Source organism: Lissotriton helveticus, chromosome 10 (genome assembly GCF_964261635.1).
Source record: "Lissotriton helveticus chromosome 10, aLisHel1.1, whole genome shotgun sequence".
In the NCBI taxonomy this organism is placed as follows: Eukaryota; Metazoa; Chordata; class Amphibia; order Caudata; family Salamandridae; genus Lissotriton; species Lissotriton helveticus.
In genome coordinates, this window is record NC_136071.1 from 106894385 (window position 1) to 107471100 (window position 576716).

The 576716-nt window shown below is 45.0% G+C and overlaps 1 protein-coding gene across 3 annotated transcripts; it reads right to left on the reverse strand.

Moving 5' to 3' along the window:
* Positions 1-10673: 10673 nt before the first annotated feature.
* LOC144785991 (uncharacterized) lies at positions 10674-335338 on the reverse strand. Of its 3 annotated transcripts, XM_078664896.1 has the most exons (21): positions 335207-335338; positions 319265-319598; positions 318989-319225; positions 290753-290879; positions 243675-243768; positions 217764-217914; positions 212052-212232; positions 210074-210199; positions 197988-198050; positions 187635-187757; positions 170148-170303; positions 129187-129240; positions 127367-127584; positions 116742-116818; positions 100248-100358; positions 90339-90419; positions 72051-72158; positions 55296-55417; positions 39940-40062; positions 35204-35246; positions 10674-13630 (listed from the first exon to the last, which is right to left on the reverse strand). In XM_078664896.1, the coding sequence occupies exons 2-21, from the start codon at positions 319581-319583 to the stop codon at positions 13547-13549; spliced, it is 2598 nt and encodes an 865-aa protein (XP_078521022.1). In that variant the 5' UTR covers positions 319584-319598; positions 335207-335338; the 3' UTR covers positions 10674-13546. The 3 variants fall into 3 exon arrangements, with proteins under 3 accessions (XP_078521022.1, XP_078521021.1, XP_078521023.1); XM_078664895.1 differs by having other exon boundaries at positions 318989-319598; XM_078664897.1 differs by lacking the exon at positions 39940-40062 and having other exon boundaries at positions 13404-13630; positions 318989-319598.
* Positions 335339-576716: the final 241378 nt, after the last annotated feature.

Genomic DNA, 576716 nt, shown 5'->3' on the forward strand with positions numbered 1-576716 from the left:
AGATCTAGGGTGTGCACTATCATTGTGTAGAACCGCATTACAGGACGTAGATTTTCTGAAAAGCTTACTACACAGTTTGTTATCTTTTACATATAGGGTTAGGTCCAAAAAGTTGATTCGCTCCTTGGAGTATTCAATGGTAAAGGTCATGTTGTACACATTGTCGTTCATGTAGGCAAAAAAGTCCAAGAGTTCAACCTCACTACCAGTCCATACAAGTATGAGGTCGTCTATATACCTTCCATAATAGTTAATATGGGAGTGCCATTTTGCACCGCCTGGGCCCCAAACATGCACCGCCTCTACCCATCCCATAAACAGACAGGCAAACGACGGCGCAAATTTTGAACCCATAGCGGTCCCACAGGTTTGCTTATACCATTGGTCTTCAAAAAGAAATACATTTTCTTCCAAAATCAGTCTTGACATCATTAAAATCATGTTAGTGTGCTCCAATAGTTCTACCGGTCTCCTATATAGGAAAAACTCAAGGGCCTTAAGACCCAGTTCATGATTTATGTTCGTGTATAGGGAGGATACATCCATCGTGACCAACATCATCTCTGGTTCCCACTCAAAATCATTCAGTATATTTAGAATATGTTTAGTGTCCCTGATGTTCGAGGGTAAATTTAAAACATACGGTTGGAGAAAAAGATCTACAAATTCAGCCAATTTTTCAGTCGGCCCACCTATTCCCGAAATAATGGGCCTCCCTGGTGGAGACAGGAGACACTTATGAACCTTTGGCAGTGTATAAATACAGGGAAAGCGGGGTCGGTGTACAGTAAGATATTTAAATTCTGTGTCGTTCAAAAGGGTAGCCTGATGCCAGGTTTTTAGATAGGTATTAATCTTGGCTACAATCGTAAACATCAGGTTATGTGGTAATTTAGCATACCAGACTTCATTGTTCAATTGCCCCATAATCTCCTCATTATACTTTGTCCTATTCATTAAAACGACATTCCCCCCTTTGTCCGCTTCTTTCACTACAAGGGAAGTGTTTTTAGATAACGATTTGAGGGCACTTCTTTCTCTAAAAGACAGATTGTCCTGAGGGTATGGAGGCTTGAAATCACGTATGTTATTCTCAAGAATGTCTAGTTCTTTATTTACACTCCTGTAGAATGCGTCAATGTTACTGCCACTCCCCAACTGTGGGGTCCATTTGGACTTCTTTTTGAGTCCACTATCCTCACTCAAATTGGTGCAACACTCCAAATCTTGCAAGACTTGGTGCAAGGTTACAGGGTCATTCTCTTGTTCTGTTATTGATAACAGTATTCTAGTAGCATGCACATCTTGGATGGTGATATCACCAACAACTGGGAGACGAGATATCGTCACAGGTGAGACTACTCACACATATGGATCCCTTTCGTGGCGGTGTTAACTTACCGAGCACGAGTTGTGTTTTATTAATGGATATGGGTCGTGCAATGCGCAATCATAGTGATAAGATATTGTCGCTAGCCTAGTGGGTTAACTCTTATACTTAATATGACTTAAGTGTGGGCCATATAAAGATTGCACCCAGTTTATCGATATGTATGTCTCTAATGATAACGGAAATGAGTATTTCGTAACCAGTAGGATTCCGTCTGTTTCAATTTAACTACAGGAGGAAAATACCCGAATTACATATTATGGAGAGAGACTGATTTTTAGACGCTATCTACGGGCCAAAATAACGTGAGAAATAGAGTGAGTACTCCATATAATCAGATTAAGGCTGGCTTTTGAATGTATACACAGACAGATGTTCTAAGTTTTAAATTGCGTTTTTTTATTGATAGCCAAGAGGATAATTGAACCCCAATGACGGTGTGGCAGGGGTGTTGAACAAGAAACTAGAGGTCGAACTTAATCAATTAAGGTACCCATGATTTGCTCACAACTCTGGTTGAGCACGATGTTTTATGTGGGGCTATCTCTCTCTAGCCTGAGTAAATAGTCTATATCTGCATATCCTTTGCTGGACTTTAAATACTGGATTCTCAATAGTGTGTTGGTGTGAATTGCACACAGAATCAAGTTTATGGTGGTGGTGTTTTTCTTTATTATCACTAACTCGCACTCTTTCTTGTTGGCGGTTACTATTCACTATTACTCCTTTAGAGCACCTTGTGTTGTCCTTTGGTGATATTGCACCAGCTTTTTTGATGCTGACAAACTACAACTCTCTATGAATGGGACTCTTCAGAATCTGAGTTCTTGGAAAATAGGGGGTTTTGGAAATAAATATCTATATGTAAAAGTTTTTAAAACTATAAAATTACATTGTTCTAGCCTTGAAGAAGTCTGTGGATTAACTCCACATCAGACGAAACACGTGTCGGCTAGGAGGTTTTTATGAACAATCAACACATGAAATAAAAAGAAAGAAAAGAAGAAAACAAACAGCGACTTGTGATCTGTCTATTGGTTGCAAAGTGGATTCTTGTGTTAGCTCAGGATAAATGTTGTGCCGACTGCAGGTACCCTGCACTCTCAACATGTGACTACCTATAACCATATAAGTTACCACCCTGCACATAGACGCCAGTACCCAACCTCCTTTCAATGCTCTTCAGAGGCAAAGATGAGACAAACAAGCTGTGGGCACAACAGAGAACCCTAGAAACGGTGCACAAATTTGGGTCCTCATCAACAGGAAATGACTCATCTTGGGGAAGCTGTGGAGGCACTAGTCAATCTAAATAAAATGCTTAAAGCAAAAAATTTTGTTCTTAAAGGCAAAATCACCACAGTTGCTACTGGCACTGATGGGAACTACTTGGTGTCTGGATATGCTCGATGCAAAAGGCCAGAATTCTGTCACTCACAGTAAAGTTGGTGTGAGAAAGTGCCTCTTTTGCATGGTTAGCCTCCCACTTTTTGCCTGGTTTTGACATGGCTTCAAATGTAGTGCACTTGGTCCTCCTGTAAGTCCCTTGTAAATGGTACTCTGGGTACCTAGGGCCTGGAAGCTGTAGAGGGTCATCTAGAACCCCCCCCCCTCATCGGGACCATGCCATTGCCCTTGCAGCCTGAATGCCCCTGAGGGAGAAAACAACAAAGTCAACATGGCACCCTGCCTGGGTGACATGACAGCTAACACTGCCTGACAGTATAGGCAAGTCACCCCTCTAGCAGGCCTCACAGCCCTAAGGCAGAATACACTATACTCCAGGTGAGGGCATATCTGCATGAGTAGATGTACCCCAACAATATTAGGCACCATTTTCCAATATTGTAAGTGCCAGTGAAGCCATAGAGTACATGGGCTGGAAACTCGACAACTTGAGTTCCAAACCACCATGACTTCTTTACTGAATAGAAGAGTGTTTAATACTGTTAGAAATGGGGGTCTCTAATTGGTAGAGGTAGGTACCTTTGACCAAGTAAGGACCCTTGCTTCTAGTCAAGGTAAGGGGGAAACACTGTAGATAACCCCAGCTCACCCCCTTGGTAGCTTGCCACAAACAGACAGGCTTATTCCCAAGGCAATGTGTAAGTATTTGCACCAACACCCACACTAACACAGTGAAACACCACAAATGGACACCACATAGGTTTTTATAAAAATATAGATATCTTTATCTGAATTTAGGCAAGACCAAAACGACAGGAATTCCAACATACACAGTGATTCTTCTTTAAAAAGGTCTTTGATAGGGTTCTTGGTAAGGAAACAAAAATAAGCTTGTAAGTTCTGACTTCTGTAGGTTAATTATCAAAGATCGAAAATACTGTCCAGCACAGGTTCATGGTGTTTGTTGCAGGCCCCTTGCGCCATGTGCAGCTGACTCGCAGTCAGTGATAACCAAAATAGGCCCCCACTGCTTTAGATTGAAGGCAAAAGACTGTTCCGATACAGGCACCGGTACTGCCGCTCCTCTGGGGGTAAGTACGGGCCACTACGAGCACATGGCTGGGTCGGGTTGCTGAGCGACGCCTCGCGCTTCCTGCCTTCAGCGCTGCTCCTCTTTGTGACGAGCACCTAGTCGATCATGAGGAATGTTCCTCTTCACACGGCCTCCTCGCAAGACACACGCTGGGTGCAAGCACATGCATATACCAGAGACAGGACGTTTGTTGGAAACTTTTGTATCCCTGAGTTTCAATAACAGGAGGTAAGCTCTTTTCAGGTCTTTGGAGACTTGTTCCTTCAGGACACAGCACACACCAAAGTCCTTAGCAAGCAGGGGGGATACAGCACACAGCTAAGTCCCTTGTCCTCTCCTCAGTTAAAGCAGCAAACTGCAGGCCTGCTCCAGACAACATAGCGAGGGCAGTACTTCTCCTCAGTCTCTTCAGCTTTTCTTCTTTGGCAGAGGTTCCTCTTGATCACAAAGTAGTCTAATTTTACAGGGGTTTCTTTGTTCTCTTTGTGTTGGGGGTCCTGGACCCAGTTCAAACCAGTTCTTGGTGCACTCTTCCAGTGCACAACTTCATTCTATGTGAATGTGGGCCAGGGTCGTCAGACGCACCGCAGGAGGTGGGGCCAGCATTCTGGAAGGCAGGCACAGCCCTATTCAGGCCCAGGTGCTAATCCTAACACCACTCCAAATGCAGATAGGTTTATTCAGCCTAGTTCTGACTCACCCAGACTCCTGGAGCCACCCCAGCTCCGGTCACTCTCAAGCCAGACAGTCAATCCACAAACAGGCAGAGGCACACAGAAAGGTTGAACAAGAAAATAGTCACTTTCTAAAAGTGCTATTTTCAAACACAGAATTTAACAACGATCCTCCCGAAAAGATGTGTTCTCAAATTCTGATTTCAGGGATACCAGACTCCATGTCTCCATCTTGTTCCTATGGGAAGATATGCTGGTAAAATGTTACACAGCATTCCCCATTCTGTCCTACGGGCAAGATGGCCTCTCAATACTGAAAAACAGTATTTCACCATCAGGACATGTTACATACATCAGTACAAGTCCTACCTTTCACATACACAGTACCCTGCCCAGGGGGTACCTTGGGCCTGCTATAGGGGTGTCCTATGTGCACAGAAAGGGAAGGGCAGGGCAGGGCCTGGCAAGTGGGGGCACGTGCCAGGGCGACATGGCAGTTAAACTGCCCAGGCACTGCCGTGGCAGGCCGGAGACCTCATTTTAGGGCTACTCATGTGGGTGGCACAATCAGTGCTGCAGGCCCACTAGTAGCATTTGATTTACCAGCTCTGGCACACTTAGTGCACTTTACTAAGGACCTACTAGTAAATCAAATATGCCAATCAGGGAGAACCATTCACAATAACAATTTATACAGGGAGCACTTGCACTTTGAAAATGATGAGCAGTGGCAAAGTGCCCAAAGCATCTAAACCAGCGAAAACGAAATCCAGTATAGCATCAAAAACACAGGAGGTAGAGGCAAAACGTCACTGAAACCACGCCAATGATGCCAGGTCTAACAGGTACCAAACTATTCCTCTCCATAAATCCACACTGATGCCAGTGTAGGATTTATTCTCCCATGAACCCAGAGGGCACCTCAGAGGTGCCCCCTGCCAACCCTGGTGTGGTCTCTGACCAGCTGTAGGCAGACAGCCGCCACCAGACATGTTTCTGGACACCTGGGTAGAGAGCCCCAGGTTCTCGGAGACCAGAAATAATGCACATCCTGGGCAGAGGTGTCATGCCTCCTCTCCCAGGATGGGGCAGTGCTCAAAGAGGAAAGCTTCAAAGGCCTGCCGCCTTTGAAATGCCCAGCCTCTGCTGCTAGCAGATGGCAGCCCCTGGTTTACACCTCCCATCTTGGTTGGGAAAACTGGCAGGAAGATTTAAAAATGACGGAGGTGTGCCCACCTCTGCCAACCCCACCCCTAAGGTGTGTGTGTGTGTGTGTGTGTGTGGGGGGAAGCGAGGTGAAGCACAATTTTCAGTCCTTGCCACCTTTGAAGACGGTGGCAGGGGGCTTCTATTCGGGGATAGCCCTATGACCCCTCCCAAAGGAGGGTGGCATAATAGAGGGTGTACCCCAGGTAAGGTGCCCATTGGCCCAACCTCCTACTCCCCAAAACGCATCCTAAATATAGTATTTTGGTGGCTCCCCCAGACATGGCCCTCAGAGCTGCGATGACCTAAGAAGCACGAAGACGATCCTACAAAGAAGACTGAAGCAGACACCTGCCTTGGCCCCTGCCCTACCAGCTTGTCTCCAGCCTCTGCGAACTTGCAACCAGTCTTGCAGCCAGCGACCTCTGAAATCCTGGGATTCCTAAAATCCTGCTGCCTTCGACAAAGACTCCAACCTCCAGCGGGCATGTCCAGGAAAAAACACACTCCAAGAACAACCACAGGGAGGACCGGCCATGGTCGTCACAACTCACTGCTGCAAAAGAACTCCAAGAACAGTTGCAGTTGAGGACCGCCACTAGTTTCGACGCAACTCATTGCTACCCAAGATCTCCCAAAGACCGCAGTGGTAGAGGACCAGTAGGACGATTCGACTCTACCCTGCCTGAAGAAAGCACTGCAACTGGACGACCTCCACGACCTCAAGAGATCCTCCTGGCCCCACGACCTGAGTTACCCACAGCTCTGTATCCGAGAGCCTTTGCCCTCCTGCCAGTGGCCCTGCTCGTCACCGCCTGCACTGCCTGCTTGACCGCAATCTCTGCAAAATGATCTGAAGATGGCGGACCCCCAACCGACGTACAGCCACCGACCGCAACGGTAATTGTGTTGGCTGCCGGCTGAAACCTATCCAGGTCATTGCCCCGCCGACTGCTAGGGTAAATATCATTGCCGGTATCTACCGCCTCAGTGAAGATACTGAATTCCGCACCATACGGGTGCTCCGGTCTTCCACAACCGACCCTGCACTCCGTGTGGGTCTGAACACCTGTAGACGGGAACGGCAAGTTGTATACTCGCTGGACACATCCCACAATTGATTAACTCCCCAGGATAATCTTGAACTGTTTGAGTATTGCACTGTTGCTCATGAAAAGTATCTTTAATTGAAACATATTTATCTTAGCAAGAAGGTCTTGGTCTGACAATAAAATACAAAGTATAATTTTTCTAAAATTGGTCGGATCTCCTTCTTGGGTCATGTGTGCATTACTGATAGTGTGTGCAATAAAGGTCTCATTCTTCTGTCTTAGACCCAAGACTGCTCGTCAACACCACCACTAACAGAGCACTTTGGGTTTTGCATTGAGCACTGTACACTTTTGGGGAACCCTTGGACTCTGTGCATGGTATTACCACCTAGTGGCAATATTATATACAGAGTCAGCTTCCTACAGTTGGCTGATGACTGAAGTGGGCCGACCCACTGCACCTTGATGTATATTGTAGTGAGCAGAAGAAACAAGAACCACACAACAGCAGATTCATAGATGGAACAGGGCAGGCTGTTTGTATTTTCATGGTTTTTGCAAACCTTTATTGTTGTATAAGATGCAAGGTCATGGTCAAACTAGAAAAAAATGGTGGCTTAGAGGAAAAAATATTTCTTGGTCTCAAAATGCACACACTGCCACAGTAGTGTCAGGTATTGAAGGTGACCAATTTGCATGTGGATGTGCTCCTTGTGAGAGGGGAGACAGCCATCACTCACAGCGAAGTTAGTAAATGGCTGAAGTGGGTTTACCCACTGCCCCATGCTATAGTTTATGGAAGAAAAAAATGCAAATGACAATAAAAGGCCACTAGATGAAGAATTCAACAAAAGAGCAACCCATGTCTCTGCGAACTTGGTATAGCTAGTCCACTTAAGCACAATTGTTCACAAGGAACTAATTTAAGTTAAAAATTATTGTTTTCAGCAAGCTCCTACTATTGTGCAGTGATTTACGCACAGTAAGCTATTGATACAGTCAATATGTTCAACACTAAATTGCCTCTTCAAAATTACATTTAATTTAGGACTTCAGAGAATCACATATGACTAGAGAGAAACAGCCCAACAAAAGGTTCTTATTCAACACTCACTTCAGCCAAAGCGAGTGCTATTTCCAACCAAAGTTGGTGAAGGTTGAAAAATATACCAAATAAACGTTTGCTGTGTATTGACACTATTTACATATACATTAGGAAAAGATTGTGACTCATGTGCCCCCCAGAGGAGTGACCATGAACAACAGGTGAGTGAGGCTAAAGTGACAGTTTTAAAACAAGGAAGTGGTTATTGGAGTTAAAAGGATGCCCATTAAGATTTCAGAATAAATCATGTGTTCTAGATAATACTCTAGTGTTCTGGACTATCCTTTGTAAATTGTCGACATTCAAACCCTTTATCGTTTGTGGGGTCTCTTCAGGACAGAAATTCTGGGGATTGGAAGAGTGGTAAGGAATTAGTGTTGTTGCAATAAAGGTGGGCTGTAAATTAATGAGGATGACAGGAGCTTAGCCAAGGCACTTGATGTATACCGTAGGTGCAATAATATTAAAGGCATCCAACGTCAAGGAATCAATTATGGGTGCAGTCTATGGTAACTTTCCAAGACTGTCCTTTATAGGAATTAATAGGACCTCCTGAAAATATGTTCAAATTTCCAGTATCTAAAACAAGAATGATAGTCAATAATTAAGTTATTGACTATTATTGTTGTTTTAGATACTGGCAATTAGCATTATTGCATTGTATGCACTTGCGTCTGTAGTTTCATTAGAAGTATGGCATAGGTATAAAGGCATTCGATTCACCCTCTATACATGGGTGTAGTAATATGTTCAAATTGCCAGTATCTAAAACAACAATAGTAATCAATTATTATGTTACTAAAGTATCCACAACACACCTAGAACATGGAGGCCCATATGCTTTGTGGACTATAGAAATTCAATTCAGTTTCAACCCAAATTCGTCAATCACTAGTACATAAAAATGCTTCAAGGCTTTTTACAGTTACAGCATATTGTCTATTGCTTTAGAGCTATTCTGCTTGATCAAGTCTGCCAACTCTACCACTATACGTGTAGCCTTCCCTCCAGCTCAAAATATCTGCTTATAGCACCAAAACGTTAATTAGCCTGATGTGGCTGAAGGTTATTTTTAGTATTTAGAGAGTTCATCTTTTGAATTATCATCCCATCAATTCGAAAGCTTAGTCTAAACATCCACCTTTTCAGGTAAATAGGCGTGAAAAGAGTTATCTAAACTAAATGTTGAGAAATTCTAAATCGCCAAGAGACACTTCCAGTGTGTATCACACATTTCGCTCAAATACAGATTGAAAGATTAAACAAGAGGTGAAGCACTTAATAGTTAAATTAACCCAAAGATATCAGGAGCCTGTGATGAAAATACGGCGTTCAGTTTTTTGCTTTTAAACTGGGGGAGTGTGTGACATTGATCCACATTCAGTCCATCACTTGTTGTTTTTGCAATTGCCGCCCTAAGTGCGCTGGGGATGCCCACCGTTACCGACCGGTATTTGACGACCTACATCTGGCCCTAAGTGTGGTACTTGGAGGTAGTTCGAGAAGTGTCGAAAATCAATAAATAGCAGAACACCACAACATGAATTAGAAAAAAGGCTGTAATCTAACAAAATGCATGTAAGCTTACACCTTGGTTTCTGAATAAGCCATACAAAATAGAGCTACGTTACGTACTGCTTTGAATGTCATGAAAAGTAAATGACATTACCAGTTTGCATTTCAAAAACCTATTTGAATCAACGCCTTAAAATGGCAACTGGTCAAATATTCTATATTTCTCCCTAAATTTCCTTCAAAACATAATGGAATCTAGTCTGCAACAAGGTGGAGGCGGTGTGCTTTGCCTACTCAACAGTTCTCGGATAGATGCGGACATCTGAGGCTTTTATGACCAATGAGCAAGATGGCTCGAGGCACAAAGCAGACCAAGAAATGGTGTACGAGACATGGGGGTGCCTGGGAGTGTTGAGGCTGCATGGGAGGTAGAAAGATAGACGAGTTTATATGTTTCTAACCCAAAGGAGCAGCAGCATGCAACCCATGTGCAACGTCAAAATCCTTTGATGTGCTTCATACAGGGAGGGCACCAAGGTGCTACTAAAATGTACTAAATGTACTAATTCTGCTATTCTGTGGCTACTCATTGCCTATAAGGAGGGTCACCCATACTCAGATTAGCAACACTAAAATAATGATCAATTGTGAATCGCCAAAGGATATCAGACTATACCGACATTGTATCATTAATTCCAAGAGCTGTTTTAGGAGGGGGGGGGGGGAGGTGTGTCAAACATCTGAGATGATAAAAAAAGGCCACAACTTCAGTTCAAACACAAATGTTGAACTCAAGGCTAAAAATAAGCTACAAATGTAGAAGGTAAAAAATTATTTAGATCTTCCTTAATGAAGGTGTTAGATGAACATTGGGACACAGAAAAATAATGCAACTGCAAGGCCTGTACCATGAACCTGGTCCTTTGTTGCAGAAGTAGTGTGCAGATAAGTAAGCAGCAGAACAGAATATGAAACACATTCTGCACAAAAACCTCTGGGGCACTCTAGTAAAGGATCCTGTTGTAGAAACCGGATTATGCACAATTTTTGTCCTTACTAACGCTCAGGACATTAATTCAACTTGCATTGGAGGTGTGCACATGGATCTCTGGTCTTCTAAGATGTAGGTTCCCAACATCAACAATGTAGCACAATTTCCTGGTGATGGAAAGCGAAAGAGCTACACAAACTCTTAGCAACCTGCTTATTTGAAAGAAAACAACATAGGAAAAACAATAAAAGGAATTTTATTAACCTTTTTTTAATTTATACAGAAGCTCACATAATTTCTTTACATACATTGTATAAACAGTTAAAAAGAAATCTCTTAATAGAAAACATATCTACAAAGTTGGAAAGAAAACAACCAGTAGGGTTTGGGCGTGGACAGCTCAAAAATGAGAATGAACTGGGATTGAGAGGCACTTCCTTTCTATAGAACATGTTTGAATTGACATTTGATAATCATTTCGTTACACTAAGGTAATTTAAAGTGAATTATAGATGTACGAGTTACCTTTGTCAGAGTACTGCCGCATGCTTTGAAATAATGCTCACTCACTAATGGACGGTATAATTGGGTTTAATTGAATAAAAATGTTAGTAGTACACTATAACTGATTTTAAAACAAAGCTGTAAATCGTGGCCCTCGTTTCTTTTTAATATTCTATCTGACTGGGCATTTCAGAATTAATGTAAGATGGGAAGGTTAGGCCAAGAGATGCTGCGGAAGTTGACAAACCACAAGAAACCCTTGGTTTACCATGGTGACCTTATGCTGCATGAGTATTTAAGCATTCTGCAATCTGTATCAAATGGGGAAGCTCTTCATAGTCACTCAATTGTATCAATGGGTGATGTGACCTGCGCAGGGCTTGAATGAGCTCCATGGTGTTTACCCAGGACGCGGATATAGCATTAAGTGTATACCGAGTCTGTGGCCTTCATTCTAAGGTATTGAAAGGTAAAAAAAACAAACGAAGGTTTGAGTGATTTAACATAGAGCTGCACGTATTCACGTGTTGCCATCTTTAAAGACTGAAAGCCAACCCGCCATCGACTGACAACCCACAGCTCTGTTACACACCAAGTTTAAAAAAAGAAAAAAAACACTTGATCCCTCAAAACTGCTGAACACACACTTTAACACTACACTTCCTTAATCAAATGGTAGAATCCTCCAATGTGGTTCCCATGCCACACAGTGCTACGTCAGAGTGTGAAACACAGCATTGTTACAACAGTTCCTGGAGCCAGACATGCAAACCTTATTGCGTTATATCCAGTATTCTTACTACCGGCTGACAGTCTAGAAGTGGTGTCATGAACACGGCAAAGCACCAGGTCAGCTGGCGCACGGATCTGCATTTAAGAATTGATCAGGCTCTTTAATGCCTACAATTAACGTTAGTTGTAAATATGCTCATGCGTCAAGGTTTCTTTTTATTTTTTAATTACATATTCTGTGAATGAGATTCAGATTTTGATCACAGGGAGAAAACAGATGGAAAGTTTGATATGTTATTCGACATAGTCGAAAAATGCTCAGGAAATAAATCTCAGCTGGATGAATACACAACTAACTGTGCATGTCTTCCTTCGGGTAACATCTAGTTTATAAAACAGTCAAAACCATACTACAATGGGTGGCACATCATTGCTTCAAACTCAAACAAGTGCCTTTGCTTTATGGAACGGCTTTCCACAAAGACAAGCACCATCCATCTCACCGCAAAACTATTTGCCCACTTCACAAACTATATTTTCTTTAGACATATAATAACGAAAATAGTTAAACTTATATACAGGAAATGAAAAAACACTCCTCACACAGGTACTGAATGTCCAGCTCTATTCAACTCTGACCTTTGACACAGAGATCCAGCTCTGCCCAAAAACCAAGTGTTCATACAAAATATGAGCCGACACTCTACAGGATTGCGCCACAGAAGTGGAATACTGCAACTTCACTCTAATGGGTTGGAACACAAGGCTTAAAGATCAAGTGAATAACATTTTCTTAAAAAACTCAACAAAATTATATATATTTATATTTTTGGGATGGAGGTGTCCAAAGATATGATATGCACAGAATCACTACGGCAGTTAAAACAGCTAAAATGGGGCTCATGATTAGGACAGACCAATTGATTCCACACTGTTTTAAAAAGTAAAATAAAGAGGAGGTTTAAGAAATTGCTGGAAAAAGAGAAGCAGTGGTCAAAGAACTGAAAATAGCACCAGGTCATCCATTGACTGCCGCATTAATCCAAAGTGATTCATCCGGCAGAGGCAGCAGTCCTATCACCGAGTCCTGCATGTCCCCTTGCTATGACAAAGCGCGGCAGACAACTACTCCACTGCACTCCGCATGGGGCGTGGAGATCCTACAAGTACAGCACTTGGTTGTCCTTTTCATAATACATGTGTTCCTTCTATTAATTTACAGGGGTGAAGCTAAGGACATTTAACACCAGCTTTTTTCAGCTAATAAAATCACCCCAAGGAATCAGGACTTGCTCCCTCCCCCACATACGCGCATATTGCCAATATCAAAAAATACTGCTGTAGTACTGAGCTGAAAACTGCAAGCTTTGGTCGGACAAAACAGGATGCTGGCCTCAAAATCCCTTAGATTTATGCAATGGCGCAGTCCGAACATGTGCAGTCTTCAGCAAAGAAACCCTTTAAAATGCCCTTCAAATTAAGCGCTAGATATACGCATGTTCATATTCCAAAAAACAAAACTGCATGGATTGTTTTTGTGAGTAGTGTCCTATAAAAACTGTACTGCAAATATTGCACATGCCAAAGAATAACTTTTTAACTGCAATATAGCTGTGTAGGCTTGATATAAACCGCTTTAATACAGAAACATCTCAGCCAGGCTACAAAAAAAGTGCAGCCATAAATTACATAAGTCCCAACAAAAACAAAAGTACTTAACGATCGGATTGGCAGGCTGTGTCCATAAATATAGTATATTGTGATTGGGGAATTGTGATCATGTGACCACACAGCCTATCACAAAATGAAACGGCATCAAGGCGACGTCTTTTAAAGAGGTCTGGCTTTGAACCTTTTGTGTTTGTCTCCATCTGTTATTATCTTCTTGCCTGACACACTTCAATCTTTTTCTTCAACTCATTCCGCTCCGCTGGGGTAAAGAAGATACATGATGAAGAAACCTGCAGAGAAAGGTAGATGTTATCTGAGGAGAAAATTCGCAACTTTGGAGCAGGACTATAAATACTAAGGAAGTCAAATACCTAAAACACCAACTGTGGGGAGGGAAGGGTCAACAATCCACACATCTCCAAGTGCAAGCACGTTTTCTGCCTGCATCGCCTAAGCAAGATCTATTGGCTTTGTCAATGTGTTTTAAGCCATGTTGTACAGTAGCACAGCTGCTGTGCAGCATGGTTGCAAGTCACCTGCGTTGCCTCCTAGATGGGCTGCCGTCGAGTGGAAAAGGAAGGACGCAAAAGCAGGAGACACCACAGGCAATGACTGCACACAGTTATAAACTATCAAGATTGTCGATAGGATATCATGACTGTCAAGAGGCCTACTGTCATGATACTCAAAAGGTCTATGGTGTCCCTCTAGCGTAAACCTATTGGACTGCTGAGCTAATCCAAGAGATTCTATGCATCCAACATAGGACTTATGAAACCATCTATTCTTTAGGTCAACCGCACAACCCAAAAAGTATGAACTTACTCATATCTAGGGGGACTGACAATAGAGTCTAATAAATCAATGATATTGGAAATGTGTAAGCACAATTTAGACCGAACAAAAGGTGTGCAAATAACAAAAACGTTTTTGGCAAGAGTGTGGTTGCAAAATTAAAACATATATATGTTTATTCTGTTTCATACAGTACTATTTATACACAAATACAATTGCATATAGACAAATAAAAATCAGTACATCATAATGTTCATAAAAACAATTTAAAAAAAAACAAGGTAACATCCATATATTAAAATTGTTCAAGAGAACAAGTGTCTTGTTCTCTTTAACAATTTTAATATATGATGTACTGAATTTTATTTGTCTATATGCAATTGTATTTGTGTATAAATAGTACTGTATGAAACAGAATAAACATATATATGTTTTAATTTTGCAACCACACTCTTGCCAAAAACGTTTTTGTTATTTGCACACCTTTTGTTCGGTCTAAATTGTGCTTACACATTTCCAATATCATTGATTTATTACTCTATTGTCAGTCCCCCTAGATATGAGTAAGTTCATACTTTTTGTGGTTGTGAGGTTGACCTAAAGAATAGGTGGTTTCATAAGTCCTATGTTGGATGCATAGAATCTCTTGGATTAGCTAGTACACTTTCACGAATATCACTGAATGTCACAACTCTTTCACATATGATGTGCCACCATGTATTGTTGATAGCTTTGTATATATTTGAATAAGGGTATTTATAAATGAAGTAATTTATATAAAAATCTTTTTTCATACCCTACCCGGATTGGTTTTGCATTTCTTGTAATTTATTCTTTGAATAATGAGAATTTGAAGAGATAGTTCGCACCCGACAGAACCGTTTGTATACCTTGTTATTCCTAGGGCAGCTTTCAGCATGCTTACCAATAGGTCTTTGCAATCAAACAGCTGCGCTATCTGCTAGGCTTTGACCTAAACATTGGCGGCTTTGTTAATGATATATTTAAAGAAAAAATAACAATGCCTGGACAGCTCACAAACGTCATTCCAACAGTTATCTGATGTGAACTACAAGGAAAGTGCACCTAAAAACACAGGGTCTCATTAGGAGGTCCCAGTTATCTCACCAGGTAACAAAATGGTTACTTAGACATAGAAGTTGAATTGCAACTTGAATGATTTTCTGAATTCACAAAGTGCATTATTCCCCCATCTAGTGGTTGGGTACTAAAACTACTGCTACAGTACAGTTCTCATCTAGTGCTACTCCCGCTACCTTGTAACATATGATGTTTTGCACAATCCACCTTGCAATAGTTCCTTATGTGACCAGGAAATTCCTGTTTGTTGAAGCAATGAAAATGAAAAATGTCCTTCACTTCACCTTCTAGTGTGTGTAGAGTCCTTTCTGTTTCACCTGGCTGCTGAAAAAAGGCTGGTTAGTTGCATAGTTTGGTTGACACGTAAGTGCGAAATACTTTTTGGTAGAAATTACAGGTTTGCTCTCATGCCACCCTGCCTCCATGTATTTGGAGGTGAGGTTCTAGTAACAGGAGGGACTGTAACTCATTGACCTTACGCAGTAAAGTTATAGCAAATCAGCAATGCTTTCTCTAGTGTGAAGTACTTGCTTCCCACTTTTCTGAATGGCTCAATCTGTGGTTTTATTAGCTGTGTTAGCACCAGGTTCAGATTCCAAATTGGAGTGGGAGCTGATGTCTATGGTGCCACTGTTTTAACACCTTCCAAGAATCTGTTGATAACTGGTGTATTAAAGAAACTTCTCCCTATAGTGCCATTGTGTAAGTCACTATAGCTTACAGGTGCACCTTAAATGATGCATGTGAAATCTTATTTAAAAGGTGTGTTAGGCACCCACACATTTTTGTGTCCTTGGCTGTTGTACATCTGGTGCAGTAAGGAAGGCTTAGTGCACCAGATGGCAAATGTGTCCCATTGGGGGCATATCACTGTCATGTTGGTTGACTCAAAGCCTCTCGCAGGACTTCTATGCATTTTGAGCAAGGTTGCCAAATTCTAAATCTTCAGGAGCCATGCCGCTAAGGGATGGCTGGCTGGCTCGGAGTGGTATACCTGTGCCTCTGGTATCCTTAATAAGTCTGTAAGGTAGGTGGTTTTATTATCCTACTTCCTGTCATCCCAACTAGGTCTGAAAACCATGTTTATCTGGCCCATTGTGGTGTTATCATTATCAGGGCTATGGTTGTCTGTTTGAAAATGCTTAACACAAGCAGTATCAGCGGGATTGGGGAGGAAAACATATGCAAATTTCCCAGACCATTCCATCGATAGAGCATCCTCTGGCACAGATGGTGTGGTTAGCTGGATGCAAAGTTCTGGCAACCCAGGCGTAAACACCTGGATGCAAATGCTTGGTATTTTTTGTTGGATATATTTTTATTGGCTTTTAAAAAATTATCTTAACACATAGACGGTAAATCAAAGAGTGTCAAGAAAAGGGGAAAAGAAAAGAAAATGTGTGTGTCAATCACAATAATCTTGCAACAGACTGAAAGCCTACACAGGAAAATCTGTTATAAAGTGTGGAAGTACTCACAGTACATCATCTTCTGTGTTCAGGAACCACAGACATAGCCCTACCCTCCGCTCAATTAACACACCCTCTTTCCCAGTTCAAAGGCCATATCTCGGAGCCAAGGGCGCAACTGGCAGTCGTGGAGATCAATGTCACAGGTGGAAAGGAGATTTAGACTAATGTCAGTCTACTGCAGGCAACCTGTAATTCACAAAGCCAAGAGATGAAGAAAGGGGTCCTAGTTGTGCTCATAGTCTTGCAGCTGGTAATTCAACTTGTATATCGTTTTATCCAAATGTGCCAAGTGACCATAGAATCAGACTAGTCAATGAGCAGAGGCGATGTGCGCATTTTCCACTTCAGGAGGATGAAAAGTTTGGCCATTGCAAAAGAAGAAGACAACCATTGCCCATCATATGCCGCAATATCATCCAGTGTGGCCATACTCCTTACCAAATCAAGTCCAACAGTGGTTGCAAGCTGTAGGCCTGAACTGGTCTCAGCATGTACCAGACAATTTTTCAATAATCCTCAAGCAGGGGAGAGGACAAATAAATATTAAGGATATCACCTCATGGCTGTTCACAGAGTCCGCAGTTGCGCGTGGGCGCTAGTTTAATTTGGTGGAGTTTGCAAAGAGACCAGTGCCAATCGGGGAGTAGTTTAAAACTACTGCAATTGTAGGAGGCTCAGCAGAGGCTCTTACTGTGTAGGTGCAGAAGGTCAGACAATTCCTCCTCCTAAAAATGAATTTGGCATCTTTGAGACCATAAGTAGTTCTCGATCTGTTTCAAGTGCGGTTGGTTAATAATGTAAGTATGCAGGCCAGAAATAAGCTTTTGTATGCAGCCCAGGTAATCAAATAGTCATGGATAATAGAAGCTGGGGGAGTTTGCCTAGCACTTCCTAGTTTTTTTCATGATGCAGCTCCTCAGTTGCAGATATTTCTAGGACTGATTAACCGGAAGATCATATTCCTCTTGCAGTGGTGTGAACTCCTTCATGGTATCGTTCGCAAAGAGCTGTAGTAGCACTAGGATTCCTCTAGAGGCACAGTTCCCTCAGAAAAAGCGTTGTCTGTCAATCCTCAAGTTAACAATGGACCATATCGGCACTTTCATATGGAAGAATCCATTATGTGCGAGGACCATACCCTGGCGCTTCCAAAGCTGGATAGGGTTTTGCAGTATGGGGTTTTGGGGAGCTTGCGGTCCTGCTGAATAGTTGTATAGAACCTGTAGACTGTCACTGCCCCCTGAAAGGCGCACTCAATGAAAGTCTTGGAATTTTCAATTTGCTTGTGTTGCAAAGTGGTCTATTTGTGGTCTGCCCCACTCCTGGAAGACTCTGTCCACTATAACTTGCTTGAGCTTCCGCTTACATGCTTGTCTACTTAACCCTTATGCTTCCACGTTTTGCAGGACCAGTTTATCGCTTCTAGTTATAGCTCTTTGTACTGCCCCTTCGATATCCTGTGCTAGTATGAACAGCACATGTCCTCTTGTTCTCCCTGTTCAAGTATGAGGTTGTTGTTGCATTGTCAGTTTGAATTTCCACAGTCTTTCCCTTGACATGATTTTAGTTTGAGTAAACAAATGCTTCGCAGCTTCTAGGTAATTCCATTCACTCCTGATATTCCGTTTTCCCAGATTTGCTCCCCATTTCTTGTTGGGTGAATCTGTAGTAATGTTCACAGAGGTAGATGGTAGTTTGAAAGGTCTACCTATTGTAAAATTCCCCATCTTTCACCATTGTATTTTCCTTTGCATCTTCTCTGTGACGACTACTAGAATCTAGACAGTCTCAATGTCCGGCTCCTTGTGACCATTCTTGAATTGGTATCATGTGTGGAGTATAGCGTTAGGTGCTATGCACAAGGCTATTATGCCCATACATTTCAATATTGTCCTCATTGCCAGAGACTGTCCTTTCTGGCAAAGGACAGTTTGATATCTTCATGTCAAAATTCTCTTTCGTATCAGGAATGCCTTGGCCTTTCTGAGGTTAGTGTTGCTTCCTCTGGGAATAGGGATTATTTCTCTAAGTTTAGGGAGAATCTATATCTGTGCAGCATTTGTAGCACTGTCCGGATGCTTCTTTCGTATCGTGTCAGCAAATTGGCTTTTACCAGACAATTGTCCAAGTAGGGATACACATGTATCCAGTTTCTCAAGTGAGCAGCCACCAAATAAGTCATCGCATAATAACCTCAGCACCAATTTTATCCTGAACAGGAGCACCCTGAATTGGTAATGTTCAATGATTACCACAGACCTGAAAGACTTCTTATGTCTGCTATACATTGGGACGAGTATGTATTGATTATTGTATCTATACAGCACAAACTGTTGCCTAAGATGTGTCCTGGTGCTAGACAGGAAACCCGGAGAGGTGGTGGCTTCACAAATTGGATTTTAAAGATTACAAAGAACAGTCTTTGGCTTTCTCAAAAGCATAAAAGGTCCTCCATGTGGAACAGAGATGGAGGCAGGTTGTTCCAGGAGTGAGATGCTTGGAGGGCAAAAGATCTACCTCCAGTGCGAAGACATTCAGATTTAGGGACACCCAGAGTTAGCTAAGTGCAGAAGTATGGATGGACGGTAACACTGGAATTTTGCTGTAGGTATACTGGGCCGCTACGATGAATAGCTTTACGCACCATGCAGAGAGATTTAAAGATCACTCGTTTGGGTACTGGCAGCCGGTTGAACTTCTCCAGGGCCATTGCTACCGAAGACCTTCAGCGCAAAAAGTGATAGTTAAACTGCGCTGTCTAAATTCTATAGAACCCATTAAGCAAATAGTCAGGACCTCAAAGATACAGGATGGTTGCCTGAACCACTACTGATCATACAAGCTGGCGTAATAATGGTAGATTCGCAGGAATAAGAATGTTTGACCTTAGAAGAAAGATAACTCAGGATCAAATTGGAAGCACACATTCCTTATTCTGCCACCAATTTAGGGAAACCCTCCTCAGACCAAGGTCATATGTAGTTAGGTGTCCTTGAGATTTAGAATTACCTAATTTAGTCCTTTTTAAAACATTTTTTTAAGTAGGATGACTTATTGCAATGTGGTCATCTTTATCTTTAGGGTTTTCATGAACTTGTGCAAGAATCTGGCTTCCAAAATAGACCGGTGTAAGGTTTGGTTTTGACATTGAGAAGTATCCAGAGTCACTTCCTGGACGTGCTCCTCCTTGGCACCTTATCTACTGTTTATTTTAAAAAATATTTTTTTAGAAGGTTTTCACTACTTGTGGCAAGTCAAATTGCTAGCTCACTTTTTTGGTTTCACAGATGGTGGTTCGTAATGAAGCTCTATGGAATACCCATGATGCTGGATACAGAGTAATCGTTTGTCGGTGAAGAACTGCCTTGGCTCCTTGAGTAACCTTCCTATTCTGTGTCCTATGGGTGTTATGTGTTGGGCCATCTATTTGAGAGTGATTTTGACACGAGTCTGACTCTCTTGGGGCCGACTCTTTCCTCAGGCCCTGCCTCAGTTTTGTGGGGTACTGCTGATGGAGCAGATTTCATCTGCAGTCAGGCATTGTTTTATTTTCTGTGCTTCAGACAGATTGCATTTAAATTGCCACGTACATTTTGGTGCAAGTTAAAAACATGGCACATGAAAAACATGAAAGTGAGGCCTATTCAGTCAAATGCTTTTGCTGAATTAACGTGTTTTTTTGCAATGTAGAGAAAAGTGGCCTTTTTAGCTGTGAAGATTAATAGAATGTGTTTCTCTCTTCCCAGCTCATCCCTTGCCAATCTATATTTAATATTCCTGTCTTAATAGACTTTGACTTGTTGCATATTTTGATAAATATTTTCAGTTAATAACACCTCTTTTTATAATGTGTGTGAATTAATAATGCACAAACACTACACAGGGGGCTAAATGCTTTTTTGCATGAAAAGCTATCTAAAACACTAAAGCATGTTGCTGTGTGTGTTGTATTAACTGTGTGCGCTGTATTAACTATGTGTGCTTTTAAATTTTACACTAAAGCATGAAAATGCTATGTTGCCCATTTCACATTTATTTTGCATGTTGTCATAAATAATAGAAAAGCTGCTTTTCACTAATAGCTTGGCTAGGTAAACATTTATAAGGGGTATTAGTATGAGGGAGGGAAACATAATGGGCTGATTTACATGAAATTAATATTATCTTTGTGTTTGTTTTATTTTTGGGGCCTACACAAAACATGGCTGCCTGTGAATCCATCAAGGCTATGGCTTGCAATTTAATGAGAAGGGAGCATGCGCAGACTGTGGCAGCTTTCCTCATGACAAGAAGTGAAGGACATCTTCAACTGTACATTCTTGTGATTCTGCCAATGTACCAGTGTTAGTTAAAAGTGTCCATCTGACTACGCTGTGGAAGGAAGGAAGGAGAATTAGAATGAAACATTTTTCCTAGTAAATGTTGCAAATGTTTATAAATGTAGTTATTCATGTATGCTTCTTTTGTTAAAACTGGTAAAGTCGGGATTTTAGAATGAGTCAGGGTATTGAGAACTCCTGCCATCATGACTGACCAATCACGTACAGGTTTTCCTGAAAGATGCTACATCTTTGTGTAGTCTGCCAATAATTAGGGTCTAAAATAATGTCCTCTATGGATTGGGGCTGGCTTTTCTCAGCTCAGCTGGCTTCTATGGGTTAGGTACGAGAAACGTCCCGGGAGATTGCTGAAGGGGAGGTGCGTCCGAGGAGATTCAGGGGGAGGTTTCTTGCTTCCACGTCATATCTTGGCACATCAGGCCACATTCCTTTGAGGTCTGGTGAAGGGCGGGCTGTCTCCCTCCTTTTTGCTCTTTAGACAGAGAGATGCATAGAGCAGCAACAGATAGAAATGCTCTTTAGATTTAGATGCTAAACTTTAAGTTCATGTTTTGACTAATTAATTAGGTCTAAAGAGATTTATTTGTTTTATGCATTTATTTCTCTTAATGGGAGATTTTGCCAACTATTTAATTATTGATTAGCTTTGCAAGACTATTTTTCTTAGAAACTCTGTAATGTGTTCTGTATTATTGATATTTTTCCTATTTTCCAAATTATGTAACCTGATTGATGTTTTACTAATAAATAAAGGGTCAGAGAAAAATTAACTTTTGACTAGAAAATAAAACCCTTTAAAATACTCAACAACTCTCTTTATTGGCTTGAATAATAAATTGCATTTTTGACTGTTCAGGTTTATTTAAGTCTCCTGAAGGTAATACATGGTGTGAAGGGCCCAACATCTTTTGAGCGGTAAATTAGAGGTAGCATGAGGGTTTTACATTGAGAAATTACCAGAAGAAATTACCGCTCCATCAGTTTTTGGTAAGCGGAGGATGGTCATTATTGATTAGTTTGGTGATTAGTGATTATTGATCTCACCATCAACTATTCAACTAATGGATCATTGACCTTAAGAGGGAAGTTAAATAACTGCCCAAGTTAGATAAATGTCCAAGTCCTGATTCCTGACTCCAATGCTCAGAACCTGAAGACTGGCAAAGCAGTACTGGCAGGTGATGCAAGAAGTGGTGTGAGTATCAATAGGGTTGTGAAATGTTGTTAATATGCTAGCATGTATTTTTGAAGTGTTGAAAATATTACGTTTATTTTTACTGTTGGTGACATTTTGCTCATTTTGAATTGATGGTGTTATTGATTATATTGGTAATTTCATAGGACACACTTTTTTGGTTATTGATTACATGTTTTAACTCTTCATGTTAAGTTAGTGTCTTGTTCTATGTTGTCTGGAACACGCAGGTATGCACACCTGTGGAATCCTGGGAAGGAATAGCGGGTGGTAAATGGAAGCCACACTGCACTGAGGTTACTCGTCTGTTGGAATAACACTGAGAAGCTAGGTAGGGCTGGCAGTGTTAAATTAGGGACTATTTTCTGTGTGAGTGATTGATAGCAAAGAGTTCGCTGGTGAAATTTTGGTCTGATATCACCTAGAAAGGGTCACACCAAAGGAGTAGCAGGTTCTTCTGAGCTTGATTGATAGCAAAAGGGTTTGCTGGTGAAACTTTGGCCTAACATATATCCTGAAGGATAAGTCCAAAGGAGTAGCAGGTTCTTCTGAGCTTGAGTGAAAGGTAAGAGGAAGGGATTTACCTGTAGTGTTTGAAGAGTAAACGGAAAGTCTTACTTTGTGAAGGGTAAGCGGAATGTGTTACTCGCAGTGAATATAAATCTATCCTTTATTTAGCACAACAGACAGAGTAGCGAATGTATTTATGTTGTAACTAACAGAGTTATTTATTAAGAGAAATATTGCAGTAAGATTTTGTGGAGGGTCAGTAGTAGGAGTAAAACTGACTGAAATTGAGACTGACAGCTTTGGAGAAAAGAAATTGCATTGAACTATTGCAAAACTGAAAATGTTTGAAGGTTTAAAGAAGCTGTTAGGAGGTAAAGTGAAAAATTCGTTTTTTGTTGGTGATGCTCCCGAAGGAACACCTGTGTATTTTATGTCCACCAATTTGGGACAAAATACATGTATGTGGGTTCACCAATGGTGCAAGATTACTGAAAAAGAGGGTGCTTTGAGGTTTCCAAAAGATGGTACTTTTGAATTGCAAATCATTGACAAATTAAGGGAAGTCTTATGTGAAATAAAGACACAGTCTAAAGCTGCACAATTTGAGGCCTTAAGCCTGTGGGAAAAGACAGCAAGAGAGAAAGCAAGTGAAGATAAAAAGGTAAAGCACCAGATGCAGGAGAAGAGAATTAGTGATGATAAAGAGCTTCATATAAATAATGATTCAGGGGATGAAATAATGGATGAATTGTTAACTGAGTGTCCACCACTTTATGTGGTTCCCATGAAAAATACTGAAAATAGTGTACCAGTAAAAACTACAGGGGCTACTGCTTCTGTTGAACAGAGAGAAATACAGACTGAGAGAACTGTGCAGACATTTTATATTGACCCATTACCTGTTGATTCAGTACTGACAGCGATCCCTCCAGGTGTTACTGCTTCAAATGTGATTCAGTTCAAGAATTACAAACTGCAGATGCACAGATAATGCCTAGAAAAATTATGACTGTCCCAATTAATATGGTCCCTACTGAAAAGGTTCAAAGAGCTGCAGAATCAGTGATTATGGCAGGGTTTATTTCAGAAACTCAGAATACACAGATTATTGAACAGAAATTACCCCAAGCACTAAAAGGTGAGGGAAAAATGGTATTTACAACATCTGCAGCCCAGGATAAAATAAATGTAATTGAAAATGGGATTTTTCACACCTGCTCTGAGGAAGTAATTAAAAAGATAGAGAACATGGGAGAACATATTAACACAGACCATGAAAAAGAGAGCCAGCTTAGTGTTTTAAATGGCACATATGTGAACATGGAGAAATTAACAGTCTCTGCTGTTTAAATAATGAAAATGTGAACCAGTGTCAGGAAAAAGAATTCATTTCCCTGAGTAAGGAAACAGCTGGCTGTGCATTAACTACACATAATGGACTGACAGATTTGGCTCAAAAATATGAAAATGATGTTTCAGGAAGTTTTCCATTTCAGAAAGGTTTTAGGGTACACATGGATAATGAGGCAAATGAGAAAATGTGTTCTTCAGGAATGCATCTGCACATTTCAGAAATAAAATCTATGTTTAAATGCAATGGGTTTGAGAAATTAGGAGAAAAGTGGGCAAGAAAACATGAGAAGAAAAAGAAACCACCAGACCTTGCAAGGAAACTGGCTAAGGAAAAGAAGCCACCAGATCTAATTGAGAAAAATAATAAACAGAATGAGGTAGAAGAGTTTGCTTACTCATTGAGAGAAAAGGTGGGAGAAATGTATGTGCATATGCCACAGAATAAAAGTGAACTTGCAGCATTTCTGAACACATTCCCACAATTGAAAGACAAAATGATGCTGTGGTACCCACAAGTTGATGGATTTGATGAAATATTGAAAGAGTTGTGCATTCATTTGGAAATGTTCTTTTACATTGACTTGCAGACTAAATTGTGGTTTGAATCTAAAGTTGTGGAAAGGCCAAGTGAAGAGACAGTGAAAAGGGTGTTGCATGAATGCACCATCATTTTCTGTTGTTATGGAGGAAAATATAGCAGTGATTTATTTCCTAAAGGGCAGAGTGCTAGCAAAGGATGTTGATTGGGTACAGATTAAAAGAACACAGGATGGTAGTAAAGGTGTTTTGGTTAGTGCAAATTCAGGTATGGATGTTGTACTGCTGGAAAATGCGTCCTTTTGCCATCTTCATAACAGATTTGAGCATTGGAAGAAGAAAAATAAATGTAAACATGATGCACAAAAACATGGAGAAATGCAGGTGCAAAATATGCCAGCTAAGCAAATGCAAATGTCCCGTCAGAAACCAGTACCTATGGCAGGAATTTGTCAAGCACAAATAGTCCCACAAAATAAGGAAAATGCTAAAATTAATTTAAATAAGGTGTCCAGAGCAAATGTGAATTATTTCCAGAGACAAAATGAGAACCCAGTCAAACAGGTTGCTTTGTTTGCAAATGAGAGTTTTAACACTCACAATTCTGAATTTACCAATTACATTGTGAAGGCAGTAGAAAGTCCAGATTTAGTAGCAGGAGTATTAAAGAAAGAAATTACAAACCCAGTTTTAGAAAAATGTGCACCAAAAATAGGCCCATTTGAGGAAAATTGCAAAACTGTTGTCTGTGACTCAGGCCTAGCAGGAAAACAATTATTTTGCAAATTAAGCAGCACAGATTACTGTACACCAGATAATGTTATTTTTCAGATTCCTGATGAGGAAGTACATTTTAAAATGGATAAACAAGACACAGCTGTAGCATTATTTTCAGAAAAGACAGTTGAAAAATTACCTTCTGCTTTCGAAAAAATAATAAACACAGAAATAAGAAAGTTCACAGAGAAGGATGCCAGATTAATAAAATCTACAGAACATGTCTTATTAAAATTAGAACCAAATGACATGTATTCAGGAACACCATCAGTTGCAGGAATTTTACTAATAAAAGGATTTTTGATGGAATTGATTGGAAGTTTATGTAACTTTCTGATCACAGGTTCACAGAAAATAAATGAAAAGAACAGAATAGTGCAGGAGATTAAAAGCATATTTTTTCCTTGTTGTCCTGTGGTACCGAATCCAGCCAATATATTTTTTCGCATTCCATGTGGTGAAGAATGGCTTACTTTTATTGATTTTTTGCCAGGTTCATGTCACAATGCCATTGCATGAGAATAGTCAGGAGTACTGTCAAAAAGAAGATGAATACCTGGGACACAAAATTGGAAAGGGAGGTAGAAAGGTGTCATCAGAGAAGGTGGAAATAATTTCCAAGATGAATACACCTCAAATTCAGAAAGAAGTCAGGACATTTTTGGGAATGGTTAGCTGCTGTAGAGAGTGGTTACTAAACCTTTCCCTAGTGGCTCAGCCTTTACTGAGGCTGACACACTCGGGTGTGTCTGATCCGCTTCCATTGGCCAACAACTGCACAAAAGCATTCCTAGAGTTGAAAGAGAAAAAATGTCGAGTCCCAGCACTAGGAATAAAAGTTTATTTGAAAGAAAATACACTAATTTGCAGTGAGAGGGAGGGCTGCGCTCTCTCATTGCCTATTGAAAAAGATGGCTGTGTTCAAAGGTCTGTGATGTATTGCCCAATGACCTTTGACCCTACCTTCACAGAAATGTTCGCAAATGAATTGGATTATGATGAAACTGAATATAAGTGTCTAAATCTCATGAAAATATGCATAAAGCCAAATTCAGACTTTAAGGATGAATGTCTGAGTCAGCCCAACAATGTCCATATTGTAGATGGCCCAAGTTTGAAAGGTGACACATTAAAAGCAGTACATGCTGTGCTCCTTATGCATTATGTGGTCAAAGCTTTATGGCTTTCAGTAGTTACCCCAGCCCAAAATTCGAAATTGATTGCCCTTACCATAACATGCAGTATATCTGCTCAATTGAGAGTCACTGGTGTCATGGGAGAGAGAAATGCTAATTCAGTTGCACAAATTTGTGTTCTGTTAGCACATACATTCAATGGAATCTTCACAGTTGAATTAAAAGAGGCTCAAGAATTTTTTTTTGAAGCAGCACAACAGGGTTGTATCAGAACTATTTTTGAAAAAAATAACAACTGCAAAGGGACAAATGTGTTATTGCAAAAACTAATGCCCAGGTATAGATTGCCAGTTTCTCTGAAATCAGATCATAATGTGGTCTCAAAGATAATGAGTGCAGAACAACAGATTGGACAAGAAATGGTTTGTAGCTATCTGCCTGAAGTGTCAAGCATAATAAAGCAACACAATGGCAGCACTGAGGTACCTTTTGTAAAAGACTGTTTCAGCAACACTAAAGTGGCTTGAAAATGCATATGCAAATGCACTTGTGGAAAACCCTGAGGAGAACACTAGCCATTGCTGTGTAGGTCTGGTTGATGTACAGTTTGCAGTTCATCACCAGATTGCAGCTGCTACACAAGATCTGCATAATGGATGGTGCAACGGCTTTGATCTGAGAGATGCTGTGGTGAAACATCTGAATCTGATCAAAGTGAAAATAAGAGTGAAAGGCCTTGGTTGAAAAAGTGCAAAAGGATTGATGGTGCTCTGTCAGAGTTTCTCAGCACCTAAGTAGTCTATTTTGCATGGAAAAAGTACAGAATGCCACACTGTATGAGCCATTCTGATGGCAAGCTGAAGATAAAGAGCAAAGAAATGCTGAAACTGTCCTGTTGAATTCTCCTTTTTTATTATTTTAGTTACTTGTTTTAAAGAAGACTAACTGTTCCAAGAAGCTACTTACAGATCTCTGCACTAAAACATTTGAGCTTGGCTATATATGATCTGATTACAGACCAAACTTGTGTTTGCCTTAGAAATAGAAGTAACATTGTTATATGCTCAGCTTTTGCAATTCAAATATATATATATATATATATATATTGTCACTTGTGAAATGAAATGTGTGATGAATTATAAATCATTTTATTATGATTTGAATAATCAGAAGGGTGGATTGATGGAGCAGATTTCATCTGCAGTCAGGCATTGTTTTATTTTCTGTGCTTCAGACAGATTGCATTTAAATTGCCACATACATTTTGGTGCAAGTTAAAAACATGGCACATGAAAAACATGAAAGTGAGGCCTATTCAGTCTGAAATGCTTTTGCTGAATTAACATGTGTTTTTTGCAATGTAGAGAAAAGTGGCCTTTTTAGCTGTGAAGATTAATAGACTGTTTCTCTCTTCCCAGCTCATCCCTTGCCAATCTAAATTTAATATTCCTGTCTTAATAGACTTTGACTTGTTGCATATTTTGATAAATATTTTCAGTTAATAACACCTGTTTTTATAATGTGTGTGAATTAATGCGCAAACTACACAGGGGGCTAAATGCTTTTTTGCATGAAAAGCTATCTAAAACACTAAAGCATGTTGCTGTGTGTGTTGTATTAACTGTGTGCGCTGTATTAACTGTGTGCTTTTAAATTTTACACTAAAGCATGAAAATGCTATGTTGCCCATTTCACATTTATTTTGCATGTTGTCATAAATAATAGAAAAGCTGCTTTTCACTAATAGCTTGGCTAGGTAAACATTTATAAGGGGTATTAGTATGAGGGAGGGAAACATAATGGGCTGATTTACATGAAATTAATATTATCTTTGTGTTTGTTTTATTTTTGGGGCCTACACAAAACAATGAGAAGGGAGCATGCGCAGACTGTGGCAGCTTTCCTCATGACAAGAAGTGAAGGACATCTTCAACTGTACATTCTTGTGATTCTGCCAATGTACCAGTGTTAGTTAAAAGTGTCCATCTGACTACGCTGTGGAAGGAAGGAGAATTAGAATGAAACATTTTTCCTAGTAAATGTTTCAAATGTTTATAAATGTAGTTATTCATGTATGCTTCTTTTGTTAAAACTGGTAAAGTCAGGATTTTAGAAGGAGTCGGGGTATTGAGAACTCATGCCATCATGACTGACCAATTACGTACAGGTTTTCCTGAAAGATGCTACATCTTTGTGTAGTCTGCCAATAATTAGGGTATAAAATAATGTCCTCTCTGGATGGGGGCTGGCTTTTCTCAGCTCAGCTGGCTTCTATGGGTTAGGTACGAGAAACGTCCCGGGAGATTGCTGAAGGGGAGGTGCGTCCGAGGAGATTCAGGGGGAGGTTTCTTGCTTCCACGCCATATCTTGGCACATCAGGCCACATTCCTTTGAGGTCTGGTGAAGGACGGGCTGTCTCCCTCCTTTTTGCTCTTTAGACAGAGAGATGCACAGAGCAGCAACAGATAGAAAGGCTCTTTAGATTTAGATGCTAAACTTTAAGTTTATGTTTTGACTAATTAATTAGGTCTAAAAAGATTTATTTGTTTTATGCATTTATTTCTCTTAATGGGAGATTTTTGCCAACTATTTAATTATTGATTAGCTTTGCAAGACTATTTTTCTTAGAAACTCTTTAAGAATTTTGACTGATATTTTGCGCCACATTTTCATAACTACATGTAATGCTTATATGCAGACTGTAATGTGTTCTGTATTATTGATATTTTTCCTGTTTTCCAAATTATGTAACCTGATTGATATTTTACTAATGAATAAAGGGTCAGAGAAAAATTAACTTTTGACTAGAAAATAAAACCCTTTAAAATACTCAACAACTCTCTTTATTGGCTTGAATAATAAAGGTGTGGCGCCGCGGCCAGGGCGACTGACTCCGGAAGCTGGGGATCACGGTTCGATCCCTGGCACCGGCGGCAGATTAGCCCAGCACCATGTGACTCTGGGCAATAGCTTGCTTAATCTCCCCGACGGCCCCCAGCGCCTAGAGACCCTAACGGGTGATTGTGCGCTTTACAAATGTGGATTATTATTATATTATTATTATTAAATTGCATTTTTGACTGTTCAGGTTTATTTAAGTCTCCTGAAGGTAATACATGGTGTGAAGGGCCCAACACCTTTTGAGCGGTAAATTAGAGGTAGCATGAGGGTTTTACATTGAGAAATTACCAGAAGAAATTACCGCTCCATCACTGCCACTGTGTGGCTGAGCTCTACGCACTATTCTGCAGCATTTGTGTGGCCTACAAGATACTGGTCAGAAACTCCACCCGTACCATTGTTTCTTGAAAGGGGCAGTCTATTAAAGGAGCCTCTAAAATGCAAGCACCCCCATAACCTTTGCGGTTTTGTTGTCCTTTCGCATTTGTTGGAGCGATTCATTCACTGCTGCTCCAAAAACGGCTTGTCAGTGAAGGCCATATTGATAACCGATGCCTGTACCTCTTGCTTATACCCTAAAACCTTTCAATCAGATATGCCTTCTCAGGTTTGTACCTGTGCACATTTGTCTGCTGCATCTAGTGCAGATTTTATACCGGCATTAGTGATGGCGTTCACATCCTGTATCACCATCTTAGCTCACTTCCTTCTAGGTATGGAAGATGTTGGATTAAGTATTCCACCCCTCCCACTGCGGATGCCCATGTCTGTTCAGGAAGGCATTGGAGTTAGCGATCCACATTTTTTCATCCCATCATTCCCACCCTGTTATTGTCCTTGTATGGCGACAGGCCAGTGGCTGTAGAAGCAATGGCACTTATCTGGTTGTGGACACCATTATAGTCCGCCAAGGCATTACTCTCGATTTATGCAGGGTCTTGTAAAGATTTGTCTATATTTTTGTTCTCAACTATGGGTGAAAAAATCTTGGAAGAGGCAAACTCCCAAAATATATAATTCCCTGGGTCTAAGATGCTTGACAACATTGGCACAAACAATTTCTTCTGTAAAGGGAGAAAGGTTTTGAGTAGAAAAAATAATTCAGTTTGTTCCTCCTTTATATGTACTCTGTGTCTGTCTGCTGTCCTCTAAATAACAACATCTTCAGGAGAACAAGTATATGCACTCTTCTGGTGAGTCTATCTCCAGGTCCTGCCAGCCCTGTCTGTTGAGCCAGAGTCTTGAAAAAAGTCCCTGTTTATAATGCTTCTCCACTTTGTAGAAGAGTTCTTGCTACTTTTGAGGTACAGATGGGCCGATTGGTCTTTTCCTATCCTTTATCCTTGCTGAGATTCTTAAGACCATAAGGGATTCATTGAACTCCTTTTTGGAGCAGTATTACTGTTTCGGCTTCAATTCGTTGTTTCTTTTTCTCAACTTCACGAGCACGTGGCTTGACTTCAGGGTTCTTTTCCCTTTGGACTCCTTTTCCCTCCCCAGTACAGAGTCAAGCCAGAGAGAGCGTTTGCCCCAAATGTTGTCACTGTGCTTGCGCCCAGTAGGATCTTTGCATTTTGACTTCCTTTCAACTACCTATGGCTTTGGTATCAAGGATGTCTTGGGAGACTTGAACTGAGTTTTTCTTATACTCTGTCAATTTCAGCGCCTTTGTCTGCAATTCCTCTCTTAGTCGACATCCCTCTCTTCAACATTGGGCCCTCCCCCCTGCGCCGTTTCTTTGGGGTTTTCCTCTACACTCAATAGCCCCAAGTCCCTGAAAGAGAGCTGTTTGGACTGCAACTGCATCATGGCATAATGTGCCCATCGCCAAGAACCCCGGGAAGAAACTTTCCACAAGCCTCATCTTTTGGTCTTGGACAGGCAGAGAATATGGACCTTGTGATACTCCTTTGGTGAGAGTTTGTGGTGGCCCTTTGGGCAAAATCTAAAGGGGGTATTTCTCATCGAAAATTCCCTTTATGAGAGAGTTTATCTGGGGAATCATTAATTCCAGCGCAAATTCCCCTGGTAATTCCTCATTTTTCCTGGTATCACACACGGAGCCTTCATTTGCGCTAAATTGGAGTCCACAGATCTGCATAGTGATCACATTATCTTGATTCATTCAGTTACTCCTGCCATATATCCTCATTTTGGACCAAAATCATCAACGCCTCGCTTTCATCAGGCTGTGTTCCTGAATCTATCCAAATAGGCCAAGTCTCAGACATTCTCAAACAACCAGGAGCGAACTCCAACAACCTCAGACCTATCCCCAACCTTCCCTTCTTAGCAAACACACTGGCGAATTGTGTCCTCCTTCAACTCAACTGACACAGAGGAATTCAACCTCCACGACCCTTTCCAATCAGGATTCAGGAATGGCTGTAGCACCGAAACTGCCATGCTCAATATTTCCAATGCTATTCCCAGGTCCTTAGATGAAGGTGACGCCTGCCTCCTAATCCTACTTGACCCATCTGCAGCTTTCAATACAGTACATCAAGACTCTATCCTCTCCCCATCTCATTTTAATGTCTACAAGGAACCCCTCACTTCCATTTTGAATCAAGCAGGTGTCAAATATCAGCTATTTTCCGACACCCAACTCTACTACAAATTAAAATCAAGAAAACATTGATAATGTTCCAACACCAGAAATGGGCATGGTTGCTATTCACGCTGCTTACTGATGCTGAAAAATGACAGAGGACAGATTAGATCTGAGCCCTCGCAATGCATTTCTGCAGAAAGAAAATTAAGATGCTCACATTGGCTCAGGTTCGGTCAGTCCTGAACCCCTGGAGACTGAATGATTGCGTTGGGACTTATAGGACACTGACTTCCACATCGCCGTCCTGTAGGCTCACAGCCGTTACCTGTAATTCACGGTGGGCCCCTGTCATTTCCAGTTAATTGTGCTCCCCTTCGGCCTTACCAGTGCCCCTCAAGTGTTTACGAAAGTGATGACAGTGGTTGTAGCACATCTTTGGAGGTCTAGTCTTCCTCTACCTCGACTGCGGGCTGTTGAAGGCAGGCTCACCCAGGCAGTTGTCGCCCATCTGCAGATTATGACGAACCTATTGCTGCGGTTCTATAACATGGCCAAGTCGCACCCGACGACTCCTCAGATTCTCCCTTTCATCAGGCCCAAGACGTCCTAGTGGCTCCACAGTGGACCCGAAAAGTATGGTATCTCAAACTCATGAGCATCTATCCTCCTGTCTGGCAACCCCATTGGCAGGACCTTCCGTTGCAGCAACCAGGCAGGACTTGAACCCGAACCTGCACACTGTCCACCTTCATGTCTGGAAATAGAGTGGGGGCAGATGAGGGTTTTCAATCTTCCTTCAGAGGTCTGTGATGTCACCTTGGCAGAGCGGCCCCCTCCCCCTCCCCCAATAGGGTATAATACTACAGCTGTTGGGATAAGTTTCTACCTTAATGTTGCTAACGCCATATGGACCTTCGTTCTGCATCTGTGTCAGAGGTGTTGCGGTTTGTCTGGCCTTTAGCCCCACAAGGACTTGTAATGGACACAGGTGCTCGTTACCTGTTGGCTATTTCGGCTTTCCTGCAGTTACCAGATCAACCATCACTGTTCAAGTCACCGGTAGGGATTCACTTTCTGAACGGTTTGTAACATTTGGTCCCTCATACCATTTTTGTGATGCCTCAATAGGACCTCAATCTGTTGCTCGTATACCTCAGGTGCCCCCCCACGCTTTCCGCCCCTACACAGCTGCGGCTTTTTCCCATCAAGACGATTTACCTAGTGGACATTACATTGGCCTGGAGGGTCAAAGAGCTTCAAACTCTGTTGGTTCACCCTCCATACACCAGCTTTTTTCCAGATAAGCTGGCCCTTCTGACACATGCCTCTTTTCTGCTGCAGGTAGTCATCCTCTTTCATGTCCACAACATCATGCTACCTACATTTTTCATCCCACCTCATCCTTTTAAGGAGAAGGAGAGACTGGACCCAAAAAGACCTCTGTCTCTTCCTACATCGATTGCACTAAAGCCCATCGGGTGGGCGATCACGATTTCATTGGGTTGACTGGAGCGAAGAAGAGCAAGGCTTTGCAGAAAAAGACAAATCTCTCAATTGATTGTACTCTGCAATAAGAAATGCTATGCATTAGCTAAATAGTAGTCAATTGAGGGCTTCCGAACCCATTCCACCAGGGCCATGGCCACTTTTACTGCATTAGCACGCAGAGTATCTGTCCTGGACATCTGACAAGGTACCACATGAACATCCCGCCACACGTTCACAAAGTGCTACTGCTTGGACTGTTACGTCTGTCGAGACGGGCATTTCACCTGCTCAGTCCTGCAAGACTTTTGTTAAAGCCAGTTATCAGACCCCAGCTCCAGTGAGGTTTTGCTTGGGTATCTATTCTAAGGTGCGCAATCTAACTTTTCTTCTGTAACACCTTTTCTGGTACAGACACTATCTAACCGCCAATTTCTCACTGAACCTCCCATCCTCTCGGTTCTGCAAACTGGGATCTTCACCTAAAAGATCACATTAGACACTGCACACTAATCAAACATTGTTTTTTATGTGGCTTCACATGTTTGGGGGGATATAGTCACAAAAGAAACGGATATCAGAACGCAAGGGTAGCGCATATATGGGCACCACAAAATCACTTCTGACACAGACGAAATGGGCCTGATCTACAGCATCTATCCGCACACACAGGTTCTGCTCAAGAGTTTACCGATCCAGTGTGACCCCCCCCCCCCACCCCCCTGGGAGTATTCTAAAGTGAGCAATAGAATTTTCTATCAGAAGAGAAGATACTCTCATGGAACCAATAAGGTCCCCTGAACTGTGTAAAAAAAGTGCAGTTTTCTCCATATGACATCTAGTAAGACGGATTGTTTGATTTCAGCATCCAATTAAAAAAAAATTGAGTTCTCTGGCATCCAATTCACGTTGGTGGTTTCCTTGTGTATCAAGATGCCTCCAAACACAATTTGTTATGAGTCTACTGACTAAAGGAGGGGAACTGGTGATGTGAGTACACCCCAATGCTGGGCACTTTAAACTCTCATAATATCCTCACCTTAATTTAATCACAAAGTTAATAACACAAATGTAGTTATACACATTTGCATTGGGGCTTAGTCCCAGCCCTCTATCGTTGGTCTGTTCAACTGTCATTCACAATTTGTTTCCGCCCACCAATCATACAGCAAGGGGCAATGGGTCCATCCACTTTAGACATTGGCACTCTTCCACTGTGAGTGACAGCATGTTGGGTGACCACATTTTAAGTCACGATTGTGTGGTAAAACTGCAGTTTCAGGTTACGTTAATTAAAACGAATAGTAAGTGTTCATTGTGTCAATAAGAATGATATTTTCCTGTGACGTGCAATAAACCTTAAAAGTGTTTCCCTGCCTGTTCTAAGACAATCTGTAAGCTAAGAAGCTCCTGTACTTTTATATAAAAAACATTCAATGTTTAAATATTCTTTTAAGTTACACATTTTAACAGCAAATATGTATCTGACCTACTTAGATGGCAGGATAATTTTCTACGTGTTATTCGGTTTGAGACTCGTAAAAGGAATTAAATAAAAAATGAATAATAATCATTGCACAGCTTTCCAAGGTCAGACCTATTGTCTTTGCCAGTACCTGCCTCGCCTCGCCATCTATGTACACATTCAATATGTATGGATATTATCATGCATAAAGAATATTAAATTATGAAAAGATGCAGACGTACCTTGTTTTGAAGGAAACATGCCACTTGCTGAGACCATGGAAGCCTACAAAAGAATAGCAAAAATCATTCAGAATTCAACGTATGTTGTGCAGAAAATGCAAGTAGACTGTTGCGATGCATCTGTAAACATTACTTGGTATAATATCTCCAATTACATGGATCTTGCAACTGGTATGGTACAGCTATGTACAGCGCTCCGATACCTGGCAGTTATGTTTGCGCATTATAAAACTCTCAAAATAAGATATATGTACCCAGTTACAGAAAACCACCAGATAAAAGTCTGCCGATAGCAGTATAGCATATTGACAACTCTTTCATAGTCTGCTCTCCAGGTGTTTTGAAGACGTGTGACCATAGATATTTTTGTCTTGTTAGAGGAACCTCAGGAGCCCAACAAAATTGCGGTCACTGTGGGCCAGATTCTTACGCAAGAACTCTTTTGAAGATGGCCAATGGATTAGTCCTGATCTCAGCTGGGAGAGAGTTCCAGATTCTTTTGGCAGACCTGGTGAACATGTCAGCGTAGGTTTTCCTTTTTTGAATCTCGGGGGTTCCGGAGGGAGGGAGACTAAGGGTCCTTAGATTGTGCTATTTTTATCAGGATCCTGGTTTTGAAAGGGAGCCAAAAGAGAGACATGAGGGAGGGTATCATGTGGTGAAATGGTCTCCTCCCGGTTACTAGTCTGACCGCTGCGTTAATTTGCACAGAGAGGAACAATTCGTAATTAAGATAGGCCAGTTAAGGTTGTACTCTTACAGTCTATTCTAGATACAGCTAATGATTGCACTGCAGTCTTGAAGTCTGGTGGCTGGATGAATAGTTTCACTTTCTTGAGGAGAAAACAAGCAATGTGTGTGACCGCCCTAATATGGTTCTTGCATGTTGAGGTTCTTGTCCAGGTTTATCCCAAGGGAGTTCGTTTAATGGACGATTGGTTTGAAACCGAGTGCTAGGGTGGTTGATCCATTCCTGAATGGTAAGGGAGCTGTGGTGGGAGAGATGAGTGGGAATTCGGTCTTCGTGGATTTTTTTTTAAAGATGGTTACTTGAGAACTAGGTTTGGATTTTCTTCAGGGTGTAATTGATGCAATGTTATAGTCTGTAGAGGAAATGTTGAAGTAGATCTGGTTATCAACTGCTTACATGTGGTATTAAAGGTTTGCTTGATTGAGCATTTGAGTCAGCAGTTACATTTCAAGGTTGAAAAGTGTAGGAGAGATGATGGATCCTTGAGGGACTCCAAGATTAACAAGCGACCTGTTAGAGAGCGAGCCTTCCAGTTTGATCCATTGTGACTGATCTTGCAGGAAGAAAGTGCACCATTTAAGGACGTTAAAAGATAACCTCATTTTGTATTCTAGTAACTCTAAGAGGATACTGTGATTGACTGAGTCAAATGCCGATGACAGATCGAGGAGTGCAAGTATGCCTGAATTTTTCTGGTGCAGAGTTTTGAGTGTGTCATCTATGATGTGTAAGAAGGGCATTTCAATGCTCTGACCTGGTCTAAAGGCTGATTTGAACAAGTGCAACAATTTGAGCTGCTCAATGTGTTGTTAGAGTTGATTTCTCTAACACAATCAACACTTTCTCCAACAGTTTCGCTAGCAAGGGGATGCTTGGCACTGGAAGAAAATTATTTACATTCTTCTATTCAGCCGCTGTTTTTTTCCAGAAGTGGTGTCACTTGGGCAATCTTTAAACATTCTGGGACGGAGACTTGTGTTAGGGATGAGTTCACGATCTTAGTGGAGAGGTGTACAACGAGCTGACTGTGCTCCTTGAAGGTTAAAGATGAGGGTCATTAAAGTGTTAGGTCTGTTTCACTGCTACTATAGATTCACATATCTCTTCTTCACTTAGGGTTCTGAATTTGTGTGAAGTAGCCTCGTTTTTGGTCTTGATGGATACTAATTTTAGACATTATATAGCATGGCACATAAGAGCTAAACCATCTGGATCTACCTTTAACAGGTTCGAGTTAGTTGTTGGCTATGCAAATGCATAGTGAGACATCAGCTAGGCTGAAATTAATCATCAAGTGGCATCAGGGGAAGTTCAACACAAAACTTTGAAGGAACCCTTTACATGTATAAATCAAGATTTTATGTGAACTGCATTTCACGTTAACCTTTAATGATGGGCATACAAAGACATTTTAAAAAGTGAGAATTTTAAGCCAGCAAGTGTACCAGAAACTGAATAGGTTTTTAAAACCTGGTCTAGTTGTGTATTTAAATGGATTTAAACGTATCGGCTTTAACAAGCACCTCTGAGGGGACACACATGAAGTATTTGAATAATTCATGGTATGCCTAGTGTGCCTATGGGCTTGGGAAGAAAATGAAAGGAGTTCTTGTTCAACTCATTCCACACCTCTCTCAACCATGCCAAATTTGAAAGAAATGTGCCAAGCACTACATTTCACAAAACAGCCTCCCTAACAATTCAGATTAAAATAAAAGTTACCTAGCTGTATTCACCAGCTTGCTGCATCTTCTATGCACACTCACCTGCAACAAAGTAGGGGGATGAGTTTCTCTTCATGGGAAACGACATTGGGGACAGTCAATCTTCTTCCAGAACCAATAGAAAGGGAAACTTATGAACGAGGGGAGGGAGAAACCATAGCAAAACACCAGTGAGAAAGAGGGATATGGAGGAAAGAAAAAAGCAGCATGGGCAGACGCCTATAAACACGGGTCTTTCCACCAGTTGATTGAAGACTGATGTTCCTGTAGGCTGCTCTTTCAGGGTGCACTCTAACCCTTCATGAAAGTTGGGTATAGAGAAGCACTAGGGGAGGGAGTGTGAACCCACTAATTTGAATTAGGGGAGAAGACGGCTGTTCCTAAAGGATGCTCTTACAGATTATCCTCTATTCCTTCAGGGCACCTCTGGACACCCTCATTGTAAAGCTCTAAATGAACTCAAAATAATGAAAAAAAAGCTTCTCTTTGGAAGATAGGACTAGCTAAAGTTGTGCGCCATTGCGGTCAACATTGACACTGACAGCTTGATAAGAATCTACATGAAGCATCTTTTACAAACATCTGTATTTGGCTTACTTAAAATGTTTTGCAGGCCCTTCATGAAGAAAGGTCAGCTTTTTCAGTTAAACATTTTCCAAAGAAGTACTGTTGTGTTAGAAGACTCCTGCATTTTCAATGGCGTGCGTAAGGAATCTAAGATGTCAACCAAACACAGTATCCAAGGTTCATCCACTAACAAGGACATGATGAAAGAACCAACTAATGAGGTCTACGGACCATCGTTTTGAATGTATGACTGCTATGATTATGTACCTAGGATACCCAGAGTCATAACGGAAGATAATAAGCCAAACTTAAGAATTCTAGAGAAATGCCAGGAAGCCTTGCACACACTATTGATGCAATGCATATTCCACAATGGGAACATTGGTGGCATGGACTTAGATCAATGTGACTTCCTTAATTTTCACTGAGAAGGCTCTGATGCCCAACACTAAACCACTCAACAAATGTGCTGGAGGAGGACTGGCTTGGAGCATTTGGCTTTACTGAAGAGCTAGTAAGCACTTTCTGTAATATCAATGTGTGCGGTGCAACCACTTGACTCACAAACATATTTTATAAAAACAGTTGCCGATCTTCAGAATATTTGTAAAACAATTATTTGTGCATCGCCCACAGAAGCTTGACAAAGCTCCTGGGCTTGTTTTTTATCTAAGAGTGATGGGTTTCTACAGGCTTTGTTGTAATTATGGCTGGCGATAGGCTACCCAAAACTCTTGAAGCACTGGTTTGGACCAACTTAAGCTAGGGACAGAGAATGCAGCCCACTCATCTCCCACTACATGCTTGGAGATGATGTCAATCAGAACACGACCATTTCTGTCCGAGACTACAGTATATTAGTGAGTTCAGTAGCCCCCCCATAGATGAACACATACTAGAATCCACACTGTGTACATTAAAGGCTAAATATGTAACCCCTGTCATATTGGTGATCATAATGATTAATGTTACTGCAGAAATAAAAATAATGGGGGAAAGGAAAAAACGCACAAGGAATAAAATATTAAAATTTACAGCATATCACGTGTTATTCATTATCAAATCAGTATTTAAATCAAGCTTCTGGTGCTATCATGAAAATCCTTTCTTCCTTTGCCACAAGCGAATATATGTATTTGAACCAAAGTGTCACAAAACACGTTTTCTAAATGGCTTTTTAACACATACCTTTCACTTATTTCTTAGTCAATATTTTTCAATCTGCAACATCGCTATGGAAAGCGAGCATCAGGTCTATTCTGTTGCGCTTGTTCCTCTGAACCGCAATACTGTCTCAGGAATCTGAAGATGCTTCCTCCGCAAAATATGCTCATGCACGGGGCTTATACGCTTCTACCGATTGTATTATGAGAAAGCTAGGCAATGTGATTTGTGATGTCGAAAATGCAAAAGAAACGAGCGAATTTTAATCTTCACCGCACACTTAACTAAACCTATTGAGCTCTCCACAATGTAATACAAGAATACATAATATATGAGCGATGATGCACTATAAACGTATACCATGGCATCATATAATGAATATGTGTAATGAAATTAAAAAATATAAATTTATGAATTGAAACATGCGTACAAATATGAAAGCAACGTGGATTCAAAAGCAGGAAAAACAAAAAGCACAAGGCATGCATGATATGATATTTAGAGATACTTCTAGATTTATAGGCTCTTACATGTGGAAGTTTTCAATGAGGATATCCAGCATATGAAATCCCACGGAGCGTACCAGCATATTTAAGTGCATAAGGAATGTGTATATTAGATCACATATATACTGCGAACCATTAAGCGACCACCTGTTGAGACAGTGAAAAAATCTTAATGCATACCAAACGTTCTTCTTGGCAAAGTTTCAATGCAAAAATGTTCAAAAACATGTAAACTAACCAACAAACAAAATAGTTCTGAAGCTCAAACTCCAGGTTCCAATCCCAATAGATCAAACACTTGTTGCCAGCTGAAACTTTCACATAAAAAGAAAATACATAAAATGGCCGAAGATAAATCACGTATTCACCAGCACTCATTTCCCACCCAAAGCATTCTTGGGCCTTTTGATATTCTGACCATCCCAATTTTGAAAGAGGTTTGACGGGCCTCAACAGCATAGTTGTAATGGCTGCCTTTACTTGACAATGTTATTTCTGCATGTTTGAAAAGTTGCATAGGTAAAAAAAAACTGATACTAGACTGTAAAACCACTTCTTCAAAATGGGCACTCACATTAAAACCAAAACCTTGAAATGTAAGGGATCCCAAAACACAATAAGAGAGAACAAGCTTCTCTCCAACTACTATACATAAAAGAAAGAAAATATTTTACATACTTTAAGTTTCATCTTTTGACAAAACCATACATAAATCAATTTTTTTTTAAACAATCGAAAATGAAGAATTACTTGAAAAAACAGAGTAACACTGCTGTTCTACACCCATGATGGAAACAAAAATGTGCAGATGAACCTTTTAAGACAAGAAAAAAAGAAAACACTAGGTTTCCTTATGCATTCATCCTCGTGTAGTGGGCACCCTTTGCTTTTGTCTTAACATCTTTCTGGCAGACTTAAAGTCTAGAACTGTGCTTCACAAGTATCACAAAAAAGAAAGGGGAAACAAATACACCAGCCCCTTCAGAAAATACAGGACTATATGAGGCTGAACAACAAGGGCTTGCCAGTTAATGAAAGGATGAAAGTAGCAACAAATAACCAATAACTATGCACCCAGCACACTCTTGTCAGACAAGAGATTATACATAATGCATGACATCAGAAACATGCCCTGTGCGTGGATAAACAACGACCTCCCCCCGCACCAAGTAATGAATCAGGGCCATAGTCCTGCATAGACCGATTTAGTGGATGGGTGATTACCTCACAGGATGTCATAGACCACACTCGAGGGCAGATCACGGATTTCGATAACATTTAGGATACCAAGATCAACGGATTCAGGTAAGTAAATTAGAAGTTATAGAGCTTTACAGTATGAACAGCCGAAAATCACAGCTGTCAGATTTGAGGCTTGAGCCTTGAAAGCAGTAATCTTGTCCTAATGGGAGAAACATGCACTGCATAGGTACACTTACAGAAGACTTCCAGGACGGTTCTCCTGGTCTTTAGATAAGTAGGGGCTAAGGTCCAAGAGAGCACCAGCAGTTTAAGTTTACCAGCCCTGGAGTGTCTGGGTGCAGAGTTGCTGTATGTGGAGGTAGCCTTGAATGCAACACGCTAAAGTAAATGGGAAGAGTACCTGTAAGAGAAGGACTGCAAGTGGGAAGTGGAGGATTAGTTTGCAGAACCCAAAGTGGGGTGCAGGAGGGGGGGACCTCGGCTCTTGCGGGTCTCAGGACCACACAGGCACCATCGGTTTACTGTGCTGAGGAGCTCAGGTCAGATGTGTTTTGTCCGGCTGGTGGGTGAATTAGAGGCTCTCACGGTTCTTTGTGTACATGCACAAGAGGGAAAAGAAACCCAGCAGGGCTACTCCCTCTCGGTGTGAAGTTGGCCTCTCTCGAAATTCCTTAACATGCAGGTAAGTGCTGGCGGCAGTGGGCTTCCGCTAAACACAAACAAGCCTTGGTGCTTTCAACTGGCTCCAGTATCCGAGGTATTGATGCAGGGGGGCTCCTGGAGCATCTAGCAGCTCAGTACTCCCTGGGGAGCTGGGCGTGACCCCTGGAACCCTCAAAAACCTTCTGTGGCACTGCTCCCTCGTTGGGCCCGGGGGTCACCAAAACGCTGTACCGGGAAGATGCGGTCTGTGCCTGCTGGGGCAGAGAAGTGGCTCCTTCACTCCAAGGGAGCTATTGCTTGATCGAAGAAGTGCTGGGCAGACCTCCAAGGGTTTGGGGAGGCTGTTCCGCTTCTGGAGGAGTCAGTCTTTGCCATGGTTGGGACAGCAGCAGCCAGGCACAGTTTTGTGCCAAGTTTGGTGCTGATTCACAGGTCTCACGTCTTCTGCTCTTGTCTGTTCTTCTTTCAGGCAGAAAAAACACGAGTTCCTGGTGTCAGGGGACCACCGAAATACTATATTTAGGGGCATTAAGGGGAGTGAAGGGTAGTAGCTAATGGGCTACTTACCCCTGGGGTCACTACACCTATATGACCACTTCCTGTGGGGAGTTGGCATAACATGGTCCTAGAGTTCCTAATTACACCAAAAACAAGATGGCAAACCCTTCTTTCGTGGAGCCTAGTGCATAGCTAATCTCCTGCTTGTTCTGGTGCCGTATGGGCCTCAGGGCAGGGTGTGGCATTCACCAGGTCTGGAGGAAGTCGAGGTTGCAGATCAAATGTGGCATAGGCTTTAAAGCCTCTGGTCTTGGTATGCAGATTCACTAGCCATCCTGCTGGAGGAGGTGAGAACACTTTCTCCGGAGCAGGCATTGTTTCCTGAGCAGAGAACGCAATAGCTCTCACCTATAGGGGGTAAGAAACTAGTCTGTGGTGGCAGGCTGGACGATACCAGTCAGCCAGGACAGTAGAAGACTAGCAGGGTTCAGGGGACATCTCCAAGGGACCCTCTTGGTGCCTGTCCTAATACATATAATACTGGTATCAGTATGGATTTATTTAGCCAGGGTGTGTGTAACCAAACACCATAGGTTTCAGTAAAGCCATTATGTATCTTGGTAACTCGTAATGACCAGTGCCCAGTAAATTCCTTAAGTTGGCTTCATGATCTCTTGCCATATCTAGTAATAGAACTACACATCACAGGGGCATATCTGTTCATAGAGATATGTCCTCGCATAAAATATACTGCACCCTGCCTTAGGGCTCTAAGGCCAGCTGTAGGAGTGACTTACATATATGATATGCAGTGACTTTGGCATGGCACACAGCGAGTGAGTCATGTCGTGTTTTCACACATGGTTTGCACCATGTCACACAGCCTGCAATGGTAGTCTGCATGCAATTTGTATGGGGTGCCTTAGAGTGGCATTATACATGTTGCAGCTCTTAGGGACTCATGCAGCAGCCTTTAGTACCCATTTATTAGGTGCTTACAGGGATGCTAAAGTGTGTGCCAATTGTAACACAATAAGACCATTTTACTTCGCTTTAAGGGAAAGAGCACTGGGAACTGGTTAGCAGGGACCCCGTGCACATCAGTCAAAAAACATCAGTACCAGTGGCAAAAAGTGGGGCTCACCATGACAAAAAGGAACACTTTCCTACACTGGGCTTGTCAGTAGGATATAGCATGAGATATTTGGCTCAGTGGGTATGGGCCCCATGTCTGGACACACCTGTTGCATTAATAGTGTCAAACAGCAATAACAACGCTATGGAATGTGTGAATTAATCTCACTCACTGGCAGTAGCGATTAACTGACGGTTCACAGCTGATGCAGAAGCGAAGCTGTGCCAAGCCACCAGGATGGGTTCCATTTGGGCATTGCTGAAAGGCAGTAAAAGTTCAGTGGCGGAGGTGAAGCATATGGAATGCTGAGAAATTTAAGATTTGCTTCTTCTACATGCGAATGCTATACTTTGGCAGTTTTGCACAGCACTGAAGTAATTGAAACCACTTTCTCAATATCAGTTCCCAAAGTGCAGTCTAAGTCAACATTAGGCGCTGGGTCAAGGCCACAGCGTTTTGAAGGGCCAAGTAATCCCAACCATCTCTTTTTGCTGCTGTCGTTATGACCGATCAGAGAAGGCATCTGAATCAAACCAGAGTCAGAATAGAAAAGTCCTCGTATTATGTTACAGTCTATAGGCCCCTGCCCAGGGATCGGAGAAGCAAAGGGGCTGTGGTCCCTGGGAGCCTCCACCCTAATTAATGGGAGAAATGTTTAGTTTCCAGATGTCCTGAATGGCAATAGAAAGGTGGACAGCGCTGAATAGGAGTTACCCAATGGAAATAGGAAGATTGGGCATTGATTTGAGTTTTGTTGATTCTATTTAATATTGTGCTTTCATCAGCAAAAACTGTGCCAGAGGACAGCCAACACATGTTTCGCCCACAATGGTTCTGTAGTGGCACCAGGGAGCAAAGCAGCACTGCTTTCCAAGACCGTTCATGAGCTTGAGCTGTAAGGTGCTTAGCCTCGCCCTTCATTAATGACTTGACATGCAGGTGCCCTAATTTATCTCACAACTTAGAATCATGGTGAGGCCCGAGACACAACACAAAGATGTTGTGGTTTGAAATCGACCAGTTTACTACAATAGTGACAATTGTTTTAATCCTGGTAGCTTTAGTAGGGACATTGTAGCCACCTGAACTTGTAAAACCTTTAAAGGAACGTTTGAGGAAAGTATCTCAAGATTAATGTCCCAAGGCGCGAGATAAAATTAACAGACTTCAGTGTTCCAGGATGGCTCCTTATGGGGCTCCACGATGCATATGGGGCCGTCAGTCCAGGATAAATGTTACACTTTCCAGATAACGCCTGGCACCAACTAGATTCAAGAGGTGAGGACCCTGCAGGCAAGACTGTCCTTTCAGAACAGCTGGGTGTTGAGGAAGAGAGTACTTCAAGGGTATGAAACGGAGTTCTTAATCCAAGACTGAATTCGTGCATGCTAAGGAGGATTCAGCCTCAAACAACAGTACAACAAAGAAAACAGAACTGGAGACACTGAACTACAGCACCAGATAAAGCTATCGATCATCAGTGATATAGGCATAAACTCTTATAAAGGAAGATCTGATCAGCTTCATATCGTCTAGGAAACCGGTTTAGAAAATAAAAAGACCAGCGAAATACAGGCTTATTCTTGAGGGAAAATCACACTTTAAAAGAAATAAGGGATGAGGCTTTTTTGCACATAAGAAGGATTTAGGATAACCAAAAAAATCCATATTGTCGTTAGGGAAAAGGACAACAAAAATTACATTAAAAGAAAATTCACAGAAGAGTGATTGACTGCTGATAAGATGTGCCATATTGCTACAGGGGAGACAGTCTTATCGAGTCAAGTGACTGGATGAAGAAATTGTGTGTGATGGCCTGAAGGATTTCAAACTGTAACTACTTGAACACTTGGCAACTAATATAAATAGCAATGGATCACGTCCACCAATCTGCGCAGTACGGACCTGCTGAACAATGTAATGAGAGCAGTCCAAGGGGCATGATCATGTAGCTTTATTTGTTGCACAACAAAGAAAAGAGCCTGCAAATTGGAAGAGGGACCAACACGATCCCATTACAAGTCTAAACATGGTTAATACACTAAGATGTTGCTCTTGTTACTTTAAGACCATTTTAGTTCTGGCTCTTAACCAAGTGCGTGCTCTGCGACGGAGTAAATGCACATGGCTGCATCTTTACAGTTTATGTGCAATGGAGAAAGTATGCAAGCAGAGATTGCACAAGTTATCCTCGGCATCTAGCTAACCAAAGAAATTCTTGGTTCAGGGTGGTCAGCAGGGAAGGGGGTTGAGGTTTATGGGAAGTGGGTTGGTGGGTAAAAGTACTGTTGTCATCATGCGTCAACATTTTCAAGTGACACAGGCAGTGTTAAGGTTCTAAAGCGAAAGAAGGTTCAGCAGACTTTTAATCATGGGGGTTTTGGGAAAAACTAAAAAACAGTTGTTGTTCCTACGCATCTTGCTATTTTGGGCTCTTGCCTGTTCCTATTATCTTGGGGAATCTAACAGTGAGTGGGGGAACGCCAACAGTGGAGTTCTATTAAAAGGGTGGTGAAGTAGCAGCTTGAAAGTGTGAGCCATCATACCAAAGTGGTGTGATAAAAAGAACAATTCAGATCAAATACCCGGCATCAACTTTGTGGTTCCCCTTAAACTGGGACATACTTCAGTCTATTTGGATGGGATGCAAGGAGAAAATATGCAGGTAAAACATACTGCGTTGTGGTTGTAGGAAGCTGGCTCTTCATATAGTGGACTAACACGAGGTACACTGTGTAAAGAGTCCAGCCAAACTCAAATTGGCTTACAGAGGCACAAATGATAACCCAAATGCACTCTTTTATGGTAGTGTGGGTGAGCAGTTAGGCGAATCAGAGGGTAGCACTAAGCATTTATTAAACACACAAAGATAGTAAGCGAGATGCACACTAAAAGAAATTCGACATCATTTTATAAAAATAACACAAATTTCTATATGAATTTAGATACCAAGATCATCAAAATCAGGTAAGTACATTTCAGTCAGAGACTATTTTCTGCAGAAGCACAACAGACAGGACAGCTGGGCTACTCTCAATGTGGGTCTCACTGTCCCTGAAGTCCCTCGAAGTGCAGGTCGGTTTTCCTTGACGAAGTCTGGGCTGGACACAACAAACCTTGGTTGCTGCAAGGGGTCCGGTACACAGGGTGTTGGTGCAGTGCAGCTCAAGTCATCCCTGGTGTCCTCACACTTGGAAGGAGGACAAATCTGACCTGTTGGAGCGCGGTGACTCTTCCTGGGCAGCTGCTGCGCCTGTAGTCCCGGTGAGCAGCAGGACAGTGAACCGGACCTTGCTTTTTGCAGTCTGTGGCTGGGTTCTCTGGTAACTTGCCAAGCACTGGAAGCCCTCTGGGATTCTTGGAGTCTACACAGCGGCAGGCCGAGTCAGTGTCTTGAGGAGGGTCAGGTGCAGCAGGCAGGCTTGGAGCAAAGTCAGTAGATGCTCCACGGTTCTAGTGTCAGAAATCTTCTTTGTCTACTAACAGCATGATTTCATGTTGACCCACATTGCAGGAATGCGAGCCAAGCTGCGGAAGTTTTAAAATAAGACTCGTAAGAGGCTGCACCCTTTTGGTGCAGACAGGACCTCATCTAGGGCCGTTTTCGATGCATATTGGGTGACCACGGGCACTCAAGATTTTAGAACACAAGCATTACTTGTGATATTTCCCACAGGTAACGCCAAAATGACATCAGGCAGAGGCTATATGCCATATATATGTTCCCTGAATTAGAGTGCATTTCGGATCTTTTTACTTAACAACCCTTGGACCTAATGTGCCTTATAGCTTTGTTACGGTTGTGTTGTTATGAGTACTCTCAGGTAGCATAGTCCTGAGAGATGCACGCGTGTTTACAGACAGTGTGTAATCTGGTCACATAATATTATCTACTATACTCTCAGGAGCTGTTAGATTATCTAGACTTGTAGGGAAAAGTAAGGAGTGACTGTTTTCCTATCCTCTATTCCAGCGGAAATTTTTATTGTTTTTCCTTTGGAGATCATCAGTAAGAAGATGAACAATATACAGAGTCATCCGAGTTTTTTCTGAATCAAACAAAATATATAAAGACAGGAAAAGGCTTGATACAGGGTAAGTTAAGTAATCATAACTGGGAGAGCGTGCCTCCTAGATAGTAAAATTTATAAAAAAGGATATATTAACTATGTTTTCCCCTTTTTTTAGATAATTATTTGCTTCTCTGAACAGACAGTGTGCTGTTTTAATATCAAGATGCACGTCTAGAGACTAGACGCTTAGTGTGCTGGACTTGAAACCATTCCTCCCAATGGTTTGATAGCTTCAGGTAATCCCTTAGGGATAACAAACTAGCCTGTGTGCATGACAGCAATATGACATCAACTTTTCTTCTCCGATTTTACTTATGAGAGCCAATAATAAGGTTTCCTCTTTCTACCACACTTTTTTGGGTGATTTTTTCTCTTTCTTGATGTGACACGACTTTTATATGCTTTCGGCATCTGGTCTTATGGTTTCGGCCTCTGGCCCACTGCATGGCGTTGAATACAAGAGATGAAAAACCTATGGAGGATAGATGATATACTACAACATGCTTACAAATGCATGAAAACTTCAGTACAGGAAGGTGAGGTTATAGTAATATGGGTCTTAAGAATAATTTATGTAGAATGATATCTTTATGTTTGTCATTACCCAACAATACAATTTCTATATCACCCCACAAATCAATCCTTTTGCTTTGTTGTATGAGATTCATTCTGGATACATATTAGTCCTGAAGAAGGGGGTTTTGCCACCAAAACATACGTAGACCAACACAGTACCCATGAGCAACGGCCCCAGAGAGGCAATGTTATCAAACACAACTGATGTTTAAGATCTTTCAGTCCCATTCTAGACATTTGTGGGACCCCTCATAGGGTCGGATCCCTTCTTTTTACTGTGAATGAGAGTGTATGATAGTATTGTGACCGGTAAGTGGGAGTCTGTTTGTGGGGTGGAATATATGTTTTACAATGAATTGTAGATTGCTTTATAAATTGTAATGATAATGGTATATGAATAAATGTATGATCTTGTAGTTTATAAAAAAGAAAAGAAATATTTTTCTCCCCAAAAATATATAAAATGTCTGTGTATATATGAAAAGGAATTTTTGGGGGGATAAAAATGTAATATAATGAATAATACACAGAGGTGCAAAAGAATGAATAAATAAACTTCTCTGACAATTTCTGATTTTTTTGTGCAGTGATGTTGGGTGGTGGGCATGTTGGAACCCAATAGGTCGCACTAAAGAAATATAGGTCAGATAAGAGGTCTTGCTGTTTGTTAATCATCTTGGTCTACTCCTTTGAATCTTTCGAATGTGAAGTCCTAGCATCAGGTGGGAAGGGGGGGGGGGGGGGGGGAGGGGGTGACCTATACTAGTGCGTGGGCGAAATTTGGTTGATGTTTGGAGACATCGGAACCCGGATGTAAAGATATATTCTTTCTACTCCATGCCTCATGATTTTACACGTACGACTAGACAGATTCCTCAGCTCACCTTCCCAATTCCCATACACAACGGGCTCGGACTACCAGGGTCGTACACATTCTGACCACAACCCGCATTAAGTTACACTGGTGGCATGGGAAAAGGGGCCTCCTAACATCCCCACGTGGCAGCCACAGCCGTCTGCACTGGAGGACCCACTGCTTAAAGACACGATAGGGGACGCCCTCAGTGAGTACTCCACTCTTAACACAGGGACAGCTACATCTAGCATGGTGGAGTGGGCTGCCATGAAGGTTACAATACGTGGGAAATGTCAGGGGCTGGTTTGCGGTATGAAGAGACAAGTGGAATCGGAGTTGCTTGTAGTGGAAAAGGATTTACTAACTCTAGAATCTCGAGCAATAGAAGTTGCCTTGGATTCCGCACCGCTGCTAGAGGCGTGTAAAAAGCACACACAAATCCTGGAACACCAGAGGTGTTTGAACTATGCTGCACCTTCAATGACGGTACAAAAGGGGGTGGTGATGGACGGAGCATCCGAACCAATCAAACACTCACACCCAGTCAAATGATCTGGGTTTGATCCATCACCGTTCTTTAGCCCACTCTGCCACCCCAGTTCAGACATGGCTATATGCAAATCAGTCTGACCCTGTGCCTCATGGGAACAGTCCAGCCCGAACTGCCAAGCCATGCCTTCCCTGGACCGGAAACAAGCTTCCGAGGACCGATTTCTGGCATTACAGCCGTCTTCAGCCCGTCTTGCTTGAATCCAGTGGCAAAGTGAGCAAGGGACTCACGTCTGAGCATACCCTGCCACACTTATGGCAGCCAAAAGCGGTACAAAAGGGGGTGGTGATGGACGGAGCATCCAAACCAATCAAACACTCACACCCAGTCAAAAGATCTGGGTTGAATCCACCCCCTTTTGCACCTTCAATGACCGCACACGTTAAAACTGATCAATCTGTCCATCGTAAACTAATAAACAACCTACCCGACCCCTTGACCGCGCTTCGGTCGACCCAGGCCAAAGATCTCGGAGAAATGGAGGACGAGGACTGGCAAGATGCAATACAGAGTCCTAGGGAAACTGTGTTTGAGGGGTTGTCAGCAGGAGGGAATTTTTTTCCACATACTGTGGGAGTGTCCAGAAATCATCCCGTTCTGGACGAGGGTCATTGAGGTAATGTCTGTGGTGGTGTGGGTGACGGTCCCGTTGGAGCCTGAGTGGCTTTTACTAATGATCAAAGGGGACACTGACTGGTCCAGATGCATAGAAATATGGCTAGCTCGGGCAGCAGGAGTGGCGAAATGAAATATTGCTCAGGGATGGGGAGTGCAGATACACCCACAGTGAGAGGAATGGGAGCGGGACCTTGACTGGTGCCAGAGGGCACAAGAAACTGTATACAAAAGCAGAGGGTGTACCAAGAAATGGGAGAATGTGTGGGGGCCCTGGCGGAAGTACAGACAATCAGGGGAGACCCCGGGGACGTGAGAGTGATGAAGATGGTCGATTGTCCTCGTTGTGCCCAATTACTGATGATATGGTTCACAATTGTGATATCTCCAAACATGCCTCATGTATACTGTATTGTAATTGTCTCTTGCACATTGTTAATAAAAAAGATGTACCAAAAAAAACAAAAACTGATCAATATGGGGCCTTATTGGCCTGGTTGATCAAGCAGGATCAGGCCTCGAGCCTTATTACTGCACTTTGGACTCTGGATGGCGGATATGTACGCAGCATGAGATCTACAAAGAACTGACCACGCACTTCACTCACTTACATAGGCGCCTTCAGCGTCTCAGACACAAACCCACACTCCTTCCTGGACGGTCTCACCTTTCCTACACTGAAACCGGAGCAGCGCAGAGAATTAGATACACCTCTTACACTGGAGGAAGTCAAAGGCACGATGCGTGCGCTGCCTACTGGCAAGGTCCCAGGATCAGATTGCTTTCCCCATGAGTTTTATAAGACTGATCTTTTAGGTCTGCAGCTATTGGGAGTATACACAGAAGCATTAGAGGGGGCCGCTCTTCCAGCGTCTTTGACAGAGGCCACTCTGATTACCCTTTCAAAAACAGATGGGGATCCCATGAACACAAGCGCCTACCGACCCCTAGCACTGCTAAATGGAGATTACAAGATACTGGCAGAAGCCCTGGTGGGTCGCTTGGCCCTGGTCACTCTAGACCTGGTTCATCAGGATCAAAATGGCTTGGTCCCGGCCTGCAGCACCTCACTAAATATTCGTAGGTTTTGCCTGTTGATGTGCAGTGCTGTAGCAACCTGGCCAGCAGCGGGATCAGTTCTGGATCTGGAGAAAGCCATTAATACGGTGGAATGGCCTGTCATGTTTTCGGTGCTGCAACGCTTTCAGTTCGGGCCTTACTTCTTAAGTTTAGTTAAACTATTAAATGAAAACCCCACCGTATGGGTCTGTTTAGGAACTTCATTCTCAGTGACCGTACCGATTGGGAGAGGAACTAGGCAGGGGGGCCCCCTTTCCCCACTAATATTCTCCTTGGCCACAGAGCCACTGGCCATAGCTCTGCGTCAACTGGTGGATCAACGCGGTATACGGTTAGGGGAAGAAACGCACGCCATTTCACTATATGCGGATGATATCTTACTATATATCAGGGACTTACAGGCGATACCCCCGATCATACCAAACACTAAAATTATTTGCTTAAGTGTCAGGAATGGGAGTTAATTGGGGGAAATCATGTTTATTTCCCATCACTCCTGGCACAGATGCCCCTCAACTGATGGTGCATTAGTGGCTTGGCAACCGGCTGTGTTTAGATATCTAGGTGTTCTTATCTACGACAGATCAAGATCTCTTGGATGGCAACCTATCCAGGGCAATTGCAGCTTTAAGGCCCCAGATAGAATTCTGGAAAACGCTCAACCTCTCTGTGGCCGGCAAGGTGGAGCTTATAAAAATGGTGCTGCTGTCCAGACTGCTATATTACTTTGTGAACCTCCCACTATATCTACCAGCATAATTTTTTCATCCACTGGAAGGGATGATGAGGGACCTCATATGGAATAACACGTGCTGTAGGGTGGCACTTACTGAACTGCACTTAACCCAGACACAGGCTGGGTTAGCTTTGCCCAACATGAAACATTATTACTTGGTGTCCCAAATACAGTGGGTGGCAAGCAGGATGAGGGAGCTCCACCTTACTGATACAGTGAAGGTGTACCTCCGTACAAGCTGGACAGGCTCCTTTTTGTCTTTCACTCGTGTACCAGATCACATCCGTCTCTTCCTCTTCTGGTACAGATAGCCCAGAAATGCTTCCGTAGAGCTTTATATCTCACCAGACATGTTACATCATATGCGCCCACAATACCGATTCTAGTAATGCCGAAAGGCAGGGGTAGAGCTTGTACAACAGAACTTACAGTCTGGCAGTACGCTGATATACACACACTGGGTGACCTGTGTATGGAAGGTGTGTTGCGGCCGTTCCCTCCTGAATAGCTACATTAGGACACTACTTGGGTGACATCTCGCAGGAACCTCCGACACACCTCCTGATGCAGTATGTCCACGTGCTGGGTACGGGGCGACACCTCATAAAATGGTTTGAGGAATCTGAGAGTACACTATCATCGATTTAACACCCTTGTGTAACAAACGGGAGTTAGACCTGGCACGACCCTGCAAACCCCAAGAGTGGGGTGTGTTGCTGGAAAGCCCTAGACACATTCCCAGAAATGCAAGGTTAAGGCGGATTCAATTCTATATAGTCCATAGGGCCTTTCTATCCCCAGATGAAATCAACCGGTTATTTAACAGGGTGGATGCTTGTTGTCCGCGTTACATAATGGTAGATGCTGCCCATTTACATACGCTATGGTATTGCCCCAGACTGCAAAGCTATTGGTTTGGTGTGATTCAATTATTAAACGCAAGCACAGACAGGAGAATGCTGAATACTTGGGTGGCTTGCATAACAGGAATATTTCCCAGAAATAAGAAACATAAGGCCTCCTCCCAATTTTTAGACTTGGGGCTAGTGGTGGCCCAACAGCTTGTCACGCGCCGATGGAAAGCAACTGACCACCCTTCACTTACAGCCTGGGCTCATTCAATGCTGAATTGGGCCAAAGCTGAGGCGGCCTCACTATTGAGAGAAGACACACTGGAGGTTCGTAAGTATCCCATTTCAAGTAGCATTGACTCCGGATGACCCTCCACTGCCTCTGGCACCAACTGATCCTGTTCACATACAGGACGTAGGGTGAATTGTTAATAATGTGGTCTGAAATGTGTATAGTACATAACATACAATGGATCAGTATGCAGAAATATGACATTAGGATTGACACAGCTGGGATTGTGTAAATAGCACTATGGTTATAGATATGGCTTGTTTTGCCCTCTCCCCAGCCTCCCTTGTTCCTTCCTGTTGTCCTTCATGATTGTATGTTTCGTGTTTTATTGTTATGGATCTGGTAGCTACATCATTAGCCATGACTTGCCGGTTGGAGTCACTAGAAATTTACAGGTGGAATACCTGGAGGTGTGAAATAGACACTTGCACCTTGCTTGAATATCGAAGCAGTAGCGAGCCCCGAATGTTGTTATATGACTATCATATTAAATGTATACTAGCATGTTGTATGGCTATGGTTGAGATAGCTATTGTCCATTTATACACTGATACAATGCAACATATAATTTGCATTTTTTTGCCAACTGGTTCTGGTAAAATACTGTGTACATATATGAAAATTCAATAAACAGATTAAACAAAAAAAATAATCAGGGGGGCCACCTAAATACTGTATTTAGGGGAGTTACAGTGAGTGTCCAGTAGTAGCCAACGGACTGCCTACCTTTAGGGTGACAACACTGTCTATATGACTAAGGACCCAATTCCACCAAAAACCAAGCTGGTGGAATTTTCCCAGTCGATTTCACTTCAGGTAGTCCGCTTTAGGGGTGGTACTAGCCGGAGGCTGAACAAGCCTTTTAAGTAGTTAATTTTCCCGCCCGTCCTGGAGCCAAATGGGCCTTGTGCATGGGGTGGTATTTCTCCTGTCTGTGGGAAGTCAGGGTCTCATATCAAAGGCGGTGGAGGCCTTCAAGCCTCCTGCCTTGATATGCTGATTACTAGTCAACCTACTTGGAGGATGTGATAACACCTCCTGCCAGAGCAGGCATGGTTTCTGACCTCAGAGAGCTCCAGGAGGTCGGAAACATATCATCTGCAACAGGCTGGACAGGACCAGTCAGACAATACGCTAGTGGTGATCAGGTTTTCAGGGGTTACCTCCAAGGTACCTTCTAGGTGCATGTATTGATCACTGGAATCAGTGTGGGTTTATTAATATGAGGTGTTTGATAACCAAACACCAGAGGCTGCAGTGAAACCACTATGTAGCTGGGAAACTCGTTTTGACCAGTAAATGTAAATGTATTTCGACTTATATAGCGCACGATTCACCCAGGGGTCTCAAGGCGCTTGCTTAGGGAACCCGTCCTGATATTCCCCTGTGAGAGATACCCCGGCAGGGTATTCACAAGGTGAAAGCCAGGCATCCCGCCGCGAGGGGCCGTAGTGGAGATTAAGCAAGCTATTGCCCAGAGTCGCAGAGTGTGACCCCGTGAGTCGAGTAGGCACCGGAGCGAGAATTGTCGATTCCATGGAATTTTTGAGCCCGAGACCCGCCGAGGCGGGGAATCGAACCCTGGTCCACGGCTGATCTCAGCTTCCGGGTCTGCCGCCTCTAACCACTGAGCCACACTTCTCCATGCCCAGTACTTATCTTAAAATGGCTCCCCGTTCACTTGTACCTTCAGTAATTGAACTGTCCAGAACCCACTGAACCACTCCTGTCAAACTCTCACCATAACAAATACAAAGGCAGATCTTAAGCAATTTCTTGACATGATAGGGTGGCCTATCCAGAGATTAACTTTGGGCAATACACACTGTCCGTCCAGGACAATGAGGAACAGGAACCATCCTACTCCCAATTCCCCCTTGTTCTGTTTACCAGATACTCTAGCTGGAGAAACTTCATAATCCCGGCCATGCAGAAATGACCTCATGCCTCAAGATCACTCCTCCCTAAACTGGTTGTCCATGGACTGTCATAGGAAAATCAGTTAACAGGGGATAAATCTCACACACCTGGAAAAAAAAAATTCAAACAATAGATCTTGATGCAGTCCTACAACAGAGAAACTTCAAATACATGAATAAATAAATTAGATGATTTAACTGAGGTGCTACTATTAAGCTTGGTCATAAACTGTCAAGGGTGATACAGCAAGGCAATAAAAAATATACTGTATTCTTGGTTCTAACATTGGAAAACCGGATTTCAACATCAGAGTCAAATAAATGCATACTTACGCATGCAGAGCAGTTTGTTTTTGTACGCACAGTTCGTCAGCAAGTTTTTGGGTGAACTGGTATACTAAGTCATTCCTCGGAGTAATGGCCTCCAGAAGATCTCTTAGGGCCCATGTATTTTTCTGAAAACAGTAAAATGAGGAAACATTAAAATGTTGCAGCACCCCAAGTGGCTGCAGCATGGTTCTTGACAAACCTCTCGAAAATACTAAAAAAGCAAAGCGATCAAAACTGTTGCAAGGAAAAAATTATCTGAAAAACTCAAACACGGAGTTCAAACACACCTCCTTCCATTAATGGCAGAGACCTAAATGATAAACATTCAGTTACATCTACACAGCTAGTCAGTTATATATATTACTGGATAGCTATATGTATTCAAAACTTGGGATTACTTTAAAAACACAGAATGTGAGTAGTCTGTATGGGCTTGATAGAAAGCCACACATTTGCAGTTTAACTTTGCTAGGTGTTGCGACTTTGCCTGATAGAGTTAACAGGTTTGCTATTATTATTGAGCCTGAGCAAGGAATAAAGCTTTGTGTGGTAAGAAAGCCTATAACAGAGTATCAATACACTTCTGAAATAGGTGCAAGCCAGTTTTTGGCAAATACATTGATAAGTAACATCTGCTTAGTTAGAAAATCTGAGATTTGAAAAGGTAGACAGAATGACCATCTTGCTATGAAACTACAGTTTTGCGTCCATTAAACTTCCAGAAATAGCTAATGAGCCTGCAAAGACAGATTATCTGCAGCCGTGGGCAGAAAGTAAAGTTTATTTTCTATAACGTAGCAAACCTGGCATAAGAGCAAATTGTTTTAAGTACTCTGCCAAGATCTCAACTATCACAAGTGGTCAATAGTAAAAATGCAGTTGGAAAGACGCAACATCAGCAGCTTTTTTGGCAAGATCTCCATATAAAGTTATATCGTCAAGCAAAGATGGTCTTGATGGCTTGTGATGCTTTACAAGTGACAACAAATGTGACACATCCTCCCATTCAGGCTTTGAAGTACAATAGAGATTATTGAAGATAGTACAAGACAGGATTGCTGGGTGATCATGAGTGTAGGTGACGGAAACATATGGTGAGGATGCCCTCTAGGAGGGTGAGGCTCCCTCTGTTGATCTCTTCTGCGAGAAAACAACCTGCATGCTTCCCTTGGTTTTAGGTGGGTAAAACCCCAGCGAGGTGTCCTGGAGAGCGATGAATAACCTTTGGTATTCCAAAAAAGGTTTTTAGGAAGCACAAGAGGCAGTGAAGTAATACCAGTAACCAGAAGTGGTGTTCTAAGCACTTGGTATCTTTATCACACTCAACAGATCCACGCAATCCTCACTGGATGATCCCTCCCAATCAAGATGAGCTCAACCATATCTGTAACAAACAAGGTTACATGTAGGCCACATATTTCCATTAAGCCTCTTCAAAAATGCAGCAGTAATGACTCACCATGTCCAACTGTAAATGTGCACAGATTATATACAAAACAATATTTGAATAGCTGTGAATACAAAACAAACCATGGTACAAATCTTGGTCTAGATGAAAGAGAATATTCTTTGGATCTAAATGAAAAGTCTTCTTTCTGGAAGGTGTTTACAGGTATTCAATATCATTCCTCTGTCCCCATAAACTGGGAGGGGTGCCAACTCTCAGAAACAAAACAACTCTGAGGCCAAATTCAACTCCGATTTCGCCTTCACCCCTCAGACGGATAATGTCAGGAGCCCCAACCCTTTGGAGTAGGTGTGTTAAATTTTCATATCATCGTCGGCAAACTGGCCACAAAGTAAACAAGCATTTGCAATGCAATAGGTCTCGCATTAGGAAAGTTTGAGCTATTGGTATTGTAAATGACAATTTTTCAATTATTGTGTTGGTTTTGAAAATAGCTAAATTAATAGCTTTGTCATTGACAATGCCAATTGTTTTAACTTTCGCAAGTGTGACACCTATAGCATTTGTACTGCAATATATGTTGTATTGACGTGACTTAGATGTATTTTTTTTTTTTTTAAGAACCTTTATTGTTATAGTACGGAAATACAAACATGGGCCTACAACCAGTCCGGCCGGCCGCTATTCAAATCGATTAAAAATAATGAAGTATAAAAACATACAGCGGTCCGGAGTTCAAGAGCTGAGTAGCATCCAGGATATATCATATAATTAAAGTACCATGCAATAAGAAGGATCTGAGACTGTTCATTTTGTAATAACGAAAAATAAAATGAAAATCAATGTCGCATAATCACACACACTCCTAATACAGCTAACTAAAGCAAAAGATTTTACGCCAGTGATGTACATAGATGAAAAAGATGGGGGAGGGGGTATATGAGTCAGGATAGATGCAATAAACACCAAGCGGTCATGGCGAACTAGCCCCACCCCTCAAGGCGAAACACAATATGGGAGACATGGAAGATGACGACATCGAAAAAGGAAAAGAGCAAAGGGCCATAGAAACAAAGATAGAACAAAATAACAAACCCATCCCCCAACCCTGCACCCCTGCAAAAGGCTACGGCCTACCCCCCCAGCAGCGTGCCGGTCGCCCTAAATAAGAGACCCGAAATACAGAGAAGAAAAAGAGAAAAAGAAGAGCCCTCGATCTGGTCATCCGGCCCCTCCCACCTCCGCGTGCAAAAATCGTATAAACAGTAATGGTAAAAGAAGTACAGGTAGCAGCAATCACGTATAACGCAATCAATGACAACCCCGCTAAGCGCCCCTCAAATCACCATCAACCAGCCATGAGTCCCTCCATGTTCCAATCAAATTCACCCCTGGCCTCGTTTGTCAATAGTACCAACGTTGAACCATCCCTCAAACGGGACACAAAGTAGCACAAAGGGTCCGATTACACCGGGAGGATCAGGCAGTGTCGCCGCTCCATAGGACCCCAGCCACCGAAATTTCGCCGATGATGCATGGCGGAAGTCTGATCGGAACAATGTCAACACCGCCAACAGTCTCAAGTCCGAACACAGTCCCGCCAGACACGGAAAGGGAAACACACGATGCGGGAAGCGCCAAAACCCCGACTGGGCCGCCCAAGCCGTGTATCGATGCTGTTCCTCCACTTGCCGATCAGGGAAAGGACCCGGTGAGACAATCACATGCGCCACAGATGCATCCACAGTAAGCTCATGAACCAAATCTATCCACGTCTCTAAGAATGTAGACTCATCCGGGGAATACGTCGATGAAGCAGAGGCAGACACATCGGCGCCTCCTTGAGAGCGATCCGTGCCGTTACAAGATGGCGGGACAACAATGGCGGCCATCCTTTGTCCCAAATCTCGGGCCTCCCGGATCAGGGCTGTCTGCAGGGTTGTTAGTGCAGCCAGTATATGTTTGGGCATGGGCGGTTTCTCACATAGCCAGACCCCGGGATTCTTTTGTGCACCGGTTTCTCTGCCCGGGTGACGGGTGCACGGGAAAGTATCATCCGCCATTTCAGCCGTCACGTTCTCTTTCCCCTCCACCGCACTGCAGGAGCGGGTCCGACCCCCGGGATCAGCAGGATTCACAGCGGGATTTCAATAGTCAGGGCAGGCAGCAGAAAGGAGAGTCACCGAAAGGCTAAACAAGCTCCCCGCTGCCCGGGAGTCACCCACCGGGTCCCAGGGAGGGCTGTTAACATAACCGGGTATCACACCGAAGGGGAACTGGGCATCATGGACTCTCTCCGTCCCAGCTATTTCGCACCTCCCGCAGGGCAACCCACTATTGGTGGTGGGTTGGTATCATCTCTACCTGCTCGCAGATCACAGGTTCTCTCCGACCGGCTTCCCATCGCAACCAGAGGCCGCTGGTGTTGCAATCACGGCCGGACACTCCCCTCACTCGAGATCCCGGATTCAGCACCTCGAAGGCCGCCAAAGAGACGGAGACAGTTCTTCGGGTCTACTGCGCGGTGGAGCCTCAAAAGCAGACGGTAAGTGAACGCTTCCCTTCACCTACTTAAATTAGCAAATACTGCTCAGGTTTATCGCCAGGATATATGTGCGTGGCGGGAGGGCTCACTGAGCCAAGCGGTTATGCAGCCATCCCGATCGCCATCTTGGCTCCTCCTACCTGACTTAGATGCATTGATATTACAAATAACAATGGCTTTTAATTTTTTTAAATAATTAATACTTAAATAAAAGTGATTCTAATTTATAATGGCAATAGCTTAAACTTTTGTAAATGACTTGTGAAGATTATGTTCAGTGTATTTTATTGTGACAAAAATCCAAGAACAGAAGTGAAATATTAACATCTTTTTGTGACATTTGTAATAAAGCTTGAAACATTGAGAGAACATATTTGAACCAGTTGTTGTTGAATGGTTGCACAGATTGATGCTGTGGTGGTGCTGAGTGATGCGATAGATAGAGTGATGCGATAGATAGATAGAGGGAGGGTGATAGATAGAGGGAGGCCGATAGTGGTGGTCCCGAGTGATGCTGTGGAGGCCCTGAGTGATGCTGTGGAGGCCCTGAGTGATGCTGTGGAGGCCCTGAGTGATGCTGTGGAGGCCCTGAGTGATGCTGTGGAGGCCCTGAGTGATGCTGCGGTGGTGCTGAGTGATGCTGCGGTGGTGCTGAGTGATGCTGCGGTGGTGGTCGAGAAGAAAATCGTGGATAAGAGGGAATGAAAGAGGCCGTAGGAAAACAGGGGGACAGGGGGTGACGCGAGAGTGTCTGGTAAAAACTGAGGCGAGCACCAAGAAGGGAGAATGTACAAAGAAATGCGAGTCACGGCCCATGAGAGTGAGGGGGGGGGGGGGGAGATGGAATAAAAAACGTGCAGCTGACTGACAGAAGCTGTAGTCAGCGTGTTTGCGCGCAGTAAAGCTAAATATTTAAAATTAACAAAAGCATCAAACTTGTCTCATATATATTACATGCAAGAGAGGGACAGAGGAGGAAAGGTGGGAGGGAACACGGCCTGGGGGAAGCTGGCTGGGGAGGGGGGGAGGAGAAATCAGAGTAAGGCTGTGGAACAGATGGCTGGTGCTCATGTGAAGCGCTCCAATACCTGCGGGTCGAGATCGCGTTATATAAAATCTGCACACAAAAGAAGCTATGAGCAGAACGGGCTGCAAGGCGATTCAGGGTAATCGCTGAAGAGTAAAGGGATCAATATACCCACATCCGTTTTAGTTGGAGAGCAAAGGTCACTAGTCTGAGTTTGGGAAGATCCAAAACAGATAGAAAGAGCGCAAACCTATTTTAGCAGGACTGGCTGGCAGGCTCAATCGAGGGCAATCTACCGAAATGAGCGGTGACATGTTTCCAAGTATCTCTAATGACAGGCATCGCAGAGTGCATGCATTCTTTATAGCAGACGGAGCATAAACGCAACTCAGGACCAGAGCAAGAGGAACATTTACCAAACAAGCACTGGGGGAAGAGAGCAGGGGAAGTAGAAGGGAGGCACGGCCTGCGGCCGTGAATAAGTGACGCACAGGGAGGCACGGCCTGCGGCCGTGAATAAGTGACGACGGGGGGCGGGGCAGCGAAGCCTTTGATGTGCCAAATGCTGCTGGCAGGGGGAAGGATCGGGAAAGCTTGTCCACGAGCTCGTGAACTGTTGGGAATCCTCCTTGAGGACAGCCAATCAGCTGCCTGAAGAGAGTCCCGGCCATCAAGCAAATGGTAAGGGGAGCCTTTGAAGAGCAAGGCAGGGGGATAGAAGCGCTGTCACGAGCACGTGCACTTCTACAAATCCGGATCGTAAAAGTCAGCTTTGTGGATGGGTGGCAATAGGTCTCTCTGCGAGACCTAAAAAACACAAAGGCATATGGGCCAACTAGACTACTGAAACCCGGTCTAGTGAGGCACACTCAAAAATGAAATATAGAACCTGAAATGCATCCAACAATTAGGCCATAAAGTTTCATGACACTTCAGGCAACATTAGTGCCTGAAATTTAATAGATCAGCAAGACTGCCAAGTTCAAAATACACACGCTGGAATAACATCAGAGTCTCTCAGACACACACCCCACTTACGTCAAGCAGCTCAAGATAAATTAGCAGGTCTAAAGAGGTTCTTGTGTGGGAGAAATCGATAAAGTTGCAAGGCAGTGGCCAGCAGAATAGTCCTACACCTGAGTTTGGGCCACTGCTCAAGTTATCAGTGCGAGGAAGGATCTAAAATAGCCATGTTGGAGGAAGCCATATTCCTGACTGTGCTTTTGAGATTCTAGAGTGAGACGTACCAGCAAGCTTTCCTAAAATCCTGTAATCATAGGTTAAATCTCATGTGTGATCTAGCTACACATTCATAGTTACTCATGGGACTAATGGCTTATTTAGACTCTTATTTAGACTCTGGAGGTCTGTAATAGCATGGCAAAGTACTATCGATCATATTGTGGAAGCTTGCCTGCAGCAAACTCTACACTATGAAAGGAGCCACTGCTGCGACATCTCCTTTCACAGCACTTAAGATTTATTGAGCAGGCACCATATTTAAAGTAGCTGCTCTGCAAGCTGTTTTTTTCAGAGAAAAACTCCCAAAGCGAGAGTTTACTTTCACTCAACAAAATGTAAATGACCTCGACACTCAGAAAGGATTTTTTATGCATTTGTCGGCCATTAAATATTTTCCTTGCCTGTTTCCACCTCAATATGGCAGGAAGAAAGACACTGTAATACAACAGTCCTGTAGCAGATGGACCACTGGGTCTAGACTTGCATCCGGCAGAGCCAGCAGAGGTTCCGCTGACAGTAATTCGGCAGTTACCCAACTCTAAATAGAAGATGGGGGAACCACATGTTTTGCTGGGAAGAAAGACCCCTGGTTTACGGGTTCTGACCCCTGTGCCAAAGCCTAAATGAGGCCCTAAACTACCCTGCGACACAGATTTTGTTCAATTTGTTTGGCTCAAATAAGATCTACAATCACATCGCTGACCTGGAGAGTCAATTTAACTTAACATGCATAAAGGGGGCATTTTAACCAACGGCACATTTGACGTCAGAGGGAAGAACGCTGGGACAGTCACTAATACTGCAGAGTTATTAGATTGGCCTGTGGTAGTTAAGTAAATTTCCCTTATCTGCGCGATCAGTTTAAGCTGACTAAGCTACATCCATGGTTGACCAATAAAGACAAACCCTGCGTCCATTGTCAGCAAAAAATTAACAGATAAAGAATGTTATGTTTTGCTCAGACTGAATATTTAAGTGAAGTTAGGAGCTTTGTGTTGCGATCTGTGTGTAACCCACATATCACTGATTTTACTTTTGCTACAGAAGGAAAATGCTACTTACCAGTATGCATCTGTTCTTGGCATGTAGAGCTGCAGAACCACACACTTTTGCATTAGATCACCATCTGGTGGTGGGCCCGGATGATTACACTTTGTTGTTGTCTTAGAAGAGTCTTTGTCTGCTAGGTGACTCCTCCCTTAGACCATAGTGCGCATGGGCATCGACTCCATCCTCAGATTGTTTTCGCCATTGGGCAAATGATGGAGTTGTATCATTACATATAAGGAAGACCACGTATTGTGTATCTAAATAAGATAATACTGGAACAGATATAGGCAGCCGGGGAGGCGGGTGGGCGTGTGTGGTTCTGCAGCCCTACATGCCAAGAACAGATGCATACTGGTAAGTAGCATTTTCCATCGAGGCATATGGGCTGCAGACCACACACTTTTGCATAGATTGCACAGCAGTTTCTCCCTTAGCGGCGGTCACCCACATCTGTTGCAGTAGTTTGAAATAATGTCTTTAGTACAGCCTGGCCCACACTTGCTTGTTGTTTTGCCTGCACTTCTACACAGTAGTGTTTTGTAAATGTGTGCGTAGTAGACCATGAACCTGCTTTACAGATATCATCTAATGGTATGTTTCCTAAGAATGCCATAGATGCTCCTATCTTATGGGTAGAATGAGCCCTAGAAGGAATGGATAAAGGGCGTTTCGCTTATTGGTAGCAAATTTGAATACACTTAACAATCCATCTAGCAATGCCTGATTTTGAAATCGGATTGCCTTTATGTGGAGGTGAAAAGGACACAAACAGTTGTTTAGTTTTACGAAAAGGTTTTGCCCTATCTATGTAGTATAGAATTGCTCTCTACATCTAACATGTGAAGAGCCCTTTCTGCAACGGTTTGTGGTTGTGGGAAAAATACCGGCAACTCAATGGATTGGTTGAGATGGAACGGTGAAATGACTTTTGGCAGAAACTTTGGATTTGTCTTTAGAACCACTTTATTATGATGCAGTTGTATAAATTTTTCTTGAATTGTTAATGTCTGGATCTCACTCACTCTTCTTAGTGATGTGACTGCTACTAAAAAAGCAACCTTCCATGTAAGAAACTGTAACTCACATTTATGCAATGGTTCAAAGGGTGGACCCATAAGTCTTGTAAGAACAATATTTAAATTCCATACTGCAGAGGGTGGTATTATTGGAGGAATTATTTGTTTAAGGCCTTCCATGAACGCTTTCATTGCAGGTACTCTAAACAAGGACAAATGTTGTCTGTTTTGTAGATATGCCGCTATAGCAGCAAGATGTAATCTAATTGAAGAGTATGCTAAATTAGATCTTTGTAGATGTAAGATGTAGGAGAGTGGGGTCTGCAATCCTATGGTCACCCCAGATTTTTGCTTTTTGCTTCACTGGTTTACGACTTTCCCTGGCTGTGGGCCTGCTAATCAGACCCACAGCCTAGCGGTTCCCTCTCTAAATTGACAACCATGTACTTTAGGTGCATTTACCAATTGGTACTGGGCCACCTTATCAGTCCCTGTACAGTGTACCTTAGGTATCCAGGGCATAGGTGTACCCAGGGCCTACCAGGGGCTGAAGCATGTATTATGCCACCCCTGGCTGGCCATCTAAAACTGACACAACTGGCTGCACGACAGCTGGGGCAAGGTGGTGTAATCACCCTTTGCTGTAGATATAGTATACCTATATCTAACCCTAAAATGGACACATATCCTCCTATCAGTCACTCCTATGGCAGGCCTTATCAATCCTGAAGGCAGAGTGCTTGGAATTATGTGAGATGGTGCTTTGGCATGAGCTGAGCCCGTCTGCAGCTTGCGGAACCAAGTCCTAATAGCTGTTCCATGATAACGCTATACCATATACTCTTAAGTGGAGAAGTGTGGCTCAGGGGTTAGAGGCAGCAGACCCGGAAGCTGAGATCGGTCCTGGACCAGGGTTCAATTCCCCGCCTCGGCGGGTCTTGGGCTAAAAATTCCACAGACTCGCTAATTCTCGCCCCGGTGCCTCCTCGACTCACGGGTTCACACTCTGCGACTCTGGGCAATAGCTTGCTTAATCTCCACAACGGCCCCTCGCGGCGGGATGCCTGACTTTCACCTTGTGGATACCCTGCTATCTCACAGGGGAATACCAGGAAGGGTTCCCTAAGCAAGCGCCGGGACACCCACTGCGGGTAGCTGTGCGCTATATAAGCTCAACTACATTTACATTTAAGTGCATTATCAACCTCGCGGTTAAATGCTAACTCTGGTATAACATTATCAAAACATGTCGAGTAAGGTGTCATACGAATTGGAATACTACCCCCTCGCCAATTCTGGCGACGGGGGTAGCATTCCACCATTCTAGAGGGGCACGACATGTATGTAACTGAGAACCCCGGTTAAAGTTACCTCGAGCCTTGGCATCACAAAATGGATGCTGCCACCACAGACACAAGTCTGACCTCCTGCTGCTGGGAGTCCTTCCAGCGAGGGAGGCTTGGACAAAGGGTTTCCTGCCTTGGGAGGTGCTAGCACCACCCCAGACAGGATTTTGTGTATTGGGTAGGACAGGCCTGAAAGGAATGAGACATGCCCGGGGCACACAAGGTGTCCTGTGCATACACCGGTTCAAACCAGTTGCTGGGGCATCCCTGCCCCAGCTCTGGCGGGAAAACGGACAAAGGATAGGGGGTGTAGCCACCCCCCTTCCTGGTCCCACCCAGGGGAGGGACCTAGTCAGTAGTGCAGCCCCCTTTAGGAGAATAAAGGTAGGAGCTGGTCCCATTCCAAATTAGATTATCCTGAACAATTCTACAAGAAACTCTGGACTTCGACGTTCTGCTCCACAGAAGACTGAAGAATCTCCCTTGTGGGCAAGGAGTGTCCACCCTGCAACTGCAGGCACCATCAAGCGTCCAGCGGCTTCACTTTGTCGTCTTCCCTCGAGGATCCAGACTTCAGAGCCCGACGAGACCCGGATTCCCAGACCTCTCAGACCTCAACTCACATCTGCAGCAAAGCTGAGACCCGTGGGTGCGACGAGACACGTGGGACCGGCCATCTTGAAAGAACCTGCACTTCGCTTCCAGCACGACTCCCGAGGTAAACTCGACCAAGTGCTTTGGGGATTGAGAAGCCCCAGCCTCTGCACCGAAGATCAGCCCTCCAGCTTCCACGAGATCTGCGTGGGGCCCTTCTGCTTGTTTGCTGCTCGACGCGTTGTCTGATCACTTGCCGGCTGGCTAGTGGCCTCCTAGACGACGAACCTTTAAATCTTCACTGCTGGTCTGGTTGCTCCAGACTGGCCCTTGCTCCCTTCCAAAAGAGGGGCACACCGGACTCTCCTAGTCCGCACCAGACGCCTTTCTCACTCACCGCGTGGGTTGCCTTTGCCAAGGCCTGTTGACTCCAATCTGGATCCGACACCGCCGACAGCGAGAGCCTGCGTGGGACAGCTCGTGCCTCCATCCTGGTCGTCGAAGACACCTCCTGGTCCACGTGGCTGCAGAGTCAAGCGTTCACTCTTCACCTGATCGCGACGACAGCATCTGGTTCCTTCCTGGTTCCACATCGGTCACTGGCTAGTGACTTTGAACACTGTCCCCTCTGCTTTCAGGTCCTCTTCTTCACCGATCCACCCTTGGATCGCACCGGACATCTTCCTCCTGGTCGCCTGCAGCATCTTTTCTTTCAGGCTCCATTGACTTCAACGCGAGAACCCGACACACTTTAGCACCTATGCACCCGCAGCCCGTGGGTGAGGTAACAAGAGCATTTCGGTGCTCAAGGGTAGTCTAACTGTCCTAGTGTTCAGTTCCTCAGTCGTTTTTGTCCTAACTAGTCAGGATTGTCCGTACTTACCTTTTAACTTGAACTGTACTGTCCATAGACGTTGTTACGCATCTCGCGTGTGAGTTCACACTCTGCACACGCGTTCCGTGGGCCTCCTATTACTTACCTAGAGTTAGTGTAGCGTGGTCCCAACGATCCTACAGCCTCTGGACAGCTCCATTCCTTTTATCGACTTTCACATTCCACTTACTTAGTATATGGCTTGTCGTGCCTCTAGGGCACCATTGTAATTTTGTGCAACTTGTCGTATTTTTCGTAAGAGATTGTCATGTGCTTAGCCCTCTGACCTCATAAAGAGTTCAGAGGTGTTGTTATTAATAAATATACTGTTTATTTTCATAACAACCTGTGTGGTGTCCTTTCATCTGGTATTCAAGGGGTTATATTGTGGTAAAACAGCTGGCTTCACATACCAAAAGAGTTTAGCCTAAGACTGCTTTGTCCATGCTACCATTAGGATAGCTGGTCTATAAGGTTGACTTACAACCAATCACCATAAGGGTTGTTTGGACTGATACAAGGTGATCACTAGAACTAGTGAGCATCATATATCAGGCCAACTTCTCACATAAGCGATAACATATGATGTTTTGTATAGAAACATCCACGGGGTTAACTTTGTTATGTGCGCAGTAGACAACAAATCGGTTCCATTTTGCTGCATAACATGCTCTAGTGGTAGGACGTCTTGCTTCTTTAATGACATCCATGCAATCAGGAGGTAAATTTAGATATCCAAACTCTAAGACCTCAGGAGCCAAATCGCTAGATTGAGCTGCATTGGGTCTGGGTTCATAATCTCTCCATGGTTCTGTGTTAGTAGATGCGGGGAGAGTTTTAGTTTGTGATGTGGTACTACAGAGAGCTGCAGTAGCGTTGGGAACCACGGCTGTCTTGCCCACGTTGGTGCTATTCGAATCAATGTGAGAGAATGTTGCCTTAGTTTCCGTACCACTAATGGAATTAGTGGGAGAGGTGGAAAAGCATACGCAAATTTGTTTGACCAGTTCATCCATACCGCATTGCCTTTGGATAATGGGTGGGGGTATTTGGCGGCGAAGCTCAGGCAATTGGAGTTGCTTTGTGTGGCAAACAGATCTATCTCCGGTTGTCCCCACATTTGAAAAAATGGCTGAAGAACTGGAGTATGCAGCTCCCATTTGTGTATCTGGTGTTTCTGACAACTTAACAGATCTGCCAATTGATTGTGAACTCCTGGTAGATGTTCTGCTAACAGATAAATGTTTTGAGGAATGGCCCATCTCCAAATGCTCTGCGCCAGCCGGGAGAGCTGTAGGGAGTGTGTTCCTCCTTGCTTTTGAATGTAATACATTGCTGTCATATTGTCCGTCCGGACTAGTACAGCTTTGTTTGATATGTAATGTTGGAACGATTTTAGAGCTTGAAAGATTGCTAGTAACTCCATATAATTTATGTGAAGTACCTTTTGTTTTATTGGCCACGTACCTTGTACTGTGTGACTTTGTAAGTGCGCTCCCCATCCAGTGAGAGATGCATCTGTGGTCAGTATTATTTGTGGAACTGGCTCTATAAACGGCCGGCCCTTTGAAAGGTTTTTGTTGTTCCACTATTGCAGAGAGCAATGCGTCCGGTCGTCTACCACCACCAGATCTGTTATTTCTTGTCGAGCCTGATTCCACTGACCTGCCAAGCATTCTTGTATGGGGCGCATTTGTAGTCTTGCGTATGGGACTATGAAAATGCAAGATGCCATCATTCCTATTAACTGCATAAATACTGCAGCTTATAGTGAGTGTTGTGCTTGGAATGTTTTGATGAGATTCTGCATAGCTTGCATTCTCAGTAAGTTGAGGTATCTATAGTGGCACCTAGGTACTGCTAAGTTAGGGACGGTTGTAAATGTGATTTCTTTAGATTCACTGTAAATCCCAACTTGTGCAGCAGGCAGACTGTTTGATGTGTGTGCTGTACGCATTGGTTGTATGACTTGGATTTTATTAGCCAGTCGTCTAGATATGGGAATACATGAATGTTGTCCCTTCTTAAGTGTGCTGCTACTACTGCTAGACACTTCGTGAATACTCGAGGTGCTGTTGTCACTCCAAAGGGGAGCACCTTGAATTGGTAGTGCTGACCTTCTAGAACGAACCTTAGGTACTTTCTGTGAGACTGATGAATGGGAATGTGGAAGTAGGAGTCCTTGAGGTCTAATGTGGCAAGGAAGTCGCCTTTCTCTAGCAACGGTAAAACTTATTGTAATGTGACCATATGAAAATGGTCTGAGTGTATGTACTGGTTTAGGGGTCTTAGATCTAGAATTGGTCTGAGAGACTCGTCCTTTTTAGGTATGAGAAAATAAAGGGAGTAAACTCCTGTGTTTTGATGTTGCTTTGGTACTGGTTCTATTGCATTCTTTTGCAGTAGTGATTCCACCTCTTGCCTTAACAGTAAGAGGTGTTCTTGTGACATAGGACGTTGTCTGGGTGGTATTGTTGGAGGAGTGGAAGTGAGCTCCAGGCAATAACCTGACTGAATTATTTGTCTCACCCACCTGTCTGTGGTGATGGAGTTCCAGACAGGTAGGAACTGTTGTAGTCTTCCCCCGACCGGAGTGGAATGGTCTGGGGGGATGGAAGGGAAGTCACTGTTTGGGAGTAGAGGCGTTGCGATTGTTGTTGCCTCTGCCCTTATTATTGTTTCCTCTATATCCTCCACTATAGTATCCCTTACTGGGCGAGGTTTGGTTGAGTTGTTTGTAAGTAGAGGAGGTGTTATCAGTTTGGAAACCCTTTGATGCGCCTCTATACGAGGAGCGACGAAAGGAAGGTCTATGGGCTTGTGTTTTTAAAGCTCCCATTGATTTTGCGGTATCCGTATCTTTCTTCATCTTTTCTAGTGCACTGTCTACATTTGGACCGAAAAGATGTTGTTGGTCAAATGGCTGGTTTAATATACTGGCTTGTACTTCAGGTTTGAAGCCAGAGATTCTTAGCCATGCATGCCTACGCAACAATACCCCTGTATTTACTGCTCTAGATGCTGTGTCTAACTGGCATCTTATGGAGGTATTAGTTATAACCTTTCCTTCTTCTATTAAATCAGCAGCCCTAGCCTTATATTGTTCTGGCAGGTGATGCATGAGTGACTCCAGCTCATCATAATGAGCTCTGTCATATCTTGCTAACAAAGCTTGAGTGTTAGCAATCTTCCATATATTAGCAGCTTGTGATAGTGTGCGTTTCCCTGAAGCATCTAAAAGCTTTTATTCTTTGTCAGGGGGTGGAGCATCCCCTGTTGTTTGCGAGTTGGCTCTTTTTCCTCACATTTGACACTACCAGAGAGTCTAGTGGCAACTGCCCCTTAATGTATGCAGGATCAGAGGGAGCCGCTTTATATTTCTTTTCCAGTCTGGGGTTAATTACCCTGGCCCTGACTGGGTCTTTAAATATTTCTGGTGCATGTCTTACCACTCCATTAAGTATTGGTAGTGGTTTTATGTGACGTTAACAGTGTATCAATAAGAAAATCCTCTTCTATTGGATCTGTATGCAGGTCTACACCATGAAAAGTAGCTGCTCTATGTACGAGTTGTGGTAGATCTGGTGCATCGTAATCCTCCCATGGGTCACCTGATGATCCAGCCATATCATCTGGGTCATTCATGTCATCTATTTGCTGATAACTCTGTTGTGAGTATGTATCCCCATAATCCTCCTCTTGAGGTATTATACTATGTGTGCTGGCCGGTGAGTGCACAGGAGAAATACGTGGTAGTATTTCTACTTCTGGTGAAGGAATATTTGTAGGCGAAGTCTGAACATGCTTCTTTGGAGGAACGGGAGATTGTTAAGGACAGTCCATTTTCCTCTTTTCAGGCACTGTGTACACCTTTCCAGTGTTTGGATGAATTTCTAGAGTATTTTGTCTTACATCAGGCTGGAAAAGCTCTTCTATAGGTAAATCCTTTTTCGGCGCCGATTTATGTGGTTTGGAACCATCAGGCTTAGCATTCACAGTGTCTAATGCCTTGAAAACAATTCTTGATTTAGGTTCCAAAGACTTTTCTAGCTTTTTCTTTGGATCTGTGCTTTTTTGATCCGAAGCTTTTGGTGCCGAAGAGTGTTTCGATATGGAAACCGCTTTCGGGTCCGCTTTTTTAGTTACCGGAGTCGTCTTTGTTTCGGTAACTTTTGGAACGTCTTTCGGTGCCGAACTTTGTTTCGGAACCTCTTTCGGTGCCGAACTTGGTTTCGGTTTGGTAACTTTCGGCATTGATGGGTGTGTCGGTGCCAGTGTTAACTTCGGTTTAAGCACTTTCTGCTTTTCGGGACCGACAGTCTGACTCGAGCCCGAGCCGACTGGAGGCTTTTTAATACTCTTCGCTGCCGAGCCCGAAGGCGGGGCGTCGGAAGGTTTCGATCGGTGCACACCCGGACCCGAAGGCGGGGGTGGAACCGAAGCCTGTCCCGGTATGGGGGGGTGAACAGGGTCGATGCTCTTACTCACAACCTGATGATCAGCTGGAAGAAGATAGTCATCTTCGGATCGATCCTCCTCACCGGAAGCTGACTCTGCTTCGGAAGCGCCGTCTTCTTGTTGTTCTTCGACGTTACCTCGATCGGCGCCTAGTCGATGATGAGGTCTGGTGTCGACGACGACTGCTCCATAGCTCTTCGAGCTGGACGATCCCGGATTGTTTTCTTGGACCGGAACGAAGCGCAGGCCTCACAGTATCGAATTCGTGCTCAAGTTGCAAACCTCATGCAGATCGGTGTGGGGAAACTTGTGTCCACACTGAGGGCACTTCTTGAACGGTGTTCTTTCCATGAGCCAAAGGCCCAGTGGCGCAGTTGCGCCCAACGGCCCTGATGAGCGCTGGAATGGAGAAGTGGATCCTCTCTTCGAAGCGGGCGACCGGAATCAGTGTCGAAGACGATGATTGATGTTTTAGTTGATTTATGGATTCGAAAGGAGATCGGTAACGGGACCGACCGATGAACACATTCGAGCCCGATGGCAGAAAAAAAACAATCTGAGGATGGAGTCGATGCACATGCGCACTACGGTCTAAGGGAGGAGTCACCTAGCATACAAAGACTAAGACAACAAAGTGTAATCATCCGGGCCCACCACCAGATGGTGATCTAATGCAAAAGTGTGTGGTCTGCAGCCCATATGCCTCGAACATTAAGCTTTCTTGCTTTTAAAGACTATAAAATGAGTAGCCCTAAGTTGGAATGAAAGTTCTCTCTACTTACTGCACTTTAAGGGTTTTGCAAAAAAAAAAAAAACTACTGTAAAATAAAGCCAATATAAACACTATTAGCATTATTTTTTATCATTGCAAAACAATTGGTCTTAAGACCAATCAAACTCTTACTTGGATTCTAGAAATGACCATCCCATTCAGATAACTCATGTACAAAACTAGTAACTATGAGTAGTCCGGACTGTCCATCACCAGATAGTTTGAGAGTGGGAGGGTGGTATGGGACTGTGTTGCGTTTTAAAAACATTACAAGTGGTACACAAAAGGTCCTAAAATACAAATTAAATAATGATCATAACTTGATAGGATATGCAGATAAGATTTTTCACCAATTACATTACCAATTTTAACAAATACACGGACATTCCACACAAATGTGACTCGAATATGCGAAACACTACTCACCCCAAAAGCCAAAATGATACTCAGAACAGATGCTGGTGGTTTAGGGTCGAATAACAACTTTTGGGCAAAGGCTCGTACGATGAGAATCAGCTCTGCCTCATTGGGCATCTTATTGGATGAAGATGAAAAGGAAAAAAACATGGTTACCATAATGGTCTTTGCCATTCGTAGTGAATAAACAATATACAGTATAAATGATCAGAGTCTAACAATAGCAATCCTTATGCTGTCCAACGGCCAGAAGCTTAACGACTAGTAGTAGTGAAGACAAGTGTACAGTCCATTTTACTCAGTGTGCCTGGCAGCAATGAGGACAAATCTAAAGTGGTTTGGGCCCTCTGAAGGAATAGAACAGATAGCACATGATGACTGCTTAATGCTGTCCTATAAGAACATATTAATAACCAGTTTAGTTCTACTGTATTCAAAAGTAATAGATTTACAAGTTGTCAAACTATAAAAATCAGAGATAATCTATATACCCAACACAATCAATCAATGCCAGCTTTATTCGATTTGGTGCAAAATCATAAAAGCATACAATTTAAAACATCAGTTATACATAAAAAAAGTACAATGAGTACTTTTAGCTACAGTTTACTATAATACGGCATTTAATTCAACAGTAATTTGCTAAGTCATTTTAACTTCCTCATGGAATTTCATAAAAGAATTCCTTTCCTGCAATTTGCAATACTTTTTTTTATAAAATATACTATTAACTTTACAAAACATTAATTTTCTAAAAACTTTAGTGATAAAAACGCGCATCTACATTGTCTCAATACTAAGACTCTTGAAATTGGTAAAATTCATCGCTTTCTTTGCATTACATAAAACGTGCAAAATAATGCCACATGCATTGTTGTTTGCTGAGATTGTTTATCGCATGGGCACTTACTTAATATTGTAGTGATTTAGTTGGGAAAACTTACCAAGCGATGAAAAAACCCAAATCTTAACCACTTAAAATAAAATGTAGGCACGGCTACATACCATAAGTGGTAAGAATGTGTTGGTGAGATAGTACTGACGTCTTAGCTACTCAACAGCAAATCAAATCTATTTGCCTCCATATGTGTCAGACAGCATTTTTTAAAATACGTTCTGGCGACAGAGTGTAGAGTTCCAGGATTAATGAAGTATTCGATGTGGCCCAGATCATTCATACATTTCTTTATGTAATTCCGCCATGGAATCTCCAAAGACCTCTCAAACATAAGGCTATCCTTTAAAATATCACGATTAAAAGTGTTTTTTGGCGAGGTCCAGATTCTATGCCACAACAGAACTGGTTGGACTTTTATTAAGTCTGATATACAAGGCAATCCCAGTTCTGAGAGGCATACGTAGATGGAAGTCTTGTCTGGGACTGCCAAAAGATATTTTATGAAAGCATTATCCACCAGTTGTATAAGACTGGCATCACAATAGCCCCATAAACCCGCACCATACATCTCTAGACTAATACATTTTGCCCTATAGATTTGTAAAAGCGCCCCAGGCGGTTTTCTACCCAGCTTCTTTGCGGAACTGGCTAGGGCGGCAGTAGCTTTCATAAAAAGCAGCCTCCGGTTTTTAACCGCCTGGTACAATGTCCCCCCTATTGTCAAATAAAATACCTAGATAAGGGAAAATTATAGTTGGTTTCACCTTTTTTATTACCAATAAAAATGCCCCTGCACCTAGAACTGTTTTTGCCACACTTCATTATAAATGTTTTTGTAGTATTAACTTGTAGGCCGAGGTTCTCCATGTAATTGGTATAGCTAGTGAGTACCCTTTGAAGTCCTATTTGAGTTCGGGCAATCAACACAGTGTCGTCCGCGTACAGAAGGGCTGGTATGGGACGCTTATTTATTTGTGGCAGGTCCTGGCACTCCTCTTTCAAAACATGTTCCAGCCCATTATACCCAACAACAATATATCATACGGCAGCCCACATACAATAAAGAACTTTCTGCCACATGCATCAACAGAAGGAATTGAGATTCCTAAATAGAGATTTTTAAAGAATCGCTAGTTAGGATTCGCAAAAGCCTATGCAAGTATGAATCGCTATAAAAATAGCGATTCCTACACATTCCTTAATTGCTTCTCGCAAAAAGCAAATTGCAATTAAGGAATGCTGTCCCATTCATTCCTATGGGCCTCCAGGCCCATAGGAATGAATTGGAGATTGCATGAGCAATTTGCGAGTACCAGTAGGTACTCGCAAATTGCTCATGCAATTTCAAGGGTATCAAAAAGACACCCTGTTGCACCCCCTGAAATTGATCTGTGCACATATGCTGCACACACACACACATGCCCTAAGGGCAACAAGAAGTGCATTTTTCAAAGTTTTTGCTAATTACCATGAAGTTCAACTTAATGGTAATTTGCTACTCCTATTAGTGAAATCGCCATTTTTTTTTTTACTTTAATGCATTGCATTTAAGGAATGTCAATTTGGGATTCCTTAAATGCAATCGCAATTTAAGGAATCGCAATTTAGAGATTCCTTAAATTGCGATTTTTGCATTTTGGTTGATGCATCCCAAATGCAAAAAAAAACGGTCGCAAAGGGGCAGATTCTGAGAATCTGCCCCTTTGCGACCGTTTTTTCCTTTGATGCATGTGCCTGTTAGTGATGTGATATGATAGGAGCCATTGGAACTTGTGAACTATTTGAAAACCTGGCATCACTAGTAAGTGAGCTGCTCTTTGACAGGCTCTAAATATTTAATAGCGTCAGGCAGGCCCTCCAGAACCTGAGCGACTCAGCCGTACCCTGCAATTCTTGTGTGAAGTACTGCCTACAACCAGTAGATCCAACTGGTACAACAGTACGCAGCAGACTAAAATGTCAAGAAGATATTTAGTCTTGAAAGCGGTCGATTTAGAAACCCAAGCACTCACATAACTAGCTGGCTGTTTAGACAGCTCTATTTCTTTTAAAAATAGGATTTTGTTTCACACACAAGTTGAATGCTATGACAAGTGAATGTGGCTATCTGTCACTATTACTTTATTGTAAATTGCTGCATGCTAAGCTAGATGGGGTGTGGGGTACATCTTCAGGTCTGTCTTTTCCCACATGCCTCTAAGTTGCCTTTTCAGAGCAAGCACCGTGCTCAAGCATTCATTTTATTCTTACTTGTCTTTAGTTTGGGCATACAACAGCTGTGCATTTAGCGCTATATTATTTTTTCTTGTTTACTTCGTTTATCCAGAACTTTACCTTTTGAGTCTTTGGTACTCGGTTTGCACTTTTGATATTCTTCATCTGTAGTGCGCAAACTAGCCAGTCGCCCGTCATGGCCACCGGAATCCTGCTGTTCCCAGTAACCTGGGTAGCTGCTCCAGTTTATTCTTTACTGGGCGTGTCACCGGGCTCGGGCCGATAAACAGCCCTTGTATTTCCGGGCTTCCTTACGTGACTTTTCTGAAGCGATCGTATCAGCCGACCCTTCGAAGAACACGCAGCGGACAGACGCTCCGCCGATTACATTACATTACATCTCTTCCTCTGCGATAGTTAAGGCCGATCTCGAGGCCCCGCAACACTACTCAAGGAGCCTCGCCCCAGATTTATTCTGGAGGGCGTGGTGCCGCATCTTGATAGTTAAGCACGCTGGGTCGTTCAAAGCCCGGGTCTGGTTATTCCCTTCTCCCTATCCTGTCCATCACGCTACCCACGCTGCTCAGTTTCCTAAGCGCGACTACGTGCATGTGATACTGGGCTCCCGATCGTAACGTTAGGACACTGGGTTAACCTTTCTACTCCCACCTTTAGGGGATAACGGCGGTAGCGTTCGCCAGGTGTGCTTTTATATCTCTTCATTTGGGCACTTACAGTTACGACCTGTGCGCGAATGAACTTTTCCGTCGTTCCTGCATCCATTTCCTAGTGGGAGCCGTTGATTATATATATATATGTATTTTGCTGATTTCCTTTCTTAAGGCCCCGCTTTCTGCTTCTGCCTCTGGACCCCCGCTATTATTATTTGCTGTATTCGTCCTGATCCGGAACTCCACCGGCTCCGCCATTGAGGGACCTTTCTCCTCCTTTATGTGGACGTTATATTCCTCACTCGAGGTGGGATCTGAGGGCCCTTTTATCGGCTCACAATATTTAGTTCGGATGCGGCAGGACTGAAAATATAAAATAGTGAGTGTTTTTTTAAATATATTTTTTGGTTTGTTGCTTCTTTTTCATTAGCCTATTCCTGGATATGAACCTTACAGCAGATACTGACCACTGGATTTAGTACGGACTCATTTAACGCCAAGAGCTATTCCTTGTCAGTCATTTCGCTGTTCGGGGTATCTATCTCACAGCACATTTTTCTTCATCCCTATTCACACTATACTTTGCAATTCTGGCAGTAGGAAGCTATTTCTGTTCACTTTTGCCAACTTCCTCTTGGGTTCTTCACAGGTCATTATACATTTGTGGTTGCTAGGTCTGTGACTGTCCTTTCGTACCTGCTCACCCATCTTTCACCTATTCCAAGGCACTGGTGCTGGTACTGGAGGTACTCATTAGCTTAATCTTTCAGGCACTTGTTAGGTTGGTTTCTCTTTTGGGGAGGACCATGTGTATTTTTCATTCAATTACATTGTTTTATGTCCTTTTGCTTTATAGAACGGAGCCTTGGAATCTATTTGATGTAAATAAATTCTTTCATTCCCCCAAACTTTACGGCTCATTTCCAGGATTGCATGGTATTTGTGCCCTGAAGAAGGAGACGGCTAGACCTTAGCCCCACACTGTAACGCGCGTCGGCACGTTGCTTGACAGGGACCACATAGTGGAACATGAAAAAGAATTACAAAGAACGAAGGGTTACAATGTTAAATTTATGTTTCCAGACCAACTACTAATTGTTTATGATGTTTCTTGAGTAATAGTGAGTGGAATATTTGATTCCAACTATCTTCTGGATCTTCATTGCCTCATTGAAACACTTTTCTTCAACTCCTCTTTAACAGTACAAGATACCACTGTGTTCTTTTTTCTAGGTCACGGTCTCCATACTTATGCATTTCTTTTTAACGTGTGACTGTCAGTGAGATAGCAGCGTTAATGCGATTATAGTATGCTTGATTGTTTAGATTGTGTTAGAATGCAACTAGTTTGAGGATGTTTAATTGTTTTTTGCCGCTATTCATTCTGTTGGGGGGGGGGGGGGGGTGGGGGGGGAGTCATATTTTTATTTGTTTTCATATGGATTCAATGGGACAGAATACATTTATGTTATTATGCGAATTGTTTTGTTCTGATTCTCATGTATATATAAAAAAAAAGTAAAAAATGCATTAAATGTTTTGAAATTGCCAGTTAGAATACAATAAAAAAATTATTTTTTGTATCGTCCACTTTTCAGCATATCTGTTAAGCACATTCTTTAATGTTTGTTGTGTCTTTGACTTCGCTCACCGGATTAGTGCCTGACCTGTAGTCATTGAGAGACGCTTTGCGCTCTGGTTTATCTATAGGCAGATGACATTTTTCCCTTCTTGTGGCGGGCTTGCTTTTAATACAACAGCTATGGAACAAGAAATCTATTTGTGAGTTGCGCTGGCAGGTACCGGATGCCAAGTACAAGTCTCACTGAACATCTGCACATGCATAGGCTTACTTCAGGAGGTTCGGAAATTAGAGTAGGAGATGGCTGAGGGCACAGTCAACTATCTCATAACAAACATTGATAGACGTGCAGAGAAGAAGTCTGAGACTACACAAGCTTGCTTGATAGGGCGAGGCAGAAACAGTAGCACTCCAGCCGCAACAAAAGCTCCTTACGCTCAGGGTGCAACCAGTCCTCACAGCACGCTTACAGGGAATCACTGAAATGCTCATTTCCCTGGACAAATATCCTCCTGGTGTATTCTGCCAATGATCAAGCAAGATACAGGATTCTTCATTCCATGCAATAAGGACAGGGAATTGATAGGGAACACAAGACAAACGATACTGAACAGACTACCAAAACATTTCTTTTAACACAATGCAGTAAATACAGAGGAGTGCCTTAACTTAAGCAATCGTGACAATTCATTTGCATTGTCATTGTTTGTGGTATGAAGATGAGCAAATAAATGAATACAGAGCAGGTCATCTCCTAGCTTTAATGGGCCACTGAAAACACAGCCATACAGCCAAACCATATAAGCTCTATTAAGATGTCTGAATTACCCCCCCACCCCCATTTACACACAGCATGGTTGCCGATATCCACAAATGCATTCCTCATAAGCATGTTGATTTTGTAATGCAGGAGACCATGATCAAAACAGATCTTCGACTACGTGTTCCTCGAAACAACTTATCTACAAGCTCCGGCACCGCAAAGATCTCCTTAATTATAGGTTTCATAAGGGCGTGATTTAAGAGGGCAAACAAATCCAATATAATCAATATAGTAGGATTTCATTCATCAAAATTGTTAGAGAACTACACATCTCTTCAGACAGTTCACAGATTGCCATTCACCAGATTTATCGTTTACCCAGGCCAGGAAATTAAAAAAAAGAAAATGCCACCAAACCACAGGTCAAGCAACTTTATTAAAGTTATATGACCCAAAAAGTCTCCACTCGCCCATTCATTCATAAACAAGTTACATAAACATTTTGGACAAAGGCTTTTAATTAGTCGGTATTATTGCATTAAGCAAGGGTTATTTATTGGCTCACTGAAATAATACATTCATTAAAGAGATTAGTATTTTTCCCCACGGTCGTAGGTTCATAGATCAGCTGCTACACTCCGCATTTCAGCCGTCACAAGTTGACATACAGAGTAATATCGAACTGGTCAACAGTAAGCAAATATTACATGCCAATTGCACCAAGAGACCGGTCAGAAGGAGCATTTTCTGAACAGCTTTGTTTTTATGCCTACTTTATTTTCACTGTGTGATGGAGTAATGCAAGGCAGAATCAGTCACTTGTACGAGGGAAATAAAAATGACTGTCTCCAATCCAGTGATTGCCATTTAAGATACAAGATTGACATACAATTTGCTTCTACCCTTGTCCAGAAGACTTTTCAGATGTGATCGCGGCACGCGACTGGCTGCACCCAAAACTACTACTATTAATTCAGTTACTGGGCTGACAGTGACTGAATCTGAAAAACATAAACCTTTCTTACGAAGATCTGTCCCAGGACTAAGTTATCCTGAGGTACTCTTAGCATGCGGCACACTACAGCTCACTCCAAGAGGCAGTCATAAATAAAATGCAGATTAATCTGGGCACATTTCAGACCAGTTTCCACAAGCATATGAGCAGGTGTCTAAAATTATACACAAACGACAATACTGGATTTAAGGATGTTTCATCCATCTAGTGATCTGATTCCATAGCAGCAAATAAAACTAGCAGTGGCAATTTCAATCGGTGTACCTTTAAATGAATGTTGTATAGTAACATCTACAATTACAAGTAGATAGCATGGCGATGGACATGTGTTTGTGTGGAAACAAAAAAGTGTAGAATAATATTGGTGTTTGTTAAAAGGTCAGGTGAAGGTTGCTTTGTGAAGCCAAACCTAAAAATCCATGTAGGTTAATAACTGCACTGCTTGCAACTGCACCTCTGCCAGAGTAAAACACCATAAATGATCTAGTTATCAAAGAAATGTCAATATCATTACAATGTCATGTGTTTGCCTCTGAAAGTTCAAGTTCAAGCTCTGGCAGCTGAATAAATAAACAAAATGGTCACAGCTGTGTGGTGGGCAAGCACATTTTTGTGGAAACACAACTTCTAACCAATCACAAAAAAAAACCTATTGGCTCCCAACATGTAGGTGGAACCAATGCCCCTCTTTTGGCGATTCTCACGGAATTGTCTGGTGATATCTGAGCTGTCCAGTCAGACCATAAAAATAAGCACACTGAGCCAGTTCTCTTACTGCTGTCTATCAAATAATCCAGGCCTGTTCAAGATCCAAAGGACACTATCAAGAGGAAGTAAACTTTAACCACCAGAAGTTTCCTTGTCGAATGAAGTAGAAGCAGTACATAATTCTTCCTGGTGTTTTGGAGTTGCTGAGCACCAGCACTAATCTTTGACGACTGGGACTTATTTTTTATCATCAGACTTTTGATATAGACCAAGATTGAGAGCAGGAGAAAGAGGGGATAGAAGGAGGAAGACAAAGGAAAATAATGACAAAATGATAACAACGAATCATCAAGACTGAGATAAAGATAAAGTAATTACCCCGCTTGTAGTGCTTAATCTGAACGTAGGTCACACCTGCACTCATTATCAGAGGACAGACACTTAATTGTCCCTCAACAGGCTGATACAGAGCAAGGGAGAGAATAACACAAAAGGGGAAGGAGGAATATAAAGACGGAAAACCGTGATAAAGGGAGAAAAACAGGATTAAAAAAAACTTGCAAGAGTGAGAAAAAGAGGCCGGGAGTGTCTGGTGGAATCAAGACTATGTAGCCTTGGCATTTCGAAATTATGCAGCAATGGTTTTGGCCTCCTAAAATATACTTCAAGCACATGCACTTCACAAGAATGTCAAATTAGCCACTGGAGAGCAGCAGTGCATAACCACTAGAGATAATTCAGTGCAATATCTCTGGATGGGAATATGAAAACATGCATCCCAGCAAAGGATGCAAGCCAATCCCATACCAGTACTTCTGATTAAAATTACAGACTCGCTTATTAAGCAGAAAGGCTCGACTGTTATGAGGTTACAGGGGTCCATGATGTAAAAATGATGACAAAACCATTTCCCCCCCCCCCATCTCATGTTCTGGTGCCAATCAATCAATCAATCAATCAATCAATCAATCAAAGCATTTATATAGCGCACTACTCACCCGGAGGGTCTCAAGGCGCTGGGGGGAGGGGGTCCGCTACTGCTCGAACAGCCAGGTCTTGAGCTGCTTCCTGAAGGCGAGGTGGTCTTGGGTCAGGCGGAGGTGGGTCGGAAGGGAGTTCCAAGTCTTGGCGGCCAGGTAGGAGAAGGACCTTCCTCCTGTGGTGGCTCTTCGGATGCGGGGGACGGCGGCGAGGGCATGGCTGGTCGATCGAAGCTGGCGTTTGGGAGCGTAGAAGTTGAGGCGGCTGTTGAGGTATCCTGGGCCTTGGTTGTGTAGGGCTTTGTGTGCGTGGGTGAGGAGCCGGAAGGTGATTCTCTTGTTGACCGGGAGCCAGTGCAGGTCTCTCAGGTGTCCGGAGATGTGGCTGCGGCGGGGGATGTCCAGGATGAGTCGTGCTGAGGTGTTCTGGATCCGCTGGAGTCTCTTCTGGAGTTTGGCGGTGGTTCCGGCGTAGAGGGAGTTGCCGTAGTCCAGACGGCTGGTGACGAGGGCCTGGGTGACCGTCTTCCTGGTCTTGGTGGGGATCCATCGGAAGATCTTATGTAGCATGCGCAGGATGTTGAAGCACGACGAGGAGACGGCGTTGACTTGTCTGGTCATGGAGAGGGAGGAGTCCAGGATGAAGCCCAGGTTGCGTGCGTGGTCTGTGGGCTTGGGTGCGCTGCCCAGGGCGGGGAGCCACCATGAGTCGTCCCAGGCGGAGGGTGAAGATCCCAGGATGAGGATTTCCGTCTTGTCCGAGTTCAGTTTCAGGCGACTGTTCATCATCCACTTGGCAACGTCTGTCATCCCTTCGTGTAGGTTGGCTCTGGCGGTGGCGGGGTCGTTGGTGAGGGAGAGGATCAGCTGGGTGTCGTCGGCGTAGGAGATGATGTTGAGGTTGTGCTGGCGTGCGATGGCTGCGAGGGGGCTCATGTAGACGTTGAAGAGTGTTGGGCTGAGCGAGGAGCCTTGAGGAACGCCGCAGATGACTTCGGTGGCCTCCGATCTGAACGGGGGGAGGCGGACTCTGTGTCCTTCCGGCGAGGAAGGAGATGATCCACTCCAGAGCCTTCTCCTGGATTCAGCCGTTGCTGAGGCGCTGTACTAGGGTACGGTGGCAGACAGTGTTGAAGGCCGCGGAGAGGTCCAGGAGGATGAGGGCCGCTGTTTCTCCGTTGTCGAGCAGGGCTCGGATGTCATCGGTAGCTGCGATCAGGGCGGTCTCGGTGCTGTGGTTGGCCCGGAAGCCAGACTGCGAGAGGTCGAGGGAGCCGTTCGTCTCGAGGAAGGCGGCCAGTTGCTTGTTGACGGTCTTCTCGATGACTTTTGCCAGAAACGGGAGCAGCGAGATGGGGCGATAGTTCTTGAGGTCGGTGGGGTCGGCTGATGGCTTCTTAAGTAGGGCGCTGAGTTCGGCGTGCTTCCAGCTCTCCGGGAAGGTAGCGGTGTCGAAGGAGGTGTTGATGATGTCCCGCAGGTGGGGTGCGATGACAGCGTCAGCCTTGTTGAAGACGTGGTGAGGGCAGGGGTCCGTCGGAGATCCGGAGTGGATGGAGTTCATCGTGAGGACGGTGTCTTCGGTGCTGATCGGGGTCCAGGCGCGGAGGGTGGTTGTGGGGGGCGGTGGTTCGGTCGTGGCGTGCGTCGGTTGAGTGCTGAAGCTGTTGTGTATGTCCGCGATCTTGTTGTGGAAGTAGGAGGCGAGGGAGTTGCAGAGGTCTTGCGAAGGGGTGATGTCGTTGTTTCCGGCGTTGGGGTTGGAGAGCTCTTTCACGATGTTGAAGAGTTCTTTGCTGTTGTGTGCGTTGTTGTCCAGTCGTTCCTTGAATGCGGTTTTCTTGGTGGCGTGGATCAGTTGGTGGTGTTTTCGGGTGGCGAGCTTGAGGGCAGTCATGTTGTCCGGTGTTGGGTCTCTGCGCCAGGTTTTCTTGAGTGCTCTGCAGTTCTTCTTGGAGCTCTTGAGTTCGTCGTTAAACCATGGTGCTTTCTTGCTGCCGGGTCTGCTCGGCGGGGTCTTCAGAGGGGCGAGGTCGTTTGCGCAGTCGCTGATCCATTTCGTGAGGTTGGTGGCCGCTTGGCTGGGGTTCGTTGTGCTGGTGGGAGGGTTCTTGCTCAGGGAAGTAGCGAGCTGGTCTGCAGTGATCTTGTTCCAGCTTCTGCGGGGAACCTGTTGCTGGTGATGGTGGAACGTGGTCCTTCTGAAGCTGAAGTGGACGCAGCTGTGGTCCGTCCAGTGGAGTCCCGTGGCGTGGCTGAAGGCGATGTCCTTGCTGGAAGAGAAGACCGGGTCGAGTGTGTGTCCGGCGTAGTGGGTGGGGGTGGTCACCAGTTGCTTGAGTCCGAGGTTGGCGAGGTTGTCCAGCAGAGTGGTGGTGTTGCGGTCGTTGTTGTTCTCCAGGTGGAAGTTGAGATCCCCTAGGAGGATGTAGTCGGCGGAGGGGAGGGCGTGCGGGCTGATGAAGTCGGCGATCATAGAGGAGACAATACGGAGCATCCTCTAAAAGAATAGGAAAAAAACTTTCGAGACTGTGAAGCATGGTTTAGACAGGAGTCGGAAGGAATTACTAACTGTGCGGGACCACGTCGTAACTACTGATTTGATAAGGGTTACTGGACTTTGAAGCAACTTGATTCACATACGGGACAACCCTCGCATATCTAAATTATGGAATAATTTAAGTCAGACTCCCCGCTGAGCGCCTATGTCTTAAGCTTCTTCTTGACTATAAGCACCAAGGAACCAGCTGCGAAATTGAGTACTTGACTACTACCTCAGCACGTTTACTAATGCTTTAAAGCTACTTTAAGGAAACATAGGACGTCCAGCCCCTTGACAATTATTGAAGACGTTTTTTGTGACTCCACCGCATTTGGTGCCATTGATCCCCTGGTATCTGCACTATTACGATGAAAAAGGTCCTGATGAAGGTGGCCTAAAGCTGCCGAAACGCGCGTAGACCTGCTGCGAGGGCCAAAAGCTACATCTTGTGGCCCACACTTTAGCTTTGTCATCCTGCTAATCATTAATTCAGTTCCTTTCCCCATCTTAGTATGAGGTTTGAATGTGGTATGATTGTTAGCACGTGAGTATGTTGATGGATATGGTTGTTACCAAGGGGTAATTTTTATATGTTATTATTTATGTTGTTCATATTTATGACTTAATTGTATTATTCTTGATTTTTTGATATAAATTGATATATTTTTGTTGTGATTTCTGATTAATAACAGTATTTATATGAATTGAGAAAAAAAGGATTTTTTTTTTTTTTTATATGTTGTTGAATAATTTCAGTACATAACTCGTTTTTTGTCACCTGTTTAGGATATTTACAGATGTATTTGCACAATTGAATTATAAGGCCACCGTAGGAACGACCTCTTACATTACAGTTAGACAGGAGTACGTCCTTAAGGGTAACCTTCTTTTTTCAAGAGGAGTAAGGTGCAATGCTTTAATAGCGTTAGCCAAAATAATATTAAAACAACTGCTGTGGTGAAATAATGAGCTGGAATTAAGATTCTCTAAATGCCGTACTTACAGCTCAGCAAGTAAGTGGCGTGCTGGCCTTTGTTACTCCTGATAATAAGGTCCACAATCCTAATGGTAAAAAGACGCTACGGGACAGCCGGGTCAAGCTTCACCTGAACCTCCCGATATGCTCTGAACAGTCTCATCCAAATAGATGCATGCAGTCTGAAGGAACTCTTATTTCTGCTGCAGTCTAATCTAAGAGTCTCCCGGGGGAGAAACACCTTTTAATTTACAGTAGTTTTCAGCTTTGAATTATGAGAATATATACAAGTTAAAAATTAAAAGTACATTTTAAGGTATTTTACTTGCTTAAAATGCTCCCAACAGCAAGGAACATCATTTTTATTCACTAAAAAGCATTTGAATCCCAGCTTTATATCCTTATCTAGATCTCTGTATACATAACCACAAATACTCTAACTGGAGAGAACAAGCATTTACAATGCAATGGTCTCGGCAGCATTAAAGGTAGAGCTATTGGCATTACTCATTAATTTATTTTTTTAAATCATAAATAAATGGCATTGTCATTTACATTGCCAATAGCTTCATCACGTGCATATGCAAGACCTATTGCATTAGCACCCACACACACAGTAAGTAGTAGAGAAGTTGATAGTGAGTAGGAGAGTTATTAGTAAAGAGTATTAGAGAGCGCAACAGAGCTATGTGAATAATAACAGCTGTGAGCCCGTGCCTGAGGTGCATCATCTGAGCTGTGTGAATAATAACAGCTGTGAGCCCGTGCCTGAGGTGCATCATCAGAGCTGTGTGAATAACAACAGCTGTGAGCCCGTGCCTGAGGTGCATCATCAGAGCTGTGTGAATAATAACTGCGTCAGCCCCGTGCCTGAGGTGCATCATCAGAGCTGTGTGAATAACTGCGTCAGCCCCGTGCCCGAAGTGCCTCATCAGAGCTGTATGAATAACTGCGTCAGCCCTGTGCCCGAGGTGCATCATCAGAGCTGTGTGAATAACTGCGTCAGCCCCGTGCCCGAGGTGCATCATCAGAGCTGTGTGAATAACTGCGTCAGCCCTGTGCCCGAGGTGCATCATCAGAGCTGTGTGAATAACTGCGTCAGCCCTGTGCCCGAGGTGCATCATCAGAGCTGTGTGAATAACTGCGTCAGCCCCGTGCCTGAGGTGCATCATCAGAGCTATGTGAATAACTGCTTCAGCCCCGTGCCCGAGGTACATCATCAGAGCTGTGTGAATAACTGTCAGCCCTGTGCCCGAGGGTGCATCATCAGAGCTGTGTGAATAACTGCGTCAGCCCCGTGCCCGAGGTGCATCATCAGAGCTGTGTGAATAACTGTTAGCCCCGTGCCCGAGGTGCATCATCAGAGCTGTGTGAATAACTGCGTCAGCCCTGTGCCCGAGGTGCATCATCAGAGCTGTGTGAATAACTGCGTCAGGCCTGTGCCCGAGGTGCATCATCAGAGCTGTGTGAATAACTGCTTCAGCCCCGTGACCGAGGTGCATCATCAGAGCTGTGTGAATAACTGCGTCAGCCCTGTATCCCGAGGTGCCATCTGTGTATGTATGTGTGTATATTATTATTATTATTATTTGTGAGAAAGCTCAGGCTATTAAGGGGGAAGACGATACAAAAACATGCTTATTGCTTTTCATTAAAACAGGCACGAACAACGGGACAGAAGATCATGGTGACCAGGGAAAGTGAGGACAGGGGCCAAAGATGCATTCAACTTCCCACACATGGACTTCAGATAAAAGGTCATGACATCACCTCTTAGCACAATGAAAACGAAATCCCACACTCCACAGATGAAACTGATCACAGACTGGTCAGTTGCCCTTCCTCCACCCCACACCTCCCTCTCTGCTGGAAACATTCTCAATGGAAACTTTTGAATGGTAGAGGTTTGCATAGTTCAGTGCAATCATTTACCGATTTGTTGAATATTTGGATGTGTGCATCAACAATTCATTTGGCAGCAATGACCAGGTGAGAACATACTTCAAGGCCGCCTCAGCCATTTGTGATAAACAAACTGAGCTCGCGGAGCTAACCTTTCACTGAGACAATTCATTAACCACAAAGTTGGTGCTATTTAAGGGAGGCTTTTTTTTACTTTTGAATTTATTCCTCTAGAGCCATCTACTGTCAGTGATCCCATCAATTTGTCCATCCGTTTCGCTATAAAAGTTCCCAATGGGAGTAACTGATAGGACACACTCACCAATTAAATGCCTGCACGCCTGAACCTTTCTATTTTTTTTTTTAATTTAAACTTTGATAATAGCCGAAGACCCATTTCCCTAGGTAGATGTTAGACCTCGGAAGCAGTGAAACGGAACTGTTGTCTTATTTCTACAGTTTCGAGTGGAGTCATTGGGCTTACCATTACGGATAACAAAGAGCGCTGGTTCTTCAGGAGGAAGGCCTCGGTGGATCGCCTTTGAGAAGGCCGCTGTCTGCTCTTCATCAACTTAACGACGGCGCTTTTGGACTTCCACAGCGAGCCCTGTCAGAACAGCAAGGACCGCAGAGCATTTTTGAATCAGCTAAATCAGAGCATAATTTGCTTTTGAAATCTCCTCTTCCGAAAAGATGCGAGAGGGGGCTCAGATTCACGAGATGAAATAGAGCGCCGCACCGTGCCTTTACTGGCACCTCCGCCGTCCGCGGGCGCCCCTTGAATCCATCACGCGGTGGCGGCTTCACAGTTACATGATGAAGCAGCGTCTCGCTGCAGCACAGGACAGTTCAGCTCGGATATTACTGTGGAATAAAGCAAATTATTGCTAGTAGCCCTGCGGTGTCTGCACCGGCGTTGTTTATCTTAGGACGGCACTGGACCGCGGTGGAAAGGCGAAGGCTCTGGAACGGCTGACAACCTGCAAGAGAAGTTATCACCCGCGCCAGAAAGAGAGCAGTCATCGGCAAGCGGCGGGGACGCTGGCGCCGTGAGCGTGCGCACGACTGAATCCGCGCGTGGCCAGCACTTGTCGCTCCCTCTCCCATTAGGATTGCTGGGCGCATGCCCAGCTCTGGTCTCCTTTTTGGTGGATTTGGCGGCTGACATGATCACAATAGTTCTCTGCCGAGAACGAGCTTCGCTCGTCTCTAGGCCGAGACCTAAAAAAGGACTGCAAAGAAAACCTGAACAGACAACCAAGGCTCGCATTATTAGTTCATCTGATTTCCTGATGCTTTATACGGGCCCTGATGCTGTAATACAACACCAAAAACTTTGCCTAGCCACCTACATTTAAATCCACATTTTATGGAAAGTTGAAAACGCTCACTGTCAAATTCAACAAGGTACTTTTATTTATACCAAACAATTTTTTCAATTTTATCAAAATTTGTCGAAGGAGACACATCAAAGCACACAAAGACACTTATCTATTATACATATTTACACTTTACAAAAATATGTGACATGTGATCATTAACAAATGAATTTATACAACAAAACAGAACAATATTGACATGTATAAAAAACAATAATGTATTAAATGAATAAACCATAGAGGGAAATGGTGAAGAAAGAAAAAGAACACAGACAATTTATGAATATTTCTGCCGCCAGCAGTTGCTGATCAAAAGGACTAATTTCCAATCTTATCCTTTCTAACTAGCCGACGCGTTTCGAATCCAGTGCACGACTTTCTGGAGTCTCATCAGGGCATAATTAGTCTGTCTGTTGGGGACAATTGGAACAAGGAATGCAAGTTATTTTGACTGCTGAACTCGCCTTCTCATTGTGTGGCACTCACACTGGAATGAAACCTACCAAAATTAAAGACGGAGTTGATTCAGGGGACAAGGCACGCTGAGTCTGGCTATGTGGGACTGGGCTTGGGCATCTGAGGGTACAGTCAAGAAAAGACCAAAGGCCACCTGAAAAAATCAGAACAATAAGCAACTACCGGCGTATGTATCTGCGCACAATATTTAAGAGATTTATGGGCAAAATACCTTCATTGATTTGAAGGGGGGGCCCTGGCGACGATCGCCGTTCTAGCTTGGTGTCCTGTCTAATGTTCTCAGGAGAAAAGGGTCGTCAGCGCTGAAACCAGAAGAGAACAAGAAAAAGGGTTTTGATATATTTTCTCTTTATAAAAAGAAACCCTAAAAGGGCGGGTTTTGAGTCGTGGCATACCTTATATTAGCGCCGTTCGCAAGTGGCTTCTTAACGTGTCGAGCTTGCAAGAGATTGATTGCTCTAGCTCCCGTTAGTTGACGTTTCCGCTGTAAATAAATGCGGAACAGTAATCTTTCTGAGATTCTTTAAGCGCGCGTGTGTTTGTCGACAAAGCTGAGCGCGGCAGATTCCACGTACCTGTCTCAGCCTCAGTCCCAGTCTGCGGTGTTCTGCAGATGAACAATGCAGGACCCGGAAGTCTTAGCCCGGGTAGTTGACTCGTTGGAGTAGCTATTACTTGTGGGAATTGTAGTTTATTGTATCAGCAAATGCCGATAGTGCAAAACCCGGAATGGAATTTACGCAGATGGATTAAAATTGTACTACTTGGGTGTCTAGTACAGAAATTGGTTGAAAGAGACAGTTAGAGACGAGCAAAGCGACCCCGGCCGCTGCAAGGCGCCAAGGCAATGGACGTTATTCACAATCTAGCAATTTCAGAAAGACTATTAAGTCCCTTCTGTACACTATTGAATTTCAGGATCAAATATGCCTCTTTTTTAAGAAGCATTTTGTCTATATCCACATTACGGTTTGAGGGGCGGATGGTGTGTAACACAGTCCATCTCAAGTCGTTTTCGTCATGTTTTGCTGTTAGGAAATGTTCGACCATTGGAGCAGTCATAATCTTATTTTTTATTCTTGACCTGTGTTGGCATATCCGAGTGTTAACCTGTTGCATAGTTTTACCGATATAAATCTTTTCGCAAGGGCATTGGACCAGGTAAACCACATTTTTGGTCTTACAGTTTGAAAAATCTGTGTGCTTCCATCTTGCGTCACCCTGTTGGAACTCACTACCCTCGATAGTGTTAGGGCATACCACACAGGTACCGCACATGTCACATATTTTTGTAGAGTGTAAATATGTATAATAGATAAGTGTCTTTGTGTGCTTTGATGTGTCTCCTTCGACAAATTTTGATAAAATTGAAAAAATTGTTTGGTATAAATAAAAGTACCTTGTTGAATTTGACAGTGAGCGTTTTCAACTTTCCATAAAATGTGGATTTAAATGTAGGTGGCTAGGCAAAGTTTTTGGTGTTGTTGTTTAAATAAGGTCCAGACTTCCCACCTGTCCTTATGGGCCTAACTCCTTTTGTTTCACTGATGCTGTAATACAGCACCTCGAATTACTGACAACTCGGGGGACCGTAATACAGTTTCATTATACGTTTTGAGCCCTGGAGTTGGGATTAATTGTGGAAGTCTGTGTTTGTATACCAGTGTCAAAATGAGTTTTCTTCATTTTAACTTTTCCGCATATAGTCTGTCAGATTTTAACAGGAAAATAAGTCTATGGCAGAAAACACCAAAAGTGATAAATTACAGCAAAGAATCCCAATACATTATTAAGGGAGGAAGGGAGAGCAATGGATCCGAGGGAGCCCTATTTCTGCCCGAAGTGAGATTTCAACAAAAAATCTAATGGAGGACCCAAGATGATGATAAAACATGTACACATTGTGAAGATAAAAAGGGGCATACTGGTGCACAGATAGCCCCCTTTATTAGACCCTCTTTCAAAATATCAAAACAGATTTTCTTTTGAGAGCAGTTTTGAGAAAAGCCTGTTTCAGCTGCTCCATAAGTTTGGAAAGAGGTGCACGCCTTTTCTGTGGGAAAGATCTATAGGGCAAATATTTAGAACTTTGTGCAAACAAACAAATATGAAAGGACTGGCATATGCATTAGATGTGTGAAACTTCATATAAAACTTTGCTTTCAGTGTTCAAAAATAATGAGGACTTACCACAGAAAAAGGCTGAGGAAGATTAACATGGGTCTGCCTCCGAAGTTCTTCCAGGATGGGAAATGCTATATCCATTACACTCTAGAGTAAAGGAAAACTCAAAGTTTATTACCTGGAGAACAGTATCCAATAATTATAAACACAATTTTCGAGTAGGACTATTTTACATCAATGCCAAGACAAGTCTGAAGAAGGCTAATTGCACCAAGAAACCATTACACTTGCCAAATGAGTTGAATATGCTACTTACCAGTATGCATCTGTTCTTGGCATGTAGGGCTGCTGACATTCATATCTATAGCATAGATCGCCGCCTAGTGTTGGGTCCGGATGATTGCACATTGTTGTCCTGGAACAGTCTTTGAAGTATCACGAGATAGGTGGCTCCTCCCCTGGACTACAGTGCTCATGGGCATCGACTCCATCCCCAGATTGTTTTTAGCCATTGTGGCGAAGATGGAGTGTAACAGTGTGAGCGATGACAATGCTAAGAGTAAGTGTAAATTCTGCAGCCGCTACAGGCGCCGGGGAGGAGGGCGGGCGATATGAATGTTAGCAGCCCTACATGCCAAGAACAGATGCATACTGGTAAGTAGCATATTCAGTTCGAGGCATGTGGGCTGCTGAATTCATATCTATAGCATAGAATATATAGCAGTCCCTCCATTAGCGGCGGCCGCCTGTGCCAGCTGCAGATGTTTGAAAAAGTGTTTTTAGAACAGCCTGCCCTACAGCTGCTTGGAGTGCACATCTACACAGTAGTGTTTCGTAAATGTGTGTGGGGTAGACCATGTGGCTGCTCTACAAATGTCTTCTAAAGGGATATTTCTAAGGAAAGCCATGGAGGCGCCCAACTTGTGGGTGGAGTGGGCTCTTGGGGGGGATCGTTAAAGTGCGCTTAGCCTTTTGATAGCAAATTTGAATACACTTAACGATCCACCTGGCTCTACCTGCTTTGGAAATGGGGTTGCCTTTGTGTTGTGCGGAAAAGGCAACAAAGAGTTGTTTCGTCTTCCTAAAATCTTTGGTCCTATCAATGTAGTACATCAAAGCCCTTTTGACGTCAAGAGTGTAGAGCATTCTTTCTGCCACTGTCTCAGGATTTTGGAAGAACACAGGCAGTTCAATAGTCTGATTGACATGGAACTGTGAAACCACCTTTGGAAGAAATTTATGGTTGGTGCGCAGCACCACCCGGTTGGAGTGAATTTGTATGAATTTGTATGAATGGCTCTTGTACAGTGAGCGCCTGGAGCTCACTAACACGTCGCAGAGACGTAATGGCTATCAGGAAAGCCACTTTTCATGTTAAGAACTGAATCTCGCATGAATGTAGAGGCTCAAAAGTGGACCCATCAGTCGGGTGAGGACCACATTAAGATTCCATTCAGGAGCAGGTGGGTTACTGGGAGGAATGACTCGTTTGAGCCCCTCTAGAAAAGCTTTAATGGCAGGCACTCTGAAAAGGGAGAGATGCTGCCTGTTTTGGAGATAAGCCGCTATGGCGGATAAATGTAAACGAATGGAAGCATATGCCAGGCTGCATTTGCAAAGATGTAACAGATAACAAATGATGTTGTGCGTGGACGCGTCAAGCGGGTCAATGTTGTGGTCTACGCAATAAATGACAAACCGCTTCCATTTCGCTGCGTAGCATGCTCTGGTGGTGGGCTTCCTTGCCTCCCGTATGATATCCATGCAGTTAGGAGGAGGAGTTGAGGTAGCCAAACTCTAAGACCTCAGGAGCCAGATCGCTAGGTTGAGCTGTTGCGGATCTGGGTGCTGAATGTCGCCATGGCTCTGCGTCAAAAGTCTGGGTGTGAGGTGCAGCCTTTGATGCGGTACCACGGAAAGTTCTAGAAACGTGGTGTACCATGGTTGGCGTGCCCACATTGGAGCAACCAGGATGAGCGTCATCGAGTGTTGCTTTAGCTTTCGTGCCACCAGCGGTATTAGAGGTGCTGGGGGAAAAGCGTACGCAAATTTGCCTGACCAGTTCATCCATATCGCATTGCCCTGCGACTGTGGGTGCGGGAACCTGGCGGCAAAGCTTTGGCGTTTTCCCTTGTGGCGAACAGGTCTATCTCTGGATGACCCCACTGCTGGAAGTACGGGTGGAGTACTGATGGATGTATCTCCCACTCGTGCATCTGGTGGCTGTACCTGCTGAGCAGATCCACCATCTGATTGTCCTTGCCTGGGAGGTGTTCCGCCATGAGGAAGATGTTCCTTTGAATGGCCCACTTCCACATGCTCTGAGCCAGATGAGACAACTGTGGAGAGTGTGTACCTCCCTGCTTCTGAATGTAGTACATTGCCGTCATGTTGTCTGTCCGGATCAACACGACCTTGTTGCACAGATGTACCTTGAATGCTTTCATCGCCATGAAGATTGCCATCAGCTCTAGGAGGTTGATGTGCATCTTCTTTTGCTGCGTCGTCCATAGACCCTGCACTGTGTAGTGGAGCACATGAGCTCCCCAGCCCTGGAGAGAAGCGTCCGTCGTTAGAATGATCTGTGGAACAGGCTCCTGGAACGGTCGGCCCTTGCAAAGGTTGTGTGGATTCCACCAATGCAGAGAGTTGTATGCACGACCGGTCACCAACACTAGGTCTTTCAACTGTTCCTGAGCCTGATTCCACTGACGTGCCAAGCACTGTTGAAGCAGACGCATATGTAGTCTCGCGTACGGGACTATGAAGATGCAGGAGGCCATCATGCCTATCAACTGCATGAACACTTGTGCTGGAAGCGAGTGTTGCGGTCTGAATTTCTGTATTAGCAATTGAATGCTGTTGATCCTCACAGAATTTGGCTGTGCTGTGGCAGTCAGAGTATCTATCGTCGCGCCCAGGTACTGCCGCACATGGGCTGGCTGAAGGTGTGACTTTGGATAATTCAGTGAGAATCCCAGATCGTGAAGAAGGTGAATGGTGTGGGACATGTTGGCAGCGCACTGCTAGGCCGACTTTGCTTGGACAAGCCAGTCATCTAGATAAGGGTAGACGTGCACGTTCTGTCTCCGTAGGTGCGCAGCCACTGTCGCCAGGCACTTCGTGAACACCCTGGGCGCTGTGGTCACTCCGAAAGGGAGGACTTTGAATTGGTAATGCTGATTCTGAATGGTGAATCTGAGGTATTTTCTGTGTGACGGATGTAGTGGAATGTGAAAATCTGCATCTTTTAGATCTAATGTTGCGAGGAAATCCCCCTGATTGAGCAACGGAAGAACCTGCTGCAGCGGGAGCATATGAAAGTGTTCTGAGAGAATGTACTGGTTTAGGGGCCTGAGGTCCAGTATGGGTCGGAGGGACCAGTCTTTCTTTGGGATCAAGAAGTACAGGGAGTACACTCCCGAGCCTCTTTGTTCCACTGGTACGAGCTCGATTGCCCCTTTTTGCAGCATGACTAGCACCTCTTGCTGCAATAAGTGCAAATGCTCTGTGGACATAGGACGGTGTTTTGGGGGTATGTTGGGTGGAGTGGATGTTAACTCCAGACAATAACCGTACTGGATAAGCTTTCTGACCCACCTGTCTGTGGTGATGGATTTCCAGACTGGCAGGAACCGTTGGAGTCTCCCCCCGACAGGTGTTGTATGGTCGGGGGGGCAGTGACAAGGCGTCACTGTTTGTTGGCGGCGGAGGATCGGGAGTTGTTGTTTCCACGACCTCTGCCCTTGGCGCTGTTTCCGCGATAGCCACCTCTACTCTGTTTGTTGTATGAGGTTTGTGCACCACTTTTAGTGTACTGTGTTTGCTGGGACATCTGGCCTCTGGAAACCCCTCTATTGCCTGAGCGACGAAAAGTACTACCCCTGAACTGCTGGGACTGGAGAGCCCCCATAGACTTTGCAGTCTCGGTGTTTTTTTTTATTTTTTCCAGGGTGGTGTCCACCTCAGGTCCAAATAAGTGATCAGGCATTACAGGCTGATTTAGGATGGTGGTTTGTATCTCCGGCTTGAACCCGGAGATTCTGAGCCAGGCCTGACGCCGCAACATTACACTTGTGTTAATGGCTCTGGCCGCGGTGTCTGCTGCGTCCAGTGCACACTTAATTGAAGCATTTAAGATGAGTTTCCCTTCTTGAATGAGCATCTCCGCTGCCTCCTTATACTCATCTGGCAAGTGTTGTAACAGGGTTTCAAGTGTATCATAATGTGCCCTGTCATATCTGGCCAAGAGTGCCTGCGTGTTAGAAATACGCCAGATATTGGCCGCTTGAGCCGCCACCCTCTTTCCTGATGCTTCTAGCACCTTGGATTCCTTGTCCGGGGGAGGAGCATCACCAGTAGTTTGTGAATTTGCCCTCTTCCGGGCTTTAGAAACAACCAGAGAGTCCACAGGCAACTGTCCCTTGATGTAGGTAGGGTCGCCAGGTGCCGGCTTGTACTTTTTTTTCAATTCTGGGGTTTATAACCCTGGCACGTGTGGGTTCTTTAAAAATGTCTGCAGCATGTTTCAAGACACCCTTCAGCATTGGCAGAGTCTTGACAGTCTTTTCAGAGTTGGAAAAGGTATCAAACAGAAAGTCCACTTCAATAGGGTCAGCATGGAGCTGGACGTCATAATTCTTAGCTGCCCTCTCAATGAGCGCAATAAATGCCGTAGAATCCTCAGTGGGGGAGGTTTTGACAGTATATGCTTGAGTGTCCGGGGCAGTTTGCGGATCCCCTGGGTCCGTAGCATCCGCCCATGTGTCATGGTGATCTTCTGGATCAGTGTCGGCAGGGTAGTTGTATTCATCATAGTCACCTTCCCCAGCCTCCACATCCGAGTAAGTGGGCGAGATTGGAGCAGTGTCCTGAGCACGTGGATGAATCAGTTCAACAAGAACTGGGGAATCCGTGGAAACCTTTTTCTTCTTTAAAGGAATAGTGTAGGACTTCATATGCTGTGCCGGTGTGATCTTTCGCTTGTAGATGGAAAGTTTACCGGTGTCGGCGTCGATAAATTGTTCAGACTGCTCCTCCAGTAGGGGTTGTCGATGCTTTGTGCCTACAACTGCAGGGGTAGGCTTCGGCCCCGTGGACACCTTCATGGACGTCTCGACGACCGTCCTGGCCGCGAACGCCTTCGGCGCCACTTTCGGCGGCAGCGTGAATTGAATCGGCGCCGTCGACTTTTGCGGTTTGGCGGCAGGCTTCGGGGCGAAATCATCCTTCGGATCGACCGCGGAAGCCTTGTCCTTGATGCGCTGCAACGAGTCCGACACCTGCTTCGTGAAGGATGCGGACGGTTTCGTCGACCCAACTCTCGAGCCACCACCATGTGCAGACTCGAGGTCAACAGTACTTTTGGCCTTGTCCGGCCGACGTGCAGGAGACAGCCTTTGGAGCTTTGAGTCCTTTGTCGGTGTCGACGGCCTTTGGCGCCGACGGTTTCGGGTCGGCGGCCTTGACAAGCGGCTTCGGTGCCCCAATCTTCGGTACGACGCCCTTGAGCGACTTCACCGGTTCGACAACCTTCTTTGGCTTCGTTTGCGCCGACAGGTCTGAAGACGTGGAGCCGGCCAAGGCGACAGGCGCTTTCTGCTTCGACGGCGCCTCTATCACTTTCGGTTTTGTCGAGACCGAAGCTTTCACTTTCGGTTTCGATTTGACTAATGGCGGCTCCGTAGAAGTGTCCGTAGCCAGGCCCGGAGGCGAGACCGTGGATCTAGGTGCAAGATCTTGGGTAAGGCCATGGGCGATCCCTCGACCTGAGCCTTAGCTATTGTCCGAACGGGGCATAGCTCTTCGCCTGAGCTATCTTCCGTGGCCCCATAGGCCTCATTGTCGTCTCTTAGCTCGTCGACGACGTCTTCTGTATCGAGCATTTCGACATCTGCGTCGTAGTTGGAGTCGATCTCTGCCGCTGTGGTTGAAATCGGCTCCCGATCTTCCTGCTCGTCTGCTTCTTCTCCCTCGAAAATGTTCACCGGGTCAGGGGCCGTCTGCTGGGCCTCCTGGCGTGCCACGCGCCGAAGTCGAATCGTCTTCTTGGAGTGAAAACGAGAACAAGCCATACAGTTGGCTTCATCGTGATCCGGTGACAGGCACTTGTTGCACACCGGGTGGACATCGATGTGGGGATACTTCGAGTTGCACACGGGGCATCTCTTGAACGGGCTTCGTTCCATGATGTGTCGTCGAATAAGTCTGGTTGCGTTGACTGGGCCTCGAGCACCGAAGAGCCACGCGACTCCTCTGGACGTCCGACTCGGGAACTGAGCCGGAACAGAGCTGGGCACCGAACGCAAAACAATACCGACGCTATAGGAAAGGCCTCTGGGCCGAAAAGAAAGTTTCTATCGATTCCGAACTGGAGTTATCAAATATGCATCCGAACCCAATGGCAGAAAAAAACAATCTGGGGATGGAGTCGATGCCCATGCGCACTGTAGTCCAGGGGAGGAGCCACCTATCTCGTGATACTTCGAAGACTCTTCCAGGACAACAATGTGCAATCATCCGGACCCAACACTAGGCGGCGATCTATGCTATAGATATGAATTCAGCAGCCCACATGCCTCGAACAGTTTTATTTTTAATCAGTGTTGACATCCCATCAGTTTTTTTCCCAGGCATGTATACTGGGCCATCAGAGAAGGTTGTGAGCTTACAGACTTGATGTCTACATATACCAGAAGCAGGCAATAGGAGACACACGCAAAAAGTCACCCTAAAAGACAAAAGCCCTCTTTAACCTCCATAATATATCACATGACAAAGGCACTGTAAAGTTCTCAAATATGACATCTTGCTTCCTTAAAATTCCCCGTTTTATGATCTTGACGACAAGCTCAAGGATTACAGATACATGTTGGGTCACTTTTTCACTCTGCACACCAGCTTAAAATAGGCACTAATGACGAACAAGAATCCTCTAATTTGCCTTCACTCCACAAAGCATTTTGCCTTTTGACAATGTTAATAGAAGCCATGGCACACTTCAAAACGGTTGTCCGTCTGAAGATAATGATATCTCTGGAAAAACAGTTTTAGATGTAATAACTTGCCCTTCTGCAAACAACTTTAAGGCAGCACTTGGAGGGGTGGGGAATCAGGTTGGTAGACACTAATCATGTGGTTTGTATGTATGCATATACTACTTTGGTATAAATACGACAGCCAGAGCAAGCAGTTCCTAGATTATTAGATATACTACAGAAATTCAGTGAAATATTGGGTCTAAAAACAAGTCCCAATGAATCCCGATTGTTCGGCTATCCCAGAAGCCTTGAGATCTATTACCAGTGGTAGGACTATCATGGGTGGAGGCTGAACCTAAATAACTAGGAATCAGACGGACGAGTACTCCCGAGCGTCACTTGGAGCTTAACATAGGGAACGTTGCGCAAGGTATAAGGGGTTCAGTGTGCTTTTGGCAAGAGCTATTGCTGTCCCTCATGGGCAGAATAGCTATTATAAAAATGATTATTTTACCCCGGTGTTTATATGTGGTACAAGACTTGTTCTATGAAATCCCTAACCACGTCTTTAAAACCCTAAATGGTTTGATAAAAGTACTGTTATGGGGCTCTAAACGTAATAGGGTGAGTTTATCGACTTTACAGAAACATGGCAAAGAGGGGGACTAAAAGTACACCATAAAGGATTTTATTATATGGCCTCCCAGCTGCAACATGCAATTCATTGGCTAAATGAAATTGATACCTACGAGGGGAGGCTCCCTACCAGAACTCCTGATGATGGCAGCAAGAGTTCCCCCTAATTGTCCTTACAAACATGTGGCAAAGATCTGAGAACATACAGTTAAAAAGGTGATAGGCCGAGGCCCATATGCACCGGACATGCAGCTATGGGCGATGCAAACTTTCTCCAAAATCGCAGACTCTATGTCAGTCCAAAAGTGGAAGGAGGGCGGTTGCCTGACAATGGGATACTTCTTTCCAAATAGACAATTTATTACCCGAAAAAGTGCTGAGTCCACATTCGAATTGGGGAAAGGGCAGTTTTTACAATACAAGAAGATCTTTCAGGTGACCAGAGAACTATGGGCTGCCTTTCCAGAGGAGCCACCTGTAGCGAAGGTGCTCCAAGTAATGCTTTCCATGGCCCAGTGAGGTTGTTTCATTTCACACATATACTGAGCACTCAGTGACTATTTGATGGTTCAGACACTCCCCATCTAAACACGGTGGAACAAAGCCGTAGTCGTTCCCTTGTCATAACAGGAATGGATTAAGGTACATGAAGGGGTCAAATAAGTGCACTTGAACATACGGTTCAAAACGGTTCAATACAATTTTGTGCGCCAAACCTATCTCACACCCAAAACGTGAAGTAGAATATTTCTAAATCTTAGAAATGATTGTCCCTGGCGCAAAACACCAGAAGCGGACTGCTTACATATGTTATGGTCCTGCCCAGACAAATTCCTATTGGACGGAAATCTTAGCCAAACTGAAGGAAGCTACAGGGTGGGAGATACCCAAAGTGACACGCACAGTAGTTAGGCCTACTACCTACCCCCAAGAATAAAAAACTCAGCAGTAAATTTGTAATGCTGGGACTGAGGAGGGAGAATGTTTACGTAAATTCCTTTGGGCTTCATTATTTATACATACTTGATAACGCCTTATATACACTTGTACAAAATGCCACTAAAGATATTTTAAAAAACTTAAAAAGGTCCCTTCTGCAGCATAGTATCTTGACAAGGACCCCATGCTTGACTGGAGTAGCAGGCAGTACCAAAATTAGAAATGACTAGTTAGTGAAAAAAAACTGCTAATGAAGGTGGTGATGTTGAGAACACTGCTTTGGAATCACATTCTGTGGATGTGTACTATATTTTGTAACAAATCAAAGGTGAATGCAGGACAAAGAAGTACAATCATACTGAGTCTAGTATATTCCTAAGTGTTTTTTTCAACTACCATAAGCATTCAGTATTCTTGAACTGGGAGAAGATATATTTGGTCTTAATGGAAACACGGGAAAGAAAATGATGGAAGGTTCATACACTGAAGGAGATTGATGAAATGAAATGAAGGGCACAATGACCACTAACTGAAGCTAAAGCATCAAGTGTTATGGCTGCATATGAAACGCTGTTGGGGATGAGGGTAAATGGCATGAAGTTTATGATAGAGATGATGCAGTACTGATAGCAGAGAAACACATATTGTGTTTTGGAACATTAGTGTCTGAGAAACACATGGTCATCCTTGCCTAAAGGGCAAGCAGTGATTGAAGGCAAAGTCCCATTTGATGGTGATGTAGAGGCAACGCTGACTGTTGTTTCTAGCCGAGTAGTTAATACATTTGTAGAGGATGCAGATAATGAGCGGTGAAAGTGATCTCAGAGTCTGACAGGGTCTGCCCACTTTACATTACTGCGAGCTGCAGGCTAGGATAGAGTGAGAAATCTGAACGCATAGCTTAATCTGAGAGATAGTAAAACAGGATTGCGTGGGTTGACTATCTGCTAATTAAGGTGACAGGCTAAAAATGTGATTAAACATGATTACAAATTGTTCTGTAAACCTTCAATCTGATAGCAAGATTTTAAAAGCATACAAATCTGAAGTAGAGCCCATGTTGAGTATGTATTTTACATGTGTAAATATGGGCACTTTCAATACAGACCAGAAGGTATTCTTCTGCTAAGTTTTAATCTAAACATACATTACAAGAACAATGTCTAAGAATGCATTAACAAAGAAGATTTGTAGAAATAACACAACAAATAGAAATTATTTCAGAAAATGGTGTCCTTTAAAAATCCAAAGCCACTCCAGACTGAGGCCAACATTTATTTATACAAATGCAGATGAATGGCTTAAAAACAAAAACAAATGCAGCACATAAACTTCCATTTGATCACATATGTAATGGGTGGGGGCCTGGTGATACTTCCAGTGATGCCATGTACCTAAGATAAAGAAGCTCTTAACTTACCCTTTGAAAGTCTAGATTTGGTTCAGGATAAGCAATAGGTCCCAACTGCCCCTTCGGCCCTAAAATAGGACCGCTGCACCAAGTCTGGATGAGTGTACTCCAACACTTATGCTACAAAAGAAGCATAAAAAAAAAACAACAATTAGTAGGCATGTCTTACTGCATGCATCTAGCTGTTCAACGTGTGGCTGAACAGCAACTTTGGGTTTCTCGGAAGCTAGATCTTATGTCAACAATTCAGGCGTTTTATAATAAAGGATTGGAATCAAACGCCTCCCTGTGAACATGTTGTAATAGTTGGGTTTGGGCTAGTGCCATTCAGCCATGAGCTTTGCTATTCATATTTTGAATAAGCCTTAGAATATACATCTCTTGCCTGCTACTGGTGGTTTAATGCATCAGGTCTGCCTCCTAGCACATTCTCCTTTTGCAATGGACCAAGGATTATTTTACATCTGAAAATCACACTTCATTACAAACGCAGTGTCATATTCAGTTGCCATATTCCACACACCCATTTTTAAAATGCAACAATCCTTTTTGTTGCATTTTTTTTACTATAGCAGGGATTAAACAAATACATTCTTGTGACAACTTGAACGTAAGCCGGACCTAAGATGGCCGCTTCAACTGCTTTGTTCCTTTGTACTTCGGGATAGCCTTGACACAATGATTTGCAAGATCAACAAATGTTGCAAGAGTGCAAGCAGCCATATTGGGCACAGGCTGTCCTGTTCTAAAGGAAAAATATTCTACTGTTGTCCATCATTCAGCAGTATGTACTGGTATAAGCATGAAGCACTGAATCTTCGGAATGAAGTATCCTAGAGCCATACAGTACTTGCTGCTGGAACCAGAAGAGGCAGGTCAGGCAGGAACAGGAAGCAGCACTTCTTTAGTCTGTAACGATTCAGCATTTTGCAACCAGGTTCCCACACATCCCCCACCTCTCAGACCTGCGCTTTTACTGCCTCTCACTCATACTGTCCGTTGCGCACGCTTCATAGTGTTCAACATTTCCCCACCCATGTTCTCGGTTGTTGCTGTCCTTTCCATCATTAATTCCTCTCCTTTTACACTAATCAAATCCTCGTCAAATTATTCATGCATATCTCACACCCAGAAAACCCTGTTCAAGTCCTGCCCCTTCTCTCTCCCGATCACATTATGGAACTCGATGCCCAAATCAATCGATCCCTGTCCATCTCCCATCGCGATCCCCTTCCCATCTATTCCTCAAAACACTGTTCCAGTATCTGTTCCTCACTTCTGCCCCTTACGCAGTGCCTAATTTTCCTCTGAGACTCTGTCATCCCCACTTCTGATACCGGTCTGTGCCAGTCCCTTTGCTGCCCAATCATGGTGCTTACCCACTAGCCCAATCTATTATTTTACCTTCCTAACCATGGTGCCCACCCCCATCCTTCGGTCATGGTGGTTTACTTTCTACCAGTCCTCTGTTCCATAACCTTCACATCAGTCAGCCCATATTTGGGCAGGGCCATCTATGTGTACCTGCCACTGCTGCTACCTGTGCTGAACCAGTGCTGAGTGTGTTAGAAAACATGCTGCAGCTGCCAATGCTGTGTGCGTGTGTGTATGTTTCTTGCACTGCTGTGGTAATAGCTGTAACTATGCTGTGTCAGCAAGCATAGAGTTGTTCTAGTGGAACGGCTTACTTCCAAAATTATTACACCTTTTTAAAACTTTAACTTTGGAGGTAGATGGGATTGCTAGTTTAGGAGGATTCCTGGCACATGGTAGGTTGTTCAACTGCATAAATCGAAGACCATGGTTCCATGTGACTAAATTCTCACAAGCTCATTCTCTACACAGTTCGTCAAAATGTTACACAAATCACCATAACTTCTGATTATCTTCTTCTATTGCATTAACATACTGTTCTCTGCATTAACCTTCAGTTTGGAGTTTTTTCATAAATAGTTTGCCCTTTTCAATACTTCGTAGCAATATATATTTGTGTGGATTTCTTACAGCATAGGACTTTACTCAAACAAGAAATTAGCAAATCCAATATGCCGGACTTTAATGAGACAACGCTTGCAAACAGTATTCTTCATTATAGGAAATTGGCTCTTTATATGATATACAAAATAGAGATATATTGTGGACAGGGGCTTGCTCTAGCAATCCCAAGTGCTCTTCTAGGAGGTAGTTTGGTAGAGCAGCCTTAGGCATATCAAAGAGGACTGTTAGACTTCTGCAAAATACCCAAATGCAGTCAACAAATGATGCGCAAAACTCAATAAGGAGATCCACTAATGCTAGGGGACATGGGAACACCAGGGGTCCTCTTCTCCGGCCAGGGTGGCTGGTTGAAGGGTATTTGAGGTGTCCGATTTCTTCGTCTGTGAGCACTTCCGGTTTAGGGGACATGCACACAGAGGTTGCAGGTGGCGTCCAGGAGTTCACCTGGGGCAAAACCAAAGTGGACTCAGTCTCCTGAGGGCTTGGGGACCCCATTCACACTGTTGGCCCATTTCGACTCGGGCTGGGGGGCTTAGGTGCAGTGGTGCTTAGCGGCGTCTGGTTCGGGCGGATCTGGAGGTTCTTTCTGGGGTGCCAGCAGGATGCAGGGGAACAGCTCTGCCGCTCCACAGGAGCCCCTGCATCTTTGTTGGGAGGCAGGCAGTCCTCCCATGCTTTGAGAGGCACAACAGCCTGCATGATGAGAAATCTGTTGCAATTAGATGGGAACAGAAGACAGGCAGACAAGGGCTGGGGCCAGTTCAGTTGCTCCTTCTTCTGTCGTTGCTTTTGCAGCTCTTCAGTATCCTTCTTCATAGGTCAGCAAGATCTGCTTTTCTGGGGCTCCCCAAAATACTGAATTTAAGGGCGTTTGCCTCCATTTTAAGGTGTGGTACTAGCCTGAGGGTGGACAAGCCTATCTGACTAGCTAATTTTCTCACCGGTCCAGGTTCCAAAGGACTATGGACAAAGGGTGGCGGCATCCTCTCCTGTGAGGTAAGCCATATTTGCATACCAAAGGCGTAGGGTCTGAAATTCCCCTGCCTTGGAAAGCTAGTCTGCAGGTCATCCTGTGGGAGGTGATGTTAACACCCTCTGCCCAAGCAGACTTCGTTTCTGACCTCCTGAGAGCAAAGGGCTTCACCTTTGGGAGTCAAACTCGGTTCCGGTGGCAGGGTGGCTAAGGCCAGTTCATGAACACACCAGTAGTTGGTAGGTTTTCAAGAGGCCCCTCAAATGTGTCCTCTGCGTGCATGTATTAATAAATCCAACAATGAAATCATTGTGGGTTTATAAATACGAGATATTTGATACCAAACATCTGTTTTCAGTGAAGCCCTCATATAGCTGGGGAACTTGTATTCACAAGTGTCCAGCACATGTTTTTTAAATGGCTTCTCTGATCACTTGGTACTGGCAGCAATGGAATTGACCAACAAAGGGGCTTGGGCAGATATACCCACACATGTAGTATAGTGCACCCTGTGTTAGGGCTGTACGGCCTGCTGTCGGAGTGACTAACCTAAACTGCATGCAGTGTCTGCAGGCATTGCACACAGGGATGAGTGCCATGTAGTGTTTTCACTTTTGGAAGCATCAAAACATGCAGCCTGCAGTAGCAGTCTGTTTGGTGAGAGGTCCTTTAGGGTGGCACAATTCGTGCTGCAGCCGTTAAGGACCTTCTTTCGCCTCCTTACCCTAGGTACTAGTAGTACAACTTCCTAGGGACTTACAGGGAGTGCTAAAGGTATTGCTAATCGGAAGAACAATTGTGCAGTTTTGGGAAAGAGATCTGGCACTGGGGAACGGGTTAGCATGAACCCAGTGAACTTCCAGTCAAAATCACAACAAATACCAGGCAAAAGGTGGGAGGGGCATGTCAAAAAGGGGCACTTTCCTACAGTCATGCCTTTATTTTAATTTCCTTTTGAGTTGAAGTGTTATGTCCTGGTAAGAGAAAGTGTGACAAAGGATAGGCACCCAAAGTATGCCATAATAATTTTACAGGGAGTGCTAAAGGTATTGCTAATCGGAAGAACAATTGTGCAGTTTTTGGAAAGAGATTTGGCACTGGGGAACGGGTTAGCATGAACCCAGTGAACTTCCAGTCAAAATCACAACAAATACCAGGCAAAAGGTGGGAGGGGCATGTCAAAAAGGGGCACTTTCCTACAGTCATGCCTTTATTTTAATTTCCTTTTGAGTTGAAGTGTTATGTCCTGGTAAGAGAAAGTGTGACAAAGGATAGGCACCCAAAGTATGCCATAATAATCTTGAGATTGACTAATCCCATTGTAAATAGAAGAAAAGGTTACAAAAGGATTACTCAGCCTTAGATTAGGCTTTGGGAACCATCTTTCTGAGAGATACTCTCTCTACCTGCAGATTCCTCACCTCATGAATCCTCCCTGGTGCTAGAGTGGATCAGGTAATTTGAAATAGCTCTCCCACATCAGCAAATGGCACCTGGGCACCATTTCGACTTAAGTTTCTTCCTGGTCATGACATGGATTCCTCCAAGGTGGCATTTAGTGCCCTTACATCAGTACAAAAACAGGTGATGGACAGAATGCAGAACAATGTCATACATTCACCCGAGTACAGAGATCTGGGCCTAAATCCATTGTTTTTTTGCTCACCATGCCATTCCAGTTTGGACCCAGCCATATGCAAATCAGTCTTGACCCTGTGCCCCAAGGGAACAGTCCAGCCCGAACAGCCAAGCCAGGTCCTCCCTGGACTGGAAACTAGCATCCAAGGACCGGTTTCGGGTTTTCAACCCTCATCAGCCTGGATAGCTTGATTCCAGTGGCATGGAGAGCACGGGACTCACGTCTGAGCATACCCGTCCCACTCGGGGTGACAAATGCAAAAAACAACAGGTGATGGACAGAATGCAGAACAATGTCACACATTCACCCCAGTACAGAGATCTGGGCCTAAAGACATCGTTTTTTTGCTCACCATGCCATTCCAATTTGGACCCAGCCATATGTAAATCAGTCTTGACCCTGTGCCCCATGGGAACAGTCCATCCCGAACTGCCAAGCCAGGTCCTCCCTGAACGGTGATGGATTAAACCCAGATCTGTTGACTGGGTGTGAGTGTTTGATTGGATCAGATTCTCCGTCCATCACCACCCCCTTTTGTACCGCTTTGTTGACCATAAGTTGGCAGGGTATGCTCAGACGTGAGTCCCTTGCTCACTTTGCCACTGGATTCAAGCAAGCCTGGCTGAAGACGGCTGAAATGCCAGAAACCGGTCCTAGGAAGCTTGATTCCGGTCCAGGGAAGGCATGGCTTGGCAGTTCGGGCTGGACTGTTCCCATGAGGCACAGGGTCAGACTGATTTGCATATGGCCATGTCTGAACTGGGGTGGAGAATGGGCTAAAGAACGGTGATTGATTAAACCCAGATCTGTTGGCTGGGTGTGAGTGTGTGATTGGTTCAGATGCTCCGTCCATCACCTCCCCCTTTTGTACCGCTTACATCAGTACAGTCTTTTTTCCTTGTAATTAAAAGGCAGTGGCAAGATTATTGAGAGAAGCAGCAATCTAATGCAGAAAAACAACCAAACTACCACATAACAAACACACTTTAAAGCAAAGAGGTGAAGAAGAGCGAGGAACCTGCAGGTAGACAGAACATCGACGAGAGATAGTTTTTAAAGGTAAGCAACTTTTTCTCATGATGAATATTTCTCAATGTATATTCCTCATTTTATGAATCAATACCAAAGCTGTGGACTTCAGGGGCTGATTGAAACAGTGAACACAAAAAGCCAAACTAGAGGCCTGTCAAACCTGAATAACCTAACACTAATTACAGCTATTAAGATCAGAACAACCCTGGCCCTAGCTTATTATTTGACAGGTGTGGACCAATGTACACCACTGTACTACAACACGGCAAGAGTAGAAAAATCACATCACTAAGGCCCACAAACCCAGTATAATAACACCCAGACAGAGGTATCAAGAAGCCCATAAGGATCTCAACAGTGCATGGGACCGCAGGGCAAGGATACAATCACACCTACCTCAAAATGAAGTACAAAAAAGGTCACAACAGTACCCAGATAGCACATGCCACTGCAGCTGAACAAAGTCAGTAGGACAACGCAAGAAAAACAAACCGCATCATGAAGTGTGGTCCAGCAGTTAGGAGATAAAAAGGACAGACACAAAGCACTTCCGAAAAGCAAGCAACAGGGTAAACGTTAACAATTACTGAGTCTTCAAGGCAACATCATAACCCCAACACCACAGACATGGTGAGATTTCAAAACCCAGGTACCCAGCAGCTCAAAAAAAGGAGTAAACCATGAACCAGCGGACAAGAAGAGCCAATCCAGGCGAAAGTGTGGCCAACAGTCAACAACCAAAGACCAGCCAACCCCATTCGAATAGCATCTGAGAGGGGTCGCACATAAATGTTAAGCAAAGCTGACCGGAACAAGGTCAACAAAGCAAACACTCTGATCATCTGGAGGGAGCAGAAAGACGAACCAAACACGCACCATGTCCACTTCCAGTGTGGTGTGGCACTCAAATCAAAAAGCAGAGGAGGGAAGCATCCGAACCAGACTGAATCCACAAGTATATTCCCCGATGCCAACACTGAACCCATTGAGAAGACCAGCAAGGCAAACTGATTGTGTGTGTGTGTGTGTGGGGGGGGGAGGGGGGGGGGGGGGTAAGAGCCACCAGTGAAGAGTTCAGAGGAACTTAAGACACTTTGCGGCTCGGAGGTGCACCAGAGTCGGCTCAAGAGGGGGTGAACACTCCCGCAATGCCAAAGTGAATGCCGTTGCATGAGCGGAATCAGGTCTTGGACCAAGGGAAGATGGGAAAACCATGCAGCAGCAGTAGGCACAAAGTCTGTCATGGGGCCTCCAACAAAAGAGAACCGCTCTTGAAATGAAACAGGATCCAGCAATGGAACACCCAAACTGTTAGAGGCGAAAAGATCACTAGTGATAAGACCGGACCATGCAGCAATTTTCTAGGAACCACTAGGGAAGCTGGACTTACAACTCAACCTAGATGGGTGAGTGAACTCCATGGTTTGCCCACTCCTTCGAAGACAACCACACCATCAGCAGAGGAAGGCTAAAATGAGACCATTTAATGTAGCAAGTCCATAGCAAGATAAGGTGAAAATGTGGTGCCTAAAGATCGATTGATGCCACTGGAAATAAAGAAAATCAAGGAGCGCACCCCAGATCTGTAGAAGGGCTCGGAAATAAACATCTGACATCAGTTGTCCAGTTAGTACCTGATATTGGACTGTGATGTAATGACCAAAGAATTAACGAAGTTGAGACAAAGCCAAGGGCCACCCGTGGGATCCAGCGCTATTTCAAGTTTCCAGATCCTGTCGGGGAACTGCGAAAATTCCTGAGATGAGGAATCTGTAGGTAGAAATATCTGTCAGGACTGAGCATGCGGGTCTGATCTGAGGAACTGCTCGAGGCTACCATAGTTTGGAAACACTATACCCAGTAACATAGCATTCAGTAACAATCAACTGGCTACACTGTACCCAACATTATACACTGAAGGCTGAAAATGCAGAATTTCAGTTTTCTGGCACAACACAGCGTATTATAACAGAAAGAGCGCTTTAAAACGAATTTTTGAAAGCATTCTGTGCTTTTATTGCTATCAATAACTAGTCTTCAACTGCCAAACCGTGGTACTCCCATTGGCCACTGGTCGGAACATCTGAAAAACCTATAAGTCGGTTTAATTTGTTTCCACTAGCCCTGGCATTAAACAAGATTTTGGCACAGCCAACACTGTGTAATTATTGGATCTTCAAAGACTAGTAGGGGTGTCCTTGCACTACATCCTAGCTTCAGGGAAGACATAGGACCGTAACACCGCTTTTAGGTTGTGATCTTGTAGAAGTGAACCATACCATTAACTATTCATATATTCACCACTAAGCAAATTAATAACACATGGTCATCACAGGCATTAAAACATTGGAACCACTTTCAAAAAAAGCACATGCAGGCAGGGAACTGAAAGCCAAAACAAGAAAAATTTGGACTGGTGTCCAAGATGAGGAGCAACTACATAATGAAGTAGATCGCCTTGAGTCAGTGAGACGCAGCATTGTTTTTAGGCAAAATAAAAACTAAAATGACCACCTCATTAGTATATTACAGGTATAATTGTAACCATTTTCTCTTGCATTGGGATGAATATGTTTACAGGTTACATACTATCTACAATCCAACGCTCAATCCTGTAAAAAATTGCAGCCACATGTTGCTTCAAATAGCCCCGAAGACCAAAAAAAGCCAACAGCACAAACATCAAGAGCGGTTTTCAGTACACGCTTTGTAAAGTGTGATGCTTGTAGTTGTGGGGCGTCCACCATTTAACCCCTTCCGTGCTCATGACGAGCTCAGCTCGTCATGCAGCACACTGCTTGTGTGCAGATGACGAGCTGAGCTCGTCATGAACAATGGGTTATGTGCATCTGCAGCACAGAGCATGAATTGCTGTAGCATTCATGTGGTTAAGGAAACCTAGCACCACACTACAGTACTAAAATGTAAACTGCTATTAGGGTCTTCCATGAGGTCACTATCTGTGATTTTCAGTATTTTCTTACCAAAAAATACTACAAAATGAGTCATTTAAACAACATCTTAAATGCCACAAAAATATTTACAGAAATCCAAAGGCAACCACAAATTACATACCACCACACAGTCCTAAATGCCTCCTCTATACAAATGTCAACCCTAAATTGTCCATACTAATTGCGGACAAGACTGCTATCAGAAGTATAGCTCAACTTAGGCCAAAGTATGAGGAAGGCCCGAAAGGCAGTTATGTCATGCATGACCTTAAATAATAAATGTTTTCCGCATCCAATAAGGAATTTGTTCCTTGTTTCCTGTGCGGGAAAAATTCAGCACTAAGGAAAACTTAGACCAACCAGGTATTTCTGAAAATTCAACAAACAGGTAATTATGGGTGAGGTGATGTACACTGAATCCAGTAAAGTATTCTTACCCAGGCAGCAGCTGCAGCACGTACACAGTACTAACCACAGTGGCTCATGAAGGCAGTTTAGTGCCCAATCCTCCAGATTTGTGAAATGAGGAGGTCGACAGACAATGACAGAGGTATTTTTTTTTTCTAAAGTAACAGCCTGAAGTAATTATTCCCACAGAGAGCTATTAGGAAAAGAACGAGGAGTGTAAATCGAGTCAAAGCCGTTTTTCTTTTAAGAATTTTTCTCGAGTCACGAGGTAGTGTGACTCCACCTCTTGCTTGCTTGCAATGAGCACGGTCATCAGCTACATTGGTAGATTGTTTTTCTGCACAACGGGTGAGGATGATAGGAGCAGAACAACACAGGGAAGAGAGAGAGATGACCACGAAAGGGAAGAAAGTAATTGAAACTGCAATAGCCAGAGGCGTCCAGGGAGGAGGGTGGGCGCATGTGAATCTACAGCACTACATGCCACTAACAGATGCTTACAGAGTAAGCAACATTTTTATTTTGAGGCATGTGTACTGAAAAAGGGTACGTAGCGCAGCCGGACGAACATTGCATGTTGGCGAGCTAACACGTCTACACCATACTGCTTCGTGAAAGTCGTCGGTGTAGACCAAGTAGCTGCCTTATCAATGTCAGCTATTAGGATGTTCCCAAGGAAGGCCATTGAGGCTCTTTTCTTTCTGGTGGAATGGGCCCCAGAAGGAACAGCCAAAACTCTTTTAGCTTTTGCCTAACAGGCTTGAATGTAAATTGAGTATCCATCTGGATATGCCAGATTTTATGATGGCTTTACTTTATGTGGTTTTTGAAAAGCAACAAACAGTTGCTTAGTTGTTCAAAATGGTTTTGAACTATCTATGAAGAGCCTTTTCTGAAACTGAGTCAGGTTGTGGAAAGAAGACTGGAAGTTCTATAGACTGGTTAAGATGGAGAGAAGAAACCACCTTAGGAACGAATTTAGGATTTCTCTACGAACTTGAAAAACAGGTTTCTCCAAGGTTGAAGCCTGGAGCTCATTAACATGCCTTTGTGCTGTGATAGCTAGTAGAAAATCTACTTTACAGGAAAGGAACTGCAAGGGACAAGACTGAAGGTGCTCGAACAGGGGACAAAATTAAGATTCCACACCGGGGCTGGAAGCACCCGGGAAGGAAATACTCTTTTCAGCCCATCCGTAAAAGTTTGGATCACTGGAATTTTGAATAGCGACACATTGACTGTTTGAGATATGCACCAATACGTTGGTGCAAGAGGATGTTCTACACGGACAGCTCTGCACAGCCTGCAGTTCATCGAAGCAAAAATATTCTGTGGCTTGTGCTGCAGTGTAGGGAATTTTTAAAGACTAACTTCAAGGTGCTGTGTACACATACCAAAGTTCTAGGTGATTCTACTGCACAAATGGCAGAACTACAGGCCCTATTACTTGCCCTACAGAAAGGAAAGCTGATCCATCAGTCCCCATACCCATGGTGTTGGATTAAGCATTCTGTGTACAGGGTTGCAACGCAGACTTGCCAGACAGGTGCCGAAATGGATTCAGAGATTCAAAAATACAAAATTGATAAAAGCAAATCACTTTCGAGAAACAAAAGTCCCCCAAAACTCAGTCAAAAAATTACGGGGGGTACCGCTCTCTCCGGATCTGCACTTGCTGGCGTGGAAAAAGAAAGAACTGACGTCAGCACGCGTGGGCGTGTTTAAGTAGCTCCAGCGACGTCATCTCAGCGACGTATGCGGAGCCGTACGACAACGCCTACCAACGCACAGGGGTACTGCGGACGCGAAAACTTTCCGGATCCAGTCATACGCCTGGGGATATTCTAAGGTAAGGAATCTATCACTATGTGTCTCTTTCAGATTTCATGGTTAGAAGGGTATTGTTGGTGGGTAATGTCCCCAAGTCTTGTACAGGTGGCAGTGTTTTTGGTCAACTTCAGGTTCTCTTTTACACAACTGTGGAAACATTGAGCATAATAGGATAAGAGCCCTGCACTGGGACTTTTTTTTAAATAATTTTATGACCTACTGCAAGGTCATTATCACCCAGAAAGGGTTTCCATATTCGTAAACCATTTTTTAATATAGCTACGTCTAATTCATTTGCCGCTTGCTTCACTTGAGGAAAATGACTGACTGCATAATTTTCAAGTAGAATAAACTCTGTCTCGACAGTCGGCAACGTATATGTGTGCCTGTCCGATACGGATACACATAGCAATATCTTCCACAGTGAAGGAGAGGCCCCATCGTTAACAGCTACTATTAATTTGGTTTCCTGAAATTTAGCGGGCATCAGTAGTAAATTAAACAACAAAGATTAGTTTAGATATATGAAACAGTTTGAACTTATTTGTGTTCAAGATACGTGACACAATAGATAATTTCCATATTGATGGGTATTTTTACCTTCATATCCTAGCCACCCCATTGGGAGCAGGCTGGGCCAAAGGTGGCTTGGCACGCTTGGTGTTGGCTTTCTGCCTGAAAAATGTTACACATGCAATTTGAGGCAGCCTTTAACGTTCTGATTATTAATTTCTAGAACTATATTTCGGATTTTAAAAAACAGATCCCCAATACTAGAGCATACTGTTAAATACATAATTGGGACGGGTTATAGCTTTTCTTTCATCTAGGCAGGAGATTTAAATATTGGTTTATGTACATATTATAGTGATAAAGATGCCGGTTTTACTAATACGCATGGGAACGCACAATCACATTTGTTCACAATCCCCGAGGAGAGGCCCTTAACAACATTGTGATGAGCTATAACCTCACCTTTTCATGCGAGACAGGCCCTCTAGTTCGTTAACAGAACTCCTTCCAGTAAATGTCTGGACTAACACGATTTCTTACATTTTATTCTCAGAGGACCTGTTACCTTTTATGTCCAGCTTTTTGGTTGATCCCAATTGTGCTGGAGATCATAACCACTTACTATTGAGTCTTTAAGTAGGGCAAAGCTCGAAAATGTACATTGAGAAACCACTGGAGGTCATATTTAGAATAATGAAAGTTATGACTGAGTGGTCTAAAGTTAACCCCAACTCGAATACTCTGCAATCGGTATGCCTTGAATGTGGGGGCACGTAGGATGTGTTTGGACGAGAAGGCAGAGGTTAAGTAGATTGTGCACTGCTATAATTCCACGTATGATAACCTCAAATCCTTCTTGATGGTTAAGTTAGAGTCATTCGTGGTCAAGCCTTGTACGTGGTTGGACTCCAATTGTTACCAGTTCTATTCTAACTTTATGCTATCATTTAAATCTTTTCCGCTGATTTATATAGAGGGGTACAGGCATGGAGGCGCCACTATACAGAGGCCTTTGAGGCAAGAAAGAGTATTAATTAGTGAAGAAGCGTGAGGGGTACCAACGCCAAAACCAGCACCCTGCACCCAGCCGCCCCTGCGGGTGTACTTTGGGTGCCAAATCAGATCCCCCTTTGCCCTGAGCCCGACACCAGGAGCTTTGCTCCCAGAACCTTGTGGCCTGCTTGTGAGCAGCCACCAACCAGAGGCCCCCTATGCCCCATTGGATAACATTGGGCCTCAGCACTCTGCACCCGGCCACCCTAATGCCACTGAGGGCGTTTCAAGAGTGCATCCTGGACCCTGGGGGGACCCAGGTTCTAACCCCAGAATACCACCTCCCACAAATAACTGCTTACCTGTAAACCGATAACTCAATTTACTTCCATAGGATTGCATGGACTGCTTTTCTTGAAAATCGTTTTTAAGTCTTGAGTTGGTTTTGTGTGAGAACATGAAAACCTGCAAATAACTAAAAACTGCTTTACTTACCTTTTCTCTAGGCAATGTCCCAGTGTGCTATCTAGGCATATCACACGAAGTAGAAAAAGTAATCCATATAGTAATCTCTAAAGTAATCAAAAGTAATCGAATAGTAATTTCGATTGTATTGAAAAGATTTATAAACCTTTAACAAATACATTTTTATTCAGCTTGCTTGTATTGTTCAACCTGCCTTGGAAAGTACTATTTACACTTATCTGTGCCAGGCTTGCTTGGTTCTAGAAAATAAATACAACGAAGTAATATTTTTGATACAAATAAATTGGTCTGAATTCAGTCTTTGCTGCCTGAGTATGTACAACAAATCATCAACACTAACCTCTGATAAAGCCTTACTGCTCGCCCATACTACCACAAATGGAGAGTGAGGTGGTGTCTTCTTTTACCTCTGCCTACCTTTGGGGTTCCCCTGGACTCTGGGCACACTAAAACTCATTTAGGTATAGTATATACAGAGCCAGCTTCCTACAACATGCCAGAGGAGTTGATCTGTGTAATGAAGGGGGGGTCGGGTCATATTTGGAATAATGAAAGTTATGATTGAGTGGTCTAAAGTTAAACCCAACTTGATTACTCTGCAATCGGTATACATTGAATGTGGGAGCACATAGGATATGCTTGGACCAGAAGGCAGAGGGTAGTTCAATTGTGCACTGCTATGATTCCATTTATGATACCCTGGAGTCCTTCTTGATGGTTAAGTTAGAGTCATTCATGGTCAAGCCTTGTACGTGGTTTGACTCCAATTGTTACCAGACCTATTCTAACCTTATGCTAGCATTTAAATCTTTTCTGCAAATTTATACAGAGGGGTACAGGTATGGAGGTTGCCACTATACAGAGGCCCTTCAGGCAAGAAAGACTACTATTAGTGAAGAAGCCTGAAGGGTACTGGTTGCGGCCAGCTCAACCTGGGATAGTAGCTCTTTTTTGGAAAGTCATTAATTCACCATTCTTTAATAATCTTCCTGCCTCAAAAGTCTAGGTGTCGATCTCTGTTACTTGTTGGGTGGAACATTTTATCACTGTATACTCTTCACCCCAACCTCCCTGCTCTCAATTGAAGGTCAACAGGGAATATTCTTTGACACAAAACCTGCAATCATTTGTTGCCTTTGAGGTTGCAAAGTCATCTTGGTATTCAGAGAGCCTTGGTGGGGAGGCTTCAGGCCCAGATGGTGTGCCAATGAATGTGTACAAGAATAATGGGCTGCCATTATAATTTACTCTCTTCGAGCTGTGGTCAACAGTGTTCTTCCACCTCACCTCGATTCAAATTGGTTATTGTCCCAATACTTAAGACAGGTGGCCGCAATGACTCAAATGTTATTGTATATCACTTTTGGATTGCCTTGTGAAAGTCATGGGGAGAATTGTGTTAACCAGACTGGAGGTGTGAGCCCCTAACAAAATTCAATTCTATTGGGAGGAACAGTTTGGTTTCAGACAAGGTCTAGGCACAATTGACCAGTCCCTGAATGTATATTGTTTCATTTCTAAATATACAATGGAAAAAAAAGGTTTGATTCATCTAGCTTTTATGGAATTGAGCTGTGCCTTAGACTCAAGTCGGTCTAAACTTCCGGCAATTATCTGTTTTCTGAAACAGATGCATTTGGATATCTTGGCTATAGCTCGTTTGGACCAAATTGAAACTGCACAGACTCATTTAAAATCAATAGGGGAGTGCGCCAGGGGGGTGTCCTAACACACCCTTTTTTATTTATTCTGTATATAAATGGTTGGGAGAGTTTTTTTTAATTGACAAACGACCAGGATATGCCACAGGTGGGTGCACATCCCAGTACTATTATATGAGGACAACGCAGTCTTGATAGCCAGAACAGCCAACGGTTTACATAGATTATTTGATGCATTCACTGACTTACACCTATCGAAAATGTAACTAAATCATACAAGACGATTTGTAGGACAAAAGTCACAAAAGAGATAGCATAATACATCTGCGAGAAGCATCTGAACTTTTGCAGATTTAGTCTAGTCTTTAAATAGGGGGCATCTATGTACTGTTAGTTTGCAACAATACAAAAGAGCTATAGAGGCCCACTTTTAATTTGCCACTAAACTTGGTGTGCAACCCATCAGGGGAACGGATTACTGTTTACAAAATCAAATGTTTATCTTTGGCAACTTACGGAGCAGGCTTTTGGGAGTACTAATGGAATGGAAAGAAGATTTATAGAGCGCGGTAGTTACCCTGAGGCGTCCTAGCGCTAACAGATAGTCCTAGCGCTAATAGTAGAGTACCTTACAAAAGTTAGAAAACTGTTTTCACATAGGTTACTTGATATTTCATAACTGGTCCACCTATATTTGGCATGATGAATTGGGATTTTCATTATTTAGAGGATTTAATTAAATTAAGTCTATTTCTTTTAGTGGATATATGCTTGGTTCAAAATGGAGGCGACCTTCTCTACCTTACTACTGCAAGATTGTCTTGCCCTGGATTATCCCCTACAGATTCCATTGATATCTCACATCAAAAAAGGTTTGATTCCAGTAAAGCATTATGGAAGTATTTAATATTCCAAATTCTGGTAAAGCTTATATAAGAATTTTGTAAAAGACCTCTTTTAAGCACTTTGGGAATCACAGACGGTTGATTGAAAATAAACGGCGAGTACACATATAACGATTTAGATTCCAGGAACGATGGAATCGTATATACTCGAATTCTCAACATATATTCTATGTAACCTGCTTTAGAGTTAACACAGTGCACTTTCCCACTTTTTGTGGTTTGTGGCGGTTCCTTGCTGTCCCAATAAGAATGTTACATTCTATGTTGTTTTGTACCTTTTATACAGCCCCAGGAAACATTACCTGTTCCTGATATTAGGCATGCTAAACTTGAGGTATTGTGGACCAACATTTCTGCACGTTCAAGAACTTTCCTCTGATGTGATTTGTCGGGATGTAATAAATGTTATATTGAATGCTTGAAGATTAAGGAATAAGCTCGAAAGCCCAAAGACTGAATATTTGCTTTCTGATTAATATATGTGAATAGTAACTTGTTTTATATTCTAAATGATGGACTTTTCATTTATTACATATAAATATATTTTACATCATTATGGCCTTATTAAGATGAATAAAGTATTGATGATGATGGATAGAAGGGAGGAGTTAGTGAACGGAAACTGGGTTGGTAAGCAAAGACTGGTTCCATTATTTCATGCAATGAACTTCTGAAATTCTGTAACAATGCTGCGATTCTTATGAATAATTTGCTTATTGTTTATCACAATATGGTTTGTTCTCATAGTTACATCAATACACATTATGCACTAGTTTAGGATGATGATGATTTTAATAACATCTTCAAACATATCTAGTGTGTATTCTTGCGTGTGACCATTCCTAGTAAAATGAGTTTGAGCTCACTAACAGAAATAAATCCTACAAGTCTTAGAGGGCTGATAGCTGCACAGAACACACCATCCCCAGATAATGAGCAGCTTATTTGTGGGTAACAGTCCATCAAGCTCACTGTCTGGTGTTGTTAGAGGGTCTACAGAACCTTAAACTGAGCTGTATTTAACCAATTACATAAAAATGATCAGTTGGCTATAAATTAGTTAACAAAACACATTTATGATTATTTTGAAGCCATCTAGTAAAATACTCACGGATTCCAACAATGGTGGGTTGACATAGAGGATTCTGAGTATCAGCTTTATCAGAACACCCCTCTTCAGTACATTTCCTGATGAAAAAAATGTAAACAATTTAAATGTTTGTTAAGAAAGAAAAATAAACTGGGAAAGTACAAACTACTTCTCAGAGTGTTTATATAAATTTTTAGGGCACACACACATTAATGTTACTTGCTGTGGGAAATAAAAGTTGATGTTCATTTAATACATTATAGAAAGTACTTTAATTTTACATTTATATTCTAAGAAAATACATTACATAAGTTTCTTTGCAGCTACAACATCAATATTTTTGTGCACTAGTCAAACAGGCTAATATGGCCCAAATGACACTAACCTGCTTAGCAATACATTACGTGTAAATATTTAATTTTTGATACTTACACAGAGCTGTTAGATTAAACTTGTTGAAAGACAAAGGGCCTAGTCAAAACCACATTTTGTAGTACATTTAGTAGTACCATAATAGTACTACTCGCATATTAAAAACTGCTCACTAACCTCCAAGATGATGTCTCAACCACCCCCCATCTTTTCTATGCAGAGATCTCTGCCCGACATACCGGAGCAAATACACCTACATTTTAGTAGTAAATGTGGGAAGGGAACGTGGCTGGAGAATGGGGAAAACTTACCACAAAGTAGGAGGGGTTGAGAAAGGAGTAAGAAGGGGCTTATGGAGTGCATACACCCACCCACACATGAGTAAGCCCATTGCTAATCACAAACAGAACTTCTACTGTTACGACAGCCAGAAAGGACCCTACACAGTCATAAATGTACGTTAGCACCACTCAGTTAAATACTGGTACTGCAACAACCTCCCATAGAAAATAATTCAAGCAGGGCCTTAACCCCTTAGGAAATAAAGTTACAATAAATTGATTTCTAATTTTTAAATGAATATTAATTGAATTTGTTTACAAAAATGTGCATTTAAAAAAACCTAAGGGTTATTGCAAAATAGTTCAATGTTTTAATTAAACAAATAACTATTTAAAAAATAATGACATTTAATTAAATTAATTCTACATAACTTTATTAATATATAATAAATAAGTAAATATTTACATCTTTAGGTGAGCATTGTTAATAAATCTTTAGTACATTTAAATTAAATATTTCTTTAAAACTAAGTTAACGCTGAAGCATTTTAACATGCAACAAATTTTTTTTTGATAACATTTATTAAAGTTCAGCAAACTTTTAAAAATGTTCCTATACTTTACCTTAGGGAGAACACCAACCCAGGAGACTTCCAGCTACTAGTGAGAACTTGTAAATTAAGCTCCACCGCCTAAATTAATGGGGACAGATGCAGGTCTAGACTTTGTAGTAACTTTACACTCAGAAATGGTTAGCAGCCAAAAGTAGTAAAATTACTATAAAGTGTAGGTTCACTCTCGTGTAAATTTACCGTTGTGACTAGGCCCCATAGACTGCAGCAAGGAAAACAGATCAATCTGAAAAATTACTTAACTGTCATATTAAGCATTTAGTGAATAACGTACTTTTTCAAGTACCAGAAAACAGAAACTGCTCTTTCTGAAAGACTAATCAACAGGTGAGATTCATTACAGGTAGAGCACAGAGGAATATAAAGAGGGACTGTGGTCTCACAGGATTAAGATGCTGCTACTGGTGGTAGTATGGAGGAATGTTTGCACCCCTCTATCTCTGGGCAGCAACCTTTTGTTTCACAGCAATCATGTGCTGCAGCAAGTACAAGTGCATGCCCACATTTTTAAAACAGAGTACTCTATGTTAGAATTTTAGTCTTCAAAACCATCCAATTGCAGTCACTGAACTATAGCATGTGTATCAACAGTAATCTGTTCCATTGTTAGCAAGACATGTTTGAAAGGGCCTGAGCTCCCACACAGACATGAGGAGTGACCACTACATATGGAATGATTATGGACAACAGAAAAACAAAATGGTAATAAGGAAGGAATTAAAGTCACAGGCGAGAGAAAGGAACGAAGAAGAGGCCTGAGAAAGAAACGATAGCAAGTAAGGTGGAAACAAGGAGCTGCAATGGCAAAGATGGCAAACAAAAAATAAAGGAACCGAGAACCTAGAGAATAATGAAAAGCAAAGGAAGAAGCAATGAATGAAAAAGTATGAGGAGGGATGGGAGGAATAAAAGGAGAAGACAAAGACTTGAAGAGGTGGCTTTTGCTTTTTTCCATATTTAACCAGAGGTAAAATCCTAATGCTAGCTTTCTGACCCAAAGAAAGATTGTAATTCTAGGTTCTTAACTCAACTACTGCGTGATCTTGAGAAATTATTTTCTTCTTGCTAATGTCAGTTTTCCAACATTAGAAACATGCCAATACATAATTTGGAATTTTCAAGCATGTTGGCATTTGTCAGTTTTAACCTTTGCACTGCTCGTCAATGCAGGTAAAACAGAAAGGGTTGTTCTTTCTCACACAGCGAACAATTGCAGTGGTTTAGCATTAATCTTTTTATCTGTACTATCTAGAAAAATGTATAACTTACTGTGGCTCTTTTTTTTTTATATAAGGATCCATAAATGGTGCTTCAGAACACGCAGTCATTTTGAACCACAGAATGTGCACCTCTATAGTGCTGCCATCCGCTGATGACAAGAAACTTACTGGGTGCGGCTTCAGTTTGGTGTGCCCTGCTCGAGCCCTGAAGCACCAAAGCCTTGAAGCCCGAATAATGTTTACAGATTCATCAGCCTAAGAGTAACCAACATTCATCAGCCACCATTTACTAAAAGTGATTTAAAGTGCCTACAGAATGTATTTGCCTAATTTGTACTGCAAGTCACTTCAGCAATTCAAATAAAGACACCATCCTTATTGGTCTCGCTCTATAAAATCAATAAACAGTAGAGCTATATGGTTTAATACAGTCTAGAATGTATTGTAATATACGCAAACATTGATTATGGAGGTTACAATTGCGGCTACATCGGAATAGCCCATCCAATACCTCCAACATGCAGATTGTAAGACTTGCAGCGTTTCCGTGGGAGAACCTGGTGTTCTGTAGGCGGTGCTTCTGGGTGTGGCTTTTACTTTCCACTTTGTTCTACAAATCCCCGGGAAGGGGTCTCCAGACACGGACTGGTGAAAAAAGACACCGGAATTCATCTAAGGCACAATCAAGCACCAGTTTAATCTTGAAATGGGAAGGTAGAAACTCCTCCAGCCTATTAAGAAAACAGTAGCGCCCAAACTGGAGAAGTTGCCTCAGAATGAAGGTGAGGCCCAGTGTGAGTCTTGCAATGATCTGGAGGGACGGGTGACCCTCTCCACAAAAGGGTCAATCAGGAAATGTCTTTCGGGCTACCAGCATGCCAACTTGGACGCTAGAGAATTCCCCAAATTTTAGACCGATTTCCAGGCTACCTCTCCCAGCAAAAATCATTCAAAGCAATCTGAATACCCAACCCAACAAATTTCTGCAGGACTCCCATGCCCTAGATCCAACTCAGTGTGGGTTTAGAGAGGGTCACAGTACGAAAACGGCGCTCTTGAAATCTAAAGAAATCAGGACCATTCTGGACCAAGGTGGAAACGCAGTATTGATCATGTTGGAGCTTTAGGCGGCCTTCGACACGGTCCATCACGCATTGCTGATGGACTGTGTGTATGAGAAAGGAGTTAAGGGTAATGCATGGAAGCTTATTAAATCATTCCTCTCCAATAGAATTCAAACAGTGGCATTGGTGGAATTTGGAGCGGAATCTTTCTCCCTACCCTGTGGGGTGCCGCAGGGCTCCTAGCTGAGCCCAACTTTATTCAATGTCTATGTGTCATCACTAGCACCCCTAATTCAGGCCTTCGGGTTCACACTAATGTCCTACGCGGATGACACCCAAATAGTGGTGACACTACTCCCAGGGGTCACTCATGATACCCCGTCAAGGCTGCAGGACTGCATGAAAGCAGTGGGGGCTTGGATGGCCCAAAATTGTCTGAAACTTATCTCCGGTAAAACAGAGGTGGTATTTGGTAACATCCCTACTTTCTGGACTCCTAAGTGCTGGCCGGAGGACATGCCTCTACCTACGCCAATCAAGAAGGTGAAGAACCTGGGAGTTTTGATTGACTATAAACTACATTTCAGGGACCAGGTAAATCAGGTTGCAACTGCCACATCGTTGCTCCTCAAATCCTGCAAAAACATAATGCCTCTTGCTGTTCGACGCACAACAAACTGTAGTGACAGCACTTATAATGTCCAGATTAGATTATTGCCACAGCCTGTACCTACCCATCCAAAAAGGGTCAATGAATGAACTACAGATGCTGCGGCTAGACTCATTACCGCCACACCAAAGTATGAGTCTATATCAGCCAAAATAAAAAAGCTTCACTGGTTAACAGTCAGGAAAAGAACTCAATTTAAGTCTTTTTGCTTGGTTTTCAAAGCCCTTCATGGAATCGGCCGGAATTCCTTAAACACAAGTTCCACTGGTATTTACCCAAGAGATCACTGCGGTCTTCTGACACAAAACTCGTAAACGTCCCACGGGTAGAAAAAGTCAACTGGGGTGGTAGAAGTTTTATTGTCAATATGGCTAAATCTGGGAATGCTCTTCCTCTGGATCTTAGAAATATGACCAATCTTCTGCCATTTAGGAAAGCACTAAAAACATGGCGGATTACTAACTGATCCGGTGGATCATTTTCTCCCGCCTCTGCCCCAGTTGTTTCTTCACATAGGAAGTTCCAACAGGGTGTAAACCAAGGCCACATCAATCAGTCTGACCCTGTGCCTCATGGGAACAGTCCAGCCCGAACTGCCAAGCCATGCCTTCCCAGACTGACTCAGACTGATTTGCATATGGCCATGTCTGAACTGGGGTGGCAGAGTGGGCTAAAGAACGGTGATGGATTAAACCCAGATCTGTTGACTGGTTGTGAGTGTTTGATTGGTTCAGATGCTCCGTCCATCACCACCCCCGTTTGTACAACTGGTTAACAAAGCGGGGACTGAGAGAGATCCCCCTGAATTGGTCTTTATTCTCAGGTTCTGCCCTAAGGGTCCTCAGGACACGCTCAATCGTGAGAAGCTGCTGATACTGTCCAGCTATATCCCTGCTCTTAAACATATTACCTCAGAGGACTTGTTATGGGTAGAATTTGACCCTCCGGGTTTGAACGCTACGGGGATGTCTCAAGCACAGAATGAAGGAATGTGGTATTGAGACAGGCAGTGTGGGGAGAAAAAGAAACCTTTATTGATTGGGTGACTGAACTGGATAAACCTGTTCCCTAAAGTACACATATGTTTTATTAAATCCACCCACAGGACAGCAAATACAAAGTATACTTAAGGGCACACCAGGCAGAAGTAGAAGCTGGGAATTAGATGAAATCAAGAGAGCAAGAGCACTGACTATTGCACATTCACTGAATCAGAGAGGTGAGATTCAGTCCTACAAAAAGCATTGAGCAGGAAGCAGGGCGATTGACAAATTTCACACATACTACACTAGGCCTCATGCCTCAGCCCCGATGGGAGTACAAGTCAATCAAAATGGAAACCGAAAACCAGCGTCCTAATAAACTCGTGAGGTCCAAGACAATCTGTGCGAAAATTAAACTGAGTTCTCAATCATCTCATGGAACATAGCAGGGCTTTAAAAAATTCACTGAAAGCAGAGAAGGGGGTCTTTACTTGGATACTGGTGATATCCTCTGCTTCCAAGAAACTTGGCCCCAGGCCCCTACCACTTTACCAGGTTTCTATGATATTTTCCCTATGGCATCTCGCTTTAGTACTTTTGGGCGCCCGTCAGGGGGTGGTGGTGGTGGGGGTGGGGGGTGGAGGTCTATAAATATTAGCAGCCACGATTCTTGACAGTAATTGCAAGGCAGCCCAAGATGTTTGCGTAAATGGTTTGAAAACCAATGGAGTTGATTGTGGTTAACTGTTGTTTGAACGCTCCTAGGAAAGTAAAGTCAGAGTTGGTAAATCATTTCCTTGAGAGACTTGAAGATCTCATCTTAGGCCATCCCCATTGCAAATTCATAATTACTGGAGATTTTAACATTAGGGGGCTGGGGGAGACCACTGTTGGAGCCTCCAAGGCGAGTGCTGGCTATGGAGTTAATGATTTTATGAAGCTCCACAATTTAGTATCAGCTCAGTCAAAATTTGAGGGGATATTCCCAACAACCTGTAAAAATGTATAGACCATTGATTATACTTATTATCTGAAGGTTTGGCTGCCTGACTGGGTCACTTTAATATATCAGTTAGAAAGTGACCACAACCCATTAAAGAGCACGCTGAGCCGCGCAGTACAATCAGCGGACAAACTCGTCAAGGTGGCCATCTCAACAGGGGAAGAGATCCCAAAGCCAGTCAGAAGAATTAAGTGGCTGTCCGATTATGCACCGATGGTCAGTACCTGGTTAAAAGAATTGGCGCTTATTTCAACTTCAATTCAACCAGAATATGCCCTACATGAGTGGGGAAGGTTCATGGAGAACTTTTGAAAGCAACTATTGGAACAGAATAGTAGGCCTAAATCTCAACAGGGGGGGCACAAACCAGTGAGACACGGTTTATTTTATATAAGGCAATGATCCTCTCCAAAAGATAGCTTTGTAAAGCGCAGAGTGCTCATCGGTGCAATCCATCCAAAACCTCAGCTGCAGAAGTAAAATTGTCCAGAATGTTACATAAAAAAAATTACTTGGGAGCAACAGAAGGAAAGAAAAGAAAGAATGGGCCAGTCTTTCAGGTATTAAAGGACTCTAATCTAGCGCGATTCTGGGCCCATATTAATCCATTAAAAAACAGTAACACAATTCGGGATAATGGAGTTTTCGAAGCAGCTTGGGTGCGGCATATTGTTGAGCTGTATGTGGATCAGTTTGACAATCTACCAGTGGCTTGACAGTTTGTAACTTCAATTCCGACCTTTAAAGAAAATTTAGCAGCAACCGAGGCAAGTCCACAACATCAAGTGAATTTGGCATATGGGTTGGGACAGCCTGAGGAAGAGCGCCAGTTGGACAGGGGCAATCTAACAAACAGATGGAAGGTGGCAAAAGTATTAAAAAAAAGTTGAAATCTGATGGAGCCCCTGGCCCGAATGGCTTTCCAGCCAGCCTTTTTAAGGATGCCCATACAGGTTGGGCCACGTTGTGGTGTGCTCTCTATAACCATTCTTTTCAAAATGCTGATTGATATACCAGAGGGCTAGGGAGGATCCATTTTATGCCCCATATTTAGGAGCAGAGATCGGACCCTAGCCGCAAACTATTACCACTTGACATTGAGGCAAAAGCTTATGCTCGAATTTTATTAGAACATTTAGAAGCTTAGGTGGCGGAGGAGTACATTTTGCTATTTTTTCCTACAGGATTCAGGGACAGGGCATCCACTGTAGATAATATTAAAGTTCTTTCTGTCCTCACGTAACGTGCCCTTCAGACGAAAAGGCTCTCCTGTGCGGTTTTATAGATTACAGTGCAGCTTTTGATAGGGTCGACAGGACCCTCTCTGGTGGAAGCTTGCTGCTGGCTTGGGGTATACCATAAAATCTGCTATGAGCGATCATCTCATTACACACAGAAACTTGGGTTCGGGTGAAAACGAGCTCATTGACAGTCACAAAGTTCAAACAAACCGCAGGGTAAAACAGGGCTGTGTTTTGGATCCTATGCTGTTTAATCTGTATACGGCTGATTGTGGGAAAGTACTGGATGCCTGTAGTTTGGTTCCTTCAAAGCTAAGTTTGGTCTGCTTGCAAACAATTCAATACGCTGACGACGTGGTCAGGTTTGCAAATGGCTCAGGATGCCTTGAGTAGATTTAACAAGGCCAACCATTTAAAGGTGAATCAGTCCAAAATCAAAGTCCTGATATTCGGTAGCTACCAAAGAAAGAAAACAGCAACTTGGCAATTGGACGGCAAGATCATCACTATAGCAAAGGCATCACAACTACCTTGGTGTGTGTTTCAGCGAAACTGGCTCTGCCATTGCCCAAGTAAAAGACCTTAATAAGGTGGCAGCCATTACTTCTGGGATTGGCAAATTAAATTGCTTATTAAGTAGCGCCTCTTCTACCCCTATCTTAAGAGTAACAAAGGCAACCTTAACGCTCGCCCTGCAGTACGATCATTTTGCTTATCCTGGTGCATGGGAAGCTAATTTGGAGTTGTGTCACATTAGAGCATACACAAATCTATTCCATCAACCACAACATGTCAGATGCTCCAGATTAAGACTAGAGCTAATGCTAGTAACTCAATCAATCGAGTGGAAGGCATCCATGTTAAAATAATACATCAAGTGCAGGACAGCTCCCAAGAGCTTGGTAAAAAGCCTCTGGCAAACCATAGATGAAAAACCAGGCAACCCATGGTCCATTCACTTAAATGAAGCCATCTTGTTATTCAAGATCAAAGTTTCTACCTTTGGAGATGGCGCCATCTCATATTCTGCATGGAAGACAGCCATTAACAAGCAAATGAAAGTGGCTTCCTGGGAACAGGATTTACTCACTGTTGATAGCAGAGGGTTGGCACAGCCTGTAAAAGATTCCTATCATGTTGGGACACCAAAAATATACCTCTTGCATTCTCTTAAATGTGGCTAGTCTGGCTCAAATACTTTACATGAGACTACTTGCGTTACCAATAAGGGATTTTAACACGCGCTGGGCTGGCTCAGGTGCTGATAATTGTAGGTTATGCCACAATTAACAATCATGGTTTCTTTGCTATGCTATTGCCCCGCTTTAGATCATCAAAGGAGATTACTACTAAAATCTATTTTTTGGGCAGAGGGAGAACGTATCTGTTCACAGGCATCTTCCCTTTGCTTTAATGGCAGATCATCTGGGGTGCTGGGGAGATGCACTAAATTTGTGAACATTTTAAACCAACATTTATTGAAAGTTCACGCTACCGCCCTCCCTTTGAAACAACGCCAGACGTTAATTACAACATTTGAAAAATGTGCTAGGCTACCTGCATAAAAATTGGGGTGTGACTTGGAGAATGGTGTTCTCAGGATAGAGGTTGCTCGTTTATCGGCTTAAAACCCTCTTAGTAAGAACGTCTCTGCATTTTATATCTAGTTTGGTTGGTTAATGTTTTAGCAGCAGAGTCGTAAAGAGTTATTACTATTCTAGTTATTAGTTTTAGATACTCTAATGCATAGGTACCTTACAGGGTAAGCAAGAGCATGGGATTTAAGAGTGCCCTAAACAAAGATTATAGTGGGTGTTTTGTTGGGCAGCCTCGCATTTTGCATCTCTTCCTTGGAGAGGTAGGTTAGAGGTAAATGGAGTGAGAGTTCCAGTTAGCATCAAACACAAGCAAGGGGTATGGAGGGACCAGGTGTGATAGTTCTAGTGAGCAATAACCACTTTTTCCTTCTACATTGTATTGCTCTATTGGTAGATATAAGGGGCAATTTAAATTGGTTCGCCACATTTATAAAACAGCTCGGTGTACACATTGCATCTTACATGGACTATGAATTTTTAGTGGATACTGTATTTATGTTCTCAAGAATAAAACTGTATATTTTAGACTTGATTAGACCCATGCACCCTGCATATTGTGCAGATTACCTGAATAATGAAACTTTGCTCATTTTAGTGTTAATTAAGCATTTTGAAAATTAGGTGCATCATGTTGATTTTTTTTTTTTTTTTATTGTTATGGTTTTAATTAACTATACAATAAACTTATTACAAACTTAGACTAGAAACTTACTTTCAGAAACCACATTCATTAGTTATTCCTCAGGGGAGTTAGACCAAACCAGCTTCACTTCTTTATATCAAATTCCTATTTTAATTTTATGCTCTGGTACTTAATAAACGTTTGCAATGCGATTTGGTCAAGTGATTGTTGGGAAACTGAGCTGGAGTGACAAGTGGTAGTGAGTGACAGTGCTTATGAGTGGGCATGAGCAGCAGCCATTTTGACTGGGTGCAGAGCAGCAGCAAGAGTGGCACCAATGAAGCAGTGCACAGATGCCCAGGGAAGGGTGGGCAGTAAGCCTAATGAAGTGGGGGGTACAGCAGAATGGTAGGTGCTCTTGTGAAATGGGTATGATTCCAGAAATCATATGGTGAGCCAATCTCTGGTCATAACAATTCTGCAACTTGCAAATACCAAGATACTCTTGATTCTATTCTGTATAATATGTATAAAGCTTCCGATCACCACCCTTAGAAGAGTTAATGGTTGTTCTAATGTAACAAGAAAAGCTGCAGAAGCTATATCCAGAGCAACAAGCAATATAGCTGTGTTGATTAAAGCACAAGGACAATTATTTCACAATAGTAAAATAACATTTCTTTTGCGGTTTGGGGATGTTTTTCTGGCAATAATGCAGCCTACAGAAGCATTAAAAATAAATAAATAAATAAAAAGAACTTGTGAGCACCTATAACAAGTATTTGAAATAAAACTGGAACTTGAATTTTTATGGCAATGTGTTTTAATGAGACACAAACCCTTTAAACCTTCCTGCTCTAATTACACCTCCCAGTGCACAGTATGCTAACTGAGAAGCTACCTCAGGCCCATGTGTTTTACGTAATAAATTACTCTATCCATACCATTACAGAAACTTGCCTTTTAGTGATGTCCACTCCTCTTGGTCAGTGAGGTATTTGCCTGATGGACAGCACTCCGTTCGAAACATCTTCAAATAAAGGGCAAAGTCAGCAACTGACAACTTAACATTCACTGTGCAAGAGGCACATTTTAACTGTACAAGTGACTGGGCAGCTTCTGGAAAATTTCCATATTTACACATATAGAACGGAATTTTCTCTCTCAAACGTTGTAACCTTGAAGACAAAAACAAGAAAAACTTACATTGAATTTGAAAGGCATAAATCATTATACAATCTGTAAAAGGGTTATTCTGTGTGAGAAACGCCTGTACTGACATTATTTAGCATGTTTCACTATTTGGTGCAAACACTAGAGCTGAAAAGTACTGGGTGCCGCCCACACGTATGTAGCTCACATATGTCGAGTTTGGCTTTTATGAATGAGCCCAAGTATTAACCATTTCCCCTCACTATGCAATTTAGTTTTAAACACTTGCATGGATACCATGCTAAATTGTTGCAAATGCAATATTGGCCTGATGTTGTGAATCTGTAAAAATATGATGGACAACATTAGGAAATTGGATACTAGGATTTGTAATTAACAAAATCTAATTAAGATTCTAATAGGTACTTTGTGACACCATACATACTGATTGCTCAACACCACGTGATGTGGAGATGAAATCATGTCCAAGAAAGCAAATGAAAGAAAACATCACATGAAACTGCACTCTGTAGTGTTAGGATCCATAGACTGAACTCACTAGCTCCAAGACTATACATGCAGAGGGATCAAGGCTGTTCCTGCCTCAAACAGGACTGAAAGAGAGGGTGATGGAGGGTGATGGAGAAGGGGAGGCAAGTGAACAGAGAGGTAAATGTAAATTGATACTTGTATAGCGCACTACTCACCCGCAAGGGTCTCAAGGCGCTTGTACGAATACCGCTGTGGAACCCATCTTGGCTTTCCCTGTGAGGTGTCCACTCCTGGGCACCCCCAAGGTGGAGGCCAGGCATCCGTAGCGTTGTGGGGGCCGTTGTGGAGAATAAGCAAGCTATTGCCCATAGTTGCAGAGTGGGACTCCATGATTGGAATAGGCACCAAGGCGAGAATTATCAGGTCCGTGGAATTTTGAACCAAAGACCCGCCGAGGTGGGAATTGAACCCTGGTCCCGAGCTAGACCTCTGCATCAGGGTCTGCCGCTCTAACCATTGAGCCACACTTCTCCACTCCACCACCACCAGAGAGGTAGCATGAGAGGATAGAGGGCTGAAAGGAAGAGGGAGCAAGAAGGGGAGAGGAAGGTAAAAAATGTAATTTATGTATTGCTTGAATGTAAATACTGCACACATTGCAGGAAATAAGGAGGCAACAAGCTGTGCCTATTCTCACAGAGAGAAGGGGCAAAGTTTGGAAGACGCTTTCCTTGCAAATATTCCCAATAAAAATTCCTTCCCTGATCTCGCCTACCCATGAGAAAGAAAACTTTGCACCAGAATTTCACTGGCTACCTAATATCCAAACCAAAACATGGAATTAGTTTTGATGAAACCCTGAGCAGATACAGTTTGAAACCATACACGCAATTACAGATCGGAGGTCTTGTAGAATTGGGTTGATTTCCCACACCAACTTTAAAAGAGTGAAGGCAGAACGTTTGTGAAACGACTGTGCCTTTGTTTGGCCAGTACCAACACAATCACAAGCCCCCAATTTATGGAAATTGCAGCACAGAGATACAGTTTTAATCATTATAAATGTTGAAATTTCTGATATGTACACAGTGTTAGTGAAGTATTAAGCAAGAAAAGGGTATCTAAATATTACTTACGGCAACATATCATTGCATCGCACAGCTTTTAGGTAACGCACCAAATGTTTGTAACTAAAAAGAATAAAACAACAAAAACAAATGTCATATAGAAAATATCATAATACACAATGCAATATTAGTTCACACAATGTACCAACTGAATCCATTGCTGACTAATTGTCTTTCCAGTCCTCCAGAAAAGGTATGGCGAAGCACTGCTTCAGGAAGTCAATTTAAGGGCTGGAGAAAGAGTTTGAGGTGGATATAGCTCTCATTGACCGCGCATATTTTCAAAAGAAAAGCGATACCAAATTCCAAAATTACACACAAATGTCCACCTTTGTGCTTGAAACGATCCAGGACAGTTTGGTAAGTAGCTCACAAAAATATCTGGGAGTGCTGCAAGAACATTATTCTAGCCACATCCAGGTGGTGCTAGAGTTACCCTTTCCATTTCAACTGCGACCAACAATAAAAGGAGATGGGAAGGAGTGAAAAGATTTTCCAGAAAGAGGCAATAGAGCAAAAAATACCCAGAAAGGGGAAATAGAGGCAGAGGAGACAGACTTCGAGTGCAAAGTAGAGCACTGCACAAAAATCAAGAGGGGAAGAAGGGAGATAGACAGGACAGATGGGCAGTGTTAAAGAGACAGGGCTGAGGGGGAACCATAAAAAAAAAAGAGTATAAATAAATAAAAATGGAAAACAGAAGGGGAGGGCCAGGTTATAACATGTAGGAAAAAAAGATGGAGGATAAAAAAAACACGCATGGCCCACCACAATTGTACACCAGAAAGGACATGCTCCAAGTTATGTTCATCAGTCTGGTAAATGTGATTTAAGTTGAAACTTTGGAATACATAATTTGAACGGAAAGGGGCCGTAAAAACATTTTAACCATGTTTCATTTCTCTACAAATTCATGTACAACTGTGTTAGTACTATTAAGAGCTACTGGATGGACTGTACAAATTAACATTGCTACAGAATAACATGTTACCCTCCTCAGTGACTGGCAGTTCTTTAGTTCTGCTTTCTGGACAGTCTTGGGATGACTAAAGACAAGCAACCACATCTCATCGATACCAAAGATGGATAATGTTACTTACCCAGTAAGCACCTGTCCTTGGCATGTAGAGCTGTAGATTCAAATGATTTGCATACTCCTGCCATCTAGTGTTGGGTCTGAATGTTTGCAAGTGTTTTTTCTTTGAAGAAGTCTTTCCTAGTCACGAGGTAAGGGAATTCCTCCTTTCGGTGGTAGTGGGCATGGTCATCAACTCCATTGTTAGATTGTTTTGCCGCAGGAGGGTGAGAATGGAGTAAGTGTAGTATAGAGATGCTCATGCATATATATGTATAATGAACTGCAACAACTACAGGTACCCGGGGAGGCGGGTGGGCACATGTGAATCTACAGCTCTACATACCAAGAACAGATGCTTACTGGGAAAGTAACATTATCCGTTTGAGGCATATGTGCTGTAGATACAAATGCTTTGCATAGGCTATAAGGCAGTATACTCCCAAAGCTGTGGCTAACCTGTAGATCTTGAAGTTGTTTGGAACAGTGTTTTAAGTACTGCTTGGCCTTGGCCTCCATTAGCCTGTTGTTGTGCTAACACATCTACACAATAGTGTTTAGTAAATGTGTGTGGTGTAGACCATGTAGCTGCTTTATATATGTCAGCTAGAGGGTTGTTACCTAAAAAGGCCACAGAAGACCCTATTTTGTGAGTGGAATGCGCTCTAGGGGTATAGTCGAAGTCCTTTTGGCTTTAGCATCGCATGTTTGAATGCATTTAAAAATCCATCTTGCAATACAAGATTTAGAGATAGGATTGCCTTTACGAGTACAAACAGTTGTATTGTTTTGTGGAAGTCCTTTGTCCTATCTATGTAGTACAATAAAGCTCTTTTAACGTCAAGCATGTGAAGAGCGCGTTCTGCTACGGAATCAGGTTGAGGAAAGAAACCTGGTTAGTCAACCGATTGGTTTATATGAAAAGCAGAAACTACTTTGGGAAGTAATTTGAGGTTGGTATGGAGAACTATCCTATCTCTGTGTAGCTGAAAGAAAGGTTTTTGCAGCGTTAATGCACGTAGCTCACCGACTCTCCTCAGAGATGTGTTAACAATGAGGTTCTCACTCCTGAATTTGTTGCCTGATCTTGCTAGGGAGGTCGGCAATTGGATTGTTTACTCCTGGGAGATGTTCTGCCAGAAGATAAATCCTGTGATGGATTGCCCAATTCCAAATGGCTTGAGAGAGGTGTGACAGTTGGAGTGTGTCCTCACCCTCCCCCCCCCGGTTATTGTACATTGTACATTGCTGTTATGTGGTCTGTCCGGACTAAGACAGTTTTGGCTATGAGATGGGTCTGAAAAGCTTTGAATGCTAGGAAGACAGCGAAGAGTTGTAGATGGTTGATGTGGAGAGTTTTCTGCTTGTTGCTCCACAGGCCTTATATTGTGTAATCTTTTAGGTGAGCCCCCAACCTGTTATAGATGTGTCTGCTGTGAGCAAGATCTGTGGAGCAGGGTCAATGAAAGGCAGCCCTGCTGTCAAGTTTTATGGGTTCCACCACAGCAGAGAGATGTGTAGGGCCGTCTACCAACACTAGATCGGCTAACAGACCCTGTGATTGATTCCACTGATGTGCTAAGCACTCTTGTAGGATCAAATGTGAAGCCTTGCATGGGGTACAATTGCTAAGCAAGACACCATCATTCCCAGTATTTGAATGAACACTCTGGCTGATAATGGTTGGGCTGAAACTGTTAAATGGCAGCCTGAATAATGTGTATTTTGACTATATTGGAAGAGGCTAGAGCCTTGACTGGGACTAGAGTGGTTCCTAGATAAGACTGCATCTGTGAGGAGTGCAAGTGAGACTTTTGTGCATTGATGGTGAAGCCCAGTAGATGAATTAGATCTATTGTAATCGGTGTGTGCTGCAGACAGTTTTGGTGAGTTCTGGCTTTGATGAGCCAGTCGTCTAGGTAGGGGAAGAAGTGAATTTGTTGTCTTCTGAGATGAGCAGCAACCACTGCCAGAAATTTGGTAAAAACTCTGGGCGCCGTAGTAACTCTGAAGGGAAGGACCTTCAACTGGTACTGCTTGCCTATCATAAATCTCAGGTATTTGCGATGAGCTGGATGAATTGGAACATGAAAATATGCGTCTTTCAAAATCTAGAGTAGACAAAGTCTGCGGTTTGTAAAAATGGGAGTACTTGTTGCAGTGTCACCATATGAAAATGCTCTGATAGTATGTAATGGTTTAACTCTGTCAGATCTAGAATAGATCTTATGGAACCGTCCTTTTTGGGGATGAGAAAGTACAGTGAGTAAACCCCTGAGCCCTGGTACTGTTTTGGAACTGGCTCTATTGCACCTTTTAGTCAAAGGGGCTAGACCTATTGTTTTAACAAGTGTATGTGTTCTGGAGATAACTTGCGAGAGTGAAGTGAAATGTTTGGGGGATTGCTGGCAAGCTCCAGGCAATAACCATGTTGGATAATTCCAAGCACCCATTAGTCAGATGTTATATAGACTGCCAAATGGGGATGAATTGCTGAAGTCTTCCCAGACAGGTGTGCTATAATCGGGGGAAGCGTGGGCAAGTCACTGTTTGTTGGGGAAGGAGAGTTATGGGGTGTTACCCTTACTCATGGAGTTGTTGCCTCTATAACCTCATTGGAAAACACCTCTGGAAGGAGAGGAGTGGTGGTTACCTTTGTAAGCTGAGGTATTTTGATCTGGGGATGTGGTCTTTGGCCCCCCTGTAGAAAGAGCGACAAAAGGAGCCTCTGTTGGATACCACTGTCTGAAGTGCTCACATAGATTTAGCGACTACAGTGTCCTTTTTCATCTTTTCTAACGCCTGGTCAACTAGGTGTTCTTAATCAAGTGTTGTTGGCCCCCAGGTTTAAAACCTGAAATCCTTAACCAAGTGTGTCTGCTGAGCAGGATACTGGTATTAATATCTCTAGCTACGGTGTCTGCAGCATCTAGAGCACAACGAATAGAGGAATTAAAAATGAGCTTACCCTCATTCACCAAGTACTGTGCTTTAGCCTTATGCTCATCTGGGAGATATTGGAGCAATTGTTCCATTTCATCCCAGTGTGCTCCGTCATATCTGGCTAAAAGGCCTTGGGTATTCGCAATACGCCATTGATTTGCTACTTGAGCGGCTACGCGCTTGCCAGAAGCGTCAATTTGTTAGGACTCTTGTCTGGCGGAGGAGCATCCCTTGATGTTTGAGAATTTGCTCTTTTATGAGCATTTCATACGACTAGGGAATCTAATGGCACTTGTCCTTTGATAAAAATGGGGTCTGTAGGAGAGGCCTTATATTTTTTGTCCACTCTAGGTGTTAAGATGCGGCCTCTGACTGGATCTTGAAACATCTCAGCATGTTGCATCATGCCCTTAAGAATTGGAAGTGATGGCGATGATGTGTGTAGGTGCCAATTTCTCAAACAAAAATCTTCTTCTAGTGATTCTTTGTGGAGCTCTATCCCATGGTAATGTGCAGCCCTGGCAAGGAGTTCATGGTGTGATGCATTGTTGTCTGGAGGAGATGGTTTGGCTGGGTAAAGGGCTGGATCGGTTTCACCTGGGGGATTCTAGTGTGTAATCTGTCCATGGGTATGTTGGAATATTAATCCCCCCATCCCTCCATCATCTGCATCATCATCGGTATGATGAGATTGAGGAGAATCTTGAGGTGTAATTTGCAAAGGATTCTCAGGTGGTGAAGGGGGTGCTGGAGGTGGAGGCGATAGTATACGAAAAGGACTTTTAGCTACAGACTTTCTCTTCAAGGGGATTTTGTAAGTGTCCTCTTCTTGAAGCTTGGGATTCCGAGGTGGCTTTACGTGAATATGGCCAGTGTCAGGGTTAATATGCAACCTCTTTTGCTTAGGATCGGGTGATATAGTGTCCATATTCGGGTCCGAAGGGGTCTCTGTGTTTCTGCGCTGAAGTTTTCAGCATCAACATTTTCAGTGCCAACATAGGCTGGCCTTTCAGCGTGGAAGGTTTCGGCTCCGAAGGCTGCTTGGCTTTTGGCGCAGAAGATTTCGGGTACGAGCCGGACTTGTGCTTGGAACAAGAGGCTTTCGGCTCAGAGGAGGACTTTTATCGACGCGGTGCAGACCCGGAAGGCTGGAGTGGTAGTTTTGGTGCCGAGCCGGGAGGCGGGCATCAGAAACATCTTGGTGCAGACCTTGGCCCGAAGGCAGAGATGGTGCCAAAAGCCTTGTGTTTTTTGGGAGTGTGTGGGTTCAAGGGGGTCTTCGGTACTCACGTCTCCTTGTCCCGGCGACAGTTCTTTGGCGTTGAGGTCTATCTCGAGGTCTGAGTCTGGTTTCGAAGCACAAGTTACTACTTGTGTAACGATACATCTGTAAGAGACATTAGTTAGTGATAGATTCCTTACCTTAGAATATCCCCAGGCGTCAGACTGGATCCGGAAATTTTTGCGTAGCAGGACCCTTGCGCGTTGGTAGGCGTCGGCTCCGCGTCAGTCGTCGGCGTCGTGGGCGCCGTGATGATGTCGGAGTACTTAGACACCACCTCCGCGTGCTGACGTCAGTTCTTAGACACAGCTTTTCCGCGCCAGAAGCGCCGAACCATGTTAAAAACCAACACTGGTGCCATTGAAACAAGGGCTCTGAAAGGGGATGACCTTAACCCTAGATATCGGTTCGCAGAACGGGGAGGATGGGTGGGTCGGTAAGGAATCTATCACTAACTAATGTCTCTTACAGATATATCGTTACACAAGTAGTAACTTGTGCATCTGAAAGAGACACGTTAGTGATGGATTCCTTACCTTAGAATAGATACCCCAGCAATACCAACCCCGGTGGTGGGTCTGCGAACCAATAATCACACCAGAAAGTCCTGGAGGACGAAACGACCAAAGAAGCCATCCCTCCGAACTTGACTGTCCAGGCAGTAGTGTCTTGCAAACGTGTGCAGTGAGGCCCACGTAGCTACCTGGCAAATGTCCTGCAAGGGCACTCCCCGGCCCAGGGCAGTTGTAGTCACCAGGGCCCGAGTGGAATGAGCCCGCTATCCAACAGGGGGCTCCTTTTTAGCCAAGGAGTAACATGCCTGGATACACAAGATGATCCACCAAGAGATGGTCCGCTTGTGCACCGCCTTTCCCTTCTTAGCGCCCACGTAACCAACAAAGAGTTGGTCATCCACCCGGAACTGGCGTGTGCGATCCAGATAGTAAGAGAGCGCATGTTTTGGGTCCAGACGGTGGAGCCGCTCTTCCTCTTTAGAGGGATGCGGTGGCGGAAAGAAGGTAGGCAAGGTGATAGACTGCCCGATGTGGAAGGCCGTGACAACCTTGGGCAGGAAAGATGGCCTAGTCCGCAACACAACCTTGTCCGGATGGACAGAAAGGAAAGGGGGTTTAGATGAAAGAGCCTGGAGCTCACTCACTCTCCTGGCAGAGGTGATGGCAACCAGGAAAGCAGTCTTCAGAGTAAGAAGGCGGAGAGGGCAGTTGTGAAGTGGCTCAAAGGGAGCGCACAAAGAAAAACCAAAGGTGGTGATGGACGGAGCGTTGACAATACAAACACTCACCCCCAGTCAACTGATCTGGGTTTAATCCATCACCGTTCTTTAGCTCACTACGCCACCCCAGTTCAGACATGGCCATATGCAAATCAGTCTGACCCTGTGCCTCATGGGAACAGTCCAGCCCGAACTGCCAAGCCATGTCTTCCCTGGACCGGAATCATGCTTCCCAGGACCGGTTTCTGGCATTACAGCCGTCTTCAGCCGGGCTTGCTTGACCCCAGTGGCAAAGTGAGCAAGGGACTCACGTCTGATCATACCCTGCCAACTTAGGGCGAACAAAGAAAAACCAAAGGTGGTGATGGACGGAGCGTTGACAATACAAACACTCACCCCCAGTCAGCTGATCTGGGTTTAATCCATCACCGTTCTTTAGCTCACTCCGCCACCCCAGTTCAAAGGGAGCGCACATCAGAAATGTAAGAACAAGGTTCAAGTCCCACTGAGGCATCACAAACGGAACGGGAGGGAACATGTGTGTGATGCCCTTCAGAAAACGATTTACAATAGGGGACTTGAACAAAGAAGGTTGAACAGGCAGCTTTAGAAAGGCTGAAAGGGCAGAAAGGTAGCCCTTGATAGTGCCCAGTGCAGAGCCCTGCTGCGCGAGAGAAAGAAGGAAGAGAAGAACCTCAGAAAGAGGGGCAGAAAGTGGATCCACAGCCTTTTCTGTGCACCATGCCACAAATCTGTTCCACCTGCAGGCGTATACAGACTTTGTGGAGGGACGCCTTGCTGCCAGAATGACATTACAGACTTCAAGAGGCCAGTCAAATGGCCTCAACTATCACCGCTCAATCTCCAAGCATGGAGGTGGAGACTGGACAGGTTCGGGTGGAGGACCGCCCCCTGCTGCTGCGACAAAAGGTCCTCCTGAAGAGGCAGACGAACCGGGGGATCGACTGACATACTGAGTAGCTCGGGATACCAGTACCTTCATGCCCAGTCCGGAGCCACAAGGATGACTTGGGCCCGGTCGCGCTTGATCTTCTTCAGCACTCTGGGCAGAAGTGGTATAGGCGGAAAGGCGTACAACCGACTGCAACTCCACTCGCGACAAAAAGCGTCTCCGAGCGAGTGCCGCCTTGGAAATTCCAACGCGCAGAACCGATGACATTGCGCGTTCTCTTCGGTGGCGAATAGATCTAACCAAGGCTCTCCTCACTGCTGAAAGAGGCCTTGTGCCACGTCCGAGTTCAGACGCCATTCGTGATCCATCATGCACATACGGCTGAGTTCGTCCGCCCTGACGTTCAGAGTACCTGCCAGGTGTTGAACCAGGGTCACGCCCTGATGTTCCAGCCACTGCCAGAGGCGCAGAGCCTCCTGGCAAAGGGTCCCTGATCCCTCCCTGTTTGTTGCAGTACCACATGGCGGTGGTGTTGTCCGTGAACACCTGCACTACACTCCCCCGGACAGAGGGGAGGAATGCCTTCAGTGCTAGACTAATCGCCCGCAGCTCCAAAAGGTTGATATGGAGCCGGGACTCCGCCGGAGACCAGAGGCCTCTGATCTCCGCCTCTCCCATGTGGCCTCCCCAGCCCTGGAGGGACGCATCCGTCACAACTACGTGCTCCGGTTGGGGAAGGGAGAGGGATCTGCCGCTGACCCAATCGCGGTCCGTGAGCCACCACTGCAGCTGTCTCGCAGTGCCCTCCGAGATCAGGACATGGTCTGAGGGGTTGCCCTGATGCTGGGCCCACTGAAACTTCAGGTCCCACTGCAGAGCCCGCATCCGCCACCGGGCGTGATGCACCAGAAGGATGCAGGAGGCCATCAGACCCAGAAGCCGCAGCGTCAACCTGACAGAGACCCGGGATAAAGGTTGAAAGAGTGGAATCGGAGCCTGAATATCCCAAACCCGCTGTTCGGGTGGATAAACCCAAAACTGCACCGAGTCGAGAACCGCTCCGATGAAGAGGAGCTTCTGAGAGGTGCACAGGTGTGACTTCGGCACATTGATGGAGAACCCCAGCTGGTGCAGGAGGTCTGCCGTCGTCTGGAGGTGGCTGACGACTGTCTGGGGCGAGCCCGCCTTCAACAACCAGTCGTCGAGGTAGGGGGAAGACTGAAACCCCTAACCTGCGCAGATGAGCTGCGACCACCGCCATCACCTTTGTGAACACCTGTGGGGCACTGGTAAGGCCGAAGAGGAGCACGGTAAACTGAAAGTGCTCGTGGCCAACCATGAACCGCAGGTAGTGCCGGACGGGGATGTGGAAATAAGCGTCCTGCAAGTCCAACGCTACCATCCAGTCTTCTGGGTCCAGGGCAGCTAGGAACTGAGCTAGTGTCAGCATTTTGAACTTCTCCTTCCGGAGGAAGCCGTTGACGTTCCGTAGGTCCAAGATAGGGCGTAGGCCCTCTTTGCTCTTCTTGGGTACCAGAAAGTAGTGGGAGTAACAACTACACTCTACTTCTGGCCCAGGAACGCGCTCGATGGCCCCCTTGGCCAAGAGGGCCGTAACTTCCTCCTGCAGAAGTCGCAAATGATCCCCCAATACGCGGTGGTATTGCGGTGGCATGGCTGGAGGAGTCGCCTCGAAGGGGAGGGAGTAGCCCCTTCGGACGATTTGCAGCACCCACCTGTCTGAAGTGACTGTGTGCCAGTGGAGGAGGTGATGGCGAACCCTGCCCCCCCACTGGCGACACATGGGCCTGAAAGCACGGACCTGGAGGGTGTTGAGGCGGATGCTGCGGGGAAAGGTGTGGACTGTCCTCGTCGTTGTCCCCGGCCGCCGCCACGGCGGTTTCCACAGCCGCCACCGTGTTGGGTATTACTCTGCGGTGCGTAGCTGGCAGTACGTGTGGGTACACCGCTTCCTTGGCCACGAAAGGAGCAAAAGGCACCCGTTTGCTGGCGCGGGGCCGAAAGGCCCAAGGACTTGGCCGTAGCCCTAGAGTCCTTAAAGCGCTCAAGCGCATGGTCTGCCTTGCCGCCAAAAAGGCGACGGCCATCAAACGGCATGTCCATGAGTGTATTCTGGATATCAGCCGAGAAGTTGGCGGACCTCAACCAGGCGTCGCGACGAATCGCCACCGTCGTTGCCATCGCTCTGCCCAGTGAGTCGTGGTATCCAGTCCACACCGAATAGAATAACGTGCCGCATCTCGGCCTTCCACAAGGGCTTGGCAGAGTTTAGCCCGTACCTCCAACGGGCATTCTGGCAGCACTTCCGCAACCGTATCCCACAGGGAGTGAGTGTAGTGGCCCAAGAGGCATGCAATGTTGGAAGACCGCAGTCCCAGACTTAGGGAGGAGAATACCTTCTTGCCGTATTGCTCATACCTCTTGGATTCCCTGTCAGGCGGAGCCGAAGGGAATGCGGTCTGGGAATTGGAGGCCTGGATCACCGGGCTCTCAGGGGTGGGGTGGGTGGACAGGAAACAAGGGTCGCCCGGGGCCGGGCGGTGGCGTGAGGCCACGTTCCTATCTACAGGCGAACCTGTAGCGGGCCTGGACCAAGAGCCCAAAAGAACGTCGAGCAAGGCCTCATTAAACGGCAACAGAGGCTCAGCGGAGCTTGACTGCAGTTTAAGAACCTCAGTGAAGAGGATAGACCTCACGGCCACGACGGGGAGTTCAAGGCCCAAGGCCTTGGCCGCCCACATCAGCACCACACTGTAGGTAGCCCCCTCCTCCGTAGCTACGGTAGGAGGTGAGACAAAACCAGTGTCTGGCGAGGTGTCCAGACCACTGCCATCCCCAAGTCCACCTGTCCAGTTCTCCTGGGACTGACACTCCCGTGTCAGAGGGTCCTCAGACCCCTCCCAATACTCCTCATCACCCATCTCCTGGTACTCAGGGGTGTCAAATGATGGGGCCGGCTCGTGGAAGATGAACTCTCCGAACGGCGTTGGAGGCGGCGCCGCTCCGGATCGAGGGAGGTATCGGGGACGGCGCTGCCCGAAGACGGCGCCGGGGGTGACACCTGAGGGACCGGCGCCGGAGAGGCCGTTAGGTCCACCGGCGACGACCCGGATCCGTATCCAGTGGGGGCCTGCAGCGCCGGGCCCGAAGGCGCCGGGGCCGAAGCCCCATACCCGCTAGGGCCACCAGACGGGTCCGCTGGGCCCGAAGGCGCCGCGGAGCCCGCAGGGGAAGCGGGGGACCTCATGGCCATGAGGAACCGCTCGATCTCCTCCGGCGTCGCGCGCGGCCCAGGGACCGGAGGGTATGGGGCCGGACGCGGCGCCTACGACTCAGGCGGAGCCGCGTGGGCGGTGCCACCTGAACCCCCGGCCGCGTCGTGCGAGCGTCGGAAGAGCGATGACGTCTCTTCGACTTCTTGTGCTTACCTGACGACTTCGACCCTGAGGAGTGATGTCGACTCCCGGAGCTACGATGGCTCCGCTCCCGCGACCGGTCCCTCGACCTCCATCCGGACCGGGACACCTCTCGACGCGGGGCCGACTGCCGGAGTTCGAGTCGCTTGCAGGACCGCTCCCTCCTAGCTTTCGAAGTTAGGGCCCGGCAGTCGGAACAGGTCTTGTCGTCGTGGTAGACGCCGAGACAGTGGAGACACCGACGGTGAGGGTCGGTGACCGACATCAGTCGGTCGCAGTCCTCACAGGGTTTAAAGCCTGGCATCCCTATCGGCAACGTTCGGAGTCGAAGACTCGAAAAAGAAATGATCAAAAGGGTTCAAAAAAGTTTAGTAAAAAAAGACTAAGGTACCACTTTATCCGGATCTGCGCCGCTGGCGCGGAAAAAAGAAGAACTGACGTCAGCACGCGGAGGGGGCGTCCAATTACTCCGACGACATCATCACGGCGCCCATGACGCCGAACCGCAGACGACGCCTACCGACGCGCAAGGGTACTGCTACTCAAAAATTTCCGGATCCAGTCTGACGCCTGGGGATATTCTAAGGTAAGGAATCCATCACTAACGTGTCTCTTTCAGATAAGGCTTACTCTTCTTCTGCCGCTGATGCCTCAATGTCTTCTTGGCCGGAGTCTTCATCGAAGATGCCTGGCGTTTCTTCGATGCTTTGACGCTGCATCACACGGCGTAGAGTACAATGATCACAAAGAGTCTTTTTTGATCGGAACGATCTGCAAGCGTCAGTCTTCTTCCTTGTGATCAGGAGACAAGCACAAGTTGCACACCTTGTGTGAGTCAGTGCACGGATACTTTGCGTGGCACTGAGGAAAGAATTTAAACGGAGTCCGATCCATCAACAGAGAGCCGACCAGGGACGGTAGTCCTCTAAGGCGGTCAACACAGCTTTTCGATCGAAAGTAGATTCCGATGTCGAAACTATACGCTGAGAAGTGGGAAATGCGAACGGAAACAATATCGTTGAGGGTAGAGAGGATTGTGCGCCGAAGGGAACCCAAAGAATTGTTTCGAACCGGAGCGCAGCAATACATGTCCGAACCAGATGGCAGAAAAAAACAATCTAACAATGGAGTTGATGACCATGCGCACTATCACGAGGAGTCACCTTACCTCATGACTAGGAAAGACTTCTTCGAAGAAAAACATCTTGCAAACATCTGAACCCAACACTAGAAGTCAGGAGTATGCAAAGCATGTGTATCTACAGCACACATGCCTTGAATACATATCCGTACTGGGGGCCATCAACCCTGGCATGGCGGCCTCGGCAATGCAGGAACAGAGCATCCTGCTACTGAAACATCTGAACAAGAAAACAGCCAACGTTCGACTTCAGAGGAAAGTGGGCTCTTTATTAGACACAAGACGACAGATTGCAATTAATTCCCGACACGTTTCGACTTCATACTTAGCCTTAATCATTGGAGAGCTGTTTGCAATGCCAAGTGGTCCAATTTAAAGGCAGACTACCTAATTCTGTTGTAGTCTGATAATCCTTTGTTTCCCAGGATGCACAATGATGGTTTATGTAAAATCAATCTGAAATGCAGTGCAACAACTTAAATCATATTGCAGTACTTTATCAATCATAAGCTCACTTTCCTCTGAAGTCGAGAGTCAGCATTTTCTTGTTCTGATTAAGGCTAATTACGAAGTAGAAACAAGTCTGGAATTAATTGCAATCTGTGGCCTTGTGTCCAATAAAAATCCCACCTTCCTCTGAAGTCCAGCTTCTGCCGTTTATATAGAAAATGCTGACACTCTATTTCAGAGGAAAGTGAGCTTATGATTGATAAAGTACTGCAATATGATTTAAGATGTTGCACTGCATTTCAAATTGATTTTACATAAACCACCATTGTGCATCCTGGGAAACAGAGAATGATCAGACTACAACAGAATTAGGCAGTCTGTTTCCCAGGATGTACAATGGTGGTTTATGTCAAATCAATTTGAAATGCAGTGCAACAACTTAAATCATATTGAGTACTTTATCAATCATAAGCTCACTTTCCCTTGAAGTCGAGTGTCAGCATTTTCTTGTTCAGATTAAGGCTAATTAAGAGTAGAAACGAGTCTGGAATTAATTGCAATCTGCGGCCTTGTGTCCAATAAAAATCCCACTTTCCTCTGAAGTCTAGCTTCTGATATATATATCACATCAGAAACCGCACGCGTATCTGCCGCATGAGAAACAAGACTATCCAGTCAGAAGCAGGTAAAAAAAGGGTTTTAATTCCTTCAGGCATAGTATACAGCATGACACATTTCACCTTAGATTTGGTCTTAATCATATGCGACTGCCAGGGTCAGCGGCTTTCAAGTTTAAATGAAATGGGTTCTTCAACAGTGAAGAAGGACTTCAAAATGAGAACAGTGTACTATCAAAAGTGTCACTACATTTATTTAAATCTTCTATTCCTTTCTCTTCGGGTTAGAGCACAGTTTTTTTATCAATACTCTGACTAATCCATTGCAAATGAGTTTGTTGGCAAGGTTTGTGTTGGTTGTACTCTGATCCCCAGTGCCTTTACTTAAATTGAACTCCATTACCCATAATGCTTTGAAACTGTTCAACATTATTGCGTCCTCTCTTTTCTTTAAACTACAATTGTATCGTGCAATAATAGGAAAGTATGGAAAACATGTTCCTCCTTTGTATTTTGCTTCAAAAGGATCAATTCCATAGAGTGCAAGGATGTTCAATATCTTCCCCATTTACCTGAAGGGCACTTCTCCACGTGCGTTTGTGTTTGCAAGTCTCTCCATTATGTCCGCTTTTCTGTTGCTCCATTTCTGAAAGTGCAGTCTGCCCTCAAATAAACTTAAGGATTTGGCTGGATGGCGCTACTGTTAAAACAGGAGGCCTGTTAGCCGGAGAATTGATGAACACGAGAGGCATCCAAGGTATCAGGGGCTGCTCCTTCATTAGGGCGGAGGAGCGTCGCCCCAATGCTTTCTCGCAGTGAGAGAAGCAGAAACATAAAATGGTATTTTAAATACCATTTTATGTTTCTGCTTCTCGCACATCGAGAAAGCAGAACGGTATGCCTGGTTGGGGAGGGTGGGTAGGGGAGGAGTGGCTTACCCAATGCTGTGGGCCCTGACTGTTTGGTTGGCCCTCTGCGGCAAACCAAATCAGCCATGCGAGCGCTGCCTTTTCTCTATGTAGGCTGCATTTGTGCGGTGAGGGACTGATTGTCAGATGTTTCATTGTTTATTGGCTGGGTATTGCCTTTCCCTGGTGCTCTAGCAAAGAGCGTTGCCGCCTCCCGTTTTCTCTCTCCCTCCTCATCCATTCTGAGGCACTGATTATGTCAAAGTTCAGTAAAGAAGTCTCTGTGTTACTGATAAATTATTTCTTGCACTCGTAGTTTCACTGGAAATGAAAGCGGTAGTATCTACCGTCTGTTAATCTGTTGTAATCTGCTGCATAATTCCCCACTAAATAAGTGGTTCCTGATGCCGCTCGGAGAGCCCCAGAGAAAGAGAGACGCGAGGAAATACAGATAAGTAGCAACAACGGTTGACCAATACAAATCTTCTCATCCGTAGTCGCTTAGACACGCCCCCTCTCTTTCACAGGTACGTCGCCTCTGGCAACTGTTAAGCCCTCCCTCACATAGGGAGAAAAAATAATGTGGATATACAAATTGGGCACTAGACCGATAGACATTGTATACTGCTAGCTGAATGCGACCCCCTAGTTTTGCTTGTAACACAATAACCTCACAATGGGTCTCAACTTTAGTAATTTGGCTTTAGTTGGGAGTGCGGTTTCCACACAAATGCGATACTGACCAGCATGTGTGGTGTACATGTGTACACAGGGTACTCCATTCAAAGATGGCGGTTTCCTTTGCGACTCAGTAGTACTTGATTCAGCATGGCTGTTAGGGGTATTCCTCTTCGATGTTCATGAATGTGTATAATATGCTGTGACCTGCAGGGTTTTTTCACGTGTGATCAAGACAAGAGTATTGTCGAAAAGCGTAGCGTGTAAACTGGAAAATAAACCTCTTTGCTGCAGTACTTCCTGAGTGCGTCTTATGCTTTGAAGCAAACTGTGTATATATATATATATATATATATATATATATATATATATATATATATATACACATACACACACACTACTATTATAAAGAGAGAACTTGCACCTTTTGGCCAGGTAAACTCGGGAACCACAGCGCCAATCCACACACCCAATACATTGTTGGAATCCTCAGGGTGTGTAGATGGACATAGGCGACATTAAATAAAAAAAAAACGTAAATTAAAAAATTTAATTTTGTAAACAAAGTAGTCCCCTAAAACAAGCGCCGGCCGTGACTTAGCGCTGACCGCGACCTACACGTAATGATGATATGCGGGGAGGAGCGGTGACGTGCGGCGAGGAGTGGCGGTGGAGTCCGGAGTGGGCGGCGGCTCAGGTAAGGCAAAGAGCGGCGAGGAGCGGCGAGGAGTGGCGGTGAAGTCCGTTGCGGGCGGCTCAGGTAAGGCAAAGGCAGGCTGGAGGCGGGCGGATCAAGGCGCGAGGCGGGAGGCGGAAGGCGGGCTGGGCAATGTCGGGGCTGGAGACGGGAGGCGGTCTGGGCAATGTCGGGGCGGGCGGCGGTGAGGCGGTCTGGGCAATGTCGGTGCGGGCGGGAGTGCACAGAGCCTTAAAATGCTGCCCTCAGCCCCCTTCTGCCCCGGGCAACGCCGGGGCGGGCTGCTAGTATATATATATATATATATATATCCAAAGTGATCCTTCGACTCCGAGCGCTCAACTGTGGGTGCTCTGCACAGGGGCCGGATCCTGACCCAATTCATGCAATTTTTCACCAAGGATGCGGCACTCACGGTTTAAAGTTTAACAGCACATGTTTATTTTACTTCTCCAGCTCAAGATTATATATATATATATATATATATATATATACACACATACATATATATATATATATATATATATATATATATATATATATATATATACACACACATACATATATATATATATATATATATATATATATATATATATATATATATATATACACACACACACACATATATACACACACACAGCAAGCCGCCTACAACCACATCGGGCCGGCCGCGTCAAATTTATTTGATTTTTGGTTTTTGTGAAATACAAAAAAACACGAGAGGCTACATTATTGACCACATTGGTACATTCAGCTCATGCATATATCGCACAACATTTATTACATTGTAATACGTTACATACGACAGGATCAAGTGTTGAATGAACATCAGAGGGTTCACTATCACCCAGCAAGTCGTCTCCCATCTCGACGCCCTCTAAACTGTATTAGCCAGACAGACCCAGCAGTGATACATACCCGTGCATATATGTCAGTTGACACGGCTGACTCAGAATATCTTACAGGTGGGTCTTTATAAATGGTCACTCTTCCACCCCTCTGTGTCCCCACAGCTGAGAGTTTTGCGAAGTCAGGTCTGCCGACGTGGTCTCGAAAGACTCACGAGGCTGCGTCAGCAAGTAGGATGTTAGTGGTGACCAGATGTCTCTGGGTCTGGATGCACTAGGTAATAACTCGGCATAAGTGGTGAGCTGCTCCTGGCAATAAATCACATCATTGAGCCAGTTCTTATTTGGGTGCTCTCCCCCTGCTCCACCTACAAGCTATCCGTCTCTTGGCCATTAGCAGTGCATGGGATATGTATCGGCGATGCGCTCTGGGCACATTTTTAACATAGCTCAGCAAGGACAGCAGTGGTGTGGGCTCTATATGTTCAAGGCCTCAAATACATGTCCCCAGTATTCATTTACTCCTGGGCAGTTCCAGGCCAGGTGTAAAAAATCAGCTTGTGGCACATGGCATCTATCACATCTGTCTGTATTACGTAACTGGTATCTGTGCATCCTAACTGGCGTATAATACAATCTGTGTAAATATTTATAATGTATAATACGCAGCCTGCTGCTTGCCGAGATCTGCTCGGTCTGCGAGCAACAGTACTCCCATTGGTCATCTGTCAGTTCAAATCCTAATTCCTCCCCCCATCGTGTGCGGGATGGTGAAGTTGCAATCTCTCGTTGAGTGTGGACGATAGATCAATGAGACTAGGCGTTTGGGCGTTGCTTGTTGGAGGAGCGGAATGTAATGGGGCAAGTGACGGGGGTTCAGTCGGAAAATTTGAATTCATAGATCGGACCCCCTGTCTGAGTCGTATATACAGAAAGGCATCCAAAGGGGTTTGCTGAACACCCTGGAATACACTCTCCGAATCTCGAAATTGTCCATTCTCATATAAGTCTCCCCAGGTTCTGATAGCCATGCGATGCTGAAATTTATGAAAAAGTGTTTCTTGAAGGAGGAGCATGTTTGGGTGGTGTGGTAGTAGCTGGGAGTAGGCCATGGGGGCCGCCAGGAGGTGTTCAATGCGCCTCCATGTCGTGATCGTAGCATAGTGAATATGCTACTTACCAGTATGCATCTGTTCTTGGCATGTAGGGCTGCTAACATTCATATCTGTAGCATAGATCGCCGCCTAGTGTTGGGTCCGGATGATTGCACATTGTTGTCCTGGAAGAGTCTTCGAAGTATCACGAGATAGGTGGCTCCTCCCCTGGACTACAGTGCGCATGGGCATCGACTCCATCCCCAAATTGTTTTTAGCCATTGTGGCAAAGATGGAGTGTAACAGTGAAAGTGATGGCCATGCTAGAGATAAAATGTAAGAAAAGTCTGCAGCCGCTACGGGCGCCGGGGAGGAGGGCGGGCGATATGAATGTTAGCAGCCCTACATGCCAAGAACAGATGCATACTGGTAAGTAGCATATTCAGTTCAAGGCATGTGGGCTGCTAAATTCATATCTGTAGCATAGAATACATAGCAGTCCCTCCATTAACGGCGGCCGCCCGTGCCAGCTGCAGAAGTCTGAAAAAGTGTTTTAAGAACAGCCTGTCCTACAGCTGCCTGCTGTTTGGAATGCACATCTACACAGTAATGTTTGGTAAACGTATGTGGTGTAGACCATGTGGCTGCCCTACAAATGTCTTCCAAAGGAATGTTACCCAGGAACGCCATGGAGGCCCCCAACTTGCGTGTGGAGTGTGCCCTGGGGGGGACCGTTAAAGTGCGCTTAGCCTTCTGATAGCAGATCTGAATACACGATCCACCTGGCTATTCCTGCTTTGGAAATGGGGTTGCCTTTGTGCTGGGCTGCGAAGGCAACAAAGAGTTGCTGTGTCTTTCTAAAAGGTTGTGTTCTGTCGATGTAGTACATAAGCGCTCTTTTGACATCAAGCCTATGGAGCATCCTTTCTGCTACCGTTTCTGGGTTGGGAAAGAATGCGGGCAGTTCGATAGTTTGATTAACATGAAACTGCGACACCACCTTAGGGAGAAATTTGGGGTTAGTGCGCAGCACCACCCTGTTTGAATGAATTTGTATAAATGGCTCTTGGATGGGGAGCGCCTGGAGCTCACTAACACGTCTTAGAGACGTTATGGCAATGAGAAAAGCCACTTTCCATGTGAGGAACTGAAGCTCACATGAATGCAGAGGTTCAAATGGGGGACCCATCAATCTGGTGAGTACCACATTGAGGTTCCACACAGGAGCTGGCGGGGTCCTGGGAGGGATGACCCGCTTCAGCCCTTCCAGGAATGCTTTAATGGCAGGCACCCTGAAGACAGAGAGATGCTGCCTGTTTTGGAGATAAGCCGCTATGGCGGATAAGTGTATCCTAATGGAAGCGTATGCTAGATTGCATTTGTAAAGATGCAACAGATAGCAGATGATATTAGGAATGGAGGCATCGAGCGGGTTGATAGCGTGCTCGGTACAGTAGACGACAAACCGCTTCCATTTTGCTGCATAGCAAGCTCTGGTAGTGGGCTTCCTTGCCTCCCGGATGATGTCCATGCATTCAGGGGGCAAATCAAGGTAGCCAAACTCTAAGACCTCAGGAGCCAGATCGCCAGATTGAGCTGCTGCGGATCTGGGTGCTGAATGTCGCCACGGTTCTGCGTCAAGAGCCGGGGCGTGAGGTGCAGATCTTTGATGCGGTACCACGGAGAGTTCGAGGAACGTGGTGTACCACGGTTGTCACGCCCACGTTGGAGCAACTAGGATGAGCGTCAGCGAGTGTTGCTTGAGCTTTCTTGCCACCAGCGGAATGAGAGGCACTGGGGGAAAGCGTACGCAAATCTGCCTGACCAGTTCATCCATATCGCATTGCACTGCGATAGTGGGTGAGGGAACCTGGCGGCAAAGCTTTGGCATTTTGCGTTTTCCTCCGTGTCAAACAGGTCTATCTCTGGATGACCCCACTGCTGGAAGTACGGGCGGAGTACTGATGGATGTATCTCCCACTCGTGCATCTGGTGGCTGTACCTGCTGAGCAGATCCGCCATCTGATTGTCCGTGCCCGGGAGGTGTTCCGCCATGAGGAAGATGTTCCTCTGAATGGCCCACTTACACATGCTTGGAGCTAGATGAGACAACTGTGGAGAGTGCGTACCTCCCTGCTTTTGGATGTAGTACATGGCCGTCATGTTGTCCGTCCGGATCAACACGACTTTGTTGCACAGATGTACTTTGAAGGACTTGAGTGCCATGAAGATTGCCATCAGCTCCAAGTAGTTGATGTGCATCTTCCTTTGTTGCGTTGTCCATAGTCCCTGCACCGTATAGTGGAGCACATGAGCCCCCCATCCCAGGAGAGACGCGTCCGTTGTTAGTGTAATCTGTGGCACAGGCTCCTGGAACGGTCGGCCTTTGCAAAGGTTGTGTGGATTCCACCAATGCAGAGAGCTGTATGCCCGACCCGTCACCAACACTAGGTCGTTTAGATGTCCTTGAGCCTGAGTCCACTGATGCGCTAAGCATTCTTGGAGCGGACGCATATGGAGTCTCGCGTGCGGGACTGTGAAGATGCAGGAGGCCATCATGCCTATCAACTGCATGAACACTCTCGCTGGGAGTGGGTGTTGTGGTCTGAACTTTTGGATCAGCGCCTGGATGTTGTCGATCCTCGCTGGGTTTGGCTGAGCTGTGGCAGCCAGAGTATTGATCGTCGCGCCTAAATACTGCCGCACATGTGCTGGCTGAAGGTGTGACTTTGGGTAGTTCAGTGTAAATCCTAGACTGTGAAGGAGGTGAATGGTGTGGGACATGTCTGCGGCGCACTGCTGGGCTGACTTTGCCTGCACGAGCCAGTCGTCCAGATAAGGGTAGACATGTATACTCTGTCTCCGAAGGTGTGCCGCCACTGTCGCCAGACATTTTGTGAACACTCTGGGAGCAGTGGTCACTCCGAAGGGCAGTACCTTGAACTGGTAATGCCTGTTTTGGATGGTGAACCTGAGGTACTTTTTGTGGGAGGGGTGGAGTGGTATGTGAAAGTAAGTATCCTTGAGGTCTAAGGTTGCGAGGAAGTCTCCCTGTTGTAACCAGGGAAGAACCTGCTGCAGTGTTAACATGTGGAAGTGTTCCGAAAGAATGTACTGGTTTAAGGGGCGTAGGTCTAGAATCGGTCTGAGCGAGCCCTCCTTTTTTGGGATTAAGAAGTACAGGGAATAAACCCCTGTGCCTTCCTCCTCCACCGGCACGAGCTCTATTGCGCCATTTTGCAGCATCACTAGAACCTCCTGCTGCAATAAGTGCAAGTGCTCTGCTGACATAGGACGGTGTTTTGGGGGCATGGGTGGTGGGGTGGATGTCAGTTCTAAACAATAGCCGAACTGGATAAGTTTCCTGACCCACCTGTCCGTGGTGATGGACTTCCAGACGGGCAGGAACTGTTGGAGTCTCCCCCCGACAGGCGTTGGATGGTCGGGGGGCAGTGACAGGGAGTCACTGTTTGTTGGCGGCAGAGGAACGGGAACTGTTGTTGCCTCTGCCTCTACCCTTGGCACTGTTTCCTCTGTATCCACCTCTGCCCTGCTTGCTGTAGGAGGATTGCGCACCACTTTTATTGAATGGCGTCTGCTGCGACATGTGCCCTCTGTTAACACCTCGATTGCCTGAGCGACGAAAAGTGTTCGCTCTAAATTGTTGTGACTGGAGAGCTCCCATGGACTTGGCAGTCTCGGTATCTTTTTTGATCTTCTCCAGGGTGGTGTCCACCTCTGGGCCAAACAACCTGTCTGGATTAACGGGTTGGTTTAGGATAGTAGTTTGTATCTCTGGCTTGAATCCCGAGATGCGGAGCCATGCCTGACGTCTCAGCATCACACTAGTGTTGATCGCTCTCGCTGCTGTGTCCGCAACATCTAGCGCGCACTTTATAGCAGCGTTGGAGATGAGCTTCCCCTCCTGAATAAGCATTTCAGCTCCCTCTTTAAACTGGTCTGGGAGGTGTTGTAACAGCTGCTCTAGGGTGTCGTAGTGCGCCCTATCGTATCTGGCCAACAGAGCTTGCGTGTTTGAGATGCGCCATATGTTGGCCGCCTGAGCTGCTACCCGCTTCCCAGATGCCTCCAGCACTTTTGACTCTTTGTCTGGGGGAGGAGCTTCACCCGTCGTTTGGGAGTTTGCCCTCTTGCGGGCATTAGAGACCACCAAAGAGTCCAAAGGCAACTGGCCACGTATGTAAGTGGGGTCGCCAGGTGCCGGTCTGTATTTCTTCTCAATGCGTGGGTTTACTACCCAGGATCGTGTGGGTTCCTTGAAAATGTCAGCCGCATGCTTAAGGACCCCTTTCAACATTGGGAGAGTCTTGACAGTCTTTTCAGCAGTAGAGAAAGTGTCAAAAAGAATTCCACTTCCACCGGGTCAGCATGCATCTCCACCTTATGGTTTGTAGCTGCCCTTTCAATTAAGGCATTAAATGCCGCAGAGTCCTCAGTGGGGGACGGCTTCATGTTATAGACCTGTGGATCCTGGATTGTCTGCTGGTCCCCTTGATCACCAGTATCCATCCATGATTCCTGCTGCTCATCAGGCTCTGTATGAGCAGGGAAGTTGTACTCCTCATCTTGGTCCCCTCCATCCCCATCTGAGTATGTGGGGGAAGGTGGAGAAGTGTGGCTCAGTGGTTAGAGGCGGCAGACCCGGAAGCTGAGATCGGCCGTGGACCAGGGTTCGATTCCCCGCCTTGGCGGGTCTCGGGCTCAAAATTCCACGGACTCGACAATTCTCGCTCCGGTGCCTACTCGACTCACGGGGTCACACTCTGCGACTCTGGGCAATAGCTTGCTTAATCTCCACTACAGCCCCTCGCGGCGGGATGCCTGGCTTTCACCTTGTGGATACCCTGCTGGGGTATCTCACAGGGGAATACCAGGACGGGTTCCCTAAGCAAGCGCCTTGATACCTTCGGGTGATACGTGCGCTATATAAGTCGCAATACAAGGTGTTGCACTCCGCCCATGCTGAGGAAGAATCTGCTCCACCAGAACTGGGGTGTCTGCGGCAGGTTTTTTACGTTTCAAAGGAATAGTAAAGGACTGCAAAGGTTGTGAAGTAATCTTCCTCTTGTATAGCGTGAGTTTGCCGGTGTCGGCATCGATGAAATGCTCCGACCGTTCTTCAACCAAAGGTTGTCGAGGACCCACGGTCCCAGCCGGCAGAGTGGACGTCGACACGGTGTCCTTGGGCACCGACCGCGGTGCAAAGGCCTTCGGCGCCACCTTAGGCGGCAACGTGTAGACGAGCGGTGCCGATGTGGTTTTCGGTGCGTCTGTCAGCTTCGGTGCGGAAGGAGTCTTCGGTTCCGATGCCGAAGCCTTGTCCTTAAGGCGCTTGAGGGAGTCCGAGACCTGCTTCGTAAAGGAAGCGGACGGTTTAGTCGATCCGACTGATGTCCGAGGTCCGCCCCCTGAGGAAAAGCCGAGCGTGTCTGACTTGTGTTTGTCCGGTCGAGGAGCACTCGGGACTGGTGCGCTTCGATCACTGTCCACTACCTTAGACGTCGATGCCGATGGCTTCGGATCGATCCGTTTTCCTGTAGGGGTCACGGCCCCAGACCTCGGCTCTGCGGCCTTCACCGACTTCGCGTCAACGGGCCCCTTGGTCTTTGGCGCGACAGACTTCCACGATGCAGGCTCGGCAGTCTTCTTGGGCGTCGGCTTGTCTCCCTTGGTAGACTCCGACCCGATGGGTTTCTTGGAGCTTGGTTCCTTAACCACCTTAGCCTGGTCGGCAGCCTGCGCCTGTTTGGGGGTCCCCGAAGACGACGGAGTCGGCACCGGAGCGGACGTCTTCGGTTTCGATGGCGTGTCGGCCATCTTTGTTTTCACCGGTACCGAGGGTTTCGGTTTCGCTTTCAGTAATGGCGGCTCCGCGGAGGTGTCCGTAGCCGAGCCGGAAGGCGGGGCCGTGGATCGAGGTATAAGGTCGTGGGTAAGGCCGCGTGGCTGTGGAAAAGTAAATTTTGCCATGTTCTGTGTCCCTACGCCTCATCCATCATATGTTATGTGTGCATGACCAATATGCATATGTTATTCCCCATGTCCGATTAATGACGCAATTACAGTTGTGTCCACCTCTAGTATGCTATTTTCCAGTCCTCGTGAATACTACGAATATCAGGCCTATGTAAAGTTACGTTGCCACGTTTCTCAGTGTGCACGTTATTCCATTATAAAGTCCCCGTTTCCAGGCCTCAAAAGGGCCCGGACATTAGATTCAGCTCCTGTCCCCTGAAGTCTCGCTGAGGAGCGATACAGCCCCCACCTGTATCCTCGACCCTTCACTTACTTCCTGCCTCGCAGTGCCCGGTGCAGCTTGGCTCTGCCTCTGAGTCTGCCAAAAGTATGTTATAGTTCCAGCTATCAGTTCAGTCCTCCTTCTCTGCATTCCTAAGCTACTGAACTGCATCAATAGTTTCCGTCATTGTCTAGCCTTCTCGTCTCCATGTTAGAGAAATACTGTATTTAATGGTCATTTAGTATTCTTCATCACGCACTACATGAAGAATAATGCATGGTCCAGTCTTAGAATCGAGTTAGCCTTTCCCCTCCTGACTTCTAGTTTATATCAACATGTTCCCTAAACATCAGATACCAGATAAGGTTTAGGTACATGTCGCTCCGACCCTCCTAGGTTAGAGGTCCCGGCTCCTTAGGTAGCCCCCTCCTATGTTTCCGCCCCATTCATGACATATTCTGTTACGTTTGCACCACATGTCTATGTATACGCCCAGTTACACCTACTTTTACTGTTATCTTTCGCGACTGCTACGCGTCACGCCTTCTGCTCCACCCACTGCTACGCCTACTGCAATGTAATGCTATGTGTTTGCGCTATGTATATAAGTTCATGTATTGTTATTAAAAGTTAGCGCGCTCATCCCAGACCCGGCCCCAGCAGCTGCTGGGTCATCCTATGCAGGTTGTCCTGATCCTGTCCTTATGCTGTAATAAACCTGCAGAAACTCCTACTACCTCGAATCTTGACTCTTATTTATTGAGCTATCTGTTATGCTATATGCCTAGTCAAAAATAGGGTATTATTTATTTATTTACCACATAATGGCGCCCGAATAGGGACTTGCCCTTTCCCCACGCGTCGGTGAAGCCACGCCGACCTCCTGACCCTCTACAGTCGTGACGGAACTCTTCTGCGCAGTGGCAGATATTTCTGCTCAAGTATCCCTCAGGCCCACGGAGGAGACGGAGGAGGCGGTCCAGCATCCGAACGAGACGGTGGAGGAACGCGGCGAGTCCCGACCAGAGCCCAAGCCGAGAGTCCAAGGTCCGAGGTATCCGGAGGCCCACCCGTAACTGAAGTCCGAAGTCCGTCGTCGTCAGCCCAGTCCCGTCCGAGGCCTTCCGTTCTTGCTGCCCGGTGAGTACCATTGCTGGGGTAGTATCTAGACAGGACCAATCTAAATTGACTCCTGGTCCGTGGGTTGGTGGTGCCCAGACTCACAAACGAAGTGTTCACCTAGGTGGATACGGGTCTTGATGCGTCCCTTTATGGGACCGGTATGTTCCGTACTGTTTTAGCAGTGCATCCAGTAATTCTAGTCTGTTCCGTTCTCGAGAAATTCTGTTCTGTTTCTGTTCTCAGTATTCCAGGTAATATTCTGTTCGAACTGTTATGTTATGATATTGTTTAATGTAATTCCAATGTCGTGGTATGCCTGAATTGTTTTCCCAATTGTTATTGTTCTTCGTGTATTGTATTGTGTTCCGATTCAAGTTTACAATGCCGCTCTTTTCAAGATTACGTCAGCTAAAAACTAGAAAGGGTTTATTAGAAGAAGCAGTTCCTGTCCCGCCTAGGGACAGTCCAGGTCACTTTATGTATCAGAAACATGGCATAAGCGCCATATTGTATCTAGATTTATGGGTAGAGTATACCAAACAGTTAGAAGAAAAGTATAGATGGCCCGTATCGGGTACATGGGATGCCGAATGTATCATGCGAGTAGAAGAAGCATTATGGAAAAAGAAAGCCAGACAGTCACAGAAAGATGCCATCGAGTTATGGCGTAAAGAAGCGCATAGAAGAACCGAAAAGGAAGTCAGAAAGTCAGAGTTAAGTAGAGAACCCCAAGAACGAGCCCAAGAAAGAATTAATCGAGATAGGTGAACGAGTCAAAGCCGAACAGTCAGACAGACAGAGGCATGCCCTCATTAAGGGAATGTATCCTCTTCTTGCCGAGGGCTTGCCAAAAGCGACCCCAGAGGCATCCAGTAATTTCCCGCCACCATTAGTTCCGACCAAGCTACGTCACAAACCGACCGCAGCTGATATTTTTATTTCGTCCTATTTGGACGACACAGTCCCAGAATATGCAAATCCTGTTCGCGCTCCGCCAGTCCCTGTAAATCAGGCACTTCCCACTCCTCCAGACACCGGAGTACCTGTTACGGTACCCCCGGTCCAGCCCGCCATACAAGTCCAGCCTACATTTCCATTTCCCACTCTGCCAGGACGTAGAGCCTCAGTAGACGACTCCAGTTTAGGGGCTGCAGGAGGAGGTCCTCCTCAAACCCCGCCGCCACACAAGCGTTTAACGTTAGCCGAATTACATGCACAAGCATCACAGCGTACGCCTAGGTATCAGTCTGTTGCAGAAATAAGAAAATCCCTTGCCGAATGTTGCTATGATCCAGTCCCAGGCGAGGATAATATGGTTTTATATTCATTTCGCGTAAGAAAGGTGGCCGAGTATCTAGTCACCTTACCGAATATGAAAGAAGATCTAGACAGAATATATCGTTTCATCCGTACAGGGGATGATCCAGAAAGTATTAGCGAGACTATGTCTCAAAGGAAAGCCGAGATCCAGCTCATGATATTAAAGTTCCTGATCAATTGTCTAATAAGAGAACAAGACTACCCGTCTAAAGATTCCGCCGAAATGAGAATCCTGACAAGATGGAGTGATAATATAGCCGAGGGTAAGCACAAGACCGTCGGTGCTATGGAGAGTATGTACAAGAAAATCCGTAAAGAGATAATAAAGATACACGAACAGCGTAAAGCAGCACAAGTAAGCGAGAAAGAAAGTATCTCTGATCCCGAAGAAGAAGAGGACGAGAATCCCGCCAGAATAGCGTATGTAGGAAAATCTAGATTTCCAGATCGCCATTTACGCCTAGAACACAAGTCTATTTTTCATCATTCAGCACCAGAACAAGGTTCTCTAGAACAAGTATTCCAAGCTACCGATCATATTCTGAAATCACGAATCGGTTATAGTGAGTTAAGTACCATGCATGAACAAGAACTAGCCCGATCAGCAGTCCGATGGATTACTGATTCTACCACTTTTCCAGACGAAATAGTGGCACAAATGTTCCTGAAAATGCCCCCAGCCGAGCAGCGACTGGTGGGTATGTATATGATTCAGCACCTCATTACTCTGTATGAGGGTCAACACTCTGATCCAGGTCCGTTACATGATATCCTGAACGAGTTACTCCAGTACAGATGGAGAGGTCTAGGTACCGATTTAATTAGTGTCATTCTAGAACAACGCCACAAATATAGAACGTTCTTGAACCCGCATTTTGTTCATGTCTCACCCCCAGAAAGTAAATCATTCTACATAGACCGACAGAATCCGTTACGAGAAGTCCACCCAGTCAGAGGGACGGGTGGCGAAATGCAACGAGTGTTTGTATACACTCCAATAACAAAGATGGAACTTCTTGAAATGAAGAAATTAATTCCCTGTCATGACAAAGATCCAGCGGGGTTCCATAGAGAATTAAAAGACATGCTCCGTATGGGAGAATATACTTACCCAGATATCATTAAAATGTTAAAGGTCCTGTTACCCGCAGGGGTGTATGAAAAGTTAAAGGAAAAAGAATGGGAGGTGGGAGAGAAAAAGATCGATTGGACAGCTCTAGAAGCTGAAGACAAGGCACGAGTACCAGGTACCGGTCTTGGAGATAAATGTAAAGAATTACCAGAATTATTGATTCAAGTTTTACCCCGATTATTGACAACGAGAAAAGAAGACTGGGATGCAATCTCAGCCTGTAAACAGAAACAAGACGAAGATATTAGTGATTTTTATTCTAGATTTGAAAAATGTTTCAGTATCAACAGTGGTCTCAAGACAAGTAGTGAGTCATACCCTCACCTTTTCGTTACTAAATTAGTCGAGAATTCAAGTCCACAAATTAAAAATCGAGTTTTGAAAGTTGAAAGCACCTGGCAAGCAAATACTCCGTCCCAGATGCTCCAGATGCTTCAGTATCACCAGAATAGAATTAGGGAAGAGCAAGAACACGAGAGAAAACGTATGAAAGACACGAAAATGAAAGTGCTAGTTGCACAATCTGTTCCTCAAGACAGTCAGAAGAGGGGTCCGAATCAAGCCAGTCATCCTGCAGCTCCCGTTAAAGGGAACTGCAATTATTGTAAACAGCCAGGTCATTTTATAAACGAGTGTGCAGTTCTGAAACACAACATAGCTACTGGTAAGACTAAAGAAAGACCACGTCCGCCGAGACAAGAACAAGTTTCACAGACTCCTCAGCCACAGAATGCACAACAGACAGTTAAAGCACCGCAGCCTATTGCTGCAACACAGCATGTTACATCGCAGATGTACCAGTATGCACAGTCAGAGTATCCAGATTACCAGCAGTATTCATGAAACAGCCTAGAGAGGGAGGTAGGCTTGCCTCTCATCGAGATACCTGTAGATCAAGAGGGTCCCTATGTTCACAGTCAAGTATTAGGGAAAGACAGAAAGTTTTTGATTGATACAGGGGCAAGTAGGACCACAATTAGTCACGCCGAAGTTCCAGGGGCTCCGCTCTCAGGCTCAAGAAATGTTTCCCTTGGATTTTCAGGAAAACCCATTATAAATGAGATCTCAAAGCCAGTTACTCTAGAAGTAGGTCCATTGTCCCGCACTACTGATCTGTTACTTACTAAGTCATGTCCAGAAAATCTATTAGGCATTAAGACACTGAAAGAGTTAGGTGCCGTCATATGCTGTTCCCCAGAGGGAATACGATTGTTCCTACGTGACTTTAAGGGTCACTATGTATTACGAGATTTTGATTCAAGATTGTCTAATGTTCCACAACATTTATGGGCGCAAGGTCCAACTGATGTAGGTTACATGCAAATCACACCCTATCGTGTGACTCTCAAGCCAGGTGTAGTGTTACCCCGAATCAGACAGTACAGATTGCCCCCTGAGGCTGTAGCAGCCTTATCCAAAATTATTGACGAACTCATCGCTCAAGGAGTAGTTGTAGAAACTGACTCCAATATATGTAATTCTCCGATCATTCCAGTCATGAAACGTACTGATCCAAATGCGCCCCCAGTATATCGATTAGTGATTGATTTACGAGAGCTTAATAAATGTATTATTCCGCAGTACCCAGTTGTCCCAGACATCTCTTCCCTATTGACAGCCATTGATTCCGAAGCCACGTTCTTCACTGTCATAGACCTCAAGAACGCATTTTTTAGTGTTCCAATTCATCCAGACAGCCAGTTTCTTTTCGGATTTTGTTTAAATGGAAGGAGCTATATGTTCACACGCGCTCCTCAAGGTTTCACAGAAAGTCCTAGTATTTACAGTCAGGCACTTAAGAGACAACTAGACAACATTCACATGCCAACGGACACTGCCCTGCTCCAGTATGTCGATGATCTACTGATCACAGCCCGTTCTGAACGTGCTTGCGAGCGAGCATCACTTACAGTCTTGTATTTTCTAGCCGAGATGGGGCACAAGGTGTCCCCTTCGAAGCTTCAATTCTGTGTCCAGCAAGTGGTATACTTAGGACACTTGCTGTCCAAGAGGGGTAGGCAGTTGACACCCGACCGTATCCAGTTAATAGCGAGTCTTCCCCAGCCCAGAACCCAGAAGGAGGTACGTGCTTTTATCGGCCTTACTTCTTATTGTAGACAATGGATTCCCCAGTATGCATTTCTAGCCAAGCCACTGATACAGTTAACGACACAGGAGGCAGCCGTATCGACTGTCCTCCCTTGGACATCTGAACACACACTTAGTTTCAACGAGTTAAAGAAAGCCCTATGCCAAGCTCCAGTTCTAGCTACACCGAACTACAGTAAGCCTTTTACACTTTTCGTTACTGAACGTGAAGGTACAGCATTATCTGTTCTTACACAAGATCAAGCAGGACAATCCAAGCCCTGTGCTTATTTTTCGAGCACATTAGATCCAGTCGCCCAGGCGTTGCCTGTGTGCCTCAAGTCAGTTGCAGCCACAGCACTAGCTATCAGACAAAGTGATTCCATAGTTTTAGGACACTCCCTGACAGTACAAGTCCCACATTCAGTAGAAGTTCTTTTAAACCGAACACAAACTCAGCATTTGACAATTGCACGTTTAACAGGTTATGAATTGACTCTGTTCCAGCCACACATAGAAATTAGACGCTGCAACGTCCTGAATCCTGCTACACTGTTACCATCAGTCAGTTTGAACCCTGACCCACATGACTGTGTGGAAGTAGTTAACATTACGACCAAGACAAGACCTGACAGACATTCCGTTACCAGATCCTGACCTGACACTTTATGTGGATGGTTCATGTATGAGAACTAGTACAGGAGAACTAGTCGCCGCGTATGCAGTGACTACTGACACCGAAGTTATTGAAACACACCGTATTGATACCCTGTCCGCTCAAGCAGCAGAGCTAGTCGCTCTGACACAAGCCTGCATACACGCCAAGAACCTGAAAGTTAATGTTTACACAGATTCACGTTACGCATTCGGAGTTGTACACGACTTCGGAGTGCTCTGGCAGGAGAGAGGTTTCATGACTTCTCATGGAACCAAGATTCAGCATGGTCTCCTTATTCAAGCTCTGTTAGATGCCATACATTTACCGACATCCATTGCTATCATGAAATGCAAAGCACATACGAAAGTTACTGACATTATTTCCCAAGGTAACGATCTAGCAGATCGCACAGCCAAGCTTACAGCACAGACTCTAGACATTCCAGTTAATCAGACACATACTCCAGATCCGACTACATGCATGACAGTTAAGGACCCTACACAAGATGTCATAGATATCCAGTTACATGCTACTCCCGAAGAAATCAAGAAATGGTCTGAACAAGGAGGGGTCCAGACAGATCAAGGATGGTTAACGAAGGGTAGAGCCACATGGTTTCTCCCCGACTCTATGGTTCAAGTCATTATCAATACCGCACATAGTCCAGCACATTTAGGAGAAAAAGCTATGTTAGACAGTATCCAGAACATTTGGTTCAACAAGCATTTACGAGCTGCAGCCAAGCAGAAAGTCCGTACCTGTATGATATGTTGTCAGTTTAATCCAGGTAAAAGTGTCCCGGTGGAACAAGGTGGTTTCCAGCCCCCTGACCACCCTTTTGAGGTCCTCCAGATGGATTATATTCAAATGGAGCGATGTCGAGGTTTCAAGTATGTCCTTGTAGTAGTATGCGCTTTGTCCAGGTGGACAGAAGCATATCCAGTCCCAGATTACACAGCCGCGACCACTGCTAAGCAGTTGGTTCGTGAATTTTTCCCTAGGTATGGACTCCCTAGAGTCGTATATTCTGATAACGGTCAGCCATTCTCCTCAGAGTTAATGAAGCATGTTTCCCTGTTGTTAGGGTACCAGTGGAAGTTCCATTGTGTACGCCATCCTGAAGCAGCCGGTCTAGTCGAGAGACATAATCAGACTCTGAAAATCCGCATTGCAAAAGTTTGTAAAGAAAAAGGTGTGGACTGGCTAGTAGCTCTGCCAGTTGCTCTATTTTATATGCGCATGGTCGCACATTCCAGATCAGGTCTGTCCCCGTATGAGGTCGTATTCGGCCGCCCCCCTAACATGTGGGGTACTCCTAGACCCCGAAGTATTACCGATGTTTCATGTAATATGTTGACAGATTACCTAGCTTCCTTGATGTCTGCCCTCAACTCATGTCGTTCACAGGTTGCTGCCGCCTTTCCAGACAATACCGAGGTGGCACCGCATGAAATCGTTCCAGGTTCCCTTGTGATGGTCCGAAATTTTGACAGATCAAGTCCGCTGGAACCTCGTTGGAAGGAGCCACGTCAGGTCCTCTTGACCACCCGTACTGCCGTCAAGCTGGAAGGCAGGAAGGGGTGGGTCCACCTTTCTCATGTAAAACTTTTCAATGGATTGAAACCGGTTTCTAAAAACATTTCCAAGGAGTCCCAGGATTTTAAAGACTGCCAAGACATTGTTTTAAAGGACTGTCCCGCAAAAGACATTGTTACAACCCCTTCCCTGTTAGAGAAAACTCCGCAACAGGAGTATAAGCTAAAACTACGGTCTAGTAAAATAAGTCAGTCAGTTTGATTGTATAAGTCCTCCCCTAGGTGAAACGGTTAGACTGTTTCTGACATGTATAAAATAGACCCCCATAGTGAGAGAGTCAGTCAAAACTCAATTCAATGTATCGTTTTTCTAAGTTTCATATTATTCATCAGCATAATGATTTCCTGCACTAGCTACGCACTTTTCCTGTGTTTCTCAGTTCCTCATGTAAATAAGTCTGCTAATGCTACAGTAGAGCACACGTTTAGTGATCTGCCTCCTCACGAATATTCATACCGCCTCGCTATGCGTAATAATTCATTTATCCGTATGTTACATTATTCACACCAGACCAGCAATGCCACTAATTGTTGGGTGTGTGGTCGACTCCCCCCTTTCCAGACATCAAAGGGAGTTCTGCCACTTTTTCCTTACCCATTCTCACATAATGGTTCATGTGGAGCATGGTCCACGTTAACGTCATCCGCAACATATATGTCTTTTCTTAACAGTACATGTTTTCCAGACAAGCAAGGTCTCCCCCACAGAACAGGTTTAGATCTAGAAAATGAAGTGTATAATTTAGGTAATTATTCGTCGAATTTCATGGTCCTGAATGTTCAGTCTGATACTACTCCAGACTCACCTGCTATTTCAGTACTACCAGTCAAAGGCGAATTATGTGTCCGAAATAAGGGTTCTGTACACGTAGGACATAGTGAATGTACTACTGTTATCATGTATAATGACAGTGGGAAATCTATTTTTAAAGCCTCACGTCATTCTTATTTTGTTTGTGGTCAAACCGCATATGTTCGTCTGCCCCTCGATTGGGAGGGAACCTGTTACATCGCCTTCCTACTGCCACCTGTTTTTCTAGCCCCACCTGACTACCATAGGAATTCCTTCCTAGTACATACTAGACACAAGAGAAATCTCCCGATTGTCGATTATACTGAAACCGCCGCAGAACAATTCATTGATATAGATAAAGGTGTTTTCCCTTATTTAGGTACAGTTGTAAATAGTAAGCTAATCCGTAGGTTAACAAGAACCCTTGAAGCAGTAGTAGATGAGACTGCCTCTGCTCTAGGTAACTTAACTGAAGAGCAATCCTTTATGAGAATTGTCGTTTTACAGAATCGTCTCGTCCTTGACGTCATACTGGCCGATAGGGGCGGGGCCTGTAGACTCATCGGATCTAGTTGTTGCGTTTTCATTCCAAATAACGCGCCGTCTGTTTATTCAGCTATAACCAGACTCCATAATATTGCCCATCTGTTACATCAAGATCCAGGCACCTGGACATGGTCCGGTTGGTTCTGGAATATAATTTCCGCATGGGGATGGAAAGTCCTGTCCTTTCTAAGTATTGCAGTAGCGATCATATTTAGCTGCTGCCTCTGTATACAATGTGGCCCTGCGATTTGCAGCATGTGTGCTACCTCTTGTATTCCTAGTCCTAAGCCCCGTTCTAAGTCCCGTTCCAAGATAATTCGAGACGAGCAAATGGTACTGTATGAAATGATAGACGGTATCATGAATATTGATGTTTCCTGATGGAAACGTAGTGACAAGGAGGGAATGTGGAAAAGTAAATTTTGCCATGTTCTGTGTCCCTACGCCTCATCCATCATATGTTATGTGTGCATGACCAATATGCATATGTTATTCCCCATGTCCGATTAATGACGCAATTACAGTTGTGTCCACCTCTAGTATGCTATTTTCCAGTCCTCGTGAATACTACGAATATCAGGCCTATGTAAAGTTACGTTGCCACGTTTCTCAGTGTGCACGTTATTCCATTATAAAGTCCCCGTTTCCAGGCCTCAAAAGGGCCCGGACATTAGATTCAGCTCCTGTCCCCTGAAGTCTCGCTGAGGAGCGATACAGCCCCCACCTGTATCCTCGACCCTTCACTTACTTCCTGCCTCGCAGTGCCCGGTGCAGCTTGGCTCTGCCTCTGAGTCTGCCAAAAGTATGTTATAGTTCCAGCTATCAGTTCAGTCCTCCTTCTCTGCATTCCTAAGCTACTGAACTGCATCAATAGTTTCCGTCATTGTCTAGCCTTCTCGTCTCCATGTTAGAGAAATACTGTATTTAATGGTCATTTAGTATTCTTCATCACGCACTACATGAAGAATAATGCATGGTCCAGTCTTAGAATCGAGTTAGCCTTTCCCCTCCTGACTTCTAGTTTATATCAACATGTTCCCTAAACATCAGATACCAGATAAGGTTTAGGTACATGTCGCTCCGACCCTCCTAGGTTAGAGGTCCCGGCTCCTTAGGTAGCCCCCTCCTATGTTTCCGCCCCATTCATGACATATTCTGTTACGTTTGCACCACATGTCTATGTATACGCCCAGTTACACCTACTTTTACTGTTATCTTTCGCGACTGCTACGCGTCACGCCTTCTGCTCCACCCACTGCTACGCCTACTGCAATGTAATGCTATGTGTTTGCGCTATGTATATAAGTTCATGTATTGTTATTAAAAGTTAGCGCGCTCATCCCAGACCCGGCCCCAGCAGCTGCTGGGTCATCCTATGCAGGTTGTCCTGATCCTGTCCTTATGCTGTAATAAACCTGCAGAAACTCCTACTACCTCGAATCTTGACTCTTATTTATTGAGCTATCTGTTATGCTATATGCCTAGTCAAAAATAGGGTATTATTTATTTATTTACCACATGGCGATCCCGTGACCTGAGCCTTCGTAATAGTACGAACGGGGCATAGCTCTTCCTCCGAGCTATCTTCCATGACCCCCTATGCTTCGTCGTCGTCCCCTACCTTTTCGACGATTTCTTCAATGTCGGGACTGTGGTCGTCAGCTCCGTCTCCGGACTCGACTTCCACCGGGGTAGGGGAAATCTGCAGGTGACGCACTTGCTCGTCTTCCGCGGGGTCGTCAAAGATGTCCACCGGTGCTGGAGCCGATCGCTGGGCCTCAAGGCGCGCCACGCGCCGAAGCTTGATCGTCTTTTTTGGTCGAAATCTGGAACAGGCCATACAGTGGGCCTCGTCGTGGTCCGGCGACAGGCACTTGTTGCACACAGGATGGACGTCGATGTGTGGGTACTTGGATCCACACACGGGACATTTCTTGAATGGACTCCGCTCCATGCCGTCGAAGTCTTGCTGCGTCGACTAGGCCCCGATCACCGAAGAGTCTCACGACCCCCCGGATATCCGACTCTACGGGCTGGAAGATAGACGGGACCGAACGCGAACAATACCGACGATGCCAAGAAGGCCTTTTGGCCTTGATAAAGAACTTTTACGATTCCGAACAGGAGACGTCAAAATCACATCCGAACCCAATGGCGGAAAAAAACAATCTGGGGATTGAGTCGATGCCCATGCGCACTGTAGTCCAGGGGAGGAGCCACCTATCTCGTGATACTTCGAAGACTCTTCCAGGACAACAATGTGCAATCATCCGGACCCAACACTAGGCGGCGATCTATGCTACAGATATGAATTTAGCAGCCCACATGCCTCGAACACAGTGTTCTGCGTCCGCTCCTGAGTATTTAGAGCAGCGTACAGGACTCCCTCTATCGGGATCGGGTGCACAAGCCAGTGTTCTGCTGCTAGTTGTGGCATCTATTTGGGCTGCTTTATCCAGAAATATAAATAACGGGCTTGCGCACTTATATAATAAAGCTCAAAGTCTGGAATACCAAACCCTCCTGACAAGTATGACCTTGTTAGAACAGTCCACTACAGTCTAGACTGCTTGCCCCCCACATCAATCTAATCCGTTCCGTTTTAAGAGATTTAAAAAAAATGCCGTCCCGGGTAGGTCGGGATATTTAAAATAGATAAAGCAATTGGGGAAGTATCACCATTTTAATGAGGGATGCTCGCCCTGCCATAGAGAGCGGGAGTGTTATCCAGCGGGTCACATTATCCGTAATACGATTCAGCACAACCCCATAGTTGAGCCTCATAAGTTCCTCCTTATTTCTGGTGATGCCAATACCCAGGTAACGCAGCTCGTCACTGCACCATTCCAACGGGAAGTCTAATGGAAAGCGCACTACGGAGTCCGTCAGCGGAAATAGGCAGGACTTCCCCCCCCAATTTATCTGAATTTCCAAAAGGTTCCCAAATACAATGAATTACCGAAGGAGTGGATTCAAATTGTGTTGGGGGTCTCTCACATATAAAGTAATATCATCGGCATACATGGAAATCAATATTTGTCTCATGTTGTACTGCAAAGCCTTGTCATTATGACGCTGTCGCAACCTTGCCGCCAATGGTACTGTTGCCAAGGCAAACAGCAAGGGGGTCAGAGGGCATCCCTGCTGGGTACCCCATGTAAATCGAGAAGATTTGAGACATATGCCCATTAATGAGCACCCTGACCCCTGGTTGGTGATACAACAGTCTTATCCAAGATAAAAACAGTGGTGGGAATCCCATCCGGAGCATTATCCCAAAGATGTAATTCCACTCAATAGAGTTGAAAGTCTTTGTGGTGTCGAGGAAGATTGCTGCCAAGGGTAATTCTGGGGAAACGTTATAAACATTTTTAAAAAGAGTCCTCAGGTTATGGGAAGTGGCCCTCCCGAGGATAAACCCGGACTGATCTGGAAGAAACAAGTGCTCTAATAACAAGCTTAATCGAGTAGCAATGAGCTTTGCCAGAATCTTGGCATCACAATTGAGAAGGGACAGCCGTCGGTGGGACCCGGACTGGTGGGGTGGTTTCTCGGGCTTCAAAAGTGAAATAATGAGAGCTTCCCTCATAGACGGTGGGAGGGAGCCAATTTCCACTGACTCCTAGTAGACTTTGCATAGAACTGGGGCCATCAGATCTATATAGGTTTTGTAAAATTCTATCGGAATGCCATCAAAGCCAGCAACGTTCCCCGACTGCATGCCCATGATGGCGTCTCGAACCTCGTTCAGTTCAAATGGGGCACACAAATTCCCGGTGCGCGTCGCTTAGCCAACCCAAAGTAACATCCCCAAGGTAGGCTTCTAAATCTAGATCATCCCTTCCGGTAGTGGTATATAGGGCAGTGTAGTGACGTGTGAAAGCGTCAAGTATGCCTGCAGTGTCCCAACAACGTGTTCCATCCGGCCTTTCCAATTCTACCACGTAGTTGGAATAGCGTGGCCTTCTAACCATGTCCGCCAACACTTTACCCGGTCTTTCTCCCTCTCCATACTTGCGGGCCATCCAGTGTTTGCCCCTGAAACGCGTCTCCCTGTGTGCGTCCTCCATGTATTCTGTGAGCTTTGCCCTAAACTCCCGCTGCGTATCCCCGTCTGGTTTGAGCGCTAATAATGCCTCCAGTGCCTTGAGCTCAATGTTCAATCTGCAAAGTGTGTTAGTGATGTCTTTTAATACACCCGACCCTTTAGATATGCAAAACCCTCCAAGTGTGACTTTAAATGCGTCCCAGGTGGTCTCAACACTCCGTACTGTGCCCTTATTTCCTAAAAAAAAAAATCCAGAATCTCTTCACGCAGCTCTTCTTGGAACATCGCGTCTAAAAGCATAAGCGCGTTAAGCCGCCAAGCACTGCGCGGGGGGCTAAAGTCCACGGAGGAAAGCGTGAGTTTAACGGGCGTGGTCGGAGTATGTCCTAGCTAAGTGTTGCACTGCACAGACCGCCGGCCACAGTCCGAGATATAATTCAATAATCTAGCCGCGCCCAAGATGCGGCTTGTGCCGTGAAATGTGTCCCTTCACGTTTTAGGGGATTGGTGTGTCTCCACGCATCAAGCAACTGGTTTTCTATGATGATATCCTGTAGTACGATGCTAGCCTTAGTGCGATGGTGTGGGGCAGGGTGTGACCTACCCAGGCCCGGAGCGTAGTTAACATTAAAGTCTCCTCCCTATATGATGTGGTTAAAGCCTATCTCCCGGATCGCTGCCCATAAAGAGATAAAAAAATTTGGAGCATCTACATTAGGACCATAACAGCACACCAAAAGTTACCGACTCCAGTCCAAGTTGCCCCCAAGCCAGGCAGTACCTCCCCTGGTCATCACTGAAGGTTCCAGCTAGATGGAAGGGCACCTGCCTCTTAACCAGTATGGCAGTCCCTCTGGCGTATTAGAGTAAGAGGAGAAGATTATGTGTGCTGCCCATCTAGATGCAAATGTGGAGGCTCTCTGGGGTGTGAAGTGAGTCTTTTGCAATAGTGCTATGTGTGTCTGGTGTCTATCCAGATAAGCTAGGACTAGTCGTTTCTTCCTGGGGTCCCCTAGCCCTCTGACGTTCCATGTGATAATATTCAGTTGTGTCACATCTAAGCTAGTTATTTGTACAACGGTCAATCCATAGCTTTGTAGCACTTCGCCCCTGGAACCATATGCGAACAATGCAGAGTGTAGTGTTGCCTGTTGTACCACCTACTGGTACTTTAACTGTGAATTCTGTGATCTCGATGTCTAGTTCGTCGATCCTCCCCAAATTAACCAACACCTGTTCAACTCCCCCTCCCACCCGTTTCCCCCCCCACTGAAGCATCCCCAACGTGCTAGCATTGTATACCCTCCCTCCCCACCCCTGTCCCTCTCCCAACAAGAACAACAACAACATAGTCCCCGCAAATCATATGCGGCAGACTAGCCCGGGGTGATTCCCTTCAGGGGCCATCTCTAGGTGGCCACACAGCGACCCCGCGCCCACAGAGCACTCAGCAGCCGGAGCCGCGGCCCTATCGGGCAGTGGGTGCCCGGCGAGCAATTATTTGGCACACCGTGGTACATCATGCAACTAAAACATACATCTGCTAGAAGAGCTGCCCACCAACATACAATTTACGTGTCTCAGATATAGCAATTCGTTACCATGGCCACGTCATTCAAGGATCACTTCATTGCGCCTCATCTTCCGCTCTTGCAATTGGGGACCGCCGGGGTTCCTCTGCGTCACCGTCAGATCTGTTCATTTTTTTAAAGTTTCTTGAGGAAGTCCTCCACTTGCTGTGGCTTTGTGAAGAACCTCCGCTTGCCCGGATGCGTAACCCTCAGCTGTGCCGCGTAACCCTCAGCTGTGCCGCGTAACCCTCAGCTGTGCCGGATATAAAAGTGCATAGTTAATTTGGGCCTTCCGCAACTTACTCTTGACGTCTATGAATTTCTGTCGTTCTTCCTGGACCATAGGCATGAAGTCAGGATAAACGGAGAAGAAATTGCCTTCGTATGACAAGGTTTGTTTACTTCGCGCAGCCCTCAGGGCCACATCCCGGTTCCTATAATTCAAAAGTCTCAGGGTGTCTCCAGGCTTGGGCCTAGGTCCCAGCGATCTATGAGCGCGTTCCACAATGAATTGGTTGGAAAAAGCCTCCGAGCCAATTGCCGTTAGAAGTATCTTCTCCACATAGTCTTCCATTCGTCCAGTGTTGGTCGTTTCTGATATACCTAAAATGCGAATGTTGTTGCGTCTATTACGCGCTTCCTCGTTTTTCGCAGCAATGACCCTCAACAAGTTATCCATGCGGGAAAGCTGCGACTTGTGTCAAGCGGTCGTGTCTTCCGAGTCAGAGATGCGCCTTTCCGTTTCCTTGATGCTCTCGTCATGTCCATCCAGTTTGTGCACAATGGCGTCCATCCGCGACGACATCCTGTCTACCTTATCCACTATGGTGGCAAACCCCTGCCGGACTTCACGAAGGATGTCTTGCACATCAGTGGACTGCCCAGTTGCTTCCTCTTCAGACCCACTTCTCACAGCCTGTTCCTGGTCTTCCTGCGCAGAGCAGTTGTTCCTCTTAACCGCATCGAAATTGAGTTTCGGCTGCCGTGTGTCTGGTTTGCCCATATTGCCGCTGGCCACATGATTATTGCTGCACGTTGAATCTTCTGAATCGTTCTGTGACCTGCGGCGCAACCACCACATCTGTGTGGGCAGTGGCGTTTTTAAATAGTGATAATCAGCGGTGTCTCGGTAGCGGCATACAATTACCCCAAATAGCGAGGCCCCGATAGTACTTCCTGAGCCAGGGCTCTGCTGCAGACTATTTATTCTTGTTGTGGCACCCTCTGCGTCTCGAGGCAACACAGGAGCAGCTACATAAATCCGGCAGCACTATGCAGCCCATGCATTCTTGGGCAAGGTTGGTCCTCCTCCCACATAGGTGCAGACTCATAGGGGCTCAGCCACTTCGCACAGTTTGGCCGTCAGGCGACGTCTAGGCAGCACACTTCTCATAGGGTTAGCCTCCTCTACATATGCCTCAGGTACCACCTCGCCACGGTGCTCGCTGCCGTCTGCAATTACCGTCTGGTGCCCAATTCTCTTGCCAGTTCTCAATGCATTGCCCCTTAGGTGTGCCAGCCGCAGTGATTCAAGCCGGTGATGTCCCGCCCTCCGTCGATCCCCCAGGGCAACGCAGGCAATCAGTCGATCAACCAGCAGGTCCCGAGTATTAGTAAAGTATGCTGAGAGCGGGAGGGGGGGGGGGGGTGGGGGGGGGGGGGAATCCAATTGTCCTGAAGCCTCCTGTGCCGCACTACCTCTCCGCCACGTTCTCCGCCCCTCTGCCGCAGATCAGGGGCCGATCGTCCTCCGGCCGTCACGCTATCAGCCTGCGTAGGCTTCCCCACTCACCGCCTCTGCTTAGGGCTCCGCCGCAATGCTATCCACGATGCAGCTGCCAACGGATGCATGCCCCCAACAACAGGTCCCGCCAATGTTAAGCACCTCTCAGTGAGGGCCCGGGGCCCACCCGCCACCAGAAAGAGCGGCCCGCGTGGCCCTAGCGCTGCGTGTGCAGCCGCAGGCTGTGTTAGTTACTGCCGCCGGTGCCCACTGCGCCACTGTCGCACCCGGTCCAATCTTTAGCAGTGTTTTGCGAGGGCAGTAGACAGTCGTTCCTCCTGAATTTTGCTGTACAGCAGCAGGCGGGGCAGCTCTATCAATCGGTAAAATTAAATACCGTAGAGGAGACCATTAATTAGGATATTTGTAGGATTAAGGTCGCCGGGCGGCAGGAGCCTCACTCACATGCGGCCATCTTGCAAGTGCGCCACTTAGCGCCCCCTCGTGATTTGTCCTTCCTTTTAGTCTTCCCACTACCCAGGTCCTACTTTAGTACCCTTTCAATTGTACAAACAGTGAACGTGGCCTGTCTATTTTGACAATACACTATTTTTAACATGGTGCCTCTTGGTTGCCCTGGATGTCAAAGCAATGTTGCATGGAATGCAAAGATTTAACTCTTTAAGTGCAGAGTCTATGGACCAGGTCACATCTAAAAGGTGCCAATGCACCACTCTGCGAAATATATGGCAGTAAATAACATGCAGACTGTAACATGCAAACATTGGTACTTACTTTCCCTCGTCTTCCAATTTCTGCACCCGTGCCTGGATAACAGATATAGCTTCACAAAGAAACTCCTTTTTTCCTTTCCTGGTTCGGTGACCAGTGATATTTTGCCCCAATAATATTGTGATTAAAAATAAGTCATCCCATGGCAGGACATTCAGGCTAAACAAAAGAGAAATACAAAACAAATCAGCTAACCAAACATGTATGTTACATAAAACAACTTTGTCACTGAGAGTTGTGGCATAACACATTTGAAATCAATCCACAAAAGAGTGGTTACTCACCTCCGCATGTAACTCCTTCTTGCTAGAGCTGGCCTAGCCAATGTTCTGAAAAGGGTAAACATTACTTTAGAATGGTCTATATCAGAGGTCTGAAAAGAGCAGCAACGTGGAAGACAAGAATCCCAAGTGCAAAATCTAGAGAGAGGGTACAATTCCTTTTGAAACTAACTACTGTCCTGTGCTTTCTGATAAAATTCTTTGATCCACGATTCAGGTGTGTATGTGCACACTTATACCAGTGGTGTATTTATCTACAAGTTCATGCACACAACTACGTTGTTGTGCACAATACAGCTTGCCCACTGGCACAGCCAATGGGGTTCTCTAACTAGAGTCTAGAAGAAGGGGTTTGTTAACAATAATTAGCAGATTAATTTATAGCTTTTCTGTCTCCATTCTCACTTCATTTTACGCGTAGAACTGTTTTTCTACATTTGTTCATGGACAGAATGTCAACCCTGAAGGATTCTGCAAAACTAGTAAAAGCAGATGTGTTGCCTATGAGTGCTGTTTTCTTTGTGTCTCATCTGTTCCAGTGAAAATGAGGCTACATTTCCATGTATGAATATAGATTACATTTTTTGCCTTATAATGGCATAGCTGAAGTGTGTGCTAATTGGTTACATCTCACAATCAAATACGACTTGTTGCAATCTATACATAACTGTGAAACTTAGTCCAGTCAGCAACAATATCTTCAATACCTACATTCTCTGGATTCACTCTGCATGTTGTGAGTTCCTCTAAAGGAACACTGAAAGGGATGCAAGCAAGCCTCATCGGGATATGAAGGTTAAATACATGTGCAGGTTCTGCATGTTAATAAACCTTTTCCACACACAACTTAAGTTTTTCTTCTTGTTGGGTTCCTTGCCTCAGAGCAAATTAATGTAGATAGGGCCACTTTTTAAGCTATCAATTGACATGGTGCCTTAGGAGGGATGTTGCTATGTTTACTGTGTTGGGATTGGTCTGTTGCATGCTGTCCTACAGTTTGAGGAATATCGCGAAGATTGTAAAATCACTATAGGGGCAGTGTGCTACATCACTAATTTTTCGCAAACTAGGATCTTTGTCATTCCTAGACCATTTATGTTGCAGATTTTTTGTGCAAATGATTGAAGGAAAAATCAAATGCCTAGACCAACCAAGTACATGTAAATTTAACTTTTGAGAGTAACGTAGGGCATATGAAGGTCATATTCAGTTCTGAAGCAGCAAAGAGAATTACGTTGGATGTATTCTACATTTTGAAATTGTCAATTCATCGTGTACTTCCCCCTCCTGGACCTGCAAGTCATCAGCAAAATAAGTGTCTAGACCTGTTGCATGCTCTGCTAACAGGAATGGGCTTCTCCGACGGGCTGTACAATTTCAGAGAATGTAACTGTAATAATCACATAGGAGCTATCCAACCTCGGTAGTCTCATTCTAAATGTACACATTGGTGAGGTACTTCTGTTACAATAAGAGTAGGTTTGATGTTCATACAAATTTGCAGGAGTTATGATAAAGCCCAAAGCTGTAAATATAAAGCTATTTATAAGGAGTCACAATTTCCCTGTGGCTTCTATCCTTTATCTTCATTCCTTTTACATAAAGCATCAACTTACAGGAGGCATGCAGGCAGTCTTTTGGCGACTTGGTGGTGTGGGTCTCTGAAAGACTCTTCCCTTTATTAGGTTCTATCGCACAAGGGATTTAGCATGAATCATGAATTGAATAAAAGTTTGTGATTATGCCACCAAGTGTTTGTATGATGCCGTCACACCAAAGCCTTTATGGTCACTCCCAGCCAGAGTCTTCAACAAACCGAGATTTTTGCAAACACCTCTGTAGGGAATAAAGCTGCTTCATGCATCCTTTACTGTGCCAACAAACGTGATGAGTAAAGCTGGAAGACAATCACACTTGCTTTAAATCAAAGAGTGCAGTAACCATAATGCTAACCAATACAAAGCCACACTGTGCTCCTGCGTAAGACATTACCCGTCCAAATAGCCAACGGCACTAATACATTCCCCATAGTGCCATCACCACCATCCATGTATTTCCCTTGGTCAAAACTGCAGGCCACATGGCAAGACACTGAACCATCAATTTTCTTGCCCTAATAAAACTGTTTTGGATGGAATGGAAAATGGTAGTAGGCAACCGTTATCTCAAAGCAGCAAAACAATCTTGCTGTCCCAGGACAGGTATTGTGGTCTGTAAAACATGTGGGTGTTGGTTCCTTATAGCCTTGTTTCAAGATTTTGACACAAACTGTGGTCATTATGTGCTTCTGTTTTGGAAATTAATAGGTAAATTAAATAAATGGCATATCTCCCTCTCCCTATCTCCCTCCCTCCCTCTCCCTTTCTTTCGTGAAGTAAATTCATGGCTCTTTCCAACACTCATTTAAACTGTTAAAATACACATGGCTTCCCTGTATTGCTGAAGGGATGTTCTTAATCGTTGTATGCAGCTCCCACCATTCAAAGGTTCCTTCACGACGGCCATAGAAGGGCTCTAGGATTGCCACATACCGTCCGTTTTTGAGGAAAGCCATTTCGAGTTGCTGCAATCTTTTCATGGTATTAGTGGTCCTGGTTTTGCTACGTAGCCGGTCATTAAATTATGGACCAAACATTTTCCCATCAAAGTGCAATGTCAAGCTGCAAGCCTGTACAGCATACCTAAAGTATTAAATCCTAAGCCTTGAGTGACATGTTACTGTACTAGGTCATTTAATCCTCCTCGAATCACTATGCAAGAACGAGAGCATCACAAACCATATTCTTGGAGGCCAGTTGCTACTCTCTACAAGGGTGTATTTGTTTTCTTCCAGGGTTTCCTCAGTAAGGAAAGCTAATTCCTTACACATTGTATCTCACTGGCCTATTAACTTTACCAATACCACAGCTTCATTATATTTTACGTTTGTGCAGCACCACTACACACCTATTACCAGGCACCATTTTCATCTCTCTCCTTTGTTTCACCATCCTGTGCATCTTCGTTGTCCTGCTCTTCTTCCAGTGGTGGTCACCATTATCTGGTAAGATATAGGGTGCCTCTGGGCCATTGTTGGGTTCCTGGGGCAGGTGATTTATTAATTTTCAAGCTTAGGTGCAACAAGCCTCAACCATCTACACTGCCAGATTTAAAAACCTATCCACAAGTATATGGTATTTTAGCAGGTTTTATTGTCTCCATTATAAAAGTCATTACTTTGAAAAGTGGGAATTGATAAAAGTATCTAGAAACATGCCTGGCTGCTTTACGTAGGATACCTTGTAAAGCCACCAAGCCAGTTATAGATAATCTTGACAGTAAACGCCCCTCTCCATTGGATCAATCACTTGAAAGGACACATCCTGGTATAAAACCACCCTCTACATAAGATAAATCCATGGACCACAAAGAATCTATTTGGGAATCAGCTCACATATGCTAAGTATTAGCCACTGAGAAAGCATGTCCATTAACCCACGATATCACAAGATATCTGAGGAGGTTTTAGGTTTGAAGCGGTCATAAGATGAGCAAAAAACCGGGTAAAGTTTGTCAGGGTACATTTAACGTACATAAAGCTTATAGAACATCTGCATGAGAAGGCCAAGGTTCAGTTAACCATGCCTATCTGGGACTGAAGGACGCCGAAGACACATGGGCCTATATGAAGCCACATGAAAGGGGAGAGAAGGGCTTTCAGCACCCTTCGTTCAGTGAGAATGTCGAGAAAACAATGAGACGATGCAAGGATTACCTGACAGAAAAACCCTAACATGAAAGCCACTCAAGTTGAAACCTGTAAACATTGCAGTCAGAGACAGACAGACCAGACATCACTGCACCAAGCAGACAGTAGAAGGACTCAAACAGGGATGCACAGAACAACTCAATCCCACATCCACAGTCCCAGCATCGCCGCCACAGTCTAGCTCTCCAGCATGCAGAACCGAACAAGGCCCTACGGAAAAGACCCAAGAGGAAGCAGGCTGACCATTCCTTGTAGAAGAGGGTGATAAAAAGATAACCCAAAAGAAAAACTATTACAGAAGAGAACTGCTGCATGGTACTAGACAGGTGATCTGCTCTTCTGCATAAAGTTCATAAGAATATGAGACTCCTTAAAAACCCCTAGGCGAAAACCTAGAAAGTACCATAAAGCAATTCCATAGGCAGAGTTCTAGAGGAGCAAGCCAGGGTCCCAAACAATGTTCTGAAGGTCACTTCAGACTATATCTGGTAAGTGGAGGTGGAGAAAAGTCTGAGTGTGTTTTGAAGATAACCAAAGGAAGCACAGGTAAAAGAAAAACCTGAACGCTATTTCAGCACTATTTTAAAGTGTGATGTAAGGCCCATTAAGTCCCAGGTAGAAAATCTAAACACAAAACTGTGGGGGGGACACCTTTTGCAAACCCATGTAGAATTCTATAAAGGGATAACAACCAAGTGCTCTTCCAAATACAGATTTGCCAGATTCCTCGGGAGTGCAATTTAAATCCCCGGACGGCATCTCAAGTGATACATCAAGAGCCATGAGTAAGATGTACTAATTGGAGGCAAAAATAAGGAGACTCCAGGTTGAGACCTTTGGGAGAAATCTATGGTTTCATAGAGCAACAGGGAAAACCTGGAGAGTAGGCTGGAATAATAGGTTGTCTTTATAATGGCAGAGGACTTAGGCAAATATATCTGCAGCAGCAAAGAAAAAACAAGCAATTCAGACAACTCTACACATAATCTAAGCTGAGAAATGTGCGATAGTGTTCAATCGCTCAGAACTTGCAATCAACACAGACATTCATGGTAATGATGCAATTTGACCTCACTGGTAAATAAATTTTCTATTTTAGCAATTGGACACCAGTGTTTTGGGAATTCACATTTATTAAGAGCAACAAAGCATTACACAGTTTGTACATTTTTGTCTTACGTGGTGTTTAATGATATAGTTGGACATCATAATCATTAAGTAGCATAGAGATAGTGTAGTAAAGTAGGATCTGTTTTCATGGTCACCCCCTCTTTTTGCTGGTGTCATTCTGTTCTCTGACTAGTCTGTCTGGGATCCTGCTAATCAGGACCCCAGTCTTTGTTGTTCTTCTCAAAATGGGACTTGGTGAGTACTTGGTACCCTCTAGATTGGCTACTGGTGTACCCTGATAAGTCCCTAGTATACAGTACCAAGGTACCCAGGGCATAGGCACACCAGTGGCCTCCCATGGGCTGAAGCATGTATTATGCAAAACCCGGAGAGACCGCTCAAATTGTGAATCCAGGCCTGCCATTGCAGCCTGAGTAAGCTGGTGCTAGCAACACTTACGACAGATATAGGTTTCCCTATATCGGCGGTCACTACACTTAAAACCTATAAGTCACCCCTAAGGGAAGCCTTTCAATCCTGAAGACAGGGTGCTGGGTCCTATGTGTGATGGTCCCCCTGTACAAGCAGGGCACCCCTACAACCTTCGGAGTCCATTCTCCCGGGTTGTAAGTGCATATGCCATTACGACATATAGAGTGGCCATGCGTCATTACGCGATGGCCATCTCTAAACTGACTGTAACAAACTCGGTCATGTTTCCCTATCAAACATATGGGAATCATACCCCCACACCGTAAATTGTGTGTGTATTCCACGCACTGTACAGCTCCTCCTGGAGGCCCTCAGTGCTCCCGGTACCAGTCTTCTAGAACCGGACAGCAAGCTAGGGCTGCTGCCAGCCAGAGACGTTTCTGCCCTACTGCTGCTCAACCAAGCAGGGGAAGGCAGAACAATGGGTATCCTTCACAGGTAGATTTGACCACCTCCCAGACAGGATTTAGTGTATTGGGACATGGTGGGGGAGGGTACCTGCGCCACAGACTGCTTGAGGGGCACATTTGGCGCCCTCCTTGAATACTTCAAACCAGCTCGGAGAATCGATGGCTCTCGCCCTAGTGCGAAACTGTACAAAGGACATGAAAGTATCCTCCCCACTGTCCAACCCCTCCTCTGGGAAGGACTCCTGAATCAATCCCAACCCTTTCCGAAGGGTACTTAAGGGCTTACCTGAGGGTAGGTCCCTAGATTCATCATGGGATTCGATTCCAATTCAACATCACGTCATCTTCAATCAGCTGGACCGCATCGGACTGACCGCATCGGAATTCGCTTTGGGAACCAAGAACGCAACCAGGAAGGCTCATACTCATCCAGGTCCAATCGTCCTGCAAGTCTGCTGCACAGGCAGTGTTCATGCTCCATACAGGTTCCTCAACTGTATGGACATCCAAGACACCTGAAGGAATCTCCCTTGGAGTGAAGGAGCCACTATGCTGCGTCTGCAGGCACTGCAACGGAGCTGACCGGTTTCCTGATCCTGGGCTGGTATCGACTCAGACATGCCCAGTAACACAGGTAGCGGCTCTACAACTCGCTTGAGGCATGCAGTGTCTTCGGTTCGAGTCGGAGGCCAGTTTCCATCGTCGGCACCACGGAAACCGAGCCCCTTTGCACTGCGTCTGCTGGCTGTTGCCAAGGCTGGGCGACTCTCGTCTCCAGGGATCTTCCGGTCCTGTCAAGGGACTTTCATTTATTCCAGTGGGCTCCCCTGCTTGCTCGGGGCCTGCTCCGACTTACCTTGATGCGGTGAGTCACTTGGACCTTGCTGGTCCTAACACAGCACCTTCTACGATTTCTACGTTTGTTGCCGGTGCCAAGGTGTGTTGGTGCCTCTGCCGGACACTGACCCCCTGGCCATCGACATCCGATGTGGAATAGCTCGTGAATGGCTCCTGGTCACCCACAGCGTAGCCTGGTCAGCACAGTTTCAACTTCAAGGGCACCGTCAATCATCCTGCATCTATTGACATCGATGAGCATTCGTCTTCTGTGCCTCCTGGTCACTCTTGGGTGGCATAAGGATTAGTTACTTACCTGTAATCCTAGTTCTCTTCCAGGGGGTATACTCATTAAAGTCATAAGCACTGAATTATCTCCGCCCATGAGCGGGAACCCGGAACACAAACAATATACATATATATGTGTAAATATATCAAAAAGTACATAGTACTAAACTAATTATACACATATACATGTATAATAACCATAATATGCAGCCTAACATATATACATAGGCTAATAAAGCCAAAATTACACACGTTCTGAAGCATGAAAATATGCTGTATATAAATGCAATAAACAAGCATGAGCCTAAAATGCATTTCATAACCATGACAAACTTTTATTTTCATCAAAGAACCTGTTGTAAACAGTTATTAGCCTAAAAGGCTGCATATGAAAACATATCTGTGTACAGAAAATCAGACTGGCACCCTGCCTTTAAGGCCCCAGAGAATCTGCACACTTTGCCTTTAAGGCCTCCAGGAGAACTCTGTTCCCATCATGCACCACAGGTGACAGTTAGGTCAGTTCTTTTGTACGGTACAGTAAACTTTAGCAGGAATCTGTACTTAAAAACTTCATAATACATATTGAAAACCTCAATGCTACTGCTCGCCCGGGGAGGCGGGAGGGTGCTTATGACTTTAATGAGTATACCCCTGGAAGAGAACTAGGATTACAGGTAAGTAACTAATCCTTCTCTTCCAGGGGATACTCAATAGTCATAAGCACTGAATAGAGTAGCAAGCTCATACCCACAAGAAGCGGGCGAACAGATAAATGCATACACTTTTAAACCATAGTGTTTAGCTAGAATTAGCAAAAAATTTCTGAGGGATGCTTGTCCCACTTGTGCATCAACCTGCGCATCAGAATCTATACAGTAATGGCGTGTAAACGTATGCACTGAACGCCAAGTAGCTGCTTTACATATCTCTGACATAGCCACATTCCTAAGGAGAGCTGTGGTAGAAGCTTTCCCCCTCGTAGAATGCGCCCTAGGTCTACCTGATAAAGACTTGCGGGCTAGCTGATAAGCCAGTAGAATACATGACACTATCCATCTAGAAATGGATCTCTTGGACACTGCCAAACCAGTATTTGTAGGACCATAGTTCACAAAAAGACGGTCCGTGTGCCTCAAAGACTTTGTTTTATCTAAGTAAAATTTCAAAACCCTTTTCAGATCTAACGAATGTAGAGCCCGTTCAGCCGGACTGGAAGGGTTTGGGAAGAAAGTAGGCAATGTTATGGTTTGATTAATATGAAAATCCGACACCACCTTGGGTAGGAAAGCAGGATGAGTTCTGAGCACCACTCTGTTTCCATGAAAAATAGTATACGGTTCATTGCAACACAGAGCCTGGATTTCGCTCACCCTACGAGCAGAAGTGATGGCCACCAGGAACGCTACTTTCCAAGATAAGTGTTGTAAAGACGCTTTATGTATGGGTTCAAAGGGGGGGACCCATTAACTTGGTCAACATCACATTAAGCTCCCAAGGTGGAGAAGGAGACTTGACTGGAGAATACACCTTCCTTAAGCCTTCTAGAAAATCCTTGACCACAGGCATCCGAAAGAAAGATATCTGTCTTGGCGATTTTCTATAAGCAGTTATTGCAGCAAGATGGACCTTGATGGAACTAAACTGCAAACCAGATTCAGCAAGATAAAGTAGATAAGGTAAGATCACCTGTTCTTGACCATGAATAGGGTCAAGACCCTTACTCTGACACCAAAGGTAAAAGCGTTTCCACTTAAATCCGTAGGATTGTCTGGTAGAAGGTCGCTTTGCCTCCTTAAGAATGTTCATACACTCCGGATTCAGCTGCAAGTGCCCGTACTGGATGACTTCAGGAGCCATGCTGCCAAGCGCAGGGAGGGCAGATTGGGATGAAACACTGGCCCCTCCTGTTTGGACAGAAGATCCGGGCGACAAGGCAATCTCCTGTGTGGTACTTCTGATAACTGGAGGAGATCTGGGAACCACCACTGGCGTGGCCACTCTGGGCAAATCAGTATCATTCTGGAGTCGGTCTTGTACATCCTGTTGATCACTGCTGGTATCAACGGTGTCGGTGAAAAGGCGTACAGCAAGTTTTGACACCAGTCTATCAAAAGGGCATTCCCTTGAGACGCTTTCTGGAAGAACCTGGACGCGAAGACGGGGAATTTTGTGTTTGCCGCGTCTGCGAACAGATCGATGTCTGGTGTTGCCCAAGCCTGGAAACTGCTGTGCACGACGTCTTCGTTGAGAACCCAGTCGTGCGCTTCGACGAAGTCTCTGCTGAGGTCGTCCGCCTGTGAGTTGAGACTCCCTGGCAGGTGAACCGCTGTTATTGACAGGTCTAGTGCTAGCAGCCAATGCCAAATGGTCTGGGCTTCTATGGACAGAGTCCTGGACCTGGTACCCCCCTGCTTGTTTAAGTAATACATTGTAGTTGTATTGTCTGTTTGCACCAGGAGGGACCGAGTTTGTAGAGATGGTGCCAGGGACTTGAGAGCAAGATGGACCGCTTTGAGTTCGAGTAGATTGATGTGATATCCTATCTCGAAGTCTGACCATAGCCCTTGTACCTGCAGAGGGCCCATATGAGCCCCCCCAACCTTGGAGAGAGGCGTCTGTGATCAGAGTCTGCGTTGGTGGGTCCTGATGAAAAGGAACTCCCTTCATCAAGTGTGTCTTCTTCATCAACCACCGGATGGAATTTCTTGCAGACTGTTGGAGATGAATTCGATCCTCCCAGCAACCCGTCCTCTGCTTCCACTGATCTTCTAGACACTGTTGTAGAGGACGAATATGCAAACGTGCGTTTGGAACGATGAAGATGCACGATGCCATGGACCCCAGAAGAGAGGACACTTGCCGAACTGTCGGACGTGCAGACTGAAGGAGAAGAATACACTTCGCCTTGAGGGATAACCACCTCTCCTCCGAAGGACACACGTTTTCTTTTTCCTGGTCCAGTTGAGCACCCAGGTAGTGGATCTTCTGGGTGGGGTTCATTATGGACTTCTTGTAATTGACTTGAAGACCCAACTTGCACATGAGTTGGAGGCATATCGATAGATGTTCTTCCAGTAGAGATGGGGATGAACTCTTCAGAAGCCAGTCGTCTAGGTACGGATATATGATAATCCGTCTCTTTCGAAGACAAGCCGCAACTACCGCCATACATTTGGAAAATGTTCTGGGAGCTGATCTCAGGCCGAATGGGAGTACTGCGTACTGATAGTGATGAGCAGCTACTTGAAAACTGAGAAACGTGCGGTGTTTTCTGGATACCGGAATATGAAAATAAGCATCCTTCAGATCGATGGAGCACATCCAATCCCCCTGATGCAACTGGGGGAAGATCTGATGAAGAGCCAGCATTCGAAACCTCTCCTTTCGAATGAATCTGTTCAACCATCTCAAATCCAGAATGGGTCTGAACTCCGCAGCTGGACCTTTTTTTTTTTGTTACGAGAAAAAAATCGAGAGTATAGGCCTTGACATCTCTGTTGAGATGGTACTAGTTCTATGGCCTTCTTCAGAAGGATGTTCGCTTCCTGTTGTAAACGCTTTACATTCCACTATAACCTCTTTAGAGGACGCATGACAGGGGGTGGCTTCTTGAATCTCAAAAGGTAACCGTTCTGAATGATACCCAGCATCCATCTGTCCTTTGTGATCTGTTTCCACTCGTCCATAAAACACACAATACTTCCTCCAACCGGAGTGGCACACGGTTGTGGAAGAAGCCTCCGTTCATTGTTTTTGAGGCTATTTGGTAGCGGATGACTGCTGCCTATTTCCATTGCCTCTGCCTCGCCCAGGGCGCCGCTGTTGGAATCGCGACCTCTGTTGATTCTGGCCTTGGTTTTGCGAGGACCAATTCGTCTGTTGACTCCTCTGCTGGAAAGATCTCTTGTCAAAGGGACGAAAATTACCCCGACGTTTAAATTCTTTCTTTTTTTAAGACCTACGGCCTTAAGAGTGTCCAACTCAACTTTCATCTTGGACATCTCATCATCAGCGTGAGATCCAAACAGAGTATAACCATTAAATGGTAAATTAACTATTTTCCTCTGAGCCTCAGGCTTTAGCCCAGTAAGGCGAAGCCAAGCTGAACGCCTAGCACAAACACCATGTGCATAGGCATGTGCTGACAGATCCGCCAAATCAGCAGCCGCGCTAATGCTCTGATTAGCCACCAGTCCGCCTTCTTCCACAATTTCCAGGAAATCCTTTTGATCTTCCTTAGGGAGTTTATCCGCAAAACGAGCCACTGAGTCCCAGAGCAGACGATCATAGCGGCCCAGTAAGGCTGCCGCACTGGCCACTCTCATGGCCGACCCCGAGGTGTTACACATTCTTCGCCCCAAGGAATCCATACTCTTGCTATCCTTTTCAGGTGGAGCAGAAGAGGTAGATGCTGCAGACTGCGCTTTTCTGACTGCCGCTACAATAAGTGAGTCTGGAGGTGGGTCAGAGCGCAAAAATAGTGGATCTTCTTCTGGAGCCTTGTACTTTTTTGCAATCCTAGAAGGACCTGAACCCACCGTGGCCGGAGTCAAAAAAGTTCTCATTGCTGGTTCTATCAAACCGGGCACTAACGGCAGAAGAGGCCTGCCAGTCGTCTTGTGATGCAGGGTTTCAAAGATGACTGACGTTGCCACTTGGGGAACTGCCATCTTGATGTTGAACTTATTCGCCCCACGACATAGCACATCATTAAATGTGCTCAAATCATCTACAGGAGACACTCTGGAAGGCGGAGTAGATGATATAGTGGGAGAATAGTCTCTATATGAAGACCTTGAAAAAGACTAAGATGACGTATAAGATGGTGAAGGGGTTCTACGCCGTCTGAGTTGCCGATCGCTGCCTCCTACGCCCCCTTGAACGTGATCTCTCTCTCACTGGGGATTTCGAGCGTGATCTTCTATGCAGCTCCGACTGAGGGACCGGAGCCCTCATTCCCATCAGTCCTGCATCTGGACGCATCTTCCAATGTCTCAGGCTTTCCAGCCACCTCGGTGACATGTTAAGAGGCCGTTCTGCACGTTCAGGTGAAGCCTCAGGTGAAACCTGCACAGTATGCAGCCCTGCCGAAGACTTGGAGGCTCTGGAGACTACACTGTGCTCAGGATTTGATGAGCCAGATGAAGTCCGTTGTCTGGGCACCAATTGTCTGTCATCTGACACCTGCCCTGAGGTTGAGCCAGAATGCGCCACCACAGAGGAGTCCTGATGCATTGTCTCTTGACCCGCCACAGACCTGTCGTCTTGCTGACCTTGCGGTGAAGACGCCACTAAAAGTTGTGGGCTTATTTCTGACCTCGACAAAGACCCAAGTGAGGTCCGAGAGGCTGGTCTTGATAGTCTCGAAACTGACCTTTCATCAGGTGGGGGAGACCTAGACTCTGACACTCCATGCTTCGAGCCCGAAGCAAGCTTCGACGTCGAGCCACGTCGCGATGGAGACCTCGACCTTCTCTTTTTAGGTCTCGACGTCAAATTCTTCGACGCAGATCTTCCTCTTGACGTCGACCTTGTCCTCGACGACGACGTACGTCTCTCCTTCGACGTCGATCGATGACTCCCCTTCGACGTCGACACTGGACCCTTCGACGTCGACACTGGATCCATCGACGTCGACACTGGATCCTTCGACGCCGGACGCCTCTCTTCCCTCGACGTCGATCTCTTACGATCCTTCGACGTCGAACCTTGCGCCCCGACGTCGTCTTTAATGCAATCGACACCAGATGTCTCGACGTCGAGAAAGGTTTCGACGGCGACTGTCGAGACGCTGAACCTTGCCTCACCGGCAAAGTCCTCGACGTCGATGGAGCCCTCTTCGACGCAGACAATGCGGACGGCGATCTGGATCTCGACGTCGAGCGCACCTTTTTTTGACGGTGACGCTCCCTGGAGTCGATTTTTCTTAGTTCTACCTTCAGGAGAAGCTGTTCTTCGACGTTTGTGTTGAGAAGATGGCTTAGCAGATGATAACAAGCTCTTGGATCCCTTCTCACCACGGCTCTCTCTCTCCAGAAGGCCCAGCAACCTCATTTTCTCCCTTTCTCTTAAAGTCCTATTAGAAAGGTTGAGGCAGTGATAACACTCTTCCACCTTATGAGAAGCTGGAAGACAAACCACACAAACAGAGTGTGGGTCCGTTTTTGACATCTTCTTCCCACAGGAAGGACATTTGTAAAATAAAGATGGCATTCTGACTTAAACATCACCAACAGGTTAGTCAGAAAAAGGTATTAAACCACCACCAGAGTAGTAAATTGTCAAAAAGGCAAGAAAAAAACCCAACTTCTGACAGAAAAACTGTCACAATTAGCAGATCTCAAGTTCCAGGTTCCTCACAGAACAAGCCGGAAAAAAGAACTGACCTGTCACCTGTGGTGCATGATGGGAACAGAGTTCTCCTGGAGGCCTTAAAGGCAAAGTGTGCAGATTCTCTGGGGCCTTGAAGGCAGGGTGCCAGTCTGATTTTCTGTACACAGATATTTTTTCATATGCAGCCTTTTAGGCTAATAACTGTTTACAACAGGTTCTTTGATGAAAATAAAAAATGTTCATGGTTATGAAATGCATTTTAGGCTCATGCCTGTTTATTGCATTTATATACAGCATATTTTCATGCTTCAGAACGTGTGTAATTTTGGCTTTATTAGCCTATGTATATATGTTAAGCTGCATATTATGGTTATTATACATGTATATGTGTATAATTAGTTTAGTACTATGTACTTTTTGATATATTTACACATATATATGTATATTGTTTATGTGTTCCGGGTTCCCGCTCATGGGCGGAGATAATTCAGTGCTTATGACTATTAATGAGTATCCCCTGGAAGAGAAACACTGTTCCCTCTGCTTGCAGGTATCTCTCAACTTGAATCCTCCTTTGGGTTCCACCGGACTCCTTTGTCTTCTTCTCCAGCTGCATCTTTCCTAAAGTCCTCCATTGTGGTCTACAGCGGTTTCTGACGTCACTTGACACCTATGCACCCGGCTTCCCTGGTGTAGATATCCTGTTTCCGGGGTATCCACGGGTGTGGTGACTCTCCAACATTTCATCTTCCACTGGGTTTCTTCAGGGTCCGCTGGGAAGGGTCATCCTTCTTTTAAATTGCAACAGCCGCTTACCCATTGACTTGTGTTGATCACGCCGTCATCTTCACACTCTGCACACAGCCTCCGAGGTTTTCCTGGGTACTTACCTTGGGTGATTCCTTGGCTCCCAAACACTTCAAGGTCTTCTGGGTCTAGTCTCGACTGGAGTCTTGGTTCGCATACCACTTTTTTAGTATATGGTTTGGTCTCCCCCTGGAGACCACTGGGTATTTGTGCTACTTACGTGCCCTATTTCCTAAGTATTGTGTTTTTATCTCTGGTTAGGAGATAGTACAATTGCGTTAGTGAGTGTTTGTAATAAAATACCTATTTTTATAACTACACTGTGTGATTCTTTTTCACTTATCCTATATTATAAGATTAAGTACTGGTAAAACAAGCTGCTTTACACAATTTCTGGACCATTCCTAGCCATAACTTGACAATGGAAGCAGTGTGAAGCGCAGCCTGATATGACTCAAGATAAGAAACAAGACCAGGGACCAATGAATCAGCTTGCTGTGGCAGTACATTAGGTGTAAATGTGCCTCTTGTAAGAAGCCTATATTTTCAACAAAGGTGTCTACACCTTTAATGCAAAAAAAGGCAAAAATGAAAACCACTAGGCATGGAGGGGTTGGGGAGTTTGGAACGATATTCCAAACTCTACCGGCATGTCTGTGTTGTATATTAGAGATGTAGATAACATCAGCCACTGCAGGATGTCTGGGGTTTTTTAAAATACTGATTAGGGACAGAGAGCCACCACTTTTATGACTTTGGTGAAAATACTAGGAACCTAAACAGAACAATCAGAAATATCTTGCATTGGCAATGTGATCCAACCGCGAAAGCCAGAGGGCCCTCCTTAAAGAGTCCGTCAATATGTATGTGAAAGTAGGCAACATTTGTGCCCCACATGCAAATCAAACCCACCAGCTGAAGTACTATCACGGAGTAACAGATTAAATAGATGTAGCTAAAATAGTGCTTTGTTTGACATAAGAATGCATTTTCCATGCCTAGTGTTCAACAAACTTCTATAAGGCCTACTTTCATAACCCAACAGTATATTCCTTGGCATCTGGCTGTAGGCTAAAATCATACATTTAACATCACAACAGATATCCTAGATTCTTGTCTCTATAGATACTGATAAGATGAATTAAAGGGTTGCTTGCCTTGCATCAACCCCATAGTATGGTTTGAGTAATAAACTGGCCTCCACTGACAAAGGAGAGGTTTTACATGACATTTCGGATTAGTGGTCCAGATCCGCACCGCTCTATAATTGCTCTTAAAGCCATGAACCTCCATGCATGCAGCTGAACTGTCTGCCAGGACAAATTAGGTATATAGCAAATCTTAACAACTTGTTATTGCAGCATGCAACTGAGTAAACTAATAGTCTTATTTATGGTGTTGCACTTTACTAACATATTTGAACTCTGCACATTTTACACAGTAAGAACGTAGTTGGTGTAGCTGCAAGAATGATGCTTAAAGGGCACCAATTCCAAAATAGGATATGGTCATGAAAAACTAATTTCAAACGTTTCATCTGAATGCTAATATTTTTTCTAAATAGAGTATTTCCCGCCATTTCTTTTGCTGGGTCCCAGTTTGAAAATAAGTGTTGATTATTAGGAATATTCAATGGAACTCAGCTTACCAAACCCCTAAGCTGGAAAGTTGTGATTTGAACAAGTAACATTCAGCTCACAACAGACATAAGAGGAGAGCTTTAACCCCGTAGGTCAAAATGCCTTACAAACATACCCAATTATCTTTACCATATTATGTCCTCTACAAGCTGGCTTCAGAGTTGGATGCAGCACAGAGGAAGTGGTGAAGGCAGTTTTGGACAAGTTACTCTGTTATGCCGATTGGGATGCACCCACAGCTCTGGTCCTAATGGATACCTCAGCAGCATTGGATACTGTTGACCATCAGTAAGTGCTAGATCGATTGAAAGAGTCTAACCGGCCAATAGAGGTCTCCCTGGATTAATTTCTGCATGAAAATCAAACACTGTGTTGTGGCGTGGAACAGGGTTCTGTGATGACCCAATTATTGTTCAATGTATACATGTCTCTCTGCCTCTTTATTCAATCTTTTGGGTGGTCTTTAGTCATGTAAGGATATAATACTCAGACTGTCTTTAAGATTCATGGTGACCCAAGGTTGAGGCAAGAACACGTGCATGACTTTCAAGCGTAGAGCCTTGGATCTCTTAGAACCTAAACTAAATGGACGCAAGACTGAAATTCTTACTCCGACTCCTGTTTGGAATGTTTACTTTCAGTTTTGTTGGCGCGGTTAGATGCACACTCCTGTGCCGTCAGTCAGGAACTTGGGAGTCAAATTTGACACACAACAACAGAGTCCGACAAAATAATCTTAGTGATGAACATGTCTGTTTCAATTGCACACACTAAAGAGAGTGTTCATAATTTTGACAATCAAGACCGCTTTTAATTTGAAAAGATCTGACTCTGTTGCATTAGCTACATTATACCGGCTTCCAGTAAAGAAGTTATTTTTAAATCCCTCTAACTGTTGCATATAGTACGTTTTTATAAAAGAACAAATCAAATATCGTTGAGGTTTTCCTGCTACACACCAAGACATAGTTTAACATGCGAGAAGGCTTTTTTGGAGGCCGTTCCTAAGTTTAGCTGAGTTCACCAGAGAGATAGTTTTATCACGGTGGTGGAGCTCACTGCTAAGTTTGCTTTCTGAAACCTCAGTAAGGAAATTCAAGAAATTATCGAAAACCTAGCTTTTCCTGTGTCTTATTTTTTTTTAGACATCAATTAATAGCTGAGGTGACTTTATGGATCCAGATAGGATATTAGAGCTCTAAGATTTCCTCTGATGAATACTCTGCTTTATAATAATTTAAAATAAATAAATAAATATTAAAGGCACTTCTCTATCAAAGACTATCAATTTGGTGAAATTCCTGTGCTGTCCTGGACGTGTAGCATTTATGGCCTTATTTGATCTATACGCAAACATCCCTCTACAATTATCCAACTCATCAAAGAGCAGGGTTAATCTGGGCAATATGGTGTCCTATTCAGGACACAGAACAGCTGGCAGACACGAGCATGTTACTCCCCTAAAACAATGTCAAGAATAGCTACTAATTAAGGTCAAATAAAAACAATGCCTCAACTGGAAAATATAAAATTGCACTTACCAATTACTGAAGCAGTAGCAGTGAGGAGGTAGAGGAAGGGACTGGAAAAAACGAATAAATTTGTCACACAGAGTATTAGGAAAACCAGACAGCACTAACATCTTCTGGAGGTTTGCAAGAATCCTGGAATTGGAGAGGAAAACAAACTTTTACTATAAAATTGTAGCAGTTTTATATATCAAAAGGACTTTCCAAGAACAATTATTCTTTAGCATGGGTATTCTACCAGTTACATACTGTGGTAGATACCCACATTTAGTAACGATTTCTGGGACACTCTGAATAGGTTTTCTGGTCTCTACATGCCATATGGTTTGCCTTTGGACTTTAAGGACAGCTACGGATTCTAAGAAAAGGCCAGCCCACTGGAAGCCTATTCAGCTTTGATTTAGAAGAGACAGAACATGGTTTATTAAGTGGTCTATTTGAGAGACCTCACCATGTATTAATGCAAAGATCTTGATCAGGTTTAGCTAGTTTTATTTAAGTAAACCCTTAGTTCAGTCCTGGCTAGCTTTAGCACACAGCAGTCGGGCTTAATCAAAGAAACAAATGTAAAGCATTGTTGCAGGGGTTCTACGGAGTCACAGAACTATGCTTAGGATCACAGAAACCTTAGTAGGCAGGGACGGAGTCTTCTTACCACCTGAGTACTCATGAGGCAGGGACTGACTAGCTATAGTGACTCACTTGCCCTCCTACGGATTCACAGAGGAAGAAGTGATTAGACACCCCAGAACACAACAGTCCAGACCCTCTCAGGAATCGTTGTTGCAGAACACATCCTTTCGATCTCACACTCCTACAAGTCGACAATAAGTTCTGACAGAGACACAAGGAAAGTTTAAAGTGTTTATTTTAACTATTGTGCTCTAGTATGCAGTATACATGCCCTAATCAGTAAGAAATTGACTAACACAAATATGGTCAGCATAGCAAGTAGCACATAAATCCTAAACGGAGCTGTCATTATTTAAGACAGGGAAGCCTAACATCCCTCCCCTTCTACAGAAGTAAAATTATTATATATCAGAAGATCTCTATGTTTGTAGCAGACCCCATACCTTAGCATGCACAGATGAAAGTTCTACATCTCAGGTGCTGTCAAGATCTCTTCCCTGGAAAGATCCCTCTCTGGCTGCATAGCAGAGACGTGTAAAGAGGCCACGCCCTTTTTACACCTCTCTGCCAGGCCTGCCCCCTGGCACATACTGGAGGTTCCTGGTGGGCTAGTTGGCCCCCGGGGACCCCCAGTATTCAAGGGGAATTAGTTCCCCCTCTGCATACTCGCCAGATGGCGCATTTGCACAGAGGTGCAATCCGTCACCTCAATCCACGTCCCCTCCCTGCACCACTCTGCAAACGCGCCCCCTGGCGCGTTTGCAGAGGGGGAAATAATTCCCATTGAATACTGGGGGTCCCTGGGGGCCAAGTAGCCCACCAGGAACCTCCAGTATGTGCCAGGGGGCTGCCTTGCAGAGACGTGTAAAGAGGCCACGCCCCTTTTTACACCTCTCTGCAACACAGCCCCCTGTCGCATACTGGAGGTTTCTGGTGGACTAGTTGGCCCCCAGGGACCCCCAGTATTCAAGGGGAATTAGTTCCCCCTCTGCAAACGCACCAGGGGGATGCCTTGCAGAGACGTGTAAAGAGGCCACGCCCCTTTTTACACCTCTCTGCAAGGCAGCCCCCTGGCGCATACTGGAGGTTCCTGGTGGGCTGGTTGGCCCTCGGGGACCCCCAGTATTCAAGAGGAATTAGTTCCCCCTCTGCAAACGCGCCAGGGGGCTGCCTTGCAGAGACGTGTAAAGAGGCCACGGCCCTTTTTACACCTCTCTGCAACACAGCCCTGGCGCATACTGGAGGTTCCTGGTGGGCTAGTTGGCCCCCGGGGACCCCCAGTATTCAAGGGGAATTAGTTCCCCCTCTGCAAATGCGCCAGGGGGCGCGCTTGCAGAGTGGTGCAATCCGTCACCTCAAGCCCCACCCCCTCCCTGCACCACTCTGCAACTTAAAACACGCCACAGCGCGTGTTTGCACACGTCACCTCAGGCCCTGTCCCCTCCCTTCGCCACTGTGTAAACGCGCCCTGTGTCAGTTTTAAGTTGGGGAATTAAGTCCCGCCTCCATTAAGCGCCAGAGCTGCCTTGCAGAGAGGTGTAAAAAGGGGCGTGGCCTCTGAACACCTCACTGTAACGCAGCTCCCTGGCTCATACTGTAGGTTCCTGGTGGGCTAGTTGACCCCCAGTATTCAAGGGGAATTACTTCCCCATCTGCAAACGTGCCCCCCAGAGTGCTGCAGGGAAGGGGCGGAGCCTCCGGTGCGATGCCGGTGATTTTTTTCTTTTTTTTATTTAAGAAGGGGGGCTGTGTGGCCCCCCTTATTTTCCTATTTTTTTGGCCCTGGGGACCCCATTCCCCAGGGCCTGTTCCCGAATAATAAAAAAAACTAATTTGATTTGGAAGGAGGCCGCATGGCCCACCTCCAAAGGCCATAATCGGCTCCGGGGACCCCATCCCGCGGGGCATGGCCTTTTTTTTAATGTAATTTAATTGGAGGGTGGCTGTGTGCCCCCCCCCCCCTCCTCTGGCCATTTATGACCCAGGGGACCCCATCCCCCTGGGCCGGCCTTTCTCTTTTTTTTATTATGTATTTATAATTGGGAGGGGGGCCGCGTGTCCCCCCTGCGGGGCCACTTCTGGCCCTGGGGACCCCATCCCCCGGGGCCTGGCCTTATTTTTTTTTTAGAGGGGGCCTCGTGGCTCCCTCCTTTTCAGGCCTATTATGGCCCCGGGGACCCCACCCCCCGAGGCAGGCCTGCCTATTAGGTTTCGCCTGGCGATCTGCTGCGCAGCAGCATTCGCGCAGGCGAAAACTTTTGTTTACCAGTATGGACAAAGTCCCGCCTCTCTGTTCCATTGGCTAGCTCCATAAATGGAGGCTAGCCATTGGAACAGAGATATGTCCGTCATTGTCCGAGGCGATTCGTGGGCGTTCCGTAGAATTTTTCTCTTTTTGCCCACGTCATGCGGCGGTGGGCAGTTTTTTTTTTTTGTTTTCCTTCGGCATCCTTCGTCACACCATCCGGACGGCTCTCCCTGTGAGGACGCAGACCCGACCCGCTCCCTACTCCGAGCCGACTCCCGGAGATAATTTTTTTAATTTTCCTACACGTTACGTACCGGCCCCACTTGTAAATGCTTGTTACATTCAATGTTTTACTCCATATTGCAATACCGGCGAAGACTCTTTACTTTTACCAAATGTCCTGTTTCTGTAGATTTTAACAACACTACTTTTTGTGACCGCAGTCTCTGGGTTCTCAAGTGAGATCAGGTTGTGGGTGGGCGTTAATGGTCGGGCGCAATTGTGAGCTCCAGGCACTGCAAGTTTGTTGCTTGCCGACCAGTGGGTCTCAATAATATTCCGCACACCTGCGCACTGTCATTAGTCTGCACAGTACACCAAGCGATTATCACAATGTGGTAATTGTAATTGCCATTTTAACTATTGCGTGTGAAGGAGGTACACAGCTTTTGAAATGTTGACCGCTTCAAAGGAAATGAAAATGTATTTAAAGGTGAGTAGACTGTGTGCATGTTAGCTGACCGTATGGACGCAAGGAAGTACATGCAGATGGACAAAGTATAAAGACAACAATAAATAGCAGGGTGATGACGTGATGTGTTTGTACAATTTCAGAGGGATGTTGGAAGAGGAAGAATTAAAGTGTATAAAGAGTGAGTAACTGCATATTAATGGGAAAATGTTATCTATTCAAGCACTGTGTAGACTGCTTATCTCTCACACACCTTAGGAACGTTCAAATGATTGTCTAATATATTCAGAATTGCATCATTTTAAACTCAACTTCACAACAAAATATGTTTTTATTACTCAAGTGTCTGATACTGTTAACACGCATTAGTTACACCAACTGGTCTGGCTTGTTTAATGACATGTTTTTGTTGTTGTATATCTGGCTATAGTAATAGAAAACTCACAGGCACGCAAATAAGTCATTGCTTTGATTTACACACGAGGAAGTGCCGCTCATTCAGTAGTAGTGTCACTCATTTGTGCAATGAAAACATAAATGTCACGCATAAGCAATATGTGTCTGAGGCTTTGCAAAATGTTATAACGAGAACAGAAAGCGGGTATTTTTCTTGGGGGTGGAGGGGAAGTAATAACGATAAATGGGAGAGGTGCAGAAAGGTTAGAGTTGTAAGGTTAGATTTACCAACGAGCTGAACCATGCTATAAAACTTGCATTTCAGACACTGTCATTAAAAATCATATCCTCTTCTGAGCAACTGCAGTGCCTGCCTGCCCTGTTACTGAGAACAGCAGTCCACAGTCTCTCTGGTGAGTGCCCTACCATGTGTGGTGCTTTGTAGCAGTTTTAAGATGCTCTTAGTTTGTCGTTGCTCACATGGGTGTCATTTCGGATATTTATATGTTCCCCTCATCTTCATTGCTTGATTGTGTGCACGAGAAAGTCACTCATAGTTGTTGAAATATCACTCATAATTTCACTGAAATTATGAAAATGTCATGCATAGCAATATGAAACCATGGGAGCTATGCATTGCCAGCATAAGTCTTCTCATGTCACTTTTCCCAAAATGCAGGCAAAGTGCTTCAATTCGAAATTCTGAAGCGCAGGTACTCCCTATCCCAGAGTAATTATTGCTGCTTAGAAGTGCTGATACTCTCTCATTTAAAGTATTGCACCAGCGGACAAGTACAGGTGCTCTCTCTTTCAAACTAAAGAAGTGAAGTTACTCAGTATCTGATTGTACTTGCCCAGTGCTTGAACTGTATTCAAGTCAGGGCCACTTGATTTATGCTTTAAGGGAGGACTAAATTATGTAGCAGGGTATACTAAATGTTGCAAGAATAGGCAAGCTATGAAGCGTTATTATGGCACATTTTGTAACAGATTTGTTTCCCATTTTGTAAAATTACTTTCTCATTTTTAGGTTTCGCCTGGCGTCCGCTGCGCAGCAGCGTTCGCGCAGGCGAAATCTGATGTTATAACAGTACGGGGGCTTTGTCCTGCCTGCTCTTCCACTGGCTAGCTCCAAAAATGGAGGCTAGCCATTGGAAGAGAGATCTGTCCGTCATTGCCGGAGCAGATTCGTGGGCGTTCCGGCGATTTTTACTCATCCTGCCCCTTTGCGATCGTCATGCAGCGGTGGGCGGATGTTCCCCCCCCCCCCCCCGTGATGTTTTGGCCATTTTGGACGTGTGTTTCGCAGGGGTGGGTTGCGCGATTTCAGTCCTCTCCTCATCAGGTAAGCAGCATTTTGTTTATTTACGTGTTTGCGTGTCTCGTTGCCGTCGTCCTCTGTTCCCGGATTGCCCGCCTCCTGTCGATCGCTCCCAGTGCCATCCAGCCACATTGCCCAATGCCCACCCGTCCAGTATCATCGCTTGTTTAATGTTTCTTTGGGTTATGTCCGCGCTATATAAAAATGCCCTAAATAAAAATAAATAAATACTGCTGTGCTGGTCCTTTCGGATCTCTGACCCTGCGGCCCCTCCCCTAGTACCTGCGGAAGTCGTTCCTGTCTATTGCAAAGCCATAGGCGGTCTTTGAGCTGGAGGGGCGCAGTGTGCTCTGGGCCAGTGGTTTTGTGTTACCTGCTTTCGTTACTTTTGGTAGATGTGTGCGTGTTTGGTGCGTGTGTTTAGTTTGTATTTGGTGTTTTGCCATACGTGTCTTGTATGCTAAACTGCATTGGTGCGCCTTTGAAAGTTTGTGCTTGCTTGCTGTCCCTGGCCCCCCCCCGTTCGTGCTAGCTGTCCTGGCTTCCCCCACCCCCCCCTCCCGAGGTCCGTGTCTCCGATCCCACCCCCCCTCCATTGCTAAACTGCATTGGTGCGCCTTTGAAAGTTTATAATTGTGTTCAATGTATGTTTGGGTATGTGCACATGTCGTTTTGAAATGTACATGACTATGTGACATAAGAGTGTTCCGTGTGTGTCGAATGTATGCATTATGTATGAGTGATTGGTTGTGCTTCTATCGCTGTGATTTGTGTTACATATGTTTGTAAGTTATTCCCCAAAACCGATGACTCCCAAACTAAACCTAAAGAAGTAATAAGATTTATTACCACCTACAATACACATGCGTGGGAAGTGAAAAGAAGCATCAATAAATTTTGGGAGGTTCTAAAGAATGATAATGATCTGAGAGAGTGCTTAGGAGACCACCCATCCTTAACTTTTCGGAAACCTGACCAATTATGCAGCAATATGATCCCGAACCCCGAGAAGATCAATGCTGTCAAAGGCTTCTTTACATGTAACCAATGCAAAGCCTGTAAATTTAGCAGCAGCATTAAATCACTAAAATTCAACAGCACCGAAGCTCCATGGGTTATAGAAAAACACTTAAATTGCAATACTGAACATGCCATCTATACTTTAAAATGCCCTTGTTCAAAATCCTACATTGGGAGCACCATCCACAAAGGTAAAAAACGGGTGTTAGAACACCTGAGAGCAATTGGTAAAAATGACAAGACCTATCCCGTAGCTCGCCATTTTTACGAGCATCACAAAAGCAATGCTAATCTTGTTAAATTTGCAGTCATTGATTGTGTCCCCCCCTAACATAAGAGGTGGGAACAGACTACTTGAACTCAGGAAACTGGAGTCCAAATTTATTATCAGATTCAACACCATGGTGCCCAATGGGTTGAACATGGACGAGGAAATATCAGTGCACCTACATTAACTTTCAAACAAAACTGTTGAGAACTTTTGCTGCGAGTAACCTTCTGATTGATGTTTTAAGTATTTTGTGTGTTCTCTTCATAATACGTTTTTTGGTTATGAAGATTTTAATAGGACTTTACCTTTATTATTATCCTAGGTGTGACAGATGCATACATAAGAATAATTGATGATGGACCATGCTGATATCCGAGACTGCTGTAGCCCACTGGGGCACAATTCTGGCTGATACATCTTTAATTTAATCTAATTTTGTTTGGGATGAACGCTAGCCCCGTTTGGCATTGTCTAATATTTGTGCAAGCTGAGGTGGCCCACTTGGGCAGTGCTTTGTAGAATGAATATATATATATATATATATATATATATATATATATACACATACATATACATATACATATATATACATATACATATACACACACACACACACAACTGGTCACCATTCAATTGTCTATATAGATATATATTTTACACAATTATATAACAGCATGTACCCTTCGACTACACCTGTAAATGAGGTTATCTGCAATCACTTGAGCGAAAGAAATTGATACAATGACTCTAGATATTATTATATAATGTCAAAATATATTCTCGTCTTGGTTCCAAGATATATATTTTTAAAATGAATGAGGAATACAAGAAGCTAGTTGTATTGTAACTTTTTTTGGTAGAAGTTCTAACCTAACATGTACAAATGTATCTAAACCAATGATTGACTGTGAAGGCTATTGCTATATGTTGTTGTAATGATGAAGATTTGGGCAATACATTATATATTTTGTACATCTATTGAGTATGTATCCTACTGTGTTATGCCTTTCCACACTTTTTTTTTTCATGCCCTTAAGACACTCTTCGTCTACTTTTTGTGTCAAAATTAAGTTTAGAACAATGGAAGGTACCATTTTATTTAGGCTCATAATTAATTATTGATCAGTTTCTTGTAACATTGCGTCTTAACAATAGACACTTATTATTAAAATCACACAGTAGTGTGTTTGTCACACTACATCAGCACACTAGTAATGATACACTTTCAATAGGTGTATATAGCGTTAGTTATAGATTTGGTAGGAGGAGGTCACTTCAAAATGGCAGCTGCATTGTTCCCCAACGATATGTCACCATGAGAGTCCGTCCTCGACATCACCAGCTTTCAATCTTTGCACAGTTACATAAATGCTCCCACCAGATTGCCTCGTTTACCGGCTAGCTGCTGTGTACTGGACGCTTTGGAGACCACGAGCCATTTTCAAACTCAGTAAGCGGCATTGTCTTCCCTGTTTAGATTAGACACGTTCTGCATTTAACAGAGCAGTTAGTAATACAAAGCTCTTTGCCTCTTCTAGTTTTGTTGGAGGTATTATTTACCATTACTCTCCCAAACTCTGGAAACCTCTGAAAGAGACTTCTGCTTTTCTGATTGAGGTCGCAAGGCATGGCTTCCTCCAGTATTTTGTACGGAAACAGAGATTCTCTTCTCTTTCAAGATAGGTAAGCTAGTCCTCAGCGTGTCTGCATCTATATAGACTGTGTAACTCATAGTATTAAATTGCAAAACGCAATACTAGAGTACTTCATGTGCGTTGGTCATACATGAGATATATTTTAGGCTGACAAACTAATTCATCTAGGCAAGTAGACACATGATACTCCTGCAAGATGGATAATAAATGTACTCCGCAAATGTTCATATGTGCTTTTTGAGCAGAGAAAATATTTTGTCTACACGATTGTAGAGCAGCAAGTCTCTACATTTTGTGGCATATTTGGTGCAGATACTGGGTGCAGATACATTTAAACGCAGCTGGCTATTATCTAACTATTACAAATATAGTTCAACATTAGAATCGACAACTAATTACGATTCTGGTCAGATCTTGACTACACTACGAGTCCTTTCTCTAGGACATCGCAACGTAAATCAGTTGGTTATCTTCAAATAATTTGTCTAGATGCCGTCCAATAAGCATTTTGATCCACAACCTTAGGATTAAGCCCTCGTGCTAACAGACATTCCTGTCTACACACCTTTAGGAGCCTATCCGTGAGGCCCCTTTCTGTGTTTTCAATACACGATTACTCTGGTTCGAGTTAATTACCAAACAAGATCAGAGTAAGTAGAATATCCTCATTAAGCTGTTCTTGGTGAAAGCTTCGATGTCACTTTTCTAACTCTATGTCTACACATGATTCTTTATGATCCTTACTATATTATTGGGTTATGGTTCAAACCCACATCCGGAGGGCAGAATCTTTCTGATGCCCCTTTTTTTCTGTTTCACAGGGGTTATCTTTCCTTTCTTTTCAACTCCTGTCATTATAGACCATTGATATAATTGTGTACATTATATTTATACAGGGGACTTGTTTTACAAACAACTGTATGTCCTGAAGATGGTCTGGCGGATGAAATTACCACAACAGACCGAAACGTTAACTGTTACATCCATTTTCCTAGCATTTGTGTTGTTTGGGGAATTGTTTCCTATTGCTTTAGATTCATTTTCTTTTCTATATACTTTTGGAATGGTTGTTCAAACCTAGGATGTGTAGGTTCTTTTATGGTCCCTTCATCATGAGGTTTTATCGTTTCTAAATGTACCCCTTAAATTTCTGTTTCACATTAAAATTGTGTGGCCTGAAAAAAAGATATACCCGTGTTTCTCGAATTGTTCTGCTGAATATTCATTTTATGAACAACTACAGTGATATTTAGATTTTTTTCAACGTTTAGTCACCATTTGGGGCTCAACATATTAGTAACACGTTTATATGAAATTTGACTAAGATTAGTGAATAAAATCCCTTGTAGGCACCTTTATCTAACAATTAATTATTCTGACATCTCTTAATCACTGCCCTTACCATACGTTTTCGTTAACATTTTAGAACTTCAAAAGTGGTAATCTGTACCAAAAATTCTTGGATAACGTTTTTCACAACTCAAATCCATGTGGGGGCAAGCCTCCCATTCCTCCAACCCCCTTTTTGCCACTTTCATCCATTTTTCACAATCACAGGAGAGGGAAGGGATCCTTCCCAATCTGTTCTTTTTCTAAATGCTCTTGCACAGTACTAAGTATTTCAGAAAATAGATTTTTCTCATATATTCATAGCTGTTGTGTGATCTCTTCCTGGAAGCAGTCCTCTGTCCCTCCTTTTACTTTTTTGAGAGTGTACTTACCATTGAACTTTAACCTTGAGCATACTGTACTCTTACCCAGACAAAAGTAATTATTTCTAGCCCCCACATCTAACCAGTTCATGAATTTCCATTTAACACATTTTATTCCATCCAAGTATGCTGTACTGGGGAGCAGATGAAGGAAAAACAGAAGCAGAAGGACAGCTTCTTGAGGAGTGTAGAGTGGAAGCTGGGTTAACAAAGGTGCAGCCCAGGAATTCAGCAAAGAAAGAATGGGCTGAAATGGATGAATCGGTTACATGAAAGATGCAAGTACTTAAATATAAGCTAACTGAAGTACAGTGGATGGACTACAAAACAGCCCTTACAGGTGATTAACAATGTCGTACACAGTATACATAACTATGCAAAGGATAAAAAAAATAAAATAATAATAATAATAATTTACCTTCGAAGTAAAATAGGCGTAGCACTTCTTAAACTGGAAGATGGATCTCCAACTTGATGAGCTCTGGAAAAATATACATTTTAAGCACCATCATAATAGAAAATACATATTAAATTAGCAATGATTTAAGCCCAGAGTGAAGCCCAAAAGTCAAGAACTAAAATTAAAACTTCTCAATTGCCTCCCCAATTACCTCCTCTAAACATTGTGTTTACCACCTCAAGCAGTAAGAGGCTAGCCATTCATAAACGTTATTCTGTATAGCCACATTTCAATTTAAGCTGCCTAAGAGTAAAATAAAAGGAAAAAAGGGGAGGGGGAGGAGGTGGGTGCAGGCAAAAATAATAAATTGCTCAAAGAGCAGGGAAGGCAAATGTGGCATTTGCATGCTTGGCATTATCCCTACATGCTGCATTTGGATACACAATGGTCAAGTTTGTTGAAAAAGGAGAAAACTAGTCTATTGGATATCAACTCCATAGCAGTTCTAATGATCAGTTATTTATTTATGTTTTCAAAAAGATCAGCTTGAGACGTAAGCCACTTCAAAGCACTGAAGCATTTTAGTCTCAGGTTGTTGAGGAAAAACCGTCTCTAATCCTAATAAAACGTGCCTGAAGTGTTGATAGGTTGGTATCAACTGCATTCATCTTCTGTCCATCAAAGGGACAGAGGGTGGGAAGGGCAGTCTTAGGTATTTATACTGGTGCTTCAAAGTTGGGGTATTTGATATGACTTGAAGAGTTCCAGAGTTGAGAGTCCAACAATCGGATTGTCCTCTCATGTTTCTGGCAGTTGTAACAGGATAGTGAGACCAGGTTTCCCTCAGTACAACTCAGGACACTGTGGAACATGCAGTGTAGAAAGAAAGCCTGTAATTTAGGAGGCCATACTCTGCATGTCTGAAGATAGTACAAAGGAGTTTACAATTCACACTCTGAGCTAATGGAAACCAATGTAGATCGTTGACAGCATGACCATCTAGAAATCAAACTATACAAGTTAAAATCAAGCTTGGTTGCTTGATTCAGTAGATTCAATAATTTTGTGATCTTTTTCTTCAGAGGTCTGGTGTAGACTATATAAAAACAGGCAAGACTCAAGAACACCAAGGTTTTGATCAATTTAACATACATTAGACATAGAGCAACATCAAGTTACTTCGAAGTAGTGCAAGATAGTTTTTTTTGTTTTTAAATCTCTGGAGTGATGACTTGGTTTTAAGTCCAGAATAACCTTGTAATACACCGTGGATTCAGCACCTTCAATTTCCCTTTTCCTTCATGTGAGATTAACTTCACCTTAACCTACAGCTCATATGGAGTTTAGGACGATCAAAGGCGATAGTAGAACAAATATCAAAATGGCAACCTAATATAGGAAGAACATAAGTGCTGGTTGAAGTACCCTTTAATACATTTGTCTGAACTGCATGAATATGTTCACTTCAGACTTCTAGTCTTGAATCAGTCAAGGCAATGGTAACTGTACATCTCTAGTGGAAGATTTGAAACATTTGAAATTTGTACTGACTGTACCACTCAACTGTTGTCTTGCGATTAAGATTCTTGTGGCAGATTTTACCTTTGGTTGTGCATCAATGAACAATCGTCATACTGGCTTTATATTTTTGGTCGTGTAAAAGGAATATCTGTGCTTTGGGTCCAAGATAAGATTATGCAGAACGATTTTGGTGTTGTTCAACGTTTGGTGCTTTGTCTGTACCGCTACAAATTTGATGTTTTCACAGACCCTATAATCAGACATAACCTTAGGAAGGAATCGGATATCTTATAGCATCACCTTCCTTACTCCATAAATAGATAATGGTATGTCCATCAATGATGCATGTAGTTGTAGTATCCTTAAGGATAATATTATCATAGTTAAAAAAAAAAAAAGATCTTTCATGACAAAATATATGATATTTTCATTTCTGGATGGGTTCAAATTGTGGCGCAATCAACTTAGAAACAGATTTCATTAACAATGATGTCTAAAGTGCATGATCACTATCAGCATTCTTAATTCTGGCATAGTCCCTGCCCAGTTTCTTTAAGCATGCAGTGAGGGCCTTCACATTCACATAAATGAATCGTACAAAAAAAAGACGATGAAGGCTACTTGTAACAAACAGAATAAAATTAGCTTTATGGGCATTCTTAGGGTACAGTTCTGTTTGATTCGAATGGGTACCCGCCACCATGTGATGGCCTGCAAACTGTCCTTCAAAATAGCTAATTTAGAGCTGCTCTGGTAACACACGTCAGGCAATCAAAACATTTATAAGCACTAAACAACTGAGTGCTGTGGACTTCTGGAACTCAGGCCAATATTCAAAGTAGTACAGTAGAAATAAGTTACAAAAACAAGATCTATCCAAAAGGCATTATATTCTTTTTTTTAATTCTTTTTGTTCATTTTTTTTTTAACTTATGTAAATATGTAATAAAAAACACATTTTACAGTCAACTGGTTGTACATGAAGTACAGGCTTAATAGCTTCCCCATAAAATCAACACGAAATGTAGAAACGAAACCTACTGGCTTTTACATTTACAATCCATAATGCCCACACCGCCACATGTTAATAGCATTTGTTTAGGACAAATCAGAATAGCGGGTCAATGGACTACAGTTTTCCAATTATTCAGGCACACTCAACTTTGTACAGGACTCTTTTGGCTTCTATATGCAATTGTTAATTTGTATACTAGCTGTACATCAAATGGATATTGGGACTACCCCATTTTTAGGCTATATCCACTCACTACTAAAGCCAAATCTATAAACATATTTCGGTACCTCGAGATCTCCTGAACTCCCACATACCGAAAAAGCATCAATTTTCCGGAGCTTTAATAGTAGAGCATTCCATTCAGAGTATGCAATATTAAGAATCGGATTATGCAGCAAGTAGCTAGATGCCTTGGTCCAGCAAAGTTGCACACCATTCCCAGTTTGGGAATTAAGAGGGAGCCTATCAGTGTAATAATGCTACATAGTAGCAGCGGGTTGAACTCAAGAGTTCTGGCACTAGCAGAGAGAACCTTGAATATAACGCAACAGTCACAAGAAGTGTATCTTTATCCTACTCCTTAGTCTTGGGTATTCATTATTCAACAACTAAGGGGTAGATTTCTCAGCAAGAAGACAAAATGAACAACAGGAAAAGCAGGATTGGGCAGCCAATGAATGAAGTACGCAGATTTTATAATATTCATAAAAGTGCCTTAGGGATGACAGTGGCAAATGCTTTTAGCAGTAATGCAGATACTGTAAATGAGCACAGTCCTACAGACATTTACTGAAGTTGCTTTGCATTTAGCAGAATGCACCAGAACAAACTGTGGTGGGCTGCCCAATGTAAGGAGTAACATCATACATTTTTATTATCTGTCAATAATGGGTTGGAGAATATACTAGTCTGAAGAGAGACTTCTCGGTCACAGTATTATGAGCAAAACATGTAAGTCTATCATTAATGTTTTGAAGTACGTCATGTGCAGAAAAACCATGAAAGCATGGAAATATAAGCGGGAGGCAAATCTCAATGGATTATCAATATCACATTCTAAACTAAACAAGCATTGGCAAAGCCAATAGGTCTTGCTTTTGGGACCTTTTAAGTATTTAGTTATGCAGCACCATATCCTCGGTGCAACGACATTAACTGTTGCATGGCAATGCTTGTTATCATTTTAGTGTCATTTTGTTAATTAAATAATTTCTTTATTGTTAGAAATTGAGGTGGGATTTTTATTGTGTTGTGTTTTTAACCTTTAAGCTGTTTTTCAGCTTATAAATGCTTTACATATTCTCTAAGTTGAGCCTATCGGCTCTGGGACATAGCTACCAGGGGTTGAACACATTTACGTTACTGAAGCCTTTAACTGGATTTAACAAGATAGGGCCTGTAATACTTCTGGTGTACCTCTAACCCCACCAGCTAGTAAGGCAATTTCTGACAGCGGGTTAAAAATTAAAAAATAAAACCCAGGTGGAAAAGGGCAGAATAAGTTACGGTATAGCTCAAGGTAGAACAGAGCTACACAGACAGCGAGGGCAGTAACGGCCGGCACTGATCGGAGGTAGGGGGGCAGAGGCGGGAGGGAGCGGGAGATAAGGGGCGGAAGCGGGAATAGGAAAAGAAATTACCTTCTCGACGCTTCTTCACCTCCATAGTCCTCCCTCGCTCGACTTTACTGGAAGCACACCCAGGTGACCGGTCAGCCAATCACAACGCTGCTTTAGCAGCGTTATGATTGGTCTGAGTGTTGTATTTCGCTGCTCAGGCACTGACTGGGGGCCTGGGCATGTTCTCCATGTAGGCTGCAATGTAGCCTGCATGGAGAACAAGCGACGTGCGCAAAACTGTTTTGGGCAGCTCGAGAGGGCCCTTTGTGTCACTGCAAAAATGCAGTGGGGTGACGCTCCTCCGCCCTAGCGGAGGAGCCGCCACTAGGCGATGAGAGGATTTGAGGAGGAAAGATGAAGACTATAGAGAAAGCAAGAAAACACATGCCCTCGCAGAGTATCCCCCCCCCCATGCAGGCACAGAAAGTGTGCAAAATAAAATGGTAATAAAATTATTTAATTACCATTTTCTTTTGCGACCAATGAACTGGAAAGTATCAAGGACGTGATACAGGCTGCTAATGGGTAATTAAACACTTAGTTTTACTTTAAAGAAAAAAATGGTGTATATTGTATTGTAACTAGTGCTCATGTTAAGCGCTCCAATACCTTTGGGTCGACTGTGCGCGACGTACGCGCTAAATAAGAAAAAACTGCTTCCATATTGCCCAGATTGTAAGCAGTGGAAGAATAAAAGTCACTCAATTAAAAGGATGGTAAATAAGCTGTGCTCCAGGGGAGGGGCAAACAAAAGAAGAGAAGAAAAAATATTGAATAAGAAACAGGCACATAGGTCTGACAAGAAAGCTCACTATATATAGATTTGCTAATGCATTGGAGAAAATAGATCTGTCTGTAGCTTTCTGTAGGCGAGTCCCAAAAAAGGAACAAAAGGGACTGTAGCAGAATAAACACTCATCACGGGAAAACAACTGTACAAAGAACAAATGAATGTACAAAATGGATTTTGTTAAATGGGTTCCAACAAGAGAGAAAGCTGTTATACAGAAGCACCAGCCCTGCTCATCTGCTGAAAGATGCAATCCCATCAACTCTACTTATTCCCTGTTCGACCTGGCATCCTTGGCGTGGTTTCCCCCTATCTTTTTGCCTCTACCTCCTGTATTTTTGATGCTGCGCTGGATTTCGTTCTTGCTGGTTAGATGGTTTGGACACTCTGCCACTGCTGATCAGTGTCAGAGTGTAAGCGCTCCCTGTGTATTGTTATTGTAATTGGATATACCTGATTGGCATACTTGTATCACCCAGAGGTCCCTAGTAAAGTGCACCGAGTGTGCCAGGGCTGGTGATGTCAAATGCTACTAGTGGGCCTGCAGCACTGATTGTGCCACCCACATGAGTAGCCCTAAAATGGTGTCTCGGGCCTGCCACCGCAGTGCCTGTGTGCAGTCTGTGAACTGCCATGTCCTCCTGGTCAGTGTCCCCACTGACCGGGCCTAACCCTTCATTTCTATGCACATTGGTCACCCCTATGGAAGGCCCAAGGTACCCCCTTGTGCAGGGTGCAGTGTATGTGAAAGGTAGGGCACGTACTTGCACAGGTGACATGCTCTGGTAGTGAATTACAGCCATTTTCGTTTTTCACTGCTGTAAGGCTATCTTGCTCCATAGGCTATCATGGGGGATGCTGGCTACAGTGGCTACCAGCATATCTGCCCATAGGAACAAGATGGGACATAAAAGTCTGGTATCCCTGAACTCAGAATTTAATAACATCTTTTAGGAAAGGTTGTTTTTAAATCCTGTGTTTGAGAACAGCAGTTTTAGAAGGTAGCTGTTCTCTTGTCGGACCTTTCTGTGTGCCTTGGCCTGTTTGTGAATTGACTGTCTGGTTTGAGAGGGAGAGGGGCTGGGGAGCCCCGAGGAGGCTGGCTGGGTCAGCCCTAGGCTGAATGACTGCATTTGCACCTTGAGTGGTGGGAGGAGATAGCACCTGGGCCTGAATAGGGCTGTGCCTGCCTTCCACAATGCTGGCTCCACCTCCTGCTGGGCGGCTGACGACCCTGCCCTCACTCTGAAAGGAAAGGAGAAGCCAGGAAAACAAAGTGCTCAAGGAACACCCAGACTGGTTCAGATCGGGCTCAGTGCCCACTTGCACAAAGAGAACAAAGGCGTTTAGGGGTGTAAGTACAGGACCCCTGACAACAGAAAATTAGATCATCCTGGAATCAAGAAGGAACCTCTGCCAAGGAGAAAGCTGAAACTCAAGAGGAAGACTGTCCTGCTGTTGCTCTGCTGGACTGGCCTGCTGTTGCTTTGCTGCCAAGGAGAGGGGAAGGACTTTGCTTTGTGCTGTGTCCCCTTGCTTGAAGGAATCTCCAAGGGCCTGAGAAGAGCTGGCTCCCTGTTTTTGAAGTCCCAGGAACAAAAGGACTTCACCCCCAGCTTCCCTGAACTCTGCTGAGAGAGTTCTGTCCTTCCTAAAGTGCATGGGCCAGTTGTGGTGCCTCTGCAAGTTGTACCTGAGTTGGGAAGCTGGAAACCAAGCTTTTAAAGACTTTCTGCAAGTTTTGTCGCATCGCTCACTTGCGGAGCGCATCCCCGACAGTGCGAGGAAATTCCCACCGCTACGAAGGTCGAGATCGTCGCAGCGCCTGTTGCCGCTGCCAGAGCAGTCGCACCCTTCGTTTGCGGGACGCACCAGACCGGTGCGGGAAGAATACCATTGCTGTGAGTGTCGTCGCAGAGCCTGTCGTCGCTGGGTGAGATCGCCGCACCGCTTGCTTGCAGACCGTATCACGTCGCTGCGAATGTCGGCACAGAAGCCATCGCATCGAGGAGCTGCGAGAGAGAGATCACCACTGGTCTGCGCATAGTCGCCCCAGAGATAGTCGCAACTCCCAAGATCATCGCATCGTGCCTTTGCGAGAGAAAACTTCCTACGGAACCTTCGCACCGGATTCCATACAAGTCCGCCTTCCTCCCCATACAGACCGGATTTGTCGCAACACGCCCGCTGCTGCAGCGGGGTTGTTGCATCGCCTCCCCAGGGTCTCAGGAGCAACGCATCGCTTGTTTTCCACCGCACCAGCTTCTGCTTTGGAACTTTGTCGCTTTTAAAAGGTACTGTTGGCAAAACGTGACGCAACTGAACTTTTCACGCAACTGTGGATTATTTTATCGCAACCTTAAGAACTCTTTTGAAACCATATTCTTGAACTGTGTATGTTGGATTTTTGTCGTTTTGGTCTTGTGTAGTTTAGATTAAATACCTTTATTTTTCTAAACTTTTGTGGAGTCAGTTTCTGGCGTTTTCACTGTGTTACAGTGAGTGTTGGCACAAATACTTTACACATTGCCTTTGATAAGCCTGACTGCTTGCGCCAAGCTACCAAGGGGGTGAGCAGAGGTTATCTAAAGAGTGTTTCCTCCTTACCCTGACTAGAAGCAAGGGTCCCTATTTGGGCAGTGGTACCTAACTCTGCCAACTAGAGACCCCCAGTTCTAACATCCCCATATGTGAATATTGGTATCTGCAGCATGTCCATCCTCTGGTATTTCCATCAGTGTACATGTGGCTACCCTCGAGTCTTCAAAGATTGTGTGGTTTAAAAAGTGAACTCTTGAATGCCTGTCCGAGAACTATTTTCAACCTTTTTCTTTCCTCCAGAAGTGGACACAATATGCCTGATGGTTGTCCAGACCTTCCACTGTATTCGAGATGTAGCCTTCAGGACTCAAAACAATGCACCACATGTAGCATCCGACAATACATAGTATCTCAGATATGGCCTTCAGAACTAGGCATAATATGTTATATGAGATGTCTAAACATCACACAACACTCCAGGTGTGACCTTCAGAACTGGGCACAATAGTCTGCAGTGTATTCCAGAACTGGGCACAACGCTCACCTGAAACCCTCTTATTTGGTCACGATACTCCAACGTGCCCAAAAGAGCTGGATATATTTTGGTAGCTTCTGCTTTTGAAATTGGACAGATAAAATCTATCACTTTTGGTGAACCAAGGCAGAAAATTGGGGCACTATTAATCAAAACACGTCTCTTTACTCGTGTTCCTCCTGAAGGGCCTTTTGTGCATTGAAATACAATTATTTACTTATTAATAGACCATCAAAACCTTTAGTACTTATCTTTCTATTACATGGACAGAAAATGCCCAAGATTTAGAGCCTCTATTGGTCATATGCTTCATTATTAAGGACAAGACATAAAAAAGCAATTAGATGTTGGGTTGACTTGGGGCAGGTGGAAAGAACTGCCTTGGTGTGGTTCAGTACATTCTAAAGACTGTGTAATAGGTTTCCCTGTTATGAACTTGCTGACATAAGCCAACTGGGTACTTTCAAAAGACATACTACGAAGAGAGCATTCAAAAGTGTTCAACACTTTGGAAAAAGCCAGCAACCAAACTTAAGCTCTTTTTGGAGATAATAGAACCAGGTCGCAACCAATACAATATATGCTTTGTTCAATGAGACACAGATGAATGTAGGCAAACTCATCGACTTGGGTGATGCAAGTACAAGGGAAGGGTGGAGGATCTGCCATTATCTTGCTTAAAGAAAGGAGCACTTTAATTTATAATAATGAGGAATTAGAAAAGCAAGCTCAATATGAAAATGGATGGTCGGATATGTGAGCCATATACCTTGCACTCTAAGCGGAGTACTGCATCAAAATGTTGCGGTCATGAGTAATACTTCAGGAGACACCTTGAGAAATAGATAGCTTTGCACAACTAATTTCATTGAGACTATGGATGTTTATATTTGTTCACTCCAATTCTCCTTACAATTGAAGATTTGTCACAGGTAAGAATGGTCTATTAATATTGTCTGTTTCAGATCTTGAACCTCGATTATATCTTTCTCAAACTCAACTTTAAACAATTGCTCTTGTTAAGCATTTGTTAAGCTCCTAAACTCAGTGAAAAAAGACATGTATTGCATTTGGTAAATTTGAATGAACATAAAGACAAAATTTTAAAAAATTATATCCAGAAGGAGTCCATTAAGAGGTGCAGATCAACTTTTTCTTTTTTAAAGTAAAGGTGGTATTGGACAGAAAACATGGGCAGAGTCAGAGTTCTTAGAAGCAATAGCAAATTAAATTTTATGAATTTAAGTTGCTTTGCATTGGGTTCTTTGAAAAACGACACCTACTCACTCAAAACAGTAGAGACGAGAGAGAATACATCAACAACACCTCATCTTAGCAGACTGCTTATGCTGCTGTAAGTCAGCTACAAAGTTTACATCAAGTCTTTAGCTCATGTGGACCTCATTTAGAGAGATTACAGTTCACATGTTAAGAAACAAAAAGAAATTGGTCATGCTCCAAAACAGCTTGAAGGCACTCAATATTATGGGAGCCGCAAAACATATGTTTATAGATGAATGTAACAAGAACTGTGAACTAACAGATAATAAAATCTGTTTTAAAAAGAATACATCTCAAACCTTTCAATCACTTAATGTGCTTTAGGCACTGTGTCCATTATACGCAAACTGAGAATTTGCCTTGAACTCCATTTGGGATACAAGTAGCTCGGACATCACAGAGACAATGTCTTAACTCCAGTACACCTACTTTAATAACATGCAGTGTCCAAAACAAATGGGCATTCTGTGCAGTGTGATAGATGTGCACTCAAGGAAATGTTACTAACCTGCTGCATTGCTTAATCTAGGAGCATTACACTTACTGGACAGGCAGTGCCGGTCACATAAATCAGATTTGGGACCTTATTATGGCGTTGGATGTCTTTGAGAGGGGCCGCCACACAGTCACCATGCTCCTAGACCGCCAAAGCCATAAGAAACTGCACTCCCGATTAAGACTGTCTCTGGGGGGCAGTTCTTTGGCGGTCCCACGGTGGTGCCTATGAAAAAGGCACCGCAATGGAGGAGTCAAAGGCAGTTACTGCAGGGCATGGACTTTCAAGTCCATGCCCTGCATGGCATGTGGGACATGTGGGTGCATGCATACAGGAGGGCACACCATGTGCCCTCCTGCATGAATCCCCTGGCGCAGAGTTAACAGGGTGTCCTCCCCCCTTTGATTGCTCACCGCCACACTTTTCATGGCGGGTTCACCACCATGTAAACTGTGGTAGTGAAGAAACTCCTAATACGCTTGACAGTGCCGCAGTGGCACGGCCTGCATATTAGGGGCCCGAGACCGTCTGAGATCGCGGAACCCGGCAGCAGAAGTGGTCCAACCGCCCTACTTCTCATATGGCGATCGGCTCACCGGAGCAACAGTAACCACAACACCACTGTGGCTTTGGTGGTGCATCAGACCATTCAAACTCATAATAATGCCCCAGCCATCATTTAAAATGGTACTAAATCACAAGCACACACTTTGAAGAAGAAGCATTGCAATAGGTTGTTTCGAGTATTAAATCCTTTGGTGTTTATTGGTTCATTACATGCACCGAATTACAAAAAAAAATACAAATTATATTAGCAGTGTTCTTAAACATGGACCAATTGAACAAGCTAATGAATGCGGCACTCAGTACCTATTAAGTGCTTTCCTACAAGCAGCTGTGCAGCGCCTCTTTGGAGCCTAAGCATGAATGTGGTGATTCTAGGGTCCATGACATTAGGGAAGGGCTGCCATCAGCGGTACATAGCAAGAGCACAGTCTACAAATCCAGGTTTCAGACTGGATAGCTACCCAACAGGCTTGGGCCTCAGACAGCAGACCTATCTTTTCGGTTACACAGCGGTAACAATTTGAGCCGTGGACTGCAGATCTGTAGCTCACATAATGCTCTGACCTACCAGACACATATAGATCAATCGAGGAACATATCAAGAATCTCAAGTGCAGTAAGGAGCTGGGATCACATCACTTCTCTGCATGGTTTGCTCATAATCCATTCAAATCTGTCTGCTCTGGTGAATGGTGCATTATGAATTTTCATTACACATAGTCCGCTTTGGTGGAGCCAGGCTTCTTATGCAGCAAACTGGATTATTTCATAATTCATCAACACTACACCTTTAGGAACCATTGCTCACCCTGCATCTTTTTCCACCCCTATCGCTCTCTTTTTTCCTAACTCTTGAACTCGTTTTGTCATTTCCTCTCACTTATCCTTACACTCTTCTCTATCTCCAACTCCTGAACTCCAATATTGCTTAAAAAGTGAATTTTGTTTTGGCACAGGAAAATCCCTGAAGTAGGAATGTGGATTATAAAGAGCTGCACGCTTCAAAAGTCCCCAACAGCCTCTTGAAACATCCTTCATTAAAAGAACTAGCCATGCATGCATATGGTAAATAGAACTATAAAAATCCACAGTTAGGACAAAATAACATGGCACAAAGGGATGTGCCTTCTTGAACTTCAACACCCCAGGACTGCGACACTGAAACTACATAAAGGGTGTCTGAGTTATACAACACAGAACTAGTGCCAGAGATTCTGGACGAACTTTTCTTTAGTTTATTTATTAGCCTAAGCACAGATTGTCTAATGTACCCACTACCCTCCATGTTTAATGGAGGCTACTTTAGTATGCAGAGAGGCCTGGCAGTCAGAATTCGGGAGAATGATTTGGGAGGCCTTCAACATGAACTAGGCAGAGTTCAGACAAAGCACAACATTCACTGGCGTAGGTGCAGGATCTCTGTACTAAACGGCTATCCCAAATAGCGCGCTAAGATACTAGCCAAGAACTCATCCCCTTCACACCAAAGATTAGCACCTTCTGACAAGGTAAAAAGGCATACCGCTTTGTGCAAATTGCTTTCAAAATCCTGCAGACTGTTTCCATTTCAAACATTTGAAAATTGCAATAAATGATCACCATACTATAAAAATCATACTGAATGCTTTGATAATAATGGAGACCAAGTGCAGGTTAATGCACATTGGTAGTGTCATGACATTTGTATTCTAGTTTATTTCTGCAGAAAGCATTGAAGGTGGTAAAATAAAAATGCTCACAGTGGTGGTTCCTTGTGAAACACAAGCTCTTTCACGATTCCTAGGAGAATGACAGCAGCACTCTTTGGCTTCTCTTTTTCTGCCTTTTTCAGAAACTCTTCCACCTTTTTGTAGACTTCTGAGTAGCTGAAGATTTAACAAAGGCAAAAAACAAGCTGTAAACTTCAAAAAAGCAAAAATCACATATTTATAAACAGCAGTTAAAACATGCACAATCCCTTAAAGTAGAGTCTCATACACTCCTATACGCACAGGACACTCATGGTCTACCCTACCAGTATGGCAGCGTGTGGGTAGCAAAAATAGCATTTTGCAGCACTCACACCTGCAGGTCAATCCCACCATGTTTTGGTAAGGTTCCCAGTACTGCCCAGTTAAGGGAATTGGACAATCCAGTGTCATGAGGGCACAGTAGGAAGCCTTCCTTTATTCGGAACTGTGCAGGTAGGAAACAATATAGCTTCCATGCCACCTCTCCCTGCTAGAGAAATAGTAAATGTAATCTTCATTCTCTTGAGGAGGTTTGGGAACAAAAACAATGTAATGTTGCAGGCCCTTCCATGGAGCACTTTCATCTCCTGTGCTCTCAATTTAACTTTTTACAGACATCAAGGACAAAACAAGATTTCAGCTTAGTGTTTGCTATACAAAAAGCATATGGTTATTTGTGCCTTTCCATCCCATAAAGATCATAGACCTCATTAAGTGAGAATTGAATTACATATAAAATATGTCATTATGTAATTAGGAAGACATCCTTCATGTAATATTCATTAAGCACTCATTACGCAATGCAGTGCTGCCGTGGAAGCAATTGCTGAAGTAAATTGAACAAGATTGTGTGAACAGGCATTGATCTCCTTGAGGTTCCACTCTCCAGGAAACAAGGAAAAAGTATGAATGGGTCACAATCTGCCCAATAGTTGATCGCAAACTGAAGTGGAAGATGAAGGCTTCAACGTGGCCTTTGTAGGTATCAAAGATGCCAAAATACTGGTGGTAAGGGTCACCGAGGTGTTGTGTGGCTGAAATTGGAAGGAATTGTCACCCAAAACCATTTTCTGCACGAATCAGGCAGGCTGCATGGTCTTCATGCTTTTATTTTGATGGCAGGGAGTTAAAGTACGTGCCCTGCACGTTGAAACCTGCCATCTTCTTCTGAGGCTGCAAAACTTGAATATATTCTGTTTAACCCCGAGAAACAACTGGAAAAATACACTTAAGTCTGCTGTAAACTAGTAGGATTGTACTGCAGTAGGCATGATGCTTCTTGGCATTAAAACATCCATATGGAGTAACGGAAGCGTATCCAGCAGAGTGAAATTAAGAGAACCTAAACTGAGCCTTTGGGAATCCTATGGTGACATCCTACTAAGGAGGCTAGATCACATGATGAGTTGCAATGTGCATTCACCCTCTGTATCAAAAAGTCTTTTCTTGACAGACATTTACAGTAAAAGTAAGACATTTAATAAAAAGCAACACAAATGTATTTAGGGATTTAGCAAGAGGTGGCAGGGGATACAAACATGTACATCTGTGAACCATAGCATACTGGTGAATCAATAATGCCGTTCAAAAGCTTCCATTGCAGGAGAGGACTACTTCCAACCATGAAATCTGTGATGTAAACTATTAGGCAAGCAGAGGACGGTCTGTGAAAGCCTTTACAAATCCATAAAAAAGAAGATATTAAGTGAACTATATCCTAAACTTGAAGTATCGTAACACAGTGCTCTTAAAAGTGTAATTGATGAGAACTTACAAGTGCCCAACAAACACTAAACCGTAGCGCACCAGCAATGAGCAAAACAAGCAAAAATTAAAAAGGGAACTATAATTAACAGTGGGATGTCTGTTCAGCTGGAAAGCAGGAGAGGTCTATCATTGAAATGGTCCAGTTTACTGAAAACATTGACACTGTCCATGAGAATTACATTTATGGAGATGGCAAAGGTATAAGATGATAGGCAGTTACCTGTATATTATGATGTCTGTGTGATACAGGGTGCATGGAGGGCATGGAACAGAACTTCTCATATGACCGCGGTGACACACACACGTGCAAGGGAAGAACTGATCTCGTGCCATTCTTGTTCCCATAAGATACTTGTTGTATTCTATTGTGAGCTCGTGCACAAATGTCAGTAGAAGAAATCCTAGAAAACACAATTAACAAAATTGCCTCTTCAACATCCAACTATGTATTCTTGAAATGTAATCTGTGATGATTCAATCACTGGCATCTATAGGTCCTACATAAAGTATCAACGACTCACATGCAGCCTGGAAAAAAGCCTTATGGCACAGATCTTACGCCCTCTAGCTAAATCCCGAAAAATCCTGAAAAGAGAAGCTTTATTTATTTTCTGTATCTAAACAGACACTAGCATTCGAGCCTCTTCAGGCCATCATGCTTGCATGAATTCTGCAGCAGTTTTAATTTCTGTTGAAATATTGACAAGTCAAGTAAAGTCGCCAATGCAACATAGACAGTTGGATAAAACGGACATCGAGTCGTAGAAGTAACAAGGCCATTGGTAAATTCACATAATTTCCGACAGATAGAACTGATGAGTGATTCTTGGTCACACCTAGTATGATTCCTCTGGCCTTCAGAATAAGATACATACCATTTATGCAGGGAGGAAAAAAACCATACAGGGGTCCCATGACTCTCCCCCTTAAATCATACCAGAGGAAGAGCACATACTGGGCCAAGTATGCAACACCTCTGTCACAGCCTCAAAATGTTTGTCAAGAGTACCCTTGTTCTACTCATCCCGCCCCACCACCCCTCAACCTTACATAGTGGACATGCACATTTGTATACTACTGGCTAGTATTATACACAACCCAACGCAGAAAATATGTAGCAAAAAGGTAGCAAAGTTCAGGTCGCGTTCTACTAGCAACAGCGAGCAAAGGTTACAAATTTAAAAAAAACTAAGCGTTGCATTTGTTCATATACATTCCCTATGAATCTAAGTCCTTACCAAGTAATACTAGGTATCTGCCATGATGTGAAGTGAGATACGGGACATGCATGTATGTTAACAATACTGTACCTACGCAGTGCATAAAGGAAACCTACACAAAGAACTGCAGGCTAATTCTAGAAACTAAACACAAGGGCTTAACATAATAAAAGACATTATACCAAAGTTCACAGATAATGTATTGGGAGGTATTCGGGCTTAACATGATAAGCAATAACCCTGTAGTCACACCAGGGTAGTCTGCTAACAGTTTACACCAGGACAGCATTTTACAATGGTTAAGCTCATGAGATAGTTTGGCACTGACTCTACGCCCCTCTCATTAAGTAAAAGAGTCAATGTATACTGCAACATCAAATGCCTTCAAACTGACCAAAGACTGGGCAAAAGGAGAAAAACTGTCGAATAAGGTGACAGCAATATCTTTCAAAGAGGAAAAAAAAAACAGAGTACATGATGTAAAAGACTCAATTAATAGTAATATAGCCACAACTGTATAGAAGTCCACAGGACACCAGAGGGTTTTGCGTTCACAACCAAAATGCTGCAGGGGCCTCTGTAAAGTTTCAGAACACTGAGCCTTGTAGTCAGTTAAAGTACAGTTGGGTCAGTTTGCTTCACATAGTAAGTAGGTTCTGCATGGAGGGAAAAAATAAAAAGGTGGGGTCTGGGCCAGCTGATTGCTGTGTCAAGAAAAGTCCTGATTAATATGGAGTAATTCTTTCTCTCTAACCGATCCAATAGCCTTCTCACGACTGGGAGGCAATGGAGGGTTTATAACTGTTTGCGCACATCTTGTGTATTGGTACCCACATGAATTGTTCATCAGTATGTTCTACCCGAGACCTTCTGCAGATCGTAGACTAGCATTACGTAGATTTCCGTCACCTATCTGGAGCACCTGAAGTATCCCCATAGCTTTTCCTGGATATGGAAGCCAGGTGCTCCAGCGGGACTCACTCTTAACGAGAAGAAGTTACTGCATCAGGACATTTGGCCACAAGAAGACTTACATGCTTGCACATGCTGTGGCCTCCCCCTGGGCAGCTAGCGGAAGGCACATTAGGAACGAGCCTGTCTGTACATATTTTGAAAAGAGTCACTGCAGCCAGTAACTGTAATGGTACTCTTTCTCCTTCCACAGAGGAGAGCCCTCACGAGCTGAAGAGATAGAAGACAGGAGGCACTTTGGAATAGCTACCCATGCAGTTATGAAAAATATTATTTGTGCATAAGAGCATTTTCTTAAAACAGCCATGTTCCAACATTGGAATGCCCCATTTACGAGTAAATAATGGATGGACATTACAATTTATTACCAGACAATATGAAAACCTACAATCCCTATATCTAATATTGTAGAACAGTTTATCTAACACCATTCACCTGTTAGAAATTTGGCACAAGAGTCGTAACATCACAATACTTGTTTTGCAAAAGTCTACAGACTGGAAAGATGTTCCACGAGCAGAACATCAATCACCATTTAAACAATTTAAGCAAAAAAATAGCTATACAGCGTGGTTTCTTATTTTCTTCCCCTGACAGTGCTATCATTAGCCATTTATACAATTATGTCATTTATCGAGCTTTGGGCTTTAGTTCAGGAATGCAGGAACCTAACTATTTGCTCCACGTCTTTACTACATGGAAATCTGGATATTAGTGTGTTCCCTATTACATTTAGTTGTTATACAGTTCTTTTGATGGTTACCATCATCAACTTTTTATTTGGTAATTGAACTTTATAAGTACAGCATATTAAAAATTTGGACTCAATAAATAATACGGATAAAACACCAAATATAAGACCATTTAAAATACATAAATTAACAATATGTAGCAAGCAGATTAAACCCATATCCTTCCGATTCAAGCTAAAAGCATTACTTTATATCATCCAATTCATTATACATAGAATACATGTTTACATAGGAAGAGTGAACATTAGAACAGCTCCAGACCTCCTAGTCTCAGAAGGGGGCAATTACTAGGAACAGCAGAAAAAAAATATCCTCCCCACCCAATCTTTACTTTGATCTAGGTATACTCTAGAACACCTCTCCAACATCTATCTCAGATCCCTTAAGCAGATTTGCCCAATACTCCTGCTCCATTGGAGATATTTCGTAACTGTGCAGACAATGGGTTAATTTGTCTCTGCTCGCAAGAGCCCTAACGCCACCACACATTGCCTAGCTCACAGTTGCTAACAGTTAGGGAAAATCCATGCATCCTGGGTTTTGCATACGCTGGGCAAAAGGCAAAAAAATGCATGCTTCAGGTTCTCATCTGGCTACGGAAAGGTTGGACAAGCCATGCTCTTATCTGCGTTAGATTTCCATTTTGCACAGAAGGATTGCAAAGGAAGTGTACTGTGTCTAAACCTGATTAACAATTGCCTACCTAAAGGAACCGAAATGTTATTTTAAAAAAAAGATTTTCACTTACTGTGTGATATTAGATCTAAAAAAGCAGCGGTTAAAGCTCCTTGTCCATTACTCATCTCAGTTGCCCATATATGAGCCCAAAAAGCTTCTTAAAGTGTAGCCTTAGGAAGAACCAAGGGGCAATCATGATCATTCCAGTATTCCTCAAGGCCGATTTGAGAGAGTGTCACAGAAGCTTTAGCAGACTTTCCTATTTAAAGATGAGAACCAGGAGGCCCAGTAGAGTCATGGGCTGCCGGAGGTCTGGGCAGGGTGGTTTTATAGCCAAGATTAAATTTGAAAATTAGAGGGCTTGAGTGGGGTAACCAGGATCGAGCTGTTATGTAAGGGAGTGTTATGCACAACTGTGGCAGGGATTCACATTTTTAGATTTTTGGAGCATGAACTCCGGGATAGTTTTATTCTATAAAACATGAACCCAAGATAGCAACACATACATCAGGAACCCTGATGAAATTACCTCGGTATCACCAGAATGGATTGTTGGACTGTGAGAACTTTGCACAGCTAGGTTGAGATTACCCCTTTTAGGTCTTTTGGTGCACACGTCCCTGGGACATGCTCAGAGTAGAAAATACATTGATTTGATGAAAATCGTGGCGTGGGAAAACAGCTAGTATTTTATAAGGACTGTCTTGGTAGCACCAACAATCAATGACAAGTTCACACTTAAAAAAGTACTCTGTCTGACCCACTTCATGAAGACGATCAGCTTTGATCTGAAGTGGAGAGAAGCCCTCCCACCCATTACACCGAACTGTACCTGCATGATGGCCAACTTTACTGGAGAGAAGTCTGCTGTTCTACCTAAATCCCCACTTTCAATGCTTAGCTACAGAGCTGGTGAAGAAAATTCCCTAATTAAACTGGAGGATGCAGCGGTTGCTTGCCTAGAAGAATGTCAGTGTACTAGCTGGAACTGCAGAACTGGAATATTAGCTGTGGGACAAACTGCAAGTAGAAAAGTTGGATGGTTGTATAAGAGGACAGTTCTGTAGTTCGGAGAACTTCATCAAGCCATGTTGAAAAGCTTCCTACGGTGGACTGGGAAAACTTGCCAAGCCTCCTCCACCCCACATCCCCAAAAACACTAACAGGAGTGCTTCAACTTTACGTTTTACCCCTCCACCATTTGAAAGAAGTCTGAAGCTGGCATAGGATCACTTTCACAAGGTATGTATGTATGTATGTAGTGTATGTATATATGGATGTAGTATATTTATTGAGCGAACCTAGCCAAAATGCAGCAGCGCAACCAGGGGAAAAAGATAGCCAATGAGAAATTGGAGTGGATACTGGGCTTGTGAACGATGTGCACTGCTACTTCATAATGATGTAGTGTTCTTTACAGAAGAGCACTTCTGCTCATTACTAAATTGGAGCAGGTTTGTGGCAACCCTAATGGATACAGGAATGTTGTTCATATCCCGGTGGGATAAATGTAGAAGGCTTATAACCCTGTTTTTTCTTTTTTGCACTTCTTCATTACCATTCTGATGGTGTCCCAGGAGTGGGTGTTGCAAGTGCCTGAGGGGTAGTGAGCTTGTTAGCCAGATAGGCAGGTGAACTGGTTGTAAAGCACTATACCCCTTCAACCCTTCAGGGTTTACCTACTTGAAGATATCCATCTTCCAGGAAAGCTTGAGCTCAAAGGTAAAAGCTTTCAGCTGGACCTTAGCAAACTTCTAGTCCAGAACTTTTGTTTGTAAGTCGGCACAAACGAGTACTTAGATCCTAGTAAACATCATGGAAGTTTCTTAATCCAATCATTTCTAATAGTGTCTTTTTTAAAGTTAGTCATACCTTACTTTAGAGTACCTTCATCTTTAGATCATTTTTCTTATTACATTTTCATCTTTTCGAGTAACTAGGTTTAGACATTTTACATTATTTCTTAACTCCATTAATGCTTGGTTAGCTGCTGCACATATGTGAGGAAAGAATTGCTTCTTGAGCTAAGCTGCCAAAGCCTCACAAAAACCAATTTAGGTTTGTGGGCGGAATTGTTTGAGACCTGCAGCATTTCAGTCAGATTGCAAGTCAACAATGTAGCCGCTCTTCCCCCAACGACGAAACATTACAATTCCCTATAATCTTCACTTAAAGAGCAAGAAAACATAGCACATTGAGTCTCAAGGAGCATCCTTCAAAAACTCTCTTGGTGGAAAAGAATGTCCAATACACAAATAGCAGCTGCTTTAGATTGTCACCAAATAACTTGAACTGGGAAAGTTTGCTTACCTCCTTGTCGCAGATCAGCATCTATCTCTGTTAGGTCCAAGTCGAATATGGTAAGAATGCCAGCTAAGGCAGCATCGCGCTGACTTTTCCAGAATATGCTCTTGTTGTGTGCGTTGCAATGGCAAATGGAAACAGTTGTCCAATAGGGACACTAGTTTATAGGAGATTTGAAGACAGAATAAAGAAACACAGGATTACTTTGGTGCTGCAGGTAAAGGCATGTTTACTATTTTTTGTTCTAAGCTTTGATAACACAAACTTCTTTGCCCTACAGTTCTCCATCTCAGTGGGTACATATTCTCAAATATTTCGAAATGAATTTAAAACATTTTATTAACCCACAGGACTTAATAATCTACCACAAGTCCTTTCTGAAAAGCTTACACGTGAATATTCAAGCATCACAATTTTCTTTCATACAACATACCCAGGACAGATATACACCCATTATGGTCAATAAGATTGTAATTTGAATAGAAAGGTAATGGTTTTTCTTTCACTGTTTGGCATAAAATGCCAATAATATGACCATTAGTTCCCCTGTCCAGAGTAGCCAACTGAGGGTGTCTATTCTCCTGACTTTTGACCTTTCAATCATTATTAAAGGGGAGATTTGCACCCAAGCTATATCGGAGCTAGTACTTGTGAGAAAATAGGGTTCTGTTGCAGTACCCCCCCCCCCACCTCCTACTTTTTGCCTGGCTGTTGATGCAACTTTGACTAGAGTACTGGGTCCCTGCTATCCAGGTTCCCAGTACCAGTGTCCTTTCCCTAAAATTATTCCACAATTGGCCCTTCAGGCCCCCTGTAAGTCCCAGTACCTAGGGCATTGGGGCTGAAGCAAGTCCCCTAGGGACCCCTCACCTAGGCCATGCAGACTGACACTGCAGCATGCATGGCCTGGTGCAGACAAAACGACAAAGTCGACATGGCACACTGCAGTGTGCCATGCCAACTAGCACTGCTTAAGGTATAGGTAAGTCTAGCAGGCCTTGCAGCCCTAAGGCGGGTCAGCCATAGAGTGTACATTGGCTGGAAACTCGACAACTATAGCTCCCCAGCACCTTGATGGCTTCTCTGAACCCGGACTGTTGATGCCCACTAACTTGGCCCCAGCCCAACTGACCAGTCTGCGGCCCTCGAAGATCCTGCAAAGAAATTACGCCTATCTTCCAGTCAGCAACTTCCACAACCCCTGGGAGGACGGCCTACCTTTCAAAAAGAGCAGAACTCCCAAGGACAGCGGTTCTGTCCACAAGAAAGCATCAAAACGAACTCTGGTGCCCTCCGATCTGCGATCCCTGACCACTCTGCACCAGACGCCTCTCGCCTATGTCCAGGTGACCCACAAATCCAGAAAAGTTTCCCCAGCTATCTAGAGTCCAAGCCCAGCTTTGGCAGGTCCCTCCTGGACTCCACAACGACACATGCAGTGTGAATCCTAATGCTCCCCCACGACCGACTCAGGTAAGAGAACCCCAACGTCAAAGGACATCCTCTGCACCCAAAGCTCCTGGGCCTTAAGGAGCTCGACCGACTGTGTCCCTACAACCTACAGCATCCCAACTTGCCTCTGCTGTCGCGGTTTCCTTCGTGCAGCATCCAGTTTGTCGCCTGTTGCCCAAACCAAGATTTTTCAATTGAATTGCATCGGGCGCCCGAACTGTTGGCACCCTGATGCCTGAGTGCCGCTAGTGGTGTATGTTTGGTGCTGCCTTGTGCCCTTTGTGCTTGCATAAACTTCCGAAGCTTGAGCCAGGTAGCTGCTTTACTTGCCTGCAAGCAGTGCGTCTTCAAGCACCCCAAGTCTACATTGGGAAACTTTGGGCCTGATCTTCAATTTTGACCTCTGCACCCGGCTGACCCAGTGCCGCTAGTGGTGCAGTGTTAGTGCTTACCTGAACCTTGCCCTCTGCTGACCATGCAACCCAAAGACTGGATTTGTAAGTTGGTTACTTACCTGTAAAACTGCATTTTTTCCTCCATAAGTTAACATTACAAACACTGAAAATTACACTTTTGTTACTGAAAAGAACGTACATACCTTTTTGCGAATATCTTGGTCTTAAAATAAATCTTGAGCGAAGCTTATTTTTTATAAAAATTGCGTTGATCTCCTTTTTGAGTCGTGCGTCATTTATTGTTCATGTGTGCACAACAAACGTCTTATACTCCTCTGTGTTAGGAGTAAGGCTGCTAGCACACATTACCACAAATAGAGCAATTTGGGTTTGCATTTAGCCCTGTACACTTCCGGGGGAATCTCTGGAATGTGTGCACAGTATAACCACCTAGTGGCATACCATATACAGAGCCAGCTTCCTACACACAAAATAAGGGAACTTTCCTACACCCTGACTTTTGTCCAACACCAGCATCCCCATGGGAAAGATTATCATTCCAGTACATTGATGTCTCTAATTCTGGAAAAGGCAGTGTGATCCCCTTATTTGGCACTTGGTTAGATCTTGAAATTGCAGTTGGATTACCCTGGTGAATATTGCCACAAAGATCCCTTGGTTAAAATTGTTTCCAGGGGTTCACTCGTTGACTTATCACCAACCTTTACTCACCCTGGGGCCGCCCGAAAAAAGTATGAGACATTTACTCTTGTAACTTCTAGATAGCCCATGCTCTAGTAACTGCCTCAATGTAGAATCTTTGCCTCTACGTGGGGAAATTATGGGGTCAATTAAAGCAGTAAAGACACCCTTCAGAGCCTTTATCTGCCATGTTACTTCCAATATTTTTGGGTTAGCCAGGGACAGATTCTGACTCAAGTTGCCTGTTGTGAATGGGAGAACTAGTCACTAGTTTAAATTGTAGTTGGGCTCCCACAAGTGGCTTCCTTAAACGTCTATTTGCATGGTGCAAAGTGCCTTTTTTCTTTTTAGGGGATAGGGAATTATTAATGGATGATCCATTGTTAGATGTAATCAATAGATCACCAGTTAAAATACAGGAATTAGATAATGCTCTCACCTCAGCACTTTGAGTGGGCTCATTAACTAAATGCTCCCTGGAAGTGTTCAGATCGTGATTATTATTCATGACCTATGTTAGTGCTTGTTTAGTTACTCCCAGTCTTTCTTCTACACCCTCTATCTCGGTATTCATTGCACCCATAGCATTTGTTAGAAAACTAGGTATTGTTAAGGGGCATAGATGAAGTAACCATTTCCATCTTAGCAATGTTTTCTGGTCACAGGCAGCAGTAATGTCCGGGAGAATAAGCAGATGTGGGGTCTAAGATAGATGGCCCAAGATCAGTCTTGGCTCTTGCACGCATCCCAGAAGCACCCTAAATGGTACAGATTGTAAACTATGCTGGCTGGAGGAGCCTGAGGCATGTCATTCTGACCTCAATGGGACCAGGATGCAGCAGTACCAGAACGCTCGTTCTGCGCAGTGGGTCCCAGGGGTGACTTAAATGGTACAGATTGTAAACGCTGCTGGGTGGAGGAGTCTGGGGCATATAGTTCTGGCACCGAAGAGGACCGGATTGCAGCAGTACCAGAAGACGGATCCCACGCTGTGGGTCCCAAGTGTGCCTTACATGGCACAAATTCTTAACAAGGTCAGCTGGAGGAGTCTGTAGTTCTGGGACAGATGAGACCCAGATTGCCTGAGTACCAGAAGGTGGGTCTTTTGTTTAATGTGGATTTGCAACAATGCTTTCATTTATTTTAACCCCTTCGACGCTCATGACGAGCTGGGCTCGTCATGAGGTAGCCTCCTCGCACGCTCATGACGAGCCCAGCTCGTCATGTAACATGCACTTTACAGATTCCCAGCGTACGGGCGGAATTCCGCCCGCACGCATCAGGTTAAACGTTGTTGTCCCCGTTTCAACGCATGCAATGGTTTTGACTGACTTTCCATGACAAATAAGTGATTTCCGGAAGAACCTGAAATGCAAGCGGCATCTTTAAAAGTTTGTTGAAGAACTACAATCTTATTACAACCAGTTATCTTTCATTCAAAGTTGCAGACTGCTTTTGGTTAATATCAGAGAAGTACATGTACTCGATCCAATATGCACTTTTGTAAAAACAAATGCTTACAATCTTTTGCCTTTTTCACAAAATCAATTGTATTAAAATGAAGTGTTTTCACCTACTTTATGAAAGATATACAAATACCAACAAGTTATAACTTCAACATATACATTAATACATCGGTGTGTTCATTTCACATCACATCATTTATGCATTAAGCTTTATTTTGTATACAAAAATTCTCTTCTACCATGCCCAATGTTGGAGCGTCTGGAAGAAGTTGGCATCCCTCCACACAGTGGTTGAGATACAAGCAATGGCAATCGGAACAGTACATATCACTCAGATCGTTTTTATCACGAATCAAGGTAACAGCGGTGCTTCTGACATTTCATTTGGCCCCCGATGAAGGGACACATGTCCCGAAATGCATTGGGCATGGAAGAAGAGACCTTCTGTATACAAAGCTTAATGCATACATCGCGCGATGTGAAATGAACAAACAGATGTATATGCTGAAGTTATAACTGGTTGGTATTTGTATATGTTTCATAAAGATAGGTGAAAACACCTCCTTTGAATACAATTGATTTTGTGAAAAAAGTAAGACTGTAAGCATTTGTTTTTGCAAAAGTGCACACTGGATCGAGTATATGATGATGATAATGACATTTATAAATCGCTTGGTTACACTTCACTAGTGTGTCCCCGCGCTGCGGCACATAGCACAGAAAACCATCGTTCTTAGGTCCCCCCCTGAATAGAGAGCAACATCAGAAGCTACTCATTTGGAAAAAGGAAAGTTTCAAGCTTTTTACGGAAGGGCACCTCAGATGTCTCAATCCTAAGCCCCCACGGGAGTCTATTCCACCGCTAAGCTGCCACAAACCTAAAGGAGCGCCCGCCCATCCTTACCGTCCTGACTCTAAGGACAGTAACCTGTGCCATCCCACTAGATCTTAGTTGGCGGGAGGGGACTTACGGACTCAGAAGATCTGAGTCCATATGTACTTGAATGTATGATTTTGCTGTTTTTCAAGGCATGGTAGACACCATGTCTTCCGATGTAGCATGCAAGGTTTAAAAGTATTATTATTTATAAATAAAGGATTCAGATAATGAGTGCTCCACTAATATTCATTTCGTAATATCAGAGAAGGCTTTTTCTTGGATGTTGGACCTGGCCTCGTGGCGTGGTTCCCCCCGTTCCTCAGCGCCCCGTTAGCCACGCCCTGCACCCCGAAACCCTCCCTGTCCGCCCCTCTCCCTACACGACCCTACCAACAGACGACCATCCCCGCATGCTCCTCCCGGTACCGGGCGCCCAGAACCTGCATCACCCCACAGGGCCACCGGCTGCCATTACCCTTCTCGAGGTCCCCGACTCCATAGCCCTTGCCTGACCCCGGTCCCAGCGAAACTTAGGCTGCAGACGTGCCATGCCCAGCTGGGGGGTAGAGGGTTTCCCGAGTGAGATAAGACCAAAGAGTTTCAATGGCCCCTCCAGCCTCCCCGGGGAGACTGGTTTCTCACACCTCTGGCTTTCCCCTGTGGGCTGGTTTCGATCGCACCTCTGGCCTCCCAGAGAGCTGGCTCCAGTCCCAGCTGGGCGTCTGGGAATCCCCGGACGCATCTGTAAAAGGATCAAACGGCCAGCCGACGGACTCCTCCGATGACCAGCCCAGAGGCATGAAATCTCCGCCTGCGAGGGTCCGGACATCAAAGGGCCACTGCGCTATATCAAGGCCCGCCGAAGAACTAGCGGGCAGTTGTATCCTGGACAAGAGAGCCCTGCTGATCTGATCGCGGCTCAACCCTTGGGGAGAAGACTAAAAATGGGAACTTATTGAGCCCTGCTGACGCTGTCGCGGCTCATCCTCGTGAAGAAGGAACTGGAACCTCGGAGCCCTGCTGACCTCGTCGCGGCTCATCCTTGAACTCTAAGGACATTCGTTGAACACCCTGAGCCCTGCTGACGTGGTCGCGGCTCCTCAAGAACTGACAGACACTCTGTTCACTCCGGATCGAGCCCTGCTGACCTTGTCGCGACTCGAGGAGTACTCTGGTCTGGCGGGACCATCGACGCTGCCAACACGACCTGGTTCAAAGAAGTGAGTGGAGCAGCCAGTACGATCGCCAACTTCCGTACCCCCGGGCTCGAGGATTGAAAGCTGTGCGCAGGGTACGCTTTGTACTGGCCTAATACTGAGACTGGCCCGCTTCCCTCCTCCTTACCACTGAGACTTTACGATCCCTTGATCGCTTGTAAATACGTGTTCATTTTGCCTAAATCTCTACTGTGTGATAAAGAACTTGCTTACTGAATCCACGGTGTGGTGTCCGTTCATAAGTGTGGTGTGAGCTCAGTGTGTACGATCCTAGACCCGAAGTCCTCCCCGGCGAGGACCTCACGTTAAGACTCTGCCGTATTCTTGGGAGAGGTAGGTCACGGAGTGGTCGGGAGAGCATATCCTGGCACTCTGGGATCGCCCCTTCTAACATTGGAGATGTGGTATCAACCTAATATGACAAATCATAAAATCCTCCTCAAATGCCTTCAGCAATAGACGACTAGGTGTTCTGATGATTCTACTTCTCTGGCCATGGCTAGCAGATGAACATTGATTATAAGATGCCTGCCTAAAAGAGAATCACAAGCCAGGCCCACAATGGATTATCTTGGCAGGTACCCTCTAACATCTAGAACCAGCCACAAGATCAGGTTATCAAACACCATTTCAGATGAATAAGTTCTACACTCTGATAAGCCACTGGGACTGACAACCTGGATACTTTAAGCATTTGATGAGTTCGTCACGAATCTTTACTTCTAGGTTGTGGCTAAGTGGTGCGAAAACAGGAATGCCCTACAATTCAAACAGCCAAAAGCATTTGTAAAAAGGGGAATCTCAGATCTCACGCAGAGTCTCCAGATAAAATTTTGAAGGCTGCAGACACACTCGCAGCTAGGCTAACAACCTTGGAGATAAAACATATCACCCACATTTGTCCTGAAACAGAGCTTTTCTCTGGAGAGCAGAGGCTCAAATTCAACGTCTTAAGCACCACTGAGAGGGCATATTTAAGGAACTGTTCGGAATACTTCCAGAAATTAACTCTCCTACCCCCTCACACTGAATGCATGCCTGAAACCTCAAATGAAGTTTTCACTTGTTTGTAGTGTGCATTCAACAAACATCCATTGCGTTCAAGATACATTTCTAATATGAGATTTGTGTAAAGCATTTCTTGAAATATAGGTCAGGAAATTAAGTGACCATGGGGGGTATTTTAGAAGGGGGCCAGGGAACTCAAGAATATAAAGCGGCTGGAGGGGAGTGACAAGGGCGGGAAAACATTAGATCAAGCTCAGTATTCCGAACTAAACTACTAAGAAATACGTGAGCACCTACAAAATGCCCAATTAAATCCTGCCCAAAAAGTTCTCTGTATCTCTGCATTAAAGCGTTTGCATTTAAGCACTTGTCAAAGGAAAGTAACTGTCAGGAATTTGGTTAATCAAACTGGGACAAACTAGGTCTGCCTCTAAGCAGGAATAGAGAAGGTAGCACCAACAACACTAACTGCTAGCCAAAAAACAACTGTATCTTATTCAACTTTCAATGAGTCACTAAAAGTGGATATATGCTTAAGAATACCAGCACAATAGAAAGTGTATTCCTGTGCCTCATCATTTACAACAAAGTAACTCCATGTCGCTGAAATAATATACTTTTAGTAACATCCAGCTGGAGCTGAGAACATTTACACAAGTATCCAACTCACAAAATGTGAAAAGTCAAGCAATCAGTTTAAAAATTGGACCCAAAATATATCTGAATCTGCCCACTTCTCAAGCCCAACCATCCCACTCATCAGAAAACCAATGCACCCAAAGCACAAAAATGCCGGTAAAGACAAGTGAAAGAATTCAACAGGATTGTGCAGGAGAGCAGGCAAAGGGTCATCTATCAGGACCAGTTTCAATCATTAGTATAATTACTTGAAATGTCAGACAAAAACAGACACACTCACAGGTGTCAGGGGCAAGGTTCATTCCCCAAAAACATCAGATAGCGACAAGAATCCCTTCTGAAACTTCTTAATCAGCCGAAGAGATGATTTACAGCAATGGAGAAGACAGCAATCTATGTTGCAGTCCACTAGAGAGGGAGGAGCAAGGTGAGCACAAGCCGAAAAGCTAGACTAAGAAAAGGGTCGGTCCCAAAGCCATGCAAAGGGAATAATGTTATACTGACAGATCAGAAGTACAACAACGGCACACCAATGGAAAAAAAGCAACGAAGAACTACATAAAAACAGAAACACATAACTGGTGACAAAGATGTTGACTGCAGATACAAGATAATGAAGGGATTTAGCTATAATAATTGCTGGAAGCCCAATTGGTACAGAGTCCTACAACACCAGTCTCCACATAAACAAATGGTCCATTTTCAGTGACAGCAGTGGTGAGGTATTGAAGTAAAAATCGTCAGTTGCCCTCTGTGTGAATATGTACTGGATACCTTTGTCGTTCATGGTCAAACCTGCCACAGACACGATTCGACGACAGTCTATGTAATTGAGTCTTAGTTATTGTTATGGTTGTTGAAAAAAAAAAAAGATAACAAAAGTAAGATGTCAGTTTAAGCTACTTGAATGGAAATGATACACTCAGAACTCATCCTAAGCTTCGCCGCCGGACCCATGGTTGTCGGCTGAAGGGCTGTGTACTCTTTTAACTCAAGGATTGTCTTATTGTTCGCAGCCGGCCCCAGGGTTGTAGGCTCACAGCTGTGTATTACTTCTAACGATCAATAAATCTTACGTTAAAAAAAAAAAAAAAAAAAATCAGTTGACAATCTGCCTGCTTGAATAACAGATGAAAAATCACAAATGTTAAGTCTCACATTAATTTGTCTATGATTATTTGAACAGCGCTCTTAACAATGCACTAACAAATGCGAGCCAGCATAAAAGGGACAAATCTAACAAATAAATATAGCTTTCCTAAACACAAGCAGTTAAACAAGCACACATTAAAAATATTCCATCTAAAGGGCATGTGAAGATTCTCCAATTGCATTAGGTAATTTTCAAGGAAGTTACTTAGTGCAATTAACTAGATGAACCCTTGAAGTTCTCATACAGAGTAACTGTATGCTTTACAATCACATTATCAAAACCTTACTTCTATGGTGACCAATCCAATGTTTTTACTTCACGGTAATTTTGAACAAACTCAAGTAATTATCTTCCAAAATTGGCAATAAAAAAAAAAATCCATCCATCTAGCACTTACCACAGTTCACAGAAAACACTGATAAATTCAAAGCTGCTGGAACCTGTTCTACGATTAAACATTTGAAACGCAACCTAGAAGGATGAGACTCAAATAAAGCACGCCTGAACCTCTGAAAACAAAAGAATCTCCAGTGTTTACTTGGATACCGGGAATATATTTATACTACATCAAAAACAGAAGTGCCAAAAATAATGCAAGAATATATACAAATAATTTGTCCAAGATGTAAAAGAAACCATTAGGATATTTTAAGAACAGTAATAAACACAGGAAGGAGTAGAGACTTCAGTTAGTTCTCCAGCATTACATCCACAGATTCATGCGCTTATGAATTATTTGGTTTTTGGACTAGTAATCCCCAATAATTCTAACACTGCAGCATTAAAAGCATAAATTTTTTTTTAAATCTTTATTTTCAGTTTTACACATATATATGTCAATAAACAATGCACATATTGGTACAATGGTAAGGCGCCTTCGCTCATATGAGGTCATGAAAAACATTACACGGTACCAACCCAGGCCACCGAAACAAGTGGGAAAGATATGCAGGTTAAGCCACATTGTCAACGATCCATCATGAACATTCCCATCTCCCGGAACCATCCCGCCGCCCCTCCCAATTTAAGCCTCAATCCACAGCGACATACATGTACAGCACAAAGGCAAAATCATGTCTAATGAATACAAATACTTTGACATTCCTAGCCTACTCCTTCTGGAACAATGCCACTGGCAACTTGTGCATCAGCTTCGCTACGCCTACGGGTAATGTATGCTCTATATTGGCCCCAAATGTCTATCGGGTGGGAGGAGCTGGGCACGAGAGTCATATTCCTTGCAGTTCACATTACAGTACGCCAAACTGCAAAGCCACGCATGGGAAGTAGGGGCTTTCCTGCTACCCCAGAGCAATACCACCTCCCGCTTGGCCAGTAGGAATCCCAATGCAGCGAGCTTTCTGACTTTTTTGGGGAAGTTAATCATACATTCCAACAGCACAATTTCGGGAGTGGGTACAAATGTCATAGAAAGTATGTCTCCTAGCATGTCGTGTATCTGTACCCAATAGTGCTGTAACTTTGGGCAGGACACAGGAGAGGTGAGCAAAGTCAGCGTGTGGAGCATAGCATTTCTGACAATGGTGAGGCCTAGATGGGTGGGAGGAGTTGGGCACGAGAGTCTCATATTCCTTGCAGTTCACATTACAGTACGCCAAACTGCAAAGCCACGCATGGGAAGTAGGGGCTTTCCTGCTACCCCAAAGCAATGCCACCTCCCGCTTGGCCAGTAGGAATCCCAATGCAGCGAGCTTTCTGACTTTTTTGGGGAAGTTAATCATACATTCCAACAGCACAATTTCAGAAGTGGGTACAAATGTCATAGAAAGTATGTCTCCTAGCATGTCGTGTATCTGTACCCAATAGTGCTGTAACTTTGGGCAGGACACAGGAGAGGTGAGCAAAGTCAGCGTGTGGAGCATAGCATTTCTGACAATGGTGAGGCCTAGATGGGTCTATCCTGTGTGACCAAGCCAGGGTGTGGTACATCCTGCAAAGAAATGTTAAATGCAACAGCTTGTGCCTACTGTTCAGTGACACCTCTTTCGTGACCCTGCAACATTGCTCCCATTGATCATCAGCTATAGGACAGCCAAGGTCCCGCTCCCATGCCGTACGGACCTTAACGTCAGAGAAGGGAAGATCCATAAAACACTGCGTATACATTTTGGAGACGAAATGTGCACCCGTAGGACTTTCGATTATTACCGACAGTGGAGTGAACGGTTCAGGAGCAATCTGAAACGTGGGGAAGGTAGCCCGCAACATGGAAAGCATGCGTTGCAACACAAAGACATCCATAAAGGAGCAGTCCTGAAACCGAGCCTCCTCACACACTGAGAAAACATGATTGTTGGGGAAAAAGATCACAAATTGTAAAAATCTGAAACTTAGCCAGTGTACGTTGCACCAAAAACGGTAAACACACATTACAACGCATTTTTTACAACGCACTACCATTACAACGGAACTTTTACAACGCAAATACCATTACCACGCATTTATTTACAACGCATGTTTTTACAACGCAGGTACTTTTACAACGCATACCATTACAACGTAAGTATTGGTAAGTATATAATTATATTTAAAATGTTATATGTTAGGTTTTTTTTAAAGGGGTATTTTTAGGGTTTAGGGTCAGTTTTGGGTTTTTGGGTAAAGGGGTATTTTTAGGGTTTAGGGTCAGTTTTGGGTTTTTGGGTAAAGGGGTATTTTTAGGGTTCAGGGTCAGTTTTAGGTTTTTGGGTAAAGGGGTATTTTTAGGGTTCAGGGTCAGTTATGGGTTTTTGGGTAATGGGGTATTTTTAGGGTTCAGGGTCAGTTTTGGGTTTTTGGGTAAAGGGGTATTTTTAGGGTTCAGGGTCAGTTTTCAGTTTTTGGGTAAAGGGGTATTTTTAGGGTTCAGGGTCAGTTTTCAGTTAAAGGGGTATTTTTAGGGTTCAGGGTCAGTTTTCAGTTTTTTGGTAAAAGGGTATTTTTAGGGTTCAGGGTCAGTTTTCAGTTTTTGGGTAAAGGGGTATTTTTAGGGTTCAGGGTCAGTTTTCAGTTTTTGGGTAAAGGGGTATTTTTAGGGTTCAGGGTCAGTTTTCAGTTTTTGGGTAAAGGGGTATTTTTAGGGTTTAGGGTCAGTTTTGGGTTTTTGGGTAAAGGGGTATTTTTAGGGTTTAGGCTCAGTTTTGGGTTTTTGGGTAAAGGGGTATTTTTAGGGTTCAGGGTCAGTTTTGGGTAAAGGGGTATTTTTAGGGTTCAGGGTCAGTTTTGGGTTTTTGGATAAAGGGGTACAGGGTAAAAATAAAATAAAATTAAATTTAAATTAAATTAATTAAATGAAATTAAATTAAATTAAATTAAATACAATTACATTACATTATATTAATTTTAAATAATATACAATTAAAAAAAATATATATACTTACCAATACTTACGTTGTAATGGTATGCGTTGTAAAGGTACCTGCGTTGTAAAAAAATGCGTTGTAAATACATGCGTGGTAATAGTATTGGCGTTGTAAAAGTCCCGTTGTAACGGTATGCGTTGTAAAAACATGCGTTTTAACGTCATATATCCACCAAAAACTCACCCGTGATAGGAAGCAATGTGGGATTCGGGAGTGGCAGTGCCGGAGAGTATAATAGGTTGATCCCCAATAGCCTACGCAACTTGTCCCACGCCCAACTAGTGGTGGAAACTGTTTAAATATCCCGTGGGTCCCTCGGGACCCCACTAGGTAATACTGTAGACAATTTCTGCGGCAGTACCAGATCTGCCTCCGGCTTCAAATAAGGGATTCGGGCGTCAGGGTGGTACCAAGCATAGGAGTAACAACACTGTGCAGTCAAATAGTATAGATACATATCTGGGACTCCCAGTCCGCCCAGCTCCAAGGGCAGTGTCAGAACCCTCCAACTCACCCGCGGTCTTTTGTCATCCCATACCAAGCGCAACAGAAGTTGGCGCAGTTGTAAAAAAATTTTTTTTTTAAATAATCAAAAAAAAAAAAAAAAAAAAAAAGAAGGACTGGGTGAGAGGAATGGGAATGTTGTTAAAAAGATACAAAAACCTTGGGAGGACTACCATTTTAATAATAGTCACTCTGTCGGCCATTGACAAAGGCAGCCGCAACCACCTATCAACCTGTGATTCCAACGCGCTAATCGCTCGGCCATAGTTTAGCCTAATGATGGAGGCAGTATTCAAATGAATATAAACCCCAGAGATATTTAACCGCGTCATTGCACCATTCCAGCGGGAATTCACAGTCCCATGTAGTTGTACTACTTGTTAATGGAAAAATCACTGACGTGCCAGTTTATACAAAGACCGGAGAACCTGCCAAAATGGATAATTTCCCTGATAAGGGATTCGAGGTTAAGGTGGGGTTGCCGAACATATAAACTGTATGATCGGCATATAATAACATCAAGAGAGGGCCGGTGCGAAACTGCAAGCCACGGTGTAAATGTTTCTCTTGAAAATGCCGCACCAAGGGATCCATCGCCAAGATGAAAAGCAATGGGGACAGGGGGCAACCCTGTCGGGTGCCGTGGGACAGACGGAAAGGCGGGGAGATCGTGCCATTCAGGCGCAGTCTAGCGGTGGGCTCCGTGTATAGCAGTGCAGTGGTAGAGATGAAGCACTCAGGCATACCCATACGACGCATCACCGAAAGGAAGAAAGGCCACTCAAGGGAGTCGAACGCCTTCTCGGCATCGAGAAGCACCGCGGCGGGAAGAGTGGCGGGGTCTATCCTATGTAATACTGTAAACAAAGTGCGCAGGTTAAGGGAAGTAGACCTGTGGGGGACAAAGCCAGATTGAGCTGGTGAAATAATACACTCCATCAATGAAGACAGCCGGATGGCAATTACCTTGGCTAAAATTTTGTAATCGAGACTCAGCAGGGATAACGGTCGGTAGGAGCAACAGAGTGAGGGGTCCTTGCCGGGCTTGGGGAGAAGGATGAGGACAGCTTCCCTGAAGGGCTGGGGAAGGATACCGACCTCGAGCACTTCCGAATACATCTCTATCAGTCTCGGAACCAACACATCTTTATACGCTTTATAAAAATATGCGGAGAACCCGACAAGGCCGGGCGCCGAGGAGCCTCTAAGTGCATCCAACGCCTCCACCACACTATCCTGGGATATGGGAATGGCAAGTAAGTCCTGCAAATGGCGTTCAAGATAAACGAAGGCAATTTCAGCAATATATTCCCCCTGTTCACGAAGGTATACGGAGATTCTAGTGGCATACAGAGATTTTAAGTGTGACAGGAAAGTGTTGCATATCTGCGGAGTAGAGTGTATCAACTGATCGTCCGGACCTTTGATTTCGGTAATATAGGCATTGCTGTGGGGGGGGGGGGGGGGGGGGGCGGAGTGTTTGCGCCAATATCTTGACAGGCCGTTTACCCTCTCCATACCGCCTGGCCACATGCTGTATGCTGAGAAATAAGAGTTTGCGTTCCGCGGTCTCCCTAAACTCCATCATTAAAGCCAAACGACGAGCCTCCCGGGCCTCCGACAGACGGTACAACAACTCCACATATAGAGCGGCAATGTCGGTCTCAAGACGGCTTAAAGTGGATCGTAGATCTCTCAGGACCCCTGCACTCTTAGCAATACAAACCCCCCTGATATAGGCCTTGAAACCTTCCCAAAGGACCGCCCAGGTATCCACTGATCCAGTGTTAATCTCAAAATAGATCTCAATGGCCTCCCTCAACCCCCAAGGAACACAGGATCTTGAAGTACCTTACCAGGAAAACGCCATTGCCGCTCATATCCCCTGGGCCGAAGAATGTTAATGCGAAGTATGACCGGTGAATGATCCAAAAACGTATGTGACATTGTATCTAACCCACGGAACCAACCAGCGACTCCCGGCGAAACTAACCAATAGTCTATTCTAGTCCAAGTATTGTGGAACCCAGAGTAGTGAGTATAGGAAATGGGGACGGGAGCACCCTGCTTGTCATCTCAGCGCGGTTTGACCCAGTTGCATCCTGGTAAATGCAGTTAGTTTGCACTTTCAAGTCGCTGTAGTTTTTAACCATTGTTGGTTCTGGCAGTGCAGATATCTCTAGACACTAGTGTTTCAGGGTTTAGCCCATCGTCAGTAGAGAGCATATAGTTATTTTAGAACATGAAAAGTCTTTGGGGGTTGCTGAGAAGGAGCCCAGGTCGTCGCAGGTTACAGTACCCTTCCAAGGCACACCCAGAGTAGTGAGTATAAGCTGTGCTGGCTGGGTGATGTGTACGTTCAATATCCACCAGTGAGAACTGCTTACAGATGTCGCGCATGACTAGATGTGAGTGATGCTTAATATCAGGAGAGGAGGAAGTGCTTTCTCTAGTAGAATCTAACAACAAATTAAAATCGCCTCCATTATCAATAGATGGGGGTCTAGAGCCAGAAGGTGCACTTGCAACACATGGTAAAATTTCGACGAGTCAACATTAGGTCCATATATGTCCACCAGAGCAACATTGTGACCCAGCAGAGGGCCAACAACTAGAGGGCCAACAACTATCAAAAAACGGCCCTCCACATCAGTGATAACCTTGGTGAGGGAGATAGGGACTCTTTTATGGATAAATATGGCCACACCTCTAGCATAACTGCTGTAATTGGAAAAGTATCTATGAGGCCCCCAGCTCATCGCAATGGATGGCGCATCGGACTTGGGCAAGTGTGCTTCCAGCATATAAATTATGTTAATGTTGTGACGAGCAATATAATTGAGAACCTGCCTACGTTTCCAAGTATTATTCAATCCTCTGACATTACAGGACATTAAAGAAAGCCCGGAAGGACCGGGCTGCCAGCCTAACTGTGCCATCTAACAAGTGTACAAACCAGCATGTCGGAACCAGTGCCATGTATCATTGAAATGTGTAGTGCTAACTGAACAAATATGAAAAAACAGCAAGTATTCCCCCCCCCACCCAACCCACCACCTAGCCACACCCTGTCCCTGGCAAGGCAAAACCCAACCCCAAAAACTAAACATCGGTGAAATTGGAACAAGCATTGTAATACAATAAACACACATGAGCACCATAAATTTGGCAAAAGCAACAAACATACCACGGTGTACACCATGAGGCGCAGCAACGCCTCGCTGGCCGGGCAAATCAGAGCATTATATTGACAAATGGAGAAAAAAACCACAATGGAATATACATTTCAGAGCCTCCAAGCGCTAAATGAATCAGCCAGTCCCAGGATTGGAGAAGAGTTCCACACTGGCTTCCGAACCGCTGTGTGGGGGAAGACGTCACACATGCAGCAGCCGCTGCACTGTTGTTTTTGTACTCATGGCAATGCTCCTGTGACTCGGTCGGGTTCTCAAAAATGCGGGATCTGCAGTCAACGTCCACCTTTAGTCTAGCGGGGTAGAGCATCCCATATCTAAGGCCCAGGTTCTTCAGAGCAGCCTTCACACCGTTAAACGTACGTCTTGCATCTTGCACCACGACTGTGAAGTCCGGGAAAAAGGAGAGCCTACTCCCCTGCCACTGGACGGCCCCTCGATCATGGGCAGATCGAAGGGCAGTGTCCCTGAAGTTCATGAGTCTGGCAATGATGGGGCTCGGAGGTTGACCGGGTTTGGGGTGAGGCCCCAGTGATCTATGGGCACGTTCCACCACAAATCCCTGCGTAAGGGACTCTCTGCCAAACAGATCAGATAGTAGTTGCTCCACAAAGACATCCATCCGGCCTGTGGTGGCCGTCTCCGGCACGCCCATAAGGCGTACGTTGTTCCGTCGACTAAGGGCTTCTAAGTCTTTGTTCTTGATAGCCACTTCCTTTAAAATTCTTTCCACCCTTTCTACCCGTTTCTGTGATTGTGCCGCACCATCTCCTACGTCGGAGACCCTGGCCTCGATGACATCCAGCCAACGATCGTGTGCCTGAACCTTTGCGCCCATATCAGCCTAAGCTGCCATCCAGGGCCTTGAAGCCAGCTCTTATCTCCTTAAGCATGGCAACAGTGAGCGAAGCAGGGTAGTCTACATCGTCGCTGCCCTGAGCACCCTCGGTCGCGTCAGTGGGGTCGTCAGTTGTAGCGTCCGTGGCCTTCTCAAACGGCAGCGTCCGCGGTTTAGTATCTTTCTGCCCCATTGCGTGCCTCCAAAAAGGGGGGAGTAGGACCGGAATCACAGAGGTGCGGACCTATAGGAAGGGGCAAGCCTCCGGGCTCTACTGTGTAACACAGAGCCACACTGCGAAAGGTGATGAACTAGGCCCATGGAGCGTGCACCATAGGGCCGGGCACCCAGAGGTGTGATGGCTGTATCCCGAGGGGCGGGCAACTGGTGGTGCGAAGCAGAGGAGCACAAGGGCAGCCCAACGCCGGGCCGCCAGCCAACAGGAGAGGAACGCTAGAGGGAGTGCTCAGACCAGGGCACACATGCAGTCCATATCGCAGGCATAGAAACAACAGCAGAGCCCAAGCCAGCAGACATGTAATCCAATACAGGGGGATCAGAACCATTCCCGCAGGCACGTCTCGCCCTCAGGGATCGGAGTGGTCGAGGTACTGGGCGCCTCCCTCCAGAGAGTCGGCAGTAATGGCGCAGCAGGTCAAAAACAGCATACACCCACACCGGCCCACAGATCGCTGAGGAGGTCAAAGTCGATGGATTGTTTCAGCAGTGTGAGGCGTGCAGCAGTGTAAGTGCTTTGATACTAGAGTATGCATGCTCTCGTATCAGTGCGCGCACTCTCTGCTGCGACAGTGTGCGCGTTCCATTCTCAGGGTGAGTGTGTTTCGGGTTCTTAGTCACAAACAGTATGAATGAATGATGAAAACAGGAAGAAGGGCAGTCATGCAGGGCGTGCATGTTTTCTAATCGGAAATTATGAGCGAGTGAACCAACGCAATGGTTTGTAAACAACAAGAAAAGCGACATCAAAGGAAGGGTGGGAGGGAACGAGCATATGGGGTGTGAGCGATAACGAAAGTTAATTGTTGTAAGAGGGGGAGCAGGAAGTGAGGCCGCGTGCGCGCTGGCGAAAGCAGTCTGCTGCTTTCAAGTCCGATGCCAGATGCTGCTTCGCGCTTGAATGCCTCACATGCACTGGCCATAAACCGCATTCCAAAGGTCTTTGGGAGCATTTTCTGGTGCCCCTTACTAAATCTCTTGCATAGCAATCGCTTACGCGATAGCTAGGCGAGACCTAAAAACCACAAAAATAATTCTTTAAAAAAACATGCTGTAAAATTAGAGCCCAACACTAGATGGCAGGAGTGTGCATAGAATGTGTATCTGCAGTCAACAAATGGTATGAATATATGCTCATACTTTCTCCAGTTTTTAGGTCTCGTAGAGAGACCTTTTGCCGTCCATCCACAAAGCTGACTTTTTACGATCCGGATTTTCAACAGTTCACGTAAAATCACGTGACCACAAGCTCCTCGTGCACGAGCTTGCATTTCCCCACAGGCTTCCCCCTGCCAGCAGCATTTGCCACATCAAAGGCTTCAGCTGCCCCGCCGCCACTTATTCACGGCCGCAGGCCGTGCCTCGCTTCTACAAACATGTAACTTAACGTTTGCTTTTGTAACTTGTTCATTTGTAATTGTTTAATCTTGTATCATTACTGGTCCTATGAATGGTTTAATAAAATAGGATAGGTACTGTTGCTGAAATGAAAACATTTTTTCATTGCACGAGCATATGTTTCACGAATCCGCCATCAATTGTAATAAACACTGAAGATGTCTACATTGTGTTTATCAGTTCGACATCTGTAGCCAAATAGCTTTAAGTAATACATACATCACCTTTTTTTCTTGCCAAAGGAACACTATTGATGTTAAAAATGTAAGAATGGAGATGAGGGAACACAAACTGGGTGCAAATTCCAGTTGCAGTTGTTCAGCTGAAAATCCCACCATGGTGGAGAGGGTTAAATGTGTGTCCACGTGCTTGCACACTAACTTTGTCTGAAGGAGGGAGAGCTAAGCAGTAAGTTCCTGCCTCCGAGGTGAGGCTGTCGGTTCTCTTCTCCACAGCTTTAAAAAGCAGCATCGCTGCTAATCCGTGCCATGTGACGCGCTTCCTCAACACTACCTGACAATTTCCTTTTATCACTTCATATCGCACGAAAACAATGACAACAATGAAGTCCCAAATTAAACCCAATTCACACAGACGCCCAATGCCTGAGAGTCAGCAATTGGTTTTTAAACCCGATTTATTCGGTGAGGCTTTTCTTTCATGAGCTGACACCAGAGAAACCAGGGCAGGGAGGCATTACATGCATGCGCGGTTGCATATCGCGGCAGAAAATATAGGCATTTCCTCGCTAATGTGGAGGGATGATGCGCGCCGCCGGCCTGTGCTCGGAGGGAGGGTTTGGATCGCTGTCATGATTGTGTGAGGGTTCATACACAAGAACGGGGTCACAACAAAGGCCAATAGAAAAAAATAAGCTTTCAAAATGTAAAATCTGTTTTGAATTTTTCATATTATAATCATATTTAGACTTGCACCAGCATCATACACTCTTTAACATCATGCACAGGTCAGTGTTTTTTTTGTATCTTTATGTAGAGTAAACTCGACCCGAAGATATTGCATCGCTGTACACGAGCATCTGTTATATTACACAGGGTCATATTCATTTTTTTAGATTAAGTAATTTTCCTGTAATCACAGGATGTTGAGCCGACGCCAGAACTCGAACCAGGTTCACCAGTTCCAAAGCCGGCTTGTCTGACCGTAATGCCACATCCTCTCAGTTTGAAACATCTGCATGAATTTTAAATATCAATAACATAACGTTCTGTTAAAGGTACAACAGTGATGTTGAAGTTGAAAGTGATTTAATGCAGAGAGTGCTGGTGTAGGGTTAAACCGTTCAAAATTATGGTGTGTGGGTTCTCATACCTAGTTTATTTAGTGAATCTGCGAGCGAACTTTGTTTTTTTCCCCTAACTTTAGTGGTGCCCTTTGTAAGTTTAACAACCTCAGCGTCCTGCTGTCCTTGATTTGCATGCCACAGATGTTGCAGAGGAAAGATTACAATCTTTCTCGCTCATCTACTTCGCCCTTAATTAGCCTGCCTGGTTTCCTTTCTCAAGTGTAGGGATTTACACATACAGTCACACTCCAGTAGACTTTCAGTCTGCCTTTTTACCCCAAACAATTTGAGTTTAGTTGCAAACACGTAGCTCCAGCCTTCCTTTTAAGAAAGGAAGTGCTGGTGTTGTAGACAGCAGCTTTACATTGTATATGTATTTTACTACAAACATGCTTGTAACTCATTTGTTGTTTTGTTTCTTAAATAAAGAGTTTTTTGTGTGCTTCTTACTGTGAGGGAATAGCAGTACTTAGTAAAAAAAATACACATATCGCCTTTAGTGGAGCTACGATACAACTCAATTTATTTGTACCTACAAACACTCGGCTACAGCCGCTGTTCTAGTACATAACTTGCAAGGAATACAAGGCCGGTACTTTTATGAGGCAGCACCTTTACACTGTATTTTTTTTTTATTAGCAGAACAAAGGGCGATATAAGCTAAAAATGTAAACTGTATTAATTGCAGTGTTTTTCTACTACTTAATTTGAAAGGAAACATGTGCTGGGGCTAATATCAGACAGCAATTATCTGCTGCTGCTGAGCGCCACAACTCACCAGTTTATATGTAGCATTGCGCGATCTCTGTTTATTTTGAGGCGGAAATGTGCTGTGGCTTTGGACATGCAGCAGCTTCACACCAAGTATTTTTGTAGGTTAGCCTGTCTAAAAAGACGACCATAGACCTGTTTTACCCCACCCTTGCTATTTACCAAACTATAACGAAAAACATAGCGATTTACTTAGCCTTTCCAATGAGTGCAAATGCATCTGTGCCCAGCTAGCTTGAATAAGTTAAACATGCCTGAAGTGTTCTTTTAGGGACTAACAGCGCTGAGGAGAAAATACAAATGACCAAAAAAGTGCACCTAAAGAGCTACGCCACAACAAAAAATTATGTGTACCTACAAACACGTGACTACCGCCGCTTTCATAGTGCCTAATTTGCAGAATATAAAGGTCCAGTTCTTTAATTGAGGCAGCAGCTTTACACTGTGTGTTTTGTTTACCCTGCTTAACACAAAACTCACGAACAGTACAAATGGGGAGGGGGATAGTGTTTAACGGTTAAACTTGCATATGTGCACATTTTAAAAACATGTTTAATTGGAGAAGTGTGGCTCACCGGTTAGAGGAGGCAGTCCCTGATGCAGAGGTCAGACCCGGGACCAGGGTTCAATCCCCGACGCGGCAGGGTCTTGAGCTCAAAATGTCCACGGACTCGATAATTCTCGCCTCGGTGCCTACTCGAATCGTGGGTTCACACTCTGCAACTCTGGGCAATAGCTTGCTTAATCTCCACTACGGCCCCACCGCGATGGGATGCCTGGTCTTCACCTTGGGGATGCCCAGTAGGGGTAATCTCGCAGGAAAAGGCCAGGACGGGTTCCCAGAGCAAGCGCCTTGAGACCTTACGGTGAAAAGGCGCTATATAAGAACGTATGATTTACGATTTATTTACGATTTAATTGTGTAATGGTAATGTATAACCTCTAATTGTAGACAGAGCACTTAATATCTCTTTACACACAGAATATATATGAAGGAAACTGGAGTTATGCTATTTACACCCCCTCACCCTCCCACACCCCCACACTCCCACACCCCCCCCTCACCCGCACACACCCTCACCCACACACACCCTCACCTGCACACACCATCACACCCTCACCCTCACACCCCCTCACCCTCACTCACTCACACACCCTCACCAGCATAGCATAACAAAACATAGCATGGCATAACAAAAAAAGCATAGGATACACAACCTCTCACCCTCACCCACCCACCCTCCCACCCTCACTCACCCACCCACCCTCACTCACCCACCCTCACCCTCACCCGCCCACCCTCACTCACCCTCACCAGCATAGCAAAACAAAACATAGCATAGCAAAACAAAGCATAGGATAGGAAAACATAGCATAACAAAGCATAGCAAAACACAACAAAACATACCATAACAAAACATACCATAACAAAACATACCATAACAAAACATACCATAACAAAACATACCATAACAAAACATACCATAACAAAACATACCATAACAAAACATACCATAACAAAACATACCATAACAAAACATACCATAACAAAACATAGCATAACAAAACATAGCATAACAAAACATAGCATAACAAAACATAGCATAACAAAACATAGCATAACAAAACATAGCATAACAAAACATAGCATAACAAAACATAGAATAGTATAACAAAGCATAGCATAGCATAGCAAAACAAAACACAACAAAGCATAGCATAACAAAGCATAGCATAACAAAGCATAGCATAACAAAGCATAGCATAACAAAGCATAGCATAACAAAGCATAGCATAACAAAGCATAGCATAACAAAGCATAGCATAACAAAGCATAGCATAACAAAGCATAGCATAACAAAACATAGCATAACAAAACATAGCATAACAAAACATAGCATAACTAAACAAAGCATAACTAAACAAAGCATAGCATAATTAAACACAACAAAACATAGCATAACAAAATATAGCATAGCATAGCAAAGCATAGCAGAGCAAAACATAGCATAGCATAACATAGCATAGCATAACATAACAAAGCATAGCATAGCATAACAAAGCATAGCCTAGCAAAACACAACAAAACATAGCATACCATAACAAAAAAAGCATAACAAAACAAAGCATAGGAGAGCAAAACAAAGCATAGCAAAACAAAGCATAGCAAAACAAAACATAGCATAGTATAACAAAGCATAACAAAACATAGCATAACAAACCATAGCATAACAAAACACAACAAAACACAGCAAAGCATAGCATAACAAGGCATAGCATAGCAAAGCATAGCAAAACATAGCATAGCAAAACATAGCATAGCAAAACATAGCATAACAAAACATAGCATAACAAAACATAGCATAACAAAACATAGCATAACAAAACATAGCATAACAAAACATAGCATAACAAAACATAGCATAACAAAACATAGCATAACAAAACATAGCATAGTATAACAAAGCATAACAAAACAGCATAACAAAACATAGCATAACAAACCATAGCATAACAAAACACAACAAAACACAGCAAAGCATAGCATAACAAGGCATAGCATAGCAAAGCATAGCATAGCAAAACATAGCATAGCAAAACATAGCATAACAAAACATAGCATAACAAAACATAGCATAACAAAACATAGCATAACAAAACATAGCATAACAAAACATAGCATAACAAAACATAGCATAACAAAACATAGCATAACAAAACACAACAAAACAGCATAGCTTAACAAAACACAACAAAACATAGCATGGCTTAACAAAACATAACAAAACATATAATAGCATAGCAAAACACAGCATAGCATACCAAACACAGCATATCATACCAAACACAGCAAAACATAGCATAGCATAACAAAACATAGCATAGCAAAACAAAGCATAGCATAATAATACACAACATAGCATAGCATAACAAAACATAGCATAACAGCATAGCAGAGCAAAACATAGCATAACAAAACATAGCACAGCATAACAAAGCATAGCCTAGCGAAACACAACACAACAAAACATAGCATAGCATAACAAAACAAAGCATAGGATAGCAAAACAAAACATAGCATAGCATAACATAGCATAGCATAACAAAACATAGCATAACAAAACATAGCATAACAAAACACAACAAAACAGCATAGCTTAAGAAAACAAAACATAGCATGGCTGAACAAAACATAACAAAACATAATAGCATAGCAAAACACAGCATAGCATACCAACACAACAAAACATAGCATAACAAAGCATAGCATAGCAAAACAAAGCATAGCATAATAAAACACAACAAAGCATAGCATACCATAGCATAGCAGAGCAAAACATACCATAACAAAGCATAGCATAACAAAACATAGCATAGCATATGTACAGGAATTTATATAGCGCAAATCACCAAGCGGTTTCTAAGCGCTTGCTTAGGGAACCCGTCCTGGTATTCCCCTATGAGATAACCCCGGCAGGGTATCCGCAAGGTGAAAGCCAGGCATCCCGCCGCGAGGGGCCGTTGTGGAGATTAAGCAAGCTATTGCCCAGAGTCGCAGAGTGTGAACCCGTTAATCGAGTAGGCACCGGAGCGAGAATTGTCGAGTCCATGGACATTTTAGGACTCAAGACCCCGCCGAGCCGGGAATTGAACCCTGGTCCCGGGCTGACCTCTGCTTCCAGGTCTGCCTCCTCTAACCAGTGAGCCACACTTCTCCACGTATAACATAGCAAAGCATAGCATAGCATAACAAAACATAGCATAACAAAACAGCATAGCATAACAAAACAAAACATAGGATATCAAAACATAGCATAGCATACAGCATCACTCAGCACCACCACAGCATCACTCAGTGGCACCACAACATCACTGAGCTCCACCACAGCATCAATCTGTGCAACCATTCAACAACAACTGGTTCAAATATGTTATCTCAATGTTTCAAGCTTTATTACAAATGTAACAAAAAGATGTTAATATTTAACATGTTACATAATCTTCACACATGTTATTTACAGAAGTTTAAGCTATTGCCATTATAAATTAAGTATTAATTATTTAAAAAAATTAAAAACCATTGTTATTTGTAATATCAATACATGTAAGTCACGTAAATACAACACATATTGCATTACAAATGCTATAGTTATAACTATTGGCATGGTAAATGACAAAGCTATTAATTTCGCTATTTTCAAAAACAAAACCTAAATAAAAAAATTATCATTTACAAGACCAATAGCTCAAACTTTCCTAATACGAGACCTATTGCATTGCAAATGCTTGTTATTACTCCTCGGCTGAACACCAGACAAATGTTTCAGTCAGGCTCCTATACACTATAGAGCTTTCTAACGCATGTCTAGTTATTATACACCTCTAAAGCAATCAGCTTAAGGCCACATTATTAAACAGGTTGTAATTATGGTAAATACTCATCCTTCAGATGTGCACAATATGGTAAATGTCCACGACATTGTGCATCCCAGAGACTGTGGAACCAGGTCCTTGAGAAAACGCTTTGGAATAGTGTTTCCTGTGCAAAAAACACATAACTTGTGCAAAAACACGTAACTTGTTCAACAGAGCACACTTTAGAGCAGCAGACAGTGCATTCCTCGGAGGACTCTCAGTTGCCAAGTGCTTGATATCCTTTCTCTGAATCTTGATAATCAGATCGGGCTTCAACAAGTGGTCAAGTATCGAGGAGAAATAATCCTGCAATGGACCGGTTCACCTTACTCTAGGGCTAATTAAACCACTTTACTTGGCCCCGTAGATGTAGAGGGGAGGAAACACCTGGACAGACTCATCTGGAATTGTTACGAATGATGAAATTGAATGTCTTCTGTGAGTTAGGGCCCTCTTGTTTTGACCGCCTGCTAGAGAACAATATGCATGGATTTTGGACCATGAGCCAATAATGTTAAAGGAAGAGAAGAGGTGAAAAGCAACAAATATCGATAGAAGTAGCATACGATTCACACTGGTGGGTGGTAAAAGCAGAGACTAGGGTGCAGCACCAGCACCTGGCATTTTCTGGCACGAGCTGTACATGCAGGTTGCGAAATAGAGTAAGTCATAATATAGAAATGTTTAGACAGTATAGTTGGACAGACATCAGTTTAGAACGTACATCTGTAGCAGAAAAGGGCTTTCTCGGTCAGTCTTTACTGCAAAACATCTCGACAGTAAATATATAATAACAGACTGTGCCTAATAAAATTGCAGATCATTTTAAGGGCGTTATAACAAACATTATACGCAAGACTGTCTTGTAGCAAGTAAAAATAAAAAAAATACATCTTACAATATATTAAATTAATTAACTGTCATCACGTAAATCTATAGTTATTTAAACTATATGTACTGCCTTAACAGAAACCCTTACCTGCAAAGCCGGTTTATCACAGAGGTAGCAGTAGCACTGATCACATACATCGGCATTGTTCTCAAGTGGAGTGCTTGTGTCATGTTCTGACCGCCTATTGAAATTTATGAGAGGTTATAAGCATATACTATAACTATGATCGAGAATTTTTCCAACTTCATTTTTTTCTACAAGTTAATTGCCAACTCTAAATATCTGTATCCCCTATTTGCTAGACAATGTATACTGTAAGGGTAAATGTGTAACTAAGAATCTCTTCAACTGAGCAGAACCATCAGTGAAGGAGGCCTATGGGTGCACGATTCACGTAGAGAGCTTGCTTCGGAAACTGGAATTACAAAGGCAACTAATCAAAGGCCTGATGCCACTTCAAACTGGTATGGAGAAAATGTTACTTATTTGTTTTGCAGCAGGAAGATCTGGGTCTTTGGTCATATGCTGTTCTAGGAAAACATTACTTATCTGAAGTTGTATTTCATGTGCAAGTATCTCACCGTGGATGGGAGCCCCAAATAAGGTTATGTTAGATGTTCGGTATTTACCAGTTAATGTCCTAACTTGGCCAACGAGGGACTGGCAGACAACAGGAGTGAAGAAAAGGAGCTACAAGCACTGCAAAAGAAGTGGACCTGAAAAGAAATCCTGAGCAACAGTAAAGGAGGTACACTGTGGCCCAGAAATGCAAACCAGAATCAGCTCTGCCTATGGGTAAGTTGTGAGGGCAAGAGGTACAAAACAGCATTACAAAAAAAAAAAAGAAAAGAAAATTAAGGGTCAGAACATTTTACATTAAAAATTTAGTGTATAATTATGCTGGCAAGCTACCCAAAATTTCCGAATTTTGTGCTACCTAAAAGTTCTCAAAAATTCTCACTACGCAATTCTGCGTTAATTTTTTTGTATGCATTCGTGCAACTAGTATAAAATGTCTTGAGGTAGCAACAGAGATTCTTCTCACGCTAAATGCCTGGAAAGTGTGCTCTTGCTTAATAACATTACCCGAGATACTGGAAAAAAAGCATTTCACTGAAGAATGATACATTCACGAAAATGTGAAATTTCTTGGAAAATAATGCAATTTTGCCCCACAAAACATTTACACTGTAGCAGGATTACTCGTGTACCACTGGAAAACAAAAATGCAGAAGCTGAGGTGTCCTTCCTACACCTAGCAAACGGTATTAGTTGTCACCTTACATAAAAAAAAATGTCTTCCCCAAAGCCAGACAGCATTGTGCATGACAACAACGTGTGTACATTGGCGTGGCGATTATGGGCTGGGGATTTCAAACAACTTCTTCAATCTATCTTGGGTGCAGTATAACATCCAGCCATTAAGAAAATCATGCTATGAATATTAGATCCTAAAAATACAAAAGAGTAACCCCATTAGTGATGTATGCCCACCCACAAACCCACCCACTCTGCCGGTCACACGCTTGACCCAATCTTCTCTGCAAGCCCCCATGTCTCCTTCAACCACACCACCGAACTCCACTGGACCGACCATCGCTGAATCAACTTTACCTTCAAGAAACCCACCACGCACCACCGTCCCAAACAGATGCCTCGCCGCTGCTGGAGCAAAGTCACCGAAGACCCGCTAACCACCATTCTCACCCAGAGCCCACCAGCCGACCGACAACGCTGCCTGCAACCTCAGACAGTGGATCAACAACTGCGCCAACACCCTCGCCCGATCAAAAAAAACTTCCAACAGTCACACCAACAAGAAAACCAGCTGGTTCACTGAAGACCTACGGGCCTCCAAGCAAACCTGCCGAAAGCTGGAGAAGATCTGGCTCCGTGGACGAACACTGGACAGCCACGCAGCCCACAAGAACGCCACCAGCAGACACCATCACCTCATCCGCCAAAAGGGCCTCCTTCAAAGACCGCCTAGACAACAACGTCCACAACAGCAAAGAGCTCTTCAACATCGTGAAGGAACTCTCCAACCCCAGCTCCAACACCAACAATGTCCCACCCTCGCAAAACCTGTGCGACTCGCTGGCCACCTTCTTCCACCGCAAGATAGCAGACATCCACAACAGCTTCAACGCCACCACCGCACCGACAACCACTGAGACCTCCACCCCCACGACCACCATCCGCACCAACTGCCTGCTCTCCTGGACCAACCTCATCGACGACGACACCATCAAGATCATGAACACCATCCACTCCGGATCTCCGTCAAACCCATGCCCACACCACATCTTCAACAAAGCCAGCACAGCCATCGCACCCCATCTCCGGAAAGTCATCAACACCTCCTTCGAGACAGCAACCTTCCCGGAGAGCTGGAAGCACGCCGGGATAAACGCCTTACTCAAGAAACCCAAGGCGGACCCCAAGGACCTCAAGAACTTCTGGCCCATCTCCCTGCTCCCGTTCCCGGCAAAGGTCATCGAGAAGACCGCCAACGAACAACTGACCCGCTACCTCGAGGAGAACAACATCCTGGACCCTTCCCAGTCCGGATTCCGCAGCAACCACAGCACCGAGACTGCCCTCATCGCCGCCACCGATAACCTCAAGTCCCTGCTGGACAACGGAGAAACAGCAGCCCTCATCCTCCTGGACCCGTCAGCTACCTTCAACACGGTCTTCCACCACACACTACGAACACGCCTCCACAACGCTGGAATCCAAGAGAAGGGCCTGGACTGGACCTCCTCCTTCCTCTCCGCAGAACACAGAGCGTCCGCCTTCCCCCCCCTTCCGCTCCAAAACCACCGAGATCATCTGCAGGATACCCCAGGGCTCATCCATCAGCCCAACTCTGTTTAACATCTTACATGGCACTGGTCGCCCACGTCGCCACGACCTCAACATTATCTCCTACGCTGATGACACCCAGCTGATCCTCTCCCTCACCAAGGACCCCCACACCGCCAAAACCAACCTTCACGAAGGCCGTCACTGAATGGATGAGGAACAGCAGACTGAAGCTGAACTCGGACAAGACGGAGGTCCTCATCCTCGGATCCACCCCATCGACCTGGGATGACTCATGGTGGCCGACCGCACTGGGAACCGCCCCAACACCCACCGACCACGCACGAAACCTAGGGGTCATCCTCGACTCCACCCTCTCCATGAACAAACCGGTCAACCTCCTCCTGCTTCCACACCCTGCGCATGCTCCGCAGGATCTACAAGTGGATCCTAACTGAAACGAGAACAGTGACCCAGGGCCTCGTCAGCAGCAGGTTGGACTACGTAAACGCCCTCTACGCAGGACCCTCGGCCAAACTCCTGAGACAGCTTCAACTCATCCAGAACGCCTCTGCACGCCTGATCCTCGACATCCCTCGCCACAGCCACAACACACCCCACCTGAGACCGGCACTGGCTCCTGGTCAACAAGAGGATAACCTTCAAGCTCCTCGCCCACGAACACAAGGCACTCCACGACGCCGGACCAACGTACCTGAACAGACGACTCAGCTTCTACACCCCCACCCGCCTGCTCCGCTCCACCGACCTCACCACAGTCCCCCGCGTCCGAAGAGCGACCTCCGGTGGCAGATCATTCTCCCACCTCGCCACCAAGACCTGGAACACCCTCCCCATCCACCTACGGCAAACTCAAGACTTGCTGACCTTCAGAAAACTCCTCAAGACCTGGCTTTGAGCAGTAGCAGCATTCCCCACTCCAGCGCCTTGAGACCCTCACGGGTGAGTAATGAGCTTCACAAATGATATGATTGATTGATTTATACCAGCTATCATTATGATGTATGGGGTGTCCCTGCCTGTGTCTCCCATTTGAAGCAGTTATCCGTTAATTCTGTATTATCTTCTGTTTTTTAATTTCGCGCACCAAAAACCGAAAGAACAGTGCAGATTATCTGCAGAGGATAATTTTAATACAATATCCATAGTTAAACAAAATTAAGATATCAATAACTCATTTACAAGGACAGATATCAGTCTAAAAAGGAAGCTATTAAAAGGTCTGCTGGGAGTATCCATAGAGCATAGTTCAAAAAATGATTTGATGCCAAGTGCCCATAAAAAACCAACAACAAACAATCACACTTATTTTAGTGATTTTTAGGGTATGCCATCTGCTAATAATGCCATTCAATTAACAGAGGGAGAGATGCTTATAGTTTTGAGGGGAACCTTCAGTGTGAATTAATGGAATCCTATATTGAAGAAAAAAAACGGTATCATACTAACCCATGGGTGCTTCAGAGTCTTCTATCCGCCATTTTAGGTACCTTATGGTCTTTTGTAGCCCATGACACATTTCCTATTCCATAGTTCAGTAACATAAGAATTAGGGAGTCATCAAATTGGGGGCAAAAACATGGCAAGGCGTCTTTTTTGCAGTTCTTGGGAGGCTAGATAGTAGAGCCTAAAATTAGGCAATCCTAATCTGCCTTTCCATTTTGACAATTGTAATATTGTAATATTGCCTGTGATCTCTTGTAGTTCAGTACAAAGGAATGAACCGTACTTTCCAGCTTAGAACACAATTTGAGTCCTGTTTACATGACACTGGTGTAAAATAAAACAAAAAGTAACAATTGAACAGCAATGATCCCATCTTGGGCTCATTAATTTTGTAAACTCATGAAATTGTACATCTTTTTCTATCCTGTAGGGCCATCTCAATATGGTCTCTATTAGGAAGCAAAATGAAAGCAATATGATCTCCTTATAGCTTGATTTTAGTGTCCCCAAAAAGAGGTGGAGATATGAGAATGTGAGATTGACTGTATAGGCTAGGGGATTCAATAAAAAGGTCAAAAAGATATAATAGAAAGAACAGCCCTTTTCCTCTATTTGGAAAAACTGTGCGTGTAAGCTGATTATTAATAATGATTTAAACTTAGGTTTCCTGGTAGAGTGTAGAGATGAACCTTGTAAACTGTTTAGGAAATTTACATTTTTCTAACATTTATACAAAAATCTCCAGCTCACGAGTATAAGGTCCTTCTCTGCATTAAACAAAAGTTTATCAACAGAAATGTTATGTGCATTGGCTTGGTCAATACATTTGGACAAATGTTTGTTATTCACACCCAGGCTTCACCATTTATAAAACTGTTTCAGTCCATATGAATTCTTTTATGTATTATTGTATTTATGAGTTTAGTTACTATTTTTGTAAAACTTTTATAGTTTGAATTGAGAAGCCTTATGGGACGATAGGATGCTGGTTCAGTTTCTTTCTTCCCCTTTTCTAAGAAATGAATCAACTCTCCTTTATTAAAGGACGGTGGAATACTTTCACTCTAATATAATACTGAAAAGGATGTGCAAAGGCCGTATTAAATCTGCAACATAAGTTTTATGAAATACAGCCCAAAATCCATCCTCAGATTTAGAACGGAGGAGTTATTTTATTGATTCACTTATTTCATACACAGATGTTGTGTCAGCAGAATGATCCGAAATCTCTGGGCTCAAAACTGCAAGATCAATTTCCCGCAGAAATATCACCATTTCCACAGGGGATCGAACTAAATTCTCAGTTGGTTCCGAATAGTCTTGAATAGAAATCTAAAACCATCTTTTGGCATCTATTAGGACTCTAGAGAGGTTACTGGTACAAGGATTCCTCAGCTCAATGACCAAGTTAAGTTTTTTACTTTTTTTAGATGTACAAGCCAGGAAACTGCGTATCAGTTTACGGTCTTCATAGACCTTGAAATTAATGGTATTATTACCCACAATCTCTTTTCCCAGAAATACATCTTTTAAATCTGTCCTATTCACCTGTCAATTTCGACAATGTCTTGTCTGCTGCTAGTTTGTGGATCAAAGCGCTTTCCTTTGCTTATAGTAAGGAGAAAATGATATAAAAACCCCTCTAACAGGGGCCTTAAAAGCCTTCCAGGTTTTTACAATGCCAACGGTATAAAAGTTGTCCATAAAAAAAAAATATATTTCCATTCTCAAAGTCAAATTATTCGTTTCAGCTATCAATAAGGCCTTATCCATTACCCATCTAGGTACTTGCTGGGGGACAATCAGTTGAGAAAACAAATTTCACATTGGAATGGTCTGATATTGCACGGTAATCTCTGGGAAGGAAAGGGGAGCCAAAAAGTAATATATCCTCGAAGCAGACCTGTGTTTCGAAAAACAAGAGTATGTCCTGCTTTGAGGATTCATACTTCTCCATCACTTGTAATCCTAAATGCATGCAGATATCTTGATAAATTCTTTCCATTTTTAGGTTTCGCCTGGCAATCCGCTGCGCAGCAGCGTTCGCGCAGGTGAAATCTAATGTTAGAACAGTATGGGGGACTTGAACCCGCCCCTTCTTCCATTGGCTAGCTCCATAAATGGAGGCTAGCCATTGGAAGTCATCGTTGTCAAGCACTCTTTCCCCGTCAGAACGCGAATCGTGGGCGTTTCTTACTCTTTTTTTAAAGTCCCGCCCCCCACACCCTCCCTCTCGCCGTCCCATTGTCGGTGCCTTCTCAAAGTTCTCCCTCCCGCCCGCCCACTGTCCGTGCCTCCTCCCTCCCGCCCGCCCACTGTCCGTGCCTCCTCCCTCCTGCCGCGGTCTCACCACCGTCCACTATTAGCCAGAGCCCTCAGGGTCGTATGATAGCAAGCTCTCCTCTCCGCGCTCCTCAGCTGTTGTCTTGTTTTTTTTTCTCTGCCCTTCTCATCTCCTCTTCGGGGGATTGGTAGTCACCAAAGCAGGCAGTGCCATGACATCAGCCGAGGGCAAGCGCTGAAATATTCATGCGCTCTGAGAAGCGTGCGTCTTTAGAGGCATCAGCTGCGCGCCGCGGGCTCCTCTCGCACCTGGGGCTCCGTGGACTCCATTGAGGGGAGGAGGGTATCGGTGCGCGCGCGGAGCTCCGACCCTGCCTCAAACGAGCAGACGCGTGAGGACGCAGATCCCGGTGCCGGCGGTCTCTGCCAGTGGCCCCTCATTCACCACCTCAGAGGGCATCACCAGAGAGGAAGGGCAACAAAAAGTTGCTGCTGTGGACTGCGGAGCAACCTGGGGGCGGAGGGATGGCAGACAAAGCTGCTCCTCGCACGGGCCAGTGAGTTATTGTGAAAGGCGAGCCAGCAGGCTCATGCAACGGGGAGGGGGCTTCAGAGCGGGGACCCCGAGGCGCAGAGGAGGTGGCGGGGTGCCTACGTCTGGGCCGAGATTGGGGGCACGGGGACCTGCCCGCTATCGTCCGGAGCCCAGGGCAGCCCGTTGGAGCTTCGCGGGCACGAGCAGGTGATAGAGCAAGATTTCGCATCGCGACTTGCTCGAGTCAAGAACCTCGAAAAATCTATTATAATCTCGTAACTCAAATTGTTTGTGTTACTAATTTTATGTATTTTGAATGTGCGTGGGTATCATAGAGATGCTTGCTTATGTGTTCTACTAATACGATTAATTCGTGTCCCTAAAATGGCTGCTGCTTGACTTTCCTTTTCTGCGCATGCGTCAGTCACACTCACGTGACTTCGCGTAGAGATAGTTTTGGAGGGAAAGGGTGCGTATGCGTAATAAGCAATAAGATGGCTGTGCTTTGATAACGTGGTGAAGCTTTGTGCTGCTGCTCTTGTGACCTTGTTCGTTGCACTTACCATTAATGCATAGTATATTTTTATAATAATGAAGCTAAAGTACGACATCATGACATGAAGTACATTCATTTATTTTTATGTACTAATTTGTTTTCGCTTACTTTTCATGTATCACGGGAAATGGGGGTCCGAATGGGTCGTGAGCCATTTTGAAGGTCCTTTCTGCGCATGCTCCAGATACAAGGCCAGAGTCAACCATGGACCGTGGAATACAGCCAGCTGGCAGCCACAGTCAAGAGGCTCCTGAGAGAGCTACCTCTGACCCAGGAGGATGGAGCCAGTGTTCCTAGAATGATACAATTGTAGTCATTTGAATTGTATTCTGTGCGACTTTCTCATGGGAACCCCAATCTTGCTAGGCGGTACCTTAACATGCAAATTAGGCCTTAGAATAGTCTGTTCTGATTGGTGTGTTAACCAAATCCTACCTTAGGACCAATCGAAATTTGGGGATTCTGACACTTTGCAACATTGGGGGGTGGTACACTGACCCAAAAGAGTATATCTAGCCTAGGTTCACCTAGGGAAATTGTCCGACTTGTCTGAATAGCTGACCTGTCACTGACCCAACGCACTCAATAGGTGACTAAATATACAGAGCGCTGCGGAGCACTCTGTCCGAATTTGACCATAGACTAAGGTTTTACTAAACCTTAAGTGCTGGCGGAGCACTTTTGCTGGGAGTTCGCTGACCCAATCGGGGTCCTGACTGATAGCTGCAGAGAGGGTGGAGCGCAGGCGTTGCTTCCGAACTGCGGGTGCTGGTCGTGTCCTGATCCTAATCTGGGTTTCCTGTCCTGTCCTGGGGTGTCCATTCTGCACTTGCTGTCCAATTGATGACTGCTATTCCTTGGGGTATTTCCTGTCCTTAACTGACCCGTGGCCAGGGTTGGTTTTCACACCAGTCTAGGTAAATATCGCTCTGAGTTCTTAAAACTGCACCTTTCTATTTTTCTGTCTTTGCTTCAATAAAGACATACCCTTTGCATATGTTAATTTCCATGTTTTTCTTTGCAAATCATTGCATTTCATTAAAGTCATTTACAGTTTGCATTTCATAGCATGTTCCTATGTTCCCCTGCCTTTTTAGTATAAATCTTTCCATACTGTTTATGAATTAAATAATGTTTTACAAAATTTTCTCTTAAAATACTGAATTGAAGTAATAACGTTAGAATTATAGCGTGTTACATTTTTACCTTTCATAGATGTATAGGTTTTCCCTAGTGTCTTTTCTCTCGAAATATGACCTAATGATAAAATCCTAAAACGTGCATAAATTTCCTAGCGTTTAGTATCCTCTCTCGAATTTCATTTTCGTTAATTCTGAATTCCCTCATTATAGGGTTAGATGGTTACCTGTATACTCTTCGTATATTGTTATGTGCTCTTCGTTATTCTGTTTATAGATTGCCTCATTACTATAAACTGTATGATTGCAGAATCTGAAATCTAAGATAAATCTTTTAAAAATTCTAGTTGTACGTGGTCATTTCATGAAATAAATTACAATAAAGTTGGGTTTGTATTTTGCTGCCTTTCCTTTTACAGCTAGCTCCCTGACCCATCGTGGTCATAGGTACCCATAACGGTGGATGGTAAGTTGGGTACACTGGAAATAAATCGAAAGGGAACTCACAATTATTGATAGTAGATTGCGTGGTCATCTGATCAATGTATATGATAAAGTAAAGCATATGGGCCCGAAGCCAGAAGTGGCGAAATTATTGGTCGGGTGACCCGCGATCTCTAGCAGTCATTTTTCTGGTAGCGAAGAGGATGGTTAGGGAATAGTTAAAGGTTAGGTAGGACTAGTTAGTCTAGCTAAAGTCGGATGCTGCTAGGTAGGAAGCCTTATCTGCTGCTATAAGAGAATAGGTACTTCAGGTGATCTGATCACTCACTTGGAATGCTTGTTTTGAAAAATTATGAAATGTTTTAAAATTGTTGTTCTTGTTATTATACTGTTATATGTATTAATCCATTCGTACGTAAACCGTTTTTTATGTGGTTAGGAATCCCCGGGGAATTGAATAGCGAGTGGTGAATAGAATCCACTTGCTTTGAGGTCACTGGCCCAAGGAAAGTTGGTGCAGGTTAGGCAGAACTGGAAGCACTAACTAGGGTTTTCTGAATGTATGATTGAATAAAATGTTAGTGACTAGGTTCATTGGCAAAATTCCTACTGTGGCATAACCTAGTGAGGGTCGCACCGGAGGAGTAGCAGGTTCATCGGAGCTAGAGTGAAAGCAAAGGGGTTCGCTAGGGAAACTTTAGGCTCGGATATATCCCGGAAAGGTGGATGAGTCTAGGGGAGTAACAGGTTCTCCAATGCTAGTGTGAAGGGTAGGCAGAAGAGATCTACTCGTAGTGATTGAAAAGTAAATGGAAGTAGTTTACTTGCAGTAAAACAAATCTTTCCTGTCTAGACACTTGAGCACAGTGGCGAATGTGTATTCGTTGTTAAATAACCAAGCACTGAACACTTTAGAAAGTTTCCGTTACCTTGTGAAGGAGGGAGTCAGACGCGAAGCGGCTCTGACGTCACTCCGTGCCGCGCTGGGATTGGTAGACACAGCGGGCTGCTAGCGGAGCTGAAATTGTAAAGGAGGGGCGAGCGCCAGAGCGTGGGAACTGTCTCGCGAAAAGGCCGCGCACCCATTGGTCGAGATTTTTTGAACTCGTGCATTTCATTGGTTGCACGAAAATAATAGACGCACTCGGATTGGAAGTAATTTTGTAAACAAAATCACTCGTAAAATTCGTATGTGGCATTCGTATAGACCGCATAGCAGACCTGATCCACGTTATATGGGATTTGAGAACGATCAGTGGAAAGGCGTCAAAAACGACATTATGTACGGAACTAAGAGAAAAGTGTCACTTGTAAACAAAGTGAAGAATTATTTCAAAAAGGACAAGCCGATTAAAACTAGAGAAGGTGTTGTCATACCACAACCCAACACTCCCGCATCTTTCATGATGTTCGATAAAGGGTACAACACATGTGTATGGTTGGAAAATTGGGTGGAATACACGAAAGATGACGGAGTATTGGCTTTTCCGTTAGATGGAACATTTAACAGCAGAATTCTATTCAATTTGAGAACCCGAATGAATGACTTATATCCTAGACCTAGATTAACGCAGTACGAAGCACTAGAGGAATGGGAAATTGAGGCTTTTGAAAGGGATAAGCCCCGAATGGATAAAAGGTTAACTAAATTTTATCCAAAATTGAAGCAGGAAGCACGAGCTCAAAAGATGAAACAGTGGAGGCAGAACATGATAGTGGAGGGATTGTTTCCCATGATGCCAGCAGATGATCCTTCTGGGGGAAAGAAACGGTTGGAAAAATCTAAACATTGGGTACCCATCGGAGAGTCGGATGATGAATTAGATGACCTATGTACGAGAAGTCCGCCTCCTTATAATGAAGGACATCGACCTTCCAGTGCAGGAGATATTTCCCGAAGACTTCCTCCTCAGGAAGAAGTTAGGTCCGCAAGTGTAGGAGGGAGTTACCACATACCTCCCTATACCGAGAGTCTAGGACCAGTGGATACCAGAAACATTTACCCCAGAATGTCAGCTAGTGGGGAGATAGGATATTCCCATGAAGGAGATTTTTGTTCTCGACCTCCCTACGGAGGCGAGATGAGACCCTTAAGTTCAGGAATGCCGTTATTACAGCCTCAGTATGAGGAAGAACGAAGATCCCTAGGTACAGGAAGTTTATTCCCAAGACCAAATTATGGTGAAGGACCTAGTGAGACTCATCCCACTGCCCCAAGTTATGCTCCCACACTAACCCCGCAGGTGTTACATGACAAATCCATAGAGAGATTACTGGAAGAAAAGGAGCGGGAGGTTCTAGCAAAACAGAGAGCTGAGATCATTCAGAAAATGACCCAGTTAAATACCAGTCCTGAAGCATTGACAATCCCAGTAACAATCGGACCAGTGGTTTCATTGTACGGGGATCGGCATGAAAGTCCAAAACCTCCAGTCATTACTCCCGTCATAGCACAGCCCAGACCAGAACCCTTAATTGTAGATGAACAGACGAGTGAGTGTGAATCTGAGGTCTCACTGATGAATCTGCCCATTAGAAATACAGGGAAAAAGATGCAGAAAAGACATAATCCTTTCAATGCAGGGAGATTCAAATGGAATCGACTTCGGGTACTAGAAGTGTTACTTTGGTCACACCTGAGGAAAGATGGAGTCAAGAATTAGAGAAACAAACTTCGCAAACGAAACCTTTAGACCTCTACAAACTGAGAGTAGAAATCGAAGAATTAATGGCAGGAAACGTAGGATTAGACAGATTAAATACCTACTCTGAAGAAGAGCTGTTGTTTATGTGCAAAAGTCTTACCCGAAATGTCCGAGTACTTCATGAAAAATTGACAGATACTGCTGCTAGAATGGGAATAGACATTTCAAAATCGAAGCCCCTGCAGAAACCATACCGAGCAGAATTTTCAGACAAAGATTTGGAAAACATGAATATATCAGGGAAAAAGGCACAGGTCAAAGAACTATTGACAGTGTTGCAGAAATGGGGAGACGTAGAAAAATGGAAAGCCAGATGGGCTAGGAAAAAAGATGAGGCCAGGTCTAGGCAGGTAACTCCTGAATTTGTCCTAAAGGAGGTAGACAAACAAGAACAGTTATGCCCTATGCGGGAAGTGCCCGGAGGAAAATATGTACATGTTCCATGGTCCCGACAGGATATTGTGTCCTTTACCAATGACTTCCCGAAATTGCGAGAAAAGCCAGTCGATTGGCACCGGCAGGTAGAAAGATTCGTAAAAGTGCAAAAGTGCTTGTGGAAGGACCTGGATGGGTTCTTCGACATAGTGGTCCCTGTAGATCTGTGGACTGAGTGTAAGATAGCCATAGCTTGGCCTAGTGAGGAATACCCGAGAGATGACAAAACAGGGGAACCATCGAAGGAAGTGATGAGGAAGTATGAACAAGTAATTCAACATTTGAAAATAAAAGTACCTGCAAAGGAAACTGATTGGACCAAGATAGATAGAACTACGCAAGAAAGAGATGAGACAGTGCACTCCTTTTATGAAAGGCTGTTGCAGGTATTTAAAACATACAGTGGTATAGATAACATCGAGATGAAGGACATGACCCATTTCATTTACAGGTTTGTAAACGGTTTAAGACCCGAAATTTGTCAGTGGATAAAGGATAATAAGATCTGTTGGCATACCAAAAAGATAGATGAGGTCCTACGGTACGCAAAGTACTGTGAGGACGAAATGGCAGAAAAGAAAAAGGCCCTGAAGGAGAAGGTGATATGGGCTCAAGTAAAGCTTGCAGAACAGCAGGAAAAGCAATTGAGTAAGTTAAACAAAACTACTCAGAACCAAGGCCCTGGGGCTGGGGTTGGAGGAAAACATAGGCCTAAAATGAGTAGAGAAGAAGCGAAAAAGAAATTTCTCTGCCACCAGTGCGGAGAAATTGGACATTGGCGAGACGAGTGTCTGTATTTACAAGGTGATAATGCCCAAAAAACATCGAGATGAAGGACATGACCCATTTCATTTACAGGTTTGTAAACGGTTTAAGACCCGAAATTTGTCAGTGGATAAAGGATAATAAGATCTGTTGGCATACCAAAAAGATAGATGAGGTCCTACGGTACGCAAAGTACTGTGAGGACGAAATGGCAGAAAAGAAAAAGGCCCTGAAGGAGAAGGTGATATGGGCTCAAGTAAAGCTTGCAGAACAGCAGGAAAAGCAATTGAGTAAGTTAAACAAAACTACTCAGAACCAAGGCCCTGGGGCTGGGGTTGGAGGAAAACATAGGCCTAAAATGAGTAGAGAAGAAGCGAAAAAGAAATTTCTCTGCCACCAGTGCGGAGAAATTGGACATTGGCGAGACGAGTGTCTGTATTTACAAGGTGATAATGCCCAAACACCTGATTTAATTCCACAGACGCAGAATTAAAAACAAAGAAAGACCCAGCAGCAGGTAAAAACGATTCAAGTGCCTCGAGCGCCAAAGCCTATTTTTAAAGGGAAGTCACCACAGGGTGATGATGTAGAAATCTGGGGAGGCAATGAAGACAGAAATACAGCAACTTCGCAGTATTTGTTGAACGACACTTTTTTCTGTGATGACCAGTACTGACGGGGCCTGAGAGGGGAGGACGAGGAGTGCGTACTTGGCGCCTCTTTGCCGGTAGACCAGTCAGGGCCATACATTGAAGGAAAGGTTGATGGAAATGATGTCACCTTTCTATTGGACACTGGTGCTACCCGTTCTACTGTGAGAACAGTGGACGTTCCAAACCTACCCCTCTCGGGAGAAGCAATCCAAGTAGTAGGAGTATCTAATCAATTGATTAGTACACCTGTTACCGAACCCATGGAGATCTCAATTGGAAACTTTAAACAAATGCACAGATTTGTTGTCTGTGATACCAGTCCGGTAAATTTACTGGGACGTGATTTGCTGTGCAAAATGAATTGTACCATCTTTTGCACACCAAAGGGCGTCGAAATTCAAACCCCAGATGAAGACGGTATCTACAAGCTAATGTTAATTAGACCTGACTCAGAAATAAAACGACTGACTATACAGGACTTACCTGAAGAACTCCAGCAGACAGTGAAACAAGAAGTGTGGGACTTTACAGGAAAGGATGTGGGATTAATGAAAAACATAGACCCCATACAAATAGCCATGAAGGAAAATGCAGTATACCCCAATACCAAGCATTACAGAATGAGTGCAGAAGTAAGAGCAGGTGTTGCCATTGAAATACAGAAATTGCTAGAAGCAAACATCATACAGGAAGTAATGAGTAGCCCGTGCAACTCTCCCATTATGGGTATCAAAAAGCCTAATGGCAAGTACAGAGTAGTGCAGGACCTGAGAAAGGTAAACAAGATAGTGGTCCCTTGCTGCCCTATTGTCCCGAATCCAGCAGTGATTCTGTATCAGATCCCCTGGGATGCTGAATGGTTCACTGTGATAGACCTATATCATGCTTTCTTTTCGATCCCATTGCATCCAGATAGCAAATTTCTTTTCTCATTTGCTTTCAACAGTAACGTATATGTCTGGAACAGGGTCCCCCAGGGGTACACAGAAAGCCCCTCTATCTTTAATCAGATCTTGAAAAAATGCTTGGAAACTTTAGTCTTACCTGGAAAATCTGTTTTGGTACAATACATTGACGACCTATTGGTGGCGTCTAAAAGCCATAGGGATTGCGTGGTTGACACCATTGCCCTACTGAATCACCTGAGTGAAAAGGGACATAAAGTGGCCCCTGAAAAATTACAGTTCTGTTCAAAATCAGTGAAATATCTGGGACACCAGATAGAAAAAGGTATCAGAAAAGTCACCTCAGAGAGAGTCAGAATAATTCAAAATATGCAGTTACCCTGTACTCAGAAGGAAATCAGAATGTTCCTCGGAGTTGTAGGTTACTGCAGGCAATGGATTGTGGGATTTGCAGTCCTTGCAAAGCCTTTGATACAAATGACAAAGAAAGGAGCAAAGGACCCAGTTGAATGGAATGATGAGATCTTAACAGCTTTCACACAGTTGAGAAATTGCCTGTGTACAGCCCCTGCTCTGGGAATGCCTGACTACTCTAAGGAGTTTGGCTTATTCTGTGACACTCGTGACAATTGTGCATGGTCAGTCCTGACTCAGGAGCATGGTTTGACCAGAAGGCCTGTGGCATATTTTTCTGCCACTTTGGATCCAGTGGCTGCTGGACTACCTGGATGTCTAAAAGCAGTAGCTGCAACCTGCACCAGTTTAGAACAAAGTGAGTCTATTATTATGGGACATCCTGTAACTGTATATGTTCCACATGCAGTTGTAATTCTATTGACTCGTACAAAAACTCAGTATCTCACCCCTAGTCGGCTGACTAAATATGAGAGGATTCTCATGGGTGCTGCAAATATTGTCATTACCCGATGTAACATTTTAAACCCTGCCACACTACTTCCTAACTCAATGGTAATGGAAGATAAGGGAGATCATGAGCATGACTGCATTGACCTGACAGAGTTTAGTACTAAACCTCGCCCAGACATTAAAGAAACTCCTTTGCCTGTACATGATGAGGAATGGTTTGTGGATGGTTCCTGCCTGAGGCATGAACTAGGAGGTCTAAGTGCTGCTTATGCTGTAGTCACGTTAAACAAAATTGAAGAAGCATCCTATCTATTTGGAGTAAAGTCTGCACAAGTAGCCGAATTGATCGCCCTGATAAGAGCTTGCAAATTGGGAAAAGACAAAAAGGTAACAGTGTATATTGATAGTCAGTACTGTTACGGGGTTGTGCATGACTTTGGCCAATTATGGCTACAAAGAGAATTCCTGACTTCCTCAGGTACCCCCATTCGAAATGGAAAAGTTGTCCAAGACCTTTTAGAGGCAATCCAATTACCAAAAGAATTGGCAGTGGTCAAATGTGTTGCTCATAAGAAGGGCCTTGACCCTGTATCTTTGGGAAATGATTTTGCTGATCGGGTGGCAAAACAATGTGCTATGGAACAAATGAGAATAAATCCCAATCGAGGTGGGGTTGGAAACAGCTGCCAACTTAGAATGTTTGAAGAAGTGCCTACATGGGATGAAGTGAGAGAATGGCAGCATGTGACGCCCTGGGAAGAGAAAGAGAAGTGGAAAGAACAAGGTTGTAAACCGAGACGTGAGGATGGTGTCATTGTGGGCCCAAATGGTATGCCTGTGTTACCCAGACACCTGCTTGCCCCAATGGCTCGATTGATACATGAGGGATCACACATTGGGAGGGACGCCATGGTTCTGGTATTTCAACAGACTTGGTACAACAAGAAATTCAGGAAAGTAGCAGAATCTCTCTGCCAGAGGTGCTTGACCTGTCAGCAGTTCAACGCTGGCAAAGGAACAGTAGTTGAACTGATGAAAATTGGGAGATCAGGGGGTCCCTTTGTGAGAATACAAATTAATTTCATTACCATGCCTCGTTGTGAGGGAAAAAGGTATGTCCTTGTCATTGTCTGCCTATTTCCAAAGTGGGTGGAAGCTTACCCTGCCACACAGAATGACGCCATAACAGTAGCTAAGCTCCTACTAAGAGAATTGATACCTAGATTCGGGGTTCCAGTCTATATTGACTCAGATAGAGGCGGACATTTTCAGAATGAAATTTTGGCCCAGCTTTGCAAAGCATTCAGGATCACCCAAAAGCTGCACTGTGCATATCATCCAGAGGCTTCTGGAGTGGTAGAACAAATAAATGGCACTATAAAAAATAGATTGGCAAAAATGTGTGATTCTACTGGCTTGAACTGGATAAATGCCTTGCCTCTTGTTCTGATGGGACTCATAAGCATTCCAGATCGAAGAACAGGCTTGAGCCCCCATGAGATATTGATGGGAAGAGTGATGAGACAAGCTTGGGTACCAGGATACAAACGGTTAAGCATTTCTGATGATTTGGTACTTGAATACTGCAAGCAACTGGGTGACCAAGTGCGTTCTATCTCTCGCCAGATTGGGGCAGACGCCGTCGCCAACCCGACAACACCAGTTCACAAATTGGTTCCTGGTGACTGGGTTAAGATAAAGAAGCATACTCGTTCGAGTTGCCTTGAACCGAGGTGGGGACAAAAGCGCCAAGTAATCCTGGTCACCACGACAGTGGTGAAGTGTGCAGGCGTTCCCAGGTGGATCCATGCCAGCCATACCCAGAAGGTGATACCCGACGAGGAACCTGGAGCCGAAGGTTGTCCAGCTGAGGGGTCTACAGACGTTGGTCCTGAAGTAGCTGATATCAGACGGCCGAGCACCAGTCCCGTTGAGGGTCCTGTAAGCGTTGGTCCAGAGGTAGCCGAGGACGTATGGCCAAGCACTAGTACTGCTGAGGATCGCACAGATGTTGGTCCGAAAGTAGCTGATGACGAGCTGCAGAGGATTTGGCCAGAAGATTGGATACCCATAATCGACCTTGCAGGAGACCCACTCAGAACAAGAGAGCGAATTAGAGAAGACAGAGAGTGGAATAGAGAGGTCGAGCAAGGCACAGGCGAAGACCCTCAGATCATTGAGATTCACATCAAATCTGAGGACGAAGAAGGTCAGACAGGGACAGAACAAGTGATCGATACTCCTCCACTGACTCCTGATATCGAAAATGGACAGACTAGACATAGTGTGATAGTTCGAGCAGAAGAAAATCAAGGGATCGAAGTGCTCGAGCAGGATCAGGCAGAACTAGAAGAACGTGTTCAGGACACAGAAACAGAGACATTTGAAAGCCAAAATCAAAACTCACCTGAACAAGGCCAGCTTAGTAACCAGGCAGAAGAAATAGATACAAGACCTGGGACTAGTCAGACAGAAAGGGAGAAGGCAGAAATTGCAGTGCCACAAACAAGTGAAAATAAAAGGACATTAGAAGAAAGTCAAATAACAGTGCCAACTAAAAGACTCAAGAAAAAGAAGCACATTGAGCCAAGGTATATTAAAAGACTAAAATTAAGAATAAAAACAGTCCAAGAGAAACTTGCAGATATAAGAAGAAGTCCCCGAATTGCAGAAATACCTGAAGATAGCTCCAAGAGAAGGAGTGAGCGAATAAAAAGACAAAACGAAAAATACAAGGACCCGGAGTGGACCTACTTAATCTTGGAAAACTTTGAGGATCTTGATATTACTGACGAAAGCGACGGAGAACGAATTACTGATTACTCTACAGAGGAAGAAGAAGAACCGCCGTGAGATTGCACAGCATAAAAATACCTGGGAAAAGCTACAAAGAGGAGTTAAAATTTTCTTCTGAGCCAAAATGTCTGATACAAACGTGAGTGGTAGACCTAGTCGCAGTTGTTGCAAAACATGCTGCAAGGTGTGTATATGTAGTATAGTTATATTAATTTGGATAGGATTAACAGTTTTCATTCCTTTTATGGTAAGCAAAAATACTAATATTGATCCTACACAGACTACTGACACTGAAGAACTGACAACACGAAGTGTAGAAAGACGTGAAAGAGCACTCAGACAGACAAAACGAGACTTAGAAGCATCAGATGAGGAAGGACTACATTACCACGGAGTAAGAAACAAGACTCATTTAAATGTTTTCGCAAACCTGTTAGTGCATTATGTAGAAACTATGGAAATAGAAGATTGCTATGTCTGCATGAAGCTACCTACTTCTGTGGCTGAAGGCGTGACATATCATCATCTACCTCTGACCTATGGAATCTCCTGTAGTATTTTAGCAAACTTATTTTACAAAAGAGGACCGTTACAGTACTATTATTCTAACAATGACGTGATCTTTTCTGAACTTCCTATACGTGGAAATCTGAATCCTGTACATACCAAAAGTGACGTTACACGTTATATGGGAGAATACTTTCTGACTATAGGTACAATAGATTTAAATGAAGCACACAGAGACAACTTGACCTGTTCATTACATGAACAAGAAAAGGTATTTTTAAACATGGCAGAGAAAAGAAGGGAGAGTTTCCAAAGAAAGGCAAATGACAAAAGGCAGAGAACACCTAAATGGGCTGAAAACATGGAAAGCACCTCAAATGGCGGGGCAGGGCCTGCTTTGTTGCTGGATTTCGAGAAGAAAGGGAAACTCTGTCTTCATCGCGAGAAGACTAGTTATTATAATAACATTTTCATTGGTTCCAGTCAATGTGAGCACAATTACAAGGTAATTGGAGGTTGGGGATTCAAAAATGGGTCAGAGCCTGTGTTTCCTGCAATTTATTATATATGTGGAGACAAGGCTTATTTCAAATTGCCGGATCACTGGTATGGAAGCTGCTACTTTGGCATTGTTTTCCCGAGAATATACCATGTGAATGAAATTGCTGGAAGCAGTGAAAACACTAATGGCTTAGTGCGTAGCAAAAGAGAAAGCGTAGGGGAAATAATGGGTAGTATTTTTAGTGCACTGATACCTGGAGTGGGAGTGGTTCTGAATACTCACAGAATTTGCAAATTGTCCACAATAGTGGATGTGTTGTCTACTGACACGGCTCATGGATTTCTGCTGGTCAATACCGAAATGGTTGCGATCAGATCAATGGTTTTGCAGAACAGACTTGCTCTTGACACCTTGTTAGCAAAAGAGGGCAGAGTCTGCCGGATGTTGAAGGTGCAACATTGTTGCACTTACATTCCGGACAAAAGTGTACAGCTCAAAAGATATGTGAAAAACATTACTAATTTGGAAAAGGAACTCAAACCACTCGAGGTTGATAGTGCCTGGAAGAGACTGGTTGATGGTCTCTCCAATGTAGGTCATTGGTTTGCTAGTTTAGGTAAAAGCTTATTGTTAAAGGTACTGATGCCAATTGGAGTGATAGGTCTCATCCTATTTCTCATATTCGTCTGTTGCAAATGTCGAAAGCATACTAAGAAATACCAAGTGAATGCGAGAGGAGTGAAACGGAGTGCGGATGAACTTGAATTGGAAGAAATGAATAATCAGATTTATAAAAAGGTGAAAAATTCTCACCCTACCAAAAATGAGAAAGAGAAACTGAGTCGCCTGTTGGAAGAGATAGAAATGTACAAGGTGTGAAAGAAAGTTGGCATCTGGTTCCATTTTTTGTGATGATAGTAAATATCATCAAAGAGGGGATTGATAGAGCAAGATTTCGCATTGCGACTTGCTCGAGTCAAGAACCTCGAAAAATCTATTATAATCTCGTAACTCAAATTGTTTGTGTTACTAATTTTATGTATTTTGAATGTGCGTGGGTATCATAGAGATGCTTGCTTATGTGTTCTACTAATACGATTAATTCGTGTCCCTAAAATGGCCGCTGCTTGACTTTCCTTTTCTGCGCATGCGTCACTCACGTGACTTCGCGTAGAGATAGTTTTGGAGGGAAAGGGTGCGCATGCGTAATAAGCAATAAGATGGCTGTGCTTTGATAACGTGGTGAAACTTTGTGCTGCTGCTCTTGTGACCTTGTTCGTTGCACTTACCATTAATGCATAGTATATTTTTATAATAATGAAGCTAAAGTACGACATCATGACATGAAGTACATTCATTTATTTTTATGTACTAATTTGTTTTCGCTTACTTTTCATGTATCACGGGAAATGGGGGTCCGAATGGGTCGTGAGCCATTTTGAAGGTCCTTTCTGCGCATGCTCCAGATACAAGGCCAGAGTCAACCATGGACCGTGGAATACAGCCAGCTGGCAGCCACAGTCAAGAGGCTCCTGAGAGAGCTACCTCTGACCCAGGAGGATGGAGCCAGTGTTCCTAGAATGATACAATTGTAGTCATTTGAATTGTATTCTGTGCGACTTTCTCATGGTAACTCCAATCTTGCTAGGCGGTACCTTAACATGCAAATTAGGCCTTAGAATAGTCTGTTCTGATTGGTGTGTTAACCAAATCCTACCTTAGGACCAATCGAAATTTGGGGATTCTGACACTTTGCAACATTGGGGGGTGGTACACTGACCCAAAAGAGTATATCTAGCCTAGGTTCACCTAGGGAAATTGTCCGACTTGTCTGAATAGCTGACCTGTCACTGACCCAACGCACTCAATAGGTGACTGAATATACAGAGCGCTGCGGAGCACTCTGTCCGAATTTGACCATAGACTAAGGTTTTACTAAACCTTAAGTGCTGGCGGAGCACTTTTGCTGGGAGTTCGCTGACCCAATCGGGGTCCTGACTGATAGCTGCAGAGAGGGTGGAGCGCAGGCGTTGCTTCCGAACTGCGGGTGCTGGTCGTGTCCTGGTGGTCCTGTCCTGATCCTAATCTGGGTTTCCTGTCCTGTCCTGGGGTGTCCATTCTGCACTTGCTGTCCCATTGATGACTGCTATTCCTTGGGGTATTTCCTGTCCTTAACTGACCCGTGGCCAGGGTTGGTTTTCACACCAGTCTAGGTAAATATCGCTCTGAGTTCTTAAAACTGCACCTTTCTATTTTTCTGTCTTTGCTTCAATAAAGACATACCCTTTGCATATGTTAATTTCCATGTTTTTCTTTGCAAATCATTGCATTTCATTAAAGTCATTTACAGTTTGCATTTCATAGCATGTTCCTATGTTGCCCTGCCTTTTTAGTATAAATCTTTCCATACTGTTTATGAATTAAATAATGTTTTACAAAATGTTCTCTTAAAATACTGAATTGAAGTAATAACGTTAGAATTATAGCGTGTTACATTTTTACCTTTCATAGATGTATAGGTTTTCCCTAGTGTCTTTTCTCTCGAAATATGACCCAATGATAAAATCCTAAAACGTGCATAAATTTCCTAGCGTTTAGTATCCTCTCTCGAATTTCATTTTCGTTAATTCTGAATTCCCTCATTATAGGGTTAGATGGTTACCTGTATACTCTTCGTATATGGTTATGTGCTCTTCGTTATTCTGATTATAGATTGCCTCATTACTATAAACTGTATGATTGCAGAATCTGAAATCTAAGATAAATCTTTTAAAAATTCTAGTTGTCCGTGGTAATTTCATGAAATAAATTACAATAAAGTTGCGTTTGTATTTTGCTGCCTTTCCTTTTACAGCTAGCTCCCTGACCCATCGTGGTCATAGGTACCCATAACGGTGGATGGTAAGTTGGGTACACTGGAAATAAATCGAAAGGGAACTCACAATTATTGATAGTAGATTGCGTGGTCATCTGATCAATGTATATGATAAAGTAAAGTATATGGGCCCGAAGCCAGAAGTGGCGAAATTATTGGTCGGGTGACCCGCGATCTCTAGCACAGGTGCTGCGCCGAGGGAGTCCTGCTCAGTTCAGGCTTAAGTTCTCAGCAGCTCTCCCGCTGCGGTTGTTTCACTCTACGAGATAAGGAGGGTCACAGCAGAGTCCCCAGGAGCCGACAGCATCGCGCTCAATACCACCTGCAAGCAGCCCCAGCACGACTCCCCCAGAGACTCGAGGTAAGATAAAGTTTTAGCCTCTCTCGCCTTCTCCGCTTGGTAGCGGGCACTGTGCCTCTCTGGTCCATCTGAAGCGATGCCACAGATGCGTGGCTCATCTGTGCTCTTGGACACAGATCCAGCCCTCCTGCTCACCCCGGCCAAGTTAACTTAGCCTTTCATTCTTTTTAGTTTGATAACATCAGTACCACTGAATTAGGCATACAGCCGCAAGTTACTCTTCCGGGAAGAACATGCGCCATACAATTGCACGTCATCTTATGTCATGAGACTACAAGTCAGGGGATGTAAAATGCTGTTGGCTAAATGTCACCTGGTTGCAGGTCACCACAAAAGTCAAGGGTCATTTGGCAGCTATGAACCATGCTGCCAAGGGGTGATGAGACAAATTGAAGCCATGCTTCGCCTGTTAAGTTTGGGTGGCAACTTTTTCTGGCGGATGGGGGTCACTTCTGCAGTTTGACGATCAGGTGTCCTAAAACTGTTCTACAAGGTGCCAAAATCTACAATGTTGGAATAACAAGTCCTGAGACCTAACTACTGAAAATGTATTTCCTTAAGTTTATATTGATTGCAAGAATGGTAGAGGACAGCTGTTATCACGGTTAGACCAGAATGCATTCATTTTTTTCTCTCCCAAAAACGCCTCTCTTTCACAGGTTTATGTGACTATAGTTCATAGTCTGGAATAGACACGGGAAGCAGAAATGAAATATTGCGCATAACATCCCCATTTTTTTAAAGTCGGGAGTGCGCCCCAGACTCAAGACATGCGCGGATTGTGCTCCTGTGCATACTCACACTCAGCAACGACGACTGGTACTTCAAACGACAGCGAGTCACAGGGATTTCTTTGTATATATTTTATTGGTATTTGCATAGACCCCCCGCTCTCCCCCCCCCATGCGATGCTCAAGGGTTTAGAGTTGTGATGCTTTTCATAGCTATTTAGATGAAAGTGCATCAGTTTCAAGGTTCGGCATCGGGGATAAAGTCAACACGTGGGGGGACATGCGCCTACCAATGCCAAGGAGGCGCGGGCAGACTGAAGTTCGTTTGGGAGTAGGGAGACACTGAGCACTCGGCTGTGCTGGGCACAGCGTGGGTTCTATGGGACCTGGGGTGAAAAGTCCTGATGAATTTCAAACACCAAGCACCTAGAAGCAGAACTCCATCAAACAGTGAACTGAAAAACTGTGGACCGGAGTACAGCCCAGAGGAATTATCAATTTCTGAGGTTCATTCAAGCATTCCTCCGATCACTTCTTTCTCGACGCAGGCCATGTGCATTTTCATTAGGGAACGTTCAGTGATTGGCAAACTCTGAGAGCATTGCCAAAGTTCCGAATTTAGCGGTCTAGCGCCGGTATGAGGCGTTTGTTTCTGACCCGGTGCATAACATTGTTTTCAGAAGTGCACATCACTCCTCTAGGCGCTTGGGTTTGGCGGGTGGTACTATGCAAGTATTTTCACTCACTCGCCGGACCGGGCACTCCAAAGCCTGATCCCACCCCCCCCCCCACCCACTCACCCACTCATGGAGTGCACAAGCTCTCTAGCAGCATCTTTTCGACTTTTCAGGCGAAGGGTTTCTGATGGTAAAACAAGGAAGTTTGCCTCGCCGTGATCTGCTAGAATCGAGGTGAGCGCGCGCTCGGGGTGCTGCCAGTGCGGGGAATCGACACTCATTCTTCGGGGGCCAGGCTTCATTTTCTAATTGAAATGTGACTGGGTACAAGATACAGAAATTACGAAAAGGTAGAAAGAAGGAATAAGAGGAAACTGTGACAGAAGGAGAAAACAGATGACAAAGCAGACAAGAGATAGATACAAAGAGAGAGGAAGTGTAGAGTGGGGAAGAGGCAGCAGGAGGCGGGAACACGATCAGGCAACCTTGATATTTGGTATTGTGGCATTCGACAGTGCTGGCGGTGTCCTCGGAAAATCTGTCGATCTACAATTAAGCACTGGTGCTGTTAAAGTGGAAAGGCAGCTCTGTTGGCTGCCTGCAAAAAACTGTTCAAAAACTGTTCAAAACAGCCCATGACTGTAGAATGGGGAATTCATTATTGGATCACGCCACGGCACCCCGCTCAGAAGCAGACACCCTGTCCAGCAGTCTCCCGGGAACGGCCAGAGGGGCAGAATAGTTTGTCCAGTCCCGTGCCCAAGGTAATGGGTGTTCCCCTCAACTTTACAACATTGCCAGCTTCTGGAGGGCACATATATGATATCCTAATGGCCATGCTTCTGAGATACAAGCCTTTGACAGTAGAAAGGACAGTCAGCCTGCTTTACTTTAAACAGTAGGCTCTGTCTACCGAACTCCAGTGGGGCAACACGGTGCTCCCTAAGAAGGGGCTCCTGGACAGTGTTGAAATGCTGTATCACTAAGTGAGATGGAATCCGCCCGGACGACTTCTAGAAGCTGTGTCCGGAACCTCAAACCAGCAAAAAGCAGAAAGAATTGGTCCAGGACTAGTAAGATCTAAGAAACAAGCATCCCAATGGCAACTGAAAGTTAGTAATACATCGGAAACAGGTCCTCAGTCATCACTGTACCCCGGCCACATTAGCACATTCAATGGGACTCTAATGGAATTTTGTCAGCCTAAGAGTGTGGATGAGTGGTATAGGTACCCTCCTGTACATAGTAAGATCAAAATCCTTCCCCAAATGTTCTCCTCTGGTTGATTCAATCTTTTGCATATATGTGTTTGAACATTTAACTGTATTTGCCCAATTCCCTCTGAAGACACCACTTCCGCTACATCCCGATAAAATATGGGCGTGACCCCTTCCATTTCTCACTCTGCACACAGCTTTAACAGTAGTAGTTTCACATGTATATACTAGGTGGGACCGCCCCATAGAAACGTTTGTGAAAAGCTACAAGTTAGTGACTGTTCACTGAATGTTGCTGTGCGTACTTCAGTGTGCAGAAGTTCCCCTTTCTCTCCCCCCATAACGTCTGGTGGTGGAAAGCCCACCTTGCTAGCGGATATTCCACCTCCGTAAGTGCATTTTGTTCTAAAAATTCCAATTATCCTGATGTTGAGTTTCTAACCGTGATCCTATTATTTACACCCCTTATTCTTTAATGTCATTATAACCTTTATGAATCTGCTTCATGCTGTTCATTTTTTTATGTAGCAGTTTTATATAGTGCAAACCAGGCCTAGTGCTTTACACAAGAACAGTGTTTTACATCTGCTTTACATAAGAACAGTTTCAGACTTCTTACCAGCAGTTTGCTTAAGAAGAGTCTCAAAGCACAGATAGGGTTAACTTACTTGTATGCCTAGCCTCTAGATGGGGGGGAGGGGGTGTTTGCCATGTTCTAGTTCCAGTGCCATTCCTGTTTCTCTTCCTAACGGGCTCCCAGAAAATACTTCACACTCTACTAAAGTTTGTTGAATAGGGTATTTTTAGTCTATGTCTTTGACAGTCCAGCACAGAATTTAGTTGGAAAACTACAATGCAGAGACTCAGAGATTATTTAGTGACAGTGTCCCCAGTGACCGAGAAGGCAGTGAGGTATCTGCACACACGCTCCCTTCTCCCAGAGCTTTCCCAAAATGCTCCCATCTGCAAGTACTGTTAGAGACATTCCCTCCTCCGAGCCAGGTTTCAACTCTATGCTCCAAAAGAGCTGCACTCTGTAGGCCCACACAGAAGCAGACATTTCTCCAGTTAGGGGAGTCCGGATGGTGTAATTCTACGCACCCACTTCATGCGCTTGCTTCCATGCCCCCTCGCTGCGCTTGCTTCCCTGCCCCCCTCGCTGCGCTCGCTTCCCTGCCCCCCTCGCTGCGCTCGCTTCCCTGCCCCCCTCGCTGCGCTCGCTCCCCTGCCCCCCTCGCTGCGCTCGCTCTCCTGCCCCCCTCGCTGCGCTCGCTCTCCTGCCCCCCTCGCTGCGCTCGCTCTCCTGCCCCCCTCGCTGCGCTCGCTCTCCTGCCCCCCTCGCTGCGCTCGCTCTCCTGCCCCCCTCGCTGTCCTTGCTCTCCTAGGTGTGTGTGTGTATGTGTGGCTCTGGGTGTGTATGTGTGGCTCTGGGTGTGTGTGTGTGTGGCTCTGGGTGTGTGTGTGTGTGGCTCTGGGTGTGTGTGTGTGTGTGTGTGGGTGTGTGCGTGTGGCTCTGGGTGTGTGTGTGTGTGTGTGTGTGTGTGTGTGCGTGCGTGTGGCTCTGGGTGTGTGTGTGTGGCTCTGGGTGTGTGTGTGTGTGTGGCTCTGGGTGTGTGTGTGGCTCTGGGTGTGTGTGTGTGGCTCTGGGTGTGTGTGTGTGGCTCTGGGTGTGTGTGTGTGGCTCTGGGTGTGTGTGTGTGGCTCTGGGTGTGTGTGTGTGGCTCTGGGTGTGTGTGTGTGGCTCTGGGTGTGTGTGTGTGGCTCTGGGTGTGTGTGTGGCTCTGGGTGTGTGTGTGTGGCTCTGGGTGTGTGTGTGTGGCTCTGGGTGTGTGTGTGGCTCTGGGTGTGTGTGGCTCTGGGTGTGTGTGGCTCTGGGTGTGTGGGTGTGTGGCTCTGGGTGTGTGGGTGTGTGGCTCTGGGTGTGTGGGTGTGTGGCTCTGGGTGTGTGGGTGTGTGGCTCTGGGTGTGTGGGTGTGTGGCTCTGGGTGTGTGGGTGTGTGGCTCTGGGTGTGTGGGTGTGTGGCTCTGGGTGTGTGGGTGTGTGGCTCTGGGTGTGTGGGTGTGTGGCTCTGGGTGTGTGGCTCTGGGTGTGTGGGTGTGTGGCTCTGGGTGTGTGGGTGTGTGGCTCTGGGTGTGTGGGTGTGTGGCTCTGGGTGTGTGGGTGTGTGGCTCTGGGTGTGTGGGTGTGTGGCTCTGGGTGTGTGGGTGTGTGGCTCTGGGTGTGTGGGTGTGTGGCTCTGGGTGTGTGGGTGTGTGGCTCTGGGTGTGTGGGTGTGTGGCTCTGGGTGTGTGGGTGTGTGGCTCTGGGTGTGGGTGTGTGGCTCTGGGTGTGTGGGTGTGTGGCTCTGGGTGTGTGGGTGTGTGGCTCTGGGTGTGTGGGTGTGTGGGTGTGTGGCTCTGGGTGTGTGGGTGTGTGTGGCTCTGGGTGTGTGGGTGTGTGTGGCTCTGGGTGTGTGGGTGTGTGTGGCTCTGGGTGTGTGGCTCTGGGTGTGTGTGGGGCTCTGGGCGTGTGTGGCTCTGGGCGTGTGTGGCTCTGGGCGTGTGTGGCTCTGGGCGTGTGTGGCTCTGGGCGTGTGTGGCTCTGGGCGTGTGTGGCTCTGGGCGTGTGTGGCTCTGGGCGTGTGTGGCTCTGGGCGTGTGTGGCTCTGGGCGTGTGTGGCTCTGGGCGTGTGTGGCTCTGGGCGTGTGTGGCTCTGGGCGTGTGTGGCTCTGGGCGTGTGTGGCTCTGGGCGTGTGTGGCTCTGGGCGTGTGTGGATCTGGGCGTGTGTGGCTCTGGGCGTGTGTGGCTCTGGGCGTGTGTGGCTCTGGGCGTGTGTGGCTCTGGGCGTGTGTGGCTCTGGGCGTGTGTGGCTCTGGGCGTGTGTGGCTCTGGGCGTGTGTGGCTCTGGGCGTGTGTGGCTCTGGGCGTGTGTGGCTCTGGGCGTGTGTGGCTCTGGGCGTGTGTGGCTCTGGGCGTGTGTGGCTCTGGGCGTGTGTGGCTCCGGGCGTGTGTGGCTCCGGGCGTGTGTGGCTCTGGGCGTGTGTGGCTCTGGGCGTGTGTGGCTCTGGGCGTGTGTGGCTCTGGGCGTGTGTGGCTCTGGGCGTGTGTGGCTCTGGGCGTGTGTGGCTCTGGGCGTGTGTGGCTCTGGGCGTGTGTGGCTCTGGGTGTGTGGCTCTGGGTGTGTGGGTGTGTGTGGCTCTGGGTGTGTGGGTGTGTGTGGCTCTGGGTGTGTGTGGCTCTGGGTGTGTGGGTGTGTGTGTGGCTCTGGGTGTGTGTGTGTGGCTCTGGGTGTGTGTGTGGGTGTGTGTGTGTGGCTCTGGGTGTGTGTGTGTGTGTGTGTGGCTCTGGGTGTGTGTGGCTCTGGGTGTGTGTGGCTCTGGGTGTGTGTGGCTCTGGGTGTGTGTGGCTCTGGGTGTGTGGGTGTGTGTGTGGCTCTGGGTGTGTGGGTGTGTGTGTGGCTCTGGGTGTGTGGGTGTGTGTGGCTCTGGGTGTGTGTGTGTGGCTCTGGGTGTGTGGGTGTGTGTGTGTGGCTCTGGGTGTGTGTGTGTGGCTCTGGGTGTGTGGGTGTGTGTGGCTCTGGGTGTGTGTGGCTCTGGGTGTGTGGGTGTGTGGCTCTGGGTGTGTGTGTGTGTGTGTGGGTGTGTGTGTGTGTGTGGCTCTGGGTGTGTGTGTGTGTGTGTGTGTGTGTGTGGCTCTGTGTGTGTGTGTGGCTCTGGGTGTGTGTGTGTGTGTGTGTGTGTGTGTGTGTGTGTGTGTGGGTGGCTCTGGGTGTGTGGGTGTGTGTGGCTCTGGGTGTGTGGGTGTGTGGCTCTGGGTGTGTGGCTCTGGGTGTGTGGGTGTGTGGCTCTGGGTGTGTGTGGCTCTGGGTGTGTGGGTGTGTGTGGCTCTGGGTGTGTGTGGCTCTGGGTGTGTGTGGCTCTGGGTGTGTGGCTCTGGGTGTGTGGGTGTGTGGGTGTGTGTGGCTCTGGGTGTGTGTGGCTCTGGGTGTGTGGGTGTGTGTGGCTCTGGGTGTGTGGCTCTGGGTGTGTGGGTGTGTGGCTCTGGGTGTGTGGGTGTGTGTGGCTCTGTGTGGGTGTGTGGCTCTGGGTGTGTGTGGCTCTGGGTGTGTGGGTGTGTGGCTCTGGGTGTGTGGTGGGTGGGTGTGGCTCTGGGTGTGTGGGTGGGTGGGTGTGGCTCTGGGTGTGTGGCTCTGGGTGTGTGGGTGGGTGGGTGTGGCTCTGGGTGTGTGGCTCTGGGTGTGTGGGTGGGTGGGTGTGGCTCTGGGTGGGTGGGTGTGGCTCTGGATGTGTGGGTGTGGCTCTGGATGTGTGGGTGTGGCTCTGGATGTGTGGGTGTGGCTCTGGATGTGTGGGTGTGGCTCTGGATGTGTGGGTGTGTGGCTCTGGATGTGTGGCTCTGGATGTGTGGGTGTGTGTGGCTCTGGATGTGTGGGTGTGTGGCTCTGGATGTGTGGCTCTGGATGTGTGGGTGTGTGTGGCTCTGGATGTGTGGGTGTGTGTGGCTCTGGATGTGTGGGTGTGTGTGGCTCTGGATGTGTGGGTGTGTGGCTCTGGGTGTGTGGGTGTGTGTGGGTGTGTGTGTGTGTGTGTGGCTCTGGGTGTGTGGGTGTGGGTGTGGCTCTGGGTGTGTGGGTGTGGCTCTGGGTGTGTGGGTGGGTGTGGCTCTGGGTGTGTGGGTGGGTGTGGCTCTGGGTGTGTGGGTGGGTGTGTGGCTCTGGGTGTGTGGGTGTGTGTGTCTCTGGGTGTGTGGGTGTGTGTGTCTCTGGGTGTGTGGGTGTGTGTGTCTCTGGGTGTGTGGGTGTGTGTGGCTCTGGATGTGTGGGTGTGGCTCTGGATGTGTGGGTGTGGCTCTGGATGTGTGGGTGTGGCTCTGGATGTGTGGGTGTGGCTCTGGATGTGTGGGTGTGGCTCTGGATGTGTGGGTGTGGCTCTGGATGTGTGGGTGTGGCTCTGGATGTGTGGGTGTGGCTCTGGATGTGTGGGTGTGGCTCTGGATGTGTGGGTGTGGCTCTGGATGTGTGGGTGTGGCTCTGGATGTGTGGCTCTGGATGTGTGGCTCTGGATGTGTGGGTGTGGCTCTGGATGTGTGGGTGTGTGGCTCTGGATGTGTGGGTGTGTGGCTCTGGATGTGTGGGTGTGTGGCTCTGGATGTGTGGCTCTGGATGTGTGGGTGTGTGTGTGGCTCTGGGTGTGTGGGTGTGTGTGTGGCTCTGGGTGTGTGTGTGTGGCTCTGGGTGTGTGGGTGTGTGTGTGTGGCTCTGGGTGTGTGGGTGTGTGTGTGGCTCTGGGTGTGTGGGTGGGTGTGGCTCTGGGTGTGTGGGTGGGTGTGGCTCTGGGTGTGTGGGTGGGTGTGGCTCTGGGTGTGTGGGTGGGTGTGTGGCTCTGGGTGTGTGGGTGTGTGTGTGGCTCTGGGTGTGTGTGTGGCTCTGGGTGTGTGTGGGTGTGGCTCTGGGTGTGTGTGTGTGTGTGTGGGTGTGTGTGTGTGGCTCTGGGTGTGGGTGTGTGTGTGTGGCTCTGGGTGTGTGTGTGTGGCTCTGGGTGTGTGTGTGTGGCTGGCTCTGGGTGTGTGTGTGTGTGGCTGGCTCTGGGTGTGTGTGTGTGTGTGTGTGTGTGTGTGTGTGTGTGGTAGTAATTGCTGTCTGATGAGCTCGTCCAGTAGGGTACAATAGGTCTTACATTTGCGAGAGATTAAGCTGTTGGCAATGTAAATGACAATGCCATTTATTTATCTGTTTTCAAAACCAACACATAAATAAAAATGTTGTCATTTACAATGCCAATAGCTCTAACTTTTGCAAAGGCGAAACCGTTGCATTGTAAATGCTTGTTTTAAGTTGGTACTATTGGGAATTTTTAGAATCCAAGCAAGGAAATGGTAGAAAGTTGAAATTCCTACCTATTATCAATACAAGGTAAATTGCACACTCCAAAGTCTGTAGGGGCTTGATTGCGTCAGTTAAAGGCCTGTAGTAGATACCAGAATATATTGCTTTTTATGAACTACAACCAGCATGATTAACCAAAAACTATCTCTGTTAATAAGGGTACTGTAATGTCTAAGTTCCAAGGAGTTAGAAAAGCTGACACCCTATGGGTTGTAGCTGATGAAGAAAAAACAGTCCTTAAAGGGTACTTAAGGTTATCTCTTTCCTTTACTCTAATGAAGAGATTTTCTTGTAAAACTATTATGGAAGGATTAAATAGTAACAGGCATGTAGGGATAGCTTCCCTCTTTCGCTTATTATTAAATCCATTAGCACTTTAAAGAACTATTGTCAATTTCATCTACAATTAAGAAAACTATACATTTACTGGAAATTCTTACACACTTGCTAACTGCCATAAAAATACTTTCTTCGCTACAGGATATTCCATACACTGTATAAGAGAAAGCTTGTATCAACTTTATTTTAGAATTGGAAACATAACATTCAACTTGCATGCAACCATATCTGAATGAGGCTGACCTTAATCTTGATTTTTCTTGCAGTGCTCTCCCCTAACCCCCCCCCTCCATAACACTTGCCCATTCTAACCAAACTAAGTGACTCACTGGAAGCACCTAGCCCCTGAAAGCTAAGCCCACCTTTATCTAGCATGTAGCTGGTGCGATCACTGGCACCTGTAGCGTCCCGGAGCCGCACAATGATTTCTTAGCATGGGTCGCTTATTGTAGCTGAAAAGGCCTTGTGCCAGATAATTCTGAGAAAATATGAAAGCGCCTGGACTACAGAACTTGTAGTTCTGTCGGTTGAATAATCAGTGTTTGAGCATCGTTTGCCTTACATTTTACCATTATGTGCGTCACTTTTCACCATTGCCAGGACTTATCGTAAGAGACATTGGCAAGTTCTGTAAGAAAAGGAATTTTAAGTTAAATTGCTTTTTATAAGACTTTTCCTCAAATTCTAAGATCTTCATTCAAGATGGTTCAAGGTTTTGTCATTTCTTTTAGCAGGGAAAATGGAACCCTATGGGCCCTGGCAGCTGATAAATCGGTTGGAGGTTCGTTCAAAACATGGATTGAGATTAATTTAGAAACTGCTTCAGCCATTTTGATTTTTTCTAAAACTCTCCAGCATGCCAACTAGGTGTAGATTTGACTTCCTCCCACCCCCCCCACCCCAGCAATTGTCAAGGTTTTTCAGCTTAGAGCTGGTATTTTTTCATTTCCTTCTAGAGTCGAGAAACTGATTTCTAGTGGGTTGCTTGAATGTCTTCTATAGCCAAGACTATCTGTGCGCTTAAATCTTATAGTCTCTTATCTATTGGATCCAATTTTAATTCTATTCTACTAGCAATATCCGTGTGCTCTCCTTTTATTTCTTGCACTTCTGCAGTCAAGAAATGAAGCAGTGGCAGCACCTTATTGAGAGAGACAGTGGATTCATCTAGCGGTTCACCCCCACCTTGCATAATTTGCTCTCCCTTGGGAAAGGAAACCAGCAGTCCTATTTGGACTGCATGGCATATTTATACTTAGGTCATAAGCCAGGTGAAATTAGACTTTGTAGTTGGATGTGTTTAATTTCCATACACTTGTAGTAGAGCGTTGTATAGCCTTCTGATCAATCCGCCATTATAACCTCAAAAGGTTAGTATTGAGGAAGTTTAGTTCTGATATTCTGCAGGGGAGGCAGACAGGAGGGAAATATTTCTTGGTTTGGTAACTTGATTTGCATTATGTAGCAGATAGTTTTGGGATTTATTTGGAGATTCTTTCTGAGACAGTCTGATTTTCTTGGTCTGAATTTTGCTTTCCTTTTTTTTTTCTTTTTTTTTTTTTTTTAAACATACCAGGTTTAGTTTCATGATCTTTGACATTTTCTAGCGAGAGCTGTATTTTGGATTCCGCCATGGTAGAAGATCGACTGACTGCTGAGAATGGCTATACACCTCGCAGCCCTTTGGCTTTCTTGAGCTTTATCTGGCTCTCAAGACCAGAGTACAGAATATCAAGGACACAGAATACGGCATACGCAATAGAATAAGCTCAAAGTAGTCAAGCCCTATAGATGTTCATTATGCCCTTTTCTTTCAATTAGACAGATCTCTTGCTTCTCTGCTCTTTCCACAACTAGTTTCAGTCATAGCACTTGACTGCACTTAAATCCTTGTGACCCCATTATTTTGCTGCCACTCTCGCGATTCCTTTAAGCAGAGGAAAAAATAATCGGAATCTTTGGGGCGGTGGGGGCACGTAACCAGTTTTGTTTAGTTAGAGGATATTCCTGGGCTCACTTTTAGAACAGCAATGGGTGAGAAGAGAATAGTAGACACTGCAAAGAAAACCCCTGCCCAAGGCTTGTCCGCCGAGAGGTCTTGAAACAGTGTCTCAAAGCACCTTCAATCCTGCTTGCAAAGTAGTGCTTGACAAATCGATTACACAGACTTTGTAGGTTGCCAAGTACTCTGAAAACTGCTCTCTTCCTCATATCCGTTTCTGTGATATAAATACAAACAACATTTGTTATGGCATTAGGAAGACTACAATGGAGGAACTAAGCAGGTTTGAACAAATAAATTATTAATTTATCGTAAGGTTTGGAAAAGCTGGGTCTGTAGAGATAGAACACTAGGAAATTAAGTGATCCTGCGACCTAGATTATAACCATCCCCTTAACATTTTAAAGTTCAGGAAAAAATGTATAGATTGACAAACTGGGGGAAATCTATGAAAGGCTAAAATAATGTGGTCAGAGAATTATTTCTTTTTGAAGAGGGATTGATGTATAATTTTAAGAATGTTGTACTCTGATTTCAATGCCCTTTTAATATATTTTTGCACCTTGTACTAACACTATTACAAATTTGGATTATTGTATACTAAAGTGAATTAGGATGCTGTATAGATTTTGCTAAGATGAAATGTGAATTTTGCATGCCGTTTGCTGCCTCTATGAAACCCTTTTTGTTTTACACTACATTTCAAACCCTTGTTACAGCATACCGAAATAAAACGTGATGTTTTATATTGTATGTGTAGGAGAGTGGCCCTTTTCGACATGGTCACCCCCACTTGTTGCCTGGTATTTGATGTGATTTCGACTGGAAGAGCACTGGGTCTCTGCTGATCAGGTCCCCAGTACCAGATCTTTCCCAAAACTGTGCAATTGTACCCCAATTGGCAATACCTTTGGCCCTCCCTGCAAGTCCCTAGTAAGTGGTACCCCTAGTAGGCCAAAGAGGGTCCTTAAGGGCTGCAGCACGAATTGTGCCACCCTAAAGGACCCCTCAGCTAAAGCTTATAAACTGTCATTGCAGGCTGTGTGTCTTGGCGCAGACAAGTGAAAACACGACCCGGCGCACAGACACTGCATGGAGTGTAGGCAAGTCATCCCTACTGCAGACCCTAGAGCCCCAAGGCAGGGTGCACTATACTACATGTGAGAGCAAAGCTGCATAAGCAGATATGCCTCTGTGCTGGTCAACCCTACAGCTGCTAATACAAGAGAACAGAGAAGCCATTGTGAGTACATGCGCTGGACACCGGTGAAAAACAAGTTCCCCAGCTACATGATGGCTTCACTGAAAAGAGGGATGTTTGGTATCAAAAATCTCCTCTTAGTGAATTCACACTGATGCCAGTGTTGGATGTAATCACACATGCACAAAGAGGGCACCTTAGAGGTGCCCGCTGAAAATCTACCAGCCTCTGGAATATGGACTGACTGGTTCTTGCCAATCTGCTGCCAGAGACCAGTTTCTGACCCCAAGAGTGAGGGCCTTTGCTCTCAGGAGGTCAGAAACAAAGCCTGCTCAGGAAGAGGGTGTTCATACCCCCTCCCTGTTGATTAGCATTCCCAGGCAGAGGAGCTTCAAAGAAGACACTGCCTTTTAAAAGCGAATCTGGCTCCCCTAACAGGAGAGGAAGCCAACCCCCTTTGTCCAGAGCCCTTTGGCACCTGGACAGGCAGGGAAAGTAGCTAGTCAGGGAGGCATATCCACCCTCAGGTTAGTACAACCCCTATGGTGGGCTATCTGAAGTGGACACAACTTTTCAGTGCTGGCATCTTGAAGACGGCAAACGTAGGAATTCCAGGTCATGTCCACTTCCCTCATATAGGAGGTGGAGTGACACCAAGGGGTAGGTAGCTCATTGACTACTTCTCTACACTCCCCTAATGCCATGAAGAAGGCTGTTTTGATGATCAACAGCCGGAGGGGAAAATTGTGCAAAGGCTCAGGATGTGTGGGTGTGGCTCTGGATGTGTGGGTGTGGCTCTGGATGTGTGGGTGTGGCTCTGGATGTGTGGGTGTGGCTCTGGATGTGTGGGTGTGGCTCCGGATGTGTGGGTGTGGCTCCGGATGTGTGGGTGTGGCTCCGGATGTGTGGGTGTGGCTCCGGATGTGTGGGTGTGGCTCTGGATGTGTGGGTGTGTGGCTCTGGATGTGTGGGTGTGTGTGTGGCTCTGGATGTGTGGGTGTGTGTGTGGCTCTGGATGTGTGGGTGTGTGTGTGGCTCTGGATGTGTGGGTGTGTGTGGCTCTGGATGTGTGGGTGTGTGTGTGGCTCTGGGTGTGTGGGTGTGTGTGTGGCTCTGGATGTGTGGGTGTGTGTGTGGCTCTGGGTGTGTGGGTGTGTGTGTGTGGCTCTGGGTGTGTGGGTGTGTGTGTGGCTCTGGGTGTGTGGGTGGGTGTGGCTCTGGGTGTGTGGGTGGGTGTGGCTCTGGGTGTGTGGGTGGGTGTGGCTCTGGGTGTGTGGGTGGGTGTGGCTCTGGGTGTGTGGGTGGGTGTGGCTCTGGGTGTGTGGGTGGGTGTGGCTCTGGGTGTGTGGGTGGGTGTGTGGCTCTGGGTGTGTGGGTGTGTGTGTGGCTCTGGGTGTGTGGGTGTGTGTGTGGCTCTGGGTGTGTGTGGCTCTGGGGGTGTGTGTGTGTGTGTGTGGCTCTGGGTGTGTGTGTGTGTGTGTGTGTGTGGGTGTGTGTGTGTGGCTCTGGGTGTGGGTGTGTGTGTGTGGCTCTGGGTGTGTGTGTGTGGCTCTGGGTGTGTGTGTGTGTGGCTGGCTCTGGGTGTGTGTGTGTGTGTGTGGCTGGCTCTGGGTGTGTGTGTGTGTGTGTGTGTGTGTGTGTGTGTGTGTGGTAGTAATTGCTGTCTGATGAGCTCGTCCAGTAGGGTACAATAGGTCTTACATTTGCGAGAGATTAAGCTGTTGGCAATGTAAATGACAATGCCATTTATTTATCTGTTTTCAAAACCAACACATAAATAAAAATGTTGTCATTTACAATGCCAATAGCTCTAACTTTTGCAAAGGCGAAACCGTTGCATTGTAAATGCTTGTTTTAAGTTGGTACTATTGGGAATTTTTAGAATCCAAGCAAGGAAATGGTAGAAAGTTGAAATTCCTACCTATTATCAATACAAGGTAAATTGCACACTCCAAAGTCTGTAGGGGCTTGATTGCGTCAGTTAAAGGCCTGTAGTAGATACCAGAATATATTGCTTTTTATGAACTACAACCAGCATGATTAACCAAAAACTATCTCTGTTAATAAGGGTACTGTAATGTCTAAGTTCCAAGGAGTTAGAAAAGCTGACACCCTATGGGTTGTAGCTGATGAAGAAAAAACAGTCCTTAAAGGGTACTTAAGGTTATCTCTTTCCTTTACTCTAATGAAGAGATTTTCTTGTAAAACTATTATGGAAGGATTAAATAGTAACAGGCATGTAGGGATAGCTTCCCTCTTTCGCTTATTATTAAATCCATTAGCACTTTAAAGAACTATTGTCAATTTCATCTACAATTAAGAAAACTATACATTTACTGGAAATTCTTACACACTTGCTAACTGCCATAAAAATACTTTCTTCGCTACAGGATATTCCATACACTGTATAAGAGAAAGCTTGTATCAACTTTATTTTAGAATTGGAAACATAACATTCAACTTGCATGCAACCATATCTGAATGAGGCTGACCTTAATCTTGATTTTTCTTGCAGTGCTCTCCCCTAACCCCCCCCCTCCATAACACTTGCCCATTCTAACCAAACTAAGTGACTCACTGGAAGCACCTAGCCCCTGAAAGCTAAGCCCACCTTTATCTAGCATGTAGCTGGTGCGATCACTGGCACCTGTAGCGTCCCGGAGCCGCACAATGATTTCTTAGCATGGGGTCGCTTATTGTAGCTGAAAAGGCCTTGTGCCAGATAATTCTGAGAAAATATGAAAGCGCCTGGACTACAGAACTTGTAGTTCTGTCGGTTGAATAATCAGTGTTTGAGCATCGTTTGCCTTACATTTTACCATTATGTGCGTCACTTTTCACCATTGCCAGGACTTATCGTAAGAGACATTGGCAAGTTCTGTAAGAAAAGGAATTTTAAGTTAAATTGCTTTTTATAAGACTTTTCCTCAAATTCTAAGATCTTCATTCAAGATGGTTCAAGGTTTTGTCATTTCTTTTAGCAGGGAAAATGGAACCCTATGGGCCCTGGCAGCTGATAAATCGGTTGGAGGTTCGTTCAAAACATGGATTGAGATTAATTTAGAAACTGCTTCAGCCATTTTGATTTTTTCTAAAACTCTCCAGCATGCCAACTAGGTGTAGATTTGACTTCCTCCCACCCCCCCCCCACCCCAGCAATTGTCAAGGTTTTTCAGCTTAGAGCTGGTATTTTTTCATTTCCTTCTAGAGTCGAGAAACTGATTTCTAGTGGGTTGCTTGAATGTCTTCTATAGCCAAGACTATCTGTGCGCTTAAATCTTATAGTCTCTTATCTATTGGATCCAATTTTAATTCTATTCTACCAGCAATATCCGTGTGCTCTCCTTTTATTTCTTGCACTTCTGCAGTCAAGAAATGAAGCAGTGGCAGCACCTTATTGAGAGAGACAGCGGAATCATCTAGCGGTTCACCCCCACCTTGCATAATTTGCTCTCCCTTGGGAAAGGAAACCAGCAGTCCTATTTGGACTGCATGGCATATTTATACTTAGGTCATAAGCCAGGTGAAATTAGACTTTGTAGTTGGATGTGTTTAATTTCCATACACTTGTAGTAGAGCGTTGTATAGCCTTCTGATCAATCCGCCATTATAACCTCAAAAGGTTAGTATTGAGGAAGTTTAGTTCTGATATTCTGCAGGGGAGGCAGACAGGAGGGAAATATTTCTTGGTTTGGTAACTTGATTTGCATTATGTAGCAGATAGTTTTGGGATTTATTTGGAGATTCTTTCTGAGACAGTCTGATTTTCTTGGTCTGAATTTTGCTTTCCTTTTTTTTTTTTCTTTTTTTTTTTTTTTAAACATACCAGGTTTAGTTTCATGATCTTTGACATTTTCTAGCGAGAGCTGTATTTTGGATTCCGCCATGGTAGAAGATCGACTGACTGCTGAGAATGGCTATACACCTCGCAGCCCTTTGGCTTTCTTGAGCTTTATCTGGCTCTCAAGACCAGAGTACAGAATATCAAGGACACAGAATACGGCATACGCAATAGAATAAGCTCAAAGTAGTCAAGCCCTATAGATGTTCATTATGCCCTTTTCTTTCAATTAGACAGATCTCTTGCTTCTCTGCTCTTTCCACAACTAGTTTCAGTCATAGCACTTGACGGCACTTAAATCCTTGTGACCCCATTATTTTGCTGCCACTCTCGCGATTCCTTTAAGCAGAGGAAAAAATAATCGGAATCTTTGGGGCGGTGGGGGCACGTAACCAGTTTTGTTTAGTTAGAGGATATTCCTGGGCTCACTTTTAGAACAGCAATGGGTGAGAAGAGAATAGTAGACACTGCAAAGAAAACCCCTGCCCAAGGCTTGTCCGCCGAGAGGTCTTGAAACAGTGTCTCAAAGCACCTTCAATCCTGCTTGCAAAGTAGTGCTTGACAAATCGATTACACAGACTTTGTAGGTTGCCAAGTACTCTGAAAACTGCTCTCTTCCTCATATCCGCTTCTGTGATATAAATACAAACAACATTTGTTATGGCATTAGGAAGACTACAATGGAGGAACTAAGCAGGTTTGAACAAATAAATTATTAATTTATCGTAAGGTTTGGAAAAGCTGGGTCTGTAGAGATAGAACACTAGGAAATTAAGTGATCCTGCGACCTAGATTATAACCATCCCCTTAACATTTTAAAGTTCAGGAAAAAATGTATAGATTGACAAACTGGGGGAAATCTATGAAAGGCTAAAATAATGTGGTCAGAGAATTATTTCTTTTTGAAGAGGGATTGATGTATAATTTTAAGAATGTTGTACTCTGATTTCAATGCCATTTTAATATATTTTTGCACCTTGTACTAACACTATTACAAATTTGGATTATTGTATACTAAAGTGAATTAGGATGCTGTATAGATTTTGCTAAGATGAAATGTGAATTTTGCATGCCGTTTGCTGCCTCTATGAAACCCTTTTTGTTTTACACTACATTTCAAACCCTTGTTACAGCATACCGAAATAAAACGTGATGTTTTATATTGTATGTGTAGGAGAGTGGCCCTTTTCGACATGGTCACCCCCACTTGTTGCCTGGTATTTGATGTGATTTCGACTGGAAGAGCACTGGGTCTCTGCTGATCAGGTCCCCAGTACCAGATCTTTCCCAAAACTGTGCAATTGTACCCCAATTGGCAATACCTTTGGCCCTCCCTGCAAGTCCCTAGTAAGTGGTACCCCTAGTAGGCCAAAGAGGGTCCTTAAGGGCTGCAGCACGAATTGTGCCACCCTAAAGGACCCCTCAGCTAAAGCTTATAAACTGTCATTGCAGGCTGTGTGTCTTGGCGCAGACAAGTGAAAACACGACCCGGCGCACAGACACTGCATGGAGTGTAGGCAAGTCATCCCTACTGCAGACCCTAGAGCCCCAAGGCAGGGTGCACTATACTACATGTGAGAGCAAAGCTGCATAAGCAGATATGCCTCTGTGCTGGTCAACCCTACAGCTGCTAATACAAGAGAACAGAGAAGCCATTGTGAGTACATGCGCTGGACACCGGTGAAAAACAAGTTCCCCAGCTACATGATGGCTTCACTGAAAAGAGGGATGTTTGGTATCAAAAATCTCCTCTTAGTGAATTCACACTGATGCCAGTGTTGGATGTAATCACACATGCACAAAGAGGGCACCTTAGAGGTGCCCGCTGAAAATCTACCAGCCTCTGGAATATGGACTGACTGGTTCTTGCCAATCTGCTGCCAGAGACCAGTTTCTGACCCCAAGAGTGAGGGCCTTTGCTCTCAGGAGGTCAGAAACAAAGCCTGCTCAGGAAGAGGGTGTTCATACCCCCTCCCTGTTGATTAGCATTCCCAGGCAGAGGAGCTTCAAAGAAGACACTGCCTTTTAAAAGCGAATCTGGCTCCCCTAACAGGAGAGGAAGCCAACCCCCTTTGTCCAGAGCCCTTTGGCACCTGGACAGGCAGGGAAAGTAGCTAGTCAGGGAGGCATATCCACCCTCAGGTTAGTACAACCCCTATGGTGGGCTATCTGAAGTGGACACAACTTTTCAGTGCTGGCATCTTGAAGACGGCAAACGTAGGAATTCCAGGTCATGTCCACTTCCCTCATATAGGAGGTGGAGTGACACCAAGGGGTAGGTAGCTCATTGACTACTTCTCTACACTCCCCTAATGCCATGAAGAAGGCTGTTTTGATGATCAACAGCCGGAGGGGAAAATTGTGCAAAGGCTCAAAGGGAGCACACATCAGGTAGATGAGGATCAAATCAATGTCCCACTGCAGCATAATAAAGGGCGTGGGAGGAAATAAGTGAGCCAGGCCTTTTATAAATCAATTTACAATAGGAGGCTTGCAGAGTGAAGGCTGATCTGGCAGCCACAAAAAAGCAGACAGAGCAGAAATGTAACCCTTGAGAGTTCCCATGGTAGAGCCTTGCTGGGCAAGGGTTAGAATGAATAAAAGGACAGTAGAAAGAGAAGCAGAATGAGGATCAATGGACCTTTCTGTACAGTATAATAAAAACTTCTGCCAACAGCAGGCGTATACCATCTTAGCGGAGGGCCGCCTGGCAAGCAAAATAACATTACAGACTTCGGTTGGAAGGTCAAATGTTATCAACTGTCGCTGCTCAATCGCCACGCATGGAGGGGCAGAGTTGACAGGTTCAGGTGGAGAAGCCTCCCCTGCTGCTACAACAGAAGATCCTCCCGAAGGGGCAGCCTGATCAGAGGATCGATACTCATTCTCAGAAGCTCTGGATACCAGAATCTCCTTGCCCAGTCCGGAGCCACAAGAATGACTTTGGTCCGGTAGCTCCTGATCTTCTTCAGAACCCTGGGTAGGTGTGGTATGGGCGGAAATGCGTGCAACAGGCCCAAGCTTAATCAAAAGCGTCGCCGAGCAATAGCAGAATTGGAAACCCCAGCACGCAGTACTGCTGACACTGCGTTCTCTTCCAAGGCGAACAAATCTAACCTAGGTTCTCCCCACTGCTGAAACAGAACCTGACAGTACACAAATGAAGGTGTAGGGTCCTGCAACTGACCAGCCTGGACCTCAATAATCGAGAAACAGAAAAGAATGGCTGATCAGGGTAATTGGAAACAAAATATGTATAACCACACAACCAATGAGTGTCGTGCAGCCAAGGGTTTAGATATTCCCAACAACTTAGGTATTTTTGAAAAAACTTTATATTATTTCAATAAAAATGGCATCAAATGGACACCCGTCACCACAGTTAGTACAAAAACATGGACGAATATATATACAAATATATACAACAAATATATATACACATCACATTGAAGGCAACGTATACTTGAAAAAATGATGGAAAACAATATATTACAATTGTTGTGATGACACCAACTATAATCTACAATGTGAATTCAGACGCACATATTTGCAAATTAAACACTTCTTTACGATTCATTAAAGAAATAAACCAGTCCTTTGGTAACAAAAAACATGTGAACAGGGCGGACACTGAGGTGAAATGGCCTGCCTGTCACACAACACCTGTGAATAGTAGTTTCTAAGAAATTGCAGGTAGGGCCCACAGAAGTGGTATGACTTTCTCCCTAGCTGCACCCTCCGTTCTTGACACAGGCTGGGGGTCAACGCGTTTCGAACCTTGTATATTCTCGGTTCTCCTCAGGACGAGGACTGGGTAAATAATTGCCTAAAAGGAAATATAGGGAAGGTGTCAGCAGCTGTAAAGAGTATATATATATCTGGCAAGACAGTGCTCTGACTAGCTACCCATAAATAAGATTACCTTCTCAGCCAACACGTTGACTGCGTGGAGAGAAGGGGAACCACCAGAATGATTCTGAAAAAACAAAGGAAGGCTTTCACCAAAGGCGTTACGTAAGGTTTGTCACACATGGGTTAGGGTGGCTAGCAAAATGCCTAGGTATAGTGAAATGTCAAAATACCTGGGTGTGGTGTCAAAGGTGCCGCAGACGGGGGCGCCCAAAGCGAGCTGTATTTATCAGCGCGGACTCACATCCTCTCTTAATTGTGTGTTATTCAGATGAAGAGAGCTGGGGAATGAAAGTATAGAGTTGACAAGTTCAAACTCTGGAGCGGAAAAATTCGTGCTTCACAACTCAGACGAGCTTTAAAATCAAATAGAGGAAGCGTCTCCTACCTGCACACGTTGTGCGCTGTTCAAGGGAAACGAGCCGCAGTATGTCTTTCAAGCTTGCGAGTGGGAATCAATCTCTCGCTGTCGACTGTAAACAAACAAAGCCCGTCAGACAGCTGGTATGATATATATATACTCTTTACAGCTGCTGACACCTTCCCTATATTTCCTTTTAGGCAATTATTTACCCAGTCCTCGTCCTGAGGAGAACCGAGAATATACAAGGTTCGAAACGCGTTGACCCCCAGCCTGTGTCAAGAACGGAGGGTGCAGCTAGGGAGAAAGTCATACCACTTCTGTGGGCCCTACCTGCAATTTCTTAGAAACTACTATTCACAGGTGTTGTGTGACAGGCAGGCCATTTCACCTCAGTGTCCGCCCTGTTCACATGTTTTTTGTTACCAAAGGACTGGTTTATTTCTTTAATGAATCGTAAAGAAGTGTTTAATTTGCAAATATGTGCGTCTGAATTCACATTGTAGATTATAGTTGGTGTCATCACAACAATTGTAATATATTGTTTTCCATCATTTTTTCAAGTATACGTTGCCTTCAATGTGATGTATATATATTTGTTGTATATATTTGTATATATATTCGTCCATGTTTTTGTACTAACTGTGGTGACGGGTGTCCATTTGATGCCATTTTTATTGAAATAATATAAAGTTTTTTCAAAAATACCTAAGTTGTTGGGAATATCTAAACCCTTGGCTGCACGACACTCATTGGTTGTGTGGTTATACATATTTTGTTTCCAATTACCCTGATCAGCCATTCTTTTCTGTTTCTCGAAACAGAACCTGAGCCACTTCTGACTGGAGCCGCCATTTGCGATCCACAAGGCCTCGACGGCCGAGTTCATCCGCCCTGGCGTTCAGAGAACTTGCCACATGAAAAGTGCTTTCATAACCAGAGAGGCGCATCTCTGGTTATGAAAACACTTTATGTGTTATACTGATTAATTCAAATACAATGACTTATGAAATATTATGGTCTTCTTTTTTCTGTGAATTTGTTTTGCTTTGTATGTTCACTGTTGATTTGTTTTTTGTTTTGTCCTAGTCTTAGGATCTTGTGCTAGTTTTGTTATTTGCACTGTGTAATATTAGTTGTTGTGTATGTATTTGCTTAATTACAGTATTGTTGTGGGTGCTTTGAGTAAAAACACGTATTTGCTTGTTTGTTTTCATGTATAAAGAATATTCATATGTAAAAATGAAAAAGAATTATTGAATATATTTTTGTATTTTTGACAAATAAAACACTAAAAGCCACTGGTCTGATGTAGGACAGTATATATATTATGGACTTATTGTCAGTTACCATATGAAAGTGTTTTGGAGAAGTCTTTGTTTCTGTTTACTCTGTGATTGCCCTGCTTCCTTCTCCAAACTCATGTATGTTAGTCAGGGACCCTCTCTGTTTCCCAGTAAAGTGCAATATCGGAATCATAGCCTGAATATCCTGGACTCGCTGCTCAGGAGTTTAAGCCCGAAACTGCACTTTGTCCAGAACAGCTCAGATGAAAGGGAGCGTCTGAGAAGGAGTCAGGTGTGACTTCAGCACGTTTATAGAGAATTCCAGCAAATGCAGGAGGTTTGTCGTAATCTGAAGGTGGGAGGCGACTGCCTGGGATGAGGACACCTTCAACAACCAGTCGTCAAGGTTGAGGAAGACAGACACCCCTAACCTGCGCAGATGTGCTGCGGCCATCGCCATCAACTTGGTGAACACCCGAGGGGCACTGGTAAGGCCGAAGGGGAGCACGGTAAACTGAAAGTGCTCTTGCCCTACCTTGAACCACAGGCAACACCAGTGTCCCGACAGGATGGGAATATGAAAATACGCATACTGCAGGTCCAACGCTACCATCCAATCTTCTTGGTCTAGGGCAGACAAGACCTGAGCCAGAGTGAGCATTTTGATTTTCTCCTTCTTGAGGTAGAGATTGACGGTCCAAAGATCTAAAATGAGCTGTAGCCTCTTGTTCTTAGGAATCAGAAAGTAGGAGAAATAACAGCCACTGCCTACTTCGGAAATTGGGACCCTTTCTATTGCTCTCTTGGCCAAGAGAGCTGTAACTTCCTCTTGGAGCAATTTTAAATGATCCTTTGTCAGCCATTGCTGCCTTGGCAGAATAGTAGAAGGAGAAGGAAGGAAAGGTAGAAAATAGCCCTCCTGGATGATCTGCAAGACCCACTTGTCCGATGGTATGGCTCTCTAGTGGGGGGAGAAGATGACAAATTCTCCCACCAACTGCAGTAGTGTAGTCCTGCAGAATCAGCCTAGGAGTGCTTGGAGGCTGCGGCTGCTGGGGGCAGTGTAGTAGACTACTTCTGGCCTCCATTCAGAGATCGGAATGCACCGCGTCCACGTCAACGCACAGCTTGGGCAGTCTCTGCGGGATGGTGGCTGGGATAGGGCTGAAGCGGCTGGAAACCCCTTCCATTGCCAGGAAAGGGGAAAAGAAAGACTGGCCATGAGGACTGGAGGAAAGGCCGAAAGATATGGCCGTAGCACAGGAGTCCTTGAACCTGCTCAGGGCAGTCGGCCTTTTCTCCAAAATGGCGGATTCATCATAGGGCATGTCCATCAAATTGGCTTGGACATCCCCAGAGAAGCCAGCAGTACGAAGCCAGGTGTGGCTTCTCCGGGCCGCAGTCGTTGAAATAATCTGCCCAGCGAATCTGTCGTATCTAACCCACGACGTATGGAAAATTTTGCTGCAGCCCTCCCATCCTTGATAGCTTGGGGAAAGCACAGCCCGGGCCTCCTCCAGGACTTGTGGCAGCACTTGTGCAACTGTCTCCCAAAAGGAATGAAAGAAATGGCCCAATAAGCATGCAGTATTCACTGACCACAATGTAAGGCTGGAGGAAGAAAACATCTTCTTCCCAAGTGAATCCAGCCTCCTGGATTCCCTATCAGGAGGGGCGGAATGCGCCATGGGACATAGAGGTCTGCACCACCAAACTCTCTGGGGTGGGGTGTTGGCTGAGGAACTTTGGGTCACCCGGAGCTGGGCGACAGTGGCCTGCAATCGTCCTATTCACAGGAGGCCCTGTGCTAGGTTTGGACCATGTTCCTAGAAGGACATCCGTAAGTACCTCATTAAAGGGTAACAGGGGTTCGGCAGTGGAAGCCCCAGGTTGAAGCACCTCTGTCAGGAGATTAGTCCTGACTTGCACTGAGGGCAGCTCTAGTCGGAGGACCTCAGCTACCCTCTTTACCACCGTGGCATAGGACGCTCCCTGCTCTGTAGCCACCGTAGGTGGGGACAGCAGGCCAGTATCTAGGGAAATATCCAGACTACTGGCCTCCCCAAGTTCCTCATACCAGTACAAATTCTCCTCAGAGACATCCTTGTTCTCAAGGGGTCTCCAGACCCCTTCCATTCCTCTCCTGACCCTAGCTCATCTTCAAAGTGCTCAGGCAACATAGAACCTCTAGGTTCTGTAGACGTCGGAATCGGTGTCGATCTACGCCATCTGTGTCATCAGGGATGAGGATGGGGCTTGCGCCACCGACATGCATCGGCAACGTTGCAGGCACTGACTTTGGGTTCGACGCAGGGAAAGGTCGCGTTGGCACGACCAGCATCAAACCGGATCCGGGATCGGATCCCAGAGTCCCCACCATTGTTGTGGCCAGAGCCGACAGAGTCGAACCCAAGGGGTGCCCTTCGGACCCCGCGGGCCCAAAGGCTCCCCGGCAGGGTCGTTCCACTCAAATACAGGCGCATGGCCGAGTAAAATTCTTTAATTTGAGCGAGAGTCGCTCCGGTTCCCGGAAAGGAGGGGGAGGGGGGTAAAGTTGACTCTGGATCCGCGGAACTGGGCCTAGAGCGTCGGTGCTCCTTACCTCTCACGACGACAGATGGAAGTTGAGGTGAAGACGAAGTCCGCTTGGACTTCTTCTTCTTGTGCCTCTTTTCAGACTGTCCCAAGGACCTTGAATGGGAGGAAAAGGACTATGTGCTCCGGGAGCGCTCCCGCGACCTCCTCTTCTTTGAATGGGATTGTGACCTCCTTGGGGGTCTCGCTTGATGGTGTTAACTGCCGGGCCGCGAGTAACTTAATCGCTCGCACACTCAAGGTCTTTGGAGTCATTGCCCGACAGTCCAAACATGACTTCGGGTTGTAGTTGCGCTCGAGACACCAAATATGTGGTGGGGATCGGTAACCGACATCATGCGGGAACAAGACCTGCATGGTTTGAAACCGGTCTTCCCTGATTGACATTCCACACACACAGAGTCAGAATCCAAAAATGTCACAAAAGTCAAGAAAAAGCATGTCAAAAAGCGGCAGGGGGGTAATCTACAGTTAGGTCAATGAACAAATAAAAACACAAATTTTGACATACTATATCAACAATAGCATGACTGCTTACACAAATAGATGTGCCGTACAGTCGTAGCGCGCATGTGGCATCACATTCCCACTCCTAGTGAAAGTAATGGCTAGTTCTTCATCCAACACCACTTCTTCAGAACGCTTCTCCTCCAGCATAGATTTTTCTGTGGAAAAAGAAAAAAACAAAGCCTGTATTAGTAATAGTGCCAGGACATTTTGGTTTCTAGCTTTTTTTTATTGGCAGCCATCGGCAACCCCAGTACACGGCCTATCCCTGCTGATGAGGGGTAATACCCCGAAACACGTGTCCAGGGATGGCGAAGACAGCGAAGATAGCAGAAGATCGAAAGATGATGCATCGCGAACACTTTACTACATTTACCAGAGTCCTTAGGGGCGACACCGCCGGTGTGTGAGTAGTGTGCGACCCCACCCCCATTTGTAACTTTAAAGCTCCCTTGAGCAGCGGGCTGACGAGCCTGGGTTCCCGCACCTACGTGCCAGAGTGGTACTATACCTGGCAGATATTGGCAGCCATCGGCAACCCCAGTACACGGCCTATCCCTGCTGATGAGGGGTAATACCCCGAAACACGTGTCCAGGGATGGCGAAGATAGCAGAAGATCGAAAGATGATGCATCGCGAACACTTTACTACATTTACCAGAGTCCTTAGGGGCGACACCGCCGGTGTGTGAGTAGTGTGCGACCCCACCCCCATTTGTAACTTTAAAGCTCCCTTGAGCAGCGGGCTGACGAGCCTGGGTTCCCGCACCTACGTGCCTGAGTGGTACTATACCTGGCAGATATTGGCAGCCATCGGCAACCCCAGTACACGGCCTATCCCTGCTGATGAGGGGTAATATCCCGAAACACGTGTCCAGGGATGGCGAAGACAGCGAAGATAGCAGAAGATCGAAAGATGATGCATCGCGAACACTTTACTACATTTACCAGAGTCCTTAGGGGCGACACCGCCGGTGTGTGAGTAGTGTGCGACCCCACCCCCATTTGTAGCTTTTTTAAAGCACCAATAAAACTCTATTGACATAGATAAGAGCATCCTGTGTTTTCATCCTAATATATCTTTTGAAAAACTAAAATAAACATTTACATTAATCTTTGGAGTGTTTTCCCAAGCTATTCCTAGTTTTCTCACTCACATTTGAGCATTTTATGTAAAGGCCGTTTGTGGCGCTTGCAGGATTTAGGAAAAGGAGCTCAGTGGAAACTGAGCAGAATATTGAAATAAGCTATTGTGAGTGCCGTTAATATTTGCCGATTGTCAATGGGAATACAATCCCTTCAAAACGAAGAATGTGAACCAGTCCTGTGACGTAAAGCTGCCAAAGGAAAGATGCAGGTCATCCCCCAGAAAAGCCACAAGTCACTGAGGAGGGCACTAGGCTGCGCATCCACAAGGCTGCAACATTGCGAAGCAAAAGTTCCCAATCTTTCAAGCATAGCCTCACTTCTTTCTGAGAAGAGTCAAGGGACTTGGAGAGAGGGGTGTCCATTCCTGCTAAGCAGATTATCAATGATGTGTGATTGCAGATGCAAACGACTGATCAGATATAGGCACCAAAGTTTGAGTGGTATCTGATCTGCTAAGAGGAAGCTGTCCATGGACAGCAGCTCTTCTTTGGGAACGGTGTTCCCCAGACTTAGTGGAAGTAGATAGTAGCAAGCTCCACATAATGTCCTGATAAATGGGAAACATTTTCCTTTTAAAGGAGATCCTGTGTTGGGGGCACAGATTGCTCTAAAAAAAAATGTGGGTAACCAAAAAGTTATGGATACGTGAATTATTCTCACTCGCTGGCAATTCCTCTGGACAGCAAACCAGTCCATCATTTTTTGGACCACCATGCTCTCTCTGACAAGAACCAGATGTAGGCAAATCATCCCAAGTCCTTCTCCAACAGAGAAATCAATTTCAAACAGGCAGGCCAAATCTGCTCTGAATAGTAACACAAAAACTGAGGATGCTTCAATCCTGTTTGGGGCTCGGCAGTAGGTGCAGCTTGAGTTCTATGGTACAGTGAGCCAAGGACCGGAGCCAGGGTATACCCGTCCCCCTTAGAGCGTTGCCCTGGGAAAAATGAAAAAAGTGATTCATAGAATACTTGAATTAATCTCAGCCACTGCAACCAAGCTACACTCAATTGATGAAGCCCAATATCCCCAAATCAGTCTAGTGTTGCTGGCCGTTGGGCCTGGGCCTGGGGGGTACGGCTGAACTGGTTCTACTGAAACAGGACCAAGGCCGATTTGCATATCAGTGCCAGGATACCCTCACGGTTGATTACCCATGCTTTATAAGTTGTGTTTGATTGACTGACTTGGCTATTTCGTTTCGGGGATGAAAGTGGGGCAAAAAAAAACAACGGACTGGAGTGCTTATCTGCGTTATTGCTAGTAGCAGTAATTAATACAAGCATTCCATCTATTACTTTTTTATTAACCTCATTTAAAAAAAATCCTGTAAGGGAATGCAAATGTAGGGATAGGTAGGAGGTCTGCTTCCCCTTGCAGCCCACACTGCTGTGTTGAACCAATGCAAAGGGGGGGGGGGGGGGGGGAGGGGAAAGAATTCAACCAACTTAACCCCTTGCCTGCGGTCGGAATTCCGCTCCTGTGCGGCACATTCCGATCACGGGCGTGGTCATGACAGCCCCCTGCCGTAATCGGCACACTAGCACTGTGTGCCATGACAGCCGGGGGCCGTCATCAGCATGGAAGGGGTTCATATTCATTAGGCAGGTTCTTTTGTGACTTTCTCCAAATGAGCATATTGAAATACAACCTATTATTACATAGGTCCTATCACCAAATATCAATCAGGGTGCATCACATTTGTGAGCTATTTAGACCATTTGTGACTTGCTGATGTGTACTTCAGGCCAACAGGTCAAGAGAAGGAGTACAGCTTTTGCTGCAGGAAGGATTTGGTAAAGGAAGAGACAGTGACATGAGCATTTTAAAACACTGCCTCACTAGTTGCAACATGGGAGAGTAATAAGCATCTGTTAAGGATCTGGGAAACTTGAATACCTGTATCAGGCACTGTCCAACATGGCAGAGAGAAAGGAAGCGAAAAACTATTACAGGCACAAAAAGACGAAGGGAAAATATGGTGAAGGAAAGATTATTCACGGTCAGGCGGGATATGTAGTGCAAGGAGGAGAGTGGAATTCCACCATTGTATACCCCTTCTATGCAAGCTCAATATGCGTCACGGTCAGATGCGATTACATGGATGCACAAACAAAAAAAACAAGCATTTGGCATAGCCAATAGGTCTGGCCTTTGGGACCATGTAAGTAAAAAAAATAAAATGGTTCGTATTTAGTATGCGGTAAACGTACAGTCTTACACCTCTCAGTTGTTTTTTTTTTTTTTACTTACAAGGTCCCAAAGGCGAGACCTATTGGCTCTGCCAATGCTTGTTTTTCAGACTGCAGTGACAGCAGGCACATCGATGTGTGTGTGCTCACACTGCTCTCTTCTCACTAGTGGAGAAGTTAGGGTATAACGTCAAGCCAGGTGAGCGTTGGAGGGGAAGGGAAATCCTTTAACCCCTTCAACGCTCGGGGGCGCTAGGTGGCGCGGGATCAAGATGGCCGCACTGGTGTGAGGCTCCTGCTCGACCGAGCAATTTCTCCTATCCTGAAGTGATCCTGACCGGGCAAATAGACCCAAACGTCGACTACCTGCCTCCGCACTGCCGAGCTGATCACGACGGTGTCAGTCTTTCCCGGAGAACCCCATCTAACGCGGAGCTAGCGGCCGCGGAAGTCTGAGCGGACCACATCACTGCTCTGACAGCCCTCGCCCATCGGCTCGCCCTGTTGGGAAAGGCCGGTGCTCAGAGGCCTTTTCCGACACTGCCGGGGGAGCCCAGATCACCGGGGAGATCCGACTTCGGACAGCCTGTGACTGCTCTGCGTGCCCGGAGAAGGCTCCAGGCTATTACCATCAGGTGAGCGCTGCCTGCGGATTGCCGCCACGTCCCCGTCCTGGTCCCTCCAGCGCAGGGACGCCACATTGTCGCGCCGGCGGACCTGGTGATCTGCCCGCCAACCGCCATCTTGGGGTGATTGCTTAAAGGCCGAACAAGCCGCTCTGCGGTGGGGCGGCGTGTGTAGACGCCTCCGCCGTTAACCCACGCACTGCACGGACAAGCACAGCGAGGAGCAGCGGCACCTCCCTCCCCGCGGGGGCGCTCCCACCGCCACCTTGGCCGCCGGGGCGGCAGTGTACCTGGTGCCTGCCCCCTCAACCTCCGTGGACCTCCCTTTGCCTGCTTCAGCCTGTCACCCGCGCCATCACCTCCACAGCGGAGCTCCATAGATGCACCGTCCACCAGCGGTGGGTACTGGCTGTCACGGTCCCCACCCCCCCTCCCCCGGCGGTGCACTGGCCTGAAGTCCTCCTCCCTTCCCACAGGGGGCGCCACATTGTTCTCCTGACTTCTCCCGCCTGCTGCCCTGGGGCCACTCGATCGTTACGGCGCTGCCCATGAACTGCGCTACATGAAACCGCCTGGCAACGTGTGGCGCTACAGTGGCCCTATTATCAGAGCCTGCACAGCGATCTGCCCTTCCCTTGCCTGGAGCCTCAGCGGTTAGGCCTCTGCGACTGCGGCTGCTTCCGATCCCAGACTGCCTCCGGTGAAGATTCCTGGGGCGACCCTTTCCCCTTTTCTCCACACCGACACTACAACGAGCTGGCGCCCATTTCTCCACCTACATCGCTGACGCCCAGACGCAATATGGGTCGCACCGATGCCCGGCAATCCAAGACACCATTCGAATCCAAAAAACCCACTGGGGCACCGCGGGAATCGGAAGGTAGTCCTGCGACCTCGGCCCTTCAGGAGGAGGATTGGAAGACTCTACTACTGGGCATGAAACACAGTCTCTCCACGATTGACGCCAAAATAGACACCATGAATATGCGCATGGACAGCGTAGTGGCCAAGCTGGGACAGCACGACACTCGCATCAAGGAGACTGAAGATAGGATATCTATTTTGGAGGACGGAGCCACTTCCTCCCATAAGCAGGTCACCCAGATGGACAGGCTGCTCAAACTCATCGCCGACAAGAACGAGGACTTGGAAGCGAGGTCCCGCCGCAACAATGTCCGAATTTTGGGCCTTGCGGAGACTACCAACACTGGCAAAATGGAGACATTTGTGGAGAATCTCCTCATAGAACTCTTTGGGGAAGAATCCTTTTCTCCGCACTTCATCGTTGAAAGGGCCCATAGATCACTGGCAGCGCGCCCGCCCAATGGGGCTCCACCGCGCCCTATTATCGTGCGCTTTCTGAATTATAGAGACCGTGATGCAGTGCTGAAGCGCTCGAGGGAACTAGGTACTGTGAACTACTGCAACACGTCTCTCTCCTTCTTTCCAGACTTTACTGCCTCCGTCCAGGAAGCCAGACGCAAATTTTCAGGGGTTAAAAAGAAACTTCAGGCACTGGAGCTCCCATATGCCATGTTATACCCAGCCAAATTGAAGGTGACATGCCAAGGTAGACAACATTTCTTCCAAAACCCACAGCAAGTGGAGGACTTTCTCAAACGTGGCAGGAGGGATCGGAGCGGTGACGACCCTAAAGACCCTAATGACTGCCGCTCCAGATCTCACTCACCACTTTCGTAGCAAGACTGAATGGGAGCAGTGAGACACTGACCCTTGTCGACTTACGCGCTCTGCCACCGGCTGCACAACACCTGGCTCCTTACATACAGCAGTTACGGTATTCTACCTGCACTAAACTTACCGGTCCATTGACATACTAAATTCTCGGTCACCCACCTCCGTCCCACGATGGGCGCCGGGTGATTGCCCGGTGTCTGTGGGTGCAAGTAAGGAGGTGGTTGGCGGGTCTGGTGCCCCCTAGTTCTGTGTTCCCCAATGGGTGAGCCCCTGCACACCCCCTCCCACCTGCGGGTAGGGGCTAATGTCAAAGTATTTCTAGTTTTTGGTTTACTTTGGGTTTGGGTAGTAGGGTGGGTGATGTATTCCCGGCAAGTTGGGGTTGCCGGTGTGGGTGGGAAGAAACTCAATACATGTACCACTGTCCTTAGTGTACTCACTGTGTGGTTATTGGGAGGGTTCTGTAGGGGGGGGGGGTCTGGGAGGGAAGGTTCATTGCCAGACCACCAACTGTGCTAAGGTACTTATTTACAGTATAACATGTCATAGAATCGGTTATGTTTTTGAATGGGTGACGTAGAACACCAACAACCATCACAACAGTTAAGGCTGGTGTCGTGGAATATTCGCGGATTGAATAACCCTAGGAAGAAGAGGCAAATTTTGGGATATTTAGACAGGCAGGGGGTGTCGGTCGCAATGCTTCAGGAAACTCATTTATTGCCAGATAGCTCTCCCCTATTTGCGTCCAGGTGGGCCTCCTGTAAAGTTTTCTCTTCCAACTCTAACTATGCCAGGGGGGTCACGATCCTGGTTCGGCGAGGGCTGAAGTTCACACCCGCCGGGACGGAGGCGGATTCAAGTGGCAGATACTGCATGATCTGGGGGCAATTATATTCACATACCGTCCTGTTTGCATGCTATTATGGCCCCAACACCGATGACACCACCCCTCTGCTCACAATGTGGGGCAAGATTCAAACACTGGGAATAGGCCACGTCATTTTGGGTGGCGACTTTAATACTGCAATTGCTCCGTCCCACGATAGATCCCACCCCCAGGCGGCGCACTTCTCCCATACCCAACGCACACTGGCCTCTATCACTGCTGAACACCATTATGTAGATGCCTGGCGACACTTGCACCCTTCCCTCAAGCAGGGTACTCATTACTCTGCTGTACACTCCACTTGGGCCCGGCTGGACTATATATTCCTCTCGGCTGGTCTTACTCCCTGGCTAACCAGCGCCCTACACCTTGTCAGGACTTTCTCTGATCACTCCCCGGTCCTAATATCACTGCGTATACCCATTGAAATCTCCCCTTACCTGAGCTGGCGCCTCAATCCTGCCCACCTCACAGACTCTGCTTTCCGAGCTGAACTGGAACAAGACATTCAGGACTTCTTTGAGCGTAATATGGGGTCGGTTTCAGCTCTCACTACGGTCTGGGAGACCTTTAAGGTTACGGTGCGAGGTTGGTGCATCGCGAAGGGAGGTGGCGTCCTTAAATCACTGCGAGGTGAATTGTGTAAACTTGAGTCCGTAATTCGAGACCTAGAGCGGAATAGAACCCGCGACTCCCGAGATAATGCTACTGATGCCCTGCTTAGGGAAAAACTAACCGAATATACGGAGACGGCAGATAAGGAGTGCAAGTTCCTCGGCAAACAGCATACTGCTCGCATCTACGGCGAGGGAGATAGGCCTGGCAAGGCGCTCGCCTCGGCTGTCAAACCCCCTAGGTACAACAACTTTGTTACCACCCTACTAGATGAACATCAAACCCCACAAAGAGACCTCACAGAACAACTCCGCATTCTCACACTTCACTATTCCACTCTCTACACGACCCATAGATCGACACCTATAGACCTGCACCACTACCTAGATGACACCGCCGTCGCATGGCTAGGCCCCACCCAGCAAAAATTTCTACACCACACTCTTGAGCTAGATGAAATCAAAGACGCTATCATGTCCATGAAATCAGGCAAAGCACCCGGTTCTGACGGGTTACCAATCGACTTTTACAAAGCCTACATTCATATACTTGCCCCAATCTTACAACAGGTTTATTATGCTGCCCTCGAAGACGGTACCCTGCCGTCCTCTATGCGTGAAGCCCTTATAGCCTCTCTCTTGAAGCCTGGCAAGCCGCCTGATAGCTGTGACTCTTACAGGCCTCTCTCGCTGCTCAATACTGATGTAAAAGTATTCGCGAAGGTGCTTGCAACGCGCCTCAACCTGCTGATGGAGCGCCTGGTCTTACCTGACCAAGCAGGATTTGTCCCAAACAGGGCGACCTCCCATAACATGCGCACCCTTCAAGCTGTCCTGCAGGACATTAATCCTCGTTGCGAAGCAGCTGCTGTGTTCCTCGACGCTACCAAAGCGTTCGATTCCCTTGAATGGGATTACCTCCTGTCTCTTCTTGAACGGATGGGGATCCCGTACAGCTTTTTAGATTGGATCAAACTGCTATATACTAACCCCTGTGCCTCAGTCCTACTGAATGGCGCCAGGTCGGCCCCCTTCGTCATTCACAGAGGCGTTAAACAGGCCTGCCCCCTTTCCCCTGTCCTCTTTGCGCTCGCCATTGAACTGCTAGCGGCTAAACTTCGGCAACATCATAACCACCGTTCCCGGATATACCCCGAGCGCCAGCTACTAGTGGCACTGTATGCGGATGATATAACTCTGTACATACACAAACCACGCGAGAACCTAAATCCTGTCCTGAGCGAAATTACTAAATTTGGTGCCATATCGGGCATACAGATCAACTGGTCGAAGTCTGCTCTCTTCCCCTTGACGGACAAAACTGAGAAGTTCCCCCTTGACTACCCCCTGGTGTGGGAATCGGAGGAGCTCAAATACCTAGGCGTCATCATCTCCCGAAACCGAGAGGAACTCATCAGGGCTAACTACGGTACAGTCCTGGATAAATTGACTGATACTATCACTAAGTGGATACATCTCCCACTTTCCATGGCGGGGCGTATCTCCCTCATCAAGATGGTTATCCTTCCCAAATTTCTTTATCTTTTCATCAACATTCCGTACAGTCCGGGATCACATTTTTTTCCGGTCCCTTAACTCCCAATTATCGCGCCTCATATGGGGCGGTAAGCAGTCCAGGATTAGCTTACAGACACTCATGCTACCATATCACCAAGGCGGATTCGATGTTCCAAACTTTCAACGCTACTACGATTGTGCCCAAGGCCACTTCGCCGCCTACTGGCTTCACCCTCCCCCCTTCATGGCCCACTTGGCGGTGGATGACGGTTATATGAGGCCTGAGTAACCATCGGGGTACTTATACACCACGCCCCGGGTCACTGACCGTGACCCGACCACTGACCGTGACCCGACCACTGGTGACTGCACGGTTCTAGCTTGGCAGCGATTAGCAAAACGCATGGGAATAGAGTTCCTTTACTCTCCAGCACACGACCCGCGGTTGCGCGTGGCTTGTGAAGAGATCGGACGTAAATTACTAGTGAAATTGGCAGTCCACACGTGGGGTGCCCTGTACCTCCAGGGACAATTCCGAACAGCGGCACAGTTTTTTGGAGAGCATACCCCCTCTGTGATGGACACCTTCCTTTATGTACGACTCCGTCAAAATGTCAGGGCGGTTACTCCTTACTTCCCTGACGAGCCGGATACCCTGGCCCCCCTCCATACGCTCCTACAGGCAGACTCTCCGAAGCACGTGGTGTCTATGCTATACCGACATGCACAGCCAGCTCCATCCCCCCCCCCACTCAGATCTCGCAGAGACTGGGATGCTGATCTGGACGCCCGATGTCAGACGAACACTGTGAGGAAAGCTGCTCCCACACTAATGCTGTCACCGGTAATGCCCGTCTCAGGCTGCTGCATTTCAAATTCTTGCATCGAATCTACTTCACTCCCTCTAAATTGTTCTGACTCGGACTGCGCGATGATGATCGCTGCCTTCGATGCAGAGGCGAAGGGGCGGACTTCTTTCACCTAGCGTGGACTTGCCCCGCAGTGGCGGAATACTGGCGTGAAGTTTTCGAAGCGCTGTTCGACATGGTCGGGGTAGATATAGTTCCCTGTCCCAAGATAGCTCTGCTGGGTCACTCAGCCCCAGCGCTGAAATCACATAGGAAATTTTTCGCACTGGGACTCTTGTTGGCCAAACGCCATGTGGCGTGTAAATGGGGCAGGGGCCGCGCGCCTAAGTTCAAAATATGGCTCAATACAATGATCACATGGCAAGAACACCTTCACAATTATGCCGACCTCCTGCCGCACATGTCCCGCCCCAAGGATCTCTGGGGACCCCTTGTGGCCTATCTTCTTCGTGAGCAAGGTGACAGCTCTTAGGATTCATGAGGCGCGCCCGCGCACAGGGCTCTGTACCACATGCCCTGTTAGATTACGACACCTGGCCCCGAGCTGCCTTGCGACACGTTCCCCTTGCACGACTCCATACTCACCTCACCGACATGTTGCACAAATCACCACTGTTATGACCTTAGCACTGTTTCCCCCTCATGAGCTGGATTTGCAGAGTTCCCTTAAACCCCCCCCCCCTCCTCTCCCTCTTTGTCCCTCCCCTCCCATGTCAGCCTGATGCACAACACAGGTGTGGAGCAACGCTAACCCTGGCGATGGCGGCACCATCTTCTCCTTAATGCAATTGCATAGCTCCCCACCTCACGGTCCCCTTGTCCACACATGATGTATGGTGGTATGTCATGGGGGAGTTTAGTTTCGTTTGATGTTTATGTTGGGTGTTTTACAAAAAATTATAAAAGAAACCTCAAAGCACGTTGCCCGAATATACGGCACTTCCAGGGTCTTCTTCTACTGTGCATGTCATCAAATTCTGCCAGTTTATATCGCGGCCGGCCCGGAAGGGTTGTAGGCGACATGCTGTGTCTAACTTCTGTAGTATTGTATTCCTGATGCTGAAAATATCCTGAACCGATTCCATAGTTGCTGCTGGCCTGGTGTCACAGTTTGTAGGCGTGAAGCTGTGTATTGCTTTATCCTTGTTGCCAATAAAGGTTTCACACAAAAAAAAAAAAAACCTTCAACGCTCATGACGAGCTCAGCCGAGCTCAGCTCGTCATGAGGTACATCTCTCGTACGCTCATGACGAGCTGAGCTGGTCATGTAACGCGGGTTTAAAAAAAAAAAAAAAAAAAAAAAACAACTCAGCGCACCGCGGTAAATCCTACCGCGGCTAAGGTGTTAAAGAGAGTTATTTTTTCTCTGGATTTTCCTTCTCTTTTTGAAACTCAAGAGCAGCAACACTGTCATGGTTTCACCAGGGCTCTTAGTGGAAGCTTTTTCAATATTATATGCAACAAGCCATAGTTGATGCAACTAACAACCATTGACAAAGCCAATAGTGCTGACTTGTTGTAGGTATGATGTTACTTGTTGTATCATATATCTAGGTGCAATGACAGAAACAGCAAAGTACAAGTCGGGCGGCACACTATGCTAAGCACAGGTTTTTTAGTTTTAGTGTTTTTAAGCCATGCCCTTAATTACATTGGCCTCGCCCCTTTGAGAGACCCTCCAGTTTTTTCATCCCACTTAAAGCCCTCCTGACCAGATGCAGCAGTGGGAACCACACTGAATGTTAACAAACATCGGTCCTCCACGGGTACTGAATTGTATTAATTACATTAGCTAAATCCTCCCTACATCTTACACTGGGGTCCCTCAAGTGCAGCCACTCTATGCTTATGAGGAGTACTGTTGGGGTTAACAGCAGAGTACAAGTACTTCATACACTCACTCACTTAGCATGTCCTCATCTAGCAAATAAGACAATATTCACTTCATACCCCTCTGCTTAAATGAAAGCTTCAATTGTCATTGTCAGACATTAAGAAACAAGCTAGAGGCAGACAAGAAAACCATCAACAACGGAGAACAGTGTTAGGGACATTCTGTTTGTAACAGAGAGCCGTTCTGCACAATCTTATGAAAGTCATGAAGAAAACATGTACCATGTGGTAGGACGCCTTTGATGGGTGCTTCCGCGGGGGTGGGGAATAGGTTTCCTTGGAGGCCATTTTCCCACCCCCAGCGTCGCCCTCGGACACCATCACTGTGCGTCCCATGTCTCGCGGCAGTGCATATGGCATCCAGAAGCTGTCTGTGCCCGCATAGGCGGCTGAGTCTATGCTTAGGATGGTGGGTGACTGTGGGTGGAGAGGGACAGGCGGTGGAGACTGGTCTGTGTCTATTATTGCGGAAACCATGTTTGTGGCGGGTGCTCATTACATCAGCTTTCAATTCGGCCCTGTGTTTTAGCGTGTGCAATGCTTGTGAAATTTTCAGACGTGACTGGGCCAGTGCTGTTAGATAACCAGCTGACCTTTTTATCTGTGACAATCTCATGACTGGAATGCATTCCAGCTCCATTGCTATCTGGGCAGACAGGCTCCTGGCTGGCTGGGCGCTGCAGTGACGTATCCAACAAGGGGGCGGCTGCAGTGACGTATCCAACAAGGAGCCGCTGCCAGAAAGTTCCTTTTTAGCATGCACGCTGTCCTGGGCAGGCACACCCGCTGCTGCTTAAGCGGGTGCCGCCCTGGAAGGCTCTGGTGAAAAGCTTTGGTCTCCAGGGTAAACGATGTATTGTGATGGAGCGTTCTTTTTGTTAGTGGTGGGTGGAGCCGGCAGTGTGTAGGGTTTAGGCGCGCTCAGGTACACACAGTCCATGATGGGAACGGACCGCAGGTAGGAGAGCTTAGTGTTAGTGTGGGGGTGCCATGCAAAGCTTTCCCTGTTCGGATGTTCATGTAGTTTGATTGTAAAGTTTACGGCGTGTCAACGTGCGCGAGGGCGTGAGATGATGAAACATCCTATTTATAACCATAAATACCAGGTAAAAAATACATGTGCACACCACTACACCATCAGTGTTTACTAAAGGACAATACAATATAGGGACCGAGAACTAACATAATTATTCGTAGAAACTAGCATAAAAATATAAACGGGTCAAACATGTTTAGGACAGTCATGCAGCGAACATTAATTTATATTTCCACGGTCACCTCTAGCCTTACAAAAAAACAACTGCTAGCAAGGAAAACAAGCCCCGTAATGAAAAGCAAACCAGCGCAGTCCGCGGCTGCGCAAGATAAAGCAACGCGCATTCTTGTGGAGGTGCGTTGGAGGGGGCGTGCATGAAACCGGACCCAAAACACATGGCCCCTGCGTGCCGCTGCTGGCTCCCGAGAGCAAAACGCTCTGGGAGCAAACATTTCACAAGAAGCTGGGACCTCCACAAACCTTTGGCTAATTGCGTACTAAAACCAGACGCAAAGGCAAATCGCGTGTGAGGACCACAGGCACAAGCTTCTACTGAAGCGATTCCAAGAGGCCGGTCTCCTATGCAGCGCATGCGCGCTGCCATAGGCTCAACTTAAAAACACACATACTTTAAAAAAAAAAAAAAAAAGAAGAAGAATTGAAGAATGGATAGCTGAGCATAATGTGGGTAAACAGCAGGAGAAGATTAACTCGGTGGAGCCTGAAATAAAAGCACATTGATTGAGTCAGACCAAATATAACACAAAATAGAGGCGTTTCAAGGCATTTTGCACCAGTTTCCCGAGAACCTGTGGTCCTGGGACCCAACAAAGGGAAGATATAAAAGTCTCATCGGCATTCAGGTCAGGCTGGATATGAGAGGCACTGGAACCAACAGAAGAGACCCTGACATTTGATAAACATCAAAACCGAATACCTGGAGGGGTGCAAGGGGCATAAAGTAAGGGAACTGGGGAACAGAGGCGGACCCACGAGGAAGAGAGATGACCTCCGCAGGTGGCGCCGCAGGGAAAGGGCCTGAGGCAACACCAGAGAGGAATCCCAGAAAGAACGCTGCTCTGAAGTGAGGTGGCCGATACGAGATGGGGCCTGCTGTGGCACGCCTGGGAGGGGGGAGTGGAGGGCGGAGCAGCTGCAGCAGCCTGAAGATGGAATCTTGGGGGAAGCCCCATTTGGGACTCGCACCCCTTGGACCTCTGAGCCACCCCGAACATGTAGCTGCGGGGGCCCCCACTCAAGCCATTTGAAAGCACTTAATCCCGGATCCCGTGGTAAGAAGCCACGGCCCCAGAGACACAGTGGGAGCTGAGACTATGCACTGAGGCTTCATTGGATGCCACCCCCCAGCTCCTTGCTTGCACGTGGTTCCTAAGAGCCACGATCCGGAACGTTGCAGAACCACTCCGGCCCCTAATGAAAGGAGGGAAACCCAAAATTCGATCGCAGTGCAGTCAGGTAGCCCCATCCTGTAACCCCTCGAAGAAGATAGCACCTCCAGCAATTATGTAAACAACAGTCCCGCACAAGCATGAAACAGAACATAAGGAGAGAAGGTGACTGAGGAAGAAGGAGAAAGGAACCAGGTACTGGGCAAATGGAGACTACAAAGGAAAGATCATACCTCTGCCCCGTAGAACGCAAGGAGTACTAAGACCGTGCCTTTTAAGAGAAGCAATACAGGACGGCCAAAGCGGTGCTCAAGAGGAACAGACAGACTCCCCGGACACCCCCAAACCCAGGAGGGCTGTGCTCGACAGTTAAACATGAGGAGACAAAAGACAAGTACAGTGCCAGCCACGGGTAAGGTAAGACCGGCAAGGCAGCCTCCCTACCAGACTCGAATTGAGAAATTTGTCACAAGTGGTGAGGCCACTAATGCTGCAACCGCAAACAGGACCTCGATACCCGAGGGAGACCTGCACACCATTCTTCAGGCGAGCCACAAGACTCAGTAGAAACTAAAATCAGAGAAGTTTATGTCGATATGGCACTCATTTAACAGGATCTCCGCAACGCTACGGCTACGATCTCAGAGGCAGAATCTGGTCTATCCTCTGTGGAGGATGAAGTTGTAACAGTGAAAGGTCAAGTCTCAAATCTCCTCACACAGCTGAGCCGCATAGAAGAGCAGAAGATGTTGAAAAACGTTCCTACGGGAACAACCTTCGCCTTGTGGGCATTCCGGTAGAGGTAGAACCGGATCAGGTTGTGACCTTTATAGAAACCTGGGTGAAGTCGTGGATGCCAACGGACCACCTCTCAACATGGTTCGTGGTGGAGAAGGCTCATTGGGGGCTCGCATCCAGACCGCTTCCTGGAGCCCCGTACAGGCCCACCATAGCGCACATCCTCAACTTTAAAGACAGAGATGCCATTCTACAGGAAGCGCGCTCCCAAACCAATCTCTCTTACCAAGGGAATAAAGTTATGATCTTCCCAGATTACACTAAGGAGGTACAAGTGCAATGGAGATCCTACACTGCAGTCAAACAGAAGTTGCGTGCCCTCAATCTTTCATACCGGCTCCTGTTTCTGGCTCGCCTCAGGGTAATTCACAACAACAAAAGCTACTTCTTTGATTACCCGGAGGCGGCGCGGACTTGGGCCACAGAGGAACGCCCCCTGACTTGACTCAACAGGAGCCCCTCCTCCTCCAGTCCAACACCGCAGCAGGACAACTGCAGAAGCGGCGACATACTACGTACCGGCGGGGACGCACCGCAAACGGGAAGAAATCCTCATCACCCGAGGTTACGAAGAGAAGCACATCTGGCTCCCCGCGGAGACGAGACCACGAGCTCCATCGCAGGAGCGAGAACCAGGTGGGGAGATGCCCCGGACCCGATCTCAGACGCCAGCGATCAAAGAAATCAGAGACTGACCTTTCATGCACCCCAACAATATGAACAGTAGAGCCTGAAGGTAGCAGCTGCTGCCAGGTGACGGCCTCGACAGCCACAAACACTTCCAGACTCCTGAATATTTACACATTGGTCGACAACGAGGGGCCCACCACTCGGTCCTCAAATTGCAATGTTTTAATTTGTTTTAGTTCTCCTTTTCAGGCAGACAGATGCTTCAAGGGCCGAAGTATGGGGAGGTGGGATGGTTGGGGGGTGGGGCGAATTGTTTAGGGTTTAAGTTGCTTGTTCTTGTTTGAACTCTTCTGGTTGATCGAGACAAACGACATGGCATGCCTACACCACTCATGCCCTGGTATTGTTTCAGTAGCACCTCAGTACTCCATAGATACACACGTAAGGGTCCTACCAAGCACAGGGACAACCACTGCAGCCTCCCTAAAGACACCACCCACGGCGATCACCCACCTTGACCTAGACTCCTTTCGCATTCTCTCCTGGAACGTCAATAGTCTCCTGGAAAAGGTGAAACGGGCTGCGGTCTTGAAGTTCTCTACCCACTCTACCCCCTACGCACTCATGTTGCAGGAAACCCATTTGCTAGGCAACCATTGACCATTGCTAGCTCGACAAGGTTTTGACAGGCTGTTTCATGCGGGATTCACAAGGGGGGCGCGAGGAGTGTGAATCCTCCTCCATCACTCCTTCCCCTTTGTAGTTAATCAAGAGCTCTGCGACCCTCCAGGGCATTTCTCCCCAACAGTCCTTGAACCCACTCTCCATGACCTTGCAACCTTATTTAATTTCCTTCCCCAGTTTTTAACAGTGGTTTGGTTGGGGGGTGGACTTTAATGCAGTAATGAACCCAGAATAGGTCACCTCTGGTGTCCCCTCACAACAGCTGCAATTGCATGCCAAGAAGCTCACAAAATGGGCTTTTCACCTGGGATTAAGCGATGTCTGGAAAGTATGGAACCCACGCCTTTGCCAGTACACGCATACATCAGAGCCCAACATACCCATGCACGTATCGATATAATGTTCAAGCCCGCCGCTGACTGTGCCAGATCGCGATCGTCCATACACTTGCCCGAGGACTCTCTGACCACTCACCACTACTTCTGGACTTAGGGAGACTCTACGCCTCATCTGGCGACTTAATGCCTGGTTCCTATAGACCAGTGACTCCCAAAAAGCAATAAAAGAAGAGCTTTAACAATATTTCCAAAAGGAACGAGGGATCGTCACCTCCCCAGGTACGCTCTGGGCGCCGGTAAGGCAACGGCCAGAGGCTTTGCCAAAGGATATATTAACCCCTTCCATGCTCATGATGAGCTCAGCTCGTCATGATGCAGTACACTGCTTGTGTGCTCATGACGAGCTGAGCTCCTCATGAACAATGGTAAATGTGCATCTGTAGCACAGCAGAAAAATATGTGCAGCATCCATGTGGTTAAAGAGACACACCAGGCCCGAGATGAAAGTCTCTCCCAATTGGAGGCCTGTGCAGCCCAGTTGGAACAAGCTGGGGACGCACTGGCAGGAGGTAATGTGGCCCGCCATTTAGACCTCATTAGCGAGGAAATCCATCACATCTCCATAGAATGGGCCAAACAGATGTGGAGGTCCTCCATAGCGCAGGTATACGGATGGGAAGAAAAAAATTGGCAAGCTCCCCTACTGGCTAGCATCCAGCACTCTAGCTAATAGGATTATTCCTGAAATAGTGGACGTGGACAGTAACATGCATCAGGCGTCTGAGGCGGTCACCCAGACATTTGAGTCTTACTACAAAACATCCCTATTCCAGTGCGGAACTCTGGCACAAATCCTAAGTCAGACTTTCTACGAGACTTCCACTCCAGAGGTTGTCTGAGACAGATAACCAATTGCTGGATTAGCCAGGCCATCTCGAAGCTGGCCACGGGTAAGACTCCAGGCCCGATGGCTACCCAGTGGAGTACTACTTGGCATTCACTGAGCTTTTGACACCACACCTTCAAGTATTATATACGGAGGCTGTGGAGAGGGGAGGCTTCCTACAAGACATTGACGTGGCAACAATCCAAAGTGGAGGGGGGATGGGGAGGGAGTCCCTCCCCAACCCCCCTACACTTTGTGCTCGGCGTACTGCCCGATTTCACTTATCAATACCATAGTAAAACTATATGCACTATTCTTGTGACCCGCCTTAGGAGGGTAATCACGACCATAATGCACCCTGATTAGTGCAGGTTCATGCCTCACCATTGCACGAGACTGCATGTGGCCTTGGTTAACCACCATCTCCTCCTGCTATACTTGGCCCTCTTATTAATAGACTTCGAGAAGGCCTTTGATACGGTGAAGAGGGGCTACCAGGTAGCCATACTGATCCTTCGGGCTTTGGCCCGTACTTTAGAGTACACATGAAGGTGTTATATTCCAATCCATCGACCCGGGTCCTAACCAATGGGGTGCTGTCTGAAGAATTCTGCTTTAGCCGCAGAACGAGGCAGGGCGGTCCCCTTACTTTTTGCGCTACCTATAGAACCTTTGGCCTGACTCAGATGCGGAGCTCAAATCCAGGGATGGCGATGGAGCACATCCAACAAAGAACGTATTTCCCAATACCTGGATGACCTACTCCTATTCATGGCAGACCCGCTCTTACGGGCCCCATTGCATGCAAATCCTCCAACTCTTCGGGGAAGCTTCTGAACTGAAAATTAACCCGGCCAAATCCAAATTACATAGTTCCTGGGAATGCGCGGAGTGGCAAACGAACATTTCAAACAGGCGTTTGAACTTTTGCTACTTGGGCATCTGAGTGGCAATACACCTGGAACTAACCTGGAACTAACCTGGTCCCTTAACCTGGCCCCACTGCTTAAAATAGCCAAGGAGGATCTGCAGAAGTGGCAAACCTTCCCCTTGCATCCGATGGGAAAAAATATATTACAGAATAACAGAATATACTGCTCCATCTCCCACTGTACTGGTCCGCGCAGTGGATAGGTCGACCAGGTTCCTTTTGGGGGGGGGGGGGGGCGCATGCCATGTCGTTGGTCTCGAGACCACGAATGGCACAGGCCCACTGCCAAATAGCTCCATATGATGGGGGCATGGGAATGACCAACCTCTACTCCATTATATAGCCACACACCTCTTGGTGATCAACTATTGGTTTTCAGGAGGGTGAGCGGACCCGGCATACCAACTAGTTTTAGGAGATAAGTCCCGCAGATCCAAGCAATGCCTTAAGGCTGGCCGATCCCTCACCATATCCCTGCGGTCACCAGATTAGTCATCCTAGCTTGGCCCTCCGCTATACCCGAAGGGAGGTTAAAATCTGCAAACATTTTTGTGGCAGGGCATGTAGGTGTGAGAAGTGGCACAACTCGAGGGATTCCAGAAATAGGACCTTATTTGTATCACCCAAATCTGAGATGTCTGGAGAGGAGGCCTAGTCCTGCGCCTTCATATCGAAATAATGGGCGAACAGAGTAGGTCACTGGGATGGGAGGTTCCATGCACGCCTCAGGTCCTGCTCCTGGAGGGTATAGGAAGCTCCAGGGCAGACAAAGCATTTCTGGGTACAGCCTTCGTGGTGGCCAAAAGGGACATAGCGATTAAATGGATGACCCCCTGCCCCACAATCACTCAGTGGAGGAAGGGCTTGGATTGGTGTGCAGCACAGAAACAACCAGTATACATGGCTCTGGGATGTCTAAGTACAAACAACTGTGGGGCAAATGGTTGGGACTGCTGGAATCAATAGGCAAGGATTAGGGAGTTAAAAATCTTGATTCTCTGTTTGACTGCAAATGTGAATCTATAAGTCTTGTACGGGTGGGCGGGCCAACATATCCAGTGTGGTCTGCCTCAAGCAGAGGTGACCGATTAACATGAATTGTTGTGTCTAATCTTTGTTTCTTAAACCCCAATAAAATATGAGTATCCCAAAAATATGGGGTGAAGTTCACAAAACTGTTTGTTAGTGTGTTTTTAAAGGGACTATTTAAGTGGGAGAGTACAAGAAGCATAGATGGAGGATATTTTTTGGGCGAGAAGGCTTTGCATTTTTGTACAATTGAAATGTATTTTAGAGAATGCCTGTTTTTGAAACTTACAAAGACGAGAATATAGAAAGAATGATAACAGATTTCTGTCACAATATAAATAATGGGTTTGCTGGGGCACACTAATTTTAAGAACTGCATTGAGTTCCAAGTTATTTCGCCAGGTGTAAAATGTTGACCGTGTGCTGGGATTCGAAAAACTGTGTGTAAGAGAAATTGGTTTCCTCACATAGTTCAAGTTCAAGTTCAGAAATTTGTATAGCGCACTACTCACCCAGAGGGTCTCAAGGCTCTTGAGGGAGGATGGGTGAATTACTTATCGAATAGCCAGGTTTTTAGCTGCTTTCAGAAGGAGAGGTGGTTCTGTGTGAGGCGGAGGTGGGTGGGGAGAGAATTCCAGGTCTTGGCCGCTAAGTATGAGAAGGATCTTCCCCCCATGGTGGACCTGTGGATGCGCGGAATTGCGGCGATCGCTTGATTGGACGATCGTAGATGGCGGGTGGGTGTGTAGAAGGACAGTCGTGTGTTGAGGCATTCGGGTCCTAGGTCGTAGAGGGCCTTGTGTGCGTGAGTGAGGAGACGGAACGTTATTCTCTTGTTGATGGGGAGCCAGTGGAGGTCTTTCAGGTGACCGGAAATGTGGGCTTGATGGGGGATGTCCAGTATGAGTCTGGCTGAGGCGTTTTGGAGGCGTTGGAGTTTTTTCTGTAGTTTGGCTGTGGTTCCAGCCTAAAGGGTATTTCCGTAGTCGTCGGCTTGTGACCAGTGCGTGGGTGACTGTCTTTCTTGTTTCGGTGGGGATCCAGCGGAAGATTTTTTTGAGCATGCGTAGGATGTTGAAGCATGATGATGAGACGGCGTTGACTTGTCTGGTCATCGAGAGAGAGGAGTCTAGGATGAAGCCCATGTTACGTGCGTGATCTGTAGGTATGGGTGCTGTACCCAGGGCTGGTGGCCACCATGAGTCGTCCCAGGCAGAGGGGGATGATCCTAAGATGAGGACTTCCGTTTTGTCAGAGTTTAGTTTTAAACGGCTGTTCTTCATCCATTCAGCTACTTCTTTCATTCCTTCGTGTAGGTTGGTTTTGGCGGTGTTTGGGTCTTTGGTGAGGGAGAGGATCAGCTGGGTGTCGTCTGCGTAGGAGATGATGTTGAGGTTGTGTTGTCGAGCGATGGATGCGAGGGGACTCATGTAAACGTTGAAGAGGGTGGGACTGAGTGATGATCCTTGTGGTACGCCGCAGATGACTTTGGTGGCCTCTGATTTGAATGGGGGGAGGCGGACTCTCTGTTCTTCCGGCGAGGAACGAGATGATCCAGTCCAGAGCTTTTCCATGTATTCCGACGTTGCTGAGGCGTTGTATGAGGGTGCTATGACAGACTGTGTCGAAGGCGGCGGAGAGGTCAAGTAAGATGAGGGCAGCTGTTTCACCATTGTCCAGTAGCGTTCGGATGTCGTCTGTAGCTGCGATGAGGGCGGTTTCGGTGCTGTGTTTGGCTCGGAAGCCGGACTGTGAGGGGTCGAGGGATTTGTTGGATTCAAGGAAGGCGGCGAGCTGATTGTTGACGGCTTTCTCAATGACTTTGGCAGGGAATGGGAGGAGCGAGATGGGTCGGTAGTTCTTTAGTTCCGAGGGGTCTGCTGTGGGTTTCTTCAGAAGGGCGCTGAGTTCGGCATGTTTCCAGTTTTCCGGGAAGGTAGCGGAGTCGAAGGAACAGTTGATGACATCGCGGAGATGGGGTGCGATGATGGAGTCTGCTTTGTTGAAAATGTGGTGGGGGAATGGGTCGGTTGGCGATCCAGAGTGGATGGAGTTCATCAGGCGGATGGTGTCCTCGGTAGTGATTGGGTTCCAGGCGCCAAGGTTGTTAGAGTGCTGTTTTGGTACGGAGGTGGGTGGAGTGGACTGCTCTTCGGAATGGTTTTCAAAGCGGTTATGTATGTCGGCGATTTTGTTGTGAAAGAATGAGGATAAAGAGTCGCAGAGGTCTTGGGAGGGGGTGATGTCGTTGGTGCCGGCGGTGGGGTTGGTAAATTCTTTTACGATGTTGAAAAGTTCCTTGCTGTTTTGGGCGTTGTTGTCTAGTCGATCTTTGAATGCTGGTTTCTTGGTGGATCGGATCAGTTGGTGGTGTTTGCGGGTGGCGTTCGAGGGTGGCCAGGTTGTCAGTGGTTGGGTTTTTTCTCCAGGCTTTCGAGGGTGCGGCATAATTTCTTGGATTTCTTAAGGTCATCGTTGAACCAGGGGGCTTTTTTGGTGCTTCGCTTGATTTGATGGTGTTTCAAGGGTGCTAGTTCGTTGGCGCTGAGGGTGATCCATTGTGTGAGGTTGGTGGCTGCTTGGTTTGGGTCCGAAGATATGGCAGGGGGGTTTTGGTGGAGCGAAGTGAAGAGTTGGGCGGTGGTGATTTTGTTCCAATTTCTTCAGGGAATAGGTTGTGGGGGGGTCGTGGGTCGTGGTCTTTTTGTAGTTGAAGTGAACGCAGCTGTGGTCCGTCCAATGGAGAGCTGTGGTGTGGTCAAAGGAGATGTGTTTGCTGGAGGTGAAGATTGGGTCGAGCGTGTGCCCGGCAAGGTAGGTGGGGGTGTCAACAAGTTGTTTAAATCAGAGATTGGCCAGGTTGTCCAGAAGGGTGGTGGTGTTGTTGTCGTTTATCTTTTCCAGGTGGAAGTTGAGGTCTCCCAGTAGGAGGTAGTTCTCGGAGGGGAGGGCATGTGGGCTGATGAAGTCACATGATATTCTCATGGGAACAATGCCAGGTGTTCCAGAAGCTAAATTGAGGACATTATTTCTGTAAATTCTCAAATATCTTCTTCATCCATGTCAGAATTAAGTCTGAAAGGCCGAGCGAAAAATGGATTTTCAGCAACAGCAGCAGTTGGTACATTAATTCTCCAGGTACATTGATTCGCCAGAGGTCTACTCCAACCCAGATTTTTTATTGAACTATATAACTAACATTCTGTATTCATAACGAAATGGACGCCATGATGTTGCATGTTCAGTTTGAAGATTTTCCTCTAGACCAGTCTGAAGTAAACAAGTTTTGAGGTGTTGATGCAGATATGAAAATAGCTGGTACTAAAAGGTATGGATATTTTGTTAGTAATTTATTCCAGAATAGATTTTAAAGAGCTAAACTAGTTAATGACAGAGATCCTGACCTATTATCAGCTAGCCATTTCAACATCTATTTTCTCAGACTATTCATCCTCTCGCACTTAATACCTCCTCAATTTTCAAATAGCAACATTTTAGTAGAAACAGTTTTTAAATGTGGGATAGTAGATTTTTAGAGATGTAAAAAGCTATTTGCAGACTTATCTCATATTTAAAATGAATTGACATGTGTTGCTAGCAGTTGTGAGGCCCTTTTAATGAGTTGTTTGGATATTTCATTTTTCTTTTAATCTACTAAAAATCTACTGTCCCACATTTAAAAACTGTGTTTCTACTAAAATGTTAACAGAAGGAAGGAGAAGTGCACAGCTCCAGTTTCCTAGTAAAATTAATTATGAAAGTTCAACCAATTAATCAAATATAGAGGGTGCTGCCCGGGTGGCGTCTCTCGTCATGGACGTCTCTTTCAACAATTAACATGTGATCCCAACGGAAATTGGAAGCATCCCCTGGCGCTCCACTTTGTGTTGCTGGAGTGACTCAAACCAGCTAAATGTCGATCACAAATTCATGAAAGTCTTTTTTCAAAAAATGTATCTTATTTTATTTATAAATTCATGTTTTTATCAAAATAATTCATCTTAAAGGTGAGTGTTGTTCAATCAACAGCCATATCTTTGGGTCCAATGCATTTCAGGCTGAGTAGCCCTTCTTCTGGGACCTCACGCTAGGAGCAAGGCAAAACTAATAATCTATTCAGTATTAAACTATTTCAAACATAATATAAATACAAAAACAATATCGACACGTTTCGCGTTTCAATTACAGTGAGAAAAGTGATCATAAAGTGCACCCAGTGTGCGTGCTCTGGTGGAGAAGCATTGAAACATAAAAATATATAAGCACTCACATGTTTGTTTCACGGCGTGAAAGTAGATTATGTAAACAGCTGAAACATAATGCAATATAATGAAGCACTGTAACTATCATACGTTCACAAAAAGCACCCAGCTTACTCAACTCCGCTCTAGCGGTATGGTACAAAAACTTACTTAAGAGACGCGAAGCGTCCTTCACAGTGCGTTCAAAGATAGATTTTCTTCTGATGCGAAGCAACCCATCTGGGCCGCCAATGACAGCAGAAGTAAGAATCTTCGTGTCAAGATTTTGAGCATGGGACAACGTGATTGGCTAGAGTTCCGATCTACTAAAATGTTGCCATTTGAAAATTGAGGAGGAATTAAGCGCGAGAGGATGAATAGTCTGAGAAAACAGATGTTGAAAAGGCTAGCTGATAATAGGCCGGGATCTCTGTCATTAACTATTTTAGCTCTTTAAAATATATACTAGATTACATTACTAACAAAATATCCATACCTTTTGTACCAGCTATTGTCGTAGATGCCCTGTTACTGGCTTTGGTGATCTCTGCGAGTTGCTCCCCAGTAGGTTTCATTGACTGATTTAGGGACAGCCTAAAGCTGCCTAACAGCATTTTCACCTGAAAGAGTCCTAGGGACCTATTTACAAGCCTCTTGCGCTGCCAGTACGTCAATTTTTCCTATATTAAAAGTGACGCACTGGCGGCGCAAGGGGCTTGTAAATATGCCCCCTAGTGTGGTGTTCTGTCGCAGTGTAAAGGGGCATGCAAGTGTGACTCTATGCTGAGTTGTATGCAATAGCAGGGTGACAGTTTGTGCAAGCGCTGTGATTTAATTTGCATACATTAGTTGAGGCAATGCTGCACAGATGCAGTCTGTGTAAGTGCTATGCATCATCCACACATGCCTAACTCTACTATGCAGTGCACAGCGGCAGTCTGTATATGTGCTATGAGTGACTCCCATATGAATAATGCTAGGCTGCATGCACCGCTTAATGGCAGCCTGCATAAGTGCTTTGTGTGGCAGTCCATGCAGCCATAGTAATTAAACAGACTGCTGCTGACCAGTGCCTTCAGCCTAGCCAAGTGTCAGGCATACAAGGGGCACAGGCTCAGTGACAGTCTGCATAAGTGGTATGTGGGACGCATGTATGCTTAACTCCAGGCTTATCTGCACGCAGTGACTTGCATGGCCCTCAAATGCATAATCGAATGGTCAGTTGCAATGCAGTGGCAGTCTGTATATGTGCTGGGAGTGACTTGCGTATGCACAACTTGAGGCTAGGCTACCTACACTGCTCAGTGGCAATCTGCATAAGTGCTTTGCTTAACAGTGCATGCTGGGCTAGGCTGCGTGCACTGCACAGTGGTAGTTTGTATAAGTGATCAGCATGACCCACAACTGCATAACTGAAGGGGAGGCTTCATGCAGTGCTCAGTCCGTATATATGCTATGAGTGACTCGGATATGAATGCTAGGTTGCATACACTGCTTAATGGCAGTCTGCATAAGTGCTTTGTGTGGCAGTGCATGCAGCCATAGTTATTAAACAGACTGCTGCTGAGCAGTGCATTCAGATTAGCCAAGTGTCCGGCATACATGGGGCACAGGCTCAATGACAGTCTGCATCCCACCCAGACGGGATTTAGAAGTAAGCAAGGCACTGAGACCGCCTTGGTCACGATAGTCGAGGAAGCCAGGAAATTTGTGGATGCGGGAGGCTGCGCTGCAGTGGTCCTGTTGGACCTCAGCGCAGCCTTCGACACGGTAAATCACCTACTCATGATACAACGCTTGAGGGAGGTATGAGTCACAGGGACTGCCCTTAAACGGCTGCGGTCATTCCTTTCAGATAGAACCTTTACAGTCTTTGAAGATGAAGCAAGGTCTAAACAATTCCCCCCTGCAATTCGGCGTTCCCCAGGGATCTTCGTTGAGCCCTACCATGTTTAATATCTACATGAGGCCTTTGGCTGACGTGGTTCTTCCCTGGGGAGTTCAGTTGGTCACCTACGCCGATGATACGCAGTTGGTCGTTTCCCTTGCTAGGGCAGAGACTGCGGATTCAGGGATAAACAAGCTGTCTCCCTGTCTTGCTAAGGTTCTTGCATGGATGGACTCCTCCTTCCTAAAGCTGAATGGTTCAATAACTGAAATCATGCTGTTAGGCTACAAGGCCCCTATTAATCTCGATCCTTAGTGGCCCGACTGTCTTGGCCCCCCTCCTACTCCAAAAAATCAAATCAAAAGCCTGGGTGTCTGGCTCGATTCTACCCTGGGCTTCCGAGTGCAGGCGCGCAAGGTGGCTGCGACATGTTATGGTTTGCTCAGACTTTTAAGGAAGGTTCTGGCCCTTCTTCCGTCTGAGGCCAGACGCCTCCTTGTCCAGTCACTTATTTTATCCCGCCTGGATTACGCTAATGCGGTCTATCTGGGCGCACCGCTTGGCACTATTAAAATTCTACAGTCGGTCCAGAACCGTGCGGCCAGTTTGCTTATGGATGTCCCAAGAAACAGTTCGGCAAAGGCTGCTCTGCGTACTCTTCATTGGCTGCCGGTGCAGGAAAGGGTTTGGTTCAAGGCCATGTGTATGGTCCACAAGTCAATGACAGACAACGGCCCGGCTATCCTACGCCCTATGCTTATTCACCATCAGATTCCTCGAGTCCTCAGATGCAACCATCACAATCTGTTGACAGTTCCCAGGGTTAGGCGGACACGGATGGGTGGCCGATGCTTCCCATTTCATGCAGCTAAACTCTGGAATCAACTCCCAGAAAACACTCGGCTCGAACCTAACCATCTTGCCTTCAGGAAACGGTTGAAGACCTATCTGTTTCGTTGAGTGGTGATTGCCTGTCCTTGGTCTAAAGCGCTAGGATGCCTCCGGGTAGCCATGCGCTATATAAGCATGTAATCATTCATTCATTCATAAGTGGTATGTGTGAGGTATGTATGCTTCACTCTAGGCTAGGCTGCGTGCACTGAACAGTGGCAGTCTGCATAAGTGAGCAGCATGACCCACGAATGCATAACTAAAGGGGAGCCTCCATGCAGTGCTCATTGGCAGTCTCTATAAGTGCTGGCTACTTGCACTGTTTAGCAGCAGTCAGGAACAGTGCTGAGCATGGCCCATATACTAATAACTTGGCGCTGCTGAAAGGGACGCCGGTGTCACTGCAATGGCTGCATGCATTGTGCAGTAACAGTCATTAACAGTGCTATGCTTGGCCCGCATATGCATAACTCTCGGATAACAAGGCTGCAGTCACTGCTCGGGCACAGTGACAGTCCCCTTTTTCCAGTGCAGGGCTCATGTAGTCGTTGATACACCAAAATACGACTTTCTTATCGCAAGGCACCATGGGAGCCTGACGTCATCCTTCTTCCTGGTAGTCTCGGACTGTGTATTAATATCATCCCTGTAAGACTGTTTAAACAAGGAAAGCATTTCACTCGCACTGACCCGAAATGTTAATTAAAATTGATACTTTACTTCAATACTTCTCCTCAGATGCCCATACGTTTACAGTGTTTGAACATCTATCACTGTGTTTTAACTACTAACATTTGGGAAAAAGCTGTCGCCATTGTGAAAGAAATATAGTGCTTACCGACTAATGAAGGAGACAGTGTAACGCCCATAGTAAAAGATCCAGTCCTGATGGGCGGTCACAAAAGGAGATAGGGCAGTAACAAGGTCGGACTAAGAATAAGAAGCCTCATTATCAATCAGAAGCCAGCATTTACCATGGACGATGATGCCAGCCTACGAAAAAGATGGGCGGGACTTCCACTCCACTTCTAAAACATACCCTACTTCAGCATTCCTCGCAATGCGAGCAGCGCATGCACTGCAACGCTAGGTTCAACCTAAAAATGAAACTACTTTTTAAAAACAAAATAAAGTAAAACACATAGTAAACAGTGCCACTGACTAAAAACGGATTGGAACCCTTTAAAAAAAATATACAAACTCAAAGGAATGCTTTCGGGCATTGTTTACTTCAGGAACTTGTAGTAGCCAACATAAGAACCATTTTCATGTACATATATTAAGCCTTCTGCACAGGCAAGTGAATGATTCTAAAGCTACCTTCTACAGCAACATGTATCCCTGTTTAGGCTCATTCTGGGAGGAAGGTGAACATTATGTTACTTTATTAGCTCTCTGTCATCTTTATGGGCAGCTGTAATTGGAATAAGACATTAATATGTGAAAAGTGATGAAGCTTGTCTAAGAGATTAGCTAATGGTCTATTATGTAGATACTGAACAGCTAGGCACCAATCAAAATGCAGCATGTTTAGTAGTGACAGTTGCCACATTTGCAAAAAAGATTAATAACTTAGGAGAAAGCTCCATGCAAATTAGTAGCCTAAATATGCAAACAAAATGATCGTTGATTTACGACAATGTCTACTAGCGTCCGCCTACCCCGATTGTTCTTTTGTACGGGCAAGGAAAGTATAGTAAAATATATGCTATAAGAAAATGCATGTCGAAGGGTGACCTAGTTTAACTCAACATTGTTTAAGAGCATTTTCTAAATACAGGAAAACTAATCTGCACATTGGTCCTAGTATAATTGTAATTACATTTAAAAAAAACAGTAGGCTTAATTATTACATTTATTTGACACTGACGGACCAGAAGTGGCAAGAACATTACCTACCTAGGTGTGAATCTTTATAATGGAGTGTTTGTTTTGATTGCCTATTGGATTCGAACACAAATACATGGTGGCTAGTAATTTCAGCCCCGCATTGCTAATTAATATTAGAAGATTACCACAGAACCGTGATTGCTGAAAATGACAAATCGTTGTCACTTACCATAGGATTCCTCTATTATTAGTACCGAATTTCCAAGGCCAAGTGTGCAGTCTGCTTCATCGTCGTCACTAATAACGATCACACTCTCCTGCGTACTGACTGAAATTGGTCTGAAGCGGTCTCCAACAAGAGCTTCTGCAGCTATGTTTTCACCTACGGCACTCTCATCAGCAGCTATAGAGCACATGGGAATCTCATTTTCAGAGTTCGTAGGAGCTCCCGCAGTTGTGCCACTCTCTTCGCAGTTCTTAGCAGGAGCTCCCGCAGTGGTGCCACCCGCTTCGCAGTTCTTAGCAGGAGCTCCCGCAGTGGTGCCACCCTCTTCGCAGTTCTTAGGAGGAGCTTCCACAGTTGTGCTACCTTCTCTACAGTTCTCGGCAAGTGAGTCAATAGTTGTGGTACTCTCTGAAGAGTCCTTGGCAGGAGCTTCCACACTTATGCACCTTTCTTCAGGGTCCTCAGCAGGAGCTTCTGCTGCTATACCACTCTCTTCTAAAACATCAACAGGAATTTCGACATCCGTGTCACTTACTTCAGGCGCCGCTACCTTTTTGGTACCAGCAGGGCGAGCAGCCCTTTTAGCTCTAGTCTTCATTTTTGCTGTAGGAAGCTAAAACATAATGCACAAGAAATGTTATATTAATATTGTGAAACAAATGAAAAGCAGTAATTTCACAATTCAGTGAGAGTGGGAAATACTACACAACGGGACTTGCAGCAGGAGCAATCATAGCAAAAGAAATGCACTGCTCATGCAGATCAAAAGTTTTAAAATAATTTGACACTGGAAATATCCCGCTGCATAAGTTGCCTTGTTACATTTGGACTCTAGTGCTGCGTTCCAACATTAGATAAGTGTGGCTCCGTCTCCAGACATCGCAAACACAAGGAGATGATAAGAGTGCTGAAACTTTTCAAAGCGATACCAAAGGGGATGATGGACGGAGCGTTGGAGCAAATCAAACACTCACCCCAGTCAACTGTTCTGGGTTTAATCCATCATTATTCTTTAGCCCACTCCACCACCCCAGTTCAGACATGGCCATATGCAAATCAGTCTGACCCTGTGCCTCATGGGAACAGTCCAGCCCGAACTGCCAAGCCCGGTCTTCCCTGGACCGGAAAAAAGCATCCTGGGACGGTTTCTGGCTAATCAGCCGTCATCAGCCAGGCTAGCTTGAATCCAGTGGCAAAGTGAGCAAGGAACCCACGTCTGGGCATACCCGGCCAACTTAGGGCGAACAAAGCGAAACTTTTCAGACACTCACCCCTAGTCACAGATCTGGGTTGAATCCATCATAGTTGTTTAGCTCACTTCGCCACCCAAGTTCATACCCAGCCATATGCACATCAGTCTTGACACTGTGCCTCATGGGAACAGTACAGCCCAAACTTCCAAGCCAGGAATTACCTGGACCGGAAACAAGCATCCTGGGACCGGTTTTGGGGTAACACCCCATATCAGCTAGGCTAGCTTGAATCCAGTGGCAAAGTTAGCAAGGGACCCATGGGGTGGCGAAGTGAGATAAAGAACAATAATGGATTCAACCCCAATCTGTGACTGGAGGGGAGTGTCTGAAAAGTTTCAGCGCTCCATCCAACATCTTGTGTTTGCTCTGTCTCGAAACATCTACATTAAAGTGGGCAACACTTTCTGGTTGACCACTGGTGGTATTAATTACAGATAATTGAGCCACAAACAGAAGCGGAATGCTGTACAAGACAACAAGCAATGCATCAACCCCTGGGGAACTCACCTATTCCTCACTTCACAGAAAAGTGTAATGCCATCAACCTCTTCTTTAGTAAACAAACTACAGACGATCCGACAGCACATAGACAATACTAAGCTTGCTTTGTCTCACCCACCCACTCCTACCCGTAGATTTCAGCAATGGTCGGCATCCAAAGCGCCATATCTCTCAGATTTGGCAGACTTACTCTACTCCATCAAAGCCTCTTATGAAGATGATGTCTTACCATCCTCCTTCATCAAAGCACTCTCTAGGAATACTCTCCTACACCTACTTTCCATTGTCAATGGTTACCTTACCAAAGGCATCTTCCCAGAAGCTCTCAAGACGTAGGTTAATTAAGGAGTTGGAGAAACTGTCCCAACAGAACCCGATAACTTCATTAACTACTTGTCCATCACTCACATACTATTCATCTGCAAGCTGTCTATGTTCAAATCCAATATTACATCATTGCTAACCATCTCCGGCAGGAGTAAATCTGGCTTCAGATCCAGCTACAACACAGAGCCTGCCTCCGTACACATCGCAGGCGATGCCCTCTTGACCATAGATGAAGAGGACCCTTGCCTCGGGATATTGCTGGACCTCTCAGCTGCCTTTGATAGAGTAAACAAACCCACCCTCTTATGTACCCTCGAGTTAAGAATGGGATTTGTTGGCTCTTCTCCTACCTTTTCAATCAAACACCAGTTTGTACACATGGGTACCTCCAGGCCACAAAAGATCCCCATGACGTGGAGTCCCCAGGGTTCCATACCGTATCCGGATACCTTCAACCTTTACATGGAAGCCGCCTTGTGCTGTACTCAGAGAACAGCATCAAGATTCACCAATATTCAGATGATACACATACAAACACTGCTTTCACATCATCCAGACCTGAATGTTAAGCAACTACGTGGAGCTCAATCGGACCAAAATCGAATTGCTAATAGCTGTCAAGAACACCAAGCTAGATACAGTACAAACCTGGATTCATGACATTAATCTTGATGGCTTCAAACCTCAACACTTTCTTCCTGAAAGTAACTTCAAAAATGCTTTGATGCCCTTTAACTCTCGAATATGGATGGCAGCAATGCCTTACTCTGTTGCCTCCAAAACTACACACCGTCACCTTTTAGAGGCATCCTACATGCTGCAGCACAGCTCATCCCATGCTGATAAAACTACACTGGCTCCCCTTGCCAGCCCCCACCATCTTCAAAACCAGCTGGGTCAGTTACAAAGCCATCACAACCAGCAACCCTGCTTATCTTTCAGACAAACTCTCTATTTCTGGTGGCTCTTGACACGCCTACAAAAAAGGTGTAGAAAAGAAAAAAAGTTTTCATTTATACACCCAGGATCTACTTAGAAAAACATCACTGTATCCATCAGGACGCCACAACCCTGCTCCAATTTAGGAAAGAGTTCAAAAGTCATCCCTTTAAAAACACACCACATCACAATGCCTTAACTATTCACAACTCTGCATCCTCTCTTATAACTGGCTAACTTTAAGCTCATCGTTGACTAAATACACCATTCCACTGCCTTTTTACTAGGTTCATGCTAAAGAAATAAAAGATACATATTTATACATACACGTAAAAAAGCGCTCAGGTTGATCAACCGTAAGTAAAAACATAACCAGCAACTCAGTGGCTAAGGGAGGAAAAGGACCAAAACTCACAAAACTGCAATACTTCAACTCCCACTGATGTAAACTACCAAAACAAAAAAACCTCTATTAAAAACATGGAGAAAAAAAGTAACAGGCTGGTAAAACCGACACCTACTAATACCACAGTAGGAGATTGCAGTTCTTTGAAAAGTAAACTTAGAAGAACTCAAAGAGCAAAATTCCACAGGCCCATCATAATCAAAAAGCTAATGACCCAAAATCTAGACCTGAACACCTTACAAAAGCCTATTGCACCATCTTATAATTGCCTCAAAGAGACATCAAGGACTTGATAGAAACAATGGAAAAAAGGATATGGAGCACCACGGTCTAGAACTAGACCTAAAACTCTGAAGATTTGCTAAACAGGGTTAAACTACAGCTTTAGAGCATGCTAATACAGACTGGACCGCTTAACCAAAAAAAGCAACTGGAGTATAAAGATGAAAAATGAAAGGATTGCACTTATTGGAAACCTTTAAGCTTAAAAGGAGCAGAGCACGAAATAAAGCCTCGCTGGACCAGAAAATACTTGACCAAAGTGGCCAGACTCGAAACTTAAATAGACGATGGGAAAATGGAAGCAGTCATTCAGTGTCTCAGCACGGTGTAGAGGCTAGTGCAACTCCCTCTTTGGAGCCTGGCAGCAGAAAAGGATAGGATTGCCTTGGCTACTAACTTCGTTGAACTGGACAAGGCTTTAGCAAATTCCCAGTCAAGTGATCCCACAGCTTCCCCACTGAAGAGCAAAAGCAGTTTGAGGCCAAATAAGTGAGAGAGAGAAACTTTGTTTATTTAGACCACATCCTTTTAAACAGTACAAAACACAATCAAGATCATATAGTGTAAACAATCTAATTTCTACTGCATAATAAATATTTAAAATACAATGCATATTAAAAGAAGGTAACACCCTCAGGACCTACAGTTCATTAAACACAATTTACAAAACACTCTAAATTTAAAAAAGAAGAAGAACTCACATTTTATGGGAGTCCTATAAACTATAAAAATCATTGCCCCTTCTATAGTTTTTCCCTTACAAATTCTTTTATAGCCTTCTGGAATTTTCCCAATCCTATTGCAATTTCCAGCGATGGCATATCTGTAAGTAGGCAAGCCGCTTGGGCAAGTGAATTTATCTTATGTGATAAAAATATTGGACGTAAAAACTGTTTCTGTATGGCAAGGACAAATGTGCAGTCAAGCAATATGTGCAACATGTCATTTCTTAAACCTATCCCACAGTTACATATACCATCTGGGTCAATCAATACAGACTTTATTTTCCGTCTATCTTCCAAGGATTGATCCCGACTCGGGTCCTTAAGATCTCATGTCTTAACCCTTGGTTGGGCAATACATCCAAATACGGAAAGCAGGATTTATTTTCCCATGAGTTCTTTAACCACTGGACCGATTTTTTCAATGACATATAGTCAAGGTCCTGGGCCCTTAAGGAAGCCTGACCTTGTTCCCTAAGCATTCTTTTTGTAAACTCGGCCACCAAGGAGTGCTGGGAGAGTCTCACATTAAGGCTCCCTGCTACTTTCTGAAGGGTTCTTCTCACATCCTTTGCCCAACCAAGGCGACTTGATTGGATCTCCTCTCTACACCATTGTGAGACCTTCTGTGCAACTCCAGGGTCCTGGCGTTTCCAAAACCGTAGCAATGCCATTTGAGCCTGCACTGTCCAGGAAGTTATCCCTAGTTCAATTCTGATTACTTGGACCATTGTGCAGCTAGGTAGAGACATTAATATTTTCGAAATTTGTCCTTCTTCTCGATCCCACCCCTGCTTACCACTCAAGTATAATACATCTGCCCCCTACAATACTTGCGGGGGGGATCATTGCTTCAAATGCCTTTAGCATTGGTCTATGTGTCATATCGCCATATTCTTTATTAAACTTTTTTAGCCCACATATTGACGAAAAGGATTTTGTTTTTTGTGCCTCCAAGTGGGTGCGCCATTTTAGCGCACTATCAAACCAGAGGCCTAAGTATTTATATTCTTTAACTGCCTCTAGTTTGTCGTGGCCTAGGTACCAATTAAACTTCTTTCTACTCTTCCCAAAACATAAGACCTTAGTTTTTTCCATATTTACGGTCAATAATTGACTATCGCAGTAATGTTTGAAAGCATTTAGTTTCCTTTGGAGTCCTACTTCTGTTTGATCCACGATCACGAAATCATTTGCGTATAGGAGACAAGATACTTTGCGACCGCTCATTCTTAGGCTTGCACTTCTTTCAACTTTTAATGTCATAGGGAGATCAGCCAAGAAAATTAAAAATAACAGGGGTGCCAAAACACACCCCTGTCTTAGGCCATTCCCGACAGTTATCCTATGAGTTAGTGAGCCCTGGGTATCTCTGATTATCTGGGCCCAATTCCTACTATGTAACTCTTAAGATAATCAATAGGCCAGCTGGGATTTTATATCTTATCATGTCTTCCCAGAGTCTACTACAGTCCAAAGAATCAAATGCTGCCCGAAAATCGACAAAGCAACAGTGTAACTTCCCATTTTGCTCTATCGATTTCCGGGCTAAGGCCCATAGGGAAAAACAATGATCTTTTGTAGAATGGCCTTCTTTAAATCCACCTTGTTCAACTGGGATGATTGATCCCTCTTCTACCCAAGTCTTTAACCTACCTAATATTATTTTACCAAATATCTTTTCACCAATATCAAGTAGGTTAATTAATCTATAATTCTTGGGTGCGTAGATGTCCCCTTTTTTATGAATTGGCTAGGTTTTCTGCCCTAGTTGTATCAATTTTATTACTCAAGCTGCGCTGTTCTCTCCTTAGTTCTCTTTTCTTGTTTAAACAGTCTATATTAAACCAGTTACCTTGCTTGGCCTGTGAAATTAGTTTTCTCTTGCTGGCCTTTTCATATATTCTAAGTTCAACCTTGATACTTTGTACCACTTGATTTATTTTTTCAATGTACCAAGTCAGGTTTGATCCATCTACAGTTCCTAGAACAATGTTTTGTTGTAGCCTGGCTAACTTTTCTATATATTTTTCTGTTAACCGTGTTAAAATACGCCTTGGGTAATCCATCTGTTGTAGGATTACTTTCTCACAGGCAGACTGATGGAGGTACACCAGCTCCAACTCTAAAATATTATGGTCACTACCTTCTGTATGGTTTACTCTAAAGCCCTTTATGAAGTTAAAATTCCATGCAGGCATGAAGACATAATCTATGGGGCAATTTTGTGTCCCTTGTTTGAACGTTTTCTTTGCCGTGCAATCTTGGGGCAGCCCCCCGTTCAAGCAAAAAAGACTTGGTTGCTAAATAATTTCCCAAACGTATATCATGCGTTGAGCAGAGACTTTCAGGAAACTTTGCTTGGTTTATATCATAGGACTCCAAAAAGACAGTTGCTGGTCGAGGAATACTGCTGTACTGCTGTAAGCTAGCCAACTAGCTGATGAAGAGTTCTAGTTCTCTTCATACCTGCTCATCAGCTCCAATATGCTCAACCTGAATACATACAAGAATTAAGTATAGAGTTTTGGAGCAGGCTCTCTTTGGAACCCCTCCCAAAGGCCTTGTGATCTGGGAAATCCCCAGATACCTGCGAGAATGGTGAAAAAAGTATGGGTTCCAAGAAGAGTTCTTAATAGCACTTGAATCCCCAGTCAATGCAGCGATATCAGTATGCAATTTACAACTAAAACGTCAGAGGAAAAGTCCAAGAGTAATTCCTCAAGAATTTCCCTCCATAGTAGTCGCTGAGGTGAAATCACAGACAAACTCCGATGGATGGCATCCTTCCTCATGGGATGCACCCAGAGTGCCCACCTCCCTCCCTTCTCCTCACAACCAAAGCACCCCATCTGCGGAGTACCTCAAGGTTCATCCCTCTTCAACATCTACATGACACCACTCGCAGACATCGTAAGATCACACGACATCAACATCATCTCCTACGCCAGTGTTTCCCAAACTGGGGTCCGCGACACATTCCCAGGGGGTCCACAGGCAGCAGTTTTAAAAGCACAGCAAAGTTTCTTGTATATTTAGCAGCTTTCCAGCAATAATAAAAGTGTCAAGATAATAGCCAGTGATTAATGTACCTGCTGGAGAGAGATGAGAGTTTTGTTCAGTGGCAGCTTTGACCTAACTAATGTAGCACAGAGGGTTACTGTGCCTACTGCGAAGAATGTGTAACATGCATTTTAAAAAGCTGTTTTTTATGTGCATAGGTCAGTGGTTACTGCTTTTGTTACTGTGCACTTCATAAGTGACAATCGTAATTTAGCAGAGGGACCTATAAACTGTCATCAAAGAGCTGCTTGCAAACTGCATGGTACCAGTTAGTAACTTATGTTTTTCCCAGTCATTCATTATCCTGATGCTGCTAAAAAGATTTATTTGGGTGTTAATTCATTTTTAATGTTAAACTCAGTGCTGACCACTGTGTTATGTTCTGAATCCCGAGTTTGTGCTTTTCCAGACCAAGCACTCTTTAAAAATGCTACCAGTTTGAATGACGTGAATACTACACCTTGTAGTCCCCTTTACCTTATGTAACATTTTCTATTCACTGATTTACATGTATGATTCATTGTCTCTATATGTGTGTGATGTAAAGTGCTCTGACATCCTACAATGGTATGAGAGATGCTATAAAACAAATGAAATATATTTGACAGAGGGGCTATTCCTTCAATATAAAATACTAAGGGCCAGATGTACGACCCGTTTTTATATGCGCAAATGGGTTTGCGAATCCAATTGAGCATGCAAAAACCTATTGGGCTATGTATATAACCTATTCCGCGAGTCGCATTTTTTTTGCGACTCGACAAATAGGTTTTGCAACTTGCTATTTGGAAGGGGCATTCCCTTCCAAATAGCAAGTCTCAAAACCATGTACAAATGTTTTGCGATTGCAATTGCGGTCCCAAAACACTCATAATTACCACCTACTTCAAGTAGATGGTAATGCATTCGCAAATGAGAAGCGGTCCCCAGGGGACCCCTTCCCCTTTGAAAATGCATGAAAAATTATTTTTTAAGGGCAGGCAGTGGTCCCAGGGACCACTGCCTGCCCTTAAAAAATGAAACGTTTCATTTTATTTTTTAAAAAAATAAACGTTTCATTTTTTTTTTTTAAATGAAACGTTTCATTTTTTTTTTTTTTTTTAAATGCATGGAAAAGGAGCTGCATTTTTTTTTTTAACTGCTTCATTTAAAAGCAGTCCCAGACATGGTGGTCTGCTGAGCCCAGCAGGCCACCCTCCCTGGGAGGGCTGGCATTCCCAATGGGCTCGCAAATTGCGAGAGGCACATTAATATTAATGAGCCTCGCAATTTGCGACCCCATTGGGAATCTCAAACAGTGTTAAACACACTGTTGAACATTTCATTTTGCGACCCGCAATTTGCCACTCGCAATGTGCCACCAATTGCGAGGCCCTAAATGAAATGGTCGTACATCTGGCCCCAAAATCCTTAGTACTGTTATGTTATGTTATTTATACAGCGCACAGCTGCCCCAGCGAAGGGGCGTCCTGGCGCTATGAGAAGGCAAACACAACACAACATTAAAAGAGAGAGGGCACAGAAAACAGCCTATGAATAAACAAACAAGAAGGTTTTGATGGCGCACCTAAATTGAAGAAGGTCATCCATTGCCCGGATCTCAGAGGGAAGAAGATTCCACCACTTCGCTGCTAACACTCGAAAGGAGCGGCCGCCAGTTCTACTCAGCCTGAAGCGCGGGACCACTGCCAGGTTCTGACCCAGAGATCTCAAAGTTCGCAGAGGAACATAAGGTGTTAAAAGATTCGCCAGGATTTGGGGGGACATACCCTTGAGGATTTTAAATGCCAGGCAGAGAACCTTGAATTTAATCCTCTGATTTACGGGGAGCCAATGAAGCGAGTGCAGCGTTTTTGAGACTGAGCACCGCCTAGGCAGACCTACCACTACTCTGGCTGCAGCATTTTGCACTCGCTGCAGCCGGGTGAGTTCAGACTGATTTATCCCAGCCAAAAGCGAATTGGCATAGTCCAGCCGGGGCAGCACTGATGCCTGAACCACCAGCTGTCTGGTGGAGGCATCGAAGAATTTGAGTATAGGCCTAAGTCCTCTAATAATGCCATAACAGGAGGCCGCCACCCTCTTGGTGTGGCAGGTAAAACTAAGTGTTGGGTCAAGCCAGACCCCAAGATGTTTTATCTCCGATACAGGAGAGGGGGTCACACCCAGTTCAGAAGGCCACCAGTTGTCACCCCACAGCCCCACTTGCTTGCCGACCACCATGACCTCTGTCTTAGTGTTCAACTGGAGACAGTTAGAGTTCATCCAATTGGCCACTGCCCGTAAACCGTCACGGAACCTGAGAGCCTCCACATCAGAGTCCCCACTCAACGTGACCGCCAGCTGCGTGTCATCAGCATATGAGACCATCGTCAGGCCCCATTGCTTGGCGACCGCAGCCAGCGGCCTCACGTAAAGATTAAATAGAGTGGGACTCAACGATGACCCCTGTGGGACCCCCAGGGCCAACGGGTAAGATTTGGACTTGCCGGGTGAGATCGCAACCTGGAAAGACCTATCCGTGAGAAAAGATCGAAACCAGCCTAGGGCAGAGCCCTTGACTCCTACTTCGAGTCGCTGAAGTAAAATCCTGTGCGAGACCGTATCGAACGCGGCACTAAGATCTAATAGTAATAGTGCCGCTGTCCGACCCGCATCAAGCACAGAACGCAGGTGTTCGACCATAGCAAGTAGGGCCGTCTCCGTACTGTAGCCCGCACGGAACCCATTCTGAGTAGGGTCTAGAATGTTAGCTCTGGTAAGATGGTCTGCCAGGATGCCGTTCACATGGGCCTCAGCAACTTTTGTGGCCCAGGGAAGCAAGGAGATCGGGCGATAGTTCTCAGGCTTGCGAGGATCAAGGGTAGCCTTCTTCAAAATGGGTGTGACTACGGCCTGCTTCCACCTAATAGGCACTACACCTGAGGATAGTGACAGGTTGATCAGAGACAACACAGGATTGCTGCAGAGCGGCAGCACATTCCTAAGCTGAGCCGGTTTAAGCGGATCTGCAGGAGAACCCGACTTAATTTTTAGACTCAAGGAATCAAATGCCTCCCTTGTCAAGGAAGGCAGGGTGTCAAGACACTCACCATCTCCCAAGATACAACTGGCTCGCTCTGGATTAGCCGAGACCGTAGGGAAGGTTCGATAGATGGCTTGCACCTTCTCGAGGAAAAAAGGAGGCCAGACCCTCACAATGGGAGTCCGAGCATATTTCTACAGCCGTTGTCCTCTTAGCCATGAGGTCCTTTAAAACCTTGAATATAAGTTTCGAAGGGTTGGGGCTATTCAGAAACTCTTGAGCATAATAGGCTGCGCGGGTTCGGCATACCGCTCTATGATAGATCTTCGTTTTAACGAAGTAGCAAGCCTTGAGCTCAGGATCAAACTATTTTCTCCATAGCCTTTCAGCCTGCCTGCAGGCTCTTTTAAGGGACACTAAGGTACTGTCGTACCAAGGACTATGCTCTTTTGAGCACTGTTTAGACCATACCAGAGGGATCAAGGAATCAAGGGCGCGGGAAATCCACGCACAAAAGGAATCATATCCGCAATCAACATTGGTGACAGGGCCCAGGGGGACTTTCTCCAACAAATGATAGAAGCCCTCCAATTTTAGTTTGTTCCAATGTCGTTTAAGAATTGTTCTGTCCTGAGATATGAAAGGAGATTCCGACATGGGAAGAATCATTTTCACCAGCATATGGTCGTTCCAAATCATCTGGATAGGACAGAGTACTCTAATTCCCTCTAAGTTGGTAAAGAACGGGTCGAGTATGTGACCGTCTCGATGAGTGGGGGAGGTCACCAGCTGGGAGAACTGCAAGGCCTCTAAATCAGCCAAGAAACTCCGGATAGAGGACAAGGACAGACAGTCAAGATGGAGGTTGAGGTCACCGAGGACATTAAAATTCGCACATCCTAGTGCCTCCGTACTGATTAAATCCGGGAGAGCAGCCCTAAAGGCAGCATCGCAACCCGGAGGGCGGTATATTAAAAGGCCAGAGAAGGAGAAGTGGTGGTTAAACGAAATTCTAAAAAATGCACATTCACACCCTGGAAGTTTAAGGGCTTTCCATTCACATGGATAATACAACTTAACGGCCATCGCAATTCCCCCTCCTCTAGTATCCCGGTTAAGAGTAAAGATAGCATAGTCAGGGGGAAGGGCCAAGTTAAGTATGGAAGAATCCGAATCCTGCAGCCAAGTTTCGGTCAGAAACAGCACATCAGGGGACTCTTTTTTAAGAAGATCATATATCTCCTGATAGTGTTTTACCAGTGATCTGACATTCAAGTTCCAGATGTTTAGATCACGCACTCCTGGCATATGTTTCTGCCGAGATGGCAAATCCAAGGATCGAATGCGCGAGGGGGTGTCCAATGCCCAACCACCACAAGAACAGCGATATGGACCACATGTCGGGGCCACTGGTGGAAGATTACAGGCAGTGATCAGTCCCCGAATGGCCAGCAAATCTTCCCTTTGATACCTGATCATAGGCGATGTCATGATGAGGAGGAAGAAGCATAGAGTCCCGCCGCGGCCCGCGCTTCCTTAGCGCTGACGGGCAGGACTCTGGCACAACTCAGGCGCCGCGAAGGCGCGCCCGCTGCGCGTTGAGGGGAGCTTTAAATAGGCGTCCCTCCACTCAGCCGGAGCGCTAGACCGCTCGTCAATGTCACCCACTGAGAGTGCACACCACTCCAAGATGGCGCCAAAAGAAAATCCCACCCCAGGAACCGGACCCGCTGAACAGCGGTGGGGAGCCCATTACAGTGCGGGTAAGGGGGGTACAGTGAGTCCCATTAAAACCAGGGGAAAATGCAACTAAAAATAACACAGATAGTCAAAAGGTCGGATTAAAAATAGTAACGCGGCACTTAAGGTGCAGAGCGTGATGCAGCGCGGGTACCTTCTCAAGGCAGTCCACAGGGTAGGTCGCCTTAAATAGGCGTCCCTCCACTCAGCCGGAGCGCTAGACCGCTCGTCAATGTCACCCACTGAGAGTGCACACCACAAGGGGAAACTTTGAGCATTTGTTTTGTGTGCACACGAGTTTTTTTTCTTCAAATTACTGTTTTAATATTTGAAATTTAACTCATACAAATTGCTTGGGGGTCCCCGGCTTCCAGTGGTGACTCAATGGGGGTCCTCAGGAGTCAAACGTTTGGGAACCACTGCTCTACACAGCACTCTTTCTAACTCCGCTTGTGCTTTAGCCACCAGGGCTAATGGGGTACATGCCTGGGCATCACACCTTTTCACTGCATGTGATGGAAGAATTACAGTAGCACCCTCTCTGCAAGGCATGGCTCGCTAATAGCAACTGTTGTGTTCAGGGTGGGCCTTTAGCACAGTAGCACTGGCATACAGAGGCAGGGTTGCAGTCCCCGAAAAATATTACCAGACCTACAGATCTAGTGACTTGAATAATCTACTCAACCCAAATGTAATGCACTTGATCCTTAAACCGGTCTTAAAACGTGTGATCCTAGGCAAACGTTTTATTTCACCAAGTCGCCTTTTTCTTCATTATCACATATAAGAGCACCATCAAATATGTGCTTTCAGAATGTCTGCGATACAAAACTCTTGTTTGATTTAATAGACTAAACTTTAGCTACATGTGTAATAAGAATCTAGCCCACATGTAGGGTACAGATTACCCCGGACTTTCCTCTTAATTCACTAATAGCATTGTCATCAGGGTTGGAGCAAGCAGGTTTTTCAGTTCTTGTTTAAAGTCTCTCACTTTTAATAAACATATTACTAAAGCATTCTGTAGCAGCACACTGACATTTACAAACAGCACATTTCCGATTGAAACAGCCACAATCTTTCCCACTCACATGCAGTTTTACTGATAGAACTATAGAGTGTACAATGTGCCATATCGGGTTTCGGCCAATATTTAACACTTTCACATCACCAAATAAAGTGTTCTGGTTTGTTATTATCCTACGAAAATCATTTCCATCACAAATCAGAATTACAAAAAAAAAAAAGCTTTCCTAACTGCCGATGTATAATGGAACAGTTGTACAGTTCATTAGCAAGCTATGTAAATGTTGTGTGTTAGAAGAAAAACTGACTTTCTACAGCCTTTATTTTACACTCCCTGCACCCCATCCCAAATGCTAGACAGTTCACTTTACAAAATCGTCTAAAGACAGACACAGATATCCACGATAAAATGAGCTGCAATTTGTAAAAAAGGCATAGGCTGGCATATGACCTTTGTCTTTGAACATGCAGCAAACGACACAGGATTTAAAAAAAATAATAATAATAAAGGATTTAAAGGCATCTATATTCCTTATTCATTTTCTGATTGAACAGAACACCTATTATTTGCCAGATCGGGGGACAGTGGGCACTAAAAAAAAAAAGCACACCCTGGTAAAATCTGACTCGCTAGACCAGGTGGATTTTTCAAAGCTTGGGTTGGACTGACACAAAAGAGGCCAAGGTTGGGATGGGACACAAAATAGACCCAGGTACCAAAATAAAAGTGGCCTTCGTTAGCGACTCAAATAGCTAAAAAGAAGCGGCCCACATCTGCAAATCAGAGCAGTTTTGATCTTGTACAGGCACGTGTATAAGTGATTTGCAAGGTTTGGGAGACTGCAAGGTTTAGGACTTGCTGCAGGCTGTGTTTGGGGTATTAACATGGAAATCAGCCAAAAAAACGTCCCAAGAAGACTAAAACAGGCCTAGAAAAAGGTCCATGTACTGACCTGCCAAAGCAACACTTCTGGCACAGCCAGATTGCCATACAAGTATGTAAAAACCACAGAGGTAATCCATAGACCAAAGTAGGGCCACGAGAACAGTATATACACAACAACGTCCAACCATCACGGTTATACCACTTACTTACTCCCAGAGGTCTTTAGTGTGTAGGTGCATATCGAACATGTGCTGCTAGTATACAGAAGTAATGGCAAATGAGCAACCCAATATACCCTTGAGGGTTTGGGCAAAGGATATGGTAGGGTAGGAATACCTTCAAGGGGTTTTGTTATTATACAATTCACATAGAATTTCAACAATATTTGAGGTCCTTATATGTATAAGACCAATAGTGCAAAGCAACAATCTCAAATTTTTATGCAATTTATATAGGTCACTACAAGTGATCCAAAAGAGAAGAGAGGGAGAAGGTGTGTATGAAAAAGTTTGTATTTAATACTCCAAAAATAAATTGTTTTTTTATAGTGTTGTCATGATAGACATGCCCAGCTTGTGATGGAAAGTTGATATAAATGCATAATTTTCTGAAATTTAGATGTATTGTGTAACAAAGTTCCGCAACAACGCTTACATAGATGTATAAATTGCTGGCTCAATGTACATTTGAACTCAGTTAGACGTCGAATGATTGTCTTTAAACATAGAGGGGGATGGTGTGATATGTATAGAAGAGTAGTTAAAATTATTTTTATCCCAGTATAGGCGATTGAGATTGTTTTTTAATTACAACTCTGTCTTTTCAGGGTTTTTCCAGATATGATTTATATGTCCTGAGGATGGTCTCTTCAACTCAAGACTAGAGACCGAAACGTCGACATATACGCTTTGTCTGTTTAAATAATTGATCAACTGTGAAGAAGCGGACAAGCGCTTACAATTGTTATAGAGAGTTTTTGTTTGATTGTCATTCTTGAATCATTTTCTCCTATAACATTGTTATATTTCTGTACCCTTTTAAAAAAAACAATTTATTTTTGGAGCATCAAATACGAACTTTTTCATACACACCTTCTCCCTCTCTTCTGGATTACTTGTAGTGACCTATATAAATTGCATAAAAATTTGAGATTGCTGCTTTGCACTATTGGTCTTATACATATAAGGACCTCAAATATTGTTGAAATTCTATGTGAATTGTATAATAACAAAACCCCTTGAAGGTATTCCTACCCTACCGTATACAGAAGTAGCATTTAAAAATACTTTTCTCTGCTCAGGTCAGAAGGAAACTGTTGCGGGTTAACTTGTATCCCAAATAAAATCTTTGTTTTAAGTGACATTTGGTCATATAAATACATATATTGGCCACCCCAACGCTGTACAGTGGAGTGCATGGAGCTGCCTGCAGCAGTCTCCTTCCGAGCTGAGCAAATAAGTGATTTCAAACACTATTTCTATAGACTGCCAGGACGTGTGTTAATTCTGCAGGTATGTACTAAAGAACTGTGTGAGTAAGGAAGTCGCATGACAGTTTCACTCTAAAAACAAGTACAGGGTAAGAGAAATATTTTTGAATGAAAAGTGGGTGGAATGGCGCCAAATGGTGTTTCGGGAGAAGGTCTAACAGGACCCAGCCCTGTTTATTATGTTACTTGGAGTCCCGCCCGTCCGGAGCAGGAAAAGCGGCGCATCCAAGCCAGGGAAACCGAGTAAGGCACTTCCAGGGGCCGGTCGCGTAAAACGCCGCCCGAACATCCTGTCACTCTGGAATCTCTCCGCCAACTTCATCACAATGCAACGCAGCAACTGTGGAATCCCTTAAAGAGCACCACAAATCTCTACAAAAGGGACCCGCTCACCAACCCTCCCATATGTTATTCTCTATCTATTCACCCCAATACATCCACTTAAACAACGGTTCGACAATTAAGCGCCAAAACAGTGACAACGTCAAATTTACTGTCAGTACTCAGCCAAAATTAAGCGCCATGGGTATCAGGGCCTCGCAGCTCTGTTGACAGGTCTTACCTCCTAACTCCCGCCGGTGACTCTTAAAAATCCTATCACCGAGTCTGCATTGATTTCGACTATAGTGTACTTCATAAATTGACGGCAGGGAAGGCCAATCAAACAGTACAACTGACGTGATAAGAGACTAATAATAGGAGCGGCGCTGTCTCTCCACCCTATAATTGGTTAGAAACAGAAAATAGCCCGCCCCGGAAACGCTGCCCAGCTGCTCCGGAAGTGATCATCTCGGAAGTGGCTGCTCTAGCCGCACGCGGAATCTTCAATTCCAGGCTGCCTCGTCGGTCGCCCCTGGTGATGGGGGGCGTGGTGCCCGGCAGATTTATCGGGCTGGGGGAGAGCTTCGGGTGGAGCCGATGTTTATTTGCCGTCTCGCTTTCCAGGGGCTTTCGTATGGGCGGGGTAGAGAGCAGGCTCTGACCATTGAGACAATTTTGGTTTCACTTTCTCCTAGCCTGAGCCTCTAGGTCATTTTATTGCCGTGTGGGGATAGATGATGTTGGGCGTGCAGGCGCTTCGTAGCCGCATCGGGTTAATACTTACCAGAAGAAGATTCCGTTACGTTTCCAGAATGAGTCTGCTATGTTTTTGCACACTGGCCCAGACATTCTTGACCGGCTGATGGGCTGCTTGTTGCCATGGTAGACGAATTAGAACATTAGTTTTATTTATTTATGCATTTTTATATAGCGCGGGCTTTACCCGAAGATGTCAGAGCGCTTTACAATAGGAACAGAACTGATACATGAGAACATTACATGTGAACAAAATACAAAAGCAAACGTTACATTAAATGAAGCAAAATTGACAATTGTGAGCCAGCAAAATACAAGAGGTAAATGACAATCGTGTGCCAACAAAATACAAGAGGTAGCAAACGGTGCATTACAAAAGTGACAATCGTGAGCCAACAAAATACAAGAGGTAGCAAACGGTGCATTACAGGAGGAAAAAGTGACGTGTGCCGGTTACAAAAGCGTACAAAATAAACATAAAGGTATAATACTGCAATATAAGGAGGACACTCGAGCACAAGAACAAACGTTACATAGGCACTGGTGGCACTTGTGCAGGTATCGAAAGCAACCAAATGTAAGAGGTAGAAAACAGTGTGTTACAAGAGAAAGTGACGGGTGCATGTTACACACGAGTACAAAACATAGGTAGAAGGATAATACTGCAAAAAATGGCAGTGTAAAATAGTGCGTTTTTATTTTTTAGCCCAGGGTTCTCCAACCTTTTCTGTAATAAAAGCTAACTATGTTGAATGAAAATCATCCAGAGCTACTGATATTATTCAGTGTAATAGTGATTACGTCCTGCAAGTTTACATTATTGGCCACATATACAAGATTACCAGTTGTGAACACTAGTGAGCCACCCGGCCACTCCAATACACTTGCACAGTCAACGCCCTGGTCAGCTGACTTCCATCTACGTACTCATTAGTAAAAATGTATTCCATTCCAGACAGAAAAAAAATAATCTTTGCATGGGTCGTTGGGTGAATTAAAATCCCAATCGTCACCAATATGTAATGAGTCAGGAGACATTACATATACAAGAAATGTATGTTTATTCCATTAAAGTAATTCCCCCACAATTAAGAGTGTCCTGGCAGTCCGGAGTCCGTTCAGCAACTGAAGTAATTGAACGAACCTCGGACACAAGAACACTCCATTAGTCAAAGCAAAACATTACATCACCTTAATAACATTCTACAAGCCCCCGTTCTACCATGAGCATTACAAAGCATTACATCACCACTACAGCCGGGCTCGGACCAGGAGTATAAATAAATGGCGACGTCAGCGCACATGGCTGACGGCGCGGACCGAGTAACTGAGTGGCCGTGTCTCCCTTAGTGCCTCCCAAGCAGTACCCCCAGTTGTAGCCCCCTCAGGCCCTGGCGTAACACCTGCCCCCATCTGTACTCACCACCATCACATTGGCGACGAGGAGTGGTGTTTGGACCGCACGCGCCCACCTCTCGCAACGCAGGTCGGTGTTGGTGGCAGGCGCGAGAGCCGGTGCTGGTGATCTTCCGCAGCTGCCTGCTGCGAGTGTCGTCCGGAGGCTGTGGGGGACCATAGAGCGCGGTAAGGTGACCGCGCGCAGCGGACCTGCTGGAGCGGTGGAGGTGTGGGCCATATTTGAGGCCTAGGGCGGTGCAGCCAATAGGAGATGCGTGCGCAGCCATCTTCCTTGCGTGCATGTGCAGAGGTTATGGAGCGCCGTCGGTGCGCTCGGACAGCGTGCCGCAGTACCGGCTTGTGCAGTAGGCCCAGATTGGGGTAGGGCGAAGTCACGTTGCCCCTGCTGACGGGGCGAGCTGTCTGGACGGGGGGAGCAAGCAGAGCCCTATACCTGCCTACTGAGGTGCCCCATGACTGCCTAAAGTGCCAGAAGGGATCGTCACGTGGTGCATAACTGAGGGCTGAAGGTGCCTGCAGGGACAGCAATGTCTGTTGGTGGCGACAGCAGCGGTGGGTGCCAGAGGTGACTAGCGAGGGGTCGCGCAAGCCAGGCAAGGCGCAGCAAGAAACCAGAGCCCACCATGACTACACCGCAGGCAGCAGCGCTCACCCAGGACGCGGGAGCAGCAGGGAGCAGACCTGGACCCCGTATGACAGTGAAGGATCTCCTGAAATTTAGCCAGCTGGCAGACCCGGCGACGGCGGCACCGCTGTGGTGCAAGTGGATAGGCAAGTTGGAGACAGACAATGCAGTGAAGCGTTCCACTATGCTCTTGATGGGGGGAGATGAACTATACGACCTCTTCCAGGACCTCCCGGACAAGGAGGACAGCAACTACTATGAGAAGGCCGTCAGGGCCCTTAACCAGCATTTTGATCCGCAGGTCAATCCAGATTTTGAACATTTCAAACTCTGCCAGGCTAAACAGAGGGAGGAAGAGTCCATAGACATGTTCTTTGCACGTCTGCTGGATGCTGGCAAGCTCCTGCGTGGGGCTTAACCAGCAGTTCGAGACAAGGGCGCAACTCATAGTGGGGTGCAAATATTTAGAACTTCGGAAGCTGATATTACGACAGCCAGGAATTTCTCTGGATGACATCTTGGTCCTTGGGAGGTCCCACGAGCTGGTGGATGTAAGGGCTGGCGAGATGGAGTCAGCATTGGCTAAAAGGTCTACAAATCCACAACCACTGTATCCTAATCCCATCTAGGGGGAAAGAGTGGAGGCTATGAGGAAGACATACAGTAGGGGAGCCAGTACCACTGCAGGCAATGAGGAGTGCCAGAAAAAGCAAGGGTGCAGAAACTGCGGACTAGTGGATCACTCCCAGAGGGGATGTCCGGCTCAAATTTGGACACTTCGCGAAAATGTGCCAGAGCACGGCAAGATCTGGAGCGGGTCGGCCCAAAGGCCCGAGGTTCCAACGCAGCGCTAAAGCCACCCAGGAGGTGGAGGAACTGGACAGCAGTGGAGAACCGAGAACCGCAGCCTTAAGGCCCGGTGGCGCAGGGTACGCCTAAAATCCCCGGGATTCACCTGCCTTGTCAAATACAGAGACACGGACTCTTCGTCTGGCGTAGAAGATGGTATTTATTAGCTGCAGCTAGTACAGTGGTCTTAGAAGTCGTCAGTATAACGAGGTTCAAAAGAGACTGCCACTTAACTCCGTGGCGCACAGGTTTATATATGGTATAATACAATGCAAAATACGATCACACAAGAGCAGGAGACATAAACAAATGTTACAAACAATGCCTTAAGCCCAAAGTAACTCAAGTTTCCCGGTTGTGTTTGTTACTCGACCCCTTGTGTAAATTATCGAGTGAATCCACACAATTCAATTTACAAGCAGAGAAAACACAGCTGTATGTGTTAGAAGAACAGTCGTGAAACAGGAGAATACATGAGACATGTAGCGAAGGACAGCAGATAAGATAACCTGGAGGAAAGAATGGTGTGAGCCAACAAATAGTCCGGACGGGGATTTTATCAGCTCAGACAGGAATTAGTGTACTCGGCCAGACCCTGACACTCATAGGTAAACATAAGCAGAGAAGCCACCTGACACGTGAAGGTGCAGAAAAACGACAAAAACATCGCGTTCGCCGTGCTGCCTGAGTGAGGGCAACACAAGATGGCGGCGATTACAAAATGGAGGCTGAGCACGAACGAATTCGTAATTTACAGAACCTCAGGCCCTCCTTTTGCCATTACTGAGGCAAAAAACAAACCAACTCACGCTAATCTGAGTCGGAATCAGCATCGATGTTCATAAAGTCCTCAAGCTGTTGCTGCACCATCATCCTAATGTTCTCTGTCCTCTGAGTTGCAGGACGTGGGACGCATACAGTAGCCAATAGGCCACATACTGCGGGACCACATTGAACACACAGACAACAAGAAAATATGATGGCCAAAATTGCTCCCAGGAATGTCAAAATCTTCCATCCCCACGTCGACAGCATTCTCCAAAACCATCCCATAAAAGACCAATCTCCTTCATCCTGATGAATCGACTCGGAGATGGTATGCAATTTGGAAATGGCTTGGTATACTGCCGGAGCATCATCTGGAATATAAATGCAGCAACTAGATCCGATCAATCTACAGACACCTCCTCGGTCTGCCAGGATCACATCTAACGCAATTCGATTTTGCAACGTCATAAGACGATCAGCCCGAAGCTCTGCTGTAATGTTACCTATTGCGCCTGCAGTAACATTAATAGTGGTCTCGACCACTCGAACCAATTGCCTGATCTGTCTGCTGTTTATCATCGGGCCCCAGAAGGGAAGAAATCCCTTGAGGAAATCCCCTCCTTCCTGGGCTGCAGTGTCCTTGGCGTCAAATATCCCTCTGCTATATCTAATTTTATGGTCGTCTGATGGAGCCGAATACGTAGGGGGAAGAAGGAAGGCTACATAACAAGTTCCAGAAAAATTGGAAGGGAGCCAGGTGTAAGCTCTGTCCTTACACACAAAATATGTTCCCTGAAACAGAATCAATGGAGGGAAATCAGGGGACGAGACAATGTAGGTATGTAAACAATTCTGCTTGTTATCAGTTTTCTTACTGTTAACTTGGAGACAAAGATTACCTTAATGGGGTACAGTCCATACTGGGGAGGACTCACCCTTTTTTGTTTTGTCACCAAGACTAGAGACATAATGGGTAACATTCCATCCTTCATAGGCTTTCTTCTCATCCAGCGGAATTTTTCCCTTTTCTACGATTTTAGCCATCACCACTATACCTTTGATCAAAGAGCTGTGGCTAAAATCCAACCCAGTCCCAGAAGTTTTTACAGGATTTCTAAGTTTGTTGTGGTATGCGGCCGAAAACATAGTCAGATAAGCCCAAGCCGAACCTTCATATGAGAAAGGGAGGACCAAATAAGGCATTCCCTTCTGTGTATTATGTGGCATAAGACCGCACACCCAACAGTCTGTCATATTAATGGCCAACTGGTGTTGGTGCAATAACTGGTTAAACGTATTATTCATATATTCAGCTCTCCTTATCTGTTCATGAGAGGGTAGAGTATGCATTTTATGTGAAAAGACAGAAAGACGAGAGGGTAAAAAAGTAGTAGAATTAACAGCATTTCTCGGGTGTAAAATATGAACAATCCATCCTATGCAGGCTAATAGAATACACAAAAACATAAAAATACATAAAGTTACGCCAAATCGACTACGCAATGATTTGCAATATTTCAATCTCATTTCTTGTTTTCTATTCTCCCTACCTATGGTTGTTGTACCATCCATCTTTATCTAAAAAAAAAATTTGCTCACGGCAATCTTCTTCAATCACTCAGCTATGTATTTCTGTATATCCTGAGGCGCTAGCCACTTACTAAAAGAACAAAAACCAGGTTACAGTCTGAGTCTCCTACCGTGACCCTGTGACGGAGACGGATGGCACATCTAATACTAAAATATCGCACAACAAAAAACAAGAAGGCAAGAAATCAATAAAAATGTTTTTTGAATAATAAGAAAAGCGTTCAAAATATTCAATTCTTCTTGTCAGCTCTCGACCTTAAGTTGTAGCGAGTTTTGCTCAGCACTGTCTGATCCTTGAACAATGTCTTTGGATCTGTAGTGTCGATTCGAAGGTGCGCAGGCACAGCAGCTTGAAGGATGTCGTCATCTGCTTTTTCAGATTGAGTTCCATAGATTTGAGCATCACTAAAGGGCACAAAACAAGGGACGGCTGCAGTATCCGATTCTCTCATACCACTGCGAATCCACTGATCAAAGGGTAATGGTAACGGCACTTTTTTACAGTGCACACCATGCACCCAATTTCGTTTGCCGACCACTTTCACAGCCGTGTGGGTGACGAGCAAAACTTGCGTAGGTGTAGACCAACCAGGCTCCAAGTTCTTTGTCCGTTGAAAATTCTTGATGCAGACCCAGTCACCGGGCAGGATGGTGTGACCTGGGTCCGTGGAGGCCTCTGGCAGAGCACTTTGTACCTGTTGACGAATGGTACTTAATTTAGTAGTCAAATCATGCAAATAATCAATCAACAGAGGGTATGGTATGTCTGAATATCTCTTGGGGCGAGGGACACCCCAAACATTAGCTGGGCGTCCAAATACCACTTCATATGGACTGAGTCCCATACGAGAGTGTACAGTAGTTCTGGTTGACAAAAGAGCTAGGGGCAAAGCATCTGGCCAAGCAAGACCCGTACTGGCTTGAATCTTAGCTAGTTTAAGCTTGAGTGTACCATTATAACACTCAACCAATCCTGCTGACTGTGGATGATTTGCCGCGTGGAGTTTTTGCCTGATTCCAAGACCAGAGCCTACTTTCTGCATAATTTGACCCACAAATTCACTTCCATAGTCACTCCAGACAATTTGCGGCAAACCAAATCTGGGGAAAAACTCTTTAATCAACACTTTAGCAGTTGACAAAGCAGTGTTATCTTTCAAGGGGTAGGCCTCTATCCAGCGGGAAAAGGCACATACCACCACCAGAACATACTTAAGGTTGTTGCATCGATCCATATGAATGTAATCGATCTGCAACACTTCAAAAGGATATGACGGGGGAGCAAAATGACCTGCTGGCGTTGGGGTACCCTTTCCTGGGTTATGCATTAGGCAAACAATACAATGCTTAACCATGTTCTCTGCACATTTTGGAATTCCTTCATTCTGCCACACTGGAGCCAAGAGTTTACAAATGCCTTTTGCACTAATGTGGGCTGGACCATGAGCCATAGTTACAACCGGCAATACATAAGCGTCCGGTAATAACCCTCGCTGATGTTCTGACAATTCCGTCCAACAACCCTACAAGTCCAACATTCCTGTACTTTCTTTCCACGTTCTTAATTCTTTCTCAGTTGCTTCTCCCTGAATCGTTTTCACACTCTCAATCGTGTCTTCACACATTCCAACTTCCCTAACCCAATTCGCAGGACCTGCCACATACATTCGACTAGCTGTATTTCTAGCTGTAGTTCTTGCTACTTCATCTGCAAAGGCATTTCCACGACCCACATCATCTGTAACTTTTTTATGTGCGCTGCACTTTATGATTGCTATCTGTGCAGGTAAGGTAAGTGACTCAAGAAGATCGGTCACTAATTGACCATGCTGGATTTTCATCCCGTGAGAAGTAAAGAATCCTCTCTCTCTCCATAACCTGCCAAAACTATGAGCGACGCCAAAAGCATACTGGCTGTCCGTGTACACATTCACTCTCTTTCCCTTTGCCAACACACATGCTCTAGTCAAGGCTATTAATTCGGCTGCTTGGGCTGAATTATGTCCAATGCGTGCCGTCTCAACAATAGTGCATAAGGTAGTAACAGCGTAAGCAGAAGTAGTTTCACCATTTGGGAGCTTAAAACAAGAACCATCCACCCATAGGGTCCCATCCGGATCCTTGAGCGGAGTGTCCTTCAAATCAATCCTACCCTTCGTCTCTTCTTCCGTTCGAAGAAAACAATCATGTTTTTCTTGAACATCTTTCTCATCTGGCAGTGGTAACAGTGTAGCTGGATTTAACGTGTTACATCTTTTGATGTACACATGACTCGCTAGGAGTGTCAGCTCATATCCAGACAAACGAGCACTCGTAAGATGCTGTGTTCTGGTTCTGTTCAACAAGGTATCCACTGCATGTGGAACCATAACAATGAGTGTGTTATCCAACACTAATCCGGCAGATTGTCTGATAGAAATCGCTGCAGCTGCTGTAGCTCTGAGACAACTAGGCAAAGCTTTAGCTACTGGGTCTAATGTAGCGGAGAAATAGGCACATGGCCTCTGTTTATCTCCAAATAATTGTGTCAAAACTGATAATGCGCAACCCTCTCTCTCGTGAACATACAATGTAAAGGACTTGCTATAATCTGGGGTACCCAACACAGGAGCAGAACATAGAGCAGTATGTAGGTCAACAAAGCTTTTCTGACATTCATCCGTCCAAGGGAGCGGATGTGGCGTATCCTTCAATGTTAGTGCCAACAATGGTTTAGCCAAAAGTGAAAAATTAGGAATCCATTGTCTACAGTAGGAAGTGATACCCAAAAAGGCACGCACTTCTCTCTGCGTGGTGGGTACAGGCATCTGTGAAATAGCATGAATGCGTTCTGGGGTCAATCGCCTTCCCTCCTTCGACAAGAGATGACCGAGATAGGTAACCTCTTGGCGGGCATATTGCAACTTAGAGGGAGACACCTTATGTTGTAGAGCAGACAAATGATGCAACAATGCAACAGTCACTTCCTTACACACATCTTCCGTATCAGCAGCCACCAGCAAATCATCCACATACTGAATAAGGGTAGCGCCATGAGGCAAAGAAAAAGCATCAAGTTGTGATTTAGGAGCCTTGCTATAGATAGAGGGGCTTTCACAATAGCCTTGGGGAGCTCTCTTAAATCTAAAACTTCGGCCTCCGAGAGAGAAACCAAAGATATCCCTACTTCCTTCAGCAATAGGAATACTAAAGAAAGCATTTTTTAGACCAATAACCCGAAAACCAAGCCTGCCGAAGCAGGAATCATCTTCAACAAAGCTGTAATGTCCAGAAGGACAGGAAACTGTGGCACCACAATTTTGTTGACTTCTCTAAGGTCAATAACAAATCGATAAACAGGAGGCTGTGAAGGATCAGTTCTTTTAAGGATCGGAAGAACAGGACTATTACAAACATTTCCTCTCATTTCCTCAACCACACCTTTCTGAATGAAATCATCAACAATAGCCAAAAGAGCTCTCTCTCCATCATTAGATATACGATATTGTGGGATGCGTGGCAATTTTACATTTTCCTTCGCTGTAACAACGTACGGTGGAATTGCAAGACAACCTACATCATTGGGGCCTGTAGCCCAAAGACTTTCAGGAAGTGAAAGCAATTCGGGCGGGAATTGATCTCGAGATAGATACATGGAAGACGTCAATTTCTTACCCAACATTAAATGCACACCAGAAGGAGAACAATACAACGTTGCATGTAGCCTTTTTAGTAAATCCAAACCCAGCAAATTCTCACCGCAACCAGTTGTCAGAATAAGTGGAGCATTCAAATCATAGGAACCAATTGAAACAGGCAAGGGACAAGAAACCGGATTACGAACTGGGGCGCCAGAAAATCCTACAGAAGTATTTATTAAGCCAGACAAAGGTGCCCCAGGGAGTTTAGCATGCATAATAGAACTTCTCATCGCACCAGTATCCAAAAGAAACGGTTCCGAAACACCCATAGTATTGATCGTGACATATGGCCCATTTTGATCTACTGGAATCGACACAACTCCCTCACTTCGTCCACGGCTGTCCTATTCGGTCTGAAAGTCATTAGTCCTATCATCGCAATAATCATCATTATAATACTGCGTGGACTGAACTCTCTGTTGATCGAAATAATTAGTAGCAGAGGGAACAGCAAAACGCTGTTCCTGAGAGGACACTCCTCGTCCTCTACCTGTAGATCCTGACTGAGAATTCCCGCGTCCTCGTGGAGCAGACATCCCATTATTACGTTGTAATAAAACCGGACAACTATTCTTGAAATGTCCCTCTTCCCTACAATACGCACATTGATTAGGACCCAACGGAAGACGTGGCATGAAATACTCAGGTTTCTGAAACACTTTCTGAAACTGTGGGGGTTGAGAAAACCGAGACTGTGCAGAACGCGGAGGATAAGCTTGCTGTAAAAGAACCTTTGTTTTCAAATCTTTATTTTTCTTCTCTTGTTTCTCTTTCTCCTCCTTATCTCTATTCTCATAATACTGTGCGGTAGCCAGTATTTTAGCCGGGGAAGAGACAGCCCATGCACTTTCAGAACTCTTCAATTTATTGGACAATTCAGGAAGCAAGTTATATACAAACTTGTCCACAAACAACCACTGGCCACCCTCTGTACTCAAATCCTGACCACTATGGTCGGTAAACGTTTCTTCAAAACGGGTGAAGAAATCCAAAACGCTCTCATCTTTCTTTTGCTTGCATGCGCCTAGCTTATCCCAATTAACTCGCACCGCGGGCATCATAGTTTTCATCAATTCAATTATTCTGCCTGGTAGGGCCGTAATCAGATCGCTGGGTTTCGCACCACCCACTTGACCCGCATCAGCGGCTCTAATAGCAGCCCAATCACCACCTAATTCAGCATTATGATTTTCCTTACGAATTCGTGCCCATAATGCTTGTGGAACAATATTCCCAAACAACATATCAATATCGGCCAAATTCATAATACAGGCGTCAACTGTTTGGGACAATTCCTTATAATAGCCAGCTGGATTTTTACGCGGATCTGGAAGAGTTTGTTTAAGCGCCAATACCTCAGACCTCTTCCAGGGTTCGTGGACCCATATACGCTGAAAATGAGCAGGGACAGGAGGCGGACCAACCACCACGTCCCTCCATACTGGGGGAACTTCACGCATCGGATAGTTCTTAATGCCTTTGGGTTTTGTAGGATCGGTCTTGGAAGGGGACAAAGACAAAAACATTGTCCGAAACGCAATGAGTGCATTCACCGCGTCTTCGACACGTGACCCTACGATAAAACCTTTATCAAAGTCGGCTTGTAATTGCAATAGCTCCGAAGGGACTGTGTCTAACCCCATATCCTCCCAACCTTTAATAAGAGTCTGACACATAACATTAAAAACATATCTCTGTGTGGGCTCTACCCATTGGTGAAAAGAACTCATAATATCTTCTGTACTATATTCTAATCCGCTCTCAATCCATTTACGAGCGAGGGAACCCAAAACTACTTTCTCATCCAGAAGAGGAAGTTGACAATGGGATTGTCATCTAGAGAAAGCCGGAGACAGATTCAAAGATCCGAGAAGAGGAGAAAAATAATTGGAGACAGCATAAGCTAATCTCCTACGTGACGTAGGGGAATCCCTCGAGAGAATGGGAGGCAATACAGATGCAGAAGGTAATGGAGACTGAAATGTAGATGGCTGAGGAACAAAAGTGGAAATTGGTAGAGGTGGGGACTGAATCGTAGGCTGGGAAGACGGAGTAGAAACAGGCAGGGAAGCAGTAACGGATTGAACCTGTTGCTGAATAATCGGCAAGTGGGCAGCCACTGGTTGAGAAATAGGAGGGAGCAACAAAGGTGCTGTAGGATTTTGAGCATAGGGCGGAGGTGAATGCAATAAACAAGACATCAGAGAGTCTTCTTCTAATTCCTTATTTTTAACCGAAGGGGAAGTAGGCAACACCGGATAGCATCTATCTATCGCCATACGATGCTGTCTTTCTGATATTTCATTCGCACCATCTGTTTCGCTATTCTTGAACTGTTGAGCAGCCTCTATAATGGACATATTCTGTGCTTTCTTATCCCTTTTTGCTTGCTTAATTTCTTTCTGTTTGGCTTCTTTACGCCAGAGGCGGAACGAGTCAAACATCGCCGGCCGGGCTTTTCGGTTAAACAGGATTATTTCCAAATTATCTAGTATAGCGGAGTCAAAACTACCATTTGGGGGCCATCTCAAAACTCCACTATTTTTCGTGTATCGGACCCACGTCTCATTAAAAGTAATGGTACCAATACCATGTTTAGAATAGAGCTCATAAGTGGGAGTTCCAACTGGAGGAATCGGACACGAATCTTGCAACTGGGAATCCCTCGTACAACCTAAACAACAAATTCTTCTGAACTTACTTAACCCAGGCATCGCTACTTCTCTAGGTTATTCACAAACAACAAGGGGTATAATTCAACAGGACAGTATAAAACGTACTCACCCCTTGGCTTCAGTAATTGCAATAACTGAAACAAAAACCCAAAAAACAAAACAAAACAAAGGATTGTGGGAGCGACCCACCAAATACTTAACTAAGAATCGTCCTACACCAGCGAAGGTCCGTCTATCGTCTCGCTTTACCAAACATCATCAGAAGGGTCCAAGGCAGGGCGACAGTCAGGGCAGCAGTCTTCAGTAGCCGTCGGAAGGGAGTAGCCGCGCTGTCAAAGACTTTCGGTCCACTTGTGACATACAGGGGTCGATCACGTGGTGCGCGTCCTCCAGAATTCTCCTGCGGGGCTCCTCACGACCCTCGGGCTTAACCGCTACCTCTGAAGTCGCCCCACGAGGGGCGCCACTTGGAGAACCGCAGCCTTAAGGCCCGGTGGCGCAGGGTATGCCTAAAAACCCCGGGATTCACCTGCCTTGTCAAATACAGAGACACGGACTCTTCGTCTGGCGTAGAAGATGGTATTTATTAGCTGCAGCTAGTACAGTGGTCTGAGAAGTCGTCAGTATAACGAGGTTCAAAAGAGACTGCCACTTAACTCCGTGGCGCACAGGTTTATATATGGTATAATACAATGCAAAATACGATCACACAAGAGCAGGAGACATAAACAAATGTTACAAACAATGCCTTAAGCCCAAAGTAACTCAAGTTTCCCGGTTGTGTTTGTTACTCGACCCCTTGTGTAAATTATCGAGTGAATCCACACAATTCAATTTACAAGCAGAGAAAACACAGCTGTATGTGTTAGAAGAACAGTCGTGAAACAGGAGAATACATGAGACATGTAGCGAAGGACAGCAGAAAAGAGAACCTGGAGGAAAGAATGGTGTGAGCCAACAAATAGTCCGGACGGGGATTTTATCAGCTCAGACAGGAATTAGTGTACTCGGCCAGACCCTGACACTCATAGGTAAACATAAGCAGAGAAGCCACCTGACACGTGAAGGTGCAGAAAAACGACAAAAACATCGCGTTCGCCGCGCTGCCTGAGTGAGGGCAACACAAGATGGTGGCGATTACAAAATGGAGGCTGAGCACGAACAAATTTGTAATTTACAGAACCTCAGGAGGTGCCAGAAGTTAACAGTGACTGAGGATGACGACAACGTATTTGTAGTGTCGAACATTTGAGGAGTCAACGGCACAAGAAGGTTGCCTCCACTGTTCCAGATATGGAAAGGAGACAATTGCATTCAAACGCTCATCGACACAGGGGCGTCGGTGAACATCCTAGACCCGGCACAATATGATGGACTATGACCCAAACCTTTGCTGGTGCCTACCACAGCAAAAATACTCACCTACGGGGGCTATACACCAATTCCGCTCCAAGGAGTAATTGACGTAGAGGTAAGGCATCGGGACAGATCAACGCCTACGAGATTCTACGTCACCTGTGACAGGGCTGGGTTATTGCTGAGTTACCATGCAGCAGAAGATCTAGGGCTTGTAATGTTTGCAAGGCACATACATCAGTTTCAGGCAGAGGTGGTGCTAGCGGAGTTCCCCGAGCTATTGCGAGGATTGAGATGTCTGTAGGTACTGGAGGATCAGCTTCACATTGACGATACCGTCAAGCCAGTAGCCCTCTGACATCGCCGAGTGCTATTTCATCTTCGTCTATTGGTGGAGGCCGAACTAGAGTGCCTCAAGAAGGATGGAGTAGTTGAAAAAGTATCGGGGCAGATGCCATGGGTATCGCTGTTGATCATAGTGCCGAAGCCCAAACAGCCTGGGGGGATCAGACTGTCGGGACATGAGGCTACCCAACAAGGCGATCCAAAGAGAGAGGCACATCACGCCCGCTATTGATGTGATCGTGTCGGATATCAACTGTGCGCAACGGTTTTCCAAGGTAGATCTGATCTCGGGATACCACCAGCTGGTGTTGGCGGAGAAGAGTCACTATATAACAACTTTCTTGACACATGTAGGGCTCCGCCGATTTAAACGTCTGAGCTTTGTGGTCTCTTCAGCGGCAGAAGTGTTTCAAGATGCGGTGAGAGAAGCATTGTCAGGACTGGTGGGCGTGATAAATGTCAGCGACGACATTCTCATTTTCTCCAAGTTGCTAGAAGAACAGCATATTCGAGAGCTACCCTAAAGAGACTGGTGGAGCAGGGCTTAACACTACACAGAGCCAAATGTGACTTCTATGTCAACGAGGTCGAGGTCTTCGGATACAGATTCTCCGCGAAAGGCCTACAGGTGGATTCAGCAAAGGTGGAAGCTATCCGGGCAGCGGCTATTCCCCAGACACAGTCAGAGGTTCGAAGCTTCTTGGGGGTGCCCAATTATTGTGGCAGATTTATTCCGCACCTTGCAATGCTGTCGGAACCACTCAGGAGGCTGACAAAGAAAGATGTGCTGTGGCAATGGACCGACGAGGAAGCCAGAGCGTTCAACAACATTAAAAGTGCACTGCTACAGGGGGCCACTGTGGCATACTTGCAACCTGGGACAGCAACAGAGCTATTAGTGGATGCCAGCCCAGTGGGATTGGGGGCGGTGCTGCTCCAAAAGAACACACAAGATGAGTGGGTACCCATCGCCTATGCCAGTAGAGCACTCACGGCTGTGGAAACTAGATATGCTCAAATCGAGAGAGAGGCTTTGGCAATTCGCTGGGCGTGCCAACACTTTGATATTTACCTGTGTGGACACAAATCGTAGATGCGGTGTGTTCTCAGGCGTTGTCCCTGGAGGAAATCCAAGAGGCCACCAAAAACGATGGGTGTCTACAAGACGTCAGGCGGATCCTACATAACCATCAGTGGAAGTTGTTTCTCCAGAGGTCTGGCAGGTTGACAGATGAAGAAATAGAGAGTCTTGAGAGCCTGTGGAGGTGCAGAGAGGAGTTAAGTGAAGCTGGAAATGGAGTAATCCTCAGGGGCACCCGGTTGGTGATGCCGGCGAAACTCTGGAAAAGGACAGTGGACCTGGCCCACCAGGGCCATCAAGGAGTTAAAAAACAAAGGCTTGACTTCGGTCCAAAGTATGGTTTCCGGGGTAGACTGTGTGGAAAATGACTAAAATCGGTATACATAAGCGGCGTTCATTTATGTTCACCATAGCCACTGTTGAGCGTAAAGTGAAAATCATGAAACATTGGCCACACCATCTTGTCCCTTTTTAGGCCCCTTCGTGCGCGTAAGTGGCAGCCATTTTGTGTGTCGTGGTCTCTTTGCCCACTGCCAACAGCCTGCGCGTCTCTCCCCCTCACTCCCCGGCCTCGCAAGCATTCCCCCGCGCCCCGACAGCCCCCGGTCTCTCCTGCTTGGGCCATAAGCGCACCTCTAACGCAACCCTGTCTCCGAGCCACATCCCGTGCTGAACCCCCTCACTCTTTCATCTCATTCAAAGAACAGGCCCTTTTGATAACCTCTTCCTCCCTGCCCGATTGTCCGGCCTGATCCCAGGCCATCACCTAGCCCAACAGATGCAGTTTATTGCCCCCTACAGTAGGACCTCGCCTCGCATCAAAGGAGCGGGGATTAATCAATGCTTTCGCACCCCGAAGATCCGACCGATCACACACATCCCCGTTCCCAGCGGAATGTCCAGCTGCGCGATAACCACCACATGCTGAGATCGGGGTGGGAACTCTACTGTAGATATGTGTGGGAACGGGTCTGGTCCGGGGATTCCGAGGATGTCTTTTCTGTCCTTCAAGGAAACATTACTGATGTCATAAATGTAATAAAGCCATAAACTTGTGTATAAGAGGCCAGGCCTCAGAGATGCGGTTAGAGCACCTCGAGAAGATACCCTGTTGTCTGATTTGACGTGTCTGCTCCGTCGGAATAAACTCCTGTTTCCTGCCTTCTGTCCCCAGCGCCTGCCTCTTTGTTTGGTAATCTCGTATGGTATGAGAGGCGGCTAACGCCGGGCAAATACTGAAGGGTTCTTGGTCGACATCGGCCCTACCTTTCTACAATTGGCGCCCAACGTGGGGCCATCAGCGACACGTGGATCCAGTGGGAGAGGTCCCAACGACAGAGTGAACGACTGCAACGATCGGGAAGTGCACCTGCCCGATAGACCCTCGTCTGGCAGCCGATCATCCGAACTTCACTGGTTCTGAGCAGACCTCTCTCGAGTGATCTACGGTCCTGACTGGGAACCATCAGGAGTGCCACAGCAATTACGGAGAATAGAGGACGATCAGGTGCTGGAAGCGGAAGACGAGAAACTGTCCATAAGGTCCGGGTAAGGTCGTGTAACACGACAAATTGCGAATTGATTGTTTGATTGTTTGAAAATACTAGTATTACTCATTTGATTGTTTCTGAGAGATTCTCTATCTGCAAACAAGCACAGAGTCGCCATACTCTGTTTAGTCTTTGCAGATAGTGAAGGGTAGGTAACGCAGGCCTTTGCCCCCATTGTAATCCGTCGTGCCTGCTTCCCTCTCCATTTGATTGATTGTTATCCAAGCATTTACTGTTTTGGAATTGGTTCTCTTTGGATCATTCTCTATTTGCAAACAAGCACAGAGTCGCAATACTCTGTTTAGTCTTTGCAGATAGTGAAGGATAGGTAACGCAGGCTTTTGCCCCCATTGTAATCCGTCGTGCCTATTTTATTCCTCATTTGATTGATTGATTGATTGTTTATCCGAACATTGATCGTTCGGAATTGGTTCTCTTTGGGTTATTCTCTATTCACAAATAAGCACAGGGTCGCAATACTCTGTTTAGTCTTTGCGGATAGTGAAGGATAGGTAGTGCAGACTTTTGTCCCCTTTGTAACCCGTCATGCCTGTGTTTGTTGGTAGTTGGTTCAGCCCGGACCGTTTATTAGAGGTAGATCATCCGGCTCCACCGGAGGACACCCCTAATAAAAAGGACATATATATAAAAATACGGATTAGCCGTTGTATCATGCTAGCAAACTATAACATAAAAATCGTTAGGGAAAACAAAAGGAATCGAGCAAAATCAGTAGGCCACTGATGAGATCTTTTTGACCCCGCTAAAATAGAAACATTAGGAACAACCCCTCATGAAAAATATGAAACTAGTGAGAAGAACCGAGCTCGACGCCATGATGGCTGCAAGACAGCTCGGATCCATCGCCCGCCCCGCCCAAATAACGACAAACCCTATGCAAATATTATAAATATATACAACACTCCAGCAAAGTAACATGTTAAAACTTTTTATTGGACAACTATTTGGAACTTTTTTAAACAACTGTTTAAAACTTTTTGTTGAACAACCATTTAAAACTTTTTATTGAACAACTATTTACATGGCAGCCGGCTGCAACAACAAACCCAAATGCATTTGCCGTCTGCTTGACGCTGTTCCTGTTGGGCTACTTTGAGCTACTTTTTAGTAGGCTTTGGGCTATAAAAAAGTCTACAAAAGCCGTCAACCGGCGAGGTAGCATCGGTGGCGGCCCGTTGTGCGAATAGGCCGGAGGCTACCCAACGCGCCAAGACCTGTCCCCGGACCATCCAGAGGTGATGTCCAGCAAGTTGTGTGCGGGGGATGCCTTGCTGATGGCTCCCCCCTTTGTTGCCTGGTCCAGCCATCCTATAATGCTGCGCCAAGAGATGGCGTGGGGTGCCCTGGGGGGAGGCGACGCGAACGGGCCTCCCCCACCTCCCCCAGGAGGAGGTTCCTCAGCTGCAGCAGGGCGACCCTTAGCGTTTCACTCGCCGGTCAGCTGCAGCAGGGCGACCCTTAGCGTTTCACTCGCCGGCCAGCTGCAGCAGGACAACCATTAGCGTTTCACCTGCCGGACCAGGACTGCCATTGGCGTTCCACTCGGTTGGATGGCCGGGGGACCCGCTCCGGTGGCCGGGGTGAAGAGCGGCTGCTGCTGCGGAACGCTCAAAATGGCGGCCGACACCCCGGATTTGGGCCTGGTCCATTAGAACGGCTCTGGACTACTCTGGAACTCGAATGCTTGCCTGCTCGGGCATGAGCCACACTCTTGAAGACGTTGTCCAAGTTTTAGAGATTCTACGAGAGTCGTTGGCCCTCGACTCCCGCGGGCTTCCGGTGGGGGCAACCGCCACTGTTGCTCGACTATCCCCCATGGATATGCCATTGCCCCGGGTGACCACCACCTTATCCCCATCTGGTGCCGTGAGAGAGGCTGATTCAGCGCATCGGTGGAGGGATACCCCCGCTGTCCCGCTCCCCGGAGTGGCCGCGACGTTGCCGCGAGAGGATGGTGCTCTCATGATGACGCCAGCCTTTGTCCGAATTACTAAAAAACACTGTAGACTGCCAAATCGATCAGCTCCGGTGGGACCTCAGCGTGACCCGGTAGGGAAGATTTTGCCTTCCTCGCCTTTAAGTCGCGGTTTATGCCACCTGTCCTTTCTGCTGGCGTTTATGGAATTTTTTGAACTGCCGAAAGGGATTCTGGTCCAGCCACTAGTTATTGGAGGCATTTGAACTATACTCTGGACCCGCCTGGCCTTGACCAAAATGGCGCCAGTATGGGCGGGACTTGCAACTCCTTATGACGATTCTAGTTACTGAGCCTTGATGTTATAGGGGATGTATGCGGTCTTTGTGCACATGGCGGGTGGGGAAGTGTACTGACTGAGCATGCGGACAACCCTATTGATGTCGGGTTTATTTACTACTGATTATTGTATTATTTGAGCTCCGAAGTAAATGTTACTGATGATACTAGCCCATGGTATGCGTATGAACGATTTTATTGTAACTGATCCTGTTTTACTTTCAATTATAAAATCAACCTTCACTGATCCTGCAACCGTTTGTCACGTTTAGTTTTTTCAATTAAATGACTCACTTGCTTCTATACTACAGTGTAATCTCTCCTTACCTCATGCGTTTCCCGTCTGTTCCGTAACCGACCTATATGGTTGGAGGCCCTTATTTGAGTGCTGACATTTCCACAATAAAGGTTTTTAAAATATATGAAACTAGCATCATAACAGTCACTTTGATTGGTAAGGTTTTTTTAAATACCACACTCTGCGAATAGGAACGACCCTATACCACCGTAAACCTTTTCTTTCCCTCGAATGAAAACATGAATCCGTCACCCCCCCACACCTTATACCGAATGCCCCTGGCTGTTGACCCCTCCCTACACGCGGTCTGTACTACCGCCCTCGGGCGACCTATGTAATGAACAGCCTGTCATTGGCTATCTTTTCCGCACTACCGGTTCCTTTGGGCTTCAATGCCGAGATAAAAGGTACTGCATCCCACAGAGATAAGTCAGGTACGTGGTAGGTAAAAACATTGTTTATGTTTATGCGCGCTGATGTGCTTTGAACACTGCCCCCCCCCTCTTTTCTTTTTCTGCAGGTTACATCGGAAATTCAGCTGAAGTATGGAGAGGACCTAAAACGCACCATGCTCCACGCGAGGAAAATAGGCCAGCTCTGGGAGATGGTACATTATATGCAGGAGCTATCTCTGAGAGCATGAAAATTGTATGGTATGAATGTGCGCATGGGCCCCGATGTGTACGGTATGAATGTGTATGTGTGGCGCACGTCTGGGTCAATAAAAGAATGCTTTTTGTATGACGGAGGTGTTGATCGAGCGGTTAATGGAATAAGAAAAATAAGCCCGAACATGGTACCTGCATGTGAAGGACGAAAAGGAATATAGCACTTACCTTGCCTAGGAACGACTCTCTCCCTCTCTGGAGCTAGTGAATGGGAGAGTGGCCTACACCAGAAACTTGAAGGGTTATTGTAGTACCTCGGACCCGAACGATACCCCAAATGAACGCCCTAAATGACGCGCACCAGTGAGTCAACTTAATGTGCGGACTAGATGAGAAAAGTCAAGGATACCCCGGGTTGGGGTTCATCCAATATCCCCCCTCAGCCCAGAAATTAGAGATATTGTCATGTTTTAGATTTACCCCCTCTTCTTCCACCCTCATAGAAAAGTCAGAATGCACCATCGCACGTCCGACAGACACCCCTCCTTTACCTCAACTTGGATCGTCATTTGTTAGATGTTGGAAGACCCCACCGTGAGTACAAGCACGACTAGACCAGTGTCCGACCAATTAAAAGGAGTAAGTATTTATTGAAGCGAGGTTACCAACAGAAATTGTCTGCTATTAGGAAGGAAGGAGAACGAAGAGCTCGACCCCCAAATGAATTAAATGGAGTACTGAAAATATGCATCACGCATGAAAAGGCTCTTTCGCCAAAAATAGCCCTCTGTTTTATCTTAAGTTTTCGTACTTGATGTACGTACTGTCGCACCCTATCTGGTATTTGTGTATACGTGAACTATGAATTTATGTTTTCCCTCAGCTTGTGTTTTATACGTGGAACTGACCCGTACTGATCTATATGTGTGTGCACTGAATAGCCTATTATTATACACGTCTCTCTCTCTCTTTTTTTTATGTTGTACGTGTACTAATAGCCTATTTGGTACGTACGACGCTCTCTCCCTCTGAGGGCTCCCTTGTGAAAAAAAAATGACGACACTGTACCTCGCCGGTACAGGTATAATTGGCTTTCGACACGACAGTGTTTGAACAAATTGACAGAAACCAAACGATCAGATTTAGCCATATTACTACCTCTCCTTTCTGTAAAATGATGGAACTTAATTGGCTGAGAAAGAAAGGACAGGTAAGACGACTGATGTCCCCTAATCTGACCCTTAAAAGGGAACTATATGTCTGTGGCTTTTGTTTTAAGTACTTTGGTAACACCACCCTCATCGTTCGGATTACCACCGCCCATTGCACAAAAATAGAATGTCCGATACGTCCCCGTTTCTCCAGAATGGTCCCAGTTCTGTACCAGCCGTCCCAGAAAATCTTAAAGACTGTAGCTATAAGCCCATGATAATAGCATTTCACACTTTTTATAAATTAACAGACCTTGAAGAAACATATAGCTCAACAGGATTTGTTTTAGACAAACGCGAGTCTCTACTGAAGGAGCCGGTTTGAATTCGATAAATCATGTAATTTTTAGATATCAGACTTCTTGCCACGTTCGCAAATATAACAGGAGTAGAAAACCAGACAGACAGGATGTTTGAAAATAGAAAAAATGCTTGCCGACCTGCGCTACAGCATTGATGCATGAGTTAACAAAATACACTGATGTAAGGATTACTAAGCATCCACCCTATCGTGACCAATGAACGTTTCCCCAACTACTTGGGGTTGGGAGAGAAATTAAAGTGTGTAAACGTCTTCCCCTGCCAATTCTCTAAAAACTGTTTTTATACTCATTTAAGGATAACGTGCAGTCGTCGGAGGAGAGGGGCCGGATGTGGCGCACAGCCTGGCTGCAGATCGGGGAATATCTATGACCTCGACCAAGGTGGAGCCACGGAGCAAAGAGTTGCGGGACAAGGCACCGTTCTCAGCGTGGAAAGTGAAGGAAAGAAGGGCCGGCCAGAAGCCCCTGCACGTTGATGAGCTCGTACCGAAAGTCCCAGCCCATTGTGCCCGATTGATGGGCCCACTTGCTTGAAATTTCTGCCCTCCTTGGTCCGTTTCATATCTGATCCCACTCCACCCTCTCTTCCCTCGGCCTCCCAAAGCACGCCCCCATCACCCCACCCCCCTTTTTTTCATATGGAATTTTTGAACTTGACTCTGAGAAAAAAAGACAGCACAAAAGATAGAATAGGGTTTGTCATGAAGGAAGAAACGGAATGCGGGTACCCCGCCTAAGGTACCTATGATAGATTAGTTAGGGAACAGGACAAACACAGGACTGTGGTCCAAGAGCAAAGAATGGCCACACCCTGCAACGCGAGATCTGAAGTAGAGCTGGACGCATAGCTCCACCGCCGGTGCTCAACAGTGCCAACGAAAGAAGAAAAACAATGAGAGCCTACCAGTGATGGCTCGCTGTAAAAAGACACTGGAAAGACGAACCCTTTTTGAACATTGCCACCCCTTGACTGTCCCTTGTGTTAAGTTGAATTCCTCTCACAGCCACTTGGATTGATTATCACCCAATTGAGCTTTCGAAACCTTACATCGGTCACTTTCAACTTTACAAGGATAACTAAGAAGGCGTTAACTCTGTACCTTGATGATTGTAGAACACCAGTTATGCACATGAACATGCTGTCTAGTCTTGAACCCCATGGAGTCCAGACCTCAAGAAATGTACTTAATAGCCCTTATTTGGCCAGAACATTTGTACGGCCTCATGTTTGTATTCGAACGAAATCCCCTGCATCATTTAAGTAATGTCCCCATCTCCAGGTCTAATGTATGACACAACTAATGGAATTTTATATGCACTGCCTCCTTGCCTATTGCATTGACTACATGTGGTTATGTACGATTCTGACAACATTGATAGCAGGATTATTTCCATCTGCCCGTAATGCATATGGGCTACCAAAGACCTCAATAGATAGCCCAGCCACATCCTTCCCTTATTAGTATAACTAAATGTCAGCTTGTACGTCCTTACCTCAGACATGAACAGAAATGAACTAACTTATGATAAAAACTGGGGACTGTGGAAAATGACTAAAATCGGTATACATAAGCGGCGTTCATTTATGTTCACCATAGCCACTGTTGAGCGTAAAGTGAAAATCATGAAACATTGGCCACACCATCTTGTCCCTTTTTAGGCCCCTTCGTGCGTGTAAGTGGCAGCCATTTTGTGTGTCGTGGCCTCTTTGCCCACTGCCAACAGCCTGCGCATCTCTCCCCCTCACTCCCCGGCCTCGCAAGCATTCCCCCGCGCCCCGACAGCCCCCGGTCTCTCCTGCTTGGGCCATAAGCGCACCTCTAACGCAACCCTGTCTCTGAGCCACATCCCGTGCTGAACCCCCTCACTCTTTCATCTCATTCAAAGAACAGGCCCTTTTGATAACCTCTTCCTCCCTGCCCGATTGTCCGGCCTGATCCCAGGCCATCACCTAGCCCAACAGATGCAGTTTATTGCCCCCTACAGTAGGACCTCGCCTCGCATCAAAGGAGCGGGGATTAATCAATGCTTTCGCACCCCGAAGATCCGACCGATCACACACATCCCCGTTCCCAGCGGAATGTCCAGCTGCGCGATAACCACCACATGCTGAGATCGGGGTGGGAACTCTACTGTAGATATGTGTGGGAACAGGTCTGGTCCGGGGATTCCGAGGATGTCTTTTCTGTCCTTCAAGGAAACATTACTGATGTCATAAATGTAATAAAGCCATAAACTTGTGTATAAGAGGCCAGGCCTCAGAGATGCGGTTAGAGCACCTCGAGAAGATACCCTGTTGTCTGATTTGACGTGTTCTGCTCCGTCGGAATAAACTCCTGTTTCCTGCCTTCTGTCTCCAGCGCCTGCCTCTTTGTTTGGTAATCTCGTATGGTATGAGAGGTGGCTAACGCCGGGCAAATACTGAAGGGTTCTTGGTCGACATCGGCCCTACCTTTCTACAACTCTATGGTGGAGGAAAAGGTGCGGGATGCCACGCTTGTTTGATCACAGGAGCCGATCCACCAGTGGCTCTTATCATCACTGAGGGGCCCAGCCAGACGTTGTAGACTCAAGTGAGCCTGGAATTTGGAAGTTTCCCTGATGGAAGGGACACTGTAGTAATGGTGGATAGTCATTCCAAATTTCTGGTGGTGGAGGTGGTAACATCCACAGCATTTGACTGCATTCATCCGGTGCTGGAAAAGGTATTTGCACTCCTGGGGATGCCGGAAGAGATACGCACGGATGATGAACCGCCTTTTCAGGGACAAGACTTCAAAGTATATCTGAATCAGCACGGTATTAAGCATCGCCGAGTGACACCCCAATGGCCTCAGGCCAACGGGGATGTAGAGAGATTTATGAGGACTGGAGTAGACCAAGCAGAGAACCTGGAGAATTGCCTGCATCGCTTCCTAAGGGCCTACTGGCAAACGCCACACTGTACCACCCGGTGTGCTCCCAGTGACTTACTCATGAAGCGAGCCATGCGGGACGGGATCCCCATGAGTGACCAATGGGCCTCAGCCATACTGGACACAGAGCGAACCCAAGCTCGGAAATAACGCAACAATGACAGGGCCAGCCAGAAAAGGGGAGCCCGACCGTAAGCAATACGAGAGCGTGACCACGTGGTGGTAAAGGACCGGCGCGGACCGAGTTCCAGTTGTGAAAATAAATTTCCATCTCAAATACAGCCTTTTCAAATTTGATGTACACATTGATTCAACCAAGCAAATGTGTCTAATTTAGTAGGTTGGACTGCACACAAAAGAGCTACTCACAGGTTGCTGGAGGGCTCCCAGTAGCTCATTAGCTACTCGTTGGAGAAGCCTTATAGTCTGATATGGGGTGAAGGGTAGGTAGGAAAGTGAGGCCTTGTTGGAGTGTTAGTGGAAAAAGCAACTGCTATACTGGTATGGTCTGACCAAGTCAGGGGGCATCTGGCCAAGACTTAGAGGCTTCTTCCTACAGGGTTATCTGGTATAACAGAACTCCCTACCTGGTCACCATCCTGGATCCCACAAAGTCAGACCACACAATAGTGTTGGGGTATTGTGGAGCTGCCATGGGCCAAAAATAATTCGGCAGAATACCAGGTGCTCTTTTGTACCTTGGCACGCATCAGAGCACAGTGCCTGACCCTTTGCTAGGGTGCTGGATTTGTGCATGTGATGTCACGGGGCGGGGCCCTGTGACGTGCTAAACACACCAAAGTGATCTTTTTACTACCGTTTCCATCCTTATTCAGTGAGCCTTTGCCCTCCTTGCCATACCACATGAGCACTGTGCCCCTCATTCAGCACTCTACATTCTCTTACCTCCTCAAACCTTGTGCCCCATGTTCAAGGCCTTTAGCTTCCCATCAGACATTCTTATAATGTCCATGGGCAAGTGTCTGACTCCAGCCCGCCCATTTGACCTTTCACCTTGGGTACCATCTTTTTTCTTATACTTCTGGGCTTGCGTCTGCTTCTAACAAAGGAAAATTACTTTTCACTTCTGGCATAACCATGCACTTTTACTTCAGGGCAAGCATTTGCTTCTAAGCCTGCCAAATGCCCATTTACTTTGATGTAACATTTTCTTTTTCCTTGTGGGCAAGCTTTCACTTCCAGTACAGGAATGGATATTGGTGTCCTGGTTCAAAATCTCCACCCTTCCTTTTCCTGGTAACCCAGTCACGTCCCCTAACGTCTTTCAGGCCACAGTATCTGCATTGGAGTGCTTCCTTCTGGTTCAACATTCCAGGCTACTGCAGTAGCCCTCTAGTACGCCCTGGATTTTGACTGTCACCTGCTGCAGGCCTGTTGCCTTTTGGCAGCATGTCCAGCCTGCCCTTACACCTAGCAGGAGCTCTTGTAAGTCTCCTATGCCTATGACAGACATTCGATGGTGTACCTCATCTCTATTCCTAACATTCTCTGTTTTTACTCCATTTATAATTGCAGGAGAAGAAGGGCCCCTTTCCGGACAGGTTAAATAACCTCAGGGCCGGACTGAGAACCAAAACCGGCCCTGGCAAAGTGCTCGGCTGTCCCCCTGGGGATGCGACCGCGCTCTTTGCCTCGGCCGATTTTGTTACAGGGCCGATTTTGCAGCTATGCTGCAAAAACGGCCCTGTAACAAAAACGGCCCCCAGGGCCCAAAACCGGCCCGACCCTTGCGGCGCACCGGGGAATTGCCCGGTGCCCGCAACGGCCAGTCCGGGCCTGAATAACCTCCCAGGACAAATTCCATTAGCTAAATTTATTAGTGGAACGGTCCCAGTGTGCTGCTCTTCAAACAAGGTACCATCTCTACATTCCTCCGTCCCTCACTTCACCCCTGACCAGTCTGTGCTCTGCTCCCTGCAGCTGGTCTCTACTAAGCCCAATGTTCTAGCCATACCCCTTCCCATTTGGGAAGGAGCAGAATCATGGACTAAATTTTGACTATCAACAAACTCAGTGTTCTAGAATGAGCACTGTATGAAAACCTGCCTCTTCCAGGATGACTGGATGTGGGAAAGGTGTTTTTTAACTAGGTCTAATGCTGAATTTTAAAAACACCATGCTAGCTCTATTAAGGAATAAAAAATGTGTTATCATTATTTCGTAGCACCAGCAAGGAGGTTAACGAACAGGAAGCTCCTTTTCATGACCAAGTCCGAGATATGAATTTGATTTTGCTGAGTATTCTAGTGACCGGGGATCTTGTTGAGGTATCAATATACTTTATAAGATCCTTTTAAAATAAAGGGCATGTAAGAGGGCTTTCCTCTTCACCAGTGGTTGTGCTGCTTTGACTTATTCCAGATGTACTTTTAGTGCCTTTTACTCCTCCTCATCAACCTCTGGCTTCTGTGTTGACTGACCTGACGAGGGCTATCAAGGAGGCCACCATTAATGCCGTTCTGGGCAGTCTTTGGTCACCCCCACCCCAAACTTGTCCAGACTGGAAGCAAAATTGGGGAGGAGTGGGATGTTGAGTCTGTGTGAGAAAGTGACCAATAAAGCATTTCTTGGCTTATAGGAGAGGGGAGAAGAAAGATGTTAAGGCTGAGAATTTGGGACATGCTTAAACAACAAGAGAGAAAGGGTTTTTAAACGGAACCACTCCTGGTCCTCTTGTAATCAATATATATCAACAACACAAAGAGTAATTCCGAATCAATTATAAGTGCACAGAGCAGAAAGAGTAGCAATTGCCTAGTTGGTGACCTGTTTCATCATTGGGTTCCCACCAGAGCGGCCGAATGCCACTTGGATGTGCTGCAACGCCTATTTACAGCAGGGCGGGTAGTTTTTTGAAGTGCAGGGTGAGGTAGTGCTGGTTAAAAATACCTTTACTTGACCTAAAGATTTTTAATGATGGAAAAGTAAGGTAAGGTTAAAACTACAATGAGGATGTCCTGCTGGTGTTAAATGACCAGTGACATCCCTGCATAAAAACAGTGAAAGGTGGCCGGTCTACCTGTTTCAGCCTCCGAATGCAAATTAGCAAGGCTTTCTTCAGGACCGAAACTGTCACAGTGGTAGCACATGCTAAGGTGCACCCTCTCCTGTGGCAGTAAATACCACAAACCTACGGTTTTGTGCTTTCAGCATTATCTGAAAGGAATTGTGATGTTCTGAAAGAGAAAGCAGATTGAAAAGACATCCAAATCAATTGTAGATACATTTACAAACTTTGGCAATATATTGGAAAACATCAAACTCTGTGCTGCCATACGTGCAAATAATTGTTGACTTAGGCTCACATACCTATGGTGCCTAGCGTGTAGTGCGTATTTTAGCACTATTTCGACCATATCTTTATCGTGTGGTAGAGTGGTTAAATAACTATCCGTGAGGCGTATATTTTCCGATTATGAAATTCTGCCAATCCATGGCAAATTGTGGGCTTGTGACTAAAAGACGATTAGTCTTATATAACAGAGATTAGGGAAGATCAATGACCAAACAACGTGAGCATCACTAGACAGTGAGGCTACCATACACTCAAGCATGGTTGGTGAAAAGCAAAGTAAATGGGTAGCTTACATCTGAGGTAATAAATTATTGCCCCATGGATCCTACCGGGGTGGGGACGGTCTTTAGTCACACTCTGGATAAAGAGGAGAGTCAAGTAACAGGCTTGTATCGAGAATTACTGATACACGCAAGAATTTACCTTGTGCTGGTTTTAAGTGGACAGGTACTCACTACTCCAAGACTGATCTCCCGCTTGTGGTACCTAATCGATTGCTGGTCCAGGACCCAGTGGATGCCTGGGTCCCGGAGATAGCTGTATTTTACTCTGGTTCCAGCGGGAACGGCCGGTGATTTCCGCATTACGTCAGAGGCGTGGTGACGGGAACTACGTGCGCCAACACGTCAGCACGTCTCCAAAGCGAGCGCTAGTGGTAATGCACCGCTTCTCATCAAGTGTTTGCTTTCTTTCAGACTGCTTGAAAAACTTTATCAAACAGTGCGAAAAAAGCAACTTACTAGCGGCAGATATTGCATGTTACTAGTTCAAGAAGGGTATCAATAAGGAAAGCGCTGATAGTGGTGCGCCACTTCACCCAAGGTGTGCACATTCAAACTGACTAATAAATCTGTAACCACTGAGTTCTGTTCTGGTTGTATCCTATCTGTCCCTGCTCATGGATCAAGCAGCAAGTACTATCGGCCGCTAGTTTTCCAAACATTATGCACTATTCCACCAAACCTGTCCAATTAAGTGTTCCAATCGCTTTTTTCTTTAATAAGCACACACCTTGGGGGAAGCGGCAATGGTTAGGAGAGCAGATAGCGGGATATTGTTAATGAGTGATCTTTCTATCGCTGTGGGGGTGCAGCCAGTTTACTCCTTATTTGCACATATATGCAGTTTGATAGTTCAGAAAAGACCTCCTTTTTCTTTGGTTAATTGAAGTTTTTTCAGAGAGATTCTGGGTCTCTTACCTTGCCATAGGAACAAGTTGAACATTTTATATATCATGGTCAAGAAATCATTAGAGAGTGTCATTGGTAGCATACTGGCTAAATAATTTATTAGTGGCGTGATCATCATTTTCAACGTCTCTGCTCTTCCCCACCAAGATAAAAATGTTGGCGACCAGCCATCTAGTAACGTTGATATTTTTTTAATGAGAGCATTCACATTTGTCTGTAGGATGGTGATTAGGTCTCTTGTAAAATCTAGTCCTAGGTATTTGATACTATTTGGTTGCCATGAAAGGCCAGAGTTACCGATTATTTCCTTTCCACCAAGATTGTTTAGGAGTTTTACCTCCGTTTTGTCTTTATTTAGTTTGGAACCAGAAACCGCCGAACAATTTTCTATTGATGTCATAAGTGCATTTATTTATTTATCTACACAGGGCAACAAATAAATCCTGACTTGAGAGATCCTTCTCACCAATAAACGGTGGTTCCTCCGTGCAATGAGAAAACGCTGAGGTGAAAAATATAAGGTAAACGGCCCATGGGAAAAAATTAATGTCATTTAGATACAAAGAAGTGATATTCTGTTATCTACAGGGTTCTGTTGCGATAATACATTCTTTTATACTTCTTGTAGCTTCTAAACGTGGCACAATCATCGTAACATAGTCCACGTCAAGAGAAAAGACTTGAAGAAATTGATAAACTTTAGTCTGTATCCGCACTACAGGTAATTGAATGTTCTCAATATTAGTAATATAGTGAAAATATGCAGCAATGTGGGGAAAGAGAAACTGCACAGGTGACATATAGGTTCTGCAAATGGTGACAGGTAGCCTTAAAGGGATGTGAATAGACCTAAAGAAAGTAAGCAAGCTGTGTTGTAGTAAAAAGATAGACATATAATGACATTAAATCTTTGTTGTTTAATTTATAGATACTCCAAAATATTTATGTTTGTCCTGATGAAGGTGTAAAGATTGAAAGACACCGAAACGCACGGCGACTTGTTTTGGAAATTTTTAATTGTAATTGATTATATACGAGACCTTACAAAAGGTTTTTTAGTTGGTTTTAAGTTTATTTTAGATTGTAACCCATTTGGGAGGTTTGAATAAATTTCAAAATTAATTTTATTCAGTTGTATGTGCCAATTACTTAATCACAGTGTATTTCTGTTGCTTACATAGATTGGATTGTTGTTTAGGTCACCCCTTGAATTGTGCAGAAACCCCTCAGGGATAATTTCCCTCAGCAATTAGAGGCTGCCACGTACTACAGGGACTCTCTTGATACATGTTTAATTCCCCCTCCCTGACATCCGTCACTAGGGGATCCTCCGTTTTTTTGAGTCTCTTACGCACAGCTTGTTAGCTGGGAGGTATATAACCTTATTCTTCTATCATTGGTATGGTCCGATAAAGTGCGCCTAATTGATAATGGACGCTTTTAAAACATATGGCTTTTCAGAAGAGGAATTTAATAAAATCATTAATGGCACATCAAAAAACTTTACATCAGTTACTAGCATTAATAATGATGAGGAGAAATGGCGTGAGCTCTGGAACAACAAAAAGAAATTGGTTCGTACAGAATTACACGCAGACTTAAGAAAGGCATAATACCAAATGGCTTACAAGTCAAGAACGAACCAGGAGTCTTTATGTGCCATCCAAAATTTATAGAGAACTGAACCCTGATTGCAAATAGGTGCAGCAGGGACTGGATGTTGCTAATAATAGAAACTGCCAATAGCATCCTGATAGTAGAAAGGAAAGAGTTAGAAGAATTAGAAGCCAAACTAGATAGCTCCGCATATGAAGATGCAAAGAAAAAGTTAGAAGAAATCCAAAGGGATGTGACAGGATATAGGGACTTCCTTTTTGGGAAAAATATCACTAAATTCAATAAGGATGTAGCTTATTACAATACTGAAGTAGTTTACCCTTACACACAAAAGGACTTTTTCGACCGCCCCAGAGAGAACTTTCCTAATAGAAACCATTGGCAACAACCACGTAGAACATACCCCAAAAAGAGAGTTGGCTTCAGCGACTCCTCTTATACAAGTACAGACTCTGAGAATGAGTCCAGAGTGGAGAAAAACAAAGTAGGAGAGGCTAGCTCTACTCCAACACGTGATTCGTTGTCTTTTTTAGGACAATGGGGTCGAGGAAATTATCAAAACCAATCGAGAGGGAATGGGAGAGGGAAATTTTACCCTCAACCTCAACAACAGAGGAGATATTACACACGGAGTCAATCCAAGTGGGATTAAACCAAAAAGCGGCTATCATAAATCTCTCAAACATCACTCTAACTACCGCAGAAAATGCAGTTCTAGAAAAAGGGTTAGGATTTGCCATTAGCACAAAAATAGATAAGTACAATTTGGAAAGAGACCTGCAGGGATTCTTTAGAAAGATAAGACTCCATGATTTCTTCAAAGACAAACCCCCAAGAGAAGGCCCTAGGAACAAATCTGGCTTAAAACCTAAATCCGAATGGACTCCAAACATAAGTATGATACGTAAACAAGTAGATCTCTTTGAAAGAGCAGTAGAGAGCAACATCACTGACCTACTAACTCATCCAATCAAAGGACTTGGCAACCTGAACAGGGAAGAGAGACTAGCTCTGAAAAATTTGGAAAACAATCAGAATTTGACTATCAAACCGGGCGATAAGGGAGGGAGCATAGTACTCATGCAAACTGAGGATTATAATAAAAAAATGATGCTCCTCTTAAATAATTCTGAACATTATTGTAGATCCAACAGACAAGAGTGGAATGCATTGACCCAGAGGGTCAATACCCTTCTAAATTACGCTAAGGAAGATGAGATTATCTGCATGGAGGAATACAAATTTCTCAAAAACGAAGCTCCGATCATTCCAGCCCTATATGGGCTTCCAAAAGTACACAAAAACATAACCAATCCCCCTATGCGACCCATAGTGTCTAGCATTAACTCTGTCACTGAACCCCTAAGCAAGTACATAGACAAATTTCTCCAACCGATTGTCACCAGTCAGAAAGCCTATATAAAAGACACCACCCATATGATTGATAAAGTTGAGGGCCTACCGTACGATGTTTCATCTCAATGGTTGGTCACCTTAGACATAGAGGCCCTCTACACAAACATCCCTCAGGATGACACCATCAAGATGTTAGAGGGCCTCCTAAAAATAGGTGATGAAGATCTTAATGAGCATGCAACCTTCATCATAGAATGTGCCGAAATTATCTTAAAAAATAATATTTTTCTATTTAAAAATGATTTTTTTAAACAAATCAAAGGGACCAGCATGGGCGCAACCTGCGCACCGAGTCTGGCATGTTTATATGTGGCAGCTTTCGAGGAAAAACACATATACAATGACATGGCACCATTCAGTGAAAATATAACATGTTGGTCGAGATATATCGACGACATTTTTTTCATCTGGAATGGGACTGAGGAGACATTAACAGAATTCATTTCATGGTTAAACTTGGGTGACAAAAATCTGAGATTCACCTCAAATTACAACAAAGAAACCATAGAATTTCTTGATATTAAGATCAGAGTAGAAAACGCAGCCTTAGGGGTGGACCTTTACACGAAACCATCTGATAGAAACACCCTTTTACATTATAAAAGCAATCATCCTAGAAGTCAAAAGGATAATATACCATTCGGACAATTTCTGAGAATAAGACGAAATTGCAGTAATATTAAGGACTTCGAGAAACATGCCAGTGCTCTGTCAGAGAAATTGAGGACTCGAGGATACCCTAAGGGTCTAATTAAGAAGGCGTACAAGCGTGCAAGGTATTATAATAGAGAAGCATTGTTTGAAAATGACAAACAGAGGACTAACAGAACGAAGGACCAATTAATTTTTGTTACTAATTACAGTGAAGCCAGTAACAAAATAAAAAACATTATCAATCGTAATTGGTCCCTTCTGAATGACAGACAAGGAGGGAATATCCCAAAACCAATGTTTAGCTTCCGTAGAAACAAAACTATAAAAAACTGCTTAGTACACACCTTCAAAGAGAACAAATCAGAAACACATGTAACCATCCAAAAGACCCCGCTTCCAACAGGCAATTTTGCTTGTAATATGTGCTCGAACTGTGCATCGCAAATCAAAGGGAATACCATCTCCCACAACGGAGTAGATCACAAAATTAAAAGTTTTTTAAACTGCAGAACCAAGGATTTGATTTACCTGATCAAATGTCCATGTGACAAAGTTTATATTGGAGAGACATCCAGGGAGATCAAAACACGAATAACGGAACATAAATCCGCAATTCGCACTAAGAAAAAAACTGCCCCCCTAGTAGAACATTGGTTGACTCATAACCATAATGTGGATGACTTGAAATGGTGTGGGGTGGAAGCCATCAGTCATAGCATTAGAGGTGGAGACAACAACACTAAAAGAAAGAAAAGGGAACAATTCTATATGTCCTTATTTAACACTTTTAGAACCGGTTTAAACAACAGAGAGGAATGGGAAAGACTTATTTTATAATATTCAATAGAGCCTCATGAATTAACCAGTAAGGTTAGCTAGCCGGTATACAACTAGATATTGCAGCTTTCGAGTGGAGGATACAAATAGATTGTGTTTAAATTGAGTTACTCATAAAACAAATGATGTTGATTATTGTACTTTGTTAACTATACATCCTGTGTAGTACATTGATTGTAGAACTATCTATTTTTTCTCTAAAACTATTCCCTACTCAGCAATCACTATATGAAAATCTGTTGTTTTGAGTCCAGCACCCAGCTTTATATTGTTGATGCACATATACAGACCAAAATGTTGAAATGAATATGTTTTTGGTTTTACATTGAAGCTTTTGAATCTATGATATCTATGCCTTCTACTATATTACCAAATTGTCAGCCCGTCCAGACATAATATGTTATTTTGTACATGTATGTATAAATATCCACAATAGTAGATCACGTGAATAAGGTGCACATAAGCTCCCAGTAGTTGGCAAAATACACTAATTATATTGTGTAATTTTGTTTGTGAGATAATCTATGTATGGCATTGTTCTGTGCCCTTTATTTTTCTGGGTGACTTGGTAATCCGTTATTGGTGAGATGGTATCTTTTACAATTATGAATACATAAAAGTTCCCCAATACAAAATGGCCGAACCATCAGAGAGAGGTCGCTTAAACGCGACCTATGTTAAATCATTTAACATCCCAATCCAAGATGGCCGCACTAGTTTCAAAAAAACTAAAGGTTAAAACTCGCATGAAAAAAGAACACCAAAAAAAAGAAATAATAAGTGAGAGAGCTATGCTCTCAAAGTAAGGACTTGGTATTCTTGCCCCACGCATAAGCCCCACACGGTACGGGAACAACTAAGTCATCTCCCGAAGTTGCCCGAGAACCACTTCCGGGTTGACTCTACGATAATGTGGCAACCGAAAATTGGATATGACCGGAGAATAGGTGGATAGGCGTCTATATTTTATAATGTCGAAAGAAACGACGAAATCCTAAGACTTATCGTATTATTAAGGAAATAACTTTGGAAAACGAAAACAATTCCAGTTTAACTTCCGGGTCAAGATGGGTATAACCAGCATAAAAACGCCGATCTAGAAAGTGACTTCACCCTTTGAATATATACGAAGGCGAACGCACGGAGGAACAGGGAGGCCGTCTGAAAAACTACAGGTACGCAAATGTAGAGAGTTCTTAGTTTATAATAGCATGGAAGGGCGGTATCATTACCATTTTGTGAACGAGTGTTTTTCCTCTATATAGAAGGGGAATTCCAGCCTTCTAGAGTAATAGACCTCAATTTTCGAAAACTATTGGTCCAAGATTAGCACACTGAATGTGGGATGGCCATATACATCTAGAGACAGCTCCCCGAGTGAAGCCTTCTTAGAACTACTGGGCTTTGAGTGGGATAAATTCTAGATGTACCACATAAGAGTCTATACAATCCTTACTAAATGTACCAGAATAGATGACTCTTGATCATGCAAAGTTAAAAAACAGAGAGATGTTGAAAATAGAAAGATACTTCTCTTGTACAAAATAAAAAATAGCGAAATCACAAATGAAGGAGTAAATCAATACTAATCAGATGGAAATAAACTTTTTCCTTATAGACATCGCTGCTCTGAAAATCTAGACTACCAAGTGGAGGTGCACAATTCAAAGAGCACACCGTCATATTTAACCAATCCCGGGTTGGTGAGTATCTCTTGGAGGGACTATAAGTATTCCCCTCCTCCTAAAAAATCCCCCCCTGCCCTTTTTTCCTTTTTCCTCGTCCCCACCACCGCAACCAACCCCCCCCCCTTTTCCTCAAAGTTAGCTGAGGGAAGACATGTATTTATTTATCTACACAGGGCAACAAATAAATCCTGACTTGAGAGATCCTTCTCACCAATAAACGGTGGTTCCTCCGTGCAATGAGAAAATGCTGAGGTGAAAAATATAAGGTAAACGGCCCATGGGAAAAAATTAATGTCATTTAGATACAAAGAAGTGATATTCTGTTATCTACAGGGTTCTGTTGCGATAATACATCCTTTTATACTTCTTGTAGCTTCTAAACGTGGCACAATCATCGTAACATAGTCCACGTCAAGAGAAAAGACTTGAAGAAATTGATAAACTTTAGTCTGTATCCGCACTACAGGTAATTGAATGTTCTCAATATTAGTAATATAGTGAAAATATGCAGCAATGTGGGGAAAGAGAAACTGCACAGGTGACATATAGGTTCTGCAAATGGTGACAGGTAGCCTTTAAGGGATGTGAATAGACCTAAAGAAAGTAAGCAAGCTGTGTTGTAGTAAAAAGATAGACATATAATGACATTAAATCTTTGTTGTTTAATTTATAGATACTCCAAAATATTTGTGTTTGTCCTGATGAAGGTGTAAAGATTGAAAGACACCGAAACGCCGCGTCGACTTGTTTTGGAAATTTTTAATTGTAATTGATTATATACGAGACCTTCTTACAAAAGGTTTTTTAGTTGGTTTTAAGTTTATTTTAGATTGTAACCCATTTGGGAGGTTTGAATAAATTTAAAAATTAATTTTATTCAGTTGTATGTGCCAATTACTTAATCACAGTGTATTTCTGTTGCTTACATAGATTGGATTGTTGTTTAGGTCACCCCTTGAATTGTGCAGAAACCCCTCAGGGATAATTTCCCTCAGCAATTAGAGGCTGCCACGTACTACAGGGACTCTCTTGATACATAAGTGCATTTATGGCATCCTCTGCATTTTCAGAAATAATTAACACATCATCAGGGTAAGCTGGTATTTTGACCGTGCATTTGTTGAAGCGTATACCTGTAATCTGATTGTTGTTCCTAATTTGATAAAGGAACAGCTCTATCGCCAGTAGGAACAAGGAAGGGGAAAGAGGACACCCCTTCCTAGTGCCCTGTTCCAATTTAAAAGAGGAGAAGAGGCACCCCGCTGCTCTCACTTTGGAGGAAGGATTAAAATATAGGGCCATAAAATTGTCTCCTAGAGTAAACTTATCTAGTGTCTCCTTAAGGTAGGACCAGTCGATCTTGTTGAATGTCTTTTCGGCTCCCAAGGTGATTGCAACTGTTGGGGAATCAGTAATTTTTGCTATTTCCAGGGAATGGCAAAAAATATGGGTGTTGTCACTAGAGAGTCTATTCTTTAGGAATCCAACTTATGAAGGGTGAATACGTTTTGGTAAGTGTTTTTGGAGGCATTTACCGAGGATCATTGCATAGATTTTAAAGTCTAAGTTGATCAATGATATTGGGCAATAGTTTTTAGGATGTGTAGGATCCTTCCCATCCTTTGGGATCACAGCAATGATAGCCTCTGCAGGTGTCCCGTTAATTTTGCCAGATTCACAACATTCGTTATATACATGGTTAGGAGAGGGGGAATCAGAGCTGAGGAGAATAACTTATAGAATTTAGCGTTAAAGTCATCAGGCCCGGTGATTTACCAACTTTAAGGGCTTTTACTGTGTCACCAATTTCGGTTGCGGTTATTGGGCCATTAATGTCATCCCTATCTTGCTCTGAAAGGGCTAGCAAGTTACTTTTGCTTAGATAGTCTTGGGCTTTGGCAATATCCAAGTCTTGATTTTTACTATACAATGTGCTGTAAAACTCTTTAAAGATATCTGCAATTTTTTCGGGGTACGAGTGAGCAATTCCCTTTTGGTCTGTTAAGGTCTTAATCGTATTTGTTTGTAGTTTGAATTTTATCTAGGAAGCTAAGTTCTTTCCTGCTTCATTGGGACTCACAAAGTCTGATACTTCTGTTTGTTTACCCAAACCCCTGCCCTTTTACTTAATATTTTATTATACTCGTATTTCTTGTTCACTAATTCATTCAAAACAGAGGTTTCTCTTGAAATAATATGCTTAGCCTCCAATGTAGAAATCTCCTTTTCTAGCTTTTCAAGTTTACTGTTAACCCCTTGGCCGCGGCGGTAATTCAGCAGCGGCACTAGGGGGGAGGGGGGGCTGCGCGGCGCCACCATGCTTGTGACGGGACCACTCCATCACGAGCCGCGGTGGCGCTGTGCTTGTGACGGAATGGTTCCGTCACAGCCCTGCCCGCTCAATAGAACGCGCCGCGCAGGCGCGGCGGCCGGGCCGTGATGGATCCATTCCATCACCAGCACAGCCCCACCGTGGCTCGTGACTGAATGGTTCCGTCACCAGCCCGCAAGGGGTTAATGTCCTTGTTCATGGCAGACCTAATTTTGATGATTTCACCTTTAAGAGTGCTTTTTAGTGCTTCCCATCTTGTGAGATCCGATGTGTCACCTGTTTTGATTTATGATAGGTAATGCTGAATTGCATTCTCAATATTTTGTCTATTTGATTTTGCATCTAAAACTTCGTCATTGAATCTCCAGACGGATTGTTTTTTAAAAGGTTTTAAATCAGTTATAATAAGACTAATACATGAGCGATCTGAGATCATTCTCGGCTCAATGGAGGTTTGTTCTATTCTAGGCACAGCATTGGTCGAAATAAGTAGGTAATCAATGCGTGAGTAGGAATTGTGTGGGGGTGAATAAAAAGTATACTCCCTGCCTGTAGGGTTTTGTATCCTCCAAGTGTCCGACAGATTAAAACGATTGCATTGATTGATAAGGGCTTTGTGTGACTTGTTGCCACAAAAAGGGCAGCGTGAGTCCCTATGTAGTGCTGGATCCATGGGTAGATTAAAGTCACCCGCCATTATGTGCATGTCTGAATTTGGAATTGTTCCCATCTGTTTGCTAAGATTTCCCCAGAATGTCGGGTCATCCCCATTGGGAGCATAGATGGTTGCAATGTAGAATTCCGTCTTTTCTTTTACTAGTTTCGTTGTGTCCCATCTTCCTTGTGTATCTGTGGAGCTGGATACGATATCTATATTGGCTAGTTTAGCTATTAGAGTCAGGACACTGTTCTTTTTACCCACAGCTTCATAGCCAGTAATGTCACTATAAGACCTATTTTTAAGTGAGTTAAATTGTTTGGAGTCTATTTTCGTTTCCTGTAAAAGGATGACATCACCATACTGTTTGTGAAGATAGTCAAGGATCTTCTTTCTTTTGATAGGGTGATGTGGACCCTTAACATTCAGTGAACCTATCTTGATAGCTTGTTGGACCTTAGCTGTCAGTGGAGTTTGGGACATCATAGGTGAGATATGAACTTAATGACTGGTGATCTGCCTAATAGAGATTTTTTATAATGTTGACACCTAATCTTGAAGAGGCCTAGGTCACCTCTTTTTTACCAGCGCTAGAATATTTAAGAGTTCTGAAAGTCGTTCTGTCGTTAACTTTGTTATTAACTTGGTTGTGATTATACACAAATAGTATATTCCATCTCCTGAGGAACCACCAGTGTGCACACCGATTTTACTGCATTTCCTTACATTTGGATGATTGAAACAGAAATGATAATAATAACAGACAAAGAAAAAGCACATCAACACAAATACATAAAGTAAATAAACGAAGTCCAAAGCCCTAAACCCCCTACCCACACCCCAATCCCTCCCACCCAACCCGCAAAGTAGCGAACTGACATGGTGATAGGGGAAGAAAACCTCCCTCCCATGGAAAACAGATTAGAGAAATTGAATGCATTATTCCAATCTGTGGCCTAAAGTAAGAACATTAGTAGGTGAGAACTAAGAGCAGTAAGTGATACCGCTGAAGGATAAACAAACTGTGCATTTGTGTTAATGCAACCAGGGAGCTGATGCTTCAGAAAATTTGTACATGGCATGTGTAACTTAATATGTTAGATGTATGTTCCGCATTGTGGCCATGGGGCCATATTTATAACTGAAAAATACAGTCAGTGTATTTTAAATGGGGGACATTTAAAGTAATGAAAAATGTTTTTATCAAACATTGTCTAAATGTTTTTCTGTGCTTTAAATTAATCCAATTAAGTCCTAATATTTTACGAAGAATGTTTCTTCTCTTAAATTCCTAACATTTAAACAAATGACTGTATTTCCTGTTATAAATATAGTACCACGTCAACAGCCACTGGGAGTAATATGCCTGCTGTTTGTAAAGACACTTTGACATGACGAAAAATCAAAATGATGAGTTTCATGTAATACATATAAACATAAAATGAACTCTTCAGTTGAATTCTCTCCCATTTCAAAGTGCCGCATTTACACTCTGCATGCATCTTGCTCTGAATGGCTGGTAGACACTGCCATATTTGTAAGTGAAATATCTGCCAATTTTATATCGGAGAAATTTAAAGTGCAGAAAAATATCTTCTTTATGAAAATTTTTTCAGAACATCTTTCTGCACTTTAAATTTCTCCCATTTAAACAAAAAAAATTGGTTATATGTTTGTGTTGTACATGTAGCAGTGACACATATGGCTAACGGTATGTCCTGTGCCACAAGTACATACAACACAGGCTCTCAGTAATCTATACACATATATCCCATCCATTTACACACACGTTCATACATCCCCACGGACCATGAACTCACTGACACTCATGGCAACCCTGTCATAGTACGCCTAGTCGCAGTATTTTGTTCAAACCTTAGTATGGGGCTCCACGGACATATGGTTTAAAGTCAATGAAGCTGGGTGAGTGGGTGTTCGGTAACAACTCGCAAGTAACTTGGCCTTCAGTAGCTCACAATACTTTTCAATGATCAGAATTCGCTCTCATTACTGAAAAGGTTGGAGACCCCTGTTGTAGATCTTGGTGTTTCTGTACCAGGAAGATTGGCTGTTCAAGGTGCACTTGCTGCAGCCGGTGTCGGACCATCTGAATGCCATAGCATTCACATTGTTCAACTTGTGTTTCTCCATCAATTTCTTCAGGTCACACCTGGAGCCCTCTCAACACCTCCTGTTCATTAAGGTTGTACTGGACACTACATCTCTGACAGTCTTTCCGCCTTCCCAGAGGAGTCAGGACATTTGGGATATGAATCTGGTGGTTCGTGAGGAAGCTGGTGTTCCAGTCTGAATATTCTTCACCTTCAAGATATATCAGGTGGTGGAACCACTGTGTTACATGGTGTGCAAATGAGAGTATTGACATCTTTTCGATGTGCAGCATTTTTAACCTTATCGGCGTTCATCTGTTTATCAGTCCAACCCTCTCTGTTCATGTCCCCGATATGTTTAAGGTTTTTAAAGGGGATATCATACAGGTTTCTTTATTCCCCTCTTATTATGCATTAGTGGGACCTTAATTCTTCTCTGATGAACTTGATGAAATGAAATGAAAAATTGCATTTGTATAGCGCATAACTGCCCTGAGGCCTCGCAGCGCTTGAAGATAAAATGGTTTAGCGCAGGCTCAGGGCAGATCAGCAGGATTTAGCAAACAAATGCGTTTTCAAGGCCTTTCTGAACGAGAGGAGGTTGCTATTTCCTCGGATGGCAAAGGGGAGGGCGTTCCAAAGTCTGGTCGCCGAGTGGGAAAAAGAACGGCCACCCCAACGGGCTTTATTAATTTTAGAGGAGGTGGCCAACTGCAGAGTACCAGACCGAAGGGGGCGTGTAGGGACATAAGGCGTGACCAGAGGGTGCAGAATCGCTGGGCCTACACGATGAAGGGATTTGTGCATAATGCACAGAGCTTTAAACTGCACTCTGGCAGTCATTGGGAGCCAATGGAGGTCCCTCAGAGCCTTCCTCGCCGACTGCCGACGGGACAGATTGAACAGTAGGCGGGCCGCACTGTTTTGTGTGACCTGGAGCCTCTGAAGAACCGAAGTCGGTGCTCCCAGGTAGAGAGCGTTCCCATAATCCAGGCGGGAGAGAATCAGGGCCTGGACCATGATCCTCCTCGCCTGGAAAGGGAGCAAAGGGAGCACCCGCCGGAGCATCCTCATGAGTCCGAAGCAAGTGGCCGCAGTCTTAGTAGCCTGGACCGAGAAATCAAGGGCGGTGTCAAGCCAGATCCCGAGGCTCTTTATCTGGGACTTGGGGACAGGAGGAGCGCCAAGACATGGTGGCCAGACGGGTGCAAGAGCAGAAGGGGAGGGATTTCCGAGGAGAATGAAGTCTGTCTTCTCCCCGTTAAGCTTGAGACAGGAGGCTTGCATCCAACTGGCAACAGCCTCTAGACAGGGGCCTAAGGTGTTGGATGATCCATCAGCGTGGTCTAACGAGACCACCAGCTGCGTATCATCCGCGTAGGTGACTATACGCACACCAAAGGGATGGACTATCCTGTCCAGAGGCTCCATGTAGGCGTTAAAGAGGGTCGGGCTCAGGGAGGAGCCCTGAGGGACCCCACACCTGAGAGGATGTTTAGGAGAGACTATCTCACCCTCGAAGACCCGGAAAAAGCGCTCACTCAGAAAGGAGGTGAGCCAGTCCAGAGCCGCGCCCGACACGCCCATGCCCACCAGTCGGTGTACTAGCGTGGCATGGTTCACCGTGTCGAACGCGGCGCTAAGGTCTAACAAGATAATGGCCACCTTTCCTCCCCGATCCAAAGTCATTCTTGCTTCCTCTGTGACCGCCAACATGGCGGTTTCTGTGCCATGTTGAGGGCGAAAACCTGTCTGGGAGGCACGCAACAGACAGTTGGACTCCAAATAGTCTGTTAAGATATTGTTGGCGTGCCTCTCCAGCAGTTTACTCAGCCAGGGAAGCAACGAAATGGGACGGTAGTTGGACAAGTTGTTTTGGTCCAAGGAGGGTTTCTTGAGAAGCGCCCTCACCATGGCACACTTCCAAGCAAGCGGGACCGACCTGGACACAATAGAGGTGTTTAAAGCTTCCAGGATAACAGGACGAATAACGTCCAGTGCCTTGACAAGGATCCGGGGGGGTGCCGGGTCATTAGGAGAGCCGGAAGAAACTTTGGAGATTAATCCATCCAGGCTGCCGGCATCAAGAAGCGGAATTGTATCGAGCTTGCAGAGAGCCGGAGAGTCAGCTGGCTTAGAAGGGACGGAGGGGGTGTTGACCGTAGGATTACTAAATGAGGAGTATATGGTCGAGATTTTCTTGGAAAAAAAGGCAGCTAGCTCATTACAGCGGTCTTGTGCCGGTCGTGTGTGAGAGGTTTGTTTGAGTTATTGCCTATTGGCCAGAAGCACATTTTAATATTAAAGACTGTGTGTTTTTTGGGTGGCCTTCCCTTTGGCTTGGGTCATCTGCTAATTACAAGCGCTGTGTGTCTGACCACCTTTAACCTGTTAATTCCCAGAAATACTGGTTCTAAGAACAAAAGTGACTTTCCCACCAAAGGTAGTTACTCGGTTCCATATGGAACAATCCATTCTGCTGCCAATGTTTTATCCCCTGCCTCATTCCACTAATGAGGAGGAGAGGCTACACAGGCCGGGCTCTAATAGGGCAGTCAGCTACTTTATCAACAGGAAAAAAAAGCGTTCATATCCGACAACCAACAATTTGTCGGATATATAGTAACAAGAAAGGCAAAACTAGCCAGAAGAGTAATCTGCCCCAGTACACTTTACTTTGTATTAAAATGTTTTCTGCCCTTGCGATAAAGGACCTACAGGAAGTAATACAAGCTCACTTGATTAGAGTGAACACAGTGCCCATAGCTGAAATGTCATGCGGCGACATGCACTTCCTCTTATTTGTTTCCCAAGCATTATTGCTTGAATTCAGAAGTCATACAGGATGGCCATTTTTCTTCTTATATACTCCAGGACTGTCTGGTTTTACCATTCCTTTAGACCCTCCAACTAGACAGGGTTATTGCTGTGGGAACTATTCTAAAGATGTGAAATCTGCAGATGCTAATGTATCTATCAGAAGAAAAGATGGCTTACCTTTATTAACGCTCTTTCCGGTGGATACTCTGTCCACCTGCAAATTCCTCACATATCCCACCCACTTCCCTATTCTGAGGAATGGTCTTTAGGTTTCGTAATTAGAATTGTTGGGCTGTGTGTTCACGGTCAAATTAATTTGACCTTGTTTCTGTCTCTAAGGGCCTGGAAAAAATGGATGAGGTACTGACTTCAGGGCACCGGGTGGTGCTTTGTGGCCCCGGGACATCATGTCTTTTGGGAAGAACCTCCCTCAAACCAAACTCACTTGCATCTTTTCTATCAATTGCTTTTGCCCTGAACACAATATCTTGTCAGTCCTTAAGATGATTCAGTCAAATAATTTTTGACATCCACTACCATAATCTAAATCAGTTCCTTTCTTAAAGAAGAATTCTCTTGCCACTGCATTTCCACCAAAGGACTTTACAAACCTGACCTCTAGAGGACTGTGACATCCTCAAAAATTCTATTAACTGCTTTTTAATACCTGATTTCTACACCATTGCCTTGACCAGATCATACCAAGCTTGTCACTCTCACATAAGATCACAATACCTAGGTATTGTGTTGAGTAACCTCTAAACTTTCACTTACCTTTTTTAGTTTTTAATATTCAGACCACGATTTTGCAACACAAAGAAAACTTCTCAACCACTCAACATGTTTTAACAGTTATTCCATATATCAGGTTATTATCCTCCAAAAATACAGCGTTCTTGCTTCTCAAAAACACCACAGCTGCTGACACAGGGTTTAAATGCTTCTTTTACAATTGTAAAACTCTGTTCTGCATTTCAGAGGCTTTGGGACTATGTGAGTAAGAATGCGTTTCAAGTTAGTGGAAGGCTGATGTTGAATACAACATGGAGAAAACACTTGCCTTCCTTAATGGCATTGTAATTTCTTTAAACTGGTAGTAAAAATCAATGCACCACAGAATTCCTACTCAGAGCTTCTAGATCCATACCCATATACATCTGTGCAGTCCTTTCTAACAGCTATGATTAGGGAAAGACATTCTGTGGCCTTCATAAACTTTATGTCTGTTTTGGTGCACGCAATTCTGCACCCTGCTAGCATTGCTTCACGTAACACCACTAGCATCATTGACTTTACAATCACTGAGGGCTGAACTGGGAACAGCAACCAGCCCTGGCAGATTGCTGCTCGACCGGCCCTGGTAGCAGGGGTGGGTGGGTGGGGTGGTTGATAGTAAGAAGCACCGCTCCACTCCCGCTTTTGTTGAAGGGGCCGATATTGCAGCTCTGCTCCAAAACCGGTCCCCAGTGACAAAACCAGCCCCCACACCTTCAGCCCACCGGGGAAACGCGCAGTACCCACTACAACCAGTCCAGCCCTGCAATCACCCATCACCCTTCAACAGAACATTGTGACGGAACACTTGACAACCTGGTTCACTATGGAACTCGTATTCAATTTATGCCTCACTGCCTCCACTGCAGCACCACCTTACCCAAAGACCTCTTTTTCAATTCAACCTACCTTGGGCCTTATTTATGAGGTTTTGACATACAGCAGCGCCACAAAGAATCTTGCTGTGCTGCCCTACGTCAAAACAAAAGGTCAGGAATGCACCGAATCTATGAGATACTGTGTATTCCTCTCCTTTTCCCCTGCACTGGCGCACAATGGGCTGCCATGTGCCAATGCAGGCATCCTTTCACCATAGTGCCAGGGTGCCTGCGTTGTGTGGCTGATTGATTTTGTGCCGGAAGTGACACCTTCCATCACAAAATCAATCACTTCTGTGGATTTTCTCTTTCTATGTGTGCTGCAGAATGCAGCACAGGTGGGAAAAGGGGTAAACGAGGAAAAATTATACCTTTCTCCTCGTTGCGCCTCCCTAATACCACCCTTGGGGTGGCGTTAGATTCTGACCCATTCCCAGGTTTACGATTTCTTGTAAATCTGGGAATGCTTCAGATTCCATGGGTGTTGTTTGGGAACACCCACAGCAACACCCATGGAACGCCCCTTTCACGCAGTGTTCTGTGTGAAAGGGGCACATATTTACAAAACCATGAAAAGCCAAGTAAAGTGGCTTTATGTGGCCTTGTAAATATGCCAGGGGACACTGCATGTAAATAAAGTAACGGTGTGGCGGTGCAGAAATGCTCATAAATGACGCCCCTAGAGCATTTGTTCCCAGACCATCCTTGGTATCGACCAAATGTGCGCTTTTACAACTTCATGAAATTGCAATAAACAACTCATCCTTCCTTTGACTCTTATTATTCATACTGCCAGCACATCTGGTCTTTTTCTAATGGCACAGCTTCAACCACGTCATATTTGTTTGCTCCTGCTACAGCTCCCATACACAATTCAGTGCGCGCTCTATTCCTTTTACAATCCCTTCACATGTTCACTTGGTATCAAAGCTCTCTGCCAAAGTTGAACGGGGAAATATGCTCATCAGATTGCCAACTAATGGGCCGATGTATCTCAAAAAGGGACTCAAACCAGTTCAAAGTATTGGTAAACTATTTAGTATCCACTGCAAATCTTTGTGCTGGAAACTAGCCCCTAAAATAATGTAAAGTAGTGCTTTGCATTACTATAAGTCATGGGGCACCCATGATTGGTACATGGGCATTCCTATGCAGACACTCATGGTTTTTTACTCAAAGGCCTATCCACTAAAAATAATAGGGCTTTCTGAAAATAAACCTCCTCGAGGCAAGAGTAGCATTTGAGAACAGTTTTCTTTTCTCCAAACTTTCCAACTTTCTGTGTGTGCTATAATGTACAGCACACATATAACTTGGAAACTTTTTAAACTAAGGCTTTGCATACTATGTGTGTGGTGCAAAGCAGCGTAAATTGCATCCGTGCAGGGGGAGAGAGAAACAGCTCCATAGCCTAGTAGATATGGCACTGTTCTGCTCTCACCCTTTCATGCAGCGTAGTAAATTTGGCTGCTGGACTACGTTGTGTAAATTCAATCATTGATGCAATCAGTTGGCACCACAGGCAAATAACACTGGTGGGTAGTTTTATAAACGTTGTGCTGGTGAAAAGCCACAAAAAGTGATGCAAACCAGTGCAAAGTGTTGATAAAGTATTTACTTTCCAGCCCAAAACCTTTTTTTCAGGCTGGAAAGCAGCCCTAAAAGTAACACAAATAGCACTTTGCTCCACTGTGCTTCAAAGTGTTGTCCCCTGGGTGGTACAAAGTCATTTTCACGCCCCCAACCATGTCTTTTAACACAAAGCTCACTCTACTAACAATGGTATACACAGCAATGCGCCCAAAAAAACTCTTTGAGGCAGGCATTAACAAAGAGAAATTGCTTTTTTCTTCTTACTTTTCACAAATTGTGTGCTGCACTGTGCATTACACTACAACCTTCCAGTAAAAAGCTACAATAAACATCACTGACACACCTTTCAACTATGGTGAAAAGCTGTGTGATGGTGTGTTTGCCTCTAGGCATGATGGTGGTAAATTAGTAGAAAAACAGAAAGTGACAAACCACATTGAAGCAAACCAAATCATAGAAAATCAAAATTAGGGAAATACAAAAAAATCGAATATTAAAAGAAATATTCTAAATTTAAGATCATTTTAAGGAAAACCCCAAAATTACATTGAAATTGGGTGGAAATTAGAGGAAGGGAGAAGTTTTTGGGTTCAGACTAGAGACGGATGATGTTTAGGGGTGATTAGAGTTTTTAGGGGTCAGGAATGTAAAGGTTCTAGCATACAAAAGGGTTTTTATAGTTCAGGGAGGTGTCCCACTATTATGCTTGATACTTTGCTAGTCTCTATACCCAACTCACTTTACTGCTGGGGTTTTTGAGCTTATATTTATGATGTTAAGAGCAAAATTGTGAAGCCCAAAGACAATGTGAAATCTGCTATGAGGTCAGGACTGACTTAAAGTGAGACATTTGCCATGGGGACACTTGGGGGCTATGGATGGCTACACAGCAGCAGCACATCCTAATGTGATCAGGTATAGAGTGCAGAAAAGAAACGGGGAGCATGTGTTAAACATCAGATTTCAGGTTCCTTAGAATACAGGCCTACAATTTAATCTTCTGTATTTCAAAATGTTAAAGCTTTAACAAGGTACTATGCTATTGGTTGGGTTGACTGCTCCTACAATGTCATGCTATTCAGTAAGGAGTAGGTGGATGACTCCCAAATGTGACCATGAATTTGCTTAATAAAACATTTGAATACAGAACTTTTATTCTTGAATCCATAAATAATCCTCTAAACCAGACAGAGTCCTGACTGAGTGTGAGAGGTAAAGAAATGTGAGAGAGGAACAAGAGAGGTGAGAGTGAAGTACATAGAGTTTTAGGCTTAAAACAGTCTACCATGAGTGCATTGGACACACTAACAATGGGAAGACACAGCACACACTGAACTGAACGTTAAATATGTGCTCTTTAACAACCACTGCAGAAAAACAGCATGTTTTGTAACTATTGGAAAAACTGAGTTTGTGTCTATTTTGAGGGTTAGGTAGCAAAATAAACACCGATAAGCACCGATTTAAAATCTTTTGGAAAATTCTGATAAAACACCACTGAATTCCACAAAAAATAAACACAGAAAATGAGACGGCCTACCTATGAAGTACAGTGTTGTCCACAGCCTCCAACGCTAACCCATGCTCATCACAGCACCCACATCATTGCAGCAAAGCTGCCATTTAACGTATCTGGCACAGGTCTCCCCATCAGCCATGGAAACAACATATCCATCTTGAACATTGCCAAGCTCAACCTATGACCTCACCCTCATCACAACACACACAGCGTCACAGATGCACAAGTGCAATCCTAAGACTCCACACAACCCACATGGTGAAGCCTTCTTACAAGGCCCACCCAAGGTCTTGCTACTGATCCCAATCATACTATGCAGCATTTCTATTTTTTTTGCCCTGAGCTGCCCCCTCGGGGCAGCACTTTATGCCATTCAAAATGACGACTTTTCAGGCCCAACTGAAGGCCCTGAATCTTGCAGGCACCGACACAGACACTCACAACTCAAATTCAATTAGGTTAGGGCATTGAACATTGTGCAAACAACTGTACTTTCCCAAAAAGCATGTAATTGCCTGGATGCCTGCTGCATTTTATATGTATTGCTTGTCTTAATAGTGATACCTGATTCTGTTTATTTCATCCTAGTCCAATCCCTTTCTGTTCCTCACGTTCTTTCTTCCTTTTACCTCCAACCACTTTTGCTTGAATCATGCCATTTACTGGTTTATCTTAAAATTGTTCCTAAATTTGTATCTACCCCACCCTGTTGTATTTACAAAACTGGTTCCCTAAATTAAAAGTTTTTTTTTTCTTCTTAACAATAAAAACTATGTGTGAAATGTATAGCAGCAGCAGTGGCATTTGTAAATTGGCAGCAACATGGTGGACCCGTCACAATTAGCTGGCTTTAACAATCGTGCGACAGTTCCCTATTTCTACCGCCAGGTGGGAGCAAATACTCGCAGATGAATTCACCCAAGCCCTCCTTTAGGTAGAACTGTTTAATAAAGTAGTTTCCTCGGTCCTCTGCCACACCGCCGCATTAAGCTGCTGCTGCTGTTCAATTTTGGAACATTTGAAGCGAATTTGTATGTTTCCGTGCACAGTGGTAATAAAATAATCGGTGATGAAACACGAGTCTGTTTTCACATTCTTTTAGTTTTTAAACGCCTGGAGTTCAGCCGCGTTAACGTCTTCCACTTGGGCCCCGGTTGTAGCAGCGATAAGGGGGGCTCCCCCAGACGAGGCGGGTGGGAAGTGCAAAGGAATTATATTTCATCTCGAGAAATGTAACAGTTTGAAATTAACGTTTTACCCAGTGCACGGAGCGACCGGGCCACTAATGTCTCGTAGCTCTTAAATATGTTATTTTACACAGACGAGAGTGTAGTGTGTTGGGCCCTAGGCCCACATTACATGAAAGTAAGACACAGACACCGGGCAAGATAGTTAGACAACTGGCCTCCAGTGTTGCCAGATTTTTCGACCCGTCCCAAGCCCAAAGCCGCTCAAATAGAAGCCCAAAACAAGCCCAATCAGACCAGTTCCAGCCCAAAAACCAGCCCAAATTAGCAAATCTGAAATTATGTGCAAATTATCATCAGAAACAATTTTAAGGACAAATATACATTGTATTCAATATACAGATGGCGGGAGGGCGTTAACTGGGCACCTGCCTTAATGCTACTCAATTTTAAAATCAGTCCTTACTGTGGCCAGGCACTGCCAAGATTAGCAGCATCCTTCAGGGTCTGGCAGTGGCACTGCCAAGATTAGCAGCATCCTTCAGGGTCTGGCAGTGGTAGGTTGTGGTGGGCAAAATTGTTCTGAATGGTTAAGGTGCACAAATATCTTCTTCTGGGCCAGGCACTGCCAAAATTAGCAGCATCCTTCAGGGTCTGGCAGTGGCACTGCCAAGATTAGCAGCATCCTTCAAGGTCTGGCAGTGGCACTGCCAAGAATAGCTGCATCCTTCAGGGTCTGGCAGTGGCAGGTTGTGGTGGGAAAAATTGTTCTGAATGGTTTATGTGCACAAATGTCTTCTTCTGGGCCAGGCACTGCCAAGATTAGCAGCATCCTTCAGGGTCTGGCAGTGGCACTGCCAAGATTAGCAGCATCCTTCAAGGTCTGGCAGTGGCACTGCCAAGAATAGCCGCATCCTTCAGGGTCTGGCAAGGTGGTGGCGCAGGGTCTCCGTAACTCCCAATAGTGTTGTTTCAGTGGAGAAACCAGGTCGGAAACCGGATTGCGAGGGATGGAGAATGTGATTGGCTTAAATTACAGATTATGGACTTCCAGAAGATTCATAAACCTATGCTTCTTGTGGCCAGCAATCTTTTTTCAAAACAACAACCCCAACATAAGAAACTTCTTTGCAGGACTTGCACACTCTAAATATGACAGTAATAACAGTTTCATGCAAAGAGGGGGGTGGGGGTAGGTTTGTGTATACGTCTCCCGCTTATCAAGCACACACTACTGCAACTACAATTCAAAAGATAACAGATGCATGTGATGTAGATGGACCGTCCCCCACTTCAAAATCAAATCGCACGTACTGAATATAAGTCACATATCAAACAAAACCAATGCCAGGTTCCAACAACCTAGAAAAAGCTTAATTTCTCCATTGGATTTCACAATAGCACCGGAGTGCCCATGCATGCAAATACCCCAGCTGACTATGAGCCATTCGTTTCCCGCCTTTCAGCTCCACGAGTCAGTGCTTACTTCCGAGTGCATACGCAGGCACGGAGGAACCATGGGCCTGCCATAAGAGACCCCAGGCCACAAAAGAGGAGGACGAGCTGAGCTGGTGAGAACGGCTTGGGCACAGACTGGCAGTCACATTGCCTTGGCTTCTGGGGAAGGCGTAATCCTGCAACCTGCAGGAGCCCCAAAAGATAAAGGGCAACAGGTATCGGGGCGGGCGGTAATGCACCTGACACGCCCACTATTGACGAACTGATCTGACCCAGGATTGGGTCAAATGAACTCAAAGGCAGGTCAGCACAATATTGGGGGCAGGTCAGAGGTCACTGCAGGTCTTGCAGGACCCTAATTGGACAAAGCTTCCCGCCCGCCAGTATATATGGCCCTTGAGGTGTTACTTGTGGGCACGTACCGCAGGGCAGACACACCTAAAATTAGGAAAGGGGTGTGGCAGGGAATTGAGAGGGCAACCATGGGCTGCAGCGCGGCGGCGCCGCACAAATCCTTGAAACCGCCGCACACAGGTTGGATTCGAGCCCAAATTTCGGCAGCCCGCCCGGCACCATTTTTTCTCGCGCGATTGGGCAAAATGAAGCCCAATTGTGCGAGAAATAGCCCAATCTGGCAACACTGTTGGCCTCGAGCACGTGCACCCGGGCCCTTTTATTGACGGGTCCACGTCACTCGTGGCCCCCGTGATGGATGGGTGTGGGGGTGCAGTCTTCCCAGCCCTTGAGGGAGTGGCTGGGATGACAACTTCCTGCGGGAAACTAGAACGTGTCTCGCAGGATACTACAGAGAGCTCATGATAGTGGAGAAAAAAAAACTCAGTTGAAGGGGTGTTGCTCAATTGTAAGCAGGAAATAAAGTGATAGCAGTTCCTTTGAATTAGATGTTTTTCGGAGAAGGATAGTTGTTTGTATGTAGTACTGCCCCCCCCCCCACGTGTCTGAGCTGTAGGAGTCAAATATTGTTTCTACATAAATGCATCGCTTTTATTTTATCGAGCTAGGAAGAATGTACTCTCACACCTAGAGGAACCTAAATTGAATAATATCCTTTTTGTGTTCACTAAAAGTTTTTAATATGTTAAACCCTTATGGTTCATGAAGTTATAGAAGCTTGTTCCATGTAGGGCGTAATACCACAGTTTCTGGCGTTTAATCACTGCATATCACGGATGACGTATGTCATGACAACGCAGGCTTTACCCCGCACTGCCATTACGACGCATCCATTACAACGCAAGTCGTTACAACGACTTGCGCTGCAGGCGCTGGATTGTGGAATAGTTTAATTTTCTATTCCAACTCCAGCCCACGTAACAGTAGGGAAGGTGTTAGAATAGAAAATAAAACTATTCCTTTACCAAGAGCGTCCTCCAGCGCAAGTCGTTGTAACGACTTGCGTTGTGATGGCAGCGTCGTAATGGCAGCGCGGTGTAAAGCCCGCATTGTCATGGCTGTCTCCCGCATATCACAGGCGTTACTATTACCAAATGGAGCGGCATTGGAAAGATGAGAGACTGAATTGGCCCCGTGGTGGATTGAAACTCGTGACTTTCATTTGACACCGGATGACACATCAAGCGCTTAACTCAGCCAGTCATTTTCCGAGCTGGGGTAAAATGTGTTGGGCTAATTTATGCTGTAAATAAGGCAAAGTCTGACACTTGAATGATTAGGCCAGTACCCTCTCCCCTTGTTGGTCGGACCACATTCTTGTGCAGGACAGGTCTTTGCTAAGATAGCTCCTTTCCTAATCCCCCTCCCTTCTGTTTTCCTCTAGTTCCTCTGGGTTTTACACTTTAATCTTTTCTAAGCGCTATGTACAACAGGCATCTTAACAGTGCTAGTACTATTCTTTACTGTTTCCGTGTGAATGAGAAAAGCCCACTTCCTGGCACTGTTGTCCATCACATCTGCACAGGGCACAAGTCCTATAAAAAGAAGTGGGGGACTAACCAAGTTAGGCAGGATGCAAGTGACATCATGACACGTGCTATCACAGCACATGACGTCACAACACGTGATATTCCACGTGGCATCATAGGAAGTGGCCTCACTGGAAGTGACATCACAAGAAGTGACATCATATATTAAGATCTCACACATATGTTTATCAAGTGTTTCATGAGTACATTTAAGTGCATTATATTTAACAAATTAGATTTGTTGTCGGGGTTGTGCCAAAAACTTGGCGCTATCCTGGGGCAAAATATGGGCCTCAAAGAAAACATTTTTTTAAACCCTGCCACAAAGAAGTTGTTAATAAGGAAAAGCATGGTAGCAGATCTATTCTGCTTAATTGGTTGCAAAGTCTGAATTTTAAAATATTTTATGGGTTTAAGGCATCTGTTGCAGAGATGCCCAGTAAATCTCAGGGTATAATAATAATGGTAAGATAACTCTGGAGGTTAACACATTTGTTGGAGCTGTGTTTTTTGAAGTCCCAATTTGAATCAACGTAGGAGAGAATATAAAATTGTCTCCTGCAAAACATAATCATCCACTTTTCTTGGTGGGGGATGAGAGAGGTGGTGGGACGGGGCATTTAGGGATTGTTGAAGCTCTATTTTATTGCTACCGTCTTCGGGTTTGTTATTCATGACATCACAACACACGTGGTGTGCATCATATATAATGTTGTGAGCATAAATGTACTGCTTATAAATGCAAAAGTGCTCTGATATGTGTATGTTATAACATATGCCAACTGAAAATGCAATAAAGTATGTTTTTAAAAAAAGTTGTCTCCTGCAAAGCACATTATATAACATGCAGATCACAGATTTTCATTTTATGTAGATAGGTAAGTGGATTACTGCATTGAACACAGAGATCCTTTTGTTACGTGCAGTTTATAAATTGTAATCCTGCTAGTAGACCACAGTGAGTTATGAAGGGCATTTGACTCCTGCACCTTGTAACCCTGACTGTCTCATGTAACACAACTTGTACATTGATTTGCACACTTACATAATTTTTTTAATGGATATTGTGTATGTTATGTAAAGCGCTCTAAATCTGCATTGGGATGAGATGCGCTATAAAATAAATGAAATAGTGCTATTTAAATTGTTAATTGTGTAAATACTGGGACAGACAAACTCATCTGACATTCTTACAGTGCTTGCACTTATATACAGGTAATGAATAAAGTAAAAAGCATGTGTCTCTAAAGTAATGTGAAGAGATAAGCTGTGTGCTTTTACATCCTCTCCCTTGCATTTGCATTTAAGTGTGGGGTTTCAGGCCCTACATCAAAAGGAGGCCTGATGGCCCCTTAACTTCTGCCTTTATCTTTGACATAGCTGGAGGTGAATCTACAGTAGTAAATGCACCATTATGAATTAGAAATCCAAATGGACTGCAACCCTAATAGATGCCGTTGAGCAACACTGCTCAGGAAGTGCTTCTGGTAATGATTAGACATACAAGATAAGCTCAGGACACCAAACGCTCTTTTGTCAACGAATAACACAATAGCACTAGGAAACCATAGAGGTACTTTAAAATATTCATTTTAAAATCTAAGTCTAGTGCATAAAATATCAACACTAACCATACAGAGTGCAAAAAGGAATGTAGCAGGCCTTGGTCCGTGAACAAAAAAAACCTTTCTAATGTGGTTAGTGAGTTCATAACATCTTAAGACCTTTAAGCTAGTTCTACGCACTATGCAACAGTTTAGAGGAAGTACTAAATAGCAAGCCTGCTCGAGTTTCTTAAGATAGATCACACAGCTTACCTGTTTTTGTTGAGATAATAGCAATTAATATGTTATAGATCACAGTTTTGCCTGGGACTGACCAACAGGGCTAAACTGAAGGAGTCTTCTCTGCACTGCTCCCAGCATTGCCTACGACTGAGGTCAGTTGGTGTTGCAAACAAGTGTGACCTCTGGTTTCAGCCTAGCATGAAGTCCCTTTACCATATGGTCAGACACTTGAGTTTTTATAAGTATCTGATATGCAATGTTATCTTATCTTTATTAAACAAACCAACACTTGCCAAAACTAAAGCATCAACAAGACTAAACAAACATGGCAACAAATCTGTCCTCTCGATTCACATTGATTATAAGCTCGTATAACAATAAACAATCAAAACATGTTGGCAAATACAGTTACGCGACGATGATATGGCAGTGTCGGTTACTGAAAACAATAAAATCTCAGCCTGGATTGTAAGCAGACATGATGCCAATATGTCTGTACATGTTTAGAAACTTCACACTTTCTAAATAGATGAGGGAATCTGAAAGTAAGCATAGGATGAAAATGGAAGAAACTTGAACAAGAACTGTGAGTGTTCGGGTCAGCCCGCTGAGAACAGATGCATACAAGGTACTTACCCTTCAAACACTTGCCTAAAACTAGTTTTGGATTCAGTTAGTCTTGTTTTGGACATCACATGCTACACATTTGTTGGCTTTGAGCCACATGTACTGACTATACTACATATTTAATCTACATGTCTGTCACTAGTTTACACCTATTTGGTACAGAAATGAACCACTAACTAAAAGAAATGAAGAAAAATGAAATGGCTAAATCAATGGGGCATTGCATGCAATGAATGAGGCAGATTAAGTTCAGTGTAGGGGAGTTGAAGGGTGACAGCTGTATGCAACATATTCATCTAACCAATGCTTTTCAACATCTACATGAATTCATTACCAGGAATGATGAATGAATTTTAGCTCACATGCTATAACTATGCAGATGACACAAAATACTCCTTAAACTGGAAAGACCAAAAGACATTGGAAACTAAAAATCTTCAGTTGCCTTGAAGCCGATGATCAGTGGGTTATATGGAGCCATCACAAATTGAATGCTTCCAAAACAGAAATACTCGCATGTGGCGATTGGAAAAATTATGACCCACTCTGTGCCTGGCCTGACAATCTGGGACTACCTCCTAAAGTATCTAAGGAAGTAAGAAACCTTGGAATTACCTGCATTCCAAGTTAATAATGAATGCCCAAGTGGACAAATTAACAGGATCGAGCTTCATTACTGTGATAACTCTGCGACACATCTTTCCCACACCTGGAATTTCCATACAAGGTCCAGGCTACTATCTCTAAACTTGAATACACCAATGTCCTCTACTGTTGATCATCTTTATCAGCTATGAAAAGAATAAAACAGATTCAGACTACTCCTATGTGTAAAGTCACAAGCCCACGTCTACCATGCCTTGAGGACTCTACATTAGTTGCCGGTTGCCAGAAGATCCACATTCAAGCTGCTTTGTATCACCCACAAAGCAATACATGAACAAGACCAATTTATATCAGGAGTAAAATAACCAAATATATTCAACAAGGAACCTCCACTAAAGATTGGCACCTCGTCTCAAAACCCCACTATACAAGAAAAAACATAGCTGGTAAATCTTTCTCTATTCACGCAGCCAAACTATGAAAATCATTACCCCCAAACATAAGATCCACAGATGACTATCTTATCTTCAGAAGACTACTCAAGAGTTGGCTCTTTCATGCATAACCACCAGACTCAAACACTAATGTACAGCATACCCCTTTGCATATAAACATTTATAATTTGATTATATATATGTATTGATATATGTGTATATTTTTGGAAAAATATGTACAGAAACTATGTTTCTTAAGGGTTGCTTAGCAAATGTATATATTACTTATGGTTGAATATATATATGCTTAACATGTATCACTGCATAGTTTTCATTTAAGGTATTTGATTAGATTTTTATGGGTCTGTTTTATTTATCTATCACAATATGTTAATAGTATCATAGCTATTTTATCTACAAGTGCTTCCCTATTGAAATATTGAGGAGATGATAAAAACATTTTTTTGTTTAAATAGTTATAAAAAAACACAAATAAATTAGCTTCTAGTAGAGTAACACATGAAAGTATGAGTTTATACAATACAACTTTAAATCTCGATATATTATCTTCCTTATACATGGACACCCTTTCAATGTAGCTATATGTTTATTACTTTACTCCCACTGTAGAAGGAAAAAAACATAGACTTTCTCCAATGCACCCTATACCTCTCTCAATACATCCTTTACCTCCACCCTCGGACAAAACCCATACCTCGTTCCACTACTGTGATCTCCCAAACAACTCTTTCTAAATTCTTCCCTCCTCTATCCCTCCTCTGACTCATCTCAAACCTCATATTACTACTATGATCTATCTAATCCCTTTCTAAAAGCTCTTCTATCCTACATCCCTCCTTTTACGCATCCCAAACCTCATCTTACTTCTATGATCTCTCGAATAACACTCTCTAGACTCTTCTTCTTGTATCCCTCCATTATTCTATTCAATCCAACTAACAAACTCTTAACTCTTAAGTCCAGTAGAAAACTCAGAATTCCATGAGTCCCCATTTGTTTTCCATCAAAAGACAGGATGGGAATCCAAACCCAAGTAGAACAGAATGACATCCCCATATGTGCCTTGACTACTATCTTGTGTGGAGCCCAATGCTTACTTTTACCTCACCTATCCCAGAATCCGGTTCTCGGTAGACCCCCAGTGCAGCATTTGCCCTCTGTTTTGGCATTGATTTCAATGGCATCTGTCCCTTGAAAGAAAAGTGTGAGGCAGGCAGTATGTTATCACATGCTTCGCCCCTGTAAGTATTTGAAGTTTTGGGCCCAATTCTCAGGAAATCATCATGAGGAATCCAAGGACTTTGCCTCGCAGACCTCCCCCAAAAATAAATGTTGCCCTCTAAAATACACACATCCTAGCACTCCCAACACTTACGCAAAGACAAGCCTGACCCTGTTTCCATCTTGACTATCATTCTGCTAATCCTCATTGCTCCCTTCATACACCCATCCACCTCAAACTACAATTGTATCTAGCATTGACCATTGGCACCTACCACCTACATCTGCGGAATCTGTGAGAGACGTTCCCTGCGTTCTGTGACCAGCCCCTGTACTCGACGGCTATTAATTATCGTGTGTCCCACTGTTGAGGACCTTATCTACTAGTGGGTGAAGCGTGTGCTGTATGCCCAATTTCCACGCCAGACCATGGATCTCTGGTAGAGCCTTCCGGGTTAAGTCTGGCTCTGTATTTGGCTGGCCCTCTGACTCCTGCCCTACTGCCCCCGTTTTTGCATAGGATATTTTCCATCTCCGACTTTTTGAAAAATTGGTACCCTGGACTCCAATTCACGACTGGCTACCTTCGAATGGATGAGATCTACCTTTAGAACTTGGATTTTATATTGTTTAGTTCTTCTCATCGTCAACAGAAAATAACCCCTGAAACCATTTGTTCTAAAGGAATTTATTGTTAAAAATACTCAAGTTACCCTGAATTGCGAAGAAATCTTCTCTTATACTTTGGCATTCCTTGCGCCCTGACGAAGGAACTTTGGATAAATTGTCCTTTCCGAAACGCGCGTCGGCGCTTTGTTCTTTGTTTGTATTCTCTTTCTTAGGTTTATTGTTTTGGTGTTGTGATTATGATATCGCTTTTTGTTTTGTAATGTATGACGCTGTGATTGGTTGAGAGGATGTCTGAATGTGTGAGCTTGAGTGGGGGCTATATGCTATGTTTATTTGATTAAGTGCATTGTATATACATATGTATAAGTGTCTTTTATGAGTTTGTGCTGTCCGATGGAATTGAAAAAAATAAAATTATATGTTTTGTTTATAAATTTTTCAGTGTGGGACAATGATGTTGTATAGAAACTGATGAATATATTACCTATTGTTATATAATGTTCTAGGAGAGGTTTCTCTTTGTTTTTTGGAGCGCACCCTCTCCATTCCACAACAGGCATAGTCATCCATGCAATATGTCTCCATAGATGCACTGCACCCGCAACCTTATTCACCATGGCCTCCCACTCCTTATTTGTAATATAACTCATGGCAACAAGATGTTCCCACTCTAAAAAACGGTTTAAGAAACTGTCCATTGTGGGGGAACAGAGGGAGTGCCCTTAATCTGCAAGCAGCAGTAACACATCACAGAATTTACTTCTTACCTGCCAGTGAGTGTGAGGCCCTGCTGTAGACTCCTTCTGCCCCAGCTCAGCATCTAACAAAACGCACATGCTTACCTACAACACTCTGAACGGCATTGCCTTCCACTTCCATCGGAAACGATGCCTAGTCAATGTTTGAAATACTTAGAAAATACCTTGTCTGATAGCCTGCACAATGGTGGTCTTAAATTGTGGGTCATCAAGAGCCTATATATATGGGGTGGGCGGAACTCACAGAGTTTCACTCTGCAGAGTTACATGAAAACTCTGTGAGATTCTATGGAGTTCTGCAAACGGTTGGAAATTGTCCCAATGCACTGCTCAAGCTGATTTTTAGCACCGGGAGCTCGTTCTGCGCTGAAGATCGGTGCGAGCAACACCACGCGGCACTCCAGAGGGCGCTGCTACTTGAGTTGCTCTTTCCTGCCGCTCGAGTAGATTTTTTATTTGAGTGGCAGTTTTCTCACCACAAGCGGTCGCAATCGCCCTTGTTGGGGAGTCTTGCCAGGTGCCCACCTAATACCCATAAATCAAGCTAGGGGATGCCAATTCCCGCTTGAGCTTGCCAACTTACCATGCCGCGCATGAGAAAAAACTCCTTCACCTGGCAGTTGGCGGAGTTTGGCCAGAACTCCGCTTTACAAGCGCAATGTGGAGTGGCCAAAATTCTGCAGGTACAGCAGAATTTATTGCCCACACCTACTATTTACCTAGCCCAGTACTTCGCAGGCTGTGTGTTCTAGCCAGTGCTTAACTGATACAACATATATAATAATAAATAATACATGTATACACCCAAACCTTTCTTATGCACCACTCCTGCTGCTAGTAAATGCTGAGGTCGACAATCAAGGCTCTCTCTTTATTTCAATCTTGTGGGTTCTTTTTCATCCCTCTTTTTTCACTTTGCACTGAAAAACACATATTTTGTTTGTTATATTGTACATGGGTGCCCCTGGGCCCCTGTTTATTTGTTGTGGTACAACACACAAAAAGTATAGGGAGGTCTCAGGGAAGTTTTAAAGACCTGCAAGGTGTATTTCCCCTAAGAACGTACAGCTACCACACAACACCTTGGGTCTAGAAAGAAGGTAAAAGAACGTGAGTAAGGCAAGGGTCAATATATGTCCAAAGTAAAGACAACAGCCTCCTTAGCTAGAGAAGAGCACCTCTCTTGCCAGAACCCATCACTCACAAATAGTGACTTATCATCATTTGGATCCGGCCTTCTCTCACAAGGGAACCCAGTCTTAGGAATTAACTGGGAAGGCCCTGGTTGATTGGAGGGCTAAAGGATGGCTGATGACTCCTCAGAGTACAACATGGAACCCAAAGACATATTATGATGGTAAGTGAAGAGGGTTGCAAAAGAAGGAAAAAATAGGAAAGGAAAAAAGGGTGCAGCGCTAAATAATAAGCAAATGTGTGTTAAAAATGAATGTCACAAGAAAACATTTCATATATTCCGGTCATTTCTCTTTGACCGCCCCGGGGTACCGACGGATAGAGCGGGCCCCCTTCCCTGAGTAGTGACCAGGTAGAGGTGAGGGTAACACCCAATTGTTATGACTATAACAATAGGCAATAGTCAGTCACCGAGGTAGGGGAAGACTGGTGCTCCCAACCTCTGATGGCAGTCTGCAACCACTGCCACCACCTTCTTAAAATCTGGGAGTCACTGGTGAGGCCAAAGGCGACCATGGAAAACTGAAAATGCTTGTGGCCCACCTTTAACAACAGATAGTGCCTGTGGGCCGGCAAGACAGGGGTATGGAAATAGGCCGCCTGAAGGTCCAATACCACCATCCAGTTTCCTGCATCCGGGGCAGGGACAACTTATACCAGCATGAACATCTTGGTTAGTGCTTCTGCAAGAAAAAATTGAGAGGTCGAAGATCTAAAATAAGACGAAGGCTGCTGCCCTTTTTGCAGCACACAGAAATAACAGGAGTAACACCCAATTCCGATCTCCAAGGCTGAGACCGTGTCTACTACTCCTTTCTCCAAACGAGCCTAAACTTCTTGCAGCAAATTGGAGAAATGGTTCTCCAAAATCTGCCCTGATGTGGGTGGAAGATGTGGTGGGATGGAAAGGAATGCAAGGGTGTAGCCCTGTTGTACTATCTTAAGGACCCACAAGTTGGATGGTATGGCTTGCCACCAATGCAGAAAATGATTTGATCATTTTTATTAAACAAACCAACACTTGCCAAAACTAAAGCATCAACAAGACTAAACAAAAATGGCAACAAATGTGTCCTCTCGATTCACATTGATTATAAGCTCGTATAACAATAAACAATCAAAACATGTTGGCAAATACAGTTACGCGACGATGATATGGCAGTGTCGGTTACTGAAAACAATAAAATCTCAGCCTGGATTGTAAGCAGACATGATGCCAATATGTCTGTACATGTTTAGAAACTTCACACTTTCTAAATAGATGAGGGAATCTGAAAGTAAGCATAGGATGAAAATGGAAGAAACTTGAAGAAGAACTGTGAGTGTTCGGGTCAGCCCGCTGAGAACAGATGCATACAAGGTACTTACCCTTCAAACACTTGCCTAAAACTAGTTTTGGAATCAGTTAGTCTTGTTTTGGACATCACATGCTACACATTTGTTGGCTTTGAGCCACATGTACTGACTATACTACATATTTAATCTACATGTCTGTCACTAGTTTACACCTATTTGGTACAGAAATGAACCACTAACTAAAAGAAATGAAGAAAAATGAAATGGCTAAATCAATGGGGCATTGCATGCAATGAATGAGGCAGATTAAGTTCAGTGTAGGGGAGTTGAAGGGTGACAGCTGTATGCAACATATTCATCTAACCAATGCTTTTCAACATCTACATGAATTCATTACCAGGAATGATGAATGAATTTTAGCTCACATGCTATAACTATGCAGATGACACAAAATACTCCTTAAACTGGAAAGACCAAAAGACATTGGAAACTAAAAATCTTCAGTTGCCTTGAAGCCGATGATCAGTGGGTTATATGGAGCCATCACAAATTGAATGCTTCCAAAACAGAAATACTCGCATGTGGCGATTGGAAAAATTATGACCCACTCTGTGCCTGGCCTGACAATCTGGGACTACCTCCTAAAGTATCTAAGGAAGTAAGAAACCTTGGAATTACCTGCATTCCAAGTTAATAATGAATGCCCAAGTGGACAAATTAACAGGATCGAGCTTCATTACTGTGATAACTCTGCGACACATCTTTCCCACATCTGGGATTTCCATACAAGGTCCAGGCTACTATCTCTAAACTTGAATACACCAATGTCCTCTACTGTTGATCATCTTTATCAGCTATGAAAAGAATAAAACAGATTCAGACTACTCCTATGTGTAAAGTCACAAGCCCACGTCTACCATGCCTTGAGGACTCTACATTAGTTGCCGGTTGCCAGAAGATCCACATTCAAGCTGCTTTGTATCACCCACAAAGCAATACATGAACAAGACCACTTTATATCAGGAGTAAAATAACCAAATATATTCAACAAGGAACCTCCACTAAAGATTGGCACCTCGTCTCAAAACCCCACTATACAAGAAAAAACATAGCTGGTAAATCTTTCTCTATTCACGCAGCCAAACTATGAAAATCATTACCCCCAAACATAAGATCCACAGATGACTATCTTATCTTCAGAAGACTACTCAAGAGTTGGCTCTTTCATGCATAACCACCAGACTCAAACACTAATGTACAGCATACCCCTTTGCATATAAACATTTATAATTTGATTATATATATGTATTGATATATGTGTATATTTTTGGAAAAATATGTACAGAAACTATGTTTCTTAAGGGTTGCTTAGCAAATGTATATATTACTTATGGTTGAATATATATATGCTTAACATGTATCACTGCATAGTTTTCATTTAAGGTATTTGATTAGATTTTTATGGGTCTGTTTTATTTATCTATCACAATATGTTAATAGTATCATAGCTATTTTATCTACAAGTGCTTCCCTATTGAAATATTGAGGAGATGATAAAAACATTTTTTTATTTAAATAGTTATAAAAAAACACAAATAAATTAGCTTCTAGTAGAGTAACACATGAAAGTATGAGTTTATACAATACAACTTTAAATCTCGATATATTATCTTCCTTATACATGGACACCCTTTCAATGTAGCTATATGTTTATTACTTTACTCCCACTGTAGAAGGAAAAAAACATAGACTTTCTCCAATGCACCCTATACCTCTCTCAATACATCCTTTACCTCCACCCTCGGACAAAACCCATACCTCGTTCCACTACTGTGATCTCCCAAACAACTCTTTCTAAATTCTTCCCTCCTCTATCCCTCCTCTGACTCATCTCAAACCTCATATTACTACTATGATCTATCTAATCCCTTTCTAAAAGCTCTTCTATCCTACATCCCTCCTTTTACGCATCCCAAACCTCATCTTACTTCTATGATCTCTCGAATAACACTCTCTAGACTCTTCTTCTTGTATCCCTCCATTATTCTATTCAATCCAACTAACAAACTCTTAACTCTTAAGTCCAGTAGAAAACTCAGAATTCCATGAGTCCCCATTTGTTTTCCATCAAAAGAAAGGATGGGAATCCAAACCCAAGTAGAACAGAATGACATCCCCATATGTGCCTTGACTACTATCTTGTGTGGAGCCCAATGCTTACTTTTACCTCACCTATCCCAGAATCCGGTTCTCGGTAGACCCCCAGTGCAGCATTTGCCCTCTGTTTTGGCATTGATTTCAATGGCATCTGTCCCTTGAAAGAAAAGTGTGAGGCAGGCAGTATGTTATCACATGCTTCACCCCTGTAAGTATTTGAAGTTTTGGGCCCAATTCTCAGGAAATCATCATGAGGAATCCAAGGACTTTGCCTCGCAGACCTCCCCCAAAAATAAATGTTGCCCTCTAAAATACACACATCCTAGCACTCCCAACACTTACGCAAAGACAAGCCTGACCCTGTTTCCATCTTGACTATCATTCTGCTAATCCTCATTGCTCCCTTCATACACCCATCCACCTCAAACTACAATTGTATCTAGCATTGACCATTGGCACCTACCACCTACATCTGCGGAATCTGTGAGAGACGTTCCCTGCGCTCTGTGACCAGCCCCTGTACTCGACGGCTATTAATTATCGTGTGTCCCACTGTTAAGGACCTTATCTACTAGTGGGTGAAGCGTGTGCTGTATGCCCAATTTCCACGCCAGACCATGGATCTCTGGTAGAGCCTTCCGGGTTAAGTCTGGCTCTGTATTTGGCTGGCCCTCTGACTCCTGCCCTACTGCCCCCGTTTTTGCATAGGATATTTTCCATCTCCGGCTTTTTGAAAAATTGGTACCCTGGACTCCAATTCACGACTGGCTACCTACGAATGGATGAGATCTACCTTTAGAACTTGGATTTTATATTGTTTAGTTCTTCTCATCGTCAACAGAAAATAACCCCTGAAACCATTTGTTCTAAAGGAATTTATTGTTGAAAATACTCAAGTTACCCTGAATTGCGAAGAAATCTTCTCTTATACTTTGGCATTCCTTGCGCCCTGACGAAGGAACTTTGGATAAATTGTCCTTTCCGAAACGCGCGTCGGCGCTTTGTTCTTTGTTTGTATTCTCTTTCTTAGGTTTATTGTTTTGGTGTTGTGATTATGATATCGCTTTTTGTTTTGTAATGTATGACGCTGTGATTGGTTGAGAGGATGTCTGAATGTGTGAGCTTGAGTGGGGGCTATATGCTATGTTTATTTGATTAAGTGCATTGTATATACATATGTATAAGTGTCTTTTATGAGTTTGTGCTGTCCGATGGAATTGAAAAAAATAAAATTATATGTTTTGTTTATACATTTTTCAGTGTGGGACAATGATGTTGTATAGAAACTGATGAATATATTACCTATTGTTATATAATGTTCTAGGAGAGGTTTCTCTTTGTTTTTTGGAGCGCACCCTCTCCATTCCACAACAGGCATAGTCATCCATGCAATATGTCTCCATAGATGCACTGCACCCGCAACCTTATTCACCATGGCCTCCCACTCCTTATTTGTAATATAACTCATGGCAACAAGATGTTCCCACTCTAAAAAACGGTTTAAGAAACTGTCCATTGTGGGGGAACAGAGGGAGTGCCCTTAATCTGCAAGCAGCAGTAACACATCACAGAATTTACTTCTTACCTGCCAGTGAGTGTGAGGCCCTGCTGCAGACTCCTTCTGCCCCAGCTCAGCATCTAACAAAACGCACATGCTTACCTACAACACTCTGAACGGCATTGCCTTCCACTTCCATCGGAAACGATGCCTAGTCAATGTTTGAAATACTTAGAAAATACCTTGTCTGATAGCCTGCACAATGGTGGTCTTAAATTGTGGGTCATCAAGAGCCTATATATATGGGGTGGGCGGAACTCACAGAGTTTCACTCTGCAGAGTTACATGAAAACTCTGTGAGATTCTATGGAGTTCTGCAAACGGTTGGAAATCGTCCCAATGCACTGCTCAAGCTGATTTTTAGCACCGGGAGCTCGTTCTGCGCTGAAGATCGGTGCGAGCAACACCACGCGGCACTCCAGAGGGCGCTGCTACTTGAGTTGCTCTTTCCTGCCGCTCGAGTAGATTTTTTATTTGAGTGGCAGTTTTCTCACCACAAGCGGTCGCAATCGCCCTTGTTGGGGAATCTTGCCAGGTGCCCACCTAATGCCCATAAATCACACTAGGGGATGCCAATTCCCGCTTGAGCTTGCCAACTTACCATGCCGCGCACAAGAAAAAACTCCTTCACCTGGCAGTTGGCAGAGTTTGGGCACAACTCCGCTTTACAAGCGCAAGGTGGAGTGTCCAAAATCCCGCAGGCAGAGCAGAATTTATTGCCCACACCTACTATTTACCTAGCCCAGTACTTCCCAGGCTGTGTGCTCTAGCCAGTGTTTAACTGATACAACATATATAATAATAAATAATACATGTATACACCCAAACCTTTCTTATGCACCACTCCTGCTGCTAGTAAATGCAGGGGTCGACAATCAAGGCTCTCTCTTTATTTCACTCTTGTGGGTTCTTTTTCATCCCTCTTTTTTTGTCACTTTGCACTGAAAAGCACATATTTTGTTTGTTATATTGTACATGGGTGCCCCTGGGCCCCTGCTTCTTTCTTGTGGTCCCCATGCCTTACTGGTGGAAACCGACATTGGCTGCACCTGCTGTGCTGTGTGGTGCCGTGTAACAGTGGCGATACTCTGTAGTATTTTTTCCAGGATCCCTAGATCCTTTGTTTCTCTTTTACAGGAGAACCTCCTTCCCTGTCTTCTTCTTGTCAAACTCTGTCTCCTCTCTCTTTTCTGCTCTCTTTTCTTTCTTCTTTTTTTATTGCTCTTTCTGTCCCACCATCCTTGTATGTGTAACATAGCTTCCATCCTTGGAGTGGAATTGAGATGACTTTGAGTGGCGTGCTCTTGGCTATCTTTGATATTGTGGATTCTGGGCAGTGTCAGACTTGGACATAAAATAGACCCAGGCTCCAAGATAAAAGTGATACCTTTAGTGAATTTACTACCTAAAATAGTGGTCCACGTTTGCGAATTGGGGCAGTTTTGAACTTGTACAAACATGCTGTATAATTGTTTTCCAAGGTATTTGTGACGGCATGTATTTGAGATTGCTGCAGGTAATATTTGTTTTAATATCTGGGAAATCAACAGTAAAAACTGGCCCAGCAGACCATAAAAGAGTCCCACAAAATGCCAACAAAAACTGGCCCACCCACTGACCTGTTAGACCAGCCAATTAGGTGGACCCTGATACTAGGGATCCTATGATGCCAATGAGGCTTTCAGCAGGGATCATGCATGTTTTCTCTCCTGTTTAATGTATATCAGCAGCCACTTAATCCACTGCTGAAAGAATTTGGACCTAACTTTCAAAACTGTATGGGTGACATTTGCGTGGCTTTGCGTTATTTAAAAAATACAAAGTAATGCAACAAAGTACATACCATGCCTTGCATTACTAGGCGTTGGGTAGGTGTTACATTGGTAGAGCATGAACACTCCCATGTATTTTGATGCAAAACGAGCATTACAAAGATTTATAAACCTGGCTTTGCACCAAAATGGTGCACCTACCTACTAAAGGCATAACAATGAGAACATTATTTTTCTTCTAGTTACTTCCTGTTTCCATGCCTGCTGCAGTGCACCTAGAAAGAGGAATATGCCTCTAAGGATTGTTTTTTGCGCAGGAAGGTGTTTCTTTGTGCGCAAAAAAACAATCCTGCTTGTAATGTAGGCACCCTTGCACTATGGTGCAAAGCTACTTGCATTGGTGCAATTATCTCCGGCTATCGCTGGATTTTATCGCTGAGATAGCGCTATCAGCTACGCTTATCTCAAAAGCGATAACAATTCCAGAGTTAGCTGCAAATTGTGCGATTATCGCTGGAAATCCAGCGATAATCGCACAGCAAAAGGTAAAACGTTGCTGATAGGGCAGGGCAGACTTAGCCATAATATCCACCTTCCATTGGATATAATGGCTAAGTCAGATTGTAAGCAGGCGTAAAGAAACCTGTGTTAAGCGCGGTTAGTGCTACTTTTATAATCGCTAAGCAGGTTGGCAATTACCTTGATAATTGGAGAAAAGTCGGTTAGCGTCATTCTCCACGTTAGTTTGGCAGGGTATGCCCACTTTGCATCTCAGTGGCGACGCAAAGATGGGCGTTAGCGAAACGGCGCTGAGGCATGGGTACAAGCTCTAGCGTGTCCATGCTGATAGTGCGATCAAATTATCGCTGCTTTTCGGTGAAAAACAGACGCTAAAGCGGCGATAATTTTATCACGGGGTTTTGATGATATGCCCCTTATTGACCAGTGCCTCCTCCTTTGTTGGATAAACAAGGGACCTACGTCATCAGTCATCGAATTATCATCTCACTTTGCTCAATGAGACATACCCCCTCCTAGCTCAGGATGACTGGACCACTAAAGCAAGAGCCATTATTGGGTCACTGATTATGTAATGCTCTACTGGTGGGACTGGGGCTGAGCAAGACGAATGTCAACAAACTCCAGATGCTGCAGAACTCAGCAGTTCAGGCCGCTTGTGCCTGGATCAGTGCATGTATCTCCTGCTCGGTGAGAGCTGCCTTGGTTCCCTGTGGATTCCCACACCACCTTCTAAATGCTTTCACTCGCACATAAAGCTCTCCATGGTAACACCCCAGAAAATTCGAAACTGCATTTGATTGGGGGTTGCCCTGAGAGAACCCCAAGATCTGCAGGCCAGCATTTGTTGATTCATCCCAGGTATGTTAGGAAAAAGAGAGGACAGATCTTTTCTGGTGATTGATAGGGAGCTGTAGAGCAACCTGCCATTGGGTAGAAGAGACCCACAAACAGCTGCTCACCTCTAGAAAAGCGATGAAGACCTTATTTTTCTGAGTTATAAGATCTTCCATCTGTTTTTTTATCGAATAAACACTGCATGGTTGGGTTCTTGTATTGCACAAACTGCAGTGGCATAAAAACCTATATTTCACAGTCAATCATGGAAAGGGGAGATATTTCAGGGTTCCTTGTAAAAACAAGCATTGGCATAGCCAATAGGTCTCGCCTTTGGCACCTTATAAGTGTTAAGAGAGAGCTATTGGCTTTGGCAATGTGTTTAAGCGATGATGTAGAGCAGTTTGGCTGCTGTACAGTAAGCTATAAATTAATATTAAGTGATATAAACATTGTTGTTATGATCCAGCGGCCTATAGAAAATATATCATAAACAACGCTACCCAACTTCATAACCTATAAACAAAATTCTATACTAAATATGGACCCATTTATAAACCTGACATATTTTGGGCCTACTGAATCAGATGGTCAGATTAAATCTATATACACATTATCTACAAACTATATACAATTTTATACATCTGCGAAAAGAATATTGTCATTAGAATAAAACTTAACCATTTAAATGACCACCATTGGCGACGTGATCTAGCTAATAGTAACCTACACTTCTGAATAACCAAGACCAGCTTGTTTGTCAAAAGTAAGATTGTATTTACTAAATTATGGTATATAAGTTGATAGTTTTATAAATGAATTTTATTAGCAATAAAGCAAGCATGATTGTAAAGAAATGTGAGAAAATACAATTTAAGTATAAAGTTTAGCATTTCTAAAACCTAATTCCCTAACTGAGCTAAATAGATAGAAATTTAAGTAAAGTTCTTTGAGGATTCTTACGTGCTCCACGCAAAGTCCGACAGCACATCACCCTCATCGGAAAGTCAGAAAGCAGCAGCCAGCCCATCCCTAGGGGCATGACTTTTTATACCTTTCTACGCTAACTAAACTACGCAAAGGAAAGTTTTCAGAAATCTTCGACGTCCCATTGGCTGAGAGTGACAAGTGACATGTCACCCACTTTTCAAAAGTTCCATTAGATCATGTTTCATAAAGACCATTGTCTCTTCCACGTGAAACCAGGAGCTTCCTGAGTTTGCAACAAATGTTCAAATTTGTTCTCACTACGTCCAAGCAACTTCCGCGGATGCCAAGTTAAGGCTGACAAAATGTTCACTTTCGACCTTGGCCATGTCCGACAGAATGATGACAGCACATCAGTTTTTGCTTTGTGAATGCAGCTTTGATAAACGTTTTAATTCAGAATGGGCGTCTCGTGACTTTTGCAGAATTACAAGTCAGCTCTTTTCTGCGACTCAAGTGACTAGGCCCAAAAGCAGGCAACTTAAGCTTTCTAGTATAAAACAAACACAAGAAAAGTATTAATGTAAGAAATAATGTAGATTCTGTATCCACCCCAAGATTTACTAATTAATTAACCCACCCGATTAATCAAAATGTTATCTAGCCATTGCAAACAAATAAAGCAGCGTTTATATCTACCAGTCTCCGTTATTCCATGAGACTTATATGCACCTAGAATAGTAGAAATGACATCACACAGACAAGGAAAAGCAAAACAAGCACATGCTTCTTTTAAGTTTGCAGCAATTAGTAATGACAAAAACGAAAACAATAAATTATTTTATTATTTTGCACGAACAAAAAGATGCAACAATTATGCACGTTTATGAGCACACATGTTAGTCCCCCCATGTGTAAAGTTTAATCTAAGTTGTATTAGCACGACATATCACAAATCATTAATATTATTATTCATGTTATGGAAATGTGACTTCACGAGTTTTAAACAAAATTTTGTTTTCTATCTCGCTCCATCAACTCCCTCATCTGGTGATTAACAAATCACCACACCAGCACTCAAAATTTTGATAATTTAAATTTCTAAGAAATCGATTCAAATTCATTTGTATCAGTAAACCTAAAAGTCTGTTTCTGCATAATCTTTGGAATTAACATAACGCTCTCTATGTAACTCCTGTAATTCGATCTCTCTTTCTTCTTCTTTTCTGAGTTTATAGATTCTTTTCTTTTCTTTCAACTGTTTCTTTCTTTTATGTAACAAACAACCTATTTTGGTCAAAATAAAAATGAATACTATTATAATCAAAGGTGCCAGAATCTTGCCAAGAATTGAACTTCCAATATCATGAAACCAGTTTTTAATTGCTTGAAACCTTTTTGAAAGTTTCCCTGTAAAATCATCTTCTTCTAAAGGAATTATCTCTGAATGCATTTGTGTAATATTCTTAATATACATTTCAATATTCTTACTTTCATCAGGTATATATGTACAACAATGTTGTACATGTAAAATGCCACAGACTCCTCCCTCTTTTGCTAGGAGTATGTCTAAAGCAAGGCGGTCTTGAATTACCATAGATCTAATTGCAATAACTTCAACATTCACTAATTGAAATCCATCAGCTGTGTCAGTTGATAATCTATCAACTATAGTGGACAATTTTCTGATTCTCCCTGCATTTAGGGTTATACCAACAAAAGGTATTACAGCTTGAAAAATATCTCCCAGAACTTCAGTAAAAGTTTCTCTTTTAACTCTATTTACATAATTATGAATTTTAAACAATCCTTCTGAATCTCTGTCAACATGAAACACTTTAGGAAAAACAATTCCCACATAACAAGTTCCATACCAGTGGTCTGGAAGGTTGTAGTAGGCTTTGTCACCACAAACAAAATAAATCCCAGGAAAGATAGGATCTTTTCCACCTTTAAATCCCCAACCTCCCAAAATCTGATAAGTATCTTCACAGTTACTTGCACCTACAAAGTAATTATCAAAAAGTGTATTATCTCTTCTAATGCAAAGTTTTCCACTAACTGGTTTGTCTATGTGAATTGCAATATTTTCAAGCATTTTGCCATTTAATTTCTCATCCTCTTTCTGCCAGAAACTTGACTTAGTCTGCTTGACTAATTCATTCCTCTTATAAATTGCTCTTCTCTCCTCAACCATGTTCAAAAATTTCTTTCCTTCAGCACTTAATTTACATGTTAGATTATTCTTGTAAGCATACTCGTAAGTGAGTTCGTTAGTAACAAGGAAAAATTCTCTCATTTGTTTTGCTTTCTTATGCTTATTTAAAGCATTATCAATCTTAATATTTGCAAAAATTTCATCATAATTTGAATAGTAATATTCTAAACGTCCAGTTTGATAAAATAAACTAGTTAATACACTACATGTTACAGCATAAGTGAGAGGAAGCATATTATATGTTACTCCCTCAGAAACAGAAGCAGGTAACTTAACGCAGACGTAGCAGTCTTTTGCATCCATTACCTTAACATATTCACTCAATAGCTTTGTGAATGTATTACTTGAGAAATCACCAATTGATTTATCTTGATGAATGTTAGGCTGATGATCAATAACTTTTGCAGACGCACTATGTTTAGTTTGGCTAACCAGAGCTTTGCTTGTTATGTTAACTTTGTGTAATTCTCTATTCATTTCCAAAGGGATAATCACAGCTAGAACCAACCAGAGCAGAATTAAAATGAGCAGACACACCAGAGTCATCTTACAGCATCTTTTAAAAACAGAACACTTTGAAGTGCTCTCCTTAACATAAGGCATTCTTGGTTAATTTTAGCCTCAAAAAAATAAAAATAAATTTTAAAATTCTAAATTTATATTTACACCCCCCTTTTAAAATATATATATTTTTTTTTTTATTTTTTAAAACCCTAAACAAGATTTCTTCGACCTTATGTCATACATAAGTTTTCTTCAACTAAACAGTTTTTCTTCGACCTTGTGTCAACTAACAAATTTTCTTCAGCCTTTTGCCAATTTAATATTTCTGTACTTCAATCATTGTCACTAATTTCTTGGATTTCGTTTTCTTCTTCACTACTATCATATATGTCAATAACAGGTGGAATTACTAAGTAAGTCCACTCAGGAGACTTGTATTTTTGGTTTGGTCTTATTATTCTCTTCCCTTTTCTCGATATCACTTCAATTTTTCTTCCAACTCCAACTTCTTTTCCAGGACTCTTTTGACTACTAATTTCTTCAACTTGTTCTTTTGGCTTTTTGATCAATCTGACTCTCAATCTTCCACCTGGCCAGTATTCTGCTTTTCTCACGTACTTCTTCTTTGGTTCAGAATTATTTGATTCTGACTTCCAAGTCCTTTTCTTTCTGTTTTCACTTTCACCTTCCACGTCACTTTCTTCAGTTTCGTAGTCTGAAATTTCAATTGACTCAGGAACTTCTCTATTCGGCAATTTCACTCCTTCAGGAACACTTTGTCTTCCATCACTGGTACTCGGTAATTCGTCTTCCTCCTCTTCCTCAATTACCCCCAACTTCCCAGATTTCGGATTTCTGTTCCTTACTTCAGAGTTTGTTCTCTGCCTTTCGATACTCTCCTGGTCTGAAACTTCCTTTTGTTTTGCTTCTTTGTCTTCAATGGAGACAACCGAATCCTCAGTTATCTTTCCTTTTAACAGATTCTCTTCACCTTCAGAATCTATTTCAATTATTTCCAAGTCTTTTCTTGTCAAATTTTCATTCACTGGCACAGTTTCCAGATGTCGACTTTCTTGTCGATCTTCAGAATCTGGAATTATTTCACCTTCTGTTTCGCCTTCTGCTTCAGAATCAGAATCGTCTGTGGTATCACTTTCAACATCAGAACTCTCAGGAGTTGGTACTGGAATAGTATGACTAGGATGAATCCAACGTTTCAATCCTCTGCACTTTACAGCATTAGTAGTGATCAAAATTATCTGCCTAGGTTTCTGCCATCTAGGAGCTAGACAATTCCTTCTCCGATGTACTTTCGTTCTGACCCAATCGCCAGGTCTCAGATCATGTGTCAAAACCTTTTCATCTGATTGAGCTTCAGTTCCCACCTGATTAGACACAGAAGTTACCATATCAGATAACCTTTTACAGTAATCCAAAATAGCACTGTCATTTATGCTCAACAGTTTACCTACAGGTACAAAAGCTTGCCTCATAACTCTTCCCATTAAAATTTCATGAGGACTCAAACCTGTCTTTTTATCTGGTGTACTTCTTAATGACATCAAAACAAGTGGAAGAGCATCAGTCCACTTTACACCTGTTTCAAGACACATTTTTCCAATTCTGTTTTTAATTGTTCCATTTATTTGTTCAACTACTCCTGATGCCTCTGGTCTGTATGCACAGTGTATTTTCTGCTCAATGCTCAAAGCTTCGCAAATTAACTTCATCAGTTTGTTATCAAAATGGCTTCCTCCATCACTCTCAATAGTGACTGGAAAACCGTATCTTGGGATGATTTCTCTGAGCATTAGTTTTGCCACTGTAATTGAATCACAATGTCGTGTAGGGAAAGCCTCTACCCATCTTGAAAATAAGCATACAATTACAAGCACATATTTCAAACAATTGTGTAAGGGCATTTCAATGAAATCCATTTGTAACCTGGTAAAGGGACCACCTTCTCGACCAATTATTCCTGTCCCCACCACTGATTTTCTGTTTGGATTCATTTGTTGGCATGACAAACACCTTTGACAAAAGGATTCTGCAATAGTTCTAAACTTGGTATTGAACCATGTTTCTCTGAAAAGTCTAACCATAGAATCTCTTCCTAGATGTGCTGGACCATGATATAATCTGGCCATGTCAGCAATCAAACAATTTGGTAAGACTACTCTGCCATCTTTGTAAACCCACACTCCATCTTCTTCACGTGGTCTACAATCTGATCTTAACCATAAGTCTTTTTCTTCATCTTCTGCTTCATTTTGTAAATCTCTAATCTCATGCCATGTTTCTACAACAGTTGTTAGCATTAATGAATTTGAATCAGTTTCTTTACTCCTCTCCCGATTGTATGAATAATTTTTCCTTGCGCAGTATTTAGCTGTTTCATCCGCGAAGGCATTTCCCTTGGAAATATAATCAGTTCCTCTAGTGTGCGCTGCACACTTAACAATGGCGATTTCTTTTGGCAATTGTATTGCTTCAATTAATCTCCTAATGAAAACTGCATTTTTAATTGGTGATCCTGCTGATGTCATGTATCCTCTCTGTGACCAGAGTTGTCCATAATCATGCACAACTCCGTACCCATACTGACTATCAGTAATGATGGTAACTCTTATATCCTTTGATATTTCACATGCACGAATTAAAGCAATCAATTCAGCCACCTGTGCTGAACGAACTCCTTCAAGACATGATGCTTCTTCAACATTTACGACTGTACAAACTGAATATGAAGCTTTTAAGACACCTCCTTCGGATCTTAAGCATGACCCATCTACAAAGTAGACAAAATCCGATTCAGACAAAGGTCTGTCTTTGATGTCTTTTCTTGGTTTAGTGCAGAATTCCATGACATCTAAACATTCATGTTCTGTTTCAATGTCATCAACAATTTCAGAATCAGGCAGTAATGTAGAAGGATTCAGATTTAAACATCTTGAAATCGAAACATTATCTGCTCCTAGTATGATTTTCTCATACTTTGTCAATCTACTACTTGTTAGATGTTGAGTCTTACCTCTTGTCAGTAATATTTCAACTGAATGAGGCACAAAAACTTTCACAGGAAATCCCATAATGATCCCCTCACTTTGTTCGAGGCTGATACTTGTAGCTGCAACTGCTTTCAAACAACCTGGTAATGCTTTTGCAATTGGATCAAGAACTGCAGAGAAGTATGCAATAGGTTTCTTTAAATTTCCGTGTCTCTGAATTAACACAGATAATGCACATCCTTCTCTCTCACTGCAATACAGTTCGAAATCTTTCTCATAATTTGGCATACCTAAAGCAGGAGCTTGGCATAAGCTCTTTTTCAGGTTCTCAAAAGAGTCCATCTCAGCATCATTGAGAATAATTGGATCTTTTACATCTGACTTTGTCAGTCTTTGTAGTGGTTTTGCAATTACTGAAAATCCACTTATCCATTGTCGACAGTAACCAACCATTCCCAAGAACATTCTTACCTGTCTTTGTGTTCTTGGTGGTAACATTGCTTGAATCATTTTTATTCTCTCTATTGTTACTTGTCTTTTTCCCTTTGCAATTCTGTGACCAAGATATTTTACTTCTTGTTTGCAAAACTGTAGTTTTGCTGGGGACACTTTATGTCCTTCTTCTGCAAGGCGATTTAACAGAATTATTGTGTCTGTTACACAATTTTCTCTTGTCTTTGCAGCTATTAACAAATCATCAATATACTGCACTAGCGTAGACCTACCAGGTAAGTCTAGGTCTTCTAATGATCTTTTTAACAATTCGTTAAAAATTGAAGGACTTTCTGTATAGCCCTGAGGGATTCTTGACCATCCGAGGGTCTTACCTTGGAATCTGAAAGCAAAGATTTCATAACTGTCTGGATGTAAGGGAACAGTAAAGAATGCATTGCAAAGGTCAATGACTGTATACCATTCAGCATCATGTGGAATCTGAAATAGAATTACTGCTGGATTTGGAACCACAGGACAACATGGAACGACAATTTGATTAACCTTTCTCAAATCTTGTACGATTCTAAATGTTCCGTTAGACTTTTTAACTCCCATAATTGGTGAATTACAAGAGCTACTCTCCATTTCTTTTAATACACCTTGCTTGATTAATTTTTCAATTATAGGTGTAATACCTTCAATTGTTTCTGTTTTCATTTTATATTGTGGAGTGTTTGGAAATTCTATTCCCTGTTTCAATGTAATTTTTACTGGATCTACGTTTTTCATCAGACCCATCTCATTTCCAGTAAAATCCCATATTTCAGATTTCACTGTTTCTTTGAGTTCTTCAGGTAAATCTTTTTCTTCAAATGCAGGAAACAATTTTGTTTCTTCTGCTTCCATCATCATCATTGTCATTCTGTATAAACCATCTTCCTCCATTGTTTGTAACTCAACTCCATCAGGAGAACAATATATTCTACAATTCATTTTACATAGGATGTCTCTGCCCAATAGATTTACTGGACTACTATTACAAACCACAAATCTGTGTTTATCTCTGTAGTTTCCAATTTCAACTGGTACTGGATCAGTTAAGTCAGTTTTAATTTGTTGATTACTTACTCCGACAACTTGGATGGTATCCCCAGAGAGAGGTAGGTTTTCAATTTCCACTGATCTAACAGTAGAACGGGTAGCACCAGTGTCCACTAGAAAAGTGATGTCTACATCATTAACTTTCCCGTTTACAAAAGGACCAGACTGGTCAACCTCAAGAGTGGCTCCAACAACACACTCTTCCTCCTCTCTCGGGCACCGTCAACAATAATCATCAGAATCGCTGTCTTGACTTTCTGCTAATAAAAATTGTTGTGAAGCATTTTGCATTTGAACCCTTTGCTGCTTTTGCTGTTTTTGTGGTTTTATTACCTGTTCACTTCCCTGAAATCCCACGTTTGGATTATATTTTTGAACTCCCCCACAATTCGGAAAAGGTGGTTGTGGCAATTGGTCTTGACGATTATTCACCTGTTGTTGTTGCTGTTGCTGTAACTGTCGTTGAATATTTAATTCGTTTAACCCCTGTTGTATCTGTAGCTGTCGCTGCAGGTCAACACCATTCTGCATCTGTGGATTCAATAAGGGATTCTTTAAGTTTTTAGGAGGATGAGGACACTCGTCTCTCCAATGTCCAATTTCGCCACAATTAAAACAAGGTAATCTTTGTTTCAACTCCTCAATCTTTGGGCTAAATTTCTTTGGGAAATTATTACTTTTAAACTTTCCTTGTATCTGGTTTGTATTCCCAGTTTGAACAAAATTAGTGTTCTTATTACCCATACTGGCAATTTGTTGCTCAGCCACTTTTACTTGAGCCCACATGGCTTTCTCCTTCAGCTTCTTCTGTTTTACTTCTATTTCATCACTGCAATACTTAGCTTTTCTTAGAATATCATCTACAGATAGTGATTGCCATCCGACAATACTATTTCTGATCATTTCTCCAATTTCAGGTTTTAGTCCATAAACAAATCTATAGACAAAATGGCTCATGTCTTTTTCATCTAATTTTTCATAACCACTGTATTGTTTAAAGATTAACAGTAGTCTTTCATAAAAAGAATGAACTGATTCTTTTGTTTCCTGTTCTGTTCTTTCTATTTTAACCCAATCGACTTCTTTGGGTGGAATTTTGTTTTTCATCCAAACAATTACTTTTTCATAAAAATCCATTACAAGTGGATTTGGAGCACCTGTTTCTTTGATTCGCTCAGGTTCTGTTTTTGGCCAACTAATCGATATCTTGCATTCTGTCCAAAGATCTGATGGAACGACAATGTCAAAAAATCCATCTAAATCAATCCACAGAACTTTTGACACTTTGATAAATCTATCGACTTGCCTGTACCACTCAACTGGTTTCTCCCTCAATTTCGGAAAGTCATTTGTAAATAACAGAATGTCCTGTCTCGACCAAGGGACATGAACATATCCTCCACCTGCAATTTCTCTCATTGGAAATTGTTTTGACAATTTTTCCAATCTTTCATCTTCCTTCTTTTTCGTCCATTTTACTCTCCATTTGTTCAGTTCTCCTAGCTTTTTGATATAGACAATCAAATCTTTAATATGAACTATTCTTCCCATTGAGTTTAAACTCTCGATGTCACTTTCTGAAAAGTCTAATCTGTAATGTTTCGCAAAATTCTTTTGTTTACTCACATCGATTTCAAGTTCTGCTGCTAGATCCTCTAGTTGATCATATTTGTTTTTCGTTTTCCACTGAATGCTTTTGCAAATGAACAGTAGTTCATCATCTCGATAGTAATTTAAACTATCTGGACCAATTGTTCCAATTATTAATTCTTCGATATTCGCTTTTAATTTGGCCACATCAAGTTTTGGTGTGGTTACCCTGACTTCAGGACTCCCTATATCTGATATAGCACCCATTGGTGTTTTTGGAGATAAATCCTCATTAAAGGTTAAATCAGGCATTCTCGATTTAGAAGAGTTTATTTCAGATAAGTCTGAATAAAATTTTTCAGCAGCCTTTTGAATTTCTGTATTTAAAGGAATAGTTAATCCAGTTTTGTTTGTTTCCTTTTGATCAAATACGGGCTGAACAGGACCAATTGTTACTGGAACTGTCACAGCTTCCATGCCTTTTGTCATTCTTTTTATTAATTCTTCTTTTGATCTTAAATATTCATTATAATCAACATCTTCAACATTTCTTGCCTCTCTTGTATAATCTTTTGGAGGTTCTCTTGCTCTTGGAGCCATTGTAAAATGTCTACCTTCATTTCGAGCATTCTCGAATTCTGGTCTTCTAGGAGTTTCAATGATTTCACAATTATTTGGATAAAGTTTAGGAGCTTCATTAATTGGAGGTGCACTCGGTGAAGTTTCAGTAGAAACCACCGGAGTAGACCATGATCTAGGAGGTCTCAAAGGCTGATTCTTTCTAGCAGTTGTATATATTTCTTCCATAACTGCATCCTCAGATTCACTTTCCACAGATTTCCCTGTAGGAGTACCCATTACCATTTCATGAATTAAATACAATCCTTCACTCATGTTTCCCTGTCTCCACATTCGCAATCTATCTTCATGAGTTTCTCTTCTCCAAGGTGGATTTTTAGAAGGTCTTTTAATTCCACTAGCTTCTCTTTGTAACTGATACATCTCGTCTTCCCACTCAACTAAAGCTTCAAATTGAGTTGGTCTCGGTTTCGGAACAAGAGCATTCATTTTCTCTCGTAAATTTCTTAAGACTTTTACATTAAATGAACCATCATCAGGCCAAGTTAAAACACCGTCGTTCTTGGTATAGCGTTTCCAACTATCGAACCATAAGACAGTATGATATCCATATTCACCTTCCATGTACGCTGCAGGTGTTTTATACTTATGAAGTAGTTTACCACCTCGCGTTTCGATTTTCTTGTCAGGTGAAAATAAATTCTTAAACTTCTGAAATAATGTTGGCTTTTTCTCAACATGTTTAAAATGATAACTCATTTTTAAGAGTTAAATCTAATTCACAAAATCGTTCGTAAAATATTTCCGGGATGTTCCGTAAAACAACCAATCCGTGCGCGAAACACACCAACAAGCCAATGACAGTTGAGCTACGTCACTTTTCTGCTCAACCAATAAATTTGGAGTTTTTCCGAAGGACCAATCAGCTCACAGGCCGTCAGAGACTCAAGAGCCAATCAGAATATAGCTTGTGACTTAGGTCACCCAATCCCAGCGCGGCTCTGTGACGTACACAGCAGCTGCGGTTTCTCGTTTCTCACTACTGGCGCTTACCCCTCCTTCACAAAATCTTTTCACAGCGCCATTTTAAGAACACTTTTCAGTGTAAATTAATTCTTAACAATGACTATAAAGACAACATCTGTTCGTTTCACTATTTAGGATAGTTTACATACATTCAAGTATCCACACTTCGGAATAGACGGCGCTATTCACACTAAGGATAATATTCAATTGTCAGTAGAGTAACCCTTACCCCACCCTTCTAACACGTATAATTATGAACTTGCTTTGCTCTGAACCCACCGCGAAGTGAAAGTTCTAAGAGTTCCACTTGAACATAAAATACAATTCAAACTCGCACTTTCACACTGAAATTTCCCTAATTTCAAACACACATGAAATCCGTACAGGACTCTCACCTGTTTATAGAAATCATGCACCGTTAGCAAAATAACGACGTTATCCGTACAGGGCTCTCACCTGTTTATAGATATGAAACATGTACCCGTACAGGACTCTAACCTGTTTATAGATAATCATGCACCGACGCTAATTTACCCTTCACTCAAGCTTGGATATAACTAATACTCTCATCACAGTGAGTTTTATGGAAGGCGCTTTGTCCCTATTCTCATGCTGCTTTAATTTCTTAGAAAACCCTCACTTTACAAGATTCAGACCTAGCCCTAAAACTGTGCTGCTCGGCGACAACACTATGGTACACGGCGATACCTCTTGTGATACTCGGCGATATCACTACAAACAGAACAGATGGCTTGCGTGACTAATTTCTCGCCACACAATCTATACCGGTATAGCTTACAGATAGCACGAAAAACGAACTCAACATGTGTTAAAACATCGATCCTATTTCCATACCATAATACTTTAGTAACCCTTAGCAACCACCATATTACCTTGGTTACTCTTAGCAACCATCAATTTCTGCTACCAGAGAATTGATCCAGCGGCCTATAGAAAATATATCATAAACAACGCTACCCAACTTCATAACCTATAAACAAAATTCTATACTAAATATGGACCCATTTATAAACCTGACATATTTTGGGCCTACTGAATCAGATGGTCAGATTAAATCTATATACACATTATCTACAAACTATATACAATTTTATACATCTGCGAAAAGAATATTGTCATTAGAATAAAACTTAACCATTTAAATGACCACCATTGGCGACGTGATCTAGCTAATAGTAACCTACACTTCTGAATAACCAAGACCAGCTTGTTTGTCAAAAGTAAGATTTTATTTACTAAATTATGGTATATAAGTTGATAGTTTTATAAATGAATTTTATTAGCAATAAAGCAAGCATGATTGTAAAGAAATGTGAGAAAATACAATTTAAGTATAAAGTTTAGCATTTCTAAAACCTAATTCCCTAACTGAGCTAAATAGATAGAAATTTAAGTAAAGTTCTTTGAGGATTCTTACGTGCTCCACGCAAAGTCCGACAGCACATCACCCTCATCGGAAAGTCAGAAAGCAGCAGCCAGCCCATCCCTAGGGGCATGACTTTTTATACCTTTCTACGCTAACTAAACTACGCAAAGGAAAGTTTTCAGAAATCTTCGACGTCCCATTGGCTGAGAGTGACAAGTGACATGTCACCCACTTTTCAAAAGTTCCATTAGATCATGTTTCATAAAGACCATTGTCTCTTCCACGTGAAACCAGGAGCTTCCTGAGTTTGCAACAAATGTTCAAATTTGTTCTCACTACGTCCAAGCAACTTCCGCGGATGCCAAGTTAAGGCTGACAAAATGTTCACTTTCGACCTTGGCCATGTCCGATAGAATGATGACAGCACATCAGTTTTTGCTTTGTGAATGCAGCTTTGATAAACGTTTTAATTCAGAATGGGCGTCTCGTGACTTTTGCAGAATTACAAGTCAGCTCTTTTCTGCGACTCAAGTGACTAGGCCCAAAAGCAGGCAACTTAAGCTTTCTAGTATAAAACAAACACAAGAAAAGTATTAATGTAAGAAATAATGTAGATTCTGTATCCACCCCAAGATTTACTAATTAATTAACCCACCCGATTAATCAAAATGTTATCTAGCCATTGCAAACAAATAAAGCAGCGTTTATATCTACCAGTCTCCGTTATTCCATGAGACTTATATGCACCTAGAATAGTAGAAATGACATCACACAGACAAGGAAAAGCAAAACAAGCACATGCTTCTTTTAAGTTTGCAGCAATTAGTAATGACAAAAACGAAAACAATAAATTATTTTATTATTTTGCACGAACAAAAAGATGCAACAATTATGCACGTTTATGAGCACACATGTTAGTCCCCCCATGTGTAAAGTTTAATCTAAGTTGTATTAGCACGACATATCACAAATCATTAATATTATTATTCATGTTATGGAAATGTGACTTCACGAGTTTTAAACAAAATTTTGTTTTCTATCTCGCTCCATCAGTTACCTTAGATATAATTAAGATATTATGTATAACTGAGCAACTGCAAAAAAATTACATAAAAAAATACCATCATGCATTCCAGGGGATTAGTGTGTTACGCAGCGATGCTTTCTAGGCTCGGCACGTATTGTAGCTATTGGGATCAAGTTAGCTCTCCTACATGTACAACAATCATGTCATTGTGTTGTGCTTTTAAAGTGGGGTAGGTAAACATTGCACATACGATGGTCTTGGATACTTACATATTTAGTTATAAGTTCTAGTAAGAACTTCCAAACATGTTAATTGTCTAACCAAAACAGGTATTTGACTAAAGAAATGAATAAACGCATAGCCAAGCTTTGCCAATGTTTATTTTCTTCTTATGACATGGTGGTTGGGGAGTTGAGAGGTCAGCAAACAACGATAGGAGGGCGGGGGGAAATTGAAAAGGACAGGATAGTGGGAGTGATTGAAAACAACAATGGGAGGGTGGGGTTGATTGAAAACAACAATGGGAGGGCCCAGTGAGAGTTCGTGACAAGGGAGGTGTTAGGCGAGTATTAACAGCTATAATGCTCAAAATTCAAATCATTCAAAAGACAATTATCTCAACATGAGTTTTTGTAAACTGGTTGCTGTGCTCCCACTTGTGTCTTTTCAACTCAAGTGTGTATCTCGTAAAGTTAATCATACCTGGAGCAGAGATTCTCCTATTCAAAAGATCTTTTCTGAACGTGGGCATTTAAAGTGTAGACTGATGCCTGTATTAGCATGCACATCATGAAAATTGTGAGTGCTCTTACAAATGAAAGTGAATGGTGGTTGAACTTTTCCGCATGCTATCCATGCCCGTATTTGAAATCATTATTGTCGTTTTTCCAATGAGATTTTATAATTCCCACTTTAACAGAGCCAAATGCTTTCCCCATTTTAATTGCCATCCCGCGAAGGTGCTCACGTTGACTGTAATTACAGTGTTTGCATACACATACTAAAGAATGCTGAGTGCTCTCCAAAGTAAAAGTGAATGTTAACCTAGCTTTTAGTTTTTGTGAGTCAGCCATCCCGTGAAGTTTTTCACGATGACTGTTACTGCCATATTTGCGTGCGCATAATAAAGAGTGCTGAGTGCTCTCAGAAATGAAAGTGAATCCTAACCGAGAATGCTACACTTCTTATTTAGTATATCCGTGCCTGTGTTCAAGTAATTCAAGAGCCGCTTACCAACTGGATGTTTTTATTGCCGATTCAAACATCACCGCAATTATCCGCCATACTATTTGCAGTCCAGCGAAGTTGTTTGTCCACGTGATTAGGTTGGTATTTATCCAATAGAAATAAACACACATGGAGCGGGGCAGGGAGGAGCATAGAACAGGCAGTAAAACCAAATGAGCAGGAAAGTATAAGACCAGTTTGTCACTGTGTCAAGCGCACTGACAGCATAAGAGGGAAGTACCCACGACAATGAGCATGGAGCAAAATAAATGTGCATTAATTTAGAACACGTAGCTTAGGTAAAGATATGGGAAACGTTAACATGGCCACAAATATTCACAAAACAAACGCATGAGCACTTTGCCTGGGCCGGTTTTGGTTCCCAGTCCGGCCCTGGTCGTAGCTTGAGCTCAACAACACCAGAGACACATCTTGTGTCAGTGACAGATACTGGACTAGTATTGGGCTGTCTGTGCTTTCTGACTTTAGAATTGGGGAGCCAGGTTCAAGTCTCGGAGTTGGCTTAACATCCTGGGTTTCTTGGAAAATCACGTAATCTTCCTGTGCCTACCAAAAATGTGTGTGTCCTTGTGTAATGTAACTGGTGCTCATGTAAAGTGCTCCAATACCTTTGAGTCGAGTTCGCGCTATAAAAAAACTGAAGAAAAAGAAGTACACATCAAGGTACACAGTGAAGGGCACTAAAGCTGCTGTGCCAGAAAAAGTTTTTGCCCGATAGCCACCTGGAATATTTCCTTCTTTCAAAACGCATTAGCCACACCTATATATATCCCCATAGGACACCAATCAATCCACGGGCTTCCAGGTGTTATTTTTTTTTATTGCAATCATGGGGACATTTCCCCACTTTTACCGAGTTTCATTCTTTTTTGTAGATGAGAAGTTTCAATGTGACTGACAGTTCCATGCACTCCATGGGGAGTACTATGAACAGCTGGACCGCAGTGCGTCACCTAAAGGAGTTCTGTCTCCTGGCTCGAAACGTTGAAGCTCTGCTCCGGTCAGCACTGTGTCCTCCTGGCACAAATTACCGTTTCTTCTGTGTTTTTTAGTGCTGAGATTGATTTTCGCATCAAGTGGGGAGAAAGAAATAAAGGGGCAGATTTACAATAACTGGCGCATCCCTGTATAACAGCAGGGATGCGCCAGTTATCTTTCGTGACGGTTGAAACCCCTTTCACTACCACGGATGCGTCGCATTTACAATGCGGCACAGCGTGGCGCAAGGATAGAGAGATGCGTGACGCATCTGATGGCATAAAGGTGATGCAGTGCTGGAGTTGTGTCACAAGCGCGACGCAACTCCAGCACTGCTCAGGGTGCCCTATACTTGCTGTGCTGCGTCACTCCTTACGCCTGCTACAAGCAGGCATTAGGTTTTGACACAGCGGGGACGTAAAAGTGACTCCGTGAAATCTTGTAGATTTCACTGCATCACTTTTACGGGGCTTCCTTGCCATGGAATGCCCACCCTGCATACATTACACCTGACACAGGTATAAGGTGGCGCAGGGCTTAACAACGTGGCGCATCTCACTAGATGCGTCACGTTGTAAACATGTTGCATAGTGGCGCATTGTTTACGCCGCTGCTGCATCAGAAAAGTGACGCAACGGCGACGTAAAATTATTGCAAGGAGCTTGTAAATCTGCCCCAAAATATATATGTGAGAAAGGGTTGAACATTTACTTCAACCTAGACTAATGGCAAATGCAGCTGTGTGTATTTGGGCAGCTGTGAACGCTGCGCTAGAGATTATGTTGTGTATCTGCAGAGGCGCAACTAGAGCCACATTTCGGGGGAGGGATATTTCTTTCAGAAATAGGCAGAGTGGAGATGAAAGGATGAAAAAACAACAAAGCCTCGTTAACACGTAAATGGTCTTTTAAAGACCTGTGAAGTACCCGGGTGCGGCTGCGATAAGCTCTCAGCCCGGGCTGACACACACACGAGAGGGTGTGGGGAGGCCAGAAGCGGGGGGGGGGGGGGTTGATGAAGCCCTATGAGCCCAATGGGTGTTGCACGCCTGTTACCTGTCTGCAAGAGGATACATTTTGGAAGCTCTTGCCTTACTTAGTAGAGTAACAGTGGCTCATGTAAGAGTTTAAGATTGACAAAGGAGGCCATTTTCCACTGGTGTGAATGCCACTAGTCACGTGGCCTAAACGTGTACAATTCAGTCTTCCTGAGGTTTGACAAGCAAATGAACCACAGTTCACAACAGTAAAAGTGTGCCAGTTTTTGCAAACGATCTGCATGACTTTTATATTTTCATTGATAAAAAGTGGCGCTTAACGGAATCAGGGTAGCGCTATGCCATTGGTGACTGGACTTGTCCCCTTGGGTCAGCCAACCACCAGTGTTTTCCAAAGATTTGGGTACCTCATATGCAAAGTCTTTTTTATGGTTGCAAGCCTGCAAAAGACAAAACCACAGCTGGATATGGCCGATAATTTGTAGGCTACCCATAAAACCAGACTTTAGCAATGTTTACATAAAAAGAAATTCTCACTTTTTTCTGGAGATATTAGGAGCTGTCAATCAAGCAACATTTTCTACAGACTTATTTACAATATTTTGAAAACCACTATGTGAAGAGTGAAATTATTTTCAAACTTTGGCATGAATGTACCTAGGATATCTAGCTAATGTACCTAGCTAATCTCGGCAACATCCCGCCACATCATTCTCTAGTCTTTGTGCAACTACAGACGAGGCCAGCCATATGCAAACCATTCTTGGCTCCACCCTAAATAGTCCTAATGACTTCTGTTCCAATGGGACACAGCTTCATATTACGAAGATCCACACGAGTGGCCTCTTTCCATCTTCTTTTTGTTTCAAATGGATCCTGCCTCAGGCATGCCACGTTCCATGCTTTCGCTCTTATCATCAATCTTGAACCATCTCCATAACTTGGAAGCACCGAAGACTTCGCAGCTGTTGTAACTGCTTGAAGTTTCCCGCATGTTGATGGCCGTGGATTCAGGTTCAACTTGATAACCCAACTCTATTCTGTGGGAATGTTGCACTTCAAGCCACTTCTGTGCGGCTCGTCATCTTCTGAGACTGATTCAGCCAAAATCCTTGCATCAAATTCCAGTTTTAATCATCACCAGAGACTAAACTTACCTTTGTCCTCTCGAGCATAGCTACCGAAGTCAGCTACAATTTTGTCTATCTTCGTAGGACAGTACATAAGCAGGCAAATTGTGGCAGCACGCCCTATTCTAGCGAGAGCGCTACTCATGCAGCGCTTGTTTGTGGCAGCTCCTGTATTTTAAAACGTACCCGTTTTTGTCTTTGCTTGAGTTTTTCTTTTAGTCACTTATCCCCTGTTTTTATCCGCCTGGCCTCGCATTCCCCCACCTTTGCCATCTCACTTGCACCTTAATTGTGGAACCACCGCGCTTTGCGGGTCCTTCGCCCCTGACTCGTGGCGGCCATCTTGGGTGAGTGGGTCAGCGCGTGAGCAAGTCCTTCCTCTATCTTCGTAGGACAGTACATAGGCCTCCATGCTGACGCGCAGCGGTCACGCGCAGCGGGGACGCCGAACTGACGCCGGAGTTACGCCAGAGTTCAGCCCGTCTGTGCCCAGACGGGCTCAGGGCTGGTCCTTATGCCTGAACCTTCGGAGCCTCCTCGCACTCGTATCAGGTATGGGAGGGAGGAACTCATGTCCTGGCGGACTTTCCACTCTACTACTTGCAAACTCGCCCAGGAAGGATCGCTCCCGTTCCTGCCGTGTAGGGCTTGTATTGTGGTTCAGAACACGGCTTCTGTTAAGTCAGTGATCTCCATGGCGTTACTGAACTGTCGGTCTCTACCAAGTCACGCTACTGAGATCAATTCCCTCATTCTGGACCACGAGCTGGATGTGCTATTTCTAACTGAGACCTGGATTTCCTCCAGCTCGGGCCCCGACATGGTCAGAGCACTCCCTCCTGGCTTTCTCATATCCCATCGGGACAGGCCTGCGGGGAGGGGAGGAGGAGTTGCCATCCTCTATAGGGACTCACTAGTCTGTAAGGTTCAGGATGGAGGGGTGAGCGATTGTGAGAGCTATCAGTTCTCCCTCCGCTTATCACCTACTGCATCTATGGCGGGTTTGCTTATTTATCGCCCACCGGGAACCCTGGGAAATTTTCTCAACTCCTTCCTAGAAACAACCGCACTTCTTGCCTCCTTAACGGGTAACTTTGTCATCTTAGGTGATTTTAACATCCACCTTGACGAGCCTTCCAATTCCCTGGGAGTAGATCTGCTAGGCGATCTCAAAGCTTTTGGGATCAACCTGGCTAACTCGGGTGCCACACATGGGAAAGGCCACTTGTTGGACCCTATATTTTCTAACTCGTCTGGCCTTAGAGCATTTCCACCGCTGGCTCTGCCTTGGACAGACCACTTTATGGTGCCTGCCCAGTTGCAGTTCGACATCTCAGCTGCGCTGGCCCCTAGGGTTTACACCATGGATAGAGCCTGGTCTAGGCTCCCAGCTGATACATGGGCGGCACATCTGGAGGCGTCACGGCCTCCCCCTGGGTCTGACCCGCTAGTTGCGGATGAGAATCTTAACATCTGGCTCACCAACTCACTGGATGCTCTCCTCCCCAAAAAAAAACAACTTACTAGGGGTAAGAGAGTGGGATCTGCGCCCTGGTATACATCTGAGTTGAGGACATTGAGGAAGGGCTGCAAGAGGCTGGAGCGGACCTGGAGGAAAGATTGGAGCGAAACGAGCCGGAGAGAATATCGGGCGGCTCTGAGTACCTACAAATCTTCAACTACAGAACACCCTGGGTCTGCCATTCGGGCAGCTAAATCTGGATTCTTTGCGGAGAGAATTGGCTCTGCGGCCAACTCCTCGAAGGAATCGTTTAGGGTCATTAAAGAACTCCTGAAAACCCCCGAACCTCAGGTCATTCACGAGGACCCACGTGAGAAATGCTCAGAACTGGCCTCCTTTTTCAAAACTAAAATTGATAACATCATTGCATCTCTTCCCCGGCTAACCGAGGATGTTTCCTCGGATGGTAGCCTAGGGCCTCAGCCCAGGGTGCGATCTGCAGAGCTGGTCTCTCTTGGTCCTGTCACTGTGGAAGAAGTCCTTACAGCTCTGACAACCATGAAAAGTGGTTCTCCGAAAGACCCTGCACCCATGAAGTATCTGAAGCAGGTAGCCCCTACCATCGGTGGGCCAGTGACGGACCTTATAAACCTGTCTCTTACCCAAGGAGTGGTACCCCCTAGCTGGAAAGGAGCGGTTGTGAAGGCTCTTTTGAAGAAGCCTAACCTGGACCCAGCCGACCTTGCCAACTTCAGGCCTATCTCCCTGCTCCCCGGCCTTAGTAAGGTGGCGGAGAAGCTGGTGAATAGTCGCCTATCGGGCTTCCTGGAGTCCAATTCCCTCCTGGGCAATTCCCAAACTGGCTTCCGCCCCGGTCAGGGGACCGATACTGCCCTGCTGGCAGTCGGGGAGAATGCAAGGAGCATTTTGGATTCAGGGGGATCGGTGGCAGTGATCCTCCTGGACCTCAGTGCTGCCTTTGACACCGTAGACCATCAGGTGCTTCTCCGACGGCTGTCGGGGGTGGGGGTCTCCGGGATGGCCCTCAAGTGGTTCGCTTCCTTCTTGGAAGGCCGGACATTTGAGGTGTGGGAAGGCCACGAGAAATCATCCTCAGTACCTCTCCAGTGTGGTGTGCCACAGGGCTCATCGTTGAGCCCCACCTTATTTAACATTTATATGGCCCCTCTGGAGAGTGTAGTACTGCCTCTGGGTATCAAGATCATCAGCTATGCTGATGATACCCAGTTGGTGGTAGGTCTTCCCCAGCTGGCTTACCATCCCGACCGGCTGCACACGTGCCTGGATAAGATCTTCACGTGGATGTGTAGCTCAGCTCTCAAGCTCAACGGCTCCAAGACGGAACTGATGCTGCTGGGGAATTCCCCTCCCTCTTTATCACCTAGCAGTTGGCCCAGCTGCCTGGGACCCGTACCCACCCCCAAGCAGGAGATCAAGAGCCTGGGGGTGTGGCTCGAGCAGGACCTTTCCTTTAAAACACACGCAAAAAAGATCTCAGGCGTGTGTTTCGGCCTGCTCCGATCAGCCCGGAAGATTCTACCTCTCCTTCCAGTGGCCTCTAGGAGGTTACTCATTCAGGGGCTTATCATCTCGCGGCTGGACTTCAGTAATGTACTGTTTCTGGGTGCCCCAGAATCCACCCTAAATAAACTGCAGCAAGTGCAGAATGCGGCCGCCAGGCTCCTGACGGATCTTCCTAGGCGTCAGTCGGCTCGCCCTGCACTGAAGGCGCTACATTGGCTTCCCGTCAGAGAGAGGGTGAAATTCAAGGCACTCTGTGTAGCCCACAAAATTCTACAGGGGAAAGGCCCATCTATCCTTGGGGATATGGTCCAATCTTACAAGTCCTCCCGCTCTCTTCGCTCTGACCATCAACATCTGCTGCAGGTTTTGAGGGTGAGGAAGGCAAGAACCGGTGGCAGAAGATTTTCCATAAACGTGGCCACCCTGTGGAACTCCCTCCCTCTGTACTTGCGCTCGGAAGCGAGTTTCTTACGGTTTCGTAAACTTTTAAAAACTTTTCTCTTCCCTGTCTAATCCTTGTGCTTAGTGTGGTGGTGTCTCTTTCTGGATGAGGGCGGGGATGCCTAAGGGTAACCAGGCGCTATATTAAAACTCGTTAATAATAATAATAATAATAATCTGGCTATATTTGCCAGCTCTTCCTAAATCAAATGCTTTTAGTGTAGTTATTTCTAAAAGTATTTTTTTTATATTAAAAACTATTTTTTTTGGTTTACAATAAACAAAGTGTAAAAAAACAGTGCAGCAAGGTCACCATTCAAGTTACTCTATATTAGATAACACGAGTATCAAATTAGTATCATTGTCACTCAAAAATGCCTGTACAACTGAGCAGATACACGCAGAAACATATAGTCCCAGGATCTATACATTATTTACAAATTTACCAACGTTTTGCGCAGCCATTGCACCACCCAAGGTGACGCAAAACCTAGACTCAGATTTACCAAGCCACAAGGCCATCCTGCGTGGCCTCGCGAGGTCTGGTAAATCTGGTGTAACGGAAAGCAGTGCAAGGCGCAGCTTTGCGTTACATTGCACGGTGGGGGCAGTCGCGGCCGGTAGTAGGTGTAACTGCAGAACGGTGACGTGGGGAGGGGGAGGGGCAGGGTGGGGGTAGTAATGTATGGATTATGGACTTTAACAGGTAAGTAAACATATAAATAAATAAAATGAATTTCGTTGTGTGCACTGCATCACCAAATTCGATGCAGTGCGCGCAATGAAATTCGTTTTAAAATAATTTTAAAGGTGTTCTTTCTCTATTTTTACTAAATGTCTGTATTCAATGACCTATCAAAATGTCTGCCGAGCTAACCATGAAAACAAGTATTTGTAAACATTACGTATTAAATATAGTTTCTGTCAGAACTAGGTTCACAATTAATAATGCAAACAAAATCATATTTTGTTTTTAATTACCATCCACCACACAAAAAAGTATAAATTGAACCATCAACCATTTTGTGCTCAGTGAATCACTGACTTCCCTGGTGTCCACATCGGAGCACGGAGAAAAAAAAGAGAGATTGCTTTTGAACACTACCACCTACAGATCAAGTAAGTAAAACAGTTACAACGAACGCAGCTACAGATAATACACTAAAACCCCTAAACATTTGGTAATAATATATATATTTTTTTAATCCACAGACTTTTACCTGACACTCGACAGGACACTCACAAAAGTAAGTGTATGTTAAAGAAATCAATTGGTATTTTTAAAAAACGTTTTCAATTATTTAAAAAAAAAATAATGCATACACTAAATTACTGCAGTGGTTTTTAAAATAACTAATAGTACTATGCAAGGGAATGTCATTTAGAAAATTAGTGCTCACAATTTACTTCAGGGCAGATGCTGAAAAGTGAAGGCAAGCAGAATTACCAATCCAACTGAGAGAACATTTTACCTCATGGAGCTAAAGTTGTTATTGCTACTCCGAAAGGTATTTGCCCTATATAAGGTGGAGGATGGTGGTGGGGGGCAAAATTACTGTTCCTATCCCAACAGTTGTTTGCCCTATAGAAGGTGGAGTATGGTGATGGGGAGCAAAGATACTTTTCCTACTCCAACAGTTGTTGGCCTCAGGGAAGGTGCTGGATGGTGGTGGGGCAAAATAAATATGTCTACTCTGAAAGGTGTTTGCCACAGGCAAATGTGCTGAATAATGGTGGGGGCCAAATTACTATTCATACTCCAGCAGGTGTTTGCCTCAGGGAAAGGGCTGGATGGTGGTGGGAGGTAAAATAATAATTCCTACTCCAACATGTGTTTGCCTCAGGGAAAGTGCTGGATGGTGGTGGGAGGCAAAATAACCATTCCTTCTCCGACAGTTGTTTCCCTCGAGGGAGGTGCTGGATGGTGGTGGGGGGGCATGCAAAATAACTATTCCTACTCCAACAGTTGTTTGCCTCAGGAAAGGTGGTGGGTGGTGGTGGGAGGCAAAATAACTATCCCTACTCTGACAGATGTTTGCCTTAGGGAAGGTGCTGGATGGTGGTGGCGGGCAAATTACTATTCCTACTCCGACAGGTGTTTGCCTCAGGGAAGATGCTGGATGGTGGTGAGGGAGAAAAATGACTATTCCTACTCAAACAAGTGTTTAACACAGTAAAGTACAAGAAGCCCTAGGAGTGCTGCCCTCAAAGAAAGTATTCAACTGTACTTAATAAAAAAAAGAAAGCATGAACAGGAAATAATACTCATATTTTCTTTTCTTTATCAGAACTGCAATTTTTTTTAAATGTTAAATGTAACGTTGTAAAAACACAGCATAACATAATACAAACTATCCAAAGAGTTTATGAATGAACATTGAAATAGCTCAATTGGCTAACATTTTATACAAGAAGCTCTTTCATTCCATAAAGTTTTAAAATCTGCCACAATATAAGAAGGGAAATATAAAATCACTCCGAACCCAATCTTAATAAACAAATTAAAACATATATCTGATTAAATGAAGTATGTACAAGCTAACCAGAGAAGAATACATTGTCTCTTTTACAGGTCTAATACAAACCATCCATCCGCTGGAAAATAAAAATTAAAAAATATTATACAGCCATATCTTCTTTACGTTGCTCTACAGATCAACCCATTTCACACCGCCAGTACAGACAAACAAATCCTAAAAAAAACAAAGCATCACTATCAGAAGTTGCTGATCACACAACAGGCCAACCCATTGATGGTAAGACTGAATTGCATCACAGTTATCACCAATATTAACTTTCTTTTCACAGCTTTAAAGGGAAAAAATGTTTGCTTGAAAGCATAGCATAGCCAAATGAATATGAACTTTATAATAAAAATAAAAATTTGAATCTCAAATAAATAATTTCTAAACATTTTCCCTTGCTGGATAACATTGAAAGAACATTTGTAAACCAAATCATGAACACATTTTGCTTTCTTTTCCTTTCTTTACAGATCAACCCATACCACACCACCTATCTGGAAGAAAACATTCTCCACCAGTAAAAACATCCACACCATCATCTTTGAAAGTTACTTTTCACAGAACAGAGAAACCCATTTAAGGTAACATACAACAAAAACTCAATTATCACCCAAAACTTTCTTTCCACAGGGATCAGCCCAAATACAAATTAAAGCAAACATAGCAAAACCTAAGATAAAGAACCTCTGTTATCAAAAAGAGTTGTAGATTGTAAAATAAGTCATTTGAACAAAAAAATCCCTTCCAGATAACATTTTACAAACACACATTCAGCAACCAAATCCCCCCAAATTTTTTTTAGCTTTTTTCTTTCTACCTGCAGATAAAGCATGACAAGAAAACAAGCAAATTATATTAAATCAAGCAGGGGAAACAGAATACTGAGCTATGTTGGCTACTTTTATTATAAGGAGAGATTAACTGAGCCCAGGAGTCACTAGAAGTGTGTGCAGTATTATGCATCCCATTGCACACGCAGAGCGGTTACTCTTGGTGACACTGTTGAAAAAACAACCGAGTATAACTACCTCTGCAATGGAGATTGAAGTTGGTCAAAATTTTGAACAAATGAAAACCCTTGCATCCACCTCCAATGAACCTTGTGACTCAGTTTTTAGGGAGGTTTCCCAAAACATACCTAAGCATGTAGCTAGTTCTATGCCTACTACTCCTAATCTACGTTGAATTATACAGAGACAAAAACAGGCAAGAAACCCTCAACATGTAACACCCCAAACCTACTCAGATATCAACATACCTAAAGAATTGACAATAACATTTCCTAACAAAACTTTCCTTTTGCATGACAACAAAAACCCTCTAAAATGAATGCTAATTTTTAGCACCCCCGTAACCTTGCTGAACTGGAGAATAGTGATATTTGGAGGATGGATGGTACATTTAAGTCCACCCCATCCCTTCAGCCAAATATACACTATTCATGCCAACATTATTAACACCACTGTTACTTTAGTGTACAGTTTACTGCCTGAAAAGCAAGCTTCAACCTACATAGAATTTATCTAAGTGTCTCATTATGTTGGCGGTTGGACTTACGTCCAACCACCATCATATTGGATATTGGACCGGCCAACTTGTTATTGGCAATCCCGCCAATGATATTACAATGCAACCGCCTTCAAGGTGGGCGCAAAGTGTATCTTTTGTATTGCGTTGTGTGCTGCCAACTGCAGCACCCGCCGCAGTACAAAAAATAGACTTTCAGCATATCCCTGCACAATGTGGCAGCCACCATGCGGTGCTTGCCACATGGTGCAGGGATATGAAGGGGGGCACTATAGGTGCCCCCCAAAACACATAACTGAGAGCCAGGAGGGAAGGGGGCCCACTACGGCCCCCAATGTCCCTTTCCACCAGCCTTTTCATAGCGGGTAAACCGCCATGAAACGGCTGGCGGGGAGGGACATCATAATCCCTACAGCGGTGCCTGGCAGGCACCACCACCATTGTAGGGATTGGATTTCCCTCTGAATGCGTGGTGGTCAGTCTCTCCGACCACCACCCCCCGCCCACCATCCTAATGTGGCGGGCGGAAAACAATATTATGATGGCGTTGGGACTGCCACCAAAGGGCTGTCGGTGGGAGTCCCACCATCATCGTATTCAGGCCCTCAAACTCTAAATAAAAGTCCTAGAAAAGTGAATATTGATTTTGAATTATCAATGATTAATACCATTACTAAATTATACACAGAAACCCAAATTCAAGGATGTTTTTTCCACTTTTCACAGACATATTGGTTGAAGACTACATGTCAGACAGTGAACTACAATATCAATTGAAGAAACGAACAGCCTTATGCTTCGTGCCAAGTATAGATGAATATTACACACCAATTACAGAATCTGACTACTTTACACAAAATGATGAAAAATTGGGCCCCTAACTAAATTATTTCGAAGACACATGGATAGGCCATCTAAGGAGTTCGGCTCGCAGGATGAAGCTAAGGTTCCCAATTGACTGGTGAAATTGTTATACAACCTGCTTTGAGGGTGGCGCGAACACTAATAATGCCTTTGAGGGATGGCACAACTCCTTCAGCAAATCTATCAGAAAAACTCACCCCAACTTGTATCACTTTTTGGAAACCTTGAAGAAGGAGCAAGGTTACCGAGAAATGAGAATAGAACAATCTTTAACAGGTAGTCTGAATCCATGTATCTCCCAAAAAATGTAAAGAAATGTCAGAACGACTATTGGCACAAATGCAACAGTTTACGTTGTTAGTGGCTTCAGACTACCAGACACATATTGCAAGAATACTACATTTCTAATACAAGCTAACCCCTTCTTCTAATCTACTTGACTGTTTTGTTTTTTTTAAATTGAATTTTTGTAATTAATTTTGTAGAATTAAGGCCCATATGTATCAAGCAAAATTGCATTCGCAAACGGCGAAATTCGCAGAATTTCGGCGTTTGTGAATGCAATTTTGCCAAATGGTATGTATTAAGGCAAAATAAGGAATCGCAAAATTTGCGATTCCTTATTTTGCGATTGCATTTAAGGAATCGCAAATTTTGCGATTCCTTAAATGCAATGTAAGAAGCACCAAAAAAGTGCAATTTGGCCTTAAGGAATCGCAAATTACCACCAACTTGAAGTTGGTGGTAATTTGCAATTTCTTTCACAAATGCACTTTTTGGCATTTGTGAAGGTGCCATGCGGAGCACATACATGCCCTTAGGGCATGTATGTGCGCCATATGCGCACACATGTAAATTTCAGGGGTGCATCAGGGTGTCCTTATGACACCCTTGCACCCTTGAAATTATTCTCAATTTGCGATTCTCAAATTGCGAATCGCAAATTGAGAATAACTTCCCATTCATTCCTATTGGCCTCCTGGCCCATAGAAATGAATGGGAAAGTATTCCTTAATTGCGATTCGCAATTTGCTAATTGCAATTAAGGAATATTAAGAAATTGCTAAAAAATTGCGATTTTTTTACATACATCCCTATTTGCAATTCTCAAATTGCGATTTCTAAAAAATTGCTATTTGAGAATCGCAAATCAGGATGTTGACACATATGGCCCTATGTCATAGGATGTGAGGACAAGAGGCGGATAAGCTGTCCTGGAGCAGCTTTCATGGATCTTATTGGAGGGATAAGCGACAGCTCCCATGGCTCACCCAGGGGCCCAGCTCCAGGGCACCGTTTTTTAAACATTTTCGGCGGGATTCACAGATCCAGTCCGATTGCAAAAACTAATGCTTTTTGCCCCTGCCCCCTTTTCTTTTTCTTAATCTTTTTTTCTGTGACTCGGTTCAACCGAGTCACAAGATGACTGCCAACACTTCCTGGTTTAAAGTTTTGGCAGCCAATCAAATCTCAGCATGAGATCTCAGAGGGGGCACAGATTCTCTGCGCCCACAGTTGTATATCTGAAAAACCTTTACAAATCATGAAAAGGCATTTCCTTGGACAAACATCTACCTTCCTGCCAAATTTGGTGTAATTCTGTTCAGCATTTAGGGCGGTTGCGGTGTCTTAAGGTCCTACGGGAAGTAACATATGGAAAACGTGCTTTAAAGCACCATCTGGTTCTCCGCACCCCGCTTGACGGATCACTCCAAAACTTTCAAGACATCAGCTGAAGTGAGCTTCATATCAGTTTTGAAATTTCTTGAAGATTTGTCAAATGATGCCAAAGTTATTGGCAAATGAAAAAAAGCTCTTCCTATGGAAATTAGGTCCTAACTATAACTACCTACTGATGACCACCAGTAGGTAATATATATACACACACACACACACACACATATATATATATATATATATATATATATATATATATATATATATATATATATCCAAGACCAGAAACCTTCCCTTCACGAAAGAAACAAGCCCACACTGGTTCACTGGGATTTTCCTCTTTAATCCAGCACAGCAAATACAGCATGACCGGTTGCGGCTTCATTGCCTTTTTCAGATGCCTCCATCACTGTTCTGTTAATGCTGTCCACTTTAAATATAGAGTGCCCCGCTTCGATTGGTGCAGACCCTCTAGGAGGCAGGGAAATTCTCCCGAACTCGGTGCTCCGAGCTCGTGCGCTGCAGGCATATTGACGTAAGTACTATCCCCAGTGGGCGGTGCCTGCAGCTTCACCTCACCTGCCTGGATGTTGTTGTGGATGGGATGACAACATCTAGGAAGGTGAGGTGAAGCTAATAAGTTTCACCCTAAGTTGGCAGGGTATGCCCAGATGTGGGTCCCTTGCTCACTTTGCCACTGGATTCAAGTTAGCCTGGCTGATGACGGCTGATTAGCCAGAAAACCGTCCCAGGATGTTTGTGTCCGGTCCAGGGAAGACATAGCTTGGCAGTTCGGGCTGGACTGTTCCCATGCGGCACAGGGTCAGATTGATTTGCATATGGCCATGTCTGAACTGGGGTGGCGGAGTGAGATAAAGAATGATGATGGATTAAACCCAGATCAGTTGACTGGGGGTGAGTGCTTGCAATGTTCAACACACCGTCCATCATACCCTTTGGTTTTGCTTTGTTCACCCTAAGTTGGCAGGGTATGTCCAGACGTGGGTCCCTTGCTCCCTTTGCCACTGGATTCAAGCTAGCCTGGCTGATGACCGCTGATTATCCAGAAACTGGTCCTGGGATGCTTGTTTCCAGTCAAGGGAAGACATGGCTTGGCAGTTCAGGCTGGACTGTTCCCATGAGGCACAGGGTCAGACTGATTTGCATATGGCCATGTCTGAACTGGGGTGGCGGAGTGAGCTAAAGAATGATGATGGATTAAACCCAGATCAGTTGACTGGGGGTGAGTGCTTGCAATGTTCAACACTCCGTTCATCATCCCCTTTGGTTTTGCTTCCCTCGTGTCTAGGCATAACATTTTGTACAGGAAGGGTATACTTTCTGTACAAAACCTACGCTGGACTCACACACACACCCTAGCCCTATGGCACTATGGTGTGTGGGTGGCGCACCGCAGCTATAATCAGCGCCGCCACATGGGAAAGGGGAGGAGAGAGCCATATCTTTAAAAATATGACGCTCTCCTGCTTCCTCCCTGTCGGGCAACGCATCGCAGCTTCGCTGGGGGCTGCATTGCATGAATTTTTCATAAATCTCCCCCTCTGAGTTTTATATTTCACCAGAGTGTCAATGTGGTCAAATGGGGGGGGGGCTGAAATTAGGTTGGGTACTACAGGGGAGGAGACCAGGAATAAAAGGTTAGTCAACATTTCTTAGTTCTCCTTTCATGAACAATTGTTTTCATGATTCACACAAGAAAATGCTTGTTGTTTCCACCACAAGAACACATTCCAGAATTACAGTTCCTTATGTTAAATAACACAAAGTTCTTGATATTCCAGTCAAAAACTGTAACAGATCTTTTCAAGAATCATTGTGAGTTCCCAAAATAAGTTGGTAGTCCAAAATCAATTCTCTCCTCAGGCTTATGGTTCTTGTGCTATGGTTGGTTGATTTCCCTTCACCAACACCTAGTGCAGGCCTAAACGTAGCCCGCAACTCACCACCTTACGAGAGCGCTGTTTTTTTCCCAGTTGGCCAGAAGAATAGCAGCTCGAGTGCCAGGAGGCAGTACCTCATCTGAGCATCTGAAGAAGGTGAGTGGGGACTGAAAGCATGCAGAGCCAGACAGAGCGGTCAGTAAACATGTGCATCCTTGATCTGTGCGGAGACTGGAACAGATCTCAAGAATCAAGAAAACCTCTTGTGTATTTGGCTCCTCTATGTGGCAGCTCCTTTCAAAACCAAACATGAATAGCAAGCATGGCTGAAAGAACACATCCTGCCATCCTATAAGGTGGTGCCCTCAGGCATATTCCCAAATGTGCACAAGCTGGAAAAGGGTTAACAACAAATTAATAATCAGTGTCAGCACAAACACATGAGTCATCAGGGTCAGCACTGGTAAATTGAGAATGTTCCAAAAATGACACCTGCTGCCAAAGAGAAACGACAAATCCGTCATCAGAGTCAGCACAAACAAATGAGTCGCATAGTGAAACCCCTTACTGGCATGAGCGTTAAAGCAAACAAAACAATAAAGGCATTGCGGTAACACAAGATATCTTATTGTTTAAGCATTGGAGCATTATTGGTACATATATGCTGATGAGATGGACTTTAATACTTGTTTCAAGGAGTTTGTGGCTTTATGTTTTATAAATTCACATACTGAAATATTTAATAATAGGGATTGTCACAAAATATTTCCAAGAAAGCATTGTAAAACATTAGAGCATTAAACATGTCTTTGAGAGTTTTAAAAAACATTTTCAGGGCACAAAGTGCAGGAATAGAACCAACCACAATGGGTCCCTGCACTCCAGCTGAACAGCATACGGCTCCAGCTCAGAGTGCTTTAAAAAATATGGTTATCTCTCCTGTGATCATGGATTCCCTGACGCAGGAGACTTACTGAGTTTTTTTTTGTTAATGTTGCCAGGGGGATTGCTGCGCTCCCTGCATTCCTTAACAAAATTAAAGAAATTATTGGAGGTGCCCCTGCCCCTCCTAGGGGCACCACCATCATCCAAAAATATTACTAAAAAGACCTAGCAGGGTCTTATGGTGCACTTTTCGTGTTTGTAGTAGTGAATAATGATGAGTGTCTCCTGACATTCCTTTGTTATTCTTTTTTGTGTGTTTTTGGTGACCACCAGGACACCCACTACTTGGCAAATGTTGGTGGCCTGGAGGGAGGAGTCCAGGTTCCAGCGGCACCTGCCGGGGCCCCTACCCGGTTCTCAGCTGATACCCATGCTGGAGCCCTTGGGAGCTAGAAATATACAGTGGGTGCTACAGTGCCTACTTAGGGCACCTACTATATAGACAAACGTTGGGGATGGAGGGTAGTCTCAAGACCTCCGCAGTTCTGCCGGCTCCCCCGCCAGCACCCATACCGGGGGCAAGCAGGAGCCTACAATTTTTTTTTTTACATTCCCCGCTCCCTCCCACAAACATTTGCACCTACCCTTGGGTCCCTGCCCATCCCGGGGTGGGGGTGGGGGGGGGGCTTATTTATGAAAAGAATGGGAGCCCCGCCTTTTTTTTTTTTTTTTTTTAAATGGGACTGTGGATCTGCCAATCCTTTGCCGATCCGCAGTCCCAGTAAAAAACAAATATGTTTTTGGCCCCAGTGGGGTTCTCCCTGGGATGGATTTACACCTAATCACAAAAAAGCCCACTTTCTGGAACAAGATTTACCTTTCTACAAATTTGATATTGTTCTAGTCAGACTTTTTTTGCGGTATTGCTATTCAATTTTCCTATGGACAATTGCATGGGGAAAACATGGTATAGGGCCCTCCCTTTTTTTCAGTTCCCCGCCAAAACTTTCCAGGAAGAAGTTGAGGTGTATTCACTTTTTTTTATTTCAAGTGGTGTGACAAATCGTCCAACAGCGCCAAAGTTAAAAGCAGAACAAAAAATGCTTTCCTTATGGAAATGCTGCCCTACCTATAACAACCCAGTGGTGACCACCACTAAGTAATATTTCTATATCTGCAGGTTTTTATACAGTGCAATAACAATACACCTGTAAAGCCCCATTGGCCTTAACATATGAGCTTCATATTAACACCTTCGCTGCGGCGGCTATTACGCTGCAGCGCTAAGGGGTGGGGGGGCCGCGCGGCGCTCACACGCTGGTGACGGAACCGCTCCGTCACCAGCCTCGGGTGAGCTGTGCTGATGACGGAGCGGTTCCGTCATGGCCCCGCCCGCTCAATAGAACGCGCCGCGCAGGCGCGTCGGGCGGGCCATGACGGAACCGCTCCGTCATCATCACAGCGCCACCACGGCTGATGACGGAGCGGTTCCGTCATCAGCATCGATGTGGTTAAATAAATCAGGCCTAATGCATATGTTGGATCTTTTCATAACAAACAAATCAGACCTATGAGTAATTTTTAATTACCTTTTCCCAACAAATCATTTAGACCTATGGGCTTGTCGCTATATACAACTTAGGTCCATTCTACTGAGCATAAGCTTTCCCACAAGGCAACCATCACGTATACAATAATTACATATAAAATTTAAATGGTTAAAAAAAAGCATAAATTCACTTCTAAAATGGGCTAATATGAATTATCATAATGCTAAGAGAACAGAGCCCAGAATAACAGTTCCTAATGTTAAATAACACAAAATTCTCGATAATACAGAATCAAAAGCTATAAGAGTTCTTTTGAAGGTTCATTGCGAGTTCCCAAAACAAGCATGTATATCCAAAAACAAATCACTCCTGAGGAGAACTAGGATTCGTTCCCAAAGTGTCTCTCATGCTATGGTTGGTTGATCTCCCGTCATCAAACCCCTAGTGCAGGCCTAAACTTGCCACCCAACTTTCCACCTTACTGGAGTAACAAAATACCTGTTTACAGCCTGTAACACAGAGTGATAGCAATCCTCCGTTAAAAGCTTATTGTTTTTAACTAATTCTTTTCACAATAAATAATCCACGCCTTCTGCCTTTATCGTACCTTTTCATACTAGACAGATCAAACCTATGGCGTCGACATATCTTTTCCTAGTAAACCAGTCAGGCCTATAGCTTTATTCTTGACTTGTGGCCATAACCAATTCAAGCCTACGGTATTGAGTGTAAGCTATTCTACAAGACAACTACCAGACAAACAGTTCTAAAAATTACAAATGTATACAAAACTAGAGTTGGCAAAGGTAAATACTACCTCTCCTTAAAGAGGTTAACAAGCATCACAGTGCAAATCTTCTATGCCAAAGTTTGTTAAAGGTGGTAACCCACAACAAAACACTTGTCCACGACACCAAATTGTAGCATTCCAAGAAATAAAATGCATCTCTACAGGTTCTAATATAGAAGAATAGCAATCCATCCTTATATGCATATTGACTTTAACATATGCTTTTCACAATAAATGTCAGGCCGACTGCCTTTATCATAACTTTTCATAATAAATTGATCAGGGACGCTGTCTTGATCATAGGCTTGCAAACATAATCAACTGAGTCCTATTGCACTGAGCATGAGCTTTCTCAAAAGTCAAAAAGTGCAATACAACCACTCTATTTCAGTATAAACACCAGTGCTTAATTTGAGCTGGTGGTTTCAGGTGCTTAGCCCAAGAACGTAATCATCAAAACTAGCGCTTTTCATGAGCACCAGATAAGCACACATTCACATTCATTTATGGGAGATTACGTGATTTGCCCTGAATCACAGGATGTTGAGCTGACGCCAAGACTCTAACCTGGTTCCTCAGCTTCGAAGTCGGCACCTCTGGCCATTATGCCACATCCTCTCCCCTCTTTTATGGTTGTTAGTTGGTTCTGTTTTAGATGGGGCTAACAGAAGAAACCGGCTGGTGCATGCTGAGCCTGACGAGAGCCCCGGCACTTATCTTTTTACAAATTAACCACTGATAAGCACACACATTCTGCCCAATCAAATGCAGTATCAACACGAGAGAAGCCTAAGCCGCCTTCTTGGTATTACTTCGGAAAGCTCTTTCAAGAAGATCTGTATTGTAGCCTGTTCTGTCTCATTGAGCGATATGTTCCTGCACTGTGTGTCTCCTATGTGTCCACATTTTCTTCAGAAAGTCAACGACATAGGAGGTTCATCATTGAATGGTTAGGGCTTCCTAAAGGATGTGAGTGTGCATATTGGTCGTGGTTTCTTTTCAGTGGCTGGCACTACATCCCAGATTTACTATGTCTTTGTACCAGCACAACGTATAGAGGTGCAAAGCAGCGCATGCTATTACGAATCCAGTGCAAAAGGGGTTTTACAATAGAAAATTGACCTCTACAGAGCAAAAATGATTTGCACCACGTTAGGTTCAATGTGTATAAGACCTGGTATCCCCAAGGATTCTAATGGTCCCCTCCTATTTAGGGGGGAAGAAGCAACACTGACTTTTGCCCAGGACCACCATGCCCTAGATCACAGCTTTCCAAACTTTTCATGTTAGTGACACACTTTTTGGAGATGCATCATTTTGGACACAGTAAGGCAGCGTAGCGAGCGAGTCCAAACCACCTAAGGGGGATTCAGGGGGTTTCTCCCCCCAGAAGAAATTGTTCTTCTCCCTCCCTCTCCCTCTCTCTATCCCTCTGTCTCTCTCTCTCTCTCTCCCTCTGTTTCCCTCTTGCTCTCCGTCTGTCTCCCTCTGTCTCTCTTCTCTGTCTCCCTCCCTCTGTCTCTCTCCCTCTGTCTCCCTCCCTCTCTGTCTCCCTCTATGTCTCCCTTTCTGTCTCCCTCCCTCTGTCTCCCTCCCTCTGTCTGTCTCCCTCTGTCTGTCTCCCTCTGTCTCCCCCTGACTCCCTCCCTCTGTCTCCCTCCCTCTGTCTCCCTCTCTCTGTCTCCCTCTGTCTCCCTCTCTCCCTGTCTCCCTCCCTTTCCCTCCCCCTGTCTCCGTCTCTCTCTCTCTCCCTCTGTCTCCCTCCGTCTCCCTCTCCCTCTTTGTCTCTCTGTCTGTCTGTCCCTGTCTCTGCCTCTATCTGTCTGTCTGTCCCTGTCTCTGTCTGTCCCTGCCTGTCCCTGTCTCCCTCCCTCTGTCTCCCTCTCTGCCTCTGTCTGTATCTGCCTTTATCTGTCTGCCCTGTCCCTGTCTGACTGTCCCTGTCTCGGTCTGTCTCTATCTCTGTCTGTCTCTACCTCCCTCTCTCTCTCTCTTTCTTCCTCCCTCTCTCTCTCTGTCTCCCTCCCTCCCTCTCTCTATCTATCTCTCTATCTCTCCCTCCCTCTCCCTCTCCCTCTCTCTCTCTGTCTCTCTCTCTCTCCCTCCCTCTGTCTATCACCGTCTGTCTCCCTCCCTCTGTCTCCCTCCCTCGGTCTCCCTCTATCTGTCGCCCTCCCTCTGTCGCCCTCTCTCTGTCTGTCTCCCTCCCTCTGTCTATTACTGTCTGTCTCCCTCTTGTCTGTCTTCCTCCCTCTGTCTCCCTCCCTCTGTCTCCCTCTGCCTCCCTCCCTCTCCCTCCCTTTGTCACCCTTTGTCACCCTCTGTCCCCCCCCCTCTCTCTCTCTCCCTCTGTCACCCTCCATCTCCGTCTCCCTCTCTCCCTCTGTTTGTCTCAGTCTCTATCTGGCTGTCCCTGCCTCTATCTGTCTGTCTGTCCATGTCTATCCCTGTCTGTCCCTGTCTCCCTCTCCGTCTCTCTGTCTCTGTCTGTCTCTGCCTCTATCTGTCTGCACCTGTCCCTGTCTCTTCCGCTATCTGTCTCTGTCTGTCCCTGTCTCTGTCTGTCTCTGTCTCTATCTCTATCTCTGTCTGTCTGTCTCTGTCGCCCTCCCTCTCTCTATCTCTCTCTCCCTCTCTGTCTCCCTCTCTCTGTCTCCCTCCCTTTGTCTCCCTCTGTCTGTCTGTTTACCTCCCTGTCTCCCTCCCTCTGTCTCCATCTCTCTCCCTCTCTCTCTCTCTCTGTCTCCCTCTCTGTCTCTCTGCCTCTGTCTCTATCTGTCTGCCCCTGTCTCTTCCTCTATCTGTCCCTGTCTCTATCTCTGTCTGTCTCTGTCTCCCTATCTCTATATCTCTCTCTCCCTCTCTCTCTCCCTCTCTCCCTTGCTCCCACTCTCTGTCTCCCTCTGCCTGTCTCTGTTTACCTCCCTGTCTCCCTCCCTCTCCCTCTGTCTCGCTCTGTCTCCCTCTGTCTGTCTTCCTCTGTCTCCCTCTCTTTCTGTCTCCCTCTCTCCCCCTCTCTCTCTCCCTCCCTCTGCCTATCCCAGACTCCCTTCCTCTGTCTCCCTCGCTCTGTCACCCACGGTTTCCCTCTCTCTCTGTCTCCCTCCCTCTGTCTGTCTTCTGTCTCAGTCTGTCTCCCTCTGTCTGTCTTCCTCCCTCTGTCTCCCTCTGTCTCCTTCTGTGTCTCCCTCCCTCTGTCGCCCTCCTCCCTCTGTCTGTCTCCCTCTGTCTGTCACCCTCTCCCTCTCCCTCTGTCTCCCTCCCTCTGTCTCTCTCTGTCTTCCTCCCTCTATCTCCCTCTGTCTGTCTCCCTCTGTCTGTCACCCTCTGTCTGTCACCCTCTGTCACCTTACCCCAGCTTCATGGGCACACACACAGGGGCACCCGAGCACTTCACAGGTCTTTAAAAGACCATTTACATGTTAATGAGGCTTTGTTGAATCGCCCGGCCCCCTTAGAGCAGAGTGTCTAGGAATGTCTCTTTATTGGCAGCAGTTATGTGCTAAGTGCCCACGACACACCCACCACTTGCAGGCGACACAGTACTGTGTCTGGACACACAGTTCGGAAAGCTCTGCCCTAGATGGTCGGCAGGTTGTGCTTGCATCACTATACGCTCCCAACACAGAACAGGCTGCCTTTCTTGACAACATGTCACGCGTCTTGGCGCCGTGGCACGATATCCCAATGTTCTTGGGCTGGGACTACAATAGTGTGCTGGACGTATCACTGGACCGTTCCTTCCCACCCCTACCAGGTACGAGCAAGCATACTGCCATGAAGGCATTAGTTGGCTGGGCGACACAATGGCACCTGAGAGACGCCTGGAGACATCGCCATCCCTATGACAGGGTATATTCCTACTACTCTGGTGCCCACGACCTGCATAGGCGATCGGATCGTTACATGCTTTCGGAAGAGTTACTCCCACAGATCACTGCAGTCTATTACCTGGGCAGGACACATTCGGACCAGAACCCCCATGTATTAGAAGTGTCATGGGAACATCCCCGCCCACCAATCCCAACCTGGCGGTTACAACCAAATATGCTGCTCGATGCACCCTTTCGTAGTCTGCTGGCCACTAATATCATCCAATACTTTGAAGAAAATACTGGCACGGCTGCGATGCCGCAGACGGAATAGAATGCGTTTAAAGTGGTGATCAGGGGTAATTGCCTCTGTGCACAAGCAGGTATGCGGAGGCAGTTCGAAGCTGAACTCACATGCCTTGAATGTGAACTGCTCCGAGGTGAGGAGGAGGCGCTAGAGGGAAATGTCAGATCCTTGGAATTTTACAAAGCCTACCCAGATATACTGATACCGGAGTTGCTGCGGGTATATGCAGCAGCACTAGGTGACTCGGAGCTCACACCTACGCAGAATGAGGCAACTTTGATCTCCCTCTTAAAGCCTGGCAGAGACCCTGAGCTGTTGGACTCCTACCGTCCATTGGCTCTGTTGAATACAGACTATAAAATACTGGCCTCCACCCTAGCCAGACGGATAACCCCGTTTGTGCGGGCTCTGGTACACAACGATCAGAACGGATTTGTTCCAACTGGAAATACCTTTCTTAATATTCGTAGACTGTTTAGAGTCCAGCAGTACGCCACGAGGAACTGGCCACGGGCTGGCTGTCTGGTGCTCGACCTAGAGAAGGCCTTTGATTCATTGGAGTGGTACTATTTTGCAGCGGTCTTGCGTAAATATGAACTGGGAGACGGATATTTACAACTGGTGCAGCTGCTGTTTACCTCCCTGTCTCCCTCCCTCTGTCTCCCTCCCTCTGTCTCCCTCTGTCTGTCTCTCTCTCTCTCTCTGTCTCCCTCTCTGTCTCTCTGTATCTGCCTCTATCTGTCTGCCCCTGTCTCTTCCTCTATCTGTCCCTGTCTCTGTCTCTATCTCTGTCTGTCTCTGTCTCCCTCCCTCCCTCTCTCTATCTATCTCTCTGTCTCCCTTTCTCTCTCTCTCCCTCTCTCTGTCTCCCTTTGTCTGTCTCTGTTTACCTCTCTGTCTCCCTCCCTCTCCCTCCCTCTCCCTCTGTCTGTCTCCCTCTGTTGTGATGTATTCCTATAGGTACTGTATCGATTCCCCTATTCCTGACCCTGGTTTGGTTAATAATTAACTAGCAGCCATCCAACGGTGCAAAAACCGTTATCTGATTAAGCCACACCACGACACAGAAGCGCGTTATCTGATTAGGTCATAACGCATGCCATCTAATTAGACAAGCGATATTCCTCCAGCCCCTGATAAGGCATACGGAGTTCTCAAAACAAATCAAACCTACAGCGACCTGGGAAATTCCCATAGCCATTGTTTTGATTTCACCGAGAACTTCAGCAAAAGAATGTGCGAACGAGCCCGTTCATATGACATCCTTATTGACGTATATATGTCCATCCTTACGTCAATCTCGGCACCTTTCAGGTATAAATATTACCGACATTGCCTTAAGCAAACACATGCGGTGGTGACGAGATCGGAGCAGCGAGACGTGCTGAGGAGGCCAGCAGAGAGCGAAGCCCACAGACGCTGCCCCGCCTTCCTGACGCGCTGAGAACGAGACGCAGCCTTTCTCCTGCCGAGAAATCCAGCTTCGGCGCTTCCAAGCAGCCCTCGCAGGCAGCTGGAATATCAAGACCTGGGATAAGAGATACCAGCCCTCCATCATTCTAGATCTCAGGTACAGAACTGAATAACCCCTTGCAGAGAATTCTCGAGTCAGTCCCTTGGCAAACCAAACTTAACTTAAACTGCTACTTATCTACTCCCGCCCACATATTAGGCTTAGGTCAGGTACATTGGGGTAGGCGTGGTTAGAAGCACCAGTTGAGTACGATTAGTCAAATGTATATATGTATGTATCTATTTTATCCATTTTAAAGTATCATATGGCTCAGAAACCATATCAATGCTTTTACAGTATTATTTTATAATTCTGTCTCTACTGTATGCACTTTACTTAACTACAAGTATTGCAATAATAGCGATTCATTTCTCTTGTATGAGAAAAGAGACTGATCAATAAATAACATCTTTTATTGAACCACGCCCATCTCTTATTTCTCTACAAACTGGTGAAACTAAGAATGCACGTACTGACTGAGTAAAATATGTTGTCTATTGTTTTCACACGACTCTAGAGATACACTCTTGATTAGGGGAGAGCAAAGTTGTCATGTTCTATGGTTGTCAGAAACTAAATCCCTTCTTGTCTATCCAGGGAGGTTAAAATCCTCCTTGCCTATTCGAGAAAGTTTCTAGTGAACTCTGAGCTAGCTGGCAAACACAAAACTTTAAGTCTAATATCGTCGGTAGAAGACCTAGTTAACCTCTGCCCTAGGTCTATACTATTGAAGATATTATTCCAATGCGCAGAGCCTATTGGGATAATAGGAACTACACTACATGGCGCCCAACGTTTGGATAGGCGATAAAACTAACGCAAGACATTAGAGTAACTCAGTCGTGCTTTTTCACACAGACCCCTTTTTTCCCATAATACTCCAAAGACGTCTGGAGTGGGTGAAAGGTCATATCCGCCAAACCTCGCAGGAGGAGACTCCTATGTATGGTTCTTGGTTTATTCAACGTTGAAGGATACACTGTTCCAAAATATTGTGCATCTAATCTTTGTTTCCATAGAAACCTGATCTGCAAACAAACAGAATAACCTTCCTGTCAGTAAAATGACAGAAAGTGAAGAAGAAAGGGAGACAGTTAGACTAGCAGCTGAACTCCTAGAAGCAGACAATACTCTGCTGGAAAATGACCCAAATGCAATACTCATCCCGGTCAACATAAGGAAATCTATAACCTTAAAACTTATAGAAAATGGACTGACACCAAGAGGTGGTACAGTCATATTCGTAATTGAGGCACACAAGTATCGGCAGACAGAGGTATTCTATTCATGGATAAACTTTCCAGCAGCAAACGCTGTAACAAAGGACTTCCACTATTACAAAATAGAGGAACCTCCTAGTGAGTACACTCCTTTCGAGGAAGTGGAAATACCACTCAAATTCCAAGAGCACCTGCTCTTGTTTCATTGCGCCCTAAAACATAATAATCACATCACCAGGCTCGGTCCACTAGGTAGACCAGGAGCAACGTGGCCGGTCCTAGCCGGATATACACCACATCCAGACATTGAAGAAATGCCTGCACCAAAGCTTTTAACACAGCTAAAACAATTAATAAAAATACATAGACAATTAGTCCAATATGTAATGCGGACTTCAACAATCCAACCAGCAATTAAAATTCCACAGCTGACCAGTCATCAGGGGAACACAAATAAAATTACACCACAGAACATACAGTCCTGTCTAGGTAAGGTCCCCGCAAAACGGGAACAAATTCCTTTCTGGCTAGCACAAAAAATAACTCAAATAGAGGCGGTGTTTCCAGATACCACCCCTGTTGAGAAACATAGGATTCTGACTATCTGTCTTCCAATGGGAATCACACCACATGTGGAGGACTGTGACACTTGGGGAACAGTCTTTGCTTCCATTTACACAAAAACACATGGTGTACCATCCATGTCAGTAATACCAGATGTGCTAAAACAGATTCAAGATGAATACGGTCCAGAACCCGCCTTAACTCTCGGTATGAAATTACTGAAAGATTTCAAGCAGGTCTCGGCAATATTATTAGCCAACATAAAGGGAGAAGCAGCAAATGTGGCGATTCGCCAGAGGTTAAAAGAGACAAATATAGCAGACCAACCATCTGAAATTGCCAGAATCATAGAAAAATCCTATGAAGAACTAGGAAGAGATAGTTTGGGTGGAATACCAGTGAAACCCCAACTAGTTGAAAGTCCTGAAAAGGTATTTATAAAAAATAATTTAAACAATCAAAAAAAGAGCTGGGATGGAAATAAACAATCCAATCCTAAAGAAAAAAGATTCCAGTCCAGAGGAAGGTCTCCTTGGCAGAGAGAAAGATCTCCCGACCAAGGACGCATAATATAAAGAAACCTGATAGATATCAAGATATTGATACACGTCCCTCTCAATCTTTTCAGACTTCCTCGCAGAAATCGGAAAGAAGAGGACGATCAGAACAAAGGGAAGAGCACGTCAAGTCCAAAGACAAAGAACCTGCTCATCTGAATAAAAAATTACAATTTCCAAAAAAGAAGGTAGCCAGTATTAAAGTAATCAACAATGCCGAGAATACTGAGGACACAGCTGAAAAACGGAGAATGGGCTCAGACAATGCTAGACAGCGCAGCAGAAGTGAGCATAGCTCGCAAAGTCCTTATGAATCATCTGGAGACAGTGGACACGAATGAATACATTCAGGTGGAAACTGCAGATACCAGAGTTAGCAAACCTCATAAAATATATGAAATAACATTGCGTATAGAGGGGGATAAGACTAGAAAAATAAGGGGACTATTTTGGGATAATCTCTCCAAGGGCTATGACATCCTTCTAGCTGAACAAGACTGGCCTCCAGAGTTTGTCAGGGAGTGCCCACATGGCGAAGAAATAATTATGCCTGCCTTCTCAAACCATATTCCAATTCATAAAAAATATACACTTGCAAGAAAGTGGGCAGTAGCTCAAGCCCCTGCCTTATATAAAAATCATGTGGGATGGGATGAGGACTCTCCTCCTCACAAAATCCAGTTAAAATCACAACCTACTGCCCAGAGGCAGTACCCGATTAAGCAAGAAGCAAAAAAACAGGTAAAAGAGATCCTAGATCAACTTGAATACCAGGGGGTGATTGAAACTTGCACCTCACAAATGAACAACCCTTTGTTTCCTGTCTCCAAGCCAGACAATTCATATCGTCTTGTTTTGGACTACAGACACCTTAACTCATGTTGCAAAACATTTGCAGTACAAAACTCGCACAGTGCTGCACTAATGAATGACATAGTGCGCAAAAAATACAAAACAACCTTAGACATTTCTAATGGTTTCTTTTGTCAAAATATAGCACCAGAGAGCAGATATTTGACGGCGTTCTCAATAAATGACACGCAAAAGAATTTCTGTCGTTTGCCCCAGGGGTTCAAGAACAGCCCAGGATTATTCTCAGCGAGAGTAACAGAATTACTACAAACATATGATGACGAGGCATTATCTTATGTCGACGACATCTATCTAACAGACGATGACTTGGATACTCACTTGAAGAGAGTGAACACCATAATACTTGGGTTCGCAGCAGAGGGTTACAAATTCAACTTTAAAAAGTCAAGAATTGCCCATCTAACAGTCCTGTTTTTAGGATATGAACTATCAAGTGAAGGCAAAAGCCTGGCTGACAATTTCCTAGAGAAATGTGCTGTAATCCAAGCACCCAGAACACTAAAAAACCTACAATCAATTCTAGGCTTCCTGAATTTCGGAAGAACTTACATTATAAATTATGCAGAGAGAATTAAACCTCTCTATGATCTAATAAAACCAGATTTTGAAAGAATCAATTGGACTCAAAAACACACAGAAATTTTGAGATCTTTACAAACAGATATGTTAGTTAAAACAAAATTACAAACACGTGACAACACACGAAACCTTGTGATTCGAGTCATCCCAGGAAGATGCGGATTCACATACCTGACCTCTAATGAGGGAGAGAAGGTACCAATAGCATACAAATCACATTTGTACACAGAAGCTGAAAAAAGGTTCAGCATTAAGGAAAACATTGTCCATGCGGTTCAAACAGCTGTAGAAAAAGAAAAATACCAAGCAGACGGTAGACAGGTTACAGTCAGAACAGCAGAATCAGCTTTTGAGGCATTAACAACACCATGTAATTTACCGACAACTGCACTAAATCCAGAATGGATACAATGGGTAAATTCTGTTGCTACAGACAAAGTAAAATACTATTTGACCCGGAAATGAAAGAATTAAAATATCTAGAATATGAGAAAGAATACCCTCTGCCAATCGACATTCTGCCTTTACGACAGTACGCCTGTGTAATACATACAGACGGGCATGCTCAACCCTCAGTTTGGGGAGAGCTGGCTTACAAGGCCACATGCGAAATTGTAAAAGAAGTGTGGCGCGGAGGTAAATTAAGACCTCTACTTACAAAAACACACTCAGTGGAAAATAATTCAGAACAACAAACGGAAATAATTTCATTAAAAATGGCGCTAGATAATGCCGATCGCGAATTCCCGACACTTATAGTGTGCGATTCGTATTTCTGCGTCAAAACATACAATAACGATTTGAAGAAATGGATTCAAAACGATTACAAAGATGACACAGGTGCAACAATAAAGCAAAAAGTGCTTTGGGAACAAGTAGTTCTTTTACAGAAAGAACTACCAAAAACTCACGTGATACATTCACTGAGTCATCAGCGTGATGGCGTTCACGTTGCAGGGAATTCATTGGCTGAGACAGCCACAGCGGTAGCAACTAAACCGGCTTCCGTAGCTACAAAAAAGCGTACAGAAAAACACATTGACGGTGAAACTGTGCTGGCGGTGAAAACGTCATCAAAAGGCGACTGCTCAGCGCTACCGATCAATTATCCACTCAATTATACATACATAATCGATGCAAACTCCGTTCCTTTTGCTCGAATCCCTGGAGTGGGGGATATAGTGATTCCAAACACGGACAGGAGAGGCTTGTTAATAGCAGACGCACATATGGGTGAGGGTCTCAGACACCTTAAGCTAAAAGATTCTCTGGATGAATTACAATCAGTGTACTGGTGGCCAGGCATGAGCCTGCATCATCACATTTTTGTAAAAAACTGCCCAGACTGCAATAGAGATCGCAGTTGCGAGCGAGGAGGACTATTACCATGGCACTTCACTCCAGAAAAAGAACAACAATAAGAAAGTACCCATCACGAAAAATCGTTATATTAACATAAAAAGATTAATTTTCACTTATAATGTAGACCCCAGCGCTCGGCTGACGTCTGGACTGTTATACAAATATTTGCGAGTCTAGAATGGCATATACGCTAGGAGCATGCTACGTTTTGACTAATGTATTCCCTTTAGCCCTCAAGCTTATGGGGAAGCATGGCCAAATGAGCATAGCATAGCGGGACTCTTCTCACTTCTTTCCTGAGGGATACGGGATGGTGTAAAGAAAAAAACAAGACATAAAGCAATCTATAACGGAAAAGGTATTAGGTTCGGGTACTGGGTGGGTCAAACATCTAATAAGTGTCCAACGTAGTCTAAATAACCTGCCAAGGAATTCTCTGAAAGGGTTCAGTCCGTACAAACTATTGTTCGGGACTAGAATGATAATTCAAGATCTTGATAGTCAGACTTCAGTGGTTAAAGACAAAAGCTTTGATATCAAAGATCGTTTGGCTATTTTGCAGGACTTAAATGAAACAAGAAAAGACCTGAGCAACATAAAACTGAAACAACAGCCAACAACCACTGAAGAGAAACCACCTGTCCCAGCAAGGCCTGTCTGGATTCCAAAAGTCGGGGATCTAGTCAGAGAAAAGATCGCGGTAAAGAAGGAATTTGGGCCTTCTTACAGAAAAGCAGTTCCTGTCTTGTCTGTCAACGGGACAAGATCAGTAGTACTACCGCCCCTTGCTGGTAAAAAGGAGAACCGAGTTGTATCCATCGACCTGGTTAAACCACAATCATGTGGCCGATAACAAACAGTAGGCCAAGTGGACTCCCAAGAAGTAGCAGAACACCAATGTTTGCTACGAATACAGAGGCTCAAAATGGAAGACTGATCACATTTGGGAAATCTACAGTGAATCAACTAGGACTATGCAACAAAGCAATGGAACTTGAACCTCTTAAAACCCAAATTAAAACTTTTCATCAAGAAATAACAACCTATGATGATGTAACTGCAGACTTTGCTAATGAAACAAAACAAAATCCAAAAACAATTGGAACAATTGACAGAACAGCATCCGGTTACTTCATCAACTTCGATGATTCATCTGAAGACCTGAGTGAAGCAAAGAAACAGCCATCAACAAAAACTTTTAAAGACAAAGCTAAGGAACTTTTTCAACAGCTGAAAGAAACCTATCTGATCTCTCCATGGACTGAATTTTGGGTGGCCTTCGGTGCATTTATCCTCATTCTTTGGCTCATCCTAGTACTATGTTTGGGACATTTCATTGAGGGGAAATATGCTAAAATGGACACAGCAAGCCAGAAAATCAACTTGGTCCTTAAACCACACACATCTTCACACATCGAGAAAAGAGAACTTTCTTCAGTAAACTTCACAGCCAATCCTATACCAGGCGGTGTAGCATGGGACAAAACTGATTATGAAATCTATGGTCCGGTTGAAATCCTGAAGTATCCACACCAATTCAAGATCTCATTGAGTGACTTTGTAAAACCAAGCTCATTTGCAGATGATTGGGACTTTGAAAGTATCAATGATATGATGTCTGATCTTGTTATGTCTGCTAAATTCACAGAACATGATTATTTGCAGGGTCGTCTAATTATGATCAGATGTTCTGCTACAACCATTATGGTAACCATTATCTACATAAATCTGCTCAACCTAGAAATGTTTTAAATTATAACCAATGGGAACATTGTGCTACTCCTCCAAAAGATAGCTCAAAAACATTTTATGATAAATATTCATACTTTTCAGGGTTTAACAGAAGTAATGCAGAAACATTTTATTTCAAATTGTCAAATAAGACAGGTATAAAGACCATGCTTACAAACACAAAATTGATATATTCCGATTCATTCTTTGAACAAATGAATACATTTGGGTTTGATTTCTGGAACAATAATATTGAAGCAAAAACTGTTTGGGGTACAAGAGATTGGCAAGTACAAGGTATAGAATCATTGTTTAGAGCCTGCATGATCCCAGAACAAATTATATTTTTGAACGACACTATTCAACAAACTACCTGTCTTGGCTTAGCCAAAATCAAAGATTTGAACAAACCGTCTATTCCAAAGCCAACAGTGAACAGTAATAGCTCTATAGATGTTGAGATAGACGTAAACCATATATTAAACCAAAACAGAACACATCCTGAATGGAAAAAATGGTTGATCTGGCCCACAGATACAAATAACTGTCAAGACAGATTCCTGAACAAAGAACAGGGGTTCACATTGACTAGGCCAGACCCTAGATATTCCCAAAGACAACATCCAGGGATAGTAACAACCTACAGCGTGGGCAAGCTCTGCCTTCAATGGCTACAAACGTCCACACTGGCTGAAATTAAGCAACACCTAACTTTACTTACAGAAGGTGCTGACTTGCGTGATTTCATATTGGGACCACGCAAACAGCGTCAAAAACTGTTTCATAGCGGCCTCTATATATGCAGCTTATAACGAAGTTTGGAAAGTAACTCAAATTGAGACAGCAGAAAAAATACGGGAAATTGACCGTATTAATTTGGAAAAATCACTTTCTGTGGTGGACAATGGGTTAATGACTCTGTCCTCCAGAATATATTCTCTGGACAGCATTGTGTCTTCAGCAATCGATATAATATCGCAAGACTTACTGATGTTACAACACGGTCAGTCCCAATTGCGTTCTATTGTACAGCTTGGCTGGACGTTACAAAATTTGCGTTCTGGCTATGTGCCTTGGCGTTTAATCAACACAACGTCATTATTTAATATCTTTAATCTCACTGATAAACAAATCAGTTTGGCACAGAAGGGTGCTGACTATACAATTCTGAGCATTGAAAAACTTGAGAGATTACCATTGACAATGTCAGAACGGCCTGTCATTGAATGGATAATACATGGAATAATAAATATTCCGATAACTACTTTCCAGTTTCAATTCTGCCAAAAATATATACCGGCAGGCCAGTATGAAAGGTTGGGTAAAGGATACATTAAGTCAATATGGAACTTGCCCTATACACACGAATGTGTCAGCAATAAAGGCCAGAAAGTGTTTCTCAGTGGCGATAATTGTGCAAGATCACTGAGCGGTACACTTCTGTGTCAGGGTATTAGTTTGCACGGAGCCTGTGAAGGGACTTCAAATAACCTTTCATGTTACCAGCTAGGCACACCTGCAACACAAATAGAACCATTCTTTAGGAGACTCTCGAACGGGAGTTACATTCTAATTGTAGATCGCAGATGTTGTAGTTTGCTGCCCGGAAAACCTTATCTCATAAATGTGACTAGGAAGGTCATGTGCTGTGAACATGTATTGTTCCCCAGCGACTCTGCAGACAGGGAGGCAAGGTTATGGCCCGATTTGAAAATTGCTTCTATTCGAATAGATACTTTAAGCAGAATGAAGACTGTGCTCCTACAGACGCCGACGAGGCTCACGTCATCAAAAGAAACGTATGATCTCCAAGTTTCAAGGACAACAGAAGAGATTCATTCATTGTTATCAACTAATTCCCCCATACATTTCGCAGAAATACTGAACGAAATCTTAAATATTTCTGATACCACTGGTATCTCCAGTGTATTTAAAGCAGTGTTTTCGGGTGCTTTAACTCCATTCAAAGCCATCCTGGGTATTTTTCCAGACTTTGTCCATTCCATTTTTGGCGGACTTCCTCTCCTTTTAGGACTAGTAGCGGGTATTCTATTTTTGATCCTGTTATTTCGCTATGGCAAACCATGTCACAGACAAAACACCTGCGACAAGGGAAGAAATGATCCTAGCCATTGGCTACCGGGACCGGGTAACTAAAATCCTTGGACTATCCCGGCTTAGAGACCTGAACATGACTTGGTTTCTTTCATTTAGACCAATGTGGCAAAGTTGTGTTATGCCTGTATTAAGATGCTTGCTATGCGGCGAAGAATGCGTGTTGGACACCTGTCTGGCACTACAATCGGATGTGCCAATGGACGCAGATACCTTGTTGGGTCCGGTAACGGCTCATGCATTGTGCTGTCCCCAGCGGCTACCAATCCTGATGACGGCATTCGTGGAGTCTTCACCACTACGATTGAGGGGTAGTGAAGTACAAGATGAAAGCAGCATCGATCAGGTACGATCTTCAGTCAGCTATGCTGATCAAAACATCAATGGAGGCAATCATGCTCAAGCTCATGAATGCATGGTGACAACTTTTTCCGAATTAGTGGAACTTACGCAAGAAGCTGTTGACAGTTTTTTCAACAGTCTAAATGATATGATGTTTTCACCAGAACAGCAGGAATAACTTTGAGCAAATTGGCACTCGGAGTTCCCTACATGCTGAATTTGGCCTTCAACTTTTTAAAGAAAAGCGATATGAAAAATTCTCTCATAATTTTTTCAGACTGCAAGAACTTTTCCCCAATTCCAAAATATTTACGATTTTTGGGACACTTATCTTCTGCTTAAAGTAGACGTTATTCTTAGAGAACTAAATTTCTATTTTTAGGTAGTCACAAGACATTCGCTATGCTAGCACTGTTATACATAAATTTATGATTGTGATGAAATGGTCTCGCATTTTTTTCTTCTGTATTTAGAGCCATTTCATGTGTAATTTTCACGTTTATTGATGCTGAATTTAGAAATATGCGTTATATGTTTAGCATTATTAGACAGCTTGTGCATATAGTATACGTGACAGTATATGTGATTGTGTTACATATATTCTATAAAATCCAATTTCCGGAATGCTTATAAAATGTATTTTTGGGGTGGTACGGTATACACAAACGCTACTGATATTCACTATGCCTAGATGTGTAAATATGGACATAGTCTACGTGGAGTGGGTGTGATGTATTCCTATAGGTACTGTATCGATTCCCCTAAATAATTAACTAGCAGCCATCCAACGGTGCAAAAACCGTTATCTGATTAAGCCACACCACGGCACAGAAGCGCGTTATCTGATTAGGTCATAACGCATGCCATCTAATTAGACAAGCGATATTCCTCCAGCCCCTGATAAGGCATACGGAGTTCTCAAAACAAATCAAACCTACAGCGACCTGGGAAATTCCCATAGCCATTGTTTTGATTTCACCGAGAACTTCAGCAAAAGAATGTGCGAACGAGCCCGTTCATATGACATCCTTATTGACGTATATATGTCCATCCTTACGTCAATCTCGGCACCTTTCAGGTATAAATATTACCGACATTGCCTTAAGCAAACACATGCGGTGGTGACGAGATCGGAGCAGCGAGACGTGCTGAGGAGCCCAGCAGAGAGCGAAGCCCACAGACGCTGCCCCGCCTTCCTGACGCGCTGAGAACGAGACGCTGCCTTTCTCCTGCCGAGAAATCCAGCTTCGGCGCTTCCAAGCAGCCCTCGCAGGCAGCTGGAATATCAAGACCTGGGATAAGAGATACCAGCCCTCCATCATTCTAGATCTCAGGTACAGAACTGAATAACCCCTTGCAGAGAATTCTCGAGTCAGTCCCTTGGCAAACCAAACTTAACTTAAACTGCTACTTATCTACTCCCGCCCACGTATTAGGCTTAGGTCAGGTACATTGGGGTAGGCGTGGTTAGAAGCACCAGTTGAGTACGATTAGTCAAATGTATATATGTATGTATCTATTTTATCCATTTTAAAGTATCATATGGCTCAGAAACCATATCAATGCTTTTACAGTATTATTTTATAATTCTGTCTCTACTGTATGCACTTTACTTAACTACAAGTATTGCAATAATAGCGATTCATTTCTCTTGTATGAGAAAAGAGACTGATCAATAAATAACATCTTTTATTGAACCACGCCCATCTCTTATTTCTCTACAAACTGGTGAAACTAAGAATGCACGTACTGACTGAGTAAAATAAGTTGTCTATTGTTTTCACACGACTCTAGAGATACACTCTTGATTAGGGGAGAGCAAAGTTGTCATGTTCTATGGTTGTCAGAAACTAAATCCCTTCTTGTCTATCCAGGGAGGTTAAAATCCTCCTTGCCTATTCGAGAAAGTTTCTAGTGAACTCTGAGCTAGCTGGCAAACACAAAACTTTAAGTCTAATATCGTCGGTAGAAGACCTAGTTAACCTCTGCCCTAGGTCTATACTATTGAAGATATTATTCCAATGCGCAGAGCCTATTGGGATAATAGGAACTACACTACACTGTCTCCCTCTCTCCCTATCTCCCTCTCTCTCCCCCTCTCTCTCTCCCTCCCTCTGTCTACCCTGGACTCCCTCCCTCTGTCTCCCTGTCTCTGTCTCCCACGGTTTCCCTCTCTCTCTGTCTCCCTCCCTCTGTCTCCCTCCCTCTGTCTGTCTCCCTCCTTCTGTCTCCCTCAGTCTCCCTCTGTGCCTCCCTCCCTCTGTCGCCCTCCTCCCTCTGTCTGTCTCCCTCTGTCTGTCGCCCTCTGCCTCTCTCTCCCTCTGTCTCCCTCCCTCTGTCTCCCTCTGTCTTCCTCCCTCTATCTCCCTCTGTCTGTCACCCTCTGTCTATCACCCTCTGTCACCTTACCCCAGCTTCACAGGCACACACACAGGGGCACCCGAGCCCTTCACAGGTCTTTAAAAGACCATTTACATGTTAATGAGGCTTTGTTGAATCGCCCGTCCCCCATAGAGCAGAGTGTCTAGGAATGCCTCTTAATTGGCAGTAGTTATGTGCTAAGTGCCCACGACACACCCACCACTTGCAGGCGACACAGTACTGTGTCCGGACACACAGTTTGGAAAGCTCTGCCCTAGATCGAGATTTTTGAGATTTGAGAGAGTCTTCCCAACAAGTACAAAGTCTTCAGAATTTCCAATTTGGTAGTAACTACAGCTAGCCGTGGCTTGTCATTCTCCTCCTCTAAATGCGTTTTGGGCTTTGAATACATTTTCTGCAGTTTTATTTAGCGTGAACTTAGTCCAAGAGCATTGGAGTTCTTTACATAATCACAAAATTACATTGCACTTTGTATTAAGTAAGTGGCAAGCATTTATTTGCAGGATAACTAAAGTTAAGTGGTGCAGGACACCACCGTGGTTACTTCATTTCACCTGCAAATAAACGCTTGCACGTTTATTTAACATTTTTTTTTAATATTAGTGCTTGGTAAGTGCTCAGCAGCTCGTGCTACTGTTCACCAGGGGGGCTGCATGTTAAAGGTCAAGAGGGCCAGAAGCGGCCCCCTGGCCTTACTTTGAGTATCACTGATGTAAAGGAAGGCTTTGTAAAAATCAATAACAGTTACTGTAACTGTAGTAACTTCTATATTCTTGGCCCTACAGTTCCCTCAAGGAAACAACAAGCCCACAGTTCCTCGGTTTCGGATGCCTGACTGACTGGTGTTAATCCACCCAGGGTCAATGGGGTTGAAGCACATGTTTTGTTAAACCTGTGGAACTGCACTGGGTAGCCATTTCTACCTACTGCTATGATGCCATATTGTTTGACAATAACATCACAGGTGTGGGTAAAGGCACTGGCAGTTCTTTCCTGTCTTATTTTTCAGCAGTGGTGGGCCATACAAAAGGGCAGCACTATAATGTGATTCACTGGCCATGGCTTGTTCTGCTTAAATAAAGATGTTGCCACTTTTGCCAAACATCCACTATCTGCTGCATTACTGGTTGACTTCAAGAAAAAAAACATTCTGCATAAACTGATCAAAAGTTATTAAAGCACTGCACAAAGTGTGCAACACTGTGTCGGACAGACAAGTTAACCGGTCAGTTTTCAGCTGTTGGTTGTTGTATTCAGTACTAAACTGGCTACGACTTTTCCGAATTTGCCACGAAAAACAAAGATCTTATATACTTAAGTGTCATTTATTGGTGCTGGAAAGAATGATCCTTTCTTTCTCATGGATACATTTTGTATCACTATTCATGCAAAATCATGTTTACCTGTTAGACATTTTGCTACTTCAGGACACTCACTGTTTAGAAGATTCCCAAACATACAGCATCTCCTACCTTCTCAATCAATCAATCAATCCGGATTTGTATGGCGCGGCTAATCACCTGTAAGGGTGATATACATGGACTGTTACGTGCTGTTCTTTTCCACTGTTCCTTGATGAAGGGGGAGCTTCCAGGCACCCTAGAGTGTGAAGGGCAGTGCTTTAAATGGGAAAAAATAAGTGCAGGTACTCATTGAAACAGAGGTGTGGCAAGTGGGCGTAGCTAGGGGTGGGGCTAAGGGCAAGATATGATCATACATAATGACTTCTGTACCAATTACAGCACATATCAAAACACAAGAGAAATGCATTTATGTAAATAAAACATTTCACATAATGAAAGCCATGATGGCACTTTCACCCGAATGGTCGCTGCGCACCTGATTGACAGTGCAGGGTCTGTCTAGAGACCCTGTTCGCATAATCACAGCGTGACACAAGCCCTCTCCAACCCCTTCAGGGTCCAGTATTACTTACACCCGCAATGACCTTCTACTACTACGCCCCCCAAAAAGATCTACCTGCACTTATATGTACAGAGGTGCAAAACCTTTCTCACACTGCGGTTTTTGCTGTCCGTCCCGTCAACCTACGGTAAGGAATTCCCTGCGAATGGCTTCGTTGAATTGTAGATCGCTTCCGAAGCATTCATTAGAGATTAATTTTCTCATACAAGACCATAATTTAGACATCTTGTTTTTAACGGAAACGTGGCTTACATCAGGCTCAGGGGTGGATATTGTAAGAGCCCCCCCCCCCTGGCTTCTTAATTTACTCTCAGAATAGGCCAGTAGGTCGGGGAGGTGGTATTGCCATACTTTACAGGGACTCCTTGGTGTGTATGGCACAGAACAGCGGGTTGTTGGATTGTGAAAGTTGTAAGTTCTCTTTCCAGATTTCATCTACGGTAGCAGCGTCTGGGTTACTGGTGTATCGCCCTCCAGGATGCATCGGAAATTTTGTTAGCTCCCTGATGGAAACCGTTACGGTCTTGGCTTCCTCGACCACTAATTTTATGATGTTGGGAGATTTTAATCTTCATTTTAATGACCCGGCGGACCGATTGGCGGCCGACCATCAATGCGATCTTAAGGTTTACGAGGTAGACCGCATTAATTCGGGGGCAACTCATAACAAGGGCCATTTGCTCGACCCGATCTTTACTAATGTGGCCACTGTGAACGTTTTGCCTCCCTGTCCACTTCCGTGGTCGGACCACTTTTTGATTCCTTTCACTTGGCAAATGGAGGCCATTACTACATCCCTTCCCAGTGTCTGTATCTCCGAAAGACCTTGGTCTCCACCCACCTCTGAACCTAAACAGCACCCTCACAACCTTTACGCCTGGAACCCAATCACCACTGAAGACACCATCCGCCTGATGAACTCCATCCACTCAGGATCGCCTACCGACCCATGTCCCCACCACATTTTCAACAAAGCAGACTCCATCATCACACCCCATCTCCGCGATATCATCAACTGTTCCTTCAACTCCGCTACCTTCCCAGAAAGCTGGAAACATGCCGAACTCAGCGCCCTTCTGAAGAAACCCACAGCAGACCCCACCGAACTTAAGAACTACCGCCCCATCTCGCTCCTCCCATTCCCTGCCAAAGTCATTGAGAAAGCCCTCAACAGTCAGCTCGCCGCCTTCCTTGAATCCAACAATTCCCTCGACCCCTCACAGTCCGGCTTCCAGGCCAAACACAGCACCGAAACCGCCCTCATCGCAGCTACAGACGACATCCGAATGCTACTGGACAACGGAGAAACAGTAGCCCTCATCCTACTTGACCTCTCCGACGCCTTCGACACAGTCTGCCATAGAACACTCATACAACGCCTCAGCAACGTCGGAATACAAGGAAAAGCTCTGGACTGGATCATCTCGTTCCTCGCCGGGAGAACCCAGAGAGTCCGCCTCCCCCCATTCAAATCAGAAGCCACCGAAGTCATCTGCGGCGTACCACAAGGATCTTCACTCAGTCCCACCCTCTTCAACGTCTACATGAGCCCCCTCGCATCCATCGCACGACAACACAACCTCAACATCATCTCCTATGCAGACGACACCCAGCTGATCCTCTCCCTCACCAAAGACCCAAACACCGCCAAAACCAATCTACACGAAGGAATGAAAGAAGTAGCCGAATGGATGAAGAACAGCCGCTTAAAACTAAACTCGGACAAAACGGAAGTCCTCATCCTAGGATCATCCCCCTCTGCCTGGGACGACTCATGGTGGCCACCGGCCCTGGGTACAGCACCCATACCCACAGATCACGCACGTAACCTGGGCCTCATCCTGGACTCCTCCCTCTCGATGACCAGACAAGTCAACGCCGTCTCATCCTCATGCTTCAACATCCTTCGCATGCTCAAAAAAATCTTCTGTTGGATCCCCACCGAAACAAGAAAGACAGTCACCCACGCACTGGTCACTAGCCGACTGGATTATGGAAATACCCTCTACGCCGGAACCACAGCCAAACTACAGAAAAAACTCCAACGCATCCAAAACGCCTCAGCCAGACTCATACTGGACATCCCCCGCCAAGCCCACATTTCCGGTCACCTGAAAGACCTCCACTGGCTCTCCGTCAACAAGAGAATAACGTTCCGTCTCCTCACCCACGCACACAAAGCCCTCTACCACATAGGACCCGAATGCCTCAATACACGAATGTTCTTCTACACTCCCACTCGCCAACTTCGATCATCCAATCAAGCACTCGCCGCAATTCCGCGCATCCACAGATCCACCATGGGAGGAAGGTCCTTCTCCTACTTAGCAGCCAAAACCTGGAATTCTCTCCCCACTCACCTCCTCCGTACACAGAACTACCTCTCCTTCAGACAACAGCTGAAAACCTGGCTATTCGATAAGTAATGCTCTCACCCTCCCTCAAGCGCCTTGAGACCCTCTGGGTGAGTAGTGCACTATACAAATGCCGAACTTGAACTTGAACATGTCTAGGTTGTCGGTTGAAAACTGGACTTTTAAACTTGAAGGTTCCCGTCCCTCCCCTGCTCTGGACCCAGCACTGGCAGACCCGAATCTCAGTAGCTGGTTGACCAGCTCACTTGACTCTATCCTCACTGTTGTAAAAAGAGAGAAGAGAATGGGCTCTGCTCCTTGGTATACGCCTGAGCTAAGAATCCTTAAAAAGGGCTCCAAGAAGCTTGAACGTGCCTGAAGGAAGAACTGGGAGGAGACCAGAAGGGTTGAATATCGCTCGGCGATAAGGGCGTATAAACTTGCTCTTCGGGGTACTAAAGCTCAATTCTTGGAGGAAAAAATTTAAAACGCTTCGAACTCCTCTAGAGAAACCTTTTTAGTGGTTAAGGAGCTACTGAGGGTGCCCGAGCCGTTGCTAGCCCACGACAATCTAGAAGAAAAATGCAAGGACCTAGCTAACTATTTTCATACTAAAATAGTGAACATCCTAAGTGCCCTGCCCCAGATGAACCAGAGAGTAGAGGCTAGCAGTGAACTAGTTGGATCCCCTGTTGGTTTGGAAGCTTTTGGACCAGTATCTGTGGATGAGGCCCTCAAGGTACTGGCCACTATTAAGAGCGGATCAACCAGCGATCCAGTCCCCATGAGGATTTTGAAACGGGTAGGATCCACTATCTCTAACCCTGTGACCGAGGTGATCAATGCCTCTCTGGTGTCTGGTTTAGTTCCTCCGAATTGGAAGCGAGCAGTTGTAAAAGCTCTTTTGAAAAAGCCCAATTTAGACCCTCTTGACATGGCGAATTACATGCATATTTCTCTGCTTCCTGGACTTAGTAAAATAACGGAAAGGTTGGTGAACTTCCATCTATCATACTTCCTTGAGTCTAATGGCCTGTTGAGAAATTCGCAAACAGGCTTCCGGCCGGGACAGGGCACTGACACCGCCCTACTGGCAGTCGTTGAAGAAGCCAGAAGCATTTTGGATTCGGGAGGATCAGTGGCAGTGATCCTCCTGGACCTCAGTGCAGCTTTTGACACTGTCAATCATCAAGTGTTAATTCAACGGCTGTCAGATGTAGGGGTGACTGGGATGGCATTGAAATGGCTTCAGTCATTTCTTAGCGACCGGACATACCAGGTATGGGAAGGTAGCGCACGATCAGCATCAATCCCCCTCTATTGTGGTGTGCCACAAGGCTCCTCCTTGAGCCCCACATTGTTCAATGTGTATATGGCCCCCTTGGAGGATGTGGTTGCCCCATTTAACATAAAAATTGTGAGCTACGCCGATGATACTCAGTTGGTGGTCGCTCTATCCCAGTCTGCCGAAAGCCCAGACATGCTACACTCGTAAATGTCCAAAGTTTACACCTGGATGTGTGAGTCAGCACTTAAGCTGAACGGTTTGAAGACCGAAATAATGCTTTTGGGGCATAAAGGTTCTTCACTCCCCTCGACTATGTGGCCCAGTTGTCTGGGCGCTCCCCCGAACCCTAAGGAGGAGATTAAGAGTCTCGGGGTATGGCTGGAGCAAGATCTCTCCTTCAGGACTCAGGCGAAAAAAACGGCAGGAGTCTGTTTCGGTCTTCTCCGGTCTGCGCGGAAAGTTCTGCCCCTTCTCCCACCGTTATCTAGGAAGCTGCTTATTCAGGGGCTGATTGTATCAAGATTGGACTATAGCAATGCTATCTTTCTAGGTGCCCCTGAAGCAACGTTTAACAAATTACAGCTAATTCAAAACGCTGCAGCACGGCTACTTAAGAACATTCCTGCTTTGAGGGCACTGCACTGGTTGCCGGTACGTGAAAGGGTCAAATTTAAGTCCCTCTGTTTGGCGCACAAAATTCTGCAGGATAAAGGTCCTCCGATCCTGAAGAATCTAGTGATACCCTATAAGGCCAATAGAACCTTGCGCTCAGACCAGAAACACTTGCTCAAGACTTCCAAAGTTAAAAAGGCACGTACTGGGGGAAGAAGATTCTCAGTGAATATCGCTATTCTATGGAACTCACTCCCCCTGAGTTTGCGTTCTGAGAATTGTCTTCTCAGTTTCCGCAAACTCCTTAAAACACATCTTTTTGTGAACTGATGACTCTGAGTACGTTTGACTGCCACCTTTCTGTTTCTGGAACAACGCTGGGATGCTCCAGGGTAACTATGCGCTATATAAAATTCGAAATAAATAATAAATAATAAGTTTGGGGACATTCAAATAGGCGCTGCTAGAATCTTCACCAGCAACTCTGTAAAAGGCTACTTCACAGCACGGTTAATTACATGCCCCTTGGAAGCAGAGCGGCATCTGCCCTGCACTGGAGGAGAAACCTAACCTGTGCCTGCTGTGCCGTGGATCAGGGTACCAGTACTCTCCCTGGCTACAGAGAAGTGCCAGTACTGACAGCAAAATAATTCGGAAGTGCTGGTACTCAGTACCAGTGAGTACTGGCCTATTTAAAGCACTGGTGAAGGGTAACTCTGAAATGGAAGGCAAATTTTAAAGTATATCATAGGAAAATAGAATGCCGCACATCTCACGCGGTCCTGAAAAAATATCATTGCATCACATCTATCCCACTCAGTACTTAATTTGAGAAGGAGGTTTCCAGTGCTCGGCACCAGTAATAATTGTCATCACCACACTTATGACACTCTGCCACGTGGTGGCGCTGCTCATCTAATTTAGAGATCAGCAGAACAACAGTTGTTTATGAATGCAATATACATTAAAAAATACTAATACCTGCCTCCCCAGCCATTCCTTTAGCTTTGGAGACCTGGAATAAGCTGGACTGTTGCACTTGCAGGCGAGAGAGATGGTTAGTAGTTGTGTTTGGAGCGATGACGGGGCAATGGGTGGTACAAGGTGCAGTAACCTCCTGGTCAGGGCCCTGGCACCGATTACTTTACAAATTAAGCACTGATCCCACTGTCACTCATTGCCGGTCCACTCATTCTTCAGAACCAGCGGCATCATCTATGACGCCATCACGGCCCGCACCGCTGCTGCTGTGACTGACACGCTCACCATCTGTAGTGACTGTCGGTACACTTGGAGCCAGGACATCGAGAGACTGAAAAAAAAAGAAGTGTAAAAAACAAGACAACAGCCTTTTCCATCTATGGACCTGGGATCTGAGACAACTTTCCCATATGCATCAGGACCGCCCAACGCTGCTCCAATTTATAAAAGGGTTAAAGACCCACCTATGCCAATGACACTAGCTCACAGTGCAGTTTCAGACCTTTGAAGTCACTCATTGACTGAATTCTTGCAGTTCACACATTTTTCAGCTCTCTTGTACCTTTGGCTTAGTTTGTCCTACTCAGATTCCATGTACATACAAAAGAGGTGCACCTTCACCCAGAGAAGTGTGTTTACGGTACCTATTTTATGATATATGTAAACTTTACAGAAACTATTGAATATGTGCACAGAAGCTGAACGTGTAAAGTAAACGCTTTATTACCCACAGTCAGACCTAAAGGAGATGCCTCCTACACCAGAAGCACCTCTACTCCAGCTGCCATGAGTTTACTTCCAAAGCCAGGCCTGCTTTCTGCCTTCCCAAGGAGAACCGACGGACGTCACACAGCTCCCAAGATGCACAGTCCAAACTAGGACACAACATTATTATACCCTGCGAGGTAGAAGGGGCGAGGCTAATGTTGTATGCCTTGATTTTCCTTTGCCGCATAATGTAGTCAGACCTGCCGCATAATTTGATCCCTCATTGCTGCATAACTCCAGATGTTCTGGCCATGCACAAACATACCAAGCCTCGATGCGCTCTCCTCCTCCACCGCCTGCCCTTTCTCCCACCGCTCAAACGCAACAGGTTGTTCTGTTTTCTCTCAGACACAATCCTCCAAGCCGGGCACACGTGTGTTTCTTCCATTCGGGTCCCAGGAGCGCGCCAGGCCTCGACATGACTTAAACATATGAGAGCAGGGAAGCACTGTAAAAGAACAGCAGGCACACGGCGTCGGCGAAGCTTTGTTCTCTTCAGGGGCTCGGGCACAGCTCGAGTCCCCGGATCTGCTAAAGCGATCCTCCGCAGCCGGTATTACCTCATTTGGACCAGGGTAATGTTCTGCTAGTTGCAGCCAGGCAATAATTCACCACCTGACAGTCTAATATGAGCCGCCATGGGAGCCTTATTCTTCGGAGGAACAACTCAAAATAATCCATAGACATGGTGAGGGCATATTAGTAATTCCTGAATCCACCCATTCATCCATCCATGCCTTCATCTACCCATCCATCTGTTCATCCATCCGTCCAACCATCAGTCCATGCACTCATCTATCCATTCATCCATCATCCATGCATCCATCTATCTATCCATCCATCTGTCCATCCATTCGTCCAACCATCCTTTCATACATGTATCTATTCGTCCGTCCAACCATTCAACCATCCATCCCTCCATCTCTCCATCTGTCCATCCATGCATCCATCTGTCTATCCACCCGTCTGTCCATCCATCCATCCGTCCGTCCAACCATCCATTCATGCATCCATCTATACGTCCATCCATCCAACCATCCATCTGTCTGTCCATCCATCCATCCACCTATCCATCTGTCCATCCATCTACTCGCCCATCTATTCATCCATGCATTCAGTCGTCCTACCAAACCTATCCATCCATCCATCTTCCTAAAGTAGCCTAACAGTTCGTCTGTCACTTTGACCAAACAAACCTCACATTCAACCACCCACCAAGCCACCCACTATCAATGCATTCGCCATTCACCCATTTGTCCTGAGCTATAACCATTGATCATCTCTGACCTGTGATCCCAGCTACCTCGTGGGGTAACATGAAAATGTTATGTATACTAATGAATTCCTCTTGTGAACGTGTTTTGCTGCTTCATGATGCTTTTGACTCGGTTACGTACACAATACATGCATTTAAGTCAATATTATTAATGTTTGACATTGCTCCTGTACAGAAATATTGGTGAGACTCTGCTCTACTCTGCTACATACAGTCTGCACCCTTTTTATCACTGTCTCATACAAGATAACTTCCAAGGATGTGGCCTGATGTCAGTGCAGATGCTGACAAGGACAATTACCACATTTTTTGTGGACTCCCCCTCCCTACGGCTATTGTCAACTACAGACAATCTTTCCAGTGGCGGCTCCTCCTCTAAGGCGGAGAATTGTCACCCCTTTGTTTTTTTTCATCAGTATAACAAAAAATGAAATGAAATGATAACAACTCAGTTATTATCATTTTATTTTTCCCTTTTTCGTGCAGGGCATCGAGGCGGGGCGCGCTGACAGAGCGGCTGAGAAGTGGTTTTCCCCCACACCTGAGTGCACATGACGGGTTGGCCGGCACTCTAGGGCTGACCATAACAGTCATGCACACTTTCCCTCTTCTCCACCTAGGCTGCAATACAGTCTGCATGGAGAACATACCCAGCCCCTATTCCCCGTCTGAGCGCCGAGCCACGGCGCACAGATCAGTCACAACAATGCATTGCAGCATTGTGATTGGCTCAGGGGAGCCTGGGTACTTCCAGGCTGCCTCCTGTTCCTGCCTGCGGAAGAAGGAGAGATGCGGCCAGGAGGAGCGGCAAGGAAAACGCGGCAAGCAGGTAAGTTGTAATATTTTTTTTATTTAACCTCACACCCCCCCCCCCTCCATCACCCCGTCACCCCTGATCGGTCCCTGCCACTGCAGAATCTTTCCCGCACCAGGGGATGCTCACCTAGAGACAATCTTTCCATCGCCACGGGATGCTCACCTTGAGACAACCTTTACTGAACCAGGAGATGCTCACCTAGAGACAATCTTTCCCGCACTAGGGGCTGCTCACCTAGAGACAATCTTTCCCGCACTAGGAAATGCTCATCTAGAGACAATCTTTCCCTCACCAGGGGATGCTCACCTAGAGACAATTTTTCCCACACCAGGAGATGCACACTGAGAGACAATCTTTACAACACCAGGGGATGCTCACCTAGAGACAATCTTTCCAGCACTAGGGGATGCCCACCTAAAGACAATCTTTCCCGCACCACAGGATGCTCACCTTGAGACAATCTTTCCCACACAAGGGACACTCACCTAGAGACAATCTTTTCATCACCAGGTGACGCTCACCGAAACATATTCTTTCCCACACATGGGGACGCTCACCTAGAGACAAGCTCTACCTCACTAGGGGATTCTCACCTAGAGACAATCTTTACTACACTAGGGGATGCATACCGAGAGACAATCTTTCCCACACCAGGTGATGCTCACCTAGAGACAATCTTTCCCACACTAGGGGACGCTCACCTAGAAACAATCTTTTCCACACTAGGGGATGATCACCTAGAGACAATCTTTCACGCTCTAGGAGATGCTCACCTAGAGACAATCTTTCGCTCATTAAGGGACGCTCACCTAGAGAAAATCTTTCCCACAGTATGGGATGCTCACCTAGAGACTATTTTTCCCCCACCAGGTGACGCTCACCCTCACCAGGTGACGCTCACCTAGAGACAATTTTTCCCTCACCATGGGATGCTCACCTAGAGACAATTTTTCCCTCACCAGGGGATGCTCACCGAGAGACAATCTTTACCACAGATGGGAATGCTCACCTAGAGACAATCTTTGGCTCACCAGGGGATGCCCACCTAGAGACAATCTTTCCCGCACCACAGGATGCTCACCTAGAGGCAAGCTTCACCGCACCAGGGGTTGCTCACCGAGAGAGAATCTTACCCACACCAGGGGACGCTCACCTAGAGACAATCTTTTCCACACTAGGGGGGACACTCACCTAGAGACAATCTTTCAGTCACCAGGGGACGCTCACCTAGAGACAATCTTTCCCACACTAGGACGCTCACCTAGAAACAATCTTTTCCACACTAGGAGACGCTCACCTAGAGACAATCTTTCCCGCTCTAGGGGATGCTCACCTAGAGACAATCGTTCGCGCATGCGGGGACGCTCACCTAGAGACAATCTTTCCCACAGTAGGGGATGCTCACCTAGAGACAATTTTTCCCTCACCAGCAAATGCTCACCTAGAAACAATGTTTCCCTCACCAGGGGATGCTCACCTAGAGACAATCTTTCGCGCATTCAGGGACGCTCACTTAGAGACAAATCTTTCCCACAGTATGGGATGCTCACCTTGAGACATTTTTTCCCTCACCAGGCGACGCTCACCTAGAGACAATCTTTCCCAACTAGGGGACGCTCACCTTGAAACAATCTTTTCCACACTAGGAGACGCTCACCTAGAGACAATCTTTCCCGCCCTAGGGGATGCTCACCTAGAGACAATCTTTCCCGCTGTGGGGGATGCTCACCTAGATACAATCTTTTGCGCATTCGGGGACGCTCACCTAGAGACAATCTTTCCCACAGTAGGGGATGCTAACCTAGAGCCAATTTTCTCTCAACAGGTGACGCTCACCTAGAAACAATTTTTTCCTCATCAGGGGATGCTCATCTGGAGACAATCTTTTGCGCATTCGGTGACGCTCACCTAGAGACAATCTTTCCCATGGTAGGGGATGCTCACCTAGAGACAATTTTTCCCTCACCAGGTGACGCTCACCTAGAAAAAAAAATTTCTTCACCAGGGGATGCTCACCTAGAGATCATTTTTCCCTCACCAGGGGATGCTCACCTAGAGACAATCTTTCCCGCTGTGGGGGATGCTCACCTAGAGACAATCTTTTGTGCATTCGGGGACGCTCACCTAGAGACAATCTTTCCCACATTAGGAAATGCTCATCTAGAGACAATCTTTCCTTCACCAGGGGGTGCTCACCTAGAGACAATCTTTCCCTCACCACGGGATGCTCACCTAGAGACAATATTTTGTGCATTCGGGGACGCTCACCTAGAGACAATCTTTCCCACATTAGGAAATGCTCATCTAGAGACAATCTTTCCCTCATCAGGGGATGCTCACCTAGAGACAAACTTTCCCACACCAGGGGATGCACACTGAGAGACAATCTTTACAACACCAGGGGATGCTCACCTAGAGACAATCTTTCCCTCACCACTGGATGCTCATCTAGAGACAATCTTTTGTGCATTCGGGGACGCTCACCTAGAGACAATCTTTCCCTCACCAGGGGATGCTCACCTAGAGACAATCTTTCCCTCACCATTGGATGCTCACCTAGAGACAATCTTTCCCACATTAGGAAATGCTCACCTAGAGACAATCTTTCCCTCACCACTGGATGCTCACCTAGAGACAATCTTTCCCACATTAGGAAATGCTCATCTAGAGACAATCTTTCCTTCACCAGGGGATGCTCACCTAGAGACAATCTTTCCCTCACCACGGGATGCTCACCTAGAGACAATCTTTCGTGCATTCGGGGATGCTCACCTAGAGACAATCTTTCCCACATTAGGAAATGCTCATCTAGAGACAATCTTTCCCTCACCACTGTATGCTCACCTAGAGACAATCTTTCGTGCATTCGGGGACGCTCACCTAGAGACAATCTTTCCCACATTAAGAAATGCTCATCTAGAGACAATCTTTCCCTCACCACAGGTTGCTCACCTAGAGACAATCTTTCGTGCATTCGGGGACACTCACCTAGAGACAATCTTTCCCACATTAAGAAATGCTCATCTAGAGACAATCTTTCCCACACCAGGTGACGCTCACCTAGAGACAATCTTTCATGCATTCGGGGACGCTCACCTAGAGACAATCTTTCCCACATTAGGAAATGATCATCTAGAGACAATCTTTCCCTCACCACGGGATGCTCACCTAGAGACCATCTTTCAGTCACCAGGGGACGCTCACCTAGAGACAATCTTTCCCACATTAAGAAATGGTCATCTAGAGACAATCTTTCCCTCACCACTGGTTGCTCACCTAGAGACAATCTTTCATGCATTCGGGGACGCTCACCTAGAGACAATCTTTCCCACATTAGGAAATGATCATCTAGAGACAATCTTTCCCTCACCACGGGGATGCTCACCTAGAGACAATCTTTCAGTCACCAGGGGACGCTCACCTAGAGACAATCTTTCCCACATTAAGAAATGCTCATCTAGAGACAATCTTTCCCTCACCAGGGGATGCTCACCTAGAGACAATCTTTCCCTCACCACTGGATGCTCACCTAGAGACAATCTTTCCCACATTAGGAAATGCTCATCTAGAGACAATCTTTCCCTCACCACTGGATGCTCACCTAGAGACAATCTTTCCCACACCAGGGGATGCTCACCTAGAGACAATCTTTCCCACACCAGGGGATGCTCACCTAGAGACAATCTTTCCCTCACCACTGGATGCTCACCTAGAGACAATCTTTCCCACATTAGGAAATGCTCATCTAGAGACAATCTTTCCCTCACCACTGGATGCTCACCTAGAGACAATCTTTCCCACACCAGGGGATGCTCACCTAGAGACAATCTTTCGTGCATTCGGGGATGCTCACCTAGAGACAATCTTTCCTACATTAGGAAATGCTCATCTAGAGACAATCTTTCCCTCACCAGGGGATGCTCACCTAGAGACAATCTTTCCCTCACCACTGGATGCTCACCTAGAGACAATCTTTCCCACACCAGGGGATGCTCACCTAGAGACAATCTTTCGTGCATTCGGGGATGCTCACCTAGAGACAATCTTTCCCACATTAGGAAATGCTCATCTAGAGACAATCTTTCCCTCACCAGGGGATGCTCACCTAGAGACAATCTTTCCCTCACCACTGGATGCTCACCTAGAGACAATCTTTCCCACATTAGGAAATGCTCATCTAGAGACAATCTTTCCCTCACCAGGGGATGCTCACCTAGAGACAATCTTTCCCTCACCACTGGATGCTCACCTAGAGACAATCTTTCGTGCATTCGGGGAAGCTCACCTAGAGACAATCTCTCCCTCACCACGGGATGCTCACCTAGAGACAATCTTTCCCTCACCACGGGATGCTCACCTAGAAACAATCTTTCCCTCACCACTGGATGCTCACCTAGAGACAATCTTTCGTGCATTCGGGGACGCTCACCTAGAGACACTAGGGAAAGCTAAGCCTCGCTGCTGAGTGCTGTGAACACTGATTCCCCAAGGGATGCGCTCACCTGACCTAAGGAGAGCTATGAGCATCTTTAATGACCAGCAGAAGACCAAATGCAGGCCCTTGTTAGCTCTAAATAGCATTTTCGGTATCTTTCGTTTACGCTTCCAACGCCCACGTGCCCTTTGACTTATTTTTTTTACTGTAATTGCTGTGGTGCATCTTTCATCCTTTAGGGTAATATCAAATTAAAACTTTAAAAATATATAATATTGGTTGCCTTTCACTTCTCAGAAAACAATGGGGCATCCCAAGTATTTAATTTGCCATTCCGAGTTTCTGGCAGTCTTGGTTTGTCTCCATCCTGCTCCATGCTAGTGAGCTCTGCCTGTGGGTAGTTTGGTGAAACCCATGTCTGCTTGCTCAGACCTCCAGATCACAGGTTAGCTTCTCAGCTCTCTGGTCCCAGTCAGCGCCTGCAGTGGTCTTGGATGCTTAAAAACGAATCCGTGCCTGCACATTTATATGTCTTGGTCTTTCTGTTGTGTTTGACACCCTTGACCCTCTTTCTTATGGCACCATGTGTTCACTCTGGGCTTGAGTGGTACAGTCCTCGCTGACCGAGTACAGGTTGCGCTTTTTAACCCCATGTCCGACTAGGAATACGGGCCAGATGCCTGAAATCGCGTGTTTGCCATTTCCTAATAGCGAATGTTAGCGATGCGCTATTAGTAAATTACAAACTGCGATGTACAACTGTGTGTTTGACACTGTTAGCGATACTCAGTGTGTTGCAAATAGACCTCCCTCATCATTATTCATGAGGCAGGTCGCAGTTTACGACCCATTGTGAATGGCTACAATCACAGTGAAGGTGGCCTGCTGGGGTCAGCAGACCAACCAAATCTGTGTTTGCTTTTTAAATAAAGCAATATATATTTTTTGTAATGCAGCCCGTTTTCCCTAGAGGAAAACGGGATGCATTTAAAAAATGTCAATTAAAAGCTACCTTTTCATTTTTTAAGAGTGGGCAGCCAAAACTGGGATTAGATCAGTGTGAAGCGGATTCGATGTTCACTTGGTTGCGATCATCTGAAGGGTGAGGCGCAGGTGGTGGCCCTAAAATTCCTTGCTTGATTGACAGTGGCACAGGACCCATTCAGCTGGCCCCGTTTCCAACTATATTGGCACACACCTCATGTTGCTGCTTGCTAATCTTTGTGTGCACTTACCTCGAACATTGGTTTGCACAGTGGGGTTTTGCCCTTGCCGTTTATTTGATACTACATTGTGTACACATCAAACAGTGTGTTGTGCCTGGGACCTTTGTTGGCCAAGGCTTCGTTGAGCTGCATCCATGAGTTGCTTTACTGTTGCAATACATTTTTGGTAGGTGCGCCTGTGCCTGTCCATGGTGTCAGGTCTTCAGGAAGCATGGGTCAGGGAAGTGATTGGTGGTGTTCTCACTAGAACAGGCTGAATTTGGCTCTGCTATTTAGGCAAACATTACACATAGAAAAACCAAAGGTGGTGATGGACGGAGCGTTGACAATACAAACACTCACCCCCAGTCAACTGATCTGGGTTTAATCCATCACTGTTCTTTAGCTCACTCCGCCACCCCAGTTCAGACATGGCCATATGCAAATCAGTCTGACCCTGTGCCTCATGGGAACAGTCCAGCCCGAACTGCCAAGCCATGTCTTCCCTGAACCGGAATCAAGCTTCTCAGGACCGGTTTCTGGCATTACAGCCGTCTTCAGCCGGGCTTGCTTGACTCCAGTGGCAAAGTGAGCAAGGGACTCACGTCTGAGCATACCCTGCCAACTTAGGGCGAACAAAGAAAAACCAAAGGTGGTGATGGACGGAGCGTTGACAATACAAACACTCACCCCCAGTAACTGATCTGGGTTTAATCCATCACCGTTCTTTAGCTCACTCCGCCACCCCAGTTCAGACATGGCCATATGCAAATCAGTCTGACCCTGTGCCTCATGGGAACAGTCCAGCCCGAACTGCCAAGCTATGTCTTCCCTGGACCGGAATCAAGCTTCCCAGGATCGGTTTCTGGCTTTACAGCCATCTTCAGCCGGGCTTGCTTGACTCCAGTGGCAAAGTGAGCAAGGGACTCACGTCTGAGCATACCCTGCCAACTTAGGGCGAACAAAGAAAAACCAAAGGTGGTGATGGACGGAGCGTTGACAATACAAACACTCACCCTCAGTCAACTGATCTGGGTTTAATCCATCACCGTTCTTTAGCTCACTCCGCCACCCCAGTTCAGACATGGCCATATGCAAATCAGTCTGACCCTGTGCCTCATGGGAACAGTCCAGCCCGAACTGCCAAGCCATGTCTTCCCTGGACCGGAATCAAGCTTCCCAGGACCGGTTTCTGGCATTACAGCCGTCTTCAGCAGGGCTTGCTTGACTCCAGTGGCAAAGTGAGCAAGGGACTCACGTCTGAGCTTACCCTGCCAACTTAGGGCGAACAAAGAAAAACCAAAGGTGGTGATGGACGGAGCGTTGACAATACAAACACTCACCCCCAGTCAACTGATCTGGGTTTAATCCATCACCGTTCTTTAGCTCACTCCGCCACCCCAGTTCAGACATGGCCATATGCAAATCAGTCTGACCCTGTGCCTCATGGGAACAGTCTAGCCCGAACTGCCAAGCCATGTCTTCCCTGGACCGGAATCAAGCTTCCCAGGATCGGTTTCTGGCTTTACAGCCATCTTCAGCCGGGCTTGCTTGACTCCAGTGGCAAAGTGAGCAAGGGACTCACGTCTGAGCATACCCTGCCAATTTAGGGCGAACAAAAAAAAACAAAGGTGGTGATGGACGGAGCGTTGACAATACAAACACTCACCCCCAGTCAACTGATCTGGGTTTAATCCATCACCGTTCTTTAGCTCACTCCGCCACCCCAGTTCAGACATGGCCATATGCAAATCAGTCTGACCCTGTGCCTCATGGGAACAGTCCAGCCCGAACTGCCAAGCCATGTCTTCCCTGGACCGGAATCAAGCTTCCCAGGACCGGTTTCTGGCATTACAGCCGTCTTCAGCCGGGCTTGCTTGACTCCAGTGGCAAAGTGAGCAAGGGACTCATGTCTGAGCATACCCTGCCAACTTAGGGCGAACAAAGAAAAACCAAAGGTGGTGATGGACGGAGCGTTGACAATACAAACACTCACCCCCAGTCAACTGATCTGGGTTTAATCCATCACCGTTCTTTAGCTCACTCCGCCACCCCAGTTCAGACATGGCCATATGCAAATCAGTCTGACCCTGTGCCTCATGGGAACAGTCTAGCCCGAACTGCCAAGCCATGTCTTCCCTGGACCGGAATCAAGCTTCCCAGGACCGGTTTCTGGCATTACAGCCATCTTCAGCCGGGCTTGCTTGACTCCAGTGGCAAAGTGAGCAAGGGACTCACGTCTGAGCATACCCTGCCAATTTAGGGCGAACAAAAAAAAACAAAGGTGGTGATGGACGGAGCGTTGACAATACAAACACTCACCCCCAGTCAACTGATCTGGGTTTAATCCATCACCGTTCTTTAGCTCACTCCGCCACCCCAGTTCAGACATGGCCATATGCAAATCAGTCTGACCCTGTGCCTCATGGGAACAGTCCAGCCCGAACTGCCAAGCCATGTCTTCCCTGGACCGGAATCAAGCTTCCCAGGACCGGTTTCTGGCATTACAGCCGTCTTCAGCCGGGCTTGCTTGACTCCAGTGGCAAAGTGAGCAAGGGACTCATGTCTGAGCATACCCTGCCAATTTAGGGCGAACAAAGAAAAACCAAAGGTGGTGATGGACGGAGCGTTGACAATACAAACACTCACCCCCAGTCAACTGATCTGGGTTTAATCCATCACCGTTCTTTAGCTCACTCCGCCACCCCAGTTCAGACATGGCCATATGCAAATCAGTCTGACCCTGTGCCTCATGGGAACAGTCCAGCCCTAACTGCCAAGCCATGTCTTCCCTGGACCGGAATCAAGCTTCCCAGGACTGGTGTCTGGCATTACAGCCATCTTCAGCCGGGCTTCCTTGACTCCAGTGGCAAAATGAGCAAGGGACTCACGTCTGAGCATACCCTGCCAACTTAGGGCGAACAAAGAAAAACCAAAGGTGGTGATGGACGGAGCGATGACAATACAAACACTCACCCCCAGTCAACTGATCTGGGTTTAATCCATCACCGTTCTTTAGCTCACTCCGCCACCCCAGTTCAGACATGGCCATATGCAAATCAGTCTGACCCTGTGCCTCATGGGAACAGTGCAGCCCGAACTGCCAAGCCATGTCTTCCCTGGACCGGAATCAAGCTTCCCAGGACCGGTTTCTGGCATTACAGCCGTCTTCAGCCGGGCTTGCTTGACTCCAGTGGCAAAGTGAGCAAGGGACTCACATCTGAGCATACCCTGCCAATTTAGGGCGAACAAAAAAAAACTAAAGGTGGTGATGGACGGAGCGTTGACAATACAAACACTCACCCCCAGTCAACTGGTCTGGGTTTAGTCCATCACCGTTCTTTAGCTCACTCCGCCACCCCAGTTCGGACATGGCCATATGCAAATCAGTCTGACACTGTGCCTCATGGGAACAGTCCAGCCCGAACTGCCAAGCCATGTCTTCCCTGGACCGGAATCAAGCTTCCCAGGACCGGTTTCTGGCATTACAGCCGTCTTCAGCCGGGCTTGCTTGACTCCAGTGGCAAAGTGAGCAAGGGACTCACGTCTGAGCATACCCTGCCAACTTAGGGCGAACAAAGAAAAACCAAAGGTGGTGATGGACGGAGCGATGACAATACAAACACTCACCCCCAGTCAACTGATCTGGGTTTAATCCATCACCGTTCTTTAACTCACTCCGCCACCCCAGTTCAGACATGGCCATATGCAAATCAGTCTGACCCTGTGCCTCATGGGAACAGTCCAGCCCGAACTGCCAAGCCATGTCTTCCCTGGACCGGAATCAAGCTTCCCAGGACCGGTTTCTGGCAATACAGCCGTCTTCAGCTGGGCTTGCTTGACTCCAGTGGCAAAGTGAGCAAGGGACTCACGTCTGAGCTTACCCTGCCAACTTAGGGCGAACAAAGAAAAAACAAAGGTGGTGATGGACGGAGCGTTGACAATACAAACACTCACCCCCAGTCAGCTGATCTGGGTTTAATTCATCACCGTTCTTTAGCTCACTCCGCCACCCCAGTTCAGACATGGCCATATGCAAATCAGTCTGACCCTCTGCCTCATGGGAACAGTCCAGCCCGAACTGCCAAGCCATGTCTTCCCTGGACCGGCATCAAGCTTCCCAGGACCGGTTTCTGGCATTACAGCCGTCTTCAGCCGGGCTTGCTTGACTCCAGTAGCAAAGTGAGCAAGGTACTCACGTCTGAGCATACCCTGCCAACTTAGGGCGAACAAAGAAAAACCAAAGTGTTGGACCCGGCCTCATGGCGTGGTCCTACCCCTCCCGCATGGCGGGCCCAGGACAACATCGGCCCTCCACCCAGCATCGGGCAGCCCTTTTGCCTGACACTGCACGCCCCAACATTGCTGGTCCGGTCACCATCCCGGACCCCCCCCCTACCGGCCTGGCCCCATCGTGGGCCCCTCACGACCTAAGCACGAGGCCGCGCCCGACTCCATCTTGGGTCCACCACTTCACGACCACGTGGCTCCGGCCCTGGCCCAGGCCCAGCGAAGCCCAGACATCGAGGCGCCAAGATCTACCCAGGTGGTCGAGTGGCCACTCGACAGATCCCGGAGGAGGGGAGTTTCGATGGGCCTCCAACCGTCCCCGGACGCCTGGTATCGATCGCCCCCGGCATCCCTGGGTGCTGGCCCCACCCCCCTACTGGGTGTCTGGACACCATCTTCCCGGCCCCTCTGACCCCCAGGCGCGAGGGTCCGGACATCAAAGGACTCCAGTCCTATATCTGGGCCAGCCCCGGAGTAGGACGGCAGTTGTATCCTGGACTGGAAAGCCCTGCCGACGCTGTCACGGCCGACCCCAGAAGAACTCATTTCCTGGAACCTGAAGAGAACTTGAGAGCCTGCTTGCGCTGCCGCGGCCCACCTTTGCCGAACCATCTTGAGAGCCTGCTGGCGCTGCCGCGGCCCACCTTTGCCGAACCATCTTGAGAGCCTGCTGGCGCTGCCGCGGCCCACCTTTGCCGAGCCATCTTGAGAGCCTGCTGGCGCTGCCGCGGCCAACCTTTGCCGAACCATCTTGGGAGCCTGCTGGCGCTGCCACGGCCCACCTTTGCTGAACCATCTTGAGAGCCTGCTGGCGCTGCCGCGGCCCACCTTTGCCGAACCATCTTGGGAGCCTGCTGGCGCTGCCGCGGCCCACCTTTGCTGAACCATCTTGAGAGCCTGCTGGCACTGCCGCGGCCCACCTTTGCCGAGCCATCTTAAGAGCCTGCTGGCGCTGCCGCGGCTCAACCTCTCGGAACCTCCGGCTCGAGGATTGAGAGCTGTGCGCAGGGTGTCCCTTCATACACCCCAACTGAGACTGTCCCGCTTCCCTGACCCCCCTTTTTCGAGACTTTACAGACCCCTCGGTCTACTTGTACATATCGCTGGGAACCAGCGGCCTTTATTTCCTGATAAAGCTTACGAACTCGACCTCTGGTGTGGTGTCCATTTGTAGTGTGTGGTTACTCTGCTGTGCGATCCTAGGAGAGGGCCCTCACCCAGGAGGCCTCTCAGTAACGCTCGGCTACTTCTTGACGGAGAGGTGGACCTAGGGGTGGTCAGTCAGACATCTTCTGCCTCCCCCGGGGTCGCCTTTCTAACATTGGTGGAAGCGGTGGGATCCGAGCCGACGCAGATCGTACAGAGAGTAATTCGCTCACTACCGAGAAAAACACACCGCGACCATGACTACTCAGGAAACCAGACCGACGGCGGAATTCCAGAAAGAAAAGATGGAAGATTACAGCCACAAGGAATTAAAACAATTCTGCAAGGACCTAGGCATCGCTACCACGGGCCTCAACACCAAAGAGGACTTTAAATCAGCCCTGCAAGCCTGGGCGGACGCCGATAACGCGCCGCCCCAGAATGAAGATAACCCGGGCCCGAACGGGCGCCCAGAGACCCGCAAACCTGGACACGGGCCTCCCCCACGGAGACGCCCGAGAACAAGAGAGGAACCGGCTCCACGAGCTGGAGCTCGCCCGACTCCGACAAGACGGAGAGATACAGCTGGCAGAAAGGAAATTAGCCCTCGAGCAACTACGGCTAGAAGGAGACCTAGAGGAAAGGCGAAGACAACGAGACCTCGAAGAAAAGAAACTCATGCTCGAGCATGAGCGCGGCCTCAAAGAACTGGAAATCAAGGCCAAGACAACAGGAACCGGCACCGCCGGGGGTAAGACCTCACCCCCGCCGGTGGACACGAAGGTGCACATACCCAAGGAGGTCGTCAAAGAATACTATAAGAACGACGACATCCAACAGTGGTTCAAAGCCTACGAGGTCGCCATGACCGCCCATCGAGTACCCCTCAAAGACTGAGGCGCCGGCTTATGGGGAAAGTTCATCAACGAGGGGAGAGACGCCCTGCTAGAGCTCCCCGACGCCGAGATGACCTCGTACGAACACATGAAGACCGCCCTCCTCACTCGCTACGGACTCACCCCCGAAATGTACCGGCAGCGATTTCGAGACTGTAAAAAAATCCCCGGTACCACTTGGGTGGAGTACGTGAACTTTTACAGCAGAGCCTTCGAAGGGTGGATCAGAGGCTGCCAGGTCACCACCTACCAGCAGTTGGTCGACCTCATCCTATGGGAGCATCTTTCCAATAATTGCTTCGTCGAACTCCGGCAGCACCTCCTCAACAGCAAATTGACAGAGCCACGAAAACTCGCTGTCGAGGCGGATAGATGGGTGAGCAACCGAGTTCCCCGGAGTCCGATGGGAGACTACGGCCGGGGATCCCCGGGGAACCACCGACCCCGAGGCGGCGGAGGAGGCCAGAGCAGGGGCCGAGACACCCCCGCGGGGCCATCCCCTACCTCCCCGTCGCCATCCCTGGGTTGGAGGGGAGGCCCCCCAGCAAGGCCCGGGCCCCGCCCGAATGTTACGTGCCACAGATGCCAGCGATAGGGCCATTATGCGAACGACCCTCTCTGCCCGATGAACCAGCGACCCGGCACCACCGGTCCCCCGAGCCGCCAGATCGCGGCCGCCGCCCTGAGTGCAGAGGGAGGTGAAGAAGAGGGCGACGACACCGAGCAGGCCGAGTGGGAGCCCGCGGCCATGATCTTAGCATGCCTGGGTGATCGAGACATGATTCCCCGAGACCCGACCCCAGGTAACACCCAGAAATACCGCCAATGGGTCACCATCAATGGACGCCGGGCCGAAGCCCTCCGGGATACTGGAGCCAGCGTGACGGCGGTCCGCTGCCACTTGGTGACCCCCGAACAAATTCTTCCCAACGTCTTGTGCCCAGTGCGGTCGGCGGACAACTCTGAAAGTTTGTGCCAGATGGCCCGCATCCCCTTCGAGTGGGGAGGAGTGTCGGGCATGCTGAAAGTGACTGTCCGAGACGATGCCCCCGTGGACTGCCTCCTCGGGAACGACCTGGAAAGTTCCCACTGGGCCGGCGTAGAGCGGAGAGAGCATCTGGGGATGCTAGGCCTTCCCGAGTGGGTTTGTGCGACCACCCGCTCCATGTCCGCTCGGGCCTCCCCCCCAACGGAGGAAGCCCCGATCGAGGAGCCGGAGTGGCCCGCACCTCCACCGCCCGCCGTCCCCGAGGACACCGACCCTGAACCCGGCCCCCAGGGGCCCAGCCATGAGGAAATCACCAAGCTCGGCCACCTGCCGGAACTAGCTCAGTGGCGCCAAGAAGGTGGCCCCACCCGCGAACAATTCCGACAAGAACAGAGCACCTGTCCCTCCCTCGAGGGAATTCGACGGCAAGCCGCCACTCAAGCCGCTGGAGACCCTGCGGGGTCCCACTGGGTCTATTGGGACAACGACCTGCTCTACAGTGAACAGAAGATTGCCGAACTAGGGGCCAGCCGGGTGCTGGTCGTTCCCCTCCAATTTAGAGACTTCCTCTTGAACTTAGCACATGATGTGCCCCTCGCCGGGCACCTGGGGCAGGACAAAACTTACAGCCGCCTGGTGACTCATTTCTACTGGCCGAAAATGCGCAACGATGTGCACAATCACTGCAGATCCTGCCCGACCAGTCAAGCCAGCGGGAAGAGCGGGGGGAAAGTCAAAGCCCCGCTCCAGCCGTTTCCCGTGGTCACCACCCCCTTCGAGCGAGTGGGGATAGACATCGTGGGGCCCCTGAACCCCCGCACCTCTCAAGGGCACCGCTTCATCCTCGTGCTGGTGGACCATGCCACCCGCTATCCGGAAGCCATCCCCCTCCGAGCCATCACGGTCCCAGTAGTAGGCCGAGCCCTAATGGGGATCTTCTCCAGAGTCGGCTTCCCCCGAGAAGTCATGAGTGATCGGGGCACAAACTTTATTTCCAAGTATATGCGATCCCTGTGGCAACAGTGCGGGGTCACATATAAGTTCACCACCCCGTATCACCCCCAAGGGAATGGACTTGTGGAGCGGTTTAACCGGACACTGAAGGGAATGATCAAGGGCCTAGAGGAACCACTACGACGCAAATGGGATGTTCTGCTGCCTTGCCTCCTGTTTGCATATCGCGAAGTACCCCAGAAGTCCCTGGGGTTCAGCCCCTTCGAACTATTGTATGGGCACCCGGTCCGAGGCCCCCTCAGCCTGGTCAAAGAAGGCTGGGAGACTGCTGTCCGAGGTGCTCCACCAGATGTCTACCAGTACCTCCTGACCCTCCGCAAACAGACTCGGAAGTTCCGGGAACTTGCCGAAGCCAACCTTGAAGCCAGTCAGGAGGAGATGAAACGCTGGTATGACCAGAACGCCTCGTCCATCGAATTCGAACCGGGCCAGCAGGTCTGGGTCATGTCCCCGGTTGAACCTTGTGCCCTCCAAGACAAGTGGACGGGGCCCTTCAAAGTGGTGGAGCGCAAGAGCCCCGTCACCTATCTGGTGGACATGGGGTCCCCCAGGAACCCCCTCCGGGTTCTACACGCTAACCGGCTCAAGCCGCACTTTGCCCGCACTGAACTAAGTCTGTATTAGCGACCGATGACGGAGCTGAAGACGACTCCGAACCGTTGCCAGATCTCATGAGCCCCACTGAGAAGGACGGCTCCATCGAAGGGGTCATGCTCTCCTCCACCCTGACCCCGGAGCAGCACCATGACTGCCGGCAGCTGCTGGGGCAGTTTGCAGATCTGTTTTCCCTCACCCCCGGAGTCACCCGGTGGTGTGTCCACGATGTAGACACCGGAGACAGCCCGCCTGTAAGACACCGAGCTTTCCGCGTGCCCGACCGAGTGCGGGCCTGCATCCAGTCCGAGGTGGCCAAGATGCTAGCGCTGGGGGTAGTCGAACCCTCCGACAGTCCGTGGGCCAGCCCAGTTGTCCTGGTCCCTAAAGCCGCCGCCCCGGCACGCCTCCGGAGCTCCGGTTCTGTGTTGACTACCGGGGGCTGAATGCCGTCACCAGGACCGACGCCCATCCCATCCCCCGGGCGGATGAACTGATCGATCGCCTGGGGGCTGCGAAGTATCTCAGCAACTTCGATCTCACGGCCGGGCATTGGCAGATCGGCCTCACCCCTGGAGCGCAAGAGCGATCAGCCTTCTCGACCCCTGATGGCCACTACAATTTCAAGGTGATGCCCTTCGGCATGAAAAACGCCCCGGCCACCTTCCAGAGACTCGTGAATAGAGTGCTGGCCGGGCTAGAAGAGTTCAGCGCCGCCTACCTAGACGACATTGCGGTGTACAGCCTCCGCTGGGATGCACACCTGACCCACCTCCGGGAGGTCCTGTCGGCCCTCCGACGGGCCGGACTAACAATAAAGGCCAGCAAGTGCCAGATCGGCCAAGGGTCCGTGACGTATCTGGGACACCAGGTGGGAAGCGGCCTGGTGGCTCCCCTCCAGCCAAAGATTGACGCCATCCGGGCCTGGGAGCCCCCAATCACCCAAACAGCCGTCCGAGCCTTCCTGGGGCTCACAGGATACTATCGGCGCTTCATCAAAGACTATGGAAGCATTGTGGGGCCCCTCACAGAACTGACCTCCATGAAGCTACCCCAGAAGGTGTGCTGGACCCCAGAGTGCCAAGCAGCCTTCGAGACTCTAGAGACTGCCATGTGCACCGCCCCTGTGCTCCAGGCCCCCGACTACAGCCGAGAGTTTGTGGTCCAAACCGACGCCTCGGAGCACGGCATTGGGGCGGTCCTCTCCCAAGTGAACTCTGAGGGAATCGACCTTCCCGTTGCCTTCATCAGCCGGCGGCTGCTAGCCAGAGAACAGCGCTGGAGCACCATCGAGAGGGAAGCCTTCGCCGTCGTGTGGGCCCTAAAGAAGCTCCGGCCCTACCTCTTCGGCACCCACTTCCGGGTCCAGACCGACCACCGGCCCCTGCGGTGGTTGATGCAGATGCGGGGAGAAAACCCGAAACTGTTGCGATGGTCCATCTGCCTGCAAGGGATGGACTTCACTGTGGAGCATCGTCCCGGCAACAACCACGCCAATGCTGACGGCCTCTCCAGATTCTTCCGCCTCGGCGAGGAGAATCCCCAAGAAGATGGGTGACTCTCCCCTGCCTTCAGCTGGGGGGGACGCGTGTTGGACCCGGCCTCATGGCGTGGTCCTACCCCTCCCGCATGGCGGGCCCAGGACGACATCGGCCCTCCACCCAGCATCGGGCAGCCCTTTTGCCCGACACTGCACGCCCCAACATTGCTGGTCCGGTCACCATCCCGGACCCCCCCCTACCGGCCTGGCCCCATCGTGGGCCCCTCACGACCTAAGCACGAGGCCGCGCCCGACTCCATCTTGGGCCCACCACGTCACGACCACGTGGCTCCGGCCCCGGCCCAGGCCCAGCGAAGCCCAGACATCGAGGCGCCAAGATCTACCCAGGTGGTCGAGTGGCCACTCGACAGATCCCGGAGGAGGGGAGTTTCGACGGGCCTCCAACCGTCCCCGGACGCCTGGTATCGATCGCCCCCGGCATCCCTGGGTGCTGGCCCCACCCCCCTGCTGGGTGTCTGGACACCATCTTCCCGGCCCCTCTGACCCCCAGGCGCAAGGGTCCAGACATCAAAGGACTCCAGTCCTATATCTGGGCCAGCCCCGGAGTAGGACGGCAGTTGTATCCTGGACTGGAAAGCCCTGCCGACGCTGTCACGGCCGACCCCAGAAGAACTCATTTCCTGGAACCTGAAGTGAACTTGAGAGCCTGCTGGCGCTGCCGCGGCCCACCTTTGCCGAACCATCTTGAGAGCCTGCTGGCGCTGCCGCGGCCCACCTTTGCCGAACCATCTTGAGAGCCTGCTGGCGCTGCCGCGGCCCACCTTTGCCGAGCCATCTTGAGAGCCTGCTGGCGCTGCCGCGGCCCACCTTTGCCGAACCATCTTGGGAGCCTGCTGGCGCTGCTGCGGCCCACCTTTGCTGAACCATCTTGAGAGCCTGCTGGCGCTGCCGCGGCCCACCTTTGCCGAACCATCTTGGGAGCCTGCTGGCGCTGCCGCGGCCCACCTTTGCTGAACCATCTTGAGAGCCTGCTGGCGCTGCCACGGCCCACCTTTGCCGAGCCATCTTGAGAGCCTGCTGGCGCTGCCGCGGCTCAACCTCTCGGAACCCCCGGCTCGAGGATTGAGAGCTGTGCGCAGGGTATCCTTTCATACACCCCAACCGAGACTGTCCCGCTTCCCTGACCCCCCTTTTTCGAGACTTTACAGACCCCTCGGTCTACTTGTACATATCGCTGGGAACCAGCGGCCTTTATTTCCTGATAAAGCTTACGAACTCGACCTCTGGTGTGGTGTCCATTTGTAGTGTGTGGTTACTCTGCTGTGCGATCCTAGGAGAGGGCCCTCACCCAGGAGGCCTCTCAGTAACGCTCGGCTACTTCTTGACGGAGAGGTGGACCTAGGGGTGGTCAGTCAGACATCTTCTGCCTCCCCCGGGGTCGCCTTTCTAACACAAAGGTGGTGATGGATGGATCTTTGACAATACAAACACTCACCCCCAGTCAACTGATCTGGGTTTAATCCATCACCGTCTTTAGCTCACTCCGCCACCCCAGTTCAGACATGGCCATATGCAAATCAGTCTGACCCTGTGCCTCATGGGAACAGTCCAGCCTGAACTGCCAAGCCATGTCTTCCCTGAACTGGAATCAAGCTTCCCAGGACCGGTTTGTGGCATTACAGCCGTCTTCAGCTGGGCTTGCTTGACTCAGTGGCAAAGTGAGCAAGGGACTCACGTCTGAGCATACCCTGCCAACTTAGGGCGAACAAAGAAAAACCAAAGGTGGTGATGGACGGAGCGTTGACAATACAAACACTCACCCCCAGTCAACTGATCTGGGTTTAATCCATCACCGTTCTTTAGCTCACTCCGCCACCCCAGTTCAGACATGGCCATATGCAAATCAGTCTGACCCTGTGCCTCATGGGAACAGTCCAGCCCGAACTGCCAAGCCATGTCTTCCCTGGACCGGAATCAAGCTTCCCAGGACCGGTTTCTTGCATTACAGCCATCTTCAGCCGGGCTTGCTTGACTCCAGTGGCAAAGTGAGCAAGGGACTCACGTCTGAGCATACCCTGCCAACTTAGGGCGAACAAAGAAAAACCAAAGGTGGTGATGGACGGAGCGTTGACAATACAAACACTCACCCCCAGTCAACTGATCTGGGTTTAATCCATTACCGTTCTTTAGCTCACTCCGCCACCCCAGTTCAGACATGGCCGTATGCAAATCAGTCTGACCCTGAGCCTCATGGGAACAGTCCAGCCCGAACTGCCAAGCCATGTCTTCCCTGGACCGGAATCAAGCTTCCCAGGACCGGTTTCTGGCATTACAGCCGTCTTCAGCCGGGCTTGCTTGACTCCAGTGGCAAAGTGAGCAAGGGACTCACGTCTGAGCATACCCTGCCAACTTAGGGCGAACAAAGAAAAACCAAAGGTGGTGATGGACGGAGCGTTGACAATACAAACACTCACCCCCAGTCAACTGATCTGGGTTTAATCCATCACCGTTCTTTAGCTCACTCCGCCACCCCAGTTCAGACATGGCCATATGCAAATCAGTCTGACCCTGTGCCTCATGGGAACAGTCCAGCCCGAACTGCCAAGCCATGTCTTCCCTGGACCGGAATCAAGCTTCCCAGGACCGGTTTCTGGCATTACAGCCATCTTCAGCCGGGCTTGCTTGACTCCAGTGGCAAAGTGAGCAAGAGACTCACGTCTGAGCATACCCTGCCAATTTAGGGCGAACAAAGAAAAACCAAACGTGGTGATGGACGGAGCGTTGACAATACAAACACTCACCCCCAGTCAACTGATCTGGGTTTAATCCATCACCGTTCTTTAGCTCACTCCGCCACCCCGGTTCAGACATGGCCATATGCAAATCAGTCTGACCCTGTGCCTCATGGGAACAGTCCAGCCTGAACTGCCAAGCCATGTCTTCCCTGGACCGGCATCAAGCTTCCCAGGACCGGTTTCTGGCATTACAGCCGTCTTCAGCTGGGCTTGCTTGACTCCAGTAGCAAAGTGAGCAAGGTACTCACGTCTGAGCATACCCTGCCAACTTAGGGCGAACAAAGAAAAACCAAAGGTGGTGATGGACGGAGCGTTGACAATACGAACACTCACCCCCAGTCAACTGATCTGGGTTTAATCCATCACCGTCTTTAGCTCACTCCGCCACCCCAGTTCAGACATGGCCATATGCAAATCAGTCTGACCCTGTGCCTCAGGGGAACAGTCCAGCCCGAACTGCCAAGCCATGTCTTCCCTGAACTGAAATCAAGCTTCCCAGGACTGGTTTGTGGCATTACAGCCGTCTTCAGCTGGGCTTGCTTGACTCAGTGGCAAAGTGAGCAAGGGACTCACGTCTGAGCATACCCTGCCAACTTAGGGCGAACAAAGAAAAAACAAAGGTGGTTATGGACGGAGCGTTGACAATACAAACACTCACCCCCAGTCAACTGATCTGGGTTTAATCCATCACCGTTCTTTAGCTCACTCCGCCACCCCAGTTCAGACATGGCCATATGCAAATCAGTCTGACCCTGTGCCTCATGGGAACAGTCCAGCCCGAACTGCCAAGCCATGTCTTCCCTGGACCGGAATCAAGCTTCCCAGGACCGGTTTCTGGCATTACAGCCATCTTCAGCCGGGCTTGCTTGACTCCAGTGGCAAAGTGAGCAAGGGACTCACGTCTGAGCATACCCTGCCAACTTAGGGCGAACAAAGAAAAACCAAAGGTGGTGATGGACGGAGCGTTGACAATACAAACACTCACCCCCAGTCAACTGATCTGGGTTTAATCCATCACCGTTCTTTAGCTCACTCCGCCACCCCAGTTCAGACATGGCCGTATGCAAATCAGTCTGACCCTGTGCCTCATGGGAACAGTCCAGCCCGAACTGCCAAGCCATGTCTTCCCTGGACCGGAATCAAGCTTCCCAGGACGGGTTTCTGGCATTACAGCCGTCTTCAGCCGGGCTTGCTTGACTCCAGTGGCAAAGTGAGCAAGGGACTCACGTCTGAGCATACCCTGCCAACGAAGAAACAAAGAAAAACCAAAGGTGGTGATGGACGGAGCGTTGACAATACAAACACTCACCCCCAGTCAACTGATCTGGGTTTAATCCATCACCATCTACACATAGACAAGAATTCCTATTCTGGCCAAAAAAACTGCTGTTTTCGGCAGAAACAAGAATTACATGTTATTAGGCTTTTCTGGCTACATATCGACTTACTTAAGAAATGTACATATGTGGCAATAAAACAGCCTGAAACTTCAGAAAACATGCAGAACTCCGGTTGGTAGTTCTGATTTCTACATGCCACTCCCAATACCATTAGGGCCCGATTCACAGAACTAACTTAAGACAAAATCCTAAACTTACTACCATTTTGGTATTCACAGAAGGCACTTACTCATTTTGGTATTCACAGAAGGCACTTACTCATTTCGGCATTCACAGAAGTTAGGAGTCCTAACTTTAGGACTCCTAAATGCCTTCTGTGCATACCGAAAGTCTTAAAGTTAGGATTGTTCTCAGTTTAGGCGTAGTAAAGTTAGGACTCCTAACTTTACTACTCCTAAACTGAAAAAAATCCTGGGGCTTATTTACAAGCCCCTTGCGACACTTTTGCGTCATTTTCCCATGTTAAAAATGACGTAAAAGTGGCGCAAGGGGCTTGTAAATAAGCCCCCCTAACTTTAAGACTTTCGGTATTCACAGAAGGCTTTTAGGAGTCCTAAAGTTAGGAATCCTAACTTTACTACTCCTAAACTGAGAAAAATCCTAACTTTAAGACTTTCGGTATTCACAGAAGGCATTTAGGAGTCTGTAACGGGGTGGGTGCGGCACGGCCAATGGACTGGTGGAAAGCTGACTGTACTTCACCTCCTTCTCTTCAGTCGGATTGGGACTCCAGTCCCCTACTCCCGAACGATGAAGAGAGCTTGAGGAGAGGCGCCTTTAACTGGGACCAGAGTTGTGAGGAAGCCACACCCCCGTGTGACGTCGGAGGACCAGGACTGGAGAAAGGCCCGGAAGCCCTCTACTGGGGGGGTGTCGACACACGGGAAGAAGGAAGTCAGGACGTGGAGAATCGAGGCGGAGAAGACGGCGTGCGAAGAGAAGACGGAGCAGAACGAGTGGAGGACAGAGGTGGAGAGCCAGGAGGCCAACGACCCGGTGACTTGCCGTGCCACACTCCTGAGGGAGGAGTGTGGCTGTCACAGGTACGGCAGCGTTGGGCAGCTTGGGTCGGGAGTAAAGGAGCCCGTGTAGATACTGTACATAATCCCTCCCGTTACCCTACCCGCTTACCTCCGAAATAACCCTCCCCTTCTTGCTCGCCTATCCGCCCCTCCTATCCTCACGCTCTTCCCCCCCCCTTGTTGTTTGCACACCGAGCACCATAGTATTGGTATAGCACTGGTGCCCTTCACTTTCACTGGGTTCCCCGTGGTAACACCGTTATCAGTGCATTGAACTGACGGTATCCCTTTCTGTTGGTTTTCTCGTTGCGGAGCTAACCAGGCCGGACCCTCCCCTGACGTGGAGCCAACAGAGTATTCGCAAGACAGCCCCCCAGCCACCACGGACCGAGTGGAGTTTGCAAGAGAACGCTTGACATTCCGGACTAGAAAAACATTTATAAGAATAAAACCTTCTTTGCGAAGACCTAGCGTTCAGCCTGTTCTTGAGTCATCAGACGAGCCTAGGGCGCCCTCTCCCACCCCCACGCTACAGAGTCCTAAAGTTAGGAGTCCTAACTTCTGTGAATACCGAAATGAGTAAGTGCCTTCTGTGGATACCAAAATGGTAGTAAGTTTAGGATTTTGTCTCAAGTTAGTTCTGTGAATCTAGCCCTTAGAGTCTGTGGTGGGGTAACTCATAATCTCCCGGTAATTCCTGGCCCTTGTTTCACCGATACCTCTAAATCAGCAATTGTGGGTCCAATATTTCTAACCAGAATTAAGGGCCAATTCACGGGTTATTGTATGGGGACACCTGTGCCTCTTTGCTTTGTCCTGGTTGCACTTCAGTTGTAGTACTGTTTGAGGCATCTGCTGCTGTTAATGGTTTTCTGATGCCCTTACACTGCTGTTTTTGGACATACGTCTACTTTTTTAATACAATGATTGGGGTAACTTTGGAAGTGTGATGTCGTGCCTAAGTCGCTGCTACTTTGCCGTGTATTTGTTTTCTTCAATACACATCACATCGAATGTATTTCCTCCTTCAGTTTGCTCAGTTCCTGTAACCAGTTTTTTTGTTTTGATGGCCATTGGCTATTCTGTTGAGTTAGCTTTGATAAAAGGCTTAGATTGATTAACCAGCTGAAAAAAGGAAATTCAAATGGGTAAATAAAAATTTCACCCAGAATCAACAGACATCATTAGACAGCAATAGCCAGTCCCAAGATGCAACTGAAATCAATTGGAAGTGTATCCATTACAGTTTATGGGATGTTCAACAGACCGGATACCAGCAACTGGATCCACTAGACACCATTTGAAACTGGACAGCTGTATTTATCACTATCACTGCTGGGTACTGTATTGAGGAAAGAGGATGTAACTTGGTGGCATATTTACAAACGTGTTATGCAATGGACAGGGCTGAACTGGGAACAGCAACCAGCTCTGGCTGATTGCTGCTCGACAGGCTCTGGGAGTGTGTTTGGGGGCGGGGTCCAAAGGGGGGGGGGTGCTAGTAAAAAGCATCACACCTATTTTTGTTACAGGAGGCCACTATTGCAGCACTGCTGCAAAACCAGCCCCCAGTGACAAAATTGTCCCCCACGGCCAGAAAACCGGCCCCCACCCCTCCGGGGAAATGCCCAGTGCCTGCTACTGGCAGTCCAGCCCTGGCAACGAAGCTCAAGTGAAGATGCAGCGCTGCGTTGCGTTGTGTGAAAGAGAGAGAGAGGAACAGCGTCATATTTTCAAAGATATAGCACAGTTCTGCTCTCTCCTAGTTTTGGCACACTTGTAGCTACTGAGCACCATTGCAGACACCTTTGCATCATGGCACATGGGTACCTGTGTTGTGGTCAGGATAGTTTTTGTGCAGGAATGGGTACTTTCCTGCACAAAAATGATCCTTTGAATGGATTTCCTCTTTGTATGTGTGACTGCAGAATGCAGCACACATACAAAGAGGTTCGGCAGAACACATACAGAGGAAGTAACGAGGAAAAAGAAAGATATTTTTGAGCCAGCTTGAATTAGGCACCATTTTGGCACATTGCCTTGTTTACAAGTCTTCGTAAATATGCGTTTGCCTTAAAATACATAGGTGGATGCACGGGAACGCCAATTTACCACCCGTGTAAAGCCTACCTGATCCAAAACTGCCTATGCTCTATTTTTTTTCAAAGCTACACAAATCAGGCTTTGTAAATCCCTTAATTAATTTTTCATCAGGGCTGCGTCAATAAACTGATGCAGCCCCAAAGCGAAACCTTGGTAAATCTCAGTCTTGGTGAGTTATTTACTAGGGGCCTCATTTATGAGGCTGTGCGTCACTTTTACGCCGCCGGTGCGTCACTTTATGTGACGCACCAGTGGTGTAAAAAATGCACCTTGTTGCGCCATATTTACAAAGTGACGCATCTAGGTAGATGCGTCACTTTGTAAACCCCTGCTCCACATTATACCTGCGTCAGGTATAATGTATGCAAGGGGGGGCGTTTTGACGCAAGAAAGGGTCATTGAAGTGACACAGTGAAATCTATAAGATTTCACTGCGCCATTTCTTTCTTGGCCGCTAATGCGTCAAAACGCAGGCACTAACAACAAGGGACTTGCCTATGTGAAAGTACATATTGCTGGAGTTGCGTCACTTTTGTGACACACTCCAGCAATGCGTCACGTTTGCGCCTACAGATACGTCAGAAATACTGACGTATCTGTAACTCCTTGCGACATGATGCGTCATATTATAAATATGACGCATCAATCATGACGCAAGGAGTGCGCACTGAGAAGTGACGCATCGCTGCTTTTTCACGCAGCGATGCGTCATTTCTCATAAATGAGGCCCCAAGGCTTTGTGTGGGCGCCCACGCAGCGGAAATCAACACTAAACATTATATAGATTTACTTTCCCTTATAAAAGACTGCATCTTTTTTCTTCATCTGTTCAACTGATCGTTTTCTCTGAAAACAATTAAGAAAAATTCGTTAAATCATAACAGCCTGCAGACTCAGTGCTAAATTGCTCAAAGCATGTCCCCATGCAACCCTTAGTAAATTTAGACCTTGAACTTAAAGAGGTGATATAAGAAAGGAATGAGTGAGCTCAACACGGTGGCATGCCAGGTCCATTGCTGAGTGAATAACCAACTATGCAGACAAATTGGGGACTTAAGGCTTAAAAAATGGCACCTCTCAGCAACAATAAATGTACGTTTATATAATAAAATAAAAAATGTAAATAAAAACCAGAGAGAGTTTCAGTGGAAAGCAACCCAGCTCTCACCTAAGTTGTGCTTTTCTATATGTTTAGCAGCTCTAGGCTGGATGGCTGCATCTCATAACAGATGCTGTAACAGTAACAGTCTCAACCTATGCATTCATTAGAGTGCTGTGTCCACAGAAAGAGACCGCCTGGCTGTCTCTGGTCCCTGTGGGCTCTTGTCCGCCAGGGTTCGAGGCCCCACTTGGTCCTGGGGCGAGCAGCGGGGAGGGCTCACAGCTCTCGTCACCTTCGCTTGATTCATGGGGGCGAAGGCTTCTTAAAATTAAATTCCACAAGGATTTAGGAAGCAAAGACTTTAAGTAAAGTGCGGAGTGTGTTTTGTTTTTTCTACACTCACTTCACAGGATCGGTAATGAGTGCCAGGAAGAAGGGCTGAGTATGTCATAAATTCATGGGACTCGGAGGGACAGCTTTGTGTTTCCCTGGCAGAGCCGAGCTAAGGGCAAAATCAGCCCTGCAATATTGCAAGAGGCCACAGAGAGGCGCATTTGGGCCATGGTTATGCCTGAAGTCCACCAGAAGACAGAATGACTCCTGAACTCCCCACTGGTATACTGCGCACAGCCAGATGAACAAATTCAAAATGGCTGCCTGGACCTATCAGATGAAGATTCACGGAGGGAGCAGGGCTGGAGGCTGAGCCAATGCCTGCTAACATGAGGTGAGGATGGAGTGGAATAGGTGCTAGACAGGGCTTCAAGTGGGCCAGATCCTGCTGGTGATCAGCACAGCGGTGGCTCCTTCGCTAAGGCAGATGAACATCGCCCCACTGATCTATGAGCAGTTCAAAAAGGAAAAATAAAAAGAAATAATGCAATATTATTATCGTTTTATTTTTCTGTACTGGCTTGGGTGCAGGGGGGGGGGGGGGAGGGCTGGGCTGGTCAGAGCAGGGGCCAGGGGGAGGAATGATGAGCACTCTCTAAGTGCGCATGATGTTTTGGACGGCCGTCTTGAGCCGGACAAACAGTCATGCGCACTTTTCATGTTCTTCACCGGCTGCATTGCACAGCCTGGGTGGACAATATGCACAGGCTCACTGTCTGTGTCTGAGCACGAAACCACGGTGCTCAGACCAGTCATGGCGCTTGTGTCATGCTGGTAACAGCAGCATCGTGATTGGCTATGGGAGCCTGTATGTTTTCTGTGTTGACAAGGAAAGAGGACTTAGAGGCGGTTGCTGGCCTGCAGGTAAGTGGATTTTTTTCCACCCCCACCCTACTCCTGCCTAACCACCCCCGTTAAGCAGCAAGCAACACTGGCTCAGCACCAGCAGTTCAAAAAAGCAGGTGCTGAGAAGGGTCCCTATCGAGTTCTTCATTTTTGCCCACATCCTCAGAGTGAAAAAAAATCTTAACTCTGCTGCAGTACCATCATTCACTGCCTTTGATGTATATTCATTATACTTATTTCACAGTCTCATCATGTCAGTACTGAAGCATTTTCAATATGATCTACAGCAGAGGCATTGTTGTTATTTATCTTATGCACCTATGAACCATTGACCAAGCCAATAGTCCTGGATTGTTTTAGGTGCTAGGTCAGTTTTTGTATTATATATTTGGATGCAATGACAAAGAAGTAGCACAATACCAGTTAAGTGGCACACTATGCTAAGCACAGCTTATTAGCTTTGGTATTTTTAAGCCACGCCCTTAATTACATGGGCCACGCCTCTTTGAGAGACTACCCAGTTTTTTCATCCCACTTAAAGCCCTGGTGTATCTAACCAGGTGTATCTAACCCTGGTGTATCTAACCAGCAAGAGCACGGCTACCCAGTGCTTTAGTTGTAAAAATAAGTAAATAACAAAATGCAAGGGCCCTAAATTTTCCTATCAGCCTGTCACCAGTGTGGCCAAATGTTAGGGTTTCCCTATTCCAGGGATACATAGTTTTGATTCCAAAACATTCCTCTTTCTTGAATGAAGTTAGAAAAAATATACCACAGAGGTAGAAATCGACATTGTAACAAAATGGATCTATGTCACTAGCTACACATGGAGGCCTGGCAGTGGCCGATTCACCTAGGCACAGCTTTCTCACTGGGGGGCATACTTACTAGAAAATGGTGCGGTACTGCAAGCAATCTTGTTACGCTGAGCTGCATCATTAGCAAAGTGCATGGATGCGTCGTACTTACAGCTATATGACACATCCTTGTGCTTTCCTCTGCGCTAGCGCACAATAGGTTGCCTAGATCCAATGGTGCAAGGGTGCCTGCATTGCAGAAATAATTGTTTTTGTGCAGGAAGGGACACTATGGGCTGGCACACTGCACCTCCGGAGAGTCACAAAAGTGACGCTAGGGCGATGTAAAAGTACCGCAGGGGCATTGTAAGTGCTGTTGAGTATTCGGCTGGTGGTGAGTCATGCCATAATTTTAAGGCCCACTCTCCTCAGAATACGGACTTTGCCAGTCGTAAGTGAGGCAGTAGATTACCTATCATGTGTTGAGTCAGGCCCCGGTCTGCAGTGGTTTCTCTCCTGGGAAAAACCCTGCAAATTCACCCACAGCTGCTCCAAGTGTGGGGCTTCACATCCAGCAGCTTCCTGCAACGTAACGCAAATGGCATCTCCCACTTCCAGCAAGGAGCAGGATAGTTGAGCAATGTCCAACAGACATGGCCCCTCACCCCCAAAGCCACACCCTCCACCCCAAACAGCAGCACAGTTACCACCAGCACAGGGAAGGGCCCATCACCGGTAATCCTGAGCAACCTTCTCCCACCGCTCAGAAAATACTCCAACACCAAAGACGGTTTACTGTTAGAGAATGGATTTGTGAAAGGCTTCAGGATACCCTACGTAGGTCCACTGGGAAGCAGGGATGCAGACAACCTGAGGTCTGCTCAGGAGCTTCCGTCAGTAGTACAGGAGAAGATCTCGAAGGAACTAGCATTAGGGCGGGTGGCAGGCCTATTTCATTCCCCCCGTTATACAATTTTGTAGTTTCACCCCTGCGAGTGGTCCCCAAGAAGGAACCAGGGAGTTTCAGATTGATCCTCCACTTGTCATACCCTGAGGGCAATTCAGTTAACCATTGGCTGGAGGGTGGATTGTGTCTGTCACATACTGCTCCTTTGGTGTGGCAGTGGACATGGTAAGGAGAGCTGACAAGGGGGCTGGTTGGCAAAGAGATATTGAATCAGCATTCCATCAGCTGCCTGTGCACAAAGACAGCCATCACCTTTTAGGTTTCAAGTAGGGGGGCCTATTTTATTACGATATGTGCATGCCAATGGGCTGCTCAGTGTTCTGCGCCTACTTTGAGGCCTTCAGCTGCTTCCTGCAGTGGGCACTCCAATGGTCATATGGGATGAGGGGGGTGACACCCTACATGGATGATTTCCCATTCATTGTGAAGGAATGGACACAGGACTGCACAGTGGCACTGCAAAAGTTTCAAGGCCTGACTGTTCAGCTAGGGGTCACCATGCCGCCAGCCAGACTGAGGGCCCTATGCAGGTCCTGATATTTCTGGGCATAGAACAAGACACTGTGATAAGTGTGTCCAGACTCCCTTTGGGCAAGGTGAAGGCACTGATTCTGGACATCCAGACCGAATTGACAAAAAGACAAAGCCACCTTGGGCACCATTTAGAGCCTACAGGGAAAACTGAATTTTTCTGCAAGGGTGATTCTAGCAGGTAGGGTTCTTGTCAGAAGGTTGGCCAGGGCCACTGCTAATGTGACACGGAAACACCACCTAGTCAGCAAAGGTTTGAAACAGGACCTCATAATGTGGGCGGAATTATTGGACAGCTTCAACGGAATGCAATAATGGGGAGTGAGTGATGCACCCAGAAGTTGTCCAATTCTAGGCCAAAAGGCAGATCACAGCCGATGTCACGGTCTTGGAATTATTCCCTGTAGTGGTGGCACTTCACCTATGGGCAGGGCCATTGTCGGCAAAAAGGGTTTTGGTTTGGTCAGATAGCATGGCGTTGGCGCAGGCCATAAATTTGCAATACGCAAAATGCCCACTAGTACTATGTCTGCTGAGGGAACTGGTGTGGGCTTGCCCGCCTAGCTGTGTTGTATTTTGTGCACAACACATTCAAGGGGTAAAGAATGTGGCAGCTGATCCTCTCTCTTGTTTTTAGTGGCTCAGTTTTTGGGAGGCTTGGCAGCAAGCAAGAGCAGAGGGTCACTGCTCCCTTCACACCTTTGGCACCTATTGCAGTGGACCAGCGCTTAATGGAACGGGGTGAGCTGTCACTCGCCCTCGGGACAAGGAGGCGGTACCAGACCTGTGTCTCCACATTCTGCAAGGTGTGAGAGGCATGTGGCGGGGATAGAACACCACTGGAGTCCAAGGTGCAAAATTGTATTCAATGGATCAAGGCAAGAGTCATTCCTGGATCACTGGACACTTAGCAGCAGTTAGCCACCATGCCAAGGGCGGCACTGAAAGGCTGTGCCAGAGGAGAAGCACAGGCACCAGATAACAAGTCACCCATTGAATTCCACATCCTACAGGGAATGATAAGATTGCATTCACACGGTTACGTATTCCACCTATGGGGCCAGCTTATTCACGGCAGCATTCAGCCTGACATTTTTCGGGGCCTTCAGAGTCAGCGAGTTGGTGGCTAGATCAAAGTAAAATGGGTCAATGGATGCCACATACAGAGAGGGCATCAGTGTGCTAGTGGCGCCTTAAGAATAACATTGAAAAGATGCATGACCGATCGGGGCAAGTAAAAGGCATAGTGCTCTAGCCCCTGGTCAGCAAGAGTTACTGCCCGGTCAGGTTAGTCATATACTTCATGAGGCTAAGTCCCAACACAGGGGGTTACCTGCTAGTACATGCAGATCTATTGCCTCTCATGAGATACCAGTGTAAGCAAGTGATGGGATTGTCTTTAGAAATGTCAGGATATTCATGGGCTGGCAAATGATACTCTAGCCATTCCTTCTGAATTGAAGCTGCCACTACAGCCTTCAAGCTGGGCCTCCACCCAGTCGCATTAAGAAGGTGGGGCAGTGGGACTCTGAGTGCTATAGACGTAATATTTACCCATGAAGGGGCAGAAGGGTACAAAGGTAGCAAGCAGTGTAAATAGTGTGTGGATTGGAAAAGGTGTGTTCTGGTTTTGCTGTGTTTCTTTAATTTCATTTAATTGTGGATTTGGTGGTATAGAACCCAAAAGGGATTAGCCCGGTGTTTATGTAGTGTATTATGTGTGCAACAGTTAAAAGGTGTATACAAATGCACATTTCTTTATTTCATCAGGGTTCAATGTATGGGCGATTGGCCACTCATTTTTCGCTAGGGTGACGCAATGGGCAAAGACCAGGACACCTGGAGGCAAGGGTTCAACCACATGCAGATAACATGGCTGGGATTACAGGGCAGACAATGGTACAGCTTGCTCAATAAGCTGCAGAAGAGTCTAGCTGGGGGGACACCTCCCTCAGATGTTAGTTATTCACCTCAGTGGCAACAACCTTATGTCCATGGGTTGCTGTCCGCTAACAAAGGCTATGAAATCCACTATGGGTGAGATCAATAAATGCATGGGGCACTGCCATTTATGGTGGTCTGAGATTATGCCGCGATGGATCTGGCACGGGGCCATGTCGGGGGAGGCCATCGAACATTCCGGCAAAAGAGCGAATAGCGCCATGCATAAGTTCACAGAGCAGAAGCGTTTTGGCTTCATAAGGCATGGACTGTTAAACGCCAACACCAAGGGGTACTTTGAGAAGCATGGGGAACACCTGTCAGTGGTTGGCAGGGACATGTTCCTGTTGGATCTTAGGGAAGCATTAGTACCAGCGGGCTGTAAGTGAATCAAGTTGCCTGCCTTGGTGGGAGAGCCATGGATGTGACGGCTGCTACATCCAGAGCGATGGCGGAGTTACAGGGCAATCCGGAGGCTGATTGCTACGTAAGGGTACCCTCCCAAGGAGCACAGCAGGGGTGCCCTAGTCCAAACCCAGGAGTCTTTACCAGGTGCTGCTATGGCGGAGGTACATTGATGACATCCTGGTGGTCTGGCGAGGCTCCACTGACGAGGTACAACGGTTTCACCAATGGCTGAATGGTCAAAATCCATACCTTAAGTTTACAATCGAATTCAGCAGCGAGAGACTCTCGTTTTTGGATTTGTCAATTTTTCCTGTTGCAGGGAAATTGGAATGTGAGCTGTATACCAAACCTATGGCCAGAAACTCCCTTCTACTATTCAATAGTCATCACCCTCGCTCACTGCGGGCCAATTTACCAGTGGGTCAGTTTCTTCGACTTAGAAGGAACTGCTCTTCCAGAGCATTGTTTGATAAGCATGCTAGCACACTGTCTCAACAACTACAAGCAAGACAGTATCCCAAGAAGCTGGTTAAAATAGCATTGAAACGTGCCTCCAATAACCATCGAGATTCTCTATTGGAGAGACAAGAGAAACCCCCACTAGATAGACTAACATTCGTTAGCACTTTCAGTGTACTGTCTAACAGTAACCAAAAGACCATACGCAAGCACTGGAGTATTCTCAACATCACTAATGAGAATATTTCTTTACCTTTGTTCTCTTTTAAAAGAGCACCCAGTCTGCGTGACAGTCTAGTACACACGAGACCTAGACCCCAGGAGATGTCTAGACCATCCACCCTCTGGGATCTACCACTAGTACAGGGTCACTACCCATGCGGCTCATGTAGTGTCTGTCCGCAAACCTCTAGAACTGAGAAGATAGCTCTTGGTACAGGCAAATTATGGTTGCTCAAAAAGCATACTAATTGCAATACAGAACGAGTCATATACATGATTACCTGTCCCTGTTCTTTGAGGTATATAGGGTTTACGACCAGAAAGATTAAACTCAGGATTGGGGAACATAAAAGTACCATCCGTTGTCGCAAACAGTCGACTAGACTAACTGATCACTTTTTGAACCACAAACACTCTGCAGAAGACCTCAGATGGGTCGTGTTGGAACAACCTTTCATACCGCCCCACATTAGCGACATATCCAGATACCTCTTTACCAAAGAACAGAAATTGATTTTTTCGCTGAAAAGTGACAGTCAGGGCCTCAATGACGACATTCCTTGGACATCACTATAATATCTATAATTCCTGTGTCGTGTGTATGATAATGACATCACGACTAGATTGAATATCAGTACAGGATTTCTGTGGCACCTGTGTCATGTGGATGATGATTGACACATACATGACCAGCTTGTGAGCCTACTTACCAGAGAGTATATTTCCCTCTATCACTGAATAGGCTATTACAACCACCATTCATGCCTTTTGTATGATCTCCATGACGGTTAATATCTTGAGCCTCACACTACTTTTTCTGGATAGGTTTTCTGTGTGTACCTGTGTCATGTGTATGATGATCGATGTATACATGACCAGTTTGTGAGCCTAATTGCTATGGAGCATTTTTCCCTCTACTATTGAGCAGGCTATCACAACCACCATTCATGCCTTCTGCATGATCTAACATCTTCAGCCTGATAAATACACTTTCCAGCAGTGGGCGGCAGGACTAGATATTCATGGGCAACAATATACTTCTATATTTTCACATACAGTGGCTTCTTCATTAGCGAGTAGCAATAGGATGTACCGCTCTCGTTGTCCACTGTGTTGTGGTTACATCACGCATGCGCGCTAAATGAGACACTGCGCATGCGCGAGGCTGATACTCTACCAGCGCTGACATCTGCGCACGCGTTAGGGATTAGCCCTTCGCTTTCACCGTGCTTGCGCTGGTTTTGTGTTTATCACGAGCATGCGCCCTCCTACCTTAATTTGGCGAACTACCGACGGGCGTTTTTGCTCGCTAAATACTTGATTGTAGCAGATTAACCAATCAGTATGCACATAAAAGGGCGCGCTTCCTACCTGTCCGCTACCTCCACTCCCACTCGGAAGCTGGTTCGAGGTACCGACGGACAGGTAGGTTTGCGCTATACTACTCCCCCTTTGTTTTGAATCCTGGTATTTGCTCTATACACTTTTTGAGCTTATAAAGAGCATCTTCTTTAAGCGGAGTCTTGAGCTAAATACTTTAATATGTGCTTGACCTAATCTGTCCTCACTATGTTCGGAGTAGAGGGGTAACCATTTTCTTTGGAGACAACTGAGACTTGTTTTAATAAAGGAAACCATCTTATATAGCTATACTTTACTTAGTAGTCTTTCACTGGGTAATTGCCTAAAGTTATAGCTATTTTCCTATCTTAACAGAGCGGGGCCTCATTTTTCCCGAGCGGGTGCCGGGTGAGGTGAGGATACTTCCCACACAATGCTGGGTAAGTACATTTCTACGATTTGAGCATCATTTGTGCCACTTCTGTACTCAGGAGGACATGTAGCCTCTTGTAACAGCAGGGAGATCTTTTTCTTCTTGCTATGCATGTGTTAGCTGTTTTGGTTCATTGTGTTATTTGTGGATACTGAGGATACAAATTTTGACACTACATTTGTTGTTTGTACTATTCTCTTTTTTCACAGGAAATGGATGATTCAATTTAAGTGTCCTCCAGTTAACATTGGGGCTCCAAGTTCCTGGTAGGAATACTTTTAATCGCTTAAATTGCCATTTCATAAATTAGCAGTTGCTTTTATAATATCACGGTCCTGACGAAAGCTGGATACTACATCCTTGACAGCTGAAACATGTTGACCACACTGCCCTGCGCTGCATTATAGTTATATTTTCGGACTATATAGCGCTTCTTTTTTAATCATGACACTTGAATAGTGCCCAATAAACATATTTTCTATTCTCGTAGTTATTCTTAAACATTTTTTCACAGTTATTTTTTCACTGAGCACTGCACATTAATCAGCACCATCTCGAAATACACTGTGGCTAGAAGGTCATCAGGTTTTCCTATCTCTACACCATCAGCAGATGGGTTGGGTGAGATTTGGAACATACCATCTTTATCCCACATGACGATTCTCCGCCATACTTGGTGGGCTGATGGGAGTTTTTCAGCCTAGTGTAATTTCTTTTCCACACAATCCTTTTTTCAAAACAGCACACATCTTCTGTTTGACTATATGCCTCCTTTTTGTATTTGTTGTCTTTACGATAGGACCCTGGATGAAAACATTGGTGCCCTGCTAGTCCTTCAGTCGGTTGTAAGTCTGAGCAAATGGGGGCTTGCCTTGCAACGCTTTGCCGCTAAAAAGGCGTGAGTAAAGTCAAGGACTTATGGTCCACAGTAATTAACGGGGGAAATCGTCCAAATAAATAGTAGCACTGATTGGAATGGCCAAGGTACTGTTTGGCTCCTCAGGAGGGCGGGCAGCTTAGGTGAGCCGTACCACAGTGGTTGAGAAGCAGATTAAATCAGCGACAGTCAGGTTGATAGTAACCAGTCATCTGAAAGTAGCATTGTCAATGTAGGAAGTGAAGTACTACTCGAAATGTGTTCAGGTGACATCATTAGGACATTTAATAAAAAGCACAGAGACCAAAATTTCAGGCAGTCTCTGCCTAATCCTCAACCAAATCCACAAAGTGAACGTGCCTACCACCCTGCACCACAAGCAGCACTTTTGCAGAAACCTATGCACCCTCCTTACAGCCAGAGTGCAGGAAGAGGACAACACTAACTAGCAAAATACTGAGCAATGGGTGCGAGACGCTCCTGGCAATCAAAGCAGAAGCAGGGGCGTAGGAAGGGGGCGGCAACCAGGCTGTCATATTTTGGCAACATAGATTATCTGAGAAGCAGGACATGAGGAGGGCTTAAGGGGGAAGAGAAGAGAGAGAGAGAGAGAGTGAGAGAGAGAGAGAGAGAGAGTTTTAGTCTGTGTGAGCATGTAAAAATCCTTGGTGAAATCCAACAGAAGCCTCACCATACCAAACTAAAATCACCTGTTCCCAAATATTTACTACAGAATACAATTATTAGGGGGGCGTAACACCCCAAACACCCCCCTGAAGCTGCGCCCCTGGACTGGAGCCCCAGCCCACAGCTCCTTGACAGACACCATCAGGGATCAGAACAACCCCAGGGTCAGACTCCGTCATCCAAGATGCATGCCTTGCCGGCTCAATTTTAACCATCAGCACTAGCTGACTGCCAGAAATTGAGAAGCTTATTTATGAGCCCCTTGCTACACTTTTGCCCCGCCATTGCATCACTTTTTAGTGATGCAGCGGCGGCGTAAACAGTGCGCCACATTGCAGCATATTTACACAGTGACACATCTAGGCAGATGCATCACTTCAACAACCCCTGCGCTACATTATACCTGCGTCAGGTATGATGTATGCAGGGTGGGCATTCCCCTGCATCAAAGCCTCGTAGAAGTGGCGCATTGAAATCTATAGGATTTCAGTGCACCACTTCTAGGATGCCATTGCATCAAAACCCTACCCCTGATGGCAGGCGTAAGACACATGGCTGGAGTTGCATCTGTTTTCAGACACACCCCAGCAATGCGTAACTTTTGCGGCTATAGATACGTCAGTAATACTGACGTATCTGTGACTTCTTGCGACATGATGCGCCATACTGTAAATACAGCACATCCATGGTGTCGCAAGGAGGACGCAGAAGTGTTGCATCACTGGTTTTCCACAGTTGTGCAACACTTCTCATAAATAAGGCCTTAAATGTGTTGACTACTCTGACACCGCTGCTGGAATGGCAGGAGCCGACCTCGGCACAGATGGACTTACACCAGGAGTGTCAGCAACAATCGGAGCATTTCCTGCCAGGTAGTGGAGTGTGATATGCGTCGTTCACGATGAAGCGACATCTGCTCCATTTCATTCACTTTTATAGCGCTGGGGGGCATTTCACACCTGCTCCAGGTGTTTACCACCTACTTGCAGCCGGTGTTACTTTCCAGTGTAAACGTGCAAATCTCAGTAGTATAATCCGTGAAGCACAGTTCTTCATATGGTGTTAATCCGCCGATGGCCACAATTCTGTTTTTACACGTGTTTTACTACAGGCATGCTATACGCTAGGTTCCAACTCGACTTTTGCAGGAATGTATACAATGGCGTTATTTATGCAGTGATATTCTAAAGATTTAACAAACGCTCTCAATTAACAATGGTGTTAATTTTGGGGTGTTTACATCACTGCTGCTTCTGTCCCTATTTACAAATAGTTCAATTAAACCTTAAATCCTAAACTTCTCTGTTCCGCATTTTTTTAACTTTCACTATATTTGTTATATACCTTTCCCTTCTAGCTCGCTAAATGTTGATCTGTAAAATATGCTGAGGCCCCTTCAAGTATTAAAATGCTGGTCAGGACCATGAGACGACAATTCACAAGTCACACTCATGCATGGGGTGTTTATACAATATTACAATCTCTGGGGCTAATAAAAAAAACATACAAATACTAGTCCAACCCTTTCATGGCATTGGTCTAAAGGACTGTGTAATAAATATCCCGTTTAAAAGGCTCCGAGTGTCTCCCAGCGGAGTGGATTCCAGCCATGTCAGGAAATGTCAGACATATCTCGCCCTCGCTGGCTATGAAGCTTGGTAGCTGGTGGAAAGAACAGATGTGCAAAATGCAATAAGATTTACGCCAGCTCGCGCCCGCGGGAGCCATAAAGGAGTAATTTGTTCTATATCAAAAGCAGAGCGCTAGCCATGCTGCGGAAGACTCTGTCTCCCTTGTAGGGCTAGGCTCGAGAACACACGAACAGAGCCACTGGAACCCCCATTAGCAGAAAGAGGATGGGTTGGAGAGCACATCTGGTCGCCCATGGTGTCCCATTCCTCTGTTTACTGCTATTCCTTTAATGGTGGTTTTTAGCAGGGCTCGAGTCGGGGTACCACGCGGGTGGACGGCGTCCCCCCACTTATTTTACCAGGAGCTCGATAACTGGAGCAAATGGAGCCACACATTCACTCTTTGGCCTCTCTGGGGCGAGATCGGAGCTTATTCAGAAAGCTGATCACACGCTGGCTTCTCCGATGCAATCGCATCTAAGGGGTTAGCGAGGGGAGGCAAGGAGGCTGATGGTGCAAGCCACCTTTCGTGACGTCACTTTGTGTCGTGACGTCAGCGTCCCCCCCACTTCTTTTTTTTAGGACTTGAGCTTTGGCTTTAGGCAGGGCATGCCAGACCTTCGTTGTTCATTTGTGGTTTCTTAGGCAGTGCATCATGGACGTCAATTCACCAAAATGCCACGGGTAGCGGAAATGACATCACACGCCATTTGACCTTTACGCTGACTCACACACACATGCTTACTCATACTAACACATTCACACACACTTTCACACACATAAACACACTCTCATCCACAAGCATGCACACAACATATATTTAACAGCATCTTTTACTTACCTCTGCTTCCAGAAAGGGTCACATTTCAGCTAATGTACTCCATTTTGTATTACACTCATAGTGAATAATATTATAATAAAAAAATGACAGAAACTGATTTAACCACATCTGAGGCCAGGGGTCGCAAAAGCAATACCAAGGGTAACAAGGGGCAAGCCAGGGGACGCAGCTGTCGGTTTGCTAAAGACATCTTAGTGACATTCAGAAAGTTGACCTTGGAATGTATTCCACCATATGTTTACCATTGGCTTTGTAGCTCTCATTTTCTGGCTTTCTATTTTCTAGCTTTGTTTGCTTTACACATGGGGTCTCCAATGAGTAGCTCAGGAGCTACTGGTAGCTCGCCAGTACCTTAAAAGTAGCTCTCGGAGGTGAAGTCAAGGCCAGTATCAAATTCAAAGAGCAGGTGCCTATTAAAGAAGGCAGCACTGTTCCTCTCAAGACCCTTAGAGTGACAGGCAGCCAAACCTATGGAAGTAGCTCATACTACACTCTAACACACACAGTGTCGGCCTACAGGACATGTCACATGACAGTCTGTATCTAATCTCAATATAACTAAGCCACAAGGAGATTGACCATGTTGTTGCTTTATCAGTCACACATGTCATTTAATTAATCATATACAAATAAATATTCCTTACTTACTTACTTACATGTGTGTGAACAGTGGACTATAAAAGAAGTATGGCAGCAGTAGCCTGAGCAGTAATCAGTGCTGACCCACTAATGTGTGGGACTGCAGGAGTCACAGTGAAAACGCGTCAATCGGGTGCATGATCAGCTCAAGACCTGAGGACAGCAGGGTATGATCCAGACCGAAGAAAATTAAGAGACTCATTAGCATTTATGTGTGCGTCCATAATGAACACGCCTGGTGTCAAGGACTGCCAAATGTGTATGCTAGCCTCCATCATAAGGGTGTTATCTCTGGCATAATTGTGTCTGTTCCAGGCATAATAATGCCAATGGCATAATAATGGTCATCCTTGACTATTTTGGGTACTTTTGGTCTAGGTGTGGTATACTTGCAGCCATTATTGACATACTAAGAGCAACTGGCATCCATTTACCTATTCCTGGCATAATAATGGTCATGACTGATGTACAGTCTACGCCCTACCTTTTTGGTTTCCAGCCATTGGCACAACTGTGGCTTTAATATAATGGCGCGCATTACTGACATAATACAGGTATCAGTGGTGCTATGGTTAGCTGTCCATATGAGACATTTGTACATGGGAGTACTTGATGAAAATGACCAGCTGATGTTTTGGGACTGTGCATTTTCCAAAAACAGATATTTTATAGGCAGTTTTTGTTTTGAAAAATGTATTTTCTTCTGGAAAATGGAGTTTGTTTTCCCACAGAGGAAAGTGGTATTTGAGCAGGGGAGACCTACTGCAGTGCGTATGTCCTTTGTACCATGGGGCAAGTCAAGATTTGAATGTTACTTCATAAGTCAGGATGAGGCATTCAATATTGATGAACATTTTGCCGGCATTTCTGCTGGTAACCGTGCGTGGTATCATGACTTGGGTGGTAACTACTGATAATCCTGCTTAGGGTGGTCATAGTGTAGTGACTATTTTACAGTTATAAAATTTGCCAGTAGCTCACGAAGACTTTGCTTGAGCAGAAGTAGCTGTCACTACAGAAAAGGTTGGAGACCCCTGCTTTAGGCTGCCCAGCTCAGGTTCGTCCCTTCAGTTGACCACATTTCCTTTACTGTATTCTTCCACTAACTCACTTTCTGTAAACAGGCCTTTAAGTCTTCTTATATTGTCACATTTGCTGTGCATTCAAAGACAGAGGTCAAATGTTAGCCTGTGCCTTCAAGGGAGCTTGGTGTTCTCTGACTTCAAAGTGAGACGATTTATGTGACAAATGCTGGGTACAGGGGGTCTGTACGATGTTATTTTTAGGTCAAGCCTAGAGCAGCGCGCACGCTCTGCTTGCTCGACTTTTAGTAAGGGGTTTCAGAAAGCTCCCCAAGCTCACCACATGCTCGTGCGTGTGCTTTTGTTTTTTTCTTCCAGTCTATTGGGCTTTGCGTGCGTCATTCTAAGAAAGACAGCACGCAATTGGGCAAAGGCAGGTGCATGTCCCACCATTGCTTGCAGTTACCCACAAAGGCCACATATGTATTCAATTGTCGTGCCCAGACACGGGCGCGTTAATTGAAAACAGATCACTCGCTGTGGCGCAAGCGCGCGCACTACTTGCGTGCTTGTTATTTAAGACCTTCTAATATACCAAATATTGATCATTGTGCAGACTAGATGATTTTCTGATTAAAATGGTAACGTTTAAAAATAACCTACACGGCATTAATTGATCAGCATGTGCTTATCCGAGAGGTGTTGCGCAAGCCTTTCCACACTGGGCTGCTCCTTAGAGGCTTGTGTGTGTCCGTCCACCCCTCCCTCCTCTTCTCCCTGTGCCCCCTCCAGATAGGCCCCCTCTCCCATCCTCGACATCTCCATCCGTCAGCCCAGGCAGTGATTGAAGTGGGGCAGCCGCGCCGGCGCCAGGGACGCTGCTCTGGGCTGCAGGGCTGAGGCAAGGACTCGGCTGGGTTCCTGTTGGGGCGACATCATCAATATATCTCCATTAACCCTACACAGGACATCAAAGTCACCACAGAAATCCCAGGATAAAATCTAGCATTTCAGGGACGCAGGCACCATAAGCAGATAAATGTATATATTTATACCTGTAAACACAAAGCAACTCAAAATTATGTTCATACACGTCATCTATGATGAACATTCCAGGCTGTAGTGTATACATACCTCCGGCCTCACAAGCACTTTTTAATTGATAAATCCATCGTGATGCGTTTATTCACAGTTCAAATCCACTGCCATATAAAGTTAAAATCAATATTTTGTATTATTACCAAAATGCTAGTCAACAGTTGTATAGGTAGCTGCTCTTCTACTACCCGACTACAGCAGTTGTACCTGTCTCAGACTTCCAGCATATGTATTATAAAAGATAAATTACCCCCTTTGTTAATGTGTAGGGATATTACAAACCAGTGACCGTGTGGCAGAACAAGGCCGGGAGAGAAGTTCTATTGAAAAGTCACAAGACTCTGGCTCCGAGGTGACTGAGTGCAGTAGGTGTTAGGCAGGGCTTTAAGAGGGATGAAAAAACTAGGGGGGCTCTCAAAGGGACGTGGCCAAAGTAATTATGGATGTGGCTTAAAACACCAGCTAAAAATCTGTGCTTAGCATAGTGTGCCGCCCGGATTGTATTTTGCTATTTATGTCATTGCATCGATACAAGTAACATCATACCTACAACAAGTTAGGACCATTGGCTGTGTCAATGGTTGTTAGTTGCTTAAGATAAATAAGCAAAAAACACAGTTGATGGACAGAATGTAGAACAATGGCATACATTCACCCCAGTACAAGGATCTGGGCCTAAATCCATCGTTTTTTTGCACTCCACACCACCCTGGGTTAGACACTGGCTATATGCAAATCAGCTCTGACCCTGTGCCTCATGGGAACAGTCCAGTCCGAACTACCAAGCCATGTCTTTCCCAGACCGGAATCAAGCATCCAAGGACCGGTTTCTGGCTATCAGCCTTCATCAGCCTGGATAGCTTGACTCCAGTGGTGTGGAGAGCCTGGGACTCACGTCTGAGCATACCCAGCCCACTCGGGGTGAAAATTGCAAAAAACACAGTTGATGGACAGAATGTAGAACAATGTCATACATTCACCCCAGTACAAGGATCTGGGCCTAAATCCATCGTTTTTTTGCACTCCACACCACACTGGGTTAGACACTGGCTATATGCAAATCAGCTCTGACCCTGTGCCTCATGGGAACAGTCCAGTCCGAACTACCAAGCCATGTCTTTCCCAGACCAGAATCAAGCATCCAAGGACCGGTTTCTGGCTATCAGCCTTCATCAGCCTGGATAGCTTGACTCCAGTGGTGTGGAGAGCCTGGGACTCACGTCTGAGCATACCCAGCCCACTCGGGGTGAAAATTGCAAAAAACACAGTTGATGGACAGAATGTAGAACAATGTCATACATTCACCCCAGTACAAGGATCTGGGCTTAAATCCATCGTTTTTTTGCACTCCACACCACCCTGGGTTAGACACTGGCTATATGCAAATCAGCTCTGACCCTGTGCCTCATGGGAACAGTCCAGTCCGAACTACCAAGCCATGTCTTTCCCAGACCGGAATCAAGCATCCAAGGACCGGTTTCTGGCTATCAGTCTTCATCAGCCTGGATAGCTTGACACCAGTGGTGTGGAGAGCCTGGGACTCACGTCTGAGCATACCCAGCCCACTCGGGGTGAAAATTGCAAAAAACACAGTTGATGGACAGAATGTAGAACAATGTCATACATTCACCCCAGTACAAGGATCTGGGCCTAAATCCATCGTTTTTTTGCACTCCACACCACCCTGGGTTAGACACTGGCTATATGCAAATCAGCTCTGACCCTGTGCCTCATGGGAACAGTCCAGTCCGAACTACCAGCAGCAAGTATGGCTTGTATAGAATATTGAAAAAGCTTCCACTTAAAGCCCTGGTGACACCACGACAATGTTGCTGCACCTGAGTATCAGAAAGAGAAGGGAAATCCAGAGAGAAAATGTCTCTCTTTAAAGGATTTCCCTTCCCCTACAATGCTCACCTGGCATGACGCTATACAGTAACTTCTCCACTAGTGAGAAGTGAGCAGCGTGAGCAGCGCACATCAATGTGCCTGCTGTCACTGCAGTCCAGAAAAACATGAACCACCTGTGCCAGGGCACAAAACAGAGCCCGATAGAGACCAGTTTCGAGGCCTCCTTTAAACAAGCATTGGCATAGCCAATAGGTCTGGCCTTTGGGACCTTATAAGTGTTTAGCCATAAAACACAACAGTTGATGTTGTTGCATCCAGGATATTTTTCAGAATAACTAAACACTTATAAAGCCCCGAAAGGCGAGACCTATTGGCTATGCCAATGCTTGTTTTTCTAGCACACACCAAAATTTAAATGTCTGTAAATGAACTCTGCTGACCTCAACACATTTCCACACATTATCGTTGGGGCTGTATACTTTTATCAGTAAAACTGTATGTAATTGCAAATGTAATCATCATTTCAATTGAAGATGTGTTGTCTATAATGGCAGTGCACTACCATATCAGGCATACTCCATATTACCCCACTCCACTCTACTCTGCACCACTTCATGCCACTTCACTCTACTCCCTACCACTACACAATAAGCCACTCCACACCGCACTGCGTCACAGCACTCTTCTTTGCACCACTAGACTCTACGCCTCTCTACTCTACACCACTCCACTCTACTCAATGCCAATGCACTCAATCCCCCACTACTCTACTATTTACCACTGCACTCTTTGCCACTGCACTCTACCCCACTCTGTGCTACTTAACTCTATGCCACCCTACTCTGCAACACTGCACTCTATGCCACTGCACTCTACGCCAATGTACTCTACTCTGTACCACTCCACTGCAGTGCACTCTATGCCAATCTCCTCTATGCCACTGTTGGACCTGGAGTTACCCGTCCACATAGGGTAGATTCCCAAAGGCAATGGTGTTATGTTTGCGTCACACCCCTCACAGCAACCCAGTGCCCATCCACTAAAAATTACACTACACCAGATTAGAAAAATGTGGATTGCTTTATAAAAATCTTTAAGTTAGCCTGTTCCGTTAGTCATGTATTGTTTATACACATCAAGCACTTCCCTCTTCAATTACTTGCATCAATGAGAATTCAACATTACATTGTTCCCTAGAGGAAATGGGTTCAATAATTCCACCTATTACTCGTTTAGATAAGATTCGGCAGGAAAAACACTTTACATCAAATCAGGTCAGCAAAATTGAGCATTAATACAGTCTAGAGACCATTTTGTATAACTCGTTTAGTTAAATTGAATAATGCGTTTACACATTAGGTGCCAGAATTACTCCCCCCTGTTAGAAATAAGAGCAGGCGGGAATTTCAGTCAGTATATGCATTTGTTCAGGTAACTCGTAATACACTGGCCTCTGTTTAACTTTAAGGACGAACCAGCGATAGTTCTAGGTCTGGTAGAACTCTAGTTCCAGTGTGATAGTCTTGCCAGTTCGGGCTCCCTTGGCCGTTAGGACAGTTTCATTAGGGTTCATATGGATAGACCATCCACTAGGACCTTTGGCGTTTGCTTTCGTTTCCACGTCCCTCACCAGCCCTCAGATCCCTGCTTACTTGTAGCCGAGGGGCTGTTGGGTTCCGTCTCAGCCGTCACAGGCAGCTGGAAGAGATCAGACCACACCGTCAGCCCTTTTGTCCAGCATCTACTCCCTCGCAGGCAAGGCCGTCCTACATTCAGAGCCTGCACTGGGGAAAAGACGCTTCTACTGACCGGTGCCGCTGTAATCGCCTCATCATGGCCCCTCACGAAGGCACTTTCTTCGTTTCCCCGAAGAGCTGCGCTACTGGGCCTGCGGGGGGGAACAGTGGCTTCGATGCGGCGCCGCCTCTTTCCTCAGGCAGCCGTCAGGCCCTCCTCCGGACCTGCTTGTGAGAGGTTTATGCCTCAATGCCACTCCGCCCCCTTGGGATTGTGATCAGTCCTCTGCTGGGCCTGCGCCAGGATGAGACGCCACAGTTTTACCCCGCCGCCTATTCCGTTTTCACCTCAGGGCGGACAGCAGCTCCGGTGGCGCCTCCGTCACCGGCCCCCCCCTCCCCATTCAGAAGGGGAGCCACAACAACCACCCGGGGCACCTCTAGATTCGAGGTCGCGAGTCAGGCGGCCTTCTCACCACCACGGCCCCGCTACCAACAACTTCGTCCCTGGGGGGGGGCAGCTTCCGTGCAGCACTCCTTGGCACAGGTGAGAGGGAACAGGCGGGACAAGAGTGGAATCGTTAGCGGAATGGGGAAGGGTGTCAGGTTCTCACAGTCCCGTCCCTACCCTTCTAAAGCTTTTCAGGGCTCAAGAGCCGCTTTTCCTCCCAATGGACAACGGGGCAGAACTTTCCACTTAGCTCAAACCCCCCAGCAGTCTCTCAAGATCACCCCAGTGACAGGGATCAGTTCCTCCTAGCTCGTAAAGACAATAGGTCAGGGTTCATCAGGAGAGCAAATAGGCAGGGTCAGGTCTACGGGTAGAGGGGCGGTGACAGCAGTAAGGAAGCAACCTTAAAAAGAAGTCAACCCTCTGAGTGTCCTAACCCCCTAGCGTCACAACCTGCACTCCAGCTAGCTGTCCAGCCACACAAAATGGCCGCCCAGGTTCTGATCTTATATACCCCTAGGCCCAGGTCACTAGAATGGTCCGGAAGGTTCTAGAACCCTCCATACTAACCTATGGGCCAAGCTCTGAGGTAAAACCTTTACAGTTGACTGGCCTCCATTTTGTGAATGACTCTCCCACACCATCCATTTTAAAGAAGTATCTGCGCCTCATGGTTAATTAATAATCAGGGGCGCCCAGAGGCCTCAGGTCAACACCAGACGAAAAAAAAAATGTAGTGGACACAAGGAAAATACAGAGGTCAAAAAGGGGATACAATAAATAATAATTAGGAGGGACCACCCAAAGGGCTGACAGGTCTAACAGCCACTCTAATCTCCTTTGAGCCACTGCACTTTGCTTTGAAACAATCTACACTATGCACCACTGCACTCTTTGCCACTGCACCCTGCACCACTCCACTCTAGGCCACTGCACTCTAGACCAATGCACCCTACGCTACTACTCTATACCATTCCACTCTACCCTGCACCACTTCAGTCTACTCTGAAACAATCTACTCTACACCACTGCACTCTATTCCACGCCACTTTATGCCACTCTACTCCACTCTGCGCCACTCCACTCTGCACCACTGCAATCAATGCCACTCTACTCTGCACAACTGTACTCTACCCTGCACCACTCCACTCTACTCTGAAACAATCTACTCTATGCCACTGCACTACCCGCCACTCTACGCCACTGCACTCTACGCTGCGCCACTCAAAACCAATGCAACCTATGCCATTGCACCTTTGCCAACTGCTTTGCACCACAGCACTTTACACCACTATACTCTACAACATTGTACTCTATGCTTCTGCACTCTATGCCACTGCACGCTACATCACTCTACACTGTTGCACTCCACATCATTGCACTCCACACCACTCAATTCTACTCTGCACCACTGTACTCTGCGCCACTGCTCTCTGCACCACTCTACTCTGTACCACTCTATGACCCTGTACTCTACTACCCTCCACTCTGACACCTTACTCTGCATGACTGCACTCAGTGCCACTGCTCTCTGTCCCACTGCACTCTTAGCTACTGCACTCTACTCTGCACCGCTCACCTCTACGTAACTCTGCAGCACACTATGCCACTACGCGCTACACCACTGCACTATATGCCACTACACTCTCCCCCACTGCACTATGCTTGACTCTATTCTTCACCTCTTCACTCTACCCTGCACTACTCCATTCTACCCTGGATCACCCCACTCTGCCACTTCACTCTACACCACTCTACTCTAACCATTGCATATTATTGTACTCTACACCCAATCTACTCTGCACCGCTCTACTCTATGCTACTGCACTCTATGCTACTCTACGCAACTGCACTCTACACAAGTGCAACACTTTGCTCAAAATCAATGCACACTATGCCAATGAACTCTACACCAATCTAATCTGCACCACTGTACTTTACACCACTTTGCTCAAGGCCACTTTACTCCACACTACTGCACTCCACTATACAACACTCCACTCCACAATACTCCACTCTATTATGTTCTACTCCATTAAACACTGCTCCACTGACACTCTACACCATTCCACTCTACAGCATTCTAGTCCACTCTATCCCATTCTACCTTTCTACTCCACTCTACGACGTCCTACACAACTCTCTCTGTCACTCCATGCTACTTTACTCCACTCTGTTCAATGACACCCTACTCTATGCCACTCCATTCTGACATTCTACTCTACAACACTCTACTCCACTCTACGCAACACCTTCTATGACACTCCACTCTGCTCTACACCACTCCACAACACACACTCTCTGTCACTCCACACTATAACACTGTACTCAACTCTGACACTGTATTTCACTCTGTGCCACTCAACTCTACGCTCTTTCACTCTATGACACCACTCCCTCCTCGAAAATCCACAACACTGTATGCTACACCATGACACTCCACTTCACTCTTCTCCACACCACTCAACTCTTCAGGATTCCACTCCATGCCATTTTACGCCATTCCATAACACGCCACTCTGCTCCACTTTATGACACTCCACTCCACGCCACTCTCCTTTACCTCACAATTTTGTAACCATGCTGAACAGCAGCCACTCTGGTGTTCAACATTGCTAAAACATATTAGCAAAGCCAAAAGCTATTGCATAGGTAAGACCTATTGGCTTTGCCAATGCTTGTCGCTTATTGGTGGTTTCTTTGACACAGCATGCAATGCTTTCTTTCTTTATTATTAGTTGCTTAAGTAGTTCAGGCCACACCTTCTTTGTTTAGTGGTTGATTCTTAGGCAGCACTTGTTACATCTACATTGTTTATTGGTAGTGTCACAGGCAGCACATGCCACACCTCCTTTGTTTGTGGGAGGATTCTTAGGCAGTACGTGCCACATTTTCTTTGTTTTTTTTTTACAGTACGTGCCTCACCGTCCTTGTATATTGATGGTTTCTTAAACAGTACATGCCTCACAGACTTTGTTTATTGGTAGTGTCACAGGCAATACATGCAACATTAAGGCTGCTTCCAGGTATCAATAGGAAGGGGGTGGTGGGGACTGGAGAGTTAACAGTATTGAGCCAGGTGCTAATATGTATCCGGTGTGGTATGATGGAGCTTTGCATCAGGGTCAGTTGCAGTTTTAAATCATGACAGCGTGGCAAAATAACCCCTTTTATGATCTTTTTGGCACTTTGGAGCTTATGCTGCCACCCCAGTGTTCACTGTAGCTTATTTCCATGCCTCTCTGCATCGAGCATCAAAGGAACTGCTTCTTAGGCATTTAAATACATTCAGAGATTTCACACCCCTCTTATGGCCTCAAGTTGTAGGTGGATCTGTTTTAATGTACCATTCTGTTGAAATAAACTTCTCTTACTGAAGGAGACCCTTCCGGATCAAATGAGGCATTTCTCTATCCGAGCGGGAGCCACTGAGATATCAATCAATCAATCAAGCCGGGGTTGTAGAGGGTGGCTATTAACCCGTAAGGGTCTCAAGGCGCTGGAGCAGGGGGGCTGCTAGAAAGACTGGGTGGAGGATCATTCGAAGAGCCAGGTCTTGAGGTCTTTCCTGATTTGGGTCAGTCATGCCGATTGCCTGAGGTGCAGGAGCAGTGTGTTCCAGGTCTTGGCATCGAGGTAGGAGGACGATCTTCCTCCAGTTCTGGTCTTTTGGATCCTGGGATGGAGGTGAGGGTGAGTTGGGAGGATCGGAGTTGTCTGGTGGGTATGTAGAAGGTGAGGCAGTGGTTCAGGTATTGTGGTCCTTTGTCATTTAGGGCCTAGTAGGCGTGATTGAGGTGCTTAAAGCTGACTGGGAGCCAGTGGAGTTGTTGGAGGTGTTGCGTGATGTGGCTGCAGCGGAGGATGTCAAGGATCAGTCTGGCCATGGCGTTTTGGACATTCTGGAGTTTCTTGAGGTGTTTCTGGGTGGCATCAGCATAGAGTGTGTTGCCGTAGTCAAGTCTGCTGGTGATGAGTGCGTGGGAAACAGTCCTTCTGGATTCTGTGGGGATGCATCTGAATGCCTTTCGGAGCAGGCGGAGCGTGTGGAAGCAGGCTCAGGAAACTGTGTGAATTAGGCAGTTGATGGTGAGCGAAGAGTCCAGTATGATGCCAAGGTTGCATGCATGGTCCGTTGGGGTGGGGGGAGTGCCCAGCACAGCTGGCGACCAGCAGTCATCCCAGGCTGAAGTGGTGGGTCCCAGGATGAAAACTTCGCTCTGTCCAAGTGGAGTTGAGGCAGCTGTCTTTCATCCATGTGGCAATGGTCTTCATTCCATTGTGGGAGCTGGTTCTTGTGGTCGAGGGTTCATTGGTGCAGGAGAGGATCAGCTGGGTGTCGTCGGCGTAAGAGTCAATGTTGAGTCCGTGGCTTCTGACGATTGCTGCAAGGGAGGCCATGTAGACATTGAAGAGGGTGAGGCTCAGGGAGGAACCCTGGGGAAATCCACAGCCGATCTCCGTGGGTTCTGAGAAGAAAAGTGATAGTATGACTCGCTGGGTCCGGCTTGTGAGGAATGAGTGGATCGAGTCCAGAGCCTTGTTGCGGATGCCGGCATCGTGGAGCCTGGTGATTAGGGTGCAGTAGGAGACGTATCGTAGGTGGCCGAGAGGTCTAGTAGGATGAGGGCTGTGGTCTCGCCCCGGTCGAGGAAGGAGTGATGTAGTCTGTGGCGGTTGAGGAGGGCAGTGCTAAGGTTTCTTCAGAAGCTGGATTGGGAGGAGTCCAGGACCTGGTTCATTTCGATGAACTTGGAGAGCTGGGTATTGATGGCCTTCTCTGCAGCCGAGCTACTGTGGCTTGGAATAAATCTTCCAAACCACTTTTAGATACATTTTAATAATTTCTGAGGTAACATTTGGAGCCTTGTACACATTCTGTTACATTAGTCAAGCTTTCACATCATCAACCTGCAGTAGATCTACCCATTATTGATTTAAAGAATGGGTCCTCCTCTGGTGATGGAAAGGAGTCTTTGCTTAAAAGGCAAAGGATGAAGATAAGTAAAGTATGGGCAACAATCTCTACATTTCTATGGAGGCAATGGAGAATATCCAATGCCTCAACTAGATGGACAATAAGTGCTCGAGGAAAGCTTGCCAATCAGCTGCACTTCAGCCTGGTTCCCATTAGGAAGGAACAATTGTGTCATAATCATTCCTGCATGACCGCCAGTCAGTGAGCAATTTTTTCTAGAAAGGAAAGAGAGTGAGAGGAAAAGAAGGTTCACAAATACATCCTCCCTACGTATCATGAACAAAAAAAAAGATAGAGCCAATCTATATAGGAAGAAGATCATGGAAGAAACATGTATACTAGAGGTGTTTACTTATAGGATGAAGGACCCTCACCCACCACAAGAGGCTTGCTTCATCATCGGGTCCTCTCCTCATTCAGGGAAGATGGTGTGCATGAATTGGCTCCTAAGGGACGTAGCTGTTTTTACTTTCTGCAGAAGGAAGAAGGAGACACAGAAATTATATCTGCCTAAAATTATCTGGGGCTCAATTCACAAACAACCTTTGCACTTGTGGTGGAGGCTACGCAGTCGCAGCAGGATCTCCACACTTGTGGAGGGATCTCGCAACTGCAGTGCATGGATCCCATGAACGTGTAGATCACGCCACGACTGCTGAGTCGCCGCCATAGTGCAGAGGCTCCTTTTGAATCGGGCCCTTAATGTTGAACCTGACACGTTTTATTGGGTGTGCCATTGATAACATTAAAAAAAAATCAGGCTACAATGTCAGGAATTCTGATTGTTCCCAGATCTATCAGTTAACATGTTTCAGCTATCTACTAGGTCCCAAATGGGTCAGCGGCCTTCTTCAGCACCTATGATCCTTATCAATGTCCCTACCTTTAGTGTGCCCTAAAGCATCTGCAAACAAACAAGTTTCACCCAAACGAGTCACTGTAAATGGAGGCATAGTGAAAATGCTCCTAAAAGTGCATAGAAAAGAGAGCCAGAAGACAACCTTATCCTATATGTAGAGGATCAAATCCCCATAGAGCAAGAAAGGTAGTGCCTTCTTATGATCAAACAAGTAGGACCAGAGTTACAAAGATTTTGCGTAAGGGTTGCATCACTTTTTGATGCAGTCCCAGCGCAAACTCAGTTTTATAATTTACAAGGCCACGCAAATTTTGATTTGCATGATTTTGTAAGAAAAAGTAACAGAACACAGCACATTGTGCTACCTTTCTTTACTTTGCATTAGGGAGTTGTTCTATGTTTGGTGCATAGGCGTTTCCATGCATCCATCCATGGATTTTGGCGCAAACTCATATTTAGAAAGTAATGGGAAGGGCAGGAATGTGCCACATTTACTAAGATATGGCACATTCTTGCTTTCCTTCTACGCTGGCACACTTGTGGCTGCCAAGCACCAATGCAGGCACCCCTGCAGCCTCGTGCAAGGGTGTGTAGTGTAGTTCCTATTATCCCAATAGGCTCTGCGCATTGGAATAATATCTTCAATAGTATAGATCTAGGGCAGAGGTTAACTAGGTCTTCTACTGACGATATTAGACTTAAAGTTTTTGGTTTTGCCAGCTAGCTCAGAGTTCACTAGAAACTTTCTCGAATAGACAAGGAGGAGTTTAACTTCCCTGGATAGACAAGAAGGGATTTAGTTTCTGACAACCATAGAACATGACAACTTTGCTCTCCCCCAATCAAGAGTGTATCTCTAGAGTCGTGTAAAAACAAAAGACAACTTATTTTACTCAGTCAGTACGTGCATTCTTAGTTTCACCAGTTTGTAGAGAAAAGGAAGAGACGGGTGTGTTCAATAAAAGATGTTATTTATTGATCAGTCTCTTTTCTCATACAAGAGAAATGAATCGATATTATTGCGATACTTATGGTTAAGTAAAGTACATACAATAAAAGCAGAAGTATAAAATAATACTGCAGAAGCATTGATATGGTTTCTAAGCCATATGATAGTTAAAATTGATAAAATAGATACATACATATATACATTTGACTAACCGTACTCAACTGGTGCTTCTAACCACGCCTACCCCAGTGTACCTGACCTAAGCCTAATACGTGGGCGGGAGTAGATAAGTAGCAGTTTAAGTTAAGTTTGTTTTGCCAAGTGACTGACTCAAGAATTCTCTGCAAGGGGTTGTTCAGTTCTGTACCTGAGATCTAGAATGGTTGAGGGCTGGTATCTCTCGTCTCTGGTCTTGATATTCCAGCTGCCTGCGAGGGCTGCTTGGAAGCGCCGGAGCTGGATTTCTCGGCAGGAGAAAAAAACAGCTTCTCGTTCTCAGCGCGTCAGGAAGGCGGGGCAGCGCGTGAGGGCTTCGCTCTCTGCTGGGCTCCTCAGCGCGTCTCGCTGCTCCGATCTCGTCACCACCGCGTGTGTTTGCTTAAGGCAATGTCTGTAATATTTATACCTGTAAGGTGTCGAGATTGACGTAAGGATGGACATGGATACGTCAATAAGGATGTCATACGAACGGGCTTGTTCGCACATTCTTTTGCTGAAGTTCTCGGTGAAATCAAAACAATGGCCGCAGGGATTTTCCCAGGTTGTCATAGGTTTGATTTGTTTTGAGAACTCCGTATGCCTTATCAGGGGCTGGAGGTATAGTGCTTGTCTAATTAGATGGCATGCGTTATTACCTAATCAGATAACACGTTTCTGTGCCGTGGTGTGGCTTAATCAGATAACGGTTTTGCACCGTGGGTCGGCTGCTAGTTAAGTATTAACCAGAACAGGGCCGGGAATAGGGGAATCGATACAGAACCTATAGGAATACATCACACCCACTCCACGCTGACTATGTCCATATTTACAAGATCTAGGCATAGCAAATACACTAGTAGAGCATGTGTATACCGTACCACCCCAAAATACATCCATATGCATTTTGAAACATGAAATATACGAAACGATATATATATACATTATATGCACTCACGCAGTATATTAATGCTAAATATCACGCATATTCATACATCATAACTAATAAAATATGAAAATTACACATGAAATGGCTCTTAAGACAGAAGAAAAAAAAATGCGAGACCATTTCATCACAAAATAAAATATTTATGAACAGGCTAGAGGGCAGCTAATGATTCTAAAGTTCCTAAAATAGAAATATATTTCTCTAAGAATAGTTTCTACTTTAAGCAGAAGATAAGTGTCCCGAAAAATTGTAAAATATTTTTGGGGCCGCTGAAAAATAATGTTCCGCAGTCCGTAAACTGGAGAAAATTGTTCATGATACTTTATTTTCAAAGTTGAAGGCCAAATTCATGGTGTTGGGAACGCCTTGTGTTAGCTTGTACAAAGGTCATTATTTCTGCTCTGGTGAGAACATCATATCATTTAGACTCTCGAAAAAGCTGTCAACAGCTTCCTGTGAAAGTTCCATTAACTCGGAAAAAGATGTTACCATGCATTCGTGAGCATGATTGCCTTCATTTATGTTTGGATCAGCATAGCTGACAGAAGGTCGTACCTGATCGATGCTGCTTTCATCTTGAACCTCACTACCCCTTAATCGTAGTGGTGAAGTCTCCACGAATGCCGTCATCAGGATTGGTAGCCGCTGGGGACAGCACAATGCATGAGCCGTGACCGGACCCAACAAAGTTTCTGCATCCATTGGCGCATCCGATTGTAGCGTCAGACAGGTGTCTAACACGCATTCTTCTCCGTATAGCAAGCACCTTAATACAGGTAAAACACAGCTTTGCCACATAGGTCTAAACGAAAGAAACCAAGTCATGTTCAGGTCTCTAAGCCGGGACAGTCCAAGGATTCTAGATATCTGGTCCCGGTATCCAATGGCTAGGATTGTTTCTTCCCTTGTCGCAGGTGTCTTGTCTGTGACACGGTTTGCCATAGCGAAATAACAGGATCAAAAATAGGATTCCTGCCACTAGTCCCAAAAGGAGAGGAAGTCCACCAAAGACGGAATGGACAAAGTCTGGAAAAATACCCAGAATGGCTTTACATGGTGTTAGAGCCCCTGAAAACACTGTCTTAAATACATTTGAGACCCCACTGGTATCAGAAATATTTAAGATTTCGTTCAGGATTTCTGCGAAATGTATGGGGGAATTAGTTGATAACAATGAATGAATCTCTGCCGTTGTCCTTGCAACTTGGAGATCATACGTTTCTTTTGATGACGTGAGCCTGGTTGGCGTCTGAAGGAGCACTGTTTTCATTCTGCTTAAAGTATCAACTCTAATGGAAGAAATTTTCAAATTCGGCCATAACCTTGCCTCCCTGTCTGGCATTGCGCTGGGGAACAATACTCGTTCACAGCACATGACCTTCGCAGTCGTACTTATGAGATAAGCTACTCCGGGCACCAAGCTACAACATCTGCGGTCTACGATTATAATGTAACTCCCGTTCGATAGTCTCCTAAAGAATGGTTCTATTTGTGTCGCAGGTGTGCCTAGCTGGTGACATGAAAGGTTATTTGAGGACCCTTCACAGGCTCCGTGTAAACTAATACCATTACACAGAAGTGTACCGCTTAGTGACATGGCACAATTATTGCCACTAAGAAACACTTTTCGGCCTTTATTACTGACACAAGCATGTGAATAGGGCAAGTTCCATGTTGACTTAATGTACCCTTTACCCAATTTTTCGTACATGCCAGCCTGTATATATTTTTGGCAGTATTGAAACCTGAAAGTAGATATTGGAATATTAATTATTCCATGTATTATCCACTCACTGACAGGTCGTTCTGACATTGTCAATGGTAATCTCTCGAGTTTCTCAATGCTCAGGATTGTATAATCAGCACCCTTCTGTGCCATACTGATTTGTTTATCAGTAAGGTTAAAGATATTGAACAGTGACGTTGTGTTGATTAAACGCCAAGGCACATAGCCTGAACGCAGATTTTGTAACGTCCAGCCAAGTTGTACAATCGAATGCATTTGGGACTGACCGTGTTGTAACAACAGTAAGTCTTGCGATATTATGTCGATTGCTGAAGACACAATGCTGTCCAAAGAGTATATTCTGGAGGACAGAGTCATTAACCCATTGTCCACTACAGAAAGTGATTTTTCCAAATTAATACGGTCAATTTCCCGTATTCTCTCTGATGTTTCAATTTGAGTTATTTTCCAGGCTTCGTTATAAGCTGCATATACAGAGGCTGCTATGAAGCGTTTTTGACGCTGTTTGCGTGGTCCCATAATGAAATCACGCAAGTCAGCACCATCAGTAAGTAAAGTTAGGTGTTGCTTAATTTCTGCCAGTGTGGATGTTTGTAGCCATTGAAGGCAGAGCTTGCCCACACTGTACGTGGTAATTATCCCTGGGTGTTGTCTTTGGGAATATCTAGGGTCTGGCCTGGTCAATTTGAACCCCTGGATTTTGTTCAGGAATCTGTCTTGACAGTTATTAGTATCTGTGGGCCAGATCAACCACTTTTTCCAATCTGGATGTGTTCTGTTTTGGCTTAATATATGGTTTACGTCTATCTCCTCATCTGTCGAGCTATTACTGTTTATCGTTGGCTTTGGAATAGACGGTTTGTTTAAATCTTTGATTTTGGCTAGGCCAAGACAGGTAGTTTGTTGAATAGTGTCATTCAAAAATATCATTTGTTCTGGGATCATGCAGGCTCTAAACAATGATTCTATACCTTGTACTTGCCATTCCTTTGTACCCCAAACACTTTTTACTTCAACATTTTTGTCCCAGTATTCAAAACCAAACGTACTCATTTGTTCAAAAAACGAGTCTGAATATATCAATTTAGTGTTTGTAAGCATGGTTTTTGTACCTGTCTTGTTTGATAATTTGAAATAAAAAGTTTCTGCATTACTTGTGTTGAACCCTGAAAAATATGAATATTTGTCATAAAAAGTTCTTGAGCTACCTTTTGGAGGGGTTGCACAGTGTTCCCATTGATTATAATTTAAAACATTTCTAGGTTGTGCAGATTTATGCAGATAATGATTACTATAGTGATTATAGCAGAACATTTTATTATTTAATTAGACGAACCCTGCAAATAATCATGTTTTGTAAATTTAGCAGACATCACTAGGTCAGACATCATATTATTAATGCTTTCCACGTCCCAATCATCAGCAACTGAGCTTGGTTTTACAAAGTCACTCAATGAGATCTTGATTTGGTGTGGATATTTCAGGATTTCAACCGGACCATAGATTTCATAATCAGTATTGTCCCATGCTACCCCACCGGGTATAGGATTGGCTGTGAAGTTGACTGAAGAAAGTTCCCTTTTCTCGATGTGTGAAGATGTGTGTGGTTTGAGGACCAAGTTGATTTTCTGGCTTGCTGTGTCCATTTTAGCATATTTTCCCTCAATGAAGTGTCCCAAACATAGTACCATGATGAGCCAAAGTATGAGGATAAGTGCACCTAAGGCCACCCAGAATTCAATCCATGGAGAAATCACATAGGTTTCTTTCAGTTGTTGAAAAAGTTCCTTACCTTTGTCTTTAAAGGTTTTTGTTGATGTTTGTTCCTTTGATTCACTCAGGTTTTCAGATGAATCGCTGAAGTTGATGAAGTAACCGGATGCCGTTCTGTCTATTGTTCCAATAGTTTCAGGATTGATATTTGCTTTATCCGTGTGTTTTGTTGCAGCAGCATAGTCATTTATTACTTCATTGTAGATTGGTGTGTCTCTGCTAAATGTTTTTATTTGGGTTTGTAGAGGTTTAAGTTCCATAGCATTGTTGCATAGACCTTGTTGTTGTTCTTTTGGCATTTCAAACGTGAGTAGCCTCTTAGATTGAACCTCTGTGTTTGTAGCAAACCTTGGTGTTCTACTACTTATCGGGAGTCCACTTGGCCTACTGTTTGTTATCGGCCACATGATTGTGGTTTAACCAGGTCGATGGATACAACTCGGTTCTCCTTTTTACCAGCAAGGGGCGGTAGTACTACTGATCTTGTCCCGTTGATAGACAAGACAGGAACTGCTTTTCTGTAAGAAGGCCCAAATTCCTTCTTTACCGCGATCTTTTCTCTGACTAGATCCCCGACTTTTGGAATCCAGACAGGTCTTGCTGGGACAGGTGGTATTTCTTCAGTGGTCGTTGGCTGTTGTTTCAACTTTATGTTGCTCAGGTCTTTCCTTGTTTCGTTTAAGTCCTGTAAAATAGCCAAACGATCTTTGATATCAAAGCTTTTTTCTTTAACCACTGAAGTCTGACTGTCAAGATCTAAGACCATCATTCTAGTTCTAAACAATAGTTCGTACGGACTGAATCCCCTCAGAGAATTTCTTGGCAGGTTATTTAGACTACGTTGGACACTTATTAGATGTTTGACCCACCCAGCTCCCGAACCTAATACCTTCGCTGTTATAGATTGCTTTATGCCTTTGGTTTTTTCTTTACACCATCCCGTTCCCTCAGGTAGGAAGTGAGAAGAGTCCCGCTATGCTATGCTCATTTGGCAATGTTTTTCATACGCTTTAGGGCAAGAAGAAAAAACATTCAGCCAAACGTAGTATGCTTCTAGCGTATATGCCATTATAGACTCGCAAATCTTTTTCTAACAGTCCAGACGTCAGCCGAGTGCTGGGGTCTACATCACAAGTGGAAACTAGTCTTTATATGTTAATTGGACGCATTAGTTTTTATTGTTGATCAATTCTGGAGTGAAACGCCATGCTAATATACCGTTTCTCTCGCCACTGCGATCTCTATTGCAGTCTGGGCAGTTCTTTACAAAGATGTGATGATGCAGGCTCATACCTGGCCACCAGTACACTGATTGTAATTCTTCCAGAGAATCTTTTTGTTTACGGTGTCTGAGACCCTCACCCATATGTGCGTCTGCTATTAACAAACCTCTCCTGTCCATGTTTGGAATCACTCTGTCCCCCACTCCAGGGATTCGAGCAAAAGGAACGGAGTTTGCATCGATTATGTATGTATAATTGAGTGGATAGTTGATCGGTAGTGCTGAGCAGTCGCCTTTTGATGACGTTTTCACCGCCAGCATAGTTTCACCGTCAATGTGTTTTACTGTACGCTTTTTCTTGACTACGGAAGCCGATTCAGTTGCTGCCGTTATGGCTTTCTCAGCCAATGAATTCCCTCCAACGTGAACGCCATCACGCTGATGACTCACTGAATGTATCACGTGAGTTTTTGGTAGTTCTTTCTGTAAAAGAGCTACTTGTTCCCAAAGCACTTTTTGCTTTATTGTTGCACCTGTGTCATCTTTGTAACCGTTTTGAATCCATTTCTGTAAATCGTTATTGTATGATTTGACGCAGTAATACGAATCGCACACAATAAGTGTCGGGAATTCGCGATCGGCATTATCTAGCGCCATTTTTACCGCTATTATTTCAGTTTGTTGTTCTGAATTATTTTCCACTGAGTGTGTTTTTGTAAGTAGAGGTCTTAATTTACCTCCGCGCCACACTTCTTTTACAATTTCGCATGTGGCCTTGTAAGCCAGCTCTCCCCAAACTGAGGGTTGAGCATGCCCGTCTGTATGTATTACACAGGCGTACTGTCGTAAAGGCAGAATGTCGATTGGCAGAGGGTATATTATTTCATATTCTAGATATTTTAATTCCTTTAATTCTGGATCAAAGTAGAATTTTACTTTGTCCGTTGCAATTGAATTCACCCATTGTATCCATTCTGGATTCAACGCTGTTTTTGGTAAATTACATGGGGTTGTTAATGCCTCAAAGGCTGACTCCGCTGTTCTGACTGTGATATGTCTACCGTCGGCGTTGTCTTTTTCTCTTGCTATAGCCGTTTGAACTGCATGAACAATGTTGTCTTTAATACTGAACTTCTTTTCAGCTTCTGTGTACAAGTGTGATTTGTATGCAATTGGTACCTTTTCTCCCTCATTAGAGGTCAGGTATGTGAATCCGCATCTTCCTGGGATGACTCGAATCACAAGATTGCATGAGTTATCACGTGTTTCTAATTTTGTTTTAATTAGCATGTCTGTTTGTAAAGATCTCAAAATTTCTGTGTGTTTTTGAGTCCAATTGATTCTTTTAAAATCTGGTTTTATTAGATCATAAAGGGGTTTGATCCTTTCTGCGTATTTTGCAATGTATGTTCTTCCGAAATTTAGGAAGCCTAGAATTGATTGTAAGTTTTTTAGTGTTCTAGGAGATTGGAGTACTGCACATTTCTCTAGGAAATTGTCAGCCAGGCTTTTGCCTTCACTTGATAATTCATATCCTAAAAACAGGACTCTTAGATGGGCAATTCTTGATTTTTTAAAGTTGAATTTGTAACCCTCTGCTGCGAACCCAAGTATTATGGTGTTCACTCTCTTCAAGTGAGTATCCAAGTCATCATCTGTTAGGTAAATGTCGTCATCGTATGTTTGTAGTAATTCTGTTACTCTCTTTGAGAATAATCCTGGGCTATTCTTGTGCCCCTGGGGTAAACGGCAGAAACTTTTTTGTGAGCCATTTACCGAGAACGCAGTCAAATATCTGCTCTCTGGTGCTATATTTTGACAAAAGAATCCATTAGAGATGTCTAATGTTGTTTTGTATTTTTTGCGTACTATGTTATTCATTAGTGCAGCACTATGTGAGTTTTGCACTGCAAAAGTTTTGCAACATGAGTTAAGGTGTCTGTAATCCAAAACTACACGATATGAGTTGTCTGGTTTGGAGACAGGAAACAAAGGATTGTTCATTTGTGAGGTGCAAGTTTCAATCACCCCCTGGTATTCAAGTTGATCTAGGATCTCTTTTACCTGTTTTTTAGCTTCTTGCTTAATTGGGTACTGCCTCTGTGCAGTAGGTTGTGATTTTAACTGGATTTTGTGAGGAGGAGAGTCCTCATCCCATCCTACATGATTTTTATATAAAGCAGGAGCTTGAGCTACTGCCCACTTTCTAGCAAGTGTATATTTTTTATGAATTGGAATGTGATTTGAGAAGGCAGGCATAATTATTTCTTCGCCATGAGGGCAGTCTCTGACGAACTCGGGTGGCCAGTCTTTTTCAGCTAGAAGGATGTCATAGCCCTGGGAGAGATTATCCCAAAATAGTCCCCTTATTTTTCTAGTCTTATCCCCCTCTATACGCAATGTAATTTCATATATTTTGTGAGGTTTGCTAACTCTGGTGTCGGCAGTTTCCACTTGAATATATTCATTCGTGTCCACTGTCTCCAGATGATTCATAAGGGCTTTGCGAGCTATGCTCACTTCTGCTGCGCTGTCTAGCATTGTCTGAGCCCATTCTCCTTTTTTCAGCTGTGTCCTCAGTATTCTCGGCATCTTTGATTACTTTAATACTGGCTACCTTCTTTTTTGGAAATTGTAACTTTTTATTCGGATGAGCAGGTTCCTTGTCTTTGGACTTGACGTGCTCTTCCCTGTGTTCTGATCGTCCTCTTCTTTCCGATTTCTGCGAGGAAGTCTGAAAAGATTGAGATGGACGTGTATCATTATCTTGATATCTATCAGGTTTCTTTATATTATCCCTATTTCTAAGGTTGTATTTTTTCCCAGAGGGCTCACTTTGGGGAGACCTGCGTCCTTGGTTCGGAGATCTTTCTCTCCGCCGAGGAGACCTTCCTCTGGACTGGAATCTTTTTTCTTTAGGATTGGATTGTTTGTTTCCATCCCAGCTCTTTTTTTGAGTGTTTAAATTATTTTTAATAAATATCTTTTCAGGACTTTCAATCAGTTGAGGTTTTACCGGTATTCCACCCAGACTATCTCTTCCTAGTTCTTCATAGGATTTCTCTATGATTCTGGCAATTTCAGTTGGTTGGTCTGTCTCTTTTAACCTTTGGCGGATCGCCACGTTTGCTGCTTCTCCCTTTATGTTGGCTAATAATATAGCTGAGACCTGCTTAAAGTCCTTCAGTAATTTCATACCGAGAGTTAAAGCGGGTTCTGGACCATATTCATCTTGAATTTGTTTTAGCACATCTGGTATTACTGACATGGATGGTACACCATGTGTTTTTGTGTATATGGAAGCAAAGACTGTACCCCAAGTGTCACAGTCCTCCACGTGTGGTGCGATTCCCATTGGAAGACAGATAGTCAGAATCCTGTGTTTTTCTACCGGGGTGGTGTCTGGAAACACCGCCTCTATTTGAGTGATTTTTTGTGCTAGCCAGAAGGGTATTTGTTCCCGTTTTGCGGGTACTTTACCCAGACAGGACTGTATGTTCTGTGGTGTAATTTTATTTGTGTTACCCTGATGAGGGGTCTGCTGTGGAATTTTATTTGCTGGTTGGATTGTTGAAGTCCGCATTACATATTGGACTAATTGTCTATGTATTTTGATTAGTTGTTTTAGCTGTGCTAAAAGATCTGGTGCAGACATTTCTTCAATGTCTGGATGTGGTGTATATCCGGCTAGGACCGGCCACGTTGCTCCTGGTCTACCTAGTGGACCGAGCCTGGTGATGTGATTATTATGTTTTAGGGCGCCATTAAACAAGAGCAGGTGCTCTTGGAATTTGAGTGGTACTTCCACCTCCTCGAAAGGAGTGTAGGTATCCGGTGGTTCATCTATTTTATAATAGTGGAACTCTTTTGTTATAGCGTTTGCTGCTGGAAAGTTTATCCATGAATAGAGTACCTCTGTCTGCCGATATTCGTGTGCCTCAATTACGAATATGACTGTACCACCTCTCGATGTCAGTCCATTTTCTATAAGTTTTAAAGTTATAGATTTTCTTATGTTGACCGGGATGAGTTTTGCATCCGGGTCATTTTCCAGCAGAGTATTGTCTGCTACTAGGAGTTCAGCTGCTATTCTAGCTGTCTCCCTTTCTTCATCACTGTCTATCATTTTACCGACAGGAAGGTTATTCTGTTTGTTTGCAGATCAGGTTTCTATGGAAACAAAGATTAGATGCACAATATTTTGGAACAGTGTATCCTTCAACGTTGAATAAACCAAGAACCATACATAGGAGTCTCCTCCTGCGAGGTTTGGCGGATATGACCTTTTACCCACTCCAGACGTCTTTGGAGTATTATGGGAAAAAAGGGGTTCTGTGTGAAAAAGCACGACTGAGTTACTCTAATGTCTTGCGTTAGTTTTATCGCCTATCCAAACGTTTGGGCGCCATGTAGTGTAGTTCCTATTATCCCAATAGGCTCTGCGCATTGGAATAATATCTTCAATAGTATAGATCTAGGGCAGAGGTTAACTAGGTCTTCTACTGACGATATTAGACTTAAAGTTTTTGGTTTTGCCAGCTAGCTCAGAGTTCACTAGAAACTTTCTCGAATAGACAAGGAGGAGTTTAACTTCCCTGGATAGACAAGAAGGGATTTAGTTTCTGACAACCATAGAACATGACAACTTTGCTCTCCCCCAATCAAGAGTGTATCTCTAGAGTCGTGTGAAAACAAAAGACAACTTATTTTACTCAGTCAGTACGTGCATTCTTAGTTTCACCAGTTTGTAGAGAAAAGGAAGAGACGGGCGTGTTCAATAAAAGATGTTATTTATTGATCAGTCTCTTTTCTCGTACAAGAGAAATGAATCGATATTATTGCGATACTTATGGTTAAGTAAAGTACATACAATAAAAGCAGAAGTATAAAATAATACTGCAGAAGCATTGATATGGTTTCTAAGCCATATGATAGTTAAAATTGATAAAATAGATACATACATATATACATTTGACTAACCGTACTCAACTGGTGCTTCTAACCACGCCTACCCCAGTGTACCTGACCTAAGCCTAATACGTGGGCGGGAGTAGATAAGTAGCAGTTTAAGTTAAGTTTGTTTTGCCAAGTGACTGACTCAAGAATTCTCTGCAAGGGGTTGTTCAGTTCTGTACCTGAGATCTAGAATGGTTGAGGGCTGGTATCTCTCGTCTCTGGTCTTGATATTCCAGCTGCCTGCGAGGGCTGCTTGGAAGCGCCGGAGCTGGATTTCTCGGCAGGAGAAAAAAACAGCTTCTCGTTCTCAGCGCGTGAGGAAGGCGGGGCAGCGCGTGTGGGCTTCCCTCTCTGCTTGGCTCCTCAGCGCGTCTCGCTGCTCCGATCTCGTCACCACCGCGTGTGTTTGCTTAAGGCAATATCGGTAATATTTATACCTGTAAGGTGTCGAGATTGACGTAAGGATGGACATGGATACGTCAATAAGGATGTCATACGAACGGGCTTGTTCGCACATTCTTTTGCTGAAGTTCTCGGTGAAATCAAAACAATGGCCGCAGGGATTTTCCCAGGTTGTCATAGGTTTGATTTGTTTTGAGAACTCCGTATGCCTTATCAGGGGCTGGAGGAATAGTGCTTGTCTAATTAGATGGCATGCGTTATTACCTAATCCGATAACACGTTTCTGTGCCGTGGTGTGGCTTAATCAGATAACGGTTTTGCACTGTGGGTCGGCTGCTAGTTAAGTATTAACCAGAACAGGGCCGGGAATAGGGGAATCGATACAGAACCTATAGGAATACATCACAGGTGCCTGCGTTATAATCATGAATTGTTTTAGTGCAGGAAAGGATAAGTTTGCTCCAAAATGGTCCTCCTGCCTAGGGCTGGTTTAACAGGGAGTAACATGTTTATTTCTTCTCATTACTTCCTTTTTCTATGTGTGTTGCATTCTATGGAAAGAGGAAAAGTCCTCCAAGGATAGTTTTTGTGCAGGAAGGTAGTCCTTCTTTTAACCATTACGCAGGTACCCTTGCACTAAGGTGCAGGTGTGCTGGCATTGGTGCCACGCAGCCCAAAGAGCACCAGTGCAAGGATAGAGCAGAACTGCGCTATATCTTCGAAAGTATGCCATAGTTCTGCTCTCCCTTTTACGCAACGCAGTGCCGCAACTTTACTTTCTGAGCTGCGTTGCACGAATTCTTTGTAAATATGACCCTTAATGTCTCTGAAAGGCAACAAATAAACTCATTGAGTTAGGAGAAATAAATCACAGGAGTAGAAATCAATTGTTGAAAAACTGTAGGTTAAATGGACTATATCCCAGTTTACGCCATCAAGAGCTGGCATTGGCGGAATCACCAAGCACCTCTTTCTCTCTCGATCGTGCACCATGTTAACTTGTTAAAGGCTTGTCTAAAAGTTAATTGTGATTCTGATATGAGAAATAGCCTCAAATTGAACCTAGTTTCGTAATTACTTTCCACTAGGAAATGGTTGCATGTGTGTCATCTGCATACATTTGTAATAGCAGGTCGAGAAGCCAGGTTCATAGATGTCTGATAGAGTCAGGATCAGCAGACAACTCCACACTGCTTCTACAAGCACCAGATGTGAAGATGAGAAGATGCTTGGCATCCTGTTGCAGCTCTGCAAATTGCATAGACAGAAGGTGGATGAAGGAAGAAGAGTCCGGGATGGGCCATACCAGTGAAAGGACACTGCTAAGATTAAAGGGCCAGTACCGTGAACTGCCCGAAGCACAGACAGAAGCATTTAAAAAGGGACCATGAAAAATGGCAGGAGGGCCTCATGATGTCAAGGGTGGTATATCCTTGGTTTAGATTCAGGGAACCACCCTTCCTTCCCTTGTGGTCTCCTTGGGGAGAGGATGTGGTCTGACGGCTAGATTGCTGACTTTGGTGCTGGAAACCAGGGTTCGAGCCTCGGGGTCGCGTCCACATCCTGTGATTCTGGGCAAATCACTTAATCTCCCCGTGCCTGAATTTGTAACGTAACCGGTGCTCATGTAAAGCGCTCCAATACCTTTGGGTCAAGTCCGCGCTATATAAAATCTGCAAAAAAAAATAACAAGCATTTACAATGCAACGGTCTCGGCATTGCAAAAGTTAGAGCTATTAGCATTGTAAATGAACGCGAGTTTAAGGTCTTGACATTGTAAATGACAAGCAGGCATATGCATCAACGGAAATACCTCCCGGTAAAACAGCGAATCGGAAAAACAGGCCGATACCGACCGCAAAACCATAAATTGCAATGCATCAAACCGAAAATCGGAAAAAAATAAAGAACCGCTAAATGGCCCCGCGGTAAATTACCGAATCGTTAAACAGACATTCGGAAATACCGAACCACAAAGCAATAGTTCGGAAATACCGAATAGGCAATAACGAATGGAAATGGTATGCATGAACAGTCGCTAATACCGGAAATCCCCAAAATCGCTATTTAGCATGAGCAAAATAAGGGGAATCACAATCAGGAGGTAAAGTTAACAGAAGGACAGAAAAAAAAAATTAAACCCCATCAGCAGGTGCTGACAATCAGTTACCCTTCATAAATGCCCTGGGAAACCCCACATGTACACCAAAATGGCTGCCCTGTACGTGCTTGCTAGGAGGTGGAGGATCAACGCCCAGGCCCAGCGCAGGAGGATGATACAGGACAGGATCTTCAGGGTTCGCATCACTTTGCTGGGGCAGACCGAGGAACAGGTGTACGTCAAGTACAGACTGAACCGTGCCATGATAATGCACCTAATAGCAGACCTGACACCCTTACTGCAGCACGAGACCCGTCGGACAAACGCCATACCTGCCCATGTGCAGGTGCTATGCTGCCTGCACCTGCTTGCATCTGGAAGCTTCCAGGGGGTAATAGCTGAGACAGGAGGCGTGTCGCAAAGTGCCTTATCACGCTTTTTCCACCGGTTCCTAGAGGCCATGCTGACATTTCTCAATCGCCACATCACCTTCCCCAGAACCCCCCAGCAGCTAACCCGCACCAAACGGGATTTCTACCAGGTGGCACAATTCCCCCATGTCATCGGGTGTGTCGACTGCACGCATGTCCCCATCTGTCCTCCATCAGCCACCGAATACATTTACCGCAACCGGAAATCGTATCATTCAATAAATGTTCAGGTGGTGTGCAATGCCAAGTTGATCATTACCGACATTGTAGCCCAATTTCCCGGGAGCACACATGACGCCTACATTTTCCGTCACTGTGGCCTCCACAGGCGCCTGATCAACGGAGAATTCGGAGAGGGACACCTACTAGGTACAAATAGCTGCATCATCGTACTCCCCATCCACTCCTTCCCCACATGTATAATTCCATTAATGCTGATTACCATTCTCTCCCCATCCTGCAGGTGACAGCGCATACGCATTGCGTGAATATCTCCTCACGCCCTATCTCAACCCAGCTACCCCGCAAGAGCAGCGCTACAACAGGGCACACATCAGTACGAGGAATGTGGTTGAGCGAACATTCGGCATCCTGAAGAGCCGCTTCCGAATACTGCACAAGACTGGAGGTGCTTTGCAGTACGACCCAGTGACCTGCTGCCAGATAATTGCTGTGTGTGCCATCCTGCACAACATCGCCACGCGCAGGGGGATACACATAGAGGTGGAGGGAGAGGAAGAACTGCGTGCCCAGCAACCCCCCCCACAACACCAACAGGCACATGTGCCCAACACAGCTGAAGGGCAAAGGAGACGGGCATACATCACACGTAATCATTTCTGAGACAGGTAAGAGAGTGACTTGACAACAGGAACAGTTTTGCAAGGGTTTAATGGGCATGGACACCTGACTGGTGCAGAAAAACGTAACACAAACAAGCTGCTGCCGCAGCGAAAAAAACTAGCAATGTCCCTTCTCAGAACAGGTGGCGCGTGAGGCACTTTGGTCTGTCCATGGTTACCTCACCAAGGACAGTGTGACTATGCCACATGTTTACTTCCGTTTGCCGCGTACCCCCAGTCTCTTGTCCTGTGACTCCTCGGGTTGTACACGATGGGAGTCAGTGGCAGTTGCACTGCGGCCACTGCGCCTCCTCACGCTGGTGTCCGGCAGGGAGACGCTGCTGACACTGGAGGCTGCCTCACTCCCCTCTTCCGCCCCCAGACTGCTGACACTGGCTGACCCTGGCTGCAGTTGCTCCACTGCAGTGGTCACCCTCTCAAGGGCCTTTGCCACATCCCCACAGAAATGACCTAGATCCACTTGCAGGGACACGGACCTGCGTGACAGCACAGCCGTGCTGTTGCACAGCTTATTGATGGCCTTGTTTGTGGTATTCACTGCCAGCATGACCTGCCTGTGACGCCGGCGCTCACTCCTTTGGCCTGCGAGTATGGCACGTGTCAGTTCTTGCAGGCACAGCTTGATGTCTTTGTTGCCCGCAGATACGGCAGTGGTGTGCTCACGCACTGCGGCAGTCATGTAGCCTAGTTTGTTGCATAGTTGTGTCATGCTGAGTTTCATGGCACCCATGTGTCTCCCCTGCAGGCGCTGGACACGCAGCATCCGGGCCTCCACTACTCCGTACCCTCCGGACAGATCGACCGGTCTTGCAGCAGCCCGACCCGGGGACACAACCCTCTGCCTGATGCGCTGTCGGCCTGCAGTGTGGCTGGTTGGAGTGACGACAGCCTGGCGTGGAACATTTGGGTGTGATGAAGATTGATCTGACTCCATCACGGACAGGGCGGCAACATCTGCTCTGTGGCTCTGCGGAGTGGGCAGCACTGGTGGTGGTGGTGTCTTGGTCCGCGAGGGTGGTGGTGGTGGTGGTTGCTTCGGCCGGGAGGACGGTGGCGGTGGTGGTTGCTTTGGCCGGGAGGACGGTGGAGGTGTTGTCCGGCGTGGTGGTGAAGGGGAGGACATGACTTCAGCTCCCTCTGAGCACTCCGCTTCTGACAACACTGGCGTCTCTGAGATGACAAGGTGGCCACTGTCGTCTGAATCGATGGGGGATGCATCTGTGTGTGAAACAGTGCATAGTTAATATCATGGTATGGTATGTGACAATAGCTGTTGCATCTCACAATAAATTACTTTTGTTGACTGACATTTGACCCTTGGCAGCTGTATTCATCTCTGGGCTCAGGCATGCACCCATTCATGTATTGACTACATCTCCCATGGTGCAACACAGTGGTGAGGGTGTGTGTGTAGGGCAACGCTACATGTGCACTGGGTCTGGCATGGGGGAGTGGGCAGGGACTACGTACACGCTGCATCGTTACGCTGACATGCCTCTTACCTTGTCCTCCTTCCGCAGCACCTGAGGTGTCCAGACTTGTGACCCCCACAACAGCTTCACGTTCTATGGTGGCCTCCACTAGATCCTCCAGGTCAGTGTTAGGCGTCACGTTTGATGGTCCCCCTCCTGTGCCAGCAGCATCCCTGACCCTCTGCGCAATCTTCTCCTTGGCCCTCTTACGCAGGTCGTACCATCGTTTTTTTAGGTCGTCGATGCTGCGGTGGGTGACTCCGCAGGCATTCACCTTGTCCATGATGCGCAGCCACATCTTCCTTTTTTCTGCCTCTGGCACCTTAAGCGACAACTTGCCAAATATGCGGTCATGGTTGCTGCTCACACTCTGTATGAGGATTTCCAGCTCCTTATCTGAAAACTTTCGTTTTCGCTTTCGGGATGTGTCCTTTCCATGCTGGGGGGCCTCCTTCTCCATCCTGTCCTGCTACCTTTTTCCTGCTTGCTTCTGGTTCAGTGTGGGACCTCAGCTCCTGAGCTCTGCCTCCTCCTCTGTGCAACTCCGGACACTGAATGCAGCGTGGGTGTCCTACTTCCTGGTTGTGATGTCATCAGCCTGCTTCCGAAGCGTCGCGTTATTTTCCCGTTTTCGGTATTACCGATTCCGCTATTACCGGATCCGGTAATACCGACTCGGTATTTCCGAATACGGTTTTTGTTACTCGCGCTGGCGTTTACTCGTTCTTTATTAGCGATTATTACCGACTCGGTATTTTTTACCGATTACTTTGATGCATCGCGGTTTGCATGTTCATATTAGCGATTCGTTATTTTTCGGTATTACCGACTGGTATTTACGAACGTTGATGCATATGCCAGTAGGTCTTTTATTTTGTGGGTGTGTGGTTGTGTGTGTAGCTGTGTGTGGTGTTGTGTGTGGTTGTGTGTGTGGTTGTGTGTGTGGTTGTGTGTGTGGTTGTGTGTGTGGTTATGTGTCTGGTTGTGTGTGTGGCTGTGTTTGTGGTTGTGTGTGTGTGTGGTTGTGTGTGTGGTTGTGTGTGTGGCTGTGTTTGTGGTTGTGTGTGTGGTTGTGCGCCTCAGGCTGAGAATCCTTTTAAATAAAAGGAGGCGCGTGCACTGGTGCAGTGTGCGCCTCTGGGTATGCACACAGACACATACTCTCTTGAGGGTGGTAAAACGTACGCTTGCAATAAATGCATCTCACTGACAGAGACAGACTCGTTCTAGTGAACGACAGTAAAGTGTGATGGTTCGCCGCAGTGAGTGCACACCTGCGACAGGGACAGAAGAGACAGGTTCACGGCTGCCACTGTGAAAGCGTCTGACAAACGGACAACAGACAGGCTCACTGTGATGAATGCACTTAGAACAGTGACATAAGAGGCAGGTAGATTGTAGTGAGTTCACCTCATAAACTGAGTGCAGAGACAGGTTGACTGTAGTGCGTGCACCTGACAGAGTTGTAAGAGACACGCCTACTGTGGGAACTACACCTGAGCATGGACATAGACACACATCCAATGAGGCAAATGAAATTTAGCAGCGCAGAGAAGCGCTATATTTAGCTACGCTTGAATGTGACAGCTACACTTGTAGATAGAGCCCCTCAGAGAGAGGTTAGCTTTAGTGACTGCACATGATAGAGCGACAACACATCCCGAGTACTGCAGTGATTGCACCTGAGAGGGGCAGAGACATGTTTACTGTAGTGAGCTCGTCTGGGGAGTGACAAACTCCCTGCAGTGACTTGCATGCACCAGAACGACTGGCGCCAGACTCAGTCTTGGCGCGGTGACTGCAGGAGAGAGAGTGCAAGGAAACAGTTCCTCTAGGGATCACTAGAGCGCGTCTGTCACCTCCATCAGCTCTCGGATGCAGTCACTACTTCAATCTGTCCCTGCTACTAACCTGCCAGGTGCAGTCGTCACATATTTATATTATGTCCAGAAGCGGCTTTCCTCATATACACATGGAACAGAATTCTATGTTTATTTGCATTATTAATGCAGCAACCCAAGCTCTTGAAGAGTTCATTCTCTGTATACAGCAGCTGCTTCATGTCTGAATTTACTGCTCTTCTTTTGTGCTGAAGTAAGAGTGAAATTGGTGTCAGAAGTCGAATTGTAGGGTATTTCGCCAGTCCATTTACCGAGAATATTTTTCCTGAAAGAATCATAGTTTAAGACACTCTTTTGCTTGGCATAGACGGTAATTTAATAATCCAACTTTTAACACACAGCCAGGAAACAGATAACGAGCAGGCAGGTCATGCTGCCTTTAGTTAATGCTCCCTGCCTGTAATGAAAACAACTAAGAGTCCCTTCTTTGTTTTCTAGAAGAAGTACAGAATTGGAATCGGTAGTGCAAGCTTGCTTCACACACACAACAGGTACAGCAAGTGCAGCGGCACTCTTCTTGCACACGCAAAAACACAGGACAGGAAGCTGTAATGAATGATTATCTGAACACACACTGTGGGTGGCAGCATTATCATAGCTGGCTTCCTTACACAAACATAGGTATACACCCGTTACAACGGATCTTTTACTCCGCAGACCCATTACAACGCGACCATTACTCCGCATACTATTACAACGCATTGCGCTGGGGGGCGCTCTAGGATAGGGAATAAGTATAATTTACTATCCAACACCTTCCCTAGGGTCCACGGGGACTGGAGTTAGAATAGTAAATTATACTTACCACTATCCAGCGCCCCAAGGCGCTATGCGTTGTAACGGTATGCGGAGTAAAAGTCGCGTTGTAATGGTCTGCGGAGTAAAACTATGCGTTATAACGTCATACATCCCAAACATACACATGTGACATGGCAGGAGGATGACAGGACAGCAGTAGTAAAGGTTTCAGTCACACACAGACTGAGTACAGCACGGGTCTGGGCAAGCCGATATTCTATGCATACACAAGAACATGACACGTGTTTTTGAAATATTTTTTCACACACATACAGGACAGACATTGCACGGGCAGCAGATTTATAAACGTCTTTCTCACAGGAAAGATACAGTACTGGGTGCAGCAGAGCAAGTTTCACTTGTACGGAGAACAGGTACAGCCATGGTAGTACTGCAAGTGTCCCTCGCACTCAGATGCACGCACACAGAACAGGTACTGCGCGGGCAGGGTAGTGCATGATGGTTTACGTACAGAAGATAAAGTAGGGCACAGGGTGCAGCAATGCACGTTCTCCTCACAGACCAAAGTTACAGCACATACATCGCCAACAGCAGTGAAAGCTTCATTATACATTACATACAAAGCCATGTACAACACAGGCAGGAGCAGTGCAAGCTACCTGTTCACATTACAGATGCACAAACCACTGTAAACTAACCTTTTCTTACACACAAACAAACATTGCAGCAATCCAGGGTTCATCGCACACGTGCTCGTCTGTAAGCCTGCCTCCGCCTCTCCCGCACTCAGGCTCCTCTTTAGCAGCGCCGCGCGCTGGTATGCAGACTCCCCCTGCATTCCAGAGAGGCGCGCGACGCGATCCGCTCTGCATGCAATGCTGTGGAGACAAGACCTGGCCGCGCGCACAACGTTATCGTTAGCGCGGCCAGGTCTTGTCTCACTTCGGTGTTCTCAGACTGCTGAGACGCCGACAATAGTTCTCTGGTGAGAACGCGCTTTCAGCGCGTTACTAGCCTAGACCTAAAAACCTATACTCCAGGAGCAGGCACACATCCAACAGTACAGGGTTGATTGTATTGTGTGTCCACCTTGTGCCTGCGGGCAGGCATTGATTATTCTCTCGTGCCTCCAGGGAGGCATTGGTGTTCCAACCTATGTCCCTTCTTATTACCGCATTTTCTGGCGTATAAGACGACTTTTTAACCCTTGAAAATCTTTTCAAAAGTCGGGGGTCGTCTTATACGCCGGGGTCATTTTATGAGCAACCGAATATAGCCCAAACCCTATATTTTAAAGGAAAAGTAGGGGGTCGTCTTATACGCCCAGTCGCCTTATACGCCAGAAAATACAGTACATACTCATTGTTGGTTAGGCCTCCGCTAGTTTTCATGGACTCCTAACCCCATCTCATGGACACTCCTTGTTACAGAGGGGGCTCCCAAACCAATCGGCTTGCTCTAGGGAAGAACTGACATGGACAGCAAATGCAGACATCAGGATCACCCATAGGGTTCCTCCTTCACAAATGAAACACAGTCTACCTGCCAGCTCCTTGGTCGTAGGAGCGATGGTAGTGCTGGAAAGGGTCTGCAGGTGTAGTCTCCTGCAGATTCCCCAGGCATGAGACCTAGGGGCATATTTACTCCTCTTTGGCGCAACGAGGCAAGACAACTTGCTGCATTGCGTCAAATGGCGAGGGCAGGAATGCGCCATATTTACTGAGATATGGCACATTCTTGCTTTCCCTCTGCGCTGACACATTGTGGCTGCCAAGCACCAACTCAAGCACCCTTGCAGCCTGGCGCAAGGGGGCCTGCGTTAAAATTGTGATTCTTTTTGGGCCGTGAGGGACATCTTCCTGCATAAAAACATCCTCTGATGCTTTTCCCTCCTTCTGTGTGCTGTAGAATGATGCACATGTAGAAAAAGAATGTATGACATTACAACGCATACATTTACAATGCATGCCTTTACAACACAGTTTTTACATCGCAACATCCTTTACAAAGCATTATTTTACATAGCATGCCATTACATCGCATTTTCAGAAACTACCTTTACAACGCATTCCATTACATAGCATTATACCTTTACAATGCATACAATTACTTTGCATTTAAGGTAAGTGTTGGATAGTGTAGGGCTAAAAATGACTATTCTAACTCCAGGGGGTGCAACAGTAGGGTAAGTGTCGGATGGTGTAAGGGTACTATGCATTGTAATGGTATGCGTTGTAATGACTTGCGATGTAATGCCTGCGTTGTAGTGACATGCATTGTACTGACATGTGTTTTAGTGACATGCAATGTAATGGCTGCGTTGTAATTACATGCAATGTAAAGGATGTTGCGATGTAATGACTGCGTTATAAAGGTTGTTTACCGTAGAAAGAGTAAGAAATGAGGAGAAATAAACATATTTCTCCTTGTTTAACCCTACTCTGGAAACGTGTACCAATTTGTACATTCCCAGGTTTGTTAGTGTTAGTAAATCTGGGAATGTGCCAAAAACCAGGGGCCTCATTTATGAGGCCTTGCGTCAGTTTTGCGCTCCCGATGCGCCATTTTTTGTGACGCATCGGCGGCGTAAAACATGCTTCCTGTTGCGCACTATTTACAAAGTGACGCATCTAAGCAGATGGGTCACTTTGTAAACCCCTGCGCTACATTATACCTGCGCCAGGTATAATGTATGCAGGGGGGGCGTTCCCCCGCAAAAAGCCTCGTAGAAGTGACGCAGTGAAATCTATGAGATTTCACGGCGTCACTTCTAGGACGCCGTTACGTCTAAATCTTGCGCCTGCCTCACTGCAGGCGTAAGACTGACGCAGGCTCTTTCACATGGGGCTTGCCCCATGTGAAAGGACGCATTGCTGGAGTTACGTCACTTTTGTGACACACTCCAGCAATGCGTCACTTTTGCGCTTACAGATACGTCAGAAATACTGACGTATCTGTAACTCCTTGCGACATGATGCGTCATACAGTAAATATGACGCATTAGTTATGTCGCAAGGAGTGCACACTGAGAAGTGACGCATCACTGCTTTTACGCAGCGATGCGTCATTTCCCATAAATGAGGCCCGATGTGTGGATGCGGGGGAAAACCCACGCTCCACCCATGGAACGCCTTCCCCAAGTTGGGTAATGCAAGGCAGCGACTTGCGCTGCCTTGCGTTACTCCAGATTTACTATGCCACACAAGATGGCTCTGCGTGACATAGTAAATCTCACTTAACGGCTTGAGTTGCCCTTGTGACACCTTGTATTATGCAAGGGCAACGCAAGCCCCTCATAAATCTGGCCCTTAGTCTCATTGCACAGTCCATGCACTGTCTCTTGTACCAAGATGAAAAGAATGCTTTGTTGGAAAAAATCCAGGTTAAAGCCTTTATACCAGGTCCTGCCAGGCAGTACATGAAAATGTTAGACACCGTGGGAAGAGTGTAGATACATAAGGTAGGGATTGGAAGAGGTCACTGTCATGATCTCTGACCAACACTTGCATCCCTTGGCACTGGCATTCAATTTGTATCTCGAACAGGACTCTGGAATAGCTTTTGTCAGAAAGTATATCCCTGAAACATTAATCTTGTGATTTTTGCTATGACTCTTTAGAGGAGAGATCATGAGAAATTGTGTTTGATCTGCCTAGAGGCCATTTCCAAACTTAGACTGGTGATACTCTTTAAATTGCTCCACTCCTACCAGATAGCCGATGAGAAGCAAAGAGACAGGAGAACTAACTTTATCTCTGCTGTATTGGAGAATTCCCATATACCTAGAAGGGACCTTTGAAGAGGTTTGTGCCCCGCACTGTCTTGGATCTCTGGGACTTGAAAAGGCTGCAATGCCTTGAAAGGTGAGCCACTTTCTGACTACCAAGGTCCAGGGATCAAGATCCTTCCAGTGAAACCTCTGTGCCCCTAAGGACTTATCCCCTCTTAGGAAAGCCTTGCTGCTTCAACCACGCTACTAAGGGCGAACCAGTATTGTTCTATTATAATTAACAAACTTGTAAAATAGTAGACGATAACAAGAGCGCAAGTTAGTAGGAAAAACAAAGGGTCCAGGTAAGTAGGACACAATGGACAACATTCACAAATGCTGTAGCCAAATTGAAAACTCGGCGTAAGTCCTGCAACAAACGAGTCTGTAAGGTTCCAGGTTCTGTGTACAGTTATTCCTCATTGTTCGCATTTTGAAGAATAAAAAAAACAGGGGCAATGGGAATTTGGAAGATTTTCGGACAGTACTGTGTGGGTATATGGGTTACGCTTGCACTGATGGTATTTACCTAAGCATTGCATGTGCTGTGTGAGGAAATAGTGCTTAGCTACTGCCTATACCTTGCTGGTGGAACCATTTTTGTATTGGGGATGCAAAATTCATTTAAGTAATCTTAAAATTGTGACCCAGCAATTACAGTCCACAAAGTAGTGGCACACAATGTGGTGCTGAAACACCACCGCTACCTCTCGTCCCCAGCTCCTATGACTGAACTGCGCCTGTGTCGGTCTTGTGCTGTGTGATGGAAGCATCCTCTTAGAGCGCAGAGCCCTAAAGTCACTAACTTGTGTTTCAGGCTTATGTTGCAGGAGCAAAATGGATCCGACCTCTCGCCAGAGCCGGACTGGCCATAGTGGGCACCGGGCATTTCCCTAGTGGGCCGGAGGGTTGGGGGGCAGTTTTGTGTGCGTGGGGGCTGGTTTTATCACTGGGGCCGGTTTTCCAGCAGTGCTGCAATATCGGCCCCCTGTAACAAAAGGCCGCCCTCCAGCTCACAGGGCAGGTCGAGCAGCAACTGCCAGGGCTGATTGCTGCTCCTAGTGCAGCCCTGCCTCTCGCCAACTTGGATGCATCCTCTGGACACTGAAGAACAGAGGCCATCCAATGCAGCCAGTCCAGGGAAAGGGAGATTTTTATTTTATTTATTTATTTTATTTAAAGAGTTTTATATAGCGCTAGCTAGACCCAAAGGTATCAGAGCGCTTTACTTGAGAATCAACAATGTAACAGAAAAAGTTCAACAATTACACAATACATCAAAAAATAGGCAATACAATTAGGAGAGGAGAGAAAGGCGAGAGAAAAGAAGTGGAGGGGGCAGGGGAGGAGAAAGGGAGGATAAGGGACGAGAAAACTGGAGAGACGGAAGGAAGTCTGTCTAAAGACCGACTGGGTAGGTGACGACCAAGGAGAGAATCCACGGCTCATCTCCCCTATAGCTAAACCAGGTAGCTCCATCGGGCATCAGGCAGAATAGTTCAGTCTCAATACATTGACAGAGGAGAGAAGGAGAGACATAAATAGAGGGAGGATGCAGGAGGAGATGACAGGAGAGACGCAAGGAAGTGCACCAAATGTGGTTCCACAATATAACAGAAAAAGATCAACAATTACACGTTACATCAAACAATCAGCAATACATTAGGAGAGGAGGGAAAGGAGAGAGAAACGCAGTGGGGGGTAGGGGAGGTGAGAAAGTGATGATAAGGGAAGAGACAACAGTAGAGACGAGAGGAAGTCTGTCTAAAGACCGACTGGGTAGGTGACGACCAAGGAGGGAATCCACGACCCATCTCCCCTATAGCTAACCAGGTAGCTCCATCGAGCATCAGACCGAATAGTTCAGTCTCAATACATTGAAGAGGAGAGAAGGAGAGACATAAATAGAGGGAGGATGCGGAAGGAGACGATAGGAGAGACAAAAAGTGCAACAATGTGGTTCAACAATATAACAGAAAAAGATCAACAATTACACATTACATCAAACAATCAGCAATACATTGGGGGAGAAGAGAAAGGAGAGAGAAAAGCAGAGGGGTAGGGGAGGTGAGAAAGTGAGGATAAGGGAAGAAACAACAGTAGAGACGAAGGGAAGTCTGTCTGCTCCATGTTGTCTGCTCCATATGGATTTCAGGATCTCTGCTTAGGAGTAGGACTCAGCATTTAGCTACTGGTCTTGACGAAGCCTTATACACCTAAATAGGGACAACTGGTGATAGATTATGCGAGGTTGCAACAAATGTATAAGTTATAATTAGTTCTTTAACAATTCCCTGATTTTTGCTTATCAAAGGCAACAATGGTAGTAATATCCTTGATTCTGACTTGACACCATGAGTGATCTTCCAGACCTTCCTTCCACGAGCTTTTATTCTAGAAGTTAATCACTCATCTCTGTTAGATTTTCTTCAAAAGATAATAATCTGGTAGGTGTTGGTTGTGTTCTAGAGATAGTCTTAGCTAAAAATCGCCAGCCCGCCAAAAGGACCATTAGACTGTGCATGTCCTGAGGTATGGGGTGGTAGACTGAACTTGGTAATAATGTGTCTTTCTCTTCAGGTACTTTTCAGGTTCACCTGGTTAGTTTTGGACCACATGCTGCTACAGGTGATGCTAGAGGTTGTAGAGATGAGGCTTGACCGCTGCCAGGGACCAGAATCGAAAATGAGCAAATTCATATCAAGGGGCAGCTTCTGTAGAACCGCTTCCTTCCCTAACATGGATGCATGTGATGAACAATGGGTACGGTGATAGGAGTCACAGGAGAGGTAGCACGGCATGAACCCAGATAAATCTAGCCAAGCTAGAGCTTGGGTTAGTGTTGGAGTTCTTGGAGAGTCTTGTACTATTGGTGTTAAGAAGCCAAGTCATAATGCTGATTTCTCATATACACGTAACCAAGATGTTCTTTTATCTGGGCTCAGTGCTTTGCTTTGGTTTTCATAAAATGCTAAAGAAAGTTAAAAAAATTAAAAAAAAGTAGTCAAGTCATAATGGGCTCGGCAAGGGCAACTAAGACATGGGCTTGAGGGCACATTCTACACATTGTGTTTACTGAAGCTTTTTGTATGAGGGAAGCTTGTCCTGCTGATGCCTGTGTTGATCTGTACTGTGTATGTATGAGGAGTTATATCAATCCTGTTAATGCTGTACTGGGTGTGTATTTGATGGAAGTTGCTATTATGGGGTTTCTGTGGCATCTGTGTCTGATCTTCATGAAGTAACAATAGTTAGACATGAGATTATGTAATTGAATGCAGGTTAAATTAATCTACATAACCTCCTTTTGTTCTCCAGTGAAGGAGCGCCTAATAATATAGTAAAAAGTAATGCAAATACTTTTCTGTTATCTAATGCACAGTAAAGTAATCAAAGGTTTCTACCTGCATTTTAATAAAGGGTGAAGTAATTTGTTACAATACCCTAAAACTGGTTAAGGTAATTGATCACTCACTGTCTGCAATACAATAGAGAATACTGTAGTCTGAGTAATCTCTTGTAATATAAAACTGTAAAGTAACCAGAGTAAAATTCTGTTATCTAATAAATAATAATGGATTCAGAGCATTCTTCTGTAGTTGCATTTAGAGTAAATATGGCAATCTGCTTTAATTTAATGCAAATGTGAATAATCATAGTAATATTATCGAATTCAAGGTTAAGATAAAAATGCAATCTACCTCTGTCTTCTAGTGCAAAGTATAGTAATCAGAGCCTTTCCCATTCTGGTTCAGGTTAAACTAATAAGTGTAACCTGTTTTTGTAATTTAGGACAGTGTAAAGTAGTCCGTGCAGTCTCTGTTTGTAATCTAAAGGACAATAAAGGAGTCCAGTGTCCTCATGTAATCTATGAAAGGATAAGGGAATAGTGTCTGTCTGTGATCACACATAGGATAATGTAATCAGAACAAACTCCTTCAATCCCCGACAGGGTAAACTAAACAGAGTAACCTCATGCTGTTATTAATTGCATCTAAAAATAATTTGAGGAATCAGCTTCTATAATTTAATGCGTGGTAAAAATATCGAAATAATCTTTTTCTGTAGTACTGTTTAGAGCAAAGTGAACTGAGTAATCTCATCAACTGTCAATTAAATTACTTAGAATAAACTCAGCTTGCAATCAAATGGCAGGTAAAGTATTGCGATAAACCTCAGCTATATTCAAAGGCGTGATAATGAAATACCTTTAATATGCACATGCTCTATTTGCTGTCTGTGTAAGTAGAAGTGGAGGTATTTGCCTTTGATGGTGGGATTGCACCGTTGTTTCAATTCTTGTAATTAAGATTTGGATCAGGAGTGACGGCTTGCAAACCCGTTCAATCTTGCCCACAGCAGCCCGTGATGGGTCAGGAGCGCTGTTGTATCTAGATGGACTTTGGGGCTCCCCGCTGGATTTCTCTCAATTTAAGAAGTTAAAGGTGGCATTTCCAAATAGTAGTAAATGTAGAACACTTTTGGTCCTAGAAGAACGACAGACAATGAAGTATCAACCTTTAAGGTTTTATTTAAGTCATACAGAAATTCATTTGATGTAGTCAAACTCAAGTAGTCAATAAAGCAGAGTACAAAGGCCAGTTAAGGTGGAGAGTCAACGAGGAACTCAGTAAATTTCAGATCAGCAAAATACAGAGTATAACAAGGGGAAGAATACCAGCATGGATCTGTCTTCTACTGTAAAGGGGTATGGACTCTCTCTTACATCAAGGAATCACACTCCTATATAGGCTTCAAAACAAAGGACTTTGCGCATCCACTACAGCCGTACATGGTTCACAGGCTCTTAACCAATCAGAATGAAACAAAAGAGAAACATTTACACTGAATACATTCAACAAGATTCTCATAATCCTACTACATAGAGCTTCTCACAAGGAACATCTGTACATGAAACAGAAAAGGTTCAATAAGTTGTGATTCTCCCTGGGACAGCCAGGTTTAACCTTGGATGTGTGTACTTTATTCAGAACAGTCTGTAAAAGTCTTCATCCTTCTCTGTGGAACACATTTAATTTTTACTTTAGTGAGATATGAAAAATACATACAAGTCTATTCATGTGGTACATTGAAACGTCACAGTAAGACGAAGTCTGAGGCCTACTATGCGTTATGTTAGCCAAGAGCTGGAATGGTCTGCCAAAGGAACTGCGCCTGGAGCTCTCTGAGCCCAGATTCAGGAAGAAACTTAAAACACATCTGTACACCCGGTAGGCTGGGTCCGCTGCCGGTTGGGGTGACTCTGCCACCACCACTCACCATAGCGCGGGGACACCCCGGTGCGCGTAACCAGGCGCTTTATAAATTTCCCTTATTATTATTATTATTATTATATTATTAGTACGAGTTTCCATTATTGCAATGCATTAAAATTCAGCAAAACGTCTATATCAGACAGGTGCTAGTCGTTTCCTCTGATGTCACCACTCAGAAGGTCTGCACAATCTTGATGAAGGTGAATACCAGCCCTGTTTTATTCTCAGTTTTTTTTTTTTATTTATTTTCAATTTTTTTGAGGATTCAATTTCAAGTAAGACATCTGGATTTCAGATAGCAACATGCTTTATTATTCTCATCTTCTATTTCATTGAATGATCATTCAAGATTCATAAATTCCCATGGATAGACCTTTTATTATTCTTTCCCATTAGGTGACCAGGCAGCATGTGCTTTGCACTGGCATGTGCGCCTATGGTGTCTTTCAAGTTTAAAGTGCTTTAAAATTGGGTAGGTAGTATACTAATGCATATGTGTGGTTAGCTTGCTCCTCGGCTTCTGTTCTGCACATAATCTCTGCGTGAGAGACGCTTACCCTGTTGCCACTTTGCTAGTCCTATTATATGTGTGTCAGGAAAGCCTGCACTGCTGCTGCCAATCCCTACCAACACTTCCTTGGTGAAGTTTGAGGTAACATTATTACACAAAATTCCACATTTTTGACTTTGTCAGTGCTTTTTTTATGCATGTTGCACATATTATTACCTGGAAAGGCATTAGTGCAATGCTGGCACTCAGCAAGGGCCAGATAAAACAATGTATTCATATAATACTGGTGACCACATGCAGTCTGTGGTGTGAACAAAGTTTAGGAGTTCAGTGAGGCAGGAAGATCCAGGTGAAGACAAGCTCTTTTTTTCTAGTTTGTTATGACTACTCAGAGGCTCCAGCCATCCCTGCACCTGGTGACACCCAAAGGAAGGGATCAGCAGTGAATTATTAATTTCAGGCCTGTAATCTCCCACCCTTCTGTGTGCCTCAGTGACCGGCTCATACATATGGACAATGCAATAAACAACACCCCAGAGGAAATTGCAAGCCAAGAAGCGGCAGGACTAAATCCCTCCCTGATCCCTAAAGCCTCGCGAGTCCTCCGCGCGGAGCAGGACGCAACCTTTCTCTTTCATTCACATAACATGGCAGATCACTTAGAGGGCCAAATCCCAATCCTGGGGAGTCCCTCTCCTTCCCTCTAACCTGCACAGGTGGTGCCAGGAAATGAACCTGAGCCACCCAAAGCATAGATGTACATTATTCATGGAAGATTGATATGACCCCTGACTCTAATTTTCAATCAAAATTTAACAAGGAGGTTGAAATCTTCATTTGGATACAATGATCTTCAAGATGGGAGAAGCCAAAGGAAAACTGCAATGGCCATGAATTGTGAAGCCAGATAGAGAAAGTCTGAAATCTATACAGAGGTATTAGGCCTGTGTGCAATTAGGCCTGCCATTAACCAATAGCTATTCATTTTACTAAAATTATTTGTATAACTTAATTACTGATTAGGGCTTTCAGCCAGCTCTATTCATCCATTGGTTTGTTATTTTGTCATTCACATTTTTCGTCTGCCCACTACAGCATGCAGCCTGGGAAAATGGGTCAGCCTACTTCAGCCATTGGCTAAATCCACTCTGGTTGATGATATTCTGCTCTTTCACTAGGAACACATTCACACACAAAGTAGTTCCCTTCAGAGCCAGGAATTATTACAGCAATGTGGGTTCTTTGAAATAAAAACATATTTTTGCTTTTACCCGAAACATTTTTTTATATTGGAGAGGAGCTTTACAAAAATCATGTGAAAACAAGGCACGTGTTGACAAAGCCAAAAGGCTGCCTTTTGGCTTTGACTGTGTGTTTTTATGTTATGCAAGCGTCATCTTGAGTAGACTGATATTAATGTTCTACTAGCAGCTCGAATAAATTCCAGTTTTACATTTACTTATGCGGATAGCCTAGCTTTTTCTTGTCAGAGGAGGGTAGGTTTGAGAATAAATGACATGCTGGGGCTGTGAAACCGGATGTGCACTGCATTTGCTGCTTTATTAGTGCTCAGGGTCGGTCCGGGACAGAAAATAGGCCTTAACACCAAAATGTAACACGTGTCTAAAGATTAACAGCACTAACCTGCACTAACTTTGGTGAAATACTTCAGCAAAAAGTCAAGTAAGCATTTAAAATGAACTGCATTTAACATAATGCTAAGGGATGAAGTGTGCTGGGAGGTGAAGCAGTGTGCTCCCATCCCCCCATCCCCCTTCTGTTTGAAAAGGCTCTCTTGAGCCATTGAGCTGATGAGCTTTTGGAGATGCACTTGTGTGCCTGTGAGAGGTACTGAGACCTGAAAGGATTGTGGCAGCTTACCCAGCAACCCCAGATAAAACATTTTTTATATCTCTACTGATGAAGGATGATATCCAGAAACACATGTGTCTAGAGATTGACAGCACTAACCTGCACCAACTTTGGTAAAATACTTCAGCAAAAACTCAAGTAAGCATTTAAAATGAACTGCATTTACCATAATGCTAAGGGGTGAACTGTGCTGGGAGGTGAAGCAGTGTGCTCCCAACACCCTGCTGACCAAAATTAAGTTGGCAACAGTAGTGAAACACATTTCCAAATCAGCCGCAGCCCGTGCAGGTGCGGCCCGTGGGGGGGGGGGGGGGGATTTCGACAGACGGTGGCGAGGGAAAATTAAATAAATAATATGTTTTCTCTCGTCATCCTTCGGGGAAATCCCCAACACTGCTCGTACCTGCACGGGCCACGGCTGCTCTAAATTGTGGCAGTTTTGAACTTGAAAGACGTGCTGTAGAAGTGATTTTTGACTGTATGGATTTGAACTGTCTTCAGGCAATGTTTGTTTTAATATCAGGGAACTCAACAGGAAAAAATACTGACCCAGCAGAGCATAAAACAGGCCCACAAACAGCCAAAAAACTGGCCCACATACGGACCTGCAAGAACAACCCGTCCGGCCCTGCCTGGTTGCCGCATATACCCTTCCATGACTGCCATTGTTCACATCATGATTACAGTAACTGCAAGAGAACATTGTAAGGGAAAGCTATGTGTGACTATTTCTGCTTACGAACAGTAGGTGAAAAAGGGGCCCAGAGGACACAAAGCATTGTAAAAGTCTTAGGACACCTACCTTTGTGCAGTACGTTTGCATGCTATGCAAGGAAAATCTACATGCCACACGATTGGTTTACATCTAGATTTGGAGTAGATTTTTGAGGATCTATATAGAATCTTTGGCTTGCTCCCAGAAATCAACAGTAGATGTGTATTTCCATGTTTACTCCAATTTTGCTTCGTTTACTATTGCACATTTTCCCAACTAATAATAAATTATGTGGAAACATACATTTACACATTCACTTTTATTTTTATTTTATGTCTCTAGAGCAGAGAGGAAATCTATATTTTACTTTGAGTCACACGCCCCTAGGTTGGAGCTTGCTTCCCCTTTCAACCATGTTCGGGCACTGACTTTTGTATTTCATCAGAGACAATTGGCATGGGTTTGCAGGGTGGGAAACTATCTGCAAAATGTTTGCGAATACTCATAAATTTACAGTTTTTGTGGACGTCCACCCTCCTTTTCTGTGCCTAAAAGACTGTCTGCAGCCATAGCTGGAAGATAGGATCATCAAATTCCACGAATTCTGATTCTGTACATCAGGAGGTAGAAAGTTCTGTTATAAATGCCTTTCTTTGAAGCATAGGCCAACTTAGAAATGTGAAACCAGGCCTAATGTTCCTTTTTCTCTTGGTCTGATGTCATCAAAGGTACATTGTGCACAACTTTCCCTTTAAGGTCGGTCCTCTGAGACAGCTTTAGCTGTCTAGCCAGAGTACTGCTTCTAAGCAATATATATTGTATGATATATATATATATATATATATATATATATATATATTTTTTTTTTTTATATATTTATATATATATATATATATATATATATATATATATATATAGGGTCTTATTGTCAAAGTTCTTCATTCATTGGTCTGTTCACTTGTCACTTACTACTGACGTCCACCTACCACAGCTTACAGTGCGGGCCAATGGGTCATCCCACTTCCGCCATTGGCTACTCTGATTGCGATTTATTGCACTATTCTTGTGTACAATATCCTTAACAAGTAGAAACAAGCATTTACAATGCAACGGTTTTGCCTTTGCAAAAGTTAGAGTTATTGGCATTGTAAATGACAAACGTTTTGCTTATGTGTTGTTTTTGAAAACAGATAAATAAATGGCATTGTCATTTACAATGCCAATAGCTTAATCTCTCGCAAATGCGTGACCTATTGCATCTGCACCCACACACACACAGAACCACACAGAGTAACACACACCCACACACACAGAGCCACACGCACCCACCCACCACACAGACCCCCTGCTTTTAAATGATATCGGCCCCCACTATAATGCTGGACTTGCACCTCACTCACTGCTGTGACCCGAGGGTTTGCCCATACAGTGCATTGTCCAAGTAAACAGAACTTAAGCTCTCCTTTTGTTAGCGCCACGAGGGCTCTGGCCTGCTTAGCAGAGAGTATGTTTGCTGCAGACAAATAACACACCTGCTTCCTCTCCAATCAGTGACAAAGAGTCAAGACTCGTGCTGCTGTTCATTGAAACCTTTAACGGGTCGCATTACCGGCCATGCTCCTGCTAACAGTGAAGAGAGGCGCTTTGTGTGAATGTGATCAGGGTTTGATTAAAGTCCCTCGGTTCACTTGCAAACGGCGGCATACGTGAACTGTGGCTGATTTAAACCTTTGTTTACTCATTTTAATTTGGTTCGTGCCTTGAAAATAACATGTCTATAATGAAGCCACTTGCAGCTCTGTCTGAAACCCGTGAATGCCAGCCTGGTAGAAGTGAACTATTGTATACGGATTATTAGATGGTGAAACCTACAGCTGATCCCATGCCAGGTACTGGTGCGTGTGTGTACAGTCGCGGCTCCTGGAGGGGGGGCAGTGGGGCAGGCCGAGGGAGGGGCAGGGTGGGGGGTAGTAAACTCCGGACCGACCGGGGTCATGACTGAAACATGACACCTTCGGGTAATGTTCGCGCTATGTAAAATCGCATGAAATAAATAAATAAATTGGAGGAGGGGAGGCAAATGAGGGGGAGAGGAAAAATTCAAGCCCAGTCGGAACAAACGCTTCACAGTTCTCTTTGTGATCATAAAGGCCCCCAAATTCAAAGAGCTTTGCGGATAGGAAATGAATTCCAGAGCGCCCTCCCCTCTCCCCATGTCGCTTGCCTAGCATGGTGGCTGCTTGGACTTCAGCAAATGCCTGGAAGGGCTCCGAGATTGCTGCTGGGAACTCTTCGCAGCAGAAATATGTGTTTCACGGGAAGGGGGACTGGTACGACCTCCACAGAAATGGGTCACATGGCTTATTAAACGTTAGTTTGATCTTTGACATCCTGGAAACAAATGGCCCTGATGATCGCCAAGAGGCGGTTCATTCATGCCCGCCCCACCCCTCCTTGGAAATCTCACGGGGGGCTCCGTCAGCCTGTGCTTGGGGAGACCGCGGTAATGGGGGATGTATGCAGTCACACCGTGGCTAGAGGGCATTGCTACTGAGATTGCAGTACCACAAGACCTACAGGCACTTAAGGGTGAGCTCCTCGCTGCGCTGACTGTAACACGAGGCACACAGTTGAATTTACATACACAGGGGTCAAAGGGCGATTGTGATTCGCAGCTCACAGTAATGCCACAAGACAGACACACAAACAAAGGGTTGTAGGGGGAGCCTCTTGCAGATCTTACAGCAACGGAAACAACAAACACAGGGAGATTCCGCCGGGGGTCAAAGGGCGATTCTGATTCGCAGCTCACAGTAATGCCACAAGACAGACACACAAACAAAGGGTTGTAGGGGGAGCCTCTTGCAGATCTTACAGCAACGGAAACACAGGGAGATACCGCCGGAGATTTATAATACGGCACACAGACGAGATCTTCCTGCAGAGTTTACAGCAACTTATGCACACAGAAACAGGGGGACAGGAGGGACGGCGGGAACGGGCACACGGACAGCGGGAGGGGGGGCGGGAACGGGCACACGGACAGCGGGAGGGGGGCGGGAACGGACAGCAGGAGGGGGGCGGGAACGAGTATATGGACAGCTGGAGGGGGCGGGAACGGACAGCGGGAGGGGGGCGGGATAGACATACAAAGTGCAAATGCCGCTTACCTGCTAGCAAAGTCAGGAAACTGAAATCGCGCAACCCACCCCTGCAAACGACACTTTCAAAATGGGCAAAACAAACCTTTAAAAAAAATAATAAACCACCACCCACCGCCGCAATGACGATCGCAAAGGGGCGGAGAGCGAAAAAAAACAGCGGAACGCCCATGAATCTGCTCCCGCGAAGATTGACACATCTCTCTTCCAATGACTAGCCTCCATTTATGGAGCTAGCCAATGGAAGAGAGAGGCGGGACAAAGCCCCGTACTGTCTAACATAAGATTTCTCCTGCGTGAACACTGCTGCGCAGTGGACGCCAGGCGAAACCTAAAAAGCACTGTATGCTTGTTAATGTCAGACATGTTCGTTTTGTCAAATGTTGTTGCTTGTTACAGTGAAGAAGAGGGAACATTGATACAATCAGGTCAGGAAGAAAGGTTTCTGCACACAGACAGAAAATTGATTTGAAAGCCTAAAACGGGATTTAAAAGTTTAGAATGTTTTAGTTGGTAAAATTACCTGAGCTTAACTTCTGTGACAATTCCAAATGGTAGACAAAATATTTTATTTCCTCACTCATTCAAGGTATTTTGCCAACAACACATACCAGAGGTAAAGAATGAAAGCATTACCGGCCTAGAAGCTGTCTCGAAAACATTAGAGGACATCATATGCAGGGGAAGGTTGATAAAATTCTCTAGCAATTAATGATTTATTTTCAAAAATGTAAAAAATTGCACATGTTGAAAGTTATTTTGATCAGATTTATTGGGAAAACAGGGTTATCGATAAAGAGTTTTAAAAGTATATTGATTAATTGGTATGTCTATTAATTTTTGATGGGTTTCAGTTGACAAATGAATAAGAATGTGTATCAGTGTAAATTGTTGATTTTTTATTCCTGACAATCAATTTTACTATAATGTTGTCATGTCTTTTTGCTCTGCTCTACAAAAATAAATTAATAAAAAAAAAATATTAATAATAATTTAAAAAAAGGATTTTGATGGCAGAGGGTTTAGGGCTCTTCTCCAAAAGGACGTTTGCATGTGTGAAGGTTTCAGCTTTGCAGGTTGTGCACAAAGACACAATGACTGTGGGGCATGTAGGCCCCCATTTATTTTTAGATATAGTTGGGTCTGCCAAAGATACACTAATGGATTTAAAAAACTTGTATAAGCATCCTGTTCTAGGCTTCAGGTTGCTGCAATGTAAAATGATAAAGGAGAATGTCTTGCAGGGAGGGGGCAGTTACAGTCGGTCACCCCTTAATGTGCATAGAAGGGCTCAGTGCCAGCTCCTCCGCTGTGGTGGAGGGCTGTCACCTCCTGAAAAATAAAATGATAATAAAACCATTTTTTTTGCAAGCCGAAGTTAGGGCTGGGTGGGGCCATGCTGACGAGCATCACATCACATCAGAGTGGTAGGCACTTATAAGTGTGCATGTCAGTTTGGCCAGCCGTCTTATGCCAGCCAAACAGACAGGCACACTTAGATTTTCCGAGCCAGCTGTGTTGTACAGCCAGGTTGGAGAAAAGCTGCAGGCTCCCTGTGCGTGAGCGAGCGTTAAATCAGCCCGCTCAGGCCAACCCCTGCGCTGCTCTCATGCTAGGTATAGCATGAGAGCAGCGTCTGGATTGGGTGGGGAGCCTGTGCAGTGAAGCCCATCCACTTCTGGGATGAGGCGGCCGGGAGCGGATCGACAGGTAAGCTTTTTATTTTATTTTTAAATCCCAAGCCCCTCCCCCACCCTACCACTTTACCAGGGTGGCAGCCGCTACTGGAAGGGCTGATTGGGTTAATCTAAAGTGTTACTGAAGTTACACACATCCAGCATGGATTCAGATGTCTGACTGGCTTTGGAAGCTGAACTTCCTCATGTGTTACCTGAGGTAGGAAAGTTTCTGACTGTGACAGTCTTGTGTTTCCAGGATAAGGGCTGGCTAAGGGCTCTTGTTCACAGAAACAGGACCTGGAAGTGGGCAGGATTCGATATGCCCAGCCACATCTCTGATATAGTCCCATGGAGGGGAACCATACAACACAGGAAAATAAACAAGGGCATCAAATGAATTTCCAGTAAGAAATACCCCTTTTCTTACCTACCGCTCCACCCAGTAATAGCCCTCTGTCACTATCGTAGCCATTATGTTCTGAAGTGAAACCCACATTTCGCTTTTCTTTACTCTCCATGGGAGGTCCTTACCGGCCGGCACATACAGATCATCCTTGAATGCATATAATCTATTATTTGTATGTATTTGATTGATTTCCAATACATACTTAATTTTCAATGCAAAATTTTTTCTTATAATGGGCAAATTCTTCATTGTTTACTGCATGAGAGGGAGTGCTGGTGGGAGAGGAGGCTTTATGTGTTAGGGGAGTTCTGTGAGTCAGGTCTGCTGTGGTAGCCGCATGCCCATGGCCAGTGGCCACAGCGGGCCAGGGGTCCATGGGAGTGAAGAAAGTAGCACAACCATCCATCTGAAGACAGCATTGATGAAATCACCCCTCTTCCATAGTTAATGAATTCACAGTCCTCAGATGTCACCTGTGGTAATTTTCAGAACATGTTTTTTTAAACTGTTTTGTGACATCACTTGGCAAGGGTGCCCTCAGGAGCGGCCGGTGCAGTTAAGAGTGGTAAGGCCGGGTTGGGGAGGGATTCGACAGACAACCACGAGGGAAAATGAAATAATAATTAATTTTCCCTTGTTGTTGTCTGTCGAAATCCCCCCATCCGGCCCCACTGCCCCATCGCTCTTACCTGCACGGGCCACTGCTGAGTGCCCTTCAACCATTCACTGCTGGCCATAGTGCCTCGTTAAAAGAGATATATATGCAACTGATATATTTTTGGTTTACAACATTTTTCTTCCTGGTTGCTCTATAAGGCTCTGTAACTACTGCAGCAGGAACATCATCCAACTGGAAACCTTGACAAGGACAACCCCTGTATCTCTGGACCAGGAGGTGCAGATGACACTGTTAGTTTTAGGTCTGGCATGACAGTCCCACTATCAGAAAGACCTAGTGTTGCGAATTCTTTAAAATATACATACATTGAGTTTTGCCTCTGCCCAAAAGATTATTTTTCTCTCACCTCATGCAATTGGCTTTCTGGTGGATCGTTCCGCATACCATGGAGTCCTTGCAATGCAACGCACAAGGACTTTTTTTTACATCTTAAAAATATATGGAATCTTCACTTATTCAATTCTTTATATCATAGATGCATTGTATAATGAAAGCATTCTTTTTTTCAAAAACTGTTTTCATTGCAGAAGTCTTTTAAAAAAAAATTTCAGTCAGGACGCAAAATGCAGGAAAGACCTATTAGCTTTACAAATGCTTCTTTTCCTTTAAACCAGTAACATTTATTTTTTCCTGGAGCACTCCAGGGAACCAGCGAAAGTAATTTCCCCACTAGTAGTTAGTATCATGCAAAGTAATTTCCACATGTGTAAATGTAATAGTTTTAGGTCTATTTATTTTAGAGTTTTATATAGCGCGAACTAAACCCGAACTGAATCAGGTATCAGAGCGCTTTACATAGCACCAGTTACATTACATAAGGACACACATTCAATTCAATTCAATTCAATAATAACTTTATTCGGTAGTTTAAAAAAAACACCATAAAAGTTCACAATAAACAAATTATAAAATTTACAAGAGTTTAAAACCAATAAAAATACAGTTGTTATAAAACAGTTAAAAAGAGGCATCTCAGTTTATATATTTTTCAGTCATAACATCACATACAGTTTTCCTTTTATCTGACAATCTTTCATTTACGCAGGGCTCATGTATGATAGATAATCAAAGGTTCGCACGATGTCGAATGCAAAATTTAAGAAAACAAACAATCGCTTTCGCATAAATTTCATTTTCAAGATACTGGAGTGCCAGGTATGCAGGACGGCACTGTCGAAACCCCCAGCTTTTCAAAATGGGCAGTATCCAGCGTTTGCGAGGTTCAATAAAAAATTTACAGAAAAATATAATATGCATGGTGGTTTGTGGGGACATCAGATCACAGGGACACATAGAACGAATAGGTGGCCAAACATTTTGTATTGGGAATGCGACCAGGAAATGAAATATGTCAAATCTAAAACGGGTAAGCAGCATTTTTTCATATTGCGTTAAATTAAACATCAAGTATGGTTCAGCTGAGAACACAGTCTGCGCTACTAAAGAGTGTTGAACAGAAGGTTTATGAATCTCAGATAGTAATCGTAGCTGGCGCAAATGTACAAGGCACTCTTTTTTTAGGTCCTTTTTAGAGATTTCATTTAACATTATCGGATGATCAAAAAACTTCCTGCGGCCCAGATCTGTTAGTAGCGCTTTAACATAGCATAGCCATTTGATATTCTTACACTGGTCAAGTGTCATGATATCTTGAATGATCGCTCTAGTTAGTTGGCATTGTTCGGTGACCCATATTCGGTGCCACAACATTACTGGTTGTAGTTTTATAATGTCTTCAATGTAATCAATACCCAGCTCTGTGTGACAAGCATACGTAGAGCAGCTTTTAGGTACCGCGAGCAGGTATCGCAAAAAGGAATTCTCTACTTTTTGTATTGAGTCCACATTCGCGAAGCCCCATATCCCCGCCCCATATGTGGCCGTGCTTACACATTTTGCGTTATATATTTTTAGCAGTTCTCTTGGTGGTCGTTGACCCAGTCTTTGTGAAAACATTTTTAACGAAACTGTCTCTCGCAAGAATGAAAGTTTCCTTGCGTTAATAGCTGAATTCCATTTACAGTTTTCATCTATAACTATCCCTAGATAGGGATAGGTTACGGTTGTGTCCAATGGCTCACCTTGTACATACAGTCTCCGATTATTTACTTTTTTCTTTCCCTTCCCCGCATGCATCGTGTATGTTTTCTTTGCATTTAATTTCAAATTTAAGCTCGCCATAAAGGCACAGTATCTATCTAATGCCAATTGGAGTTCAATTGGTGTTCTTGCTAGGATTACAGCATCGTCAGCATATAGAAGCGCTGGTATCTGCCGACGAGCAATTATAGGAAGATCTTTACTGCCTTGAAGCATGGCGGTCTCTAGACCGTTAGTATACAGGGTGAATAGAAAGGGGGCCAGTACGCATCCCTGTCTGACCCCCTTTTCCACCCTGAATGCATCCACACACACACATTCATTTTTAGGTCTTGGCCTAGTGTACACTGCGAAGTAGTGTCGCGCAGCCGAGATTTTATGTTTACAGTATGGGGGCCCCTCTTCTCCATTGGCTGGCTTCCTAAACGGAGGCCAGCCATTGGAGGATAGTGGCGTCACTCCGTTTAAGCCCCGTCTTTTTCGGATTCGGGGGCGTGTTTTTTGCAGTTTTTAACTCTGTGACGTCATCCGTCACTCAACAGCAAAAACCACACCCCAAATGCGAAAATGGCGGCGCTTTTCTGACGCCATTTCTGCCCGATCGCCGACGGAAGAAGTAGAGAAGCTGCCAAGTCCTCTGGTGAGTGCTCGCTTTTCTTCCCTCTTCTTGCCTCTGTTCTCTCGTTGTCATTGTTTTTCTGGCGTCTTCCCCCTCGTTGTGCGTCTGCCCCCTCGTTGTGCGTCTGCCCCCTCATTCTTGTGCCTCTTCTTGTCTCTGTTCCCTCTTTGTGATTGTTTTTCTGGCTCGTTGTGCTTGCTTTCCTGCGCCCCCCTCGTTGTGGAGTTCTGACACTCACTCTCTGCAAACTGCCCGCGCTCCAGATCCAGCCGGAATTGTTTCTGCCTTTCATAACGATCTGAGCTGACGACTGCTTAAAAACCACAAACTGCTCCGATCCGACGGGGGGTCGCGTACTCCCGGCGCCCAGGGAATGCAGCTTGGGGTACGAGCGAGCAGTGTGCACAGGTGACGAGTGTCCGACGCTTGCTCTGCTGCCGCAGGTCGAAACTGCAGCTGAGCGCCTCGAAGCGCGGAGACCCGCTCCAGGAGACACTGAAGCTGTGTCACTCGGGCCAGGGCGACTTGAAGCTGGCAGCGCTTACGGACTGCAGCCATGAGGAATCAGCAGGGCCTCCCTGACAGAGGGCCCAACTCCCTGTGCGGTGAGTCGGCAATCACCTCGGCGTATCCCGCTAGGAAGTACAGACACTGCCCCATCACGGAAACGGGGTGTCCAAGCCTCGCCCCTGGCAGCAGCAGCATACATTGGTGGGAAAGTGACGTCTGCAGCAGAGGTGAGGTCGTATAAAATAGTATCTCATTTTAGCTCTCCGTATACACCGAGCCTGAGGGGTGACAGCGGTATGCCTGCGCATTTCCACATTACCATGACCATTTGATCAATGGAGATAAGCGAACTAAATTGCACCAGGGTCCGCTTCTGGCTTCGATAATTGGGCATAACTGCATAGGCCCCTGCCATGCCCCCTCTGCCATGTACAACACCTGCACCTGGTCTTGGCTTTTTAGCCACCACAGCAGTGATATACTGCAGACACTCAGTTACGCCGGGCAAAGCAGAACTACACATCCCAACATGCAACACGGGTGAATGCGTTTTTCAAAACTTGGCACCAAATAGACAGACAGCCATCGCTACTACATAGACGTTTTGCGAATTGGGTGATCGTCTCATTTTGATGTAGCGCAGACGTAACTTCGAGGAGCTACAAAGTGAATTACTGGAAACATTTGATTTGCTGTAGAGACAGCTTGAGGATATGATTCTATACCCAGAACGGTGTGGTGGATGGGTAGATAGACACTGGTAATTTTGATTGAATGACCGAAGAGCTCTGTGTGTGGCTCTGTGTGTGGCTCTGTGTGTGTGGCTCTGTGTGTGTGGCTCTGTGTGTGTGGCTCTCTGTGTGTGGCTCTGTGTGTGGCTCTGTGTGTGGCTCTGTGTGTGTGTGTGGCTCTGTCTGTGTGTGGCTCTGTCTGTGTGTGTGTGGCTCTGTCTGTGTGTGTGTGGCTCTGTCTGTGTGTGTGTGTAGCTCTCTGTGTGTGTGTGGCTCTCTGTGTGTGTGTGGCTCTGTCTGTGTGTGTGTGGCTCTGTGTGGGTAGCTTTTTTTGTAGGTGGCTGTGTGTGTGGGTGGCTCTGTCTGTGTGCCTTTTTTGTGGGTGGCTCTGTGTGTGTGGGTAGCTCTATGTGAATGACCTGTGTGGGTGGCTCTGTATGTGTGTGTGGGTGGCTTTGTGTGTGTGGCTCTGTGTGGGTGCAAATGCATTTGCGAGCGATTAAGATATTGGCATTGTAAATGACAATGTCATTTATTTATGTTTTAAAAATAAAAACATAAATAAAAATAATGTCATGAGCAATGCCAATAGCTCTAACTTTAACAATGCCGAGACCATTGCATTGTAAATGCTTGTTTTTTTAGCGTCGTTACCGAGACTCGAACCCAGGTCCGAGGTCGAACGCCCTAGCCGTTAGGCCAACTCCTCCCTCCTCTATGCATATGTAAATATTTTGTAATAATGTACTTTAAGTATTATTGGAACATTGGACTGTTGAGCAATCCATTGAAAATAATTGAGTGCTCTGGGCTTCAAATGGCTGATAGAAGCCCAGAGAGCAACATTCCAATACTTTTTTCATTTCCCAGCTGTTGCTGTGAACAAAGGTCTATCAAAGCCAGAGGGGATTTAAACTCCCTCGGGCTCTGAAAGGCCTTTGTTTTTACTAATTATAACATTCTTCCCTCTAGGGCCTTCAGCTCGGGCCTTTAATGCTGGAGCAGCCTTTAATGGCGGATAGAGCACGCTACGTCGGGCTCTAAAGCTATATTTTCCCCATTGGGAAACCATTTCCTCTACAACCTTAGCAATTTAAGGGTAATTCCTCACCATTCCCACCCTGGATACAAATGTACTGCTGTTAAAGCTAGGAGTAAGTTTCCGACCACATCTAGTGTGGGTTTGTGCCTTGCAAACGTTTACGAATTAACGCATATGAATGACATAAGTCTTGTACCTGTAAAAATCATATTCACCCTGGGGGGTATTTTAGTAGTATTGCGTAAAAATGGATGTTATTGTTATCCAACTCTATGGTAGTCATTTTAATGACCTAGGGAGAAGAAAGGCTGTCTGGACACATGATTTAAAGTTGGGACCATTGAGTGTAACACTGAAGCCTGATGTGAATGCATTAATCCACTGAGCTACCAGACTGGCTCCCATAATGCCACAGTTTTGTCAAGATTCACTTGCATTCCTGTCCTGGAATGCCTACTCCCTGCCCATGCAAGAATATTTTCTCAACCATAATCTTACACAGTGGCGTAGCTAGGCCTTTTGCCACCCATGGTGGTCCCAGCCTTTGCAGCCCCTGCGGCGGCAATAAGATCAGGGGAGAGGGGGAGGTGCTGGGGATCGAATCCTGCGTTTGCTGCCCCTCGCGGCCGCAGGTAAGAGCGAGGGGGAAGGCCGCTGCCCCCAAAACTCGTGCCGCCCGGGGCAGACCACCCCCCTTTGCACCGGCACTGATCTTACATGTGAGTAAATTGGCCTGCATGTGTAAATTCACATTTTGTATCCACAAAATGTGAATTTACACACATAAAACGTGCAAGTTGAGGACCTAAATTCAATTTCAGAGTTTAATTGAGACAGACATAATGGAGGGCATTTATACAGCCAAAAGCAAAAAAAAAAACAACTATGATAAGCAAAGAGAAAGGGGCCTAATGATAGGCATAAAGACTACATTGCAAATACAGACACACAGGAAGACAGAAAAAAATAAAATGTGAAAATAGAAGGCAGAGAATCAAAAGCAAAGACAGACTGGTGCAAGGGCATGCAGCCAGATGTACATACAAAAAAACACAACACAATAACAGAAACCGAAACTCGCATGAAGCTGAACAAAAAGAAGAGAAAAACTTGAGAGGCAGAAAGTAAGTACGAGCAAAAATAGGCAGACACAATTACAGAAAAGAAGGCAAGCAAAAAGACACAGGCAGCATGACATTGAGATAGACACAAAAAAAAGACTGACATAATGATAGGTTCAAACAGATTTTAAAAAAAACTCGAAAACAGGTAGGCAGGTAAGTGAGAAAGCAGTGCGTATTACATCTAGTATAGCACCTGACTGACACCCAGACGGGGCAAAACAGAGGTTCTTCGAGGTCTGGTTATTTTTCACTCTGTAGCTTCAGCCTTTCATCGCTGTCTAGAAACAGAAGTTATTGTTTGCACATGTGAATCCCTCCGCCTCTGTCCCTCTCCACCATCATCTTCCTCCTCCATTCCACATCTGTGAGAGAGCACAAGTTTGAAAAAAAATGTATAAGTACGCCATATTTACAAGCACGTAGTTAGTTTAAACATGTTTTGCACACGAGTGTTTTATATTCAATAGCGAAATGTATAGAATGTTAAGTAGAGTAACCATAATTATAACGGTGTGAGATTTAAATGTAGAAATGTTGGAGTATATGTGAAAACCTCATGGTTCTCTCATGTTAAAAGAGTCATGTCCGAATTAAATGTAACTTTGGATTCCAGTATTTTGTGTAGGCCTTAGGGCAATTCACAGCAAACCTGAACGTGCTGCTAAAATAATGTGAGATAAAGTTGACATGGTTCTTTCAAAATGTACTATTGAACTTAGGGTTAAAAGTATATGCTTTATAGAAGTGTTATTTTAGAAACGTATGCTAGTTAAGAATGTTTGCTGTTTAAATCAAGTTAACGTTTTAAGAGTGCAGGAACCTGCTGCATGTAAATCAAGTAGGCCAGAGGAGATAATGTCATGTAGTTTAAATCGTCATGTGCTCGTTAGAGGAGAGGTCGTGAGGTGTCCAGTATGGAGCTCTGAGAGTGTTTTATGGCCTAAGATATGGTGAAGTCTGGAATTTGAGGCCCACTGCAGGACGAGCTGTATGCAGGTGCGAGGGTCCTAATCAGCTCGAATGAAAGGGACTTTGTTCAGTGGCGCCTTGCGCAGGCCTGTAGGAGTTTCCAGGAATTTCAGGGGGTATCAGCGCACTGAAGAAGCCGCCTGGGAACCAAGGTCAACCATAACGAGGGTCTTCAAGAGTACCATCATGGAGTTTACCGCGCAAAGATGTACCACGTGAGGGGCGTCCCAAGGGGCGTTTCTATTGGAAATGTGATTTGGTATTAGGGAAAGTGACCCGGGAGGAGAGCAGAGCAGATGATTTTGGGAGCCTAAGGAAGCGGATGGGTAGGCAGATAGGCTGATCAGGAGAGACCCATTATCAGAGAAGAGACAAAGAGAAGTGCGTGATCTTCTTAGGAAATCACCACGGCTGACACCTAGAGGGTAAAGATCTTGTTAAGTAGGGATGTCATTTAGTGTAGTGTAGGGACAGACTAACCTTAATTTTCTTTTCTGTAATGACTTTGAGGTTGCAACTTGTATCCATTTTGGCAAACCTGATGGTTTTCGAGCTTGTACTTATTATTCTGTTTTTCAGACTCAGATTATTCAAAAAGTTCATGTTCATAGTGATACCGATTTATCTTCTTAATCTCATTTTGAGAAGTTTGTATCTTCAGTTATCTTTGACTTTATATTAAATCTTTAAAACTTAATTTTGGTCAGTGGTCATTTAGAGTGGTGTAAGTTCTTAAATTGATTGTTTACTGCGAGATTACCTTTTACTCAAGACAGGTACCAACGATTCAGTCGACAGGAAATGGGATTTGGTAAGATAATTAGTAACCAGTAATCCCGCGTTAGCAGTTGGTAGCAGAGTGAGGATGGTTATCTTCTTGAGGAAGGTAATCTAGAGAGGTTAGTTTACCCCAAGGCCCGAGACGTCGAGAGACGAGCAGCGGAAGAATCGTGTGCCGAAAGGTGCAGACGGTGCGAGAAAAGCAGCAGTATCGGAGAGTGAGTATAAAAAGGGTCATGCGTGAACAGATTGCGGTGTTTTGTGTTGTATTTGTATTGTAATGTCTTGCGGAGTTGAATGCCTGTAGTGTGAAAGAGAGAAGGTTGTGAGCGCGCGCAACCTGGTGAACTGGTAACCTGGTAAACGGGTGAACTGGTGAAATCTTAAGTTCAGGCCAGAGCTTAAGTGGTTTTGGGTGTATCGAACATCCAGGGTAGTTGTCGACCATAGTACGGAGGTCACGAGGTACCATTGACCGCCGTGGATCCAAGATAGGGGGAGTGTAAGAGTGAGTGTATGAGTAACGGACGCTGGTCGAAAGTTACTGCGTGTGAGTAACCTATCGGAGAAGGCGATTGTCTGGAAGTAAACGGAAAGACATTTCGCCAAGATAGGGTGACAACTACAGAAAGACTGTGGGCGTACAGTCAAAGAAAGGTGATCGCTTGGACGGAAGTAATCATTTTTCAGAGTATGAATGGGATGCGTGCATGACCGAGGAGACGAGCTGAGAAAGGAGGGGAACTGCTGCGAAGGGGGACGGGTGACGTCGGCTAGAGCCGCGCTCTGATTGAGCGGTTGGTGTGACGTTAGCTAGAGCCGCGCTCTGGTTGGGCGGCTAGAGTGACGTCGGAGGAAAGCCGCGTACGGATAGGCCAGTTAGTGAGAACGGCGCTGAGATTGGTGGAATATCATCAGGAAGTAAACAAACGCGGAGAAAAGAGAAATCATGAAGTGTTTTAAGTGTTTGAAAGGGATTTTTAAACGTAAACGAAGTGAACATTATTACGGGGAAGAGGCTCCCCCAGAGGGTACGCCAGCTCATTATATGGCAACGAATGTGGGGCTGCATACGATATTGTGGATTGGGGCTTGGAATAAGCTTACGGAAGGAAATGAGGAAATGCAGTTCCCGAAGTATGGAACGTTTAAGTTAGAGGTGTTACATCGGCTAAAAGCAACCATGTCCTCATTGAAACCCTCACCTAGACCAACACAGTTTGAGGCTCTTAATGCATGGATTAAGGCTGCACACGACCGAAATTTGAACAGGCGTCAACAAAGGCTGACGCGATCGGTAAGGGCAGTGCGAGATTCCAAATGGGATGAGGAGGAAAAGCGTTGGAGGGTACAGACTATTGAGGTGGAGAAAATGTATCCGATGAGGGAGGTGTCAGGAGGAGGAAACCTCATGGAAGAAGACGAGGAAAGCGAGTCGGAGGACAATCTGATAAACAGATTGTTAATGGATAGACCACCTCCGAGAGTGGGATTGATAGAAGATAGAGGGCTCGCAAGGGAAGATGGGAATGAGATAGAGGGATATACACCACTCCCTATATCGGAATGGACACCTAGCAAAGGCGGAGAAACACCTCCAAACAACACTGTACAGAGTGTAGTGGGAAGGTTTGTGGTGCAGAAAACGCCAACCACAGAAAGGGTTGAGTCTGTGGGATTGCCAGACGCTCTTCAAGTGCCTGTTACCATAGGACCCATAGTTTCGATCTATAATTCTGAGAGAGATAGAGGGGAACAACAAAGGCAATTGGATAGGGAAAGGATTGAGATGGAAAGGAGGAATAATGTGACGAATGCATGGAAACAATTACCAGGTTCGGTAACGTGGAACACCCCATTAGACACAACTGTCGGTCCCAATTCAGAACAGGGAGGTCCGAGAGGACCAATGGATCTAAGGGGACCGCGGCCAAGATCTTTTTCAGAGTTAAGAGCTGATTTGAGGGAATGGGACGGGTCCATAGTATCTCCGAGTAACAGGACAAGAACGGAACCAGAGTGGGAAAGCAGGGGAAACGGGACAGTATCTCATTGTGGGGCCAGCGAGAGTAGTCAGAGCCGGGAAGGCCAAAGTCAAGAGAATAGAGGGGATGCATGTCCTACAAATCAGAGAGAACAGCCGGAACAAAATACTAAGATTGTAGAATGTGAGGAAATGTCCCGTCTCTGGGGGAACGGAGGAGATGAGGCGGTACGGGCTTTTCAGAATAGGTTTAGGTGCCTTCATCATACACTTGGGGAAGACGTTCAACATTGGAGAAAGGAGAACAGCGATAGGTCCCGCCACGCCTCGAATAATCAGGAATCACAGGGAAGTAGGGAAGAAAGAGGGAGTAATAGAACCTCTTACCCTCTATCCCGTGAAACTAGCCAGGATGGAGAGAGAGAGGCTGGGAGGCATGAAGGAGTGTTTCACCACCCACCCCGAGAAGATGGAAAGGCATGGGACTTAGAGAGATGGGAACAGGGGAGGACTCCCTATAATTCACCAATACCTAAACGTAGATCTCGGAGCTGGGATGGGAGAGATGCGGATGGAGGAGCTAAATTGAGTGTCTTGAAAGCTGAAATAAAGGCAAAAAGGCTTGATGTTACCAGTTTAAAATCAGATGTTGATGAGATAATAGATGGAACATTGCCTTTGGAAAGGATAGAATTGTATGAACAGGATGAGTTATTGTTCATGGCAAAGGATATTACTAGGAAAGCTAGAGCGTTTCATGAAAAACTGACTGATTTGGCAGACAAGTATGCCGTGGATTTGTCTAGGACAAGGGCATTGCAGAGCAACCACAGATTACAGTACGCAGACCAAGATCTAGATGAGAAGAGAACTACTGGATTAAAAACACACATAAGAGAGTTGGTAACAGGGATAAGAGTGTGGAGAGAACTGGATAAATGGGAAGAAAGGTGGTCGAAAAAGGGCACAGTTAGGCGAAGTACAAATGTGATGACCCCTGAGGGAAGGGTAATGCAGATGGAGGCATTCCCTTTGCGAGAAATATCAAATGGAAATTATGTACATGTGCCCTGGAGTAGAGGAGACTTAGCCGCATTTACCAACTCATTTCCGAAGTTGCGGGACAATCCAGTCGAATGGTATAAGCAGGTAGAGAGGTTTGTTAAAATCTCGAAAGTACTGTGGATAGACTTGAACACGTTGTTTGACATCGTGGTCCCATCTGATTTGTGGACTCCGTGTAAGACTAGTGTCGAATGGCCAAATGCTGAACCATTGAGGGATGCTCGAACAAATGGACCATCTGAGATTGTCATGCGAAAGTATGAAAGGGTAATAGCATGGCTGAAAGATAAGGTACCACCACAGGATATAGATTGGGTAAAAATAGACCGAACAAGGCAGGAACCCAAGGAGACAGTTCACGAGTTTTATGAAAGATTGTTGAAAACATTCAAGCAATACAGTGGACTAGATGTAATGGATCCCAAAGACATAGGGCAGTTCGTGTCAAAGTTTGTCTTGGGGTTGAGACCTGATATTTGTTTGATGATACAGCAACATTTAATCTGTTGGCAGAACAAACCACTAGATGAGATTTTACGATATGCGAGGTACTGCAGTGACGAGATAGATTCTAAAGCCAAGAATCTAAAGGAGAAATTGATGGTGGTGCAAATGCAGTCCGCTGGGAAGGGTGGCCAGCAGAAGCAGGGGATGGGACGAAAACTAAATGGTCAGAACAAAGATAATGAAGAAGGGCAGAGACCTAGGATAGACTTTGCCACTTTAAAGAAAACGACAAAGTGTCATCTGTGTCATCAGGTGGGGCATTGGCGACGCGAGTGTCCCTTTAACCCTGAAAACGGAGAGCTAGAAGTAGAAGAGCAGGTCCAAGAAGACCCAGTGCAAAAAGTGACAGTCCCAAGCAGTAAGGTGGCCAAAGGGGGGACTTCGGCTCCACGGGCCCAATTCCCACAGCCACCGAAGATAGCAGCTGGAGGAAAGGTCTTTAAACAAATGCCTCTGTTTATCGAGGAAGAAAAATGTTATTACATTGATCCATTGACAGGACAACGGGTGAGCAGTGAAGAAGACTGTACCCTCGGGGCAGTTCTAGAAGTGGATCAGAGAGGGCCATTTGTTGAGGCAGAAGTGGCAGGGTGTCCCACTACGTTCTTAGTGGACACTGGGGCTACTCGTTCGACTCTGAGATCAGCGGTAGTTCCAGACTTGCCAATGTCAGGGGAAACAATTCAAGTGGTAGGAGTCGCAAATAAAAGAATGACTAGTCCCTTGACAGAACCAGTGTCTGTGAAAATTAGAAACCACATGAACGAACATCAGTTTGTGGTTTGTGACTCGAGTCCGGTATGTCTGTTAGGTAGGGATTTGTTATGCAAATTGAATTGCACCATATACTGCACCCCACAAGGAGTGGAGGTACAGACTACCGACGATGATGCTACCTTTAAGGTGGCCAATTCAAAATTCTGTGTAGAACTATATCCTACTCTGACTGTAGAAGATCTTCCACAAGACTTAAGAGATGCAGTGGCGTCAGAGGTGTGGGATTTCACAGGAGAAGATATAGGATTGATTAAAGGGGTAGAACCGGTAAAAATTCTGGTAAAACCAAATGTTGAGTTTCCAAGAACGCCTCAATACAAATTGTCCCAGGAAACGATTGCGGGAATAAAGCCTGTGATCGAGTCAATGATACAGCAGGGAATACTGAAGGAAATCGTGGGCAGTCCTTGTAACTCCCCGATTATGGGTTTGCAGAAACCTAGCGGGAAGTTTAGGATAGTTCAGGATTTACGAAAAATTAACAACATAGTCGTTTCATGTTGTCCCGTGGTACCGAATCCATCAGTAATATTGTTTCAAATACCATGTCAAGCAGAATGGTTCACAGTGATAGATCTTTGTCAGGCTTTCTTTTCAATCCCATTGGATGAAGAGAGCAGGTACCTTTTTGCGTTTAAAATGGAAGATCGCGTTTTAACATGGTGTCGAATCCCACAAGGATTCACAGACAGTCCATCCATCTTTAATCAGTTGTTGAAAAAGAATCTTGAGAATCTAGTACTGCCACAGAACTCGGTTCTGGTACAGTACATAGATGACCTACTTGTTGCGTCAGAAACAGAGGAAGCTTGTAAAGTAGATTCAATTGCCTTACTGAATCATTTAGCTGAAAATGGACATAAGGTATCTCCGAGCAAGTTACAGTATTGTCTGACAGAAGTACAGTATCTAGGGCACAGGTTAGAAAAAGGGAAACGTAAGGTGTCCCCAGAGAGGATTGAGGCGATAATGAAAATGAATGCGCCTACAACACAGAGAGAAGTTAGAATGTTCTTAGGAATGGTGGGTTACTGCCGACAGTGGATAGTTAACTTTTCACTGAAAGCAAAGCCCTTACAGAAACTGACGCACAAGGAGGTGAGTGATCCGGTACCATGGGATGAAGAATGTCTGGTGGCGTTTTTACAGCTGAGAGACGATTTATGTCGTGCTCCGGCTCTGGGAATGCCAGATTACGAAAAGTCATTTTCACTCTATTGCTGTGAGAGAGAGGGATGTGCTTTGTCAGTCTTGGCACAGACCCACGGTAATGCCCGTAGACCAGTTGCATATTTTTCGGCTACATTAGATCCAGTAGCCGCAGCGTTGCCCGGATGTCTCAAATCCGTTGCCGCAACGGGTGTCAGCATTGAAAGGAGCGAAAGTATTGTAATGGGACATCCAGTGGTGGTGTATGTACCGCATTCAGTTGAATTGTTAATGACCAGGACGAAGACGCAGCATCTGACCAATAGCAGGCTCACGCGTTATGAGCAAGTTATACTTGCCGCAGAAAACGTGACTCTCAGGAGATGCTCTGTCTTGAATCCTGCTACTTTGATGCCATTACCTTCGGTAATAGAAGGCGAAGGATGTGAAGACCACGATTGCCTTGATGTGACTGAACTATGCACGAAACCCAGACCAGATATTGTGGATGAGCCATTGTCAGACCCCGATGAAATTTACTTTGTTGATGGCTCATGTTTAAGAGACGATACTGGTCGGTTGAGAGCAGCTTATGCTGTTTGTACCATTACTGGAGTTGTAGAAGCCGCTTGCCTGGAAGGAGTACATTCCGCACAGGTAGCAGAGATTATTGCCCTAACTCGTGCCTGCATAGCAGGAAATGGAAAGAGAGTCACCATCTACACGGACAGCCAATATGGTTTCGGTGTGGTTCATGATTTCGGGCAGTTGTGGTCTCAGAGGGGTTACATGACCTCCTCTGGTTCGCCCATTCGAAATGGAGAATTTGTGCGATTGCTGATAGAAGCATTACAAGGTCCTGTTGACATTGCAGTAGTGAAGTGTGTAGCTCATACTAAGAATACAGATTTTGTGTCACAAGGTAATAGATATGCTGATGAAGTCGCACGCTATTGTGCGGAACAAAGTTATTCTTTCTCAAAGGTGGAAATAGAAGGTGCAGAAGAAAAGACTGAATTAAGTATGATGTTAGAAACTGTAGACACTTGGGAGGATTTAAGGATAATGCAGGAGAACGCACCTGAAACAGAGAAAAAGGCATGGGAAATAGCAGGCTGTGTGCGAAGTGAAATGGATTTTTGGGTTTCAGCAGATGGGAGAGCTGTGTTACCTGAAGAATTAGCTAATCCCATGGCGAGAGAAATACATGGTCCAGTACATCTAGGAACGGATGCTATGATGAGAGTTTTTAGGCAGACTTGGTATTGCCCGAAATTCAGAATAGCAGCAGAATCAGTATGTAAGCGATGTGTTACCTGCCAACAACTGAACGTAGGCAAACGAACACCAGTCACACTGAGTCACATTGGGAGGTCGGGGGGGCCTTTCAATAGAATGCAACTAGACTTCATCGAGATGCCAAGAGTCAATCGCCTTCGGTATGTGTTGGTGATTGTATGCGTATTTTCCAGATGGGTTGAAGCGTACCCTACACGTAGGTGCGATACACTCACAGTGGCTAAATTGTTGCTCAGGGAGTTGATACCGCGCTTCGGGGTGCCCGCCTCTTTGGAATCGGACAGAGGAAAACATTTTAACAGCGAAATAGTGAAGATGTTGTGCTCCACACTGAATATCGATCAAAAGCTGCATTGTAGTTATCGACCAGAAGCTTCAGGAATTGTGGAACAAGTGAATGGCACTTTGAAGAATAGATTGGCTAAAGTAGTGGCATCCACATCCTTGAGTTGGCCAGATGCTCTTCCATTGGTGCTCATGAGCATGCGCAGCACACCTGATAGGAGGACAGGTCTCTCTCCCCACGAGATCCTGATGGGGAGGGCCATGAGACTTCCTACAGTTCCAACTACTGCTCTATTGAATATTACAGATGATCTGATCTTGGATTATTGTAAAGGACTGTCTGACGCCATCCATTCTGTGTCCCTTCAGGTGCATGCGGCTGAAGTTCCAGCAGCGAGGAACCTGTGTCATGACCTGAACCCAGGGGACTGGGTCCTGGTTAAAAAGCACGTCCGGAAGAACTGCCTAGATGTTCGCTGGCGTGGGCCCTTTCAGGTAATCCTGATAACGAACACCGCGGTGAAGTGCGGGGGGCTGCCAAATTGGATTCATGCATCCCATACTCGAAGAGTTCCAGCACCTCTAGAAGGAACAGCTCCCATCCCAGACGAAAGCCCGGAAGTGGAAGAAGAGTCGCAAGAAGGGATTGAGGCAGCTGAGGAGGTGTCGGAGGAAGTTGGGAACGCATCGGATTCAGAAGAAGAGCGAAGGCAGGACGGCAGTGAGACAGAAGACGCAACTGAAGGAGAGAGCAGAAGTGAATACGACTCAGACTCAGATCCGTATCGGAGCGACCAAGAACCAAGTGGGAGGACAAGGAATAGGAGAATAAGGCTTGGAGCTGCCACTTGGCCAACAAGGAGAAGAAGGCTAAGTTTGAGGTCGGCCCAGGAAGAAACGCTCACTCCTATATCCGAAGACTCAGATCCAGAAGAAGATATCCAGGATCAAGCCGAGGAGGGTCTTAGAAGATCAAGTAGGGTGCGAGTGCCTAGCAGAAGATACTCTACTCCCGACTGGACCTACCTCGTGGCAGATGTCTGGGAGACACAGAACAGGGAGGATCAGGGAGGTGGAACTGATCAGAACTGACCCGATCATCACAGTGCAAATAAAGTTTCTACTGCCAGGAGCGGAGACCGAAAGGTTGCTGACACTCAACATCGTTCATCCTGCTCTCCTGAGTGGAATAAGAAAGTTGATTTTAGAAACAGTTGAGTTTCCAGTTTGCTGTTCACGATATCCAATATTGGAGGGAACTCTTCTTCGTTTGGAAATGCTTGAGCGAGTAGTAGAAATGTTAGGAGCACTTATTGTTGTGGACTAATATCATATTGCGAATGGCTTTAAGGGGGTGCAGATCTGGAAAAGTGAAGAAAGTGATCTTGATTAGAACGGACCCCTTTGTAATTGTGGATATAGAACTGATAGTACCAGGATTGGAAATTGAAAAAACGCTAACTCTCAATTTCGTCCGTCCACTTGTCTTGAGCGAAATAAGGAGAATAATCCTAGAAAAAGTTGACTTTCCATGGTGTGGTACGAACTGTCCAGAACCTGAGGGAATGATACTTCGGATGGACGTTTATGAAGAAGTAGTGTCACTCCTTGAGTCATACATAACTTCAGACGAAAATAAGACTTTTGAAAAGAAATTGTAAATTGTTGCAAGATAACCTAGCGCCGAGTGGAAGAAGAAAAAAAAATGGTAGGGGTTTCCTTTTAGCGGATGGAGAAGGGCTAGGGTTGTCTATTTTACTGGACTTTGAATTGTTTTGCGGAAATAAATTGTCAAGCTTCCAAGTGTTCCAAGAAAGACATTGCAAGAGAGAAAGACTTTGTTTGAAAAGAAGAGGAAGTGAATGCTGGAAGATAGTCGAAAACTACACTGTTTGAGAACATGGAGGCTGGCAACCCGAACCGCAGGGCAAAATGTATAGCTGTTACATTTTTAGGAGTAGTGGTTTCTCTTATAATTTTAGTGGTAACTGTTTCATTCCTAGCGGGACACGAAGGGGATGGAACCACAGTTAAGGAGGATAAGGGAGTGTCAACACCGAGAACTACCATTATTAAGGAGAAGGGAAACATCAATGAGAAAGACAAAGCGTTGTTAGATGCAGAAGTAAAAAGGTTACACATGGATGAGTCACAGGGGAATTACAAGTCAAATGCTTATGCTAAGTTGCTTTATGAATATGTTGATGCCATGGAGGTAAAGGATTGCTATGTCTGTATGCAATTACCAATTTCGGTGGAGGAGGGTATCAAATACCATCATCTCCCGTTGACCTATGGGATAACGTGCAGTTTATTGTTAAGTATGTTTTATGGACGAGACGGATTTGAGTATTACTTCTCGAATTTCGACTCGACATTGCCAGAGGTTCCGAATTTCAAGCATTTGAACAAATGGGACTACTACAAAAGCGAAGACAGGTTACACAAATGGTTTATTCCATGGAGAACGTTAGATACTTCACATGCTCGAATCAACAATCTGACTTGTCAAATATCAGAAGTTGAGAAAAAGTTTATAGCTCAGGTAGATACTAGATACAGGAGGCAGAAGATATTGAAGGCATCAGGACAAGGGGAAACAGATTGGACCAAGGAGGAAAGGGCACAACAACGAAAAGGTAGTATTGGTCCAATTGCTTTGGATAAGGAGAAACGGGGGAAACTGTGCATTCACAGGAGTTACTCCTATTATGAAAACGTTTATGTAGGACAAGTAAATTGTGAACATGCCTTTCAATTGGAGTACTACTCTAAGAACTTCATGAAAGGGATGCAAGCAATACCAAATGTATATTTTGTATGTGGAAGATATGCCTATGTGAAGTTACCAGATAATTGGTACGGATCATGCTATCTGGCTGTTGTCTTTCCTAAAATATATCATGTTGAGAATTTAGACACGCCTAAGAAAGAAATATCAACTAGATGGAAGCGAGGGCTGGGTGCAGCAGAAGTAGTTGGAGATGTAATAGGTGCTGCATTCCCTTTCTTAGGATTGATAATGAATGACATTAAGATCAGGAGGTTAGCTACAGTCGTAGATAGACTGTCTGCCAGTACTGCAAGATCCTTGATGCTGATAGAGGGGGAGATGCAATCGATTAGGGCATTGGTTCTTCAGAACCGACTTGCTTTAGATGTTCTGTTAGCAAAAGAGGGAGGAGTCTGTAGGGCCTTGAAGGTACAGGAATGCTGTACTTACATTCCAGACAATTCAAAGCCTCTAGAGAAGTATATACAAAACATCACTGCCATACACTACGAAATTGAGGACCTGGCAAAGGTAAATGTGTGGGAAAAAGTAGGTCATGGAATGGGTAAAGTTGGAAGTTGGTTTGCCAACTTAGGAAAGGGTATCGTTTGGTACATATTGAAGCCCATCATCATAGTAATGATTTGTGTAATCACTTTGTGGGGATTGGTGCGTTTGTATCAATGGTATAGAGCAAATAGGTTACAGAGAGCTATGAAGAAACAGGAAGAAGAGTTGACAGCGATGCAGGACACTCAATATAAAAGTCTGAAAGCATTAGAGAGTATGAAAAGAAGTGGTACTGTCCTGACTTCACTTTAAAGGTTCTACATTTTAGTGTCATGGTAATGATGACCCCTAAAGGTCATCAAAGGGGGGACTGAGAGAGCACAAGTTTGAAAAAAAATGTATAAGTACGCCATATTTACAAGCACGTAGTTAGTTTAAACATGTTTTGCACACGAGTGTTTTATATTCAATAGCGAAATGTATAGAATGTTAAGTAGAGTAACCATAATTATAACGGTGTGAGATTAAATGTAGAAATGTTGGAGTATATGTGAAAACCTCATGGTTCTCTCATGTTAAAAGAGTCATGTCCGAATTAAATGTAACTTTGGATTCCAGTATTTTGTGTAGGCCTTAGGGCAATTCACAGCAAACCTGAACGTGCTGCTAAAATAATGTGAGATAAAGTTGACATGGTTCTTTCAAAATGTACTATTGAACTTAGGGTTAAAAGTATATGCTTTATAGATGTGTTATTTTAGAAACGTATGCTAGTTAAGAATGTTTGCTGTTTAAATCAAGTTAACGTTTTAAGAGTGCAGGAACCTGCTGCATGTAAATCAAGTAGGCCAGAGGAGATAATGTCATGTAGTTTAAATCGTCATGTGCTCGTTAGAGGAGAGGTCGTGAGGTGTCCAGTATGGAGCTCTGAGAGTGTTTTATGGCCTAAGATATGGTGAAGTCTGGAATTTGAGGCCCACTGCAGGACGAGCTGTATGCAGGTGCGAGGGTCCTAATCAGCTCGAATGAAAGGGACTTTGTTCAGTGGCGCCTTGCGCAGGCCTGTAGGAGTTTCCAGGAATTTCAGGGGGTATCAGCGCACTGAAGAAGCCGCCTGGGAACCAAGGTCAACCATAACGAGGGTCTTCAAGAGTACCATCATGGAGTTTACCGCGCAAAGATGTACCACGTGAGGGGCGTCCCAAGGGGCGTTTCTATTGGAAATGTGATTTGGTATTAGGGAAAGTGACCCGGGAGGAGAGCAGAGCAGATGATTTTGGGAGCCTAAGGAAGCGGATGGGTAGGCAGATAGGCTGATCAGGAGAGACCCATTATCAGAGAAGAGACAAAGAGAAGTGCGTGATCTTCTTAGGAAATCACCACGGCTGACACCTAGAGGGTAAAGATCTTGTTAAGTAGGGATGTCATTTAGTGTAGTGTAGGGACAGACTAACCTTAATTTTCTTTTCTGTAATGACTTTGAGGTTGCAACTTGTATCCATTTTGGCAAACCTGATGGTTTTCGAGCTTGTACTTATTATTCTGTTTTTCAGACTCAGATTATTCAAAAAGTTCATGTTCATAGTGATACCGATTTATCTTCTTAATCTAATTTTGAGAAGTTTGTATCTTCAGTTATCTTTGACTTTATATTAAATCTTTAAAACTTAATTTTGGTCAGTGGTCATTTAGAGTGGTGTAAGTTCTTAAATTGATTGTTTACTGCGAGATTACCTTTTACTCAAGACAGGTACCAACGATTCAGTCGACAGGAAATGGGATTTGGTAAGATAATTAGTAACCAGTAATCCCGCGTTAGCATCTGTATGGGATCAGCGGATAAGCGGCAGGAAGAGCCTTCTAAGACGAGGGCCTTAATGCTAAGGCACTAAGATGCCGTAATGTGTCCCGACAGATGGAGAGAGTGACAGGGGATATTACATCGCATTGGCTACGCCATATTTCTTATTTGATGAGATTGAAAAAGGGATCCGCTCTGCTGCCTTTTAGCTAGGTTTGCGCTATAGAAATAACCACAAATATACAGGGGCGGCTGCTGTCGTAACCAAACTGCCCCCAGAGATGGAAAACTAAAATGGTAATAAAGTTCATTTATTGCCATTTTAATTTTCAAACCCCCCTCCCAAGCCGAGCGGCAGGACGTGGAGGTGGGAGGGGGCAGTCTGATTTCTGCTGCTGCCGGAAAAGCGCTTCAACACCCATCAGGGGTAACAAGTGCTACATGAATGCAAATCTTTCTTCCCCTTTTATCCCTCCGCTATCCTTCTTACTCCAAGTAACAGATTAATATCCACCACTGAAATGACCTAATTTTTCACCATATTAATTCACCACTAATCCTTTATAGGCTTCCTGAATAGCGTGCGTCAACTAGCGATAAATAAATACAAACCTTTGTCCTCCTCTATCCTTCTGCTATCATTCCAAATCCAAATAACTGACTAACCTATCCACCACTTAAAATGTACTTGCATGTTTCACTATACTAATTCAACACTAATCCTCTATGGGTCCCGGAGTAGCGTGCTACCCGCCGAAAAATCGATTTGACGCCTCATCAGGGGTAGTAAGCGCTATATAAATTCAAATACAATTACAGTACATGTTTTCCAGCTCGAACTCTTCAGGGGAGATATTAAAAAAAATCACGCAACCCAGCACAGCCCCCCGCGAGGCTGCGCGACAGGGAGGGAGCAGGAAAGCACCATTCTTTCCCTTACGTCGGTGCTGATTTCAGCTGCTGTGCGCCATGAACCACCGTAGCACCGTAGCACTAGGGTATGTGCATGAGTGTAGCATAGGTTTTGTACAGGAAGGGCACCCTTCCTGTACAAAATACTATACTAGGTATAATGCAAAGCTTTCCTCACTTTGCATACCTGCTGCACAGTGCAGCATGCATGCTAAGTCGGAAAAGCACGGAGAAATAGTTCCTCATTTGAAGGGGAGTTAACTTTTGACGCAAAACCATGTTTACAAATCTTTGTAAATATGGTTTTGCGTCAAAGGGCATTGGTGGTTGCATGGAAACGCCCATGTACAACCCATGTAACGCCCTTACGGCGCTTTGTGGTGCTTTGTGCTACTTAGTGGGTGATTTCCAGCACAAAAAAAAGTTTTGCGCTGGAAAGAAAATAGCAATAAAAATGTTTTTGCGCTGGTTAGCATCACTTTTGTGACACTAAACCAGCACAAAGTTTGAAAATCTCCCCCTTTGTGTGAAGGGAAGAGGTAATCATACACACAGGGTTTTGTCATGACAATTCCAGATTCTCTTAGACAATATTGAAGGAGGGTTGTGATTTTATTAAAGACAAAGGAGGTAAATATTATTACAGAGCCTCCTGTCTGGTCATAAAATAGTTTGCATGTAACAGTGTAACATTTTGGGTTATGTGACGAGACAGGCTGTCCACATTCTGTCAGCCATGCTGGTTCACCTCACTCAGCCAATGCTGCCAGTTTTAAGTTGGGCTGCTGTCTAGAACAGAAACCTGACAAGCAACTGTTGCTGCTGCTGATGAATGAGGTTGCTTGTGGGCTGAGCCTGTGACAGGCTGCAGCAGCAGTGCAAACTCCAGGCTAACCTGAGGTTACTGAACCCCAGTGGTATCTCCAGGCCACAGAAGATCGGGTTCGGCAGCCCATGAGAGGTGCCAATAAAAAAAAGCATTTGCAATGCAATAGGTCTCGCCTTTGGCACCTTATACGTTTTTAGGTCTCGCCTGTCGATGCGCATGCGCATCGAGCTTGCGAGCCTATTGCGGCTTAAACAACCTTTAACTAGCAAGCAAGGAATCGTGGCGATTCCTTGCAGTGCCCGTGACTTTTAAGCTCAATGCGCATGTGCATTGAGCTTAAAAGCGCGTGCACAGCCGCCCGCATTCCTCCGACACCTTTGAAGTGAAGCTTAGCTTCACTTCAAAGGCCCGGCTTCTTCACACCCACATGCCGCTCTCGCTCTCCCCGCTCCGCCCCCTCCCCTGCCCGCCGTGTGACCTCGGCCACAATAGCCGTCTTAGCTTGAGATTGCTCTTCCACAGAATTCACTCGCACTTTCACCTGTGCAGATTTCTAAAAAGTCGGCGTAGATTGCAATGAGTGTGCCTGCCATGGTGTTCTTCCTATTACAGAACTAGCGTTGACTGCCTAGGTACACGGAGGCTGCATTCTCAAAAAAAGCCAAGGAAATATCACTGCGACTCTTTGGTACAGCGGGAGAGAAGCTACAATAAAATTCACTGCTTGCTGCAAACTCTCCCCATAATGCTTTGCAGGGCCTCGCCTTTAAAATATATTTTCAACCATATCTCTGCCGAGGCTGTTCTTACAGCGTACCTGTTCTTCTCAGTTAAACATTGCCACAATAGCCGTCTTAGCTTGAGATTGCTCTTCCACAGAATTCACTCGCACTTTCACCTGTGCAGAGAATTCCTGTGCTTGTGAAGGGTGGCATGATGGGACAGAACCTGCCTCCTCCTTCAAAGACAGTTTGAAAGGATGCAGCAGTCTGCCAAGTCTTTTCACTCTGTAACTTAGTAGTGCAAATGGTGCTGTGTTTCGGCCCTTCCGTTAGTTTTTGCCCTGCCCCTGCCCCCGCCTCAACCCCCCCCCCCCACTGGGAGCCCATCACTTCATCTGCATCAGGGTGCGCTTCCTGATGTAAGTACTGTTTACCGAGCATGGAGCTTGTAAACCTTTAATTCACGTGCTTTTCCTGGATTGCTCTTTAAGCCTGAAAACAATATGTTTCCCGTGAAGGGCGGAACTAGCTGTGTTTATGAGCGGAGCTGCATTCAGAAAAGGGAGTGTTATTTTATTTTATTTCATTTTTTTTACGGAGTGCGTAATTGGGCTTATTCCACGCATTTGTGTGATTTACCGCTTTAAAGACTGAAAGACTCTTTTCCTTTGATAATTGATTTTTGCCAACTTCATTCTTGTGTGCTGGAATCTTCTGGCTCTTGCAGCTTGATGCGTCATCAGCCGGCGTTAGTTTTTGCCCTGCCCCTGCCCCCGCCTCAACCCCCCCCTCCCCCCCCCCCCCACTGGGAGCCCCTCACTTCATCTGCATCAGGGTGCGCTTCCTGATGTAAGTACTGTTTACCGAGCATGGAGCTTGTAAACCTTTCATTCACATGCTTTTCCTGGATTGATCTTTAAGCCTGAAAACAATATGTTTCCCGTGAAGGGCGGAACTAGCTGTGTTTATGAGCGGAGCTGCATTCTGAAAAGGGAGTGTTATTTTATTTTATTTCATTTTTTTTACGGAGTGCGTAATTGGGCTTATTCCACGCATTTGTGTGATTTACCGCTTTAAAGACTGAAAGACTCTTTTCCTTTGATAATTGATTTTTGCCAACTTCATTCTTGTGTGCTGGAATCTTCTGGCTCTTGCAGCTTGATGTGTCATCAGCCGGGTTGGGTCCTTCCCCACCCAAAACAGAGCCAGCAAATCTGTGCCTCGCCAAGTATGCAACGTCAGCACGAGTGCTGGGATATGGCCCTTTGCTGCCAAACAGCTCTCCGATGAGGCCTGGCCGCAACTTATCCTGCTCTGAAGGCATGGATCTTTTCAGAGCCCAGCACATCAAAGGGCTTCTCCTCCCCTAATTATTCATGGCCGGCCACAGGCCGGCCGTACTTTCAGTTTCCCGAAACGGCTTCTCCTCACCTAATTAGGGGAGGAGAAGCCCTTTGATGTGCTTCACACCAATGCGCCTCACAGTCATTCCTAAGTCAGTACTCTGCCTCTGCCCAAGACCTGCCTTCTAACACTTTGAGCCTCGCAGGCAGGCCTGGCCAATTGCTGCTTGTTTGTATTTGCTTCGGCTGCCATTCTCAGACTCCACGATCTGCTCATGTGACATGGTTGCTCCACAAGACGCTTTACACATTACACTCATCTGCCTGAAGTGGGAGAGCATATGTCATAAGTACATATGTCCTCTTCTTTTGCCTCTGAGTTTTAAACAAGCAAAGCTGGTCCTTCTGTACTTGCAGTTTCACTTCTAATGTGTGTTGTTATTTATCATGATGTTTAGCTGAGGTGTATCACGCTCGTTCATGAGTTTGATCTTTTCATACTGTGAAATGTTTTCTAAGTTGTTTTTGATTGTCTTACCGCTGGAGGTCTCCCTGTGCTACATTTAGCCACTCACACATGCAACGCCACTCACACATGCAACGCCACTCACACATGCAACGCCACTCACACATGCAACGCCACTCACACATGCAACGCCACTCACACATGCAACGCCACTCACACATGCAACGCCACTCACACATGCAACGCCAGTCACACACGCAACGCCACTCACACACGCTACGCCACTCACACACGCTACGCCACTCACACACGCTACGCCACTCACACACGCAACGCCACTCACACACGCAACGCCACTCACACACGCCACTCATCCACGCAACGCCACTCATCCACGCAACGCCACTCATCCATGCAACGCCACTCATCCACGCAACGCCACTCATCCACGCAACGCCACTCTTCCATTTGCAAAAAGAAAAAAGTCTAACTATTCTATTGCGAGACCTATTGCATTTCCAATGCTTGTTAGCTATGACGTACATTATCCTGGGTAAAGCAGAACTGGTATTTTACTGACCTCTGCTGGTCGTTTTCTATCACCACAGTTAATTAGAGGCAGTTGCTAGAAAAATAAAAAAAGAAAGTCCCTAAGCAGAAAGCGATTCTGGTATTTTACTGACCTCTGCTGGTCTTTTTCTATCAAGACACTTAAATATAGGCGGTTGCTAGAAAAAAAGTAGTTGCTCAGCAAAAGTTGAAGCAGACAAGTCCTGAGAAAATGCCCCAAAGCTCACACAAGGTACATACAACAGATCTTCCAGACAGCGCAAGAGCTGTCTAGGCGTGACGTAATCAAGCAAAGGGGGGGAATGTTCGTGCGGTGGGTGTTTGCTCTTCACAGACATTGCTGGGACTCCATGCCATTGTGAATAGGATGCAAAACCAATCCATTTATTTCACTTCCTTAAACACCGCCCAGGAATCTCTTAAATTATTAGGGCCGAAACATGTGTTTCAATACGGGGAAAAATATGCAAGCTAACAATCAGAAGCAGCTAAGAGGGAGATTTAGCAAAATAAAGAGGAGAAATATAATTCCTCCATTCATTCCTATTGGATTAGAGGCACGGGTGAGAGAAAGCCAAAATGATGCCATTTCTGCTACAAATATCGGAAGTCTGCCCAATTCAACATTGTTGCCATCAATGGCAACACCACATATTTACGGAGGTTTATTCACTAAAAACTGATCCAGTAATTTACTATCTTCCAGTTTTACAATATATGTACCACAGGAAATGTTGCAGTTTGAATCCAGTCAGGAGCATAACTCTTATTAGTACAGTGTAGCAGGTGTAGTTGCACCGGGGTCCTGGGACACGAGGAGCCCAATTCACCCCCTTAGTTAAATCTGTCATGTATTGCTCATTCAAAGATCAAGAGAGCCCATTTTCCTTTCTTGCAATGGGCCCTATGGCACCCTTGCTAGACCACCAAAACAAATATTGTATGAAATCTGAAAAATCCACAAACTGCACATAATTCGCAAAGTGTGCGAGCTGCCCCATCATACTGAATATCAGTCTCTGGACATGGGTTGTGTCCATAGCAGATCGTATGTGATGTGAATTTCACTGTAAAATGGACTATTGCACCCACATTTTTCACAATTTTCTTGGGGGTGGAGAATACATTGGGACTGAGTGGAGGAAAGCGCTGAGGCCAACCTGG

Bases quoted from the DNA above. Each gene is read 5' to 3' on its own strand.
- LOC144785991 (XM_078664895.1), bottom strand. From the start codon at position 319,583: ATGAAGACTAGAGCTAAAAGGGCTGCTCGCCCTGCTGGTACCAAAAAG. The intron at 72,159-90,338 runs GTAAGTCCTCAT...TCATCCAATAAG, and splicing joins TTCCTCAGCCTTTTTCTGTG to ATGCCCAATGAGGCAGAGCT. The intron at 35,247-39,939 runs GTAAGAGCCTAT...ATTCTTTTGTAG, and splicing joins CTCATTGAAAACTTCCACAT to GCTTCCATGGTCTCAGCAAG.